The 530,123-nt window shown below is 44.6% G+C and overlaps 4 protein-coding genes, 1 long non-coding RNA gene, 1 other non-coding gene and 1 pseudogene across 24 annotated transcripts; 5 read left to right on the top strand and 2 right to left on the bottom strand.

Annotated features, from left to right (window-relative positions):
• The first annotated feature begins 113,801 nt into the window (after window positions 1-113,801).
• SEPTIN2 (septin 2) lies at window positions 113,802-180,122 on the top strand. Of its 3 annotated transcripts, XR_008891066.1 has the most exons (14): window positions 113,802-113,929; window positions 125,517-125,545; window positions 130,808-130,919; window positions 135,234-135,320; window positions 138,180-138,303; window positions 140,864-140,998; window positions 141,283-141,400; window positions 157,921-158,022; window positions 162,768-162,913; window positions 173,126-173,212; window positions 176,686-176,743; window positions 176,969-177,051; window positions 177,150-177,598; window positions 177,709-180,122. XR_008891066.1 is itself a non-coding variant. In XM_056564734.1 (13 exons), exons 2-12 carry the CDS (start codon window positions 125,537-125,539, stop codon window positions 177,047-177,049), a joined length of 1,059 nt encoding a protein of 352 aa, XP_056420709.1. In that variant the 5' UTR covers window positions 113,802-113,929; window positions 125,517-125,536; the 3' UTR covers window positions 177,050-177,051; window positions 177,150-180,122. The 3 variants fall into 3 exon arrangements, 2 of the variants coding, with proteins under 2 accessions (XP_056420709.1, XP_056420710.1); XM_056564734.1 differs by having other exon boundaries at window positions 177,150-180,122; XM_056564735.1 differs by lacking the exon at window positions 113,802-113,929 and adding an exon at window positions 113,998-114,018 and having other exon boundaries at window positions 177,150-180,122.
• Window positions 157,910-196,583, bottom strand: LOC130361564 (uncharacterized). Its single transcript, XR_008891067.1, has 3 exons — window positions 196,447-196,583; window positions 191,844-191,888; window positions 157,910-158,047 (listed from the first exon to the last, which is right to left on the bottom strand). It is a non-coding gene; the product is annotated as an uncharacterized LOC130361564 (long non-coding RNA).
• Window positions 196,584-196,591: 8 nt separating this feature from the next.
• On the top strand, window positions 196,592-343,955 carry FARP2 (FERM, ARH/RhoGEF and pleckstrin domain protein 2). 13 transcript variants are annotated; one of them, XM_056564719.1, is made up of 29 exons: window positions 196,594-196,972; window positions 212,832-212,880; window positions 213,443-213,660; window positions 238,895-238,999; window positions 247,857-247,899; window positions 256,384-256,462; window positions 256,544-256,641; window positions 259,944-260,058; window positions 260,173-260,320; window positions 263,281-263,376; window positions 263,724-263,887; window positions 269,534-269,602; window positions 272,434-272,491; window positions 272,958-273,162; window positions 285,907-286,043; window positions 287,499-287,579; window positions 288,573-288,715; window positions 305,152-305,227; window positions 306,159-306,396; window positions 309,269-309,399; window positions 309,506-309,574; window positions 312,508-312,589; window positions 314,318-314,447; window positions 315,835-315,929; window positions 316,907-317,016; window positions 318,908-319,015; window positions 319,310-319,461; window positions 333,579-333,671; window positions 343,819-343,954. In XM_056564719.1, exons 3-28 carry the CDS (start codon window positions 213,457-213,459, stop codon window positions 333,658-333,660), a joined length of 3,018 nt encoding a protein of 1,005 aa, XP_056420694.1. In that variant the 5' UTR covers window positions 196,594-196,972; window positions 212,832-212,880; window positions 213,443-213,456; the 3' UTR covers window positions 333,661-333,671; window positions 343,819-343,954. The 13 variants fall into 13 exon arrangements, 9 of the variants coding, with proteins under 9 accessions (XP_056420695.1, XP_056420694.1, XP_056420693.1 ...); XR_008891062.1 differs by lacking the exon at window positions 212,832-212,880 and adding an exon at window positions 341,056-341,157 and having other exon boundaries at window positions 196,596-196,972; window positions 333,579-333,672; window positions 343,819-343,953; XM_056564722.1 differs by lacking the exon at window positions 212,832-212,880 and adding an exon at window positions 314,164-314,184 and having other exon boundaries at window positions 196,598-196,972; window positions 312,508-312,597; window positions 314,371-314,447.
• Window positions 336,941-337,084, top strand: LOC130363332 (U2 spliceosomal RNA; annotated as a pseudogene).
• Window positions 343,956-380,432, bottom strand: STK25 (serine/threonine kinase 25). 5 transcript variants are annotated; one of them, XM_056564729.1, is made up of 12 exons: window positions 380,263-380,426; window positions 379,747-379,900; window positions 378,197-378,427; window positions 374,740-374,796; window positions 373,210-373,318; window positions 367,682-367,839; window positions 367,396-367,581; window positions 367,055-367,200; window positions 366,829-366,931; window positions 359,996-360,067; window positions 355,045-355,175; window positions 343,956-344,188 (listed from the first exon to the last, which is right to left on the bottom strand). In XM_056564729.1, the coding sequence occupies exons 2-12, from the start codon at window positions 379,774-379,776 to the stop codon at window positions 344,170-344,172; spliced, it is 1,242 nt and encodes a 413-aa protein (XP_056420704.1). In that variant the 5' UTR covers window positions 379,777-379,900; window positions 380,263-380,426; the 3' UTR covers window positions 343,956-344,169. The 5 variants fall into 5 exon arrangements, with proteins under 5 accessions (XP_056420704.1, XP_056420706.1, XP_056420707.1 ...); XM_056564731.1 differs by lacking the exon at window positions 380,263-380,426 and adding an exon at window positions 379,975-380,249; XM_056564732.1 differs by lacking the exon at window positions 379,747-379,900 and having other exon boundaries at window positions 380,263-380,432.
• LOC130363344 (U2 spliceosomal RNA) lies at window positions 369,565-369,752 on the top strand. The gene has a single exon (XR_008891794.1). It is a non-coding gene; the product is annotated as a U2 spliceosomal RNA (small nuclear RNA).
• Window positions 380,433-483,788: 103,356 nt separating the features above from the next.
• BOK (BCL2 family apoptosis regulator BOK) lies at window positions 483,789-525,724 on the top strand. Its single transcript, XM_056564717.1, has 5 exons — window positions 483,789-484,029; window positions 499,565-499,861; window positions 507,012-507,140; window positions 514,488-514,651; window positions 525,187-525,724. Exons 2-5 carry the CDS (start codon window positions 499,636-499,638, stop codon window positions 525,310-525,312), a joined length of 645 nt encoding a protein of 214 aa, XP_056420692.1. The 5' UTR covers window positions 483,789-484,029; window positions 499,565-499,635; the 3' UTR covers window positions 525,313-525,724.
• The last annotated feature ends 4,399 nt before the right edge of the window (window positions 525,725-530,123 follow it).

Below are 530,123 nucleotides of genomic sequence, written 5' to 3'. Positions count from 1 at the left end.
TAGACAACAATGTTAAAAGAACCGCATACGGTTCGCATATGGTTTTCCAACCGGAGGCAAAAACGTGGTCGACAGCGTTTTTGCCTACGGTTGAAAAATCGGCAAAACCGTATCCGAGGCAAAACGGATGCAACCGTACACAACATTTGGAATATGGTTTACAATGCATTCTCTGTGCGTACGTTTTCGGATACTGTCGTATAAGTTTTTTTCCGGAAAACCGTATACGGTTACCGTATTTGAAAATCGTAAGGCTGGGTTCACACTACGTTTTTCAACTACGGTTCCCGCATACGTTTTCATTAGTGAAAACATATGGAACGGTATTGAAAACCGTATACATAGACAAAGCATTGCAAACTGTATGCGCCCTGATGTATACGGTTGCGTACGGTTTGCTTGCAATACGTTTTTAAACAGTACTCCAAACCGTGTTTGACCACGGTTTTGACTCCAGTTTTAAAACCGTATTGCAACCGCATACCTTTTTTTTTAACATGGACGACAATGGGAAACGCACATGTATACGGTTCCATACAGCAAAACCGTATGCGTTTTTTCTTTGCACATGCGCATTTGCATCCTAAAGTCCCCACCCAAGACCCCTCCCATTAAAAATGGACAGAATTTTCAAAAACTTATGTTTTTTTTTTTAATAAAAACAGACGGAACAGTATGCACTTTTAAAAACAGTATACTGTTTAAAAACGCATACGGTTTACTTTTTCCCATACTGTTCCATCCGTTTTTTTCCCATACGAATTTTGATAGAAAACGTATGCGGGAACCGTAGTTGAAAAACGTAGTGTGAACCCAGCCTAACTAAGGATTTCCCCCAACAGTGGTACAATGTGCGCAATGCAAATGGCATTTATCCATATGCCCAAATTATGAATTACATCACTGTACCAAGAAGTGTCCGACTTCAAAATCTTAGGATGTGTTCACACAGGCCAACAAAAGTCTGATTTTTGATGCAGCTCTCTGCATCAAAAATGATGCAGTTTCACTTTAAAATAAAGACTCCACTCCTATTGGAGAGAGGGAACCTCCTAAGTAAGTGTTGTGTCACTTCTTTCTGCACAGTTATACTCTGAAGCTTTGGGACAAACATGGGAGCAGAGTCCAAAGTATTCCCCTGGTTTATACCCTTTATGCTGCTCCAGGATGGACTTCAAATGCAGGGGAGATACCAGGTCGCTACTGCAACAGTTGTGCTGGTTAAGTGGCAGCTGGCTAGGCAGGACAGAACGCCCAGTAGCAAAGCACCGTAGATACAGGCAGGAGGGACGAGCTGACGCTGTAGATGGTATTAGTGCAGAAAACAGAGTCCGATGTAGCAGAGCTGAGGGTGTTTATAGCAAAGCTGTGTAGCTCAGAAGTAGCCAGGTAGTGTTAGACTGCTCAGAATACGTAGGTGTGGTCTAAAGTCCAGGTCATATACAAAAGGGCAGCAAGGTACAGGACAGTGTTTCTTAAATGGGTACTCTGCCCCAGGACATCCTATCCCCTATCCAAAGGATAGGGGATATGATGTCAGATCGCGGGGGTCCTGCTGCAGGGGACCCCCGAGATCTCGGCTGCAGTACCCCATTATCATTACTGCACAAAGCAAATTTGCTCTGTGCGTAATGACGGGTAATACAGGGGCAGGAGCATCGTGACGTCACGGCCGTCACGCCCCTTCCCATAGACTTGCATTAAGGAGGTGGGCTGTGATGTCATGAGGGGGTGGAGGCGTGATGTCACAATGCTCCGGCCTCTGTATCGCCCATCATTACGCACAGATCGAGCTTGCTCTGTGCAGTAATGATAACCGGGTGCTGCAGCCGAGATCCCGGGGGTCCCCACCGGCGGGACCCCCGCAATCTGACATCTTATTCCCTATCCTTTGGATAGGGGATAAAATGTCCTAGGGTGGAGTACCCCCAACAGGTCACGTTTTCAGGATTTCCTTAGTTTTTCACAGTATATACCTGATTCACCCATAATCATATCACCTGAGAAAGACTAAGGAAATCTTGAGGACCGTGCTTGAGAAACACTGGTGCAGAAGGATCAGGCAGAGATGAAGTCAGGATAATAGGAAGAGGTCTGAAAAAAGGAACACAGTTACGCGGCAGAGAGACAACTTTGCTGTAGTGAACTACAATTTGGGTTATCTGGTAGGGATTGGAGCAGGGCAGGAATTAGGGATGTGCACAAACCTTTTAAGAGACAGTACATGCCTTTTAAGAGACAGTCTTCCACACTCATTCAACCATGTCTTTATGGACCATGCTTTGTCCACTAGAGCACAATCATACTGGTACAGAAAAAGGCCTTCCCTAAACTGTTCCCACAAAGTTGGAAGCTTACAGTTGTTCCAAATGTCTTTGTATGCTGAAGAATTAAAGGGGTACTCCACCCCTAGACATCTTATCCCCTATCCAAAGGATAGGGGATAAGATGTCTAATCATGGGGGTCCTGCCACTGGGAACCCCCGCGATCTCTCCTGCAGCACCCTGTGTCATCTGCTGCAACACTCTGTGCCTGAGGGCGGACAAAAAAAGGGGCCGTAGTATCATGAAATCACTGCCCCTCCCCTTGTGACATCACGCCCAACCCCCTAAATGCAAGTCTCTGGGAGGGGACATGACAACCGTCACACCCATTCCCATAGACTTGTATTGAGGGGGTGGCGATAGGGGATAGGATGTCTAGGGGTGGACTACCCCTTTAATATTTTCCTTCACTGTAACTAAGAGGCCTGGGCCAATTCACCGTGGAATTCTGGGAGATGCAGACTGCTTAGGTAGGTCCTGGATTTTATGCACCTGTGGCAATAGGACTGAATTAATTAATTAAAAAGTAGCCCAATACTTTTGTCCACACTTTTGAATAGTTTAACCCTGCATAGGCAGGCAAAACAGTGCTTAAATAAGAGACATAGTTGACAAGAAACATACTGTATTGTCGTGACAGCCATACAAGTGTGGTAAGCTTGTGGGGGTATAGGGTATATGGGGTGTAGCTGTGCAGTGATGAAGGGTGCTGGTTTAACCCTTAACTGTCGTGACGCCAGGGTGAGGGCTCCTCTGTATATACTTGTCCTATCTCCACCTGTCCCAAGAGCGATAGGGAGGGATAATAAATGATTGTCCACAACCGGAGGTTTCAGAAAACTGTCGGAACTTTTACTGCAGATTTTAAGCAAAATTAAACAGGAACAGTCTTTGTACAAGAAGAGTCTATTAGGATCCTTACAGTTGGCTGGGACCTTGTGAGTTTTAAGCTCAGGAGATTTATATGCGCTGTTCCGCTGGATTTAGTGGATTGAGTTTAGGTCCAGCAGTCACGCAGACTTTAGCGGGGAGTTGTATTTGTAACTCACGATTTGGCAAGTTGCGGTATTATCAGGCTTTTGCCTGGTCTTGTCTTTCAAAGTTGCACGGATCTCTCCTCTCTGCTAGTCCAGAACCCAAGAGATGCTGCTTGCTTTGCAGCTCAGGAACAAGAGAGCGAGGATTGGCTGGCAGCTCCCTTATATGGGCAGGGGCCGGCCTTGAGCTCATTGGTCCATACCATCTGTCAGTCACTTTACACAAGGAATTATGGTCTAAACATGTGACCACACACGTGACCTAGGAAGGTCCTTTAACATACCCTAAGAGAATTAACAATAGTCACATGACCGAAGGTCCTGCAACACTATATACACAATTAAATATACATTCACAAACATCACAAAATTAAAGAAGGAAGAGGTGACTAGGATCTATCGCACCAGGAGAACCCTACCGAAACGGAGTAACTCTGGCTTTGGGGACCACCATACAAGGAATGCCCTAGATTAGTGCCATAAAGATGCTCAGTAGATGTCAAGTACATTAGTGAAAAAAAGTGCTTCCATACATGTCATGTGGGTACTTTGCGCACAAAAAACACACAACATGCTTTGACAAATAAGCAGATATGGCCCAGATGATTTAGCTTACTATGAAAATTCAAACATGCAGTTACATATTGAGAAGATATTTTATTTATATATTCAGTCTAACCTATAGATGATAAGTACATTACCCCATCCAGACATCAAGTGACAAGTAAAAAAAAAAATAATAATAATAATAATTAGGCTACTATGTAGAAATGTCCATAGCATCCAGTTCATATGTCATCAAATAGGAGATTCATCACAAGAACAGACTCAAAGAGAAATCAAAGTTCATTCTTATAGGGATATATTGGCCCTCATTTACTTAGAAAATCGGGTTGTAAGTCTATCTTGCTTTCTTACCCGATTGCTTTTTTCCCCTGGTATTTATTATTATGTCGCATCCTGTTTGTCGCACGTGCGTTTTGTTGGTTTTTGTTTCCAACTCCTCTGAGCTGTCGGGAAAAAATCCACAACAATTCAACAAATTTGGGTTGGAAACCTTTATAAATACGTGATAAAGCTCAGAAATATCGGGTTACGCCCCTTTTTCGGGTTTGGGAGAATCCACATCGGGTCCATCGGGAAAAAATGTTGCATGGTGTCGCAGACTGGCGCACGATGTCTGCGACATGTCGCAGACAAAGATGCGCCAAAAAAACCCGACAAAACAAGTCGGGTTTAGAATAGTAAATGAGGGCCATTGTCTAGTTTATATATCTAAGACAGCTCCTTTTTTCAGTAACCTCACTGTCCCCTCAGTGCATGATGGATTGTCCAGAAACTTAGCTGTTTGATGTTGTGGGACAGGTAACTCAGTTCTGTTGTTCCTAATAGAGTTCTGTTTATTAACTCTTTTCTGGCCATCATACCCACATAACACACACAAGGATACTGTAATGTATAAATCATATATCTTGCCTTGTGAATGTAGATTCCCTCAATGTTGTATCTGTTATTGGTCCATGGGTGAGTAAAAGATTCACCCTTCTGAATAGCATTGCAATTACAGCAACTCGTAGTTGAAATAACCCCTCGTGGGTTATAATATAAGGTATCTCGGGATGGATGATTGTAATAATTTTATATCAAACCTGATTTATCTATCTCTTAGATTAGGAGCCTTCTCTAGGCCATAATTAGCACAGAATTAAATCCAGGAATCTCTGGGTGATATCTGCAGATTTGAAAATTTTATTAATCCCAAGGTTTAATTGTTGAAAGTACTTACAAATGGTTTAAGACCTGGTATTAGTAGTTCCATTCTGGATCCCCTTGGTGTACTGTTTATGTCCTTTCAGGAGTCAGTTAGAATACCCATATTAAAAACATCTCTAGGACATTACTTCTTGTAATATTAAAAATGTAATCACACATCCAAAGTACCATATAAAACCATAATTTTATTAGTTTCTGTCAAAATAAGAACATATATATATATATATATATATATATATATATATATTAGACAAATTAGATGAGGATTGTAGCAGGTATATAACAGAAATTAATCAGGAATGGTCTATCAGGTGACCATGATGTACAGTAAGACTGTAAGTAGTCCGTGCAATCAGAGTCCCAAACAATTAAGGGAAAAATATATCTAAAAAATTATAACCCCAAAGATAAAGGTACATATACACAAAGTGTAAACAAAAGTAGAACAAACAGGACCTGTAAAATCAGCAAGAAAATGTAATGGACACAATGCAGACTACTTAAAATGTCTGCTAGTATACTTACAGCACATTTACTGTATAGACCAGGGGACTAAAACTCTAATTATCCGGAGGCCACTGGAGGTAGCAGCTGGGTGAGGCTGGGCCGCATGCGCCCCTTACATATAATGCCCCCATCATGCACCCCCATCATCCACCAGCCACCCCCCCATCCTCCTAACCTGTGTGGTAATAGCATGAGCTGATGGATGATGAGGGTGCTACTTCTGGGCGTTCCCCACATTAGGTAGGCAGCAGGTTCCCCACATTAGGTAGGCAGCAGGTTCCCCACATTAGGTAGTAGCAGATTCCCCAAATTAGGTAGGCAGCAGGTTCCCCACATTAGGTAGTAGCAGGTTCCCCACATTAGGTAGTAGCAGGTTCCCCATATTAGGTAGTAGCAGGTTCCCCACATTAGGTAGTAGCAGGTTCCCCACATTAGGTAGCATCAGGTTCCCCACATTAGGTAGCAGCAGGTTCCCCACAATATGTAGCAGAAGGTTCCATACATTAGGTAGCATCAGGTTCCCCACATTAGGTAGCAGCAGGTTCCCCACATTAGGTAGAAGCAGGTTCCCCACATTATGTAGTAGCAGGTTCCCCACATTAGGTAGAGGCAGGTTCCCAACATTAGGTAGTAGCAGGTTCCCCACATTAGGTAGAAGCAGGCTCCCCACATTAGGAAGAAGCAGGTTCCCCACATTAGGTAGTGGCAGGTTCCCCACATTAGGTAGTGGCAGGTTCCCCACATTAGGTAGAAGCAGGTTCACCACATTAGGTAGAAGCAGGTTCCCCACATTATGTAGTGGCAGGTTCCTCACATTAGGTAGTAGCAGGTTCCCCACATTAGGTAGCATCAGGTTCCCCACATTAGGTAGCATCAGGTTCCCCACATTAGGTAGCAGCAGGTTCCCCACATTAGGTAGAAGCAGGTTCCCCACATTATGTAGTAGCAGGTTCCCCACATTAGGTAGAGGCAGGTTCCCAACATTAGGTAGTAGCAGGTTCCCCACATTAGGTAGAAGCAGGCTCCCCACATTAGGAAGAAGCAGGTTCCCCACATTAGGTAGTGGCAGGTTCCCCACATTAGGTAGTGGCAGGTTCCCCACATTAGGTAGTAGCAGGTTCCCCACATTAGGTAGCATCAGGTTCCCCACATTAGGTAGCATCAGGTTCCCCACATTAGGTAGTAGCAGGTTCCCCACATTAGGTAGCATCAGGTTCCCCACATTAGGTAGCATCAGGTTCCCCACATTAGGTAGCATCAGGTTCCCCACATTAGGTAGTGACAGGTTCCCCACATTAGGTAGTGGCAGGTTCCCCACATTAGGTAGTGGCAGGTTCCCCACATTAGGTAGTAGCAGGTTCCCCACATTAGGTAGAAGCAGGTTCCCCACATTAGGTAGCATCAGGTTCCCCACATTAGGTAGCATCAGGTTCCCCACATTAGGTAGCAGCAGGTTCCCCACATTAGGTAGCAGCAGGTTCCCCACATTAGGTAGTAGCATGTTCCCCACATTAGGTAGAAGCAGGTTCCCCACATTAGGTAGAAGCAGGTTCCCCAAATTATGTAGTAGCAGATTCCCCATATTAGGTAGAGGCAGGTTCCCCACATTAAGTAGTAGCAGGTTCCCCACATTAGGTAGTAGCAGGTTCCAAAAATTAGGTAGTAGCATGTTCCCCACATTAGGTAGAGGCAGGTTCCCCACATTAGGTAGAAGCAGGTTCCACACATCAGGTAGCATTGTTGTTCCCCCCCCCCCCCCCCGACTCACACACACAGACACACTCATAGACAGACAGACACCCACACATGCACACACACATAGACACACTTACCTGTCTTGCGCTGCACTTCTCCTCTCCAGCGGCGGCCTGACGAGTGACGTCACTGACTTCCTCCTGTGCGGGTCTGTGGAGGGACGTCACATGCGCAACATCCCTCATCAGACTGGGGCCGGTCACACTGGCCAACCGGAGATGCAGAGAAGGGCGGGGTAAGTGAAGCCTTCTGGCTTGCCCGAAGCAGGGCTAAATGCCTGAAGAAGTTACATGCCCGGCGCCCAGAACTGCATGTCCCGGACGTCGGGCAATACAAATTACATATACCTGGTGCGGGCCACAAACTTTCGTTCCGCGGGCCGCAAATGGCCTGCGGGCCGGGAGTTTGAGACCCCTGGTATAGACCATTCCACATTAATTTCTGTTGTATAACCCTCATGATTAAAAAACCCTCTGTTATATAACCCTCATGATTTGTCAGATTTTTTTTTTGTATATGTTCTTATCTTTACTAAAACTAATACTTTGCATGTGTGACCACATTTTTGGTATTAAATTAAACTTTTGATTACACATTGAGGATATTTGTCACGATTCGGCTAGCTGGTTGTGGATCCTCTGTGTCAGCGAGGGATTGGCGTGGACCGTGCCGGTGGACCGGTTCTAAAATGTACTGGTATTCACCAGAGCCCGCCGCAAAGCGGGATGGTCTTGCTGCGGCGGTAGCAACCAGGTCGTATCCACTGGCACCGGTCAACCTCGCTGACTGCTGAGAAGGCGTGGGACAGAAGGACTAGGCAGAGACAATGTCAGACGTAGCAGAAGGTCGGGGCAGGCGGCAAGGTTCGTAGTCAATATGGATAGCAGAAGATCTGGAAACACAGGCTTTGGACAACACTAAACGCTTTCACTGGCACAAGGCAACAAGATCCGGCAAGGAAGTGCAGGGGAAGTGAGGTAATATAGCCAGGGAGCAGGTGGAAGCTAATTAGGCTAATTGGGCCAGGCACCAATCATTGGTGCACTGGCCCTTTAAATCCTAAAGAGCTGGCGCGCGCGCGCCCTAAGGAGCGGAGCCGCGCACGCCAGGACATTACAGCCGGGGGCCGGGACAGGTAAGTGACTTGGGATGCGATTCGCGAGCGGGCGCGTCCCGCTATGCGAATCGCATCCCCGCCGGCAATGTCAGTGCAGCGCTCCCGCTCAGCGGGTCTGACCGGGGCGCTGCAGAGAGAGGAACGCCGCAAGAGCTCCGGGGAGGAGCAGGGACCCGGAGCGCTCGGCGTAACAATATTTCCCTGTTTAATAGACTTCTCAATAGACTATTTATATTATTTTCTGTGTAATAACCAAGTTTTCCCTGTCGTCCTAACCAGCAGCACAAGTGGGGTGTTTCTGCCCCTGTGATGCTGGCAGGACGGTGGAATCTATTGAATTCCGCCCAAGTAATTAAACTCATCAGGCCCCCTATATAAGGCCCCCTTCCCAAGGCCACATTGCAGCAGACCTCTTGCTGTCTGGTTTGTTAGAGACCATACTGGTCTAGTTTTTCCTTGCTGCTGGTGCATTTTTTTCTCATTAGTTGCTGTTTGTTGCTCTGCAACAAAGTTATTTGTTTTATTTATATCTTTGCAATTATTTCTCTTTTTTTCTTAGAGAAATGTCTACTCCACCATCTGGTGATTTTTATTCTGGAAGTTGCAAGACGCCATCTCACTTGTGCTGAGTGCGGAATCCCACTTCCAGATTCCTATGAATTTAATAGGTGTCCTGGATGCCGTCCACCTCCTAATCCAGCTGAACCTATGGTCTAGGATATGTTTGTCTGGATGAAAGAATTCATGGGGAATTCCATTAATGAGATCAAAAGCTCTCTTTCCACTAAAAGACCTAGAATTTCTTCTAGCCCTTCCTCTATGGTTGAGGATTTTGTTAGGTATGTACGAGATCGGTCTGAACAGTCCATTGAGGAAGTAATTGCTCTGTCTCTCTTCCCTGTGGAAAAAACACAGAGATTACTTTGTTCCATCCGATCAGGGGATTTTGACCAGGGGGAAGTCTCAAAGTCCACCTCTAGAGGGTCTTGGGCTTTCAAAGTGGATGATTCTCTCAGGAAATTGATGGTTTCCGAATGGAAACATCCTGATAAAGCTCCTGTTCTTACCAGAAGATTTAAGCTAATGTATTCACTTCCAGAAAATGAGTCAGAGTCCTGGGTTCCACCTCCTAAGGTTGATATGACAGTCACTAAGTTATCCAAGAGAGTTTTAGTCCCTACTGATGACGGCAGTAATCTTCAGGATCCCCTGGATAGGAAAATGGAATCCTTGCAATTATTCAGCGGCTTCTACCTCTGCTACTGTTGCCATAGCAGTCAGTTCTAGAGGACTCTATTCTCCAGTATATAGAAAAACGTGCTCTAGAAGATGCCCCCCCCCCCGATCAGAGTGGTTTTGGAGTCTACTCCTCAATCTTTCTAGTGTCAAAACCATCTGGTGCCTGGCGCATGATCATAGATCTTCGTTTCCTAAACCGCTTTATAAGGAAAAGGCAGTTCAGCATGGAAACCATCCGGTCAGTTATCAGCATCCTGGACCCTCAAGATCTAATGGTCACGATCGACTTGAAGGATGCCTACCTTCATGTCCCTATCCATCCTGTGCACAGGAAGTTCTTGAGAGTTGCTGTAACCATAAAAGGTATGGTAAAGCATCTTCAGTTTGCTGTTTTGCCCTTCGGGATCACTTACGCTTCCCACACCTTTACAAAGGTGGTGGCTCCGGTTGTTGCTGCTCTCAGACTAAAAGGTCTAGAGATCATTCCTTATCTAGATGACTGGCTTCTAAAAGCCGCTATTCTAGACGTTCTACAGTCTCATCTTCATCTGGCTCTAGATTTTTTCCAGCAGTTAGGCTGGATTAAAAAATTGGGAGAAGTCCGAGATCGACCCTTCCACTTCCAGGAAGTTCCTAAGCTTTATAGTCACTTCCTCTCAGATGACTTTGTCTCTAACCCCAGAGAGAAGGGATCATCAGAACCCTGATGAAGAAGTTGAGTCAAATATCAGCATCTGCAGAGGCAGCTCCCTGGGCCCTATGGCATCTCCGACCACTTCAAGATCAGGTCTTGAATGTCTGGAATCATCTGGACAGGAAGTGCTCCCTGTCTGCCAAAGTATGTGTATCTCTCAGATGTGGATGAATCTGACAGATGGGAATTCCTTGATTCAACCTCGTTGGATCACATTGACTACAGATGCCTCCCTTCTAGGCTGGGGAGACCACCTAGACGAAAATTCTTTCTTGGCCAGAAACCAATGTAACTCACCTATCAGCAGTCCATATAAAGGGGGACCTCAACATCATTGTGGATAGTCTAAGCCGTGGCCTTCTAGTCCCAGACGAGTGGTCTCCGAATGATTACATCTTCAAGAAGATAACTCTGCGGTGGGGTGTGCCAGAGATCGATCTCATGGCAACTCATCTAAATGCCAAAGTGAGCATGTTTTGTTCTCTATACAGAGAGGACAATCCTGTGGCGAGATATGCTCTGTCCATTCCATGGAGGTTCAGGCTGGCCTATTTATTCCCTCCAATTTCCATGATACTGAGGGTATTGGTGAAAGTCAGGCAAGACCAGACCTCAGTGATTGCCATTATGCCACTCTGGCCGAAGAGGTCCTTGTTCAGCCAGCTCATGCGGATGAGTTGAGGGTGTTATTGGAGGCCCCCCCCCCCGTGCAAAACCTTGTGTGTCACAACACAGGCTCCTGCCTAGATCTGAGGAGGTCTTAGCCCATACACTTTAAAGGTGCAAGTTGCAGCACTCATTGCCTGTCTAGGCAGATCTTTGTCTCAGGACCCCCCTAATTAGAAGGTTCCTGAAAGGAGCTGAAAGACAAGCCTAGTATCCTCAAATCTATCCCCAGTGGGATTTATCTGTTGTTCTTAGGGGGTTATGCTCTCCCCCTTTGAGCCCTTGGAGGAGGTCGACTTCAGGTATTAATCCTTTAAAGTCACTTTTTTATTGGCCATAACCTCAGCCAAGATGCTTGGCCAGCATCAAGCCCTTCCAGCTTTTGAGCCTTACACTCTTTTTCTCCATGACAGAGTTCTGTAGAGATACTTACCTACCTTTGTTCCCAAAGTTCCAACTTTCTCAAACATGAATCAAGTCATCTCCTTACCAGTCTTGTGTCCTAATCCATCCTCTCCCGAGGAAGTTGCAGATCATACCTTGGACATTTCAAGAGTCCTTAGAATTTACAATGCAATAACTGGAGAATTCAGAAGTTCCGAGAACCTTCTAGTGACTTTTTCAGGGAAGTACAAAGGATTTAAAGCCTCTAAACCCTCTTTGAGTAGATGGGTCAACCTGGGAAACTTTTGTAGCACAGGATTTAACTCCTCCTTCCTTTGTTTGTTACTGCCCATTCTACTCAGGCAGTTGCTACCTCTTTTGCTGAGAGGAAGGCTGTTCCTCTGGAAAAAATGTGTGCTGCTGCCTCCTGGAGCACACATAACACATTTATAAATCATTACAGGGTTAATGCCAGACCTTCGGAAGAGTTGGCCTTTGGGCAATCCATCCTAAGTGCCGCTCTTCTCTAGTCCCTCCCTATTTTGTGTTTGTTCCTTGCTAAGTCCCCACTTGTGCTAATGTGGGGAAGCATTAATGTGGGGAAGCATTCATTTTTAACATAAATTTTTTTCCCTTAGTCCTAACAGCAGCGCACAAATTTCCTGCCTTTACTTTATTTATATTTTTTCTTGTTATAAAACAATGTGGCCTTGGGGAGGGGGCATTATATAGGGGGCCTGATGAGTTTAATTACTCAATGCAATAAATTCCACTGTCCTGCCAGCTTCACAGGGGCAGAAATACCCCACTTGTGCTGCTGGTTAGGACTTAGGGAAAACAAATTTATGTTAAAAATGAACGCATCTTCATCACCAACAAAACTTTTCACCCTCATTAATTGATTCTTAAGAATGGATTTCACTATGGCTCTTCACTATTAAAAGGCAAGAGATTATTGTGGTCTATGGGTTTTATAAAAAGGTTAGTACTTAGTCATGTAATTTCTTTCCTGACCAGCACATAAAAAATAATGTTTTTGAGAATAACATTGTAATTGTTAATCTTCTTTAAAACAGAATCCAATTAGCAAAAAATATAGTCAATTTATTGCCACAAAACCAAGAAATGTGTTAAAATGACTTGACCTGTAACATTTCCTCTTAGTATAATGTAGTTCAGATAAATGTTAACATAGGTGGGGCCACAGTACTTAAAGGGGTACTCTGGAGAAAAACATTTTTTGTTAAATCAATTGATGCCAGAACATTAAACAGATTTGTAAATTACTTCTATTTAAAAATCTTAATTCTTCCAGTACTTATCAGCTGCTGTATGCTCCACAGGAAGTTATTTTCTTTCTGACCACAGTGCTCTCTGCTGACACGTCTGTCTGGCTCAGGAACTGTCCAGAGTAGGAGCAAATCCCCATAGCAAACCTCTCCTGCTCTTGACAGTTCCAGACAGAGGTGCCAGCAGAGAGCACTGTGGTCAGACAGAAATGAAATTCAAAAAGAAAAGAACTTCCTGTGTAATATACAGCAGCTGATAAGTACTAGAAGGATTTAGATTTTTTTAATTAGAAATGATTTTCAAATCTGTTTAAGGTTCTGGCACCAGCTGATTTAAAAAAAAAATAGTTTTTCCCCGGAGTACCCCTTTAAGTGGGTTTTGCAGGCAAAAACTTTTTTTTTATATATATATATATATATCAACTGGCTCCAGAAAGTTAAACAGATTTGTAAATTACTTCTATTAAAAAATCCTTTCAGTACTTATCAGCTGTTGAAGTTCATTTGTTCTTTTCTGTCTAACTGCTCTCTGATGACACCTGTCTCGAGAACTGTCCAGAGTAGGAGCGAATCCCCATAGCAAACCTCTTATGCTCCGGACAGTTCCTGAGACAGACAGAGGTGTCAGTAGAGAGCACTGTTGTCAGACAGAAAAGAACAACTCAACTTCAGCAGCTGATAACTATTGGAAGGATTAAGATTTTTTAATAGAAGTAATTTACAAGTCTGTTTAACTCTCTGTAACCAGTTGATCTAAAAAAAAAAAAAAAAAGTTTTTTCCTGGAATACGCCTTTAACCCCTTGGGGACGGAGCCCATTATGACCCTAAGGACGGGAGCATTTTTTGCAAATCTGACCACTGTCACTTTAAGCATTAATAACTCTGGAATGCTTTTATTTATAAATTTGATTCCAAGATTGTTTTTTCGTGACATATTCTACTTTATGTTAGTGGTAAATTTTCGGCGATACTTGCATCCTTTCTAGGTGAAAAATGCAAAAATTTCATGAAAAATTTGAAAATTTAGCATTTTTCTAACTTTGAAGCTCTCTACTTATAAGGAATATGGATATTCCAAATAAATTATGTATTGATTCACATATACAATATATCTACTTTATATTTGCATCATAAAATTGACGATTTTTTACTTTTGGAAGACATCAGGGGGCTTCAAAGTTCAGCAGCAATTTTCCAATTTTTCGCAAAATTTTCAAAATCGGAATTTTTCAGGGACCAGTTCAGGTTTGAAGTGGATTTGAAGGGTCTTCTGGTTAGAAATACCCGATAAATGACCCCATTATAAAAACTGCACCCCTTAAAGTATTCAAAATGACAATCAGTAAGTGTGTTAACCCTTTAGGTGTTTCACAGGAATAGCAGCAAAGTGAAGGAGAAAATTCAAAATCTTCATTTTTTACACTGGCATGTTCTTGTAGACCCAGTTTTTGAATTTTTACAAGGGGTAAAAGGAAAAAAATCCTCTCAAAATTTGTAACCCAATTTCTCTCGAGTAAGCACATACCTCATATGTCTATGTAAAGTGTTCGGCGGGTGCACTAGAGGGCTCAGAAGCGAAGGAGCAACAATGGGATTTAGGAGAGTGAGTTTTTCTGAAATGGTTTTTGGGGGGCATGTCACATTTAGGAAGCCCCTATGGTGCCAGGACAGCAAAAAAAAACACATCGCACACTATTATGGAAACGACACCCCTCAAGGAACATAACAAGGGGTACGGTGAGCCTTAACACCCCACAGGTGTTTGACAACTTTTTGTTAAAGTCAGATGTGTAAATGAAAAAAAAATATTTTTCGACTAAAATGCTGGTTTTTCCCCAAATTTTACTTTTTTACAAAGGGTAATAGGAGAAAATGCCCCCCAAAATTTGTAACCCCATTTCTTCTGAGTATGGAAATACCCCATATGTGGACGTCAAGTGCACTGCGAGCGAACTACAATGCTCAGAAGAGAAGGAGCGCTATTGAGCTTTTAGAGAGATAATTTGTTTGGAATGGAAGTCGGGGGCCATGTGCATTTACAAAGCCCCCCGTGGTGCCAGAACAGTGGACCCCCCCACATGTGACCCCATTTTGGAAACTACACCCCTCACGGAATGTAATAAGGGGTGCAGTGAACATTTACACCCCACTGGCGTTTGACAGATCTTTGGAACAGTGGGCTGTGCAAACAAAAAAATTTAATTTTTCATTTTCACAGACCACTGTTCCAAAAATCTGTCAGACCCCTGTGGGGCGTAAATGCTCACTGTTCCCCTTATTACATTCCGTGAGGGGTGTAGTTTCCAAAATGGGGTCACATGTGGGTATTTATTATTTTGCATTTATGTCAGAACCGCTGTAAAATCAGCCACCCCTGTGCAAATCACCAATTTCGGCCTCAAATGTACATGGTGCGCTCTCACTCCTGACCCTTGTTATGCGCCCGCAGAGCATTTTACGCCTACATATGGGGTATTTCCGTACTCAGGAGAAATTGCGTTACAAATTTTGGGGGTCTTTTTTTCCTTTTACCTCTTGTGAAAATAAAAAGTAAAGGGCAACACCAGCATGTTAGTGTAAAAAATTTTGTAGTTTTGAAACAGTGTAGTGTAGTGTTTTTAGGGTACATTCACACTGGCGGGTTACGGTGAGTTTCCCGCTAGGAATTTGCGCTGCGGCGAAAAATTTGCCGCAGCTCATACTTGAAGCAGGAAACTTGCTGTAAACCCGCCCGTGTCAATGTACCCTGTACGTTCACATGGGGGGGGGGGGGGGCAAACCTCCAGCTGTTTCAAAACTACAACTCCCATCATGTACGGTCTGTCAGTACATGCTGGGAGTTGTAGTTTTGCAACAGCTGGAGGCACACTGGTTGGAAAACCTTCAGTTAGGTTCTGTTACCTAACTCAGTATTTTCCAACCAGTGAGCCTCCAGCTGTTGCAAAACTACAACTCCCAGCATGCATGGTCTGTAAGTACATGCTGGGAGTTGTAGTTTTGCAACAGCTGGAGGCACACTGGTTGGAAAACCTTCAGTTAGGTTCTGTTACCTAACTCAGTATTTTCCAACCAGTGAGCCTCCAGCTGTTGCAAAACTACAACTCCCAGCATGCACGGTCTGTCAGTAAATGCTGGGAGTTGTAGTTTTGAAACAGCTGGAGGCACACTGGTTGGAAAATACTGAGTTGGGTTCTGTTACCTAACTCAGTATTTTCCAACCAGTGTGCCTCCAGCTGTTGCAAAACTACAATTCCCAGCATGTCTGATCACAGAAGGGCATGCTGGGAGATGTAGTTATGCAACAGCTGGAGGTACGCAATTACAACTCCCAGCATGCCGAGACAGCTGTTTGCTGTGTGGGCATGCTGGAATTTGTAGTTTTGCAACATCTGGAGTGCTACAATTTAGAGACCACTGAACAGTGATCTCCAAACTGTGGACCTCCAGATGTTGCAAAACTACAACTCCCAGCATGCCCAGACAGCAAACAGCTGTGTGGGCATGCTGGGAGTTGTAGTTTTGCAAGATCTAGAGGGCAGTATAGAGATCACTGTGCAGTGGTCTCTAAACTGCAGACCTCCAGCTGTTGCAAAACTACAAATTCCAGCATGCCCACACAGCAAACAGCTGTCTGGGCATGCTGGGAGTTGTAGTTTTGCAACATCTGGAGGGCTACAGTCTAGAGACCACTATAGTGGTCTCAGACTGTAGCCCTCTAGATGTTGCTATGCAACTACTCACCGGCTTCCGTCGCATCCGGGAGCCGTCCTCTTCTGCCGCACGCCGCCGCAGATCTCCGTCGCCGCCGCCGATCCCCGTCGTTCCGCTGCCTCCGGAGGGGTAAGTGGACTCCGGCGCCGGTCCTCTTCGTTTTCCCCGTTCTGCCCCGCCTATTGTGGGAGGGCAGGACGGGGAAAACGAAAGTAAACCCCTCCGCCCCAGATCTGCTATTGGTGGTCGCGTCTAGACCACCAATAGCAGAGATAGGAGGGGTGGCACCCATGCCACCTCACTCCTATCGCTTTAGGGGGATCGTGGGTGTCTTAGACACCCGCGATCCCCCTTCTATTCTGGGTCACCATAGACCCGTAATGACCCGGAATCGGCGCAAATCGCAAGTGTGAATTCACTTGCGATTTGCGCCGATCGCTGACATGGGGGGGTCTAATGACCCCCCTGGGCATTTGCACGGGGTGCCTACTGATAGATATCAGCAGTCACCCCGGCCCGGTCCCCGCCCGGCGCGCGGCGGGGGCCGAAATTCCCACGGGCGTATGGATACGCCCTTCGTCCTTAAGTACCAGGACGCAAGGGCGTATGCATACGCCCTTCGTCCCCAACAGGTTAATGTACCTAATTCCTAACAGCTGGCACCCAAAGTTTTGACTAGTGTTGCCTGAGGTATGCAGTGCAATTCTGAAAGATTTTAGTCCTTTGTGGTGTCCAATAAAAATGTAGAGGCTCACAACATCAACATAAACTGATATGGCTTCTTCAGTTATCACCAAGTGCTTAAAAAAGGTAGTGTCCTTGACATAGGATTTTAAGTTGATCACAAAGTAATGTGCAAAAGTTTCAAACAGATTTAAAAAAAAATTCAGCAAAGTTAAATGCCTCAAATCAGTGAAGTGTCTGATTGGCACTGTCAACAGCAAGTCGGACTGGATTTACAAGAAGAGACAGAATGACTAGAGCGAGCAAATAATTTCTGCAGGTGTACCTATGGTGTCGGGTTGTGAGGTGCAGGATAGATGCAGGGCAGATGTTATGGCCCAAGGGGAACATAGCATTACCTACTTCTTGTCGTGACGCCAGGGTGTGGTTTAGCCTTAACCACCTGAAGGTAATACCACTGATCCTGGGTTAGGCAGGGGCAATGAAGACACCAATGCCAGATTAAGGATAATGGCAGCTTTACTGAGGCAAGACAGGTGATATAGTCTTTGCAGTACAGCCAAATATCCCAGGGAAGTGACCAGTGACACGGGGACCTCGCAGGCTTGCTGGGACTTGCAGTATTAGACTGACTTTAGTGCAGACCACGGTGACTACAGATGGACTTGACTTGACAGAGATGGTGACTGACAATAAGATGACTTGACTTACTGATGACCGACTTGTGGCTGCAGGACTTTAGGCTTGAGGCCTTCAATGCTCTGGACACAAACACTGGCACAACTTGACTGGACTTGACCTCAGCAGAAGTAGCAATGTGCTAAGAGAGAGATTGCAGCCCCTCCCCTGGATATAGGGGGCTGTGCAAGGAGCCCATAGGTCACTTGGGGGGGTCACCTGGTCACTAGTGCCTCCTGGGTAACAATCATGTGGTACAAACATTAAAGCAACAGTACATTAAATGAGGCAAACCTATATACATAATGGGTGTATGCTGCAGGGGAGCCCTCTGGACATGCAGGGACTCTGCCTGACAGGGCAGGAGGACAGTACAGGGCCACATAATCCCGTACTGGGAAATCACAAACTCCCCCACTTGAATAAAGTCACCCTCGACGCCCAGTCCTGGAGGGCAGAGGAGCAAAATGGCCACAGGGGCCACATGCAGTCCTGGAGCATTACACACAATGTCCATATCCAGGCTGAACTTTAGTATGACCAATGAAATTAAAGAGTTCTTGTATAATGTCCATACACACTCTGAAGACTTATAAACTTTTATGACTATTTTAGGAACATGACTCGATAACATTACACTTTACTATAACACACTTTATGCAACTGTGTACACAATATAAGGTGTATTGGGCTTCCGGAGGCTTTTTACCCAATGCCTTGGCTACTGGGGTCTCTTGGCATAACACACTTCTCCACAGAACACTAGATATATAGATTAGACTAGACATTTCTAGACAACAATTGGAACTTGTTACCTATATTTTTTGATACATGCATAGTGAGTACAGGAGTGGCACCCCTGTACCCTTGTTGCCCTGTCAGGCAGTCTCCATACAGTGCCACATGGCTCCCCTGCACCTGTTCCCTTGTACAGTGGTCCCTCAACATATGATATGAATGGTTCCAGGAGAACCATCATATGTTGAAACCATCATATGTCGAGTACATATGTCTATGTACTGGAGCCTCGGAACCATTGTATGTTGAATACATATCTCTATGGGAAACTGCTAATTGGTTCTGGGATGACCATTGTATGTGGAGTGTATGGGGTGTGTTTAACAAACCAGGGTGCCTCCAGCTGTTGTACAACTACAACTCCCAGCATGCATGTACAGCCATTGACTGTCTGGGCATGCTGGGAGTTATAGATTTGCAACAGCTGGAGGCACACTGATAGGGAAACATTAATGTATGGGGTGTATAGTGTGTATATGTATTGTATGTGATGTGTGACATCGCATACAGTACTGTACAGTTCTTTAAATACCTTCAGGGGGGACAGAATGACCTCCATTACGATCCTGCCGACTACAGCTCCATAGGAAAGGAAGGGGAGGGCAGCCAGCAGCTCATTGGATGCCTGCAGCAAGATGCTGCAGGCTACTGGCTATGGCTGCACTGGGGGGGGGGGGGGGGCTTACACGGAGCTCACAGTGGAAGCCTGCGTGAGTTAGCAGGACAGCATGTGAGTAACAGGAGGCAGAACGGGGCACATTAAACAACTATCTGTCAGTTGCTGAAGTTGTCAGCGCTGTCAGATAGCTGTTTGTACGATGGCCCCAACACACAGCAGCATCGTATGTCGATGCTGCCTTCAACATACGATGGGCTCTGAGAGGCTCTGAGAATCTATGGGGAAAACCTCTCGAACCCCCAGCTGCCCAGAACCCTTCTCCTGCACCCGACGCATAAGGAAATACCTCAGCCCGTCTCCTGCTTCTAGCGCTGCCGGCCTGCAAGTGGCCTCTCCAGCCAGCCGTGCTCAATTGTGCCGCAGCTCCCTTTCCCTCCGGTGCTGCAGGAACCTGCTCTCCTGCACTGCATCCGCCGGCTCAGTCTGGAGGCCCGTCGGGTGCACTGAAGGCTCCGGCACCAGTGCTACTGACACCGCCTCTTATGCTCCAGGTACAGTGGGGGGACCTCCTGCCTTCCCGGGCCCCAGATCCAGTGGTGGGTACCCGTCTCCTCACCCCAGCATTCTCCTTCCTCACTGGTCCCTCAGCATAAGGGGGTACCTGGTGGGCACCACCTCACCTGGGCAGCCATAGTCAGGGACTCCCCCTCTCCTCAGCCTACTGCATCCAGCCTGCCTGTGATCCCTGCTGCTCAGGCCCCCCTGGCCTCACCTGTGGACTGCCTGACTACTGGGCCGGACTGGGCCTTCTCCCTCATCTCCTCTGCTCCTGCCCGATCCAACCCTCCCCCCCCCCCCCGGAGTTGTCCTGGACATTCTGCTTTCTAGCCCTTCAATTCCTATGTCCTGGCCCTGTGCCTGTCAGGGATCCGCTCTCACCTACAGCGGCCTCTGCAACCTTTGCTCCGGTGGGTGGGGGGTCCTCCTGGGACAATCTGTCCGAGGCAGATCTGGATTCCTCCGGGATCCCTGCTCCTACACCTACTCCCATGAATCTGGGTCATCTTCTTTCGCAAATTCCTACAAAAGAAGATTGCCGCTCTTTGATCTCTGAGGTTCAGCCTGCAGGGCTGAAATTTCCGCTCTCCGCAAGGACTTGCAACATGTCTTGGATAGGGTTGAGAACCTAGAGGAGACCAATGATTCCACCAGGGCCTATGTTGCCCAGCTTCATTCTACCATAGCCTCGCATTCAGAATTTCTCTGCAACCTGCATAACCATGTGGAGGACCTAGAGAATAGGGGGCGCCATAATAATATGCGAGTGCGGGTCTCCCCGAAGCCACCCGGGAAGAAGATCTCCATGCTACCCTGGAAGCAATCTTTAACCTGATCCTGGGCGAGCCTCCGTCCCATAAAATCTAATTACATAAAGCTCATAGGGCCCTCAGGTCCAAGCCCTCCAACGGCCTGCCCAGAGATGTCGTTTGTTGTGTGAATGACTTCAGCTAAAGGAAGCTATTATGGCTAAGGCCCGCTCCCTGAGGAACTTTGATTTTGGAGGTGCTCCTATCCAGCTATATCAAGACCTTTCTTGGATCACTCTTCGGAAAAGGCGCCTTCTTCATCCCCTCCTGGCTGTTCTTCTCACTCACCAAATTCCCTACCACTTGAGCTTGCCCTTTGCCTTGCAAGCAGCAAAGATGGACGCTCTGCTGTCTTACGCTCCCAAGCTGACATCCCTACATTCTGCTCAGCACTGGACATTCCTGCACCTCAGGTGCTGGACTGGAGCCTCACTCCCCTGCCCCTACCTCTCCCTGTGTGGCAACCGGTCTGCAATCGGCGGTCGGGCGGGAGCAAAATATTTTTCTCCCCGGGTGGTAGGGACCCTCCACCTCCTGCTCCCCCTAGATAGGGACTTCACTTTTTGATGGTGCACTTTTATTGTCTCTAGGACTCAGCTGTTTTCTGCCTCTTCCCCGGGATGCATTATTTGTTTTTGTACATATTTTTATGCTAGTTTTACTATCCTCATTTACTGTGTTGTTGTTGCTCATGCATCCCATGTTATAGTTAGCAGTCATTTATACTTGCTACATTTGGCATGGCCTCGGGGGCAGAGTTTCTTTGGGCTGGATTTGTCTCTCCTAGATGTTCTCTCATCTCCCCACCGAGGCCTTTACAACTGGAATACTAAATTGGAGGTGCTTCGGCGCCTCTCCTTTGCTTCTGGTGTATGCCTCTTCTTTGATCTGTGGTCACTGGTTAATTTCATGATTTTTGTTTTCTATGTTCTTTTTTGTTCTGTCTATGTTTTTTGGTGTGTCTTGTCTCCCCTGCTCCTCATGTGCTATCCCTCCCCCCCCCCCCCTTTCCCTACAGGCTTCCGGAGCTGGCTGTCTCTCCCCCTGATTCCTTCCTCCCTCGAGGGTGTCCCTGGCTACTGGAGTTCATCCCCTGTCTGTGGGTGAGTCTTTTTCCCCTTTTTTCCTAGATTATGGCTAAGTGTGTTTCTCTGAATGTTAAAGGTCTCAACTCCCCCCTTTAGCAGGGTCTTCTGCAACGGGAGTTGGTTACTCAGTAGGCTGATGTAGTTTTCTCTCAGGAAACACACTTTGACCATTCCGGTTCTTTTCAATTTCTGAATCATCTCTATCTGCTTGCTTTCTCAGCCTCTTCGGGTAGGAAGTCGGCTGGGGTAGCAATTCTGGTCTCCCGATCCTGTCCCCTTCAGGTCTCCTCTTCCTTTACTGATCCCCAGGGGTGGTATGTCATAGTGTAGGGCTCCCTTGGCAGTAAACCCCTGCTCCTCTGTAATCTCTATGCACCTAATACCTCCCAAATCCTGTTTTTGCACCGGGTCCTTGCTCCTTCTTCGGCGCCTCTCCTTTGCTTCTGGTGTATGCCTCTTCTTTGACCTGTGGTCACTGGTTCATTTCATGATTTGTTGATTTCTATGTTTTTTTTTTTGTTCTGCCTATGTTTTTGGGTGCGTCTTGTCTCCCCAGCTCCTCATGTGCTACCCCCCCCCTTCCCCTCTTTCCCTGCAGGCTTCCGAAGCTGGCTATCTTTCCCCCTGATTCCTTCCCTCGAGGGTGTTCCTGGCTACTGGAGTTCATCCCTTGTCCGTGGGTTAGTGCATTCTCTCTGTTTGCTTCTTTTACCCCTTTTTTCCTAGATTATGGCTAAGTGTGTTTCCCTGAATGTTTAAGGTCTCAACTTCCCCCTTAAGCGGTGTCTTCTGCAACGGGAGTTGGTTACACAGAAGACTGATGTAGTTTTCCTTCAGGAAACACACATTGACCATTCCGGTTCTTTCTGAATCATCTCTACCCGCTTGCTTTCTCAGCCTCTTCGGGTAGGAAGTCGGCTGGGGTAGCAATTCTGGTCTCCCGATCCTGTCCCCTTCAGGTCTCCTCTTCCTTTACTGATCCCCAGGGGCGTTATGTCATATTGGAGGGCTCCCTTGGCGGTAAACCCCTGCTCCTCTTGTAATCTCTATGCACTCAATACCTCCCAAATCCTGTTTTTGTGCCGGGTCCTTGCTCGCTTTCATAAAATTCCCCCATCGGCTTGGCTCGTGGGCGCTGATTTTAACCAAATTTTTCCCCCCTCTATGGACTGTCACTCACCTCTTCATAGCCCAAACCCCCTCCCCAACTACGTCTTGCTTCTTTGTTCCATCGTTTGATCTGTACCTCCTCCCTATATGACCTGTGGAGGATTAATCATCCTACAGATAGGTCTTTTTCGATTCCCACCCACATAAACTACATACCCAGATTGACTATTTCTTTGGAAATCTCCCTATGCTGCTCATGCTTTCCTCTGCCTTGCTTGGCCCAATCTCCTGGTCTGATCACTGTCCGGTTTTTCTGTCTTTCTCTCCTTTCGCCTGCTCTCCCAGGTGCTGCTGGCAGCTTAATGACTCTTTCCTTAAATCTCTGCCCTCCCGGGAATTGATTTAGGCCTGTATCACCGAATACTTTACCCTGAATGAAGGCTCGGTCTCCTCTCAGGCTGTTCTTTGGGAAGCCCATAAATCGGTGATCCAAGGGCACTGTATTGCTCTGGGTTCCCGTCTGAAGCGTGATGCCTTGGCTCGTTCCCAGGAGCTGCACACTCAAATTCGTAACCTTGAAGATACTTTACTTTCTGCCCCTTCTCTTTTGGCGCTGAGGCGTCTGTTCGGGGCACGTGCCCAGTTAAGAGAACTTGCACGCCGAGCAGTGGAACGACAGCTTCTCTTTGCAAAGCAATGATTCTATGAGAAGGGTAACAAAGCCCACTCGATGTTGGCTAGATGCCTACGGGATTGTGCTGCGAACCAGATGCCCTCAGCTTTGAAGAATCCCTCTAGTACTCTCCACTATCACCCGGATGCCATCTCTCGGATCTTTCGGGACTATTACTCTAAGCTATACTCTCTCCCCTCTCAACTGCCTTCTGATCCGGGGGAACGTGATGCTTTACTCGACTCTTTGTTTTCAGGGTGCCAATTATCCACCCTCTCGGTGTCTGACCGGGCCTCATTGAATGCCCCGATCACGCCTAATGAGGTTTTTGCTTTATGTATTGAACCTCTTGCTGCCATGATCCGGGGGGGGGGGGGGACGCAGACATTTCCAGAATTGCTCTCCATGATAGAGAGTTTAAGATTTGCCTCTTTGCTGATGATGTCCTTCTTACTCTCACAAACCTCTGAATTCCCTCCCTAACCTCTATAGGGTTCTGCGATCTTATGAGGATGTTTCTGGCTATAAAGTTAATCTTTCCAAAACTGAAGTCCTTCCCTTGAATCTGCCTCCCTCCCTTTCTGCCAAGTTGCAGGCTGCCTACTCCTTTTGCTGGTCTCCCTCTGATATTAGCTATCTTGGCGTCCACCTCACCTCTAATTACTCTTCTCTCTACACTACTAACTATTGTCCTCTTTTCCGGCACCTTCAATCCCTCTCAGATAAGTGGCGGTCCCAATATATCAGTTTTTTCGGGCATATAACGGCGGTCAAAATGACGATCCTTCCTAAATTGCTGTACTTTCTTCAAATATTGCCTGTCAGAGTACCGTTGTCTACCCTACGAGCATTTCAATCTGCCATTTTTCGGTTTATTTGGGATGGTAAGAGACATCGTCTCCCGATGTCGGTCATGATGGCTGGTCGGTCTATGGGGGGGTTGTCGGTCCCGGATGTCACTAGGTACTACTGGGCAGCTCATCTATGCCACCTGGCTGCCTGGACCACTTACCACGCTTACAGTCGCTGGATGGAGTTGGAGAAGCTCTGGTTAGCCCTGACTCACCCAAATACATTTCTCTGGAATGCTACCTCCCCTGCCGTCCCTCAGGGCCCCTTGCTGGGACCTATGTCTTTTTCTCGCTATGTCTGGGGGTATTGCTCCAAGAAATTTCCTTGGTTCCTTGATTCCTTTCTTCTGTCTCTGTCTCTCTGCTTTCTCCCCGGGCTTGACTTTCTGTATGGTTAAGGAGTGGGGGGGGGGGGGGTAGAGGGATTTTCTGTTGGGCCGACGTTGTAGACCCTCTTACTTGTATGCTATTGCCCTTTGAGGGCTTAGTCTCTCGCATTGGTCTTCCCTCCTCTGAACGACTCCATTATCTCCAACTTAGGTACTCATGTGGTCTCCCTGCCTACGGCCTTTGAGCAGTTATGCCATTCTGGCCCATTGACGAAGGGCCTTCTCTCGGATATTTATTCCCTCATTAATGCACCACTGTGCGGGAGTCCCCCATCACATCTTTATATGAGTCGTTGGGAGGAGGTTTGGAACACCACTATCACACTTCCCCAATGGCAGATCATCTATCAAAGGGCATCTAAGGCCTCCATCTGCATGGGTTACAAAGAAACGCAATTTAAAATGCTAATGGACTGGTATCATACCCCCGAGTTTCTCAATAAACTGAACCCGAATATTCCCCCTCAGTGTTGGCGTTGTGGTGTGGGTCTGGGCTCGGTCTTCCATATATTCTGGTCCTGCCCAGGGATTGTCCCTTATTGGGAAGTGGTGAAGAGATTGGTCACTGACATGCTGGGTGTCGCGGTCCCCTTGGACCCGCTGGTCTACTTATTACACCTCTCTAGTAGGGCCCTATCCAAAAGACCTTTCAAACTTTTTATGCACATTGTTCTGGCCGCTTTATTAAACTCTTATTGCTAAACACTGGAAGCAGACCCTCCCTCCGTCTGAAATGGATCTTGTAGCAAGGATTCGGGAGATACGTTCCCTAGAATCCCTTATGGCCTCCCTTAACCTCCCTGGCGGTATGATTCTGTCTGGAAATTTGTACCAAAAGCTGTACAATTTTTTGCATTGAATTTCACATCTCCCCCGTCACATTCCCCCCATCACATTCTCCTCCCCCTTGTCACATCCCCCCTGTCACATTCTCCCCCCTCCTTGTCACATTCTTCCCCCTTGTCACATTCTCCCCCCTCCCTTGTCACATTCTCCCCCCCTTGTCACATTCTTCCCCCCCTTGCCACATTCCCCCCCCTTGTCACATCCCCCCCCTTGTCACATTCTCCCCCCTCCATGTTACATTCCCCTCCCCCCCCTGTCAGATCCCCCCCCCTGTCACATTGTTCCCCCCTTGTCACATCCCCCCCTTCATGTCACATTCCCCTTCCCCCATCACATCCCCCCCCCCTGTCACATTCCCCCCTCTGTCACATTCCCCCCTTTGTCACATTCTTCCTCCCCCCCCCCCCGTCACATTCATCCCCCCCCCTTCTCACCTTGTCTTGTCCTGCAGCAGCATACACTGGGTTTGCCGGGCAGATTTCAAACCTAGTGTATTTGCTGCAGAACAAGTCCTTTCCCCTTCAGCCAATCACAGGCCGCAGTGGTGTCAAGCCAGTGATTGGCTGAAGGGGAAAGGACTTGTTCTGCAGCAAATACACTAGGTTTGAAATCTGCCCGGCAAACCCAGTGTATGCTGCTGCAGGACAAGACAAGGTGAGAAGGGGGGGGATGAAAAGGGAAATGTCCTAGAAGATGAATGGTGAAGAGAGCAGGGACCAGAGCGCACGGAGGGAAACGGCATCTGCAGGGACCGGGATTAGGTAAGCAAAAGTTTTTTTTTCTTTTACTCCTTTTTCCTTTTACTCTTAGCTCAGTGTTTTTCTAACAGGGTGCCTCCAGCTGTTGTGAAACTAGTACTCCCAGCAAGCCGGTACAGCCTTTGGCTGTTTGGGCATGCTGAGAGTTGTAGTTTTGCAACAGCTGGAGGCCCCCTGGTAGGAAAACACTGACTTTTAGTATTTTTCTTTACCTGCTCTGGCCGCTCTGGCCGGCCCCCGCCACGGGAGCCGACCCGAGCAGATAATCGCATGTTTTCCCGGGGGCCGTATCGCTATATCGCATTGCTTTTGCGATATATTGTGCAGCCCGGCCGGCAACTCTGCAATTCTACCCCGAGCGTGACTCGGGGTTACCGATCCTGGCAGGGAAAATTAACCCAGAGTCACGCTCGGGATTACCGCGCAGGAGGTTAATAATGCCTCACCTCTCTTCCTTTCTGTTTGGGAGCCTTGGGATCAGTTTTCAGATAGACAACCCCCTTCTCTTGCCAGGGAAGTCCCATCCCCCAGTCCCTCCAGCCCAGTCAGTGAGGGCGAGAAGAGAGGCTCAGGTGGCCGTGATCGTAGAGGGACTGAGGGTGCAGAGAGTGCATTCTCTAGAGAATGGGGAGATCATGGAGTATATGCATTCTCTAAAGAGCGGGGAGATTGTGGAGTATACTCCTGTACAGAGCTTGAGAAGAGAGTGGGGGCTGTGGTGACCCGTCTGAATAATCCAACCCAGATTCCTTTTGCCTACTTCCCATTGGACAACTGGGATGCCGATCCCTTTGGGTTGCTGCCGCCTAAAGTCAGAGGTACTGTCCAGGAGGAGGAGGTCTACATGCCCAAAGTGCCTGTCATGGCACGAAAGTATCTAGCATAGTCATCTGTGAATGTGCCCAGGCCTACTCCTGTGGTCGAGGAGGATTGGCCTAACCAGCGGGCACCAACTGAAGTTCCTCGGCCTACTCCCGCAGAGGAGGTTTGGCCAGCCAAACAGGCACCAACCGTTTTTTTCCCCCAGTGGCGCAAGCCGCTGCAGTGCAAATGGTGGTCACCATCAGCCCCACCATTACAGAGTCCACATTGTCCCAGGTGAACTGGAACACCCGAGTAACTCCATTAGAGGGGGCCCGTTACAAGTCCCAGCCTCGGAAGCAGTCCAACCTGTGAGGCTGGGATGGCAATTCCCAAGTTAGGGAAGTCTACCTGTGATAATTCTACTGTATATCAATAACTTTACTTGTGAAGTACTTTTGTTCGCCGCAGGTTATGCAACATTTAAGAAGTGCCTGACGAACTTGTCAAGAAGTTTATTTGTAACCAATTGCATAAGTGTATGTGCCCGGCTTCTAGCCGTGATTCTTTACTAAGAATTCTAAAATGTACCAGGACTGTGGATCGGTACAATGAAAATATGTATATACCGTTAGAGTAATATATTTTTGCTCATTACCTTTGCACAAGTAAATACTTATTTCAGTGTACTATAATGGTTATGTTGTGCTGTAATAAAATGTGTATAATATGTTTGTACAGGGATGTCTAAGGGTATAGTGTCATTTATTAATGGCAATCTATATGGGAGGTATCCTGACCCAGTCAGCAGAAGTGTAGCCACTACCTCATTGCCATGAAAAATTCCCACCAGGTACAAAGATTAACTCATAATGTATAGTTATGTACCACAAATAGTCAGTTCACATATGATGAAAGTAGTCCACACATGCAAATAGTTAAGAAAGGACTGTAACATTATTTGTTCTCCCAGTGCACAAGTTCTAAATATATACAGTTATATGTCTAATGTTTTCTCTCCTGTCCACGTGTACAGGGTACTCCACAGGCCAGAGGGTTCACCAGACATCTAGATAATGCACGTAGAGTGACAGAATTGATAAATGTAAAGGTAACACTGTTGTAAAGTGTAACATCGTATATTGAGTTCTGGGGAGAAGAGTTGAGAACCGAGGGCCCCCAGCAGCCAAGGCATTGGCTAGATAGCCTCCCGCAGCCCAATCAGTGAATCTATGTATATTGATATGTATATTGTTGTCTTGAGTGTCTTCAGAAAGCAGTTACAAAGTCAAAATTAACCCCATATGTTTAAAGAATATGTATGGACATTCACCATGCCACATGGACTCATCCTTATCTTGTTTAGTAATCTAGACCTGAGAAGGACATTGTGCATAAATGCCCCATCAACTTTTACTAGGCCTCAGCGGCCACTTCAGTCCTCCGCCCTCCAGGACTGGGTGTCAAGGGCAACTTTAATTAAGAGGTGGAGTTTGTGGTGGCCCAGTACGGGAGGTGTTACCCCGTGCTACTGCTGTCCCGTCAGGCAGCCTCATTCAGTGTCCCAAGGCCCCCTGCACTTGTTTCCCCATTGTAAATATGTTTTACCATGCAAAGTGTTATAAAATGTAATGTTACTTTAACCTCTTAAGGACGCAGGGCGTACCTGTACACCCTGCACCCAGTCCCGATATATAAAACGGGGTCACGCCGTGACCCCGCATCATACCGGGGCAGTCCCGGTGGCTTATGATAGCCGGGACCCTGGGCTAATAGCGCGTGGCATGTAGTTAGGATTTTTTTCAGAAGTACAGCAAAATCAAACCTATATAAGTAGAGTATCATTTTAACCGTATGGACCTACAGAATAAAAATAAGGTGTCATTTTTACCAAAAAATACACTGCGTAGAAACGGAAGCCCACAAAAGTTACTAAATGAAATTTTTTCTTAAATTTTGTTGCACATTGAATTTTTTTTCTGTTTCATCGTGGATTTTTTGGTAAAATGACTAATGTCTCTGCAATGTAGAATTGGTTGTGCAAAAAATAAGCCATCATATGGAATTTTATGTGAAAAATTTAAAACGTTATGATTTCTAGAAGGTGATGAGGAACAAATTAAAATGCAAAAACGGAAAAACGCTGAGTCCTTAAGGGGTTAAGAGTTATACCATGTGATATGTCATGTGATTGTTACCAAGGAGGTTCCAGTGACCAGGTGATCCCAAGAGTGACCTATGGGCTCTGTGCTAGTCTCCCCAATATAAGCCCTGGGTGGAGCTAGCTTCACTCTCTTTGAGCTCTGTTCTTCTGCTAAACTGAGATCCAATGCAGTCATGCCTAGTGTGTGTGTCCAGAGTCTTGGAGACCTCAAAATCAAGTCCTGCAGCCACCAGCAAGTCAAGTAAGCTAAAGTCACAGCTTATGAGTCAAGTCAGTCCCTGTCAAGTCAGCGTGGTCTGCATTCAATTGTCTAGTCCCACTACAAGGCCCAGCAAGCCCTTAAGGTCTCTACATCACTGGTCACCTCCTTGGGCCCTGGCTGAACTGTATAGACTTTACCAACTGTCTACCCTCAGTAAAGCTACCGCTGTCCGTATCTTGACGTCAGAGTCTTTATTGCCCCTGTGCCTAGCCCAGGATCCAGCGGTATACCTTCGGGTGGTTATAGGCTACACCACGCCCTGGCTTCACAAATACAAGGGGTTAATGCCATCTGCCCCTAGGGTAACAACATCTGCCTGCACCACACACCCCGCCACCACAATGCCATCTGCCCATAGGGTAATTCCATCTGCCCTTATCACACCCTCACCACAATATGTTTGCGGCAGGCAGGCCCTGTCCTTCTCCTGGAGGCTGAACGATCATTTACTTGAGCTGTGCTCGATGGAGGTACATTGTACTATCTCTGAGTTTCGCAGGATACATTAATCTGACTCCACTGTGGTGCCTCTTCAATGGGAAACTGAAATGCAAGGTCCGTGGGATTATCATTGCTCATGGGGCTCAGCTCAAGAAGATTAAAAGGGGTACTCCGGTGATAAACATCTTATCCCCTATCCGAAGGATAGGGGATAAGATGACTGATTGCGGGGGTCCAGCCGCTGGGGACCCCCGCAATCTCCGGCACGGCACCCCGATCATCTGTGCACGGAGCAAACTCCGCTCTGTGCCGGATGACTGGCGACTAAAGCTGCCACGCCCCCTCAATTCATGTCTATGGGAGGAGGTGTGATGGCTACGTATTAGCTGTCACGCCTCCCCCCATAGACATGATTGGAGGGGGCGTGATGTGATGTCGCTACTGGCCTGGAGATCATGGGGGTCCCCAGTGGCGGGACCGCAGAGATTAGACATCTTATCCCCTATCCTTTGGATAGGGATAAAATGTTTATCGTCGGAGTACCATTTTAATGCCTTAAAATTGAAATCGCCGTATGAGACCTTAGAATCCTCCAAAAAAAGCGACACGTGTTCAAATCTCTACCACGGGACAGCAGCTACTGAAATGCCTTGACTTAAATTTGTTCTGCCTCTGGGAGGGCTATTATGAATTTGCAGATAAGAGTAGCTCCTGACTCTCTAGGGCCCCACACCCTAAAGTCTTCTCTCCATACATTCTCTTGCTTAACCCACATTGGGTAACGTGCACACTACACAGCAAATTGTGCCGAGTTACACTCTTATTATCAATTCCTCCATCATATTAACGGTAAATATGCGGATATCCCTGTCTCCCTTTACCATGAGAAGATTAGGGACTACCTCCGGAGTCATAACCTTCCCTTGTTATATTCAGATAAGTAGGAGCTCCTAGAGAGGCCGCTTAAATGGGCACTGTCATTAAACATGATTTTAATATTTGATTCCTTATGCCAAATAAATAAATTTTGTAATTGGCTTCCATTAAAAAAATAAAATAAAATAAAGGGTTCTGGCCTCTCCTTTCACCTGGGCCTGCTAATTTGAACAGTTATGTGTTCTCTCCACGCCCCCTCCCATATCATATCTCTGGTCTATGGAGTGCTGCAGAGTTCAATGGAGCTTCAGTTAAGCCTGCACACATTCTTAAGTGGGAATCGGACCTTCACATGGAGTTTACCACCAAGAATATATCTTGCATGTTATTGCTAACTTATAAGGTCTCTATTTCTTCCAGGATCCATAAGCGTAAATTTAAAGTGCTATCCAGATAGTATCGGTGCTTAGAACAAGTCAGTGAGATGTTCCCGTCTGCATTGGCCACTTGTTCATGCTGTAATCACGCCCTGGGAACATATTTACACACTTGGTGGGCTTATCCACTCATTTCCTCCTTCTGGCTTCTGGAGATCCTTGGTGACAACATCTAAGGCGGAGTTCATGGAGACCTTAAACTGGATGCATAGGATGGAGGAATTGGTTGTGAATGATTTGGATGCCTCAGACTGGGTCTTTGGCTGCACTGAGATTCCTTTCAGGATACCCCTGAGTTCCTTCTCTAGGTGGGTTAGGTAATAAGTGCAGAATGATTTCGCTGCGGGTGTCTACATTGTGGCATCTGTGGTAGCGGGGTGTGTGATGCAGGGTAGATGTTGTTACCCTGGGGGCAGATGGCATTAACTCCTTGTATTCATTAAACCAGGGCGTGTTTTAGCCTAAAACCACCTGAAGGTATACCGCTGGATCCTGGGCTAGGCACGGGGGCAATAAAGACTCCGACGCCAAATTACGGACAACGGTAGCTTTACTGAGGGTAGACAGTTGGTAAAGTCTATACAGTTCAGCCAGGGCCCAAGGAGGTGACCAGTGACGCAGAGACCTTAACCTTTTAAGGACGCCGGACGTATGCACACGCCCTGCATCCCGAGTCCTTAAGGACGTGGGGCATATGCATACGCCCGTGGGAATTCCGGTCCCTGCCGCTAGTCAGTTGGGGACCGGAACGGAATGCCTGCTGAAATCATTCAGCATGCATCCCGGCACATCGCCGAGGGGGGTCCTGAGACCCCCCCATGTCGGCAATCACAGAAAATCACATGACAATTCAGACATGCGATTTTCTGCTATTCCGGGCTGATCGGGTTTCTGGTGACCCGATCACCTGGAAAATAGGGATGATCGGAGCCGTCAGGGACAGCCCTGATCATCCTGAGGGATAGGAGCGAGGTCGCAGTGCTGCGATCTCCTATCCCCTGCCATTGGTCAGAACCGATTCTGACCAATGGCAGGGCAGGACAGTGGGCTGCCATGGCAACCCCTCGTTCTGCCCACCCCTGGATGTCGAGGGGATCATGGGAAGAAGATGGAGGCCGGTGCCTGCAGGAGAAGATGCCTGGGGATCCCCGATCGTCACTGGAGACTGCTGGATCCTGGGTCAGGTAGGGAAACTACGGTTGGGGGGGATGAAAGTGAAAGTAAAGTGATCTTTACTGTGGCAACCACTAGGAAGGCCAAACTGCAACTCCCAGCATGCCCAGACAGCCAAAGGCTGTCTGGGCATGCTGGGAGTTGCAGTTTTGCAACATCTGGAGGGTCACAGTTTGGGGACCACTGTTACAGTGGTGCCCAAACGGTAGACCTCCATATGTTGCCAAACTACAACTCTCAGCATGCCTAGACTGCCCAGTCATGCTGGGAGTTGTAGTTCTGTAACATCTGTCCCTTCAGATTTTGCAATTTTCATGAAATTTTTGAAAATTGCTGCTCTACTTTGAAGCCCTCTAATTTTATGCAAAAATATGTCCATTTTATGATGCCAACATAAAGTGGACATATTGTATTTGTGAATAAAAATTTAATTTATTTGGAATATCCATTTTCCTTACAAGTAGAGAGCTTCAAAGTTAGAAAAATGCAAAAATTTCAAAATTTGCATGAAATTTTGGGATTTTTTGCCAAAAAAGGATGCAAGTAAGGCAGAAAATTTACCACCAAAATAAAGTAGAATATGTCACGAAAAAACAATCTAAGAATCAGAATATTCGGTAAAAGCGTTTTAGAGTTATTAATTCGTAAAGCGACGGTGGTCAGAATTGCGAAAAAGGGCTCAGTCCTTAAGGTGAAAAAGGTCTGTGTCCTTAGGGGGTTAAGGGCTTGCTGGGACTTGTAGTAGGGCTGGACAATTGAATGCAGACCCCGCTGACTTGACAGATGACAGGGACTGACTTGACTTGACTCATAAAGCTGTGACTTTAGCTTACTTGACTTGATGGTGGCTGCAGGACTTGACTTTGAGATCTCCAACACTCTGGACACACACTAGGCACGACTGCAGTGGACCTCAGCTTAGCAGAAGAGCAGAGTTCAAAGAGAGAGAAGCTAGCTCCACCCAGGGCTTATATGGGGGATACTAGCAGGGAGCCCATAGGTCACTCTTGGGATCACCTGGTCACTGGTACCTCCTGGGTAACAATCACATGACATATCACATGGTATAACTCTTAAAGCAACATTACATTTTATAACATTTTACATGGTAAAACATATTTACAATGGGAAAACAAGTGCAGGGGGCCTTGGGGACACTGAAGGAGGCTGCCTGACAGGACAGCAGGAGCACGGGGTAAAAATAATAAAAAAAAATATATATATATATATATTTTAAAGAATTTATGGTAATGTTATAATTGTTATTTTTTTATTATTGTCTGCTCACTATGATCACAATTACAATAAAAGGTGATGCCAGTATATAGATAAGACAGGAAAAGGCCATTCAAAAAAGGTCAGGTCACAGAGCATTACTAAAAAACCATAGAAGTCAATAAGGTCAGCTCCATTCTATTGTTCCCTGTGTTTATTAGACTTGCTCTAAATACTGTGCAGAAAGCTCTGGCAATATGGCTGCCCCATAATTATGTACAAAATATTTTTATATATATTTTTTTACAATCAGAAAATAGATTACATTACAATCATAAACATATCAGGAAAAAATTAACATGTTTCATTATGTGGCTCTGATCAGTAAAAAAAAAATTTAGGTGGGCAATAGTCGAAAATGTATAAGGCAATAAATGTTCTCAATCATTAAATTGGGCCTTCAAATATATTCTTCCCTGAGCTATCTTCCGTTCTATGAGTTAATGGGTGGGCTACCTGCAGAGACTGGAAATCCATGTTCTCCTTTTCAACCCAACCCTCACTGCTACATACCAAGTCCCTCTGGATTGCCTTTTTCACTTAGATAGCCGATGACTGAGGGGCCCTATGCATTTGTTAAAGCTAGCTGCGAGATAGATGTGGGTGTGCTTGTAACCAGAAGGAAATTGTAAGCTCCACCTTTAATTAATATGAAAAGGTGTGCTCTAGAAATAATACACCAGCTACCATTATTATTATGGGAGTTGTGTAAAATGTATAAAAAGCCTGCTCAGTATGAATTGGCATCCCAATCCTCCAGTTCTCATTCTCAAGATAGGTGGGAGTCCCAGAGGTGGGAACTGCATCTATGAAAAGTGGATATGCCATGAATGTTTACAATTGGATTGGTCATTTAAGAATTTTAAATGTATTATTGACTGCTTTTCAATTGCTTCTTAACCCCTTCCCACAGATGGACGTATATGTACATCCACTGCGGGCTCCCGCTGTATAACGCGCACTCAGCAGGTGAGCACACATCATACCCGGTGGGTCCCGTTTGCTATCAGCAACCAGGACCCACTGCCAATGCCGAACATTGCCGATCGGGCTGATGTCCAGCATTAATCCTTTAGACGCCATGATCAAAGTTGATCCTGGCATCTAATAGCGGTTAATCCCGTTCCCGGCTAGCTAAGTGGGCTGATCGGGACTGCCGCGGCGAAACCGTGGCATCCCAACCAGCTGAGAGGACAGGAGGAGGTGTCTTACATTCCTCTCTGCCGTCTGATCGGTGTTATGCTAGGCTGAAGCAATGGAGCACCTATAACACTGATCAATGCTCTCCTATGGAGAAGCATTGATCAGTGTATGCCATCTAAAGATTGCATGTTATAGTCCCCTATGGGGACTAAAAAAAAGTCTAAACAAATAAATAAAAAAAGCAAATAATTATGCATTAACCCCTTCCCTAATGAAAGTTTAAATCGCCCCCCTTTTACCATTTTTCAAATAAAACATAAAAAAAAAAAATTAAATCCTAAACATGTGTGGTATTGCCACCTGCCTAAATGTCCGAACTATTAAAATATAATGTTAATTAAACTACACGGTCAAAGTGCTAGCATAAAAAAAGTTCAGAAATGTATATTTTTGGTCACTTCATATACTAGAAAAAAATTTATAAAACGGGATCAAAAGGTGCCATCAAAATAAAAATGGTCCCGATAAAACTTCAGATCATGGCTCAAAAAATTAGCCCTCATACATCCCTATATAGGGAAAAAAAAAAAAAGTTATAAGGGTCAGAAGTGGACAATTTTAAATATAGTAATTTTGGTGCATGTAGTTATAATTTTTTTAAAGTAGTAAAGTAAAATAAAACCTATATACTGTAAATTAGGTATCCTTGTAACCATATGGACCTACAGAATAAAGATAATGTGTCATTTGTACTGAAAAGTGCACTGCATAGAATAGGAAGCCCCCAAAATTAATAATTTAATAATTTTTTTCAATTTTGCCCCACAAATATTTTTTTCTGGTTTCGCTGTAAATTTAGTGGTGAAAAGATTGATTTCATTACAACGTAAAATTGTTGGCGCAAAAAACAAGCCCTCATATGGGTCTGTAGGTGTATAATTGAAAGGTGAGGAGTGTTATGATTCGGCTAGCTGGATGTGGATCCTCTGTGTCAGCGAGGGATTGGCGTGGACCGTGTCGGTGGACCGGTTCTAGGTTGCTACTGGTATTCACCAGAGCCCGCCGCAAAGCGGGATGGTCTTGCTGCGGCGGTAGCAACCAGGTCGTATCCACCGGCAACGGCTCAACCTCGCTGACTGCTGAGAAGGCGTGGGACAGAAGGACTAGGCAGAGGCAAGGTCAGACGTAGCAGAAGGTCGGGGCAGGCGGCAAGGTTCGTAGTCAATAGCAATAGCAAGAGGTCAGGTACACTGGTAAGGCAAACACTGTAACACTTTCTCTGGCACAAAGGCAACAAGATCCGGCCAGGAAGTGAGGTTAAATAGACAGGGAGCATGTGGAGGCTAATTAGACTGATTGGGCCAGGCACCAATCATTGGTGCACTGGCCCTTTAAATCTTAGAGAGCTGGCGCACGCGCGCGCCCTAAGGAGCGGAGCCGCGCGCGCCAGGACGTGACAGCCGGGGACCGGGACAGGTGAGTGATTTGGGATGCGATTCGCGAGCGGGCGCGTCCCGCTATGCGAATCGCATCCCCGCCGGCAGGGTCATTGCAGCGCTCCCGGTCAGCGGGTCTGATCGGGGCGCTGCAGAGAGAGGTACCCCAGCACTTGATTTCCCCGGTGGTCCAGTCAAGGGTAGAAGAGTGGCGTTGGAGCCATGGCAGACCGAGGAGGACTTCAGAGGTGCAGTTGGGCAAAACAAAAAATAAAACATTTTCGTGATGCAGTCCAATGCTCATGAGCATGGGTTCTGTGCGGTAACGCACGGTGCAGTCCAATTTAACTCCGTTGACCGAGGAAATGTAGAACGGCTTGACCAGACGGGTCACAGGGATGTTGAACTTATTAACAAAAGAGGCCAAAATAAAATTTCCCGCAGAACCAGAGTCCAAGAAGGCCATAGCTGAGAAGGAAGAGTTGTCAGAAGGAGAAATCCGTACGGGCACAGTGAGACGTGAAGAAGAAGACTTCAGACCAAGAGACGCTACTCCCACGTGAGCTGGGTGTGTGCGTGCGTTTCCCAGACGTGGAGGACGAATAGGGCAATCCACCAAGAAATGTTCGGTACTAGCGCAGTACAGACATAAATTTTTATCTCTGCGGCGAGTCCTCTCTTCATGGGTCAGGCGAGACCGATCCACTTGCATAGCCTCCTCGGCGGGAGGCACAGGGGTAGATTGCAAAGGATACTGTGAGAGAGGTGCCCAGAGATCAAGGTCTTTTTCCTGGCGGAGCTCCTGGTGTCTTTCATAAAAATGCATGTCAATGCGGGTGGCCAAATGGATAAGTTCATGCAGGTTGACAGGAATCTCTCGTGCGGCCAGCACATCTTTGATGTTACTGGATAGGCCTTTTTTAAAGGTCACGCAGAGGGCCTCGTTGTTCCAAGATAGTTCTGAGGCGAGGGTACGAAATTGGATGGCGTATTCGCCTACAGAAGAATTTCCCTGGACCAGGTTCAGCAAGGCAGTTTCGGCAGAAGAAGCTCGGGCTGGTTCCTCGAAGACACTACGAACCTCAGCGAAGAAGGACTGTACAGTGGCAGTGATAGGATCATTGCGGTCCCAGAGCGGTGTGGCCCATGACAGGGCCTTCCCAGACAGGAGACTGACCACGAAAGCCACCTTCGACCGTTCTGTAGGAAATTGGTCCGACAACATCTCCAAATGTAGGGAACATTGTGACAGGAAACCAAGGCAAAGTCTAGAGTCCCCATCAAATTTGTCCGGCAGGGACAAGCGGAGACCAGGAGCGGATCTCGCTGCGGAGGAGGTGCAGGAGCTGGTGGAGGAGATGGTTGCTGCTGTAACTGTGGCAGAAGTTGCTGTAGCATGGCGGTCAACTGCGACAGCTGCTGTCCTTGTTGGGCGAACTGTTGTCCAAGTTGCTCTATCCGTTGAGACTGCTGGGCGACCACCGTGGTAAGGTCAGCGACAACTGGCAGCGGGACCTCAGCAGGATCCATGGCCGGATCTACTGTTATGATTCGGCTAGCTGGATGTGGATCCTCTGTATCAGCGAGGGATTGGCGTGGACCGTGTCGGTGGACCGTTTCTAGGTTGCTACTGGTATTCACCGGAGCCCGCCGCAAAGCGGGATGGTCTTGCTGCGGCGGTAGCAACCAGGTCGTATCCACCGGCAACGGCTCAACCTCGCTGACTGCTGAGAAGGCGTGGGACAGAAGGACTAGGCAGAGGCAAGGTCAGACGTAGCAGAAGGTCGGGGCAGGCGGCAAGGTTCGTAGTCAATAGCAAGAGCAAAAGGTCAGGTACACTGGTAAGGCAAACACTGTAACGCTTTCTCTGGCACAAAGGCAATAAGATCCGGCCAGGAAGTGAGGAGGAAGTGAGGTTAAATAGACAGGGAGCAGGTGGAGGCTAATTAAACTGATTGGGCCAGGCACCAATCATTGGTGCACTGGCCCTTTAAATCTTAGAGAGCTGGAGCGCGCGCCCTAAGGAGCGGAGCCACGCGCGCCAGGACGTGACAGCCGGGGACCGGGACAGGTGAGTGACTTGGGATGCGATTGGCGAGCGGGCGCGTCCCGCTATGCGAATCGCATCCCCGCCGGCAGGGTCATTGCAGCGCTCCCGGTCAGCGGGTCTGACCGGGGCGCTGCAGAGAGAGGAACGCCACGAGCACTCCGGGGAGGAGCAGGGACCCAGAGAGCTCAGCGTAACAAGGATGAAACAACAAAAGTGCAAAAATGAAAAATGGCCAGAGAGGGAAGGGGTTAAGTCTTAATTTTGTCCTTTTGCTTTCTAGCCACCATATCCCCCCTTATTGTCTGGAGGTAGGGAGGCTTTGAAATGTCCTGTTTTTCTTAGCGAGTTGCCCCAGTTTTATAGTAATAATGTGTACTCGACTGTATATGATGGCTCAGGGGTTATGCTTCTCGTAATAAGGGCTGGCTTTATGTCTCATACCGCTCTTGCATTGAAAGGTGTAATACTCTGTAACTCTACTATGTGTTTTTGATTACCCTTTGGTTTCTAGTAGTATAACCCAAAATCTTTATTTTCCTATTTTCTTTCATATATATGTGCCATGTTCTGCTTCAATGTAATGTTATTAGCTTTCTTTCACCTCTTCCCTCCACAGGACGTACCGGTACGTCCTGGAAAGGGGGGAACAGCATGGGAGCCTGATTGTGATGTGACCCGGCTCCATACCGTGAGCCCCCTGGCTGGAATCGTCAGCAAGGGGCCGCAGCTAATAGTCTGCAGTGTCAATCGCCATTGCTAGGCTATTAACCTTTTAGATTCTGCAATCAAAGTCGATTGCAGGACCTAAAGTCCATTCTTGTGGGTGGGCGGATGGTGAGCTAAGCTGATTGGGACCACCGCAAGGTTATCGCGGGGTATCGATCAGCTTACATGATGGCTGCAGGGTCCTGCTTCTGTGCCGTCTGATCCTTTCTGAGCTGCTCCAGCAGCAGAGCGCAGGCTACACTGATCAAACACAGCATTGAACAGTGTTAGCAATCTAATGATTGCGTGTTATAGGTCCCTATGGGGATTTAAAAAAGTGTAAAATATTATTTAAAAAAATAAAGTAATATGAATGAAACCTCCACCAAATCCCCCCCCCCCTTCCTTTTAAAAGTGTGAAACACCCCCCTTCTATTTTGTCCGTCGGCAGCACACAAAGGGTTAACATCTTTCCTTTTCCTACTGGACACACCGTGTTTTTTTCTTCTGTCCTACGGATGGTTTGTGACTCCTGGGCATGACTAGGGGATATTATAGCTGCTATGACCCCCCACCAGATCAACTATCATTTGACACCTTTAACTTAATATTAACGTATTCTCTCCTATAAATGACACGAGGCATGTGTTGGTTAAACAAAGGCCACAGCAGCCCATTTATTAAATAACATAAATAATCAATTACAACATTGTAAACCGATGTATGAACGTCATACATAACAATATAACCTGTCCTAACATTAGGATGTCTATTAGCACAGGAGAAGAACCTGAGGGGCACCGTTACCAGACCAACAGGTGATGGGATCTTCACTTGCTCCTAGCCGTAGCTCCCCTGCACAGGAGCACCATTTTGTGAAGCCCACCAACCTGAATTCCACCTTCGGGCTGGGAACCGCTCCCAGCCCACCTCCACACCATCCAACATACCATGCCCATCCACTGGTGCCTCCCCAGATTCCTCTCCTGACCCCGCCACTGTGACAAAAATAAGGGTGGGCGGGCGGGACACTTCTTCAGCCACGCAGATTGTGGCCCCCGCACAAATGCCCTCTCCTATATACTCTCCTTAACTCCTCCCTACTCCCTCACTAAAAGCCCGCGCTTCCCTAGCTCCCTCCTCTAACCTCCTCACATTTAACCCCTACCTGCCCGCATAATACCCCTGTCATGGGGCCCCTCCGTTCCCATTCTGTCCCCTCCAGGGCTTTCTTGACTAGGGGATATTATAGCTGCTATGACCCCCCACCAGATCAACTATCATTTGACACCTTTAACTTAATATTAACGTATTCCCTCCTATAAATGACACGAGACAGGTGTTGGTTAAACAAAGGCCACAGCAGCCCATTTATTAAATAACATAAATAATCAATTACAACATTGTAAACCGATGTATGAACGTCATACATAACAATATAACCTCTCCTAACATTAGGATGTCTATTAGCACAGGAGAAGAATCTGAGGGGCACCGTTACCAGACCAACAGGTGATGGGATCTTCACTTGCTCCTAGCCGTAGCTCACCTGCACATGAGCACCATTTTGTGAAGCCCACCAACCTGAATTCCACCTTCGGGCTGGGAACCGCTCCCAGCCCACCTCCACACCATCCAACATACCATGCCCATCCACTGGTGCCTCCCCAGATATCCTCTCCTGACCCCACCACAACGGGGACAAGTGACCCCTTACTTGTCCCCGTTCCTCCACAGCCTCAATGCCCTCTCCACCGTCTCCTTCAACTCAAGAAGCCACAGATCCATACCCATCCCATTAAGATGAATACCATCCGAGGCCACAAAATCCGCACCCCCTTCTTCCAAATCCCGGTGCCGCGCCACCAAGCCACCATTCCTGGCCACGAACTTACTCACCGCCTTATTCACCTTAATCCTCGCCTTGTTGATCGCCACCACCGACCGAGCCTGCCTCCATTTCTGCCTGGCAACCATCTCGGACCACACCAGGACCAGATCCGGGAAAGAGGACCACAAACGCAACAGGTCCAGTTTAATGTCCCTGATCAAATCCCGAGACCTGCGCACACCCAAATCATTCCCACCTAAATGGACAACTAGGATATCTGGGGACCGGTCTAGCTGAACAAAGAACTGGACCCTGGACAACAGTTCTGACCACCTCATGCCCCCCTTTCCCAACCAGCGAATCTGGGCCACCGAACTGTCCAATCCCAACTGTCTGCCCGCCGGCCGAACCCCCGCCCTTACTGCCCCTCGCGTCACATACGAATGGCCGACAATCCAGACAAGCCCAGCCGCTCCACCTGAAACGACAAAAGAAAAGAATACAGTACAACCCACAGGCGCAAACACACGCACATCACAACAAATGAGGACGAACGTACAGCCTATACCTCTCAGATTCCCACCTCCCAATCTGCTTAACCATCTCCGGTCCCAGGCCCCACCGAGACGCCTCGGTCGCCGCACCTATCCGGAAGGAATGCGAACTGTAGTCCTCTGCCACGAATCCCGCCGCACGCAAACACTTACGGAAAACCCCCACAAACTGAAAACGAGACATGCCCGTCAGCATGGACCAGCAACGGACCCACAATCCCCACCCGCAAAGCCAAAAACGCGGAGTAACAAGCCACCGGGCACATCTCTGAACCCCCCAGTCGCGCCAAACGCACCACCGCCCCCCGACCCATCTGATCCGTCTTCGACCGCCGAACGCGGCACTGCAAAACCCCTTCCACCAAAACCACTTCCGAAAAAAGAAGCCCCCCGGCCCGACAACGACTAGGAGACACCAACTCCGATATACGAAAAGCCCCGAAAAACGCCAACGCAAAAGCCAAATGGAACAAACATTGCTCATATACCGAAAAACACACCCCAGCCAATAAAGAACCCAAGCGCAACAACAACGAAAATGTCACCGGTTTGTGCAAATCCCTAGAACTAGCCCCCTTACGAAACCCCCGCACCGCCTGCCACACCAAAAAAGACTTCGTCCCATCCGCCACTCCCCGGACCTTGAACCAAAAAGCCAGAGCCGCCATCCGGCGACCCAGACCCGACGGGGACACCCTCTCACAAAAAGCCCTGCCCACATAAAATAAAAGGGCAGCCTCCCATTCCGAAGGGGCGCCCGCAATGGAAAGCTGCCGAAGCAATAACTCCCAATCTGCCCACCACCGACTATAAGACTCCCACGTTGACCTGGTCACAGACCGTCCCACAAGGCCCATCGCCACAGCTAAACCAGCCTCCACAGCCACTCCGGACAAGGGATCCCCTGCTCCTCGGCCTCCGGTGCCAACTCCTGAAACCGGTCCCACTGCAAACGAGAGAGAGCATCAGCGACTGAGTTAACCACCCCCGGCACATGCAAAGCGACAACATGCGAATTAAGCTCCAAACCCCGTAGCACCAGGTGACGCAGCAGCGTAACCACCGGCGGAGAATTCGCCGTCTGATTATTGATGGCCTGTACCACCCCCATGTTATCGCAATGAAAGCAAACCTTCCTATTGCGAAACAAGTCCCCCCACACCTCCAGCGCCACCACAATCGGAAACAATTCAAGCAAAGCCAAGTTCCGCGTCAAACCCGCCACCCGCCAGACCTCCGGCCACTGACCCACACACCATTGACCCTGCAAATAGGCCCCAAAACCGCAACCGCCCGCCGCGTCGGTAAACAACTCCAAACCCTAATTAGAAACCGGGCAACCCATCACCACTGACCGACCGTTGTACCTGCCCAAAAACTCCTGCCAAACCCGCAAGTCCGCCCTCAAGTCTGCCGACAACCTGACATAGTGGGTAGGCAGCGAAACCCCCGCAGTAGCCTCCGCCAGCCACCGGCAAAAAACCCTCCCCATAGGCATGATCCTGCAGGCAAAATTGAGACGACCCAGTAGTGACTGGACCTCCCGGAACTTCAATTTCTTAACCCTGCATGCCCTATCGACCTCCCCTATCAGCTCACTCAGCTTCTCATCTGGCAGCCGACACTCCATCGCCACGGTATCAATAATGATCCCCAGAAACTTAACCGCCGTAGACAGGCCCTCCGTCTTGTCCGGCGCCAACGGGACGCCAAACCATGTTGCGACCCGCTCCATCTCCTGCAACAGCACCGCACAGACCCTAGACCCAGCCGGGCCCAAAAAAAGAAAATCATCCAAGTAGTGCAACACCGAGTCCAACTGGGACTCCCGCCGCACCACCCACTCTAAAAACGAACTAAACTTTTCAAAAAATGCACACGAGATAGAACAACCCATGGGCAAACAAAGGTCAACGAAAAAACGATCACCTAAACAACAACCCAACAAGTAAAAACTGTCAGGATGAACAGGCAGCAGGCAAAAAGCTGCCTTTATGTCAGTTTTCACCAATAAAGCCCCCTGCCCAAAACGCCGCACCCACACCAACGCAGCGTCGAAAGAAGTGTACGACACCGCACACAAAACCGGGTCAATGCCGTCATTCACCGATCCCCCTTCAGGGTGAGAGAGATGGTGAATGAGGCGAAACTTGCCAGGCTCCTTTTTGGACACTAGGCCCAAAGGCGACACCCGCAATCCCTCAATAGGACGGTCACCAAAGGGACCAGCCATCCTCCCCAGCTCCACCTCGCGCAAAAGCTTTTCTTCCACAAGCTCCGGACGGGCCCGTGCAAAAACCAAATTCCACACCAGCCCCCCCGAACCCGCCGACCCGGAAAAAGGGATCCGAAAACCCTCCGCAAAACCCAAGCGCAACAGCTCCGCCGCCTCCCTATTTGGGTAAAGCGCGAGGAAAGGCAACATCCTTTCCACCCGCACCGGCGTCACCCCTCTTCTGGTCAGCCTCTCCCTGCTTACTCTTCCCCCGCCGTAAACAGCGTGACAAACCGTGCCCCCCACCACCGCAACCGGAGCATTCGTGCTTGAACCGGCAATCCGCCCCGAACTTGCAGCTCCCTTCATTGAACTGCCAACAAACCCCACGCCTGGCCCCCCCCGGACCGCCCTGACCCCAAACCCGAATCCCCGACACTGTCCCGAAAGGACTGCGGCCCGGTCCCGCTACGAGGAGCCGCCATCAGCCGCATCCACAAACCGATATCCTTATGCTCCCAACGCAGATCCGGACGCACCGCCATGCGTTACCGAAACTGCTCGTCGTACCGAAGCCACGCCGAGCCCCCATAAACCCGATACGCCTCCCCTACCGCATCCATGTAGCAGAAGAGACCAGAACAGGACTCCGGCGCCTTCTCACCCACCACGCTAGCCAAAATGGCGAAGGCCTGAAGCCAATTGGAGAACGTCCGCGGTATCAGCCGATACCGCCGACGCTCTTCCTCCTCCACCTTTTCCAACTGCTTAGACTCGTCCGGCCGGACCCTGTCCAAGTTGAACTTATCCAGCGGCAGGAGCGAAAAAATGTCGACATACTCCCGCTTCCAAATTTTTTCCCTGACCTCCGCTTTGAGATGAGCGCCCAATGGGCCCTCAAAACAAACATAAATCTCCCCCCTAGCTGCATCTGCGAGCCGGACCCCACCCCCAGAGCCCGACGCCGCCACTACCGGGGCCCCCACCGACGAGCCCGACCCAGTCCCCCCAACCGGACCTGACACCCCAGCACCCCCCCCCCAGCCTGCTGCACCCCCCCAGCCCCCCAAACAGGTACCGGAGAAACCTGGGAACCCCCCGCCCCCAGACCACTCCCCCGCAGTAAAGCATGCAAGCCATTAACCCCTTAAGGACACATGACGTACTGGAACGTCATGTGTCCACTCCCGATCTATAACGCGGGGCCACGGCGTGGCCCCGCGTCATAGCGGGTCGGGCCCGGCCGTTGGCTAATAGCGCGCGGCATTGATCGCTGTGCCGCGCGCTATTAACCCTTTAGACGCGGCGTTCAAAGTTGAACGCCGCGTCTAAAGTGAAACCGAAAGCATCCCGGCTAGCTCAGTGGGCTGTTCGGGATAGCCGCGGTGAAATCGCGGCATCCCGAACAGCTGACAGGACAGCGGGAGGGCCCCTACCTGCCTCCTCGCTGTCCGATCGCCGAATGACTGCTCAGTGCCTGAGATCCAGGCATGAGCAGTCATCCGGCAGAATCGTTGATCACTGGTTTCTTATGAGAAACCAGTGATCAACATAGAAGATCAGTGTGTGCAGTGTTATAGGTCCCTATGGGACCTATAACACTGCAAAAAAAAAGTGAAAAAAAAAAGTGAATAAAGATCATTTAACTCCTCCCCTATTAAAAGTTTGAATCACCCCCCTTTTCCAATAAAAAAAAAACACAGTGTAAATAAAAATAAAAATAAACATATGTGGTATCACCGCGTGCGGAAATGTCCGAATTATAAAAATATATCATTAATTAAACCGCTCGGTCAATGGCGTGCGCGCAAAAAAATTCCAAAGTCCAAAATAGTGCATTTTTGGTCACTTTTTATATCATTTAAAAATGAATAAAAAGTGATCAATAAGTCCTATCAATGCAAAAATGGTACCGTTAAAAACTTCAGATCACGGCGCAAAAAATGAGCCCTCATACCGCCCCATACACGGAAAAATAAAAAAGTTATAGGGGTCAGAAGATGACAATTTTAAACGTATTAATTTTCCTGCATGTAGTTATGATTTTTTCCAGAAGTCCGACAAAATCAAACCTATATAAGTAGGGTATCATTTTAATCCTATGGACCTACAGAATACATATCAGGTGTCATTTTTACCGAAAAATGTACTACGTAGAAACGGAAGCCCCCAAAAGTTACAAAACAGCGTTTTTTTTTTCAATTTTGTCGCACAATGATTTTTTTTCCCGCTTCACCATAGATTTTTGGGCAAAATGACTGACGTCATTACAAAGTAGAATTGGTGGCGCAAAAAATAAGCCATCATATGGATTTTTAGGTGTAAATTTGAAAGAGTTATGATTTTTTAAAGGCAAGGAGCAAAAAACGAAAATGCAAAAACGGAAAAACCTCCGGTCCTTAAGGGGTTAAAAAACAATTGTAAATCCCCCCCCCCAAAACCCCCCAGACTGGAGACAGTGGTAGACTCACCCGACCTCACCGGCTTGGAACCAGCGGCCGTAACTCCAGAAGAAGGGCGACTCCGGACATCACGGGTTGCAGACACATCGACCAAGGAGAGGACCGGGGGGACCCCGTCCGACGACTTCGCAGCAGCAGAATTCGCCCCACCAGCGGCTTGGACGGACAGTGGCGGCGACCGGACCCCGCTGACGCCAACACCCGCTACAACCCCGGAGGGGAGCAGGGGACAAGACAGCGGGTCCAGGGTCTCTGTCGATTCTCCAGCCAGCAGCAGCAGATCATCCTCACTGACCTCACTGAGAGCAGCCTCGATCTCGTCTCCTCCCAGAAGCACCACCCCCCTGCCGGCAGCAGCAGCAGGGGACACTGCAGAACCAGCCCTCCTGCTCCCCCTGGAAGAGGAAGCAGAGGGCGCAACATGCAGGAGACTGCCCCCCCGTCAGAGGGGCAGAGGAAACAGCAGCAGCGAGAGCGCCGGCCGCTAGAACGGGGCCCGGACTCCCCCGCCGAAAGCACCGGAGAGGTGGTGAGGGATGGGAGCGCGTCCTCAAGCTACTGGGAGGCGCACCGGAGGACCTCATCCCGCACGCGCCGCAGAATCGCCTCCATGTCTGCCATGGCACAGGTAGGGACACTTCTTCAGCCACGCAGATTGTGGCCCCCGCACAAATGCCCTCTCCTATATACTCTCCTTAACTCCTCCCTACTCCCTCACTAAAAGCCCGCGCTGAGCCCGGATGAGGTATTTAGTCATGGCAATGGGTGCAGCACTTTCCAGCCTAGACGGGTTTTGGTCTCTTTACTGTGCATGATCCCTATGCCATCTCCAGGACTGTTACTGAAGCTGGTTATTCTTTTATATTCAGGATGGATGGTTCAAGAGAACATTCCTCCAGGAAAAGGAGAAGGAAGGAGCATCACAAGATGTCTCTACATTGTAGTCAGCCTTTGCCAGAGGATTTCTGTTTGGATATATGCAGTTCCTGTTCCTCTGCGGCACCGCCATCTACGGCATTCCAGTCAGAAATGAAGGAATTATTTGGTTGGTTCAGATATAGTCTTAAGTCTACTTTAACAGAGGTACCTAATCAACTCAAAGCCATATCCTCTAAGGTTTCCAAATCTGCACAGCCTGTTTCATCATCTGCCTCATCACCCTCTGATGAGGGTGAGGTGGTATCATCCAGCAGTTCAGTTGTTCCAGATAAAGGAGCTCCAAAGAATTTTTATTTACTAAAGAAAGAAAAAGCTCATTCCTTAATCAAATGCGTAAAGAAAACGGTTGAAGGTGATCCTTCGAAAGAGGGCTTACCTAAAAAAGAAGCTCTTTTCTATATTCCTGCAGCTGGTCCTTATTCACTTCCAGGTCAACCTCTTTTGGATTCTCTAATTAAGGCCGAGTGGCGGAACCCAGAGAAAAAATCGGACACGGTCCAGATTTAAAGCCGCTTATAACATGGATCCGGGGAGCTCAGAGGCATGGGATTCTATCCCTAAGGTAGACTTGGCAGTGGCAAGATGTTTCCATTTGAGGAAGTCTCCCTCCTAAAAGATCAGATGGACAGAAGGGCTGAAGGTTCTTTAAAAGGGTATATTCAGCTGCCGCTATGTCTTGCAAAGCCTCTCTTGCATCGGTCCCAGTGGTTAGAGCTCTCCGGATGTGGCTGTCTCGCTTTATGAGAGATCTCCAGGAGGGTGTTCCAAGGGAAGAAATTCATGTAAATTCTCTTGTAACAGAGTTAATCCAAAAAGGCGCCCTAGAGCCAATTCCATTTGGGCAAAGAGGTCTCAGAGTTTACTCCAGGGTCTTTGCTGTACCCCAAAAAAAAGGGCACTTGGAGACTGGTTATAGATCTTTCAGCCCTGAATACATTTATAGTCAGAAGAAGAATCAAGATGGAGTCAATCCGGTCGGTTGTGCCAGTGCTGGAGCAAAATGATCTCATGGCCACAATCGACTTAAGGGAAGCCTATCTTCACATCCCCATCCTCAAATCTCACCGAAGAGTCCTCAGGGTAGCTCTCTTTATGGATCACCAAGTCAGACATTTCCAATTTACATGCCTCCCATTTGGACTTTCATCCACTCCAAGGGTATTCACAAAGGTGGCAGTGGTCCTAGCGGCACATCTGAGACTGCAAGAAGTGAACATCATCCCGTATTTAGATGACTTGCTGATTCTGGCTCACTCTTGGAATCTTTTACTTCATCATATACAGATCACAATCGAAGTATTGGAACACCATAGTGAACTATCAGAAGTCTCATCTCACTCCGACATCTCTCAGCAAGTTTCTGGGGTTCAGGATCGATTCATCCATGAGGATATTTCATGCCATGAGGCTATTTCTCTCGGAGGACAGGATCCAGAAGCTTACTTCGGAGGTTGTCAGACTTATCAACAGCACAGAGATGAGGGTTCAGTCAGCTATGAGTGTGCTAAGCCTGATGACATCCTCACTGGATGCGGTTCCATGGGGAAGAGCTCACATGAGGGCTCTGCAGCTGGACTTCTTAGCCCAATGAAACAGGAGGCCTTGGGGATTAGACAGGACGATGTCCTTGTCCTACTCCACAAGACAAGATCTTTCCTGGTGGTTGCGTCCAGACAAGGTGGGTACAGGAAGATCTTTGTCTTTTGTCCCGCAGGTTCTCCTTACCACGGATGCCTCTGCCAGTGGTTGGGGAGCACATTTGGGCAACGGTTGGGTCCAAAAAAGATGGTCCCGGTCTGAAGCATCAATGTCCTCCAATCGTAGGGAGCTTAGAGCAGTACGTCTAGCCTTGTCTCACTTTGTTTCTCTGTTACAGGATCACAAGGTCCTGATTCAGTCAGACAACTTCCCGACAGTGTTCTACCTAAACAAGCAAGGAGGAACGAGATCAGCCCAAATGATGGAAGAGTGCAATCTTCTTTTGTCCTGGGCTGAGGACCACCTCATCGATTTGCATGCGGTTCATATTCATGGTTATTTGAATCACTGTGCCGACTTCCCCAGCAGGAAGGAGGTCAATCCAGCAGAGTGGAGCCTGAACGAATCAGCCTTTCAGCAAGTAGTCCAGAAATTTGGTTGCCAGGAGATGGATGTTATGGCAACCAGGGCTAATCAGAAGTTTCCTCGCTTTTTCTCCAATTATCGGAAGGACCACCCAGACCATCTCGACGGCCTGTCTTTTTCCTGGAACATCAAGTTTCTCTATGCGTTCCCGCCCTTCCCGATGACTCCTCGGATGTTTCTTAAGATCAAGCAAGGCCATGGTTCCAGCTCGCATTAAGGCTTTCTAAAGGCTGTCATTGGGAACTACCAGCCCAACCGGACCTGCTTCTTCAGGGTGGTCTGTGTCACTCTGCCCTCAGCAAATTGAGACTCACAGCCTGGCTCCTGAGAGGCTAACCCTTGCCTCTCAAGGCCTATCAGAAGACCTAATTGACTTACTATCTGCCTCAAGGAAACCTTCCACACTTAAGGCTTATTCTAGAGTGGTCAAAACCTTCCAAGCCTGGTGTACAGAACATCATATCACCAATTCAAACATCTCCCAAGTACTTCAGTTTCTCAAGGAGGGCTTTGATAAAGGTCTCAAACCAAACACTATCCAGGTACAGTTTTCAGCGATAAATAATTTTCTTCAATGTTCGCTTTCTAACAATCCCTTAGTAAAAAGATTTTTTAAAGCTATTTCAAACCTCAGACCTACGGTTAGTCCTCCTGTTCCTTCATGGGACCTACCATCAGTTCGCAAATCCCTGATGTTTCATCCTTTTGAGCCTATTGAGGAAGTGGATATCAGATATTTTTTCATGGAAAGTTTTTTTTCTTGTGGCCATTACTTAGGCGAAAAGGGTTTCGAAACTCCAGGCTTTGTCTATCTAGATTCCATATTTAATAATACTTCAGGAGGGGCGCATGCGCGCGGCTCACGAGGAAGGACGGAAGTAGTGTGAGCTCCATGCCGACCGCGGTGTTTTAGCCTCTCTAAGCACCTATTATAGGCTCCTTTGCACCGGGAACGGCTCCTTCTGCAGGGAGAATATGCCACGATCCCAGAACAAAGGTCGGAAGGCGCACTCCCAAAGGCTATCCCAGTCTATCCCGGATATCTTACGAGCGACCTCGCGCTCTAAGATGGCGGCCTCCCGCAGTGACTCGCCTACTGAGAATTCCGAGGACGAGTCCCATGATGCCGCTGCTCTCTCACCTACGGCCATGTTCCAAACTATTAAGAAGCTTTTCCAGACGGAGCTTGCCAAGGCGGTTACTGACCTCTCTTCGCAGTTACGAGATCTGGGCCAGAGGGTGGCGGACACCGAGACCCGTATTGATTACCTCGCGGAGGCTGCGCAGACTGATCGCCGCGAGATCGAGGATCACACCAAACAGCTGCAGGCCCTCGAGCTGAAACTCGAGGACCTTGAAAACCGCTCTAGAAGGGCCAACCTCAGGATCCGCGGGTTACCAGAGGAGGTGACTGATATATCAAAGGCGATCTCTGCCCTGTTCTACGCCCTTGCTCCTCAACTGGAACCGGAGATGCTCCGCTTCGATCGGATCCACAGGGCCTTGGCGCGCCCAAAGAACCCGGACTTACCTCGTGATGTGATCCTGAAACTACATTATGCCGAGGTGAGAGACACCCTACTCCAGGCGGCTAGAAACACTCCATCTCTCCCGGGGGTTCCAGAATCGGTACGCATATATTCTGACTTAGCTCCTTCCACTTTGGCTAAACGCCGGGACTTTCGCCCAGTGACACTTGCACTTCAGAGGGAGGGGGTCCGTTACCGATGGGGATTCCCTTTCTCCCTGGTTTTCCGGGTCAATAATGGCACGCATACTGTGCGCACCTTATCCGAAGCGAAAGAAGCGCTGAGCCTGGAGCGCATTGTGCTGTCGGATCTCCCCCCCCCCCAGCCTCAACGAGCTAAACGTGTGGATCGTGTGTGGACCGCGGTCGGGGGGGGGCAACAAATCACCTCGGCACACGCGGGCAGCCCCGACATCTCCCCGCTGACCTGTTCCCCTCCCTGAGATCTCTCTATTGGGCTGGCTGACCCACTTTTCATCTGCGGGACTACCTCGTTGTTGTGTGAGACGCTGGAATCCCTTCATTGCTCAAGCGGACGCCTTACTTGCACCCTAGACTGGGAAGCTCTATTTTTGTAGGACTGGTTTTGTTTCTTAAGACTGTTGTTCCTGGGACTCATAGCACCGATGACGATACCGTGGACGGACTATTGTGCCTCTTCATCCCTGTACACAGGGTCAGGAAGTACGGCGGGCGCTCTATTAACCCTGTCCGCCTTTCCTGTTCAACGGACTGCCCCAAATGCAGTCCTAATGTTTTGTTTTGTTTTTTTATGTTCCTTTTTTGTTTTTAGGTACAGTGATGGTTCACTTTGCTGCAGATTGGCTGATGTGGCGGCGGCGGCGACCAGTCTTGATGCTTTTGAGTATACTGCTGTGTGGGCTGGGGGTAACGTACTACTTAGCACTCTATTCATAGTTAGTCATGGTTAAATTGCTATCACACAATGTCAGGGGACTTAACTCTCCTGTGAAAAGGAGGAAGGCGTTCATGGACTATACTAAACATCGCCCTGAGGTGATATGCCTCCAGGAGACACATTTTTTCACGACTTCTACCCCCGCCTTTTACCACCGCTCCTACACTCGTTCCTATACCTCCTCTTTTCAGTCCAAATGTAGGGGAGTGATGATCTTGTTCCACAATTCCTTCCCATATACTATTGAGTCAGAATATAAGGATACAGGGGGGAGATATCTGATCCTGTTGGGTTCGCTCTATGGCAGAACTTTATGTATAGTAAATTCTTACTCCCCTACGGATAGACCTTTAACATTTTTTGGTATGTTGTGCAAGAAACTTGGGAGCCTGGTCTTTGACGAGCTGATTTGGGCAGGCGACTTTAATATGGTTTATAATGGACGACTCGACCGATCCTCACAGACCCCGCTTCGAAGATCAGGCTCCCAACAGAAATGGTTACAGAACCTTTTTGCTACGCTCTCATTAGCTGATGTATGGAGAGAGCATAACGGGATTTCCAGGGGTTACACTTATTACTCTCCTATGCACAAAAATTATTCTAGAATTGATTGGGTGTTGACCACCACTAACATTCTACCTCATCTTCTTTATGCACGTCATATCCCGTCAACCTGGTCTGATCATGAAATGGTGCATGCCTCCTTCGATTTCCAGCCTCGATCCACTTACCCATTTCGGTGGAGATTGAACGAGGCATTGCTTACCATGCCTAGAGTACAGCGTCAACTGCAGGATGATCTGACTACTTATTTTGTCTCCAATGCTGGACCCACCTCGGCACCCTCTTGGACGTGGCTGGCACACAAATCTTTTATGAGGGGCCGGATCATTGCTTTGGCTAGTGGCATCAAGAGGGACTGTACTAACCAGCAGACAGCATTGGAGGCAAAATTACAAAGACTGACTTATGCGCACCAACAGGACCCCTCTCCCTACCTTTTCCAGGCATTGAGGGAGACCAGGTCGCAACTAGACGCCCTTCTCTCTACTAAAGTGGAGAAGGCAATACGATGGACTAAAGCTACATATTATAAATTTTCCAATAAGCCTGACAGACTCTTGGCAGCGATGTTACGTAAAACGGTGTCTTTTAATAGAGTCCATAGCTTACAGTTGCGACCTGGTCTCCGGACTTCGCACCCGGACAAAATTTACGATGCCTTTCACACGTACTATACACGACTTTATACTGCGACGGACACTGACCGACCAGACCCCTCTTCCCTTTCCTCTTTCTTAGATTCTGTTTCCCTTCCAACCCTTTCCCCTGATGCCAGGGAAGCTTTGAATGCTCTATTTACTCTGGAGGAGGTGCTGAGCGCTATCTCCCGTGCTAAACAGGGCAAATCTCCTGGACCGGACGGCTTTACAGCCTCCTACTATAAGAAGTTTGCTACTAGTTTAGCCCCACATCTCTTGCACTTCTTTAATGACCTCCGCTCTGGTACGGATCCACCGAGGGAATTCCTTGACGCAATGGTGACAGTTCTCCCCAAACCAAACAGGGACCTTCTGAGTGTAGTAAATTACCGACCTATATCGCTCCTCAATGTGGATGCCAAACTCTTGGCGTCCATCTTGGTGGCACGACTCAACCCCTACCTCCCCGGCCTGGTCCATCAGGACCAGGTAGGTTTTGTACCTGGTAGACAGGCACCTGATAACATTAGGAAAGTCCTGGACCAGATGCACCTAGCTGAAACTTCCTCGACACCTTTGGTAGTTCTGGCCTTGGATATAGAGAAGGCATTTGATTGCGTCTCTTGGGACTATCTGTTTGCCACATTCACTAGATTTGGATTTGCAGGCCCATTCATACATGTCCTTTCCAAACTATACTCTACCCCAACTGCCTATTTAAAATTGCCCACTACTGACCCGCGCCCGATATCAGTGAGACGAGGGACTCGGCAGGGATGCCCACTGTCACCAGCCCTTTTTGCACTCGTGATGGAGCCGTTAGCCCAATTGATCAGGGAGCACCCTGATATTACAGGCATGACAGTGGGCACCTCGGCATATAAGGTGAACTTGTTTGCAGATGATCTCCTGTTGACACTGACTAACCCTCTTGTCTCCCTTCCCAACCTCCTCCAGGTGCTAGATGGCTTTGCCGTCCACTCTGGCCTCCGTGTTAATGTAACAAAGTCAGAAATAATGTATTGTGGGGTTCCCCCTCCTGTCAGACAATCTATATCACTCACTTTTCGCTTCCGTGATTCCACGGAGGGGTTACCCTATCTTGGCATAACCCTAACCCCGACCCTGCGCTCCTTGTACAGAGCTAACTATCCCCGGGTATTCCAATCTATTAGATCAGATTTGAGTCGCTGGGCCTTTCCCTACGTGTCATGGCTGGGCAGAGTGAATGTTGTAAAAATGGTAATTTTGCCTAAACTTTTATATCTTTTTCGCACACTGCCCATACCCATCGTGCGTAGGGAACTAGAGGCGTTACAACGCGATACATTTACTTATATTTGGGCAGGTAAGCGGTCCCGTATTTCCCAGGCACTCATGCATTATCATAAAAGGGTAGGAGGTTTATCTGTACCTCACTTCCTCAAATATTATTATTCTGCGAGACTGGCCCAATTGGCACTGGTTAATGCCGGGCCCGGGGCACCCAGGTGGACACGGCTGGAGAATGCCTTACTGTCACCACTTTCCTATGAAGCCCTAATGTGGAACACCGGTCCGGTAGCTTGTAAAGTCCCCAGCTCTGCTCGCATGGTCCTGTATTCGCTTGCACTCTGGCGTCAGGTTCGCTTTAAATTCAAACTCCAATCTCACTATACCCCTATGACCCCTATATTTTCTAACCATCTTTTTCCTCCTGGGCTCTCTCGACAGACTTTTCAATGGTGGATTGACAGGAAACTGACTAAGGTACATGACTTTATAGACAACCGTTCTTTCCACACTCTCACCTCTCTGACTAACAGACTTGACTTACCCCCCACCGAGGTGTTTAGAGCCTATCAGATTTTTTCTTTCATAAGGTCCCAGGTTGCCGTATCCCAGATCCCGAAGTAGACTTTCTATGAAGCTTTTATCATCTATAGGCCATTGGCGACTGGGCTGCTCTCCTTGTTGTACGCCCACCTCAATGCTCCTACAGCAGATAGTAAGCTCCCGTTCATGGTGGCTTGGGAAGCTGACTTGCATATACTGTTAACACCTGCCCAATGGCATGATTGTTGCGAGACTTTGAGTGAGGGCAGTTGGCAGATTCCCCTAATGGAGACTGCATTGAAGGTATTACATCGTACATACATGGTCCCAACTCGCCTTCATGCCTTTTGCTCTGACATATCTCCGCTTTGCTTCCGAGGCTGTGGCCATCTTGGGACCATGTACCATGTGTGGTGGTCCTGCCCGGTGGTAGTGGGCTACTGGGCTGGAATTCTGGACCTCGTGGTTTCATTGCTGGGGACCCGGGCTCCCAGAACCCCTTCCTTTTGTTTGCTGGGTCTTCGGCCCCCGGGGATGTCTCACCGACAGTTCAGACTTGCACAATATATTATGATGGCAGCTCGCATCTATTTAGCATCACAATGGAAGAAACCTGCACTCGATCTATTTAGGGTCATTGAGAGGGTGAACTCTATTATGATTAATGAAAAATTGTCGGCGATCAGAGATGATACGGTAGAGAGGTTTAATACCCTTTGGGAACCTTGGTTGTCATCTGCATATTGTTCTCGTGTCCGTCAATGCATGAATATGTACTGAGAGAGTTACATGTACTCTATTATTGTCTATGATATGAGACTGAGTTGCCGCCGCCAACCGCTATCGATTCTACATATATGTTTGCAGTGGAATGTATATTGTATAATTACTGCATCTGTACCTATGTTCTTGTTACGTTGGCCTTGGTAGGCCCATATGTTATTGCCAATTTTCTGGCTATTCTGCTAGTTTCTATGTGATTCTGAATAATCATCAATAAAGCTTCACTGTTTGACCATTAATAATACTTCAGGACTGTTTAGTTCTTTGCCTGGATCCGTCCTTCAGACCTAAGGTCTGTTCTGTTGAAAATCTCAATCAGGAAATATGTCTTCTGGGTTTTTTTTCTCATCCTGAAAGTGATCATCAGTCGTCTTTACATACATTGGATGTCAAAAGAGCAGTATTATGTTACATCAATAAGACCCAATCCTTCATGCTGTATAATGCTCTTTTTCTTCAGTTTGTGGGTCCTAATAAGGGAAAGCCAGCATCTAAGGCATCGCTTTCAAGATGGATTAAAGATGTGATTTATTTCTGCTATTCTGCTTTGGGTAAAGAATGCCCTATCCAAGTGCATGGCCACTCGACCAGAGCTATGTCCACTTCCTGGGCGAATCTAGCACAAATATCATTGGATCAAATCTGCCGAGCAGCAACATGGCCATCCTCAGAAACCTTCGTCCATCACTACAAACTGGATCTCATGGCTGTCAAGGAGGTGTCCTTTTGCAGTCAAGTTCTGGAAATGGCTACATCTTGATTCCCCCCCTCTTTAGTTGATATTGCTTTCTATATCCCTTTGTGTGCTGCTGAGGGACAAAATGAAAGGTTTAAATTTACTTACCAAAATTTTTCCTTTCCATGAGTCCCGAGGCAGCACAAGTTTCCCACTCTATTAAATTGTTTATTGCTGCATACAACACAGTGTGTCTGTGGTTTTTAGGGGGTTTATACCCTAGGGGAGGGTCAGTATCCAGGTGTATCTCAGGTTTGATTGATTAATTAATTAATGAGTCACATTCTTCTGTCCAGTAGGAAAAGGAAAGATGTTAACCCTTTGCGTGCTGCCTCGGGACTCATGGAAAGAAAAAAGAAAACATTTTGGTAAGTAAATTTAAACCTTTTTTCTATTTTTCAAATAAAATAATTTAAGCAAAAATAAACGTAAACCTATGTGGAATAGTCGTGTGCGTAAATGTCTGAACTAATTACATATAATGTTATTCAAACCGCGCAGTGAATGGTGTAGAAGTCAAGAATTGACGATTTTTGGTCACTTTATATTCCAGGGAAAAAAAATGAATAAAAACGATCTAAAAGTCCCATCAAAACATAAATTGTATTGATAAAAACTACAGATCACGGCACAAAAATTAGCGCTCATACAGCCCCATCTATGAAAAAATTTTTAGATTTATAATTGTTTTAAACTAGTAAAATAAAACAAAACCTATACAAATTGAAAAATTGGTAATTTTTGTAATCATATGGACCTACAGAATAAATATTATTACTTGATCAATTTACCAAAAAGTGCTCTGCATAGAAACTAAACCCCCTAAAACTAGCATAATGATGTTTTATTTATTTTTTTCAGTTTCGCACCACAAATAAAAAATATTTATGCATGTACATTTTGTGGTAAAATGAGTGATGTCATTACAAAGAACAAGCCCTATAGATGAAAAAAATGATGGAAAATTAGAAGAGTTATGGATTTAAGAAGGCTCCTTTCACACTAATGTTTTCGTCTGGTAGGTGATGTCCATTAGGAAGATAGCGGGAGAAAAATTTGTGCATGACATGTCTTTTTCTCCTGCTATCTTCGGCCGCAATAACGGGAGTTCTAACGGATGTTAGAGGAATCCCATTCAAGTGAATGGGATCCTCTTTGCCCTTTGTAACTCCCATTATGCTCCGTTACAATAACGGACGTTAATGGCAGACAAAGTAGGAAAAAAAAGAGCCATTAATGTCCGTTTGTAATGGAGCAACAGTCACAGTGTGAAAGAAGCCTTAAAAGGCTAGGAGGAAAAAGTGAAAACGCAAAAAAATGAAAATTTGTATGATTTGTTGCTGTTGCTTTGCACTTGTAATCTACTGTAATATTGCTAATTGCACAGTGTTTCTGTGTTATACTTTTAATAACCAATAGAACTGAAAGAAAAAACAAACAAAAAAGAGCACATGTATGCTTTGCTTCTGTATAAGACTTGTCATATCTGAAAGCTTATCTACAGTTCTAACAGGTGGAAGCTTATGAGGAGCACACAAACATATCATCAGCTGAGACATTCTTCGGAAAAGAAGAAAGTGCTGAGACAGATTACTGTAATTTACAGACGTCTGATATTTAGGGGGAAAACCAAGTGGCAATTGAAAGAATAAGATGAGAAGTTGGAAAAAAATACCAGGTAGAAAAACTAGAAAAACCTGAAGCCTTTACCCACGGTGCAACTAAATGCCATTAAGACTTGCAAATTAGATTTTATGGAGATTAAGCAACTAATAATTAAGAAATTTCCCTTGGAGAGGATCATATTATACTCAACCAAGAAGGATTAACAGCACTGAAAACCAAAACAAAAGTATGGGTGCATTCACACCACGTTTTTGCAATACAGTTCCCTTATCAGGCTTTTGATGAAAAACTGATTCCTCAAAACTGGACTAAACTGTATCAAAACGTGTGTACAAGTTGTAACACATATACGGTTAAACACTGTATATGGTTAAAAAAAATTATGTCCTGTTGCATCCATTTTTTAAGAAAAAAAGTATACGTTTTTAATAATTTATGAATAAAGTTTCACTTGTTTGATTGAAATTCAAAGAAAAAAAACTGTGCAAAGTCAAAAACCGAGAGAGAGAGAGAGAGAGAGAGAGAGAGAGAGAGAGAGAGAGAGAGAGAGAGAGAGAGAGAGAGAGAGAGAGAAAGAATAAGGTAGAGAATAAGAATGTTTAGGCTAAGTTTCCACTTTTTTTTGCTGCAGTTTTTTCACTGCAATTTTTGAGCCAAAGTCAGAAGGGGATCCATAAGGGAGGAGAAGTGTAAGTCCTTCCTTTATATGTCCTATTCCTTTAGAATACATGTCTGGCTTTGGCTCAAAAACTGCAGTGACAGTTATCCAAAAACTGCCAGAAAAAGTGGAAACTTAGCCTTAACCCCTTAAGGACTCATGACGTTTTCATACGTCTTCATTTCAGAGTCCTTAAGGACTCATGATGTCTGAGAACGTCATGAGCTTTCCCGGCCCCCCGCAGCCAGCTGGAGCGGAGCTGGTGCCCGATGCCTGCTGAAATCGTTCCGCAGGCATCCCGGCATATCGCCCAGGGGGGTCATTATGTCCCCCCATGTCGGTGATGGCCGCAGATCGCTGGACAATTCAGCCCAGCGATCTGCGGCGGATTCCGGGTCAATCGGGTCTCCAGTGACCCGGTGACCCGGAATCACTGGCTGATCGGGGCCGTCTCTGACGGCCCCCAACAGCCATAGCCAGCAGGGGTGAGGTGGCACTGGTGACACCTCACGATCGCCCTGATTCGTCGGCCGGTTTACCGGCCGACCAATCAGGGCACCTGCTGCGGGTGTCACTCCCGCAACCCGCTCCGCCCCTCAGGACGTGAGCGGGTGCGGGAAGTTGACCCCGGCAGCTGGGGACCCCGATCCCTGGCATCCTTGTTGGGATCGGGGCCCCAGGAGCGGTGGCGGCGGCGGCGACAAGGGACTGACCTGTGAGCAGCAGTTGGAGATGAGGGACAGCCTCCTGCTGTTGCTTAGCAACAGCTCCCAGCATGCAAAAAGGGCATGCTGGGAGCTGTAGTTATGCAACAGCAGGAGGCAGACCACCACAACTCCCAGCATTCCCTTATGGGCATGCTGGAACTTATAGTTTTGCAACAGCTGGAGGCACATTTTTTCTATGGAAAAGTGTACCTTCAGCTGTTGTATAACTACAACTCCCAGCTTGCACAATCAGCTAAAGTGCATGCTGGGAGTTGTAGTGGTGCATCTGCTGGTTGCATAACTACAACTCCCAGCATGCCCGTTGGCTGTCGGTGACTGCTGAGAGTTGTAGTTTTGCAACTGCTGAAGGCACACTGGTTGTGAAACACTGAGTTTAGTAGCAAACCAGTGTGTCTCCAGCTGTTGCATAACTACAATCCCCAACCAAAGTAGTATGCCTCCAGCTGTTGCATAACTATAACTCCCAGCATGTACGGTCTATCAGTGCATGCTGGGAGTTGTAGTTTTGCAACAGCTGAAGGCACACTGGTTGCAAAACACTGAGTTTGTTACCAAACTCGGTGTTTCACAACCAGTGTGCCTCCAGCTGTTGCAAAACTACAACTCCCAGCATGCACTGATAGACCGTACATGATGGGATTTGTAGTTTTGCAACCTCTGGATGTTTCTCCCCCCAATGTGAATGTACAGGGTACACTCACATGGGCGGAGGTTTACAGTAAGTATCCGGCTGCAAGTTTGAGCTGCGGCAAATTTTCTGCCGCAGCTCAAACTGCCAGCGAGAAACTACTGTGAACCCCTGCCCGTGCGACTGTACCCTAAAAACACTACACTACACTAACACAAAATAAAATAAAAAGTAAAAAGCATTATATATACACATGCCCCCTTCCCCTCCCCAATAAAAATGAAAAACTTCTGGTATGTCACTGTTTCCAAAAAGGAGCCTCCAGCTGTTGCAAAACAACTACTCCCAGTATTGCCAGACAGCCACTGACTGTCCAGGCATGCTGGGAGTTTTACAACAGCTGGAGGCACCCTGTTTGGGAATCACTGGCGTAGAATACCCCTATGTCCACCCCTATGCAAGTCCCTAATTTAGGCCTCAAATGCGCATGGCGCTCTCACTTTGGAGCCCTGTCGTATTTCAAGGCAACAGTTTAGGGTCACATATGGGGTATCGCCGTACTCGGGAGAAATTGTGTTACAAATTTTGGGGGGTATTTTTTGCTATTACCCTTCTAAAAATTTTTAAATTTTTGGGAAACCAAGCAGTTTATTTAAAATATATATATTTTTTTATATATGCAAAAGTTGTGAAACACCTGTGGGGTATTAAGGTTCACATTACCCCTTGTTATGTTCCCCGAGGGGTCTAGTTTCCAAAATGGTATGCCATGTTTTGTTTTTTTTGCTGTTCTGGCACCATAGGGGCTTCCTAAATGCGGCATGCCCCCAGAGCAACATTTGCTTCCAAAAAGCCAAATGTGACTACTCCTCTTCTGAGACCTGTAGTGCACCAGCAGAGCACTTTTCACCCCCATATGGGGTGTTTTCTGAATTGGGAGAAATTGGGCTTCAAATGTTGGGGAGTATTTTTTGCTATTAACCTTTTTAAAAATGTAAAATTTTTGGGAAACCAAGCATTTTAGGTAAAAAAAATATTTTTTTTACATATGCAAAAGTCGTGAATCACCTGTGGGGTATTAAGGTTCACATTACCCCTTGTTACGTTCCACGAGGGGTCTAGTTTCCAAAACAGTATGCCATGTGTTTTTTTTTTGCTGTTTTGGCACCATAGGGGCTTCCTAAATGCGGCATGCCCCCCAAAAACCATTTGTCGCTCCTTCCCTTCTGAGCCCTCTACTGCGCCCGCTGAACAATTAACATAGACATATGAGGTATGTCCTTACTCGAGAGAAATTGGGTTTCAAATACAAGTAAAACATTTCTCCTTTTTACCCCTTGCAAAAATTCTAAAATTGGGTCTACAAGAACATGCGAGTGTAAAAAATGAAGATTTTGAATTTTCTCCTTCACTTTGCTGCTATTCCTGTGAAACCCCTAAAGGGTTAAAACGCTTACTGAATGTCATTTTGAATACTTTGGGGGGTGCAGTTTTTATAATGGGGTCATTTGTGGGGTATTTCTAATATGAAGACCCTTCAAATCCACTTCAAAACTGAACTGGTCCCTGAAAAATAGGGAGTTTGAAAATTTTGTGAAAAATTTGAAAATTGCTGCTGAACTTTGAAGCCCGCAAACATAAAGTAGACATATTGTATATGTGAACCCAAATTTTTTTTATTTTGAATATCCATTTTCCTTACAAGCAGAGAGCTTCAAAGTTAGAAAAATGCAAAATTTTAATTTTTTTCATCAAATTTGGTGATTTTTCACCAAGAAAGGATGCAATTTCCCACATAAATGTATCACTATGTTAAAGTAGAATATGTCACGAAAAAAGAATCTCGGAATCAGAATGATAAGTAAAAGCATCCCAGAGTTATTAATGTTTAAAGTGACAGTGGTCAGAATTGCAAAAAACGGCCGAATCCTTAAAGGGGTACTCCGCCCCTGGCATCTGATCCCCTATCCAAAGGATAGGGGATAAGATGTTAGATCGCCGCGGTCCCTCTGCTGGGGACCCCGGGGATCGCCACTGCGGCACCCCGCCATCATTACTGCACAGAGCGAGTTCGCTCTGTGCGTAATGACGGGCGATACAGGGACCAGAGCAGCGTGACGTCATGGCTCCGCCCCTCATGACATTACGGCCCATTCCCTTAATGCAAGTGTATGGCAGGGGGCGTGACGACCGCCATGCCCCCTCCCATAGACTTGACCGGGGGGGGGGGTATTGACGGGGGCGGGCCGTGACGTCACGAGGGGCGGAGCCATGACATAACGATGCTCCGGCCCCTGTATTGCCCGTAATTACGTGCAGAGTGTTCTCGCTCTGCGCAGTAATGATAGCGGGGTGCCGCAGTGGCGATCCCCGGGGTCCCCATCAGCGGGACCGCGGCGATCTAACATCTTATCCCCTATCCTTTGGATAGGGGATAAGATGTCTAGGGGCGGAGTACCCCTTTAAGGTGAAAAAGGGCAAAGACATAAAAAAAAACGTGCAAATGAAAAGTAAAGCAGTTGTCCATATGAAACAATCAGATATATTTTTTAAGGTACAAAAAAGGAATGGTGAAGACGTAAGAAACAATAAGATTGTTAGCAATGGCCAAAATCGAACAATTTTATGTGCCCAAGTTTAAAAAAATATCCGACAAGGTATTAATAAAATAAAAAAAAGGGAAAGGTAATATATATATATATATATATATATATATATATATATATAAACAAAAAGAAACACAGCAGCACATCCACAATTTTTTTTTTATCTACTTGCTTCTCAGCATAAATTCAAACACTAACAGGTTGTTAGTATACATTTTGATCAAAACGTACAAGCCCAATTGCCACGTCAAGGCTAGACTGGGTGACATGCTGGATCCACTATCAATTTAAAAAAACTCCTGTTAAAAAAGGGGAGGGGTACATGGCTAGAGGTGGTTGCCACTCCCCCTAAATTGCAAGACAAAAAGAAAAAGAAAAAAGGTGAGTGAAATAAGTGTTAGGGTCCCAAACGAAATGAAACCACCTCCGTGTGGTGGACGGGGGACACGTTTTCTGATCAAAAAGTGCGCTAAGAGCCTCCATTTTTTGACCAAGAGTGCTGCTGCAACCTTCTTTTTTTGTATACTCTGTATTTGCCACAGCAGCGTGCACCGGTGTATTAGGTAGTTGCGCTGGCTATGTTTCTTTTTGTTTTTGAGATATATATATATATATATATATATATATATATATATATGTGGGAAGCCTATCGGCTGAATTTGTGGGAGGGGCCAGGGGTATTTAACGCCGGGGCGTTCGTCGTACAGCGTTGGTGGACGTCGGAGGAAGGTGACGTCATCAATCAGGGACTTCCGGTTCTGACAGCGGCGCACAGTGAGCGGGCGGTGTACGTCTCCAGACTCTAACTAGAAGATCGGGTAAGTGCTGGGTCCGGGCGCCTGTCAAAGTTACAGTCAATAATCAGACACGTAGTCCGCTGCGAGGGCAGTCATCTGCCGACCGAGAGCTTAATTCACGTGTGCGGTACGAGGCCGGTCCTTGGTGGATTCATGGGATCCTTACGTACACTAGAGTCGGGAGATGAATAGCGATCATGATACAGGGGGAGGGGGGCGGTGGGTTCGGCAGTGCCGCAGGTGTCTTACACCACAGATGTTACAAGGTGGCATTCTGTAATAGGCGCAGCATTTGCACAAGAATGCTGTTAGATCATTGAGCCGCAGTTGTCACAATGTTATAGGGGTAATATCAATTGGCAAAGGGTTGTCATGTCATGTATTTGTACTTCACAGGTACAAGAGTACTTGGTACAAGTCCTGTCGTCATTCTAGACTGGTAGGTATGTTTTAAGAGTATTTAGCAGCACTTGGGGTTAGAGGTTGTTATAATTGATGCAAGGTTATTGACTATTCTGACGCACGCGGACGGTTCGGGCGGTGCGCGTGCTGTGGTTGCTCTGGAGACATGGCTATGGGAGGACCACACAGCTAGGCCGTGGTCATGTTTTCAGAGCAGCCGTCGACCGCGTCTTCTTTGAGCAAACATCAGTGTGTTGTCATAAATATTGTATGGATCGGACTCCGATGCAACTTGCTGGGTTGGAGTCCGATGTATATATAAAAATAAATAAATAAATAAATAAATAAAAATGTTGTTCACTTTACCACGACTGGTCTCACGACGTACATTCAGGACACGTTAGATGCCACTTAGGAGCAGGTGATTCCGGCACTCCTGACACCTTTTTGCATACGTCTATGACTACTGACACGGAGTCACTAGTTATCAATGAGTAGGCATTTAACCCGTTGTCCTGACACGCTTTTCAGGGGGGTAGCCTACCTGGTTTGCTGCTGACACGTTTTCAGAGCTTACCTTACAGCACGTTGTTAAGTAGGCGTTAGCCCGTGTTCCTGACACGCCTTCAGGGGGGCAACCTACACTTGGTTGCTGCTGACACGTCGTTCAGAGCATACCACACGTAACACATGCAAGTAGACATTAACCCGTTACCCTGACACGCTTCAGGGGGTAGCCTTCGGCTGGTTTGCTGCTGACACGTCTTCAGAGCTTACTTTACGGCACACTTTTGTAGTAGGCGTTCGCCCGTGTTCCTGACACGCTTTCAGGGGGGCAACCTACGATTGGTTGCTGCTGACACGTCTTCAGAGCATACCACACGTTAATTATAAGTACATATTCAACCATTGTCCTGACACACTCAGGGGGCGGGTAACAACGATCAGGTTGCTGCTGACACGTCTTCAGAGCAACACTCGACAGTATTGACGTACGCGACTGTCTCCTGATACATCGGTAAGGAGGGGGCCACAACAAGGTGGCTATTGACGCGGTTGTCAGAGCAATGGCATGATTCTTAGGCACGGTGTAATACATTCATTACCACATTTTTACACGGGCCGGCGCCAACGTCAGGCGCACGGATCCTCACTCGCGCATGGTGTTATGATAGGATCAGGGTGATGGTTGCATAAATAAGGGTACCACTGCAGTTGGGACGGTTCACAGTTTTTCTCGGATCATCGACTAGGATAGCCGCTTTGGTACACAATGAGGTGGTAGGCACTTGAGTTCAAAAGTTGTTACATGGTAGCATGCTAATATGTAATGTTGTTTTAGGTCCTTGCCAGACGATTGGCGCTGGTTGTTTGCAGGTCAGTAATCAGGGGGTGTGTTTAGGTTGAGTTGATAGTCGTATGTGGTTCTCATGTCTCATTAATCTTTCCCCGGCACCCGTTACGGCCCGGACAGGTGGTAGCATCATGTTAAACGCATCAGACATTGAGGAGACCTTGTCTGTCCCAGAGACCCCTGCCAGGAGCTCCGAGCAGGGAGTGGGTACCACTTATAGGTCATGGACAATTCCCAGATTGATGGAGGAACTCCGCAAGAAGGGAATTCCATTTCCGGCTTCAGCCAGGAAAGCGGAATTGTACAAGCTGCTAATGTCAGGAGAGGAAGCTAGCGGAAGTCAACGGGACATGTCAGGGCAGACCGTGGCCACGTCTTTGGCACAACTACACAACATGATGAACAGCATGATGTCCTCTTTGTCCAGCCTGCAATCCAGTATGGACACAATGTAGAGGGGTGGTGCATCCCAAGCATCAGTCCCTCCTGCGGTAGTTGCATCGGCAGCCCCAGCTACTTCTGCGGTGGCAGTGCCTGTAGGTAGGGGAACTATGCCTCCAAAGATCACGCCATCCCACTTCATTCCTGCTGCCATCCGCAGAGATATCCTCGATGGCAAGGACGTTAACCTGGCATCCTTGCTTATTAGTACTCAGGACGTCACTGAGACCAAGACGGTAGCGTGTGGGGAGGTCTCGGTTGTCTTCAAGAGTAAGGATGCCAGGTTAAACCGCAAGCTTAAAATAGTTGAAATTGTCATTGCTTTCAGTCTATACAGAGATGTGGTTTGCACAGAAAAACCAGAAAGAAGGGAGGAGCTGGATCTGTACTTATACAAGTTGTCTGAATTTGCATACAAGTATGGTGGGTCCTATTTTTATGAGTACCACAAGTCCTTTGCGGCAAAGGCAGCGGCAGGGGTCAGTCAGTTTGCTTACGAGACAGACTGGAGTGTCATGGACACCGAGCTGTATTGTAAGCACTTCGCTGGGTTGAAGGCACCTACCTGCACGATCTGCCAATCCATTTCCCACACTGCCCCGTGGTGTTCCAGCGTTAGCCAAGAACCAGAGCCAAGCACCAGCAGGGGTATCATGGCGTCGTCTGCTCCCGGTCATAAGTTCTAGTCTGCAGTAGACAAACTGGGGCGCCCCGTGAGATTCCTGGGCAAGAGCCAGGTGTGCAACAACTACAATTTGTCGAGTTGTAATTTCAGTAACTGTAGGTTGTTGCACGTCTGCTTACTTTGCTTCCGGGCCCATCCCAGCTCGTTGTGCTCCCAGAGGTCTCAGCAGTCTTGACTAGACGGGGTTCAGGTGGATGCGTTGGCTTGTGTGTTGGCTAGTCACCCGGAACAAGACTGGGTACAATGGTTACTCACAGGTTTCAGGACGGGTTTTCACACAGGGTTAGTGGCATTACCTCAATCCACTTTTGAGTGTGAGAATCTAGCGTCAGCCACGAAACAGCCCCAGGTGGTCACGGAATTGATACAGCAGGAATTGGCGAAGGGTTATATCATCGGGCCATTCCAGTCCTCACCATTTGAAGTTTGGAGGGTCAGCCCGGTGGGGGTGGTGACGGGAAAATTCTCAAATAAAAACCGTCTAATTTACGATTTATCTGCCCCGTATTCCTCTGTGGTACCCAGTTTAAATGCCCTGATCCCATCTGAGGAATTTTCCATGAAATACGCTTCCATAGACCAGGCTATACAGGTCATTCTTCAGTTGGGACCAGGCACATGGTTGGCGAAGGCGGACATTACCGATGCCTTTAAGTTGTTACCAGTGGCCGAAGAGTTGTGGAAGTGGTATGGCATAAAATGGCAGGGCATGTACTATTTCGCGTCAAAATTAACGTTCGGCTCAAAAAGCAGCCTTTGGTTGCCCAACTGGCACGAGCTTTACACTGGGCGTTGGTCAATGTGACAGCTTGCAGACACGTGATACATTACCTGGATGATTTCCTCTTGTTAGATTCCCCAGGGTGCGATCCCGACAGCCTGCCCACATTGAGGTCATTGTTCCATACCCTTGGTGTACCTGTGTCTCCCAAAAAAACAGAAGGTCCAGCGGTCACTATCACGTTCCTTGGCGTGATATTAGACACGGAGAAAATGCAGGCTAGCCTGCCAGCAGACAAGTTAAGCAGGATCAAGGAGACCATCCAGAAATTTGTGAGAACCAGGGTGACATCAAGGGTGGAACTCCAGAGCTTGTTAGGTATGTTGGCCTTCGCTATGCGGATAATTCCACAAGGTAGATCTTTTGTTTCTAGGTTGTTAGCACTACTGTCTTCAGCAACCAAGCCAAGTAGTCATGTCAAGTTGGGTCCCGAGGCACTGGCTGATTTACACATGTGGCACAACCACATCAGCCAGTGGAATGGGGTGTCTATGTTTTTGCCAGCAGTCACGGGCGATTCTCCTAAGGTGCACACGGATGCTACGGGTACGTTGGGTTTTGCAGCAATACACGGCGGTCAGTGGATGGCTGGCCCATGGCCACCAGAGGTTCTGGAGGTCCCGGGGTTTGGTCGCACTTCCGCCTTGTTTGAAGTATATCCCATCGTGGCTGCGGCAGTGGTTTGGGGGCCCTTATGGTCGAACTCCACGGTCACGTTCTTCTGTGATAATCTGGCCACAGTACAGGCAGTAAATAAGGGCAGATCCAAGTCGTTACAGGTTATGAGTTACTTGCGCAGACTGGTATGGGTAGCACTACAGCACAATTTCAATTTCACAGCGCGTCACATAGCGGGCACTTGCAACACAGCGGCTGACGCCTTATCCAGGGGTAATTATGATCTCTTTTTTCAGGTCACACCAGGTGCGGACCGAGTAGCAACCCCAGTGCCTCCACATCGGGTGCTGACGCTGGATTAAGGCGTTACTCCTTGTTAGCAGAAACCTTAGTGAGAAGTTCCCTAGCCCCGAGGACAAGGAAGGCTTATGCAGCGGCCATCAGGCTGTACAGCTCATTCCTGGACAGACACGCTCTACCATGGGGCTTCAACATTCCCACCATACTACAGTTCTTGGCCTTTTGCCACTCTGACTTAGGCTTGTCATACAACACCATTAAATTACATTTATCCGGGATTCAACACTACCACGCTTTACAGTTTCCCAGCGAGCCTTCCATATGCTCCACACATGTTATCAAAGCCGCTTTGAAGGGGGTCAATTCCAGCAGCATCCCGCGTGTGAGTCCAAGGCAGCCTATCACAGGGCAAATGTTTAGGGACATGTCGGCTCTACTCGACTCCGCTCCATTCGGATGGTTTCACAGCAAGGTCATCAAGGTCAGCATATACTTAGCTCTCTATGGGTTTCTGAGGCCCGGGGAGTTCACTTGTGCATCACGAGCAGCACCGTTTGTAGAGAAAACGCAACTTAGCATCAAACAAAATTATGCAGAGCTGACATTACGGGGTACCAAAACTTGCAGGGAGGCTACTGTGATACGGTACTATCCCTCCAGCAATCCCTGGTGTCCGCTAGTGGTACTTTCCGAGTGGGCAAGCATCATGAACAATCGATCAGAGGGAAGGCCGTTGCTGCCGTTTGATTCTGCACCTCTCACTACTTCGCAATTTGTCAGTCACGTGCGCACATTGGTTAGGCTGTTGGGTCTTGACCCACGCTGCTACTCGGGACATTCATTCCGCATAGGGGCAGCCTCAGCAGCCTCCAAGCACGGAGTACCGGTACATGTACTAAAAAAGTTAGGTAGATGGAACTCTAATTCCTACACTACGTACATTCCGAACCCCCAGCTGGAAATGGCGGATGTATTCAGATTCTTGGTTTTGTAAGGAATAAAAATTAATTGCTTGCATCATTGAACCTATCTGTGTTATTTTTGCCCTATATAGGCGTGCCCTCGTTCGCGGTTTGGGCACAATTCAACCGCTGTTAGAAGCAGTGATAGGGTCAGTTAGAACCAACCTAGGTTATGACACATGTATTTAGTGGTAGGATGTGTTTTTCAGGTGGACGAGTTGAATAGCAGATCGGGACGGAGGGTTGGTAAGTACGTACATTTCCTATACATGGGCCACGACCACAAGTGGGAAGCCTATCGGCTGAATTTGTGGGAGGGGCCAGGGGTATTTAACGCCCGGCCTCTCTGCAGCCGGGGCGTTCGTCGTACAGCGTTGCCCACCCTCCCAAACCCCCTTTTCTCTATTCTTTATTATAGGGTATGCCCTCTATAGGCGTGCCCTCGTTCGCGGTTTGGGCACAATTCAACCGCTGTTAGAAGCAGTGATAGGGTCAGTTAGAACCAACCTAGGTTATGACACATGTATTTAGTGGTAGGATGTGTTTTTCAGGTGGACGAGTTGAATAGCAGATCGGGACGGAGGGTTGGTAAGTATGTACATTTCCTATACATGGGCCACGACCACAAATATATATATATATCTGTTCAACTAATGCCTCCGTCCTGCAGCAAGGCAAACCACTTTTCAAATGTGAGACTCTTTGCAGACCTTCTTTTAGACTTTATTTGCCTTAAAATGTTAACTAAAATAAATAAAGCCAAACACAAAGACAAACAAGCATCTCAGAAGCAGGGTAGACATGATCTGGAAGCAGCGGTAGAAAATGATCTGGGTGCAGATCTGCGTGAAATTTATCATCGTCCCTGCGACAATATGATACATTTGGAGCAGCACCGCCAAAAAAAACACAGCTAGACAAACAACAAAACTGATCTAGCCAAGACCATTATTGATAAATAACCCCCATAGTCTTACATTACCAACCAGACCTAACCCAACAATTTTTAGGATATCATTACAATGTTAACTTCTAGAAATGAAGCCCAACAAATGCTGAACCCCCACCTAAATTTTTCAACTAAATCATTTGAGCTGTGAGATGTAATATAGGCGTTTTATATAAATATGTCAGTAGCTACAATTAAAACAAAATATGAGATACCAAAAATAAATATATGTTGCTGAAAAGTATGCAAATACAGAACACTACTATACTACAAAAAAGGTAAGTCAGTATGAAGAGCTTTAAAGGGGTACTCCACCCCTAGACATCTTATCCCCTATCCAAAGGATAGGGGATAAGATGTCTGATCGCCGGGGTCCCGCTGCTGGGGACCCCCGGGATCGCCGATGCGGCACCGCGCTATCATTACTGCATAGAGCGAGTTCGCTCTGCACGTAATGACGGGCAATACAGGGGCCGGAGCATCGATATGTCACGGCCCCGCCCCTTGTGCCGTCACGGCCCGCCCCCTCAATACAAGTCTATGGGAGGGGGCGTGGCGGTCGTCACGCCCCCTGCCATACACTTGCATTAAGGAAACGGGCCGTAATGTCACGCTGCTCCATCCCCTGTATAGCCCGTCATTACGCACAGAGCAAACTCGCGATCCCGGGGGTCCCCAGCAGCAGTACCCCGGCGATCTGACATCTTATCCCCTATCCTTTGGATAGGGGATAAGATGTCTAAGGGTGGAGTACCCCTTTAAATAATGTATTCTTTGAAGAGTTTAGGTGACTAGATAGCATTAAGTGTGTCCTGAATAAAATGTTCCTATTGACACCAAAAGATGACAACAGTCCTGGAAATTAATGGGGTTATCCAGGAAAAAACTTTTTTTTTTATATATCAACTGGCTCCAGAAAGTTAAACAGATTTGTAAATTACTTCTATTAAAAAATCTTAATCCTTTTAGTACTTATGAGCTTCTGAAGTTAAGGTTGTTGTTTTCTGTCTAAGTCCTCTCTGATGACACCTGTCTCGGGAAACGCCCAGTTTAGAAGCAAATCCCCATAGCAAACCTCTTCTAAACTGGACAGTTCCCGAGACAGGTGTCATGAGAGAGCACTTAGACAGAAAAGAACAACCTTAACTTCAGAAGCTCATAAGTGTTACGCCGAGCGCTCCGGGTCCCCGCTCCTCCCCGGAGCGCTCGCAGCGTTCTCCAGTTCACAGCGCCCTGGTCAGACCCGCTGACCGGGAGCGCTGCGATAATGTCCCTAGCCGGGATGCGATTCGGTATGCGGGACGCGCCAGCTCGCGATTCGCATCCTGGCCCGCTTACCAGACTCGTTCTCCGTCTGTTCTGTCCCGGCGCGCGCGGCCCTGCTCCCTAGGGCGCGCGCACGCCGGCTCTCTGCGATTTAAAGGGCCGGTGCGCTGATTGGCGCCTGGTTCTGATTAGTATGTTCACCTGTGCACTTCCCTATATAACCTCACTTCCCCTTCACTACCTTGCCGGATCTTGTTGCCATTGTGCAAGTGAAAGCATTCCTTGTGTGTTCCAAGCCAGTGTTCCAGACCTCTTGCCGTTGCCCCTGACTACGATCCTTGCTGCCGGCCCTGACCTGGTGAATACCAGTAGCAACTTAGAACCAGTCCACCGGCACGGTCCACGCCAATCCCTTTCTGAGACAGAGGATCCACCTCCAGCCTGCCGAATCCTGACAATGAGTACTGAAAGGATTAAGATTTTTTAATAGAAGTAATTTACAAATCTGTTTAACTTTCTGGAGCCCGTTGATATATATAAAAAAGTTTTTGCCTGGAATACCCCTTCAAAGGAGTATTCCCAGTTTGTCAATTTGCCTTTCCATGATTGCATCTACCATAGGTGGTCGGGAAAGCCAAAAGTTGCTGAAGCAGAGAAGTTACACAATTTGCTTAACTCTCCTATGAGATTGGAGTACGTGGTGTAGCTCCCAGAGCTATGTGGTTCCCATAACTCGGGCAGTTCCACAAACAGCTCACTGGGTATGCCGTTTGTGCAACTCCTATTAAAGTCACTGAGAGTGAAGCAAATTACATAACTTCCCTACTTTGGCTGCTTTTTGCTTTCCCAACCACCTTTGGTGGCAGCAAACAGGCCAGAGTGGGCCGAGAAGGCAAATTAAAGGGGTATTCCAGTATCTTTTTTTATTTGACTCTGCTACAGGGGCTGTAAAGTTAGTGTAGTTCATACTATAGTGTCTGTACCTGTGTGTGACGGTTTTCTCACAATTATCGCCACAATATTTGATATGTGATTATCGCCACAATATTTATTTTTAACCACATACAAAATTACTCATGTCTTGGGATTTCCCAGGTTGCATTGCATCAAGACCTGACATCACTAGTCACATGATCAGAGGGAGCCTATCCTGCTTCAGTTTTGCAACAGCTGTAGGCCCCCTGGTTACAAAATACTGTGTTTTAATGGGTGGGGTGTCTGATGTGTGGGAGGAAGGAAAGTGATCTTAAACATTCAAGCATGGAACTGTAAGATGTGTAGTTTAGAGAACAAAATCCAACAGGAAATACCGAGTTCTGGCAGGTAAGTACTAAAATCACCTTATGGTGGATAACCCTTTAAGAGACAGCAATACCCCTTTAACCTCTTAAGGACCCAGGACGTACCGGGACGTCCCCGCACCCTGGGCCTTAAGGACCCAGGACGTCCCCGTACGTCCTGGCGTTTTCCGGTCTCTGCCGCTCGCCGGGCAGAGATCGGAACTGGATGCCTGCTGAAATCCTTCAGCAGGCATCCAGGGCAAATGCCGAGGGGGGCCATGTAGGCCCCCCATGTCGGCGATCGCCGCAAATCGCAAGGGAAATCGCCCTTGCGATCTGCGGCGATACCAGGCTGATCGGGTCTCTGGGACCCGACCGCCCGGTAATTTCGCATGATCCCGGCTGTCACAGACAGCCAGGACCATGCTGAAGTATCGGAGCGAGGTGGCAAGCCGGCCACCTCCTCCGATCCCCTGCGATCTGTCGGTTAGTGAACCGACCAATCGCAGGAGGGGGGGCGGTTACTTCCTCCCGTCCTGCCCGGCCCCTGAAAGTCCGGAGAGGACGGGAGGAAGACCGGAGGACGCGGCGGGGGACGGGGGAGTGCTGGGGACCGGCCCCGGTACTTACCTCGTCCCTGAAGACCCGGATCCCGGCGAGGAAGATGGTGGCGGCGGCGACAGGTGAGTAGATCTTCAGCCGCGGTCGGGCCCTTTATAGCAATGCACGTCGCCGTAAAGCGACATGCATTGCTGTAATAGGACCCTGTAAACTACAACTCCCAGCATGCCCAGACAGCCCTTGGCGTCTGGGCATGCTGGGAGTTGCAGTTTTGCAACATCTGGAGGTCCACAGTTTTTGGACCACTGTGCCCTTCCAGATGTTGCAAAACTACACATCCTCAGCATGCCCTTACTGTCCAGGCATGCTGGGAGTTGTAGTTCTGTAACATCTGGCCCTTCAGATGTTGCAGAACTACAACTCCCAGCATGCCTGGACAGTTTTGGCATACTGGGAGTTGTAGTTTTGCAACATCTGGAAGGGCACAGATTGGGAACCACTGTATTAGTGGTCTGCAAACTAGTCCTCCAGATGTTGCAAAACTACAACTCCAAGAATGCTGGGAGTTGTAGTTCGGCAACATCTGGCTCTAAAGATGTTGCCGAACTACTACTCCCAGCATGCCTGAGAATGTTTGGGAGTTGTGGTTTTGCAACAGCTGGAGGCACACTGGTTGGGAAACATTGTTTCCTAACTCAGTGTTTCCCAACCCGTGTGCCTCCAGCTGTTGCAAAACCACAACTCCCAAACATTCTCAGGCATGCTGGGAGTAGTAGTTTTGCAACAGCTGGAGGTCCCCCCCCTGTGAATGTACAGGGTACACTCACATGGGCAGGCGGCTTACAGTGAGTATCGGGCTGCAAGTTTGCAATGCAGCAAATTTTGCGCGGCAGCTCAAACTCGCTGTAACCCCCCTGCCCGTGCGACTGTACCCTAAAAACACTACACTACACTACCACAAAATAAAATAAAAAGTAAAAAACACTACATATACACATACCCCTACACAGCCCCCCTCCCTCCCCAATAAAAATGAAAAACATCTGGTACGCCACTCTTTCCAAAATGGAGCCTCCAGCTGTTGCAAAACAACAACTCCCAGTATTGCCGGACAGCCGTTGACTGTCCAGGCATGCTGGGAGTTTTGCAACAGCTGGAGGCACCCTGTTTGGGAATCACTGGCGTAGAATACCCCTATGTCCACCCCTATGCAAATCCCTAATTCAGGCCTCAAATGCACATGGCGCTCTCACTTCGGAGCCCTGTCGTATTTCAAGGCAACAGTTTAGGGTCACATATGGGGTATCGCCGTACTCGGGAGAAATTGACTAACAAATCTTGGGGGGCTTTTTCTCCTTTCACCCCTTATGAAAAGGTGAAGTTGGGGTCTACACCAGCATGTTAGTGTAAAAAAAATAAACTTTTTACACTAACATGCTGGTGTTGCCCTATACTTTTCATTTTGACAAGAGGTAAAGGGGAAAAAAGCCCTCCAAAATTTGTAACGCAATTTCTCCCGAGTACGGAGATACCCCATATGTGGGCACAAACTGCTCTGGGGGCGCACAACAAGGCCCAGAAGGGAGAGTGCGCCATGTACATTTGAGGTGATTTGCACAGGGGTGGCTGATTGTTACAGCGGTTTTGACAAATGCAAAAAAAAAAAAACCCCACATGTGACCCCATTTCGGAAACTACACCCCTCACGTAATGTAATAAGGGGTGCAGTGAGAATTTACCCCCCACAGGTGTCTGACGGATCTTTGGAACAGTGGGCTGTGCAAATAAAAAATGTTGTACAGCCCACTGTTCCAAAGATATGACAGACACCAGTGGGGGGTAAATGCTCACTTTACGCCTTCTTACGTTCCTCAAGGGGTCTAGTTTCCAAAATGGTATGCCATGTGGGGGTTATTTTGCTGTCCTGGCACCATAGGGGCTTCCTAAATGCGACATGCCCCCCGAGCAAAATTTGCTCTCAAAAAGCCAAATATGACTCCTTCTCTTCTGAGCATTGTAGTTCGCCCGTAGTGCACTTCAGGTCAACTTTTGGGGTACCTCCATACTCAGAAGAGATGTGGTTACAAATTTTGGGGGGTATTTTCTGCTATTAACCCTTGCAAAAATGTGAAATTTGGGGGGGAAACACACCTTTTAGTGATTTTTTTTTATTTTTTTTTTACGTATGCAAAAGTCGTGAAACCCCTGTGGGGTATTAAGGCTCACTTTATTTCTTGTTACGTTCCCCGAGGGGTCTAGTTTCCAAAATGGTATGCCATGTGTTTTTTTTTTGCTGTCCTGGCACCATAGGGGCTTCCTAAATGCGACATGCCCCCGAGCAAAATTTGCTCTCAAAAAGCCAAATATGACTCCTTCTCTTCTGAGCATTGTAGTTCACCCATAGTACACCTCAGGTCATCTTATGGGGTACCTTCATACTCAGAAGAGATGGGGTTACAATGTTTGGGGGGTATTTTCTGCTATTAACCCTTGCAAAAATGTGAAATTTGGGGGGAAACACACATTTTAGTGAATTTTTTTTTTAATTTTTTTACATATGCAAAAGTCGTGAAACACCTGTGGGGTATTAAGGCTCACTTTATTCCTTGTTACGTACCTCAAGGGGTCTAGTTTCCAAAATGGTATGCCATGTGGGGGATTTTTGCTGTTCTGGCACCATAGGGGCTTCCTAAATGCAACATGCCCCCCAAAAACCATTTAAAAAAAACGTACTCTCCAAAATCCCCTTGTCGCTCCTTCGCTTCTGAGCCCTCTAATGCGCCCACCGAACACTTTACATAGACATATGAGGTATGTGCTTACTCGAGAGAAATTGGGCTACAAATATAAGTATACATTTTCTCCTTTTTCCCCTTGTAAAAATTCAAAAATTGGGTCTACAAGAACATGCGAGTGTAAAAAATGGAGATTGTGAATTTTCTCCTTCACTTTACTGTTATTCCTGTGAAACACCTAAAGGGTTAAAACGCGGCCTGAATGTCATTTTGAATACTTTGGGGGGTGCAGTTTTTATAATGGGGTCATTTGTGGGGTATTTCTAAAATGAAGACCCTTCAAATCCACTTCAAACCTGAACTGGTCCATGAAAAATTGTGAGTTTGGAAATTTTGTGAAAAATTGGAAAATTGCTGCTGAACTTTGAAGCCCTCTGGTGTCTTCCAAAAGTAAAAACACGTCAATTTTATGATGCAAATATAAAGTAGACATATTGTATATGTGAATAAAAAAAAAAATTATTCGGAATATCCATTTTCCTTACAAGCAGAGAGCTTCAAAGTTAGAAAAATGCTAAATTTTCAAATTTTTCATAAAATTTGGGGATTTTTCACCAAGAAAGGATGCAAGTTACCACAAAATTTTACCACTATGTTAAAGTAGAATATGTCACGAAAAAACAATCTCGGAATCAGAATGATAACTAAAAGCATCCCAGAGTTATTAATGTTTAAAGTGACAGTGGTCAGATGTGCAAAAAATGGCCGGGTCCTGAGGTGTAAAATGGCTGGGTCCTTAAGGGGTTAAATACATTGTTCCAAGTAAACAACCTTAGTTCATATAATCTGCCATGCACATTGCTTTAGGAAAACTCAACAGGGGAACCATAACTGCTTGAAATAAATGGCTATCTACCATGTCAATTGTTGCCCTGTGGTTCTGATTTGGATGCTCATTTATTTTTAACTCAGGTGAACAAATTCTAAATGTGCACCATGGAATATAGAAAGAAACAATGCAAAGCACAGTTGGTAGCAGACAATGGCTTAGTGGATAAATTGAGAGTTGCCTTACTATGGACATTGTTTTACCTTCCTTGTGATAGTATACCGTGCTCAAAAGACACACTGATCTTGTTAGACCTGTTTATTGCCCATAGTAACCATTTTAGAGTTACTCACAATCTGCCCATCCTCAGTGATGTGCACGCACACTAACTTATCATTCACAAGCCAAATTATAGGTTTGTGTGTGATCCAATGTATTCACAGAGCCAAAAGAGGGAGGGAAGGAGTGTGCTAGAAAATGGTGGAGCCCAGGGGCGGACTGACAACACTCAGGGCCCCTCGGACCAAATAAAGCAAGGGCCCCAAGTTGGCCCCTGGCCACACCTCTGCGCCATCCCTATTCTACCCAGATCCGTCCTCATGCACCACTTCTACATACAAAATAAAATGAAATATATATAACGTAGGTAAGATAATTTTCCATGACCAATAATACCTGTATACAAGGAGGAAATATATACCACCACACAAATCCTGGATAATACCAACATACTGTACTGAATTAAACCACTATACACACACACCAGTATTCCCCCATACAGTTCCCATATAGCGGTTGATACCAGCTGTCCACAGGATCTGTATGTCATATAAGTTATTATATACAGGGCCATATAGAGATAGACACTAGCTGTACACAGGATGTGTATACCATATAAATGATTACAGTTACATTTAAGGACTCACAATCAAAAAATTTTCTGATCAGTGTCGTCCTTTTTCGTTTTCTTCTCTGTCTGCATCAGACCTAGACCGCCATGTCGACTTCTTCAAGCCAAAACATATGTAAGACAAACATGTTACTCTCTGCATTTTTACAGTGCCCTCCCCTCCTCTACACAATCTCGCCATCTACAGGCCCTGAACAGTTATAATGCCCTCCTGCACAGTAAAAGGGCAGTTAGGTAGGTAGCCAGGCAGGTAGCTAGCTAACTAGGTAGTTAGGTAGTCAGGTATGTAGGTAGCTAACTAGCCAGATAGGTAGGTAGCCAGCCAGGTATGTAGGTAGGTGTGTAATTAGGTAGCCAGGTATATAAGTATCCAGGTAACTAGCTAGGTAGTTTGTCATTACATCACTCATTTTACCATAAAATCTATGGCGAATGAAAATAACAATATTTGTGGGTCAAATTTTCTTTTAAAAACAGCACAGTTTGAAAATTTTGGAGGGGTTTGTTACTACACAAAAATTGCACATTGGCCCAGATTTATCGAACCGTGTGAGAGAAAAAGTGGAGTGATTTTCCCACAGCAGCCAATCACAGCTCAGTTTTCACTTTACCAGAACTTGTTAGCTGAGCCTTGATTGGTTGATGTGGAAAAATATCTCCACTTTTCCTCTCACACGGTTTGATAAATCTGGGCCATTATCTGTTACGTTATGCGCTCCGGCCACACACGCTGGCCGTGAGCGCATGGTCCCCTTACCTGCTGTAGCACCAGTCCGTCACCTTCCGGGTGTTTCTCCTGCCTCCGCCTCTGCTTCTCTGCTCCGGTGCGCTAGTCCCCGTCCCCTAGGGCTTTAAGATTTAAAGGGCCAGTACGCTCATTAGTGTAATTCACCTATGGCTCATTTATAAATTCCTCCACCCTCTTCAGTTTCCTGCTGGATCTTCGTTGCCTTGAGCCTGAGAGAAATCATTCCTGTTATTGCCTTGCCGTGTATCTGATCTCTTGCTTTGTGACTCAACCTTGTTCCTCTGCCACCTGCCTACCGACCTCCTGCTACGTCTAGACGACTCTACTGTGCTGCCTGCCCAGACCTTCTGCTATCCAGACTACGAGTTGCCTTATCCCTCCTGTGCCTCGCATCTCCTAAGCCGCCTGTGTGGTCGTGCCGTGCCAGGGGTAGCGACCTGGTTGCCGCCTGCAACAGCAAGTCCATCCCGCTTAGCGGCGGGCTCTGGTGAAAACCAGCGGCACCTTAGACTCCGCTCCCTGGTACAGTCCGAGTAATCTGCCACACAGGTCCAGCAGATCCACATCCACCGGGGTTCCTGTCTTCAGAAACATGAGTGTTACATTATCTTTATGATAATAATATGAAATATTACAACGATGCCCACATTATGTAGGTTTTGTATTATTTTACTACTTTTAAAAAATTATAGCTTTTTGTAGGAAAATGTGTATGTTTCAAATCATCCTATTACCCCGTAAATGGGGATGTATGAGGGCTCATGATCTGTAGTACCATTCTTGTCCAGATTGCGCCCAGACCCAGGTTATACTGCTAGTCAGGGGGTAGAGAGGCAGAACACAAGGACATCACTCACCCTCACATGAAGCGGCTGCTCTGTGTTCCTGGGAGGCCTGTCAGCTCTTGGCCCGTCCTCTGCCTGTGCTGGGGGCAGAGCCATCAATCAGGTTCCTGTCACGATTCGGCTGGCTGGAGGTGGATCCTCTGTGCCAGAGAGGGATTGGCGTGGACCATGCTGGTGGACCGGTTCTAAGTTGCTACTGGTATTCACCAGAGCCCGCCGCAAAGCGGGATGGTCTTGCAGCGGCGGTAGCAACCAGGTCGTATCCACCAGCAACGGCTCAACCTCTCTGACTGCTGAAGATAGGCGCGGTACAAGGGAGTAGACAAGAGCAAGGTCGGACGTAGCAGAAGGTCAGGGCAGGCAGCAAGGATCGTAGTCAGGGGCAACGGCAGGAGGTCTGGAACACAGGCTAGGAACACACAAGGAAATGCTTTCACTGGCACAATGGCAACAAGATCCGGCGAGGGAGTGCAGGGGAAGTGAGGTATACATAGGGAGTGCACAGGTGAACACACTAATTAAGCCAGCTGCGCCAATCAGTGGCGCAGTGGCCCTTTAAATTGCAGAGACCCGGCACGCGCGCGCCCTAAGGAGCGGGGCCGCGCGCGCCGGGACAAGACCGACGGAGAGCGAGTCAGGTACGGGAGCCGGGATGCGCATCGCGAGCGGGTGCCTCCCGCATCGCGAATCGCATCCCGGCTGAGAGAGGTATTGCAGCGCACCCGGTCAGCAGGTCTGACCGGGGCGCTGCAAATGCGAGGATGTTGCGAGCGCTCCGGGGAGGAGCGGGGACCCGGAGCGCTCGGCGTAACAGGTCTCCCCCTCTTCTTGGAGCCTGAGAACCTGAGGACAAGACTTTTGTCTAGGATGTTGTCCTCAGGTTCCCAGGATCTCTCTTCTGGACCACAGCCTTCCCAATCCACCAAGAAAATTTTTTTCCCTCTGACCGTCTTGGAGGCCAGAATCTCCTTCACGGAGAAGACGTCAGAAGAACCGGAAACAGGAGTGGGAGAAACAAGTTTGGGAGAGAAGCGGTTAATGATGAGTGGTTTGAGGAGAGAGACATGGAAGGCATTGGGAATACGAAGAGAAGGAGGAAGAAGGAGTTTGTAAGAGACAGGGTTAATCTGGCACAAGACTTTGAAAGGACCAAGATAGCGTGGTCCCAGTTTGTAACTGGGGACACGAAAGCGGACATATTTAGCGGAGAGCCATACCTTGTCTCCGGGAGCAAAAATGGGGGGAGTTCTTCTTTTCTTATCGGCAAACCTTTTCATGCGGGATGAAGCCTGTAAAAGAGAATTTTGGGTCTCTTTCCATATGGTGGAAAGATCACGAGTCACTTCATCCACAGCGGGCAAACCAGAGGGCAAGGGAGTAGGGAGGGGGGGAAGAGGGTGACGGCCGTACACCACAAAAAATGGGGACTTAGCAGAAGATTCGGAGACTCTGAAGTTGTATGAGAATTCGGCCCATGGTAGAAGATCTGCCCAGTCATCCTGGCGGGAGGAAACAAAATGCCGTAAATAGTCACCCAGGACCTGGCTAATTCTTTCTACTTGCCCATTGGATTGGGGATGATAAGAAGAAGAGAAGTTTAATTTAATCTTGTGCTGTTTACAGAGGGCCCTCCAGAATTTAGACACGAATTGGACGCCTCTATCCGAGATGATTTGCGTGGGTAAACCGTGAAGACGAAAAATGTGTACAAAAAATTGTTTTGCCAACTGAGGCGCTGAAGGAAGACCAGGAAGAGGAATAAAATGTGCCATCTTGGAAAATCGATCAACGACCACCCAAACAACAGTGTTGCCACGGGATGGGGGTAAGTCTGTAATAAAGTCCATACCAATCAGTGACCAAGGCTGTTCGGGAACAGGCAGAGGATGAAGGAGACCAGCAGGCTTCTGGCGAGGAGTCTTATCCCGGGCACAGACAGTACAGGCCCGCACAAAATCAACAACATCCGTCTCCAGAGTCGGCCACCAATAGAAACGAGAGATGAGTTGCAAGGATTTTTTGATGCCCGCATGGCCTGCGAGGTGGGAGGAGTGTCCCCATTTGAGAATCCCGAGACGCTGGCGTGGAGAAACGAAGGTCTTCCCTGGAGGAGTTTGCCTGATGGAGGCTGGAGAAGTGGAGATCAGACAGTCAGGAGGAATGATGTGTTGCGGAGAGAGCTCTACTTCCGAGGCATCCGAGGAACGAGAGAGGGCATCGGCCCTAATGTTCTTGTCGGCAGGGCGAAAATGAATTTCAAAGTTAAAACGGGCAAAGAACAATGACCACCTGGCCTGGCGAGGGTTCAGCCATTGGGCAGACTGGAGATAGGAGAGATTCTTGTGATCGGTGTATATGATAACTGGAAATTTTGATCCCTCCAGCAGATGCCTCCATTCCTCAAGCGCCAATTTAATGGCCAGTAGTTCTCGATCCCCGATGGAGTAGTTTCTCTCCGCCGGAGAGAAGGTCCTAGAAAAAAAACCACAAGTAACAGCATGCCCGGAAGAATTTTTTTGTAGAAGGACAGCTCCAGCTCCCACTGAGGAGGCATCTACCTCCAATAGGAAGGGTTTAGATGGGTCAGGTCTGGAGAGCACGGGAGAAGAAGAAAAGGCAGACTTGAGACGTTTAAATGCGTCTTCCGCTTGGGGAGACCAGGACTTGGGATTGGCATTTTTCTTGGTTAAAGCCACGATAGGAGCCACAATAGTGGAAAAGTGTGGAATAAATTGTCTGTAATAATTGGCGAACCCCAAAAAACGTTGGATAGCACGGAGTCCGGAGGGGCGTGGCCAATCTAAGACGGCAGAGAGTTTATCTGGGTCCATTTGTAGTCCCTGGCCAGAGACCAAGTATCCTAGGAAAGGAAGAGATTGACATTCAAACAGACATTTCTCCATTTTGGCATAAAGTTGATTGTCTCGAAGTCTCTGAAGAACCATGCGGACATGCTGGCGGTGTTCTTCTAAGTTGGCAGAAAAAATCAGAATATCGTCCAGATAAACCACAACACAGGAATATAAGAGATCACGAAAAATTTCATTAACAAAGTCTTGGAAGACGGCAGGGGCATTGCACAGGCCAAAGGGCATGACCAGATACTCAAAGTGTCCATCTCTGGTGTTAAATGCAGTCTTCCATTCGTCCCCCTCCCTGATGCGGATGAGATTATAAGCACCTCTTAAGTCCAGTTTGGTAAAGATGTGGGCACCTTGTAGGCGATCAAAGAGTTCCGAGATAAGAGGAAGGGGGTAGCAGTTCTTTACTGTGATTTTATTAAGTCCGCGGTAATCAATGCAAGGACGTAGGGAGCCATCTTTTTTGGACACAAAAAAAAAATCCAGCTCCGGCAGGAGAGGAGGATTTGCGGATAAACCCCTTTTTTAAATTTTCCTGGATGTACTCTGACATGGCAAGAGTCTCTGGAGCAGACAGAGGATAAATTCTGCCCCGGGGTGGAGTAGTACCCGGGAGGAGGTCAATAGGACAGTCATAAGGCCTGTGAGGAGGTAAAGTCTCAGCTTGCTTTTTGCAAAACACGTCAGCATAGTCCATATAAGCCTTAGGAAGACCGGTTACAGGGGGAACCACAGGGTCACGGCAGGGAGTACTGGGAACCGGTTTAAGACAGTCCTTGAAACAAGAAGTACCCCAGTTCTTGATTTCTCCTGTGGACCAATCAAGGGTTGGGGAATGGCGTTGAAGCCACGGTAATCCAAGAAGAATTTCGGAAGTGCAGTTGGAGAGGACCAAAAATTCAATTTTTTCGTGATGAGGTCCGATGCACATTAGGAGAGGTTCCGTGCGGTAACGCACGGTACAGTCCAATCTTTCATTGTTAACAGAATTGATGTAGAGGGGTCTGGCGAGACTGGTCACCGGGATGTTGAACCTGTTGATGAGAGAGGCCAAAATAAAATTTCCTGCAGATCCGGAATCCAAGAAGGCCATAGTAGAGAAGGAGAAGGTAGAGGAAGATATCCGCACAGGCACAGTAAGGCGTGGAGAAGCAGAGTTGACATCAAGAACTGTCTCACCTTTGTGCGGAGTCAGCGTACGTTTTTCCAGGCGGGGAGGACGGATAGGACAATCCTACAAGAAGTGTTCGATACCGGTACAGTACAGGCACAGATTCTCCATGCGGCGTCGTGTCCTCTCTTGAGGTGTCAAGCGAGACCGGTCAACTTGCATAGCCTCCATGGCGGGAGGCACAGGAACGGATTGCAGAGGACCAGAGGAGAGAGGAGCCGGGGAGAAAAAACGCCTCGTGCGAACAAAGTCCATATCCTGGCGGAGCTCCTGACGCCTTTCGGAAAAACGCATGTCAATGCGGGTGGCCAGATGAATAAGTTCATGCAGGTTAGCAGGAATTTCTCGTGCGGCCAGCACATCTTTAATGTTGCTGGATAGGCCTTTTTTAAAGGAGGGCCTCATTATTCCAGGATAATTCGGAGGCAAGAGTACTGAATTGGATGGCGTACTCGCCAACAGAAGAATTACCCTGGACCAGGTTCAGCAGGGCAGTCTCAGCAGAAGAGGCTCGGGCAGGTTCCTCAAAGACACTTCGAATCTCCGTGAAGAAGGAGTGTACAGAGGCAGTGACGGGGTCATTGCGGTCCCAGAGCGGTGTGGCCCATGACAGAGCTTTCCCAGACAGAAGGCTGACTACGAAAGCCACCTTAGACCTTTCAGTAGGAAACTGGTCCGACATCATCTCCAAGTGCAGGGAACATTGCGAAAGAAAGCCACGGCAAAACTTAGAGTCCCCATCAAATTTATCCGGCAAGGATAATCGTAGGCCGGAAGCGGCCACTCGCTGCGGAGGAGGTGCAGGAGCTGGCGGAGGAGATGATTGCTGAAGCTGTGGTAGTAGCTGCTGTAGCATCACGGTCAGTTGAGACAGCTGGTGGCCTTGTTGCGCTATCTGTTGCGACTGCTGGGCGACCACCGTGGTGAGGTCGGCGACAACTGGCAGTGGGACTTCAGCGGGATCCATGGCCGGATCTACTGTCACAATTCGGCTGGCTGGAGGTGGATCCTCTGTGCCAGAGAGGGATTGGCGTGGACCGTGCTGGTGGACCGGTTCTAAGTTGCTACTGGTATTCACCAGAGCCCGCCGCAAAGCGGGATGGTCTTGCAGCGGCGGTAGCAACCAGGTCGTATCCACCAGCAACGGCTCAACCTCTCTGACTGCTGAAGATAGGCGCGGTACAAGGGAGTAGACAAGAGCAAGGTCGGACGTAGCAGAAGGTCAGGGCAGGCAGCAAGGATCGTAGTCAGGGGCAACGGCAGGAGGTCTGGAACACAGGCTAGGAACACACAAGGAAACGCTTTCACTGGCGTGAAAGGAGCGGGGCCGCGCGCGCCGGGACAAGACCGACGGAGAGCGAGTCAGGTACGGGAGCCGGGATGCGCATCGCGAGCGGGCGCCTCCCGCATCGCGAATCGCATCCCGGCTGAGAGAGGTATTGCAGCGCACCCGGTCAGCAGGTCTGACCGGGGCGCTGCAAATGCGAGGATGTTGTGAGCGCTCTGGGGAGGAGCGGGGACCCGGAACGCTCGGCGTAACAGTTCCCTTCATCCCTGTGCTGTTGCCAGTCTCTCCTAATGATATTCAGACCAGGAGCAGTGCAAGGATATTTACATAGAAGAAAACATTAGCTGAAACTAGCGCTTGTCTAACTGGGAATCCGGGACAAGCGTCCTGGATCCTCAGCAGCTGCAGCCGGCCCTTTACCTGGCCAGGCCCTGGGAAGTCAGTCCGCCCCTGGTGGAGCCTAAGATGTTTGTCTGGCCGGTTCTGCAGAGATGAGTTGGAAAAAATCCTTATGCTGGTCTGGGCCATATGGAGAAGAAAAGAGGAAACAAATAACTCTGATCAGAAAAAATGTCACATGTGAGTCACTAGATATAACAACACCATAATCTACATATATTACAGAGATATATAGGTATTGTGCATTCCTTGTTTTTTGTAAAAAAAAAAAATATTATTTGCTAGGAGTGTCCCAAGCTAAACAAAAATAGCGTAGCTCTAAGGTTGAAAAGGTTGGAAAACATGGCCAAAAGATTTATTATGGGCTAATGCATTAATAAATCTGGCTGAAAAAAGTATAACTAAATTAGAAATAATAATAATGAGAGTATAAAAGTGAAAACACATAAGAGTAGGATCCCACTCCCAATTAAAGTGTACCGGTCATATTCCAGAGAAAAATATTACTTATATATGCTACACACTGGGTCATGCAGATGCTTTCTCATTTTTTATTGTCTAGCTTCTGTATTTGGCTCACATATCCCTTTGTTCTGCTGCTCACTCATTCCGACATCCACTGCTTAGGAAGAAGCATGTTCCAGGCAAGCTCAGAACCCACCCTCACTCACCATGTATTCACTTTCTCCAAGTGTGCTGTGCTGTACTGGGTCTCTTCATCCAATCACTGCAGGATGCTCTGTAACCCCCTCCTCTCGGTTTTTATGTTGCTGTCTGAGAGGACAGGAGTGAGCACAGTGGAGTGCTAGTTCAGCCCTCAGATAAAACTACAGCCACATTGGACCATGTTCTGGATGGTATGGGGTCCCCTAGTGGTCTTTTTTTATGTGTCTAGACTCACATTTTGGCTCACAAATCCCTCTGTTCTGCTGCTCACTCATTCTGACATCCACTGGTGAAGAGGTGGCGTGTCCGAGGCAAGTACTAGGCCCTCCCTCACTCACCGTGAAATCACTTCCTCCATGAGTCTGCTGTGGGGTGAATATCTTCATCCAATTACTGCAGACTGCTCTGTAACCTTCTCCTCACTGTTTTTATGCTGAAGTCTGAGAGGAGAGGACAAGAATGAGCACAGAGACGTGCTAGTGTGGTGTCCCAGTACCGGAGTGCGTCCTGTCAGGTAAACATTGCTTAACCCCTTAACGACGCAGGACGTAAATGTACGTCCTGGTGATGTGGCACTTAACGCACCAGGATGTACATTTACGTCCTGAGCATAACCGCGGGCATCGGAGCGATGCCGGCATCATGCGCGGCAGGTCCCGGCTGTGGATTGCAGCCAGGGACCCGCCGGTAATGGCGGATACCCGCGATCCCGTGGATGTCCGCCATTAACCCCTCAGATGCCGTGATCAATACAGATCACGGCATCTGCAGCATCGCGGTCACTTAACAGGATGATTGGATCGCCTGCAGCGCTGCCACGGCGATCTGATCATCCTGCATGGCAGACGGAGGTCCCCTCACCTGCCTCCGCTGCCTTCCGGGAGTCTTCTGCTCTGATCTGCCTTCCGGCAGACCAGAGCAGAAGATGACCGATAATGCTGATCAGTGCTGTGTCCTATACATAGCACTGAATAGCATTAGCAATCGAATGGTTGCTATAAATAGTCCCCTATGGGGACTATAAGAGTGTAAAAATAAAAGTAAAAAAAATTTGAAAAACCCCCTCTGCCAATAAAAACATAAACTGTCCCATTTTCCCTATTTTACCCCCAAAAGGTGTTAAAAAATTATTTTATATACATATTTAGTATCGCCACGTGCATAAATATCTGAACTATTAAAATAAAATGTAAATGATCCCGTACGGTGAACGGCGTGAACGTAAAAAAAAATAAAAGTCCAAAATAGCTGCTTTTTTATAACATTTTATTCCCAAAAAATTTATAAAAAATGTAATAAAAGTTTTGTATAAGCAAATATGATATCAATAAAAAGTACAGATCACGACGCAAAAAATGAGCCCTCATACTGCCGCTTATACGGAAAAATGAAAAAGTTATAGGTCTTCAAAATAGGGGGATTTTAAACGTACTAATTTGGTTAAAGCGCAACAGTAATAGAAAAGTGTATAATCATGTGTATAATTTTAATCATATTGACCCAGAGAATAAAAAACACATGTCATTTTTACCATAAATTGTACGGCGTGAAAACAAAACCTTCCAAAATGTGCAAAATTGCGGTTTTCTTTTTAATTTCCCCACACAAATAGTATTTTTTTGGTTGCCTCATACTTTTTATGGTAAAGTGAGTGATGGCAATACAACGGACAACTGGTCGCGCAAAAAACAAGCCCTCATTCTAGTCTGTGGATGAAAATATAAAAGAGTTATGATTTTTTGAAGGGGAGGAGGAAAAAACTAAAACGTAAAAATAAAATTGTCTTAGTCCTTAAGGTCCAAATGGGCTGAATCCTTAAGGGGTTAAGGTGCTTGTGATAGGCCCTGCTGCTCAGGTGATGCTGTGATTTTCATTTTAATTTAAATTATCTTGCACTGTATCTTTAAAGAGTACCTGTCACCAAATAAAACTTTTAATATAGCAGACACTTTCCCATTCACTTTCTTTTAAAATTATCAACATAAATATGTTTAAAATGTAATAGACACTTTCTGTTCCCTGCCACAATTAATACAGTAAGTCTTTCTGAAACATATATAGAGCCTCACAGAAAGATGCACAGAGGCTGAGGTCTTCTATTTATCACAGCACTGCAACCATGTGAGGGCAGAAGTGGTCCCCCAGCAGGCTTCAGTAATGTCATGACTGCTGGGAAACGCCCACTTTCTCCTGCTGGGAGATTGCACTGTGTGAACAAGAATAAAGGTGTGATACAGAGCTTTTTAAAGCTCTGAATTTTTTTTTAAGGGTGGGACGGGTGTTAGGAGTAATTAGGGAACATAGCCTGAGTTAGTTTAGAAAAGTTTATTTGGTGACAGGTACTTTTTAAGGATTGTTTAGGATATCTGTAAGGAGGTATGATGCAAAGTAACCATGTTACCCTGATTGCTCAATGGGAACCCCAAATTGCCTTGTATATAGTCTAGGGGGAAGAGTTATTCAGTTGTTGGAGAGTTCGGTTTCAGTTCTAGTGTGTGCAGAGCTTTGTGTGAGCTGCAGTGTGGAGAAGAGACACCAAGGGTGTAAGGTGAATCTAAGGGAAGCCTAATACAAATCTTCAAGCAAGCGACCGCGCCATTCTGCAAGTGTTCCCCACACAGTAGGATTCTGAAATTCCTAATAGCAAGCATAATACCTGGTAAGTCAACGGGCCACATAGAGATAGTTCATACCTTGGCAGTGTAGAGTAAATTGGACATTATCAGAGCCCTTGTCAGTGTGGGAGGCCTCAGCATTCAGCCTAAAGTCCCAAGCACAATACTACAAGGCACACAGTACCCCCAAATTGGGCACCACACTAGTCCTGCACTTCTGCACCTTGTATATATTGCGGTATTTAACCTATTAAATGACAGACAAATTTGTCTACTACATTTAGTTAATGTGCTAGCCTCAGTGATTCAGCTTATGTTGTACCCATTCCTCCTATTTAATCTGTTAAATGACAGATATCAGAGCAATCTCTGGTGTCCGTCATTACCAGCAGATATCAGGGCATCTCCTGGTTATGAAGCATGCCCATACATGTACCTCAAATGGAAGGGGTTAATTCAGAAGAACAAGGCCAGACCACACAGAAAGAGAAAGCAGCAACTTGAAAGGACAACATCCCAGACAATAGGGGAGCATAGCCCAGTAGAAAACAAGAAAGGGGGAAAGAAGGAGGAAAAAAGAAGAGAGACTTAGGCAGGGCAGTAAGTATAAGGGATGCAGAGGGGGAACCGAGACACCTTTGCTTCATAAGAAGACACCAGTATTGTAAATGGCAAATGTTACATATTGGACCCCATTTAACATTTTGCACTGGGGCCCAAAAGTTACAGGTTTTGCCTCTGGGCCAAGGGAATTTCCCTAATGACGCCCAAGGCAAGGTGATCAAGAGACAGGTAACAGGCGGCCTGAGGCAAACCACAGAAAAGTCCAACAAAAAGCAAGGTAGTGACACTGCCATAACACTCGTACCAAGGTGGAACATGACAGCATGTGATAGGTCTAAAAAGAGCAAAAATCTCTCCAAGGGCTCCAGGTGGTGCCATAACAATCCACTTCCATAGGGTCACGGACAGCAGATTCTCCATATGGCGGACATGCGGGACCTCAGCGACCATTACTCCAAGGTTGGGGTATCTGGAGGTCTTCAGCATCCAGAGATGATCAGTTAAGATGCCAGGAGGAGATGTCAAGGCAATAATTTTTTTTATACTGGGATTAAGTCAGAGAGAACATGTAAATAAGAACGGCCTCAGGTGTACTAGGGGCAGAAATCCCCCACAACATCTGACATAATCCTAAGCACTGTGTCCCAAAATGAACAGGGCATTCCCAACTCATGGGCGTCACCGTACCCACAGCACAACGCCAGCAGGTCTTCAGCACGAAAGGGTACATTTATGAAGGGCAGCCAGCACATCGTACCATTGTGACAAAATCTTAAAGGGGTACTCCAGTTTAGAAAAATGTATCCCCTATTTAAAAAGTACCTGTCACTAAATGAACTTTTCTAAACTAACTTAGGCTATGTTCCCTAACTACTCCTAACACATGAAAAAAATTTTAAGAGCTTTAAAAAGTTCTGCATCTTACCTTTCTTCCTGCTCACATAGTGTGAGCTGCCGGGAGGAGGATGTGGGCGTGCCTCAGCAGGCGCTACGTCACTGAAGCCTGCTGGGGGGATGACTGCTTCCGCCCTCAGTTCGCCAAGGAAAGCAGCGGTAGAGAGCAGCCGGTTCATTACCTGAGGTGGGGAAGTGGGGGGGCCGAATCGGATCGCATACGAGTGTATAGAGCGCTTCTTGACCTCAGTGTACAGAGCCCTGCTTGTCCTCAGTGTGGTGTCCCGGTACTGGACTCGGTCCCGTACCTTTGTTGTAGGTCCCCACAGTCAGAGTTCCTCCATGCTGGTAGGGCTTTCTTGGTGGGTTAACCCCTAGTCGGCCTCCTAATGTCGTTAAAAATTTATATATTTAATATATCTTAGTATAGTGTAATTAATGTACAGGACCTTCGGTCATAGTTACATAGTTAGTATGGTTGAAAAAAGACATACGTCCATCAAGTCCAACCAGGGGATTGAAGGGAAGGATGTAAGGGGATAAGGGAAAGGGATGTAGTTTTATAATTCTGCATAAGCTTTAATGTTATTTTGTTCCAGGAATGTATCTAACCCTGTTTTAAAGCTGTTAATTGTTCCTGCTGTGACCAGTTCCTGAGGTAGACCGTTCCATAAATTCACAGTCCTCACGGTAAAGAAGGCGTGCCGCCCCTTCAGACTAAACCTTTTCTTCTCCAGACGGAGGGAGTGCCCCCTCGTCCTTTGGGGGGGTTTAACCTGGAACAGTTTTTCTCCATATTTTTTGTATGGGCCATTAATATACTTATATACGTTTATCATATCCCCCCTTAAATGTCTCTTCTCAAGACTAAACAATTGTAACTCCTTTAATCGCTCCTCATAGCTAAGATGTTCCATGCCCCATATTAGTTTGGTAGCGCGTCTCTGCACCCTTTCCAACTCTGCAGTGTCCCTTTTATGAACAGGCGACCAAAACTGAACAGCATATTCCAGGTGAGGCCGTACCAATGCTTTATAAAGGGGGAGTATTATGTCCCTGTCCCTTGAGTCCATGCCTCTTTTGATACATGACAATATCCTGCTGGCTTTGGAAGCAGCAGCCTGACATTGCATGCTATTCTGTAGTCTGTGATCTACAAGTACACCCAGATCCTTCTCTACCAGTGACTCTGCCAGTTTAATCCCCCCTAAGACATACGACGCATGCAGGTTATTAGTACCCAGATGCATAACTTTACATTTATCCACATTGAACCTCATTTGCCAAGTGGATGCCCAGACACTTAGTCTATCCAAGTCATCTTGTAACTTATGCACATCCTCTATAGACTGTACCGTGCTACAAAGCTTGGTGTCATCTGCAAAGATAGAAACAGAGCTGTTAATACCATCCTCTATATCATTGATAAATAAATTAAACAGCAGCGGGCCCAGTACTGAACCTTGGGGTACACCACTAATAACCGGGGACCAATCAGAGTACGAATCATTTACCACCACTCTCTGGGTACGATCCATGAGCCAGTGTTCAATCCAGTTACAAACTAAAGTTTCCAAGCCCAAGGACCTTAACTTACCTGTCAGACGTCTGTGAGGGACAGTATCAAACGCTTTGGCAAAATCCAGAAACACTATATCCACAGCCATTCCTCTGTCAAGGCTTCTACTCACCTCTTCATAAAAGCAAATTAGATTGGTTTGACAACTTCTATCCTTAGTAAACCCATGCTGGCTATCACTTATAATACTATTATCCCCTATGTATTCCTGTATGTAATCCCTTATAAATCCTTCAAACAATTTACCCACAATGCACGTTAGACTTACCGGTCTATAATTGCCTGGCGAAGACCTAGAGCCCTTCTTGAAGATTGGTACCACATTAGCCTTGCGCCAGTCCCTTGGCACAATACCAGACACCAGAGAATCTCTAAATATCATGAACAAGGGTACAGATATTACTGGACTTACCTCTCTAAGAACTCTTGGGTGTAGTCCATCCGGCCCTGGAGATTTGCTTACATTTACTTTACTTAACTTACCTTGTACCATCTCTACATTAAGCCAGTTCAGTACATTACATGATGTGTTACCAGCACTGACCTGGCCAATGTCAGCTCCTTCTTCCATAGTATATACAGAACTAAAGAACCCATTCAGTAGCTCCGCCTTCTCTTGATCGCCCGTGACAACCTCCCCATTATCATTATTAAGGGGTCCTACATGCTCTGTCCTTGGTTTTTTTGTATTTATATATCTAAAAAAATATTTAGGATTAGTTTTGCTTTCTTCGGCCACCTGTCTCTCATTTTGAATTTTTGCTGTTTTTATTACATTTTTACAGATTTTATTAAGCTCCTTGTACTGTTTAAATGTTATAGCTGACCCATCAGATTTGTATTTTTTGAAGACTATTTTTTTGTTGTTTATTGCTCTTTTAACCTCATTTGTCAGCCATGTAGGATTTAGTTTTAATCGTTTATATTTGTTCCCCTTCGGTATATATTTAGCTGTATAGTTATTTAGAGTTGATTTAAAGATGTCCCATTTACCTTCTGTATCAGTATTTGAGAACACCTCCCCCCAGTCTATGTCCTGTAGTGCAGCCCTCAGCCCAGGGAAGTTTGCCTTTTTAAAGTTATATGTTTTTGCTTTCCCCGTCTGTCTTTGTTTTCTACATTTTAAGTCAAAAGTAACTATATTGTGGTCGCTATTACCAAGGTTTTCCCGCACAGTTACATTACCAACCAGCTCTGCGTTGTTGGAAATGATCAGATCCAACAAGGCATCACTTCTTGTTGGGTCCTCCACAAACTGGCCCATAAAATTATCCTGCAATAAATTTAGGAATTTTCTCCCCTTTGTAGTTTTAGCCAACCCCGGACCCCAATCTATATCTGGATAGTTAATATCTCCCATTATTACCACTGTACCTGCCCGGGCGGCCCTCTCTATTTGTTTATACAGCCGACCTTCTATCTCTTCAGTGATATTAGGGGGTCTGTAGATTACACCAAATATTATTTTTTCAGTATTTCCCTCCTTTTGTAATTCTACCCACAATGATTCCACATCCTCAGAATCATCACACACTATGGCATCGTTCACATTGACTTTCATACCACTTCTTACATACAGACAGACTCCACCACCTTTTCTGTTCATTCTATCCTTGCGAAACAATGTAAACCCCTGCAGATTGACAGCCCAGTCATGCGAGGAGTCCAGCCATGTCTCAGTGACCCCAACTATATCAATGTGTTCCTCCAGTATCAAGGCCTCAAGCTCCCCCATTTTATTTGCTAGGCTTCTGGCATTTGTGAACATACACTTTACATTTCCATTAAGTTTTACACATGTAGTCTCACTAATGGGATTTTCAGAGTTATTGGGGTTAATGTCATTTTTTGAGTTATAAGGGCTAATTGTACTATTTAAGTTATTGGGGCTAATGGGATTTTTTGAGTTATTGGGTCTAACGTTATTATTTAAGTTATTGGGGCTAATGGGATTTTTTGCGTTATTGCGTCTAACGTTGTTATTTAAGTTATTGGGGCTAACGGTATTTTTTGAGTTAATGGGGCTTATTGTAGTTATTGAGTTATTGGGGCTAATGGAATTTTTTGAATTATTGGGATTACAATTTTTCGGGCTACATTTATTTTTACAGCTGGTTTGTAACGCATGAATATCCTTATCCACTGCTCTTAACCTCCCCCCACAGGACTCCTCTCCACCCGCCATTATGTCCTGACCCCTCTCTAACCTATCCATCCCACTGTCTGCTTTCTTTGCTTTATTATCCTCCCCCCACTCACCTAGTTTAAATACTCAGCCACCTCTTCCAGGATTCTCTCCCCCAGCACAGCAGACCCCCTTCCATTCAGGTGCAAATTATCCGTAGAATAGAGTTTGTACCCTAATGAAAAGTCAGCCCAGTGCTCTAAAAACCCAAACCCTTCCCCCTCACACCACGACTTAAGCCATGCATTTAACTCCCTAAGCTCCCGCTGTCTTTCCTGTGATGCGCATGGCACAGGAAGTATTCCAGAGAACACAACCTTAGAGGTCCTTCCCTTCAGCTTGGCACCTAGTTCCTTGTAATTATTCTTCAAGGACCTCCACCTACCATGTATTCTGTCGTTGGTTCCCACATGGACCACGACAGCTGGGTCATCCCCAGCCCCCCCTAGTAATTTGTCCACCCTTTCCACCACATGCCGAACCCTGGCATGCCGAACCCTGGCACCCTGGCATGTGATCACTAATAATTGTGTTATACTAAGGTTTAACCTGTTAAGGACCCAGGGCGTACCTGTACGCCCTGAGTCCGCTCCCGATCTATAACGCGGGGCCATAGCGGGTCGGGCCTGGTCTCTAACAATGGCCGGGACCCGTGGCTAATAGCGCGCGGCATTGATCATGCTGCCGCGTGCTATTAACCATTTAGACGCGGCATTCAAAGTTAAACACCGCGTCTAAAATGAAAGTGAAACCATGCCGGTTAGCTCAGGGAGCTGTTTGGGGTAGCCGCGGTGAAATTGCGGCATCCCGAACAGCTTACAGGACAGCTGGAGGGTCCCTACCTGCCTCCTCCCTGTCCGATCGCCGAATGACTGCTCAGTGCCTGAGATCCAGGCATGAGCAGTCAAGCGGCAGAATCATCGATCACTGGTTTCTTATGAGAAACTAGTGATCAATGTGAAAGATCAGTGTGTGCAGTGTTATAGGTCCCGTGCGTGCGTGCGAAAATTTCCGAATTATAAAAATATATCATTAATTAAACCGCACGGTCAATGGCGTGCGCGCAAAAAAAATTCCAAATTCCAAAATTCCAAATTCCATTTTTTGGTCACTTTTTATATCATCAATAAGTCTTATCAATGCAAAAACTTCAGATCACGGCGCAAAAAATGAGCCCTCATACCTACCCATACGCGGAAAAATAAAAAAGTTATAGGGGTCAGAAGATGACAATTTTAAACGTATAAATTTTCATGCTTGTAGTTTTGATTTTTTCCAGAAGTATGACAAATTCAAACCTACATAAGTAGGGTATCATTTTAACCGTATGGACCTACAGAATAAAAAGAAGGTGTTATTTATACCGAAAAATGTACTGTGCAGAAATGGAAGCCCCCAAAAGTTACAAAATGGCGTTTTTTTTCAATTTTGTCTCACATTGATTTTTTTTACCGTTTCGCCGTAGATTTTTTGGTAAAATGACTGACGTCATTACAAAGTAGAATTGGTTGCGCAAAAAATAAGCCATCATATGGATTTTTAGGTGAAAGATTGAAAGAGTTATGATTTTTTAAAGGTAAGGAGGAAAAAACGAAAATGCAAAAACGGAAAAACCCCGGGTCCTTAAGGGGTTAAGGACCTTTGGGTCATGTGATTAGGTCATGTGATGTAACAATAATGCTTTGTGCTAGGACTGACAGGTTTGGGGACCAATAAGCTTTGATCCTGCCCCTTCTGTATATAAGGGCGCTGTATCCAATAATCTCTCTCTTAGTTCCTGGTTGCAAAGCAAGCAACAGCTCTTTCCCTTGGGATCTCAAAGTAAGCAGATCTGTTATCACAGTGACAAGACAATCTAGGCCTGAAGCCTACCACTTCAGCACCTTGTTAAACCGTGAGTTAAAGGGGTATTCCAGGCCAAAACTTTTTTTTATATATCTACTGGCTCCGGAAAGTTAAACAGATTTGTAAATTACTTCTATTAAAAAATCTTAATCCTTCCAATAGTTATTAGCTTCTGAAGTTGAGTTGCTGTTTTCTGTCTAACTGCTTTCTGATGACTCACGTCCCAGGAGCTGTGCAGCTCCTATGGGGATATTTTCCCATCATGCACAGCTCCCGGGACGTGACATCATCATTGAGCAGGTAGACAGAAAACTTCAGAAGCTAATAACTATTGGAAGGATTAAGTTTTTTTTTAATAGAAGTCATTTACAAATCTGTTTCCGGAGCCAGTCGATATATAAAAAAAAGTTTTTGCCTGGAATACCCCATTAATCCAGCTCAAATCTCATCAATCCTATGTGACTACTGAACCTAAGCATACCCCTAAATTCAGTGGAACAGCGTACAAAAAGAGTCAAAGCTTATTTACTACAAAGTCCCAGCCAACCTGTGAGGAGCCTAAGTCCCAGTCCTCTGTAAAGACTGTTTGTCATTCATCCTGCATAAAATCTGCAGTAAAGTTATTTCAAGTTTATTACAATTCCAGCTGTGGACAATCCTTTATTCCTCCCTATCGTTCTTGGGACGGGTGTCGGTAGGACATATGTATCTAGAGGAAGCCCTCACCCTGGCATCACGACAATCAAGGGTTAATGCTAAACCCTGCAACACTACTCTGCATCACCCCTGTTCACTCTACATCCCCCAAGCTAACCACATAGCTTTTTGGCGTCTTACGAACAGGATACGGGGATGTGCCTATAGCTGTTGCCACCATTAAAGAGAACTCCCCCATTAAGAACTGTGATTAATGTACTGTGAAAAGATTTCGCAAGCAGCGAATAATTCTTGCGCACACGAGTTTACGGGACTGTGCTTATAATACTGCGTGTGAGAAGTGCGCACGAAAAGTAATGGGAGGTGAAAATTTATTTGCTGCGAAGATGTGTAAAGTGCGTAGTGAAGCCATGCTACGATCATCTGGGCCATTCAGTTCTACAGGGTTTAACAGCTTACCCGAAAAGCACATGAAGAAAGCCCGCGCTGCTCCACGACTCGCCCCTGGGCATGGCCACCAAGTACATGTGTCGCAGCCAAAAGGGAACTTAAATTCATTGCTGGTGTTCACCAGGGGACCGGAAGTCAGGGCTGCACCGATGACGTCCTTCCGGCCGGCAGCCATTTTGGAGAAGCCCCATATAAAAGGAGCACTGCAGGGCAACCTCTTCAGCCTGCACGAGGAAGAGGAGAGTACAGACATGGTGGGGAGCAGCGTTCCACGTGGAATGAGCCACAAGATGGCGCCTAAACAACGGAAAGTTGCCGCGGCCGCAGCGCAACTGTTCCGCGACTTGGCCGACCGCCTGCAGCGGTTGTGGCTCAGCACTGAGGGGACCAGTGATCTACCTTCATTGCCTGATGACGACGCCTGGCCGGCTATACCGACAAGGGAATCTCCAGGGACTTCCAGAGCGGCATCACCGGTGAGACTGTCCCCACACCACCGGACATGGGGGTCCTGGACCGAAATCCCGACGGAGGAATCCAGTGTGAGTACTCCGCCGAAAGCCTCGTTTTCCTCCTCTTCCAGCCTAGAGCCTGAAGTCCCCCTGTCCCGGGTCACCCTGCCGAGTGCACGCCCCCGCGCTCACCCCCCCGGGGACGAACCGGAGCTGATCCAATTCATGCGGGACACTGTACTACCTCAGGCCGAGAAGCCACATCCACCGGTCCCCACATCAAAGAGAGAGGGCCCGCAGGAAGGCGGATCCATTTGGACTCAGGCTGAAAAGGCCTTCTACAACTGCCTGCAGAGAAAAGCCAAGCTTCAGTTCCCACAGCGAGGATCTTCTGCATCAACCAAGGTCCCACCATGATGTCTCTATGTCTGCAAATGTGCCCAGGCCTACTCCCACTGGGGAGGTTTGGCCTAAACTGCGGGCACCGACCACTGTGCCTAGGCCTACTCCGTGCCCGGAGGTTTGGCCTGACCACCAGGCACCTACAAAAGTGCCACGGCCTACTCCTACCAAGGAGGTGAGGCCGGATCATCCGGAACCAACGATTGTCCCACTGGCCTCTACAACAGCGGCCGTTAACTTCATGGTGAATGTGAACCCATCTGTATCCCAGTCCGGGCTCACAAATGTTACCTGGGATACCACCATTAACCCTGTAAAGGGGTCCTCACCTAGTCCTGAGTCCCAGCGGGGCAAGGGTCTCATCAGGCGAGGGTGGGGCATGAGAAGAGGTTTCAAGTAAAGCCTTATTAACTCTTTGGTTCAATGTTTTTGTCTTCCACAGACTATATTGTTGCAACATGTTCAAGAAGGTACCTGGCAGGACTGTGCCATGACAAGTTCCAGTTATGCAACGTAACCATCGAGCTTGTGACCGGCCCATGGCCGAGAGACTCCTGGTTCTTAGGAGATTCGTAAGTGTGTACCCGGCGTATGTGGTAGCCGTGTCTTTTCATGGACTCTTAGCACAGGTGGACTGTAGATCCTTGAGTGACTGTTCTATTGTGTATACCTCTAGAGTAATATATTTTATTTTATGCAACAAATTTGCACTAATGTCAGGTGAATGTCACCTGAAAATGTCTGTGTCTAAAATAAAAATGTATGGTAAAAGGATAAGAAAATGTAAATGGTTATTGTACAGGAACCTCAATTTCTGTACACAAGTATAAAACGTTCTTGTAGGTGTTGTAGCAGCTGTCTTTAGGTGGCCCTCCCAGCTCCTCTGGGAGTAACATTTGTGTCACCCCTCACTAGCATCTTCTGAAAAAAATAATAATAATAATAATTCCCTTAAGATACCAAGACTAATCTCATATAGTTTCATGTACACATAGTATATCTCATAATTCTACTAGTGTATCTACCTCATGCTAAATTTCAATACACATAACACAAATAAATATCTCACACCTCCAAAATTCAAACTTTAGGGACTGTAACAATCCATTTTCAGTTCCATACCACTGTTTGTACACTAAATTGTTTTCTTTCCTACGTGTTCAGGATGCTCTTCCATGCCAGAAGATGCTCCTGTAAGCCTAAGTAAGAGCACGTAACCAGAAAGGTAACTCTCAGTAAGTGTTATCTAGAAAGAGTTCTAGGGATAAGAGCGTATAGCCAATGGACCCTAGTAGCTAGGTATTGGTCAGAGAGCCACAGGCAAGCCAATACAAAACCAGTGTCGAGGGTGACTCATCTTTAGTAAGGGGGTTTGTGATGTCCCGGTACTGGACTCGGTCCCGTAGCTTTGTCGTAAGTCCCCACAGTCAGAGTTCCTCCATGCTGGTAGGGCTTTCTTGGTGGGTTAACCCCTAGTCGCCTCCTAATGTCATTAAAAATGTATATATTTAATCTTAGTATAGTGTAATTAATGTACAGGACCTTAGGTCATGTGATCACTAATAATTGTGTTATGCTAAGGTTTAACCCCTTAAGGACCAGGCCCATTTTGGCCTTAAGCACCAGACCAATTTTATTTTTGCATTTTCGTTTTTTCCTCCTCGCCTTCTAAAAATCATAACTCTCTTATATTTCCATCCACAGACCCATATGAGGGCTTGTTTTTTGTGTCACCAATTGTAATTTGTAATTACATCACTTATTTTACCATAAAATGTACGGCGCAACCAAACAAATATTATTTATGTGTGAAAATTGAAAAGAAAGCCGCAATTTAGCAAATTTTGGAAGGTTTTGTTTTCACGCTGTACACTTTCTGGTAAAGATTACATGTTTTCTTTATTCTGTGGGTCAATACGATTAAAATGATACCCATATTATATGCTTTTCTATAATTGTACCGCTTAAAAAAAAGCTCAAACCATTTAAAAAAAATTAGTATGTTTGAAATTGCCCTATTTTGACTACCTATAACTTTCAAATTTTTCCGTATATGGGGCGATATGAGGGCTCATTTTTTGCGCCATGATCTGTAGTTTTTATCAGTATCATTTTTGCTTAGATTTTACATTTTATTTTAAAAAAATTACACTTTTTATGTCCCCATAGGGGACTATTCATTGCAATCAGTTGATTGCTAATACTGTGCAGTGCTATGTATGGGATACAGCACTATTATCGGTGATCTTCTGCTCTGGTCTGCTCGATCTCAGACAAGAGCAGAAGACCCCGGGAGACGGCCGGAGCAAGGTGAGGGGACCTCCGGCTGCCATGCTGGATGATCGGATCCCCGCGGCAGCTCCGCGGGCGATCCGATCATCCGTTCAAAGTACCGCAATGCCGCAGATGCCGTGATCGCGGATGTCCACCATTACCGGCGGGTCCCTGGCTGCTGATAGCAGCCGGGACCTGCTGGGCATGACGCGAGCACCGCTCCGATCATGTCGGCGCGTAAATGTATGTCATGGTGTGTTAAGTACCACGTCACCATGACGTACATTTACGTCCATTGTCGTTAAGGGGTTAAGGACCTTTGGGTCATGTGATTAGGTCATGTGATGTAACAATAATGCTTTGTGCTAGGACTGACCGGTTTGGGGACCAATAAGCTTTGATCCTGCCCCTTCTGTATATAAGGGCGCTGTATCCAATAATCTTTCTCTTAGTTCCTGGTTGCAAAGCAAGCAACAGCTCTTTCCCTTGGGATCTCAAAGTAAGCAGATCTGTTATCACAGTGACAAGACAATCTAGACCTGAGGCTACCACTTCAGCACCTTGTTAAACAGTGAGTTAATCCAGCTCAAATCTCATCAATCCTACATGACTACTGAACCTAAGCATACCCCTTAATTCAGTGGAACAGCGTACAAAAAGAATAAAAGCTTATTTATTACAAAGTCCCACCCAACCTGTGAGTAGCCGGTCCCAGTCCTCTTAAAAGATTGTTTGTTATTCATCCTGCATAAAATCTGCAGTAAAGTTATTTCAAGTTTATTACAATTCCGGCTGTGGACAATCCTTTATTCCTCCCTATTGTCACGATTCGGCTAGCTGGATGTGGATCCTCTGTGTCAGCGAGGGATTGGCGTGGACCGTGTCGGTGGACCGGTTCTAAGATGCTACTGGTATTCACCAGAGCCTGCCGCAAAGCGGGATGGTCTTGCTGCGGCGGGAGCAACCAGGTCGTATCCACCGGCAACGGCTCAACCTCGCTGACTGCTGAGAAGGCGTGGGACAGAAGGACTAGGCAGAGGCAAGGTCAGACGTAGCAGAAGGTCGGGGCAGGCGGCAAGGTTCGTAGTCAATGTGGATAGCAGAAGATCTGGAAACACAAGCTTTGGACAACACTAAACGCTTTCACTGGCACAAGGCAACAAGATCCGGCAAGGGAGTGCAGGGGAAGTGAGGTATTATAGCCAGGGAGCAGGTGGAAGCTAATTAGGCTGATTGGGCCAGGCACCAATCATTGGGGCACTGGCCCTTTAAATCTTAGAGAGCTGGCGCGCGCGCGCCCTAGAGAGCGGAGCCGCGCGCGCCAGCACATGACAGCCGGGGACCGGGACGGGTAAGTGACTTGGGATGCGATTCGCGAGCGGGCACGTCCCGCTATGCGAATCGCATCCCCGCCGGCAATGTCAGTGCAGCGCTCCCGGTCAGCGGGTCTGACCGGGGCGCTGCAGAGAGAGAGACGCCATGAGCTCTCCGGGGAGGAGCAGGGACCCGGAGCGCTCGGCGTAACAGTACCCCCCCCCCCCCTTAGGTCTCCCCCTCTTTTTGTCTCCTTGTCCCTTCAAAAGAGACGACAACATAGGGGACGCCTCTTGAGTCTCCTTCTGAAAAGAGAAATTCTGGGTAGCTATACCAGCGGCAGGTAGTTCAGAAGAAGTGGGAATGGGGAGGGGGGGCAGAGGGTGAAGCATGTCACGGGGCAGAGTGTCACCAGGACGGGGGCTATGAGGAGGCACGGCACAGTCCAGATAGGCCTTGGGGAGGCTAGGCACAGGAGGAGACACTGAGGCCCGACAGACGGGACTGGGAGCCGATGTGAGGCATCTCTTACGGCAAGCAGGGCCCCAATTCTTGATCTCCCCGGTGGTCCAGTCAAGGGTGGGAGAATGATGCTGGAGCCATGGAAGACCGAGGAGGACTTCAGAGGTGCAATTGGGAAGGACGAACAATTCAATCTTTTAGTGATGGGGTCCAATGCACATTAAGAGGGGTTCTGTGCGGTAACGCACGGTGCAGTCCAATTTAACTCCGTTGACCGAGGAAATGTAGAGCGGCTTGACGAGACGGGTCACAGGGATGCAGAACTTATTCACCAAAGAGTCCAGAATAAAATTTCCAGAGGCACCAGAGTCCAAGCAGGCCACGGCTGAGAGGGAGGAGTTGGCAGAAGGAGAAATCCGCACGGGTACCGTGAGACGTGGAGAAGCAGATTTCGTACCAAGGAACGCCACACCCACGTGAGCTGGGTGCGTGCGTGCGTTTCCCAGACGTGGAGGGCGAATAGGGCAATCCACCAAGAAGTGTTCGGTACTGGCGCAGTACAGACATAAATTGTTATCCCTACGGCGAGTCCTCTCTTCGTGGGTCAGGCGAGACCGATCCACTTAGACACCTACATAAGAGACTATACCTCAAAGAGGTAAGTAATGTGCATGATAGAAGCACCACCAAAAATACAGAAAAAATTATGCACAAATAGATAAATAAACAAGAAATGGAAGAAAGTTAACAAAATCTTTATTAAAGTATGTCATTGATTAAAAAACGATAGCACAAATACATAATAAAAACAAGGCACCGAAAAACACTACAGATGGGTAGGTGAGGACTGGAACTGAGTATAGAGAGGTAATAAATATAAATATGAGGTCAAAGGGCAATAAGAGTATATGTCAGAGGTGGAGACGCACCAAATGGCTGCTGAACGCAAGCACGAGGGCAAGGAGAAAATGAACAAAGGGATCAAACCCAAGGACCAGAGGGAACAAGTATGCCAGACCTTACCTACCAACGTGAGCTGGGTGCGTGCTTGCATTTCCCAGGCGTGGAGGACGAATAGGGCAATCCACCAAGAAATGTCTGGTACTAGCGCAGTACAGACAAAGATTTTTTTCCCTACGGCGAGTCCTCTCTTCCTGGGTCAGGCGAGACCGATCCACTTGCATAGCCTCCTCGGCGGGAGGCACAGGGGTAGATTGCAGAGGATACTGTGAGAGAGGTGCCCAGAGATCAAGGTCTTTTTCCTGGCGGAGCTCCTGGTGTCTCAGAAAAACGCATGTCAATGCGGGTGGCCAAATGAATAAGTTCTTGCAGGTTGGCAGGAATCTCTCGTGCGGCCAGCACATCCTTGATCTTACTGGATAGGCCTTTTTTAAAGGCCGCGCAGAGAGCCTCATTATTCCAAGATAATTCGGAAGCGAGAGTACGAAATCAGATGGCGTACTCGCCTACTGAAGAATTACCCTGGACCAGGTTCAGCAGGGCAGTCTCGGCAGAAGAAGCTCGGGCTGGTTCCTCGAAGACACTACGGACTTCAGCGAAGAAGGATTGGACTGTGGCTGTGGCAGGATCATTGCGGTCCCAGAGCGGTGTGGCCCAAGACAAGGCCTTTCCAGAAAGAAGGCTCACTACGAACGCCACTTTAGACCGTTCTGTAGGAAATTGGTCTGACAACATCTCCATATGTAGGGAACATTGAGATCAGAATCCACGGCAGAGTCTAGAGTCCCCATCAAATTTGTCCGGCAGGGACAAGCGGAGGCTAGGTGCGGCCACTCGCTGCGGAGGAGGTGCAGGAGCTGGCGGAGGAGATGGTTGCTGCTGTAGCAGTGGCAGAAGTTGCTGTAACATGGCGGTCAACTGCGACAGCTGCTGTCCTTGTTGGGCGATTTGCTGCGATTGCTGAGCGACCACCGTGGATAGGTCAGCGAGACTTGGCAGCGGCACCTCAGCGGGATCCATGGCCGGATCTACTATCACGATTCGGCTAGCTGGATGTGGATCCTCTGTGTCAGCGAGGGATTGGCGTGGACCGTGTCGGTGGACCGGTTCTAAGATGCTACTGGTATTCACCAGAGCCCGCCGCAAAGCGGGATGGTCTTGCTGCGGCGGTAGCAACCAGGTCGTATCCACCGGCAACGGCTCAACCTCGCTGACTGCTGAGAAGGCGTGGGACAGAAGGACTAGGCAGAGGCAAGGTCAGACGTAGCAGAAGGTCGGGGCAGGCGGCAAGGTTCGTAGTCAATGTGGATAGCAGAAGATCTGGAAACACAAGCTTTGGACAACACTAAACGCTTTCACTGGCACAAGGCAACAAGATCCGGCAAGGGAGTGCAGGGGAAGTGAGGTATTATAGCCAGGGAGCAGGTGGAAGCTAATTAGGCTGATTGGGCCAGGCACCAATCATTGGTGCACTGGCCCTTTAAATCTTAGAGAGCTGGCGCGCGCGCGCCCTAGAGAGCGGAGCCGTGCGCGCCAGCACATGACAGCTGGGGACCGGGACGGGTAAGTGACTTGGGATGCGATTCGCGAGCGGGAACGTCCCGCTATGCGAATCGCATCCCCGCCGGCAATGTCAGTGCAGCGCTCCCGGTCAGCGGGTCTGACCGGGGCGCTGCAGAGAGAGACGCCGTGAGCGCTCCGGGGAGGAGCAGGGACCCGGAGCGCTCGGCGTAACACCTATCGTTCTTGGGACCGGTGGTGGTAGGACATATGCATCTAGAGGAAGCCCGCACACTGGCATCACGACAATCAAGGGTTAATGCTAAACCCTGCAACACTATTCTGCATCACCCCTGTTCAATTTACATCCCCCAAGCTCACCACATCAGCATACGGAGCCCTGCTTGTCCTCAGCGTACAGAGCCCTGCTTGTCCTCAGCGTATGGAGCCCTGCTTGTCCTCAGCGTACGGAGCCCTGCTTGTCCTCACCGTACGGAGCCTTGCTTGTCCTCAGTGTACGGAGCCCTACTTGTCCTCAGCGTACAGAGTCTTGCTTGTCCTCAGCGTACGGAGCCCTGCTTGTCCTCAGCGTACGGAGCCCTGCTTGTCCTCAACGTACAGAGCGCTGCTTGTCCTCAGTGTACGGAGCCCTGCTTGTCCTCAGTGTACAGAGCCCTGCTTGTCCACAGTGCAGAGAGCCCTGCTTATCCTCAGTCCAGAGAGCCCTGCTTGTCCTAAGTGCACAGAGACTTCTCCTGTCCCCATCCACTGCTGCAACGAAAACAGATACCACAAGGGAGGGTGGGTGGGAATCTTCTTCTCCTGCGCGGCAACTGCCAGGCTCCTCCTCTCTTCTTCCTCCTTTGTACCCTTCCAGACTCCTCCTTCCCCCCCCCCCTCACCCTAACTACCCACACACAACCTAAACTATCCTTCCTTCCGGCCCATAATCCCCCTGTCATGTGCCCCCCCCCTCCGATTCTCTGCGCTACAGGGCTTACTTGACTAGGGGAGATTCTAGCTGCCTGTCTCTGCCCATACAAACCCCTTCCAATAATGACCAACACATCTGTATGGTGCAAAGGCCACAGCAGCCCAACTTTATTAAATAACCATTACAACATTGTGCATAAATATATAACTTTTGTATGAACGTCATACAACAACAACATAAATATATATGTATATATAACCATAACTGTTACCCCGTTAACAGGAGAAGACCCAGAGGCACCGTCCACTTTGTTTCCACCAACATGAATTCCTAGGGTCTCCTACTCTGGCTCCCGGCCGACCAACACCTAGCCCTGGAGCACCACCTTCGGATCCCTGTATCCGTCCCTGGGCCCCCCATGGCCGCAGGAACCATACCGCCGGGGCGTATCTCCTCCACGCCCCACCTTACTTCCAATCCAAAGTGCCTCCGGAACTTCTCCTGTCCCCATCCACGACGAGGACGAGTGACCCCTTACTCGGCCACGTTCCTCCACACCCTCAAAGCACTCTCCACCACCTCCCGGATGTCCAGCAGCCATAGATTCATGCCGATGTCGTTAAGGTGGACCAAGTCCGACGCCATAAAATCAGGGTCCCCGAATTCTAATTCCAAATGGTGCACCACCAGCCCACCGTTCCACGCCATGAACCGTCCCACCGCCTTGATGACCTTTGCCCGAGCCCGATTCAGGCCCGCCACCGACCTGGCCCCTCTCCAACGCCTCCTAGCCACCATGTCTGACCATATAACGATCAGACCCGGGAAAGCCGACCAGAGCCTCAATACGTCCAGCTTGATATCTCTCATGAGCTCCCTCGACGCACGAGACCTCAGGTCGTTTCCGCCCAGGTGTAAAACCACGACATCCAGCGCCCTATCCATCCTGGCATAATAGTGAACACAGGGCAGCATCTCAGACCATCGCATACCCCCTTGACGCAACCAACAAACCTCCACCTCCGACCTGTGGAGACCCAATTGCCGACCCTCCGGGCGCACCGCAGCCCTAGGCCCCCCTCTGACAACATACGAGTGGCCGACAATCCAAACAAGGCATCTCCTGGATCCTAGAAGAGAGAAAAGAAAATGACAGCACGGGACTTAACAACACGGGCTCACAGCAAATGCAGCCGAACATACAGTTTGAAGCGATCAGACTCCCACTGCCCCATTCGCTTAATCACGGCCCCAACCCCCATCGCGACGCCTCAGTTGCTGCGCCAATGCGAAAAGAATGGGAGCTAAACTCCTCAGCCTGGAAGCCAGCCTCCCGCAAACAGTTGCGGAAAACCACCGTGAACTAAAAACGGGATAGGAAGCTCCCATCCCCATGCACCAACAGAGGACCCACCACGACCGTCCGGACCCCCAAAAACTGAGCATAACATGCCACCGGGCACATACCCGACTCCGACAACGCGGCCAGCCGGATCACCACCCCCTTACCCGACTGATCCGTCTTAGAGTGGCGCAGAAAACACTCCAATACCCCCCCCCCCGACCACCACCTGCACGTCCAAAAAACAACCCCCCCACCCTGGTCCTCCTTGGCGCCACCAGTTCGTAAATCCGAAAAGCCCCGAAAAATGCCAGCGCAAAAGCCAAGCGGAACAAGCTAACCTCATAAGGAGAAACACAAAGGTTCTCCAACAACCCCCCCAACCTCAGCAACAAAGGAAAGGACACCGGCTTCCTCCCGTCCCTACACACCACGCCCTTCCTAAACTCTTTCACCGCCTGTTTCACCAAGAAGAACTTGGTGACATCCTGCAACCCTCTGGCTTTAAACCAAAAGGCAAGGGTGGACAACCGACGCCCCAACCCCGAAGGGGAGATCCCCTCGCAAAAAGCCCTCCCCACATAAAAAAGAAGAGCCGCCTCCCAATCAGAAACCTCCGTCCCTATGTACAACCCCCCCACCATCGACTCCCAATCCCTCCACCACCTACAGTACGCAGCCCAAGTGGCCCCACACACAGACCGGCTAACCAGGCCCAACGCCACCGTTATACCAGATTCCACAGCCAGTCAGGACATGGGACCGCCTCCTCCGCTGCTTCTGGTGCCAGCTCTCGGAACCGCTGCCACTGAAAATGAGAGAGAGCATCAGCGATGTCATTACACTCCCCCAGCACATGCAAAGCCACAAAATGAGAATTTAGCTCCAAACCCCGCAGCACTAGTCTACGAAGCAGGCTCACTACCAGCGGAGAATTCGCCGTCTGCCCATTTATAGCCTGAACAACCCCCATATTGTCACAGTGAAAACAAACTCTCCCACCACTCAACTGTTCCCCCCACACCACTGTGGCCACTACAATAGGGAAGAGCTCCAGCAGAGCCAGGTTCCTAGTGTGCCCTGCGGCCTTCCAGGCCGCCAGCCACTCGCCCACACACCAGCTACCCCGCAAAAACACCCCAAACCCACAGCTTCCCGCAGCGTTGGTAAAAAGAGCCAAATCCTGGCCCGTACCGCGGCCGACAACCGGACAGAATGGTGCGGACGCACCACCCCGGCAGTGGCAGCCGGCAAAACACCCTCCCCATAGGCATGATGCGGCAGGCAAAGTTCAACCTCCCCAACAAAACCTGAACATCCCTCAGACGCAACTTGCCCGCCCGTCGCCCATGGGCACCCGCCTGCCGCAACTCTGCCAACTTGTCTTCCGGCAGCCGACATTCCATGGCCACGGTATCAATCACGATACCCAAAAACTTGACCACTGTCGCCGGACCCTCAGTCTTATCCGGGGCCAACGGGAGCCCAAACCACCCCGGCACCCTTTGCATGACTTGCAGCAAAATCGCACAGACCATCGAACCCCCCGGACCAAGAAACAAAAAGTCATCAAGATAGTGTAGTACCGAGTCCACTTGGGACTCCTTCCGAATTACCCACTCCAAAAACGAACTAAACTGTTTGAAAGCAGAACAAGAGACCGAACAACCCATCGGGAGGCACAGGTCTACAAAATATTGCCCGTGCAAACAACAACCCAACAGCAAAAAACTCTAGGGAGGGACAGGAAGGAGCCTAAACGCTGCCTCAATGTCCGTCTTAGCCAGTAAGGTCCCAGTCCCATACCGCCGATCCCACACCAAGGCCCTATCAAAAGAGGTATAGGACACGGCACAGAGTGCTGGATCAATACCACCATTCACCGAATTCCCCGCTGGGAAGGAAAGGTGATGAATCAGCCGAAACTTATTCGGCTCCTTCTTGGGCACCAAACCCAGCGGGGAAACCCGCAAACCAGGCAGAGGGGGGGAAGCAAACGGACCCGCCATCCTGCCCAGGGCCACCTCCTTTAACAATTTCTCCTCCACCAACTCGGGTCTAATCCGAGCAGAAACCAAATTCCGCACCGGACCCACCGACACAACCCCCCCCCCCCCCCCCCCGCCGAACTAGGTATCCGAAAACCCTCCTAAAACCCCGTCCTCAACAACTCGGCTGCCACCCTATTTGGGTACCTGTCTAGGAAAGGGCCCATCCTCTCCACCGACACCGGAGTCGCCCCTCTTAAGGTCAGCATCCCGGACATACCACCTCCCCCTTTCTGAAAACAGCGGGATAGGCCGTGAGAGCCTCCTCCACACCCGGAGCACTCATGCCGGAAGCGGCACTCAGCCCCAAATTTGCAGGCACCTTCGTTGAATTGCCAGCACACTCCCTTACACCCACTCCCGGGCCGCACTGGGTCCACCACCACCCTCCCAAAAGGACTGCTGGCCACTACGCGGAGCAGCCATCAGCCGCATCCACAGGCCAATGTCCTTGTGGTCCCACCTTAATGAAGGGCGAACCACCATCCTCTGCTTAAATTGTTTGTCATATCTCAACCATGCCGTTCCGCCATAAACCCGGTGAGTCTCCCCAATATCGTCTATATAGCAGAAGAGCGCCTTTTCCCCCACCACGCTAGCTAAAATCACAAACGCCTGCAGCCAATTGGTGAACGACCGTGGAATCAGTCGATACTGCCGCCTCTCCTCCTCCTTCAAACGCTTTGCACCCTCGTCCGGCTTAACCCTGTCTAAGTTAAACTTTTCCAAAGGCAGCAGGGAGAAAATCTCCACATACTCCCCTTTCCAAATATTTTTCCGAACCTCGGCCTTGAGGTGAGCCCCAAGGGGTCCCTCATAGCACACATAAACCTCCCCCGTGCATGGTCCATCAACCGGACATCCCCCCTGCCCCGGAAGCGGCTAGCATCGCCGACGACTTATGCGATGGACCATCAGCCATGGCCCCAGCACCCAATGTGCCGCCCCCCCCGTTTCTGCTACCACAACGGAAGCACTGCTCCCCGTCGCAACCGTTGTGGCACTAGACCCCCCAGCTACCTCGACCCCGACCCCACTTGTAGACACCCCCCCGGATCCCCACACCGCAACAGGCGACCCCAAAGCCCCAACACCCCCTCCCCGCACTAAAGCCTGCAAACCCGATAACAACAATGGCAAACCCTCCAGACCCCCCCCCCCCCACCCGCCCCCAAACCCCCCAACCCTTGGGAGAATATGGAAAACTCACCGGACCCGACTGGCGGAGCACCAGCGGCCGTAGCTCCCGCGCCGGTGGGCACCCTACCCGGACCGGCTGAACTCCTCGTGTCAGCAGCAGATGCAGAGGCCAAAGAGCCCGTAACAGGAATCACAGCCGTGGCCCCAGCCCCGGGACTCACCGACCCCTTGTGTAGTACTCTGAGAGGAGCCGTCCCGCACCCCCATCCTCCTGGATGTCATTGGCGCAGGGATAACCTCAGACTCGCCCCCCATGGCGTCATCCAGCAAAATGGCATCCTCACTGGCCTTGCTGAGAGCGGGGCCGACCACCCCCTCCGCACCCTGAGAAGTCTCCTCCTCCGGCAGGAAGGCAGATTGGCCCTCCTCATCACTACTAGACCCCGCCGAGTCCACAACAGGGGCCTGGGTAACCACCAGGCCAGCTTATGTTCGCCTCCCCTCCAAGGGAGCGGGTGCAGTAGCCGCGCAGCGCCGGTCAGAGGACAAGCCCCACCCCCCAACAGCAGCAGGGACACAAGAGCGGGCCGCTACCTGCTCATCCAGGCGCAGAAAGTCTGCGCGGGCCTCACGCCTCACACTCCCCACCCCCGAACCCAGGCGGCCACCGGCGGCACCCCCGGACCGCCCCCCCCCCCCGACCAGCCGGAACTGGAAGTGGAAGAACCAGGCCCAGGACTCACCCTGCGCCGCCGGGCACGTGGCGACGAAGTGAGGGAAAGCTGCGCTGGCGGGCGAGAGCGCCGACCGCTCACCCTCACTCCCGCCCCACCAGCCGGCTGCAGTACCTCTCGCGACAGGGCCGCAAACTGTTCATCCAGCCACCGGGGACCCCGAAGCAGCGCCTCATCCCGAATTCTCCGCATCACGTCGTCGAGGGAAGACATCGGAGCAGCAGGTAAGTCTTCAATCTTCTTCTCCTGTGCGGCAACTGCCAGGCTCCTCCTCTCTTCTTTCTCCTTTGTACTCTTCCGGACTCCTCCTTCCCCCCCTCACCCTAACTACCCACACACAACCTAAACTATCCTTCCTTCCGGCCCATAATCCCCCTGTCATGTGCCCCTCCCCTCCGATTCTCTGCGGTACAGGGCTTACTGAGCCCTGCTTGTCCTCAGTGTACAGAGCCCTGCTTGTTCTCAGTGTACAGAGCCCTGCTTGTCCCCAGTGTACAGAGCCCTGCTTATCCTCAGTGTACAGAGCCCTGCTTGTCCTCAGTGTACAGAGCCCTGCTTGTCCTCAGTGTACAGAGTCCTGCTTGTTCTCAGTGTACAGAGTCCAGCTTGTTCTCAGTGTACAGAGCCCTGCTTGTTCTCAGTGTACAGAGCCCTGCTTGTCCCCAGTGTACAGAGCCCTGCTTGTCCTCAGTGTACAGAGCCCTGCTTGTCCTCAGTGTACAGAGCCCTGCTTGTCCTCAGTGTACAGAGCCCTGCTTGTCCTCAGTGTACAGAGCCCTGCTTGTTCTCAGTGTACAGAGCCCTGCTTGTCCTCAGTGTACAGAGCCCCGCTTGTCCTCACTGCACAGAGCCCTGCTTGTCCTCATTGCACAGAGCCCCGCTTGTCCTCACTGCACAGAGCCCTGCTTGTCCTCATTGCACAGAGCCCTGCTTGTCCTCACTGCACAGAGCCCTGCTTGTCCTCATTGCACAGAGCCCTGCTTGTCCTCAGTGTACAGAGCCCTGCTTGTCCTCAGTGTACAGAGCCCGGCTTGTCCTCAGTGTACAGAGCCCTGCTTGTCCTCAGTGTACAGAGCCCTGCTTGTTTTTAGTGTACAGAGCCCTGCTTGTCCTCAGTGTACAGAGCCCTGCTTGTCCTCAGTGCACATAGCCCCGCTTGTCCTCAGTGCACAGAGCCCCTCTTGTCCTCAGTGCACAGAGCCCCGTTTGTCCTCAGTGTACAGAGCCCCGCTTGTCCTCAATGTACAGAGCCCTGCTTGTCCTCAGTGTACAGAGCCCTGCTTGTTCTCAGTGTACAGAGCCCTGCTTGTTCTCAGTGTACAGAGCCCTGCTTGTCCCCAGTGTACAGAGCCCTGCTTGTCCTCAGTGTACAGAGCCCTGCTTGTCCTCAGTGTATAGAGCCCTGCTTGTCCTCAGTGTACAGAGCCCTGCTTGTCCTTAGTTTACAGAGCCCTGCTTGTTCTCAGTGTACAGAGCCCTGCTTGTCCTCAGTGTACAGAGCCCCGCTTGTCCTCACTGCACAGAGCCCTGCTTGTCCTCATTGCACAGAGCCCTGCTTGTCCTCAGTGTACAGAGCCCAACCAATAGATGCGGGCACAGCCCTCCCGCCTGTCTGATTGACAGGCAGGGAGCAGCGCTGTGCTGGCCTCGTGTCCCCACTGCAGTCTGAGATTTCGGACTCATCTATGCAGCCAGGACATGTAGGGAGACCCCTAGTGGTGACTTTTTCAAACAGTAAATACGGTTAGAAATAAAAAAAATTTTTATTACATTCAATTAGGAAGTTGTTTGCCATACATTAATACACCATATATAAAAAGTTTTTTTTGATGACAGGTACTCTTAAATGATAATGATAAGTGTCTGATTGACTGCTGGGACCCCTCAGCAATCTCCTGCATGATACTCTACCTCTCATCATGCATGATGCGGGGGCCAGCACACACACTTCATGCATCTCTATGGGAGAGCCGAAGAGCTTACTTGTGAATCTCCTGCTCTTCTACATTTTACTAAACTGGACCAAACCTTAAATGGGCACTGTCAGATACAATAACTTTTGATATGTTATAAAGCATCCAAAAACAATGAAGGACATTTATCAATGTTTGCTTATGTATTGCTTTTTTTAGTACTTTTTTCTTTACTTATTTTTTTTGCTTATGTGTGACTTATTTATCAACTGGTTTCAGCCTGTTGATAATTTTCTTTCACGTAAGCAATTTTTTCTTTTTTACTTTGTTAGTAGCTTTTTCTGCTCCATGTTTGAGCTGGAGTAAATTTAGTCAATTTTTAACCTTGTTGCGACTTTTTTTGCGCAGTTGCGACTGTCGCAGTTAATAAATACCAGACTACCCGTAGTCCATTTTAAAATTATTACTACGTAGTTAAGTTTTGGAAAACTTGCTTTTCTCACTTTCCAGTCAAAATGTCGCACGAAAAATCGCGTAGTCGCAGGTGCAATATTTTTGGTAAAAATTTTTTAACTAAATCGCTTGATAAATGACTGTCAATGTTTTGCAATTGCTTTCATCAGAAAATTTTCAGTATTTCATACTGAAAAAAATAGTCAAAAAAGTGGCCTCTAGAGGTCCCCTGCCTCCTGGGACACATACCAGTCCTGCAGTAACCAGTGGTCATTGATATGTCATGGACACCATGAGTGACTGACATGGCTGCAGGCAGGTCCAGAGCTGCTGTGCTTGCTCCCGACCCTCTGTGAGTGAGAACAGAGCGAGGGAGGGGGAGGAGTCATTACAGTGAGGAGAAGAGAGGGACACGCCCTATGTCTCTGCATGGACAGAAACCTCACTGAGCAATGAAGGCAAGTAAATAAAGGTAATTCTGAGAGAAATATAGGTCGTAGACACAAAAATAGATGTACATGAGCAGGATGAGGTACTGAGAAACATACAACAGTTTATTTTTTTGGAGGGGGGGGGGGGGGGCGGGGGAGGGAATCCTACAGGTACGCTCTAAAGCTAATCTCCTGAGCTTTGGTAGCAATAACTTCTTTCTTGGTCAGGAGAAACGTCGCCACTTTTTTGTTTTGCTTAATTCACTTACACTCTTTCAAGAACAATTGGAATGTATTGTGGAACGGTTCTCTTTTTACAGTGGTCGGAGGATTTATCAACTGCAATTTTTGTCAAGTTTTTGTGCAATCTCACGCCAGCCCAGACCGCACATCAATTTTTGTCTACTACATCTGAACTTCTTTTAGTAATATTGAGGGAGATTTATCAAAACCTGTGCAGAGGAAAATTTGCCCAGTTGCCCATAGCAAACAATCAACGCGCTTCTTTCATTTTTAACATGGCCTCGGCAAAATAAAAGAAGTGATCTGATTGGTTGCCATGGGCAACTTTTCCTTTGCACAGGTAAATCTCCCCATTACCCCTATATCCATGAGCTAGCTTCGGTGATGCCGCTTATCTTGCGTCCATTCTTCCTTTTTTTATTTTTTTTATTGTATGTCTCATTTGCTTCTATAAAAGTTATATCTCTTTGTACTGATTTTTGAGTAGCTCCATTTTTTTGTTGTGTCATTATCCTATTGGGAGTCTACATTCAGGCCTATTACATGTTGGGAGTTATTTTTCCAATATAGTAGCACTAGGCCTATCGATATTTATTCTTTTATATGTTTTTTTCTGTGTACCATTACGTTTGATCAGTTTAACCTAAACAAAAGGCTGAGAAGGGAGTCGCAGCAAAAAGAATATTTGCAATGTGTGAACACGTCCTCATACTATATATATGCAATTGCATAAGGGATTTGTGGTACTTATGGTAACTAAACACTTGAGCAGCCATTTTAGGTTTGGGAGAGGCTGTTACTGACAGGAAGTCTGACCCCCAGGACGACTGCTATACTCCTTATAATCCGCATAACTCTGACTGCTAACAGCTGTTCCCTTGTGGTATAGCGCCCCTCCCAGTCACGGTGAGTGATAGAACGTGAGCGCCAACATTCTTTCTAATCACATCGAGCGAGTTCTACTTCAGGCCACTCCCAAAAGGGGGCGGGGCGCGCGGACTCAATTTTTTTTTTTTTTTTTTTTTCGTTAGGAACTTGCTGATTGGCTGTAACGCCACGGAGCGTCCCATTGGTTGTTTGTAGTTTGGCTGGACGCTCGGTGGACGCTGATTGGCTGGCAGGGGCCGTGGGCGTTCCGAGGCGGTTCTGACGGGAGTTTGCCTCAGGTTGCAAGTTTTGAGCTGGGTTTGTTCGGCACCGGAAACCGGGAGGTAATTATGAGACCGGGGGAGAGCGGGGATTGTTGCCTTTATACCGTGTGCTGTAGCACTTTCTGTGTGTGTGTTTTACTTTTAAATAAGTGGGTAGTGGACATATCCTCTAATTTCACCCCACCCTTTAATGCACACTGATGCTTTTTTTTGTGCTTTTAAGTTGCGGTTTCAATGAACTACAAGCCTCAGGACTGTATGTCGAAACTTTTAGTGCATGTGGCACTATATATGGCTCTAAGTCTGTGTGTAGATCGGTGTTTTCCAAATAGTGTGCCTCCAGCTGTTGCAAAACTACAACTCCCAGCATGCCCGGACAGCCTTCGGCTGTCCGGGCATGCTGGGAGTTGTAGTTTTGCAACAGCTGGAGGCACACAGTTTGCAAAAAGCTGTTATAGATAATGGACCAGCTTCCTGACATCAGGGTGTGTCAAGATCCTCCCATATACTGGATGCAGGCTCATATATAGGATGTGTGTGAGATGGTTATACATTACCTCATGCTGGGAGTTGTAGTTTTGCAACAGCTGGAGGCACACAGTTTGCAAAAAGCTATTATAGATGATGGACCAGCTTCCTGACATCAGGGTGTGTCAAGATCCTCCCATATACTGGATGCAGGCTCATATATAGGATGTGTGTGCGCTGGTTATGCTTTACCTCATAATGGGAGTTGTAGTTTTGCAACAGCTGGAGGCACACTGTTTGGGGGAAAAAAACTGTTAGGGTACGTTCACACACGTGGATTTTTTAGCAGGTTTTCCGCTGCGTATTTGAAAGTGGGAGGGCTCTTCTCTTCTGTCTGCAGCAGATTTTCCGCGGCGGAATGTACACTGTGGAAAAACCCCATTGAAGTCAGTAGGAACTGTGGCAGATTTTCCGCAGCGTAAATTCCGCTGCGGAAAATCTGCCGCGGACAGCCGAGAAGAACCCGCCCACTTTCAAATGCGCAGCGAAAACATGCTAAAAAATCAGCGCGTGTGAACGTACCCTTAGGCTAGGTTCACATCACAATTTAACCATCAGATTATCAGACCGTAAAATCAGACAAAATCGGATTGCAAAAAATCGTATACAGTCGTATGTAAAAATGTCTTTGCTATCCGAAAATCGTATCCCAAAATCGTACAGATGAAAATTCCATCCGATTTACAATAAAAATCTGATCCTGTTTTTAAAATTAATGTTTGCCAATGGCAATAAAGTTTTTTATATATATTTGAAGTGTATGTGTTTTGAAGACTGCTGCGCATGTGTACCAAAAAAATCGCGTGCGATTAATCGGATAGAATCGCACAGTCACACGATTCCATGGGATTTACATAGACCTCAATAATAGAAAAATCGGACACTATTTCGATCTGATTTTGAATTTGGATGAAAAATCGTGGTCAACCACGATTTTACCTCCGATCTTAAATCGGGCCAAATCGGATGCGGATCAAAACTGATGCATTTGTTGTCTATCGTTAATGAATGGAAGTCAATGGATACGACTTGGCGTGCAGATTTGTACGATTTCAAAGTAAAAAAGCATGAGAAGAAGTAGGATAGTAAAATGGTGATGTGAATGCCCCCTAACAGATAATGGACCAGCTTCCTGACATCGGGGTGTGTCAAGATCCTCCATACACCCATTCTGGGTGCAGGCTCATATATAGGATATGTGGGAGCTTGGATATACATTACCGCAGTGTTCCCCAATCCAGCTACCGCACCATTTTCATCATGATGGGAGCTTTAGTTTTTCTACAGCTGAAAAAAATCTGTATGGTTTATGCTGTGTAGCCCTGGCTGCAAATAGCCGTAAGGTTGTATTCACGTGTGGGCTGCATTCACACTTGGTTTTTACATTACGGGTGCCTGATCTGGCTGGGGGAGGGGCAAACCGGGCAGAAAAAAAAACCTGTTCCTGGTGTTGTAGTTGATAATAGAATTAACAACTAGGGATCGACCGATATCGGTTTTTTAGGAACGATACCGATAATAGGTGGAGGTTAGGGCCGATAGCTGATAACTTATACCGGTATAAGTTATCGGCTATTTATCCCCCCTCGACACTGCTGCAGATCATTGATTTAAAGCTGGCGCTTTAAATCAATGCACTGCAGTGGCTTTTGCAGGTGCCATAGGCCGCCGCCACCACCCGCTTTTCTCCCCCTACCTGTCAGGGTGGTCCGGGCCATCCATCCTTCCTTTCTGTAGTGTCCGGCGGCATTCCGGGTGGAGGGTGAACCGGTCCAGGCTGTCCTTCTTCTCCGGGGGTCCTCTTCTCCACTCCAGGCAGGCTCCGGCCTAGTATGCTGCATAGACACCGCTACGCTGTGACGTGGAGGGTGGGAGAGGGGACCGACCGGTATAGCGGTATGGGCAAAAATCCATACCGGTATACCGCCCAGCACTATGGGGGGGGGGGGGGGGGGGGGCGGTGGGTCGGTGGGTCGAGGGGCGGCGGTTGCGGTGTGGGTCGGGGGGGGGGGCGGGCGGTCGCGGTGGGGGGCGGGGCATTATCGGCAAGGTAATTGCCAATACCGATAATGCCCAAAATCGTGATTATCGGCCGATAATATCGGCCATACCGATAACCGGTCGATCCCTATTAAAAACCTTAACGTGTGAATGCTCCCTATTCCACATCAAAAATTAAATCAGGATCCAGAGCATAGAAGCTGCAAATCTGTGGTAGAAATCCAAGGAAAGGACTTAAAGGGGTACTCCGGTGAAAACCTTTTTTCTTTTAAATCAACTGGTGGCAGAAAGTTAAACATATTTGTAAATTACTTCTATTAAAAAATCTTAATCCTTCCTGTACTTATTAGCTGCTGAATACTACAGAGGAAATTCTTTTCTTTTTGGAATGCTCTCTAATGACATCACGAGCACAGTTCTCTCTGCTGACGTTATTATAATAACGCTTTATTTATTGTTGTCCTTAGTGGGATTTGAACCCAAGTCCCCAGCACTGCAAGGCAGCAGTGCTAACCACTGAGCCACCATGCTGCCCTTAGCATACATCTGCTATGCATGGTTGCTAAAATGGACAGAGATGTCAGCAGAGAGCACTGTGCTCGTGATGTCATCAGTGTTCCAAAAAGAAAGGAATTTCCTCTGTAGCATTCAGCAGCTAATAAGTACTGGAAGGATTAAGATTTTTTAATAGAAGTCATTTACAAATATGTTTAACTTTCTGCCACCAGTTGATTTAAAAGAAAAAAGGTTTTCACCGGAGTACCCCTTTAAAGGTTTTTCCTTATTTATTATTATTATTATTATTTATCATATTATTATTATTATTATTTTTTTAGAACCATTACTTTGTGTTGGTGTTGTATTTTGGACCAAATGGCCCGTGTGAATACAGCCCATTAAACAATATTAATAAAATGAGCACCATGACTGGCATTCAGTTTTATGTGACATATGGAGGGAGGGTATGCAGTTTAGGGGGGTGTCCCCCTGGCAATGCACATACCAGGAATTGCATGTCTGGGAATGACAGTCTGCATTGTGGTATATGAAACACTCGGACAGAAAAGATTCTTTACATGACGCATCAGTAGTAATGATATTGTGTTGGATACATTGTTGTTATAGTTTTACATAACCATAAATGGGAAGAGACTGTTATCTATCTGGGCACATTGGAAGAGTTGGAGCAGTTGTCCTCACATCTGGTAATGATCTGTCCAAGAGGGAATTAGACATGCTAAAAGCTCATCTTCTGTTACTAGGTCCTAGAAGTACATTACTACAGCACATTGTTTCCCAACCAGGATGCCTCCAGCTGTTGCAAAACTACAACTCCCAGCATGCCCGGACAGCCTTTGGCTGTCCGGGCATGCTCGGAGTTGTAGTTTTGCAACAACTTTGAACACTGAGCGTAGAATTCCCAGGAAGACAGTCCAAAATAAAACCCAATAGTATCACTTTGAATAACTTGACTTAATCTTAAAGGGATACTCCGGCAAAACACATCTTATCCCCTTTCAAAAGGATAGGGGATAAGATGTCTGATCGCGGGGGTCCCACCGACGCAGCACCCCAATCATCCATGCAAGGAGCAAAATCTGCTCCGTGGCGGATGACTGGCGACTAAAGCCATTACGCCCTCTCCATTCAGGTCTATGACAGGAGGCGTGACGGCTATATACTAGCCGTCATGCCCCCTCCCATAGACATGAATGGAGGGGGCGTGGCGTCACAGACACAGAAGCTCCACGATACCGTGTTCTGGACGCTGCTGCTGCCGGCCCAGTGGGACCCCCGCAATCTAACATCTTATCCCCTATCTTTTTTGATAGGGGAGAAGATGTTTATCGCAGGAGTGCACCTTTAAAGGGGTACTCCGGTGAAAAACATATCTAATTTTATTTATTTATTTTTTAAATCAACTGGTGACAGATTTGTAAATTACTTCTATTAAAAAAAATCTTTACCTTTCCAGTACTTTTTAGCAGGTGTGTGCTACATTTCTTTTGTCTACAGTGCTCTCTGCTGACACCTGATGCCCGTATCAGGAACTTTTCAGAGCAGCATAGGTTTGCAATGAGGATTTTCTCCTGCTCTGGACAGTTCTTGATACGGGCATCAGGTGTCAGCAGAGAGCACTGTGGACAAGACAAAAAGAAATTCAAAAAGAAAAGAATTTCCTCTGTAGCATTCAGCTGCTAAAAAGTACTGGAAGGGTAAAGATTTTTTTAATAGAAGTAATTTACAAATCTTAAAAATAAGGTGCAGCTCACAACAGAAGGACCGAGGCAGTTAAAGCTAAAGCCGGACCCCACCGGCAACAATAATGTAAAAATAATGAAAACCTATAGCTTATGCCTCTAGGACCTCACCAATGGTGCATAATGGTGTGGGCAAAGATAGATATAACAGCGTTTATTCAAAAATTGTTTTTAATTCAGATTATAAAAATATAAAATGTAATATATAAATAAGTAAAACAGTAACAAAATATCACATTATACTGGCATTTATCTAGAGAAAATCTCACTGGGCCCTAGTGAGATATCAAAAATGTAAAAATATATGAATAAATTTATGTGCCTCAATGAAAAGAGGGGGGCACAGGGAGACATATCAACCTGTGCCCCCCTCTATTCATTGGGGCACATGAGGAACACAAGGCTGCGACTCATCTATTACAACATATCAAGCCAGAAGCAGTGGTGAGAGATACTCTGTATCATCCATTCATCAATTTTTTTATAAATTTTTTATTGACTTTATGTTACAACCAATTTGCCACAAATCCAAACACCTTTCACGGAATTAGTTTATTTTTATTTTATTTTTTATCTGCTCATTTGAATATTAATTTATTCATATATTTTTTACATTTTTGATATCTCACTAGGGCCCAGTGAGATTTTCACTAGATAAATGCCAGTATAATGTGATATTTTGTTATTGTTTTACTTATTTATATATTACATTTTATATTTTTATAATCTGAATTAAAAACAATTTTTGAATAAACGCTGTTATATCTATCTTTGCCCACACCATTATGCACCATTGGTGAGGTCCTAGAGGCATAAGCTATAGGTTTTCATAATTTACAAATCTGTTCACCTTTCTGGCACCAGATGATTTAAAAAAAAAAAGGTTTTCGACCGGAGTACCCTTTCAAGATTTCACTCTGCTTATTGTTTTGAGATTCCGTTTAACTTTAATACTGAATACTGTCAGAGCTTTTGGTCTATCAGATGCAAGAATAAGTATAGCATGTGAATGTACACAATGTTTTGTACCTTTTTTGTGGGCAATATTTTTAGCTTTAAAGGGGTACTCCGGTGCTTAGACATCTTATCCCCTATCCGAAGGATAGGGGATAAGATGTCTGATCGCGGGAGTCCCGCTGCTGGGGACCCCCGGGATCTTGCACGCGGCACCCCGTTTGTAATCAGTCCCCGGAGCGTGTTCGCTCCGGGTCTGATTACGGATGACCACAAGACCGGCGGCGTGTGACGTCACGCTCCGCCCCTCAATGCAAGTCTACGGGAGGGCTCCCGTAGGCTTGCATTGAGGGGGGGAGCGTGACGTCACACGGGGGCGGAGGTGTGACGTCACACGCCGCCGGCCTTGTGGTCGTCCGTAATCAGACCCGGAGCGAACATGCTCCGGGGACTGATTACAAACGGGGTGCCGCGTGCAAGATCCCGGAGGTCCCCAGCGGCGGGACTCCCGCGATCAGGCATCTTATCCCCTATCCTTTGGATAGGGGATAAGATTTCTAAGCACCAGAGAACCCCCTTTAACCCCTTAAGGATACAGTGTTTTTCTGTTTTTGCACTTGAAAAAAACACCATTTTGTCAATTTTGGGGGCTTCTGTTTCTAGGCAGTACATTTTTCAGTAAAAATGACATCTTATCTTTATTCTGTAGGTCCATACGATTAAAAAGATAACCTACTTATAGGGTTTCATTTTGTTTTTTTTATTTTGTATTACTTCAAAAAATCATAACTACATGCAGGATCCACCCCACTGGACCACCAGGGAGTGTTTAAATGTCCCTTTAGACGCCGCTGTCAATTTTGACAGTGGCAATCTAAAGGGTTAATAGCCGGGGGCCGCGCGGTATGACGCGGGCTCGAGCCGGGAGCCCGCGTCATACACCTCTTGCCGTCTCAGGATGAGCCGGCTCATCCTTCATCGGCAACCGGTTAATATTAAGAGGAAGAAATGCTGTGTGTGAGGAAGTTTCTTGCAAGTGTACTTGTTTCAGTTTTTGTTGTTCGTTTGTAAATATTTTTCTCGCTGAGCTGCTTTCACACTGTAAAATGTATCCGTTTTAAAGATCCGTTCCATGTTCCATTATAAAAAAAACTGAAAATCGTCCGTTACAAAATCCCATACGGCTATTAGAAAATCCTATTATAGTCTATGGGATTTTTACGTTATCCGTTTTAACTTGTTTATAGCCCGTTGTTAATAACGGATGTTATTTTATGACCGAAGATAGTAACGGGAGAAATGGTGCATGCATTATTTCTTTCATTCACCCATCACAAAATAACATCAGTTATTAATAACGGGTTAAAACCGATAATGTAAAAATCCCATAATGGGATTTTCTAATGGTCGTATGGGATTTTGTAACGGCCGTTTAACAGCTGATTTTCAGGTGTTTTTTTATAACGGAACATTGAACGGATCTTTAAAACGGATACATTTTATAGTGTAATAGAGTAATTTAAGAGGAATTCACGAGGAATAATTTCGGTCAGGAAATTGTTGCCTTCTCTATCAAGCTGAATTCAAGCGGAATCTCCATGCGGAAATGAAGAGGAATGAAGGAGGAGGCTATTTAATCTACTTTTCTGAATTCTGCTCGAATTCCGCATGAAAACGATGTCGGGCAGAATTTTTTTTTTTACAATTGTTTTTTTTTACAATTGACTTCTATTGGATTCTGCTCACGGATTCCGCTTGAAGTATGAACATGTTCTTTCTTCAAGCGGAAAGGAATTCAGTGTCGTAATTTTGCTAGCGGAATTTCCGCAGTGTGAACAGGACAGCGGAAAAAACATTAACGTCAATTGTGACAACTCCCTTTTCATTTGTCGTCACATAGAATAAAGTGTCTGTAACAAGAACGTTAACAATCTAAAAAATGTGGCTGTTTGTGGCTTTTGTGTGAAAACAGGACTAGAAGAATGATTTATATTTGACCTTGAGGATTCACAGTATTGTTACTAATGCTATGTTCACACGCCTGAATTTCTGCATGGAATTTCACGTGAAAATTCTGTATGAATTTATAGCCAATACACTTCAATTGTATTCCGCTGTCCTATTCACGAAGTTTAATTTCCGATGCAGGAATTTCGTTAAAGTGGGCAATTAATTTTTGCGTAACTTACTGCAGAATTCCGTGAAGAAATTCTGCTGTGTGAACATAGCCTAAGGGTACGTTCACATGAGCGGACCCACAGAGTATTTTACGCTGCAGATCCGCCGCTGAAGGACCCCTGCATGGTGGTTTTACATGTGCCTGCTCGGAGCGGCAATACGCCGCTACGAGCAGACACACTGCTATGTGCGAGTCGCAGTGCGCATGCGCACTATACTCGCACATCGCGGCAACTCGCACATAGCAGTGTGTCTGCTTGTAGCGGCGTATTGTAAAGCCACCATGCACCGCTCCTTTAGCGGCGGATCTGCAGCGTAAAATACAATGTGGGTCTGCTTGTGTGAACGTACCCTAAGGGTCTATTCACACGGCAGAATTTCCGCACATCCATACCAATTCCGCTTCTGCATTCATTTGGGTGGTTTCTGACTTGTGCGGAATCTGAAATTCAGAAGTGTGAATGGGAGTTCGGAATCCCATAGAAGTCTATTGGGCTGTAAAGGGGTACTTCGGTGAAAAACTGGTGCCAGAAAGTTAAACAGATTTGTAAATTACTTCTATTAAAAATATCTTAATCCTTCCAGTACTTATTAGCTGCTGAATACTACAGAGGACATTTTTTTTATTTTTGGAACACAGAGCTCTGTGCTGACATCATGACCACAGTGCTCTCTGCTGACACCAGAGTAGGAGAAAATCCCCATAGAAAACATGTGCTGCTCTGGACAGTTCCGAAAATGGACAGATATGTCAGCAGAGAGCACTGTGTTCCAAAAAGAAAAAAATATCCTCTGTAGTATTCAGCAGCTAATACGTACTGGAAGGATTAAGATTTTTTAATAGAAGTAATTTACAAATCTGTTAAACTTTCTGGCATCAGTTGATTAAAAAAAAAAAAAATACAAAATAAATAAGTTTTCCACCGGAGTACCCCTTTAATTTGAGGCAGAATCCACATGCGGAATCTGTGTGGAATTCCGCATGCAGAAATTCTGCCATATATTTGTACAATGAGCCATTTCTTCAGTAAGCTCCAGTTCACATGTTTTATGATTTAATAAGGGCTAGTGTACAGTTAGAAGTTTCGGGGAATTCTCACTGATTTTGAGGCAGATCCTGATCCAGATTCATTGTACATCGGCTTTAACACAACTTCTGACATGTCATAGAGACATGTCAGAAGTTGTGATCGGCGGGAGTCTGGCTGCTGAGACCCCCACCGATCGCAAGAACAAATGGACCGAATCGGTAGCTTGTCTTTATTCGGAAAAGCTGAGTATGCAGACTATGGATTGACTAGAAGTCTCTGCCTGTGGCAGTCCGGTATATTGTTAGTCTTCCACATTTGGTTCTGTACTGTAGAGCTGCAGTGATAATCCAGTAACAGCGTGGAGCTCTGTAAGTGACAGCTGCAGTGTTTAGTCTGTAAAGTTTGTGATACACAGGAAGTGGCTCTTTGCCCTGGTGTCTGAAGGATCCCACACTCCTAGCTCCGCTTCCTTCCTGTGTAGCTTTATATAAGCTCTCACATTTCAGGGGGCCCTGTGATATATATATCAGTAGCACAGCTCAGTTGTGCATGGAGATCTGTGAGCAAATCATGTTTGTAGTATGTTTATAACTTAAATATTTACGGTTACAGCAGGGCTTGCCAAATTTGCTCAAAATCTAGGAGCCAGCAAAAAAAAATTTGGAGACATAATTTTTTTTTTTTTTTTTTTAAACCACCATTGGAATTTTTCTGTTTTTGTTCTGTTAGCTGTAGTTTTTATTGGTACCCTTTTTCTGTAGAATTTACATCATGATCGCTTTTTATTAATGGCATGTCCACTTGGAAACTTTTTCAACATCTCAATATATTCCCTGTTTGGGTATTTCCCTTTCTTATTCTGTAGGTTCTTTGTTAAATAGTTTTGCTAGTATGCTGAGGTATACCCTGAACATAGGCTCCTTATCTAATGGAGACTCTCTCCTAGGACTGTATCCACTTTTTCCGGCCCACCGAAGCACTTGAAAGCTGAACTAATTTATGCAGGATAAAGTCAGCAACTGCCGAGCCGAGAAGTTTGCGACTAATTGAATTACTGTAACTTCGCTCATCTCTATCAGCCACCAATTGTGCAAGTTCTCCCACTTAAAAAGATGAGGCCTGTAATTGTCATCATAGGTATACCTCAACTATGAGAGACAGAATGAGAGAACAAATCCATAAAATCACATTGTCTGATTTTTAAAGAATTTATTTGCAAATTATGGTGGAAAGTATTTGGTCACCTACAAACAAGCAAGATTTCTGGCTCTCTCAGACCTGTAACTTCTTCTTTAAGAGTCTCCTCTGTCCTCCACTCATTACTTGTATTAATGGCAACTGTTTGAACTTGTTATCAGTATAAAAGACACCTGTCCACAACCTCAAACAGTCACACTCCAAACTCCACTATGGCAAAGACCAAAGAGCTGTCAAAGACACCAGAAACAAACTTGTAGACCTGCACCAGGCTGGGAAGACTGAATCTGCAATAGGCAAGCAGCTTGGTGTGAAGAAATCAACTGTGGGAGCAATTATTAGAAAATGGAAGACATACAAGACCACTGATCTCCCTCGATCTGGGGCTCCATGCAAGATCTCACCCCGTGGTGTCAAAATGATCACAAGTGAGCAGAAATCCCAGAACCACACGGGGGACCTAGTGAATGATTTGCAGAGAGCTGGGACCAAAGTAACAAAGGCTGCCATCAGTAACACACTACGCCGCCAGGGACTCAAATCATGCAGTGCCAGACATGTCCCCTGCTTAAGCCAGTACATGTCCGGGCCTGTCTGAAGTTTGCTAGAGAGCATTTGGATGATCCAGAAGAGGATTGGGAGAATGTCAAGTGGTCAGATGAAACTAAAGTAGAACTTTTTGGTAAAAACTCAACTTGTCGTATTCGCAGGAGAAAGAATGCTGAGTTGCATCCAAAGAACACCATACCTACTGTGAAGCATGGGGGGGGGGGGGGAAACATCATTCTTTGGGGCTGTTTTTATGCTAAGGCACCAGGATGACAGATCTGTGTAAAGGAAAGAATGAATGGGATGAGAATGTCTCTCTCATCAAGTGGGAGAACTTGCACAATTGGTGGCTGACTAAATACTTTTTTGCCCCACGGTATCTCCCTATGTGTTAGCTGATTGCTGCTATAGGCTGCACACACAAGATCCAGCAATCTGTTTCTGTAGCTTTGAGCCGTATCATAGGGTCTGGATCTGAACATTGCTCTATAAGATCAGTGCTCATCTACAGAGCACTTTGGGACATCTAGTACGGCCCTAAGAGGACTCATGATGTTTTACTTATAATAAATGGCTCCTAGTCTTGGCCTACATTGAGAAGAAAAGTATCTGAACTAGAAGATGCAACTTATAGAAATATGTGTGTCAATGTGCAAATAGATGAGTTTTTGTTCAGTTAGACTGATAAAGGGGAATTTTTGTGTGGAATAAAGAGAGAAATTGCCTGCATTTTATTTAGTTAAAGGGGTATTCCCAGGAACGTCACTTGTAACCTTGTTATTTGACTGGTTGTGAAGGCCCTATGTCATCACTGCAGCAAAGCAAACAATTACTGGTCTCATCATGCCAAAATTCCCAGACAACCTTTTACGTGTGCCAATAAAGGCTAAGAGAAAAAAAATGTCTACTCGCAATGTATAGTAACTTCTGTTTATGTTTGTTTTGCAGTTTTCATATTAAATCACAAGATGTCAAAGGTAAGATAAGCCAACAAAACCCCTATTGTGTAATTTGGAAATCCCAGTTTTTTTGCTGTAGTAATAAAACATGACTTTGACACTTGGACTTGTGCATAAGAGTCATAATGGAGTTGGGAAGTTTCACATGGGAGTTGTAACCTTGAAAGCTATCCCTCTACCGACAGGCAAGTGGCTATGTTTAATTCTCGAAGTTATCCCTTTAACAAATAGTAAAACCAACTGCAAAATATATATACAATATTCAACTGTTCAATCCCTCCTGGAAGGTTTAAAAATGTACTCTCCTGAAATGCTGCATCATTCAAAATGAATCTTACACTATTATAATACACCTTTGTTAGAGATGAGCGAATTTCTAAAAAATTCGATTCGGCCGATTTCTGGCCTACAGAGAGCCTCAGTAGGGGTGTAGAACACTTTGCCTTGTCCTAACACGCATAGGGAGTGTGCTGTGTTAGTGAAATAATACTGTTATTCAGTATGACATGCAGATTACAGGCATCACTATTAGAATCACTGCCGCAGAGCGTCTGGATGTGGCGAATTTTTTGATTACCCATTCTGGTGAGCATCGAGCTGGCAGTCCTCTGCCTGGCGAGATACCACCTGTTCCAGCCCCTGCCTCTCAGCGCCCCCCTGACTGTGAAAGTGCGTATGCTTCATTTAATCAGTTATGGTTCATTGTTATCGCTCCAAGCTGTTTAATTGGATTCTTGTGATAATTCCACAGGTAATATGACGGCGATGACCATAGGGCCTCAGTCTTGAAAAGATTACATTGATCTATTTTAGATTCCACAGTTTAATGTCCCGGCATTTACTTTGAACTAATACTGTATGACCATAAAACCCAATCTAACAAGGAGTCACATGGCGGCACAATGACAGAGCCTAGAGCTGGCAGCAGCATGAGGAGACCATATAGTGGCTGAATGGCACAGCCTGGAGTTGGCGGCAGCATGAGGAGACCATATAGTGGCTGAATGGCACAGCCTGGAGGTGGCGGCAGCATGAGGAAACATATGGTGGCAGAATGAGACAGGAGTGTTCTGGAGGTTCTGAAAGTGACCCGGTGACAGAGTGGTGCAGTCGGTGGCAATACCAGTACCCGGTGACGAAGGTGGGTGAAAAAAAAGGTCTGATGCGGAGGAATGTTTATAACTGGGGAGCAGCGCCTTAAATCTGTCTGGCACTATCCATATTTGTGAAGTGTTGGTGTGGCACCATGGTCAATCTACTCTGATGCATCGTGCATTGGTGGTTGGAAATCCTGGCTGATCCATGCCTGATTCATCGTCACAAAGGTCAGTCTCTCCCTTTTTTTTTGTGGACAGACGAGTTCTCCTTGGGGTGATTATGGCCCCCGCTGCACTAAACACCCGCTCTGATGGCACACTACTAGCCGGGCAGGACAGCTTTTCCAGGGCAAACTCTGCTAGTTGCAAGCCACAAATCAAGTTTGGCTGCCCAGAAGTCCAGCGGATCTTCAAGGTGTGTTGGCATGGGCATGTCAAGGTATGCCACCCCCTGCTGGTTCAGGTCCAGGTCTACCTGCTGCTGAAGAGTTGCTTCACTATGCGGGTGAAGAAAGGTACCCATCAGCGACTGTAGACTCAGGCTGCTGCTGATGGAGCTTGTACTGCTCCTGCCACTCCACCCCTCCCCAGCAGCCATGGCAGTGGAAGGTGAGCGCAGATGACCCCCCGAGTCAGACCTGCGAGAGGATGAACGATGGTGCCGATTGGCATCGGCCAACTGACTACGTAGGATATCTCTTCCACAAAATTGTGCAGGGCTGGTACGGCTTGGGGACTCTCCACCTCGGCTCGGCACAAGTCATCAGTTCTCTGAAAGGTGAAGAGTCCACCACTTGAAAAGGGAGGGACTGCAGCACCAGCAACTTGGACAGGAGCACATTCAGCTTCTGCGCCGTTGGATAAGTGGATGCATACTGTTGTCTCTTGGATATGGCTTCGCCAATGGATTGCTGGTAGAATGACTGACTAAAAGTAGGAGGAGCAGGAGCATCTGGAGCAACAGAAGGAGGGTATGACACACAGCTCCCTTTGGCTGAGGTGGTGGAGCCTTGGCTGGCTGAAAGAGGGAGCGGCGTCCCACTGGGTGATGCAGCAGGCTGGACCACCACATCGGACCCACGGTTCTCCCAGACCGCTTTATGGCGGTGCAGCATATGTTGACGCAGGGCCGTGGTGCCAACATTGGGACCCTGGCCACGCTTCACCTTCTGCCGACACATCTTGCATGTGGCTATGTTAATCTCCTCCGGATGCTTGATGAAATGCTGCCACACAATGCTGCTGAGTAGCTGATTTTCCCACCAACAGTCGGCACTAATTGACTGCTACTGCCGCTGTCTTCAGGAACCCCTGTTCCACTACCTCCCGGGAAGGTAGGATGCGGCGAAGCAGGTGGTCTTCCCCGGGCACGTTTGGGTCCAGAATTTCCACTTCTGCCACCATGCTGACTGCCAACCTTGCTACCACCTTGCCAGCACAGCTGCTGCCTCACAGGCAACCTGCAACCCTCTTCTCCTGATGATGATGAAGCCCCTTCTGCACCAGACTCCCAATTGCGATCGGCTTCATCATCAAAAAGTGTCTGCACGTCACTGATGTCCTCCTCAGGTTCCTCAACAGTGTCTGCTTCAGGACCCTGAACGCTGGGAACACAACCTCCCACGTCACTCTCCTCATCACTACTTGCCCGCCTAGCGGAGGAAGCGGCGGATGTCTCCACTTCTTGACTGGGCAGTAGCTGCCGACTGTCATCTATTAGATCGTCCTCAGTGAATAGTGGAGCTGAACCCACAGCATAAGATACCTCTGTAGGGGACGGAACAGCATAGGACAGAGGCAATGGGAGGACAGGGACGGCTCTCAGGCCATGCCAACTGAGGGTTGTGTCTGAGGAAGCGACCGACTGTTGACTGGGGGTATCAGATGTCACTTGTGATTAAATGGGTGACCGTGTTAATCAATCGATGATGGCAGATGGGTTGCTGGTCGAGACACAACCGCTAGCTGATACCGGGAGATCGGGCCTCTCGCTGTGACTCCTGCTAGTGTTAAGCAAACTTACAGTAAATTGGCTCGTAGCTCGGCTGTTGATTACTTTAGTCTGCGTAAATTAGATCAGCTTTCCAAGGGATCTGGTTGCCTGGGAAAGTCCGGAATGACAGTGTTACGTCTCCTAGGTCTGTATCCACCTTTTCCAGGCAACTGGAGCCCTCGGAAAGCTGAACTAATTTATGCAGACTAAAGTAATCAACGGCCGAGCTGCGAGGTTCACTATGAGACAATTTACTGTAAGTTTGCTCAACTCTAACTCCTGCTGCAACTTGCCTCTATTCTGCTGTGACCTCTGCCTGCGCCTGATGAATTTAGGCCTCTGCCACTCCTCTGTACACGTCCTGGAACTTTTCTGCCTGACACACTTTGTGTGTATATGAGGGGAGTACAATACGCTTCACTACGCTTAAAACAGTATTTGTCTAGAACAGCAGCAGCTGTGTACTTTTGGCTGGCATTTTACAGTAACTAGGCCCTTAAGTCTTTAACAAAATGGTACAACACTTAGATGTACGAATGTGGTATGCACTTTTGAGGACACAAATACGCTACAGTACGCTTAAAAATTTTTTTGTGCACAACACCAGCAGTAGACACCAATGCTGCAGCACACAGTCGCTGTGTACTACAGCCAGAATTGCACTTTCTCAATCTCACGCCCTTCCCTATCACTGCTTCTAGGCAGGATTTGTGCTTGAGCTGAATCGCTGCTGTTCTTCTGTGCAACACACTGCTCTCTGATCCTCTCTAAAACAGAACGCTGTAGACAGTGTCTGAGAGGTGAATCACTGCAGTAAGCATGCTTGTTTGTGACAAACAAACTGCTCTCTGTCCAACAGAACGCTGACTTGACTAGGAGGTAAATCGCTGCTGGAAAAAGCTTTTCTGTGTAACACACAGGGCTGTTTGTCCCTATCTATCTCTTTGCAGTGTAAGGATGAAGTGATTGGCCGCAATATGGCTGCCGATTAAATAGGGCTGTGACATCACAGGGGTGACTCCCTGCTGATAGGCTGCATCCTGACTGTGATTCAGGGTCATCCCGCCTACCCTTGTTCCCGCCTTCCCAGGATTCCTTGTCGTGTGGATCCGCCATTTTAGATGCCCTGGAGCCTGGACTTCACTAAATGAAGTTTAATGAAGCGATTTGTGCGATAGGATCGCAGTGATATTCACATTTGTTGCGAATCTAATTTTTCATGAAATTTGTTAAGAATTCGGATTCATCAGATTCGATTCGCTCATCTCTAACCTTTTGTAATAGGGTAGCTTGTTCTTGTTACTAGTTTCATGCTGCCCAAACAGCAGGGAATTTGTCAGTAGTTTTGAGGCATTTAAAAAAAAAAAGTTGACAGCCCCATGGAGATGTCAAGGAGGGGCGTCGATACATATCAGAAGTCTTGGTGTGCAACTTGCATGACTGGGGAAAACCACTGTTAAAGGCCCTGACCACCGCCACCAGTGTCCAAGTGTCCAAGAGGTGGGGTCTTATTGTTCCATTCACATAGCTTACTGTATTTGGAGCTTTTCTAGCTCTTCCCCTTTTTATGATTGATTTGGCTTTTGCTTCCAATCAGAATACTACTAGAGTTGTCAATAATGGCTGAGGGGAGGGCTTTGAAAACTAGAACATTGTGCTTTGTGCACGGAATAAGGAGATTCCCCCTCCTGGGCACGTGCGGTAGCAGCCAGGGCATTAAGCATCAGTTTTTCACTGCAAGTTGCATGACCTAGACTTCAGGTTATGCTTTCACTTTCCTCTTGCCATTTTAAGGATGCCTAAAAACAGCTGACAATTCCCTTTAATGGTTGACTAATGTGTTTGTGTGTGTGTGTGTGTGTGTGTGTGTGTTTCCCCCAGCTTTCCAGGAAATAATTATGACCTAAGAAACATGTACATTTTCACAAGATACAGACTTGCTGGCAACATTTCTGTGACTGAAAATGCATCTGAATTTAGATGTTTCTGCAGTCACATTTAGAAGAATGTTGCAGTCCCAGATATTTCAGCAACATACCTTAACAACTTTGATTGACTGGTGAAAGGAAGTAGAACTTCAGTACATGTGTATACAATATGTAGTGTGTTTGAGTGTAGGAATTTAAAGAGAAACTGACAACTATTTCACTGTATGAAAAACTGTATGATATCGTCTTTTTCAATAAACAGGCTCAGTTTACGAATCCAGAAACCCCTGGATATGTTGGATTTGCTAATCTCCCAAATCAGGTTCACCGAAAATCTGTGAGAAAAGGATTCGAGTTTACTTTGATGGTTGTAGGTAAGAAACATAAGTTGAAGGCATATATATTCTTATTAGCCGAACAGGATACCTCTGCACCGCTGACACTAAATACACTGGACCACTTTCAGCTTCTCTTGCAACGTATCAGTTAAGGCAGAACCTCTTCGGTGCTCGCGTCAATCACAGTAATACTTCAACACATGTAGAATGAAAAGAACGAAGCACTCACCCGGTATCTTGCTTAAATAACAATTTTCTTTATTTCATGTTTGTGATACACATGCAGGGGGGCGGACTGGAGTGGGTGGACCGAAAGTGATTTTTAGTACGTACCTGCCAGACAGTATTATACGTGCTTAGGAAGGATCTGCTCTTGTCTTGGGGTTAAATGGCTATGTTGTGAGATTGCCATAAAGCTGTAGCTATCTTTTTGTGAACTGGCTATTTACTGTTGGAATTCATTCTCTCAAACTACAAATCCTATAGTTACTTGTTTGTAAGTGTGAGATCATTTTTCTTCCTCCCACCCATGAAACAAACCTGTGCTGCCTTCAATGCAATAGACCAGTGTTTTCTGACCTGGGTGCCCCAGCTGTTGCACATTCTTGGAAAATGATCTCCTACCCAGTGGTCACTCCATCTATTGAAGCAAAGACAAGCTCTCTGAACACCTAACTAGTGATGTATTGTCTCGAGCCGCACTGCAACCTGGGAAAACCTGAGACTACACTTATTTTGTATGTTGTTAAAAATAAATGTAGGATCACAGAAGAATTGAAAGACCACCATCAAACCCAGTTACAGACACTATATTATGAACTAACTTTACACCCCCTGTAGCATAGTCAAATAAAAAAAATCGCAAAATACCCCATTAATGTTTGCAGTGTGACCCTATCAGAGCATGAGATGCACAAAAGCACCATTAGAAAAATAAATATAATTTTTTTTACATATTTCACCATCATTTTTAATTTTACATTTCAATATTATGTACTAAAATTTTGCAGCCTCAAGACCTAACATTGGGTTCCTGTGCAGTGAGTTAGACTAGGACAGGTTAGCATTGACTATGGTGGTTGGTAATGAGACAACCTGAATATGGACCCATCTGCTCCCAGGCTCTAGAGCCATCAAATGGGTGGCCACTATTGCAACTATGTAATACAGACTTTTTAATACTATTTAACTTTTGGCTAAATATTTCATAAAATAGAATAAACTCCATCTGCTAGATTTTTCCCGCTTCATCTGACCTTGACTATATTTGTGCATACAGTAGCAATGTGCATAGGTTTCTTATCTTTAGTCCACACTTGTTACCAGGAAAATGTATCGCACTACAGATTAAAAACATCAAAGAACAGTAGATACTAGGCAATGTGGCCTTCATGGTTTTGAATATATATTTCTTTCATTGCTTTTAATAGTTGTTGTAAAGATGGGAATAAACAGACCTGCATTAGTAGGGATTATAATATTGTACAGTATTTGTAGAATGTATTTTAAAGTAACACTCAACCTAGAAATTGATGCTATTTGGGTTTTTTCCAAAAAGATAAATAGGTCTAAACTGACGCATTATGTAAAAATTTACCTAGGTTACATGTACAAGCATTTTGGAAAATGTGAATTCCGGTAGAGAAAACAGACATGGTCGCACATCCATAATATGTATTTTTATCTACTTGCTTCTCAGCATAAATTCAAAAACTAACAGGTTGTTAGTATACATTTTGACCAAAAAGTACAAGCCCACTCGCCACGTCAAGGCCACCTATTTAGAGTGGGTCCTTAACATCCCTAGCATAAAATGGCATAGCACCGGGCGGCGACCACCGCCGCAACACCAGTGCCCACAGGGGGAACGACCAACTGGCAGAGCAGCCCCAATGGCGCTCTCCAAAGGTTAAGAATTCTTAACCTTTGGAGAGCACCGTGAGGACATCTTATTTTCACTGCTGCACCAGCTTCAATCCTGATAGTTGTGACCGTCCAAAGGACGGGATTGATGTTGACTGCACTCCAGACCTGCTGAGCCACTGTTTGCTGGCGATGTACGCAAAGTGGTGTTGTGCCCACAGCACAACACACCCAGGTGAGCACATTTCACCACAGAACACCATTCATTGATTGAAAGGAGCAACAGCACATGATTGCACTTTTTTCTGTTTCTTTTTTTTTTTTAAACTCATCTAGAGCAGCCCCAATGCCACTCGGACCAGTCCCAGGGCCGCACCTCCCCATAGACTCAGTGCCACGGCAGCAACAGACGCCGCATGGCACCACACCAAGGTGTATAATAGGTGGCCTTGACGTGGCGAGTGGGCTTGTACTTTTTGGTCAAAATGTATACTGACAACCTGTTAGTTTTTTAATTTATGCTGAGAAGCAAGTAGATCAAAATACAAATTATGGTTGTCTGTTTTCTCAATATGAATTAGCATTTCTGAAAATATACTGTTTCAGATACTTGACCCTTGAATGCTTGCTTCATCCTTGGTTACAACATTCTTAGGGCACCAACTGAGACAGTCTGACATGTTCAACTGCAATCTCCTGCTCCTTTCCCAGGAATAATAGTAGTTAGTCTCCACTGGACATGCGAGCAAGGGGGGTTGTGGGGAGTGAGCCTTTTTATTTGTCATTTTAATCCAGTCAACTACTGTATGTAATGTGTATGGCGGCTTTTCAGTGGCAGATGTCTGAGTATAGAAGAATTGGGCATGTTGCATTTCCACTACCTGAACCTTTTGCTCTAGGAGAAATATACTAAGAACAAAAAGTTCTCCTTTTTTAAAAGCATTGGAAATAAAATATGATCCTCACTATTGATCCTATACAGTTATATACAGTGTCTCTGCAAGTACATTGTAAAGTTTTCCTCTGCCTTACATAATGAACTGAGATGTGTCTGATGTGACAACAGGTTCTGGGATTTTGTGGAAAGCCCATAAATAGGTCAACCAATAGACTTATTATGGTTGTAGAAGAAGCTCTTAAAGGAGGTATCTGGCCAAAATAAAAACTTAAGTTTTATCTATGCTCACCATGATGCCACAAGGCATCCCAGCTGATTCAATTCTGATTTGTTTCAAAACCGTCCCCAGAAGCCCCTATAAACAGCCTTTGAAAATCCAGTTACTTCCTGGTTTGTGCTGGGAGCAGAAAACTACACAGACCATCAGCCCCTGAGCTTGTTTTCTGTGTGAGCTGCTGGAGGAGCTGCCTTGAGAGAGCTGAGCAGGTCACCTAGTTAGAGAAGCGGTGACTAAACATGAGGAGGAGGGGGGGGGGGGGGGTCCCTCAGCCAATCAGGAACAATTTTATCTGGCTGGAGTTCTCCTTTAAAGGGGGTTATCCAGGAATGGAAAAAACAGAGCTCATTTCTTTCAAAACAGCTCCCCATCTGTATCCAGTTTGGGTGTGATTTTGCAGCTCACTTTCATTGAAGTCAATGGAGCCAAGTTGTAATACCACACCCAACCTGAAGACAGATGGGGAGTGGTTTTTGAAAGAAATTTGCTGTTTTTCTGTTCCTGGATACCCCCTTTGTCTGCAGGACTCTTTCTTACATCTCCAATCGTTGCATTGGAAAGCTTTCTAATATATAAAAAGAGATACTGTATTATGTCTTGTGACATGGAATCAATAGTCATGACGGAGTTGTACTTTTAAAGCGTGCTTTGGTTGATGTGGTTTTGGACAGATAGGGTAAGGGAGATGATAGGGTTTTCTTTAAAGGGAACCTGTCATCAGATTTTTATCATATATAACATGCAGGTGTGGTGAGGATTTAAAGTTATAAAGTGTCCCCCGCCAGAACTGTAAATAGTGCCCAGGGCGGGGAGCTATACTTACCTAATCCTGTCTTCTCCGGCTGTAATCACATCCACTCAGCGTGATTGACAGCCCACGTCACCGCTCTGCTCCCCAAGCAGACAGAGCCGAGTGATTGCATAAGCCGTCAATAACGCTGAGGGAACGTGATTACAGCCGGAGAAGACTGGATTGGGTAAGTATAGCTTCCCGCCCACGGGACTACTTATGGGGCCAGCAGGGGACAATTTCTAACATCATATCTTCACCATCCCTGAGGGCAGGAAGAAGAGGGTGAGGAAAGAGATTTTTACCATATAACGTGTTGCCAAGCATTATATATGGTAAAATCTGATTAGCGCTTTAAAAGGCGCTTCAGGTTTACATGCTTTTTAAGTATGATAAAAAAAATAGCAAATATGTTTACTCCCATTGTGAAATATTATGTATTATTCTATATTGATATATTTTGTTTAGAGGTTGACCTTATTGCTACTGAGTGAAGAAATATTTTTCCCTTTTTCTATTAAGGTGAATCTGGTTTGGGCAAGTCTACTCTGATTAACAGCCTTTTCTTGACGGATTTGTATCCTGAACGCATAGTGCCTGGTGCATCTGGTGAGAAACTACATAATCTTCATGTTTAGTCGTGATGGGGCATTCACGATGCACAGTCTTTTTTTTATTTATTAATTTTTTCTTCTCTAATTATAACTGAAAAAACACTGCTGCAGCATTTATTGTAAGGGTAAATGAACACTAGACACATTACTTCTTATAGAAGAAAACCACATGCATTTTGGTGCGGATTATACCTTCACCATTAATTTAAAAGGAAATCGCCAACAAATCTGGCAACATAAATTTCTGCAGTGTCTACATGAGATTTAAATAATCTAATTTTATTTAGCTGGCTCTGTAATCTGCTGCAGATTTGCAGGGAAACTTTCTGTGCAATAAATCCGTCTAGATTTCAATGGCACTTTACTCAAATATTTGGAGATTATGTTTAATATACACAGATATAAAAATGTATACTGGCGCTAGTTATAAATAAGACAAATGCCTCAAATGCAGCTAGATAAACTGCCAACCACCTAAAATATACAAAAAAAATAAATACCAAAAACATAGAAACAACAGCTCAACAAGGACTTCAGTATGGCAGGCTTAACAGAGGACCTGTGGTCAACCTTAAGAAATTTCAATTTCGCCGTCAATAAATAACTTGGGACGCCCTCCTGTTCCTGGGATGTGAGGCTTTATAGTTTGTCTGACAATTTAGGGAATTGGTCAGATGGGCGTGAACGTTGTTATAATAAAGGGACTAATCTGTCTGAGAGGATGGGCGGGATTATACAGTTAGAGGGCGTGAATGTCTCATAGACATCCCTTGACATTATAATCGCGGTTGTTACTTTAATTCGCCCCCTTTTATTAAAATTAAGTTTACGCCCATTTAAATGATTCCCTGAATTGTCAGTCAAATTATAAACCCTCATATCTTTTAAACGGGAGTACATATCATGAAACTATAAAAAGGATTGTGATCAGGACACCATAAGCTATTTAATGATGATGCAATCTGCTTTTTTTTTTTGGGGGGGGCGGGGGGCACTGGTTACAGGTACAGCTGTAATATAGCTGAGCGTGCAGGGCATGTACCATATTAAGCTCAAAATGAGATATTACACTGACCAGAAAAGGCTCTCTGTTATCGTCAAATATACCTGTATATACAAATGGACACGTGCAATAAAGTCTTTATGCAAATTCTTGTTTATCTAAATATTTCATATTTCCAAGCAATACATAATCACCCAAGTGCAGGTCAGCAGCAATTCTTTAGCAGCACATACTAGATTCTTCCTTTCACTCCGCACAGGGCTTCTTATTTCTGGCCATCCAGTTTATGTTCACCGCTGGTTGAGCTAGTGGCTCTGAACTCCTGCGAGCAAGAGCGACGTTTCGGGAAATTTGCATAAAGACTTTATTGCACATGTCTCTTTGTATATATTGGACTCTGGCTAGGCCTTTTGGCTAACATCAAGTGTAGTATCTGTTAGTGCTGGGCGGTATATCGGTTCATACGGAATACCGACATTTTTTTTCCCTGCACGATATGAATTTTTCCTATCTGTTGGGCTCCATACCCCCACCCCCTCTTGAATTATCACTGGGGGTAAATACCATTAAATACTGTGGAACTGCCATAATTTACAAAAATACCGTGATACACATTTTTGGTCATACCACCCAGCTCTAGTATCTGTTCTTATCAGTTCTTGCCGGTGGCCCGTAACACTGGTATTGGGCAGATGGGGATGGGTTCTGCATGGAGGGGACAGGCGTTCTGGGGCTGGTTCTGAGGAATCAGCTAGACGGCTGCCCCTATGTGACCTGTAACTTCCTGGTCTCGCCATGAGGCTGAGAGTCTAGAGCCGAGGTACTTCAGTGCCTCGGGGAGTGGTGACCCCCGAGGTGCCCAAACTCACTGGGTGTACCGGCTCACTGAGTTGAAGCACTGGCACCATGAACTCTTCACCATATGGCACTCCCCTCTTGATTCCCGGCCTTCTGGTTAGCATCAGAGAAATTTTTATAGATCCGGCCGGATGTTCGGGCAGTAAACCTACACATATTCACTTATTTTTGTCACTGTGTCACTTTTTGCGTGTTGTGTGTCCACAGGATTGTTAGGATGCGGTAGCTCTTCTGGGTGTCCCTCCTAGCGTTCTAGGGGAGGTGTGTGGCCATCAGGTTCCGCACATTCCTGCAAAAACCCTGGGTACTCCTGCATGGGCAGGGTACCGAATGTTTACGGCTCTGCAGGCAAATGCCTTGGCTGACGCCAAGACGGATGCCGGCAGCATTTGAAGTCCCTTAGTAGCTTAGGCGAAAAGGGACATCGAACCTGGAACCTCACAGGTACCTTTTGGTCCGGAGGCGAAGGGTGAGGTTTGTTGGGGGGCCTCTCTCCTGTAGGAGAAGGGCTTGCGATAGACCGCATACTCTGTGCACGTTTTTTTTTTTTTTTTTTTTTGTATAACATGTTTTGCACTTTTTCTTGCACTTTGGGTGATTTGAGAGCACGTTCCTTGGACTGTGACTAGGGTTTGGCTGGAGCATCTAGCTGACACACCCAGTGTGAATGAGAATTCCCATCTTGATTTATGTTTGATAATGTCTCAGTTATTGTCAGACCCCAAATGCTCAGTACTCAAATGACTCTCCAATCTTATCATGTGCAGAAATCATTGAATTCAGCTTTTTCTTCTTTTCCTTGTTAAATGATACTGACAGGCCGCATTCTGTCAGTATCCTTTGATATAAGTTGCATTAAATATACACAGATGTTGAGTGAATGGTCTTTGACTGGTTCATAGTGGAGTGGTTAATTTGATATAGTAAATATAAATTGGTATTGTATGTTTGTTTTTATCTGCTGGAAATCCTTCTTATGTTTTGCCTTTTTAGATAAAATTGAACGTACAGTGGAAATTGAAGCATCTACAGTAGAGATAGAGGAAAGAGGTGTGAAGTTGCGTCTTACTGTGGTTGACACACCAGGCTACGGCGATGCAATGAACTGTGAAGACTGGTTAGTAAATCTAATACTGGTTCCAATTAATAATATACTGTACCAGAATTCTATTTGCAACTATAGTTACTCTGAACACATTTTGACAATTCTCCCCCTAAGAGCAGGGTCACATGGGGCGCATCCGCAGCGTATTTCATGATGTGGATGCACCGATGGCAATAACCATTATAACTCATTATAGGCCTTATGAAAAATGTTCATCCTGTTACCCATAGAAACGAAACCCTGCAGCATTCATTTCTAAAACTGCTCTGAAAAAGTGAAAGTTGCAATCTGATGGGTTGCTATGGTCATGAAAGCTGTTTTGATTGTGTTACTACGGCAGTCACTTATGGAAAACAAAGTGTACGGGTTATTGAGTTCACTTCTTCAGTAGATGGTATGTATAGGATTCTCAAGGGAAAGCCGAAGTAAAATGATCTTGATAAAAAGGAAATCTAGTGACTGAGTTACATTTAAAGGTCCAATCCTTTTTACGTGAAAAAAAAAATTAGTAAGGTCCCTGGGAACTTGTACGAAGTATCAGATTTCATTACAATTCCTCCAAAAAATGTTCCCCTTCATTTCAGCACCATAACACAGATCATTGATCACGGGACGCATCTGTGTCCAGCTGTTCTCTTCATTGCCTTTATAGACTAGTTATATCACGAACTCCCTCCCATAAATGTGATATGTGGCTAAGGTAATATTCCATAATCATTTTTATTAAGAAATTTCCTCAAAAGAAATTGGTATCGGAGCTTGTACTGTTGTATTTTGGAGAAGGACCAGAGTTTCATTCGTCTTGTTTGCACTTTTTAAAAGTTTCCTGTTCTATTAAAGTAAATTGGGTCTAGACACCTAGGTGATTTTCTACTGGCAATAAAATCTCAGAGCTTGCAGTGTAATTAACCTACATAGAAGGCACATTATGGCAAATAACACATTACCATATCTCCTCTCAGCACCGCAGTGATTCGGTCCCAGTCACGAAACTAAAAGCTAAGTACAGCAACTGCTAATAAAAGGTCATCCTATTCATTTACATTAATCTTGACTATTTGTTCACGTTCCTTGGTGCCTTTCAGTCTGTGGACCATGTATAAATTTGTATTTCCTCAATATTTGTAGACTTTATAGTGAGGATAAAAATTTAGCACATAATATATGGTTAAACAATGAAAATGGTCAGGAACTCATTTACCATATATACTCGAGTATAAGCCGAGTTATTCAGCACGATTTTTCGTGCTGAAAACGCCCCCCTTGGCTTATACTCAAGTGAACTCTCTGCCTGTCAATCCCTTTCAGTGGTCTTCAACCTGCGGACCTCCAGATGTTGCAAAACTACAACTCCCAGCATGCCCGGACAGCCATTGGTGGGAAGGGAGGGTGAGCTGGTCCGGCCATCTATGCTGCAGGGACCGTCCGGTGGGGAGGGTTAGTCGTTCTGGGCTGTCCATTTTCACCGGGAGGCCCTCTTCTCCACGCTTCGGGCCTGCCCCGGACTAGTGACGTTGCCTTGACGACGACTCACAGGGACGTCCCTGCGCATCGTCGTCAAGGCAACGTCACTAGTCCGGGGCCGGCCCGGAGCGGAGAAGAGGGCCTCCCGGTGAAAATGGAGAGCCCGGAACGACTAACCCTCCCCACCAGACGGTCCCTGCAGCATTGATGGCCCGGACCAGCTCACCCTTCCTTCCCACCGAGGGGAGGTGAGTAGAAAACTGAAGGGGGGGTCTGGATGATGACGGAGGCCGCAGTGGTCTTCAACCTGCGGACCTCCAGATGTTTCAAAACTTCAACTCCCAGCATGCCCGGACAGCCATCGGCTGTCCGGGCATGCTGGGAGTTGTAGTTTTGCAACATCTGGAGGTCCGCAGGTTGAAGATGACGGGGGTGAAAATGACGGGGGTCTGGATGATGACAGGGTGATGATGAAGGGGGGGGGGGATGATGACGGGGGTTTGGATGATGACATGGGGGGATGATGTATTTCACACCCTAGGCTTATAGTCGAGTCAATAACTTTTCCTGGATTATTTGGGTGAAATTAGGGGCCTCGTTTTATATTCGGGTCGGCTTATAATCGAGTATATACGGTATTCTTATACTCTTATGGAAATAGTTTCATTTCTAATGCGCCCCAGCATGCATTGGAGGCGGGGAGCTGGCTGGGCGAGTTCCCTTGTCTCCCATATAATTCCCTATTTGCCCTGCCCCTTCAATATTATGCTAATGAAGGCCACAGATGAGCCCTCTACTCTGTGCACACACCCACGGCCTTCATTAGCATAATAATGAAAGGAGCAGGGCCGACGGGGGGATTATGTGGTAGACAGAGGTGTCAGTAGAGAGCCCTGTGGTCAGATTGAAAAGAACTTTACAACTTCCTCTGGAGCATGCAGCAGCTGATAAATACTAAAGAAATTAAGATCTACAAATCTGTTTTTAACTTTCTAACACCAGTTGATTTGAAAAAAATTTGTTTACCACCGGAGTACCCCTTTAAATACTTTGGTGTTCACATATCTTTATCACGATGAAGCAATTTTTCTTTATGTATTTATTGCAGTTTCAAGCCGATCATTCACTATGTGGATGACCAGTTTGAGCGATACCTTCATGATGAGAGTGGTCTGAACCGACGACACATTGTGGATAATCGTGTCCACTGCTGCTTCTACTTCATCTCTCCCTTTGGTCATGGGTATGTGAAGGTCTTTTCCTTTATCTGATATCTGTTCTTATTGAGGCACCCACTAGTTCACCACTGTGTTGTTGTAACAGTTTAATCATAACACAATGTAATCAGTGATACTTGTTAAAACAGATCAATATTTATTCAGTGTTAACTAACTAATGCAGAGCGACACATACAGAATTGATTTTATATATTTATTTATAATCTGTTATAAAATGTGTGTATATATAAATATATAATGTATGTAGAAGTATAATGTCATCGTTGGTTGTGTTGTCTGTATGTTGCAGTTTAAAACCCCTTGATGTCCAATTCATGAAGGCTTTACACAACCGGGTGAATATTGTTCCAGTGATTGCCAAAGCAGATACTTTAACTCTGAAGGAACGTGAAAGACTCAAGAGAAGAGTAAGAATTGCTTTTAAGGCGTTGACATGTTATATTTAACTTGTTTTAAAATAATATTTGTGTGTGTACAGATATATATATAGTCGTAACTTTAAAGCATAACTGTGGCCTTACAGTTTTATTGGCTGTCAGAAGAAAGTTAATTTGGCCGATACTTCCCTACTCCCAATACACATGAACAATCGACAATCCTGAAAATTCATGTGTTCTTAATGAAGTGAGAAGTGGTATGCTGCTTCCAGACAGCTCTGGAGGCTTATCTCCCTGTGAATGAAATGGTTAAATAGTTGAAATCTAACATGCCCAAATGCTGTTAGCAAAGATTCCAAATGCCCCCACCCCTACACCCTAGAAAGTGTTGTCTTGTGCAAGTGGCTTAAGCCTCTGCTATAGATGTCTCCAACCTTCCCTCCTGTTTTAGTTTTATTCTGCACTAGAAATGAAGAGAGGGACCCCCAATGTGGTTGGGGCCGTTCTGATAAGGAGGTGGCTTCCCCAAAAAGCAGGGCCAGAGGAAAAGAAGGGTGAAAAGAATAGCAGGCACGGTTTTCATATGCTTCCATTTTTGCTAGTAATAATTTGATGCACCATCTGTAGTGGTATGTTCTGATTTGTTCTTTCATGGGGATATTTATAACATGTTGGTAGCCCGTTAGGTAGCTAGGTAGTCAGGTATGTAGCTAGCTAGGTAGCCAGGTTTGTAGTTAGGTAGCCAGCAAGGTAGTTGGGTATCCAGATAGGTAGGTAGGTAGGTAACCAGGTGGAAATGCAGCTATGTAGGTAGCTATGTAGTTAGGTAGCCAGGTATGTAGTTAGGTGTAGCTAGCTAGTTAAGTGTCTAGGTAGATAGTCATAACTTGGAAGTGGCAAGCACCACAAAAAAAAGGTTTAGGTCTCCCAAAGTAGTAATATAAATAAAATATATATTAGGAAAAATCAATATTCTTATATATACTTTTCGACCGCCACCATTGTTCTTGTGCTCAGCATTTCAGCTAAGATCACAGGATGAATTCATCATTCACAATTATAGCATTCATTTTAACAGCATAACTACTATATTCCTCGTCATTCTTCAGTTAGGTCTTAAAAATATATTGCACATCAGTCCATTCCTCATATCACTTCAATATATGGTATGAAAGTATTGCACATAAATCCAAATATTGCACATGAATCCATACCCGTTATTCTCTTGCCACGATAATGGTTGCACAAGAACAACAGTCCAATTAATAGGTTGCATCCCTTATTTATATATGCTCCTATTGGTCGCTGTACACACAATAAAAAATTGCAGTTCCCATATATTATCGATAGAAGTAACGTATTTCTACAGACAGTATTTTCATCCAGTGCAATATGAGCTAGGCAACAACATTTGTGCAACACTTATACTTCTGTGCACACTTTGCGTTTCTGATGTGATTATATTGTATTGTTCAAACAACCATTCATTAGCATCAGAATATGTGTAGTACTAATCAATGTGTGAATATACTCTCTTCATGCACATTATGCATTTTTGATGCGATTCTATAGCATTATTTAAATTGCATTTATTAGCTTCTCAGTAGATATTGTATAGCCATTAGATGGATATGCTGTCTCGTAATAGAATTAGTTACGGCCATTCATAAAAATCCTCTGACCACTCCAGCAGAAGAGTTGATAGTAACGTTAGCACGGATCATGCCGCTCCTGACAAAATCCAACCCATTCATTATATGAGCACCTGAATGTAAAGAAGCCCATTCAGTGCAGACAGATACGTCGTTGCACTGACGTGGGTGCACATAATTTGTAGCATTCAGCAGGTGAAAGAAAGTGGGTGGGTATCTAGTCCTTAAACCTCTTAACGACCACGGACGTAAATGTACGTCCTGGTTTGGTGGTACTTCGTGCACCAGGATGTACATTTATTTCCGGTGTATGACCGCGAGCATCGGAGCGGATGTCCGCCATTAACCCCTCAGATGCCGTGATCAGTACAGATCATGGCATCTGCGGCAATGCGCATGTTAAAATAGATGATCGGATTGCCCTCAGCACTGCCGCAGGGATCCGATCAACTGTAATAGCGGATGGAGGTCCCCTCACCTGCCTCCATCCGTCTCCCGGCGTCTGCTGCTCTGGTCTGAGATCGAGCAGACCAGAGCAGAAGATAGCCGATAATACTCCGATAATGTCCTATTCATAGCACTGAACAGTATTAGCAATCAAGTGATTGCTATAGACATAAAAAGTGTAAAAATAAAATAAATTTATTTTTTGAAAAGCTGAAAAATTTAAGAATAAAAAGTAAAAAAAAAGGTAAAAAATCCCCTCCCCCCAATAAAAATTAAAATTGTCCTTTTTTTTCCCCATTTTACCCCCAAAAAAGCATTTTTTTTTTTTAATAATAAACAAACATATTTGGTATCGCCATGTGTGTAAATGTCCAAACTATCAAAATATTATGTTAATGATCCCGTACGGTGAACGGCGTAAACGTAAAAAAAATTTAAAGTTCAAAAATGTTGCTTTTTTTGTCACATGTTATTCCCCAAAAAATTTCATAAAAAACGATCTAAAAGTTTTATTTATGCAAATGTGGTGTCGATAAAAAGTACAGATGACGGCGCAGAAAATTTGCCCTCATACCGCCTTATATATGAAAAATGAAAGTTATAGGTGTTCAAAATAGGGTGATTTTAGATTACTAATTTTGTACAAAAAGTTTTAGATTTTTTTAAAGCGGTAAATAAATATAAAAGTATCTAACCATGGGCATGGGTATCATTTTAATTGTATTGACCACAGAATAAAGAACACGTCATTTTTACTGTAAAGTGTACAGTGTGAAAACGAACCCCTCCAAAATGTGCAAAATTGTGGTTTTCATTTGAATTTCTTCCTTAAAAAAAATTTTTTTTTGGGTTCGCCGTACATTTTTATGGTAAAATTTGAGTTTTTATTACAAAGTACGATTGGTCACGCAAAAAAACAAGCCCTTTATATGGGTCTGGAGATGGAAATATAAGAGTTATGGACTTTAGAAGGCGAGGAGGAAACATCGAAAACACAAAAAAATTGGCCTGATCCTTGAGGTCAAAATGGGCTTGGTCTTTAAGGGGGGTTAAAAGGAGGAAGTAGTATGGACGTTTGTTGTACGACCGCCATCAGAGTTGCACATCAAACAGCTTTAAAAGGGTTATCCACCATAACGTGATTTTAGTACGTACCTGGCAGACAGTATTGGACATGCTTAGGAAGGATCTGCACTTGTCTTGGCGCTAAATGGCTATGTTGTAAGATTACCATAGCACTGTGGCTAGCTTTCTCTGAACTGGTATGTCCTGTTTGACTTTATCTTTTTGCCTACAAATCCCATAATTCCATTTTCCTCCCTCCCACACATCAGCCACCCCACCCATTGAAACATAAATGAGCTGCATCCTTTCAAAAGACCTGTGGTTTTCAATCGGAGTGCCTACAGCTGTTGCATTAGTTGCAGATTGATCTCTCTCACACCAAGCGATCCCTCCACCCATTGAAGCAGACAGGCTCCCTGTCATCAGCTGACTAGTGAGTCAGGTCTCGGCCGCATTGCAAGCTGGGAAAAATCTGAGACAACAGTCATTTTGTATGCTGGTAAAAATAAATATTGGGGTGAAAATCACATAAGAATTGTGAAAAAACCATCACACACAGGTACAGACACTATATTATGAACTACACTAACTTTACAGCCCCTGTAGCATAGTCAAATAAAAAAAAAATCCTGGAATACCCCTTTAAGCAGCAATGGAAAGCCACAAGATGGTTCCTGAAGATTTATGGCAAAGAAAAGTGTTGAACCAGACGAGATATGGATACCTGTGATTCAACATCTGTTTTTTTTGAAAATTATGCATCTATTTTTGACTGCCTTATAGAAATGTGATTGCTTGGCAAGAGCATAAACAGCACAATCCTATATATGGACACTATAACAGATGCAATCAGTAGTCATTCATATAGCACAGACAAAGCACCTTAGCTATCATATAAATGCACTTTATGGCTTGCGACACGGGTGACTAATCAATGCGCATGTGAATCTAACTACTAAGGACATATGAAAATAGTGTTGACTCAATAATTTGAATATTGCTGTAAAGTAAATGGAAGTTATGGACAATGCACTTTTCTATTATAAGACAGCATATCCGTCTAATGGCTATATAATATCTACTGAGATGCTAATAAATGCCATTTAATTAATGCTATAGAATAGGGCTGCAGCTAATTATTATTATTTTAATAATCGATTAGTTGCAGATTATTTCATTGATTAATCGGAAAAAATGTCAAAAATTCCAAAAAAGGGGTTCAGCTGATTCTGCTTGAAAAATTATGTACAATGGCCATATTAAAAGTTTATAGCATGTGATGTGACCAAACAGCAGCAATTTTAGAATTTTTTGTTTACGCTGGTTGTTGTCATTATTAATGATCCTGTACAGAAACCAGCGTGAATTTGATATTGCCGCATGGGTAACTGTCTGAATGTTAATGATACACTAATATTTTAATAGTTCAGACAGTTGGCCATACGGTAGCCATACAGAACGGGAGAAGCAGGTATCGGTTTTGGTATTGGGGACACTGAACGAGCCCCCGATACCATGCAAATTGCTAGTATTGGCACGATACTTCCATTCACCGCCGCCGCCCGACATGTCCCTGCTGCTGCTCTACTCCTAGCGCAATTAGCGCAGCGCCGGGACATGTCTATTCTCTGCTGTTCATGTCTGTCGGGTACAGAGATGAGCAGCAAGGAATAGACATGTCCCGGCGCTGCGCTAATTGCGCTAGGAGTAGAGCAGCAGCAGGGACATGTCGGGCGGCAGCGGTGAATTAATGAAGCCTACATGCGGGACATGTTAGCTTCATTCATTCACTGCCGCCACGGACAACGAATCGGGCGATTATTCGATAGCTGGATTCGTCAACAACGAATCCCGTTATCAAATTTACCCGATTTTATCGATTAATCGTTGCAGCTCTACTATAGAATCTCATCAAAAATGCATAATGTGCATGAAGAGAGTATATTCACACATTGATTAGTACTACACATATTCTGATGCTAATGAATGGTTGTTTGAACAATACAATATAATCGCATCAGAAACACAAAGTGTGCACTGAACTATAGAAGTGTTGCACAAGTGTTGTTAAGCAAAATGGAAAAGTCCGCTCACCTTTCCATGTGAGTTGTAGCTGCCATGATTCCTGATTGCTCCAGGTGATGTCAGGGCGTTGCTGCCGTGTACAAGGTACGTAGTGGAAAGGAGTAACTCGCTTCCAGTGGAAGTGCTGAGGGATCTTCACTCCAAGTGAGTAACTCCTTTCCACAAGTGTTGTTGCCTAGCTCATATTGCACTGGTTGAAAATACTGTCTGGAGAAATACGCTCCTTATCAATAATATATGGGAACTGCAATTTTGAATTGTTTGTACAGTGACCAATAGGAGCATATATAAATAACGGATGCTATTAATGGGACTGTGGTTTTTGTGTATTTTTGTATTTTTTGCAACCGTTATCGTGGCAAGCGAATAACAGGTATGGACTCGTGCGATGTTTGGATTTGGATATTGGAATACTTTGATGCCATATATTGAAGTGATATGAGGAATGGGCTGATGTGCAATATATTTTTAAGACCTAACTGAAGAATGACAAGGAATATAGTAGTTATGCTGTTTAAAATGAATGCTATAATTGTGAATGATGAATTCATACTGTGATCTTAGCTGAAATGCTGAGCACGAGCAATGGTGGCGGTCGAAAAGTATATATAACAATATTGATGTTTTCCAAATATATATATTTTTTAACAAAGGACTAATAAAAGTGAAGTTTTATAGAAAGGTTCCCGGTTTATACATTATTTATAGGTAGGTAGTCAGTCAGTTATGCAGGTAGAAAGGGAAGTAAAGAGAAAACACCATAATGATGCACACCCATTATAAACTAAATAGAATATACAAAAGAAATCACCACTTGACCACACTGCAACAAAAGGGGACATATGTACACCCTTAGGGATCTTAAATATAACAAAATGAGTGATGGGTGCTACTCAATCCGTAATTTCCTCATAATGAATAAACAAACAATCATGCTGAAAAAAGAAAACAAAACGTACACAGATTGACCAAAAGGGCTATGTATGCACGAATAATGAGAAATAACTACTCAGTACAGCAAATATCAAAAACTCAATACAGCAATAGCTAAAATGACCAATAAATATTAGCCATACAGAGAAAGAGATACCAAAGTAAATGCATAAGAATCAAGTAATTAACAGACAGAGGTAGGGACTGGAGCAGAGACGACCAGACATGAGTTTCACTAGAGCACCACGCTTTCCCTCGCTTGGTTGACTTCCTCAGGGGAGCTGCAGTGAGAATGCCCCAAATGTTTTATACGTTGTATGATTGTCTTCAATACCTGTCAGTTGTGAATAACAAACATGTAGTATGTTATGTCCCTATATATATTGACTGTCAAATATACACAAGCAGGGTGCTATCTGATGCATTCAATATAAACTATACACAAACAGGAAGAGAGAGGAAACGCCATAATAATGTACACCCAGCAGGGGGTACAGTAAAATAGTAATCTATTCGGATCACTGCTTAGGGTCTATTCACGCGTACAGTATCCTGCGCAGATTTGTAAATGCAGATTAGAAGCTGTGCTCAGTCATTTATTTTACATTGAAATCTGCACAGGATCCTGTAGGTGTTAACGTACCCTTAAGGGGTAGGGTCACGCATAGCATATTTCATGTATGCTTATTTCTGCGCTAGCAAAGTCTATGGGAGTTATAGTAAACACTGATAGATTTTGCTAGCACTGAAATACGCATTCATCAAATAAGCAGTGACCCTACCCTTAATGTATATTCTTGCTGGGCAGGAGATATACTGTGTATAACTCCTGCCCAGCCTTAGCTGTACCTGTGGCTGTATAGCTGCTGGCACAGCTTAGCCCAACTAGGAGCAGAGACTACTGTCAGTCTGGTGACAGTTGTCCAGGCTCCTGTATAGTATACAGGGGTGTGCTATGTACCGCTCTATACTGTACTGCAAGCTGATTCTGTCCATCACTAGAGACTTCCTTACACTCCGTGGGTGGATGCCCTGCATCCAACCCACAGAGTGGTACCCATCCTAAGGGCAGGGTAAAAACTGCCACAGGTTTAACAAAAAAAATTGCCATTTTCACACAGGTGTAAAAATAGAATAAACACCGAAAATTGCCAAAAGCAGTGGCCGTTTTTGTGGCGTTTTTTTTTTTCCTGTTCTGATAACTCCCGAAAAATCACCTGTGTGCAAACCTAAACTTACAGACTTCAGATTGAGTGACACACTTCTTACTCAGTCTCTCTTCTGGCCAGAAGATAAGGATTCTCCTCTATTAATTCAGCATTCCTTACAAGGGTATATAAAAAGGGCTATATTATGTCAGTGAACATGGCCTTTTGTCTGCATAACTTTTGGCTCTGCAATGTGAGGTTTCACAAGCCTGGATTTGTGGACTTTTCTATAAGAGTAAAGGTTTATGTGCCAGAAGCTGTGGAGAAAGTTCCTTATCTGTCATAAATAAATGGCATAAAATCATATAAAAAGTAATGGACATTACTAATATGGCTATTTTTGCTGGTGCCTTTAATTTATTTAATACTTTTAAAATACGTTATAGCGTCCATTTCACAATGACAGGTTGAAATTAACCTATGTAAGGCTAACAATGAACTTTATGTAGCAAACCTTTTTGCTTTTATTTCAATTTACATTAAAAATACATACAGGACCTCAGTATAGAACATATTTTTTTTCACATAATTTAGAGTGCTGCAATCCTTTTTCCATGTATGTATTTATTTATTTTTTTAAAGTTTTGCAGTTTAATTAACAAACACCACCCACGGTGGAACAAGATAGAACATATACAACAAGCTCCGTTGGTCCCAGAGACCAGCTTCAGCAGTGACAGAAACGTAAAGTATGCAGAAAATTGCGCCAGTTAAACAGAAGGGCACATCTGAAGCCCAACACAGACACACAAACACTAACATACATCCCGGTAAGCCCTCCCCTACCACTGCTATGTTGAGTTGCAGACACTTCACATTTAAATCAGTGGCCCACCCGGCATAAACCCAGTTTGGTCAGGATGAAAGTGTTAATGACCCCATATAGGTGAGTAGCCAGCACTCTAGCCAAGATCTTAATATCAACATTCAAAAGGGAAATGGGTCTATAAGAATCAGGCAGCAACGGGTCCATTCCAGGCTTGGGGAGCACTACAATCAACGCCTCCCTCATAGAGTCCGGAGGAGCAGCAGCTATCGAGTGAAACAATTTAAGGAGTATAGGGGCCAGTCGCTCCTCATTCATCCTATACCAATCACCTACCAACCCATCTAAACTGGGAGTCTCCCCATGAGAAAGGTCACGTATGGCCTGTTTATCTCTTCAACTGTAAAGGGGGCATCTAACTCCTCTGCCTGAGCGTAAAATTCCCTAAAGACATAGTTAATCAACTGGGGGTCATCCACCACAGCACCATCACTACCCTTAATACAAGGGATAGAGGCAGCAGGGGGACAAGCCCTCGCTAAATACGCCAACAGTTTACCATTCTTATCTCCGAATTCAAACAGGGCAGCCTCCCTATCCGCTAACAGCAACTGGACCTATTTCTTTCTGAACGACCAACAGAGATTTCTGAACTTTGGCCCACGCCCTCTCATTCTTGGGCTGGGTTCCTAACATACTCTGCCTCCAGAACACTCCCCTCCTGCGACAGCCTGCCCTCCATAGCCGACCTAATTTTCCTCTGTCCCGCAACTCCCGCTATAAAGGGACCTTTAACCGGGGCTTTGTAAGCATCCCATTGAACTAAGGGGTCAGCATGAGAAGCATTATTCTCCCAATAATCAGCATGGGCAACTCCCAGAGCCTCCACAACTGCCCTGGCCTGCAACCAGCCAGGGTGCATGTGCAAGATACCGGAAGGGGGACTAGGGCCTAAGTGCTGGACTACCAGTACGGCAGAGTGGTCTGAGATCCCCCTAGTGGTGTAGAAAATATCTCTTACTGCCGGAAGGAGGTCCTCGGACGCCACACAGAGATCAATTCGACAGAATGACCTATGGGCAGCGGAGGAAAAGGAAGTAGCAGGTGGGTACTTCCACCTCCAGAGGTCTGTCGGGCCCAATGCCAAGCGCCAGGTATTAAATGAGGAGAAATCAGGGTCAGCCACGTTGAAATCTCCTATGAAGAGGACAGCATCAGAGGGAATAGACAACAGTTTGTTAGTAATGAGCTCCAGCACAGAGACCTGAAAAGGAGAAGGCACATAAACAAAGACAAGAAAAAAAGAACCCAGAGAACAATGTAAAATTACAAATCTCCCAAAGTGGTCACAGGCTGTCTGTAAAACCGCTAACAGCAGGGACTTGGTGATTAACACAGAGACACCCCTAGCATAATTGGAGTAGGATGTATGGTAGCCCTCACTATCCAAGCCCTTTTCAGGACAAGAACTTTCTGACCCGTAATATAAGTCTCCTGTAGACAAATGAGAGGAGACTGGCATTTTACAAAATCTAGATATAAGGCCCTTTTAAATTTAGAATTAAGCCCTGGAACATTCCAATTAACCACCTTCAGGGTTCCCATCATAAAAGATAACACTGCATATGCACAGGAGGACCAGGACAGAGAAGAGCAGAGCACCGGGACTACACATACCACACGCAACCTACAGACAGACAAACAGGGCACAGACATACAAAATGTAGACAAAGGCAACAAAGCAGAGCCAAACATCCCCAAGAACACCCTGTCGAACACTAAACGGGACATAGTAAACATCTAAAGAAATTCACTGAGAGCAGTCTTTTAGCAAGGTAGTCCAGGACAGTTCAATCCGGAGGTCTGACAGGGGAGGTTGCATCAACCCAATGAAGAGCATCAGTCTGAGAAGTAAAGAACTTAGTAGTGCCACATCCACCACTCACAGGTGAGCAGGATACAACATCGAGTAGCGGTAGCGCATGGCACGCAGCTTTGCCCAGACCTCCGTGAATTGCACCCGCTGCCTGCTCAGCTCCACAGAGAAATCAGGATAAAATGACACTCTGCTTCTGTCACAAATGACCTCACTCTTGAAACGCACTTCCCGGAGAATAGCGTGGGCCCGCTTAACAGAGAAATAAGAAGAGAAGGTGTCCACAGGAAGAATCTCCTTCAGCCATGTTTCCAGGAACAGCACAGGATCATCCCCTTGCACCTTCTCAAGAAGGCTTACTAGGCGTATATTATTGAACCTCAAGTGGTTCCCCATATCATCCATGCAACTCAGAACTCGTGTTACCTGATGCTGCAGGGTATTAACCCGCTCTGGCAGAGGGTGTAAAGTATCTTCCACCGCAGAGACCCTACGCTCCACTTCTTCAGTGCACTTATTTATATTTTGGGTCTCCTGTCGCAAAATAACTAATTTCTGCTGTAGTTCATCAGATTGAAAGGAGGTAAATGCAGCAAAGAGCTCCGAGAACCTATGGTCCATAGCTGTAGCATCATAGACATGCCTTTTCAGGGGACTGTTGCTGCTGGGGAGTCGGAGACCCTTCAAACAGTGACAGAGGCGGATCAGGAGAATCACCCCTAGAACGGTCCTGAGCTCTGGAGAACTAGCTCAGCTCTTTCGCCACCTGCACAGAAACATTGGTAGCAAGTGGGGTCTGAGCTCCAGGATCTCGTTGAGAAGGGCCACAGGAAAGGGAGACCCATCATCAGAGGCGGCTTCCTGATCAGTGGACGGCCGAGAAGCATATAGTTAGGGTTTCTTATTCCTGTTGCGGGGGCCACCCATGACTGACAGGGCCACTCACAGAGCAGGCAGAAAGGCACAAGAAACTCAGTCCAAGGAGTGCAGGACACCTCTATAAATATATCAGGCCGGAGGCATTACAAGTCCCAGCAGTCCAGGGCCACCCAAAGAGCAGGTAGATAGATTAGGCCCAGGGGGGACTCCAGCGGTTGAGGCAGTTGACAGAATGCAGCGGAAGCACCACAAGTCCCAGCAAATCAGGGCCACACAGAGAGCAAGGTTGATATTGCAGGCAGGAGTGGGCACCCCAGCGGAAGAGGCAGTCCACATGAGACAGCAGAAGCACCACAAGTTTCAGCAGGCCAGGGCCCCACAGAGAGCAGGCAGAGAGGCTTTAGCTATATATGGCCAGCAGTAGGGGTTCCACAGAGGGCCAGGCAGTCCACACCAAGCCAAAAGAGCACCACAAGTCCCAGCAAGTCAGGGCCCACAGAGAGCAGGTAGAAAGTCACTAGGTGATATTGCAGGCAATAATGGGTATGGCAGGGAAGAAGCAGACCCCCAGAGGCCAGTGCAGGCACCACAAGTCAAAGCGGGAGCCCAGGGAGGGCACGGATGTACTCACTCAGCAACCCCCCAGGAGCTAGCAGCCAGGAGTAGTGAAGTATAGCAGGCTCCTTCGCGGTCTCGCAGTGTAAAGTCAGCAGCTGCACCTTCCCTCCAACGGGAGCTGCTATGGCCACCAGGAAAGAAGTTCCCGCCCATGAAGGCAGAAGATGGCATCTGGTCTTCAAGATGGCTGAGGGCCTAGAAGGGAGAAGGAGGCCCCCCTACAGCTCACTGCCACACCGCCCGGTCACAGAGGGTCACCTGCCTAGCCCACAGCAGCTCCGGACCTCCGCCTCATTCCATTCTCCTGCGCCACAGGTCACAGGAAGCCTCCTGCGCCACTCGGAGCCACTGGAGCTTGATCACCAGCAGCACCCTGCTCTCCTACACCCGTAGGGACCGAAGATAAGAAGACTGGCAAAGAAGGGTAAGATTTCAGGGGTATAAAACGACAGGGCAGCGGGAGCTCCTAGAGCGCACGTCTGCTCACTACAGCATCCAGGCCACGCCCCCTTCTCCATGTATGTATAAATCAATACCTCTGTAGTATATACCGATACCCACACAGTTATGACTTTATTAAGAAGCGTGGTGCTGGATTAGAAGCCACCTGAACCTTTTTGTTGAATGTAAATTTATTTAAAACTAAAGCGTTTAGTACATAAAGTTCATTGTTAGGCTTATAGAGGTATATAAGAGAGATGGTCTCCACACTCAGCACACCACAACTCAATGTTCTAGTGCTGCTTGTGCTTTCCTTTTGTTGTAGAGCGATTTATAATTCTGAAGCTTAAAGCCTTTACTTAAAGAGTATCTGTCATCAAACCATATTTCCTAAACTAACTCAGATTATACTTCACAGATAAAGCAAAACAATTACCCTGCTAGAAATAACAGTTCACAGAAGGGGTAGGAACATATAAAACATAACGTTTAATTGTGCTATGTAAAACAACAGAATCCCCACTGACATACAAACAACGATGATAGTTGGAGTCAGACAATTCAATGGCCTAAGTAATGGCGCTGTGGGGTGACAGGGAAAGGTATGAAGACCAGGTAGGGTGGGGCTATAACCCTAATACACCCTGACAGGGGAGATGTTGTGCCCACTTGCCCTGCTTTCTCAGGGAGCTGTCGGGGCACTTGTCCTTGAAAGGACGACCCTTCCCCGGTCTATCCCTTGGTCAGCCCCTAATCTAAAACAGTTGCATGGCCCGCCCAACGCATTTCCCCCAAGTTAATGGGTTCATCAGGGGCTCCAGGGCAAACAAGAAATCAGGTCAGTAATGTGTTACCCAATGTAAACAATAATATATAAAGTGCAACAAGAAAACAAGGTGCAAACAAAGTTCATAGGCCAATAAGGTGCACCAATAATGATGATAGGGTGCACCAATTAAAACCAACACGTTAACAAAGTCCACAAAATTAAACACATTTCCCTTAGAACATAACGAAGGGACAAAGTGATAAAAGGTGTGCTGGTTACCCAGAGCAGAGCCCTGCTACTGGGTTTGACTCACGTAACCACAGTGGGGATTCTGTTGTTTTAAATAGCACAATTAACCTCTTCAGGACATAGGGCGTATGGATACGCCCTGAATCCCGAGTCCTTAAGGACCAAGGGCGTATCCATACGCCCGTGGGAATTCCGGCCCCCACCGCTAGCCGGTTGGGGACCGGAGCCGGATGCCTGCTGAAATCGTTCAGCAGGCATCCCGGCATATCGCCCAGGGGGGTCATTATGCCCCCCTCAGTCCAGCGATCTGCGGCGATTCCGGGTCAATCGGGTCTCCAGCGACCAGAGCCTGCAGGGATGAGGTGGCACTGGTGCCACCTCACGATCGCCCTGATTCGTCGGCCGGATTACCGGCCGACCAATCAGGGCGCCTGCTGCGGGTGTCACTCCCGCACCCTCTCCGCCCCTCTTCTGGAGGACGTGAGCGGGTGCGGGACGTGCACCCCGGGTGCTGGGGACCCCGATCCCCGGCGCCCCTGTTGGGATCGGGGCCCCAGGAGCAGCTGCGGCGGCGGAGGCGACGAGGGACTGACCTGCATCGTCTGGATCGTTGGAAGTGAGTGACAGCCTCTTGCTGTTGCTTAGCAACAGCTCCCAGCATGCAAAAAGGGCATGCTGGGAGCTGTAGTTATGCAACAGCAGGAGGCAGACCACCACAACTCCCAGCATTCCCTTATGGGCATGCTGGGACTTATGGTTTTGCAACAGCTGGAGGCACATTCTTTCTATGGAAAAGTGTACCTTCAGCTGTTGTCTAACTACAACTCCCAGCTTGCACAAACAGCTAAAGTGCATGCTGGGAGTTGTAGTGGTGCATCTGCTGGTTGCATAACTACAACTCCCAGCATGCCCGTTGGCTGTCGGTGACTGCTGAGAGTTGTAGTTTTGCAACAGCTGAAGGCACACTGGTTGTGAAACACTGAGTTAGGTCACAAACTCAGTGATACATAACCAGTGTGCCTACAGTTGTTGCAAAACTGCAACTCTCAGCAGTCACCGACAGCCAAGTAAGTATCTGGCTGCACATTTGAGCTGCCGCAAACTTTCTGCTGCAGCTCAAATTGCCAGCGAGAAACTACTGTGAACCCCCCGCCCGTGTGACTGTACCCTAAAAACACTACACTACACTACCACAAAAAATAAAATAAAAAGTAAAAAACACTACATATACACATACCCCTACACAGCCCCCCTCCCCAATAAAAATGAAAAACGTCTGGTACGCCACTGTTTCCAGAACGGAGCCTCCAGCTGTTGCAAAACAACTCCCAGTATTGTCGGACAGCCGTTGACTGTCCAGGCATGCTGCGAGTTTTGCAACAGCTGGAGGCACCCTGTTAGGGGTATTCTACGCCAGTGATTCCCAATGTCCACCCCTATGCAATCCCTAATTTAGGCCTCAAATGCGCATGGCGCTCTCACTTTGGAGCCCTGTCGTATTTCAAGGCAACAGTTTAGGGTCACATATGGGGTATCGCCGTACTCGGGAGAAATTGTGTTACAAATTTTGGGGGGTATTTTCTGCTTTTACCCTTTTTAAAAATGTAAAATTTTTGGGAAAACAAGCATTTTAGGTAAAAAAAAAAAATTTTTTTTTACATATGCAAAAGTCGTGAAACACCTGTGGGGTATAAAGGTTCACTTAACCCCTTGTTACGTTCCCCGAGGGGTCTAGTTTCCAAAATGGTATGCCATGTGTTTTTTTTTTGCTGTTCTGGCACCATAGGGGCTTCCTAAATGCGGCATGCCCCCAGAGAAAAATTTGCGTTCAAAAAGCCAAATGTGACTCCTTCTCTTCCGAGACCTGTAGTGCGCCAGCAGAGCACTTTTCACCCCCCATATGGGGTGTTTTCTGAATCGGGAGAAATTGGGCTTCAAATTTTTAGGGGTATTTTCTGCTATTACCCTTTTTAAAAATAAAAAAATTTTGGGAAATTATTATTTTTTTTTTACATTTGCAAAAGTCGTGAAACACCTGTGGGGTATTAATGTTCACTTTATCCCATGTTACATTCCCCGAGGGGTCTAGTATCCAAAATGGTATGCCATGTGTTTTTTTTTTTGCTGTTCTGGCACCATAAGGGCTTCCTAAAGGTAACATGCCCCCCAAAAACCATTTCAGAAAAACGTACTCTCCAAAATCCCCTTGTCGCTCCTTCCCTTCTGAGCCCTCTACTGCGCCCGGCAAACACTTTACATAGACATATGAGGTATGTGCTTACTCGAGAGAAATTGGGCTACAAATACAAGTAAAATTTTTGTCCTTTTACCCCTTGTAAAAATTAAAAAATTGGGTCTACAAGAACATGTGAGTGTAAAAAATTAAGATTGTGAATTTTCTCCTTCACTTTGCTGCTATTCGTGTGAAACACCTAAAGGGTTAAAACGCTGACTGAATGTCATTTTGAATACTTTGGGGGGTGTAGTTTTTATAATGGGGTCATTTATGGGGTATTTCTAATATGAAGACCCTTCAAATCCACTTCAAACCTGAACTGGTCCCTGAAAAATACTGAGTTTGAAAATTTTGTGAAAAATCGGAAAATTGCTGCTGACCGTTGAAGCCCTCTGATGTCTTCCAAAAGTAAAAACACGTCAATTTTATGATGCAAACATAAAGTAGACATATTGTATATGTGAACCAAAAAAAAATGTATTCGTAATATCCATTTTCCTTACAAGCAGAGAGCTTCAAAGTTAGAAAAATGCAAAATTTTCTAATTTTTCATCAAATTTACGGATTTTTCACCAAGAAAGGATGCAAGTATCGACAAAAATTTACCACTATGTTAAAGTAGAATATGTCACGAAAAAACAATCTCGGAATCAGAATGATAACTAAAAGCATTCCAGAGTTATTAATGTTTAAAGTGACAGTGGTCAGATGTGCAAAAAACGCTCCGGTCCTTAAGGCCAAAATGGGCTCCGTCCTGAAGGGGTTAAATGTTATGTTTTATATGTTCCTACCCCTTCTGTGAACCGTTAACTCAGATTATATTCCCTAACTACTCCTAACACCCCTCCTGCCCTTAAATTTTTTTTACGAGCTTTAAAAAGCTGTGTACCATACCTCTCCCTTGCTCACGGCAGAAGAAATTGAGCGTTCCCCAGCAGGCGTGATGTCACTGAAGCCTTTGAGAGCTGTGCCTCACCATGCCCCGCACCCACTTCCTGAGTTTGGTCTCCTGTCAGGCCATAAGGAGACCAAACTAACTGTTTGACTTGCACAGGAAAAAGAACAGAGCCACCTAGTGGCCATTTTTTTCAATCACATTAAAAACCTATAAAGGTTGAGAATTGTAACAGCAATTAAATAGTAAAGTGTGTTATAATTACATAAGGAATAATATATTAAAAGTTTGGCAGGTATCCTTTAATTGGTTGAAAGCATTTTTTTATGTTACACGTTAAAATTAAGGTGCTTAGACACATTAGACAAAGCTTGTCTTGTTATTCTTATACTTTTGTGTGCACAATAAGGATAGACTTGTCCCCATTTCAGGTCTTGGATGAGATTGAAGAACATGGAATAAAAATTTATCAGCTCCCAGATGCAGAATCAGATGAAGATGAAGATTTCAAGGAACAGACAAGACTTTTAAAGGTGTGTATCTTCTGCTTCAGTGTATCTGTAGGGAACAATTTGTTATATTTCTTCTTTGTCTAGAACAGTCTATTTAAACAAACAGACTTAAATGGACACTGTCATTTGCAAAAACATTTTATAACTTTTTGTCTTGGATAAGACAAAATACAGGAAGTGTAGACGCGACAGGCAGGACTCTGTGCAGGCTCCTGGCCTGTCAATCAGACTGCTGTGTGAGCCGAGGGGTGGTGTCACAGTGCCTCAGTGTACAGAACCCTGCTTGTCCTCAGTGTACAGACAAAGGCTGCAGGGACAAGACAGCATTTTCTTTTCCACCCAAAATATACACATTTTTTAATCACTTTAAATAACAATTATGAAATAGAAAATTGCAGTTATACAAATAGTGCCCATTTTTCTTGCTAACAAATGTGCAAGGAGGGTGAAAAATGGTCAAAGTTATTTCAATCAAGTTTGCATACGTAAATAGTACAAGCGAATATAAGAAACTGTAATATGCAGTAAACTAGACAAAAGAAAAGTTCATGGAGGCACCATTCAGGAAGAAACACCTAGCTGTAATTGCTACCATGTGGGATAGTAGTCCCATAGAAATCAAATTCCCATACAATCTATGAGGTGGTATGGTGGTGCGAAGAAATGAGCAGGCATAGAAAGATAAATACATGTAAAAAAAAATGTTTCTGCACTAACCGCAATCCACCGATCACTATGAAGAAGCCATCATGAAGGTTCAGACCTTCCACGGGGGCTCAGAGGCTACAACCGATAGTTTTGTGCAACAGGTGCATTTCCGGCCAGAAAAAGTGCACTAAGAGGGGCATTTACTAATCTTTTACTATGCAGTCTGGTTTTTACCCTGTGTTTTTCTACTTCATTTTTGACTATGTGCGACAAATTTACTAAATTGTTGCACGGCATTAATAAATTTGGCACACATAGGCAAAAGTGGGAAATTTACTTCATGTAGTAGAAAAAATAGTCTGTTCCTTTTTTCTGCTGTCTGAATAGGTTTGGCTGCTAGGTTTCCTTCTGGATCTTTTGTTTTTGAGGTTTTTTTTTTAAGCTTTTTCACCACATCTAAATAATTCAATAACTAAATTGTAGTCATGGCTCAGAATAGTGGTAAACGGCGTTTAGTGTGTGTGTGTGTGTGTTTATTACATTTTTTAACAAGTTTTTTTCTCCCTAAATGTACTTACACTTTTTTTTTTTTTTTTTACTTCTTCTACAGATCCGTGTATCATGTGGACTACTTCGGATTCGGTGGACTACTTCGACAACCAGCGTTTTTCTTTGCTTGATGTTGATAAAATGGTTAACGAGGGCTTGTGGGGGAGTGTTTTTTTGTAATAAATTTTTTTAAACCTGTTTTTTTTTTTTTACTTTACTAGACAGGCTTAGTAGTGGAAGCTGTCTTATAGATGGAGTCCATTACTAAGCCGGGCTTAGCGTTAGCCACAAAAACAGCTAGCGCTAAACCCCAATTATTACCCCGGTGCCCAACACCACAGGGGTGCTGGGAAGAGTCGGTACCAACAGGCCCGGAGCGTCAAAAATGGCGCTCCTGGGCCTAGGCGATAACAGTCTGGCGTTATTTAGGCTGGGGAGGGCCAGTAACAATGGTCCTCGCCCACCCTAACGTCAGGCTGTTACTGTTTGGTTGGTATTTGGCTGAGAATAAAAATAGGGGGGACCCTATGTGTTTTTTTTATAAATATTTAATTATTTATTTTTTAAAAACCGCATAGGGTCCCCCCTATTTTCATTCTCGGCCATATATCAACCAAACAGTAACAGCCTAACGTTACCAGGGTGGGCGAGGACCATTGTTACTGGCCCTCCCCAGCCTAAATAACGCCAGCCTGTTACTGCCTAGGCCCAGGAGCGCCATTTTTGACGCTCCAGGCCTGTTGCTACTGGCTCTTCCCGGCACCCCTGTGGCGTTTGGTACCGGGGTAATAATAGGGGGTTAGCGCTAGCTGTTTTTGTGGCTAACGCTAAGCCCAGCTTAGTAATGGACTCCGTCTATAAGACAGCTTCCACTACTAAGCCTGTCTAGTAAAGTAAGGAAAAAACACAAAAGGTTTTAAAAAAAATTTATTACAAAAAACACTCTCCCACAAGCCCTCGTTAACCATTTTATTAAAATCAAACAAAGAAAAACGCTGGTCATCGAAGTAGTCCACCGAATCCGAAGGAGTCCACAGGATACATGGATCTGAAATGAGAAGAAAAAAAAAAAATGGGTTAGTACATTTATTATCACCTGCTCACACATCTCCCGCCCCGCACGACAACTGCCAGCATGCCCTTACAGTAAGGACATGCTGGGAGTTGTAGTTGTGTGGTGCAGGAGATGTGTGGGCAAGTGACAAGCTTGTCCCCTGCCCCCAGCTGCAGGACTACAACGCCCAGCATGCCCTTACAGTAAGGTGGGACGGAGGCCGGGCACAGTGTTTCCCAACCTGGGAGTTGTAGTTTTGCAACATCTGGAGGCACCCTGGTTGGGAAACATTGTTTTAGGCCAGTGTTTCCCAACCAGGGTGCCTCCAGATGTTGCAAAACTACAACTCCCAGCATGCCTGGACAGCCAAAGGCTGTCCAGGCATGCTGGGAGTTGTAGTCTTGCAACATCTGGAGGCACCCAGGTTGGGAAGCTTGGGCAACTTACCGGCTTCCGTAGGATCCAGCGCCGCACGACATTGCCGCGTGACAGTGCCGCCCGACGATCTCCGGAGATCGTCGCTGGAGCCTCGGAAGGGTAAGTGAAGGTTTTAGTTTTGCAACAGCTGGAGGACTACAGTTAACAGACCACAAACCAGTGGTCTGCAAACTGTGGCCCTCTAGCTGTTGCAAAACTACAACTCCCAGCATGCCTGGACAGCCTTTGGCTGTCTAGGCATGCTGGGAGTTTTAGTCTTGCAACATCTGGAGGCACCCTGGTTGGGAAACCCTGTTTTAGGCCAGTGTTTCCCAACAAGGGTGCCTCCAGATGTTGCAAAACTACAACTCCCAGCATGCCTGGACAGCCAAAGGGTGTCCAGGCATGCTGGGAGTTGTAGTCTTGCAAAATCTGGAGGCACCCTGGTTGGGAAACAGTTTTAGGGCTTGGGCAACTTACCGGCTTCCGTAGGATCCAGCGCTGCATGACACTGCCGCGAGACAGTGCCGTCAGCGATCGTCGCTGGAGCCTTGGAAGGGTAAGTGAACGTCTTCGTCGGTCCCCTTCAGCTGTTTAGTTTTGCAACAGCTGGAGGACTACAGTTTACAGACCACAAACCAGTGGTCTGCAAACTGTGGCCCTCCAGCTGTTGCAAAACTACAACACCCAGCATGCCCTGACAGCCAAAGCCTTTGGCTCTCAGGGCAGGAGCCTGGGCTGACATTACAGTGCAGCCGCCCGGGCTCCTCATACTGCCTCCCCGCTACCCTCACTTATGGGGACACGGATATACATTCCCCCCTTGTCTCCCGCCCGCGCCGCTCAGCTCCCGCTGCTACAAGACTACAACTCCCAGCGTGTCCTCACTGTAAGGGCATGCTGGGACTTGTAGTCTTGCAACAGCAGACAGATGGGAGTTGTGTGGCGCTGGCAGGTGAGGGGGGTGGGATGTAAATCACTGTAGTGTCCCTGTAGTGAAGTGAGGGTAGCGGGGAGAAAGTATGTCTGAGCCCGGGCGGCAGTAGCTTTTCCTGCTCCATGTTGGAGCTGGAGTAAATTTAGTCAATTTTTACGGCCGTTGCGACTGTTTATTGCGCAACTGCGACTGTCTCAGTTAATAAATACCTGACCATTGCAAGTAAAAAAATTTTTACTTGCGTAAATGAAGCGGGAAATTTTTTTTTTACTTTCTAGCTCTTGCTAGAGAAAGTCGCACAAAAAATAGGGTAGGCGCAATTGCGACAATTTTACGCCAAAAATAGTCAGAAAAAAAATGACTAAACCCCTTAGTAAATGCCCCTCTAAATTTTTAATATATAGTTCCTTTCATAAAGGCTAGGCTTCTCCCACCATCTGAAAATTACAGACGGACTCTGCTAAGCAGTCATCTAGTGATATATGCTATATACAAGTTATATAATAGCCAAAAATACTGCTGCTCCCTGTGTCCACACACATTTATTCTAAAAAGTTACCTGAAACGTGCACTTTAACAACCCCTAGAGATTGTCAGATGCCCCCCTCACAAATCACTAAAGTCTAATGTGAAACTGTTAATAAGTGTAAGTGTTAGGTCACTTTTTTTCTCTCACCGTCCCCCCCCCCCCCCCCCCCCGTCCCCTCTGTAATGTCTCAGGCCGCACTGCAACCAGAGAAAACCTGAGACAACTCATTTTGTATGCTGTTAAAAATAAACATTGGGGCATAGATCACATTAAAAATGAGAGACCATCTATCAAACATAGGTACTGGCACTATATTATGAACTGCGCTAACTTTAACCCCTTATGCATACGTCCCGACACGTTTGTGCGCTGGGACATATGTATATGTCCTAGCGATCTCCTGCACTGCCGCGAAAAATCTGTCCTGTAGAATTATATTTGGTTTTCATGGAAAATAACCGGAAACTTTATATGTAACCATTATTACAGTTGTATGTCAATTTTTATTTATGTATTTCTTTATACCTGTAGACTAAAGGTACACTCTGACATCTGTCTGGTCTTTGATGTTGATGCTAAGCAATTGAAAAAAAGATCCTATCCCTGCTATAATGTTTCTTTTCTGTTTGCAGGCCAGTATTCCCTTCTCTGTTGTTGGTTCCAATCAGCTTATTGAGGCCAAAGGTAAAAAGGTTAGAGGTCGGCTGTATCCATGGGGAGTGGTTGAAGTGGAAAACCCAGAACATAATGACTTCCTGAAGTTGAGGACAATGCTGATGTAAGTGCAGCTGAGAGTTACACATCTATGATCTTCTCTTTTTTTTAATGTCCGTATTTTAGGTAACCACAAACACAGATTGGTCTTTTGCTCTGTGTGGTGACGTCTGCACATTGTGTCTGAGAATCCACGTGTCTTATGCGGTCTTTTTTTTTTTTTTTATTATTATTATTATTTTTTTTCTTTTATGGGCAAAGTTGTTCCTACTGTTAGAAATATGTATTTATATATTGTTCTTTCCATCAGTGGAATGTAGTGAAGAAAGGATTTGTCATCTGCTTTTGATAACAGCTATTATCCCATTTCCAAAAGCAGTCCTTTAACCCCTTGTCAATATGTATGGTTTATGTGTGCTAGTGCAGTATAGAGAGAGTTCAGGAGCTGAGCCCACTCCATACATGATGCAGCTGACACTTGCCATCAGCGACTGGGTTTAGAGGTAACTCTGACCCCGGTCAGTTAAAGGGGTACTCCGGTGTAAATTATTATTATCTTTTTTTTTTTTTTTTTAAATCAACTGGTGCCAGAAAGTTAAACTGATTTTGTAAATTACGTGTATTAAAACATCTTAATCCTTCCAGTACTTTTTAGCAGCTGTATGCTACAAATTCTTTTCTTTTTGAATTTCTTTTTTGTCTTGTCCACAGTGCTCTCTGCTGACACCTGATGCCTTTATCAGGAACTGTCCAGAGCAGGAGAAAATCCTCATTGCAAACCTATGCTACCCTCGACAGGTGTCAGCAGAGTGCACTGTGGCCAAGACAAAAAAAAGCAAAGAATATCCTCTGTAGCATACAGCTGCTAATAAGTACGGGAGGGATTAAGATGTTTTTAATACACGTAATTTACAAAATCTGTTTAACTTTCTGGCACCAGTTGATATAAAAAAATAATAATAATAATAATAATAATTTACACCGGAGTACCCCTTTAACTGACCGGGGTCAGAGTTACCTCTAAACCCAGTTGCTGATGGCAAGTGTCAGCTGTATGATGTTTGGAGTGGGCTCAGCTCCTGAACTCTCTCTATACTGCACTAGCACACATCAACCATACATATTGACAAGGGGTTAAAGGACTGCTTTTGCTTTTTCAATAGAAGTAATTTACAAATCTGCTTTACTTTCTGGCACTAGCTCATTTAAATGGGCACTGTCACCAAACATTTTTTTTTGATATGTTGTACTTATGTACTACAACATATCTCTAATATACATTAATTATTTTCTTTTCATTAAAATTGTTTAATTTACATTTGAAAACCGGCCACTAGGGGTCTCCCTCCTAGTGGCCGCCTTCAGCCTGGCGTGACGTCACGCATGAATTCGGACCGATGCCGGCTGGGCATTGGTCCTAATTCATTCAGCCTGCGCTCGCTCCCTGCCTGTCAATCAGACAGGCGGGAGCCAGCGCTTTGAACTTAGAGGATGCACGCAGGCTCCCTGGCCTCGCACGCCTGCCACGGCTCCCGTCGGGAGGTAGGACTGTCCTGCACTTTATTCACTTTATTCTTTTTCGGGGTGGGAAGCGGGTTGCGTGGCAGCGGGTTGCGTTGTGGGGTTCGGGGGAGGGGGATGTCACCACAGCATGCCTTCAGTTGTTTCCCCACTACAACTCCCAGCATGTCATGGCAGCCAATAGATGTCAGGGCAAGCTGGGAGTTGTAGTGGTGAAACACCTGGAGGCACACTGTATAGGTGAACTAAGGGCAGAAGTCGGCCCCAGCAGGCATCAGTGACGTCGTGCTTGCTGGGGGAGTCTGCCTGGTAGTGAGCACACTACCAGGCAGACAAAAAGCCATTTTTAATATAGTAAAAAAAAAAAAAAAAAAAAAAAAAAATGAAAGGCAGTAAGGGGGTTAGGGATAGATGGGCAATAGGCAGGGACAGAAAGATACAAAAAAAAGGATGGTGAAGCTACACTACACTACAAAAAAAAAAGTTTTCCACCGGAGTACCCCCTTAACATGCTGGTCTCCTGTGGTCTCTGATTTTCCCCTTGCAACTTAGCTGGAGGTTGCTGATTGGTTTTCACATGCCTCCTGTGGACAGTTATTGATGAACACTTTAGGGGGAGCTTTATCAAAATCTGTTCAGAGGAAAAGTTGCTGAGTTGCCCATAGCAACCAATCAGATGACTTCTTATGGGCAACTCAGCAACTTTTTCCTCTAGACAGGTTTTGATAAATCTTCCCCAAGGTTCATTGTATGAACAATTCTTTTTAAATTATTGTACAAAAATCACTGGAAAATATAATTTTTTTTATAATGCAAACTGCACAAAAGAATTCACTGACATCAATAGATTGGTTAGGTCTCCCAAATAATTACCTGAAAAAGTGACTATAGAGGGAACCTGAAAACTTAAAGGGGTATTCCAGGCCAAAACTTTTTTTTATATATCAACTGGCTCCGGAAAGTTAAACAGATTTGTAAATTACTTCTATAAAAAAATCTTAATCCTTCCAATAGTTATTAGCTTCTGAAGTTCAGTTGCTGTTTTCTATCTAACTGCTTTCTGATGACTCACGTCCTGGGAGCTGTGCAGTTCCTATGGGGATATTTTCCCATCATGCACAGCTCCCGGTACGTGACATCATCATTGAGCAGTTAGGTAAGGATTAAGATTTTTTTAATAGAAGTAATTTACAAATCTGTCTGGAGCCAGTTGATATATAATAAAGTTTTTGCCTGGAAAACCCCTTTAACTTATAATGTGTACATATAAAAAATGTACAAAAATGGTACTAAAAGGTGTATAATTATCAAGAATTAAAAAACATTACAAATGTTTGCCATCAGTTTAGCACATATTCACACAGACAATATCACCACTCAAGGTAGGGATCTGTTACTGTTGCGTAAAATCTGATTCCCTCCTTCACCAATTTGGAAGCTGTATTAGCGTGGGATATACAGTCACTGTTGGCACCCTTGAAATTTTTTTCTCACAGAAAAGGATTGCAGTAACACATGTTTTGATATACACATGTTTATTCCCTTTGTATTTATTGGAACTAAACCAAAAAAGGGAGGGAAAAAAGCAAATTGTACATAATCTCACACCATACTCCAAAAATGGGCTGGACAAAATTATTGGCACCCTTTCAAAATTGTGGATAAATAAGATTTTTTCAAGCATGTGATGCTCCTATAATCTCACCTGGGGAAAGTAACAGGTGTGGGCAATATAAAAATCACACCTGAAAGCAGATAAAAAGGAGAGAAGTTCACAGAAGTGCACATTGTGTGTCTGTGTGTGCAACACTAAGCACGAACAACAGAAAGAGGAGAAAAGATGGAAACATATCAACAATCTCAAGGTTACAAGTCCATCTCCAGAGATCTAGATTTGCCTTTGTCCACAGTGCGCAGCATTATCAAGAAGTTTGCAACCCATGGCACTGTAGATAATCTCCCTGGGTGTGGATGGTAGAGAAAAATTTATGAAAGGTGTCAATGCAGGATAGTCCGGATGGTGGATAAGCAGCCCCAAACAAGTTCCAAAGATATTCAAGCTGTCCTGCAGGCTCAGGGAGCATCAGTGTCTGTGCGAACTGTCAACATTTAAATGAAATGAAATGAAACGATATGACAGGAGACCCAGGAGGACCCCACTGCTGACACAGACATAAAAAAGCAAGACAACATTTTGCCAAAATGATCTTGAGTAAGCCAAAATCCTTCTGGGAAAACATCTTGTGGACAGATTAGACCAAGATTGAGCTAGATGATAGAGTACATCATTCTACTGTTTACCGAAAACGGAATGAGGCCTACAAAGAAAAGAGCACAGTACCTACAGTGAAATATGGTGGTGGTGCAATGATGTTTTGGGTTGTTTTGCTGCCTCTGGCACTGGGTGCCTTGAATGTGTACAAGGCATCATGAAATCTGAGGATTACCAACGGATTTTGGGTCGCACTGTACAGCCCAGTGTCAGAAAGCTGGGTTTGCGTCCAAGATCTTGGGTCTTCCAGCAGGACAATGACCCCAAACATTGTCAAAAAGCACCCAGAAATGGATGGCGACAAAGTGCTGGAGAGTTCTGAAGTGGCAGCAATGAGTCCAGATCTAAATCCCATTGAACACCTGTGGAGAGATCTTAAAATTGCTGTCGGGAAAAGGCGCCTTCCAATAAGAGAGACCTGGAGCAGTTGGCAAAGGAAGAGTGGTCCAACATTCCGGCTGAGAGGTGCAAGAAGCTTATTGATGGTTATAGGAAGCCACTGATTTAAGTAATTTTTTTCCAAAGGGTGTGCAACCTAATATTAAGTTAAGGGCGCCAATAATTTTGTCCAGCCCATTTTTGGAGTTTGGTGTGACATTATGTCCAATTTGCTTTTTTACTCCCTTTTTGGTTTAGTTCCAATATACACAAAGGGAATAAGCATGTGTATAGCAAAACATGTGTTACTGCAATCCTTTTCTGTGAGAAATACTTTCTTACGTTTATGGCCATGACTGTATAGCAATCCTATTCATAGGATCCTGGTCCTCAGCACATATCAGCCAATATTCCTCTATGTAGTATAGTATGAAATAGAGTCATATGATATTGACATAGTCTCCAAGTTATATGGATGCAGTAAATGGATAAATCATTATATCTGGTTGTACATCACACAGTGCTGAGAGTGATAGTTATTGTACAGTCCTAATATCCAACTGGTTCGCATGGTTTTTCTATTTTGTACATTAAGGTCCTGGCAGTATTCAATATGGATAATAAGAGTCACTCAAACATATCCATTAGTTGTTATTAATAGTCCATCATATTAATCCAGGTTAAACTAAACACTAAATAGGCACTATGATCACTTATCGTCTATAGTTGCGTTTTACAGTTAAATATTAATTCTAATTTAATACACACTGATTTTTCGTTAGTTGCGTTTTCAATCCGGTGTTGGTACATTTTTTAATTGTGTTTTGTATGTTAGTATAATTGTTGATATTTCTAAAGATATTCACATACGCTGCATTAGTTTCCACCCATAGAATGTTTGTATTGTAGGTGCGTTTTAGTTGCGTTTTTTTGTTTAAAAAAAGTCCTTATGTTTCCATTTGCGACCTCTACGTTAGATTCACACTGATGCCGGGGGTCACATAACTAGTTAACATGGAGGAGTCTCGTTCGTTATCGAAATTAACCAGACTAATCGCTCCACCAACTAAGAACGGCCATGCACCACCACTCCTCCATGCTAACTAGTTACGCGACCCCCGGCGTCAATGTGAATCTAATGTATAGGTCGCAAATGGAAACATAAGGAGGGAGATTTAGAAGGAGGGAAACATAAGGAGGGGATTTAAGCAGCTTTTTTTTTGCTTACAAAGGTCGCACAAAAAGTCGCACGTGCGCCTAAGCAAATTTTTGTGCAACTTTTGTGGGTAAGCAAAAAATACCAATCTGCCCTACCTAAGCAATTTTCAGTTTTTACTTTGCAGTGGTCCAGGATATATCATTGCGAAAGTTGCACATAAGCAAATAAAAGTCGCAACCCCCCTTCAAAAAGTTCCAAGTGTAAGCAAGGTCAGACCTGGCTTATAAACTTGCCTATGACAGCATTTTCAAAAAGTCGCACGCGAGACATTTTGTGTGACTTTTTTTACTTTCATTTTCACAGGCACAGTGGGACGAGCTGGTAGGAGATGTACAGGAGGGTGACAAGCTTGTCACTCGCCCGCACATCTCCCGCCCATGCAACATTACAACTCCCAGCATGTCCTTACTGTAAGGACATGCTGGGAATTGTAGTTGTGCGGCACGGGGGAGTGTGTTAGAAGGGCGGGCAGATGAAAAGCTTGTCATCCGCGCTGCATGACTAAAACTCCCAGCATATCCTTACTGTAAGGGCATGCTGGGAGTTGTAGTCTTGCAGTGGGGGCAGGTGACAAGTTTGTCATCCGCTTGCACATCTCCCCCTAGCCCTGCTGCATGACTACAACTCCCATTATGTCCTTACTGTAAGGGCATGCAGTGCGGGCGGGAAATGTGCGAGTGGCTTACTATCCTATTTTTTTCTAGTTTTTTTTTTTTCTCATTTCAGGTCCGTGTATCGTGTGGACTACGACGATAACCTTTTTTTTTTGTTTCGTTTTTTGTTTAGTTTAATGTTAATAAAATGGTTAACCAGGGCTTCTGAGGGAGTGTTTTTCTGGAATAAAGGTTTTTTTTAAACATATTTTTTATTTATTTACTTTACAGGCTTAGTGGAAGCTGTCTTATAGACAGAATCCATTACTAAGTCAGGGCTTAGCATTAGCATCAAAAACAGCTAGCGCTAACCCCCCAATTATTACCCTGGTACCCACCACCACAGGGGTGCCGGTAAGAGCCACTACCAACAGGCCCGGAGCGTCAAATTTGGCTCTCCTGTGCCTAGGCGGTAACAGGCTGGCGTTATTTAGGCTGGGGAGGGCCAGTAACAATGGTCCTCGCCCATCCTGGTAACATCAGGCTGTTGCTGCTTGGTTGGTATCTGGCTGAGAATGAAAATACGGGGAACCCAATGCATTTTTTTCCCCCCATAACCCATAAATAATTGAATAATAAAACAAATAGGGTTCCCCTATTTTTATTCTCAGCCAGATGCCAACCAAGCAGCAACAGCCTGACGTTACCAGGGTGGGCGAGGACCATTGTTACTGGCCCTCCCAGCCTAAATAACGCCAGCCTGTTACCACCTAGGCCCAGGAGCGCCATTTTTGACGCTCTGGGCCTGTTGGTAACGGCTTTTCCTGGCACCCATGTGGCGGGTGGGTATTGGGGTAATAACTGGGGGTTAGCGCTAGCTGTTTTTGGGGCTAACGCTAAGCCCTGGATTAGTAATGAACTCAGTCTATAAGACCGCTTCCACTACTAAGCCTGTAAAGTAAATAAAAAATAAAAATAAAAACACATTTAAAACACTTTTCCAGAAAACACTCCCCCCCCCCCCCCCCCCTCCCCCACAAGCCCTCGTTACAAAATGTTGTTAATATTAAACGCTGGTCATCGTAGTCTGACAAATCTGAAGTAGCCCACAGGATATACAGATTTGAAATGAAATGGGGGGGAAAAAAACAAAAAATGGGTTAGTACATTTAGGTGGGGAAAAAGTGTTAAAAAAAATTTTTTTTATAAACACACACTTATTTTTATTTTTTTTTTGCTTATGTGTGCTAAGAAAATAGTATTCCAAAGTGATTTTATTGTTTTTTGCTTATGTAAGCCACATTTATCAACCCCCTGTGATAGTATAATAAATGTCACACATAAGCAAACCATAAGCAAAATAAAATTCCCACAGAACTTGCTTACCATAGCAACAATGATAAATGTCCCCCAAGGACTTTTGTTAAACAATAAACACAACTAAAACGCACCTGCAATACAAACATTCTATAGGTGTAAACTAATGCAGAGTATGTGAATATCTTCATAAATATCAACAGTTATACTAACATAGAAAACGCAATAAAAAAAAATGTACCAACACCGAATTGAAAACCCAACTAACGAAAAAATCAGTGTGTATTAAATTAGAAGGGTCTCCATTCTATAATAACAAACGCATTAAAAGTGCATTACGGTAATATTTAACTGTAAATGCAACTAGTGCCTATTTTATGTTGAGTTTAACCTGGATGAATATGATGGACTATTAATAACACCTAATGGATATGTTTGAGTGACGCTTATTATCCATATTGAATACTGCCAGGACACCTTACTGTACAAAATAGAAAAACCATGCAAACCAGTTGGATATTAGGACTGTACAATAACTATCACTCTCAACACTGTGTGATGTACAACAAGATATAATGATTTATCCATTTACTGCATCCATATAACTTGGAGACTATGTCAATATCATATGACTCTATTTCATACTATACTACATAGAGGAATATTGGCCGATATGTGCTGAGGACCAGGATCCTATGAATAGGATTGCAATATATATATATCCCACGCTAATACGGCTTCTTAATTGGTGAAGGAGGGAATCAGATTTTACACAACAGTAACTGATCCCTACTTTGAGTGGTGATATTGGGGGAGATTTATCAAAACCTGTGCAGAGGAAAAGTTGCCCATAGCAACCAATCAGATCGCTTCTTTCATTTTTCAGAGGCCTTGTTAAAAATGAAAGAAGCGATCTGATTGGTTGCTATGGGCAACTGGGCAACTTTTCCTCTGCACAGGTTTTGATAAATCTCCCCCCATTGTCGGTGTGAATATGTGCTAAGCTGATGGCGAACATTTGTCATGTTTTTTAATAACTTTTTTGATAACTATACACCTATTTGATACCATTTTTGTAAAAAAAATTTATATGTACATATTAAAAGTTAAAGTTTTAAAGGGGTAATCCACTGCTCAGCGTTTGAAACAAACTGTTCCCAACGCTGGAGTCGGCGCCGGGAGATGGTGACATCATAGCCCCGCCCCCTCATGTCACATCCCCTCAATGCAAGTCTATGGGAGGGGTTTTGTCACGGCCCCTCCCATAGACTTGAATTTAAAGGGCGGGGTGTGAGTGGGCGGGGCTATGACATCACAAGCTCCCAGTGTCGGCCCTTTAAATGGGGTACTCCAGTGGAAAACTTTTATTTTTATTTTTTTATCAACTGGTGCCAGAAAGTTAAACAGATTTGTAAATTACTTCTATTAAAACATCTTAATCCTTCCAGTACGTATTAGCTGCTGAATACTACAGAGGAAATTATTTTCTTTTTGGAACACAGAGCTCTCTGCTGACATCATTACCTCAGTCCCCTCTGCTGACATCTCTGTCCATTTTAGGAACTGTCCAGGGTAGAAGAAAATCCCCATAGAAAACATATGCTGCTCTGGACAGTTCCTAAAATGGACAGAGATGTCAGCAGAGAGCACTGTGGTTATGATTTCAGCAGAGAGCTCTGTAGTATTCAGCAGCTTATAAGTAGAGATGAGCGAACTTACAGTAAATTCGATTCGTCACAAACTTCTCGGCTCGGCATTTGATGACTTATCCTGCGTAAATTAGTTCAGCCTTCAGGTGCTCCGGTGGGCTGGAAAAGGTGGATACATTCCTAGGAAAGAGTCTCCTAGGACTGTATCCACCTTTTCCAGCCCACCGGAAAGCTGAACTAATTTATGCAGGAAAAGTAATCAACTGCCGAGCCGAGAAGTTCGTGACGAATCAAATTTACTGTAAGTTCGCTCATCTCTACTTATAAGTACTGGAAGGATTAAGATTTTTTTTTATAGAAGTAATTTACTAATCTGTTGTTTTAATTAACTTTCTGGCACCAGTTGATTAAAAAAAAAAAAAAATTTCCACCGGAGTACCCCTTTAAGGCTCCCTCTATAGTCACTATTTGTTCAGTTAAACTGCACAAAAGGGTGACCTATTATATGAGCTGGGGTCAAACATACAGTTTGAAACAATATGGGTAGATTTTGGGGCAATATGTGTAATAATACACATTTATTTCTTAAAGTCTAAAAGAGAAATATTTAAGGTACAAAAAGGACAGAAGAATTTGGGTCAGAAGAAGGGAATTTCCTGAACATTTGGTAGGTATGGTTGTAGTGGCAGCCGAGTGCCCAGTACACCTCTTCATAGTGGTGGTGTAATATGAGATTGGAAATTTGCCAGTACACTTCCATACATACCTCCAGGGTATTTTAGATGATTCAGGTGACTGCATGGTTATTTTTCCCCCTATGGAATAAAATGTTGTTCCCCCTATGGAAAAATCTAAAAAATAAAAATAACTAGTTTTGCTGTGTGGGGAAATGTCTGCAATTTCCTGCACAGTAAATGCTGTAAAAAGAAAAAGCTTACTCCGTACCAAAATAGCGGATATTAGAAACGGCGACCAAAAGCTCCCCAAATTAAAAAAAATAATTCCCCAAAATTTTACCTATCAAATCTACAGCTCTTATGTAAAAAAAGAAGCCTTCACACAGCTCCATAAAAATAAAATAAAACATTATGGGGGGGTCAGAATATGGTGGTACAAAGCAATTTGCAAAATGAAACCCCTGATGATGTTTTTTTATAACTCTAAAAGGAAGTGAAAAGGAGTGAAAAGAAACTTGTGAATGGCCTACTTTGGTGCCCATTAGGATTCGGACATTATCTTGCCACTATGCTGAAAAAGATGTATTTGCTATGCTTATTTCTTATTGGTGGTGTCATTCTAATGTGTTGTCTCTTTTTTGCTTACATAGCACCCACATGCAGGATCTGCAAGAGGTGACTCAAGATCTGCATTATGAGAATTTCCGCTCAGAGAGACTCAAAAGAGGAGGCGCTAGGTACAATATTAAGATCTTATGCATGATGGGGTGTAGTATGTTTAAAGGAGACCTGCGGTGTATAACACTTATCCCCTAGTGTCTGACTGGGTCCAGGCATTGCTGTGGCTAATGCCCCCCCCCCCTATACAGCTCTATGGGAGAGGCAGTAATGCACAACTGCTGCATCTCCGCCTCTACCATAGAGATACATGGGGAGGCGTGTCTGCAGAGCCATAGCCCTGTACAGGAGATCGCAGAGGATCCCAGGGGATAAGTGTTATACACCGCAGATCTCCTTTAAGTGTACCTCTCAGGCTGTGGTCAGTTTTCTGAAAAAAGTAATTTTTCAAATGACAAGCATTTTATATTCGGCACAGAAATCCCTGAACTGGGCACCATTCACTATTCTAACTTGGAAATTTAGGCGCCAAATTTAAATGGGGGGGGGGGGGGACATTGGTAAGAGAGTTCTGTAGGCATTTTTTTTCTTGCTTTTGGCTTTGCTTATGTCTGACATAGTTATCATACGATCACAGGGGGTTGATACATTTGGCTTAAATTAGCAAAAAACTATAAATCACTTTTGAATACCATTTTTTTAGCACACATAAACAAAGACCAATAAATGACTTCAGAACATCAATTTGTAACCCCACCTCAAGTCTCAGTAAAATGTTTGCCGTAAATGTTGGCACCCCTGAAATCTTTCAAGAAAATGAAGTGTTTCTCACAGAAAAGGATCGTAGTAACACATGTTTTGCTATACACATGTTTATTCCCTTTGTGTGTCACACCAAAAAATGGGCTTGACAAAAGTATTGGCACCCTTTCAAAATTGTGGAAAAATAAGATTGTTTCAAGCATGTGATACTCCTGTAAACTCACTTGGGGCAAGTAACAGGTGTGGGCAATATACAAATCACACCTGTAAGCAGATAAAAGGAGATAAGTTCACTTAGTCTTTGCATTGTGTGGGTGTGTGTGTGCCACACTAAGCATGGACAACAAAAAGAGAACTGTCTGAGGACTTGAGAACCAAAATTGTGGAAAAATATCAACAATCTCAAGGTTACAAGTCCATCTCCAGAGATCTAGATTTTCCTTTGTCCACAGTGCGCAATATTATCAAGAAGTTTGCAATCCATGGCACTGTAGCTAATCTCCCTGGGCATGGACGGAAAAGAAAAATGTATGAAAGGTGTCCATGCAGAATAGTCTGGATGGTGGATAAGCAGCCCCAAACAAGTTCTAAAGATATTCAAGCTGTCCTGCAGACTCAGGGAGCATCAGTGTCAGTGCAAACTATCTGTCAAAATTTAAATGAAATGAAATGCTATGGCATGTGACTCGGGGACTCCACTGCTGACACAGACATAAAAAAGCAAGACTGCATTTTGCCAAAATCCTTCTGGGAAAACATCTTGTTGACAGATGAGACCAAGATAGAGCTTTTTGGTAAAGCACATCATTCTACTGTTTACCGAAAACGGAATGAGGCCTACAAAGAAAAGAGCACAGTACCTACAGTGACATATGGTGGAGGTCAATGATGTTTTGTGGTTGTTTTGCTGCCTCTGGCACTGGGTGCCTTGAATGTGTTCAAGGTGTCATGAAATCCCATTGAACACCTGTGGAGAGATCTTAAAATTGCTGTTGGGAAAAGGCACCTTCCAATAAGCGAGACCTGGAGCAGTTTGCAAAGCAAGAGTGGTCCTACATTCCGGCTCAGAGGTGTGACCACTTTTTAACCCCCTAAATGTACTAACCCATTTTTTGTTTGTTTCTTTTTTTCTCATTTCAGATTCATGTATCCTGTGGACTACTTCGGATTTGGTGGAGTACGATGACCAGCGTTTTTTGGTTAAATATTAATAAGATGGTTAACGAGGGCTGTGAGGAAGTGTTTTTTAAATGTGTTGTGTGTTTTTTTCATTTGTATTTACTTTACAGCCTTAGTAGTGGAAGCAGTCCTATAGTCCATCACTAAGCCGGGCTTAGCGTTAGTCCCAAAAACAGCTAGCGCTAGCCCTCAATTGTTACCCTGGTACCCACCGCCACAGGGGTGCCGGGAAAAGCCGGTACCAACAGGCCCGGAGCATCCAAAATGGTGTTCCTGGGCCTAGGGGGTAACAGGCTGGCTTTATTTAGGCTGGGGAGTGCCAGTAACAATGGTCCTTGCCTACCCTGGTAACATCAGGCTGTTGCGGCTTGGTTGGTATCTGGCTAAGAATAAAAATATGGGTAACCACACACATTTTTTTCATAAATAGCTTAATATTTGAGAAAAAAAAACAAAAAAACGCATAGGGTTCCCCCTATTTTTATTCTCTGCCAGATACCAACCAAACAGCAACAGCCTGACATTACCAGGGTGGGCGAGGACCATTGTTACTGGCCCTCCTCAGCCTAAATAATGCCAGCCTGTTACCGCCTAGGCCCAGGAGCGCCATTTTTGACGCTCCGGGCCTGTTGGTACCGGTTCTTCCCAGCACCCCTGTGGCGGTGGGTACCGGGGTAATAATTGGGGTTTAGCGCTAGCTGTTTTTGTGGCTAATGCTAAGCCCCGGCTTAATAATGGATTCAGTCTATAAGACCGCTTCCACCACTAAGCCTGTAAAAGTAAATAAAAATACAAAAAACACATTTACTAAACAAAAAATACTCCCCCACAAGCCCTCGTTAACCATTTTATTCATATTAAACAAAAATAAAGCTGGTCATCAACGTAGTCCACCGCATCTGAAGTATTCCACAGGATATACTGATCTGAAATGAGAAGAAAAAAAAGACGGAAAAAAGGTTAGTACATTTATTGTCACCTGCTTGCACATCTCCCGTCCGCGCCGCATGACTACAACTCCCAGCATGTCCTCACTGTTAAGGCATGCTGGTAGTTGTAGTCGTGTGACGGCGGGCTCATGGGAGATGTACAGGAGGGTGACAAGCAAGCCCGAGAGGCTTGTCACCTGCTCACACATCTCCTGCCACCTGCGCCACATGACTACAACTCCCAGCATGCCCTTGCAAAGACATGCTGGGAGTTGTAGTTGTGTAACACGGCCACCGGCCCGTATCTACCACCCACTCGTACACCTGCCCGCTAGGTATTGCAGGACTACAACTCCCAGCATGTCCTTACTGTAAGGGCATGCTGGGAGTTGTCATTCTGCAATGCCTAGCGAACAGGTGATAGATGCAGGCTGGTGGCCGGGGAGTGGAGCTTTACAAAAAGTCACACCAGAAAGAAGTCGTGGATCTCAGCGAGTAGCCACTGTTCCATTTCTCACGTTTGGATTACTAGAGAAGACCTAGGAAGAAAATATTGAGGTGGTGATCTGTAACCCTCACAGTACCTGCATCTAACTACCAGTGGCCACTATACCTGCATCTAACTAGTGCAATTGATTAGTGGTTAAATTAGTAATCTATGCTGTTCATAGGAATACTCTGATTTACAGCAGTTATTTACAACGGTTGTTTTTCAATTGCAGCAAAGTTGAGAATGTGGAAGTCTCAAAGGACCAGATACTGCTGGAGAAGGAAGCAGAGGTAAGTGACAACCCTAGATTACCTTAGCCATGTCATTTACTACCAATGCAACTTGGCAATTTTTACCCACCAAAACTTTTATTTTGAATGTGCACAGTAAAGCAACAACACAACAGAAACTTTGTTCCTTATAACAGAAGCCATGATTTTAGTTTTTAGGAAATACAGTAAATCTAGCAATCTTTGATCATTGTTTACATTGTTGACCTGTTACATTTATTACAGCTTCGACGCATGCAGGAAATGATTGCAAGAATGCAGGCTCAAATGCAGATCCAGAGACAGGGAGGAGAAGAACACGTGTAATGGTAGAGTGCCAGCATTATTTATATTAAAACTGCTTTTAATATAAAACGTCAACATTTGATGTAAATTATTAAATTTTTTTTCTTCTTTTTGTTTCCAGGTCTACAAGCATAGAATATGGAACGAGCAGTGCTGCCTTGGGAGATTTACTTGTGCCCATTGTACAGTCCACATACTGACAAATATTACACACACTTTTTTTTCATTTTTTTTAAATACTTTTTCAAGGATTATTGTGTCGTCGTATAGTTATGTGACAATAGACTAGAAGCATCTATAATCTCTTGAGAACCTTGTTACTTAGAATTCTGTTACATTATATAATCACTTACTGTTACATATTAGAAAATTGAACTGATCCTTCAGTACATTTCTTGACAAACTTGACATCTTTTCTGTGTCACCTATGTCATCAGTCAGCAGCATTACGCCACTCACATTAACAACCGTCTTTGGGAACATTACATTTTTTAAAGAAATTCAGTGCTCACACAACTGGGCTGTCGTAGCTACATTCTAGTAGTGCCGTTATGAAACTCTAGAGCAGTGGTCTTCAACCTGCGGACCTCCAGATGTTGCAAAACTACAACTCCCAGCATGCTCGGACAGGCGTTGGCTCTCCGAGCATGCTGGGAGTTGTAGTTTTGCAACATCTGGAGGTCCGCAGGTTGAAGATCACTGCTCTAGAGAATTGTTCTTGCAGAAGTAGGTGAAATCTTGCTTCGTATCAAAGGGAGATACCACTATGAATACTGTATTAACTATAACCCAGAAATGCTAAACTGTATTGAAGAGTCTGACCTTATACTACCAGTTGTTGAGGAACACTTCCTTATACCACTCCACTTCCTTATACCTTTGAGGCCTATAAACTTTAGGACTTATTAACAAGATATAAAGAAGTTAACAGTTCATTACCATTCAGATTCCTTTGCTGATCTTTCTAGCTTCCAACAGCACCCAGGTCTTCTTTTTGGAACAGATGTCATGTGACTGCTGCAGCTACTGCCTCATTGGTCACATAACATACCCTAGACATCATGGTTTCTATCACTGAGCAGTAAGGCACGTGATAGCTGAGGCGGTCATATGACATCCCCTCCAAAAACAATCAGGGTGCTGATGGGAGCCTGAACGTGGGATCAGAAAGGCGAATAACAGCTTGTTGTTTTAATGCATTCAGGGTCATTTTAAAAAAACTACAACTAGATTACACCTTTATGTGGGACTTAAATTAAATCTGGCCATAAGCTTAGAAGGGTTAGTACCAATTTCTGTTTCAGGGCATGTTCACACATTTCACAGATTTCTAATGGCGCATGCATGCATACATACAGGGCCATATCGGTGTGTGTGTGTGGTTAATTAGAAGTGAATGGAGTCAATTTGTAATACCACATACAACCTGAGGACAAGTGTGGTGCTATTTATGGAAGAAATTAGCTCTGTTTTTCTGTTCCTGGGTAAGACTCCGCATACACATTCATGTTTCGCACTGCTGAGCATATGTGTTTTCATTGGGGAGAAGGGACTATGCCACTGCCAGGCACCTTTTGGTGACAGCTTATCTACCATTAGAGAAAAGAACTGAACATTTTAAAAATCAACATGTCCAATCTTTTTTTTCCTCAAAAGAGAAGAGTTGACCCCCCCCCCCCCAAATATGCATAAGATAGTTGGTTTAATCTAGGCATATGGGCACCTTTAATGTATGTGTGAAGGAGCCAGACATCTCTCGAACCACTGTTGGTTTTTAAACAACTGGTGTCAAAAAAATAAACAGATTTGTAGATTACGTCTATTTAAAAATCTGAATCCTTCCAGTACTTATCAGATGCTATATGCTCCACAGGGAGATCTTTTCTTTTTTAATTTCCTCTCTGTCTGACCACAGTGCTCTCTGGTGACATCTCGGTCCATGTCGGGAACATTCCAGAGAAGGATAGGTTTGCTATGGTGATTCGCTCCTGCTCTGGACAGTTCCTAAAATGGACAAAGGTGTCCTGTGAAACATATAGTAGCTGATAAGTACTGGAAGGATTAAGATTTTGAAATAGAAGTTATTTTCAAATATGTTTAACTTTCTGGTACCAGTTGATTTAAAGGGGTAATCCGGTGGAAAACAAATAAAAATAAAAAAAAATAAAAAGTTTTTCACCCGAGTACCCCTTTAAAAAAAAAAGTTTTCCAGTGGAGTACCCCTTTAAGGGTATCTGGTGAGCCCTGTTTACAAGTTATATTGGCATATCGTGCTGAAGATGGCAGTATAATGTTAAGCTTTCTACTGCAATTTTTTTACAGACTTTTTCCATTTAAAAAATTCTCAATGCTGTGATTTACAAACATTTTACAATTGTCCTTATGCATTTCCTAGATTTTTGTTACCTGGTGGCACTAAGGTGTATACACAGATTATGAAAGCTAAAATAAAATTGCCGTTCACTCAGTTATTTAAAGCTTTTACAGGATATATCAGTAATTAAAAAGCATTTTTTTATATATATATTATTGCACTGTATCTATTATGGAGTAAAAATGGGTCTTTCTCAAAAATTTTGCTTTGTTTCTCTTCTGTAGGCTGCATGTTTTCACATAAAGTGCAGACTACTCTTCATTTTATATGAAGCCTTTCAGGGGAGCTACCTGATGGCTCAGTCTCCAGCCCTGCTCTACTGTTCTGAACAATCTTTTAGCCGATTTAAGGCAAGGTCGAAAGTTGACTCAACTGTCGGGCAGCTCCTCTGATGGACTTCATTCTGTAGAGACAAAGCAGCTTGTACTAACTGTGAAATCCTGCTAGTCAGCTAAGAAGGTGTACTAACTCTGCTGTTATTTCTCCACAATCTTCTGTTCAGGAGTTTAGTATTATATTGAACTAGTGTTTAATAGGACACTGATCCATAGGTGAATGGTTTGTTTTGTGCCTTAGGTAATTCGTTCAATGGTTTGATATTTTCTGTTGCAAGTGTTTTTTACTTTTTATATATTATTTCAACATAATGTTTGTTTCCCTTTTAATATTTGCATATATTAAATAAAGCTACCCTGAGGGCAGATAAAGGGCTTTGCGATTTGACCATTTATGTGTTGTCCTACAATTAATGAGTGTGCTTCAGTTGGGCAAAATAGTATTTAGTTAGCCACCAACTGAGCAAATTCTCCCACTTATAAAGATGAGAGACCTGTAATTAATTTTCATCATAGGTATACCTCAATTATGAGAGACAGAATGAGAAAAAAAAATCCATAAAATCACATTGTCTGATTTTTTAAAGAATTTATTTGCAAATTATGGTGGAAAAAAAAGTATTTGGTCACCTACAAACAAGCAAGATTTCTGGCTCTCACAGACCTGTAACTTCTTCTATAAGAGTCTCCTCTGTCCTCCACTCGTTACCTGTATTAATGGCTCCTGTTTGAACTTATCAGTATAAAAGACACCTGTCCACAACCTCAAACAGTCACACTCCAAACTCCACTGGTCAAGGCCAAAGAGCTGTCGAAGGACACCAGAAACAAAATTGTAGACTTGCATCGGGCTGGGAAGACTGAATCTGCAATAGGCAAGCATCTTGGTGGGAAGAAATCAATCTGGGGCGCCATGCAAGATCTCACCCCATGGTGTCATCACAAGAACGGTGAGCAAAAATCTCTGTGTGAGATGTGTGCGAGTTGTTCATTTGGAAGCCCAGTTCCTGGATCTAGAGGAGCAACTGGCAACACTGAGACACATTGATAATTTGGAGAGGAGTCTCCTGATCACTGAGCAAGTACTCTCTGGGGTAGAGGTGGGGGGAGGATAGTGGGATGGAGGTGTGGGACAGTCAGGCAGTTAGCTGGGTTACAGTTAGAAAACTAGGTAGAGGTAAAGGCGTCAGGGAGGCTAGTCCTGAACTGGCACACCCCAACAAGTTTGCCCGGTTGGCAGATGAGGGGGATGCCATTTCAGAGCTAGCAGTACTGCAGCAAGATACTGCCTCTGACCGCCAGGGGGGTGTCTGCTCCAGGAGGGAGGGAGGAGTGCAGGGGAGGCCAGACAGGTACTGGTAGTGGGGGACTCAATTATTAGGGGGATAGACAGGGCGATCTATCAAAGACAGGGATCGCCGAACAGTGTGTTGTCTTCCTGGCGCTCGAGTTCAGCACATCGCGGATCTGGTTGACAGGTTGCTGGAGAGTACCCAGCAGTCATGGTGCATATTGGCACCAATGACAAAGTAAGAGGTAGCTGGAGTGTCCTTAAAAATAATTTCAGGGACTTAGGCCGCAAGCTTAAAGGGGTACTCTGGTACCACAGTTTTATGGTTGTCTAGCGTGTTTGTAGCGAGTTTAGCACTTTTGTAATTCACATGTTATACATCTGTCCACAGCATATATGTTTTTTACTGACCTGTTTTCTGTGACGGAAGTTCAGTAGTTTTTCTGGTTGCTTTTGACTGTTGTCCACACTCACGGCCATGTTTGGTCACTGTTGTGGATAAGATGTCAGTGCTGCAGGCGTTGCTGTTTTTTTTTTTTTTTTTTCTCTTGCAATGGTTCCGCCCCTTTCCAACACCCCTGCAATGATTATTCATTGAATTGTTGCGGGAGGATGGATGTCTCCTCCCGCTATCATCCATCCCTGCGGACGGCTCACAATGTACTGAATACCCTGTATCAGCATTGCTGCTGACATGTAACTCCTTCCCCGCCATGGGGACCGTGCGTCCGTGGGGGGGAATCTGCTATCATGATTCCCCCAACGGGCGCACGGTCCCCATGGTGGGGGAATCTGCTGCAGTGCTATCATGATTCCCCCCACGGGTGCACTGTCAGCTTCTCACCCCGCAGTCCCCACATCAGGGAATTAATGAATTGTCATCCGTGGCGTGCTGTCCCCACATAAGGCAACTAATCATATGTCACCCGTGGGCGCTGCTTTGCTTCCTGCCCTCACCCCCTCCCCCACCAATGCGATGTCCCTGCAAGGGTTAAAGGACATCGGTACTGATGAATTTTACATATTGCCCTGCCCAGGCTGCAAAAATAAACAAAATAATCTTTGACTCACCTTCCCGCATTCCCCCATTGCTATGGTAACGGCCTCCCGGTCCTCTGCTGCCTTCCTCATGCTGCTTCCTGAGGAAGGGTATGTTACTGAGCCGTCAGCGTATCACCGGCTGCAGCGATGTCCTGCCTCGGCCGGTTATAGGTTGAGCGCACTGTCATGTAAGAAGCCGGCCGGCCGAGGCGGGACATCGCTGCGGCCGGTGATACGCTGACAGCTCTGTACATCAGTACAGATGTCCTTTAACCCTTGCGGGGACATCGCTTTTAGGGGGTGGGGGGGGGGCATGAAGCAGAGCAGCACCCGTGGGTCACATTTGATTAGTTCCCTATTGTGGGGACAGCGTGCTGCAGATGACAGTTGGGGGGGGGGTAGAAGGAGAGCAGTGCCCGTGGGTTACATATGATCAGTTCCCTAATGTGGGGACAGCGCGCTGTGGATGACAATTCATGGTTGAGGGGGGAGAGCAGTGCCCGCGGGTCACATATGATCAGTTCCCCCCGTTGACAACTCAGGGATGTGGAATTCCTATCGCCCTACGCCCGGGACATGCTTCGGGCAAGCAGAGTCAGACCTGACAAGCATGGAGACACTCAGCAGTCTGTATGGAGCGGCTCCCGACTCATGCCCGCTCCATATTCTGCAGCCCCCGGCTGTGGAAACTTGCGTCCTCTGAAGCAGAGCAGGGGAGATGAGAAGCGGTTTCTCCCCTGCTCTGCCTTCTTTCTGCTGTGCGAGGGGGAGATCAGGGGGCGTGGCTTCTTGCTCCCCATGCAGACCTGCGTCCTCTGCCTTCGCTCCCCCCAGCTCTAGCTTCGGAGAGCTGAGGGAAGAGCCTTTGCACGTCTGCACGGGGCGCAAGTTTCACACCGCCGCTAATAGCTAGCATGCGGCGCTCAGCAGTATGTATGGAGCGGGCTCCGGACTCCTGCCCGCTCCATACCCTGCGGGGGCCGCCGCTAATAGCCAGCATGCAGCTATTAACCCTTTAGATCGCTGCTGTCAAAGCTGTGGCGGCGTCTAAGGGGACATATGAATGCTCCCTGGTGGGCAGGGGGGTGGATGCCCCCCCCCCCCCACAGCACGATTGCGAGGGGGCGATCAACTATGTAGGTAGCCCGGAGGGCTTACCTCTGTTCCCTGCTGTCCTGTGACTCTGTCATTGATAGAGCCTGGCTGGACTATAATAAAAATAAACCTATTTGAAATCGCTTTGTGCGTAATTGTACGACCTATTAAAATATAACCTTATATATCCCGTACGGTAAATGTAAAAAAATAAAATAAAAATACCAAACCACAGATTTGCAATTTTTATAATATCCAAGAAAAAAAGTGATTAAAAAGTCAGATCAATACCAAAATGGTACCGATACAAAAAACAGATTATTGCACCAAAAATGAGCCCTCATACAGCCTGGTATGTGGAAAAAAAAATAAAGCTACAGGGGTCAAAAAATGGCAATAAAAAAATTTCAAAAAAAGTTCAGAATTTTTTACAAATTTGTAAAACATGACGTCAACTATACAAATCTGGTATTGCTGTAATCAGGCCGGTCTAAAGTACGAAACTAACATGTTATTTCAGCCACAAGGTAAATGGCGTAGAAAAGAAAACCACCAAATCTGCAAAATTATCTTTTACTATTTCAATTTCATTTCACCTAATATATATTTTTTGGTTCAGTGAATATGTCATTGAAAAATTAAAAGGTATCATTATAGTAGGTAGTTATGGCTATTATAGGGCGAGGAGGAAAAAATTAGAGCGTAAAAGCGAAACTTGGCCCAAACAAGTGGATCGTCATGAGGGACAAGTAGATTTTGATCCATTTTAGTCCCATGGACAAGTAGTTTTTTTATAAAATTTCCACACCCCTGCAACTCATTAATTCCCTGATGTGGGGACTGTGATGTGAATATACTAATGAGCAGGACAGGGAAAGGAAGTGCTAAAGGGGGGGGGGGGGGAAAGAGCTGCCCACAAACAGGGCTGAGCGGCAACGCAAAACAAGTTGGGCAGGGCACTGAAAGAGGAGACAAGCTTCAAGGCATGCTGGGAGCTGTAGTTTCTAAAACAAAGGCAAAACGGACATAGATGCTACACTACATGGACACACTTGTGCAAAGAAAGGAAAAGAAAGACAAACAAAGAGCAAGCACGAGACTAGAGATATCAATAAAACTCACCTGCAAGGGTATGTAGAAACTGAAAAAACACATTGGCCACCGGAGTACCCCTTTAAGGCAAGGACCTCCAAGGTAATATTTTCTTAAGCGGTGTGGTGCTGTGCGGCGTCCGTTCTGTGGCGCCGTGTCTGTGGGGAGGTGCGACCCATGGATTGGTTTGAGTGGCATTGGGGCCACTCTGCCAGTGGGTCGTTCCCCCTGTGGGCACTGGTGTCGCGGCGGTGGTGGTCGCCGCCCAGGGCTACGCCATTTTATGTTAGGGACCCACTCAAATTAGGTGGCCTTGACGTGGAGAGTGGGCTTGTACCGTTTGATCAAAATGTATACTAACAACCTGTTAGTTTTTGAATTCATGCTGAGAAGCAATCAGATCAAAATACAATATGTAGATGTGCGACAATGTCTGTTTCTTCTACCTGAATTCACAATATTTTCTAAAGTATTACCGGTATCACGAGCCACACCAGAGAGACAACGGCAGATTGGCTCAGAAAGTGGCTCAGAAGCTGGTGTAGGAAGGAGGGGTTTGGGTTCATGGAGAACTGGGCCGACTTTGCTGTCGGATACCGGCTCTACCGTAGGGACGGGCTGCACCTCAATGGGGAGGGTGCAGCTGTGATCGGGGAGAAGATGGCTAGAAGAGTAGAGGAGTGTTTAAACTAGGGAACCTACAACATAGAGGGGGAAGATAGTGTTGATAGAGAGGGGGGGGGTACTTATTAATGTACCTGGGGGTGGAGCAGAGGGAGGGGTTAGAATAGTTAATAGGGATAGGCTTCATAGGAAGGAATACATACATCTTTGAAATGCATGTTGACTAATGCCAGAAGTCTGTCCAATAAAACAGGAACTGGAGTGGTTGATGTCTGAGGAGGATTATGACATAGTGGGTATAACAGAGACTTGGTTGGACGATAGCTGTGACTGGGCGGTCAACATACAGGGTTATAGTCTATTCAGGAAGGATCGGACAAAACGGAAAGGGGGAGGGGTTTGTCTTTATGTGAAATAGAGTCTGCAGGCCGCACTGCGGGAGGCTTTATGAGAGGGAAATAATAATGTGGAGTCATTATGGGTAGAAATATATGGAGATGAAAATTAAAAAAAAATTCTGATAGGGGTTTGCTATAAGCCACCAAACATAATGGAAGAGGCAGAAGATCAATTACTGAGGAAAATAAACAAATAAACAAGGCAGCAAATCAGAATGAGGTGATAATAATGGGGGACTTTAACTATCCTGATATAAACTGGGAGACTGAGATCTGTGAATCTCATAAAGGAAACAGGTTTCTGACTATAACTAAAGACAATTATCTGTACCAAATAGGGAATAGTGATCATAATAAAATACATTATAACTTGTTCTTCAATAAGGGAACCTGTCGATGGGCCACAAAAACAATGAACTTTAGGAAGACAAAGTTTGATCAAGAGAAGTCTTTAACAATGTAAAATGGGATAGTGTCCTCAAAAACAACAATATTTACACGAAATGGGAGACTTTTAAAAACATCTTAAATTCTCACTGTAAGATGTAGAAAGGGTCAGAAAGAAAAGAAAACCGATATGGATGAATAAAAATTTTAAGGGGGCAATAAATGACAAAAATAAAGAATTTAAACTACTAAAACAGGACGGCAGTGAAGAAGCATTAAAAAGCTATAGAGAAAAATGTAAAAACAGATAAAAGCTGCAAAAATAGAGGCAGAAAGACTTATTGCCGAAGAGAGTAAAACTAACCCCAAAATGTTTTTTAACTATATAAATAGCAAAAAGGTTAAAAATGAAAGGGCCCTTTAAAAATGATAAGAAATTATAAGCAGGGATCAGGAAAAAGCAAATACAGTGACCCCCCGACTTATGATGGCCCCAACATATGATCATTTCAACATATGATGGCCTCTCAGAGCCCATCGTATGTTGAAGGCAGCCTCGACATATGATGCTGCTGTGTGTCGGGGCCATCGTACAAACAGCTATCTGACAGCGCTGACAACTTCAGCAACTGACAGATAGTTGTTTAATGTGCCCCGTTCTGCCTCCTGTTACTCACATGCTGTCCTGCTAACTCACGCAGGCTTCCACTGTGAGCTCCGTGTAAGCCCCCCCCCCCCCCAGATGTAGTCGGCAGGATGGTAATGGAGGACATTCTGTCTCCCCTGAAGGTATTTAAAGAACTGTACAGTACTGTATGCGATGTCACACATCACATACAACACATATACACACTATACACCCCATACATCAATGTTTCCCTATCAGTGTGCCTCCAGCTGTTGCAAAACTATAACTCCCAGCATGCCCAGACAGTCAATGGTTGTACATGCATGCTGGGAGTTATAGTTGTGCAACAGCTGGAGGCACCCTGGTTTGTTAAACACTCCCCATACACTACACATACAATGGTCATCCCAGAACCAATTAGCAGTTTCCCATAGAGATATGTATTCAACATACAATGGTTCCGAGGCCCCAGAACCAATTACCATTTTTACATAGACATATGTACTCGACATATGATGGTTTCAACATATGATGGTTCTCCTGGAACCAATTAATATCATATGTTGAGGGACCACTGTATATTAAACAAATTCTTCTCCACTGTATTCACCGAGGACATTGAATTGCCAGGTGAAATACAGCGAGATAAGGTAAACTCCCCAGTACAGGTCACCTGTCTAACCCAGGAAGAAGTACAGTGCCGCCTACAAAAAATCAAAATGGACAAATCACCAGGTCCAGATGACATTCACCCTCGTGTTCTAAAGGAATTAAGTAATGTAATAGACAGACCCCTATTTTTAATATTCAGTGACTCTATAGTAACATGGACTGTTCCCCAGGACTGGTGCATGGCAAATGAGGTGCCAATATTTAAAAAGGGGTCAAAAGGTGACCCCGGGAATTATAGGCCTGTAGTTTAACCTCCGTTGTATGTAAATTGTTTGAGGGTTTTATAAGGGGTGCTATTTTGGAGTATCTTGATAAAAATAAATGTGACTCCATATCAGCATGGATTTATGAGGGATCGGTCCTGTCAAACTAACCTGATCAGCTTTTATGAGGAGGTGAGCACCAGACTGGACCAGGGACAATCACTGGATGTCTTATGTCTGGATTTTTCCAAAGCATTTGATACGGTTCCAAATAAAAGGTTGGTGCATAAAATTAGGGGGATTGGGCTGGGGAAAATGTGTGCGAGTGGGTAAGTAACTGGCTCAGTGATAGGAAACAGGGTGGTTATTAATGGTACTTATTCTGATTGGGTGACTGGTACTAGTGGGGTACCACAGGGGTCAGTCTTGGGTCCTGTCCTATTTAATATATTCATTAATGACCTTGTAGAGGGGTTGAATAGTAAAGTAGCAATCTTTGCCTATGATACTAAATTATGTAAAGCAGTGAACACAATAGAGGACAGTGCACTGTTACAAATGGATCTGGATAGGTTGGAGGTTTGGGCTGGGAAGTGGCAGATGAGGTTCAACACTGATAAATGTAAGGTAATGAACATGGGGAAGAATAACCGGGCTGGGATTATGTGTTAAATGGGAGAACACTTGGGACGACTGACTTGGAAAAGGACTTGGGAGTCTTAGTTAACAGTAAATTTAGCTGTAGTGACCAGTGTCGGGCAGCTGCTGCCAAGGCAAATAAAATCATGGGGTGCATCAATAGGGACATAGATGCCCACGACAAGGAAATAATTCTACCACTGTACAAATCACTAGTCAGACCACACATAGAATACTGTGTATTGTACTGGGCACCAGTGTACAAGAAAGATATAGTGGAGCTGGAGAGGGATCAAAGATGGGCAACCAGGGTAATACGGGGAATGGGAAGACTACAGTACACAGCTTCCATTAAACGTGGTCTGAAATGGCAGGAGGTGCTCAACCCCAAGTGCACCTATATTGTGGTCCAAAGGTGCAGGACCTCCACCCCAGCGTAAGTGCACAACTGCACTTGGGGTTGGGCACCTCCTGCCACTTCAGACCACATCAATGTAGAGGACTATAGTACCTAGAAAGTTAATCAGAATTAGGGTTATTTAGTTTAGAAAAAAGAAGGTTTAGGGGAGACATAATAACCATGTATAAATATATCAGGGGACCGTACAGAGATCTCTCCCATGATCTATTTATACCCAGGACTGTATCCATAACAAGGGGGCATCCTCTACGTCTAGAAGAAAGAAGGTTTCTACACCAGCACAGACGGGGGTTCTTTACTGTAAGAGAAGTGAGACTGTGGAATTCTCTGCCTGAGGAGGTGGTCATGGTGAACTCTGTAAAAGAGTTCAAAAAGGGGTCTGGATGCATTACAGGTTATGGATTCTAGATCTATATCAACCCATTAGGGACTCATTAGGGATATAAGTTGAACTTGATGGACTCTTGTGTTTTTTTGACCTTATGAACTATGTTACTATCAGTAACACACTACACCGCCAGGGACTCAAATCATGCAGTGCCAGACGTGTCCCCCTGCTTAAGCCAGTACATGGGCCCGTCTGAAGTTTGCTAGAGAGCATTTGGATGATCCAGAAGAGGATTGGGAGAATGTCATATGGTCAGATGAAACCAAAGTAGAACTTTGGTTAAATATCAGTTGTGTTTAGAGGAGAAAGAATGCTGAGTTGCATCCAAAGAACACCATACCTACTGTGAAGCATGGGGGTGGAAAAATCTTGCTTTGGGGCTGTTTTTCAGCTAGGGGACCAGGACGACTGATCCGTGTAATAGAAAGAATGAATGTATTGTGATATTTTGAGTGAAAACCTCCTTCTGTCAGCAAGTGCATTGCTATGGACTGGCCCGCACGTTCCCCAGACCTGAATCCGATTGAGCACATCTGGGACATCATGTCTCGCTCCATCCACCAACGCCACATTGCACCACAGACTGTTCAGGAGTTGGCGGATGCTTTAGTCCAGGTCTAGGAGGACATCCCTCAGGAGACCATCCACCACCTCATCAGGAGCATGCCCAGGCATTGTAGGGAGGTCATATGGGTACGTGGAGGCCACACACACTACTGAGCCTCATTTTGACTTGTTTTAAGGACATTACATCAAAGTTGGATCAGCCTGTAGTGTGGTTTTCCACTTTGATTTTGTGTGTGACTCCATATCCAGACCTCCATGGGTTGATAAATTTGATTTCCATTGATAAATTTGAATTCCATTGATAATTTTTGTGTGATTTTGTTGTCAGCACATTTAACTATGTAAAGACGAAAGTATTTCATGCGATTAGTTCATTCATTCAGATCTAGGATGTGTTATCTTAGTGTTCCCTTTTAGTTTTTTGAGCAGTGTATAAACAATAGCTTGGTGACAACTGTTACGCAGACATATCCATATTGGCCATTGCAGTCATTTATACTAGCCATAAATGATGACACCAGGCAAAGAAAGAGCAACGTTTCTGGGAACATTGTTTTATTGAAAGGTGATTTGAGATCTAGTCACTATTGGGTGAAAATGGTTTATAAGCCGATTTCTTTCCGACTATGACGTCTGTTATTAGTCGGCTAAAAAGATCGTTTCTTGTTAAATTTCACATGGATAGTTTTGTTTATAACTTCTAAAGATGCCCATACACCTTAGGCTATATGCACACAATGGAATTTCCGTGCGGAATTCCGCACAGAGATTCTGCAACAGCAAAGCCCCATTGATTTTAATGGGATTCTCTTGCCTCTGTTCACATTGAATTTTTTGCACAAGATGTTTCTGGTGTGGAAATTCCGCAAATTCCAGTGTCCACAGAAAAAATAGAAAGGTCTATTCTTTCTGCAGACTCCGCATGGAAATGCATTGCCGTCTATGAGCTGGCAATGCATTTCCGAGCGGTCCTAGCGAGAGAGCCTTTCCAGAGTTTTTCTATGCAGACATTAGCCCGTGTGAACATAGCCTTAGACTTAAGTCAGCTGAGCCCACTGTCAGTGTGGGGTTTGGCTGACTGCCTAAGGTGTATGACATCCTCCTGACTCACCATCAAGAGATGATATCTGTGGAAAAAAGGGTCGGGTGTGTTGGATTTTCAATGCCCGAAGGGGAAACATTAACGTTAAGTGGTGCCGAACAGTCATGTGTATGGGGAGGTTGGGAGAGATAACTGTTAGCCAAATGAAGGTTATTGAAAATGTTTGGGTACCTTAGGGGCCAGTTCACACTGAAAAATTCCACTTAAAAATTTCTGAGTGGAATCCGCTTGCAGCTGCTTCCTGTTGCCATCAATGGGATTCCTCTACGTAGGTGAAATTGGATTCATAGTGCCACCCATTGCATGCGGCATGCCGGGTGGAAATTCTCAGTGTGAATGCACTCTTAAGACTACAACTTATCTGCAGTGCATGAGCTCATGTAGTTTAGCCCATGGTTAAAGGGGTACTCCACCCCTAGACATCTTATCCCCTATCCAAAGGATAGGAGATAAGATGTCTGATCGTTGGGGTCCCGCCGCTGAAGACTCCCGTGATCTCTCCTGCTGCACCCCCGTAGATCAGCAGCTTGGCGCTATGTTTGCTCCGTGGCTGATGATGGACAATAGAGGGAACGGGATATCGTGAGGTCACGGCCCCGCCCCCTCAATGCAAGCCTATTGGACGGGGCGCGACTGTCATCACGCCCCCTTCTATATACTTGCATTGAGGGGGCGGGGTGTGATGTCACGATACCCCGTCTCCTGTATCGCCAGTCATCAGCCACGGAGCAAACATAGCTCCAGGGTGCTGATGCACGGGGGTGCAGCAGAAGAGATCATGGGGGTCCCCAGTGGCAGGATTCCCGCGATCAGACATCTTATCCCCTATCCTTTGGATAGGGGATAAGATGTCTAAGGGCAGAGTACCCCTTTAAAGAACAATGCCTTAAGAAAGCAATGTTCTCTCTTTGCTGTTATTTCACCAGCAGTCCTTCTATGACAGTGCTGGGAGTTGTAGTTTTACAACAGCTGAAGCCACAATGGTTGGGAAACACTGTTTTATTATATCCTAATGCGATTTACTACTATGTTTTGGTCACATCATATACCATAAAAAAAATGAATAAAAAGCGATCAAAAAGTCCAATCAAAATAAAAAAGGTACCGATAAAAATTACAGATCATGGTTTAAAAAATGAGCCCTCATTATATAATTAGTATTTTCACTTGTCGCTGTTTTTTCAGCTCTTTCTCATGTTCTTTTTTTATTTTCCATGCATGCTTATGCTATAGTTGGGAGATCCCAGTGCAGGTAAAGAAAACCTCTTTTTGTGTGATAAATCACTGGAAAGGGAAACTAGGGTGATAGTATTGGTCTTTGGTTATTTAGTAAGTATGTGTGAAAGATCACACCCTGGCAACCCTTGTGATATCTGAAACTAAAACTACATTTCCCGCCTTGTAGGGAGTATGTTATTATTCTCTTTAATTACATTAGCTGGCTGAGGCTGCAGTAGCATTCAGTAGGAATACAGACTGGAAGTCTGCTGTGTTTTGGGAAAGTTATCCTTCACAATAAAGATAAGCTTCTTAAAGTCTTATAACAATCAATTCTTACCAATTGTTCTTTGCTGATCACTGGGATTTTAAGGAGCATTTCCACCTGAAATTTGAAGATGGCAGAAGTTAATAAAAACTAAAACGTTAAAAACTGGATGACCATTAATATAACAATTACACTTGCCACATGGCTTAAATGGGCACTGTCCCTTTAAAAAAAAAACTTTTGACATGTCACAGAGACCTGTAAAATATTTGTTCAGTGGTCCCTCAACATACCATGGTAATCCGTTCCACATGGACCATCATTTGTTGAAACCATCGCATGTTGAGGGATCTGTGCAATGTAAAGTATAGGACAGTGGTCTACAACCTGCGGACCTCCAGATGTTGCAAAACTACAACACCCAGCATGCCCGGACAGTCGTTGGCTGTCCGGCCATGCTGGGAGTAGTAGTTTTGCAACAGCTGGAGGGCCTACTGTAGGTATATAGTATATTATACAGACCCCTGTCCATCCCAGATCCCTGACTCACCTTCCCAGTTGCTGCAGGGACCGTCCGGGGAGGGTGGTCCAGGCCATCCATCCTTCCTGTAGTGTCCGGCGGCATTCTGGGTGGAGGGTGAACCGGTCCGGGCTGTCCTTCTTCTCCAGGGGTCCTCTTCTCCACTCCGGGCAGGCTCCGGCCTAGTAACGCTGCATAGATGCCGCTGCGCAGAGACGCGCCTGACGTCACGGCGTAGCGGCGTCTATGCAGCGTTACTAGGCCGGAGCCTGCCCGGAGTGGAGAAGAGGACCCCTGGAGAAGGACAGCCCGGACCGGTTCACCCTCCACCCGGAATGCCGCCGGAAGGATGGATGGCCCAGACCACCTTCCCTGGACGGTCCCTGCAGCAACTGGGAAGGTGAGTCAGGGTTCTGGGATGGACAGGGGTCTGTATAATATATTATATACCTACAGTAGGCCCTCCAGCTGTTGAGGCCCTCCAGCTGTTGCAAAACTACAACTCCCAGCATGCCCGGACAGCCAACGGCTGTCCGGGCATGCTGGGAGTTGTAGTTTTGCAACATCTGGAGGTCCGCAGGTTGAAGACCACTGGTATTGGAGGTTATACTCACGTGTCCCCGCCGCTCCGGACCGTCATCGCTCGTCACCGCTGCCCTGGATGTCTCCCTCCATCGCTGTCGCCGTGTCCCCGGGGTGTCCCCGATGCTCCGGCAAGGCCTCTGCTTCCCCAGCATGCTCGCTCTCCGTCGCCACCATCACATCGCTCCTATTTGATGACGGGACGGCGTGCGCAGCGACGTGATGATGATGATGGAGGGGATCCCGAAGAGGACGCGCCGGAGCCCCGAGGACAGGTAAGTGATCGTCAGCGGACCACACGGGGCAGCGTAAACAGCTATCCGGTGGCAGATGAAGCAGTCAGCGCTGCCGGATAGCCGTTTATGTGATGGCCCCGACCTTACAAAAGCCTTGTATGTTGATGCTGCCTTCAGGGTGCGTTCACACGCTCTTTGTTTTTGCGGGTTTTCCACAGCGTATTTGAAAGGGCGGGCTCTTCTTGGCTGTCCATAGCAGAATGTCCGCTGCAGAATTTACGCTGCGGAAAATCCGCCGCAGTCCCTACTGACTTCAATGGGGCTTGCGGCGGATTTTCCGCAGCGTAAATTCCGCTGCAGACAATCTGCTGTAGACAGCCGAGAAGAGCCCGCCCTTTCAAATACGCTGCGGAAAACCTGCAAAAACAAAGAGCGTGTGAACGCACCCTCAACATGCGATGGCCTCTGAGAGGCCATTGTATGTTGAAATGATCGTATGTCGGGGCCATTGTAGGTCGGGGGGGGGGGGGGGGGGTCACTGTATAGGCCTAGAATTCAGTGTTTAGCCAGGAAGTAAAGTGCTTATCTCCACTCATTCTCTCAGTCAGTGGGGGTCTTACCACTGTGACCCTGACTGTTAAAAAAATAAAAATAAAACCAAAAACTATTGACATGTTTATAAAGTGACAGGTACACTGGAACAAGCATCTAAACATTTTATATTTGCTTTCAATTGTAGCAGTACTGTATCAAAGAATGTATTGCAAAGCTAGACAATCTGTAAAAACTTAGTGAAAACAAATTTTGACATAACTAGAATCACTAACTATTAAATAATTACATAAATATGGAAAGGGTTTGTCCAATTACTTAAAATGTTATAAAATATCCTATACTATAAAATATCCTTGTTTTCATCCTTGCTCTGCCCTGTGCCACTGGCTGTTAAGCACATGGTTGCAGTTATATGTGCCCATATATATCCATGTCACTGGTGCAGTGATTTATGGCACAGGGACACGGTGACATGAGTATATGTTGTAATGCCCATAGCAACCAATCAGATCGCTTCTTTCAGATCAGCATAGGTTTGTGTCACCTTGTAGGACTCATTTGTCCGTTGTGTATGTGGTATTTTCTATTTAACCCCTTTAAAGACCAAGCCCATTTTGGCCTTAAAGGTTACTCCACCCCTAGACATTTTATCCCCTATCCAAAGGATAGGGGGGACCCCCACGATCTCTCCTGCACCCCATACATCGGCAGCCTGGAGCTATGTTTGCTCTGTGGCTGATGACAAGCAAAACAGGGGATGAGGTATTGTGATGTCACGGCCCGTCCCGCAAGTCTATGGGAGGGGGCATGGTGGCCGTTACGCCCCCTCCCATAGGCTTGCATTCAGGGGGTGGGGTGTGACTTCACGAGGGGGCGGGGCCATGATGTCACGATACCCCGTCCCTTGTATCACCCATCATCAGCCTCGGAGCCAACATAGCTCCAGGCTGCTGATGTACGGGGGTTCAGCAGCAGAAGCCCCTCGATCAAACATCTAATCCCCTATCGTTATTCGTTTTTTTTCCTATATTTGTTTTTTTCCTCCTTCCATTATGAAAATCATAACGCATTTCCATTTAGCACCTACAGACCTGCAGTCATGGCCGTAAATGTTGGCACCCCTGAAATTTTTCAAGAAAGTATTTCTCACAGAAAAGGATTGCAGTAACACATGTTTTGCTATTTACATGTTTATTCCCTTTGTGTGTATTGGAACTAAACCAAAAAAGGGAGGAAATAAAGCAAATTGGGCATAATGTTACACCAAACTCCAAAAATGGTCTGGACAAAATTATTGGCACCTTAACTTAATATTTGGTTGCACACCCTTTGAAAAAAAATAACTGAAATCAGTCACTTCCTATAAGCATCAATAAGCTTCTTACACCTCTCAGCCGGAATGTTGGACCACTCTTCCTTTGAAAACTGCTCCAGGTCTCTCTTATTGGAAGGCGCCTTTTCTCAACAGCAATTTTAAGATCTCTCCACAGGTGTTCAATGGGATTTAGATCTGGACTCATTGCTGCCACTTCAGAACTCTCCAGCGCTTTGTTGCCATCCATTTCTGGTGCTTTTTGACATATTGGGGTCATTGTCCTGCTGGAAGACCCAAGATCTGGGACGCAAACCCAGCTTTCTGACACTAGGCTGTACAGTGCGACCCAAAATCCGTTGGTAATTCTCAGATTTCATGATGCCTTGTACACATTCAAGGCTCCTAGTGCCAGAGGCAGCAAAACAACCCAAAACATCATTGAACCTCCACCATATTTCACTGCAGGTACTGTGTTCTTTTCTTTGTAGGCCTCATTCCGTTTTTGGTAAACAGTTAAACGATGTGCTTTACCAAAAAGCTCTATCTTGGTCTCATCTGTCCACAAGACATTTTCCCAGAAGGATTTTGGCTTTCACAAGTTTATTTTGGCAAAATGTAGTCTTGCTTTTTATGTCTCTGTGTCAGCAGTGGGGTCCTCCTGGGTCTCCTGCCATAGCATTTCATTTCATTTAAATGTTGATGGATAATTTGTGCTGACACTGATGCTCCCTGAGCCTGCAGTACAGCTTGAATATCTTTGGAACTTGTTTGGGGCTGCTTATCCACCATTCAGACTATCCTGCGTTGACACCTTTAATCAATTTTTCTCTTCCGTCCACACCCAGGGAGATGAGCTACAGTGCCATGGGTTGCAAACGTTTTGATAATGTTGCACACTGTGGATAAAGGCAAATCTAGATCTCTGGAGATGGACTTGTAACCTTGAGATTGTTGATATTTTTCCACAATTTTGGTTTCTTTCTGTCATCCATGCTTAGTGTGGCACACGCAGACACACAATGCAAAGACTAAGTGAACTTCTCTCCTTTTTATCTGCTTTCAGGTGTGATTTTTATATTGCCCACACCTGTTACTTGCCCCAGGTTAGTTTAAAGGAACATCACATGCTTGAAACAATCTTATTTTTCCACAATTTTGAAAAGGTGCCAATAATTTTGTCCAGACCATTTTGGGAGTTTGGTGTTTCATTATATCCAATTTGCATTTTTTCCTCACTTTTTTGGTTTAGTTCCAATAAACACAAAGGAATAAACGTGTATAAAAAAAACGTATTCCTGCAATCCTTTTCTGTGAGAAATATTGCATTTTGTAGACAAATTTCAGGGGTGCCAACATTTACGCCCATGACTGTGTATATATATATATATATATATATATATAGATATAGATATAGATATATATATATACACTTTAGTGTGTAAAAAAACAACAACAAAAAAACAACACCTTGGAAATATGTTATAAGTAAAGCAGCACCAGGCCTTCTTCTTGGCGGTACCGCTCCGGTAAATGTTCATTTATATTAAGGAAACACAATGCATTGAGGGCAACTACTAATCAATGTATTTCCTGTTGCCCTCAACAATCATGGCTTCCCGTGCTCCTCTCTGGTTTACGGCCATATCACTAGGCGACCCGGTCCCCAACCAATCATATCTCAATGACGTCTCACTACAGAGTGTTCGACCAATAACAAAAGTTCCTAAAAGTTCCAGCGGTGACGTCAATAATTGCTGTAGCTCCGCCTTTCAGGCGATTAGCTAAACTGTCAATCACTCTTTGCGTAACGCCCACATTGGGTTCTGTTCGGCGGAGGGATATTGTTGTAAGCCCGCCCACTTGTGACGATAGGATACGCCCAGCAGCGGGGCCCCGCCTCTCCCTGGTGAAGTGGCCAATCCTGAGTGTAACCGTTAGTGTCGGTTGGAGTGTCGGTGCGGTGAAGAGCAGCGGTGGTCTCCCGGGAGCCCCGGTAGGTGGCGCTTATCTTGTAAATAATAATAAAGTTAGAAGAATGGTTTCCGGCTGTAGATGTGTTAACCGTAATCCCGGTATACTGCTGCTCCCTGCATGTGCTGTGCCCTAATACTATACATGTTGCTTTCTGCAGAACTTGACCTTAAAGGGACAGACACATATTTCCCTGTGTGTCAGTGATCACTAGCCTGTGCTTCTGTAGCTGTTGTGAAACTACAAATCCCATCATGCCCGGACAGCCTTCGGCTGTCCGGGCATGCTGGGATTTGTAGTTTCTCAATAGCAGGAGAGGCACTGGTTGGAGACCACTGATACAGATCAATGCCATCCGGACATGCTGGGAGTTGTAGTCTCACAATAACCTTGCTGTCTGGACGTGTTGGGATCTGTAGTCTCACAATAACCTTGCTGTCCGGGCATGCTGGGATTTGTAGTTTCACAATAGCAGAAGAGTCCCTGGTTGGAGACCACTGATACAGATCAATGCCATCCGGACATGCTGGGAGTTGTAGTCTCACAATAACCTTGCTGTCTGGACGTGTTGGGATCTGTAGTCTCACAATAACCTTGCTGTCCGGGCATGCTGGGATTTGTAGTTTCACAATAGCATAAGAGTCCCTGGTTGGAGACCACTGATACAGATCAATGCCATCCGGACATGCTGGGAGTTGTAATCTCACAATAACCTTGCTGTCTGGACATGCTGGGATCTGTAGTCTCACATTAGCAGGAGAGCCACAGGTTGGAGACCACTGATACAGATCAATGCCATCCGGACATGCTGGGATCTGTAGTCTCACATTAGCAGGAGAGCCACAGGTTGGAGACCACTGATACAGATCAATGCCATCCGGACATGCTGGGAGTTGTAGTCTCACAATAGCAGGAGAGCCACAGATTGGAGACCACTGATCCAGATCAATGCCATCCGGACATGCTGGGAGTTGTAGTCTCACGATAACCTTGCTGTCTGGACATGCTGGGATCTGTAGTCTCACAATAGCAGGAGAGCCACAGGTGGGAGACCACTGATACAGATCAATGCCATCTGGACATGCTGGGAGTTGTAGTCTCACAATAACCTTGCTGTCTGGACATGCTGGGATCTGTAGTCTCACAATAGCAGGAGAGACACAGGCCAGAGACCCCTGATACAGAACCAGCAGCTCTCTGTGCTTGTTGGGAGTTGTAGTTCATACAAAAAACGGATAGTGACATTCTGGAGCCCAGGAGGATGTTACATTCTACTACATTGAGACAATTTTTAATTTCGCAATCCGGAGACGTTCCATCCGTTTTTAGTACCGCGCACAAAATGAGCGCTATTACCGACGCCGTCACCTTAATTATATCCAACCAAATGATTGTTTCTGATCGAGTAAATAGATCCAAAGGATGAGATTATTAGACTGTGTTCACACTGTACTTTTTCCGTTTTTAACGTTATTTGTTTTGATGGGTGAACGCCAATCTTCTAATGTTTTCTTATCCAGTTTTGCTGTATTTTGTGCCGGTCGTGATGATTGTTCCAATTTGTTTTGCATGAATATATTGGAGCTCTTCTCGTTTTTGCCTTTGTTGCTGATTTCTATGGGACAGAGTTGTCTCAGCTGAGAGATGTATGCCTCTCTTCCCGTTTCGGGAGGCAACTTTTAAGTTTTTGGGAACACGCTGGTAGTTGTAGTTTTGCAACAGCTGGAGGCACCCTAATTGGGAAACAGTGACATAAGGGGATTGTCATCTGCTAATGCGGCATTTTTCTAAATGTGCGTTCACATGTGGCAGATTTGGTGCATAAAGTGGAACCGATTTTCTGTTGCCCAAATTTCTACAACAAATCTGCCACATGTGAACTCGCTTATAGGGCGTGGGCAAAAACCTCGCCTGTGTGCCGAAAAGCCTGTCCTCAAGCTCCCATTGATTTCAGTGCGAGCTTCATGGAAGAACCTCATGGAAATAAGTGACTTGTCGCTTCTCTTTTACGGTGCATGAACACCACGTTTTCAGGCTGGGGGAGGGGAAAACAGTGCCCTCTCGTACCCCAGCCGGACTGGCACTGAAATCCATTGACTTTAAAGGAGTACTCTAGTGCAGAGTATTCCTGCTCCGTCCTGCCCGGGCTGCAAAAAAATGAAAATGAACCATCTCTCACCTTCCTGGGTTCCCGCGGAGCGCCACTACAGCTGATCGGTCCTCCGGTCCATCCTCTTCATACTTCCGTGTGAACGAAGCGTCACATGGCGCTCAGCCTATCGCCGGCAGCCGCGATGTTCTGCCTCGGCCGGCGATAGGCTGAGCGCCATGTGACGCTTCGTTCACACAGAAGTATGAAGAGGATGGACCGGAGGACCGATCAGCTGTAGTGACCACGGGAACCCAGGAAGGTGAGAGATGGTTCATTTTCATTTATTTTGCAGCCCGGGCAGGACGGAGCAGGCATATACTATGGTTTTAGGTCCGGTCACAAAACCGGATACGGGGCAGAAATGAGTCGGTCAGCTCATTAAAGTCAATGGATTTCAGCGCCGGTTCAGCTGGGGTACAGGAGCGCACGGTTTTCCCCTCCCCCAGTCGGATCCGGCATCCGTAGGCTGAAAACGTGGTGTGCATACACCCTTAGGCCCCTTTCACACTACAGGTATCATCCTGCTTTATTTACTGCCACTATTTTACAATAACAGATGGAAAAAAAACAAATCCAATAACGGATGATAACTGATGACCATCATCCGTTATTTTTAATGTTTTTTTTTTTCCATAAAAAACCTGATGTTGTTAATCCATTATTACCAGTTACATCCGTTTTTTTAAATGAGGTTTTTAACCCTTTTTTTTTTTGTGAAGCTGTACTGAGCATGCTGCGTACAAAAAACGGATGTAACGGATGTTTTTTTTTAACATCCGTTTCCCATAGACTTCAATTTATTTTATTTGTTTGTTTTATTTATTTATTTATATAGCACCTACAGATTCTGCAGCGCTTACAATTATGGGGTACAAACAAAGACAAGTATCAGACATAATATTACACAATAACTATTCAAACAAGAGGTGTGGGGATATGTTGGGGATATGTTGGGGATATGTTGGGGATATGTTGGGGATATGTTGGGGATATGTTGGGGATATGTTGGGGATATGTTGGGGATATGTTGGGGATATGTTGGGGATATGTTGGGGATATGTTGGGGATATGTTGGGGATATGTTGGGGATATGTTGGGGATATGTTTGGGGATATGTTTGGGGATATGTTTGGGGATATGTTGGGGATATGTTGGGGATATGCTGAGGATATGTTTGGGGATATGTTTGGGGATATGTTTGGGGATATGTTGGGGATATGTTGGGGATATGCTGAGGATATGTTTGGGGATATGTTTGGGGATATGTTGGGGATATGTTGAGGCCAATTAAAGAATGTTATAGGCCTGTCTGAAGAGATGTGTTTTTAGGCCACATTTGAAACTATGGATGTTGTTGTTGAGTCTGAGGGATTGAGGGATAGCATTCGAGAGAACCGGTGCAGCACGAGTGAAGTCTTGGAGACGGGAGTGAGAAGTTCGGATTATAGAAGATGTTAGTGTGAGATCATTAGCAGATCGGAGAGAACGTGTAGGATGGTAGACAGAGATGAGAGAGGAGATGTAGGGAGGTGCAGCATTGTGGAGGGCTTTGTGTGTGAGACTGAGGATTTTGTACTGTATTCTGGACTGAATTGGTAACCAGTGTAGTGACTGGCACAGGGAGGAGGCATCGGTGTAGCGGCTGGAGAGGAAGATGAGTCTGGCTGCGGCATTAAGGATGGACTGGAGAGGAGAGAGTTTGGAGAAAGGAAGGCCTATTAGTAAAGAGTTACAGTAGTCGAGGCGGGAGTGAATCAAAGCAATAATGAGAGTTTTAGCAGTTTCAGTAGTGAGAAACGGGCGGATTCTTGAAATGTTTTTGAGATGCAGGTGACGTGTTAAATTTTAATGGCCGTTTTTTCACCATTATTTTTGCCGGACCAAAAATTAGTGCATGCACCGTCTTTTGTGCTGGCAAAAATAAAGGGCATTAGTAAAAACTGACATGCCTGATGCAAAAGGATGGTCAAAAAATCCCATTGACACGAATGGGATTTTTTGACGCCCGTTTTCAGGACTTTTTGTCTGGAGTAATAACGGAGGTTTTTACAGGATGATACCTGTAGTGTGAAAGGGGCCTTACAATTACATTGACGTGATCTAAGGTGATACAAGGTGCTCAACTCCAAGTGCAGTTGTGCACCTACATTGGAGTGGAGGACCTGCACCTATGGAGCACAATGTGGTTTCACAACTGTGGTTAATGTAAACCATAACATTGTAAAACTGATGTAAAATTGAGACATTCGCCAGTGTATCCTTATATGAAGGACATACTTGAGCCCGCACACCAACGCCACGGTTTCTCAAATACATGGTAAATTTCTCCCATTAAAATCAATAGGAAATGGTTTTACTACAGTCAAACAGTGTGGATTTTTTATGTGGAAATTGGTACGGTTTCCGCTTTGAAAAAACGTATGGTTAAAAGGAGTTATTCTGGATTAGAAAAATAGAGCAAATTTCTTGCTAAAAACAGCACCACACTTGTCCTAAGGTTGTGTGTGGTATTGCAGCTCAGTACCATTGAAGTAAATGGAGCCAAGTTGTAATACCACACACAGCCCGAGGACAGGTGTGGTGCTGTTTTTGGAAGAAATTAGCTCTGTTTTTTCTATGCCTGGATAATCCCTTCAAAGAGAATCTGACAGCGGTTTCCCCTGCACTAACCCCAATACACAGGGTTATAGAGGGAGATTTATCGAACGCTTTTTTTTTTTTCATTTTTTAAAAGGCCTCTGAAAAAATGAAAGAATCGATCTGATTGGTTGCTATGGGCAACAGGTTTTGATAAATCTCCCTCATAGTGTAGGTGAACCAGATTAAAATGGTGCTTCATCTTGCTGCAAATTTGGAGATAGACCTAAAAATGAGTATTTCACAGTATTTTTCTAAAGTATCACGGTATATATTTTTTTTACATTGAGACTTGCATTGAGGTGGCGTAGCGGAACTAAATGGGCTTTTGGAACTAAATGATCTGAACACTGGGGCAGTGGAGTACCCTTTTAAATAGATGTAAAAAACAACCCTACAGCTGTTGCAAAACTACAACTCCCAGCATGTTGGACTATATAGTAGTATATAGTATAGGTCAGTGTTTTTACCCAACTAGGGGTGCCTCCAGCTGTTGCAAAACTACTACTCCCAGCATGCCCGGACAGCCGTTGGCTGTCCGGGCATGCTGGGAGTTGTAGTTTTGCAACAGCTGGAGGGCCTCAACAGCTGGAGGGCCTACTGTAGGTATAGTATATTATACAGACCCCTGTCCATCCCAGATCCCTGACTCACCTTCCCAGTTGCTGCAGGGACCGTCCAGGGAGGGTGGTCCGGGCCATCCATCCTTCCTGTACTGTCAGGTGGCATTCCGGGTGGAGGGTGAACTGGTCTGGCCTGTCCTTCTTCTCCGGGGGTCCTTTTCACCACTCCGGGCAGGCGCCGGTCTAGTAACGCTGCATAGACGCCGCTGCGCAGTGGCGTCCGTGCGCAGAGATGCACCTGACGTCACGGCGTAGCGGCGTCTATGCAGCGTACTAGGCCGGAGCCTGCCCGGAGTGGAGAAGAGGACCCCCGGAGAAGGAGGACAGCCCGGACCGGTTCACCCTCCACCCGGAATGCCGCCAGACACTACAGGAAGGATGGATGGCCCGGACCACCTCCATTACGGGTAAGTTAATTTTTTTTTATTGACTCGGAGGGGCCTGACCGGTATAGCGGTATGGGCAAAAATCCATACCGTGGGAGAAAAAGAAACCGGTATCTGGTTCATACCGGTATACCGCCAAGCACTAGTTTGTTCTGATTCTTGAAAAGATTGTAGCACAGTGATCTTATGGACAAATAAGTGTTATTTTATTGTAATAAATGTGGATTGTCCATAAGATCACTGTGCTACAATCTTTTCATGAATCAGAACAAACCCGGTGCCCCCCCGAGAGTATATCCAGGAGAAGCAACATTTACCTTGCAACTGCTGGAGGTCTGGAGGTGGGATGGAGAAGCTGGCCGGCACGAGGGGAGCTACCATTCTGGAGAGCTCTCCTCGGTGAAGTAAGTGGCAGAGCATTGCTAGCTACTGTGTAAAGGAAACAAAGTGTTTGTGGAGAAGGGTTGTCCGCTGTCCATATTTTTTTCTTCAGTACAATATTTTCACCATACAATGGTCCAGAAAACGTGACCCCCTATTCCACATACAATGCTACAGACAGTCCAGATCTGCAAAACGTGTCAATTGTTCGAAGAACTGACCAATCAGAATGGACATTTCACTGGTAACCCCTGTATTACTGAAGTGCATGCACTGACTGACTGTCTGTTAAGTTTTACAATCGGTTTCCCTCCAGTTCTTTTTCTACAATGCTGGAGGGAAAGCTGGCAGACATATGTGAAGTTGGCCTTCCCAATGTGTACCTGATGTTATTTAAATCAACTGGTGCCAGAAAGTTAAGCAGATTTGTAAATTACTTCTATTAAAAAATCTTAATCCTTCCAGTACTTATCATCTGCTGTATGCTACAAAGGAAGTTCTTTTCTTTTTTAATTTATTATCTGTCTGACCACAGTGCTTTCTGCTGACACCTCTGTCCCTGTCAGGAACTGCCCAAAGCAGGAGAGGATATAGATATATATATTCTATGGAGATTTGCTCCTACTCTGGACAGTTCCTGACATGGTCAGAAGTGTCAGCAGAGAGCACAGTGGTCAGACAGAAAAGAAAGGGCTACTCCAGTAGTACCCCTTTAAGAAGCTAAAATATCCTGACTGCTCTCTGTCAGGTTCTTGTAGTAGATTATTGGAAGCAAGAAAAATGGGCATGCGTAAGGATCTGCGCGACAAGGGCCAGATAGTGACATCTGTGTCAGAGCATCTTCAAAACAGCAGGTCTTTGGGGTGTTCAGATCCGCTTTAAAAATGCCCCCCCCCCCCTGCACTATATAATCGTGTAATGTCCCAGTACAGAACATAGTCCTGTACTACACTTAGGCCCTGTCAGGTTGAGTCCCTCAGTGACCTGGGGGCTCTCCTGCAGTGTCTCCTCTGCTGTTAGTACAATGTTATTTATTGTAATAGGTATATAGTCAGTATGCTAATGTATAGACCAGGGGTCTCAAACTCAAATTATTGCATGCGCCCCTTACATATAATGCTCCCATCATGCACCCCTCACTTATAATGCTCCCATCATGTGCCCCTCACATAAAATGCCCCCTTCATGTACCCCTCACATATGCCCACATCATACACCCCTCACATATGCCCCCATCATGCGTCCCTCACTTGCCCACATTATGCGCCCCTCACATATGCCCCCATCATGCGTCCCTCACTTGCCCACATCATGCGCCCCTCACATATAATGCCCCCATCATATGTCCCTCACATATAATGCCCCCTTCATGTACCCCTCACATATGCCCACATCATACAACCCTCACATATGCCCTCATCATGCGTCCCTCACATATGCCCACATCATGCACCCCTCACATATAATGCCCCCATCATGCACCCCTCACATATAATGCTCCTCATCATCCACCAGCAACACCCCCACCAGCAGTAGCAGCCCCATCATCCACCAGCAACCCCCCCCCCCCCCCCACGACGCACACACAGACAGGCACAGACTGACAGACACACACACACACACTGAATGCCTGAAGAAGTCACCTACCCTGCACCCGGAACTGCGTGTTCCTGAGCGTCGGGCAATACAAATTGCACATCCATGGTGCAGGCCGGGAGTTTGAGACCCCTGGTATAGACAGCATGAAGGACCTTTTGAAGGACTAATGTAATTGTCTAAAGGACATAATCTGGTCGTGGACTCTCATTTCACTGCCTAGCCATTGGGATAGGGTAGATATCGTTTGGGTGGTTCCATATAGGGATCGACCGATTATCGGTTTGGCCGATATTATCGGCCGATAATCATGACTTTGGACATTATCGATATCAGCAATTACCTTGCCGATAATGCCCCGCCCCCCGGCCAGAGACTACCGCTGCCCCATTGCCTCCCCCCATCCTCTGCTCACATACCGCCCGGCTGCCCCAGTGCCTCTCCCCATCCTCTGCCCACATACCGCCCGGCTGCCTCATTGCCTCTCCCCATCCTCTGCCCACATACCGCCGCCGCCCCATCGCCTCCCCCCATCCCCGATGTTATAATTGCCTGTTTCCGGGTTCCGCGTTCCTTCTGGCTCCTGCGCTGTTGCTGTGCGCTGCGCAATGATGAGTGACGTTACAGCGACACAGTGACAGCGCAGGACGCCGACGGAGCCAGAAGTATCGCGGACCCCCCCGGGAACAGGTAATTATAACACCGGGGATGGGGGGAGGCGATGGGGCGGCGGCGGTATGTGGGCAGAGGATGGGGGGGGAGGTGATGGGGTGGTGGTGGTATGTGGGTAGAGAATGGGGCTGGGGTCGATGGGGCAACTGTGGTGGTGAGACTCAGGACCCGGGGACAGGCAGGGGGAGAGAAGTGAGCGGGCGACGGCGGCGGTCTCAAGCACCGCTAAAGCCGCTGCAGTTCATTGATTTAAAGCGCCCGCAACGGCCTGTGCCCCGCCGAGAGGGTTGAAATAGCCGATAACGTATACCGGAATATTGGTGTGATGGTCAACACGTGCTATCTGGCCAGCGAGCCGGGGCCCCATACAGGAGATTGCAGGGGGCCCCAGCGGTCGGACCCCCCGCGATCTGAAACTTATACCCTATCCTTAGAATAGGGGATACGTTTTTCACCACCGGACTACGCCTTTAACATCAATCAGTGGTGGTACAAGTCGCAGTATAGCCCTGGCCTAAAGCCTTTTTATGTCTAATCCTCCCATCAGACTATGTTGGTGTTATCAGATGTTACATTTTCCTTAGATTAAACTACAAGATGAGTCAGTGGAACATGTCTCATTACCTTCTGTACGGCGGTGCTGCCCTTACATGTACTTTAATGTGGTGAAAAGGTAAAACCCAACTGTATTGCCTGGAGACTGTCTGAACACCATTCATTCTTTTGCAGCGTACATGTCCTGGTTTGTTGTCTTCAGTCTTACATAAGTAATACTTTCTCATGGGAAACAAAATTCTTTGAGATAATTCATAATTGTGACCTGCTTCACATATTCTATTATAGTAAGTAGTCAATTAGTGTGTATTATTTTTCTTAAAGTGTACCTGTCAGACCCCCCCCCCCCCTAAAAAAAAATAAAGCACAGTGTTTCCCAACCAGGGTGCCTCCAGCTGTTGCAAAACTACAACTCCCAGCATGCCCGGACAGCCTTTGGCTGTCCGGGCATGCTGGGAGTTGTAGTTTTGCAACAGCTGGAGGCACCCTGGTTGGGAAACACTGGTATAGTAACTAATGATCTTGTATGTATCGGGACCCCCAGAGTCCTAGATGAGTGTTTATCTGTATGGGGAGATGCCAGTTTTTACATTCAGGTATGATGGAGTTTGTGACTGAGCCTCCAATGCAGATGTGAATGCAGCCTAAGGGTACGTTGACACGCGCGGATTTTTTAGCGGGTTTTCCGCTGCGTATTTGAAAGTGTCCGCAGCCGATTTTCTGCGGCGGAATGTACACTGTGGATAATCCGCCGCAAGCCCCATTGAAGTCAGTAGGGACTGTGGCGGATTTTCCGCAGCGTAGATTCCGCGGCGGAAAATCTGCTGCGGACAGCTGAGAAGAGCCCGCCCACTTTCAAATACACAGCGGAAAACCCGCTAAAAAAAATCCGCGCGTGTGAACGTACCCTTAGAAGGTGTTCACACACTCAGGATCCGCTGCAGATCTTACAAGACAATTCTTATGTACTTTTGACTGCTTTGTCAAATCTGCAACTGCGGATTTTACAACTGCTGATCCGCAATTGTAAATTTGAAAACACCGTTACGGTAGGGTCCCACATACTGTATTTTGCTGCATATTTTCTGCAGCTGATTTTGCTCCCTATTGACTTTAATTGGTAGGAAAATACACAGCAGCAAATACGCTGCCAAATACGGCACATGTGACCCTACCCTTAGGGTACGTATACACGAGCGGACCCACAGCGTATTTTACGCAGCAGATCCGCCGCTGAAGGACCAGTGCATGGTGGCTTTATCTGTGCCTGCTCGGAGCAGCAACACGCCCCTACTAGCAGACACACTGCGATGTGCGAGTCGCAGCACGCATGCGCAGTATACTGGCACATCGCGGCAGCTCTCGGCGTAGCTCATGGAGCAGCAGGAGCTGCCGTGATGTATGCGAGTACACTGCCCATGCGTGGCAACTCCCACATAGTAGTGTGTCTGCTTGTAGCGGCGTATTGCGTAAAAACGGCGTATTGCGTAAAATACTCTGTGGGTCCGCTCGTGTAAACTCACCCTTAGGCTATTCACATTTGCGTTTATGCTCTATCACAGCGTCTGTTTCATCTCTGTGTGCACGCTGTGTCATTAGCATGATGCGGTTGCGCTCACGGACGTGATGACGAAGTCGGGCGAGGACAGGATTCTCGCGACGATCATATGACATGTGCCGAGAATGGAGACTTAGCCGGAAGCTACACTAGTATTCCAGAAATGAATGGCTGATAGTGAGGGTGTATAAGGGCGGCACATCATAGAGCAGATTATCCCCTGAGGAAGACATGAAAACGTGCATTCGGGGCCATTGCATGCACCAGCTGAGTATGGTGTCAGGTTCTGAGGAACCCTTTACCCTACATTGGATACCTGATATTACTTAGGTAACACGGGGTAATTTACTGCTATATCCCGATTGGGGAGTATTATTAATATAGTACTTTATCAGCCAGTCTTTTTGTACAATTATGTATTTTTGGTATCTGAATGTATATGATTAAAGGGGTTATCCAGCATAAGGTGATTTTAGTAGGTACCTGGCAGGCAGTAATGGACATGCTTAGGAAGGATCTGCGCTTGTCTTGGGGCTAAATGGCTATGTCATGAGATTACCATAATACTGTGGCTAGCTTTTTGTGAACTGGTATGTCCTGTTTGACTTTTTTCATTTTTTTTTTTTTTTTTACTACAAATCCAATACCACAATTCCATTTTCCTCCCTCCCACACATCACACATCAGCCACCCCACCCATTGAAACATAAATGAGCTGCATCCATTCAAAAGACCTGTGGTTTTCAATGAGGGTGCCTACAGGTTTTGCATTAGTTGCAGATTGATCTCTCTCCCACCAAGCGATCCCTCTACCCATTGAAGCAGACAGGCTCTCTGTCATCAGCTGACTAGTGATGTCAGGTCTCAGCCGCATTGCAACCTGGTAAAAATCTGAGACAACAGTCATTTTGTATGCTGATTAAAAATAAAAATTGGAGTGAAAATCACAGAAGAATTGTGAGAAAACCATCACACACACAGGTACAGGCACTATATTATGAACTACACTAACTTTACAGCCCATGTAGCATAGTCAAATAAAAAAAATTCCTGGAATACCCCTTTAATCCGTCTTCTCACCCAGAGTGGATCATTATTATATTTACCTTTTTTATATGTAATTGATTGTACTTTGGTCCACACGCAATATCTTGCTAGGCCTCTGTATTTTATATACATTCTTTTTAATGGTAATTAATAAAGAGTGATTTTAATACTATCCCTTAATGGGTTTTGGATTTTCTATTTTTCAGAACTTTTTTTTTTCCCAGTTCGATCCTGCTAAATTAGTGTTTCCCAACCAGGGTGCCTCCAGCTGTTGCAAAACTACAACTCCCAGCATGCCCGGACAGCCTTTGGCTGTCCGGGCATGCTGGGAGTTGTAGTTTTGCAACAGCTGGAGGCGCCCTGGTTGGGAAACACTGTGCTAAATAATATATATAAATATATATTTACGGTTTATTGTATTTTATAATTCTGTTTAATTTGGCACAGCACCTGTTCACTAGGATTAGGAGTCCGTATGTGGAACATTATTATAGCAGTGTTTCCCAACCAGGGTGTCTCCAGCTGTTGCTAAACTACAACTCCCAGCATGCCCGTACAGCCTTTGGCTGTCCGGGCATGCTGGGAGTTGTAGTTTTGCAACAGCTGGAGGCGCCCTGGTTGGGAAACACTGTGCTAAATAAACAGAGACCAGAGGGAAACCTCCGTTTTCTGGCACCAAAGATGGGAACCAGGCCATAGCCAGTTAATGCACAGATCTAATAATAATGTTCCTCTCTGTATAATGCACAGATCTAATAATAATGTTCCTCTCTGTATAATGCACAGAGGCTTGTACATTTATTGGCCGATCACTAGTCATTTTGGTGGGATTGACCTGCTAAGTAATCTTAATCACGGCTCATGGTCGAGGAGCAGATAATCCGGCATCATTACAGCAATTGTGGCGATTTCTATGTTCTTTTTTTACTGGTGTAATGGGAAATGTATATTCAGTGTTGGGATATGTGTATTTTTATTTTATTTCATTTCATTGTATTTATTTTTGCAAAGCTACAAAATGATAAAAAAAAACAAAAAACGGTAGTTTTGGTGTGGCTACATATAAAAAACAATTGAAAATGAATTTTTGCTGCAGTTTTATGCACGTTCATCTTTACAAAACATATATAGGGGGAGATTTATCAAAACCTGTGGAGAGGCAAAGTTGACCGGTTGCCAATAGCAACCAATCAGATCGCTTCTTTCATTTTTCACAGGCCTTGTTAAGAATGTAAGAAGAGAGTTGATTGGTTGCTATGGGCAACTGGGCAACTTTGCCTCTCCACAGGTTTTGATCAATCTCCCCCATATACCTTCCTGTACCATTTATTTTTAGCAGTGGGCACAGTACCATCCTATGGTATATTAGAGCATAGTACCAATGAGGTACAATTTAGGGTACTGTACCACCGAGGCTGCTGTGTCATTTCAGTGCACTGTCATTGCGGCTTAGGCTGGGTTCCCATTACGTTTTTCCCCATACGGGAGCGCATACGGCAGGGGAGAGCTAAAAACTTGCGCTCCCGTATGCCTTTCTATGCGTCCCGTATGTCATTCATTTCAATGAGCCGACCGCAGTGAAACGTTCGGTCCGGTCGGCTCATTTTTGCCCCGTATGCGCTTTTTCCCTTCGCCTAAAACCGTGGTTGACCACGGTTTTAGGTCCGGTTGTAAAAGCGCATATGGGGCAAAAATGAGCCGACCGGACCGAACGTTTCACTGCGGTCGGCTCATTGAAATGAATTACATACGGAACGCATAGAAAGGCATACAGGAGCGCAAGTTTTTAGCTCTCCCCTGCCGTATGCGCTCCCGTATGGGGGAAAACGTAATGGGAACCCAGCCTTACGCGGTTATTGAATTTGCAGACCTATGTAGGACGCTTGATAGTGTGAACTTTGTGCAAAGTGTCAGGGCAAGGTGCGTCATCAATCAACTTATTGGGGTCAGATAAAGGTATTGGGGAAAAAAGACATATTGGGGGGAATGTATCATACTGTTTACCTTGCTTTTTTGGTGTAAATTTGTTTCATGTGTTGTCGCAGCCGGTTTGCATGTGACTTTTCAGTTAGAGCATTTTAAAAACAAAACCACATTCGGGTCTTGTGTTTTTTTTGCAGTTGTTAGTGATTTATCAAGTGTGGATTTTGGTAGAAAGTTGTAAATGATGTGCACGTGGCCTCTTTTAGATTCTAACTCAGACCAAGTCCCACCAGCTGTACAGAAGCATCTGAACTGGCGGCGTGCTGCAGAAAAAAGCAAGTTTTCGAACACAAAACCACATTTTAGAACAATAGCTGGTGTTAAAAATGACTTAGTTGCGCATGCGAAAATCTGCCACAAAAAAATATTCAAGTACGTTTTAAAGGGGTTACATAGTTACATAGTTACATAGTTAGTACGGTCGAAAAAAGACATATGTCCATCAAGTTCAACCAGGGAATTAAGGGGTAGGGGTGTGGCGCGATATTGGGGAAGGGATGAGATTTTATATTTCTTCATAAGCATTAATCTTATTTTGTTCCAGGAATGTATCTAATCCTGTTTTAAAGCTGTTAATTGTTCCTGCTGTGACCAGTTCCTGAGGTAGACTGTTCCATAAGTTCACAGTTCTCATGGTAAAGAAGGCGTGTCGCCCCTTGAGACTAAACTTTTTCTTCTCCAGACGGAGGGAGTGCCCCCTCGTCCTTTGGGGGGGTTTAACCTGGAACAGTTTTTCTCCATATTTTTTGTATGGGCCATTAATATACTTATATACGTTTATCATATCCCCCCTTAAACGTCTCTTCTCAAGACTAAACAATTGTAACTCCTTTAATCGCTCCTCATAGCTAAGATGTTCCATTCCCCATATTAGTTTAGTCGCGCGTCTCTGCACCCTTTCCAACTCCGCAGTGTCCCTTTTATGGACAGGTGCCCAAAACTGAACAGCATATTCCAGGTAAGGCCGTAAGGCTGGGTTGTCCAGTGAAAGACAACTTATCCCCTATCCACACGATCTTCTGAACGGGACTTCAGCTCTCTAAGAGGAGTTTGTGCTGCAGATGGCATCATTCATTTCTATGGAAGTGCAAAGGATGCTAAAGAACTGACCCCTGTGATCAGACACTTATCCCCTATTCTGTGAACAGGTTGTAAGTTGTCTTTAACTGAAAAACCCCTTTAAGCATATGGCATTAACTCAGGTGACAGTTGGCCTCTGTTCCCTCGCTCAGTCAGTGTCCCAACACTCAGGCCCCCACCGATCAACTAGTTATCCCGTATTATGTAGAGAGGGGATAAGGTTTAATGTTGGGATAACCCCTTTAAAGGGGTACTCCGCTGGAAAAAAATGTTTAAATCAATTGGTGCCAAAAAGTTAAACAGATTTGTAAATTACTTCTATTAAAAAATGTTAATCCTTTCAGTACTTATAAGTTTCTACATGCTCCAGAGGAAATTCTTTTATTTTTGAATTACCTTTTTGAATTACCTGTCTGACCACAGTGCTCTCTGCTGACACCTTTGTCAATTTTAGTAAACCTCTCTGCTCTGGACAGTTCCTGAAATTAACAGAGGTGTCAGCAAAGAGCACTGTGGTCAGACAGAAAGGAAATTCAAAAAGAAAAGAATTTCCTGTGGAGCATACAGAAGCCTATGAATACTAGAAGGATTAAATGGGGACTGTCAGATACAAAAACTTTTGATATGTTGTAAAGCATGCAAATCCAATAGGTTTTGCTATTGCTTTCATTAGAAAATTTTCAGCATTTCATACTGAAAAAGCCAAACAAACAACTGCCCCCCTGCATGCTTGGACACATACTAGTCCTGCTGTGTCCATGAGTCATCACCTATGTCATGGACACACTTCCTTGATTGACAGCTATGATCGCAGGGCTCACGGCTGGAGGAAAAATCCTCCCACTGTCATCTTGTGTCCCGCTACTGTCAGTGAGGACAAGCTGGGAGTTGTAGTTTTGATAATGCTAGGGGAGATGTGAGCAGACAGCAAACTGAGGGAGGGGCGGAGACCTGCACAGTGAGGCCACGCCCCCTCCCTTTGAGAGGAATTCAGACTAGTGAGCTAAATTAAAAGTGTAATAAAAATAAATAAAGGCGCTAGACACATACAAATGACATGTACATGGTCAGGATTAGGTACTGAGCGATATATTAAAAAAATGTTTTATTGTTGGATCAGACGGGTTCGCTTTAAGATTTTTTTAATAGAAGTAATTTACAAATCTGTTTAACTTTGTCATCAGTTGATTTAAATAAAGTATTTTTTCCAGTGGAGTACCCCTTTAAATAAAGTTCACATTCTCCAGCAGTGCTATCCAGGTATGTTCTTTCCTCTGCAGACTGAGGGGATAACTGTTCTGATAACAAAGCTAGTGCTTGTCTGTTCTGCGGACTTGGTCTCTTCATTGTCTAGGAAACACACCACTTGCTAAAGTTTTTTTTTTTTTTTATATTTAAAGGGGCTTTCTGGAAGTCAAATATTTAATGGTTTATTGGTGGCAGTCGCTCTGTCAGATTTGACAGCATGAATAGTAGTGTGATTATCTGTGGTGTGATGGATCTGGCACTGCATGGTGGCTTCTGTTATGAATAGACTGAACAGGAGCCATGATGCAGATGTGAACATGTTCTTGCCACATGGTCTCTCTCTTTTACCTCCCACTGTTTCTTTTCTCTTGTTTTGTTTGGCTAAAAAAACTGGTTTTCTTGGTTAAACTGGTTTTGTCGCTGATAATCCAGTAAGACTAGAGTTCTTATTTCCCAACTGTTCATGTGTATAGACAAGTAATGCACTATGTTTATTGTGCTAATACATCTTATTTTGGGTTTAATTTAACTTTTAGCACTTCTTATAGTGTTTTTCTTTCTTAATATGTTTCAGAAAATCTATCCACAATGGGAGAAATAGAAGGCACGTACCGTGTAATACAGACTCCAGGGGCCCGTCTAGGTGCCCAAAGAACCACTGGAATCAGTACACTAGAGCCAGGACAGACCCTCAGCATGGCTCTCTCCTCTTCACCTACCAAGGCCACAAAGCAGGATTTATGCTCATCTGTATTACTTCTGGATGATACCTTGCTTCCCGTCGAAGTAGGGGTATGTTTTTCTATAATATATATTCTATGTTTCATTCATTTGTCACGTTCTTTAAAGGGTTACTCCACTGCCCCAGCGTTCAGAACATTTTGTTTCCGAACGCTGGGGGCAGGCTGCGGGTATCGTGATGTCATGGCCACACCCCCTCAATGCAAGTCTATGGGAGGGGGCGTGGCGACTGCCACGCCCCCTCCCATAGACTTGCATTGAGGTGGCATGACGTCACGATCCCCGCAGCCAGCGTTTGGAACAAAATGTTGCGAGCGCTAGGGCAGAGGAGTACCCCTTTAGAGTAATAAACTGAACAAGCAATAGATTTTATGTCTGACTGACGGCATGCCTCGTATTGGGTAAAATACAGTCTCTTTATGGTCAGAGGTGTCTGCAGTAAGGTACATAAGACTGGATCATTTTCTTCCTTCTCCAGCATGAGGTATACTACAGTAAATTTCTCTTGTATGGAAGTTGGATACAGTGTCCAAATCTTCATCCATGGTCAGTAGAGATGAGCGAAGTTACAGTGATTCGATTCGTCACAGACCTCGCGGCCCGGCGCTTGCTGACTTTAGCCTGCATAAATTACTTCAGCTTTCAGGTGCTCCGGTGGGCTGGAAAAGGAGGATACCGTCCTAGGAGAGATGAAAAACGAAGAACTCCAGCTCTGTATAGATCAATGTGCCATCTTTATTCACTGGACGCTACATGGATCACAGGTAAAACAGGATGTGACGCGTTTCGGCCAGGTGCTGGCCTTACTCATACCTTACATATGAATAAGGCCAGCACCTGGCCGAAACGCGTCACATCCTGTTTTACCTGTGATCCATGTAGCGTCAGTGAATAAAGATGGCACATTGATCTTTACAGAGCTGGAGTTCTTCATTTTTCAGCTTTCAAGTCTCTAGGTGCAGTCCGTGCCCTCCTCCATGCTCTTGTCGTGGGCTTGGGGCGAGCTGATTCGCATTTTCCTTTTGCAGTCCCGGGAGAGAGTCTCCAGCACACCGGAGAACCTGAAAGCTGAACTAATTTATGTAGGCTAAAGTCAGCAACTGCCGAGCCGAGAAGTTTGTGACAAATCGAATTACTGTAACTTCGCTCATCTTCAATGGTCAGTATCATAGTACTGTCAGTGCTTTTCTGAGCTCATACACCCATGTACCAGTAATTTCAGTCAACTCCATAGACATCAGCAATGCATATTCTGAGCATTTCTTCCCATTCCTTTTAGCGATTAGTGGGGTTTATTGTAGATGGTCTTCTTATATCTCTTCTCTCCTGAACAGAAGTTAGAGTTACAGCAGCTATTTTTAGGAGTTCGGAGTCCATTATTTTGTCAGAAACAACTAGGCTACACAGAAATGCAAACTGGGTTCTCCTTAGACTAGGTTTTCATAGAGGTTTTTTTCTGGTGTTTTCTGAAATACTGCCGTTGCAGTTTTGCGTTGCTGCGCTGCTCCCACTGGCTGCTACTTGGCAGCTTTTAAACAGCTGTCAGTGGCAGGTGGGCAGGGGGAGTGGGTCCTCATGACTATTAAGCTCACATAATGGAGAAGACTACTGTGCAGCGCTCTGTGTCCCTGACGTTCATCAGCTTTGTGTCCTGGAAATTCATCACAATATCTGGGGAACCGATGACCAGAACGATTATTCACGTATTCAAAGCATCCCTGTCATTTGGGAAAACTTTCGACATGTTGTCCAGACATATCAAAAGTTTAGATCACACTAGGTCTCACTCCTGAGACCCTCTGGGATTGCAGGTTACAGCCAGGGGAATTTTTCTAAATGACAGTATTGCCTAAATAATAATTCTTATCATCGTCTCTGTCACTAGGTTATGCTGCTCACACATAGGGCGGCATAGACTTAATGACAGAATCTTTTTAAAACGTCAGGGTAAAATCCTAACAAAGCCACCATCTGTCGTGCCATATACAGTGACCCCCCGACTTATGATGGCCCCGACATATGATCATTTCAACATATGATGGCCTCTCAGAGCCCATCGTATGTTGAAGGCAGCATCGACATATGATGCTGCTGTGTGTCGGGGCCATCGTACAAACAGCTATCTGACAGCGCTGACAACTTCAGCAACTGACAGATAGTTGTATAATGTGCCCGTGTGCCCCGTTCTGCCTCCTGTTACTCACATGCTGTCCTGCTAACTCCCGCAGGCTTCCACTGTGAGCTCCGTGTAAGCCCCCCCCCCCCCCCAGTGCAGCTATAGCCAATAGCCTGTAGCATCTTGCTGCAGGCATCCAATAAGCTGCTGGCTGCCCTCCCCTTCCTTTCCTATAGAGCTGTGGTCGGCAGGATCGTAATGGAGGACATTCTGTCCCCCCTGAAGGTATTTAAAGAACTGTACAGTACTGTATGCAATGTCACACATCACATACAATACATATACACACTATACACCCCATACATCAATGTTTCCCTATCAGTGTGCCTCCAGCTGTTGCAAAACTATAACTCCCAGCATGCCCAGACAGTCAATGGCTGTACATGCATGCTGGGAGTTATAGTTGTGCAACAGCTGGAGGCACCCTGGTTTGTTAAACACTCCCCATACACTACACATACAATGGTCATCCCAGAACCAATTAGCAGTTTCCCATAGAGATATGTATTCAACATACAATGGTTCCGAGGCCCCAGAACCAATTACCATTTTTACATAGACATATGTACTCGACATATGATGGTTTCAACATATGATGGTTCTCCTGGAACCAATTAATATCATATGTTGAGGGACCACTGTATCAACCTGCTGTAGTCAGATTTATACTGCATTGCCTTCTAGAACTTATAGGATAGACATGGAAATAGGTATCCTTTGTGTTTTATACCAGGCCAGAAAACTCATTGCTCAATATTGGATAAGAGCGAGTCCTCCTATTGTGGATGATATGGCTACTAGTGTTTCTCTAGTTGTTTGCAGTGGGGTCCTGATAGGCTTTCATCGGCCACCCCCGTCTCTCATTTCCATAATTCCTATACTTACTGCCTCTGTATTTTGTACTAGTACTTCTGCCTTTTAATGTGACTACAGTCATTTTTTTAGTTCTGATTGATACCTGCTGTGGTTCATTAACTCTTTATGTACAAATTTATTTACTTAGTAAAGTGCCTTAGTAATGTTGTCCTGGATATTTGTTGCACTATTTTCCCGGCCCTTTTTATTTTATTTTTTATTATTTTTGCAAGTTTGTAACTCTTGACTTGGAGTTTTGTTGGACTTGTGGTGGTTTTGGGTTTAGGCTGTGGGGTGGGTGGTGTCATTGGGGAGGATGGTTGGTTTTTCTTTGTGTAATTTTTTGTATATTAATAATTGTTAAAATCTATTAACAACAATCTGATTTAAAAATATACAAATGAATAAATAAACCTGCTGTATTCTTCTGTGGCTTTGGGGGCCCGTCAGGCACCAGGGACCATTTTAAGTTGCTCCCTCTGCACATCCCATAGGTTCACCCATGTCCTTTTTCGGCTGGATACCAGTCACCGTACGCAGCTCGGAAGCTCCTGAGTGCTAGGATAAACCTTTATGGGCATATTATTAATGCCCTTGATCTGACCGTTTCACTTTAAGTATCACCTTGTAAGACCTACTATTATGTTGGCTTCATTGGATGACTATATTTTATCTTGATTATTGCTAGCTCCATTTCATTCTTTCATATTCACAGATTTATAGTATTTGTTAATTTCAGGGTTAGTCGTAAAGCTGCCGTGTAAGCCTGTAAAAGCGATCCCAGAGTATGTGACGGTATATGTAATAAACATCCAGATTCCTCACTAGACTCTCACCTGGCAGGAGTATAGGAATGTGTGGCTGAGAGTTCATTTGTAGTCCCTATTGTCCCAGCGGCACACCCTGCCTGCTGATATCTCCCGTCACACCCACAGGAGCCAATATGTGTTGTTGGTTAAACCCCAAGGTCTCGTTTACACTAACGAAATTCAGGCTGTATCCAAACTTGTCAGGTATTCTACATTAAGTGCTGACTTGAATCAGGCTCCCATTGATGGGATTTTATTGAGGTTAATGGGATTTAATTGAGTCTGTTCTTGCAGCGTAATTTATGTGAGGAGCCCCGAATTCCCTAGAACAATTGACATGTCCATTCCTCTGTCGGAATCTGCAGGTAAAATCCCATTAAAGGGGTACTCAGGTGGAAAATATATATATATATATAATTTTTTTTTTTTTTTTTTTTTTTTTTTTTAAGTCAACTGGTGCCAGAAAGTTAAACAGATTTGTAAATTACTTCTATTAAAAAATCTTTATCCTTCCAGTACTTATAAGCTGCTATATGTCTTGTCCACAATGCTCTCTGCTGACACCTGATGCACGTATCAGGAACTGTCTAGAGCAGGAGAAAATCCTCATAGCAAACCTATGCTACTCTGGACAGTTCCTGACATGGACAGAGGTGTCAGCAGAGAGCACTGTGGACAAGACAAAAAAGAAATTCAAAAAGAAAAGAATTTCCTCTCTAGCATACAGCAGCTTATACGTACTGGAAGGATAAAGATTTTTTTAATAGAAGTAATTTACAAATCTGTTTAACTTTCTGGCACCAGTTCTCCACATGAGTACCCCTTTTAAGTCACTGTCTTTCCACTCCAAAAACCTCTGAAAGAGGTTCAGAGTGTTCCCAGCGCCAACTGATTCAGAACCACATGGACATTGCCGTCCTCATAGACTTTCTGTAGAGCGGATTCAGCCTAAAGAATGAGTGTGATCATTCTTTTGGTGACAAAATTTCAGCAACAGAATATCCACAGCTTAAATTCCGTAGTGTGCACAGTGCAGCGGAATCCTAATCTCAAGGCTTCAGTGCCCAGGGAACATTCCCCAGCAGGGTAAGGCTGTCTTCACACTCCAGAATTTCCGTGCGGAATTCCACACAGAGATTTCACAGCAGCAGAGTCCCATTGATTTCAGTGGGATTCTGCTGTGCTGTGAACATAGCAGGATTTCCGTTCTGGAAACATCCATGTCCGTTTTTTCTGCGGACTCAGTACAGAATACATTGCCATCTATGAGATGGCATATTCCCAACGGTCTTAGCCCAGCAGTCTGTGGAATATCCAGACATTAAGAGTCCATGGATATCCAGACCATCTCTTCTTATTCATCACCTCTGTTCTCATTGTTAATCAAAGAAGAGTAGGCGTGTGCAAATGGGTACGGAGGTGAATACCTGGCCAACACTGATATTTCCGATGAGAAGCCCTATCTAGGCAAGGTTTAAATTATAATTTTTTTTTTCTTACCCCTATTTAAAGGGGTACTCTGGTGAAAAACTATTTTTTTTTTTATATCAACTGGTGCCAGAAAGTTAAACAGATTTGTGAATTACTTCTATTAAAAAATCTTAATCCTTCCTGTACTTATTAGCTGCTGAATACTACAGCGGAAATTCTTTTCTTTTTTGAAACACAGAGCTGTCTGCTGACATCACGAGCACAGAGCTCTCTGCTGACATCTCTGTCCATTTTAAGAACTGTCCAGAACAGCATATGTTTGCTATGGGGATTTTCTTCCAACCTTGGCAGTTCCTAAAATGGGCAGAGATGTCAGCAGAGAGCACTGTGCTCGTGATGTCAGCAGAGAGCTCTGTGTTTCAAACAGAAAAGAATTTCCACTAGTATTCAGCAGCTAATAAGTACAGGAAGGATTAAGATTTTTTAATAGAAGTAATTTACAAATCTGTTTAACTTTCTGGCACCAGTTGATTAAATAATAATAATGTTTTCCAGTGGAGTACCCCTTTAAGCCCAGAGGGCTACAAACAGTTGGAAAGGGAGGGGGAGGAAAAGGAAAACAAAAAGGGACCACAAAGACCAACACAAAAGACAACCACAAAAACGGTAAGGAAAGGAAAGGGAGAAGAAACAAGAAAAGAGGGGAACAGGAAGAAGAAGCAGAGGGGATCTAGGAGGCTGACGATCAGAAAAACGGTTCCAGATGGAGAAGAACGAAGGAATAACGTGTATTTTTCTACTGGCTTGTTTTTGTATGCAGCCGGTGATGAATGTTATAAAGCTTTGTTTCTAGGTCCTCCAGTAGAGATCACAGTTGGCTGTATGGGTTGCAGTTGGCACGCAGATGACTGGTAAGAAAGGCGCAGTCAGGACTCCCCTGTAATCCTGTGCTGGACTACGTGTAACGACACCGAGCATCTGCTATCCTCGGGCCGGCTTTGTGTTCAATGGGAAGCAGATGGGCTGAGGATAAGCTCTCCTAACAAGCTTTGCTCTTTTTACCTCTCTATGTGTACAAATCCCTCTGCAGTAGTCGTGCCCGGACTGCCTTCCTATGCCAGACACCGTCAAGTGAAAAATATATATTTACGGTTTATTGTATTTTATAATTCTCTTTAATTTGGCACAGCACCTGTTAACTAGGATTAGTCCGTATGTGGAACATTATTATAGCAGTGTTTCCCAACCAGGGTGCCTCCAGCTGTTGCAAAACTACAACTCCCAGCATGCTCCCATGCTGGGAGTTGTAGTTTTGCAACAGCTGGAGGCACCCTGGTTGGGAAACACTATATGTTAGTATAACAGAGCCATACTATTATGTAATATGGCATTATATAGGGGGGTTTTGTCACAAATTTGCCACATAATTTTACTTGTTACATATAAGAGGTTTACAAAAGCCAATTCCTGACTATTGCACTGTATTTTCTTGTGGGTTTTCGGAGTGCAATTCGCCCGCCAACAATTCTGCCTAAGGGTCTATTCACACGGCAGAATTTCCGCTTGCGGAATTACGCCTCAAAATGAACGCCCTTAGACTTCTATGGGATTCCGCACTCCTATTCAACCTTCTGAAATTCCGCTTGTGGAATTTCCGCACAGGTTCCGCACCAATTCCGCAAGCGGAAATTCAGAAGTGTGAATGGGAGTGCGGAATCCCATAGAAGTCTATGGGCTTTAATTTGAGGCGGAAATTCTGCCATGTGAATAGACCCTTACAGCTCTGTACAACTGGTAGGTTGTTTGGCAATGTACTACAAGTGTGTATATGAGCCCTGAAGGCTTGGATATTTTGAGATTTTTCATTGCACCTGTCTCTATGGGCGCTGGGGGCTAAAAGGTGGGAAGGGGGGGGGGGGTAGCTTTTTTCCAAGAAACTTGCTTTACCTGCTCAGCGCAGCTTCCGCATACGATTAGGTTTTCTTATATGTAAAGTAACCCCAACAATGGAGCTTCTCTTTGCTTGCAGGTACCTGCTCATGGCAGGTGCTCTATAAACGTGTATATATATATATATATATATATATATATATATATATATATATATATATAGTTATAGTTACCCGTCCTCTGGGCATCTCGCAATAATACCAGATAGAACGCATACTGACAGGAACATACTCCTTGACATCCCAGTCTCGGGCCACTGACACATTTTAGTCATTTCACTCTGACGTATCACAGTTTCAGTGGAAAAGAAACATCCGCTCACATCAAAACCTAATGGCTGCCGTGTATAGAGAATAAAGAGAGAGGCCAGGTTCAGACTACGGAATTTCTGCCTGCAATTCCACTTTGAAATTGCAAGTGGAAATTCCGTTTGCTAAAATGTCTAGTGTAGTGAATGGGTTTCCGTTCACAAATTCTTACTTTGGAATTTGTGAAGCGGAATTTGTGAACGGAAAATCCGCTTGTAAATTTCCGCCTGAAGAATGGTGTTGCTCTTTCTTCAGGCGGACATCTGCACGGAACACATTACAGTCTATTGGAGACTGCAGTGTCCGCGCGGTCCTAGCGCCGACTGATTCAATCAGCGCTGGCCGCACTCGGAATCTCTGGGCGGAAATTTTCTGCCCGGAGATTTCGTAGTCTGAACCTAGCCTTAGGGAGGCAATTTCTGATATGTATTTCCCAATATACAGTGCATTGAATTAGCGACATAAGTGACAGAGAGAAAAGAGGAGGGAGATTGAGAAGCTTAGGCTAAGTTCACACGGACATTGTGCTCCCACACGTTCAGGCACAGTTTTATTTTTTATTTTTTGTTGTAGTTTTTTTTCTTTTTCTTTCTTTTCTCCACTCTCCTCCTTCCAATGGATTGAGCGATGGAGCTACCTTTACCGGAGCACGATGGCTGTGTGAATGTGCCCTTACCTCTAGAGTTGTATTGCCTTTGTAAATAAAAGGAGTAGAGTATTAAAGGGGTACTCCACTGGAAAACATATATATATATATATATATATATATATATACACATATATATATATATATATTATTTTTATTTATTTATTTTTTTAATCAACTGGTGCCAGAAAGTTAAACAGATTTTTAAATTACTTCTAATTCGAAAATCTTAATCCTTCCAGTACTTATCAGCTGCTGTATGCTAAAGAGGAAGTTTATTTCTTTTTGAATTTCCCTTCTGTCTGACCACAGTGCTCTCTGCTGACACCTCTGTCCATTTTAGGAACTTTCCATAGTAGGAGCAAATCCCCATAGCAAACCTATCCTGCTCTGGACAGTTGCTGACATGGACAGGGGTGTCGGCAGAGAGCAAGAAATTCAAAAAGAAAAGAACTTCCTCTGTAGTATAAAGCAGCTTTTTTCTTTTTCAATACAAGTAATTTACAAAACTGTTTAACTTTCTGGCACCTGTTAATTAAAAAAAAAAAATAATTCCAAAATGTGTTTTTTCTTTTTTTTGCCGAACCACCCCAAAAACAGGTCGGACTACTACTGACTCCACTGTGCCCAAAGATGATCCGGTAAATCGGTAGTTTAGCGGAGAAGAAAAATAGTGCATGCACTATATATATTTTTTTCTATGCTAAACTCCCGTCATTCCCACAGACTTGCAGATGGAGCCCGATAGCAATGTGAATGAGCTCTAGTTGTATACTGGAATTTTATTTCTATTTTTTTACACAGGCTATAAGGTTGTCTTCATCACTGCCATGCATACGGCACCCTGAGCTGCGAATAGTATAGTGCTGTTTTCACCTTTACAAGGAGAGGGGTCAGACTAGTACAGCTGCCCCTTCTTACTTTCTCCCTTATTACTATGCACATACATTTTGTAAGGATTGGTTTAATAGTCGTGTTATTGAAGCCGCTCTTCTTACTGATCTGTCCCTGCCTGTTGTGTGAGTCAGAAGGGAGGCACCTAACACCCACATAGAGTTCGAAGAAGACTTCAGGCATAGTGTACGGATCATACACTTAGCAGTCTTGGATCGCTGCCCTGCCTACAGAAGTTTTGCGCCAGGATTACACTAAGAGGGACGTTAAATTTTTGTTATGTTAAAGGGGGCACTAAGCCTATTTGCAGTGTAATGCAGTCCGTTGTTTCTTATCAGCCAGATAAGGCTCTGGAGAAATTGACTTTTCCAGCATGGAGCTGTAGCATCCCTATTCTGGGCTTATGGGCAGGAGGGCTTCCAAGGGGACGAGGGAACAAGAATCATGGCTGACCACCAGACAATAGGATTGATGCTAGTTTCCAGTTTACCACATCCTTAGCTTGTTCAATCTAATCTGTTAGTTGTATGTTATAGAGTGGGAAGAGCTGAGCTGATTTATATATATATATTGGGGGACATTTATTAAGCTGTGCTTGCAACGCAAAGCCTCTTAATTTGCACATTTTGGCACAGAAACGGCTGTTTGCTTAAATATTGCCCTTTTGCCAAGGGTTCATGCTGTTTGTGTAAAGGCTAAAAGAGGGCTCAGCCGTTATAGTTCTGGCCATTATATAACATGTATGTGGCACTTTTAGCAGCTTCATCTATAATTTTCAGTTCTCCCAGAGCTGGTGGATGGAGCCTAATGTCTATGCTGTCTGTCTATGGGGGGGGGGGGGATAGAAGGGTTCAGTTTTTTTAACAACTTCGGGGTATGATACCACCCCATAAACATTTTATATTGAGTTGCTTTATATGCAGTGCAGATAGAAGCCTTAGATGCCCGTTCCCAAATCAAACGCCACTGTGTGAGAGTGTTAGTAGTATTTAAGGCGTCCTCCAAGCGGTTCATATAGCGGTGTGATGGAGGGTCACCATCTGAGGGATACAGAAGGAGGGAATAGAAGTCAGAGAGAAGTCCCTGCATCTGAAGTCCACTACAGCACAATCGTTCAAACCTTGTGGGCTGGGACACAGCCAGGGAATTCAAAGTGGAAGACATATAATGTCTAAGTTGCAAGTAATGGAACCGTTCAGAAGAGGGGAGCTCCCTGGAAGAGACTAGCAGATCAAAGTATAAGAGGGAGCGAGAAAGAGGATCTACCACATCGTCCCAACAAAAGAGACCCCGAGAACCCCACTCCCGCACCATGCCCGAGGGTAGACCAGAGGGAAAGTCAGGATGGTAAAGGGAGGACCGCATAGGAGAAAGAGGAGAGAACAGCCTAAATTTCTGGGAGCAATACACCGACACATACCTAGAGAAAGACATGGGACCTAACAAGGGTGTCAAGGAGACAGCAGGTGGAGGGATAAACCAAAAAAAGTGTATCTGGATGTATCGGTGCTAGCCATTCCTTCTCCAATTCCATTCAGCGGCTATATGTGTTATACATAGACCACGCCGCTGAGTGCTGCAAATGGGCAGCCCAATAATATTTTGTCACGTCGGGGACCGCTAACCCCCCCCCCCCAAATAACCCGGCTAGCCAGCATAACAGACATCAGGAGGCGATGCCGCCTCCCATCACAGATAAATCGGAAGATAGCCAATTGAAAAAAATGTAGGGCAGACAACGGAACACGGATCGGCAGTGTCTCAAAAAAATCAGTTTAGGGAGAATCATCATTTTTACTGCCACTTTACGTAAAAAAAACAAGATATATTGCGGCCGCCATTTTTCCATGTGAGCGCTAAGGTCACGGAAAAGAGGAAGGAAGTTAGTAAAGTAGAGAGAAGAATAACGAGTGGTAAGATAGACACCCAGATACTTAATAGCTGTAGAGGACCATTTAAAAGAATAATTAGAACGCAGAAGAGTAGACAGAGGCGAAGGAAGATTTGGAGGAAGTGCCTCAGTTTTAGAGAGATTAACCTTATAGTCAGAGACAACCCCATGAGCATGCAGAACCCTATACAGGCTAGGGAGGGAAAGCAAAGGACAAAAGAGGGTAAGCAGGACGTCATCCGCAAATAGGCAGATCTTAAATTCCCTATCATGAAGGTTCATGCCAGTGACGTCCGGATACCCCCGAATCATGGCAGCAAGGGATTCAATGCACAATGCAAAAATCAGGGGGGGACAATGGACACCCCTGACGAGTACAGTTAAACAAAGGGAAAGTTGGAGAGGCACGCGGCATCCCGATATTGCACGCGGCACCCCGTTTGTAATCAGTCCCCGGAGCGTGTTCGCTCCGGGTCTGATTACCGACGACCACAGGGCCGGCAGCGTGTGATGTCATGCCTCCGCCCCCGTGGGGCGTCACGCTCCGCCCCTCAATGCCAGCCTGTGGTAGGGGGCGTGACAGCTATCACGCCCCCTCCCATAGGCTTGCATTGAGGGGCGGAGCGTGATGTCACACGGGGGCGGAGGAGTGACATCACACGCCGCTGGCCCCGTGGTCGTCGGTAATCAGACCCGGAGCAAACACGCTCCGGGGACTGATTATAAACAGGGTGTCGCATGCAAGATCACAGGGGTCCCCAGCGGTGGGACTTCCGCGATCAGGCATCGTATCCCCTATCCTTTGTAGAGACCCTGCAGAGTAGTCAGGAAGTTACCAGTGATGAAAAATTACTGGAGAGTGGCAAAGAGAAACTGCCACCCCAGCCTATCAAAGGCTTTTTCAGCATCCAAACTGAGAATCAAGCCCCCCCTGTTGCTCATACAGCGGCGATCTCCTATACTGGATACCGGCACGCTTTATGGCCGGTATCCAGTATGTTGCAAAATCCAGACCAGTATGTTTGGTTAAAGACAGGCGACCCCTAGTGGCAGCTATTTTCAGTTTTAATTTCTGGCGAAAATGGAAAACATTTTTTTCCATAGTTTTATATTGTAAAAAGGCATATTATAATTAGCTCTGTAACATATCAAAAGTTTTTCACCATGACAGTGCCTCTTTAAGCAGAGAATCATTAAGGCACCAGTGACAACGCCAAAGAAAGGAGGAGGAAGGAGGAAAGAAGGACAGGACATTGATCAGACCAGGAGATCAGCTCCAAGGAGGCAGTAGAGAGCATACGGACCATTGGGAGATTACCGAAAAAATTATCTATGCGCATATGCAGTTTATGGGGATGGGACTTAAAAGTAAAAGAGCGATCCGTCGGATGAATGATTGATCTGCCAGAGGTCTTATAACGAAGAGGCTGTAATGACATGCTGAAAAAGCGAGGCTAAGTGCAATTGAGCAGGGGGGGGAGGGGCAGCATTGAGGGAATGGCGATCCAGAGAGGGCGACCCCCCCCCCGATAAGACAGGCCAAAGTAGGAGATGTATGAAGCTTGGCAAGGAACTTGCACAAAAAGGGGATCTGGGAGGAGTTGGGTGCATAGATATTACAAAGAAGCTAAGCACCCCCCAGCATACCCTCCACAACCACATAATGCCCCAGAGGATCAACATGGGCGGAGGAAACCTGAAGCGGACAAGATCTAGAAATAAGAACAGCAACCCCAGCCACCTTCCAATCAGAAGTAGCAGAAAATACATGAGGATAAAGATGGTTGAGATTTTGGAAAGAGCCAGAACGGTCAAAGTGTGTCTCCTGAAGGAAAACAATATCGTCCCGCAGTGCAATTAACTCCTGCTGCAAAAGGCGCCGTTTAGGAGCGGGAGGAGTTAAGGCCCTTAACATTCAAGGAGACACACTTAACCATTGTGATGGAGAAAAAGGAAACACAACAAATAAAGGGGTATACTCACTCAGGACCTCAGGTGCACCGCTCGGGACCGGGAGAGACAAGAACAGCCAATCAAACCTCAGCATACCACAGAGGTGGAGAAGAGCAAAGCGTAGGTACCTAGAAGGGATCAAGATAAGCACAGGGAGAAAAACAAGAGGGGAACAAAAGGACAAGCACAACATGCTACAAAAAGACAGGACATAAGAAAGCAAAACACAAAAACAACAATTTAAAAAATAAACCATTGGCCTAGAAGCCAACGAAAAGGCCAGAACCATGGGAGAGAACAGGGAATACAAAAACCCCAAAAACATCCAATCCGTTGAGATGGAATCTTTTCTATTAAATCTATATATTATTCTGCTTAGTGATTCCTGCTTTTTTATGTGATGTAAATAGAATAACCAGCATTTTAATGGTGGCCGATTCCCTTTACTCGCTCTTCAGAAGTGTATCTCATTTCTTAACCCCTTGGTCCCTTGCTTGCATGTGACTTGTGATTTACTGCAGTCAAACATTTCTCACATCATGGCAGGAGTTGTACTTTTTATCCAAGGTGATAAGCTAGAAGTGTATAGCCTTAAGGTGTGATTAGACGTTCTAAAGTTTTTTCCCCGAACAGTAAATTGCTTGCTGCCCTTGTAAACTATGCTCTGGGGCTGCGGCAGGAAGCAACTGTGATTTCAATAGCTGCTCAATTGCTTCCTGCTTGGTTGCATCCAGTATTGAGGGGATGGGAGGGAGATGATCCACACCCAGATAGCAAGAGGAAGATGTAATGCGATTGTCTCTGGCAAGAAACGAGTGTCCTGGGATGACTGCAGAGTTTTCGGCTTTCACACACAAATTGTTTGGAAATTATTTAATGGGTATCTGTCATCGGAGCATTACATATTGTTTGTACTATGTGTTTATGATAAACATTAGATAGATAAACTAAAAAAGATTATGCTGCAGCACTCGAGTAAGGTGAAAAAGTGAGTAGCTTTATTCCATCCCAACAGAAAAAATTGCAACATTTCAGCTGCCCATGCAGCCTAGTTGCTTGCACCTTTCAACTGGTTTCTTCTTGATGTTCTGCTTACCCCTGGTTTGCTATAGATAGATACAACAAGGCAAAATCCCACAGCTCTCCAAATTCAGGTGAAAAATGTAGTGTTTATTTACTCATATCATGCAACGTTTCAGCTGTCTATACAGTCCTTGCCAAGCATGCTTGATAATGAATGTGTAGACAGTTGAAACGTTGCATGATATGAGAAAATAAAAACACAGAATTTTCACCTGAATTGGGAGTGCAGTGGGATTTTGCCTTGTTCTTGTTACTTGCTGTTGCCTGCGACCTTGGCTGCGATTGGGCCCACCTGCACCCACACACCCCTGGCATCCGGAGATTGTGCTGCTTCTATTTTGCTGTTAGATATAGATATTTCTACATAGCAACTTTTTTATTTTCGTCCCATGCAGTTTTCGTTCTGGCAACTAAGCCTAATAATAAGCTGAAACTGCTGTAGAGATCCAGTCTCAGCAGCCTCTTCACTATCATCACAGGCAGTTTTGCGGTGGTTGGTGAAGCTAGACATCCATTTCAGATAGCTGTTGACTAAAAGCTATCTCTACTGATCTCCTATCGCCAATACATGCATGTTTATGTATTCTAAATAGAGAGAGGAAAGAAAGTCACATCCAGATACAGTGCCTATTTCCCTCAAACAGAAAGAGCAGCTAAGAGGATAATAGAGCAGGCATATACAGTACAGACCAAAAGTTTGGACACACCTTCTAATTCAGAGTTTTCTTTATTTTCATGACTATGAAAATTGTAGATTCACACTGAAGGCATCAAAACTATGAATTAACACATGTGGAATTATATACATAACAAAAAAAGTGTGAAAATATGTCATATTCTAGGTTCTAGCCACCTTTTGCTTTGATTACTGCTTTGCACACTCTTTGCATTCTCTTGATGAGCTTCAAGAGGTAGTCACCTGAAATGGTCTTCCAACAGTCTTGAAGGAGTTCCCAGAGTTGCTTAGCACTTGTTGGCCCTTTTTGCCTTCACTCTGCGGTCGAGCTCACCCCAAACCATCTCGATTGGGTTCAGGTCTGGTGACTGTGGAGGCCAGGTCATCTGGCGCAGCACCCCATCACTCTCCGTCTTAGTCAAATAGCCCTTACACAGCCTGGAGGTGTGTTTGGGGTCATTGTCCTGTTGAAAAATAAATGATGGTCCAACTAAACGCAAACTGGATGGAATAACATGCCGCTGCAAGATGCTGTGGTAGCCATGCTGGTTCAAATCCCCAACAGTGTCACCAGCAAAGCACCGCCACACCATCACACCTCCTCCTCCACACCAGCACACCTGTGAAGTGATAACCATTTCAGGTGACTACCTCTTGAAGCTCAACAAGAGAATATCAAGAGTGTGCAAAGCAGTAATCAAAGCAAAAGGTGGCTACTTTGAAGAACCTAGAATATGACATATTTTCAGTTGTCTCACACTTTTGTTATGTCTATAATTCCACATGTGTTAATTCATAGTTTTGATGCCATCAATGTGAATCTACAATTTTCATAGTCATGAAAATAAAGAAAACTCTGAATGAGAAGGTGTGTCCAAACTTCTGGTCTGTACTGTATATAGGGGTGATCTTTTACTGTTGTGTAGACCTCCATGAACCTGTGTGGTAATACGGTAAATATGGATGACTTTTATGTGGGCTTTGCTACTGACTATGATTCTGTGAGTAAATGCTTCTCTGCATGTATCTGTGTCCATGCAGTTGAAACAATACCTGTTACTGAAAGAATCTTGTATACTTCCCTGATAGAGATTCCATGAGATGGAAAACATTTTCCAGGGGATCACCTTTTGACAGTATAGTTAGGTGTCCCTGTCACTTTTGACCGGTCACATAGACACAGTTTGATTGATTGGGGTCTGGGGGTTCGACCACTAAACATTAGAAAGTGCCTGCGCAGTGCTTCACTCCCCCATCTTTCTACAAGAAAGTCTATATACCCTGTCTCCTGCAGCAAGACAGAAAGGTAGTGAGCCAGTGAGGGAAGTGCTCAGCCTCGTGCATCTCCTAGCTCTAGATCAGTGGAGGTCTGAACACCCAGACCCCGACAGATCTAAAGTTTTGACATGTCTGTGTGACCTTTTCAATGTGACAGGGACACTTTTGCATTGGGCTGTAGCCAGGGGTCAAGTCCTGGAAAAAAAAAGTGTGGGAACTCACCCAAGATTTCCCCTCAAGGGCTGGTACTGCTAATGGGAATGGTGTTCCTGCTGTGGAAAAAGTGCAGGAACTCTGTTCCCACACGTTCCTGCAGGACTTGAGCCCTGGCTGTAGCAGAATAGTCTAATGCAACCTGGCAGTTCAGCAGGCTATACTGGAGTTCTAAACCCAGATGGAGGGGACTGGAGGAATGGGAGCCAGGAAAGAGCGCAGACTGTCGGGTATTTGGCATTCATACCCAAGGACCAATATCTTGATTGTCTTTGTATATATGGAGGATTTTCATGTCATATTGGGATATTTTTCATATCTCAGAGTAAGTCTGTACTCTATTGTACTATAATAATGTATTCAAAAGGAAAGAATGTCCAGCACTGGTGGTTATTTATTTCTTGTCGTGGAGTCACAATACAGGTAAAGGAAGGACTGACACGTTTCGCACCCACAGGTGCTTAATCGTAGAGTCTACGATTAAGCACCTGTGGGTGCGAAATGCGTCAGACGTTCCTTTACCTGTATTGTGACTCTATGACAAGAAATAAATAAGCTTTTAAGTGCACCACCAGCGCTGGACATTCTTTCCTTTTGGATTATTGCCGTGAAGCCGGGGCGGGACCGGCGGGTCTGATTGCGCAGGTGGATCGCATTGGCTGTTGGTGAGAAGCGTGCAGCTTTCTTTCCTTAAGTGCATAATAATGTATTGGTTTGTTATGGCATCCAGAAATCTAAAGCATGCACAGGTTTTTATGTGTTGACCTGTATGATCTGTTGTTGTTCATATTAAAATCTGCATCCAATGTAGTGCATTAGTCCTTATTAGTTCTGCCATCATCCATTCTTTACAGGCTACGTCATTGGTCTTCAACCTGCGGACCTCCAGATGTTGCAAAACTACAACTCCCAGCATGCCCGGACAGCCGTTGGCTGTCCGGGCATGCTGGGAGTTGTAGTTTTGCAACATCTGGAGGTCCGCAGGCTGAAGACCACTGGGCTACGTCATCGATCCAGGTGTGAACTGTGCAGTGTACGAGCGGCCCCCATACTTTAGTCTGTTCAGATCACACCGCCTCTGATAAATGTGCAGAACGTGTTAGTGGCCGTAAGGGGGTTAACAGCGTGGAATTTCTCTGGCCTCGCACAGGCAGATTCTGTTATTTCCATTTGTAGGGGAATTTTCCGAATTCCAGAGAGAATTGTGTCCAGATGCAAAACCACTCGGTCTCCCAGTCCTGAGTGTAATCTTCCTTACTCTTGGTCCCTTTGGCTACAGAAGATCTAAAGGAGCCAAAATTGTGTTTAGGGATTACTGTATGAGAATTCATTCACATTTTTATTTTTAGTGTGACCTATAATCTTTAGTGTTGTGCAGGTTTTTTATATTGGGGCAGGGTTACTGGGGGATACTGTTTCTATTTACAGGGTCTGCCAAATGGCGTAGGTAGTCTTTCAGGCCATGCAGAATATGATTAGTCAGCATAAGTGCAATACATCTAACCGTGTGACCCGCACTTATAGAAGCCTTTTTTATGTCTAATATAAAGCATACTACGCAGCCACCCTTCTTGTATTAGGCCTATATTAAATCTACTGGCATTGTATTATAAAACAGAAGGAGCGGAACAGATAGATTTACATAGTATTTTTTGAAATATTTATTCCAAATAAAGGTATTAGAGATGAGCGAGCTTACAGTAAATTCGATTCGTCACAAACTTCTCGGCTCGGCAGTTGATGACTTTACCTGCATAAATTAGTTCAGCTTTCAGGTGCTTCCGTGGGCTGGAAAAAGTGGATACAGTCCTAGGAGACTCTTTCCTAGGACTGTATCCACCTTTTCCAGACCACCGGAGCACCCGGAAAGCTGAACTAATTTATGCAGGAAAAGTCAGCAACCGCCGAGCCGAGAAGTTCGTGACGAATAAAATTTACTGTAAGTTCGCTCATCTCTAAAAGGTACGATTCCACAGGACTGAAATGTTGGATTTTTATTTTTCTATTGGAGTAAATTGAAAATCCACAACAAATCGGCAGCATTTGTTCTTTTCTGTCTAAGTGCTCTCTGATGACACGTGTCTTGGGAACCGCCCAGTTTAGAATAGGTTTGCTATGGGGATTTGCTTCTAAACTGGGCGGTTCCCGAGACACGTGTCATCAGAGAGCACTTAGACAGAAAAGAACAACCTTAACTTCAGAAGCTCATAAGTACTGAAAGGATTACGATTTTTTTAATAGAAGTAATTTACAAATCTGTTTAACTTTCTGGAGCCAGTTGATATATAAAAAAAAAGTTTTTTCCTTGATAACCCTTTGAATGGGAGGGGTGGGGGGGGGGGGAGGGATACGTGAAAAAAAAAAATACAAGTTATACAGATTATTTTCCCATTAAACTATATATTAATCTGCTCAGCTCCTCCTGCTCAATATTCTGCTGCTTGTTCAACATGGAAGGCTCCCTTTAAAGGGACAGCAGAGTTACCTGCGCTAACCTGAATATACAGGTAGATAGTACAGGTGACGCTTCTTACCTGACAACACCGTTGCAGCCATTCAGGAGATATTCATCTTGTTGTTATTGTGGTTATTTCTTTTTATCTGCAATGGTGGCAGCGGCTTCTGCTATATGTCCAATGCTTTCATCCGCCCTCGACAATAACCCCGCCCCTTCTATCCATAACTCCACCCCCTCAAAAATATTTGTCCCACTCCCTTAGCATGTCAAGGGGAGGTGTTATCGGTAGAATTGGGCGTAGTTATCGATCGGATCGGGAGATAGAATGCTTTGCACATACAGCAACAACCCCCTCCAATACAGTTAAGAAGAAATTACAATATTTGCAACAAGATGAATATCTCCGGAACAACTGCACCGATTTAGAAACAAGGTCACCCCTACTATCTACCTGTTTATGAAGGTTAGTGCGGGTGACCCTGCTGTTGGCTTCCCTTGTCCTCATTTTGGCTCCGTTCTTCCACTTCAGTGGAACTGAGCTGCAATACACCACACAAACTGAGGACAAGGGTGGTGCTGTTTCTGAAAGAAAACACCCATTTTTGTAATCCTGGAAAACTTTTTTAGCCCATAGATGCTGCAGTTGCTACATATAAATGGTTCTCTGTCAGGTGCCCATTCTGTCAGAGCTCTGATTGGCACCCCCATGACCCAACCATGATTAACTGCTTAACTGCCATGCTATAAAGACAACTACCTCCACACAGTTTGCCATTTTGAAATAAAAACTTTATTTCTATAGCTGCATGTGGAAGTGTATGAATTATTAAATTATTTTTTTTCGTTACCTCGTTTTAATAAAAAGTACGGTAATCAACAAGTCCTATCAACCTCAAAATGGTACCAGATTGCGGAACAAAAACTTACAGGCTCTGTGGCCAACCCAACAGAAGTGAGCTTTTACGGTCATTAAATCGCTTAGGGTGCCCTGGTCAAACACCTTGTTACAGTTTTTGAAACGCCCTTTCCTTTTGAAATATAAAGGTTTATAGTTTGACAATTTGGGAAATAAATCAGATGGTTGTGAACTAATTTTAAAAATGTGGGTGAATAATAGGTGATATGCCAGGGTGTGTGTTACCCATGACAGGGTTAATCAAAATTGTAAGAATAGATCCTGATAATTTGTTTTATAACACTATTTCCTCAGGTTGTAGAGTTTGGAGTCATTCATATCAGGAGATTGATTTATGGGTAGTGATTGCTGTAAGCCTCAAAAGAAAGTGATGCAGTTCAAAGGGTAAAATCTGCATGTAACACACCGTCCATAAATCCACAGCAGATATTTTTTGAGACATGTGAACTTTGTTCAGTCTTCTCTTACAACTTTCTTCCTTCACTAACTTCTAAAAGCACCAGTACAGCCCTTGTCACACAGCTGCCAGATTACTTGTCACTGTAGTATGACTTAGATTTGTCATAATTGAAGCAAGGTGCCAACCAATACCGATGCGGCAACGATGTGACCTAATATGAAGCAAGGTGACAGCCTGTAATCGTGGGCAATGACGTTACGTAATGTAATCATTGTAAGGTGACAGCCCGTAATAGTGCGGCAATGATATGACGTAATATGAAGCAAGGTGACATCCCATAATGGTACAGCAATGGCGTGACGTAATATGAAGCAAGGTGACAGCCCGTAATGGTGCGGCAATATTGTGACGTATTATACAGCAAGGTGACATCCCATAATGGTGCAGCAATGACGTGGTGTATTATAAAGCAAGGTGACAACCCATAATGGTGCAGCAATGACGTGGTGTATTATAAAGCAAGGTGACAACCCATAATGGTGCAGCAATGACGTGGAGTATTATAAAGCAAGGTGACATCCCATAATGGTACAGCAATGGTGTGACGTAATATGAAGCAAGGTGACAGCCCGTAATGGTGCGGCAATGATGTGACGTATTAACAAGCAAGGTGACATCCCATAAGGGTACAGCAATGACGTGGTGTATTATACAGCAAGGTGACATCCCATAATGGTACAGCAATGATGTGATGTATTATAAAGCAAGGTGAAATCCCATAATGGTGCAGCAATGGCGTGACGTAATATGAAGCAAGGTGACAGCCCGTAATGGTGCGGCAATGATGTGACGTATTATAAAGCAAGGTGACATCCCATAATGGTACAGCAATGATGTGACGTATTATACAGCTAGGTGACATCCCATAATGGTGCAGCAATGATGTGACGTATTATACAGCAAGGTGACAGCCCATAATGGTGCGGCAATAATGTGACGTATTATAAAGCAAGGTGACATCCCATAATGGTACAGCAATGACGTGATGTAATATGAAGCAAGGTGACAGCTTATAATGGTGCGGCAATGATGTGATGTATTATACAGCGAGGTGACATCCCATAATGGTACAGCAATAATGTGACGTAATATGAAGCAAGGTGACAGCCCGTAATGGTGCGGCGATAATGTGACGTATTATACAGCAAGGTGACATCCCATAATGGTACAGCAATGACGTGGTGTATTATAAAGCAAGGTGACAACCCATAATGGTACAGCAATGGCGTGACGTAATATGAAGCAAGGGGACAGCCCGTAATGGTGCGGCAATGATGTGGTGTATTATGAAGAGGAAATCCCATAATGGTTCAGCAATGACGTGGTGTATTATGAAGAGGACATCCCATAATGGTGCAGCAATGACGTGGTGTATTATGAGGAGGACATCCCATAATGGTGCAGCAATGATGTGGTGTAATATGAAGAGGACATCCCATAATGGTGCAGCAATGACGTGGTGTAATATGAAGAGGACATCCCATAATGGTGCAGCAATGACGTGGTGTAATATGAAGAGGACATCCCATAATGGTGCAGCAATGATGTGGGGTATTATGAAGAGGACATCCTATAATGGTGCAGCAATGACGTGGTGTAATATGAAGAGGACATCCCATAATGTTGCAGCAATGACGTGGTGTATTATGAAGAGGACATCCCATAATGGTGCGGCAATGACGTGGTGTATTATGAAGAGGACATCCCATAATGTTGCAGCAATGATGTGGTGTATTATGAAGAGGACATCCCATAATGGTGCGGCAATAACGTGGTGTATTATGAAGAGGACATCCCATAATGGTGAGGCAATGATGTGGTGTATTATGAAGAGGACATCCCATAATGGTTTGGCAATGACGTGGTGTATTATGAAGAGGACATCCCATAATGGTGCAGCAATGACATGGTGTATTATGAAGAGGACATCCCATAATGGTGCAGCAATGACATGGTGTATTATGAAGAGGACATCCCATAATGGTGCGGCAATGACGTGGTGTATTATGAAGAGGACATCCCATAATGGTGCGGCAATGACGTGGTGTATTATGAAGAGGACATCCCATAATGGTGCAGCAATGATGTGGTGTATTATGAAGAGGACAGCCCATAATGGTGCGGCAATGACGTGGTGTATTATGAAGAGGACATCCCATAATGGTGCAGCAATGATGTGGTGTATTATGAAGAGGACATCCCATAATGGTGCGGCAATGACGTGGTGTTTTATGAAGAGGACAGCCCATAATGGTGCGGCAATGACGTGGTGTATTATGAAGAGGACATCCCATAATGGTGCAGCAATGATGTGGTGTATTATGAAGAGGACATCCCATAATGGTGCGGCAATGACGTGGTGTATTATGAAGAGGACAGCCCATAATGGTGCGGCAATGACGTGGTGTATTATGAAGAGGACATCCCATAATGGTGCAGCAATGATGTGGTGTATTATGAAGAGGACATCCCATAATGGTGCGGCAATGACGTGGTGTATTATGAAGAGGACAGCCCATAATGGTGCGGCAATGACGTGGTGTATTATGAAGAGGACATCCCATAATGGTGCAGCAATGATGTGGTGTATTATGAAGAGGACATCCCATAAGAGTGCAGCAATGATGTGGTGTATTATGAAGAGGACAGCCTGTAACAGTACAGCATTGATGTGACGTATAATGAAGCGTTCCTCCCAACTTTTTGGATGGCCAAAGAGGGGACAGTTGTGGCTCTTTGTCTGAACGTTCCATTTTTACTTACATGTCTACATGCCTGAATAATTTTTGTTTTATACAGTATTTTTTAATTAAAAAAATGTAACAATTTAATTGCAACTGGCACAAGATTATTGAATTATATGCCGGGTTCTTATATATATACAGCTAGCAAAAGAGGGACACAGCCCCTAATGGTGCAGCAATGATGTGATGTATTATGAAGAGGACATCCCATAATGGTGCGGCAATGATGTGGTGTATTATGAAGAGGACAGCCCCTAATGGTGCCACAATGATGTGGTGTATTATGAAGAGGACATCCCCTAATGGTGCAGCAATGATGTGATGTATTATGAAGAGGACATCCCATAATGGTGCAGCAATGATGTGGTGTATTATGAAGAGGACATCCCCTAATGGTGCCACAATGATGTGGTGTATTATGAAGAGGACATCCCATAATGGTGCAGCAATGACGTGGTGTATTATGAAGAGGACATCCCATAATGGTGCAGCAATGACGTGGTGTATTATGAAGAGGACATCCCATAATGGTGCAGCAATGATGTGGTGTATTATGAAGAGGACATCCCCTAATGGTGCCACAATGATGTGGTGTATTATGAAGAGGACATCCCATAATGGTGCAGCAATGACGTGGTGTATTATGAAGAGGACATCCCATAATGGTGCAGCAATGACGTGGTGTATTATGAAGAGGACATCCCATAATGGTGCAGCAATGATGTGATGTATTATGAAGAGGACATCCCATAATGGTGCGGCAATGATGTGGTGTATTATGAAGAGGACAGCCCCTAATGGTGCCACAATGATGTGGTGTATTATGAAGAGGACATCCCATAATGGTGCAGCAATGATGTGATGTATTATGAAGAGGACATCCCATAATGGTGCAGCAATGATGTGGTGTATTATGAAGAGGACATCCCCTAATGGTGCCACAATGATGTGGTGTATTATGAAGAGGACATCCCATAATGGTGCAGCAATGACGTGGTGTATTATGAAGAGGACATCCCATAATGGTGCAGCAATGACGTGGTGTATTATGAAGAGGACATCCCATAATGGTGCAGCAATGATGTGGTGTATTATGAAGAGGACATCCCATAATGTTGCAGCAATGACGTGGTGTATTATGAAGAGGACATCCCATAATGGTGCCACAATGATGTGGTGTATTATGAAGAGGACATCCCATAATGGTGCAGCAATGATGTGGTGTATTATGAAGAGAACATCCCATAATGGTGCGGCAATGATGTGGTGTATTATGAAGAGGACATCCCATAATGGTGCAGCAATGATGTGGTGTATTATGAAGAGGACATCCCATAATGGTTTGGCAATGACGTGGTGTATTATGAAGAGGACATCCCATAATGGTGCAGCAATGATGTGGTGTATTATGAAGAGGACATCCCATAATGGTGCGGCAATGATGTGGTGTATTATGAAGAGGACATCCATAATGGTGCAGCAATGACGTGGTGTATTATGAAGAGGACATCCCATAATGGGTGCCACAATGATGTGGTGTATTATGAAGAGGACATCCCATAATGGTGCAGCAATGATGTGGTGTATTATGAAGAGAACATCCCATAATGGTGCAGCAATGATGTGGTGTATTATGAAGAGGACATCCCCTAATGGTGCAGCTATGATGTGGTGTATTATGAAGAGGACATCCCATAATGGTGCAGCAATGATGTGGTGTATTATGAAGAGGACATCCCATAATGGTGCAGCAATGATGTGGTGTATTATGAGAGGACATCCATAATGGTGCAGCAATGATGTGGTGTATTATGAAGAGGACATCCCATAATGGTGCAGCAATGACGTGGTGTATTATGAAGAGGACATCCCATAATGGTGCCACAATGATGTGGTGTATTATGAAGAGGACATCCCATAATGGTGCAGCAATGATGTGGTGTATTATGAAGAGAACATCCCATAATGGTGCAGCAATGATGTGGTGTATTATGAAGAGGACATCCCCTAATGGTGCAGCAATGATGTGGTGTATTATGAAGAGGACATCCCATAATGGTGCAGCAATGATGTGGTGTATTATGAAGAGGACATCCCATAATGGTGCGGCAATGATGTGGTGTATTATGAAGAGGACATCCCATAATGGTGCAGCAATGATGTGGTGTATTATGAAGAGGACATCCCATAATGGTGCAGCAATGATGTGGTGTATTATGAAGAGGACATCCCATAATGGTGCAGCAATGATGTGGTGTATTATGAAGAGGACATCCCATAATGGTGCGGCAATGATGTGGTGTATTATGAAGAGGACATCCCATAATGGTGCAGCAATGATGTGGTGTATCATGTGGAAGCCACTGAGGTTGCTCTGATGAAGTGCTTTACTGCTGCGTTTTTACATAAAAAACAAAACAATAAAAAAGTTAAAAAGATGTTAATAAAAAGAAAATAAAAAAATCTGGTACCTAGTTCTAATTTTAACTAGCGCAACATTTCTAGACTCCGTTTCCTGACAAATCTCTGTTTTGTGTTTTGCAGCCAAAGACCACGGGCCAGGCACTGCTGAGCCAAGTGTTCACTCATCTGAATGTGGTGGAGACAGACTATTTTGGCATCGAGTTCCAGACAGCACAGTCTCAATGGGTATGTAAAGTTTCCAAAGTGTCACTTGTTTTAGTTTTTACTGTATGGAACGTTTGCTGGTTTCTTGGCCGAATTAGACTAATACAGTGTTGTCCAAAGGCTGTCCAGGCATGCTGGGAGTTGTAGTTCTGGAGTCACACTGTTTGGAAGACACTGGACTAAGAAGTGGACCTGTACTTGCTATATAAAATGTTAACCTGCATTACATTTACTTCCTATTGCCTATGCAGCACCAACCTATTCTGCAGCACTGTACATATACTGTATATACTGTATAGCGACAAAATAGCATAATTTTTTTTATTATGTTGTTTGTTTCTTTCTTTGTGTTTTTTTTTTTTTTTTTGCGCATACACCCACTTTACAAAAAATAAAAATAAAAATTGCACATTTTTGCCATTCTTCTTCCCTAACCCAGGGAATGATGAATTTCTTCCCAAAATGTTCTATCTTTTCTGTTCTTGTCCCTTTGATGGGTGTAGCATATGTCTATGCCAGGAATAGGCAACATTCAGCACTGCAGATGTTTTGGACTACATCTCCCATGATGCTCTTTCAGCCAAAATGCTGCCAAAGCATCATGGGAGATGTAGTCCAAAACATCTGCAGTGCCGTAGGTTGCCTATGTCTGGTTTATGCTAAGGTAACTCTGGAAAAGAGATGTATCTGATGCTTTGCATGTCATTTTAAAGGAAACTGTCAGCTTGCTCCCCCCGCACTAACCAGCGGTACTGGCTGGTAGTGCAGGGGGCACTGATCAGTTTGATGCCTACCGTGCCCGGATATATACTTCACAAGAAAATTTTTGTTCCTTTTTATAGAAATCGTGGCTTATAAAATCATGGCTTTGTCCAAGCTAAAGCACAGGCATGGACAAAGTCCAGTAAGTGAGGGGGGGGGGGGGGGGGGGGGCTAACACTCCTCTGTCTAATAGGACTGCTTTGTGCTCTCTCCTGTCTGATAGGAATCCTCTGTGCTCTCTCCTGTCTGATGGCACTCCTCTGTGCTCTCTCCAGTCTGATCAGACAGGATAGAGTGCAAAGGAGTGCTATCAGACAGGAGAGAGCACAGAGGAGTCCAATCAGACAGGAGAGAGCACAGAGGAGTCCAATCAGACAGGAGAGAGCACAGAGGAGTCCTATCAGACAGGAGAGAGCACAGAGGAGTCCCATCAGACAGGAGAGAGCACAGAGGAGTCCTATCAGACAGGAGAGAGCACAGAGGAGTGCTATCAGACAGGAGAGAGCACAGAGGAGTCCTATCAGACAGGAGAGAGCCCAGAGGAGTACTATTAGACAGGAGAGAGCACAGAGGAGTCCTATCAGACAGGAGAGAGCACAGAGGAGTCCTATCAGACAGGAGAGAGCACAGAGGAGTCCCATCAGACAGGAGAGAGCACAGAGGAGTCCCATCAGACAGGAGAGAGCACAGAGGAGTCCTATCAGACAGGAGAGAGCACAGAGGAGTCCTATCAGACAGGAGAGAGCCCAGAGGAGTACTATCAGACAGGAGAGAGTCCAGAGGAGTACTATCAGACAGGAGAGAGCACAGAGGATTGCTATCAGACAGGAGAGAGCACAGAGGAGTACTATCAGACAGGAGAGAGCACAGAGGAGTGCTATCAGACAGGAGAGAGCACAGAGGAGTACTATCAGACAGGAGAGAGCACAGAGGAGTACTATCAGACAGGAGAGAGCACAGAGGAGTACTAGCCCACCCTTACTTACTGGACTTTGTTCATGCCTGTGCTTCAGCTTTGACAAAGCCACGATTTCTATAAAAAGGAAATACATTTTTTTGTGTGAAGTATATTAGTAAGGTTAACGCAAGTCCAGTGGGCAGCTCTTGACAGTAACCTCTATAGGGCCATAGACCCAGATTTATCAAACTATGTGAGAGTAAAAGTAGAGTGATTTTTTTTCCACAGCAACCAATCACAGCTTAGCTTTCACTTTACCACAGCTCATAAGCTGAGCCGTGATTGGTTGCTGTGGGAAAATCACTCTACTCTTACTCTCACAATGTTTGATAAATCTGTATGCTCATACACTAAGGCTATGTTCACACAGCGGAAAATATGTGGAATGTAGGCTTGGAAAACACAGTTGGACATTCCGCACATTTATTTGTTATGCCGGCACTAGGACTGCTCAGAAATGCGCCATATTCATAGATGACCACGCATTTCCGAACAAAATCCTCAGAAACAACAAACCTGTTAATTTTTTCTGCAGATGCCAGAATCAGGATTTCCGTGGCAGATGTATCTGCCACGTAAATTCCTCTGTGTGCGTAGTGCACCAGAATCCCATTGAAATCAATGGCAAATGCAGCAGAACTTCCAGGTAGGATTTTTCTGGCAGATTTCATTCAGAAATTCTGCTGTGTGAACATAGCCTAAGGGTTGTCAATCATTGGATGTCCTGCCCATGAGAAACATTGTTATTACATTTTTATAACCTCAATAAAGGTTCCTGAATAAAAAGCAATATGTAAAAACTATACAGATTTTTTTCCTTTTAACACTGTTTATCAGTCTGATGATATCAGCCTTTTCATTGTCAGGTTCCCTTTAATGAACCAGGTTGTTCTAAGGCTGCGTTCACATCACGATTTCTCCATCTGACTTGAGTAAACGATTTTATAACTTAAAATCGTATGAAATCGTATATAAAGTTGGAACCATTGGCCTCCATTACAAAATCGGATCCATTACACACATCCGATTTGATGCGCATCCGATTTCACACGATTTTTGTTCAGGTCTGAAATCGGGGTCAAACCCGGTTTCAGACCCGAACAAAAATCGTGTGAAATCGGATGCGGATCAAATCGGATGTGTGTAATGGATCCGATTTTTTAATGGAGGTCTGTGGTTCCGACTTTATATACGATTTCATACGATTTTAAGTTATAAAATCGTTTACTCAAGTCGGATGGAGAAATCGTGATGTGAACGCAGCCTAAGACATGATATAACTGAGATGACAAGGGCAATGATAGTATCGGTCAGCAGCTATTAGTATGCTTAATGACAGTCAACAGCAAAAGATGCTTTCTGTATTGCATAGAGTAATAGCAAATTGATGAAGGGAAAGGGAAAAAATAGCATGAAAATGAGGCAGGTTTTACATGTTCTGACTTTATAACCAAGACAAACCCTTTTCTCACGAGGGTTACATGACAGAGCTGCTGGTGTTCCTTCTATGTACATGGTCTCAGCAAGCACAATAGGGATCAAGTGCATACGGTTATTTTGGAGACTCCATCCAGCTTTCTAATATTTTTGCCAGCAGAGCTGTTCTTGCTGGCAAAAATACCTAAAAGCTTCATGGAAACCATCAGTAAAGTCAATGGGGTCCATTTGAATCTGCTGGCAAACCAATCCTTCAACAGTCATGGCGCTGTATGAAAGGAGGCAGGATTGGTTGGTTTTACATATCTCCTGCCCCGCTTCATTTTACTAGGATGTGTGATATAAGTGTCAAATGACCATTGCACCACTTTGTTCTCTTTTTTGTCTTTCTCTTTATACTATCTCTTTTTATTACTTTTTTAATTAATTTATTTTTAATTTTTATATGGGACTCTCAAAGTGTTCTACTAAACTTTGAGATTTTGGAGACATCCCTGTATAATTATGTCCCCAATAATGACAACATCAGAGTCTTTGTCCCTCTCGGTGAAAACTCTGGAAATCATTGCAGATGACAGTCATATCAGTGGCCTCATCTGACCATGTAAAAAGTAAATAGAGATAACCACTTCATATAATGGTGTAATTATAGTGTCAGGATTATAGGACTCTATTAGATGTGTTTTTGTAAAATGGTCATAAAAAAATATATAAAAATATACAGTTTTGTCTCAGGCAGATGGATTGAATTTGTATGATTTATTCTGTAGGTCCCCATTGTATTTGACTCTGCAGCTAAAGGGATATTCCCATCTTAGACATTTATGGCATCCACACTGCCGTATCCAGGCAGAGACTGAAAAGTGAGATGGCAATTTCCGTAACTTCCATTGATGTTGGCTACACCGTTTGCTGCTCCTTTAAGGAAACATGCAGTTTCACTACTTTTCACTATTTCCATAACCCCCATAGAAGTGATGGAATCAGTTATGGAAACAGTGTAGCAGAGCAAGAAAGTTACATAATGGAAAAGATTTAGCCAAACATATGCGACCCATCTCTTCTTCATACTGTCATTGGGGCTTTTTTTTTTATCAGAATTTTTTTTTTAATCAGAAAAGACATACAAAACAATCCAACATTCCCCTAAAACCCCCCACCCCCCATTCACCCAAAAAGAGACAAAATCCCTCCCAAACCCCCCCCCCCCCCCCTCCCCCTACCCCAGTGTCCTCTCTTCAGCAGAAGAAGACTGCGTTTCGAGGGCATGTCGCAGCTGTAGATAGCGGTAGAAATAAGAATGAGGTAAAGTAAATTCCTCCTGTAGCTGAGCAAAGGACTTCAACACCGGCCCATCATACAACTGAGATTGATACAACACCCCTCGAGTAATCCAAGGAGTACTAGCAGGTAACAAACTCACTTCAGGTAGGTTAGGATTAAACCATAGAGGGGAGAAAGTAACAAATACAGGGTATCTCAGCAAAGCCTTAAATTTTGTCCACACCTTCCTGATAAGAGTAAAAGTGGGGGGGGGGGTGTGTATCAGGTGGCCGAGTCTGCGCAGCCATCTCCAACAGGTAAATAGGAGTCACCTTGCCTAGTCTACTCGAAACCAACTCACCAGTACGTACCATAGTGTCGTACCGAGCCCACCCCCTCAACTGTTGAACCTGTGACGTCAAAAAGTATAACTAGGAATAGAAAGACCACCGGCCTCCTTACTACGTTGCAATGTCTCCAACCGCAATCTGACAGACTTCCCATTCCAAATAAGTTCTCTGAGTCATTGGGGCTTTTTAACGGGATCGCGTTTATTTCTATTGGTACAAATCTTTCTCTTGTAGCTATATCTACTTTAATTCTTTACATCTCAACTGTGTTGGCAAAGATGTCCAATAAAGGATGGGACAAATTTCCCTGATTCTAAAAACCCTTTTACACACTAAGCAGCAGAGTTTCCACCCTGAAAAGGGCATCCGCACCCTATGAAGCCTGTGCCTGGTGCTTTACTCTCTCCCTGGTATTGTCCCAAAGTGTTACAGAGTTTGCTACTTGGGGTTAAATGTTAGCAAGTAGCAAAGGACATAAAAAATTGAATAGTAAAAATGAATGATAAAGGTAATGGGATATAGAAATATTGGTCCTCCCTAGTGTGGCATAATAGCAGATAATATTGACCTGTCGTGGGTCTTCTACATCACTAAAATATGTCATTATGATCGGTGAGGGGCCTACCACTATCTGAGTGGACCCATTCATCAGATCTGCACTGATTATTAAAAGCACAGACTTGTCAAAATTTTAGGTTGATAGGGGTCTCAGTTATAAGACCCCTGACGATCGTTGGTTACAACTAAGTGAAGCATTTCACTCCTCAGCTTGGATCTTATAGTCCCCCTTATAGTCTATGGAGTGCATCAGTCAGACTGCACACCAAGCCGAGAAGTGAAACGCGTTACTGCACTTTTAACCTGGCTATAACTAGCAATAAGAGGGGGTTTCAGTAATGTGACCCCAGCCAATCTAAACTTTTGACATGTCAATCGGTAATTTTCATGGCAGTAATGCTTTAAGTGGTGGCGTAGTCTAATTGTGTACTCACACGTTTTAAATGGTAATAAACCTTTAAATGGGCACAGCCAGATACAAAAACTTTTGATATGTTGTAAATCATGCAAACCCAATAGGTTTTACAATAGCTTTCATTGGAGAATTTTCAGTATTTCATACTGAAAAAGCCAAACTGCCCCCCCCCTGCCTGCTTGGACACATATTAGTCCTGCTGTGTCCATGCGTCATCACCTATGTCATGGACACACTTTCTTGATTGACAGCTGTGAGCACAGGGCTCACAGCTTGAGGAAAAATCCTCTCACTGTCAGCTTGTGTCCCGTGAGGACAAGCTGGGAGTTGTAGTTTTGCTAATGCTAGGGGAGATGTGAGCAGACATCATACTGAGGGAGGGGGCGGAGACCTGCACAGTGAGGCCACGCCCCTTCCCTTTGAGATGAATTCAGGCTAGTGAGCTAAATTAAAAGTGTAATAAAAAATAAAGGTGCTAGACACATAAAAATTAGATGGTCAGGGTTAGGTACAGAGTGATATATATAAAAAAATATTTTTGTTGAATCTGACGGGTACGCTTTAAGGGGGAGATTTATCAAAACCTGTGCAGAGGAAAAGTTGTCCAGTTGCCCATAGCAACCAATCAGATCTCTTCTTTCATTTTTCACAAGGCCTCTGCAAAATGAAAGAAGCGATCTGATTGGTTGCTATGGGCAACTGGTCAACTTTTCCTCTGCACAGGTTTTGATAAATCTCCCCCTAAGATCTTCATATGGGTCAGACAGGGACACTTATTTTGCCAGAGGTAGTATTTTATTATGTCCTCTTAAGAGATAAATTGTTCTTTAGTGAAGTTTTGGCAGAAAGGAGTAGATTTTTGTCCAGCATTTGTCTGTAATGAGAACAATCTATCATCCCATTCACCCGAAAATGTGCCTACTCTTGCAGGACAGTATTCCTACAATGGCCGTTCATTCTCTACGCTGAAGGAAACGTTTGGCAGATGTTAATGCAGCCCTTTAGGCGGAAGTCAATAACTAGCCATTTCTTTTAGGAATCGCCCCTTATAGAGCTTATCGTTTTCTTGGGAATTTTTTTTTTACTACAAACCCAGAGTTTGCAATACAGTGGTCCCTCAAGTTACAATATTAATTGGTTCCAGGATGACCATTGTATGTTGAAACCATTGTATGTTGAGACCAGAACTCTATAGAAACCTGGTAATTGGTTCTGAAGCCACAAAATGTCATCCAAAAATAGGAAAAAGTGAGGATTAAAGAAAAATAAGTAGATAACTAATATAGATAAAGCAAATCCTTACATATAAAAGTAAGAAAGATCTGCTGGGAGCTGTAAATCACTGTCTATGTCAGTGTTTCCCAACCAGGGTGCCTCCAGCTGTTGCAAAACTACAACTCCCAGCATGCCCGGACAGCCGTTGGCGGTCCGGGCATGCTGGGAGTTGTAGTTTTGCAACAGCTGGAGGCACCCTGGTTGGGAAACAATGGTTTATGTAGAGGACAGGAGCTTCTTCAGGGTCCTATACAGTGCAAACAGTGTCCCAAATGGAGCCGCCCTTACTTGGTGTCCAAAGGAGTAACTAACCCTGGCACAGGTAAGGAGTAGTACAGAACTTGTAGTTCCTCCCTGTACTGTAGGGGGCGCTACCAGATGGCAGTCAGTGCATGCACTTCAGTAATACAGGTGATTTACCAGTAAAATGCCCATTCTGATTGGTCAGTTCCTCCAGTTGTGACATGTTTCGCAGAGCTGGACTGTCCGTAGTTTTGTATGTTGAGTCTGGTTTCAAGTTACAATGGTCCAGAAACTATTGTATGTTGAGGCCATTGTAAGTTGAGGGATCAGTGTACATTGTAACCCAGAGTTTGCAATACAATGTTGCAATACAATGTTAACTTTGTAAAGGGGTTATCTGGGAATAAAAAAATGTATATTTAGCTGGGGTTAAAAAAAAAAAGATATATATATATATATATATATATATATATATATATATATATATATATAATATACACAGCCTGTTCTCAAGCTTCTATGTACTATTTCCTCATTGGTGATGGAAATATGATGGAACTGCCCCGCTGAGCCAATCTCTGGCTGCAGCCATGTCTCCCGAGTAAGTGATTGGCTAAATAGGGCACGTCCTGCGGGGGCAGCACATCGTCACCAACCAGGAAGTAACCAAGAGGGCTGGGAGCTGCAGCTACGTTGGATCAGGACAAGCCGGTATATATATGTTTGGGGGGGGGGGGGGGGGGTGGGTTTAAAAAATCCTCATACAACCCCTTTAAAATGTACCCCCCGGGGTCTGATGTTTGGCATGAAGAAATGTACTTCAAGCTGGTCGATACAATTGCTGAAGCAGTAGTTTGAATCCCAATGAGTATCATGGGTGCTGAAAATTAGATTTAGGTATTATTTGGCTGCATCAGCCAATTTGGGAGTATTATGCCTCCACAAATTATATCAAATTGGGTTGCCGAGTTGGCCCGGTGGATCACCTAAAGCACTCATCCTAACACATGCTTTTTGTATTATTTTGTATTTTATGTTGTGCCAACTGTGCAGCGCCTGTGATCGTTAATGGTAGTCTATTCCACTTCCTTTTCCCAGGAAAGGTCATGTTACATTTTTTTTTATCTGAACCTTTGCATTATCCCCTACCAAGATGAGTGGCAGTGCTGTGGAGTCTTGGGGATGCCCAATCCATCTTGTATCTTAAATAGATACCAATGTAAAATAAAGGCATATTAACTGCCAACTAAAGACTACCAAAAGGCAATGGAAGCCTGACAGACTAGTAACACAAGCATCAGCCGTGTTTGTCAGGAATCAATTTTGACATTATTCCTTGATCCCGTCTGGGTTTCAGCCAGAAAACACATCTGTAGGCACAAAATGTCAGAAATGTGTTTGGGGGAGGAATCTCTTCTGTGGCTCTCCTCCTGCAGTTTATAGAGGAATCACATGTGACTGTTGCATTGATGTTTGGAATGTGGTTTACAAAACTGGAACAGTAAAACAAGTGACTGTGCGTTACCAGATCCACCCATGAATTCTGCTCCTAATTGTTATAATATAACTTCCAGAATGCCCATAAAAAGTCAACTCTTCAATATTTTCCTATTTTAGGTGTGGTTGGAGCCGCTAAAATTCGTGAACAAGCAGCTGCGCAGTAAGTTTCAGTATTCTTCTTCTTTTTTTCCTTTTTTTTTTTTATTAGGGGAGAAAATGGGGAAAAGTTTTCATTTGCTTTACCCTGGTTTTGTGGGGTAAATTTGTCGCACAGTTTGTCTCAAATGCTGTTTAGAGACTTTTCATTGCAACTTTTGATTTAGAATATTTAAAAAAAAAAAAGGACAGACCAAGTAGGGATGGCCCGATACCATTTTTTTAAGACAGAGTACGAGTACCGATACTGTTTAACCCCTTAAGGACTCAGCCCATTTTGGCCTTAAGGACTCAGACAATTAAATTTTTACGTTTTCATTTTTTCCTCCTCGCCTTCTAAAAATCATAACTCTTTTATATTTTCATCCACAGACTAGTATGAGGGCTTGTTTTTTGCGCGACCAGTTGTCCTTTGTAATGACATCACTCATTATATCATAAAATGTATGGCGCAACCAAAAAACACTATTTTTGTGGGGAAATTAAAACGAAAAAACGCAATTTTGCTAATTTTGGAAGGTTTCGTTTTCACGCCGTACAATTTATGGTAAAAATGACGTGTGTTCTTTATTCTGAGGGTCAATACGATTAAAATGATACCCATTATTACATACTTTTATATTATTGTTGCGCTTAAAAAAAATCACAATCTTTTAAACCAAATTAGTACGTTTATAATCCCTTTATTTTGATGACCTCTAACTTTTTTATTTTTCCGCTTTTTGGGGGTAAAATAGGAAAAAACTGACGTTTTACTTTTTTATTGGGGGAGGGGATTTTTCCCTTTTTTTTTTGCTTTTACATTTTTTGACATTTTTTTTTACACTTGAATAGTCCCCATAGGGGACTATTCATAGCAATACCATGATTGCTAATACTGATCTGTTCTATGTATAGGACATAGAACAGATCAGTATTATCGGTCATCTTCTGCTCTGGTCTGCTCGATCACAGACCAGAGCAGGAGACGCCGGGAGCCGGACGGAGGCAAGAGAGGGGACCTCCGTGCGGCGTTATGAATGATCGGATCCCCGCAGCAGCGCTGCGGGCGATCCGATCGTTCATTCAAATCGCGCACTGCCGCAGATGCCGGGATCTGTATTGATCCCGGCACCTGAGGGGTTAATGGCGGACGCCCACGAGATCGCGGGCGTCGTCCATTGCCGGCGGGTCCCTGGCTGCGATCAGCAGCCGGGATCAGCAGCGCATGACACGGGCATCGCTCCGATGCCCGCGGTTATGCACAGGACGTAAATGTACATCCTGGTGCGTTAAGTACCACCTCACCAGGACGTACATTTACCAATACTTTTTTCAATGTCATGTGACAGGGTTTTTTTTCTTTAATGGGAGAAAGTGTTGTTTTTTTTTTATAAGAGAAAGGGCTTTTATATAATATATAATATATATATATATATATATATATATATATATATATATATATATATATATATATACATATACATACAAATACAAAGAATAAGTTGGCCAGCACTAATGATTCCAAACTATTATATGGACCTGGCTTTTATTTCTCCTTTTGCTGTATGTATATATATATATATATATATATAATTTTTTTTATTAAACATTTTGAAAAGAGTGTTTGATTTTTTTTTTATTGGGGTTATTTCACATTTATTATTTACCGTATTTATTTTTTTACACATTTTTCCCCCACTTTTTATTTCCCATAGGGGACTATTACATACAATCTGTAGATTGCATACTGATCAATGCTATGCCATAGCATAGTATTGATCAGTGTTATCGGCGCTCCTTTGCTAATGCCTGCCATGGCCATCCCTGAGCAAACCGGCAGGACTTTTAGATGAGGCAATCAACTTTGATCGCAGCATCTAAAGGGTTAATGCGGGTCCTGGCTATGATGTGCACTCAGCTGCTGAGCACACTGCACAGCTCGGGAGTGGAGAGTGCAGGCGGCATGTATCGGATCAGGTATCGGGACAATGTCCAGCATCTGTCCTGATACCAGGATCGGTATCAGGACATCCCAAATACCAAGTTATGATTTCAGTTGATGATATGCAGTGGTCAGGAATTTATCATGTGCGACTTGTTTGACGCAAATCTACACCAGCCCTCACTTGGTTTACAAACTTACTATGGACAGCATTATTAAAAAGTGGCACATTTGTCACACAGATTAAAAAGTAATTTAAAAAGTTGCAGAGAAAGCATCATACAAAGTAGAGTATAGAAGTAAGAAATGTGATCTGCACCGTGTAATAAATTTGGGGCAAGTACACAGTTTCCACCACATAAATTAATGGAGTAAAAAGACATTCACCTACACCACTTTTCGTGAACACCACCCAATGGTTCAACCAAAATCAGAAAAAAGTGTTTTTATATAGAGATGTTGCAGAGGTTAGTTGGCTCGGCAAAACATCATTATGTGGTAACTGTTGTAAATCTCTAACAACGGCCGGCACCCGTGGCTAATAGCGCACAGCACTGAACTCTGTGCCGCTCGCTATTATCCCTTTAGACGCGGCGTTCAAAGTTGATTGCCGCGTCTAAAGTGAAACTAAACTACCCCCTGCTAGCTCAGTGGGCTGTTCGGGACCGCCGCGGTGAAATCGCGGCGTCCCGAACAGCTGTAGGACATGAGGAGGGTCCCCCTACCTGCCTCCTGGTGTCCGATCGCCGAATGACTGCTCAGTGCCTGAGATCCATGCATGAGCAGTCAAGCAGCAGAATCATTGATCTATGTTATCCTACGGGATAACAAAGATCAATGTAAAAGACCAGTGTTATAGCCCCCTACCGCCCCGTACGCGGAAAAATAAAAAAGTTATAGGGGTCAGAAGATGACAATTTTAAACATATACATTTTCCTGCTTGTAGTTATGATTTTTTTTCCAGAAGTACAACAAAATCAAACCTATATAAGTAGGTATCATTTTAACTGTATGGACCTACAGAATAAAGATAAGGTGTCATTTTTACCGAAAAATTTACTGCGTAGAAATGGAAGCCCCCTAAATTTACAACATTGTGTTTTTTTTTCTTCAATTTCGTCGCACAATAATTTTTTTTTTCCTTTTTGTCGTAGATTTTTGGGTAAAATGACTGATGTCATTACAAAATAGAATTGGTGGCGCAAAAAAAAAAGCCATCATATGGATTTTTAGGTGCAAAATTTAAAGAGTTATGATTTTTTTAAAGGTAAGGAGGAAAAAATGAAAGTGCAAAAATGGAAAAAACCCTGGTCCTTAAGGGGTTAAAGGGGTATTCCAGTGAATTTATTTTCATATCAACTGGCTCCAGAAAGTTTAAAATATTTGTAAATTATTTCTATTAAAAAATCTTAATCCTACCAGTACAGTGACCCCCCCCCCCCCCCGACTTATGATGGCCCCGTCATCCGATCATTTCAACATACACATGTTGAAGGCAGCACCAACATACGATGCTTTTGTATGTCGGGGCCATAAACGGCTATCCGGCAGGGCAGACTGCTTCAGCTGCCACCGGATAGCCGTTTAATGTGCCCCTGTGAGTGTCACTCATCTGTCCTCGCTGCTCTGGACCGTCCTCTTCATGCTCCACTGCATAGCCGTCGCTCTCCTTCATTGTCATCACGTCGCTGCACGCCGTCCTGTCATCCAATAGGTGCGGCGTGCTCAACAACGTGATGACTGTAATGGAGAGCGCTGATTCAGGACAGTGGTGACAGTCCGGAGCGGCAGGGACACGTGAGTATAACTTTGTCTATTATTATTGCACGGATCCCTCAACATACAATAAATTCAAGTAACGATGGTTCATTTGGAACGAATTACCATCGTATGTTAAGGGATTACTGTACTTATCAGCTGCTGAAGTTGAGTTGTTCTTTTCTGTCTCACAACAGTGCTCTTTGCCGACACCTTTCTGTCTGTCTCTGGAACTGTCCAGAGCTGTAGAGGTTTGCTATTGGGATTTGCTCATACTCTGAACAGTTCCCAAAACAGACAGATGTGTCGGTAAAGAGCACTGTGGTCAGTCAGAAAAGAAAAACTTAACTTCAACAGCTGATAAGTACTGGTAGGATTAAGATTTTTTAATAGAAGTCATTTACAAATCTGCTTAACTTTCTGGAGCCAGTTAATATGAAAAAAAGGTACTCTGACAGTAAGCTTTTATATACAAACATGCCCAGGCTGTGGGACTTAAAAAATGAAATTACATATACATATCTCCCGATGCTTCTCAACTGCCTCGGTATCACTGCTCCTGGTCCCGACATGCTCCTATTCCTGGCGCCGCTTTGAAAGTGCTCTCAAAGAGTAGGAGTGTAATGTCACATTTTTATGACTCTCTGCTGACACCTGATGCCCGTATCAGGAACTGTCCAGAGCAGGAGAAAATCCCCATAGCAAACCTATGCTACTTTGGAAAGTTCCTGTCACAGACAGAGGTGTCAGCAGAGAGCACAGTGGACAGCACAAAAAAAAAAAAAAAGTAAAGAATTTCCTCTGTAGCATACAGCTGCTAAAAAGTACTTAAAGGATTAAGATTTTTTTAATAGAAGTAATTTACAAATCGGTTTAACTTTCGGGCACCAGTTCATAAAAAAAAAAGAAAAAAGTTTTCCACCAGAGTACCCCTTTAACCCCTTAAGGACGCAGGACGTAAATGTACGTCCTGGTGCGGTGGTACTTAACGCACCAGGACGTACATTTACGTCCTAAGCATAACCGCGGGCATCGGAGCGATGCCCGTGTCATGCGCGGCTGATCCCGGCTGCTGATCGCAGCCAGGGACCCGCCGGCAATGGACGACGCCCGCGATCTCGTGGGCGTCCGCCATTAACCCCTCAGGTGCCGGGATCAATACAGATCCCGGCATCTGCGGCAGTGCGCGATTTGAATGAACGATCGGATCGCCCGCAGCGCTGCTGCGGGGATCCGATCATTCATAACGCCGCACGGAGGTCCCCTCTCTTGCCTCCGTCCGGCTCCCGGCGTCTCCTGCTCTGGTCTGTGATCGAGCAGACCAGAGCAGAAGATGACCGATAATACTGATCTGTTCTATGTCCTATACATAGAACAGATCAGTATTAGCAATCATGGTATTGCTATGAATAGTCCCCTATGGGGACTATTCAAGTGTAAAAAAAAAAAATGTAAAAAAATGTAAAAGTAAAAAAAAAGTGAAAAATCCCCTCCCCCAATAAAAAAGTAAAACGTCCGTTTTTTCCTATTTTACCCCAAAAAGCGTAAAAATTTTTTTTATAGACATATTTGGTATCGCCGCCTTTGTAAATGTCCGAACTATTAAAATAAAATGTTAATGATCCCGTACGGTTAACGGCGTGAACGAAAAAAAAAAAAAAAGTCCAAAATTCCTACTTTTTTAATACATTTTATTAAAAAAAAATTATAAAAAATGTATTAAAAGTTTTTTATATGCAAATGTGGTATCAAAAAAAAGTACAGATCATGGCGCAAAAAATGAGCCCCAATACCGCCGATTATACGGAAAAATAAAAAAGTTATAGGTCATCAAAATAAAGGGATTATAAACGTACTCATTTGGTTAAAAAGTTTGTGATTTTTTTTAAGCGCAACAATAATATAAAAGTATGTAATAATGGGTATCATTTTAATCGTATTGACCCTCAGAATAAAGAACACATGTCAATTTTACCATAAATTGTACGGTGTGAAAACGAAACCTTCCAAAATTAGCAAAATTGCGTTTTTCGTTTTAATTTCCCCACAAAAATAGTGTTTTTTGGTTGCACCATACATTTTATGATATAATGAGTTATGTCATTACAAAGGACAACTGGTCGCGCAAAAAACAAGCCCTTATACTAGTCTGTGGATGAAAATATAAAAGAGTTATGATTTTTAGAAGGCGAGGAGGAAAAAATGAAAACGTAAAAATTAAATTGTCCTTAAGGCCAAAATGGGCTGAGTCCTTAAGGGGTTAAGCTTAGTGGGCAGAATAAAAACTGCAGGATTTCAGGATTATTTTATACTAGCCTTAAAAAGGAAAATTAGAATTGAAAAACAACAAAAAGTTTTTTTTTGTTTTTTTTTTTAAATAAAAACTTAATTTAAACAATAGGTCACACATTTTTGATGACAGATTCCCTACAAGTTGGACTGAAGCATGTAAGGGGAAGTAATACAGAAATATAGCCAATATAGGTAATAATGTTTATAAAGGTAGAAGGTTTTCTTAGATTAATAAAGAACAGATGTGTGAAGAAAGGAGCAAAGTATAGTAAAGTGTTATTTCTGTCTGTTCCGTACTCTGAGAAGCAGCCATGCTTCATGGATTTCCCTCTACAACTGTTCCAGGGATTATTAGAGGGTAGTGCAACAAGAAGGCAAGAAATATCCATTCAGAAGCATTTCTGTTCTTAAACAATTGCTCTTTGATGCTAGAGGACAAAGAAGAAGATAAATGTGCAACTGAAAAGTCAGACCACTGTGACTTAAATGTTAGCACAGGCCCGTAATGCTGTGAGGAAAGCTAATTCATAGGGGCCTCTTTAAAGTGTAGCTATCATTCAAAGAAAGAAGTAAAGCTTTGATCATTGAGGGTCTCAGTGCTTTCAGTTGTGTAAAAGTGTCCCTTTTATAAAGGCAACCCCTGTCCATTACCATTGGACACGATATTATAGATGGGAGCACCCACCCCACCATAGGACAACCCTCCATAAGCCAAAGTAATAAGCTGCTGTGTAACACCAGCTACCATTTGGAATGTGTAGCCGACTCAGGCTTCCCAAGATAGATTTCAGAATTTAAACTGTGGAAATCAGCATTTCCTCTGCGCTCCATGGTTAGGTCAGGGCTGTTGCTGTGCTTTTATTTCCTGCTTTTGATCATCCAGACGCTGTGCCAGTGCCTTCTATGTCAATCATACTCCTTTCCTTCTATGGTGATCGTCCTCCCAACCTTCCATGGCGATCATCCTCCCAGCCTTCCATGGCGATCATCCTCCCTGCCTCCCATGGCGATCATCCTCCCTGCCTCCCATGGCGATCATCCTCCCTGCCTCCCATGGCGATCATCCTCCCTGCCTCCCATGGCGATCGTCCTCCCTGCCTCCCATGGCGATCGTCCTCCCTGCCTTCCATGGCGATCGTCCTCCCAGCCTTCCATGGCGATCGTCCTCCCAGCCTTCCATGGCGATCGTCCTCCCAGCCTTCCATGGCGATCGTCCTCCCAGCCTTCCATGGCGATCGTCCTCCCAGCCTTCCATGGCGATCGTCCTCCCAGCCTTCCATGGCGATCGTCCTCCCAGCCTTCCATGGCGATCGTCCTCCCAGCCTTCCATGGCGATCGTCCTCCCAGCCTTCCATGGCGATCGTCCTCCCAGCCTTCCATGGCGATCGTCCTCCCAGCCTTCCATGGCGATCGTCCTCCCAGCCTTCCATGGCGATCGTCCTCCCAGCCTTCCATGGCGATCGTCCTCCCAGCCTTCCATGGCGATCGTCCTCCCAGCCTTCCATATCGATCGTCCTCCCAGCCTTCCATGGCGATCGTCCTCCCAGCCTTCCATGGCGATCGTCCTCCCAGCCTACCATGGCGATCGTCCTCCCAGCCTTCCATGGCGATCGTCCTCCCAGCCTTCCATGGCGATCGTCCTCCCAGCCTTCCATGGCGATCGTCCTCCCAGCCTTCCATGGCGATCGTCCTCCCAGCCTTCCATGGCGATCGTCCTCCCAGCCTTCCATGGCGATCGTCCTCCCAGCCTTCCATGGCGATCGTCCTCCCAGCCTTCCATGGCGATCGTCCTCCCAGCCTTCCATGGCGATCGTCCTCCCAGTCTTCCATGGCGATCGTCCTCCCAGCCTTCCATGGCGATCGTCCTCCCAGCCTTCCATGGCGATCGTCCTCCCAGCCTTCCATGGCGATCGTCCTCCCAGCCTTCCATGGCGATCGTCCTCCCAGCCTTCCATGGCGATCGTCCTCCCAGCCTTCCATGGCGATCGTCCTCCCAGCCTTCCATGGCGATCGTCCTCCCAGCCTTCCATGGCGATCGTCCTCCCAGCCTTCCATGGCGATCGTCCTCCCAGCCTTCCATGGCGATCGTCCTCCCAGCCTTCCATGGCGATCGTCCTCCCAGCCTTCCATGGCGATCGTCCTCTCAGCCTTCCATGGCGATCGTCCTCCCAGCCTTCCATGGCGATCGTCCTCCCAGCCTTCTCCCATTATAGCCTAGGACCTAGGTCATAGAATGAGACATAGGACTGGATTGGTGGCTTACTCAATACAATGGAGATGACCCCTCCTGATAACAGCAGCGTGCTTTCTTTTTTCCTTGTTTAAATGCAGTCTCTGTATTATGTATGTGACTTCGGTATCATTATAACAAACAGATGTGAAGGTCTTAAATACTGTGCTCATTTTAGTCAGTGAGCCATTCTGCAAATACATTTAATTTCCCTTCTTTATGTAGATTAGATAAGCATACCGTCGGTTTAATATTGTAATATTCTTCATTTGTGTATTTGCAGAACCAAAAAATGCCAAAATGCGTCTGGCAGTAAAGTTTTTCCCACCTGACCCGGGTCAGCTGCAAGAAGAGTATACCAGGTTAGAGGTCTGAAGAGCGCATCAAATAGCGCAACTTATACAGCAAGCAATTCTCTACTGATCTGTATCCTGTTTTTCTAGGTACCTTTTTGCCATGCAGATAAAGAGAGACCTTGCAGAGGAGAGACTGGTGTGCAGTGATAATACAACCGCACTTCTTATATCTCTGCTATTGCAATGTGAGTATTTAGTTAATGTTTCATGGTCATGGACTTGGAATCACTGTGAGGGGCATTTACTAAGGGGTTTAGTCATTTTTTTTCCGACTATTTTTGGCGCTAAATTGTCGCAATTGCGCCTACCCTATTTTTCATGCGACTTTCTCTAGCAAGAGCTAGAAAGTAAAAAAAAATGTTCCCGCTTGATTTACGCTAGTTTGCATTTTTGACTTGCAGTGGTCAGGTATTTATTAACTGCGACAGTCGCAGCTGCGCAATAAACAGTCGCAACGGCCGACTAAATTTACTCCAGCTCCAACATGGAGCAGGAAAAGCTACTGCCGCCCGGGCTCCGACATACTTTCTCCCCGCTACCCTCACTTCGCTACAGGGACACTGCAGTGATTTACATCCCCCTCTCACCTGCCAGCGCCACACAACTCCCATCTGTCTGCTAACTGTTGCAAGACTACAAGTCCCAGCATGCCCTTACAGTGAGGACACGCTGGGAGTTGTAGTCTTGTAGCAGCGGGAGCTGAGCGGCGCGGGCGGGAGACAAGGGGGGAATGTATATCAGTGTCCCCATAAGTGAGGGTAGCGGGGAGGCAGTATGAGGAGCCCGGGCGGCTGCACTGTAATGTCAGCCCTGGCTCCTGCCCTCAGAGCCAAAGGCTTTGGCTGTCAGGGCATGCTGGGTGTTGTCGTTTTGCAACAGCTGGAGGGCCACAGTTTGCAGACCACTGGTTTGTGGTCTGTAAACTGTAGTCCTCCAGCTGTTGCAAAACTAAACAGCTGAAGGGGACCGGCGAAGACATTCACTTACCCTTCCGAGGCTCCATCGACAATCGGTGACTGAGATCGTCGGGCGGCACTGTCGCTACACTGTCTTGCGGCAATGTCGTGCGGCGCTGGATCCTACGGAAGCCGGTAAGTTCCCCAAGCCCTAAAACAGTGTTTCCCAACCAGGGTGCCTCCAGATGTTGCAAGACTACAACTCCCAGCATGCCTGGACAGCCTTTGGCTGTCCAGGCATGCTGGGAGTTGTAGTTTTGCAACATCTGGAGGCACCATGGTTGGGAAACACTGTTTTAGGCCAGTGTTTCCCAACCAGGGTGCCTCCAGATGTTGCAAAACTACAACTCCCAGGTTGGGAAACACTGTGCCAGGCCTCTGCCCCACCTTACTGTAAGGGCATGCTGGGAGTTGTAGCCCTGCAGCTGGGGGCAGGGGACAAGCTTGTCACTTGCCCACACATCTCCTGCACCACACAACTACAACTCCCAGCATGTCCTTACTGTAAGGGCATGCTGGCAGCTGTAGTCGTGCGGGGCGGGAGATGTGTGAGCAGGTGATAATAAATGTACTAACCCATTTTTTTTTTTTTTCTTCTCATTTCAGATCTGTGTATCCTGTGGACTCCTTCGGATTCGGTGGACTACTTCGATGACCAGCGTTTTTCTTTGTTTGATTTTAATACAATGGTTAACGAGGGCTTGTGGGGGAGTGTTTTTTGTAATAAAATTTTTTTAAAACCTGTTGTGTTTTTTTCCTTACTTTACTTGACAGGCCTAGTAGTGGAAGCTGTCTTATAGACGGAGTCCATTACTAAGCTGGGCTTAGCGTTAGCCACAAAAACAGCTAGCGCTAACCCCCAATTATTACCCCGATACCCAACGCCACAGGGGAGCCGGCACCAACAGGCCCGGAGCGTCAAAAATGGCGCTCCTGGGCCTAGGCGGTAACAGACTGGCGTTATTTAGGCTGGGGAGGGCCAGTAACAATGGTCCTCGCCCACCCTGGTATCGTCAGGCTGTTACTTTGGCTGTTAGTTTGGTTGGTATTTGGCTGAGAATAAAAATAGGGGGGACCCTATGCATGTTTTTTTTTTTAAATAAATAATTAAATATTTTTTTAAAAAACACATAGGGTCCCCCCTATTTTTATTCTCAGCCAAATACCAACCAAACAGTAACAGCATGACGTTAGCAGGGTGGGCGAGGACCATTGTTACTGGCCCTCCCCAGCCTAAATAACGCCAGCCTGTTACCGCCTAGGCCCAGGAGCGCCATTTTTGACACTCCAGGCCTGTTGGTACTGGCTCTTCCCAGCACCCCTGTGGCGTTGGGTACCGGAGTAATAATTGGGGGTTAGCGCTAGCTGTTTTTGTGGCTAACGCTAAGCCCGGCTTAGTAATGGACTCCGTCTGTAAGACAGCTTCCACTACTAAGCCTGTCCAGTAAAGTAAAAAAAAAAAAAAAAACACAACAGGTTTAAAAAAAAATTTATTACAAAAAAACACTCCCCCACAAGCCCTCTTTAACCATTTTATTAACATCAAGCTGAGAAAAATGCTGGTCGACGAAGTAGTCCACCGAATCCGAAGGAGTCCGCAGGATACACTGATCTGTAGAAGAAGTAACCAAAAAAAAAAAGAAAAAAAGAGTAAGTACATTTAGGGAGAAAAAACAGTGTTAAAAAAATGTAATAAACACACACACACACACACACTAAACGCCGTTTACCACTATTCTGAGCCACGACTACAATTTAGTTATTGAATTATTTAGATGTGGTGAAATAGCTAAAAAAAAAACTCAAAAACTAAAGATCCAGAAGGAAACCTAGCAGCCAAACCTATTCAGACAGCAGGAAAAAGGAACAGACTATTTTTTTCTACTACATGAAGTAAATTTGCCACTTTTGCCTACCTGTGCCAAATTTATTAACGCCGTGCAACAATTTAGTAAATTTGTCGCACATAGTCAAAAATGAAGTAGAAAAAAACAGGGTAAAAACCAGACTACATAGTAAAAGATTAGTAAATGCCCCTCTGTGTGATTTGCTTTCCTAGAATTCTTTCTGTTAATTTAGCTACTGTTTTATTTACCGGTTTACTTTTTTTTTTTTTTTTTCTCGCTTGTAATGTTCTGTTACTTCTCTTTACAATATACTGTATATAATGTTTATTCCATAAAAATTCTGTTTCTTGAGAGAGTACAGAAAAATAAAGGGATAGAGACCAGGCAGTTACTGATATACACTTCAATTTTAGTCTTACTGTTTGCTGTGACAGTACCTGAAGTGTCTGTTTCCCATAAGTAGGCCCCTTTTTCCAGTCTAGTGAACTTTAATGCTTGATCTGACTATTTCTGCTGTGAAAAGAAGAAAAAATAAGGCAAGTATATTCCATTCGGTGTATCACCCAAATGCAGGTTTGACAAAATAGCTTGAACCCCCCCAAAATCCACAAGTTATATTAACATTTTGCAGAAAAATTTCTCACTTTTTGTATTAAAAATATTTTCTCTCTTTGTCCTTCATAGCTGAGGTTGGGGATTATGATCAGAAGGTGGACCAGGAGAATCTGAGAAGCGCCCATTACGTGCCCCGCCAGTATAGTCTTGAGGAGCGTATTTTAGATTGTCACCGACAGCACCTGTGAGTGACAGATGTTTTCTATGTTTTGGTTCCTATTTTTTTATTATATTGTTTTTTGGGGATTTGTTTGGTCACTGTTATAAACTTTCTTTGTATTTTTGTCATCACCTGCAGTGGTATGTCTCCTGCAGACGCAGATTTTCAGATCCTGGAGATTTCTAGACGGCTTGAGTTGTATGGAACCCGTTTTCATCTCGCATCTGATCGTGAAGGTGCCAAAATTAATTTGTCGGTGTCTCACATGGGAGTGTTGGTTTTTCAGGTACTGAAACTCAATTGATGAGCATAAACTACAGACCTTTTGCTGTGCTCTAGGTTAGAGATTTATGGCTTCCACGTACTATTGTCAAGCACCATGACATGAATGCACATTGAGCTTAAAGGATGCTTAAATCTGCAGTGTATAACACTTATACACCTGGACCCTGTTCGGCCCCCACCGCGATCAGACACTTATTAAGTGTTATACACCATGGATCTCCTCTAATGAACTAAACATAGTTACCTAAAAACTACATTTCTCGGTCGGCTCCATTGGGGAACACAGAGACCATGGGTATATCTTGCTGACACTAGGTATACAAAAAGAAGTTGGCTCCTCCTGGCAGGATATACCCCGGCTACTGACTCTGAGCTAATCAGTTTAAGCTTAATGTCAGTAGAAGACAGACACAGGTCAATCCCCTCCCTCCCTCCCTTTTCTCATTTTCCCTATCCCTTTCTGGACCTTTAGGGGACTTTTTCAGTCTTTATTGGGGCTGGGGATGGTGTTCTAGCAGGGCTCTCTGTCTACACTGTCGGGGATCGCGGGGAAGCTTCCCTCCCCCTCCTCTTCTCTATCCCCGGCACTGCTAACTTCCTGGCCACAGCATACTGTGATTTTTATTTCTTCTGTGCGCTGACTGCAGCCCCTGTCAGCAGGGACGCGGTTGCATGGCCAGCCGCATTTTTACTTTCACTTTTGCCCACTCCTCGGGCAGTGCGCGTGGCCGTTGGGAGATTACTTGAGGCTGCGGCCTGGTCCGGGATTTAGCTCCGCTCCTGCCTGTATTCGGGCGCACTGGCGGAGCTCCCGCCCTCCTCCTGCTACCGGCCTGTAGTCTTCTTGCGCGCACACCAGGGGTCAGTGATGCGCCTATCAGCTTAGTGCGCACACTTTGGGGGTCATCTGCTGTACTCCTCTCCCTCTTCCTCCAATGGGGTCCATCCTGGTGTGGAGGTCACTTCCTGAGTCTGGGCAACTCACACCTCCCCTTCCATCCTCTGCTCTGCAGACCATCTGACTTCAGATGCTGCCTGCCTCTTCAGCGTCGGTCAACTACAGCCTGCTTTTTAGCTCCATCTGCGGGACACAAGACCTGGGGAAGATTGCTCCATTTTATTTGCTTTCTCCCTGTTTACTATCTCCTATGTCCGACCCCAGACCCGAACCTCCTCCCAGACAGCTCTAGTCACCTACTACTCTTGTGTGGGCTGCAAGATCAAAATTCCTGGTGATTCCACTGAATCCACCTGCTCCACCACACGCACCACTACTTCCGTACCTGCTTCTCAGGATGCCCCCCTTGAACGCGCATTATCCCCCCCTTCCAGAGTGGGTTTCCTCCCTTTCTCAGTCAATCTCCGATCTGGCTAGCTGGCTAGGGGCTCCAGGACAGTGGTTTTTGGCCTTGGAGCGGTCTTCCCTGTTCTCTTCCCCCAGGGAGTCCCGCTCAGTTTCTCCTGACCCCCACTTTCAGCACTCTCACAAGTGCTTTCTTCAGGCTCTTCCCCTGAGCCACGCAATCGGGGAAGACACTCTTCCCTTAGATCTCAATCCTCTTTCCCAGCTCACTGACAGCGCCCCGCTCTAGGGGCCGCTCCCCTGGTGATCATCCCAGGTCTCCAACTCACCGTTCCAGGTCCAATACGCCTCAATCTAAGGCAACCTCCACAAACTCCCACTCTCAGGGGAATTAGCGTTAACCGGTAACTGTAAACCTCCCTCTTCCTGAAGGGACGCCCCCACCCGTAACTTCTTCTCGGGTGGGTGGACGTCTGTCTCTTTTCCGGGACATTTGGCTAGCGCAGGTTCAGGACTCCTAGGTTCGGGACATCATATGCAATCGTTACCGGATAGTTTGCTTCTTTTTCCTGGGACCGGTTCTTCTGATTCCGTCCTCCTTGTTCCCCTTCTTTGGCGGCTGCCTTTCAGGTCGATTTTGAGTACCTTCCTTGCTCAGGGGATGATTGTTCTATTCAAATCTGTTTGTACTCTGCTCCACCCATTCTGGACCTCAAGTTGCTCAACCGCCATGTGCGGCTACACAATTTTCACATGGAAACCCTCCACTTGGTGGTTGCGTCCATGGATCAAGGGGAGTTTCTTTCCTCAGTAGATATACTGGATGCCTATCTGCACATCCCCATTTTTCCCGACCATCAGCTATTCCTTCGCTTTGCTGTTCCGGCGGGTCACTTCCAGTTTGTGGCTCTTCCCACGGCTCCGAAGGTTTTCACCAAAGTCATGGCGGCGGTGATTGCTATTCTTCGGGCTCGGGTGATCTTGATCCTCCTTTACCTGGATGTTCTTTTGATCAAAGTTCCTTCCCGGTCCCAATACTTGGAGAGTCTTCATTTCACTGTGCAGACTCTGTCCGCCTTCGGTTGGGTGATCAACCAGAAAAAGTCCCACCTTTCTCCCACTCAGACCCTTGTCTTTCTGGGTCTCCTTTCCGACACAGCGTCTGCCCGTGTTTGTCTTCTGCAGGACAAGCGGCACTCCCTGTTGGAGGGTGTCTGTCAACTACGGCGCTTCTCCCATCCACTTCTCTGAAGTACACTTATGTTCTCCTGTCAGTAGCGTGCATAATGTGGCAGCGCTTATCTTTATAGCTATAGCAAAAGATCAGACATATTGAAATGTATATACTCCTTCACTTAGTTTGGGGAAAGAATGTCTAGGTGACATTAAAGATATTATCCTGCCTTTAGAAATGGATGGCACGCCCTCAGAAAAACCCAACAATATTATATTAGCGGTGGTCTGACTTTAATAAGACCACGGTGCTCATGCAAGTGCTGCAGTCGCTTTACCTAGGCTGTTTGTTGGGGTATTGCAGCTCTGTCTCCCCCGAACAAGACAACGTCATTTCTTACTGTTACACCGTATGATCAGGCAGAAGACTGTATGCCTTTTTTCTCCTATGTTACTCATGTGCTCTTCATTCTCTCATCACTCAGGGCAACACAAAAATCAACACATTCAACTGGTCAAAAATCCGCAAGCTAAGCTTTAAAAGAAGGCGCTTCCTTATAAAGTTGCACCCAGAAGTTCATGTAAGTATTTCAGGATGCTAGAATGCCTTGTGTATAGTTAATGATCTGAGGGGAGATGTGTTGTATATTTGCTGTGTTGTCACATTTCTTTATCATCTTATTGCTTATTGTCCTTTTTATAGAATATTAGTGGTAAACGATGACTAATTTAAAGTTACATTTGAGTGGAATTTAAAAATGTATTAATATTTTGCAATAAAGTTGTGAATCAGTTGATTTGTTTTTTTGTAGGTTTTTGCAATTGTTTATTAGAGTGAATTTGCATAAAAAATGCAGTATAAATTCTTGGCATTGATCCTATTTCTATCTCCCTTTTTCCCTATTTCCCTCCCCCTTTCTTTTGGAAGGGCCCTTACCAGGATGCTCTGGAATTTCTCCTACCAAGTCGTGATATGTGTAAGAGGTTTTGGAAGATCTGTGTAGAGTATCACAGCTTCTTCCGTCTCCAGGACCAACCAAAGCCCAAATCCAGGACAGTTCTTCTGAGCCGTGGATCTTCTTTTCGTTACAGGTAATAAATATCATCTGTTTGGCTAGGATTACACTGAGGTTTTTTCCCACCAGCAAAAACACCAGGAAAAACTGCCAGAAAATCTGCCACAGCTTTTTCCTGGGTTTTGGCATTTTTTCTGGCGTTTTTTCTGGCATGTTTTCTGGCATTTTCCCTGGTGTGTGGAAACAGTGTTTTTCCACTGTCTTCAGGTACCACTCTGTGGGTCGGATGCTGAGCGCCCACTCCACAGAGTGTCCTTGCAGTGTCCTTCCAGACAGGGAGACTCCAGCTGTTGCTGAACTACAACTCCCAGCATGCCCAGACAGCCAGAGAGCTTCATATTGTTATTCATATAATTGGGGGTTAGTGCTAGCTGTTTTTAGGGGTTAACGCTAAGCCCCGGCTTAGTAATGGATTCCGTCAATAAGACGGCTTCCACTACTAAGCCTGAAAATTCAATAAAAAAAAAAACACGACACATTGGAAACCTTATTTTATTTTAAAAAACACTCCCCCACAGCCCACATTTTATTAAATGAAAAATAATCCAGTTCATCTGCAGTAGTCCTCTGAATCCGCCACAATCCTCTGTATACACTGATCTGAAATGAGAAAATAAAAAATTGGTTAGGACATTTTTGGCGTTCTCCGCTGGGGAGAGCCCCCATATTGCAATGTCTTCCCAAACATGCTGGGAGTTGTAGTTTAGCAACAACTGGAGTCTCCCTGTCTGGTAAGACACTGGCAGAAAAGTCGGAACAGAGCCTCGCACCCGTACCAGCCTGGCTCCTGTCTGTAGCTCCACCCCCTAATGATGGCATCACTAGGGGCGGAGCTACACAGACCCAGCCAGGACTAGAGGGTGGTAAGAGGGTTTCTTAGTCTTCTGTATACACAGCTATCTATAGATGGCTGTATATAGTGTATACCGCTCAAAGGGTTAACCTACACTGTCCAGCAGTGTAAGTTAACTCTTTCCTTGCCGGGCTGGCCCATAGCGCATAGCTCAGCAAGGGGTTAAGTGAGCCAGCAATGTGTATACTGAATACACATTGCAGGCTCATTGTAAGTTCTTGCTGGGTAGTAGATATAGATATGAGTCCCGAAATTCACATCAGGACGATTGCAACAGGTGACACTTTCTGCGATCTGTCCCTTAGTGCGAGTACTGCTGCTCCCAACATGGAGCACACTCTGCTCCATGCTGGGAGCTGTAGTATTTGCACTAATAGACAGATGGCCCGGGTGTCACTTCTGACATCCGTTGCGATCTGTCTATTAATGCAGGTACTACAGCTCCCAGCATGGAGCAGAGTGTGCTTCATGTTGGGAGTAGTAGTACCTGCAGTTAAGGTCAGATCACAGAGGGTGTCACTCCTGACACCCGCTGCGATCCTCTGGTATAAGCTAAAGAAGCAGGCGGCAGTCGCACTTGTCTGGTCCCCTGCCCGGCACTATATTCTGCTGTGATGTGAGGTTATCTTCACATCACAGATTTGTATATGCCGCTGAGAGCTGTGAGTGGCCAACACTTATCTGGCCAATCGCAGCTCTCAGCTGGAAATATGAATCTGTGAAGCAAAGAGAACTTCACATCACAGCGGAGTATAGTGTCGTGCAGGGGACCAGACAAGTGTGGCTGCCATTCGCTTCTATAGCTTATACCAGAGGATCGCAGCGGGTGTCAGAAGTGACACCCGCTGCGATTTGTCTATTAGTACAGGTACCACTACTCCCATCAAGGAACAGTCTGTTCCATGCTGGGAGTAGTAGTACTACCTAAAACATCTAAAAAGAAAAGTAAAAAAACACACATTTTATTAAACACCAATCTCAAATATATGTGTGTGTATGTTCCAGCATCACGTCCAAACCGCTAAAGATATTAACATGAATCTTGGCACACATGTTACTTATATGTCAACAACAAACAAAGGATAGGTAATTTAACCTTTACCCACCCCCATTTGCGAGGGTCAGGGTTTTTGTTTAAAGGGGTATTCCGGGAATTTTGCTACTGGGGCTGTAAAGTTAGTGTAGTTCATAATATAGTGTCTTTACCTGTGTGTGACGGTTTTCTCGCAATTCTTATGTGATTTTCATCCCAATATTTATTACATACAAAATGACTGCTGTCTCAGAATTTTCCCAGCTTGCAATGCGGCTGAGACCTGACTCACTAGTCAGCTGATGATACGGAGCCTCTCTGCTTCAATGGGTGGAGAGAGCAATCTGCAAGTAATGCAACAGCTGGAGGCACCCTGATTGAAAACCACAGCTCTCCAGCTCATTTATGTTTCAATGGGTGGGGTGGCTGATGTGTGGGAAGGAGGAAAATGGTATCATGGGATTTGTAGGCAAACGAGAAAACTGAAAACAAGAAAAAAAAAATCACAAAAAGCTAGCCACAGTGTTCTGGTAATCTCACAACATAGCCATTTAGCCCAAGACAAGCGCAGATCCTTCCTAAGCATGTCCATTACTGTCTGCCAGGTACATACTAAAATCACCTTATGCTAGATAACCCCTTTAAAGTCCCATACAAGTCTGGAGATATTTCATACAACTAGAGATATTTCGATAATACTTGGTCACATGTTACTTATATGTCAACATAAAATAAAGGATAGTTATTTAACCCTTCCCTACCCCCATTTGCGTCGTTCTGGGTTTTTGTTTAAAGTCCAATGCAAATCAATGGGAAATGTATGTTCCAACATAACTTCCAAACAGCTGGAGATATTTCGATAATACTCGGTCACATGTTATTCGTCCACTAAACATATATGATAGATAAATTAATCCTAACCTACCCTCATTTGCGTTGGTCTGGGTTTTTGTTTAAAGTCCAATGCAAATCTATAGAAAAATGTATGTTCCAGCATAACTTCTGTATGGCTGGAGATATTTCGATAGTACTTGGGATATGAGGACGGGATATGGGGATGGGATTTGCGGACAGGATATGAGGACGGATATAAGGACATGATATGCGTTTGGGATATGGGAACAGGATATGGGGACAGGATATGAGGAGGAGGTTTCGGGTCGGGATATGAGGAAGGGATATGGGGTCAGGATTTGAGAACGGGATACGAAGACAAAAGTTTTCTCCTTTGTTGCTTTTCCTCCCCCACAAGGATTAGGTAGGAAAAACCGGGCAGTCCCATACAAGTCTATGGGAAATATATGTTACTGCATAACTTCCAAACAGCTGGAGATATTTCGATAATACTTGGTCACATGTTACTTATATGTCAAATAAAAATATATAATAGTTAAATTAACCCCTAACCTGCCCCCATGTGTGAAGGATGGGGTTTTTGTTTCAAGTCCCATGCAAGTATATAGGACTTCTGGTATCTTACTCCACAAGCTCCGCTCTGCTTCTCCTGGTGAATGTGTCAGTCTGGCTGTTAAGCCACACCCTCCCTGAATGCCTTGTCCCATCTCACGAAGACACGCCCACCTTTTAAGCCACACCCCTTTTATTTTCAGCTTACAATATCTTTACCACAGTGCAGCCCCACCTGAGGACGGGATATAAGGATTAGCTATGGGGTCGAGATATGAGAACAAAATATGAGGTCGGAATATGAGGAGGGGATTTGGGGTCGGGATATGATGAGGGGATATCGGGTCAGGATTTAGGGACGTGATATGAGGACAAAAGCTTCCTCCTTTGTTGCTTTTCCTTCTCTACAAGTAGGACTTCTATGGGAGGAAAAACACCTAGTTTTTCCCCCCAAAAATGCCATACTCAGAATTTAGGAAGTTTTTGAAAACCAGCCTCTGAGCCCAAAAGAGCTGAAAAACGCCCAAAGGATTTAAAAAACGCCAAAATAAAAAACGGCAAGTGGATCTGGCATTTTGCAGTTCACCATTGACTTGCAGCTAACATCTGGCCACTGCGTTTTTTTTCACAGTAAAAACACTGTGCTGCAAAATGGGCGTTTTTAATCAGCGTTTTTGCATGAAAAACCTCAGTGGAATTCTAGCCTTTCTAGGATTTCTGTTTTTATTTTAAACTAGCTCAGTACCCGTTTTTTCCTACCTTATCCTTGTGGGGGAGGAAAAGCAACAAAGGAGGAGGCTTTTGTCCTCATATCCCTTCCCTAAATCCTGACCCCATATCCCCTCCTCATATCCCGACCCCAAATCCCCTTCTCATATTCCGACCTCAAATTTTGTTTTCATATCCCGTCCCCATATCCCGTCCCCATAGCTAATCCTCATATCCTGTCCTCAGGTGGGGCTGCACTGTGGTAAAGCTATTGTAAGCTGAAAATAAAAGGGGTGTGGCTTAAAAGGTGGCATGTTTTTGTGAGATGGGACATGGCATTCAGGGAGGGTGTGGCTTACCAGCCGGACTGGCGCATTCACCAAGAGAAGCAGAGCGGAGCTTGTGGAGTAAGGTACAAGAAGTCCTATATACTTGCATGGGACTTGAAACAAAAACCCCATCCTTCACATATGGGGGCAGGTTAGGGGTTAATTTAACTATTATATATTTTTATTTGAAATATAAGTAACATGTAACCAAGTATCATCGAAATATCTCCAGCTGTTTGAAAGTTATGCTGGAACATACATTTCCCATTGATTTGCATTGGAAACCAAAACCCAGAACGACGCAAATGGGGGTAGGCAGGGGTTAAATAAGTATCCTTTATTTTTAGCTGACATATAAGTAACATGTGACCAAATATTATCTAAATATTTCCAGCTGTTTGGAAGTTATGCTGTAACATATTTTTCCCATAGACTTGTATGGGACTTTAAACAAAAACCCTGACCCTGGCAAATGGGGGTGAGTAAGGGTTAAATCACCTATCCTATGTTTGTTGTTGACATATAAGTATCATGTGTGCCAAGTTTCATGTTAATATCTTAAGCCGTTTGGACGTGATGCTGGAACATACACACATACATACACACACACACACACACACACACACACACACACACACACATACATACATATATACACATATATACATACACACATACATACATATATACACATATATACATACACACATACATATGCACATACATACACACACACATACATACATATATACACATATATACATACACACATACATATATACACATATATACATACACACATACATACGCACATACATACACACACACACATACATGCATATATACACATATATACATACACATATACATACATATATACACATATATACATACACACATAAATACGCACATACATACACACACACATACATACACACATACATACACACATACATACACACACATACACACACACATACATACATACACACACGTTGAGTTTTATGTATATAGATTAACATTTTTTGGCTTTTTTAGTAGTAACCTAAAAATTGTATGTACAGTATGGTTCTTAACCCTTTCAGTAGCATTTCACAACATGGAGATAGGTCATCTGTACCGCCCAGATTGTCTAAAGCCTGATGGTTTTTAATGTTGATTAGTAAGCCATTGCTTCCTGAATTGGATGCTAAAATAGAGTGTAATTTCCATTACTTATTATTTCTATATTCCATAGATGGCAGCCATAAAAGCAGAAACCACTGGCTAACCATAGAATCTAGCTATTAATTTTATAAAAGCTAATTTATAATGCATTCATTTTCTGTTTAGTGGTCGAACACAAAAACAACTTATAGAGTATGTACGAGACACCAGCGTCAAGAGACCACCATATGAAAGGTGAGTAAAGACCATGTGATCTCCTCTTTTTAGCAGTTCAAGTCTGTCTTCTTACATAAAAGATAGGGTCTGTGTATTCCTTATAAATCATGAGAGTAAAGAAGCATGTACAGTACAGACATATTCATTGAGGAAGGCAGAAGGGATTCTGCTGGATAGTTTCACATAGTGTATTTCAGTGGTCTTCAACCTGTGGACCTCCAGATGTTGCAAAACTACAACTCCCAGCATGCACGGACAGCCGTTGGCTGTCCGTGCATGCTGGGAGTTGTAGTTTTGCAACATCTGGAGGTCCGCAGGTTGAAGACCACTGGTGTATTTAATCACAGCACCAGATAGAGATCAAAAACAATTTTACATGCCTTTCTTTAGGTTTGTGTTACTGCTGCTTGTCAGCTGAGTAAGTGGTGTTTTCTCATATATGCAAATAAGTAGCAAGTGCCAACAGGACAGGACTGATAGCCTTTAAAGGACATCTGCAGCATAATTAACACTTATAGGGGATAAGTGATCGCGGGGGGTCCGACCGCTGGGACCCCCTGTCATCTCCTGTATGGGGCCGCGGCTATGTCGTGGCTCTCCCGTGCAGGGGACGTGCCAGCCGCAGCATGACGTTGCGGCCGGCACGCCTCCTCCATACATCCCTATGGGAGTGGCAGGGAGGCAGTGTTCCTGCATCCCCGTCTCTCCAATAGAACTGTATTGGGACAGGGAGGAGACGGGGCGCCTTCAGCACTCACTATGACGGCTCACTAATGGCGGCGCCCCGTTAGGGAGATCGAGGGGGGGTCCCAGCGGTCGGACCCCCCGCGATCAAACACTTATCCCCTATCTTGTAGATAGAGGATAAGTGTATATTGTGCTGCAGTTGTCCTTTAAGTCCCCAGCATTTCCGTCTCCTATACATTTTTGCCACCTTCACCTGTATATGGTTGGCAGTCTCTGAGCTGTAGGCCTGGAATTGCTGGGGACCTCTACATACCCATCCAGTAGCATTTTAATAATATATTTTAAACTGTATACAGCAGGGTTACATTTGATTTCCTAGTCATGTATGGAGCACGCTGTTTGTAAAAAATAAAAAAAATAGAACGCTTCCCTGACATGTAAAACCTGAGCTGTGCATCAGGGAAATATTTTTTTTTCTGAAATGCGAAAGCATTTCAGAGAAGAAGTTTGTTGTCAGCGATGAGGAAGACTGTCTGGGCTTCTGCTGACAGACTCCCCTTAAAGGGGTATGCCAGGAAAAACTTTTTTTTTATATATCAACTGGTTCCTGAAAGTTAAACAGATTTGTAAATTACTTCTATTAAAAAAATCTTAATCCTTTCAGTACTTATTAGCTTCTGAAGTTGAGTTGTTCTTTTCTGTCTAAGTGCTCTCTGAGGATACGTGTCTCGGGAACTGCCCAGTTTAGAAGCAAATTCCCATAGCAAACCTATTCTAAACTGGGCAGTTCCCGAGACACGTGTCATCAGAGATTACTTAGACAGAAAAGAACAACCTAAACTTCAGAAGCTCATAAGTACTGAAAGGATTAAGATTTTTTAATAGAAGTCATTTACAAATCTGTTTAACTTTCTGGAGCCAGTTGATATATATAAAAAAGTTTTTTCCTGGATAACCCCTTTAAGCATTTATAGTATATTCCATAATATACGTCATTAATGCCTCACCTATGGGGAGAATGGTGATGCAGAATGTACTTTAGAATGTATAGGCACTTATACAGACTTGGTAAGTAATAATGGTGACTTATTCTGCTATTGCAACCATGTTGATGATCATAATTTTGTCACTTTTTGTGATAATGATATACAGTACATAATGATATACAAGCATTGAGCTACATAGAGGACTAGTGTTTCATGTATATGGTGACAAGCTGGCATTAGCTGAATGACCTGCCTGCGTTTCCTTACTAACTATTTTCTAATGGAAGTAACTCATGAAAAAGGGTTCAACTGATTTTCTGTTATGATAGATTTTTTTTTTAATATATACATATATATATATTTTTTTTTTCCGGTTGAAATAATGCTGCCTTTTTATAGAGAAAGGGGATAAAACAGTGATAAAACAGCAGGTAGCTTATTTTCTTAAAAGGTTACTCCAAAACTAAAGTTTCCTATATGTTCCCCTAAAGAATTCCATGTTGGGGAGGGGGGAGTTTATCAGGAACTTATTAAGGGTTCTCCACCACTATTATGGTAGGAAAAGAGTTAAAAATTTTGGCACATGCCTGTACATAAGAGTTTTAAAAAAATGTTTTAAAAAATTGCACCAATCTGCATGTAGAATTTTTTTTTTTGGGTGCAAATCCCTGCCACCTTAATAACTATATATCTTTAGGCCCCAGGGCTGTAGGGCAGATACTGTTCTCATTGGGCTGTTTTACAATATACATCGGATCTTAGAGAGATATTGCATTTGCGTAAAGAATGGTATATTACAAATTCAAAATCTGTGACCCCCAACCATTCTGAGACAAAAAGCTGCAGCTCCTACACTATTTTTTATTGCATCTTGGACACCCAGTATGGGGCCCTGCAGCTGGCTCCAATCACTTCCATAGGGCCATGGTGCAGTTCTCCCACATGCTGGGTGGCTGGCACCTCTGTGAAGGGGCTGCAGCAATGACTTGCAGGTTGGATCCTAACCTATCATGAACTGATGACCTATCCTAGCGTAACCGGTATCTCTGATAAGCTGTGATCTTCTGTGTTAAGTCTCCTCAACATTGCCTGTAACTATAGTACCTGCTTGTGTGTTAACAATTGGGCTTTGGTGTCAGTGGGTTTCTCCTGACTGCGTTGCTCTCTGTCCTGCAGGAGACACAGCAAACCCAGAGTGTCCCCTTGCACTGTGATCCCTGACTCTCCAAAGCAGGTTCGTGTAGATAGGCAGCACTGGGTGCCTCTTGCTTTGCTGTTCCACTTGCTTGTGACTTTCCTATGTGCTGTTTCTGTGTCTTCTTAGACTCCTTTAGTTTCTCTGTTTGCTTTGCTGCTTAATGTATAACAATATATGCTAATGTATGCTGCAACTGTCCTATTCCACCTCGTGTGTTTTCTTACAAGACGCATTGAATTGTACGACATACTGAAAATTTGTCTTTTCCACACTATACTTCTGCTAAGTGCCCATATCTGCTCAGCACCCATACTGCTTAAGATGTTTTTTAAATGTCTATTATTTTTACATGACTTGCTGATTAACTCCTGGTTTATATATTTTATGCTATGTTTTGCAACACAGAGCTCAAACATGAAATAAGATTTACCATGAGTTCACTTTGCTCCAGTTTTATGCTTTAGTATTATGGTGTTATAATATTTCTTTTATTTTCCTGCAGATCCTCCCTTTCACTGAGAGTGTAAAGAATCCTACATCACCTTCCTCCCTTATCCTGTCCCCTCAATCTTTTTTCAACTCCTCCGACTCACCCTTGTACAAAAGCGCAACCAGCAACGAGAAAATCTCGACTTTTCATCGGCTAGATGAACCTGTAAGAGGAGCTCCGGAGAATATGGGATCTTCAGTTCACTCACCATTACAAGGTGTTTCCCCCAGTCCCCTCCCCTTTTTGCAGAATAAACAGGACCCAGGAGAAATCCTGGATACTGATAATGTCCAACATGGTGAAGATCTCAGGTTGTGGGTTTCAGGGGTTTCTGATTCACTTCTGTTGACTGAAGAGTTTATAGATGATGATCCAGCAGACATCTCCTTTAGTGGAGGAGCAGAGATGTACCCCTTTGGTGGGAGGGTAGAGCCACCTGATCATGATGATCTCCCACCAGAGGAGTATTATCTGAATGGTGTGGATGAGAGGGATTTTAATGGCAACACAAGACCAACAGATGCAAGTGAGTTATTTGAAATGAAAGCTCAGGCAAGTTATATGCAAAGTCTTCTGAGCCCATCAGAAAAGGGATCCCTACACCATCACCGCTCTGAAACCAGCTCCCTACTTCACCATCGCTCAGAGAGTAGTTCCCTCACAAACCTCAATGGAATTCCTTCATTCTCTCGATCGGCCAACCACTCCACTGCGAGCTCAATGATCAATTTTCCAGCCTGCTCTGTGCGCTCAGAATCAAGTTCGGCTTTTCAGTATGGGGATATACTGGACCAGCTAGAACAACTTAGCTGCCCTCCGACGACCACTGAGGACTCTAGCAGCTCTGAAGATGACTCTTGGGACTCTGACGACGAGACACCCATCGATATGAACTTATTCTTCTGCAATCCACTGACACAGTATACCAACTTTAATCATCTTGGGCTCCAAGATAAGAAGGATTCTCCTGATGTCTGAAACACGATATTGATCTAATGACATCAACTAAGAGCACTTGCATTGAGGATCTAAGTCATATCTGTACATGCCCCGTGAGTTTTACTAAGGAATATTATGTTCAGCAACTTGGCGTTCAGTCGTTGATTTCCATGCTGTAATAACTGAACACAGCAAGGATTGTTTCACTAAACTCACTTATGGAATGGACTAGCACAGCAGCCAGTATGTCAGGATGGACTTGTTTACCTCATACAGGGTCACTGTGGAAATTGCACATATTCTGTTTAAATGGGTAGGGTGAGGAAAGATCAGATCCGTATCCCATGCCGCTATGAGAATCACTACAGCTTTACTTTCTTCCTCTATGATTTTTAATCTAGATTTGGTTTGCTTTTGTGAAATTCGCACATTGTTCACAGATTATTTTATTAGTTCACACATTAGCGTTGTGTTACAAAGTATCACTAAAATAGCGGGATATTTTCCTCACAATCTTCTTGTAAATGACAATTCACACCTGTATTAATTTGCCAACACAATTTAGCACCAACACTGACTGTTGTGTGTGTGTGTGTGTATACGGCAGAAGTGATCAGTATTTACATATTCACATGCTTGGCCTATTGGTGTTTTAGAATAGATGGGCATAGAACGATCATATTCCCATGCTTGTCTTATTGATGGGCATAGAACGATCATATTCCCATGCTTGTCTTATTGATGGGCATAGAACGATCATATTCACATGCTTGTCTTATTGATGGGCATAGAACGATCATATTCCCATGCTTGTCTTATTGATGGGCATAGAACGATCATATTCACATGCTTGTCTTATTGATGGGCATAGAACGATCATATTCACATGCTTGTCTTATTGATGGGCATAGAACGATCATATTCCCATGCTTGTCTTATTGATGTTGTAGAATAGATGGGCATGGAATGATCATAGTCACTCGCTCTTGGCAATTAAGGTCTTCTCCTGTGTTGTCTTTCACCTGTTTGGTCTTGTAGAGATACTAATCCCTTAATACAACTTGTAGTGTAAATCATTGTTTGGCCCGCCAGTAGCTTCGTTGAGATTCACATTCCTTGCCATTTTCACTGGTTTTGCTAAAGGTATAACCTTTAAGCCATTTTGGGGCATCAGCTCATTTTTGTAACTGCTAACCCAACTGGAGTTTGCTAAACACATATTTATCATTATGAAAATGCTGCTTCTTCTCAGCGGTATAATGTGGACTGCAAAGAGTCAAACAAAGAGTGTTGACCCTTACCCTGAAGACAGTTGTGTGTCATCCTTTGACCACTGAAGAAGAACTCTAGGAGACTTTTTGTAGAGATGGCTCCGATAAGAAGAAACATTAGATTTTACTCCATGTTTGCTCTTCTACTATCAAAAAATGTATGGCCATCTTGATATGTACACTTCAGAGCTTAACCCTTTGGTGATGCTAACTTTACCCAAGTGAGGGGGGTGCAGACACCCTGAAGATTTTATATTTGTTAGGAAATGTCACCATAGAGGAATGAAGTGCTATTACTGCACTAACCAGATCATCTTACTTAGCCTTGTAATATGAGAGGATGTTATAACACTAATAATGTATTTAATAGTATAATTTTAATCTATATTTATGATAGTTTTATTCAGAATTCTATTATATCTGGCCTCGCCTTTTGATTAGTCCGTTGCTCATCGACACGTTAATGTCAGAGGTTTTATGTAACCAAATCAGCCCCACCAAACGTGCCTAGCTTATCTAGAGCAATATGCGTGTGATGTAAACCATGTTTGGAATCCAGTGATATGTAACCCTTCTATCTAATGCCTGCTAATATGTGATTCCTGAGACCGTCACAATCAGGTATGACTTGTTTCTGGGATGTAACAGTCTTTATGTTTTCTAATTGTGCCTTGAAAATTTATATGGTTTCTTTGCCTTTTTTTGTCAAGTGTTTGTACATTAAAATGATAAAAGGTGCCAATATACCTGCAGGAAAGGGAGTGTTTTACTACACATACAACTATTCTGTTTTGGTCAGATTTTGTTAACTTGTAATACCAAATGTATCTGCAATAAAGCTAGGAGTGCTGGAGCTCTCCTCTTTTACACTATTATTGCTATTATTATTATTTTTATTTTTAACTGTGAAGTAGAGAGGGCTGCAGCGATCTATAGATCAGATTGATTTCAGTGTAGATATTGTATGGTTGTTGTGTGTCTGTGTTTCTTAGTTGGCACATGCATATACATACCTTAATCCTTTTGCCACCAAAATTTTTTTACAAACCAAAGTTAAACCCGAATTATAAAAAAACAAAACAAAAAAAAAACATATTATACTTATGTTCTATTAGTTGTTACCTGCCACATTGGGAAAATATCTCTACTATAACTCTACAACCTTGGACACCTTCATGCAATTTTGCATTAAAGTGCGTTTTCTAAATGCATAAAGATTGAATGTTTGTGGCTAAAAGTGAAACTCAAATAGAGCCTTAGATTCACAAAACCAACTAAAAAATAAGACTTTAAATGGGCACTGTCATGAAATAAAAAAAATTGATATGTTGTAGTACTTAAGTACTACAACGTATCTCTAATATACTTTAATTAAAAAAAGTGATTTTAAACCAGTTTAAAATCACTTTTAAATTCGGCCACTAGGGGTCATCCTCCTAGTGGCCGAATGCATTAGGCAGTGACGTCACTACAGAATTTCGACTCATTTAAGCCTGGCAATTAGTCGAAATTCAGTCACTGCGGCACTCGCTCCCGCCTGTCAATCAGACAGGCGGGAGCGAGCGCTTTGAAGGAAGTGGATGCGCGCAGGCATGTCCCAGGGACATGGTAAATTATTATGTCGGGGGGGGGGGGGGGGGTTGCGTGTTCACCTATACAGTATGCCTCCAGTTTCCCCACTACAACTCCACTGAATAGGTGAACTAAGGGGGGTGGGGAGGGGGAGTGGGTTGAGCGGGGCCAGGGGGGTTGCGGGCTGCACGGCGGGGAAGGGATACTCTGGGTGAACTAAGGGGGAGTGAGTTGAGCGGCGTGATGGGGCAGGGGGGTTGCAGGCTACGCGGTGGGGAGCGGTATGTGCGGCGATCACAGATCCGGTGTTCACCTATACAGGGTGCCTCCAGTTGTTTCCCCACTACAACTCCCAGCATGCCCTGACAGCCAATAGATGTCAGGGCAAGCTGGGAGTTGCAGTGGGGATACAGCTGGAGGCATCCTGTATAGGTGAACTAAGGGCGGAAGTGTCGGCCCCAGCAGGCATCAGTGACGTGGTGCCTGCTGGGGAAGTCTGCCTGGTAGTGAGCACACTACCAGGCAGACAAAAGGCATTTTTAATATGTAAAAAAAAAAATTAAAGGCAGGGAGGGGGTTAGGGATAGATGGGTAATAGGCAGGGACAGAAAAAAGTGATGGTGGGAACTACCCTTTAAGTTGTGCAGATTATAGTTATGTCTGCATCTACATATCTTCACATATTCAACAATACTGAAGAGAGAAAAAATGTCCATAATCATAGTGAACAAATGTCCCTATAGGTGCAGGGGGCTACTACATGTGCAACTGCATCTTCTTCCTCCACCACCCCTAAGGGCCCGTTCAGCGCTGATTCCACTAGCAGCAGACTCCTATTCCACTTGCGCCAGAGTCCCGTAGTGGAACTTCCAACTCAATGCCACCTGATTCCCTGGCTAACACCTCATGATTGCAGTGGGTCTCATGAATAAGAGTTGGTGTAATCAACAACATTTGACATGTCTGATCGACATGTTTACAATTGTCCTCTTCTGACGCATATAACTTTCTTTTTTTCTTGTGTACAGGGATGTCTGAGGGCTATTTTTTTTTCACTGTTATCTGTAGTTTGTATCGATACCGTTTTTGTTTTGATGGGACTTTTTGTTCACTTTTTATGCATTTTTTTAGGGTATACAAAGTGACCAAAGATTACGCAATTGTCTCTGCAGTTTATAAAACATTATATTTTTATAGTTAGGACATTTATGTACGCAGCAATACGACTTGTTTATTTTTGTTTACATTATTTATTTTCTTTTTTTTTAATGGTAAAAAGGGGTGTGATTCGAACACTTTTATCAGGGAATGGATTAAATCACATTTATTAAGATTTTTTTGTTACATTTTTTGTACACTATTTTTTAGTCCACATAGGAGACTATAACATGCAATCATTGGATTGTGTGCAATGAACAATGCTATGCCATAGCATAGCATAGATCAGTGTTATCTGTGCTCCATTGCTCCAGCCTGCCATGGCTAAATGGAGCTTTGGATTACCGATCGGACAGCAAGGAGGCAGGTAAGGGCCCTCCCGCCATCCTCTCAGCTAATCGGGACATGGCAATTTCACCGCAATGGTTCCGATGTCTAAGCGGTTAATGCTGGGCATTAACGCGATCGGTGATGTCCGGCATTAGACACTAGTCCTGCCGAGGCCACTCCGCTATGACGCATGCTCAGCTCCTGAGCGCTCGTCATAGAAGGGGAGCGGGCACAGGGTGTACATGTACGCCCTTCATCCTCAAGGGATTAAGGGTGTATTCACACCTACAATACTGAACACAGCTTCAAATTCTACACATCAAATATGCGCTGGATACTGTATGTGTGAAAAGATCCTAAACCTCCTGCAACTGTCTGACAGGCAGGTGCAGAGCATAGTTAGTGCGGGAGATGAGATATGAGGACAGGATGTGAGGTTGGGATATGAGGACGAGAGCATCATTGTTTTTTTTTTTTAAGGTATGAAGACTGAACAACATCGGGTACTAAGCTAGTATAACGTATATGGCTGAACTCATAGACCATATGAACTGCTTACGGTACATTCACATTAGGGAGATTTATCAAAACATGTGCAGAGGAAAAGTTGACCAGTTGCCAATAGCAACCAATCGGATTGATTCTTTTTAAGAGTGATAGAAGCGATCTGGTTGTTATGGGCAGTTGTCAACTTTCCTCTGCACGTTTTAATAAATCTCCTTCATTGCCTATAAACAGGTTTTTCATAAATAAAGCTTATCTTCCGTATAATAGTTATGCAGCTTTTTAATATTCTTTGCAATTTTTAAGATAATCACTTGCTGTGAGTGAATGGACACATTCATACTAAAATGTACTTCCAATTATGAAGAACAGTACACACAAAAATAAGAAAGTAATTACAGAAAAATGTCTCCTTTAGCATCCTTCATGCAATTGTGACTTTGGTCCCTTTCACACTGATGTTGTGCCCAGTCGGAGAACGTCCGTCAGGCACTTTTTTGTGCCTTAATGGATGTTCTTTTTGATGGGGCACAACGGGTCCCGATAGATCCCATTTACTATTATGGGGTCCCTCGGACTCCATTGTTTTTTCGACAGGAGTGACGGGAGGAAAAATTGCTGCATCATGTATTTTTTCTCCTGCTATTCTCCCCGGCGGACGTCACACTGCCGTGTCCGAATGTTGAAAGAAGCCTTAAATTGCTGAAATCCACACATAAACTAGAGGAGACAGCTTTTCAGCAGACACACAGTGCTGCTACTGCTGCATCTAGTAACAGTTCTACCTCACCCCAGTGCTTGGTTCAAAACATACACTGCTTATTACTGCTGTATAATGTCACCCCTTTCTTCTGCATTGTGCCATTCATTTGTTAACCATTCTGGCAATGTGAATAGACTGACAACTGAGTATTACAATTCCACTGTCAATGGAGTATAAACTTTGATACAATTAGTGGTAGCACTCAGTTACAGTACAAATGCAAGTTATAATACAAAGTTCTGTACATTCTTATTATACAGCAAATAAGGTCATTTGCATAGCAGTGGGAAACCCCTTTAAGATTTTGCCTTCAAGATCTGATTCAAAGTAGGCAGTTTTTATTCTATGGTCTAAACTATCCACAGTCATGGCCATAAATGTTGGCATCCCTGAACTTTTTCAAAAAAATGAAGTATTTCTCACAGAAAAGGATTGCATTAACACATGTTTTGCTATACACATGTTTATTGGAACTAAACCAAAAAAGGGAGGAAAGGTTAATTGGACATAATGTCACACCAAACTCCAAAAATGGGCTGGACAAAATTATTGGCACCCTTAACTTAATATTTAGTTGCACACCCTTTGGAAGAAATAACTGATATCAGTCGCTTCCTATAACCATCAATAAACTTCTTACACCTCTCAGACGGAATGTTGGACCACTCTTCCTTTGCAAACTGCTCCAGGTCTCTCTTATTGGAAGGGCGACTTTTCCCAACAGATCTGGACTCATTGCTGGCCACTTCAGAACTCTTCAGCACTTTGTTGCCATCCATTTCTGGGTGCTTTTTGACGTATGTTTGGAGTCATTGTCCTGCTGGAAGACCCAAGATCTCGGACGCAAACCCAGCTTTCTGACACTGGGCTGTAAAGTGCGACCCAAAATCTGTTGGTAATCCTCAGATTTCATGATGCCTTCAAGGCACCCAGTGCCAGAAGCAGCAAAACATCATTGAACCTCCACCATATTTTACTGTAGGTACTGTGTTCTTTTCTTTGGAGGCCACATTCCGTTTTCGGTAAACAGTAGAATGATGTGCTTTACCAAAAAGCTCTATCTTGGTCTCATCTGTCCACAAGACTTTTTCCCAGAAGGATTTTGGCTCACTCAAGTTCATTTCTGCAAAATGTAGTCTTGCTTTTTTATGTCTGTGTCAGCAGTGGGGTCCTCCTGGGTCTCCTGCCATAGCGTTTCATTTCATTTAAATATTGACTGATAGTTCGGGCTGACACTGATGCTCCCTGAGCCTGCAGGACAGCTTGAATATCTTTGGAACTTGTTTGGGGCTGCTTATCCACCATCCGGACTATCCTGCGTTGACACCTTTCATAAATTTTTCTCTTCCGTCCATGCCCAGGCAGATTAGCTACAGTGCCATGGGTTGCAAACTTCTTGCTAATGTTGCGCACTGTGGACAAAGGCAAATCCAGATCTCTGGAGATGGACTTGTAACCTTGAGATTGTTGATATATTTCCACAATCACACAATGCAAAGACTAAGTGAACTTCTCTCTTTTTTATCTGCTTTCAGGTGGGATTTTTATATTGCCCACACCTGTTGCTTGCCCCAGGTGAGTTTATAGGAGCATCACATGCTTGAAACAATCTTATTTATCCACAATTTTTAAAGGGTGGCAATAATTTTGCCCAGACCATTTTTGTTTGGTGTGACATTATGTCCAATTTGCTTTTTTTCCCTCCCTTTTTTGGTTTCGTTCCAATAAACACAAAGGGAATTTACGTGTGCATAGCAAAACATGTGTTACTGCAATCATTTTCTGTGAGAAACACTTCATTTTCTTGAAACATTTCAGGGGTGCTGTAACACTCACGTTTCTGAAGACAGGAACTCCGGTGTATGTGGATACGCTGGACCTGTGTGGCAGATGACTCGGACCGCGCCAGGGAGCGGATTATAAGGTGCCGCTGGTCTTCACCAGAGCCCGCCGCAAAGAAGGATGGGCTTGCAGCTGCAGGCGACACCCAGGTCGCTACCCCCGACACGACTCGACCACACAGGCGGCTGAGGAGATGTGAAGCACAGTAGGGATGAGACAACTTGTAGTCAGGATAGCAGTAGGTCAGGGCAGGTGGCACAGTAGCGTAGACGGGACGTAGCAGGAGTTCAGTAGGCAGGCGGCAGAGATGCAAGGTCGAGGTCACAAGAGCAGGAGATCTGGTACACAGCAAGACAATACTATGGAACGCTTTCACTACGCACAAGGCAACAAAGATCCGTCTGAACTGAGGAGGGTGGAAGAATTTATCAACAAGACACAGGTGGTTACACTAATGAGTGTACTGGCCCTTTAAATCTTAAAGCTCCGGCAGAGAGGCGGAATCAGAGGCAGGGGGAACACCAGGAGAGTGACGGACTGGGGCTCGCATACGGGTGCGTCCCGCAATGCGAGTCCCAGCCCCGTCGGCAGCAGAAGGTAAGGGGACCATGCGCTCACGGCCAGCGTGTGAGGCCGGAGCGCATAGCATAACAGGTGCCAACTTTTACGGCCATGACTGTATATACATCTAATGTTCATACAACCACCTATATTGACAAGAGGCATGAAAATAAATACAGTGGTCCCTCAACATACAATGGTAATTCATTCCAAACGACCCATTGTTTGTCGAATCCATCGTATGTTGAGGGATTCGTGCAATGTAAAAAGTGCATTTAATACTCCCCTGTCCCCGCTGCTCCGGACCGCGTCCTCACCGCTCCCGATGCTGTCCCAGGGGCTCCCAATGCTGTCCCGCTGCTCCGGCGTCTTCTTCGGGATCCTCTGGCTTCTTCCGCATCTTCTCCGGTGTCTGGGCCTCGCTTTCTGGTGACGTTATTACGTTGCTGCACCGGCACGGCGTCCGCACGACGTAATAACGACACCGGAAAGCGAGGCCCGGACCCCGGAGAAGATGCAGAAGATGCCGTAGGATCGCGAAGTGGACCCGGAGCAGCGGGAATAGGTAAGTGAACCTGTCCGGGATGCTTAAACTGCTATCCGACAGCAGCTTAAGCATTTTGCGCTGTCGGATAGCAGTTAATGCGATGGCCCCGACATATAAAAGCATCGTATGTTGATGCTGACATCGACATGCGATGGCCTCTGAGAGGCCATAGTATGTCGATTTGATCATATGTCGGGGCCATCGCATGTCGGGGGGTTAATGTACTGTCTCTTTCCTGCTGCTTTTGTTCAAAAGAGAAGTTGTTTGGACAACCATGAAATGCGTGGACATCATGTACTGAAAGATATTAAATGCATTGCTCTTAAAAAAAATGTGGTTGCTTATTTACCCAGGAATTGAAATGGTCGCTGTCATTTTAAAACAGCGTCCTCCATTTGATAACCTAACGTACTTGTATATCACTTCATTAAGAAAATGAAAGTCTTGGCCTTCAGGTACCCTTTTTCCTGCACTCTGTTGTCCACTGCTTGCTGTTAGGTTCAAAACTTCTCTGGTAACAGCCTCAGCAAGATGGAACACAGAAGGTGGGGGCAGGGCTTAGCATGTGCTCTGTGCTAGAGACAAGAAAGAAGGGAGAGACTGAATACCTTCATGTATGAGTATCCAGATGATAATTCAAGACCTCTCTCATCCCAGCAGCAGCAGTGCTTAGTGTAACCATTTCCTTGCTTTGCTGCTGATATTTATTTAGCACCAAAGCAAGAGCATCAGTAATCTGTTTTAGAGTACTGTGTAAATCATATTTCCAGCACGAGCAATATGTAATGGCATAGAGAGGAGTATGTGATGTGTTGTGATTGGCTAGAGAAGTAAGGTGGGAAGTAACTGACACCTTTCGTAACCAGCTTAGCCATGGTCCCACACAGTGAAATGAAGTGCATGAGAAATGGGGACAGGGAGAGCCCTAAAATCACCTTGTCAGCACTCAACTGTTATATTATAACCAGAACACATAATTGAAATAACAATGCAGGTGTGAACATAATATAATATAGACAAGATCCTCTGAAAATAAACTCAAACTGTATTTGAGCACTGATGTACACCAACAAACAAATAAGCAACGTAAATGATGTGTTCTGTGTTACTAACTGGTATCTAGTAAGGAGGAGGAGATGTGGAGCTCGTGACATGCCATGTGGAGTTTCACGTGAGCTCTGTCTGAACATGTGACTTTTGTTATATCATGTTCTCTATGAGTAATTCTGATTTTGTTAATAAGCGTTTCAAATGATATAAAGGTCTTGTGACCTGAAGCTTTTTGGTGGATCGTCGTCATGGATTTCTTCACGTCTCATGGCTACAAATGTTAAAGAGCAGTGAATCGAAATTGGTGGAAAAAAAGTGCTCTATCTGCACCACTCAGACATCAGCAGTCCTGTGGATGGGAGGACCTATAAAGATGGAGGTGGCATGTTTCCTCTCATAGGATGTGATCTACTCTTGACTTTTGTCATCATTCTTACCATCTGGCTTTCTTTTCTTTGTTGATTCCTTTGATGTTATGTGGATTCTGTCTGGCACTCTGTTTGCATGTTGTTCTCAGGGTTTTCTTTGTTTACGTTTCTGGCTGGTTTTTGTATTCCTTTGCATGATCTTTCCTGTATTCATTATATCTATGCATTATATGTATTGCTTTGATTTCCTGAATCACTGAATATTATTTACGTCTTCACTTCTGCATGAAGCTCTTTTTTGTTTTCTATTCTTTTCTTTGTTTTCTTAATACAGTTGCACATAATGAATAAGCATGGTTAAAGGGAAGCTTTACCTTTTTATTAAGCGATTTTAAATTTTGTGCAAATATTTCCGATGTAAATTAAACAAAACTTTTCACAAAAGGCTATGATGCTCAATGAAACCACCTACTCCCACAGGAGACTTGTGTGTGTATCCTTAAAGGGGTACTCTGCTGCTCAACGTTTGGAACTAAATGTTCCGAATGCTTAGAGCCAGTATTGGGAGCTCGTGATGTCATAGCCCCGCCCCTCATGATGTCACACCCCGCCCCCTCAATGTAAGTCTATGGGAGGGGGCGTGGCAGCCGTCACGCCCCTCACATAGACTTGCATTGAGGGGGTGGGGCGTGATGTCATGAGGGGCGGGACTATGACATCACAAGCTCCCTGCGCATTCGGAACATTTAGTTCCAAATGCTGAGCAGTGGAGTACCCCTTTAATATAAGTAAGTATTAGGAAGGCCTGGCTCTGTTTCCCCTATGCAGGTTTTGTGGTTTTCTTTTGAATAGAAGCTGGTGCTGCAATCTGATGATCATGGCGGCTGGGCTTCTATAACTCCCAGCAATCAGCTGGAATCTTCCTATACATTTTCCCAGCAGTAACTCCTGTCTGAACTCCCTAGAACACGTAAAAAGTTTTTTTGTATATTGACAGGTACATTTTAAGTGTATCCAAAGGCCCAACATTCACCTTGCAGAGGCTTAATGGGTGTTGTTAGGCCCTCCTTGCAAACGGTATACATTGGAGTTGTTTTTTGGATGAGTAGCCTAGTAGGCTGCACTTCATACATAGTCATCCAGTAAAAAAACTAATACTGCACATTATATAATATATTTTATTATGGATCCCAATGAATGATGAATGGCACAGTACAGCATCCATCACAGGCATTTGAATAATGTAGATGTCATGAGTTTTTATGATGAATATATTTAATAACCATTAACACCATGTTAAAAGAGCCTAACCCAAGTGACAGCTATAGTCCGCAAGATTGCATTCAAGTCAATGTATTTACTGTATTTGTGCCGCTGTTCGGTAAAATCAGTGAGATGTGCCACATATAGTCTAATTGGAGCCCAAAACTCAGAAGGAACCTGTCAGAAATGCAGTGAATCCAGTAATCAGTCATTTATGTTAACTTTTACATAGATAACCAGATTAGATTCCTAAACCCAAATGAGCAGAGGTTTAAATAAATAGATTACCAGTTATGCTGAATCTTTTCCCACAAAACTAAATAACAATCTGCTCCGCTTCTTTTTCTCTATATAAAATGATGCCTAATGACTGAAATGCATTTTCAACATGACAGGTTATCCCAAGATTAAGTTATCCCTTATCCACAGAATGGTGATAACTAGCTGATTGGTGGTGGTGGTGTTGGGGGGTGGGGGGTCCAATCTCTGAAACCAGCACTGATCACAAGAATGGAGCCCCCCCCCCTAGGTAAATTGATCATTAGTGCACATGCTCACCCACTGCTCCAGTCACGGTTTGTAGGATTTCTGAACATACCCAAGCACAGCACTCGACAGAATTCTCTTACAAGGTATTTGAAAAAAAGGTTTTTAAAACCAGACAACCCCTTTAATAAAAAGGTGATGCATCCCTTTAACAGGCTGCCATCATTACATTCCATAGTATGTTTTCCTACAGGCACAAAACAAATCATTGTAATTTTTCCATTTCTTTGCCTTTTTTGCTCTATAGGTTGTCACTTGTCTCCTGTAACGCTAAGGCTGCCCTCCTCTACTTCCCCGCCTGGCCGCTCTCCATTGATGAGCCCAGCATTGAGTGACAGTGGTAGTGCCAGGGCTGATGATATGGAGGAAATGCCCGACAGCAAGGTGAGGGCAGATCAGAAGAATAATTCACTTACTGCTTAACAAGGTTTTCTGGGATTATAATGTTGATGACTGATTCAGATCTGTAGAGGCTGAATCCTGCCTCCCCCATACACTATTCACCGATCCTGTCTGATAGCACTCCAGAACAGAGGAGTCCTATCAGACATAAGAGAGCACAGAGGAGTGCTATCAGACAGGAGAGAGCACAGAGAAGTGCTATCAGACTGGAGAGAGCACAGAGGAGTGCTATCAGACAGGAGAGAGCACAGAGGAGTGCTATCAGACAGGAGAGAGCACAGAGGAGTGCTATCAGACAGGAGAGAGCACAGAGGAGTGGTATCAGACAGGAGAGAGCACAGAGAAGTGCTATCAGACTGGAGAGAGCACAGAGGAGTCGTATCAGACAGGAGAGAGCACAGAGGAGTGCTATCACAGGAGAGAGCACAGAGGAGTGCTATCAGACAGGAGAGAGCACAGAGGAGTGCTATCAGACAGGAGAGAGCACAGAGGAGTGCTATCAGACAGGAGAGAGCACAGAGGAGTGCTATCAGACAGGAGAGAGCACAGAGCAGTGCTATCAGATAGGAGAGAGCACAGAGGAGTGGTATCAGACGGGAGAGAGCACAGAGGAGTACAATCAGACAGGAGAGAGCACAGAGGAGTAATATCAGATGGGAGAGAGCACAGAGGAGTGGTATCAGATGGGAGAGAGCACAGAGGAGTGCTGTCAGACAGGAGAGAGCACAGAGGAATGCTAGCCCACCATCACTTACTGGACGTTGTTCATGCCTGTGCTTCAGCTTGGACAAAGCCACGATTTTATAAGCCATGATTTCTATAAAAAGGAAATAACATTTTCTTATGAAGTATATTAAAATGGTTAATGTTTTGCCAAGATGTACAATATATAAAAAGTTTTGGAATCTGACAGTGCCCATTTAAATATAGCCTGGAGGTTATCAGGTTTATTTATTAATATTTCTGAGGGATATATAAACCTAAAAAGATTAAAATCTAAAAAGATTATTGCCCACTTTCAAAATGGAATATTAAAGCGGTTATCCAGCTTTAAAACATTTGTCTTCAGGTTGGGTGTGGTTTTGCAGCTCAGTTTTATTGAAGTGAATGGCACCAAGTTGTAATACCACACAACATAAGGACATGTATAGTGCTGTTTTTGAAATAAATTAACTCTGTTTTTTATTATTGGATAATGACTATCAATTTTATAATAATAACTGGAAAATGCAAATATAAGCCTACTCCTTTGTGTGTCCTTGATATCAACAACCGCATGGCATGCAGTATGTATATAATGTGGGGAACAAACAGCTGACATTTCCCATGATGCATGCATATTGCATTTTGATTATGCATCACAAAGAAAGTCCATAAATTATTAATAGTGATGTGAAAAGTGCAAACATAGAACTATCTTTGTTTCCCAACCTGCAGATGGATGAAGCCTTTTATATCACCAAGGAAATTCTCAGCACAGAGACGTCTCATTTGAAGGATATTGAGGTCATAACGGTGGTAAGCTCCGATAAATAGATAAGTGCTCCCACCCTCATCCATCTTCTCATATTATGCAGGTATCCCACATTCAAAGTCCTGGCCTCTCATAACCATATATTTGTTTCACACAGAGGTTACTGTCTTGTTTAATGGCTGTATGTCAGATCTGAATATGTAAGCATTCCAGTCTGGCTAGGTTGTGTAGCTACTATTGGAAACATTGCTAGACATATTTTTGGATTTATTTACTCACAAATAGAGCCCTGCATCAGGATTGGGATCGGACAGGACCCAATAAAAAGCTTACAGGCGGTAATGAGGTTGTTGCAGGCAGAAGCAGGTGGTCACAGAACATACAGTGGGTCCCGCAAAATGCTAAAAACCTCTGAAATGCCACAGGATGCTGTTAAAATGGCACAAAGAGGGAGATAAAATGGCACGGGGTAATGAAATGGCATAGCGGGTATAGAAATGGCACTGTGGGTACACACTCTAAAAGTGGAGACAACATTTTTGCAGGAGCGGACGGGATTGGACACACGTGTGGGAGCGGGTGGGAGGGGAACATGGTCAGAAAACCAGCAGGAGCAGTATTACGAAAACAGCCCCACGCAGGGCTCTACTCAAAAAAGATGTTACACTGGTATATGGCTCCTTTGAACGTAGCGGCCATTGCATGTATAGATATAAGATTAATCATCGTTTTGGCCCTAATAGATAAAATCCAGTAGAGGATTTACTGTGAAACTAACAAATAATTTCCTGAAATATTTTATTCTACCACTATTCATATTCTTAAACTATAATAACCCTCTATCTGAAGGTGTCCTACTTCACATATTGTGGTACTGTCCAGTATTCCTAGGGTAATGGGGAATAATTAATAACCTATATACTTTTAAAGCTATTAAAATATTGATTTCACCACAATAGTCATTTGTTGGCATTTGCCTATTAAAAGTTCTTACATGTTCTTGTGTTCTGTATAGCATGTTGTACATTGTATTATAGTGGCTGGAGAAAGCGCTCAGTAAGGGTGGCGATCTACAGGAAACAGCTGAGCACCAGATGAAGCCTCTGTTTTCTTGCATGGAGCCCATACGGCTTTTTCATCAAGAATTTCTGCAGCAACTTGAGGATGTCCTAAGTCTTTGGTAAGAACATCGTCATGGAGTAAGGGCTTTCTTCAATTCCATAGGCAGACTTAAATTATTATGTGAGCTAAGTATGGTACATCTGCACATATTACATATATTGTGCAAACTATACTTGAAAAATTTACACTTGATCAAAGAAGACTAAATGGCAACTTTCATTAAAAAAATTTTTGCTATTGAACTCCTTATGGTAAATAAAAAATATTTCTAATATACTTTGTTTAAAAAAAATGAAGTTTTCTATATTTTATTTGTGCTTAAAAAAAGCTCGAGCACATTTTCCCCCCATCTCATACACAGACTTTGGACCGAAGCCCAAACACAGGAAGTGCAGCCTGGAGTGCTGAGGGGGTGTGTCATGCCTCATCCAATCATAGCTCCTCTCACACTTAACTGCCATATACTGTTGGTTGGACACCCCCCCCCCCCCTCAGTACTACTTCCTGTGTTTGGACCTCGGTCCTAAGTCTGTGTATGAGATGGGGGGAAATGTGCTCTTGAGCTTTTTTAAGCACAAATTAAACATAAAAAACTTAATTTTTTTAAACAAAGTATATTAGAAATATTTTTTATTTACCATAAGGAAAGCAATAGCAAAAATTAGTTTTAATGAGAGTTACCATTTAAAAATATAACTAATATGACAAAATATTGGGGAATAACAGGAAAATTTCCAGCATTATATCTCTTCTATTGGAAACAAACTAACAAACCATACACAATGTTAAAAGTGGGGATCCATGTAAACTTCAGGCATCTTTCATGTGTCTTTTACTGAAAAGAAGCTTCTTTCTGGCCACTGGCCTAGATTGGTGGAGGCTGCAGTGATGATTGATCTTCTGGTTTTCCATCTGCACATAGGAGATGTGCAGGGGTACTCCTCCCCTAGACAACTTATCCCCTATCCAAAGGATAGGGGATAAGATGTCTGACCGCGGGGGTCCCGCCACTGGGAACCCCCACAATCTCTCCTGCAACACCCTGGTCATCTAGAGAGATTGCTGGTGTTCCCAGAGGCGGGACCCCCGCGATCAGACATCTTTTTAAAAAAAAAATTTTTTTACATTTTATTTTGATTTTCAAAGATTTTTTTTTACAATATCATGAGCCAGGGCGTTCCCCAGCTTGAAAACAAAGAACCAATAAAGGTAAATAAGAGAACAAAGTTTGCAGTACATGTCATGGGTTCACAATGAAAAACCTTCGGGGAGTAATATAGAGCATGTAAAAAGGTAAGGAAAGTGCCCCGGAATCCGTGTAAGGACCGACCACATCCAACACCAGCGTACATTTTCAAAAGCTTTTTCAGCATCTATGGTCAAAATGGCTGGGGTTGGATGGGACTGAGGCTAAAGCTGGATCTCATCCAAGACGGCCACTACTTTGCGAATCTTCGCTACCGCTGACCGACCATAAGTGAAACCCGCCTGTGCCAGTAAGATAAGGGAAGGTAGGATCCTAGCTAACCTATCCACCATCATTTAAGACGTTATCTTAAGGTCAACATTTATAAGTGAGATTGGGCAGTAGCCAGCAGGAGTCGGTAAATCTTTACCTGGTTTTGGCAGGACTTTAATATAGGCCGTGTTAGTATACGGAGGAATAGATGCTCTGGAGAGAGAGGTGTTATATAAGGCCAATAAGGTGGGGGAGACTTAAGGCAATAGTATCTTGAAAAAATCCACGGAAAACCCATCCGGGCTGGGTGCCTTTTGTGCTTTCAGCCCCTTCACTACCCCTGACAACTCCTCTTGATCAATTGGAGCATTAAGTAACGAGAGGTCCTCATGGAAAAGCAGGTGGATAGAGGCCAACCACTCCCCGGACTGAGGACTGGTGGAATCGTCAGAGGAGTAAAGGGACTCGAAACTATTAGAAAGTGTATATAACACTAGTGCAGGTGGTGAAGGGATATGTGCCCAGACTGCTGCTATTTTGTGCGTATGAGTCCCTGTATCTCATACAGAAAAGGTATATAATATATATGTAAAAAAACAAGGTGCGCTGAATGGGACTTATATTATAATACAGTGAAATTAGTGCATACCTGTAGGTGGTGGTGAAAATGGTAAAGTGCATATGTGAGTGGTATTTTTTGAGGCTGGAAAAATATATAAGTAAATAAATATACCAAGGAATAGCATAAAATTATCCAATATTCAATTAAAAGGAGGTGCATACCTGACGCATATGGTGCATAATATAGCACAAGACTGCAGTAAAGTGCATAGGATAGTAATGTTAGAGGAACCTAGCAATTCCATAGAATGGAACAGAGATCTGTATATCTAACTCTGGAGCATGCAGTCTATTTCCCCTATATGCAATGAAATCCTGTGATGCAGTGGGGTGATCCTCAGTTTAAGTTGGTGACAGACAATATGCGTGGCGGTATGCTTTCAGATGCTTTTGATTTAAAAAGTAACAAACACTATGCGCAGCAATATGCTTTCAGACGTGTAAGCACAAGTCCGGTGTGCGCGTAATACCTGAAATCTGATGCGAATCTTCCGTGTGTCCGGGGTTCCGACGATCCGGTAATCTTCTCAGTACTTGCAGGCACTTAGTAGAAGAGCAGATTTTTTGCAGAATTGCGGGAGTGCACCCCGGCCGGTGGCATCTCAACTGCGGTATCTCCGGCTTTAAAGTTTGCCTGAGGGTTCCGGCAGTGCAGTGATGTCACTACAAGGTTCGATTAGGACCAAAAAAACACTCCAACGCGTTTCGGAGACAATACAACGGTCTCCTTCGTCAGGAATGTGGACCTCCTGCCTCGTATATACACTCCTAAGCCGTTTTCCTCTTCCTCCAGCCTGATATTACCCTTTGCAGTGTTTTCATCCAATATGAATCTGAATGGGTTCAGATGAGGAACTATTCCATACAACAGGCAGATTATTTTGAATGATGTTTTTTTGTGTTTATTGTAATAAACCAATTCTTGCAGGAAACTAAAAATCTCAAATTCTGCATTCAATCCATGTGGACTCATCGTGTTTAGATTAAAAATGCATTTTGATTCGGCCCTGGAAATTTGAGATATGAAATTCCCTCCCCGCCAATGGGGGTTAATTTTTTCTATCCCAAAACAATGGGTACAGTTTATATGATTTTTTATTTTATATTCCGTTCTGTCATTGTTCCTGTTATTAGTGATGGACATCACGGGGGTCATGTTTTGGGTCGCTGTACAGGCCCTACACTGTTTTTAAGGGAAAAAAACTTTTTAATTGGTAAAAATGATTAAATTTATTTATTATTAAGTACAGTTTTGTTTCTCCTATTAGTGGGGATTGCCAATGTTCTGGGCCTTTCTAAATACAAAAGATGGGGCTGATGGGATATATTCTCCGAGGATTTTATCATTTTGTAATAGGCCCTAGTTCTTTTTCACTATCTGTTAAAAAAGGAAACTGTGTTTACTGAATTTAGCGATAATAGGTATTTTTAACATGGTGTTACCCTCTTGATTTTTTCCTTGTTTGGTCTGTTCCTTCTTTTTATGTAAGATGGTATTTCTGTTTGTTTCTCAAACTTCATTCTGTATTTTTATCAAGTGCTCTTCCTCATATCCTTTATTAAGACATTTTCTCTGTAGGGTGTAAGCTTCACTTTCTTATTGGTCCAGATTGGAACAGTTTCTCCGTAATCTGAGAAATTGACTTCAGGGGATATTTTGCAGCCAATTGCAACCCTGTGTAGAAAAGATTCCTACCTATCTTAAAGATACTACTCACATTTTAAAAATACTTGAAGACATAACTTGGCTGGAAGGATTTATTATTGGTGCATTAGACATCACCTCCCTCTATATATTATAGAGCACCAGAAAGAAAGACAGGCGGCAGAATCTTTTCTAAAGAAATAGGGTAATATACCCAACTCACAGGTACATTTTATAGGAGAGTGCATTTCTTTATTATGTTATATATGAAGATAGTTTTTACATTCAGAAGTTGGGTACCACTATGGGGACTAGGTTTGCACCCATATGTGGCACTCTGGGCACAAACAGCCATTCATCCCGGGGGTCAACTGGGCGCAAACATGGTCCTCTGGTGAAGATTTATAGATGACATTGTTTTTATTTGGCGAGGGGGGGGGGGGAATCAAGTTTGGTTACTTTTTTAGAGGATATTAATAAAAATGAATATTTTTTAACATTTACGGCTCACTATAGCCAAGCTTTGGTTAATTTCTGGATCTGAACATTAGCATTGTTGATAACAAAATTACCACCAGCACCTACTATAAAAAAAAAACAGGTAGCAACAGTTACATACAAACCAATAGTTGCCATCTGCCAATCTAGCTGCAAAATATCTCCCAAAGTCAATTTCTTAGATTATGGAGAAACTGTTCCAATCTGGACCAATAAGAAAGTGAAGCTTACACCCCACAGAGAAAATTTCTTAAAAAGGATATGATTAAGAGCACTTGATAAAAATACAGAATGAAGTTCAAGAAACAGACAGAAATACCATCTTACATAAAAAGAAGGAACAGACCAAACAAGGAAAAAATCAAGAGGGTACCACCATGTGAAAAATACCTATTATCACTAAATTCAATAAACACAGTTTTTCTTTTTCAACGGATAGTGAAAAAGCACTGGGGCATATTACAAAATGATAAAATCCTGGGAGAATATATCCCACCAGCCCATCTTTTGTATTTAGAAAGGCCCAGAACATTGGCAATCTTATAGCAGGTACTATTAGGAGAAACAAACTGTACTTAATAGTAAATGAAACATTTTTACCAATTAACGTTTTTAACCCTTGTAAACAGTGTAGGGCCTGTATAGCGACCCGAAACATGACCCCCGTGATGTCCATCACTATTAACAGGAACAATGACAAAACGGAATATAAAATAAAACATCATATAAACTGTACCACCTGTGGAGTCATTGATGCCATACAGGGCCCGTGCGATAAGTTATATATAGATCACACCAAAATGGCCCTTAAAGTGCGATTGGGAGAACACATGAATAACATACAAAACGGATATGAGGGGCACCCACTATCCCTTCATTATAAGGAAAGACACTCTCAAAACCCCAGTTGTACCCATTGTTTTGGGATAGAAAAAATGAACCCCCATTGGCGGTGAAGGAATTTCATATCTCAAATTTCCAGGGCCAAATCAAAATGTATTTTTAATCTAAACACGATAATTCCACATGGATTGAATGCAGAACTTGAGATTTTTGGCTTCCTGTAAGAATTGGTTTATTAAAATAAGCACAAAAAAACTTAACTCAAAATAATCTGCCTGTTGTATGGAAAAGTTCCTCATCTGAACCCATTCAGATTCATATTGGATGAAAACACTGCAAAGAGTAATAATATAAGGCAATCAGGAGGTCCAGGCTCACATCCCTGATGAAGGAGACCGTTATATTGTCTCCAAAAAGCGTTGGAGTGTTTTTTGGTCCTCATCGAACCTTGTAGTGACGTCAATGCCAGAACCATCAGGCAAACTCTAAAGCTGGAGATACCGTGGTTGAGACGCCACCGGCCGGGGCGCACTCCCGCGATTCTGCAAAAACTCTGCTCTCCCATCAAGTGCCTGCAAGTACTGAGAAGATTACCGGATCGTAGGAACCCTGGACACACGGAAGATTTGCATCAGATTTCAGGTATTATGCGCACACCGGACTTGTGCTTATACATCTGAGAGCATATTGCTGCGCATACTGTTTGTTACTATTTTAAATCGAAAGCCCCTGAAAGCATACCGCCACGCATATTGTCTATCACTAACTTAAACTGAGGATCACTCCACCGCATCACAGGATTTCATTGCATATAGGTGAAATAGACTGCATGCTCCAGAGTTAGATATACAGATCTCTGCTCCCTTCTATGGAATAGCTATGTTCCTCTAACATTACAATTAGAGATGAGCGAACTTACAGTAAATTCGATTCGTCACGAACTTCTCGGATCGGCAGTTGATGACTTAGCCTGCATAAATTAGTTACGCTTTCAGGTGCTCCGGTGGGCTGGAAAAGGTGGATACAGTCCTAGGAAAGAGTCTCCTAGGACTGTATCCACCTTTTCCAGCCCACCAGAGCACCTGAAAGCTGAACTAATTTATGAAGGATAAGTCATCAACTGCCGAGCCGAGAAGTTCGTGACGAATCAAATTTACTGTAAATTCGCTCTTCTCTAATTACAATCCTATGCACTTTACTGCAGTCTTGTGCTATATTATGCACCTTGTGCGTCAGATATATGCACCTTTTTTTAATTTAATATTCAATAATTGTATAATTTTATGCTATGCCTTGGTATCCTCAAAAAATACCAGTCTTGTATGCGCTTTACCATCGGCTCACCACCACCTACAGGTATGCAGTAATTTCACTGTATTATAATATAAGTCCCATTCAGCGCTCCTTGTTTTTTTACATATAGAGTAAAGGGACTCAAAGTATTCACAAAGGATACTGTTAATCATTTTAGGGTCCCGCTGAGGAACCCCCGACCTATCTTTGAGAACAGGGATGAGATTAGGGGGTGTCCGACCTTTAGCGAAGCGAGCTAGCAGAGGCCCAGGTTTATTGCCGTACCTAAAAAGCTGCGCCTCAAAATGAGACCTGGCTAGGTTATCCTTACGATCAAGCCATGTCGCGTATGCCGACTTTGCCAATGTTAAAGCTCTTTTGAAAACCTCCGAAGGGGCAGACAAATAGGTAGTGTAAGCTGATTGGAGATTTTTACTCAGGGAGAGCATTTGAGTGGAATTTTTTTTTAGGGAGCTAGTTTGGCCCCTCAAAACTACCTTGGCCGTATCCCAAAATAGTTGAGGATAATCTGTATGACCCCTATTGTCGCTCGCATATTTCAGCCACCAACCTTTTAGTAACTCATGGAATCATTCATCTCTGGCCAATCCCTTCAGAAAACGCCATAGCATATCTGTCCCTCTCGGGATGGTATCATGAAGAGTCAGCAACACTGGGGTGTGGTCAGAGATCACGAGATCCTCAATGTCCACTAAATTCACCCTAGAAAAAAGCACAGATGTTATAAAGCAATGATCCAACCTAGACCAAGAGTCATGGGCGTGTGAATAATGGATGTATTGTCATTCATCAGGGTAAATAGTTCTCCACCCATCCAGCAGCGTGTCTCAGAAGCCCACATGCCCAATGTAGAGTGAGTGTGCCTTACATGTCCTACAGGCCTTCTATTCTTGCACCTGTCCTCCAATTCTGACATCACCAGATTAAAATCACCCACCATTATTTTAGAAGAGGGCCCTGAAGCTAGGATATGGGGCGTAAGATCGCAAAAACTCCCTCCCCCCGTGTTTGGACCATAGACATTGCATACCCACAGATCCTCAGATGCCGTCTGAATTCTAGCACTACATATCCATCCCTCATTATCATGATAGACCTCTGAGATATCACATGCGAAGGCTTTATGGAAAAGGATCAAGACCCCAGCTTTCCCATCCACAGCAGGAAAACCTTCCACCTGACCCACCCACCATTTACGCATGCGCACAAAATCCTCCGCAACCAGGTGCGTTTCCTGCAAGAATACTACATAGGTGACAGGCGTTTAACATGTCTCAATACCATGGCCCTTTTATGCGGGGACTTAAGCCCCTTCACATTCCATGTAATGACTCTCATGTTAAGAACAACAGAATTCGAGGAAGCTCAGGCAATGTGTAACAACAGGCACAGCTCAACATATATATAGAAAAATAAGTCTCCCCATCCCCCCCTCTCCAAAACAGTACCCACTGACAGGGCACTAAACAACCAAGGTACCACTCCCTTTGTTAATTTCCTATGTAGGGGTAGCATTCTTCTTAGAGACTTCCCTTCATCCACAATGTAGCAATAGGAACTCATCCGTATCAGCGTAGGCCTCCCCCCCCCCCCCCCTCCATTAGGTCAGAGATAGTGAATGTAAATAAGCATTAAGCTGCCCCAGCAACAAACCAAGTGCAACTTAACAGTAAGGTGTGTGGGTGGGTGGGTAGTTCCCCTTCCGATCCCACCCCTAGATGACTGTATCCCACCAGACTGTAAAACAAAGTACAAGAAACGCAACATAGAGCATGTTCCCAGCTAAACCTAGAGACCCAGACGGGACTTCAGTGAGCTCCATGAAGTAGTAGCCTGAAAAATAAGAGAATATTCCAAACTGTGGGCAGGAGTTCTATAAACCACTGATTTTTTTTTTTTCTCTTTTTCAATCCATCCCCCAACCCCCCAACCCCCCCCCTCCTTTACCCCTACGATAACCACCTAGTCATCTTACTGGAACCCTCCCTGCATGCACTATTTCTCCCGTTACTATCTTCGGTCACAAAATTACGGCCATTATTAAGAACAGCCTATAACGGGTTAAAACGGCTATTAGAAAAATCCCATAGACTATAATAGGATTTTGTATCTGCCGTTTTCAGTTGATTTTCAGACGGAACTTCGTACGGATCTTTAAAACGGAGTAATTTTGTAGTGTGAAACAAGCCTAACGTGTTTAGTGACCGTTGTCCTCAAGGATGTCGTTGCGAGGAAGCCGCCGGACTTCGAGGATCAGCAAACCAGTCCCTTGGGATTTGTGATGAGAGGATGCCAGCCTCCGGAAAACTTCTCGGCGAAAAGTCCATCCGAGGTGAGCGGGCTGGAGTTGCAGCTGAAGATGGTGAATAGATCTGTGCTCTAGATGACGGAATATGGCGATCCGGTCCTGATGAAGCCTCCTCCTGGGTATGGCAAGTAGCCATGGAGCCATCGGGGAGGAAAATGCGCAACACAGCGGGGTACATGAGGGCAAACCGCACTTGTTTGCGCACCAAGTCAGAACACACTGGCAAATAGATTGCGTTTTCGGGTTACCTCGGCGGAAAAGTCACCAAAGAGTTGGCCATTTTCATATTGAAGGCCCTCTTGTTGTTGCCTGAAAGCCAGGAGGATGGCTACTTTATCTGTGAAATCTAAGTACTTCACAATGACCTGTCAAGGTCTTAGACAATGAGCCAGCTCCGGTGACACCCCTTCTTCCCTGCCCGGGCAAAGATCAGGACCCAGTCTGTGAACCCTTTCAACCTTTCAGGAGTGTCCAATGTTTAGCATTAAAGATGAGCGAAGTTACAGTAATTCGATTCGTCACGAACTTCTCGGCTCGGCGGTTGCTGACTTTATCCTGCATAAATTAGTTCAGCTTTCAGGTGCTTCGGTGGGCTGGAAAAGGTGGATACAGTCCTAGGAATGAGTCTCCAGCCCGCTGGAGCACCTGAAAGCTGAACTAATTTATGCAGGCTAAAGTCAGCAACTGCCAAGTCGAGAAGTTCGTGATGAATCAAATCACTGTAACTTCGCTCATCTCTATTTAGCATGTGAGGCAGGGTAATTTCGCAGAAGCGGAGAAGTTTGCAAGCCGGAACCCGCTCAGGGAGGCCCACTATTCTCAAGTTATTTTGTCGGGACCGATTTTCTAGGTCCTTCGCCTTATCCCACAGCTGCCTACACTCCTGTTCCAGGGCCTCCAGTCTAGTCGCATGAGAATCCTCGTGATCCTCTGAGGCCTCCGCCTTGGACTCTAGCACAGTAAGGCGCATGCATGTTCCGTCACAGTGGTCTGTAGCTGTTGCAGTTCCTCCCGTATTGCCGTGGTGATGGAAACTTGTACCGCCGGAGCAATGTGCTTGGCCGCGCAGACGGCAGCACCACGTAGTCCATGCAGGAGATCTTCAAGACCACGATCGCTGAGGTTAGTCTCCGATTGGGACGGGGAAGGCTGTCTGCTGGGTGCAGGGGAAGCCACCATGCCTGCTCTGCTGCGGCGTGCTGGGGAATGGAAGTTATCTCTCTGAGGGTTGTTTTTTCGGCCCCTCTTCAGTAAATACCATTACATAGGGTGTCCCCAAGTGATGAGGGACAGGAGGGCAACTCCTGTGTAAAATTTGCGGGTATAGGAGCCGGATTTCACGAACGGGGACGGAGCTACCACTCTTTGCTTCCTCACAGCATGATGCCGGAACCGGAAGTCACAATCAGACATCTTATCCTCTATCCTTTGGATAGGGGATAAGATGTCTAGGGGTGGAGTACCCCTTTAAAGCTCAGCCAGAGTGACCATTGGGTTATTCGTCACCTGTCTTACCAAGGCCTTTCTTCCCCAATTACTTAAATTTGGTGGGGCGGCCAGCTCTAGGAAGAGCCATGGTTGTCCAAACGTCCTCCATTTAAGAATTATGGAGACCACTGTGCTAGTCAAAACTTTCCTTGCAGCAGAACATTTTATGTACCTTTCTCCAGATCTGTCGCCTCGCAATTAGAGTTCTACCAGCAGTTCATTCTACCTCATGGCTTAGTCTTTACTCTGATATAGATTCTCCGCTGTGAGACATTATATAGGTAAGAATTTGTCTTTGTGAAATCCTGTCCAATCACCTGAATTTCCCACAAGTGACTGCAATAAAGGTGTAGAAACAAGAGTGCAAGAGAAATGAGAGGAGCCGGAGCTAAATTTCAAGTGTCAAAGCAAAGCGTCTGAAGACTTATGTCCAATAAGTTTTTTTTTTAGGTTTTTCCTTTTTATAAAACTTACAAAAAATTCTAAAATGAGTTCACATCCTCATTGAGTGCAGGATGATGGGGGACAAACAGGGGAAACAATTTTTTTATTTTAGCACACAGCCTCAACATAGCAAAATAACTTTACGAATGGATTGTATGTGAGAGATGGGGGCAATGGGGGAGATTTATCAAAACCTGCTTAGAGTTAAAGTTGCTGAGTTGCCCATAGCAACCAATCAGATTGCTTCTTTCATTTTGCAGAGGCCTTTTTTCAAAAATGAAAGAAGAAATGTGATTGGTTGCTATGGGCAACTGGTCAGCTTTTTCTCTGCACTGGTTTTGATAAATCTCCCCCAATGAGTGGAATCTGTGTGTGTGTGGGTGGTTCGGGGGGGGAGGGGGGGTGTCAAGATGAACAGTGTTGGCTGGGGTCTTTTGGTCCTGATCCTGATCATGCTGGGAGTTGTAGTTTTGCAACACCTGGAGGCACCCTGGTTCGGAAACACTGCTATAGAGACTGGGGATGGTTCAGTCCATTTTTTTTGCCGTACACTAAACTGGTCCTACCACATATACAGTGATCCCTCAACTTACAATGGCCTCAACATACAATAGTTTCAACATACAATGGTCTTTTCTGGACCATTGTAACTTGAAACCAGACTCAACATACAATGCTATGGAATCTGCAAAACATGTCAATGGCTGGAAGAACTGACCAATCAGAATGGACATTTACTGGTAAAACCCCTGTAGTCCTAAAGTGCATGCACTGACTGGTGTCTGTTAGCGCCGCCTACAGTACAGGGAGGCATTACATGTTCTGTACTCTTTACCTGTGCCAGGGTTACCTGCTCCTTTGGGCATCAGGTGAGGGTGGCTCCATTTTACTTTTTTTTAGGACATTGTGTGTTCTGTACAGGACCCTGAAGAAGCTTCTGTCCTCTACATAGACCAGTGTTTCCCAAAGAGGGTGCCTCCAGCTGTTGCAAAACTACAACTCCCAGCATGCCCGGACAGCCAAAGGCTGTCCGGGCATACTGGGAGTTGTAGTTTTGCAACAGCTGGAGGCACCCTGGTTGGGAAACCCTGACCTAGACAGTGATTTACAGCTCCCAGCAGATCTTTCTTACTTTTATATGTAAGGATTTGCTTTATCTATATTAGTTCTCTACTTATTTTTGTTTAATCCTCACTTTTTCCTATTTTTGGAGGACATTTTGGTGGCTTCAGAACTAATTACCAGGTTTCCATAGAGTTATGGTCTCAACATACGATGGTTTCAACATACAATGGTCGTCCTGCTCTGACTGAGTCTAGCTGAAGCTGGGTCTGTATTCTAAAGTGTGGTATTATTAAGTGTTACATTTGAGAAGTTTTATAAGCAGAAGTTTAGAAAGCAGGAGTTGTAAGCAGGACCCACTGTAACTGTACGTATTACACTCCCTTGATAAAAGTAGTTTTTCATAATAGTTAATAACAGCTGTTTGTCACCAAGGATATGGACAGCAGGATTGGAGGTTTTCTTCAGTGCACATTGTGCCACATGTATACATCTCTGGAGCAGCAGCTTCAGGGTGAATACCGCTGTGACAAATGTGAGCATGTTGCCCACCTGGAAGCTCGTATTAGAGATCTAGAGGAGCAAAATGCAACATTGAGGGCGATTGACAATCTTACAGAGTAAGCAGTTAGTGGGGTAGAAATGGAGGTTGGAGAAACTAGCCAGGAGGCTCAAGTAGGGAGCTGGGTTTATGTAGTTAGAGGGACTGGAAAGGGGGCAAGGAAAAGGAAGGTCACTTCTGCTTCTGATCTCCCAAGTAAAATTGCCAAGTTGGGCGATGATGCGAGGGCCTCAGTATCAGAGATGGCAACCCTAGTGGATACTGGTCTCCCTAACAGCCGGGGGAACAGCTCAACTAGTAGTGTGGGGGATGGTAACGCAGGTAGGCCAAGACAGTTAGTTGTGGTAGGGGATTCTATAATCAGGAAGACGGATAGAATAATTTGTCGCCAAGACCACCTCAACCGAATGGTTTGCTGTCTCCCTGGTGCCAGGGTTCGGCATGTGGTGGAAAGGGTGGACAAATTACTAGGGGGGGCTGGGGATGACCCAGCTGTCGTGGTCCATGTGGGAACCAACGACAGAATACATGGTAGGTGGAGGTCCTTGAAGAATAATTACAAGGAACTAGGTGCCAAGCTGAAGGGAAGGACCTCTAAGGTTGTGTTCTCTGGAATACTTCCTGTGCCATGCGCATCGCAGGAGAGACAGCGGGAGCTTAGGGAGTTAAATGCATGGCTTAAGTCGTGGTGTGAGGGGGAAGGGTTTGGGTTTTTAGAGCACTGGGCTGACTTTTCATTGGGGTACAAACTCTATTCTACGGATAATTTGCACCTGAATGGAAGGGGGTCTGCTGTGCTGGGGGAGAGAATCCTGGAAGGGGTGGCTGAGTATTTAAACTAGGTGAGTGGGGGGAGGATAATAAAGCAAAGAAAGCAGACAGTGGGATGGATAGGTTAGAGAGGGGTCAGGACATAATGGTGGGTGGAGAGGAGTCCTGTGGGGGGAGGTTAAGAGCAGTGGATAAGGAGATCCATGGGTTACAAACCAGCTGTAAAAATAAATGTAGCCCGAAAAATTGTAATCCCAATAATTCAAAAAATTCCATTAGCCCCAATAACTCAATAACTACAATAAGCCCCATTAACTCAAAAAATACCATTAGCCCCAATAACTTAAATAACAACGTTAGACGCAATAACGCAAAAAATCCCATTAGCCCCAATAACTTAAATAATAACGTTAGACCCAATAACTCAAAAAATCCCATTAGCCCCAATAACTTAAATAGTACAATTAGCCCTTATAACTCAAAAAATGACATTAACCCCAATAACTCTGAAAATCCCATTAGTGAAAGTCAATGTGAACGATGCCATAGTGTGTGATGATTCTGAGGAGGTGGAATCACTGTGGGTAGAATTACAAAAGGAGGGAAATACTGAAAAAATAATATTTGGTGTAATCTACAGACCCCCTAATATCACTGAAAAGATAGAAGGTCGGCTGTATAAACAAATAGAGAGGGCCGCCCGGGCAGGTACAGTGGTAATAATGGGAGATTTTAACTATCCAGATATAGATTGGGGCCGGGGGTTGGCTAAAACTACAAAGGGGAGAAAATTCCTAAATTTATTGCAGGATAATTTTATGGGACAGTTTGTGGAGGACCCAACAAGAAGTGATGCCTTGTTGGATCTGATCATTTCCAACAACGCAGAGCTGGTTGGTAATGTAACTGTGAGGGAAAACCTTGGTAATAGCGACCACAATATAGTTACTTTTGACTTAAAATGTAGAAAACAAAGACAGACGGGGAAAGCAAAAACATATAACTTTAAAAAGGCAAATTTCCCTGGGTTGAGGGCTGCACTACAGGACATAGACTGGGGGGAGGTGTTCTCAAATACTGATACAGAAGGTAAATGGGACATCTTTAAATCAACTCTAAATAACTATACAGCTAAATATATACCAAAGGGGAACAAATATAAACGATTAAAACTAAATCCTACATGGCTGACAAATGAGGTTAAAAGAGCAATAAACAACAAAAAAATAGCCTTCAAAAAATACAAATCTGATGGGTCAGCTATAACATTTAAACAGTACAAGGAGCTTAATAAAATCTGTAAAAATGTAATAAAAACAGCAAAAATTCAAAATGAGAGACAGGTGGCCGAAGAAAGCAAAACTAATCCTAAATATTTTTTTAGATATATAAATACAAAAAAAACAAGGACAGAGCATGTAGGACCCCTTAATAATGATAATGGGGAGGTTGTCACGGGCGATCAAGAGAAGGCGGAGCTACTGAATGGGTTCTTTAGTTCTGTATATACTATGGAAGAAGGAGCTGACATTGGTCAGGTCAGTGCTGGTAACACATCATATAATGTATTGAACTGGCTTAATGTAGAGATGGTACAAGGTAAGTTAAGTAAAGTAAATGTAAGCAAATCTCCAGGGCCGGATGGACTACACCCAAGAGTTCTTAGAGAGGTAAGTTCAGTAATATCTGTACCCTTGTTCATGATATTTAGAGATTCTCTGGTGTCTGGTATTGTGCCAAGGGACTGGCGCAAGGCTAATGTGGTACCAATCTTCAAGAAGGGCTCTAGGTCTTCGCCAGGCAATTATAGACCGGTAAGTCTAACGTGCATTGTGGGTAAATTGTTTGAAGGACTTATAAGGGATTACATACAGGAATACATAGGGGATAATAGTATTATAAGTGATAGCCAGCATGGGTTTACTAAGGATAGAAGTTGTCAAACCAATCTAATTTGCTTTTATGAAGAGGTGAGTAGAAGCCTTGACAGAGGAATGGCTGTGGATATAGTGTTTCTGGATTTTGCCAAAGCATTTGATACTGTCCCTCACAGACATCTGACAGGTAAGTTAAGGTCCTTGGGCTTGGAAACTTTAGTTTGTAACTGGATTGAACACTGGCTCATGGATCGTACCCAGAGAGTGGTGGTAAATGATTCGTACTCTGATTGGTCCCCGGTTATTAGTGGTGTACCCCAAGGTTCAGTACTGGGCCCGCTGCTGTTTAATTTATTTATCAATGATATAGAGAATGGTATTAACAGCTCTGTTTCTATCTTTGCAGATGACACCAAGCTTTGTAGCACGGTACAGTCTATAGAGGATGTGCATAAGTTACAAGATGACTTGGATAGACTAAGTGTCTGGGCATCCACTTGGCAAATGAGGTTCAATGTGGATAAATGTAAAGTTATGCATCTGGGTACTAATAACCTGCATGCGTCGTATGTCTTAGGGGGGATTAAACTGGCAGAGTCACTGGTAGAGAAGGATCTGGGTGTACTTGTAGATCACAGACTACAGAATAGCATGCAATGTCAGGCTGCTGCTTCCAAAGCCAGCAGGATATTGTCATGTATCAAAAGAGGCATGGACTCAAGGGACAGGGACATAATACTCCCCTTTATAAAGCATTGGTACGGCCTCACCTGGAATATGCTGTTCAGTTTTGGTCGCCTGTTCATAAAAGGGACACTGCGGAGTTGGAAAGGGTGCAGAGACGCGCGACTAAACTAATATGGGGCATGGAACATCTTAGCTATGAGGAGCGATTAAAGGAGTTACAATTGTTTAGTCTTGAGAAGAGACGTTTAAGGGGGGATATGATAAACGTATATAAGTATATAAATGGCCCATACAAAAAATATGGAGAAAAACTGTTCCAGGTTAAACCCCCCCAAAGGACGAGGGGGCACTCCCTCCGTCTGGAGAAGAAAAGGTTTAGTCTAAAGGGGCGGCACGCCTTCTTTACCGTGAGGACTGTGAATTTATGGAACGGTCTACCTCAGGAACTGGTCACAGCAGGAACAATTAACAGCTTTAAAGCAGGGTTAGATACATTCCTGGAACAAAATAACATTAATGCTTATGCAGAATTATAAAACTACATCCCTTTCCCTTATCCCCTTACATCCTTCCCTTCAACCCCCTGGTTGGACTTGATGGACGTATGTCTTTTTTCAACCATACTAACTATGTAACTATGTAATTAATATTGTAACTTGAGGGACCACTGTACGTATTTTTTTTTATAGTATTGTAGTTAATGAGAACCATATTAAATCATGTGTTTATGATGTTCAGTGCGGTTTTAGCTCGTACCATTTTAATATTTCTAAATTGTATGCACAAACCATGATGTGAATGCGCCCTAAGCATAGGCAGTCTATTTTAAAGTCCCGGATAACTCTCTCTTTAAATAATAAAATGTTTTCACCCTGTGTGCATGAGATCAAGACTAGTCATTTGTTTTTTCTTCAGGGAAGGGCGATCTGCACGTACAAAAGACATGCAAATTCTTGGAGACTTCATGCTTCGGAATATGACTGCCTTAAGGGTAAGGTTGGAACAGAAGTCACATACTGTGCATCAGTGTAAAGCTGGTAATACATGAGACTTTGATTGGCCACAATGTGACCTGTCAGTCATCTGTGGGATTGGTCATACAAAAAATCTAAAGCGACAGATCATGGAGGTTAAAAAATAAAAATAAAAAAATAAATAAAAAACATACAAAAAAAGCCATTTCAGCCAACCATTATATTGTGTATAGTCAAGTTAAAGGGGTTATCCAGGAAAAAACTTTTTTTTTTTTATATAAATTAAACAGATTTGTAAATTACTTCTATAAAAAAAATCTTAATCCTTTCAGTACTTATGAGCTGCTGAAGTTGAGTTGTTCTTTTCTGTCTAAGTGCTCTCTGATGACACCTGTCTCGGGAACCGCCCAGTTTAGAAGCAAATCCCTATAGCAAACCTCTTCTACTCTGTGCAGTTCCCGAGACAAGCAGAGATGTAAGCAGAGAGCACTGTTGCCAGACAGAAAACAACAACTCAACTTCAGCAGCTGATAATTATTGAAAGGATTAAAAAAAATTTATAGAAGTAATTTACAAATCTGTTTAACTTTCTGGAGCTAGTTGATATAAAAAAAAAGTTATTTTTTCCTGGAATACCCCTTTAATGCTGACGCTATGTTACGAAGCGTTAGCATTTTACAAGACAGATGACTCTTGCTTGTTCTCCTATACTTATATTTATAGTGATCCCAATATAACTACACACGCATAGGCAAGCACAAAGTACAGTGCAGATATTTGGCATAATGCACATATTTTTATTTAGTTATTTTTTATTACTAAAGAACAGTCCCATATAAACATTTGGGACATATTGTAAATAAAATACATCAGGCCAGTGTTCTGTGCTGAAAATGTTGACTATTGTCAGTGCCTTTTACTTTGCTCTGGTCCTTTTGGTTTCTGCAGGCCCTCCTCCCATCACTGCATAAACTGGAGGAAGTATTTTTGGAAATGCAGAGAAGGTGTCCAGGGAAGCAGGAGCTGGATACTTTACTGCAGGAGTTTGAACAGCAGCGCATATGCTACCTGCCTCTCAGCTGCCTTCTGTTGAAGCCTCTGCAGCGCCCCCTGCAGTATGAGAAGTTGTTGGAGAGATTGTGCCGCCACTATCCGCCTTCACATCATGACTATAACAACTGCCAAAGTAAGGCCTCTATGTCCGATAGATATATCTTCTCACCTGACTCTATAAATAAAAATGTTTCTTCTTTTAAGTCATCTTTGTAAGACTGTAAAATTGGATTTGGAATATTAGATTCTGGTTGTTAATTTCATTAAATGAAGTGAAATAGACTTCCCTCTATATTCTAGCAGTATAAATCTAGTCAGGAGTTTTATGTCAATGTTAAGCGAATCCATGTATTTAAAGACTTGTCTGGGAATAGAATTTAATGGCCGTGAATTGTGGAAACAGCTTAGGTGTTAATAAATGACATTCACTCAAACTCCTATTTATCTAGCATTGGGTACATAAAGTAGGATGTTAAAGGGGATGTATAATCAAAAAAATTACCTATTGGTTTATGTTACCAATATTTTTGGTGAAGTTTTTTTTCTAATTTTCCATTTTACCATGGAAAATTACCATCTGTTTTACAATTATCCTGAAATCTTTCAGTTTCTGATTTGGCCACTAGGCCTAAAACTAAGCTGAGACTTCTTGTTCTGTACAGTTCATATTTCAGCAGACAATATGTCAGTGAATGGTAATGGCATGTATTTTACAGTTTGTGATGTCACAGATTAGCATCCCCGTAAAATGGCCTTTGAAAAGGTAACAGAGTATATCCAGTGTTATTTTCAACTCATCTAAATGGGACCGCTCCAGTCTATTGTTGCCAATGTCCATAGGTCCTGCTGTAAAGCATATCACTAAATGCTGTTAAAACAGTTCAGGCAAGATGGCTGCCCCCATAATATTGTAAAACAAAATGAATTAAAAAAATGACATTAAGAAAATAAAGATAGATTAGAAAAAAAAACATTTCAGTAAAAAAAAAAACTCAAATACATTTTCTGAACATTCTCATTATGTACTTGAATTAATTGTTTTTGGTAAAATAAAAACATTGATCATCACGCCCAAGATCACCCAACGCACCGTTTCCTGCAGCCCCAAAAATGTCAGTGTGCACTTTATGTATTATTTAACAACTAGACTTGACATTTCTAAGTCTATCGAAAGAGCTTTATTCATCATTCAATCGTCATTACAAGTCGCACAATAAATTACAATCACACAAAGCATGACAGTACAACATACAGCACAGGTTCCCAAAGCTATACACAGTACCACATGCTACACTAAAACTCCGTTCCATCACTCGATTTTGAAGAAACAAAGTCTAAAAATAATAACACATTACAGTCTGTGATCGGGAAGGGGCATGGGATCTGTGGGGGTAGGGAAGGGCAGATCACAGGGCCAAACTACTCAGCAAATGTATGGGGAGGTAGGGGAAGCAGAGGGGCCTTAGTTATCTTCTTCATCAACGTCCGGCCTGTCCAGGATGGAATAGTCTCTGATCAAGCTGTGAATCCGCCTGCGGCAGTCCCGGACGGTCATGTCCTCCCTGTTATAGATGAGGCGGTTCCTGGCCAGCCATATAGCGTCCTTAACAGTTAACATGGTGCCAGGCCTCCTGGATGGCCTCCACATCGTGAACCCCAGGAAAAAGTCCATAAAGCAATGAATGGTACGATAGGTTGTTCCTGGGTACCGAGTCTCTAAGTTAAAGTTCCAGGGCATCAATAGACCCTTTCCATTCTGCTGGATAGACTCTGCGAAGAGCTCTATAACACAAACAAAAAGAAGAGGGGAGAGGGCAGCTTTGTCTAACCCTGGAAAGGATATGAAAGGGGTCAGTCTTCCAGCCATTCACCAGCACCGTGCAGCAAATGTCAAGATACATCACGTTAACATACAAGCAAACATCTTCCCCAGACCCAACTTACGCATAGCCCTGCCCATGAGTTCGTAAGAGACACGGTCAAACGCTTTCTCCTGATCCAGACTGACCAGGGCAGCACGGGCACGACGGTCCTGGATGTAATACGACGTGTCTCTTACAAGGGCAAGGCTGTCGGCAATCCTGCGACCGGGAATGCCGCAGGTCTTGTCAGGGTGGACGATCTGCCCGATGACAGACTTCACCCTGTTGGCCAGCATCTTGGCGAGGATCTTGTAGTCCACGTTCAGGAGAGAGATGGGACGCCAGTTTTTTTAAGTCACATCTCTCCCCCTTCTGCTTATACAAGATCATGATCATCCCTTCCTTCAATGAACCCCCTGAAATCGAATGGCCCTATGGTCAGAAAAGAAGCAGGGTACCATAGAGTGCTAAATATGCTTGACCGTTCTAGACGTGAATATGAAGTCTCTCTGAGAACGGAGTGAGCTATCGGGGAGGCTCCATGTATAATTTACGGAGCCTTTCCTGATGGACCCCACAGCGTTCTGCAAGGATGTCTCTGTCACGGTCTCGATCAGCAGCTTGGAGAAAGCGTTTAGTCTGGCAGATGTGCTGGAACTGCGCCCGTCCGCTTTGATGATGCAGCTGAAATCCCCACCCAACAATACTGCTCTAGTGGTTGCGAGCTGGGTCCGCAGGGTCTGGAAAATCTCCAGGCGACCACCCCCGTCAGCAGAGGCGTACACATTGATTCTAAGTCTATCGGGAGCTAGTAAATCACTTCCACTTTCCTGGAAAACTTTCTGGCAATATTGTTTATTCCCACCCTTCAAGCACTTTTACTATTGAACATACAGTATAGGTTACTAGCAAGAGGCTCCAGGTTAAAGTTGCCATCATGAAGACATTTCTGTTTGTGGTGTTATCCCCTCCCCTTCACTCATTTTCCACTTTGACTCCCCTTACTCCACATCTTTCATTATGTCAGTATTCAAATATCATTGTTTACACATTCCCATAATTCATTGTAGCTAGTTGGTATTAGTACTGTTGTTGGTGTATCTTTAGGATTATGAATTACTTTTATATTCTATGCCTTTACAGGAGCCTTAGGAGAAGCCAGTGCAGTGAGTTCTCGGCTCCGGCACCGTTTGCTGCACCTACAGAACTTGCAGAGACTGGACCAGCTGGAGCGAGACCTGATGGGAGGAGAACATCTTTGTTCACCGGGGCGGGTGAGTATTCAGAACACAGTAACTTTTCTCTGTTTATTGCCTACTTATGAAAAGTACGTGTTACTCTAGTGCAGGTCTTTAATAGTGTGCTTTATTTTGTTTACAGGAGTTTATTCGAGAGGGATGCCTATACAAGCTAACCAAGAGCGGTCTGCAGCAGCGCATGTTCTATCTAGTACGTCTATGAAGTTTTATGGCCATTAAAATATTACTGTGTGTAATGTTTCTGCTGACTTGGTTTGTATCACTGCAGACAATATAGGCAAGTCACTTGGGGGTTATTTGTATATAGGCAAGTCACTTGGGGGTTCTTTGTATATAGACAAGTCACTTGGGGGTTATTTGTATATAGGTAAGTCACTCACTGATTATTTGTATATAGACAAGTCACTTGGGGGTTATTTGTATATAGACAAGTCACTTGGGGGTTATTTGTATATAGACAAGTCACTTGGGGGTTATTTGTATATAGGTAAGTCACTCACTGGTTATTTGTATATAGACAAGTCACTTGGGGGTTATTTGTATATAGACAAGTCACTTGGGGGTTATTTGTATATAGGTAAGTCACTCACTGATTATTTGTATATAGACAAGTCACTTGGTGGTTATTTGTATATAGGTAAGTCACTCACTGGTTATTTGTATATAGACAAGTCACTTGGTGGTTATTTGTATATAGGTAAGTCACTCACTGGTTATTTGTATATAGACAAGTCACTTGGTGGTTATTTGTATATAGGTAAGTCACTCACTGGTTATTTGTATATAGACAAGTCACTTGGTGGTTATTTGTATATAGGTAAGTCACTCACTGGTTATTTGTATATAGACAAGTCACTCACTGGTTATTTGTATATAGACAAGTCACTCACTGGTTATTTGTATATAGGTAAGTCACTCACTGGTTATTTGTATATAGACAAGTCACTCACTGGTTATTTGTATATAGACAAGTCACTCACTGGTTATTTGTATATAGACAAGTCACTTGGTGGTTATTTGTATATAGGTAAGTCACTCACTGGTTATTTGTATATAGGCAAGTCACTCACTGGTTATTTGTATATAGGTAAGTCACTCACTGGTTATTTGTATATAGGCAAGTCACTCACTGGTTATTTGTATATAGGTAAGTCACTCACTGGTTATTTGTATATAGGTAAGTCACTCACTGGTTATTTGTATACAGGTAAGTCACTCACTGGTTATTTGTATACAGGCAAGTCACTTGGGGGTTATTTGTATATAGGTAAGTCACCCCCTGGTTATTTGTATATAGACAAGTCACTCACTGGTTATTTGTATATAGGTAAGTCACTCACTGGTTATTTGTATATAGGTAAGTCACTCACTGGTTATTTGTATATAGGTAAGTCACTCACTGGTTATTTGTATATAGGTAAGTCACTCACTGGTTATTTGTATATAGGCAAGTCACTCACTGGTTATTTGTATATAGGCAAGTCACTCACTGGTTATTTGTATATAGACAAGTCACTTGGTGGTTATTTGTATATAGGTAAGTCACCCCCTTGTTATTTGTATATAGACAAGTCACTTGGTGGTTATTTGTATATAGGTAAGTCACTCACTGGTTATTTGTATATTGACAAGTCACTTGGGGGTTATTTGTATATAGGTAAGTCACTCACTGGTTATTTGTATATAGGTAAGTCACTCACTGGTTATTTGTATATAGGTAAGTCACTCACTGGTTATTTGTATATAGGTAAGTCACTCACTGGTTATTTGTATATAGGTAAGTCACTCACTGGTTATTTGTATACAGGTAAGTCACCCCCTGGTTATTTGTATACAGGCAAGTCACTCACTGGTTATTTGTATATAGACAAGTCACTTGGTGGTTATTTGTATATAGGTAAGTCACCCCCTGGTTATTTGTATACAGGCAAGTCACTCACTGGTTATTTGTATATAGGAAGTCACTCACTGGTTATTTGTAGAGGGGACATCTTTTTTTAATTTTTTTACTAAGACATCTCTGGGAAGAAATCAGAAAGTTATTGAACCTTCTAATAAGATGCTGGTGCTGATGTTATTGACGTGTTACTCTTGTTTCGTCCATGGCTACACTGTTTAGATGTGGTAGGACATTCTTTTTCCTGTGCTTGTAGTCTGCGATATAACTACTTCTTTGTAAATGCTGGATACCAGAGAAAAAAGGTGAACAGTGTCAGTAATCAGAGCAGAGTTGTGGCAAGAGCATGCAAATATATATATATATATATATATATATATATATTTCCAAATGGCGGAGGACAGCACAACCACTGTAAGTCTCAAGATAGTAGTCCGGGTGCAATAGGAAAGAAACGTGGTCCCAGTCGCAGACCACATCCATAAATTCCAGCAATAAATCCAACAGCACTCACGGGTTCAAGTGAAAAAACACAATGGTGTTTATTTAAACCATGTTCATGGTTTGAACATGGTTTAAATAAACACTGTTGTGTTTTTTCACTTGAACCCATGAGTGCTGTTGGATTTATTGCTGGTATATATATATATATATATATATATATATATATATATATATATACAGCGTGCACCTGTAAGCCAGGTCCATATAATAGTTTGGAATCAATAGTGCTGGCGAACTTATCCTTTGTTTATATATATATATATATATATATATATATATATATATATATATATATATATATAAAAAATCTATTCATAAAAAGGAATGGAGTTTTTAGACTCCAGTGTCCATTCAGAAGCTTCACATTGCATAGTAAGAAATGTACGGTAGTTTCAATGAAGTTTTGGCATTCTGTTCATAAAACAGCAGATTAGAATGGGCAAACAGAGAATACTATTGTGCATGGAATTTATATATTGGGAAAAATATACTTTTTTTTAAAAAAAAACTTAAAAAAAAAACAAAACCATGCAATTATGATTAGTAAGCAATGCTACTTCTGTAATAGAACTCTAAGGAGGCCTTCAGGAATGATCTAAGAAAGTAGGTGCAGTTGGTACAGCAGCTGTTCATTACTAATAATGTAATGGTAAAGTAACAATAATGTAGAATATTCATTATTCAGAGATTATTACTGTTTAAGTGTCCATGTATCTCACCAGTTCTCAGATATGCTGCTTTACACACGGAAAGGCCTGAGCTGCACCAACCAATTTCGGGTTCATGGAAGGCTTCCACTACATGGTATGCTGGTGAGTACAAACCAGTTTTTCAATACTGTGCCTTACCAATATTACCTTGACATGTCCCTAGCAGTGGGCACGTTACAATCATTGCTGTCATTAGTGAGGTAGTGCCAGAGTTGTGATTTCCATTGACAAAAATCTGCCACTGGCCCTGAAGAGGTTTGGGCTCTTTACAGATCCCTGGCATCTTCTTATATGTTGCATCTGGAAAGATTTGATTGATTGTTGGATTCTCCCTCCTAAATTGGTAAAACTGTATAGGTTATATACATTTTAAAACCACATGATACAATTGTTTATTAAGCTTAAACTGCAGCTGAGTGATCAGGTGGAGATTTAGTTTTAGCATTAAAGGGGTATTCTGGCTTTTATACATCTTATCCCTGATTGCAAAGGTTCCGCCGCTGGGATCTCTGTGCAACCCCCGACATTCTGTCCAGGCGCTGCCTCCGAGACGGGGATGTGATGCCATGGCCACGCCCCCTAGTGACACTATGCCACACCCCTCCATTCATGTCTATGGGAGGGGGCGTGACAGCCACCACGCCCCCTCCCATAGACATGAATGGAGGGGGTGTGGCATCAGTGATATATTGGTTTATGGGCTTTATAAGAAGATCTTTGGAATTATTTACAGTGGTCCCTCAACATACAATGGTAATTCTTTCCAAATGGACCATCGTTTATTGAAACCATCGTATGTTGAGGGATCTGTGCAATGTTAAATATAGGAAGGTATACTCACCTGTCCCCGCCGATCTGGACCGTCACCGCTGCCCTGGATGTCGCCGTCCACGCCGCTCCAGATTGTCTCCGCTGCCCGGGATCGTCGTTCCTTATCGCCATCATCACGTCTCTACGCACGACGCTCCTTTTGGATGACGGGACTGCGTGCGCATCGACGTATTGACTACGATGGAGAGCGACTGTGATGCAGGGGATCCCGAAGAGGACGGTCCGGAGCGGCGGGGACAGGTGTGAGCACACGGGGCACCTTAAATGGCTATCCGGCAGAAGCAGTCTGCGCTGCCAGATAGCCGTTTATGCGATGGCACCAACATACAAAAGCATCGTATGTTGATGCTGCCTTCAACATGCGATGGCCTCTGAGAGGCCATCGTATGTTGAAATTATCGTATGTCGGGGCCATCGTAGGTCAGGGGTCACTGTATTTTATTTGCTAGACATATATCAAAGAGTTTTGATTGGTCGGGGTCTGGGTGTTTAGGCTCCTCACTGATCACTTCAACCAGCATGGAGAAGGGCAAAGCTGAGCAGTCCCCATCTCTGTGCAGAAGAGGAAGTCCATCGCCTACCATGTGAATAGAGTTGGGATGGAACTTGCTTAGCGGGAACAGGGGGGATGTTGTAGTCCAGTGTACGGCACCTTGTACTTTATGAATGAGGTTCCTACAAATAGGTGCACCACGCTGCTATGCCATCACTTGTCAGTGCGCATTTCTGAATACTTGGCTTTCAGTGCACTGTGTTCCAGCATGCGCACATTTACTTTATTCTTTTTGCATGTATTATATCTTTCCTTCTTCTGTCTACCTGTCACTAATGTTTCAGCTCATGGTGTTGGATCCTCCGGTGAGTATGAAACATTAAATGTTCTTTCTTTCTTTGTGTTCCCCATCTGACTGTTATAGTGTTTTGTGCTTGTATTGTGGTATTTGTCCCAGAGGCCCATCTGACACCCGGTGCCATGTATTTGTGTTGTCAGCATGTCACAGTTCATCCTTCATCTCTGTCTGTCTGTATGGTCACTGTCTACAGGCGGAGGACAGTCACAGCTCTGTCCCACACTGCTTCACTATCTACTCTGCACAGACAACTATAGGAGTGGCTGCCAGGTGAGACTAAATCTCATATCCGCCATGGTAGGGCTGGGCGGTATACCGGTTCATACCGAATACCGAAATTTTTGTGTTGCACGATATGAATTTTAACCCATACTGCAATACCGGTTTGGCCCCTCCCCCTCGGGAATTAATGAATCAGCCCAGCGCTGCGCTGTCCCCACATCGGGGAACTAATCCTATGTGACCTGTGAGCGTTGTTCTGCCCCCGCCCCCCCAATTAATTATCAGCCCAGCACTGTCCCCATCAGGGTACTACTCACATGTCACCCGCATGCGCTGCCCTCCTCGTCCTGTTTGTTGCGGCCGCCGGTGCTGACACTCTATATCAGTGGTCTCCAACCTGCGGACCTCCAGATGTTGCAAAACTACAACTCCCAGCATGCCCGGACAGCCGTTGGCTGTCTGGGCATGCTGGGAGTTGTAGTTTTGCAACATCTGGAGGTCCGCAGGTTGGAGACCACTGCTCTATACTGTGCGGTATCCCTATGCCCAGGCTGCAAAAAATAAACAAAATAAACTTTAACTCACCTCCCGTTGGTCCGGTACCGGCCTCACTTGTTTCCTGGGTACGGGAACGTCGGACAGCTGTCAGCCTATCACAAGGCCGCAGCGATGTTTTGCCTCGGCCTGTGATAGGCTGAGCCCACTGTCATGTAAGAAGCCGGCTTCTTACATGAGTTGGCTTAGCCTATCACCGGCCGAGGCGGAACATCGCTGCAGCCGGTGATAGGCTGACGGCTGTCCGACGTTCCCGTCCCCAGAATAAGGCTGACGTAGGTGCGTTAAAGTTTATTTTGTTTACCTTTTGCAGCCCGGGCATAGGGATACAGCGTACAGTATAGAGTACCAGCGCCGGCGGCCCACAACAAACAGGACGAGGGGGGCAGCGCATGCGGGTGATATGTGAGTATTTACCCCGATGGGGATGTGGGCTGATAATTAATATTGTGGGGGGGGGGGGGGGGGCTAGGAAATACCGTTATATACCGTGGAACCGCCGAAAGATAAAAAAATACCGTGATACACACATTTGGTCATACCGCCCAGCCCTACACCATGGGAATCATTGATTTTAGGTGTTTATCTGGATTACTAAGGTGTAGCTTATATAATGCATGACTTTCAGTCATATTCAATCACATCTAACAATATATCTAACTGCTGCACTGAATTGTGGGAAATATTTTTTTTTTCCTTCATCAAACTGCAGTACAGTTTGTGGAGTAAAAACTAACCCACTATACCACAAAAGAACATTCAACTGTAAACCACAGTCTATCATTCCCTGTTTTTTCACATGTCCATGCCATCATGTTTTGAATAATGACATTCTCTTCATCCCCTATGGTAATTCTGGGGGCCTGTCTGTCACTTTAAGCTCCCAGGTGGACATGAGGCGCTGGTTGGACGATCTGAATGCGGCCATTAGTCGGGCTCCGAGATACAGTGAGCTTTCTGCCCTATCGCTACTGCGTGAGTCCTTCATACATTGTTTATCATCACCCTGTCTTTGAATCACTATATAGACGCAGCACAGCTGACATTTACCTCTTTATCAAATGCATTGTTACCATAAATTACTGCAAAACCGTATCCGAGTCACTATGCATGGACTCAGAAGTGCATTCATATATTGTGTATCCATGCGTTGTGGTTGAATCATGGTTTTCCTGTGTTTTTAAAGGGGTACTCTGCTGGAATTTTTTTTTTTTTTAATCAACTGATGCCAGAAAGTTAAACACATTTGTAAATTACTTCTATTTTAAAATCTTAATCCTTCCAATACTTAACAGCTGTTGTATAGTACAGAGAAAGTTCTTTTCTTTTTGAATTTCCTTTCTGTCTGACCACAGTGCTCTCTGCTGACACCTCTGTCCATATCAGGAACTGTCTGGAGCAGGAGAGGTTTGCTATGGGGGATTTGCTCCTTCTTTGAACAGTTCCTGAGATAGACAGAGGTGTCAGCAGAGAGCACTGTGGTCAGACGGAAAATAAATTAAAAAAGAAAAGAACTTCCTGTGGAGTATACAGCAGGTTATAAGTACTGGAAGGATTAATATTTTTAAATAGAAGTAATTTACAAATCTGTTTAAATTTCTAGCATCATTTGATTTAAAGAAATTTTTTTAAGGGGAGTACCACTTTAAGCTAAAATGGGGCAGCAATGCCTTGTGTTTTTTGAAGCATTATGCTGGCAAAAAAAAATCTAACTTCAGCAGTCCAATGTAGAGCCATTGAGAACAAGGAACCCCATCCTGCCTAAGACCAGCTCAGCTCTGCTGCATCTTTGCATGTGCAAGCATGTTATATATTTAAATCAAATGCCGTGTAATAAATACACAAACAAATGTTTTATTAAGCATCTTTGACAAATGGGGAAAAAAAGTGACAAAAGATGTCAGATTCACCCATGGTTCCATGTGAATTATACTCTTCCCATTTTTCCCCAGAACCAGTTCTCCAGGTTCCTGGACAGATCCATCATCCGAACACACTCAGCCATGTTTGCTGGTATCGAAACCAGAGTGTGTCGCTGACTGATCACATCACTATGATGGAGGTAACATCCAGTACTAAAGTATAAAGCCGTAGCATTCTAAAGTATAAAGCCGTAGCATTCTAAAGTATAAAGCCTCAGCATTCTAAAGTATAAAGCCTCAGCATTCTAAAGTATAAAGCCGTAGCATTCTAAAGTATAAAGCCTCAGCATTCTAAAGGATAAAGCCGTAGCATTCTAAAGTATAAAGCCTCAGCATTCTAAAGTATAAAGCCTCAGCATTCTGAAGTATAAAGCCTCAGCATTATAAAGTATAAAGCCTCAGCATTCTAAAGTATAAAGCCTCAGCATTCTAAAGTATAAAGCCTCAGCATTCTAAAGTATAAAGCCGTAACATTCTAAAGTATAAAGCCGTAACATTCTAAAGTATAAAGCCGTAGCCTTCTAAAGTATAAAGCCGTAGCATTCTAAAGTATAAAGCCGTAGCATTCTAAAGTATAAAGCCGTAGCATTCTAAAGTATAAAGCCGTAGCATTCTAAAGTATAAAGCCGTAGCATTCTAAAGTATAAAGCCGTAGCATTCTAAAGTATAAAGCCGTAGCATTCTAAAGTATAAAGCCTCAGCATTCTAAGGTATAAAGCCGTAGCATTCTAAAGTATAAAGCCGTAGCATTCTAAAGTATAAAGCCGTAGCATTCTAAAGTATAAAGCCGTAGCATTCTAAAGTATAAAGCCTCAGCATTCTAAAGTATAAAGCCTCAGCATTCTAAAGTATAAAGCCTCAGCATTCTAAAGTATGAAGCCGTAGCATTCTAAAGTATAAAGCCGTAGCATTCTAAAGTATAAAGCCTCAGCATTCTAAAGTATAAAGCCTCAGCATTCTAAAGTATAAAGCCGTAGCATTCTAAAGTATAAAGCCGTAGCATTCTAAAGTATAAAGCCGTAGCATTCTAGATAGAACGTTATAGTTTTGGTGCTGATTTTAATAATACAGCAGAAAACTATGCAGAATTGCTGCAGATTATACCTTCCCCATTGATTTACATGGGAAAAATCCACAACATATTCTAACATGCTGCCGATTGTAAAATCTCCAGCACAGGTCAATCATCTAAAAAATTCTATGCAGTGTGTAGATGAGATCTGACAAATCACATCCACTTTGCTAGTACTGTGAACCAAAAAAGATTTTCTGTGCAAATTTTTAGGTATTTACCTTTAAAGGGATACTTAATGGCCCCAGCATCCGGAACATTTAGTTCCGGATGCTGGGTGCAGGCTGCGGGGGTCGTGACATCACGTGATGGCACCACGCCCCCTCCCATAGACTTGCATTGAGGGGGTGTGACGTGACATCACGAGGGGCGTGGTCGTTTGGAACTAAATGCTCTGGATGCTGGGTTAGTGGAGTACCCCTTTAAGCTATGTTCGTAAAATGTCCTGAATGTCCACCGCAAAATACCGGCAGACATTCAACACATTTGAAAAGTCCGGCGTGCACTAGAACCGCTCGGAAATGCACCATCCCATAGACGGTAGTGTATATCCTTGTGGACTGTAGACTTGCAGAAATAGACTTTCCGCAGCAGAAATATATGGCATGGAAATTCTGCCATGTAAACAGTGCAGTGTGGACATCCGCACAAGTTTTGCCTATGTGAACATACCCTTAGACGGCAATGTCTTCCGCATAGATTACGCCTTAATAATGATCATTCTTTTAGTGGGCGAATTTCAGTGGAATTTCTAAGCTGAAATTCCATAGTGTGCACTGTGCAGCAGAGTCCTATTTATAGCAATGAGACCCTGCCGCACTGGAATTTCAAAGCGGAATTTTAAAACTGAATTCTGCTCTGAAATTCTCTAGTGTGAACCTTGCCTAAGGACTTGTTACGTGTCTCTCCGGTTTTGGTCTGTAGCGTCTGCTATTAATGATCTGTGTGGTTTCTTCTAGAATCAGCTCTCTGGTTACCTGCTACGCAAGTTTAAAAACAGCAATGGCTGGCAGCGGCTGTGGGTGATCTTCACCAATTTCTGCCTTTTCTTTTATAAAACGCATCAGGTAAAGAAATGAAGTCAGAGGAATTTCTGTGTGAGAGCTTTGTGTTCAGGGAGGGAGTCAGAATCTATGTCTTGTTCTTTTAGTAATATCATTACATATATATCTCATGTACCTGACCATAGCAAGTCATTATATTCTGATCACAGGTCTTTTTCTGTAAATCTCAGCAATTGTAATGTAAGCAATCTGTGCACGTGTCAGGTCATGAATGGTCCTATATCAGCTTGTAGTTAGTATTTCAGCATAACAGTGCCTAGAAGAGAGAAGTTCTCAGTACTGGATGTGTGTTCACAGGAAGACGCTCCACTCGCCTCATTGCCGCTGCTGGGATACACAGTTAGCATCCCGTCCTTCTCTGATCCCGTCACCTGTCGCCATGTTTTCAAACTGAATTTCAAATCCCATGTGTACTTCTTCAGAGCTGACAGCGATTATACATGGAGGAGGTATGACTATTATATTGCTATCATTTTTCTTTTCTCAAATTGGAAATCAAAACAATTTTTGCATAGAGGAAGCTGTGCATAGATCAGTGTTTCCCAACCTGGGTGCCTCTAGCTGTTGGAAAACTACAACTCCCAACATGCCTGGACTGAGAAGCTGCCCGTTCCACCCGCACATCAGACACGGAGTCTTGCTCATGCTATATGGCCAAGACCTAAAGTGCTGCAAAGAAGGGACACATTAGTGTCCTAAGCTATTATTGACTCTTCACTTATCGGACCAATATATGGAGGGTTAAATTAATTTATCAACCTATAGATCCCTATAAATAGGAATCCAAAAAATCCCTAATTTCCCATATATATGTTATCTTTATGGTGAACCCACAAGCTTTATTAGAGTATTAGTGCATAAACATATAATGAAAACTACACGTAGATTAAAAATTAAGCAGGGCGGTAGCTTAGCCTTTGAACTAATATCTGTATACTGTGCATCAGGCCAGTGTACTCCAGCCTATTCGAATTGGCTATACTGGAGTGGAGATGCCCGGCGTGCCTGCAGTGCACGCTGAGCTGATTTCTAAGTCACCGCTCTGCTTTGTATTAAAATTGAGTCCCTACTCTGCCCCCCTCGACATGTTTCGCTGCCTCTGCAGCTTTATCAAGAGGTAGCGGGCATATGAGCGCGGGCGTTCTCTAAGTTATATTTATAGATTATCTTGATGTTCGTTTGATATCCTGGCAGCCTATCGCAACGTGCCTAACTCACTATTCGTATCATGATTGGACAAGACTATGACTGGCACCTCTGATAACCATTCAGAGGTAGAAGATATCTACCAATCATGTACGGGTGTTTGCTTAGCTTCTCGGATTGGTTAGGAGACAAGTCCATCATATGCGCATTCTCATCTGCGCAGTGGAAAAGATCTCGAGATTACGGACCTGCGCGATCTCGTTTGCGCTAGTACTTAGTTCCGTTTACTGGTAACAAGTCTCAATGCGCCTGCGTATCTCAGTGTCTACGTAATCTGCGCGAATTTAATATGCGCAAGGACTTAGTTTTTGAGGGCATTTTATCTCTTAGATGTTCGTTCATTATAGGTATTGGTAATTAATAGGAATCCAGATTATTATGTAGTATCAGGTGGAATTTCTAAGATGTGATCCATTTTGTTCGTTATATATAAACAAAAAGAGACTTATCTTCAACTTTTATGTGATACAACAAGTATGTATTAAAAAGTGCTTTTTAATCTTATTAATTCTAAACTATATTTAGTACATTTGTTCTATATTAAGTGCATTTTTTATTTTTTATTTTTTATTATTTTTTATATTATTATTAACTTATAGGAGTGAAATTTTATGGAGGGGTCTTTATGAAGAAAGGATATTTGTCATTTTAACCTATATGGTACTGCATGATTGTCCCTTTGATATCAAATTATGAAGGATTCCTACTGCTTATTTTTCCATGTTATCTACCCTACTATATGTTAGTTATTAAGATTTAATATCATCTTGTTAAACTTTTATAGCTCGTTATCATCGTGATCACCCACTGCCGAGAGCCAATCCCCCAACCGGCAAACACACCGCACCAAAGTCCACCATATCCCGTTCCAGCAACCATGGTGAGTATCCATTTACAGTATGTAGTTTAGATTGAATTATTATTTACTATTTTGATTCCTCATTTATTTGTTAATTGTGAATAGAGGTTAAATTCAGGCTTGCCTTACTGATAGTTATTATTGGTAATCATTTTATGGATTTCAAGGTGAGTATCATTATCTGGACATATTAGTTATAATTAGTGTATTTATAGAAGAATGAAAAACTTTTTTACAATTGATGGCTGGTCATAGAAAGGCTGTGAAGGTGAAACCCTCGTTGATACCCCGAGGGCTCAATGCTTTTAGTCTGTGTATCCACATTGCTTCCATTTTTAATAGTAATTTGTCAATATTACCCCCTCTTGGGCCCAACTTGGGTTTTTGGATGCCACAGAATTTTAATTCTGTCACATCTCCTTGGTGTATATCCCTTATATGTCTGGCTAATGGGGTATCTTTGCCTGTTCTTATTGTACTCATGTGTTGTGATATCCTTCGCCTGAGCTGTTGACTAGTTTTGCCCACGTAGATCTTGGGGCAACTGCACTCGGCCAAGTATATGACTCCTTCCGTTTGACAATTAATAAACTCTCTAATCTCAAAGTTACGTCCGTCTACGGGATTTGTAAACTCTTTTTTCTTTGGTAGAAATTTGCAAAAAGTACATGACCCACACGGATAAGACCCTTTGGATCTATGTTCTAACCATGTGGTCTCTCTCTTTTCTGTATAGTGGCTTCTTACCAATTGCTCCCTAATGTTGCGTCCCCGACGATAAGTGACACTGGGATACGGGGTAAGTACCTCTTTTAACTCTGTATCGGCCAATAATATTGGCCAGTATGTGTTAAGAATCCTCATTACTTGTTGGTTATTCTGGTCAAAGGTACCTATACAACGCACTAACCTTTGGTCTTGTGCTTGTATCTTTTCTTTTAATAGTTCTGATCTCGGGGTTGACCTTGCCCTAGCGAAGGCCCTGTGTAGGACTTTCTTGGGATACCCCCTTGTCACAAACCGTTGATATAACAGATTGCATTCTGCCATGAATGCCTCCTCACTTGAGCAATTCCTTCTTGCTCTCAAGTACTGGCCTATGGGAATGCCAGCTTTTAATGGTCGGGGATGGTGGCTTCCCCAATGTAGAAAACTATTAGTAGAGGTCTCCTTTCTATAAATTTTTGTTTGAATGCTGCCTCCAGGTTCGAGAGAGATTTCCAAATCTAAAAAATTTAATGTGTTAGAGTGAATATCTGAAGTGAAGTGCATTCCGATTACATTGTGGTTGAGTGCCCTGACGAATTCATTAAAGTGGGTGACAGTGCTGCCCCAAAAAATCAAAATGTCGTCAATATAACGACCCCAAAATAAAATGTGCTGTGTATATTCCCTATAAGTGTCCGAAAATACCACCGTGTCCTCCCACCACCCTAAAAATAAATTTGCAAAATTCGGTGCACATGCAGTGCCCATCGCTGTGCCTTTTGTCTGTAAATAAAAGTGCCCATCAAAGGTGAAATAATTGTGTGTAAGTAAAAATGACAATAGTGAGATAACAAACTTATTGTGACTAGTGAATTGTGTACCCCTAGTGCACAAGAAGTGTTCGACCGCCTCGAGTCCCAATTGATGCTGTATATTCGTGTAGAGTGCTTCTACATCCAAACTAGCTATGTGTGTATTAGGCGGGAAGAAAATCTCCTCGAGCCTGGAGACAGCATCTCTTGTATCCTTGATGTGGGAGGGTAAGGAAGCAACAAAGGGAGCCAATATCTGATCGACGTACAGGCTGATGCCCTCGGTCAAATTGTCGTTGCCCGAGACTATGGGTCGTCCGGGCATGGGGTCTTTTTGTTTGTGCAACTTTGGTAAGGCATAAAAAGTTGCCAAGGTCGGTTTATAATTCATCATCACTTTAAACTCTTGATCTGAAATCATTTTATCTTCTTTAGCTTTCATCAGAAGGTCTTTCAACTCTGTAACATACTGTTTAGTCGGATTGGTAGGTAAGCGTTTATAGGTGTCTCTGTCTTTCAATTATCTAAGGACCATAGCTTTATAGTCTTCCTTGGACATAATGACAAGGTTTCCCCCCTTATCTGAGGGCTTGATTTCTATTCTGTCATTATCTTGCAGTTGTTGAAGTGCATCCATATCTCTTTTAGTTAAGTTATTGTTATATGATTTTGATGTTAATCCTGTTAGTTCATCACTGACCATTCTTACGAAGGTGTCAATATTACTGTATTGACTGAACGTGGGGGTAAGTTGTGATTTTGGCTTTAGGGACGTGAAAGGTGACCCCTCCATAAAATTTCACTCCTATAAGTTAATAATAATATAAAAAATAATAAAAAATAAAAAATAAAAAATGCACTTAATATAGAACAAATGTACTAAATATAGTTTAGAATTAATAAGATTAAAAAGCACTTTTTAATACATACTTGTTGTATCACATAAAAGTTGAAGATAAGTCTCTTTTTGTTTATATATAACGAACAAAATGGATCACATCTTAGAAATTCCACCTGATACTACATAATAATCTGGATTCCTATTAATTACCAATACCTATAATGAACGAACATCTAAGAGATAAAATGCCCTCAAAAACTAAGTCCTTGCGCATATTAAATTCGCGCAGATTACGTAGACACTGAGATACGCAGGCGCATTGAGACTTGTTACCAGTAAACGGAACTAAGTACTAGCGCAAACGAGATCGCGCAGGTCCGTAATCTCGAGATCTTTTCCACTGCGCAGATGAGAATGCGCATATGATGGACTTGTCTCCTAACCAATCCGAGAAGCTAAGCAAACACCCGTACATGATTGGTAGATATCTTCTACCTCTGAATGGTTATCAGAGGTGCCAGTCATAGTCTTGTCCAATCATGATACGAATAGTGAGTTAGGCACGTTGCGATAGGCTGCCAGGATATCAAACGAACATCAAGATAATCTATAAATATAACTTAGAGAACGCCCGCGCTCATATGCCCGCTACCTCTTGATAAAGCTGCAGAGGCAGCGAAACATGTCGAGGGGGGCAGAGTAGGGACTCAATTTTAATACAAAGCAGAGCGGTGACTTAGAAATCAGCTCAGCGTGCACTGCAGGCACGCCGGGCATCTCCACTCCAGTATAGCCAATTCGAATAGGCTGGAGTACACTGGCCTGATGCACAGTATACAGATATTAGTTCAAAGGCTAAGCTACCGCCCTGCTTAATTTTTAATCTACGTGTAGTTTTCATTATATGTTTATGCACTAATACTCTAATAAAGCTTGTGGGTTCACCATAAAGATAACATATATATGGGAAATTAGGGATTTTTTGGATTCCTATTTATAGGGATCTATAGGTTGATAAATTAATTTAACCCTCCATATATTGGTCCGATAAGTGAAGAGTTCATAAATGGGGTTAATGCCCCCGCAATAGGGACCTAGGCTTAAAAATAGCCAATTAAATGATGGCTGGTTTCTTATCTGGAAAACTCAATCCGGAGATATATTTAAGCCAAGCACAACATGTATTCTCAGCCAAAGAGTTACCTCTGAACCAAATTGACATTAATGCCGCTTTTAGAAATTTGCAAAAAACGTACAAACAATACCTGAGATCGTGGTGGGAGATTGCTAGCCTTGAGACATATTGTCACGAAAAAATTGTATACAGGGGCCTGCGAATTAATATAACACCCAATTCGCATCAAGAAGACCCAGAATTCATTAGAGGTTGGCAAGAATTGTGCACAGCTAACTCATTACGCATGTTAGAATACCTAGTAACATACGAAAAACAAGCATTTGCCAAATTGACTACCCAGTTAGAAGGACAGATTGAAGAAATTCAATCTTTTAAGTCCCAACCAGAATTCAATAATCTTGAACAGAAATTACAGAAACACGTTGAAAGCTTTCAATCAGATATTAAAGAACGAAAACATCGAAAATACGTGAGAGATAAGAGAGACTTCGAAACAGGGCTCATTTACATCAAAAGAGGCTCAGACTATTATAGTCAAAATAATCAATATACGGACATTTCAGAGTCAGAAATCTCAGAATCAGAAGACCAAGCAAACAACAAAGGTTATTATCCAAATCAGGATAAATTTAAAAACAAAAAGCGTAGACCACAGAAAAAATCATATAATAGGGGAGGTTATAATAGAGGAGGAGCACAGGGAAATAATCCTAATTATCATCCAAAGAGTGGTGTAAATCAAACATATCAACATAACTCCACTTATAAGGGTCAAACTATAACACCACAATCCAGCGGAGCACAGCAGTGTACTCCAGCAAGTCAGAATCTACATCAGCAGATATGGACACAAAGTTTAACAGCACAACCCCTAGGGGTAAATGGCACAAATATATCTGTGCCCTCGCTTTTGCCTCCCTCCTCCTTGGCACAACCATCCCCCCTAGAACAACAAGTTCTAGTACCAATCCCAGGTTCTATGACCACTATAACCACTGGCAATCAGGACTCTACACCCCATTTTTTAGGCGGGGGGATACAGCTCAGGGACAGAGAGAAATGGGGGTATTTGCAGAACCCACCACATCCGCGTTAAGGATTAGAGACCAAGAGATGCAGATCTGTAACCTTACGAACTTAGTTCTAGCACCAGACCAACTAGAGGTATTGAAGAGGGGTTTGTCATTCACCCCCACTCCAAAGTACAACTCCTTTGATTGGGTAAAAGACATCAATCTATTCGCGAGAAAGCTTGCTTTACATAAAATGCACAAACATAGAGCCCGGGATGGACATTCTACACAAAGACAGGACGAACAAGTGGTCACAGACCTGATAGATCTCCTTGATGAGAATGATACTGGGAATAGGACTGCAGTGTCTCCACCTTTCACGTCCCTAAAGCCAAAATCACAACTTACCCCCACGTTCAGTCAATACAGTAATATTGACACCTTCGTAAGAATGGTCAGTGATGAACTAACAGGATTAACATCAAAATCATATAACAATAACTTAACTAAAAGAGATAGGGATGCACTTCAACAACTGCAAGATAATGACAGAATAGAAATCAAGCCCTCAGATAAGGGGGGAAACCTTGTCATTATGTCCAAGGAAGACTATAAAGCTATGGTCCTTAGATTATTGAAAGACAGAGACACCTATAAACGCTTACCTACCAATCCGACTAAACAGTATGTTACAGAGTTGAAAGACCTTCTGATGAAAGCTAAAGAAGATAAAATGATTTCAGATCAAGAGTTTAAAGTGATGATGAATTATAAACCGACCTTGGCAACTTTTTATGCCTTACCAAAGTTGCACAAACAAAAAGACCCCATGCCCGGACGACCCATAGTCTCGGGCAACGACAATTTGACCGAGGGCATCAGCCTGTACGTCGATCAGATATTGGCTCCCTTTGTTGCTTCCTTACCCTCCCACATCAAGGATACAAGAGATGCTGTCTCCAGGCTCGAGGAGATTTTCTTCCCGCCTAATACACACATAGCTAGTTTGGATGTAGAAGCACTCTACACGAATATACAGCATCAATTGGGACTCGAGGCGGTCGAACACTTCTTGTGCACTAGGGGTACACAATTCACTAGTCACAATAAGTTTGTTATCTCACTATTGTCATTTTTACTTACACACAATTATTTCACCTTTGATGGGCACTTTTATTTACAGACAAAAGGCACAGCGATGGGCACTGCATGTGCACCGAATTTTGCAAATTTATTTTTAGGGTGGTGGGAGGACACGGTGGTATTTTCGGACACTTATAGGGAATATACACAGCACATTTTATTTTGGGGTCGTTATATTGACGACATTTTGATTTTTTGGGGCAGCACTGTCACCCACTTTAATGAATTCGTCAGGGCACTCAACCACAATGTAATCGGAATGCACTTCACTTCAGATATTCACTCTAACACATTAAATTTTTTAGATTTGGAAATCTCTCTCGAACCTGGAGGCAGCATTCAAACAAAAATTTATAGAAAGGAGACCTCTACTAATAGTTTTCTACATTGGGGAAGCCACCATCCCCGACCATTAAAAGCTGGCATTCCCATAGGCCAGTACTTGAGAGCAAGAAGGAATTGCTCAAGTGAGGAGGCATTCATGGCAGAATGCAATCTGTTATATCAACGGTTTGTGACAAGGGGGTATCCCAAGAAAGTCCTACACAGGGCCTTCGCTAGGGCAAGGTCAACCCCGAGATCAGAACTATTAAAAGAAAAGATACAAGCACAAGACCAAAGGTTAGTGCGTTGTATAGGTACCTTTGACCAGAATAACCAACAAGTAATGAGGATTCTTAACACATACTGGCCAATATTATTGGCCGATACAGAGTTAAAAGAGGTACTTACCCCGTATCCCAGTGTCACTTATCGTCGGGGACGCAACATTAGGGAGCAATTGGTAAGAAGCCACTATACAGAAAAGAGAGAGACCACATGGTTAGAACATAGATCCAAAGGGTCTTATCCGTGTGGGTCATGTACTTTTTGCAAATTTCTACCAAAGAAAAAAGAGTTTACAAATCCCGTAGACGGACGTAACTTTGAGATTAGAGAGTTTATTAATTGTCAAACGGAAGGAGTCATATACTTGGCCGAGTGCAGTTGCCCCAAGATCTACGTGGGCAAAACTAGTCAACAGCTCAGGCGAAGGATATCACAACACATGAGTACAATAAGAACAGGCAAAGATACCCCATTAGCCAGACATATAAGGGATATACACCAAGGAGATGTGACAGAATTAAAATTCTGTGGCATCCAAAAACCCAAGTTGGGCCCAAGAGGGGGTAATATTGACAAATTACTATTAAAAATGGAAGCAATGTGGATACACAGACTAAAAGCATTGAGCCCTCGGGGTATCAACGAGGGTTTCACCTTCACAGCCTTTCTATGACCAGCCATCAATTGTAAAAAAGTTTTTCATTCTTCTATAAATACACTAATTATAACTAATATGTCCAGATAATGATACTCACCTTGAAATCCATAAAATGATTACCAATAATAACTATCAGTAAGGCAAGCCTGAATTTAACCTCTATTCACAATTAACAAATAAATGAGGAATCAAAATAGTAAATAATAATTCAATCTAAACTACATACTGTAAATGGATACTCACCATGGTTGCTGGAACGGGATATGGTGGACTTTGGTGCGGTGTGTTTGCCGGTTGGGGGATTGGCTCTCGGCAGTGGGTGATCACGATGATAACGAGCTATAAAAGTTTAACAAGATGATATTAAATCTTAATAACTAACATATAGTAGGGTAGATAACATGGAAAAATAAGCAGTAGGAATCCTTCATAATTTGATATCAAAGGGACAATCATGCAGTACCATATAGGTTAAAATGACAAATATCCTTTCTTCATAAAGACCCCTCCATAAAATTTCACTCCTATAAGTTAATAATAATATAAAAAATAATAAAAAATAAAAAATAAAAAATGCACTTAATATAGAACAAATGTACTAAATATAGTTTAGAATTAATAAGATTAAAAAGCACTTTTTAATACATACTTGTTGTATCACATAAAAGTTGAAGATAAGTCTCTTTTTGTTTATATATAACGAACAAAATGGATCACATCTTAGAAATTCCACCTGATACTACATAATAATCTGGATTCCTATTAATTACCAATACCTATAATGAACGAACATCTAAGAGATAAAATGCCCTCAAAAACTAAGTCCTTGCGCATATTAAATTCGCGCAGATTACGTAGACACTGAGATACGCAGGCGCATTGAGACTTGTTACCAGTAAACGGAACTAAGTACTAGTTCGCGCAGGTCCGTAATCTCGAGATCTTTTCCACTGCGCAGATGAGAATGCGCATATGATGGACTTGTCTCCTAACCAATCCGAGAAGCTAAGCAAACACCCGTACATGATTGGTAGATATCTTCTACCTCTGAATGGTTATCAGAGGTGCCAGTCATAGTCTTGTCCAATCATGATACGAATAGTGAGTTAGGCACGTTGCGATAGGCTGCCAGGATATCAAACGAACATCAAGATAATCTATAAATATAACTTAGAGAACGCCCGCGCTCATATGCCCGCTACCTCTTGATAAAGCTGCAGAGGCAGCGAAACATGTCGAGGGGGGCAGAGTAGGGACTCAATTTTAATACAAAGCAGAGCGGTGACTTAGAAATCAGCTCAGCGTGCACTGCAGGCACGCCGGGCATCTCCACTCCAGTATAGCCAATTCGAATAGGCTGGAGTACACTGGCCTGATGCACAGTATACAGATATTAGTTCAAAGGCTAAGCTACCGCCCTGCTTAATTTTTAATCTACGTGTAGTTTTCATTATATGTTTATGCACTAATACTCTAATAAAGCTTGTGGGTTCACCATAAAGATAACATATATATGGGAAATTAGGGATTTTTTGGATTCCTATTTATAGGGATCTATAGGTTGATAAACTAAGCTATTATTGCCCCCTTGTGGTGGCTATATAAAGAGCATTTTATGAAGGCTAGGAGAAAGAGATTTTACGGTGAGCACAAAAAATACAAAACTCCTTTTTTCTGCAAAATGCAACAGATTTGTTAAAAAGTAAAAAAATGTTTGTACTCACTGTAAAATCTTTCTCGGAGCCTTCATTGGGGGACACAGGAACCATGGGTATATGCTGCTTGCCACATGGAGGCTGACACTTGCCACTAGTGGCAAACAGCATATACCCATAGTTCCTGTGTCCCCCAAAAACCTGATCTGACTAAACACTACTGCCCCCAACTTTAGGAAACAAGGGAGGACATAGTGTAAAAGCCCCCAGAGAAGGTTTGATGCTCGAAAAAGGTATCTTTATTAGGGATCTCCAACCTGTAGCACCTGAGCTGTTGAAAAACTACCATCATTTTGCTGAGGATTATGGGAGTAGTCACAGGTTGGAGATTGCATTGAAAAATAGTTTTCTAGGGGGTTGATCTAATCCAAGACAATGAACAAGATGCATAATATATGGAGGAACTGAAAACATGTCCCACAAAACCTGTTCTGGATAAGTCGATGGTCTTTAAGAGGGAGTGAGGTTTCTTTTTAAAACAATAGATGCAAAGTTGATCCAGACAAAGGAAAACACCATTTTGCCTAATTTTAGAGCAAAAAATTTTATAAAAATTCTTCCAGACTTAAAATATGGCAGAATAAATATTTGGCAATCTCTCTTAAGAATCTACTACTTTTGATCTTGTATCTTCCTAGAAAGGCTTATCCTTTTAAACTATAATTACTACAACATCTTGTAGTAGTGAGTTCCATAGTGACACTGCTGTTACAGTAAAGAATCCCTTGTAGGATGATGCTAAGAACTTCTTTTCTGTAGACATAGTGGATGTCCATTGGTAGGCCCAGTTCATGTGTGAAAGGCTTGCCTCACATTATCTGCCACAAAAACGCATGAAAATGTCCAGTGTACATTTCATTATGGTTTTGCTCAAGATGTGGAAAATGATGATTTTATGATTAGATTTGTGTGGACATATGGAGCTGCATGCCCTCCATATCTGAACACCCCCCTAAAGTTACAGTTTTGTCAGCTGTCTCCCCTGACCCCACCATAAGCATGTATGCTCATTTCAGTCAAGTAAACCAACGTATCTGTACCCAGACAGGCACAAGCCCCATTTATTTAAAGGGGTATTCCAGGAAAAACTTTTTTTCTTATATCAACTGGCTCCAGAAAGTTAAACAAATATGTAAATTACGCCTATTAAAAAATCTTAATCCTTTCAATAATTATCAGCTGCTGAAGTTGAGTTGTTGTTTTCTGTCTGGCAACAGTGCTTTCTGCTGATATCTCTGTCTTGGGAACTGCACAGAGTAGAAGAGGTTTGCTATGGGGATTTGCTTCTAAACTGGGCGGTTCCCGAGACACGTGTCATCAGAGAGAACTTAGACAGAAAAGAACAACTCAACTTCAGCAGCTCATAAGTACTGAAAGGATTAGGATTTTTTAATAGAAGTAATTTACAAATCTGTTTTACTTTCTGGAGACAGTTGATATATATAAAAAAAAGTCGTTTTTTTTCCTGGATAACCCCTTTAAATGGCTAAGGTGTAGCCAGCTAGTGACTACGTTCAGGTCATTTTCCCAATGTATCTGAGTTTTGACTGAAAATTGCTGCTAGCCATGTTTCTGGGCCAAAACTTGTATATGTTCGGAAAATAACCTAAACATAGTCACTAGCTGGCTACATTTGGGCAACTGAAATAAATGGGGCCCGTACCTGTCCGCGTTCAGATACATGACATTTTCCCGATGTCTCCGTGCTTCAGAGGCACAAATCGTGGTGTGAACGGGGCCTTAACCAGTGCCTTTGCAGCAGCGACCTGGCCCTGGTTGCTACAGTCCAGTTTGCTAGCCACAAATGCCCCCAGGTCCCGAACATATTCTTTATACTGAATGTTTCCTATCTAGTAGGTAATGGTGACATTTGGTTACTTTGGGCAACTATAAGGCCCCATTCACAAGGGGGAATTTCCACGTGGAATGAATAAAAAAAATTCAGCATTTTCCCACCCAGCAGACTTCCATTAGGGTAGATTGTTGTAGTTTTTGTTTGTTATTATTTTTCTCTTCTATTTTTTTTAACTCTAATTCCAGCACTGAATAGAAAATATAAAGGAAGGGTTTACACTTCTCATTTTTAGTATCCATTTCCTCCAGCAGATCCGACATTTACAAGTATGTGAAAGCTGAAAACTGGATATTCCTGTCCTATTTCCAAACACTAATGCCACTGACATTTAGCTGAAAGGGCTTTTTTGTACCTATTAAATAAGGGATGTATGGCTGATTGAGTTTAGGAATATGCCTCCATAGTAACGTACATAAAATAGTAAAACAAATTACAGTAAAAAATGTTTAAACAGATTAGAAAAAAAATGGAATCTCTGTACCTAAAAAATATATACCGTATATACTCGAGTATAAGCCGACCCGAATATAAGCCGAGGCCCCTAATTTCACCCCAAAATCCCAGGAAAAGTTATTGACTCGAGTATAAGCCTAGGGTGGGAAATACATCATCCCCCCTGTCATCATCCAGACCCCCGTCATTAACACCCTCATCATCATCACCCTGTCATCATCCCCCCTTCATCATCACCGCCTGTCATCATCCCCTTGTCATCATCCCACACCCCCCCCCCCTTCATCATCCCCCTGTCATCATCCCACACCCCCCTTCATCATCCCCTTGTCATCATCCCACACCCCCTCTTCATCATCCCCTTGTCATCATCCCACACCCCCTCTTCATCATCCCCTTGTCATCATCCCACACCCCCTCTTCATCATCCCCTTGTCATAATCCCACACCCCCCTTCATCATCCCCTTGTCATCATCCCACACCCCCCCTTCATCATCACCTTGTCATCATCACCACATGTCATCAGCCCCCCCCTTCATCATCACCGCTTGCCAATGTCTGATACAGTGGTCTTCAACCTGCAGACCTCCAGATGTTTCAAAACTACAACTCCCAGCAAGCCCGGGCAGCCATCGGCTGTCCGGGCTTGCTAGGAGTTGTAGTTTTGAAACCTCTGGAGGTCCGCAGGTTGAAGACCACTGCGGCCTTCGACATCATCCAGCCCCCCCTCTCACCCCCTTTAGTTCTGTACTCACCTCCGCTCGGCGGGACGTTAGGGTGCGCTGGTCCGGTGCTGCAGGACTGTCCGGTGGGCAGGTTGTCCGGTGGGATAGTGGTTCCGGGCTGCCATCTTCACCGGGAGGCCTATTCTCCGCGCTTCGGGCCCGGAATAGAGGCGTTGCCTTGACGACGATGCAGAGGGACGTCCCTCTGCGTCGTCATCAAGGCAACGTGACTATTCCGGGGCCGGGCCCGAAGCGCGGAGGAGAGGCCCCCCCGGTGAAGATAGCAGCCCGGAACCACTATCCCACCGGACAACCTGCCCACCGGACAGTCCTGCAGCACCGGACCAGCGCACCCTAACGTCCCGCCGAGCGGAGGTGAGTACAGAACTAAAGGGGGTGAGAGGGGGGGGGGGGCTGGATGATGTTGAAGGCCGCAGTGGTCTTCAACCTGCGGACCTCCAGAGGTTTCAAAACTACAACTCCCAGCAAGCCCGGACAGCCGATGGCTGCCCGGGCTTGCTGGGAGTTGTAGTTTTGAAACATCTGGAGGTCCGCAGGTTGAAGACCACTTAGGGCGGAGAGTTCACTCGGATATAAGCCGAGGGGGGTGTTTTCAGTACGAAAAATCGTGCTGAAAAACTCGGCTTATACTCGAGTATATACGGTAGGTAAAAAATATTTATATTCTGCCTTTTTCAAGTAAATGTTCTAAAGTACTTGGGTGACTTATAACAAGGGCATTTCTTTTGTCAGTGGGACGTGTATGGTTCTAGTTGCTTTGATCAGTAAGGAGACTGTAAATCGGCTGATGAGATCTTCTGTATTACCAGGTGGATGGAAGTGATCAGGCGTGGTGTGAGCTCTCCGGGGAAGATCGGACACTTAGCGGAGGATGGGGTCCTTGTGGATTGACCTCTTGACAAGTAATTTCAGCTTAAAAGGAGGACAAGTATATACAAGAACATAAACAGCTGTCTAACAAATGAGACATAGAAAGGAATGTGCAAGGTCTGTTAGAAGAGGGGCCAAATAGGATGTCTTATTAGATACTGAAATATTACATTAAGACCTTGAGGGAGATTTATCAAGGGATTTAAGCAGCTTTTTTTGCTTACAAAAATTGCACAAAAAAATCGCACGTTTGCCTAAGAATTTTTGTGTGTGACTTTTGTGGGTAAGCAAAAAATACCAATCTGCCCTACCTAAGCAATTTTCAGTTTTTACTTTGCAGTGGTCCAGGATATATCATTGCGAAAGTCGCACGTAAGCAAATAAGTTGCAAAACCCCTTCAAAAAGTCGCAAGTGTAATGAAGGTCAGACCTGGCTTACAAACTTGCCTATGACAGCATTTTCAGTCGCACGTGAGACTTTCTTGTGTGACTTTTTGCCCAGCTATGCTCCACCGGCACCCACTCACATCTACCATCTGCCTGCAAGGTGTTGGGACTACAACTCCCAGCATGTCCTGACTGTAAGGGCATGCTGGGAGTTGTAGTCCTGCAATAGCTAGCGGGTGGGTGGTAGATGTGGGCGGCAGTGGCGTCTCCAGCATTCATATTTAGGGGGGGCACATGGGGGGCCAGTGACAAAAGTGGGGGGGCAATTTTAAAACGTGTGTGCGTGTATGTGTGTATATATATATATATATATATATATATATATATATATATATATATACATACACACACACACACACACATATATATATACATTTATATATATATATATATATATATATACACACACAATGATTTTTTTTTCCGTTTTTGCCATAGATTTTTGGGTAAAATGACTGATGTCATTATAAAGTAGAATTGGTGGCGCAAAAAATAAGCCATCATATGGATTTTTAGATGCAAAATTGAAAGGGTTAGGATTTTTAAAAGGTAAGGAGGAAAAAACAAAAGTGCAAAAACTGAAAAACGCTCTGTCCTTAAGGCGTTAAAACTTTTGGACACTACCATCAACTTTGATAGCGGCATCTAAAGGGTTAATGTCGGACATCAGCCTGATTGGTGATGTCTGGCATTAGCCTAGGGTTCTAGCTAATGATTTATACAACACAGTGGGAGCAGGCACTGTATGTACACATACACACATACTTGTGTCCTTAGGGCTCATTTACACGGATGGATCCCCAGCATATTTTACGCTGCGGATCCCCCGACAATGGACCCTACAGTGCTGCCTCCATCTGTGCCTGCTCAAAACAGCAATCCTCCAAAAATTGTTGTGATAATGTGGCCTGTTGGTGACCTGTGGACACTGGAGGAGGGAAAGTGACCCCTCTGGACTGCTACCATACACATTACTCAGCCCCGGGTTATACTGCTGATCAGGGGGGAGAGAGGCAGGACACGGGGACATCACTCATCTCACATGAAGCAGCCGCTCTGCTGTGTGACCTGTCAGCTCTCGGCCCGTCCTCTCCTGTGCTGGGGGCGGAGCCAGCAATGTATCGGGACATCCCTATTTATTTTAAATTGGGGGGGCCCAAGGGGGGGCACGGCCTGATCTAGGGGGGGGCCATGGCCCCCTCTGGCCCCCCCCCCCCCCCCCAGCGACGCCACTGGTGGGTGGGTGGTCAGGGAGCGAAACTGTGCATAAAGTCGCAGGTGAGACGTGCACATTTTTTTTACTTTCATTTTCACAGGCACGGTGGGACGAGCGGGTAGGAGGATGTACAGGAGGATGACAAGCTTTTCACCCGCCCGCACATCTCCCGCCCACGCAACACTACTACAACTCCCAGCATGTCCTTACTGTAAGGACATGCTGGGAATTGTAGTTGTGGGGCAAAGGGGGGGAGGGGGGTGTTAGATGGGCAGGCGGATGAAAAGCTCGTCACCCGCCCGCCCGCGCCGCATGACTACAACTCCCAGCATGTCCTTACTGTAAGGGCATGCTGGGAGTTGTAGTCATGCAGTGGGGGCAGGTGACAAGCTTGTCACCCGCTTGTACATCTCCCCCCAGCCCTGCTGCATGACAACTCCCAGCATGTCCTTACTGTAAGGGCATGCTGGGAGTTGTAGTCATGCAGTGGGGGCAGGTGACAAGCTTGTCACCTGCTTGTACATCTCCCCCCAGCCCTGCTGCATGACAACTCCCAGCATGTCCTTACTGTAAGGGCATGCTGGGAGTTGTAGTCATGCGGTGCGGTGGGGGGCGGTAAATGTACTTACCTATTTCTCGGTCGCTCTTCAGTGGGGGACACCTTACTGATGGGTATATGCTCTTGCCACTAGGAGGCGCTGACACTACGAAAAAAAAGTTGTCTCCTCCCTGTCAGGATACACCCGCCCACTGGAAGTGAGTGAGTGGTACCCCACTGCCCCTGCTCGCCCCACTATCTTAGCCTGGTATGATGCAGCGTGGCCATAAGCTGGTTCAAGACGCCTGAGGTAAGTATAGAAGATGGCGTCCGCATGTACCCCCCTCCCCTCTTTAAAAAGGGACTCTGTCCTTTATTGCAGGGCTCGCTCAGGGTTTCATGGGAGGGGCTGTGTGTCTGCAGCTGCTCCCTCCACAGGCATTCTTTACCGACTCACCTCTGAACAGCCTTGCTGTTCCTCCTTTCCGCCAGATATGTTATCCCCTACTGCGGGGGTCAGCAGCGCGCTTGGGGGCTCAGCTGGCGGGAGTCAAGGGCTCTGGCAGCACATGGCCGCCCTTCTTCCCCTGAGCCAGCGCACCCCAGGAGACCAGACTGCGTCTACTGTCCATTTTTCAGGGGGCTATGGCAGCACATGGCTCCGCCCTTCTCCCCGAGAGTGTGCGGACCAGGAGGCCAGGCAGCGCCTCCTCTCCAGGTTCACGCACCCCATGGATCATTCCATACCCACAGATCTGATGATGGGTGCCTCCAGCGGCATCTTGCTTCGCTGCTCCATACCTTCGCCACTCCGAGGCTGCAGCATGAGTATTCCTTAGTGTCCCTGCATGAGTGACATGGTGTGGGCTTCCTAGTCTGTTCTACCTTTGGGGATCATAAGGACAGAATCAGCGCAAGGCACCTTGTTCCCCACGCTTCCTTACTTAGTGTTATAAAAAAGTGAATCTCTGCTGCTGGTCTCTCAGACTATTTAGTGGTGTTTGGCGCCCTCTCGTGGTCTATAATAAAATTTTGCCTTATTTTCTATGCACCCATGTGACTTTGGAGACTCAAAATTACAGCCTTAGCCTGTACTATCTATTGCTTCTCGGCCTTTTGGCTAAGATCAAGTGTAGTATCTGTTCTTAATAGTTTAAGAGGGGGGGCGCGCATTTTGAAGCTTGCTATCGTCGCACCATGCATTGACCCAATATGGCAGTATCTTCGGGTACAGTGCACCAAAAATTTCTGCTGGGCTCTTTTTCTAGGACTGTATACGGGGGCCCCTTTATTGTATCCATCATGCCTCTGGCATGATGTTAGAGACATATGTGACTTGCTGTGGCCGGTCATGCCAGGGATTTCATGATTCCTTGGAAGTATACCGGGGTTGCAGTCAGGACTGTTTCTCCTCTACCACCGGTTGTCATGACATGTTTGCCGTGTCCGCAGGTGTTCTTGACGCGTACATACATTATTCCCTCCTCCACAGGCTGCCACATCCCGGATCCCCATGTCCAGTGCGAGGTCTCTGTGAAAGTTACCCTGTGTGGCCATGGATTGCACCTGCTCTCATTAGGCCAGACATCCTGTCACTCATCTCACAACTGGATTTCGGTACCCCACTACTAGAGTGAGGTGACCACTGGAGTGCACCAATGTCTACATGGACCCATACCAGTAAGCCACACAGTGGTCTGCTTGGTTTTCTCTGCTGCCTGTCACTTCTCCAAGGGCTGATGTATCTGCGACTGAAGTTCCGGTACCTCACTGCTAGTGCGCGGTGTCCGGCAGAGTGACCTTGCGTGTCCTGGTGACCCTACGCAGGGCAAAGGGATACAATCCATGGCTCCTAAGCCTCCCCTGATCTCCCTGGGTGACGGGGATTCTATTCATGGCTTCTAGGCTTCACTGCCCTTCCACATGCATCAAAAGGGCACAGTTATTGCCTATCTGTCTGTGTCCCCTTATCACCTGCACCTGGAGGGGCACTCATTACACCAGACCGTTGTCTGCACAGTTTACGCCGCTATGGGGCTACCATCTCTGGGATGCCGCGTGCATAGCTGTGACATCCCGTACCTCACTGTTGGTGTGAGGACTCTGTCAGAGGGTTCCTGCAGGCACAAGGGACTGCTGCCAGTCATTGGTCTGCATGGTCTCCTACACCGCCGCACTCCTGTGCCCCACTTTCTGTGGGAGGATTCGAAGGAGTGTTCCTGTGCTTTCAGGAATCCTCCACTAGTCAGCCGGAGGCTGTCCTCATCGTTTACTGCTACGTCGGGTCAAATACCATACACTTCCCACAGCATGGCAGAAGTTCAGGTAACCCACTGCCAAGGCTTAGTTCCGAGTGGGTCTCCCCATGTTGCTCCATGGGCCCTCTGCAATGAGCCACATGCTGGTTCGTGGGGTTCCCTGCTTTACCAGGTCCCTCTCCACATGCCTGCCGCTCTAATGGCTTAAGGCTGGTAGCCCACTTTATAGTGTGTGGTTCTGAATGCGGAACGCGGTGTGGCCATGGTCCCTATGCCAGATAGCCAAACTGTGTCTGCATATCTTTCTAATCCACCAGATCACCTCCGCTATTCCTGCCGCTCCCGCAACTGCAGTACGGTGACTCTTTCCATGTGAAGTTCCACATGGAAGGAGTTCATGGGACCTCTTCTGTGTCTGCATGTTTCCTGCCCCATATGTATCCCTCATCTCTTGCATCTGCGACAGCAGTCCTGGTGTGTGGCACCATTAGGAGATGGCGTGTGGGCATCTCCTGCAGGTTCCATGGCTACAGCTGCACTCTCTGTGCCCCTTTTCTAAGAGTACCACGTTGGTCTGCTAGGGGCATGGTTGTGACACATCATTGTGTGATGAGTGTCTTCTATCTGCTGGACTTTTGGATGTGTGCGGTTTCCTTCGTGTCTGCAGTTTGGTACCCCACTATCATCGTGAGGTAACCATGTCTGTGTCCCTACGTATGCTTAGGTCCTCAGCACGTGTAGAGCCCACCCTCCCTTCTGTTCGGTGTGCCTCAGGCCTTCCTGTGATCTTGTTCTAAAGACCTGCAACGGTTGCGCACCTCTGTTCTGGCAGGGGGCCTGTTGTGGCGACACAGTCTGTTCAGCCCCCCTCTGCCTCCAGGTATTTTCCTGGTTTCCTGTAAAAGGTGGCTTAGGCCTCTGCTCTGTTGCCTTAGACACATCTAGGATGGCTCAGGGGTTTTCTCTTGACCACCCCTTGTTTTTCCCCCTCCACTAGGGAGACTATTTCACTGATTGCAGATTACACCAGTCGAGCTAATTTCACCTTCTGGGTGCTCGCGGCAGGTTTTGGGTCTTCAGCTGTTTGGATCATCGCTCTTGTAAACCAACGCCAGAGAGGTCTGGTGCATGTCTCTTTCTTTTTTCCGTGGTTTTCTGGTCTCCACCTCCTGTGCTCGCCTTCTGCTCAGGCGTGCGCAGCTCTCCCTGGCGTCTTTCTGCTATGTTCTCTTGAATCGGTCATCTTTGGATGAGGTTCACTTGTTGTGCCCTTTTCCATCTTTGTTTCCCAGTTGGGCTAGCCCTCTGTCTGGTTCTGTGTTCCTTGGGGTTGATTTCCTACTTCCTTCCGGGATGGTTCTCCTACTGCTTTGTGACAAAATTAACTCACTTTAGTGGGCGGGTATATCCTGCCAGGGAGGAGCCGAATTTTTGTCAGCACCTCCTAGTAGAGAGAGCAGATACCAGTCAGTAAGGTGTCCCCCAATGAAGGCTACGAGAAAGATGTTATGGTGAGCACAAAAAAATAAAATAAAAAATTTTTTCCTTGTTTTTTCCTCCCTTATTATCTCAGATCTGTGTATCCTTTGGACTACGACAATGACCAGTGTTTTTTTGTTTAATGTTAATAAAATTGTTAACCAGGGCTTGTGAGGGAGTGATTTTTTTTTTTATACGTTTTTTTTAACTTTTTGTTTTAATTTACTTTACAGGCTTAGTAGTGGAAGCTGTCTTATAGACAGAATCCATTACTAAGCCAGGGCTTAGCACCAAAAACAGCTAGCGCTAACCCCCAATTATTACCCTGGTACCCACCGCCACAGGGGTGCCGGGAAGAGCTGCTACCAAGAGCTGCATACAAATATGGCACTCCTGGGCCTAGGCGGTAATAGGCTGGGGAGGGCTAGTAACAATGGTCCTCACCTACCCTGGTAACATCGGGCTGTTGCTGCTGGTTGGTATTTGGCTGAGAATGAAAATATGGGGAACCCTATGCAATTTTTTTTCCAAAAATAACATATTCTCATCCAGATACCAACCAGCAACAACCTGACGTTACCAGGGTGGGCGAGGACCATTGTTACTGACCCTCCCCAGCCTAAAAAAGGGCTCTTCCCGACACCCATGGCAGTGGGTATCTGGGTAATAATCGGGGGTTAGTGCTAGCTGTTTCTGGGGCTAACGCTAAGCTCCGGCTTAGTAATGGACTTAGTCGATAAGTCGGCTTTCACTACTAAGCCTGTAAAGTAAATTAAAAATAAAAAAAAACACTTAAACTTTTCTTCCAAAAAACACTCCCCCACAAGCCCTTGTTAAAAAATGTTGTTAATATTAAACAAAAAAAAACACTGGGCATTTTAGTCCACCAAATCGGAAGTAGTCCACAGGATAGATGGATCTGAAATGAAGAAAGAAAAAAAAAATGGGTTAATACATTTAGGGGCACATTTTCCGACTAAGTTTAGATCACAAATTAGTTGGCTTAGTTTACACCATAATTTTACAAAAGTTTGGTGTACAAAGTCTGAGTCTTTTCCTTTGAGCTGAATTCCTTTCCAGTTATTTCATGCTCCATGTTCAGGCTGTGACATGGAGCCGCCCCTCGTGACGTCACGCCCGCCCCCTCAGTGAAAGTCTATGGGAAGGGGTGCAATGGCAGTCAAGCCCCCTTCCCATAGACTTTCGTTGAGGGGGCGGGCGTGACATCACGAGGGGCAGCCCTGAACACAGAAGCCCGCACACAGCGTTCGGAACAATAAAACTTCCAGACGCTGGGGAGCGGAGCTTCAGACACAGGGCAGTGGAGTACCCCTTTAAAAAAAAAAAGTAATAAATGTGGTGCAAGGCACGCAACAGTAAATCTTTCCCAGTGTTGCATGCAAGGCCATGCCCTTTGTTGAACAAAAAGTGTCTTAAATACAAAGTGAAGGAGGGTATATAAACTTTTTTTTTTTTGGGGTGTAATGAGAATCATTCGATGTAATTGCCCCATTATGCCTAGATCAGAACTTGGCTTTTCATGGAGACATCACACAATGGCACACGGAATGCCTACACCGGTATGTAACCCAGATCTATATGAATAGAAAGAAGAAAGAGACCCGGGTGTGCCCCTAGTGAAGTCCGTCAAAAATGTGCAGGGCAGGATAAAATGTTAACAGTTGCCCTTACCAAATGGTGTTGCGCTGAGGGCACAACACCTACAGTAGCTTGTAGAGAAAGTATGTCCAATGAGCAGCCACAGGAACCACCTGGTTCGGGAGTCTCCACATCCAGGACAATAAATGTTCAGAGAGAAAAAATGTTTTTCCTGTGTTGTGGCGCATCATTTTGACTGGAGTGTAGATAGTTATACAAATGACACATTTCGACCCTAGTCCAGAGTCGAACGCATTTTGTATGAATAAATTCAATGGATATCTACACTCGAGTCCAATTGGTGCGCCAGAACACAGGAAATTGTTTTTCTTCTCTGAACATAACTCAGATTTATTGCGATCGAATGCATTGCTCTCTAGGGTGCAAAGGCATGATGTACACACACACGTACACACACACACACACACACACACACACACACACACACACACACACCTTCTCACTCCTTCTCACTCTTGGTTCCCAAAAATCTGAGTTCACCTGGCAGCTAAAAACATGCTACCTACCAATCTCACTGACATAGCTGCAGTGCAGTACATTTGGAGCAACCAGTCTGTCTGGTGTGATTTAGATGAATAGCTCAATGCTGGATTGGCACTGTGAGCTTAGCATTTGAACCATGCCATTCTTAATATTATTAGGATTTGTGTAAATATGCATTTTGTTGGACAACCTCCTTAGGGTCTGTATCACCCTATTGTAATACTGAGACATTCTGGTATCTGTATTATGGCTGCAAGTCACGGCCTGACCGCAGGTCTCATGACCCGAACTGACAGCTGTTAACTCTGGGTCATCAATCCAAGTTGTGTGGTCATAATACAGATATATGTACATTTTATGCTAGCGTAAAAACAGCCTAAGGGTCAGTTAACACGTTTTGTTAAGTTTTCTTGCTGTCCATTGACTTATGGGTAGAAAAATCAGCTGCAGCAAAGAAAAAAAAAAAGACTCGTGAACTGACCCTAAGTGTACAATCATAGGTGAGAATATTGCTGCATATTTTCTGCAGCTGATTTTGCTACCCATTGACTTTAAAGGGCTGCAAAATCCGCTGCAGAAAATATGCACATGTAAAACGTACCTCAAGACTTGTTTCGTATGAGTTTAACAGCCACATTTTTCATTCTATTTCCTGACACGTTTCTAATAACCCGAACACTTGTCAGTTTGGGTCATCAGACCTCCAGTCAGGCCAGGTCTTGCAGTCTTAATATGGACACACAAATGTGGTCCTATTACATCTGTGTGGAAGTGGCCTAAAGCTGTAAACTGCATTGTCCATGTTGAATGGCCAATATAAGTATGACTGGCTGGTGAAGGTTTTAAGTGCTTTATATACAGTTTCTATTGAAGCAATACAACCAGAATAAGTTGTCCCCATTTCCTGTGCTGGAAATTAATATTTGTATTTCAGTGAAACACAGATGATGTGTAGAGAATATATTACAGTGGTCCCTCAACATACGATGGTAATCCGTTCCAAACAGACCATCGTTTGTTGAGGAATCCCTGCAATGTATAGGACAGTGGTCTAGAACCTGCATACCTCCAGATGTTGCAAAACTACAACACCCAGCATGCCCGGACAGCCGTTGGCTGTCCGGGAATGCTGGGAGGTGTAGTTTTGCAACATCTGGAGGTCCGCAGGTTGTAGACCACTGTTAGAGGAAGTTGTACTCGCCTGTACCCGCCGCTCCGGATCGTCAACATCTGGAGGTCCGCAGGTTGAAGACCACTTGTATTAAAGTTTGTACTCAGGTGTCCCCGCCGCTCCGGACCGTCACCGCTGCCCTGGATGTCGCCGCGTCCCCAGGGTGTCTCTGACGCTCAGGCAAGGCCTCTGCTTCCCCGGCATCCACGCTTTCCGTCGCCGCCATCACACCGCTCCTATTGGATGACGGGACGGCGTGCGCAGCGACGTGATGACGTCGATTGAGAGCGCCGACTATGCAGGGGATCCCGTAGAGGACGCGCCGGAGCCCCGAGGACAGGTAAGTGATTGTCAGCGGACCACACGGGGCACCGTAAACAGCTATCCGGTGGCAGCTGAAGCAGTCTGCGCTGCCGGATAGCTGTTTATGCGATGGCCCAGACATACAAAAGCATCGTATGTTGATGCTGCCTTCAACATGCGATGGCCTCTGAGAGGCCATCGTATCTTGAAATGATCGTATGTCGGGGCCATCGTAGGTTGGGGGGGGGGGGGGGTCACTGTATAGGTATATTTATAAAGCTCATCCACAATGAAACCTCAGATCCTTACAATGTTAACAATACCAACCCTTTAACTTTTGATGGTGGTAAGTACTATGGTCACAAGATCCGTTTTTACTATGACCGAAGATTCTGTTTTCTCAAAATATGAACAATTTTTCACTAGGTGCTATTGGTAAGATAATCGAAAATGCAATCTCCTCAACTGACAAAGAGGAAAACTTAAAGGTCAACACAAAAGTCTGAAGTTTAGAATGTAACCAATTCTATAGTTATACACTTGCTTAGAGCTCCTGACAATTTTGTTATTTTTATGGCACTAAAATCCTATTTCTTGCCTGCAGGTGGCGCTATCACTACTGTAAATTACACATTTGGAACATATTATTCAGCAAGTATGAAGGATAGCTTTTGTGAAGTTAATAAAGCCTCACTTCATTTCTAGAACTCTGCATTGTAAGAAAAGGCTGTGACACTTAGCACAATTTTCACAATGTTTTATGTATGAAATGTCAGTATATTTTTTACATTTTGTGCTGATGAGAAATATTGGTAAACATTTTTGTATGTGACAATAAAAATAAAGAATAATACACTTAAAGTAATGCCATGTTGGTCATGTCCTTGTTCACAGTGTAATCCTGGTCCAGGCTGGGACATGAAGGAATAAAGTGTGGAGCACCAAAGTTGTGGGCTCACGATGCAGAGGAGAACCTAGAAAGACAAAAAAACTGAAGCTTAGTAAGTTTTAATGCTTCTTTGTCCAGTAACCCAAAAGCAAGATGACAGTTATGAAAACTTTTTTTTCTCGGCCGCTCTTCCATTGGGGGACACCGATACTATTGGGTATATGCTCTTGCCACTAGGAGGCACTGACACTAGGAAAAAGTAGTTTTTTCCCTGGCAGGATATACCCGCCCACTGGAAGTGAGGTAATCAGTTTTATCTAGTGTCAGTAGGAGGCAAGACATGTCTGGGAGCTCCCCAGACCTGGCCTCTTGTTTTATTATTTTCTAGTTAAGTACATATAGTTTGGTTCCTTTTTGGTTATTTTTCTAGATTGGGTGACAGGAGCATGGCGTTACCTGATCTCCCACATGCGACAAAGGGGAACAGTGCTTAGAGTATGGACCATTAACCCCTTCTCGCCAAAGGCCAGCACCTGAAGGTGTACCTTGAGTCCAGGTCCCCCACTGACCCCTGCTCGCCTCGCTATGGCAGCCTGGTTTTCCGTGCCCATTCCCTCTTCGCTGGCTTGTGCGAGTACTGGGGAGTCTCCTTTTATTGGGCAACCTCCTAGGCTGCTGTGGCTGGCCTTATTATCTAGGTTGGCCCTTCTGGTTCTTAGGGCCTTAGTAATGGTTGCGGTCTCGGGCAGGGAAGCACTCCTGCCCAGACTTCTCCGCGATCCCATTTGTAGGGCGGTCTTTCTGTACCGCACCTTTTTCTTGTCCAGACATAGACTTATGTCTCCCGGAGCGCTTTGCAGTGGCTGGGTTTGCCCACCCTACGGGTGTAAGCCTTCTAGGAGACTCTGGAACCTCCGCTCCCATGTCGGCCACTCCGGTATTCTGGGATGCTCCTTCTCAGGGCGTTCCATTCCTTTTTTGGCAGTTTACGTTCTGTCTCCTCCTTCGGGGTCCATGTATTCCTGGGACGGAGGGCGGTCCGGTCTGCCAGATTACACCAGTCGGGCCAATTCGCCATCTACACGGACATGCTTTCTTTGTCACATTTTTTACCGCTGTTCTGGCACTGTGTCAGCTTACGCCCGGGTGCTCGCCGCATTCCTCTGGGACTTTGGTTTTGGAGCCTGCAGCTTTAAAATTTCGGTCATCGATCTTATGCATTGTGCCTTTCTAGAGCGGGTTTCTGTCTCTCTTTTTCCCAGAGGTTCTGGTCTCCACCTTGACTGTGCTCGCCTTCTGCTCAGGCGTGCGCTGCTCTACCTGGCATTTTTTTCACCATGTTTTCTTGAATCAGTTGGTTCTCTAGGCTGGGATTCCCTTGTCAGGCCCCTTCTATTTTTGTTTTCCAGCCGGGCTGGCCCTCCGGTTCTGTGTTTCAGGCAATCCTTTTTCTATCTCTTTCCAGGATAGTTACAGTTGTCTGGCTTCCTGGCAGCCCTTCTTATCTCTCTATGTGGACCATAGGTTTGAGTCTCTACAACGGAAGTTCCCTTCCTTGGCGTCCTAGTCCATCTCCATGGACGGTGGGACCTTCCAGACACACTGTTTCTTTGTCTTGGGTTTTTTCTCCGGGATTCTTTTCCAGGGTCCTTCGGACATATATCTTTGATGGCTCCTCCTACTGCTTTGTGACACAACTGATTACCTCACTTCCAGTGGGTGCGTATATTCCACCAGGGAGGAGCTAATTTTTTTTTCCTAGTGTCAGTGCCTCTTAGTGGCAAGAGCATATACCCAATAGTATCAGTGTCCCCCAATGAAAGCTACGAGAAAGATTTTACGGCGAGTACAAAAAAAATCTCCTTATTTCTCCGTTTCTGAGTCTACAGTCAGTTTTTTTTTTGTACTCGCCATAAAATCTCTCTCGTAGCCTTCATTGGGGGACACCGATACTGATGGGTATATGCTCTTGCCGCTAGGAGGCGCTGACACTAGGGGAAAAAAAAAGTCTGCTCCTCCCTGGCAGGATACACCCCGCCTACTGGAAGTGAGGAAATCGGTTCTGTCACAAAGCAGTAAGAGAAGCCAACAAAGAAATATGTCCGAAGGACCCTGAAAAAGAATCCCAGATAGAAAAAAAAAAAAAAAACGGAAAAGAGAATCCGGACAGAAGAAATGGGTGTGGTGTCCCCCAATGAAGGCTACGAGAGAGATTTTACAGTGAATACAAAAAAATCTCCTCCTCAGTCGCTCTTCATTGGGGGACACCGATACTGATGGGAAGTACCAAAGCAGTCCCCTAGGGTAGGAATAACAACCAGCAGAGACAGGGAATCAGTCCAGAGATAGAACCCAGTCCTCCGTAAGGCCTGCGGCCGAGACCCTGGGCCAGGGACAACCGAATCCCAGAAACTGAGCTCCCGGAAGGTCCCCTGACCATGGAGATGGTCTAGGACACCAAAGGAAGGGACTGTCCTATGCAGAGGCACGAAACCTATGTCAATAGAAAGAAAGACAAGAAAAGGTTGACTAGGAAGCCAAATGGGCCGTAACCATCCCGGAAGGGGGAAGGAAATCAACTACAAGGAAAACAGAACCAGACAGAGAGCTAGCTCGGATGGAAGACAAAATGGAAAAAGGGCACAACAAAAGAACCCCATTCAAAGTCAACCGATTTAAGAGAACATGGCGGAAAAAGGCCAGGGAGAGTAGCGTACGCCTGAGCTGAAGGCGAGCACATAAGGTGGAGACCAGAAAACAACTGGAAAAAGGAAAGACGGAAACTGGCTCTAAAGAGATCTGGCGCATAAGATCAATGACCTGGACATCTGCAGACCCAAAACCCCTGTCCCAGGGGCCCACTGTGAGCACCTGGGAGGCAAAATTAGCTTGACTGGTAGAATCCGGATGACCGGAATGCCATCCATCTCAGGAGTACATGGACCCCGAAGGAGGAGACGGAAGGTAAGAACGGCCAAAAAAGTAGTGGAAGACCCTGAAAAAGGAGCATCCCGGAACACAGGAGCGGCCGACATGAGAAAAGATGATTCCTGAGTCTCCTGGAAAACTTACACCTGAAAGGTAAGTAAACGCAATGTCCGCGAAACGCTCCGGGTGACAAACTTCTGTGTTGAGACAAGAAGTGCGGTAAAGAGAGACCGCGAAGAAGTCTGGGCAGGATTGCTACACATGCTCGAGACCTCAACCAGCACCAAGGCCCAAGAATCAGGAGGGCCGACCTAGAAAAGAAGGCACGCCACAGCATCCCAGGTTAGTGTCCAAGACAAGGAGACTAACTGGTCTTGGACCCCAGCAATCAGAGCAGACCAGAGTACTCAGAAGCAACATCCCATCAGGGCAGTAACAGAGGGGAAAGCAACAGGGAACCCAGCAGGGACTCCCAGGTCCTGGGCACAAGAAGGTTACTCCAAAAGACTGTTGCGTCGGAGAAACGCAACTGACACATCATAGGAGGAGGAGAGCAATGGCAGTACCCAACAACAGACAGTGGCTATACCGGCTATCGCTGAGCCAAACATGATTGCATAAACGCCTCCTACAGAGGAGAGTGCCTTGGCTGCATGAGCAGTCGTAGATAACCAAGAAACCGGAGGAGAGCCAGGCTGCAATCGGGGCAGTAAGCACACCAACATAGGTGTGCGAAAAACTGAGTGTTCTTAGGGGGGAGAGCGAGAGAAGGCTCCATCTTGGCAGTAGAAACAGTTCCCCTGGAGGAGGGGAAAACAAGGGGTGGTGGAGATGAAACTCAGGTACAGACCGTGCTGAGCTCCCTGAATCCCGTACCCCCTGTGGAAGGGGATTGCCAAGTGCACCAGGTACTGTAGGAGCAGGGAGATGTCACCCTACGGCAGCGGTCAAGGTACTGGGTGGATGTAGCCCCCAAGAACCCTGCGAAAACATACCAAGGCATGGAGGAGCCACTTGTGGCCCCAGAGGGATCTGAATCCTGGACACTGGAGCTGGTAAAGATACAAGACGGGACTACGAATGGAAGGAAGAAGCACACGCAGCAACCTATAGCGTTGGGTGAAACCCTTGACCCTTCGAAAAAAGAAGGGGGGCAGAAAGTGCCATTGTCTATGGCAACAGAGCAGGCGCTGGAGCCACCCCGCACAGGAACCCTGGAAGGTACCTGGAGGCAAGGGGGGGGGGGGGGGGGGGTCTGCAGAACAGACTGTTGCCAGAACAGAGGTGCTCAACCGCCGCAAACCTAAGGAAACAAGATCACAGGAAAGCCCGAGGTACGCCCCACCAAAAAAGGAGGGCTCGACTCATGCAAAGTGTCCATAGCCTATGTAGGGACACTGACCTGGTTACCTCATGAAAGTAGTTGGGTACCAAGACTGCAACCACGAAAGGAAGCGCAGACATCCAAATGTCCGGCAGAATGGAAAACAGGCTCAGCACCCAACGGCATGTCACAATGATGCCCTTAACAGACCAACGTAACACCTGTAGAAAGGGGAACTGAGAGTGCTGCTGTTACTATGCAGGTCCATAGAACCAGCAGGAAATGCCCACACCAAATCTCTGAATGGTGCCACACACGAACTGTGGTTGCAGACAAGGAGGTGACGGATGCCCGTGGCGCAGGAAACATGCAGACAGTGTCTGGCTTACAGGTATAAAAGGTCCAATGAACCCAGAGTGTAAATTTTTCGGAACTTTACTTTGAAAGTGAGTCACTGAACTTCAGCCGAGGGAGCTGCAGGATTGGGAGAGGCAACCTGGTGGATTAGAAAACCAGTCTGGCCAATTGGCATAGAGACCGTGGACTTACCGGGTCCCTCATTCAGAACCACACACTGTAAATAGGTTACAAGCCCTCAGCCGTGAGAGCGGCAAGCATGTGGAGAGGGACCTGGAGAAGTAGGAAACCCTGCAAACCACAATGTGGTGCATTGTACAAGGTCCATGGAGCAACATAGGGTCACTCACTCGGAATCACAGCTTGGCAGTGGGTTACCTGAACATGCACCATGGTGCTGGCCATGTATGGTAGGTGACCCGAAGTAGTAGTAAACCATGCAGACAACTGTCTGGCTGACTGGTACAGGATTCCTGAAGGCACAGAGTCACTTATTTGAACCCTCCCACAGAAAGTGGGGTACTGGAGTGTGGCCTATCCAATCCAAACTTGGTGGTGTAGGAGACCATGCAGACAAATGTCTGGCTGACTGGCATCAGTCCTGTGTACCTGCAGGAGCAACAGAAAGGGTCGGGCGCACACAAAAGCAATGTACTTTAAGGAAAGAAATCCCGACACTCACTGTTTTCTCCTACCAAGTGTAACATGTTTATTAACACAGTGCTAATTACAAGTAATGACGCATTTCGGCCAAAGCCTTACTCAGACTGACATACAAGTAGATAGTTCCATCACAGTATATTTGAACAGAAGTCCATCCTACTTTCGGTAGTGACAGCAATGGTTGTTATGGATACCAATTGGTTTACAAACATTAAACATGTCATATTAGCATAATATTGCCTAAAGCATAATTAAAGGTATGCATGAAGAAATAAACATATTTATACTGATCTTATACATCTTGTGTGTTTGTGTAGAGATTCCTCCCTTCACTGAACAATCTATAAACAATGAGAAAAAATACAAAGATTAAAAACAAATTCTATATTTACAAAAAAGAAGAGAGCTTGTAGTCCCTATTAAGACCTCTAGGCTCCAGGGTAGACAAGCGATGGATCCAATAAGCCTCTTTTTTTTCGTAATAATTTTTTAATGTCGCCAGCCCTCCTAGGGCACTGTACATGATCTATCACCTGGTACTGTAGTTGTGAGATATTATGACCCATTTTTTCAAAGTGAAATGGAATGGGCTACAAGACATTCTTACACCTAATTAATTAATTATTTATGTCTATTTATGCGGTCTCCTACACGCTGGGTAGTCTCTCCATAGAATAGGAGACCGCACGGACATTTGATGGTGTAAATGACATTTTTTGAGTCACAAGTACTAAAATGATTGAGTTTGATGGCCTCTCCAGTGTGTGGATGCAACAAGCTGTCACTCTTTATCACATTTCTGCAGTGTAGACACCTATAAGTGCCCTTACGTTGGCTTCTCAGGACAGTTTGTTTTAATTCAGTTTTTTGTGATCCCACATCTGCCCGGACAAGTTTGTCCCTCAGGTTTGGGTCTCTCTTATTGCAGATCAATGGGGGAACTCGCAAATTCCTTAATTTTGCAGTAAGACCCTCTCAACACCTGCCAATGTTTTTTAACAATAGAATCTATTTTATGGACCAATGGGTGAAATTGTCTCACAAAAGGGATTCTAGGTTGTTTAATTCCCTATCTCTGTTAGAAGGGGCCCTAGCTTCCTCCAATACTCGTTCTGGATAGCCTCTTTGACGGAATGTTTCATCCAACTCTCCCAATCTATGTTGTCTTACTTCTGGGTCCGAGACTATCCATTGAACCCACTCTCTGTGCTGTAGGGATAGATTTTTTAACAGACATTGGGTGGGAGCTAATCTAGTGCAATAAGCTATTCCGATCCATTTCTTTACGGAATAAATCCGTTTTAAGGCCCCCCTCTACCATCCTTTTGTACCTTTTTGTCCAGGAAGCTTACCTGAGTCTGGTCACTGAGCTCTGGTCTGACATTGTTTAGGTGTTCCATGAATTGTAAGAGGTGGGAATGTGGTCCCTCCCATATGCAGAAAATGTCATCTATAAACCTTTTCCAGGTTCTGATGTATTGTTGGAAAAGGTGATGGGGGTATATATGGACCTCCTCAAAAAAGGCCATATAGGCATTAGCGTATGGGGGGGGCCACATTCGCCCCCATTGCCGATCCTTGTCTCCGTAAGTAAAAGGCATCCTCATACAAAAATAATTTACTTCTAGTACAATACGTAGTAGACCCAGAAAGAATTCTTTCTGTGCCATTGTGTAATCACTGGAATTCAATAACCAACTTGTCGACTCAATACCCCTCATGTACTATATCTCACAACTACGGTACCAGGTGTTAGATCATGTACAGTGCCCTATTAGGGCTGGTGACATTAAAACCTTATTACGAAAAAAAGAGGCATATTGGATCCATCACTTGTCTACCCTGGGGCTCAGAGGTCTTAATAGGGACTACAAGCTCTCTTCTTTTTTGTAAGTAATATAGAATTTGTTTTTAATCTTTGTATTTTTTTCTCATTGTTGGCAATATTATGCTAATATGACATATTTAATGTTTGTAAACATATTGGTATCCATAATAACCATTGATGTCAATACCGGAAGTAGAATGGGCTTCTGTGCATATATACTGTGATGGAACTATCTACTTGTATATCAGTCTGAGTAAGGCTTTGGCCAAAACGCGTCATTACTTGTAATTAGCACTGTGTTAATAAACATGTTACACTTGGAAGAAGAAAACAGTGATTTCTTTTCCTCTGTGTACCTGCAGGGACCCTCTTCCAGATTCCTCCCACCAGCAGAGAGTTACGGGAAACCCCAGCCATGCACTCGGCCGCCCAGAGAAGGGAGACCAACTGCAGCGGAAACCGCCCAGACAGCAGTCTGGCTTAATGGGTACACCTCTAGGTGCTGGCGAAAAGGGGACAACAGCTAGATAGACGATTACTGTGCCCCTTTGTTGCATATGGGAGGGCTCCCCGGCCTAGGAGCCATGGATAGAATCCCCACCACCCTGGGAAATTGGGGGAGGCTGAGGAGCCGTGGATTGTATCCACGCCAGGACACTTCTTCGGACACCGCACACAGCAGTGGGGTACCGGAACTCCAGCCGCAGACACATCAGGCATGTGATAGATGACAGGCGGAGGAAACCACGCAGACCACTGTCTGGCTTACTGGTATGGGTCCATAGTATACAACGGGTCACTCCTTTGGACACCTCGCACAAACAGTGGGGTACTGGAATGCCAGCCGCGGATGAGGCCGCTAGGAGATTGATGACCTGTGGAGGAGGGAATCAGAGTATACATATGCCAAGAACCCTTCTCGATGGATGACCAGCGGATAAGAAAACCACTGCTCCGGATGCCCAGTACCCTCCCAGGAATAAAATCCGTATGGCGGACTCCCTAGGCACAGTGGTGTGGTAACAGGCAGTAGAGGAAAACCGACAAAACGTGTATCCCCAGGGTTTTCCAAGGGAGCCTACATCCCAGGAACTTAGGGTTCCCTAAGTTCTGCCTGTGGGCAGGGGCTCAATTAGATAGGTAAAAAGGCCGACATGGAGTGACTGCAAGGATGCAGAACACAAATTTGCCACCAGAGAGAACTCATTTGTAAGAAGAAAACCAAGAGGAGGAATGCAGTAAACGACCACAAGGGGGCGTTTTAACATATGTATTTATTTTATTACCTTTTCCTCATCTTGAGGGGAGGGGGCGGAGCTATGCCAACTCCACCACCTCCATAATAATGACCGGACAGGGAGGAAAAATGGAGGAGAAATACAACCCCACTTTCCCGCTGGAGGAGAGGGGGCGGGAAACGGAGATATGCTCCGAGTCCCCGTCCAGCAACACGGCCGCCGGCATCTGCGAGTGAACGGAGGGTGGAGCTATCTTTTTCCCCAGCCATAATGGCTGCCGGGTCCCGCTCTGAAGGAGAGGGGACGGGGGTGCTAAGCTCCTAGTCCCCATCTGTCTAGAGACAGAGAGCAGCCAACCTCCACTGCTACTGTGCGTTGACAGGGGGGGGGAAAAGCGGAGAAGTCTGCTGGGAAGCAGCCAGTGCCAAAAAAGCATCTGGTTTCGATGCTCAGCTGCCTCAAAGGGGGCTCCGAGCCAGGGGGGGGGGGGGGGGGGGTAACAACGGTGCCCGTCTGGGAAGGTTCCGGCCGGGCTGGGAGACTACAGCCCTGAACCAGGGAGTCAGAGGGGGATACAGACTCTCATATCCCTGGTAGCACTAAAGACCCCTGCAGTGCGCCAAGCCTGGAGGGCTCGCTGCGGGGAGGAGAGGGGTGGAGCTAAGCTAAGAGAGGGGCAGAAAGGTGCCGATCCTTCCCTGTAAGGCGCTCAGAAGGCAGCGCTGACAGAGCAGGGGGAGAGTCCCCCCTCAGCTGACCTCCAGATTCCCGCACTAAACTTGGGAAGAAGGGGAGAGCTACCTGCCGCCATTATGGCTCCTGCCAGCCAGCACGGCACCGGAGGAGCTGAAGAGCCGCAACAAAAAGGGGGGGAAAAAAAATCTGTGGTGTAGAAAGTACAGGGAGCCGCTGCAAAAGCTGGCGGTTGCCCTGAGAAAGAACGGCCTCCATAACTCCCGACCTGTAAAAACAGATGTGACTGCAGGTGGGAATCTAGACCCCATTTAAGATCGGGACCAAGGCCCCTTAAATTGCCCCATTGAGCCTCAAACCACAAATGCCAGTCCACAAAGTGACTGCACTAAAAGATACCTAAGGAGAATATTAACCCCTCAAGTCCTGCCACAGGCCCTGTCGAAAGGGGTACATACTCACCCGAGGACTCCATGTTCATATACTCCCCTAGACAGCTTCAGCCAGCTTATGGCCATGCTGCATCATACCAGGCTAATATAGGGGACCCGGACCCGGGGTACAACCTCCAGATGCTGGCCGTTGGCGATAAGGAGTTGACGGCCCATACTCTTATGTTCCATGTCCCTTTGTCGCATATGGGGGGGGGGGGGGGGGGGGAACAGGTAGCGCCATACTCCTGAACCCACACCTGAAAAAGGGAAACAAAAAGGGAGAAAAAAAAACTAATCAGCCCTTACTAGAAAATAATAATAAAAAAAGACCAGGTCTGGGGAGCTCCCAAACCTGTGTCTTGCCTCCTACTGACACTAAAACTGATTGCTCCTCCCTGGCAGGATATACCCGCCCACTGGAAGTGAGGTAGACTTTTTTTTTTCCTAGTGTCAGCACCTCCTAGTGGCAAGAGCATATACCCATCAGTATAGGTGTCCCCCAATGAAGAGCATCTGAGAAATACAAATTGTACTGTGGTTGGAGAGTTTTTTTTATTTTTTTTATTTACCCCTTTTAGGGGTCCCTATATCTGACACATGGTGGGAAAAGCGCCTGGGGCAACAACAAAAAAAAAAACACCAAGCAAGATATTTGAAGCATGGGAGTGTATGGTTAAGGTAATGTCACTGCATTCCTACAGTGGCAATACTCCCAACATATACGTTTGATGGAAGGTATTAACTCAAAAGGGCCTAAACTGCACTTTAATCAAGCCACTTATTGCCCAGTTTTCTTAATCATCAAATTCTAAGAGTCATTACTTTTTTGAGAGCTTGTTTTTTGGGACAAATAATTGTTACGACAAGTGTCAGAATATTCCATTTTGTTCAGTTCCAACTAACTTTTTACAGAACATTTATCTACCACATCCCTCATAGAGACAACTCTTGAGTTGTGATCCCTGTTTGATAATAACAGGATATTCCAACCAGTATTAGGCCGTTTTTACGTTACGAGTGCCGAATCCGGCTGGCGGAGGGGCAAACCGGGCTCTCCCGTACCCCAGCCGGACCAGCGCAGAAATCAATTACTTTAATGAGCCGACCGGAGTCAAACGGTGACTCCGGTGGGCTCATTTTTGACACTATCCGGTTTTGTGACCGGACCTAAAACTGTAGTTTACTACGGTTTTAGGTCCGGTCAGGAAACCGCATACGGGTCAAAAATTAGCCGACTGGAGTCACCGTTTGACTCCGGTTGGCTCATTAAAGTAAATTGATTTCAGCGCTGGTCCGGCTGGGGTACTGGAGAACCCGGTTCGCCCCTCCCCCAACCGGATCAGGCACCCGTAACGTAAAAACGAGGTGTGAATGCAGCCTTAGAGTGTGTGTGTGTACTGACAGATGCTGTTGGTAACTTTTACAGCTTGTGCTCGTGTTTTGAGACCAGGTATATATAAGAATCTTTTTTTTAACCTTTGCACACGATGAACCAAGTGAGAAATGAGTTGGTCTGTGATTCCAGGGCTGGACTCCTCTGCCAAACTAAAAGCGTTCTCTAGTTCTTGTACGGATCCAAATGCCCCAGCACAGCGCTGCTCTCTCAGCTGTGTGTGGAGGGAAAGGAAGAAGACATTTAGAGATAATGAAGCTGGTACAACCCTGAAGATATGACAACTTAGAAAATGTATCACAACTGCAAAGGAACAGGCGTTGCCTACAGCAACCAGTCACATTCAATTTTTTATTGTACCAGAAGTGTGAATAAAGCCTAATAATCTTGGCCCGACAATGGGTCCAATGACCTGAACTGACAGTATATTACATTGCTATGATTGTCAGCTCAGTTCATCAGACCTCTGGTTAGGCTGGGACTTTCAGCTGTAATATAACACTTGTGGGAAATTGGCCGTCGTGGCATAAAATGAAAAGAGTAGCCCAGTGAAAAACATCTGTTTAAAATCTGGTCAGGGAAGGGGTTAGTTTGAAAAAAAAAAAAAAAGTTATCTTCTTTGCTCCTCCCTGTATAACAATGCTCTGCTGCCCACTGCCTGGCTCTTTTAGGTTTGGGGATGTGAGGTCACACATGCGCTTAGCCAATCAGTGGTGGAACGTGGCTGCAGCCACTGATTGGACATGGCGTTTGACGTCACATTCTCAAACCTGGAAGTGCCAGGTGGTGAAGCTCCGTTATATTGGCAGTGGTGCGGGAGCGAAGAAGGTAAGAGAGTTCTGACCTGTTTCAGATGTGTGTGTAGAAAATCTACAGCATATTACAGTACCAGCGCTGTGAATGTAATTATTTTTATTTATTTATTTATTTATTTTTTAAGAAATCTTTTACACACTGCAGTAAAAATCTGCACAGAAATTTACCTGCAGTGAGGATTATAAATCTGCAAAAAGTCCATTTATGTTGCAGACTTATTGTGAATGCAACAATGCAAGTGTTTTGCTATAGATTTTTAGCCAAATTCACAGCTGCAGATGTGAAATACAATAAGGCTATGTTCACACTGCGGAATCTCCGGACATGGCCAGCGCTGATTGGATCAGTAGGCGCTAGGACCATGCGGACATATCAGTCTCCAATAGACTGCAATGTGTTCCACAAGTATTTCCGCCTGAAGAACGAGCAACGCCATTCTTCAGGCGAAAATATTCAAGCGGATTTTCCGTTCACAAATTCCACTTCACAAATTCTGAAGTGTGAATTTGTGAACGGAAACCCATTCACTACACTATACATTTTAGTAAGTCATTAAAAACTGAAACACATAGCCCCCTTGACATGTTTTTCTCCTCAGAGCTTCATCAGACCTCTGATTAAAGGGTACTCCTGTGGAAGTTTTTTTTTTTTTTTTAAATCAACTGGTGCCAGAAAGTTAAACAGATTTGTAAATTTTATTAAAAAATAATAATCCTTGCAGGACTTATCAGCTGCTGTATGCTACAGAGGAAGTTATTTTCTTTTTGAATTTCCTTTCTGTCTGACCACAGTGCTCTCTGCTGACACTTTTGTCCATTTCAGGAACTGTCCAGAGCAGGAGAGGTTTGCTATGAGGATTTGCTCCTGTTCTGGACAATTCCTGATATGGACAGAGGTGTCAGCATAGAGCACTGTGGTCAGACAGAAAAGAAATTCAAAAAGAAAAGAACTTCCTGTGGATCATACAGCAGCTGAGAAGTACTGAAATAATTAAGATTTTTTTTTTTATAGAAGTAATTTACAAATCGATTTAACTTGCCGGCACCAATGTTTTCCACCGGAGTACCCCTTTAAGCTCTGAGGAGCAAAACATGTCAGATTGGTTATGGGTTTGAGTATTTAATAAGCCTGTGTCACCAGTCATCTTTTATATCTGTTGTTAGGACTGCAGCCATCAACAGTATGTATTATGTGAATCAGTCACTGCTATACACGAGGGGCGGATGCCCCTTATATACAGTGACTCACCTTAACCACATTTAGTCTGGTGACAGTGGTATTTTAAAAATTCTTTTGGTTATACCTTTTTAATGAGCACACCAATAAAAGTTAAATTTTAGGGTGAGGTCTAAGTGAGGGTATTAGTGATACTCTGTGTAGGATTTGTGGTGATTAGTTGTAATTTACCTGCATCCCCGCTGGGGCATTTGTTGGAGTTATATCATAAAAATACACCAGTTTTCTGGCATCAAACGTTTTAGCGCAAGCCCCACTTTTGTGCAAAAATTTGTGAAACTTTACACCACTGTCACCAAGTGGGTGGAGCTTAGCGTAAGGTGGACATGGCCTCCCATGACAACTACATTTATTACAATTTATGCCATAAATTGTAGCCAACATTAACGCCAACTTCTTCACTCTGATGTGCGCAGGCAGCCACAGATGCATGATAAATTAGGAGCAGAGTACTGTTGTACCACGGGTTAGCTAAAATGTTAAAGAGTACCTGTCATCAACAAAAACTTTTAATATGTTGTTCATAATCATTACTGAAGACATTGTAATATATCTTCATTAAAAAATATTAATATTTATACCAGTTTTTTCATTTTATACTTTTGGCCACTAGGGGTCTCTCTTCTATGCCTGGTCTGCAGGCAGCTTCCTATGCTTTTCATAGTAAGTGTACAACTTTTAGGACAAATGTGAAAGGGCTCTGGTCCTTCCACAGGAAGTTCAGTACTCTCAGCTCAGGACTCGCTCCCAGCCTGGAGCAGCACTGTGAGCTACAAGCCTGCACATGCCTCTCCTATGACAGAGGCCAGTCCCCTCCCCCTGCTCTGTGTTCTCCCTGCCCCTCACCACACGTTATCTTATACATTGTATTATCTCACTGCACTCCCTGCTATGTGCCCCCCCCCCCCCCCCCTGACATTCATCTTAATTACTGCCTCTAATTGCTCCCACCACCCCTGGTTCTCAGCATTGACTTTTTAGTGCAGAGACACACAGGAGAGAGATAGAGAGAGAGAGACAGAGGCTGCCGTCCCTCCCCTGTACTTAGTCTGTATGCAGTGTCACATGAAGCCTGGCCGGGACTCTGCTTCTGCCAGTCTTCCTGTATGCTGCTCTCCCTCTGCAGCAGTGTTTCCCAACCAGAGTGCCTCCAGCTGTTGCAAAACCAACTCCCAGCATGCCAGGACAGCTGTTGGCTGTCTGGGCGTTGTAGTTTTGCAACAGCTGGAGGTACCCTGGTTGGGAAACACTGCTGCAGAGGGAGAGCAGCATACAGGAAGACTGGCAGAAGCAGAGTCCCGGCCAGGCTTCATGTGACATCATGCCTGCCGGGACCCTCCTCCTTCCACCCCTCAGAAAGACAATGCTCCTGAGCTAATGAAGAGGGATAAAAAAAAAAAAGGTATTTCCACAGCACCTCAATAAACACAGGGATAGGCATAGTTAGAGTAAGGGACAGATGGGGAGGGGGATCAGGGAAAGTTTAGTTGATGACAGGTACTCTTTAACCCCTTAAGGACCAATGACGTACCGGTACGTCATTGGTCCTGCTCTTCTGATATAACGCGGGGTTACACAGTAACCCCACGTCATATCATGGCGGGCCCGGCGTCATAGTGAAGCCGGGACCCGCCTCTAATAGCGCGCAGCGCCGATCGCGGCGCCGCGCGCTATTAACCCTTTAGCCGCGCGCTCAAAGCTGAGCCGCGCGGCTAAAAGTGAAAGTGAAAGTTCCCGGCTAGCTCAGTCGGGCTGTTCGGGATAGCCGCGGCTAATCGCGGCATCCCGAACAGCTGACAGGACAGCGGGAGGGCCCCTTCCTGCCTCCTCGCTGTCCGATCGCCGAATGACTGCTCAGTGCCTGAGATCCAGGCATGAGCAGTCATGCGGCAGAATCGTTGATCACTGGTTTCTTATGAGAAACCAGTGATCAACATAGAAGATCAGTGTGTGCAGTGTTATAGGTCCCTATGGGACCTATAACACTGCAAAAAAAAAGTGAAAAAAAAAAAGGGAATAAAGATCATTTAACTCCTCCCCTATTAAAAGTTTGAATCACCCCCCTTTTCCAATAAAAAAAAAAACAGTGTAAATAAAAATAAAAATAAACATATGTGGTATCACCGGGTGCGGAAATGTCCGAATTATAAAAATATATCATTAATTAAACCGCTCGGTCAATGGCGTGCGCGCAAAAAAATTCCAAAGTCCAAAATAGTGCATTTTTGGTCACTTTTTATATCATTTAAAAATGAATAAAAAGTGATCAATAAGTCCTATCAATGCAAAAATGGTACCGTTAAAAACTTCAGATCACGGCGCAAAAAATGAGCCCTCATACCGCCCCATACACGGAAAAATAAAAAAGTTATAGGGGTCAGAAGATGACAATTTTAAACGTATTAATTTTCCTGCATGTAGTTATGATTTTTTCCAAAAGTCCGACAAAATCAAACCTATATAAGTAGGGTATCATTTTAATCGTATGGACCTACAGAATAATGATAAGGTGTCATTTTTACCGAAAAATGTACTACGTAGAAACGGAAGCCCCCAAAAGTTACAAAACAGCGTTTTTTTTTCAATTTTGTCGCACAATGATTTTTTTTCCCGCTTCACCATAGATTTTTGGGCAAAATGACTGACGTCATTACAAAGTAGAATTGGTGGCGCAAAAAATAAGCCATCATATGGATTTTTAGGTGTAAATTTGAAAGAGTTATGATTTTTTAAAGGCAAGGAGCAAAAAACGAAAATGCAAAAACGGAAAAAACCTAAGGGGTTAAGTAAATCTGGGCCATTGTTTTTCTTCTTCTATTTACATATTTCACACTTATTTCTATGGCAGCTATGCTGCAGATATTGTGTGCAAAATCTGCAGCATAATAATCTCGTGTAAAAAGACCCTAAGAAAGAAACAGTAGATGGCACAATTACCAATAATTCACATGTACATCATTCTATATAAGAAGAGCAACTCACCTCCTGGAAGACCGGAGCTACTAGAGCCGATAAGCAGTGGGATCTTGGCAGGCGTTTAATAGCTTCGGCTGGCTGCAGAGACAAGTGCAATTTATGTTTTGTCTTGTGCTCAGGTATTGTTCACAACTAGTTTAACCTGTTCAGGACCCATATATAGCGCCTGGGAACAAGTGCAGCCGCCCAGCTCTGCCTACTGAACTCTCAATACTTCATCTTACATATATGTTACTACCCTGGTAGTTAAGGACCCATGACGTACATGTACGGCCGTGGGAATATCTGTCCCCGCCGTGTGCCGGGCGGGGATCGGACCGGGGTGACTGCTGATATCGATCAGCAGGCACCCCGCATAAATGCCCGGGGGGGGGGGGGGGGGGGGGTCATCAGACCCCCCGGGTGAATTCACACCTGCGATTTTTGCGCAATTCCGGGTCATACGGGTCTATGGTGACCCGGAAAATAAGGGGGATCGGGGTTGTCCAAGACACCCCGGTCCCCCTGAAGGGATAGGAGTGAGGTGGCAGGGGTGCCACTCCTCCTATCCCTGCTATTGGTCGTATAAAAGCGACGACCAATAGCAGATCGGGGGGTTAACATTCGGTTTCACCGTTCTGCCCACCCACAATAGGCAGAACGGGGAAACTGACAGACTGGCACCGAAGTCCACTTACCCATCGGCAGCGGCGGAGGCTACGATCGACTGACATTGGCAGCAGCAGAGGCCGGCGATGTGGCTCCCTGAATCCTACCGAAGCCGGTGAGTTGCCTAGCAACATCTGGAGGGCTACAGTTTGAGACCACTATACAGTGGTCTCTAAACTGTAGCCCTCCAGATCTTGCAAAACTACAACTCCTAGCATACCCACACAGCAGTTTGCTGTCTGTGCATGCTGGGATTTGTAGTTTTGCAACATCTGGAGGGCCACAGTTTCGAGATCACTGTGCAGTAGTCTCTAAACTGTAGCTCTCCAGATGTTGCAAAACTGCAAATCTCAGCATGCACAAACAGCAAACAGCTGTCTCGCCATGCTGGGAGTTGTAGTTGCGTACCTCCAGCTGTTGCATAACTACTTCACCCAGCATACCCTTCGGCGATCAGTACATGCTGGGAGTTGTAGTTTTGCAACAGCTGGAGGCACACTGGTTGGAAAATACTGAGTTAGGTAACAGAACCTAACTGAAGGTTTTCCAACCAGTGTGCCTCCAGCTGTTGCAAAAGTACAACTCCCAGCATGCACGGTCTGTCAGTGCATGCTGGGAGTTGTAGTTTTGAAACAGCGAAACAGCTGGAGGTTTGCCCCCCCCCCCCCCCATGTGAATGTACAGGGTACATTCACACGGGCAGGTTTATAGCAAGTTTCCTGCTTTAAGTTTGAGCTGCGGCAAATTTTTTGCCGCAGCCCAAACTCCTAGCGGGAAACTCATCTTAACCTGCCGTGCGAATGTACCCTAAAAACACTACACTACCACATAATAAAGGGTAAAACACAACAAATACACCCCCTTACACTGTCCCCCCCCCAATAAAAAAGAAAAACGTATCATACGGCAGCGTTTCCAAAACGGAGCCTCCAGCTGTTGCAAAACAACAAATCCCAGCATTTCCGGACAGCCACTGACTGTCCAGGCATGCTGGGAGTTTAGCAACAGCTGGAGGCACCCTGTTTGGGAATCACTGGTGTAGAATACCCCTATGTAATCCCTAATTTAGTCCTCAAATGCACACGGCGCTCTCTTACTTCGGAGCCCTGTCGTATTTCAAGGAAACAGTTTAGGGTCACATATGGGGTATCTCCGTACTTGGGAGAAATTGCACTACAAATTTTGGGGGGATTTTTCTCCCTTTACCCCTTATCAAAATTAAAAGTTAGTGTAAAAAAAAAAAAAAAAAAATGTACACTAACATGCTGGTGTTGCCCCATACCACAAGCGGTAAAAGGAAAAAAAAGACCCCAAAATTTGTAATGCAATTTCTCCTGAGTATGGAAATACCCCATATGTGGGCGTAAAATGCTCTGTGGGTGCACAAAAAGGCTCAGGAGTGAGAGTGCACCATGTACATTTGAGGCCTAAATTGGTGATTTGCACAGGGGTGGCTGATTTTACAGTGGTTCTGACATAAACGCAAAAAATACCCACATGTGACCCCATTTTTTGAAACTACACCCCTCACGGAATTAACAAGGAGTATAGTGAGCCTTTACACCCCACAGGTGTTTCACAAATTTTCGTTAAATTTGGATGGGAAAATGAAAAAAAAAATTTTTTTCACTAAAATGCTGGTGTTACCATAAGGGAAAATAGGAAAAAATCCCCCTGTCTCTTCTGAGTAAGAACATACCCCATATGTGGATGTAAAGTGCTCTGTGGGCACAATGCTCAGAAGAGGAGGAGCGCCATTGGGCTTTTAAAGAGAAAATTTGTCCGGAATTGAAGGCCACGTGTGCTTACAAAGCCCCCATAGTGCCAGAACAGTGGACCCCCCTCCTCATTTGACCCCATTTTGGAAACTACACCCCTCATGGAATGTAATAAGGGGTACAGTGAGCATTTACGCCCCACAGGTGTCTGACAGATTTTTGGAACAGTGGTCCGTGAAAATGAAAAAATTAATTTTTCATTTGCACAGCCCACTGTTCCGCCAGTGAGGTGTAAATACTCACTGCACCTTATTAAATTCTGTGAGGGGTGTAGTTTCCAAAATGGGGTCACATGTGGGGGGGGGGGGGGTTCCACTGTTCTGGCACCACGGGGGGGGGGGATTTGTAAACGCACATGGCCCCTGACTTCCATTCCAAACAAATTCACTCTCCAAAAGCTCAATGGCGCTCCTTCTCTTCTGAGCATTGTAGTTTCCAAAATAGTATGCCATGTGGGTTTTTTTCTGCTGTTCTGGCACCATAGGGGCTTCCTAAACGTGACATGCCCCCCAAAAACCATTTAATCAAAATTCACTCTCCAAAATCCCATTGTCGCTCCTTCCCTTCTGAGCCCTCTACTGCGCCCGCCGAACACTTGACATACACATGAGGTATTTCCTTACTCGAGAGAAATTGGGTTACAAATTTTTGGGGACTTTCTCCTATTACCCCTTACAAAAATTCTATAACAGGGTCTTCAAGAACATGAGAGTGTAAAAAATTTTGAAAAAGATTTTTAATTTTCTCCTTCACTTTGCTGTTATTTCTGTGAAACACCTAAAGGGTTAACACACTTACTGAATGTCATTTTGAATACTTTGAGGGGTGCAGTTTTTATAATTGGGTAATTTGTGGGGTATTTCTAATATGAAGGCCCAAAACACCAAAAAAGGGGGAGGAGATATGCTCATAAATGTATAGGGTCCTGTGGTAAATGCTCTAAATATGAAACCAAAAGAAAAAGAAACCACTTGAGAACGGACCATGTATAAACTAAAATGAGTTTTATTAAGAATAATATCAAGACATATAATGATTACACACACAGCATGGACAAACAAAAAGTGGGAACCAGGGAGCAGGGGGAGATAAAAAGAAAGTAACAATAGTATATATAGTGTCCAAGTGTGCTGAACAATTTAAAGTGCCAGCAACGTGCCATGAGTAAATAGGACCAATATCTTAAAAACGCACACAAAACGGATCACAGAGAAAACCAGATATAATAGTGACATAAAACAGTGAGACTCCCTCCGCTCCCCAGTTACCCACCAGACCTCCAACGCGTTTCACCCAACGGGGCTTTATCCAGGAGTGGTGGGCAACTGGGGTGGGGTACCTTATATATGCACAGCCGACCAATCGCAATGGTTACACAAGAAAAGATAATTACCTAAACGCCAGTATGCACTCCGGCGCCATTACTGTCCTCGACTGCCGCTACACTGCACCACTTCCGGGTATGATGTTAGGAATGTAAAAAAGAGCTACGGCAAAATGGCCGTCCCTAGAGGCCAAAAATGCTTGGGACTACTAAAAAATGGCCGCCGCGCATGGGCAGTTTATGAAGTGCTATGTTAGCACAATAGACATCAGAAGTATGGCCGCATACATACAAACAGGTAGGCTACATAAAAATGGAGGTCCTGCATGAGAAAAGTAATATACTAGTAGTCCCAAGCATTTTTGGCCTCTAGGGTCTAGGGACGGCCATTTTGCCGTAGCTCTTTTTTACATTCTAAACATCATACCCGGAAGTGGTGCAGTGTAGCAGCAGTCGAGGACAGTAATGGCGCCGGAGTGCATACTGGCGTTTAGGTAATTATCTTTTCTTGTGTAACCATTGCGATTGGTCGGCTGTGCATATATAAGGTACCCCACCCCAGTTGCCCACCACTCCTGGATAAAGCCCCGTTGGGTGAAACGCGTTGGAGGTCTGGTGGGTAACTGGGGAGCGGAGGGAGTCTCACTGTTTTATGTCACTATTATATCTGGTTTTCTCTGTGATCCGTTTTGTGTGCGTTTTTAAGATATTGGTCCTATTTACTCATGGCACGTTGCTGGCACTTTAAATTGTTCAGCACACTTGGACACTATATATACTATTGTTACTTTCTTTTTATCTCCCCCTGCTCCCTGGTTCCCACTTTTTGTTTGTCCATGCTGTGTGTGTAATCATTATATGTCTTGATATTATTCTCAATAAAACTCATTTTAGTTTATACATGGTCCGTTCTCAAGTGGTTTCTTTTTCTTTTGGTTTCATAATATGAAGGCCCTTCAAATCCACTTCAAAACTGAACTGGTCCCTGAAAAATTCAGATTTTGAAAATTTTGGGAAAAATTGGAAAATTGCTGCTGAACTTTGAAGCCCTCTGATGTCTTCCAAAAGTAAAAACTTGTCAATTTTATGATGCAAATATAAAGTACAGGGTGGGCCATTTATATGGATACACCTAAATAAAATGGGAATGGTTGGTGATATTAACTTCCTGTTTGTGGCACATTAGTATATGTGAGGGGGGGGGGGGGGGTGCAACTTTTCAAGATGGGTGGTGATCATGGCGGCCATTTTGAAGTCGGACATTTTGAATCCAACTTTTGTTTTTTCAATAGGAAGAGGGTCATGTGACACATCAAAGTTATTGGGATTTCCACAAGAAAAACAATGATGTGCTTGGTTTTAATGTAACTTTATTCTTTCATGAGTTATTTACAAGTTTCTGACCACTTATAAAATGTGTTCAATGTGCTGCCCATTGTGTTGGATTGTCAATGCAACCCTCTTCTCCCACTCTTCACACACTGATAGCAACACCGCAGGAGAAATGCTAGCACAGGCTTCCAGTATCCGTAGTTTCAGGTGCTGCAGAATGGGCAAAACAAAAATTGGAACCGGACCCTCAGAATACGCAGAAGATTTTGTTCAGTGATGAGGCAAACTTTTATGTGAATGGTGAAGTTAACAAACAAAACCACCGCTATTGGTCTGACACTAACCCACATTGGATAGATCCCTCCAAGAACACAATGGTGGTATATGGGGTTCAAAGATAGTGGAGCCATTCTTCATCAATGCAAACCTCAAGGCCACTGTATATGCGAAATTGCTACATGATGATGTGTTTCCCTCTTTATGCACTGAAGCTGGCACGTTCCCTGAGTTTTTCCAGCAAGATGGTGACCACCACATTATGGGTGTCAGGTCCGAGCATTCCTAGATGAAAAGTTTCCTGGAAAGTGGATTGGTCATCGTGGGCCAGTTGAATGGCCCCCAAGGTCTCCCGATTGGACCCCTTAGACTTTTATCTTTGGGGTCATCTGAAGGCAATTATCTATGCTGTGAAGATACAAGATGTGCAGCACCTGAAACTATGGATACTGGAAGCCTGTGCTAGCATTTCTCCTGCGGTGTTGCTATCAGTGTGTGAAGAGTGGGAGAAGAGGGTTGCATTGACAATCCAACACAATGGGCAGCACATTGAACACATTTTATAAGTGGTCAGAAACTTGTAAATAACTCATGAAAGAATAAAGTTACGTTAAAACCAAGCACATCATTGTTTTTCTTGTGGAATTTGACGTGTCACGTGACCCTCTTCCTATTGAAAAAACAAAAGGTGGATTCAAAATGGATGACTTCAAAATGGCCACCATGGTCACCACCCATCTTGAAAAGTTTCCCCCCTTACATATACTAATGTGCCACAAACAGGAAGTTAATATCACCAACCATTCCCATTTTATTAAGATGTATCCGTATACATGGCCCACCCTGTAGACATATTGTATATGTGAATCAATATATAATTTATTTGGAATGTCTATTTTCCTTACAAGCAGAGAGCTTCAAAGCAAAAAATAAATAAAAAAAATGGAAATTTTTCACCAAGAAATGATGCGAGTAGCGACGAAAATTTACCACTAAAATAAAGTAGAATATGTCACGAAAGAACATTCTCGGAATCAGAATGAAAGGTAAAAGCATCCCAGAGTTATTAATGCTTAAAGTGACAGTGGTCAGATGTGCAAAAAATGGCCGGGTCCTAGAGTGAAAATTGTCTGGGTCCTTAAGGGGTTAAAGCATAAAACATTAATGTAAAAAATAGTCAATATGTAAACTCCCTTTACAAGGGCCACATCGCTGTGCACTATAAGGGTGCAAAATTTTTTTGTGAAAAACATTGCAAAGTGAAATGTACTATGATCTAAAGATTGGAACTATTACATGTACTGTACAAATGTTTTGTTACATGTCAATATATGAAACATCATGAGGCTTATAAAAGGGATCTTCTCCATACTAAATATATGCACGAAAAACTACAAAGAGATTTCTTATATTAGGATCCACAATTTAGCAAGTTCGGAAAACAGCCTTTATCTAAACTCTAAATGAACAAAGATATCCACCTGCTGGTATCCCCACTGTAGTCGGCTCATGGAGGAGGGGCGCATGGTTTCAGGAAATGACCAGTGAGGGGTCTGGGACTGACTTTTGTCATCTTCATTGTCTCTGGACATAAAAATAAGACAGTAATAGTAGTAAGTTACTGCACGATGTAGCATAGAAATACACCTACCATGCAGTGATTGTTTATGTTACATAACATAGAAAGAAGATCCAAACTTTACTTACAAATCGGAGTCGTCAGAGCTGGAGTCGTCTCGGTGGCCCTGAGATTTCCAGCGCCGATAGCGTTCCACCAGCTCCATAAGGAAGGAGGTTTTCTTGGTGTATCGTAAGATGAAACGATGTTTAAGCAGCTCCCGGGCTGTGGGCCTCTAAAATACAGAACATATATATGATACATACAGCAGAAGGTAGAGGGCAAAACAAATGGTTCAGCAGCCCAGCCACACACAGTTTGGAGACTACTGTACTATTATTTTTATGGTGGATTATTGTTATAGATTTTAAATACTCAAAAGACTGAGGTTTAATGTTCGAGAATGAGCTTATGGGGGAGATATAGTCACCAGTCGGGGGTCTTTGTTCAAACAAGCGTCAACAAATTCTTTAAATGGTTTGCTGTGCTGTCCCTGCAAGGCAGGAGGGTTATTCTTCGGGATTAAGAATAAGACTCTCATAGGATGGAGGTCAGAATACGGAGGTTCTCCCTTAGCTAGCTCAATAGCTGTGATGCCTAGGGACCAAATATCTGCCTGGAAAAAACAACAACAAAAAAAACGCATAATATTAAAATTAATAAATATTATAAGAGAGACACTATTTTAGGGAACAGAAGCTGTGAGGGAATCCAACCTTAAAGTCATAGGCAGACTGCTTGATGACCTCAGGAGCCATCCAGAATGGTGTCCCCACAAAGGTGTTCCTTTTGATCTGGGTATCCGTCAGTTGACCCGCTACTCCAAAGTCAGCCAGCTTTACATCCCCCTGCTCCGATAGCAACACATTTGCAGCTGAAGATACAAAAAGAACATAACTATATAAATTGCTATCCTACCAAAAGTCAAATGACATTTACCAGAGAGAACAACTGTAATTAAAACTTTTTTTCGCGTAGCCTTCATTGGGGGACACCTTACTGATGGGTATATGCTCTTGCCACTAGGAGGCGCTGACACTAGGAAAAAAAAGTCGGCTCCTTCCTGGCAGGATATACCCGCCCACTGGAAGTGAGGTAATCCGTGTCAGCAGGAGGCAAGACACAGGTCTGGGAGCTCCCCAGACCTGGTCTTTTTTTAATTATTTTCCAGTAAGGGCCGTTTAGTTAGATTCTTTACTCAATTTTATTTCCTTTTTTTTCAGGTGGGGTTCAGGAGCATGGCGCTACCTGTTCCCCCCATATGCGGCTACGGGGCATAAAGCAAAATGCACCGTTAACACCTTCCCGCCAACGACCAGCACCTGGGGTAGCACCTCGGTCCGGGTCCCCCTATTTTCCTGCTCGTCCGGTCTGTCGCAGCATGACGTGATGCAGGTTAGGGCTGGGCGTTATACCGGTTCATACCAAATACCAAAATTTTTGGGCTGCACGATGTGAATTTTTCCCATACCGCAATACCAGTTGGGCCCCTCCCCTTAGGGAATTAATTATCAACCCAGCACAGCGCTGTCCCCACATCGGGGAACCAATCATATGTTACCCGCCAGCGCTGTTCTGCTCCCCCCCCCCCAATTAATTATCAGCCCAGCGGGGTACTACTCACATGTCAAGCACTGCCCTCCTCCTCTTTGTTGGGGGCCGCTGGCGCTGGAACTCACTGTACACCAGTGGTCTCCAACCTGCGGACCTCCAGCTGTTGCAAAACAACTCCCAGCATGTCCGGACAGCCAACGCCTGTCCGGGCATGCTGGGAGTTGTAGTTTTGCAACAGCTGGAGGTCCGCAGGTTTGAGACCACTGCTGTACGCTGTATCCCTATGCCCGGGCTGCAAAAGATAAAGAAAATAAAGTTTAACTTGCCTATGTCGGCCTCACGCTGGGGACTGGAACGTCAGACAGCCGTCAGCCTATCACCGGCCGGAGCGATGTCCCACCCCGGCCAGTGATAGACTGAGCCCACTGTCATGTAAGAAGCCGGCTGTCCGGGCATGCTGGGAGTTGTAGTTTTGCAACAGCTGGAGGTCCGCAGGTTGGAAACCACTGGCGTACAGTGAGTTCCAGTGCCAGTGGTCCCCAACAAAGAGGAGGAGGGCAGTGCTTGACATATGTGAGTAGTACTCCGCTGGGCTGATAATTTGGGGGGGGGGGGGGGGGGAGAGCAGAACAGCGCTGGCGGGTCACATGATTTTTTACATTTTTTTTGGGGGGGGGGGGGGGATGAAAGAAATACCGTTATATACCGTGGAACCACCATAAGTGGTGGGCGAAGAGGCTCTGCACAGGTGTCGGCAGCTGTTTTGCTGCACGGAGACTTGGAGCATATCTCCTTTCTGATTCCCCTCCCCGGCTGGTCGCTCTTTTGGAGGTAGGGGAGTGGGCATAGCTCCACTTTCCTTTCCCTCCCCCACCTCTCCATTTAAAGCTCTCCATATAAAAAAAATAAAAAGTTCATATGCGGCTGATCTCTCTCTCAGTGGTGTTTGCCGCCCTCTTGTGGCCTACAATTAAATTGTGCCTTATTCTCCATACACCCTTGTGGCCTCTGTGGACACAAATTACAGCCTTAGCCTGTACTATCTATTGCTTCTCGGCCTTTTGGGCTGAGATCAAGTGTAGCATCTATTATCAATTTAACATCTGATCTGTCCCCCAGCTGGGGATCATATGTTAATTGGATTTTTGAGCATGTGAGCCGATTTCGAAGCTTGCTTCCGTCACCCCATACTTGACCCGATATAGCAGTATCTTCGGGTACTACGGGGGGGGGGGGGGGGGGGGGGCCTTTCTTGTCTCCATCACCCGGTAGGGGCCCTGATATGACACACTGAAGTATCGGCGGCTGAAGTTCTGGTATCCCACTGCTAGTGCCCGGGGTCTGGTGGAGTGACCTGTCATGTCCTGTGGACCCTATGCAGGGTGTAGGGGATTCAATCCATGGCTCCTAAACCTCCCTGATCTCCCAGGTTGACAGGGATTCTATCCATGGCTTCTAGGCTTTACTACCTTTCTCCATGTTTTCATGGTGCAAAGTTATTGCCTATCTTGTCTCCTATTTTGTCTACTGTGTCTCCTTATTACCAGCGCCTGGAGGGTAACTCATTACACCAGACTGTTGTCTGCACAGTTTCCGCTGCTGTCGGTCTACCATCCCTGGGCTGCCGCGTGCTTAACTGTGGCATCCTTTACCTCACTGTTGGTGTGAGGACTCTGCCAGAGGGTTCCTGCAGGCACATGGGACTGCTGCCAGTCAACCAGTCATTAGTCTGCATGGTCTCCTACACCCCCGGGTCGCCCATAAGTTTGGCCACACTCCTGTGCCCCACTGTCAATGGGAGGGTTCAAAGGAACGTTCCTTTTTGCTCAGAAATCCTTCACCTGTCAGCCGGACGGCTAGCTCTGTGGTTTACGGATACGTCGGATCATCTACCATACACTTCCCACTGCCTGGACGTAGCTCCGAGTTGATCTCCCCATGTTGCTCCGTGAGCCCTCGGCTATGCACCACATGCTGGATTGTTGGGTTCCCTACTTTACCAGGTCTTCCTCCACATGACTGCCGCTCTGATGGATTGAGGCTGGAATCCCACTTTTTGTGTGTGGGTCTGAAGGCGGGATCCGGTATGGCCATGGTTCCTATGCCAGATAGCCTCTCTGTGTGCATGGCTTTCTACTTCTCAAGGTCTCCTCCCCCATTTTTGCAGCTCCCGTGACTGCAATCTGGTGACTCACTTCCATGTAGGGTCTCTCTGTATGTTCATTGGAAATGTGTGTCCCTACATCTGCTAAGGCCCCCCTTGCACGTGTATAGCCCACCTTCCCTTCTGTCGTTGGGGTGTGCCTCGGGACTTCCTGTGACCTTGTTTCCGCAGGCCTGCGGCGGTTGAGTTCCTTTGTGCTGGCTTGGGCCTGATGCCCCCCCCCCCCCCCTTCCATGTCTCCAGGTATCTTCCAGAGTTCCTGGGCAGGGTGGCTCAGGCGCCTGCTTTCTTGCCTTAGACTCGACCAGGTTGACTCCGTTGGCATCCATCTGATCCAGATGGGGTGTTCCTCTCAGTGCTGTTGGTTCTTTGTAGCTTTGCCCAGCACTATGGTCCAGGATTCCAATCCCTCTGGGGATGCACATTGGCTCCTCCATGCCTCGTTGTGTTGTAGCAGAGTTCCTGGGGGCTTTTTCATCTCCCTTTCTCAGGGGGTACGGAGACAAGGGAGCTTGGTGGGTCAGGGCATGGGTTTCCTCCCGACCATCACTTGTTTTCGCCTTTTCTAGGGGGACAATTTCGCTGAGCGTTTTGTACTACCGAGATGGAGCATTCTCTCTCTTCCCACTGTTTAGGTGGGGTATCGAGCTGGGCCCTTGTTTTTTGGCTGTGAGCATTCAGATGAGCTTTTTGCTGTCTTTACTTGTGTGCTTTTGCCCACTATTGCAGCCTGTCTCCTTTCCGGTTTCTTGGTTGTCTACTGCTGCTCATGCAGCCTTGACACTCTCCTCTGTGGGCAGAGTTTATGCACTCATGTATGGCTCGACGACAGCCGGTCTTGCCACCGTCTGTTGTTGGGGTCCTTCCATTGCTCTCCTCCTTCCGTGGCGCAATATCCCTGGAGGGTGTGTTTATCCTCCCCTTTGTCAGTGTCAGTTGCACTTCACTGACACCACCATCTCTGAAATAACCTTCCTGTGCCCTGCTGGGTTCCCGGTTGTTCCCCCTCCTTTCCCGTCCTGGCAGGATGATGCTTCAGAGTGCTCTGGTCCGTTCGGACCACTGGGATCCAACGCAGTTAGTCTCTTTGTCTTGGACACTATCCCAGGATGCTGTGGTGTGCCTTCTTTTCTAGGTCAGCCCTCCTGGTTTCTTGGGCCTTCGTGATTGTTAAGGTCTCAGGCACGTGTAGCACTCCTACCCAGACTTCTTCGCGATCCCATTTGTGGAGCGCTTTTTTCTGTTCCGCACTTCTGTCTCGTCACAGACGTTTGTCACCCAGAGCATTTTGCGAACCTTGGGTTTACTTACCCTTTGGGTGTCTTTCAGGAGACTCAGGAACCTCCACTTCCCCTGTCTGTCACTCTGGTGTTCCGGGATGCCCTTTTCAGGGCGTTCTCTACTTTTTTTGTCCGTTCTTCTTTCTGTCTCCTCCTTCAGGGTCCATGTACTCCCGAGATGGAAGGCATTCCGGTCATCCGGATTCTGCCAGTCAAGCTCTTTTCACCTTCCGGGTGCTTGCGTCGGGACCCTGGGAAAGGGGTGTTTGGGTCTGCGGACGTTCAGGTCATGATCTTATTCTTATCTGCCAGACCTCTCTAGAGCCGGTTTCCGTCTTTATTTTTTTTCAGTGTTTTTCTGGTCTCCACGTCTGTGCTCGCCTTCTGCTCAGGCGTCCACTGCTCTCCCTGGCGTTTTTCCGCCAGGTTCTCTTGAATCTGTTGACTCTGGATGGGGCTCTCTTGTTCCCTTTTCCATTTTTGTTTTCCAACCGGGCTAGCCCTCAGTCTTCCTTGCCATTGTTTCCTACTGGGTGGTTCCAGCCCATCTGGCTTCCTAGTTGACTTTTTCTTGTCTCTCCATATGGACGTAGGTTTAGAGTCTCTGCGAAGCACGGTCTCTTCCTTGGTGTCCTGGTCCTTATCCATGGATGGGGGGCAAATCTCCGGGAGCTCAGTTTCTGGTTCTCATTTATCTCTGGCCTGGGGTCTTATCCGCAGGCCTTTCGGATGAGTCGGTTCAGTTTCGGGACTGCTCATCTTTCGCTAGTGGTTGTTTTTCCCAACCTAGGGGACTGCTTTGGTAAGTCCCATCAGTATAGGTGTCCCCCAATGAAGAGCAAAAGGAGATTTTTGTGTACTCACCGTAATAGCTCTTTCTCGTAGCCTTCATTGGGGGACACCGCACCCACCCATTTTTTTTTCAATTTTTGTCCGGATAGTCTTTTCCGGTTATTGGGTTTTTATCCGGGTTTCCTTAATAGGGTCCTTTGGACGTATTTCTTTGTTGGCTTCTCCTACTGCTTTGTGATTAAATGAATTACCTCCCTTCCAGTGGGCAGGTATATCCTGCCAGGGAGGAGCCGACTTTTTTTTCCTAGTGTCAGCACCTCCTAGTGGCAAGAGCATATACCCATCAGTATCTGTGTGCCCGAATGAAGGCTACGAGAGAGATTTTACAGTGAGTACAAAAAAAAAAAAAAACTCCTTTTTTCCAGTCATACAGAAATCTTAGAGATGCCCGCACCTTTAATGTCTCTGTGAATCTTCCTCTCAGAGTGTAAATAATCTAGACCTTTAAGGATCTCCCGTAATATGGTTGCTATATAGGACTCCTCCAGTGGGCCAGGTTTCAACTGCAGCAATGAAAGAATAGAAATCAGATGATGTAATGAAAATATGGAGCATCACTCCAAACATATAGCCTGTGGCAGCAGCACGCATCCACGAAAGGCTGTGTCCACACTACTGTCAGAGGTTCTGGTTAGGGTCTCAGTCATTGGTTCCGTCAATTTTTGTGTCATGCTATTTTTACTGTACAGATCACACACTGTAATAAAAGACATTGTTGGATGCCATTGGTGTCTGTCGTGTGACTGAACTGGGATTGTCATCATGATTTACATTATAAAGGAAACCAAAACAGCAGTGTGAACAGAGTCCAAGGTTATGTTCATATTTCATTTTTCCAATGGTCCAGATATATCAATTTGCCTGAAACTAAAACTGTTTGCCAACAACAACCAATCACAACTCTGCTTTCATTTTGTCAAAGCTTGCCAAGACATGAAAGCTAAGATGGAGGTTACCGGCAAAACAAGACAATTCTCATTTTCAGTCAAATTTATAAATCTTGGCTAGTGTTCGGTAGCTTAAAAGCTCCCAGCTCATATGCCACATACAGCCTCAAAAAGTGTCTTATTTTGGCATACTCTGTATAGAAATGCAAAAAAAAAAAAAAAAAAAGTATACCAGTTTAAATAAGCCCAAAGAAGAACAACGTATACCAAAAGGTGTGTGTATGTATATATGAATATGGTTAAAAATGTTAGCTTAGGGCTTGTTCACATTACCGTCTGTCCCGTTAATAAATGCCCGTTATCAGATAATTTTTCAAACTGGTTGCAAATGGCTGTAAAATAATCCCATTGATGTCAATAGGATTTTTTTTTTACAATCATTTATCTCCCATTTGCTTCCTGTTCTGTTTTTTTCTTTGACTGGGAAAAGACGTTGCATGCAGTATTTTTTCTCCTGTCAAAAATAAGGAATAGAAACGGATATTATAACTTTAACATTGAAGTCTATAGGTAACGGATTGAAAATGGATGAGCCTTTAATGTCTCCGTTTGCACCCGTTTTTTCCAATCCCTTTTTGATCAGTTATAACTTCTGAGCATGCTCAGTGTGAGGAACCAGGAAGTAGCCAGACAATAATAATAAAATAAAAAAAAATGAAAATAAAAGGATTCAAAACTGATGCAACAGGATGCCACTTAATGGCATCCTTTTGCATCAGTTTGCATCCGTTTGTTAGTACGGTCCGTTTAGCAGGAGGACAGGAGACTAGAGGGACGGGAGACAATGGCCCTGTGAACCTGGCCTTAGTGTTGATATGTACCACCACACGTTTTTATTTTTGCATATGTCACAGGCTTATGTCAGAAGAATACAAAGAAATACTCTTCACACATACTCCTTGTTGTAAGGACAATTAAAATGTGAACATGTAAATCATAATACCTAGTAACATCAGAGGGTAAATATATGTTCTCACCAAGTCTAGTGCAGATCCTCCACCCAAATACTCCATAATGATCCAGAGCTTTGACCCCTGTGGGAAAACAAAATAACACATTGTCAAAAATAAAATGATAAAAATTATTTTGGGGAAGATTTATCAAAACCTGTAAAGAGTAGAAGTGGTTTAGTTGCCCATAACAACCAATCAGATCGCTTATTTTATTTTAGAGAGGCCCTGATTGGTGCAACTGGTCAACTTTTCCTCTGCACAAGCTTTGATAAATTTATTAGTTTGTTTTTGATCAGAAGATTAGGGATGAGAGAGACAAACTAATCCAGATCCATCCACTTATTTAGACCAATCAGAAATCCCACCTTTTATAGATCAATACAGGACTCAATTTTATAGAAGGAAACTATTTATGACTTTTCTGGACCACATGCTCTACCATGGAGATACTTGTACAGAGGCATCATATGACCAAACACAGGATATCTAATGCCATACCTCACCCACTGACCCCCTTGATAAAAAAATAAAAATAAAATAAAAAATAAAATAAAATAAAAAAGACACCTGTTCATGTCAGGAACTGTCCAGAGCAGGAGAGATTTGCTATGGGGATTTTCTCCTACTCTGGACAGTTCCTGACATGGACAGAGGTGTCAGCAGAGAGCACTGTGGTCAGACAGAAAATAAATTCAAACAGGAAATAACTTCCTGTGGAGCATACCTCAGCTGATAAGTACTGGAAGGATTAAGATTTTTTTTAACCCCTTAAGGACCAAGCCCATTTTCACCTTAAGGACCAGAGAATTTTTTTGCAAATCTGACCACTGTCACTTTAAGCATTAATAACTCTGGGATGCTTTTACATTTCATACTGATTCCAAAATAGTTTTTTCATGACATATTCTACTTTATGCTAGTGGTAAATTTTCATTCCAAATTCTACTTTGAAGCTCTCTGCTTATAAGGAAAATAGACATTCCAAATAGATTTTATATTTATTCATGTATACAATCTGTCTACTTTGTTTGCATCATAAAGTTGACATGTTTTTACTTTTGTAAGACAAAAAACTGCACCCCTCAAAGTATTCAAAATTACATTCAGAAAGCATGTTCTTGTAGACCCCGTTTTTGAATATTTACAAGGGGTAAAAATTCCCAATTTCTCTCGAGTAAGGAAATACCTCATGTGTATATGTCAAGTGCTCTGTGGGTGAACTAGAGGGTTCAGAAGGGAAGGAGCAACAATGGGATTTTGGGGAGTGACTTTTGCTGAAATGGTTTTTGGTGGACATGTCACATTTAGGAAGCCCCTATGGTGCCAAACAGCAAAAAATTAAAAAAAACACATGTCATACTATTTTAGAAACTACACCCCTCAAGGAACGTAACATGGGGTCCAGTGAGCCGTAACACCCCACAGATGTTTGACAACTTTTTGTTACAGTTGGATGTGTAATTGAAAATTTGTAACCCCATCTCCTCTAAGTATGGAAATACTACATGCAAGTGCTCTGCTGGCGAACTACAATGCTCAGAAGAGAAGGAGTCACATTTGGCCTTTTGAAAGCAAATTTTGCTGAAATAGTTTTGGGGGGGCATGTTGCATTTAGGAAGCCCCTAGGTTGCCAGAACAGCTAAAAAAAAAACCACATGGCATTCTATTTGGGGAAACAACACCCCTCAAGGAATAGTGAGCCTTAAAACCCCGCAGGTGTTTGACAAATTTCTGCTAAAGTTGGACGTGAAAGTGAAAAATTTCAATTTATTTCACTAAAATGTTGGTGTTGCCCCCAAATTTTCATTTTCACAAGGGTTAATAGGAGAAAAAGCCTCCCAAAATTTGTAACACAATTTCTGCTGAGTATGGAAATACCCCATGAAGTGCTCGGCGGGCAAACTACAATGCTTAGAAGAGAAGGTGTGCCATTGAGCTTTTGGAGAGAGAATTTGGCTGGAATTCAAGTCATTCATTCATGTGCGTTTACAAAGCCCCCCCTGTAGTGCCAGAACAGTGGACACCCCCCGTGACCCCATTTTGGAAACTACACCCCTCACCGAATGTAGTAAGGGGTGCAGTGAGCATTTACACCCCACTGGCATTTTACAGATCTTTGGAACAGTGTTATGTGCAAATGACAAATTACATTTTTAATTTGCACAGCCCACTGTTTCAAAAATCTGTCAGACACCTGTGGGGCGTAAATGCTCACTGTACCCCTTATTACATTCCTTTAGGGGTGCAGTTTCCAAAATTTGGTCATAAGTTGGAGGGGAAGAGCCCACTGTTCTGGCACCATGGGGGCTTTGTAAACGCACATGGCCCCCGACTTCCATTCCAAACAAATTCTCTCTCCAAAAGCCCAATGGCGCTCCTTCTCTTCTGAGCATTGTAGTTCGCCAGCAGAGCACTTTACATCCACATATGGGGTATTTTCATGTGTGGGGAGGCAAGTGTAATCCAAGTATGTAGAAAAATAGAAGATTGCACTCACGGCAGAGACGAGGCAGCGCTCCTTTCGCGGTCTTGGCCGCTTTCTCAAGCCTTTCTTCTATTTTTCTACATACTTGTATTACACTTTCCTCTGATACCAAAAAACCCTACAGCAGTGTTTCCCAAACAGGGTGCCTCCAGCTGTTGCAAAACTCCCAGCATGCCTGGACAGTCAATGGCTGTTCAGCAATACTGGGAGTTGTTGTTTTGCAACAGCTGGAGGCTCCATTTTGGAAATAGTGCTGTACCAGACGGGGGTCTCAGGACCCCCAAGGGTTTGCGCTGGGTGCCTGCTCAATGATTTCAGCAGGCATCCCTGTCCGGTATAGGTAAGCCCTGTGTCCTTTAGGGGTTAAAGAAGTAATTTACAAATCTGTTTAACTTTCTGGCACCAATAGATTTAAAAAAATAATAATAATGTTTTCCACCGGTGTACCCCTTTAATGTTGCCTTAAAAGGGGTTTTCCAGCGACATTTCCTGCTCAATGTGTAGTCTGGTGGCCGCAGCTGTGCAGAACAGCTGATTGACAGGGCACCGGTTCTCAGCACCCAGCCGATGAGATATTGATGGCCTATACTGAGGACAGACCATTAAAGGAGTTATCATCCATGAAAACGTATCCCCTAAACATTAGATTTAGACTCCTGTATGGGGTCCCTTCAATATATCTCAATGGTAAAGCTGGAGATAGCCAAACGGCTCTCCCATCTACTGCCACTTCATGAGGGGGTCGACGCACTCCTATCCCGGGGAGAGCCGGGGCCCCTTAGAGGGGATCATGGGGCGTAGAGGGGAAGGTCCCAGAGGTCGACCCCCTGCAATCTAAAACTTCTCACCTATCCTGCACCCTCCTCAAATGCAGATTTAGGGCTGACTTGTGACAGCTAAAGTCAAAGAAATATACACCACCTCAACTGGTGATGTATATTTGTGCGCCGGGCCCAATGGCAGCCACAGAGCCGCCGGAACTTAATAAAAGATTACCTTCAGGTAGGAGCCATAATAGCGTGTAATGTAAGGACTGTCACACTGGCTCAGAACAGTGATCTCCTGTTGAATGTCTTCGATCTCATCTTCCGCCTCTTCCAAGTCAATGATCTTGATCGCCACCACTTCTTTGCTACGGTTCTCTATACCTTTGTACACTTCTCCGAAGGAGCCCCTCCCAATGCGCTCAAGCTTGGTGAAAAGTCGTTCTGGATCCATTCTGGAACCCTACAGAGGAAATTCCACAAAAGTGGGAGTCAAAAAAAGCCCCTTCACTTCCCTGTCACCAACATTCTGAATATGAAGACCAGGGCAAGAGGTAGCTGAATACATGTAGACTGTGTCAGACATAGTCCTTCTGTCTTCTGCTTATGTCACCAGTGACTAGTAATCAGTCATGGACTCAATCTAAGACTGCATCAGCTTGACGGTATGTTGCCCAAACCAGTAAGAATTTTCGACAAGACAGCGCCATTTTCTCACTAGTGTCTTTGATGCACCAAACTTAGAGAGAGATTCGTCAGTGGATTGCGATGAATGTGCAACTATGCATCAACTTGGTGCAGTCAATGGTCAATAGATGTGATGAGAACTTAAAGGGGTACTCCGCTGGAATTATTATTATTTTTTTTTTAAATCAACTGGTGCTGCAAAGTTAAACAGATTTGTAAATTACTTCTATTTAAAAAACGTAATCCTTTCAGTACTTATCAGCTGCTGTATGCTCCACAGGAAGTTCTTTTCTCTTTGAATTTCCTTTGTGTCTGACCACAGTGCTCCCTGCTGACACCTCTGTCCATTTTAGGAACTGTCCAGAGCAAGAGAGGTTTTCTATGGGGATTTGCTCCTACTCTGGACAGTTACTAAAATGGACAGAGGTGTCAGCAGAGAGCACTGTGGTCAGACAGAAAAGAAATTCAAAAAGAAAATAACTTCCTTTGTAGTATAACGGAGCTGATAAGTACTGGGAGGATTAAGATTTTTAAATAGAAGTAATTAACAAGTCTGTTTAACTTTCTGGCACCAGTTGATTTAAAAAAAAAAAAAAAAAAGTTTTCCAGGGGAGTACCCCTTTAAGGCAGTGTCTTCGCCCCAGGGTGCCTCCAGCTGTTGCAAAACTACAACTCCTTGCATGCCCGGACAGCCAACGGCTGTCCGGGCATGCTGGGAGTTGTAGTTTTGTAACAGCTAGAATGACCCTGGGTGGAAAACACTGGCTTAAAGCGTAACTACCTTTAAAAAACTTTTATATTTTTGTTGCAAACGGTGAAGGCGGGAGGAGTATTAAAGGTCATGTGACTGGCATCGCAAAGGAAGGTAACTGTGTAGAAAGGTGATGTCAGTTGTATAATAAAAGGTAAAAAAAAAAGTGCAGAAATGTTTTAATGGTCCATTGTATATGGATATTGTAGGTCAGAGGTCTCCAAACTGTGGACGACTCCCAGCATGCCCGGAAACGCCTTTGGCTTTACAAGTATGCTGGGAGTTGTAGTTCTGCAACAGCTGGAGGGCCACACTTTGGAGAGCACTGGTGTAGAGATATTTACCTGTGCTGGGAAGTCTCGGAGGTGGGCCATTCTGGAACAATGTTGCCGCTCAGTGGACCGTAGACTGGGAATACGCCTCAGCAGCACCGTGCACACGGCTTGCCCACATTGCTCATCCCCCACTGAACTTTTATAGTGACCCCGAAAACTTTATCTACACAGCAGCGTAATATAAGAGACAATATAAGACACAGCAGCGAGCAGTGGGATTGTGCTACTAATACCTACTCAATGGCGCCCCCAGTCACAGCAGTATGGTATTGCTCCCCACTGCACTATACACAGTCATACACATGGATGTCACTAACAGGAGGCAGGGAGCTGACCCACAGCACACTACATCCTCAGCCAATATGGAGCCTGCAGCTTCCCTCCCATACTAGTCTATGAAGACTCGGCTGCCATGTCCTTCTCCGCTCCCATAGCCTGCAGATGCACTCAGCCTTCTCTGTACATACAAGAAAATGTACCCACAGGGGCAGCCCCCCCCCCCCAACCCTAATGTTACATACGTACAGACGTCACCCCCGCCTAGGTCTCTGGGACATGTAGTTTATTTGAAGAACGTCATCGCCTGTAGTGACGACTCCTGGAACTACAAATCCCATAAGCAGGAGGCGCTGGGGGGTTCTGGGAGTTGTAGTAAGTAAGCTAGAACGTAACAGACTTGGAGACATTTAAGTCACGTGACCAGAGTTAGGCGTAACGTCACGTGATGTTACGTCCATAGAGGAGTAGATCGCCGCGCCGACAAACTGGGGGTGGTGGTGGAGTTGTCATGTGACCCAGTGACGTGTGCGGGAATCCAGGGCTCCCGGGGTAGTCGAACTTGTCAGAGTTCAAATTTTTTTTTACAGAAATTGTAGACGTGAGGCATAAAGCCGAGTTTTTGTAACTAAGCCCCGCCCCTAACACAGGCTTCCAGGTTATATATATATAACGTTAGCTCGTGTGCCTCCACAGAATGAATAACATGGTGGAATTTATAAAACAAAGGTGGAATAATAACAGTCCTGTGTGTGGTAGACACGGAGATTTATCTAAACCTGCGTAGATGAGTGGTGCAGTTACCCATAGCAACCAATCAGATTGCTTCTTTTAGTTTTCAGAGGCCGTTTTAAAAGTGAAAGAAGCAATCTGATTGGTTGCTATTGGCAATTGGTTAACTTTTCCGCTGTACAGGTTTTGATAAATCTCCCTAATTGAGCGAACAGTTGTTATGTTAAATTGATGGTGGAATAAACACAAATTCTGATTAAATGTATTCATTCACTGTTACTGAGCAACATTAGAAGTCAAAAGAAAGCTAAAAAATGTAAATTGCTGCAGCAGGACAAGTTTAAAGGGGTATTCTGGGTTTATACAGCTTATCCCCCTATCCAAAGGATAGGGGATAAGATGTATGATAGCAGGGGTCCCACTGCTGGGGATCCCCGCAATCTGGGTGCAGCCCCCGGTATTCTGTGCCAGGGGATGCAACAAGATTGCAGGGTCTCCAGCGGCGGGACCCCTGCGATCATACATCTTATCCCCTATCCTTTGGATATCGGGACCACCATGGTAAAACTGCAATGTCTTGATCAGCTGAGAGGTCGGTGCGAGGGCCTTTACCTGCCTCCTCGTCGTCTGATCGGTGCTGGAGCAGCAGAGCACCAACAACATCGTATATGCCATCAAAAAATTGCATGGTATAGCACTCTATGGGGGCTACAAAAAAAAAAAGTGTTAAAAAAGTGGGTCCTCAAGAGGTTAAAATGAACCATTGGTTATAAACAAGTAAATAATTAAGATATGCTATTGGCTTGCAAAATTATGCAATGTGGGGCTGGTATGCAACTTTTTTCAGGGCTGGTTTTTATCCCCAATCCAGCCCTGTAAACCACCCCCTGCCTTTATTTTTATTATTAGTTAGTTTTCTACTTTCATATTTCCTGATTTTGGACTTCTGCCAGGCCAGCAGGAGTCCAAAGTCTGTGCAAAAGATGGGGGAAAATGTGCTCTGGACAAGTAGGGAGACACTTAGTGGCAGCTTTTGTAAACACAAATAAAACATAGAAAACGTCCTTTTTTTTTTTTTAAAGTACATTAGAAAGATGTTTTTGATTTACCATAAGGAGTGCAATTGTCATGACCGACTGGGTGGACAAGGAGAGTGAGCCCTCAGCTGTCCCTAGTGACACTCTTCCTGCCTACTTGCCCAAACACCCTAAGTGGTGAATCGACAACTTGGAGCCGGTCCCTCCCTGTGCCACAGTGCAATGGAGTAAAAACTAATAATATACATAGTTGGTCACAGACCAGAAACAGAAACGGAAAACTACCAGACAACCAGATATACCAGACAGGATACAAATACTAACAGGGCAGAATATAGTGTATTAACAAACAGTTAATAAGATAAGTTAATAAGTTAACCAGATATAAGATAAACGGCAGACATGATAAAATGAAAAAGACTAGATATGCAACAAGAATACAGCAGAATCCAAGAGACGCAGGGGATGGATGGAAGAACTGAAAGCTAAAACACTAAACTGATCAGGTAACTTAGGACACTGTTTACACTGGGACACAGATAACAAACATGACCTTCATAAAAACGGATACAAGAAAACCAAACTCTACAACATAGAGGAACACTAGTCAGGATACTAGACAAGATATTTCTCAAGATTCAAAACAGGATATATTTCAAGATACAAGAAAGGATAAATTCAAAACCAAAATTTCACAGACTCAGCAGAACAGACATACATCCTAAAAACCGACAAATAACAGCCTAAAATCTACAATAAACAAGGCTATTTAACCATGGCTAAAACTCAGATAAAATATCATAAGATAAATACAAAGTACATGTTCAAGCAGACTTGGAAGTATATAGCACAAACAGGCATCATAGTAGCATTATTGCACAAAATAACCAGCACTAGAATGCAGGAGAACTCTGGTTAACACTTCACCGAGTTCTCATTCGTTCAGAGCATTAACTATTCCCTATCAAGGGAGAATAGCAAACTGCTCTGAACATACTAGTGTATGAATACACATCTAAACAGAAAAACACAAAAACAAATAAACGGACATTACAGCAATAGCAAAAATCAGTTTTAATGAGAGTGCCCATTTAATAAATGTATTAAAGTTAATATGGTCCAATACTGCCCCCTCTGGTAGCTCACTTATAACATCACCCAATCACATAGCTAGCTACTGATCCACTTAGGTCCCATTCACACCATGAAGATTTCACTGCTCAGTTCACACATTGGAAATTCTGCAACAAGAAGGAAGTTCAATCTTCCTGAGGAATCCGCCAGGGAAGGCCCATATAGAGGTCATGAAGGGGACTCCATACATATCAATGTCTTAGTCATGCAAACTGCATAAACATTGTTGAAGGCCTCAGTCGCCGCATTTGCCCAGCCAGCAGGCTTTTCTTATTAGGTGCCCAGATCTCTTTGCATTGAGTTTTTCTCAGCTAAGACTGATATTTGTTGTGCATTAGTCAGTGTCTAAATATGAGAAAAAAAAGGTGCAGTTCTAGAGTCCTCTACATCTCCTTCCAGTGTCCCATCTTGGAAACAAGGAGAAGGTATGAGCAGTGGAGGACCAGAAAGAGCTGCATCCCGAGTCCTTAAGGACGTGGGGCGTATGCATACGTCCGTGGGAATTCCGGTCCCCGCCGCTAGCCGGTTGGGGACCAGACCCGGATGCCTGCTGAAATCATTCAGCAGGCATCCCGGCACATCGCCCAGGGGGGTCCTGAGACCCCCCCATGTCGGCGATCGCAGAAAATCGCATGTCAATTCAGACATGCGATTTTCTGCTATTCCGGGCTGATCGGGTCTCTGGTGACCCGATCACCCGGAAAATAGGGATGATCGGAGCTGTCAGTGACAGCCCCGATCATCCTGAGGGTTAGGAGCGAGGTCGCAGTGCTGCGATCTCCTCCTATCCCCTGCCATTGATCAGAACTGATTCTGACCAATGGCAGCGCAGGACAGTGGGTTGCCATGGCAACCCCCCGTTCTGCCCACCCCTGGATGAGGGGAGCATGGGGAGAAGATGGAGGCCAGTACCTGGAGGAGAAGATGCTTGGGGACCGCTGATCGTCGCTGGAGACTGCAAAGATCCTGGCTCAGGTAGGGAAACAACGGTGGGGGGGGGGGAATGAAAGTGAAAGTAAAGTGATCTTTACTGTGGCAACCACTAGGAAGGCCAAACTGCAACTCCCAGCATGCCTAGACTGCCCAGGCATGCTGGGAGTTGTAATCGCACAATGAAGATAGAAAAGACGGCAACTCACTGGAAAATCGTGCGGCTTTATACTCGAGACACAGCAGGTAGAGCAGGTACACAATAGAGCAACGTTTCACCGATTGGCTTCTTCCGGCTCACTCAACAACATGCTGGGAGTTGTAGTTCTGTAACATCTGTCCCTTCAGATTTAGCAATTTTCATGAAATTTTAGAAAATTGCTGTTCTACTTAGAAGCCCTCTCATTTTTTCAAAAAGCAAAAATATGTCCATTTTATGATGCCAACATAATGTGGACATATTGTATTTGTGAATAAAAATAAAATGTATTGGGAACATCCATTTTCCTTACAAGTAGAGAGCTTCAAAGTTAGAAAAATGCAAAATTTTCATGAAATTATTGGATTTTTCACTAAAAAAGGATGCAAGTAACGCCGAAAATTTACCACCAAAATAAAGTAGAATATGTCACAATAAAACAATCTCAGAATCAGAATATTCGGTAAAAGCTTTTTCGAGTTATTAATTCGTAAAGCGACAGTGGTCAGAATGGCGAAAAAGGGCTCAGTCCTTAAGGTGAAAAAGGGCTGCGTCCTTAAGGGGTTAAAAGCAAATGTGGCAACAAGCTAAAATCTATATGGTAAAGTAAAAAAGATATTCAAATAACATGTCATCCCCTATCCAAAGGATTTCTGGGCTGGCGCTGTGGCATTCATGAACATGGAAGCCTGTGTACTAGCTGTCAAGCCCCCTCCCATAGACATGAATGGAGGCCCACTCTGTAGTAGCCCCAGGCTTCTGTGTTCATGAACGCCACAGTGCCGTCCTGGACATCACAGGGACCCGGCCGTTGGATAGGGGATAACATGTCTTGGGGCAGAGTACTCCTTTAAGGAACATTTAACACAGTACTTGTAAAATGTTCGAGTAGGCATACTACCTAAAGACCAGATAGTGATCGTCTAAGTGAATGTTGCTGTATATAGGCTTTATTTTGCTCTTGTATCTACTATTGTGGATTACCATTAGGTTTATACTCTAAATAGTCTCTTGACATCAGCTTAGCCATGACGGCTTGTTATCCAAATATTTAACCAAGTGTCTACCGTGGCTATACTTCATTCTGATGTTCTCCAGTTTCTTCTAGTAAAGTCTCCCAGCAGATTCTTTCCAGTTGATGTTAAATCCTCACTTGATATAACAGTGTAATAAAAAATGTGGTTTCTAATTTGGGAAACTTTATTTAACATTTATATGTGAGCTGAAAAGCATGGAAACCTTTATGTTATATGTGGCAATGAATATGACATGACAGGGTAGATTTTATTGAATCTTATTGTAAAGCACACTGAAATATTGATACAGGCATTTTACCATGTAACTTTCTAATGGCTGATTATCAAGTAGTGCCAATTCTGCTTCCTTTGTCTGTCATAGTCATGTGGTATCACCAGTATGGATGACATACCATTCTGCAATGCAACAGTACAGTATTTTATCTGTCTATGATATACCCATAGAAAGTAGTAGAAAAAAAACCACACACACACAGAAAACTTTCATATTACTGACTTAGTGTACAAAAGATGTACCAATATCACCAATAAAACCACTATACAAAGACCAATGACACCAATATGCATGGGAAATAATATGACACTATCTACCATTACCACCACATAGTGACTGAATAATAGTACTATACTTAGATTTGGTCCTAACAAGGGGAGTTATGCATGACATCAAAAGAACACCGTGTTCCAAGACAAACACTTGCTACCCACAGTAAATTCTGGTGGAGGTTCCATCATGCTGTGGGGCTTTTTGGCCAGTTCCAGTACTCGGAATCTTATAAAAGTTAAGGGTCACATGGATTTCTCTCAATATCAGCAGATACTCAAGAATAATGTAGAGGAATCAGTCACAAAGTTGTAAGCGGGCCGTCCATGCACGGCAGCCATCAAAGGTATGGTCCAAAATCCCTTCATCCAGAATCCAGACACTCATTACAAGTTATAGGAAGTGTCTAGAGGCCCTTATTTCTGCTAAAGGAGGCTCAACTAAATATTGATGTGATATCTCAGTTGGAGTTCCCACATTTATGTACCTGTCTACTTTTGTTTTGATGCAGATTGCACATTTTCTGTTCATCCAATAAACCTCATTTCACTACTGAAATATTACTGTGTCTTTCAGATATTTAAATTAAAATAAAATTGCTGATCCAAATACCCAATTATTTATAAATTAAATTCATGGTAATTGTCAGGGGTGTCTAAACTTTTCCATATAACTGTAGCTATGACTGGGCGGTTAACTTACAGGTTTATAGTTTATTCAGAAACAATCAGAAAAATCTGAAAGGGGGAGGAGATTGCCTTTATGTCCAGTCCGGTCTAAACTGGGAAACTAAGACCTGTGGATCCAATAAAGGAAACTGGCTTTTAGCTATACCTTAAGATTATTTATCTGTCCCAAATGGTGCAGGACCAGATGGGGTGCCCTACTGGACTTAATGTTGACCAACAGATCTGATGGAGTAACTAATGGAGTCCCTTGGACAAGTAGTTTATTTTTATTTTTTTATTTTTTTATTTCCACACCCCTGAATAAACATACTCCTTTTTCTAATACTTCAAGACTCTATAGTGACAGGACCTGTTCTTCAGGACTGGCACATAGCAAATGAGGTGCCAATACTCAATAAGCAACCATAGGAATAATAGGCCTGTTAGCTTAACCCCTTAAGGACAAGGGGTTTTTCCGTTTTTGCATTTTCGTTTTTTGCTCCTTACCTTTAAAAAATCATAACTCTTAAAATTTTGCACCTAAAAATCCATATGATGGCTTATTTTTTGCGCCACCTATTCTAATTTGTAATGACATCAGTTATTTGCCCCAAAATCGACAGCGAAACAGAAAAACAAATCATTGTGAGACAAAATTGAAAAAAAACCCGCCATTTTGTAAATTTTGGGGTCTTCCGTTTCTACGTAGTACATTTTTCGGTAAAAAAGACACCTTATCTTTATTCTGTAGGTCCATATGATTAAAATGATCCCCTACTTATATAGGTTTGATTTTGTCATACTTCTGGAAAAAATCATAACTACATGCATGAAAATTAATACGTTTAAAATTGTCATCTTCTGACCCCTATAACTTTTAAATTTTTCCATGTATGGGGCCGTATGAGGACTAATTTTTTGCGCCGTGATCTGAAGTTTTTAGTGGTACAATTTTTGCATTGATAGGACTTATTGATCCCTTTTTATTCATTTTATTCATGATATAAAAAGTGACCAAAAATGCACTATTTTGGACTTTGGAATTTTTTTGCGCGTACGCCATTGACCGTGCGGTTTAATTAACAATATATTTTTATAATTTGGACATTTCCGCACGCGGCGATACCATATATGTTTATTTTTTTTAATTTACACTGTGTTTTTTTTTTATGGGAAAAGGGGGGTGATTCAAACTTTTAACATGGGAGGGGTTAAATGATCTTTATTCACTTTTTTTTTCACTTTTTTTTTGCAGTGTTATAGCTCCCATAGGGACCTATAACACTGCACACACTGATCTTTATCATTGATCACTGGTTTCTCATAGAAAACCAGTGATCGATGATCTCAGGCACTGAGCAGTCATTCGGCGATCGGACAGCAAGGAGGCAGGTAGGGATCCTCCAGCTGTCTTGTAAGCTGTTCGGGATGCCACGATTTCGCCGCAGCTATCCCGAACAGCTCCCTGAGCTAACCGGCATGCTTTCACTTTCACTTTACACTTATAGATCGGGAGCGGACTCATGACGTAAGGTTACGTCATTGGTCCTGAACAGGTTAAAGGGGTACTCCTGTTGAAAACTTTTTTTTTTTTTAAATCAACTGGTGCCACAAAGTTAAACAGATTTGTAAATCACTTCTATTAAAAAATCTTAATCCTTCCAGTACTTTTTAGGGGCTGTATACTAAAGAGAAATCCAAAAAAGAAATGCATTTCCTCTGATGTCATGACCACAGTGCTCTCTGCTGACCTCTGCTGTCCATTTTTGGAACGGTCCAGAGCAGGAGAAAATCCCCATAGCAAACATATGCTGCTCTGGACAGTTCCTAAAATGGACAGCAGAGGTCAGCAGAGAGCACTGTGGTCATGACATCAGAGGAAATGCATTTCTTTTTTGGATTTCTCTTTAGTATACAGCCCCTAAAAAGTACTGGAAGGATTAAGATTTTCAACTTCCTTTGTTTGCAAATTGTTTGAAGGTTTTCAAAGAGATGCTTTTTTGTAGTATCCCAATGAAATTAAGTGTATATCCATATACATATGTGCAGTCTCAGTACGGGATATGCATCCCACAGTCCTATCAGCTTGAGTCCCTGCATGTCTCCAGGGCTCACCTGCATTGTACCCCCATAATGTAATTAGTTGTACATTGAATGTAAAGGACCTTTGATAGGGTCACATGGTTATCAGTGAGAGGGGGAGGTACTACAATCTCTCTCTTCCACCACACTTTCTGCCAGTCTAGATGTCTCAGAGCCAGTGTTCAGCACATCTGGAGGCCTCAAGCCTAAATTACAGCCACAAGTCAGTAAGTCAAGTCATCTCTGTCTGCTGTCTCTATCTTCAGTCAAGTCAAGTCTATTATAGTCAGCGTGGCTGTCCTAAAGTCTGTCAAAGTCACTGCAAGTCCCAGCAAGCTCTGAGGTCCCTTGTGTTACTGGTCACCTCTCTGGGATCCTGGCGTAGGTGTAAAGACTGTACCAGACTGTACCATCTGTCTACCTCAGTAAAGCTACTGTTAACACTAACCTGGCCTTGGAACTATTATTTGCCCTGCCTAAACTATGGTTACCGTTCGGGTGGTTCTCAGTTAAAACCTCGCCCTGGCATCACAAACATGTAGGGGTTAACAACACCTTCCCCTGGGTTACAACACCTGCCCCATACACCTCCCTTTACACCCCCATGGCTCACCACAACCAACTTTGAAAAAGTTCTATGGACGAAAAAGTTTGCGCCGGAAAAGTGTACGGGACTTTGTCATTGTAATGTGCTTCTGACGTGGTGCTGAAAAAGAAGAGGAGGGAGGTGAAGAAAACTGTGCTGTTTATTGTTGAAAAGTCTGTGAAAGTTGCAGCGACAATGTGCAAAATAAGAACTGAAGCCATGTTGCCTGCCAAAATGTCTGCCATTGTACCTGAAGGGGTTAACCAGTTGGTCGAGAAGTGCGCAAAAGGTTTCTGCCAAAGCCAGCGTCTCATTCGTGGGGATCATGTTGCTGTGTCCAGCCCGAAGTGGAACCTGAAAGGTCTGCCCCTTGTTTCCAGGGGAACGGATGAAGAGGATGCACCGCTCCTCTTCAGTTCAACGGAAGTGCTGGCTGAGAGCAAGAAGATGGCAGAGGCGCAGCTATCAACATGTGCGAAAAGTCCCAAGATGGAACCGGAAGACCGACAGATTGCCGCAGCCGTGGCACAAGGGTTCCAGGAGTTAGTGGACCGCCTGAACAAGCTCTCCATCAGGGCCGAAGACGTCCACCTGAAAGTGCGGTTGCCAGAAGACGATGGAGAGTGGGCTGCAACTCCGGCGAAAGGTACGCCAAAGTCGTCACAAGAGCCGTCGCCGGTGAGGCTGTCGCCCCATCACCGGACCTGGGGATCCTGGACGGAGATTGACACAGAGGAGTCAGAAGTGAGTACCCCGGCCGAAGCCGCGTTCTCTACCCCTTGATCTACCCCCAGTCCAGAGCCAGCGCCTCAATCTATTTTGGCGACGAGCCAGGCTTGATCCAGTATATCTCCTGCCAGGGAAGTCCCTTCCCTCAGTTCCTCCGACACAGTCTGAAAGGGCTAAAAGAGACACTGAGGTTGCCGCTATCATGGAGGAACTGAAGATTCAGCAAATGGAGAGATATGTGCCAAAGCGACTGCCGCTCGAGGTGCGACAGGAGCAGCAGCAAGATAGTTGGAGGCCCTGTACATAAGACAGTTGGAGCACCCCCAGGAGGGTGAACCACCCCTGGAGCACCATCGCGAAACAGTAGTCAAGTTTGACAAAGTGAGGGGGTTTGGCACCCTTATGGGCTGTCACCATGGGGGCATCCTCCTAGTGAACAGGAGGGCAGTACATGCATTCTCTTAAGAGCGGGGAGATTGTAGAGTATACACCTGTACAAAGCCTGCAAGGGGAATGGGCAGCAGCTGTCACCAGGCTTAAGAATCCCACGCAAATTCCCTTTGCCTACTTCCCCTCTGAAGATTGGGACTCAAATTCCTTTGGTCTCCTGCACCAAGCACCAAGGGAGCAATTGTTCAGGAGGAGTATCCGGATCCACCTGCTATGGACCCCAAGTATCTTAAAGGGCCATCGTACTCAAATCTTCTTTAAGGGTCTCCTACAGATGTACCCAGGCCTACTACTGCTGTCGAGGAGGTTTGGCCTAACAAACGGGTACCAACCAATGTGCCTCGGCCTACTCCAACTGATGAGGAGGTTTGGCAGGACCAACAGGCACCAGTTCATCCCCCAGTGGCACAAGCTGCTGCTGTGCGTCCGGACCGTGAGTCCGACCATCACTGAATCCCCTTTGTCCCATGTCTCATGGAAAACACATGTCAACCCCATGGAGGGGGCCCAGTCTCGTGCTCCTAGGTATATGTCACAGCCTAGAAAGCAGTTTGATCGACATGTTACCTATGTGAAAATTGTCTATTTGTGTACCTGTGTACAGTAACTTCACTAGACTTGGTCGTATGACTAACTGACTTCTGTGTGCAAGTACAATTTTTTGCTGTTACAGGTTTCTACAGTAACATTTAAGCACAGTGCATGACGGACTAGTCAATAAAGTTTTGTGGTGACCAATCTTGTAAGTGTTGTGCCCAGCTACGGCCGTGATTCTCCTGAACCTGAACTCTATAGTGTATCTGGACTACTGATCGATATATGGACATTTGTGTAAATATGCCATAGTAATATATTTTGCTCACCGTTATGAGCAAGGGAAATATTTTCGGTCTTGCACTATAATTGTTATAGTATAATAAACATGTATATAATTTGTTGTACACCAAAAGAGTCATAGTGTACCATGTTTCTGATGTCTGGTAGTTTTCTTGTAGGGGTTGTCCTGAACTAATCAGGAGAAGCAACATTTCACCCCATCACCAACATCATGTACAGTCAACAGTAAAGTCGTGTACTACACATAGTCATAAGTACACAGAAAGTACACAAAGTCATGTACACATGTTTCATGCACAGTAGGACTGTAACACTCACAACCACACAGTCCATAAAAATGTCTAATATGTCTAAAATGTCAAATATGATATTTCTTGTGTTCTCGTGCTCGGGATACTTTGCTGGCCAGAAGGTATTCCTGTTACCCACAAAAGCATGCAACAAAAAGTCAAAGGTAACAAAATGTCAAATGTTATCTAAAAAAAATATCTAGCATAAGAAAATGTCTAGCAGAAAAATAACTAGTGTTATGGGGAGAAGTATGTAATGCCAAGGGACCCCAGTAGCCAAGGAATTGGGCAGAAAGCCTCCGGCAACCCAATCCACCAGTGTTGTGTCTTAGTAGTGTATAAAGGGTTGTTATGCATAGTCAAATGTCATAGTATGCATAGCCATAGTCTAATGTTATGATATACATAGTCATAGTCCATAAGTCGTGTTATACCATAGTCATAGGTATGTTGTTATTATTATACATCATCCTTATTCTCCAGTAATCCTTATTCTCCGTCAAATCAAAATCTACCAGAGCATGTATGGACATTTATACTGATTGTGTTATCAGTTCTTGTTGACAAAAACAGCCTGGAAATGGACTTTGGATACAATGCTCCAGGACTGCATGTGGCCCCATGGCCGTTTTGCTCCTCAAATCTCTCCAGGACAGACATCAAGGACGACTTTAGTTAAGTAGGGGGGTTTGTGATGTCCCAGTACGGGATTATGCATCTCACAGTCCTATCAGCTTGAGTCCCTGCATGTCGCCAGGACTCACTTGCAGTGCACCCCCATAATGTAATTAGTTGTACACTGAATGTAAAGGAGCTTTGATATGGTCACATGATTATTAATCACATGATAATAGTTGTCACATGTTAAAGTCACATGTTTTGTTACCTAGAGAGCACCAGGTGACCAGATGACCTGCAGTTAGCCTATGGGCTCCTTGCTCAGCCCTCCTTTATAAGAAATAGATCAACACAAGAGTCGGATGGGCACTGCAAACACCTATAAACTGAGATAAATAGTACCTAGGTGCAGTAAAAAGCCTTGGGGTGCTAGACAGTAGATGCAAGCATGTATATCGATATCTTATGCAAGAAGAAAAATGTCTGCACTCACCAATTGACTTTAAAAGAAATTCGGACTTTATTCAGCGTAGTAGCAATGTCCATAGAAAATCCAAAAAATACACCCAGGTGAGCAGGGAGGGGGAGCAGCTAGCGGCTCTGCGGCCGAAGTGTTAAGGAACTACAGCACCGTTTCTCGTCTGTGACACTTCTTCCGGTTCCTCGATCTCTGAATTACTATCTCAGTATAAATAACTAGGGGAAGGGGAGGAGTGACCCAACACCAGGTAAATATACATATATAACAAAACATTTATATAGTAAAAACAAAGATAAAAACCATTTTATTTCCTGTATCTACAAAAAGGAACTGAAATAGTTTCTTTCATTCAAACCACTTGGTCCTAAAGCCCTTGATCCAATTGGCTTCACAATGTAGTAGTTTCTGATGTCTGTTCACACCTAGTGGTTGTTGTGGTATGTGCTGTATCCCTGCAAATTTGAATTCTTCTGCTCTACCTCTGTGACATTCATCCATATGAGTTATAAATCTGGTTGCACCTACTTTTGTTTTTAGTGAATATATGTGTTCACGTATACGAACACATACATTTCTTTTGGTTTGTCCTACATAGTAACGGCCACATTCGCAAATGAGGCAATATACAATATAGGTGCTCTTACAAGATATAAAATGGTTCACATTTATATTATATCCTCCTAGATTAAAGTGTTTTTGACGTAACATGTATCTGCAATAGTTACAATTACCGCATAGAAAATTACCATGCAGTATTTGTTTAGATAACCAGTCTGAATTAGGTTTGAGTATATTTTTCTCTTTTTTTATATAATCTTGGATAGTTTTATTTTTCCTGAATGCTACTATTGGTTTGTTTTTTGCTATATCTGTTAATAGAGGGTCTTGTTCCAAAATAAACCAGTTTTTCAAAATAGCATTTTTTATTTTGTTATTCATGGGGCTATTATCAAAAGAAAAAATACATCTTCTATTATTACTTTTTTCCTTATTTTGAAATTTTTGTTTATTAGGAATCAAGAATTCTGTTCTATTTCTTTTTTCTGCTTTTTGAAATGCTTCTTCTATAATTTTTTCAGGATAATTTCTTTTAAACGTTTTTTTTTAGATCTGTAGCTTGTTCATAATATTTATTAGTATCGCTATTTATCCTTTTCAGGCGAATGAATTGAGAATAAGGAATGTTGTTTTTTACATAGTGTGGATGTGAACTAGAATAGTGTAACAAGGAGTTTTTTGCAATGGTTTTTCTGTACCCAGATGTAACTAAATCTTGACCCAGAAGAGATAAATTAATATTGAGGAAATTAAGAGATTTTCCTCCATATTTGAAGGTGAAAAACATGTTCATAGTATTAGAATTTAAATACTGTACGAAATCTTGAAATTCCTGTTTTGTGCCATCCCAAATTATTAACACATCGTCCACATATCTCAGAAATCGCTTCACACAACGGGTGAAGGGGTTTCTGAGAGTGTGGACGTATATCTTTTCAAAAATTGCTAAGTAAATGTTTGCTAAGGTGCATGATATTGGAGACCCCATCGGGGTCATGGTTGGTGCAGGACGTGAATGTAGATGAAGGGGACATTACTTCACAGCATCTGCAGATTCTATATCCACATCTAAACGACCCTCTCTGATTAAGCCAAGTAGGATTTGTGTGAGGTCCTTCTCTAAATAAACTAGGGGAAAGTTTCTGACCTATTGTAGGTGCTCTACGGGCAACACATTTGTAACCCCCTACTAATGCAGGTGTAATGTGTAATGTGTAATCAAACAACACAATGGGCATGTATTTGTCAATGATTTTACAAATATTTTTGAATTGAGTGCTGTATGATGTAGAGAATACCACTCCCTGGTGATCTACCACATTAGATGTTTTAGGTTTAGTGGTATGTACCATTTGTTTCCTATCCTTTTGTCTGCCTATATCTCGAGCCCTAGAAATGTTCCAATCAGGATACCCCCTCTGACGTAGGCGTTGGCGAATATTATCAGCTTCCACCTCGAAATCTTCTATTCTGGAACAATTTCTTCTTGCCCGTATCATCTCACCTGAGGGGATGTTTTTGATGACATGATTGGGATGACAAGAATCGGAGTGAAGAATAGTATTGGCGGCCATATCCTTTCTATATATTTTAGATGTTATACTATTAGTTTCACAATCTCCAATGAGATATAAATCCAAGAATGAAATATCTGTATGATGGTGAAAAACAGTAAAAACCCAACCCAAATGATTATTGTTGAGAAATTGTGTAAACCCCTGTATGGCCGCTACATCAGACCCCCAAATAAATAGGAGGTCGTCGATGTAGCGGCCATACCATGCGATGCATTTAGCATAGGGGCTGAGGGGAGCAAAGAGATAATAAATATTATGAACAAGCTACAGATCTAAAAAAAACTTTTAAAAGAAAGAAATTATCCTGAAAAAATTATAGAAGAAGCATTTCAAAAAGCAGAAAAAAGAAATAGAACAGAACTCCTGATTCTTAATAAACAAAAATTTTAAAATAAGGAAAAAAGTAATAATAGAAGATTTATTTTTTCTTTTGATAATAGCCCCATGAATAACAAAATAAAAAATGCTATTTTGAAAAACTGGTTTATTTTGGAACAAGACCCTCTATTAACAGATATAGCAAAAAACAAACCAATAGTAACATTCAGGAAAAATAAAACTATCCAAGATTACATTAAAAAAGAGAAAAATATACTCAAACCTAATTCAGACTGGTTATCTAAACAAATACCGCATGGTAATTTTCCATGCGGTAATTGTAACTATTGCAGATACATGTTACGTCAAAAACACTTTAATCTAGGAGGATATAATATAAATGTGAACCATTTTATATCTTGTAAGAGCACCTATATTGTATATTGCCTCATTTGTGAATGTGGCCGTTACTATGTAGGACAAACCAAAAGAAATGTATGTGTTCGTATACGTGAACACATATATTCACAAAAAAAAAAGTAGGTGCAACCAGATTTATAACTCATATGGATGAATGTCACGGAGGTAGAGCAGAAGAATTCAAATTTGCAGGGATACAGCACATACCGCAACAACCACTAAGTGTGAACAGACATCAGAAACTACTACAATGTGAAGCCAATTGGATCACTAAACTCAGGGCTTTAGGACCAAGTGGTTTGAATGAAAGAAACAATTTCAGTTCCTTTTTGTAGATACAGGACATAAAATGGTTTTTATCTTTGTTTTTACTATATAAATGTTTTGTTATATACCGTATTTATCGGGGTATACCACGCACCGGCCTATAACACGCACCCTCATTTTACCAAGGATATTTGGGTAAAAAAAGTTTTTTACCCAAATATCCATGGTAAAATGAGGGTGCGTGTGTGCGCGTGTATACCCCGATACATCCCCAGGAAAGGCAGGGGGAGAGAGGCTGTCGCTGCCCGCTTCTCTCCCCCTGCCTTTCCTGGGGTCTAGAGCGCTGCTGCCGGCCCTTCTCTCCCCCTGGTTACCGGCGCCGCTGCCCGTTCTGTCCCCCTGACTATCGGTGCCGGCGCCCCATTGTCGGCGCCGACAGCCAGGGGAAGAGAAGGGGCAGCGGCACCCATTGCTGGCGCCACTGCCCCGTTGCCTCCCCCCATCCCCGGTGGCATAATTACCTGAGTCGGGTCCGCGCTGCTCCAGGCCTCCGGCGTGCTTCCCCTGCGTCGTTGCTATGCACGGCAGGGCGCACTGACGTCATGCGCCGCGCCGTTCAGCGCATAGCAACGACGCCGGGGACGCACGCCGGAGGCCTGGAGCAGCGTGGACCCGACTCAGGTAATTATGCCACCGGGGATGGGGGGAGGCAACGGGGCAGCGGCGCCGGCAATGGGTGCCGCTGCCCCTTCTCTCCCCCTGGCTGTCGGCGCCGCTTCTCTCCCCCTGGCTATCGACGCTGGCAATGGGGCGCCGGCACCGATAGTCAGGGTGACAGAACGGGCAGCGGCGCCGATAGGTAGGGGGAGAGAAGGGCTGACAGCAGGGCTCTAGACCCCAGGAAAGGCAGGGGGAGAGAAGCGGGCAGCGACGGCCTCTCTCCCCCTGCCTTTCCTGGGGGTGTATCGGCGTATAACACGCACACAGACTTTAGGCTAAAAATTTTAGCCTAAAAAGTGCGTGTTATACGCCGATAAATACGGTATGTATATTTACCTGGTGTTGGGTCACTCCTCCCCTTCCCCTTGTTATTTATACTGAGATAGTAATTCAGAGATCGAGGAACCGGAAGAAGCGACACAGACGAGAAACGGTGCTGTAGTTCCTTAACACTTCGGCCGCAGAGCCGCTAGCTGCTCCCCCTCCCTACTCACCTGGGTGTATTTTTTGGATTTTCTATGGACATTGCTACTACGTTGAATAAAGTCTGAATTTCTTTTAAAGTCAATTGGTGAGTGCAGACATTTTTCTTCTTGCATAAGATACCTCCTTTATAAGAGGGGAGGTACTACAATCTCTCTCTTCCACCACACTTTCTGCTCAGGTCAAGTCCAGTCGAGACGTCTCAGAACCAGTGTCCAGCACATCTGGAGGCCTCAAGCCTAAATTACAGCCACAAGTCAGTAAGTCAAGTCATCTCTGCTGTCACTATCTTCAGTCAAGTCAAGTCTATTATAGTCAGCGTGGCTGTCCTAAAGTCTGTCAAAGTCGCTGCAAGTCCCAGCAAGCTGCGAGGTCCCTTGTGTTACTGGTCACCTCTCTGGGATCCTGGCCTAGCTGTAAAGACTGTACCATCTGTCTACCTCAGTAAAGCTACCGTTAATCCTAACCTGGCCTTGGAACTATTATTTGCCCTGCCTAAACTAGGACTAGCGGTACTACCGTTCGGGTGGTTCTCAGTTAAAACCACGCCCTGGCATCACAAACATGTAGGGGTTAACAACACCTGTCCCTGGGCTACAACACCTGCCCCACACACTTAACTTCACACCAATATTCATGGGGAACCCTGTCCTCCCTACCTAAAATGGAGATCCCTTCATCCTTAGGGATTTCAAAGAAAGGATCCAGAGTTTGTCTTTTACTCTTTCCCTAATCAACAGGTGCAATTGCTCACAGGACAACTACAAGGACCAGCGTTAGAGGTAGTCCACACCTGGCCAGCCTCCGAGAAGGCAACTGTAGAGCAGATCTTTGAAGGGCTGTACCAGGTATTTGAGTCACATTCTCCATCAGAGGTACGTCTCGGGCTGTATGAAAGGCGACAGAAGCCAGGTGAGACCCTAAGAGCATATGCCGTAGCCCTACAGAATGCCCTAGAGACGGTTCAAAAACAAGACTGTATAACTCCCGAGCAGGGCAATAAAGTTTTATTACACAGATTTGTTAATGGGGCTCATAATAAATGGGACAAAGCTCAGCTGAGAATGTTAGCAGTCCAAACCCCGCTTTAAAGAGACTGGCTATCCAAATGATTGAGTCAATGACTGAGTTAGAGGGAGCTTGCCCAGCTGTCTAAGAACAACTAGGGGCGGTAGCTAGACCTATACCAACACCAACCCCCGCCCTAGTCTCACCTGCTTTGCCCCTCACCTCCCCTGAAAAGTTAAAAACTTTTACTTTTTTTTCTTAAAAAAACGGATGCAACCGGACATCATTTTTCAAACCGTATATGGTTTTTACCGTATGCGGATTAAACTTTGTACAAACGTCTTGATACAGTTTAGTCAGGTTTTGAGGAATCCATTTTTTTAATTAAAAACCTGATACGGGAGCAAAAACGTGGTGTGAACCCAGCCTAAGGCTGTGAAGGAGCTTGCCACCTGGTCCACTCCAGCTGACCGTGAACCGCCCCTACATCGAAAACTTACCCTTGCTCCTGCTCTTTGCAATTTCAGCCCCCTCAACCCTCCACCTAGTAGACCCTCAGGGACTCAAAGACCCTTTTGTAACCATTGTAATAAACCCGGACATTGGAAAACGTAGTGTTGGAATTTAAACAGATTTCCCCTGAGGTCGCAGACCGACCCTCAGGGAAACAATCATCAGGTCCACTCCCAGAATGACTTAAGTCAGGACTCTCACTTTATGTCGCCTCCTGCCCCTATGTAAAAATTATTGTAGAAGGTCCACCATTGGAGGCGTTGATAGATACAGGGTCACAAGTGTCTACTATACCTGAAAACGTTTTCTATCAACATGGCAATGCTAGTTTATTGTGTGAACCGGAGGATGTTAACTTCAGAGTAGTTGTGGGTAATGGGCAACCAGTCCCCAGACATGGATACTGGAAGCCAACCATTCAGTTGGGAGAGCATGTACTTAGCGGGCAGGGAGTGATTGTAACTAATGAGACAGATAAGGGGTCTGCTGAGTTCATATTGGGGATGAACACTATGAAAAACTGTTTTGTTGAAATAGTAGATGCTTTGCATGCCTTGTCACCGTTACCAACGGGAGAGTTTCAGTCCGGTTTGTCAACCTGTCTGATGCTGCTACTGTGTTACCCAAATACACCCCAGTTGTATCTCATAGAGTCAAAAGACATTTTAACAGAACATATGGTGGCCCAACAGCATGCAGCTCAAGTGGCCGAAGGATCCAGTCCGAGTCCTCCTGAGCCCTGGTGGGCACAACTCCAAGTTGGGGACAACACTACCCCCAAGTCAAGGGAGTCATCAATGTCGCCAAAAGGTACCATGAAGCTTTTAGCAAGCATCCCACAGATTTCGGGCATACATCCATGATTCAACACCGAATCCTCACAGGAGACAGCCCACCTATCAAGGTAAGATACCGCCTGGTTGGGCCAGGCATGTATCATACTGTCAAGAAGATGCTGGCCAACATGAAAGAGGCAAACATCATTCAAGAAAGTCAGAGCCCCTGGGCTGCGCCGCTTGTCCTGGTCAAGTAAAAAGATGGAACCATCCGCTTCTGTGTCGACTACAGGAAACTGAACAATGTCACGCACAAGGATGCTTATCCTCTGCCAAGGATCGAGGAGTCACTCACAGCCCTCAGTCTGTTGTTTATTTCTCCACCCTGGACTTAACCATTGGATATTGGCAAGTGCCCATGGCCATGGAAGACCGGGAGAAGACCGCCTTCGCGACACCCATGGGACTGTTCGAGTTTAAAAGTACGCAGTTTGGGCTATGTTATGCCCCTGCTATGTTCCAGCGTCTGATAGAAAGATGCTTGGACCATCTGAATGTTCAAGTGTCCTATTGTATCTGGACGATGTCATTGTGTATTCCAAGCACCTCAGTCATCTGTCAGACGTTTTCCAAGTCCTGATCAAGCATGGGCTGAAGATCATGCCATCAAAGTGTCCCTTGCTTACACCCCTTTTTATTTGATGATGGGGCGCCATGGACAGCTGCCTAAAGACCGAACATTTGGGCTCCAAGCCCCATTCAACAACTCTCCGCAAGCCTCCTTGGAGTGGGTCTCTGACCACCAGAGAAGAATCCAAGAGGCCAAAGAAATTGTCAGCAAGAAGATGGGCGAGGCCCAGCAGAGACAACAGGAAGATTATAACCATCATGCTTCTGCCAAACCATTTCAATTGGGCGCTAAAGTGTGGCTGCGGAAGTTTCCGAGAACCCATAAATTAGACTATATCTGGGAGACGGAACCACACACAATAACGGCCATACCCTATCCAGATTTTGACGTGGACAAAGTACAAAAGCCTGGGTATGAGCTGTAAGTTGTTCATCGCAACCGAATCGAACTGTGTCTAAAAGAAGATTTGCCCGTGCTCCCCGCACCATCTCCTCCAGCTGTCAGAGAGTATGTTCCAGGTGAGGGGATTCATCCATCTATGGACTTCCCTATGTTTTCCCCAAGTCAGCCTGCGGTCTGCTGTGTTTCACCAGCCTCGGGGCCGGTTCAGCCAATATTGATTTCTACTCCAGCTCCAGTCCTGTCACCGTTGGCTCCAGTTTTTGCACCAGTTTCCTGAGCACCAACTCAGTCACCAATCTCTCCAGCACCACAGTCAGCGACTTCGGATCCTGCCAGTCCTTACCCTGTGCCAACTCTTGACTTTGCTGAGGAAAACCCAGTACCAGTGTCAACATTTCCAAGAGCTCCAGAAGACACCGGTGTTCCAGACTCTCCAGAAGTAGTGTTGGGTAGGTCCCAAAGGTCAATCCAAGGACAACTCCCAGCGAGGTATAAAGATTAACTCTTGTTAAAATAAATAAAAGTTATGTACCACACATAGTCCAGTATAGTCAGTACACTATTACTAAATTAGTCTAGTTCAATGTCCATGTCTAGATTAGGACTGTAGCCTTGTGTATTTTCCAGTCAACCCATGTCTATAGTGAGTATGTCTATTTTTTTCCCCTTTATCAGTGTACAGGATATTTTGCTTGCCAGAAGGTATTCCTGATAGCTCCACGACACCAGTGCAGTGACAGAGTTAGCCAAATGTAAATGTAACATTATGTTTGAAGTCTATGTATAGCTTTCTGGGGGGAAGTGTGTCAAACCTAGGGACCCCAGTAGCCAAGGCATTGGGTAGATAGCCTCTGGCAGCCCATTCCGACATGTCTTGTAAAGTTGTTATGTATATTGTTGATGTAGGCGGTCAAAAATCACCACACCCATTTAGAGCATGTATGAATATTAACCATGCCACATGGACTCATTGCTGTTCCTCATCAGACCTGGAAAAGACATTGGGTAAAAATGCTCCAGGAACTGTCATTGGCCCCAGTGGTCACTTCGGTCCTCCACCCTCCAGGACTGGGCATCGAGGGCGACTGTGGTTAAGTGGGATAGTACGGGATGGTGTTTCCCCGTACCTTCCCTGCCCTGTCAGGCAGTGTCCCCAGGGCTCCTTGCAGTTGTTTCCCCCATGTAAATAGATTATGTATTATATTGCGTATTGTACTAATATTGTATAATATTGTATAATAAATATACCATGTGATTGTTACCCAGGAGGTACTAGTGACCAGCTGACTACAAAGGTGACCTATGGGCTCCCTGCTAGTCTCCCCCATATAAGCCCTGGGTGGAGCTAGCCTCGCTCTCTTTGAGCTCTGCTCTCTCTTTGTGCTGAGGTCCAGTCCAGTGAAGTTGTGACTATAGTGTGTGTCCAGAGCAGTGGAGGCCTCAAGACAAGTTCTGCAGCTACAAGTCAAGTTCTGCAGCCACATGTCAAGTCCTGCAGCCACAAGTCAAGTCCTGCAGCATCAAGTCAAGTCCTGCAGCCTCAAGTCAAGTGCAAGTAAGCTGAAGTCACTGTCCTGTTAGTCAAGTCAAGTCTTCTGTCTACTCAGTATGGCCTGCACTAAATTCTCCTGTCTACTACAAGTCCCAGCAAACCTGCGAGGTCTCTGTGTCACTGATCAACTCCTTGGGCCCTGGCTGTACTGCATAGACTGTAACAACTGTCTACTCTCAGTAAAGCTACTGTTGTCCGTAACTTGGCTTTGTTGTCTTCATTGCCCCCGTGCCTAGCCCAGGATCCAGTGTTATACCTTCGGGTGCTTTAGGCTAAACCATGCCCTGGTGTCACAAACACAAGGGGTTAATACCATCTGCCCCTAGGGTAGCAACATCTGCCCTGCACCACACACCCTGCCGCCATACCACATATAGTGTAGCGGGGGAGGAGTTGCCCCAGTTTAGTTCCAGACTAGAGCTGAGCTTGTGTGTGGTAAAGGTGAAGTGGTATGTGGAGAAGCTCTGAGGGAAGTCCAAGAACAAACCTCTGCATAATCCTATCCAGCCATTCTGCAAGTGATCCCCCTTACAGTGGAAAGTCAAGCCCTGGCGGAGAAATGAATTGGACCTTGTTAGAACCGTAGCTGGCCTGGAGAATCCCCAGTCTCATATCAAGTCAGTATTAATCAAGTGGGTGAAAAGCACCATAAGTCCCAGGGAGGCAACATGGCTCCCAAAGGTTTACAGTGCATCCCCTCCACTCTACACCAAACACAAAATCGGTATGTTTCTTTACTCCCCGTGTCTGGCCCAGGAGAAACTGTCTCTACCTCGGACCGTGTATAGGATAACGGTGCCCTGGTGTCATGAAGTGATCAGGTTTACCTTTCACCCCCGTGTCCCCATGTTTACAGTGGGGAATCCATCAAAGAACAGCATGGAGCTAAAGAAGGTAAAATCACAGGGAAAAAAGACTTCTACTTCAGCCCAGGTAAGTCCCCAATACATATACATAAATGATCCAGATTTATCACAGTGTTTCAGGATGCACCATATCTGGAGCACCATTAGACTGTCTAGTCCAAGTTTAGACCATCTATTAATTTCCTTAAACTTTAACTGAATCTTTTTACCAGATTTCTGCCACATTTCAATAGTAAATACAGGCTTATGTTATGTCTAGACAAACCACTTTTATTTTTTGAAGAAGTCTGTAAGAAGCGAGGAACTGAATCAGGACAACCTGTAAGTAAAGTAAGAAAATCTTATAATTTCCTCCATTTCTATTTACTTTGTATAGTGTGTCCTTATATGTGATCACCACTTCTTTCTCTACATAAAACCCCCTACCAGTCATTTCCCACATGATCCCTAAATGTTTAATCTACTACATAAGGACACTGGAAGAGATTTATCAAAACCTGTGTAGAGGAAAAGTTGACCAGTTACTTTTAGTTTAGTTTTAGTTTTCTTTGTGGGTCTTTTTTCCAACAGATATTTTTCCACTGTATTTACTAGGGTTTCCCTACATTTTGCACATTTCCCTAAGTTTTTTTTTTACACATTCTCTGATCTTGATTTTGCACTAGCACTTTACTATTTACCATTGCTTCAGTTTATCATGCATATAACCCCTTTAAGGACTTAGCGTTTTTCCATTTTTGCATTTTCATTTTTTACTCATCACCTTCTAAAAATCATAATGCTTTCAATTTTGCACATAAAATTCCATATTATGGCTTATTTTTTACGCCACCAATTCTACTTTGCAGTGACATTAGTCATTTACCAAAAAATCCACAGTGAAACAGAAAAAAAATTCATTGTGCGACAAAATTGAAGATAAAATTTCATTTTGTAAATTTTGGGGGCTTCCGTTTCTACGCAGTACATTTTTCAGTAAAATTGACACCTTATCTTTATTCTGTATGTCCATACGGTTAAAATGATACCCTACTTATATAGGTTTGATTTTGTCGTACTTCTGAAAAAAATCATAACTACATGAAGGAAAATGTATACGTTTAAAATTGTCATCTTCTGACCCCTATAAGTTTTTATTTTTCCGCGTACGGGCCGGTATGAGGGCTCGTTTTTTGCGCCGTGTTCTGAAGTTTTTATCGGTACCATTTTTGCATTGATCGAACTTTTTGATCGCTTTTCATAAAATTTTTTATGATATAAAAAGTGACCAAAAATACGCTATTTTGGACTTTGGAATTTTTTTGCACGTACGCCATTGCCCGTGCAGTTTAATTAACAATACATTTTTATAGTTTGGACATTTATGCATGCGGCGATACCACATATGTTTATTTTTATTTACACAGTGGGGTGATTCAAACTTTTATTAGGGAAGGGGTTAAATGACCTTTAATAACTTTTTTTTCCCACTTTTTTTTGCAGTGTTATAGGTCCCATAGGGGGCTATAACACAGCACACACTGATCTTTTACCATGATCCCTGCAAAGCCATAGCTTTGCATGGATCAGCGTAATAGGGGGTTGATTGCTCAAGCCTGTAGCTCAGGTTGGAGCAATCAAACGCCGATCGGACGCGACGGAGCAAGGTAAGGGGGCCTCCGCTTGTGCCCTCGATGATTGGGACATTGCGATTTTATCGCGATAGTACCGATCAGCCCGACTGAGCTACCGGGAAGCTTTTACTTTCATTTTCGATGCGGCAATCAATTTTGATCGCCGCGTCTGAAGGGATAATAGCGCGCGGCACAACGATCTGTGTCACGCGCTATTAGCCCAGGGTCCCGGCCATCAATAGCAGCCGGGACCGACCCGGTGTGATGCGGGGTCATGGCGTGACCCTGTTTTAAACACCGGGACCGAGCACAGGGCGTACAGGTACGCCCTGCATCCTTAAGAGGTTAAATAATGGTCTAGCCCCATTTTCCTTGACATATGCTCCACATGGTTTAACATTATTGTAACACAATAGTCCCAGGCTGCCACCCTTTTGTTGTGTACTCCTCCCTGTCTTTTAAAATTAATTTTATTGTCACATAAAATTAATTCCCCTTAGGTGTGCAATATTTTGCATGCTTTTCTGGCTTTACATTCTCTGATCTGTAGGGTTTCCTCAGCTCAAATCCACCAAATTTTCTGTGAAAACCTTAGTAAATATGTTGGGATTTTTTTTTTATGTTAGGGGCATGCCCCCTTACTCAGACTCCTTGCTCCCTTTTCCTGATGGCTACACCCATTTTCCTCAGTAAAATTTAAAGTTGGTAATTTTTTTTTCAATTCTAGCACAAATTTTGGTGCACAACCTGACAAAAGTTGTCGGGTTTACAATAGAAAATCAGGGCCAGTACTATAACTTGTCATTATGGGCCCAAAGGCTGAAGAAATAAAATCCTGGAATACCCCTTTAAATAATTATTCCCTTCTAAAACATTTACAACATATCCATAGCATATGCCATGAATGTTTGATAGATGTCAGTCCCACCTCTAGAATGGGTTTCCCTTATCCCCCCTGGTGATGTGGCTTCCACAGAGGGGTAGCCAGGATTATAGAACAGCTGAGCTTAGAGTTTCCTTTTGCTTAGAGTTTTTTTTTTACATCAGCCATAAATGAAGCCAGTCTGGAAACATTTGACTAGGTCTTGTGCTATGATATGTGTTATCTGTTACTATTTTGGTCACATTTTTGCTCTGCAGTTTCTTCACCAGGGCTGGTCGGGGGTGAAAAGTGACAGATGTGTCAAGTATACGACGTGCTTCAAATTCATTCTAGCTAGCAGAGGTTTACATGATGTACTATAATACAATGCATCATGGTTCTCATTACTAATTGCATCCACCTGTAAATATTATCTTTTACTGACCCATATATTATACACTATGAATCATCACTGCGGAGACAACTCCTTCCAATCATAATTCATAGACATCAGTGAAGTCATAGAAAGTTGTCATTAAAAATGGTTTCACACATTTTGCTGCAAGGCACGTTGTAAGGCTGCTTTGTCTAAACTTGGATATGCATTATGTATGTGTAAGACTCATATTGATTGATAATATATGAGTAATAATACTTCTATTTACATACAGCTTATAGATAGTACATATTGTTACAACTTGGGGAATCACCATCTCCAGGGAAATTCTCACAGAAATATAGTGGATAAGCTGGGTAAATCTGCCCATAGAATCACATTACACTGGGTCTTTGGAGATGGGTGCTGTGCATGCAAAAGCTTAGTCTTCTATCGCATAGTAATAAATGGCAGGGAACGGGGAGAACAGCGTCCCATGTAGGCCTTTAGGATTTTGAAATGTATGTCATTTTGAAAGATGACTATTGTGCACAGTGGTCCCAAAGAAAACAAGCCCTCATATGGTTCGGTAGATGGAACAACAGAGTTATGGGTCTTAGAAGGTGAAGAGGAAAAAACATTTAAAAGATAAAATTCTGGCCGATGGCACTCAATTTCAGGTGTATATTTTTTGACATAATGAGGTTGTCAACCAAAACATATTTGTGTCATTTGCCCCCAAATTATATTATGGCATATAGTAACAACTCTCCGATTTTTTTTTTGTTTTGCTTTATATCATGCATAGATGTTACGCCGAGCGCTCCGGGTCCCCGCTCCTCCCCGGAGCGCTCGCTTCTCTCTCGCTACCGCAGCGCTCCGGGCAGCTCCACTGACCCGGTGCGCTGCGATACCGTCTCCAGCCGGGATGCGATTCGCGATGCGGGTAGCGCTCGCTCGCGATGCGCATCCCGGCTCCCGTACCTGACTCGCTCTCCGTCTGTCCTGTCCCGGCGCGCGCGGCCCCGCTCCCTAGGGCGCGCGCGCGCCGGGTCTCTGCGATTTAAAGGGCCACTGCGCCGCTGATTGGCGCAGTGGTTCCAATTAGTGTGTTCACCTGTGCACTCCCTATTTATACCTCACTTCCCCTTCACTCCCTCGCCGGATCTTGTTGCCATTGTGCCAGTGAAAGCGTTTCCTTGTGTGTTCCTAGCCTGTGTTCCAGACCTCCTGCCGTTGCCCCTGACTACGATTCTTGCTGCCTGCCCCGACCTTCTGCTACGTCCGACCTTGCTTCTGTCTACTCCCTTGTACCGCGCCTATCTTCAGCAGTCAGAGAGGTTGAGCCGTTGCTAGTGGATACGACCTGGTCACTACCGCCGCAGCAAGACCATCCCGCTTTGCGGCGGGCTCTGGTGAAAATCAGTAGTGACTTAGAACCGATCCACTAGCACGGTCCACGCCAATCCCTCTCTGGCACAGAGGATCCACTACCTGCCAGCCGGCATCGTGACAGTAGATCCGGCCATGGATCCCGCTGAAGTTCCTCTGCCAGTTGTCGCCGACCTCACCACGGTGGTCGCCCAGCAGTCACAACAGATAGCGCAACAAGGCCAACAGCTGTCTCAACTGACCGTGATGCTACAGCAGCTACTACCACAGCTTCAGCAATCATCTCCTCCGCCAGCTCCTGCACCTCCTCCGCAGCGAGTGGCCGCTTCTGGTCTACGACTATCCTTGCCGGATAAATTTGATGGGGACTCTAAATTCTGCTGTGGCTTTCTTTCCCAATGTTCCCTGCACTTGGAGATGATGTCGGACCAGTTCCCTACTGAGAGGTCTAAGGTGGCTTTCGTAGTCAGCCTTCTGTCTGGAAAAGCTCTGTCATGGGCCACACCGCTCTGGGACCGCAATGACCCCGTCACTGCCTCTATACACTCCTTCTTCTCAGAAATTCGAAGTGTCTTTGAGGAACCTGCCCGAGCCTCTTCTGCTGAGACTGCCCTGTTGAACCTGGTCCAGGGTAATTCTTCCGTTGGCGAGTACGCCGTACAATTCCGTACTCTTGCTTCAGAATTATCCTGGAATAATGAGGCCCTCTGCGCGACCTTTAAAAAAGGCCTATCCAGCAACATTAAAGATGTTCTGGCCGCACGAGAAATCCCTGCTAACCTACATGAACTCATCCATCTTGCCACTCGCATTGACATGCGTTTTTCCGAAAGGCGTCAGGAGCTCCGCCAGGATATGGACTTTGTTCGCACAAGACGTTTTTTCTCCCCGGCTCCTCTCTCCTCTGGTCCCCTGCAATCCGTTTCTGTGCCTCCCGCCGTGGAGGCTATGCAGGTCGACCGGTCTCGCCTGACACCTCAAGAGAGGACACGACGCCGCATGGAGAATCTCTGTCTGTACTGTGCCAGTACCGAACACTTCCTGAAGGATTGTCCTATCCGTCCTCCCCGCCTGGAAAGACGTACGCTGACTCCGCACAAAGGTGAGACAGTCCTTGATGTCTACTCTGCTTCTCCACGTCTTACTGTGCCTGTGCGGATATCTGCCTCTGCCTTCTCCTTCTCTACTATGGCCTTCTTGGATTCCGGATCTGCAGGAAATTTTATTTTGGCCTCTCTCGTCAACAGGTTCAACATCCCAGTGACCAGTCTCGCCAGACCCCTCTACATCAATTGTGTAAACAATGAAAGATTGGATTGTTCCATACGTTTCCGCACGGAGCCCCTTCTAATGTGCATCGGACCTCATCACGAGAAGATTGAATTTTTGGTCCTCCCCAATTGCACTTCCGAAATCCTCCTTGGACTACCCTGGCTTCAACTCCATTCCCCAACCCTGGATTGGTCCACTGGGGAGATCAAGAGTTGGGGGCCCTCTTGTTTCAAGAACTGCCTAAAACCGGTTCCCAGTACCCCTTGCCGTGACTCTGTGGTTCCCCCTGTAACCGGTCTCCCTAAGGCCTATATGGACTTTGCGGATGTTTTTTGCAAAAAACAAGCTGAGACTCTACCTCCTCACAGGCCTTATGATTGTCCTATTGACCTCCTCCCGGGCACTACTCCACCCCGGGGCAGAATCTATCCTCTGTCCGCCCCAGAGACTCTTGCTATGTCGGAGTACATCCAGGAAAATTTAAAAAAAGGCTTTATCCGTAAATCCTCCTCTCCTGCCGGAGCCGGATTTTTCTTTGTGTCCAAAAAAGATGGCTCTCTACGCCCTTGCATTGACTACCGCGGTCTTAATAAAATCACGATAAAGAACCGCTACCCTCTACCCCTCATCTCTGAACTCTTTGATCGCCTCCAAGGTGCCCACATCTTTACCAAACTGGACTTAAGAGGTGCTTATAATCTCATCCGCATCAGAGAGGGGGATGAATGGAAAACGGCATTTAACACTAGAGATGGACACTTTGAGTATCTGGTCATGCCCTTTGGCCTGTGCAACGCCCCTGCCGTCTTCCAAGACTTTGTTAATGAAATTTTTCGTGATCTCTTATACTCCTGTGTTGTTGTATATCTGGACGATATCCTGATTTTTTCTGCCAATCTAGAAGAACACCGCCAGCATGTCCGTATGGTTCTTCAGAGACTTCGTGACAATCAACTTTATGCCAAGATAGAGAAATGTCTGTTTGAATGCCAATCTCTTCCTTTCCTAGGATACTTGGTCTCTGGCCAGGGACTACAAATGGATCCAGACAAACTCTCTGCCGTCTTAGATTGGCCACGCCCCTCCGGACTCCGTGCTATCCAACGTTTTTTGGGGTTCGCCAATTATTACAGGCAATTTATTCCACATTTTTCTACCGTTGTGGCCCCTATCGTGGCTTTAACCAAAAAAAATGCCAATCCCAAGTCTTGGCCTCCTCAAGCGGAAGACGCCTTTAAACGGCTCAAGTCTGCCTTTTCTTCGGCTCCCGTGCTCTCCAGACCTGACCCATCTAAACCCTTCCTATTGGAGGTTGATGCCTCCTCTGTAGGAGCTGGAGCGGTCCTTCTACAAAAAAATTCTTCCGGGCATGCTGTTACTTGTGGTTTTTTTTCTAGGACCTTCTCTCCGGCGGAGAGGAACTACTCCATCGGGGATCGAGAGCTTCTAGCCATTAAATTAGCACTTGAGGAATGGAGGCATCTGCTGGAGGGATCAAGATTTCCTGTTATTATTTACACCGATCACAAGAACCTCTCCTATCTCCAGTCTGCCCAACGGCTGAATCCTCGCCAGGCCAGGTGGTCTCTGTTCTTTGCCCGATTTAATTTTGAAATTCACTTTCGGCCTGCCGATAAGAACATTAGGGCCGATGCTCTCTCTCGTTCCTCGGATGCCTCGGAAGTCGAACTCTCTCCGCAACACATCATTCCTCCTGACTGCCTGATCTCCACTTCTCCAGCCTCCATCAGGCAAACTCCTCCAGGAAAGACCTTCGTCTCTCCACGCCAACGCCTCGGAATCCTCAAATGGGGTCACTCCTCCCATCTCGCAGGTCATACAGGCATCAAGAAATCTGTGCAACTCATCTCTCGCTTCTATTGGTGGCCGACTCTGGAGACGGATGTCGTGGACTTTGTGCGAGCCTGCACTGTCTGTGCTCGGGATAAGACTCCTCGCCAGAAGCCCGCTGGTTTTCTTCATCCTCTGCCTGTCCCCGAACAGCCTTGGTCTCTGATTGGTATGGATTTTATTACAGACCTACCCCCATCCCGTGGCAACACTGTTGTTTGGGTGGTCGTTGATCGATTCTCCAAGATGGCACATTTCATCCCTCTTCCTGGTCTTCCTTCAGCGCCTCAGTTGGCTAAACAATTTTTTGTACACATTTTTCGTCTTCACGGGTTGCCCACACAAATAGTCTCGGATAGAGGCGTCCAATTCGTGTCAAAATTCTGGAGGGCTCTCTGTAAACAACTCAAGATTAAATTAAACTTTTCTTCTGCATATCATCCTCAATCCAATGGACAAGTAGAAAGAATTAACCAGGTCTTGGGTGATTATTTACGACATTTTGTTTCCTCCCGCCAGGATGATTGGGCAGATCTTCTACCATGGGCCGAATTCTCGTATAACTTTAGAGTCTCTGAATCTTCCTCCAAATCCCCATTTTTCGTGGTGTACGGCCGTCACCCTCTTCCCCCCCTCCCTACTCCCTTGCCCTCTGGTTTGCCCGCGGTAGATGAAGTGACTCGTGATCTTTCCACCATATGGAAAGAGACCCAAGTTTCTCTTTTACAGGCTTCATCTCGCATGAAAAAGTTTGCCGACAAGAAAAGAAGAGCTCCCCCCATTTTTGCTCCCGGAGACAAGGTATGGCTCTCCGCTAAATATGTCCGCTTTCGTGTCCCCAGTTACAAACTGGGTCCACGCTATCTTGGTCCCTTCAAAGTCTTGTGCCAAATTAATCCTGTCTCTTACAAACTTCTTCTTCCTCCTTCTCTCCGTATTCCTAATGCCTTTCATGTCTCTCTTCTTAAACCACTCATCATCAACCGTTTCTCTCCCAAATTAGTTTCTCCCACTCCTGTCTCCGGTTCTTCTGACGTCTTCTCAGTGAAAGAGATACTGGCCTCCAAGACGGTCAGAGGAAAAAAGTTCTTTTTGGTGGATTGGGAGGGCTGTGGACCTGAAGAGAGATCCTGGGAACCTGAGGACAACATCCTAGACAAAAGTCTGCTCCTCAGGTTCTCAGGCTCTAAGAAGAGGGGGAGACCCAAGGGGGGGGGGGTACTGTTACGCCGAGCGCTCCGGGTCCCCGCTCCTCCCCGGAGCGCTCGCTTCTCTCTCGCTACCGCAGCGCTCCGGGCAGCTCCACTGACCCGGTGCGCTGCGATACCGTCTCCAGCCGGGATGCGATTCGCGATGCGGGTAGCGCCCGCTCGCGATGCGCATCCCGGCTCCCGTACCTGACTCGCTCTCCGTCTGTCCTGTCCCGGCGCGCGCGGCCCCGCTCCCTAGGGCGCGCGCGCGCCGGGTCTCTGCGATTTAAAGGGCCACTGCGCCGCTGATTGGCGCAGTGGTTCCAATTAGTGTGTTCACCTGTGCACTCCCTATTTATACCTCACTTCCCCTTCACTCCCTCGCCGGATCTTGTTGCCATTGTGCCAGTGAAAGCGTTTCCTTGTGTGTTCCTAGCCTGTGTTCCAGACCTCCTGCCGTTGCCCCTGACTACGATTCTTGCTGCCTGCCCCGACCTTCTGCTACGTCCGACCTTGCTTCTGTCTACTCCCTTGTACCGCGCCTATCTTCAGCAGTCAGAGAGGTTGAGCCGTTGCTAGTGGATACGACCTGGTCACTACCGCCGCAGCAAGACCATCCCGCTTTGCGGCGGGCTCTGGTGAAAACCAGTAGTGACTTAGAACCGATCCACTAGCACGGTCCACGCCAATCCCTCTCTGGCACAGAGGATCCACTACCTGCCAGCCGGCATCGTGACAATAGAGTGCATCTTATTTTAGAAGACCAACACTGGAGAAGACCATTTTTTAAAGGGGTATTCCGGCCAAATACATCTCCAAAGGATGGGGATAATATGTCTGATCGTGGGGGGGCCCGCCTCTGGGACCCCCACAATCTCTGTGCAGCACCCGCATTCTATGCTGGGCTGCATTTCCAGTTTCAGAAACCTCTTCACGACCCCTCCCATAGACAAGAATGGAGGTGGCGTGGCGTGACGTCATATTTCCAGTTCCGGAACCAAAGAGGTTTTTCCGAGAGTGGAGACGCAGCCCCGCAAAGAATGCGGGTGCTGTACGGAGATGGCGGGAGGTCCCAGCAATGGGCCCCCTCACGATAAGACAACTTATTCCCTATCCTTTGGATAGGAGATAAGATGTATTTGGTTGAAATACCCCTTTAATGCAATTTTTGGTGGTTGTCTCAAAGCAGTTTCACTGCTCCCTGTCACTGGTGCTTTTATATTGCTAACTAAATTTATATTACATAGTATACATATAGTTGTACATCCAGCATTCCCTATCTTCATCTTTTCTGTGACACAGTGCTCCATCAATTTAGCAAGTGAAATCTGTATCAATCACTAGGTATCTGTGTTTATTATCATTGCAGTATAGTGAGTGTGTATGCTGCATTTTCTCCATGATCTTTTAGCACAAAGTTACACTAATGCAGTTATTTTAAAGTTCTAAAATGCATCCCAGTAATCTCCTACTGGGAGATGTCTTCAAAACTACTGATAGAGGCTACCAAGCATGCCCGATGGTTCAATCATTTTAGAACAGGATACTAGTCTTTACTCGCATACACCTGCACATACCTTCTTCAGTCCCCTTCCAGAAAGTAAAGCTCCTATAACTTAGCTGCAAAAGTGACTTATATTCTGGAATTCTGCTGCTTCTTGTTAACCCATTCTGTAAACCTGGTGGGGCACAGACATCCCCGCCTAGGTTCTCTTTGCAAAAAGTTGTAATTTTTTTTTTTAAACATGGTGATACATCATTGAACTTTTGCCCCCCATGTTAAATCAAGGATACATGATTATTTCAACGTTACTATTTGGTATCTGGAGCAGACCATAGCAAGTAGATATCCTATGAAAGTTTTTGTACATATTCCCTTTTTTTTTTGCCATATCTTCATGGGTTACATCATGGAGGTTTTTTTAAGTCTGCATGTCCTCACTCTCTCCCCTTCACCCCTTTCCTCCCTTTTTAGTGACACAACTCAAATTTGCGTTGAGGGTCTGCACTGCCAAGATTAGAGGGTATTGGATCCTTTCTTTAAATTTTGTCAACTATTGTAACCCACCAGCAGCTACTGCCATGTAGTTAGACTTACACCAGCATCTGCTAGCTCAGAATGCTTCCTTATAGTGTACTAGCTGAGTACCCGGCGTTGCCCGGTTTTTCCTTCCTAATCCTTGTTTGGGAGGAAAATAAACAAAGGAGGAAGCTTTTGACTTCATATCCCGTCCTCATATATTGTTGTCATATCCCGACCTCCTATCCCGTCATCATATCCCGACCTCCTATCCTGTCCTCCTATCCTGTCCTCCTATCCCGTCCTCCTATCCCGTCCTCATATCTCGACCTCCTTTCCCGTCCTCCTATCTCGACCTCCTTTCCCGTCCTCCTATCTCGACCTCCTTTCCCGTCCTCCTATCCCGTCCATCTACCCCGTCCTCCTATCCCGTCCTCCTATCCTGTCCATCTATCCCATCCTCCTATCACGTCCATCTATCCCGTCCTCCTTTTCCGTCCTCCTTTCCCGTCCTCCTATCCCGTCCTCCTTTCCCGTCCTCCTATCCCGTCCTCCTTTCCCGTCCTCATATCTCGACCTCCTTTACCGTCCTCCTTTCCCGTCCTCCTATCCCGTCCTCCTATCCCGAACTCCTATCCCGACCTATTTCTCTCACCACTTTGTTGTTTTTTTTTTTTGGCAGACTATAGCTCTATTATCTACTTGGAGGCACTCTGGAAAGCAAAGGAAGTGAAAAAAGTCCCTGTGGGTAAGGTGGTCCCCAAGGAAGGTGTGTCTTGGGCAAAGTACAGTGCAAGTGGTAACAAAAGGAATAAGGATGAGCTAAACTGTCTTCAAGTTCCTATTCAGCTGGTAGTAACAAGAATTCTCAGGGAAAGTAAAAGGGGTACTCTGGGTAACTAAAACTTATCCCCGATCAGACCCCCCACAATCAGACACTTATCCACTATCCTGTGAAAAGGTGATACATTTTAGTTACACAGAGTACCTCCTTAAATAGCACATTTAAAAATGAGTTCTAAGATGTTTCTGTATAGAAACGGATATAATGGCCCTGATTTACTATTGTGAACCCAACATATTTAGTCGGTTTGTGCGCCAGAAATTCTGTCTGCATCAGAGTCTGCACCAGAATTCTGTCCGCACCAGAAATAAAAAACCCAACCAACTCTTAATTTTACTGAGAAAACCCGAAAAGGGGCATGACTGTCGAGAAAAGCGGGCTTGGTCACAGAAAAGGGGCATATTCCTGACATTTTCACAAAAACCCAACATATTTACTAAGGTTTCCACAAAAAATGTGGTGGATTTCAGGAAAATCCTTCAGATCAGAGCATGTGTAAAAAAATCAAAATGTAGAGAAAAGTGCAAAATGTAGGGAAAGCTTCGTAAATACTGTGGATCAAAAAAATTGCAGGGAATTAAAAGCCACAAAGAAACCTACACTCCATTCTTAGTAAATCAGAGCCAATGTGTATACTGTTTGCTTGCTTCTGTTTTCATGTGGTTTGATAATATGTAAATAAATTAATAAAGCTGGGTCCGCTGTGGCCTTTGCACCATATCTTTGTTTAGGGGTATGGAGCCACAGGGATATAAAAGGCACAGCAAAATGTTCTTACCCATACCCATAGTTATGAGCCAGGCACATGCTGCCTGAAACCTACAAAAGCCTGCAGTGGCATCATAAGATTTCAGCCGATAATTCACATGGGAATCTATGGTTTCCTCTGAGTTTACCTTTAAAGTGGTACTCTGGTGGAGAACAATTTATTTAAAATCAACTGGTGCCAGAAAGTTATACAGATTTGTAAATTACATCTATTGAAAAATCCTAATCCTTCCAGTACTTATGAGCTGCTGTATACAGAGAAAGTTCATTTCTTTTTTGTCATATTTATTGTAGGCCCCAAAAATGAATCACTATTTTTTTTTAATAGAAAAATAGCATGATGTGTCCGCCATGTTGTATGTTCTAAATAGACCACAGTGTATTCTAAAGTTTTTCTCTACAAGTGCCAGTCTGGGAGAAGAATACTTGTTGTCTCTTTAGATATTTATGGCTGTTTAGATAAGACAGATGAGAGGGCTAGTTAGCCAGGCTTGTGGATGTTATTCTGCCCTAACAATGAATTACCCATTTGACTAAACAGATAAACATTCACACGTCTGTGTTGGAGAATCCTCCATTGCAGTCTAGATCTATATCTCTTCTCTATAAATTTGATAGTGTGAGAAATGTCTAATTGGTGACTATGTCTGGAGAAACCATGTTTTGATTACTTATATGTGTCACACTTAATCCATACTTCTAATTTAGGGTTCCATACGTCAAGTGTGCAATGTGGAGTATAAATCCGCTTTGGACAGTCTACCCTTAATGGTAATGATGCTAATTGTTTATGCAATAGAACCCCCTATTGTATGGGTAGTTGACATTACACCCACAGGAAAGGCATTATGGGTGATATGCTCAATGGATTCTGGGTATTATAGTGATGTCATTACCATATGTACCCATCCAACCTATATTCATTGGGGAATTCCAATTTAGGAGGGTCTGCCTAATTAATTAAAAAGTCTGTTAAATCAGATGTTGGACACACAAAGACACAAAGGAAGAGAGACAAGGGGAAAAGAAAGACAGAAAGACAAAGAACTCTCTCCCACACAAAGGAAAGAGGTCCAACGAGGTGGAAAAGCCATGTGAGATCCCAGCCAGCCGGATTGATCACACGGTACCAGATCAATGGCTATCCATGACGATGACATGGGCCATTCCTAGGACCAGAAACGAGATTCTTACATAGACTTGGTAAGAGACACAAACATGGTATTCTATTTAATCAAGACTACTTTGGATAATGTGGACGAAATTATACCATTTAGATTGGCAAATAAATTAATTAAATAAAATAGTTAATTATCTCCATATTGAGATTATAGTCTTATAGTTATAGAGATTATAGTTCACACTAAGGAATTCACGAGGAATAATTTCGGTCAGGAAATTGTTGCCTTCTGTCATTTTATCCATCAAGCGGAATTCAAGGGGAATTTCCAATGCGAAAATGACGGGGACTGAAGGAGGAGGCTATTTAATCTACTTTTCTGAATTCTGCTTGAATTCCACTCAAATACCGCTTGAATTCCGCTTGAAAACGATGTTGGGCAGAATTTTTTTTTACCATTGACTTCTATTGGATTCTGCTCGCGGATTCTGGTTGAAGAATGAACATGTTCTTTCTTCAAGCAGAAAGGAATTCAGCATCGGAATTCTGCTAGCGGAATTTCCGCAGTGTGAACAGGACAGCAGAAAAAAAATTAAAGTCAATGGGCAGAGGAGATGTGCATTAATTTGGAGAGGAGAATTCAAGAGGAATTACTCGAGTAAACTCCTCTTGAATTACTCAGTGTGAACGCTCCCTTAGGATGTTCTGTTTTATAGATTCTAACTGCAGAAGAGTCTATTCTCCAGATCTATAAGAAAGCATTGAACAATTGCTTATAGATATTGAAAGAACTCTTACTCGCCAAGCTAAGTGTTATTAGTAGATTTCCCACACAGGAAACTTGCTTTAAGTTCTTCCTCCTAAATATAGAGCAAGATTATATATCTCTTCTATAAGTCTTAATAATCTTACCAAAATCATGTGTATAAAATAGTCCTGTATTGGGTGGAAGTTCTTCCATGTTTACCGTATATCCTTAGATGGATTTGCTCATTCTTGGAGTCATGTGATTTGTTGTTGTTAGAAAGAGGCGGGGAGTGTAAAGCATTCTATATTGATGTCTATGATTAGATATTGCCCATCTTGATATCATGAGGTTCCTCTGGATAGAGTGATCTGTAACCTTTTTATATGATATTCCTAACCTAGTAGCTTTGGTTTTATTGTAACAAGTTACTTACTATTCACATGTATTGTTCTACTATATTTAGTCAATTAACCAGCTTGTAATGCTTACTAATATATCAATTGACAAGCTTGTAATGTTTGCTAATATATCTAATTGATATTCATTTGCATATATCATTGTGTTTGTTACTCATCTATGTTTATAACCTTATAAGCAATAAATCTGCATACTTTGATAATACCTGTGTATTATTGTGCAGTATATTGCAAAACTACATCCTTAACGACCATGGACATGTATACACATCCAGGGGTAGTCACGTTCCTGCACCAGGATGAGTATACACGTCCATGGTTCTCGTGGGTGCTGCCCAGTGCACCAACGAGATCTTGGCAGGGACTCAGTTGTAACACACAGCCGGGACCCTGCCACACTGGCGGGTCCAAAGCAAACTTCGGCCCGGGCAGTTTAACCCTTACAGCTGCGGTCGGAAGTGACCGCGGGCTGTAAGTGTTTTGACAGAGGGAGGGAGCTCCCTCTGTCTTCCCTGCAGCACCCCGCAGCACGACCGCGAGTTGTAAGGAGTTTTGACAGAGGGAGGGGGCTCCCTCTATCTCTCTCCTTTAGCACCCCACAACGATCGTGGGGTGCTGCTGGTTACCTCGGCAGCTGAGGGTCTTTACAAGGACCCCCAGGTCTGCACCAGTTATTGCCCTGTCAGAGGCACGTCCTGAAATGCTGCCTGCCAGTGTAAAACTGGCAGAAACAGATAACTGCAATGCTTTGGAATACTAAGTATTCCAAAGCATAAAAAAAAAGTGTAAAAAAGAAATCAAATAAAAGTGTAAAAAACAAAAGTGTTAATAAATTTAACATTTTTTTTTAAAGTGTAAAAAAATTAAAAAAATAAAAATACAATTGCATGATGAAAACACAGAAGAAAGGTGCGGAGCAACTCACCCAACGAATTGGAGATAGCGGAATGAATCACATCACAGCCGGCAATGGTGAAGCGGGGAGGCGGCAGGTGGAACGGGGGTAATCAGGCTTCTGGCCACAGCTGTATTGCACCAATTGGCGCTTCGTCATGCCCTTGCGACGTCATCATGCTCACTCCCCTGGTTTAAATTACCTGCTGTGTCACGTGGCTCAGGTGAGTTGGTGTTATCCAAAACATAACCCTTAAAGTGCTCAAAACAAAAAACAGTGGGTTAAAATCATTTAGGGAGGAACAAATCTTACATGTGAACAGGAGTTAAGATGAAATAAATCATAATAATGCTCCTAACTCATTTTTGTCATTTAGATTCTTTTAATAATAACGATTGGTGTCTATCCTTCCCTGGAAAGGCATGTTCAACTCTTTCTAAAGCTCCAAACTTTAATGTAGAACTGTCACTATGATGACAATTAACCATGTGTTCTATAAATGCTGCAGAACCTTTCTGTGTAACAGGGGATCTGGGATGTTCTCTTATTCTATGAAATAAGGGGCTCTTGGTTTTCCCTATATAGAAGAAACCGCATGCGCATATCATGCAATAAACACCATAATTAGACCTGCATGTAACTGGTTGTTTTATGTACACTGTATAGTTCCCCAATTTTATAGATTTACTTTTTAGATTCATATGACAAAAAGAACAGGAGCCACATGAGTAGTTTCCTATTGGTCTGGTGTCCGTTAACCAATTTGATTGTGTTTTTGCTATATTATTCTTGTTTTTAGACTTTTAATGATCACGGATAGTTTTATTACGTGCATATGTAATAATTGGTTTTTGAGATGTGATATCTGAAATATCGGGATCAGTCTGTAATATGTACCAATTTGAATAAATAGCTTGCTGAATTTAATTATTCATAGGAGTATTTTTGAAGACGAATGAAGTTGTGGGTTGATGTTTCTGTGTTGACTGCATTTTGGATTTATTTTTTATCATAGCGTCCCTTGGAGTTTTTCCTATGCGTTTCTTCGCTTGTGCTATAACATCTAGAGGATAACCTCTTGCTGTTAGGCGCTCTGTCAAATCCTCCACTTGTTTATTAAATACCTCTGAATCACTGTTGATTCGCTTCAAGCAGACCATTTGGCTATATGGAATACTGTTCTTTGTTTTTGTGGGGTGGGACGAGTTATAATGGAGAAAAGCATTATGAGCGGTTTCCTTCCTGAATCCTGGTGTCTGACCAGATGATAAAAATATCATCTACAAATCTCAATACTTTCTCAATATATTGGAGGAAAGGATTAAGGGATGTGAAGATATAACTTTGCTCAAAAATAGCGAGGAAAATATTGGCGTAGGAGCAAGATACAGGGGTCCCCATCGCAGACCCCTGCTGTTGCTTATACCACTCCCCATTATACTGGAAACAATTGTTTGAAAGTACCAATTCCATAGATTCCACAATAAATTTAATAAAATCTGTAGATCTTTCAGTAGATGACCAAAAAGTCTGGAGAGCCTCCACCCCACATTAGGTTGTAGTTCCCCCACATTAGGTAGGCAGTATAGTTCCCCCACATTAGGTTGGCAGTATGTTTCCCCACATTAGGTTGGCAGTATGTTCCCCCACATTAGGGTGTCAGTATGTTCCCCCCCATTAGGTTGGCAGTATAGTCCCCCCACATTAGGTTGGCAGTATAGTCCCCCCACATTAGGTTGTAGTTCCCTCACATTAGGTTGGCAGTATAGTTCCCCCACATTAGGTTGTAGTTCCCCCACATTAGGTTGGCAGAATGTTCCCCCACACTTTTTCTATTGAGACAACAAAGATAAAAATACATTTATTAAATAAATATAATGAAAAATAAAAATGCATAATGTGTAGGATCACATGGCGCACATCCGCAGCATATTACATGCTGCGGATGACCTCCAGCAGTCACAATAAGGAGCTCCCTGCTGCGGCTGGGTAGCTTTGTGTGTCCACTCATAGTGGCGGATTTCCCACTGGCAGTCAGTCATGAGCGGACACATTGAGCTACCCAGCCGCATCAGTGATCTCGGTCTTGTGACTGCCGGGGGGCATCTGCAGTGTGAAATAAGGCGCGGATGTGCTTTATGTGACCCTACACTGCGTCCTGTTCATACTGCGTTTCAGCCAGAGCGGTCCCTGGTCCAGCCAATACACTTGTAGGGGTGCGGCATTGTTCTGACAGCTCCGATCCTTTGCAGGCATGGAGTGGGGTCTATAATTCATATAATTATGCTCTGAAAGCCAAAGGGGGCTCCTCTCCTTCTTGGTCCTACCAGGCGGTCAGGCAACCAGAAATGGCCTAAGTAGGGGTACTGCCCAGCCCGGGACAAGCAGCGTGATAAAATATGGGCGCATTTCCTCCATTTTCAAAAGGGACTTACCAAAATGATGTCCCACAAATAAAGAATTTGTGGGAAAAAAAAGCTAATTACTATTTTTTTCCACTGACTTTGAAATAATTCTAGCCACACAATAAGGGCTCACCCCTACCCCTTAATTCCCTGGTTGAACTTGATGGACATATGTCTTTTTTCGACCGTACTAACTATGTAACTATGTAACTATGTAACGTACTCACTTTTGCCCTAGGTGAATACTTTAGGGGGTGTGGTTTCGAAAATGGGGTCACTTCTGGGGACGAAGTATTGTTCTGACAGCTAGAATGCTTTGCAAGATAAAGTGCCAAAAGCCAAATGGTGCTCCTCTCCTTTTGGGTCCCACCATGTGGCCATACAACCAAATATGGCCTAAGTGGGGGTATTACCGAACACAGGATGAACAGCATAATAAAATATGGGGCGCATTTTCTACTTTTCAGATGCAGTGTACAAAAAATATGTCCGACAAATGATGCATTTTTGGGAAAAAAAAGAAAATAAAAATTTTTCCACTAACTTTGTAACCATTCCAGCCACATAAAAAGGACTCAAAGTACTAACTTTTGGTCTAGGTGAATACTTTAGGGCATGTAGTTTCCAAAATGGGGTCCTTTGTGGGGGTTCTGTATGGTTCTGGCAGCTAAAACCCTTTGCAGGCATGAAGTGTGGCCTATAAACCATTTGGCCTAAAATGATGCCCTAAAAGCCAAATGGCGCTCCTCTCTTTCCTACCATGTGGCCAAGGAACCAAATATGGCCTAAGCGGGGGTATTTCCAAACACGGGCCAAGCAGCTCAATAAAATATAGGGTACATTTTTTCAATATCAGAAGTGGGAATATGTCCCACAAATTATGCATTTGTGAAAAAAAGCTAATTTTGAATTCTCAACACTGACTTTGTAATAATTCCTGCCAAAAAACGATGCTGTTAAAATACTCACTGTATCTCCTAGCAAATACCTTGAGGGGTCTAATTTTTAGAATGGGGTCATTTGGAGTGGGGGGGGGGGGGTCCTATGTTCTACCACCTTCACATTTCTGCAAACCTTGCAAAGCACATAAACAAATATGTACTTATCAAATTTTCTAAGTTTTGAAAATTTCAAGTTAAATTGTTAGGCTTCTAATTCATTTAAAATGTTAATTAAAAACAAAAGAAATGCTTTCAAAATAAAGTAGACATCTGAAAGTATATGTTTCATAAACTATTTGGTAACAAAGTATAAATATTTGCAACTTACTAGTGTTAAAACAAAAATTTATTTCATGATTTTTTGCATTGTAAAAAAAAACTCCAAATGATATCGGCTTACTTTTACTATGTATATGAAGGACAACTTGTGACAAAAAAACAATGTTAGAATTATCGTGATTGCCAAAACGTTACCAGAGTTATTCTCTAATTAAGTCAGACATCCCCGATTTAAAAAAACAGGCCTGGTCTTTCAGGGGTGTACAGGTTTACTTGTGTTGGTCCTTCAGGGTGCGTTCACGCGCTCTTTGTTTTTGCGGGTTTTCCGCTGTGTATTTGAAAGGGGCCGGGCCTTTCTCGGCTGTCCATAGCAGATTGTTTGTGGCAGAATTTATGCTGCGGAAAATCGTTGCAGTCCCTACTAACTTCAATGGGGCTTGCGGCGGATTTTACGCAGTGTAAATTCCTTTGTGGAAAATCTGCTGCGGATAGCCGAGAAGAGCCCTCACCCTTTCAAATACGCAGCTTAAAACCCGCAAAAACAAAGAGCGTGTGAACACACCCTAAGGGGTTAAGCATTAATGTCATCCCGTCATAAAAAGAACTTGTTGATATCTGAGGAAATAGTCGGACTCAGATGTGAATTGTATTGATTGACTTTGTCTACAATTCACCAGGTCATAATTTTGATATTTTTGATAATTTTTAAATTTTTCATAATTAATATTTTTATGACCATAATTAATAATTGAGTTATTACCCCACAACATTTTGAATTTCTTTTCAGTCTGACCACAGTGCTCTCTGCTGACACCTCTGTCCATTTCAGGAACTGTCCGGAGCAGGAGCAAATCCCTATAGCAAACCTATTCTGCTCTGGACCTGATATGGACAGAGGTGTCAGCAGAGAGCACTGTGGTCAGACTGAAAATAAATTCACAAAGAAAAGATCTTTCTCTGTAGTATACAGCAGCTGATAAATACTGGAAGGATTAAGATTTTTTCATAGAAGTCATTTACAAATCTGTATAACTTTCTGTTGATTTAAAATAAAAAGTTTTCCACCGGAGTACCCCTTTAAGCAATAGTAAACCACCAATCATGTCTGAGAAGTCAATGCAGCGGTCTAGTGGGTACATGATATTGTATATAGTGAAACTTTTCCAAAGAAGGTTTCAGTGTGATTGACTCTAACAGAAGCATGTCATTTCTTATGTAAAGTACATACTAAGCCTCTGGGTAGTAATGATTTTAAGAGAAGTTCAGACATGAGGGTGTTTGCTCTCCATCGTATTAGTGATGCACACCCACATGACTCCACATACTCATTTCACAGGCAAATAAAAAAGTCTACAGGTAAGCTGTTTGGCACTGAAAACAATTCTATGGTAGTCATCGTACAGTTGATGATTTCTGCTGCCTTAGGGTCCTGGGGGAAAGGAGAGGCTTGTGGTGTGGCTGCAGCTTGGAACAGAAAACAAACCATAAGCATATTACATAATCACATCCTACTTAATCTCTAATGGAGAGAAGCAAGTGAAAACTGGTTCTTATATGGGTGAGTAAACAGAGGTACATGAACCCACTCTATTATATTTGCATTTGTGATGTAGCAGTAAAAACAGGCAATTGTTATACGATGGGAGTCATTCTCAAGTTATTGATAAATCACACCCTACAAGGCAATTGTTACGTGATCTGTGACATTCTCAAGTTATTGATAAATCACACCCTATAAGGAATGCTATGGGGGTGTAAAGTCAGGCATGAATTTGTAAAAAGACCTTGTAGGTTCCCTTAAAAGAGTACTGCAGTGTTAGACACTTATCCCTGCAGGATAGGGCATAAGTGTCTGATCGCGGGGGGGGGGGGGAGTGGGGTCCGACCGCTGGGACCCCCCATGATCTCCCATACGGGTATCTGGCACTGCCGTGGCTAATGTGCATGTCATTTACTTCACTCGACATTCCCCCCCCCCCCCCATACAGCTCTCTGGGAGAGGCGGGGATGAACAAACGCTGCATCTCCGCCTCCCCCATAGTGACATGTGGAGGGGGCATGTTGGCCACGGCATCATGACATGCCTCCTGCACGGGGATAAGTGTCTAACACTGCAGATCACCTTTAATCAGATGCTATTTTAGAGTACTCAGTGTAGTCAGCATCAGGCTTCATCATCTGCTTTTGTAGACTGCATGTTTCTTTAGGCCTGTAGCCTACAAGAGGCCAAAACATCTAAAGACTTCTCAGCACAGGCCACTCACCAATGCTAGTAAAATGGAATAATGTTAAAGGAAAGTTAAATAGGAGGTTATGTGTGAGTTCATATTGGTTAGAATTATGGGGGGGAAGAACCAGAATTTTTTTTAAAATAAATCAAGGTACGGCATCAGCTAATGTGTTCTGGGATACAGCAAAGGCATATATTAGGGGATTGTTTGTGGAAAGAATGGCAAGGGTCAAGAAAAAGTCAAGGGAAGACCAAGAGCCTGCTTCCATATGTCTCTAGGGTCCTGCTATACTCCTGCCTACACCATCTCTCCAGAACAGGTTTCCTTCGCCCGTTGGGCCCTTTGACCCCTCTGAGGGGCAATCCAGACTTCACCTTGGGAGCCTCCTCGGGAGGCTTCCTCTCTGCCTCGTTAGCGTCCCCTCTGCCTATCACTAGGGTCCTTCAGTCCTCCTCTCTGTAGTCTCTCTCAGATATTTTGGGTTCTTCTACCCACTCCGCCCTGCATGCGTTTCAGTATCTTCAATTACGGCACTTCTATGATACATGGCGGGTTTCAGGTGAATTGCACAGAGAAGCCTCCCCCTTTGAACAGCACTGTATAAGGGCTGATAAACCGACCCATACGGTCTTGTTGCTTTATGCCATGCTTCGTAGTCGCGACTCCCAAACGCTACTATCCTACCAACGGGGTTGGATTAGGGAACTCGACTACACCCCCAGCACCCAGGAATGGGTGACCTCGTTTATGCTCTTTCATAAGGCCTCTAGGGCAGTAGCGCTGCAAGAAACAAACAACAAATTGCTCTCCAGGTGGTACAGGGTTCCAGCCCTGCTCCATCGTTACTATCCTTCCGTTCCTGACGTTTGCTGGAGGTGTAACCGAGACACGGGGACGCTTACACATGTGTGGTTAACTTGCCCCTTATTAGATAGCTTTTGGTCCTCTGTCCGAGCTCTAATTTCTGATATTACTGGTGCTCAGTTGGCTGCTACCCCACGAACTCTCCTCCTCTCTATGCTGTCTGGTTCTCCTGAATCCCTGCGGAAGGGCCTCACTGGTGTGCTGTTAGCGGCTGCTAGAAGGGTCATACTGAGATGGTGGAAGTCCACCGTTCCCCCCACCTCCACTGACTGGCTCCGGGAAGTCTTGTTTATCCAGGGACTGGAGGAATGTTTAGCTAATCTCCAAGGCTCCTCAGCCAAGTATATTAGGCACTGGCGCCTCTGGCTAGATTTTGCCGCCTCCCCCCGCTTTTTACAATTAGGCCTTTCTTCTTCCTCCACTACCCCTCCGTGATCTCTTTCCTACCCCTAGGTCTCTAACCTCCTGTGTTATGGTCTCCTGCCTCTTTCCTCTCTCTCAGGCTCCTCGTTCTGGTCTTCCTACACTACCTGATTTCTCCCGCTTTCACCATCTTGTTGACTTTCTTGAGTTTTGTTTGGTTCCTATCTTTGCCAGTCTCTATGGACTACCTAGCTCCCTATACGGGAATGTACCTTTTGGATTGTCATGTTTTATGCTATATGTCCAAGAAGCGAGTTATATAAATACTAAATCTAAAGAAGATAAAAGAAGGTGGATAGAGGAGACAGAAAAGTATAAACAGTGTATAAAAGGCCAGGCTATGAAAACAATGAACAAAGTATATAGGCAAAGATTCCAGGTAGACCTGGAAATTTTTCTTGGCAAGGATGGTGGAGGGAAAACAAAACAAAAACAGAAATAAAAGCAATAAGGGATAATAAAGGAATTATTGGAAGTGACCAGGAAGCAAGAGACTTTTTTAAATTTCTACAAGGATAAGACCCAGATGAGAGAGGATCCGTCAATAATTGATACATTTTTTCAGGAACATGAACTGCCAAGAGTAACAAAAGAAGCTGCTGATGGTCTAGGGCAGAAATTACAGAAGAGGAAATTAAAAGGGAAATAAAGGAGGCCCCAAGGTCAAAGACTGTATGCCCGGATGGGCTCTACAAAATTTTTGGCAGGATATTAATACCAAAGCTGGTGTATTTATTCAGGGAGATATTTAGTTGTGAATCTAGGCCAGATTCTATGAATAAGGCAACTATTGCACTAATTTTAAAGCCAGGAAAGGATGAGACAGATCCGGGGTCTTAAAGGCCGATATCACTGCTTAATATAATACCTACACTCTTCCTCTGAATATTATATAGAAAAACCAATAGAAAAATGGTAACAAAACTCCTATAACAAATACTCCAACAATTGTCACCACAAACCAATAACCAATGGATGCTAAAATCTATAAATTTTATTAAATAATTAAACCAACAATAACAGTACAAAAAACGGACAGACAACCCCCACCCCTAAAAAACATGTACCCCAGAAGTAGCACCGATTCCCTGGTCCTTGATTATGTCAATTTACAATAATAGAAACAATGCACAATAATAATTAATCCCCCTTAACAATAGTATGGCAATGATTACATCAATAACGTAATAGTCACATGTAAAAATAATGACATTGTTCATTACCTATAGCAGGCATGTTCCCACAAGCCATCCAGGGACACCGTGCACCCTCAACGGACGTCGTTTCGTGGGTCTCCCCACTTCGTCAGGAGGGTCACTGCTTAATACTGATATGAAGATACTGGAAAAGATGTTGGCAAATAGATTGGCAGGGGTAATTCCAGTTCTGATAGATAAAGATTAATGTGGCTTTAGGCAGGGGTATGTCACTTCAGATAACGTGAGGAGAATATTTGCAAATATACTACAACAAGAGGAGAAAAATACCCAAACGGACAACTAAGACCTGGAAGTAAAAAATTATTATTATGACTAAGCAGTATGTAAGTGACCAAGCACTATCGATTAATCCAGGTACTGGTGTTGGCTATAGGTATGTGAACTCCAAACAGAATTAGCAAATAACAAAAAAGAGAAAAACGGAGTCACTTATAAAACATATATCATTTTATTAATTCCGTGGAATGTAAGTACATAAAAATTGTATATATATTAGTTAAAAATATTATTTTTCAAGGAGGAATGAGGCTAAAAGGTGGTGTCACCGGCTCTGCAATGAAGGCTGGGTATAATGTATATATTACTGGATCCACCACAATGAGATAGAAAAGATGCAATAATCTTGTACACAAATTTGCAAAAACAGGATGTTTAGCAGCATGTAGGAAACATGTATATGAATCTCACAGTGAGAGCGAAAAAATTATTATATATATATAACATGCAAAATAAAGTGCAGTGTGCATGTAAACAAACATAACATTGTGGGGATACAAATCAGTATAGCGATATACCAGAGTACAGCAGCAATCAGCAGAGACCGGGACAGCACCACTCCAACGTACGTTTCGGTACGCAACCTTCGTCACTCCCAGACGAAGGTTGCGTACCGAAACGTACGTTGGAGTGGTGCTGTCCCGGTCTCTGCTGATTGCTGCTGTACTCTGGTATATCGCTATACTGATTTGTATCCCCACAATGTTATGTTTGTTTACATGCACACTGCACTTTATTTTGCATGTTATATATATATAATAATTTTTTCGCTCTCACTGTGAGATTCATATACATGTTTCCTACATGCTGCTAAACATCCTGTTTTTGCAAATTTGTGTACAAGATTATTGCATCTTTTCTATCTCATTGTGGTGGATCCAGTAATATATACATTATACCCAGCCTTCATTGCAGAGCCGGTGACACCACCTTTTAGCCTCATTCCTCCTTGAAAAATAATATTTTTAACTAATATATATACAATTTTTATGTACTTACATTCCACGGAATTAATAAAATGATATACGTTTTATAAGTGACTCCGTTTTTCTCTTTTTTGTTATTTACAACAAGAGGAGGTCCACTCCATCCTGTCATTAGACGAAGTAAAGGCGTTTGACAGGGTGGAGTGGCCATACTTGTGGAAAGCCCTGGGGGACTTTGGTTTGGGGGAAAAATGTATTAAATGGGTAAAGATATTGTATAAAGGGCCAATGGTGGCAGTTGTGGTAAATAGTGGTGAAACAGAATCGTTCCCATTGACTAGAGGTACAAGGCAGGGTTGTCCTCTCCCCCCCCCCCCCCCCTCATCTTCTCCCTGTACATTGAACCTTTGGCTAGGAAAATAAGGAGGATGGATAATTTGTCGGGGTTTGGATGTTGGGCGAGAGAGGACAAGATTTCTTTATTTGCCAACGACATTCTTTTATATCTGGATAGGATAATAACAACAATCGAGGGGCAGAGGGGCCATTCAGGGCTCCTGGCGGGGTGAAGTCATTAGTGAGGATTGTAATGTTGAACTACACTGGTACACAAGTAAATGAGACCAATATATGGAGGGTGGATTATTAAGCCATTTACTTATAGGTTACCAACAGGCAACCCATAAAAATATCCTTTCTTCCCATATACCAAATTTTGTGAATAAAAGTGCAATCTTTATTGATTTGAATCCGCACAATAGATTTGTTTAAAATAGACAAGTGCCATATTGTCTTGTCTACAAAGGAATATCCTGACCAGCCTGTCTAGTAAGTGTACAGTGATCTCTCAACATAAGATGGTAATTCCTTCCAAATGAACCATCGTTTCTTGAATTCATCATATGTTGAGGGATCAGTGCAATAATAATATAGAAAGTTATACCCCGCCGTTCCGGACCATCACCGCTGGCCTGGATCGTCGCCCTCCATCGCCGGCATCACATCCCTGCTGCTCCGGCCCGTCACCTCTGCCCTGGATCGTCACTCTCCATCGCCGCCATCACGTTGCTGCGCACGCCGCTCCTATTGAATGATGGGACGGCATGCGCGGTGACGTGATGACGACAAAAGAGAGCGACGGCCATGCAGCGGAGCCCAAAGAGGACAGACCGGAACGTCGGGGACAGGTAAGTGACACTCACTGGACCACACAGGTCACATTAAACGGCTATCCGGCAGCAGCTGAAGCAGTCTGCGCTGCCGCATAGCCGTTTATGCGATGGCCCAGACATGCAAAAGCATCGTATGTTGATGCTGACTTCAACATGCGATGGCCTCTGAGAGGCCATGGTATGTTGAAATTATCATATGTCGGGGCCATTGTAGGTCGGGGGATCACTGTACTCAGTTTTATCCAATACAGAGTGCCTGCAGGAACACACGTATTCTTAGGGATGAAAGGACAATGGCACCTGATTTAAAACCAATTTCACACGGCCCCCCTTGACATGTTTCACTACCAAAATAGCTTTATCAAGAGGCAAGTGGGCACTAGTGCCCACTTACCTCTTGATAAAGCCATTCCTGCAGGCACTCTGTATTGGATAAAACTGAGTATACTTACTAGACCGGCTGGTCAGGATGTTCCTTTATCGACAGGACAATACTTGTATATTTAAAAAAATCTGTTGTGCGTATTCAAATCAATATTGCACTTTTATTCACAAAATTTGGTATATGGGAAGAAAGTTGAACTACACCTGTAGCCAGGGAAGCTTTGCACTGCGTTCCCCGGCTGCCCTGACGTGCTGCAGAGGGCAAGATCTATAGGTAGCGCAGCAGGTGGTAAGATGTATAGCTAGTGCAGCGGGGGGCAAGATGTATAGCTAGTGCAGCGGGGGGCAAGATGTATAGCTAGCACAGTGGGAGGCAAGATGTATAGCTAGCGCAGTGGGGGGCCAGACATATAGCACTATGTCTTGCCCCCCTCTGCGCTAGCTATGTATACTGCCCCCCGCTGCGCTAGCTATAGGACTTGCCCCCACAGCGCTTACATATGTCCCCCCCAGCGAGTGCATACATATGTCCCTCGCAGCGCTATCTGTGAAGTATACTATTAGCAGCACATCATGTTGCACAATGCCCCGCTTCCCGTCCGCAATGCCGCCCGCTTCCAGCTGCTGATAGTATACTTTACAGATAGGGCTGTGGGGGACATATATGTATAGGAGTGCTGCATATACTTTATATAGTGGTATATTTCTGCCCCCTGCAGCGCTTCTATACACATATGTCCCTCGCAGCGCTATCTGTGAAAAGTATGCTATCAGTAGTACATCTGCCGGCTGTGAAGTGGTTGGCATTGTGCTGCCTTCCCTGGCCAGCAGCATGATGCGCTGCTGATAGTATACTTCACAGATGGCGCTGCGAGGGACATATGTATGCACTCGCTGGGGGACATATGTAAGCGCTGTGGAGGGCAAAATATACAGTAAGCGCTGCGGGGGGGGAGGGGAGGGGGGTGGGGGCAATATATATAGCCAGCGCAAAGGGGGGCCAGACATATAGCGCTATATGTCTGCCCCCCCATTTCACTAGCTATGTATATTACCCCCCGCTGCGCTACCTATAGATCTTGCCCCCCTGAAGCGTGTCAGGGCAGCCGGGGAACACTGCACAATGCTTGCCTGGCCGCCAGTGTAGTTCAACATTACATTCCTCGCTAATGACTTTAAAAACCCCGCCGGGAGCTCTGAATGACCCATTGGTGCTGGCCATTCAGGGCTCCCGGTGGGGTATTTCAAAATGAAAGTAAAACACACTATGTACATCCAGGGGAACGGAGCATGCCACCCGCTCCCTGGTTAATAACTTCTGATCGCATTGGGTCTCAGAAGTGAGACCCGGTGCGATCAATCCCTCAGCCCCTGTACTACTACCCCTAACATGGAACAGACTTTGTTTCATGATGGAGGTAGAAGAACCAGCACTAATCTAGTCTCCCTGCCACCTGCAGACTCCCGCAGCCGGGGAACTACTACTCCCATCATGAATATGAGTCTGTTCCATGATGGGAGTAGTAATAGTCCCGGCTGCAGGAGTCCGTACACGGCTGATCCTAACGGATGAAAAACTGATGCAAACAGATGCCACTAAATAGCATCCCTTTGCATCAGTTTGCATCTGTTAGTAGAATGGTCCGTTTAGGAGGCAATAACAGACAAAATCTAGACGGGGGACAACGGCCGTGTGAACCTAGCCTAAGAAGGATGGAGGATGTAAAGGGGATACCCGGTAGTCTAAATCAATGGGATAAAGATTTAGGATTGATAAGTGATGAAGAGTGGAAAACTATTTAGAGGTGGGGAAGAGGAGTATAATAAAAAGTAATCACAGGGTGACTCAATTTTTTATAACCAACTAGCTGAGTACCCGGCGTTGCCCGGTTTTTCCTTCCTAATCCTTGTTGGGGAGGAAAATAAACAGAGGAAGCTTTTGACTTCATATTCAGTCCTCATATATTGTTGTCAAATCCCGACCTCCTATCTCGACCTCCTATCCTGTCCTCCTATCTCGACCTCCTATACCTTCCTCCTATCCCATCCTCCTATCCCGACCTCCCATCCCGACCTATCCCGACCTCCTATCCAGATCTCCTATCCCAACCTCCTATCTCGACCTCCTATCCCGACCTCCTATTGCGACCTCCTATCCTGTCCTCCTATCCCGTCCTCCTATCCCAACCTCCTATTCCGACCTCCAATCTTGAGCTCCTATCTCGACCTCCTATCCTGACCTCCTTTCCCGTCCTCATATCTCGACCTCCTATCTCAACCTCCTATCTCGACCTCCTATCCCATCCTCCTATCCCAACCCCCTATCCCGTCCTCCTATCCCGACCTCATATCTCGACCTCCTATCTCGACCTCCTATCCCATCCTCTTATCTCGACCTCCTATCCCGACCTCCTATCCAGACCTCCTATACCATCCTCCCATCCCGTCCTCATATCCCGACCCGTAATATGTGTACCAGGTATTGAAATATCTCCAGCCGTACGGAAGTAATGTGGGAACATACATTTCCCATTGATTTGCATGGGACTTTAAACAAAAGCCCTGACCCTCACAAATGGGGGTAGTTAAGGGTTAAATTAACTATCCTATATTTTAAGTGGACATATAAGTAACATGTGACCAAGTATTATCAAGATATCTCCAGCCGTTTGGAAGTTATGCCGTAACATATATTTCCCATTGACTTGTATGGGACTTTAAACATAAACGCCACCCCTGGCAAATGGGGGTGAGTAAGGGTTAAATCACCTATCCTATGTTTGTTATTGACATATAAGTAACATGTGTGCCAAGTTTCATGTTAATATCTTTAGCCGTTTGGACGTTTTTGCGGAACATACATACATACATACACACACACACACGTTGAGTTTTATATATATAGACTAGCTGAGTACCCGGTGTTGCTCGGTTTTTCCTTCCTCATCCTTGTTGGGGAGGAAAATCAACAGAGGAGGAAGCTTTTGACTTCATATCCCATCCCCATATATTGTTGTCATATCCCAACCCCATATCCCGTCCTCATACCCCGACGTCCCATCCCGACAGTCCTTCAATCCCGTCCTCCTATTCCATCCTCCTATCTGGACCTCCTGTCCCGACCTCCTGTCCCGTCCTCCTATCTCGACCTCCTATCCCGTCCTCATATCCCGACCTCCTATCCCGTCCTCCTATCTCCACCTCATATCTTGACCTCCTAACTCGACCTCCTATCCCAACCTCCTATCCCATCCTCCTATCCCCTTCTCCTATCTCGACCTCCTATCCCGACCTCCTATCCTGTCCGCCTATCTCAACCTCCTATACCGTCCTCATATCCCGACCTCGTTTCCCGTCCTCCTATCTCCACCTCCTATCTCGACCTCCTATCCCATCCTCTTATCTCGTCCTCATATCCCGACCTTGTAACTCAACCTCCTATCTCGACCTCCTATCCCGACCTCCTATCCCATCCTCATATCCCGACCTCCTATCCCGTCCTCCTATCTCGACCTATTATCCTGTCCTCATATCCCGTCCTCATATCCCGACCTCCTATCCCGACCTCTTATCCCGTCCTCCTATCCCGTCCTCCTATCCCGTCCTCCTATCTCGACCTCCTATCCCGTCCTCTTATCCCGTCCTCATGCCCTGAGCTCCTAACTCGACCTCCTATCTTGACCTCCTATCCCGACCTCCTATCCCGTCCTCCTATCTCGACCTCCTATCCCTTCCTTCTATTCTGACCTCCTATCACGACCTCCTATCCCGTCCTCATATCCCGTCCTCCTATCCCATCCTCCTATCTCGACCTCCTATCCCGACCTCCTATCCCGACCTCCTATCCCATCCTCCTATCTCGACCTCCTATCCTGGCCTCCTATCCCGTCCTCCTATTCTGTCCTCCTATCTCAACCTCCTATCCCGTCCTCCTAACTCAACCTCCTATCCCTACCTCATATCCCGACCCGTAATATGTGCACCAGGTATTGAAATGTCTCCATCCGTACAGATGTAATGTGGGAACATACATTTCCCATTGTTTTTCCTGGGACTTTAAACAAAAACCCCACCCCTGGCAAATGGGGGTGAGTAAGGGTTAAATCACCTATCCTATGTTTGTTGTTGACATATGAGTAAAATGTGTGCCAAGTTTCATGTTAATATCTTTAGCCGTTTGGAATTTTTTGTGGAACATACATACATACATACATACACACACGTTGAGTTTTATATATATATATAGATAGATTGTATTATACACCGAAAAAATGTACACGGATATCAAAAGGAAAACATTATAGTTGCATATGTATTACAAATGCCCTAAAGTTCAAAAGGTATGGTATGAGGTGATAAAGGAAATAGAGAGAAGAATGCTAATTAAATTGACAGAAAACCCTGTAATTTGGTTGTTAGGAATGGTAGATTTGATTAAATACAAAGTGTTGATGGCAAAATTGATGTTTATTCTGAGATTGATGATATCTAAAAAATGGATGGGTAAAGAAAATTCTGGGTTAGGTGAATACTTGATGATAACAGAAAGTATAATTAATCTAGAATTTGGCAGGCAGTAAAAGTGGTGGTGGTGGGGTTAAAAAGATTTAATCTAATTTGGGATAATGGGATAGAAAGAATGCCAGTAGAGGAAATAATAGGTTTGGTTGATATTTTAAGATAAGACTTTTTTTTTTTTTTTTGTTGTTAATCCACCGGGGGAGGGAATAATAATTCTGGTTATATATTATATAATTGCTAGAGGCAAAATGAATGTATCTATTTGTTTTATGTAATACCTGGAGGCATGCGCCCTGTCCGGAAGTAGTCGTTGTATGTTTGGGGTCGGGGGGGTTCTTCTTCAAATATAATTTTTATACATTATTATAAAAAATATGTTTTGCATGACGAGTTATAAGGTAAAGAATGATTTAACATCGAAAGATAAGAGGCTTTGAAAGCAGAAAACCTAAATGGCCAAAAATAGTATCCTCTGCAATCTTGGATGGGTTACAGACCATTTTTGGTTGCCCAGATGGTAGTCAGCCGACGACTGGAACCCTAATAGGTACAGTCGGGGGCTGGCGAGTCGGGGTGAGGCAAATAGAAAAAATATGAAGAAAAGTGAAAGACACAAGTATTTAATATTGAGGAAGATGGTCATAATATAATATGGATATAATAATGAGGGTGCATGAATAAGAGAATGGAATGTGTTTAACTTGGATGAAAGGAAAGGAAATCCCCCCCCCCTTATTCTTTGTTCTCTTTCCCATTCTCTCTCTCGTTTTTATCCTTCCCTCCTCCCTTCCCCCGGATTTTTATTTATTTATTAATTGTTATTATTACACTATTACTAGTTATTGAACTAAGATGGGGAATTAAATATGGTAAGTTGTCAGTTGACTAAGGGTAGGAATGTGAATGGAAGTTTTGGAGGGGATGCATGCCCCGGGTAAAATCTGGAGTTATGTAAAGAGGAAGGGGTATATTAAAAATCAAATAGAAATTATTAGTCAATGAATTGTAATGTATTGGTAAGATATTTTGTTGATTTTGTAAATCAAGGTTATGGTGAAGGGTTTTTTCTAACTTTTTTTTTGTATGGTTAAAATTATAAATAAGGAAAAAAAAAAAAAGCTTCCCAGCACAGGGAGCACATTGCAGTGTTACTGCATTGCATGGTAGTCATTGGCCTGCATAAGGCTAGGTGGCTCTGACTGCCGAGAAATTGGTATAATGGTAGGAGGAGGGAAGCAGCCGCACCTCAAGGGGTTAAGCACAAGGCTTATAGGGAGCTTAGGGGCTCACCCATAGGTGTTATCAGTTCCCCTCACTCCCCTTTTCCCCTCTTTTTGCTACTCACCAGTGTGAGAAGAACTTTGTCCCACCTTCCCGCCCTGTTTTTGTTATGTTCTCAGGTGGGGATGTCTGTTGTGGGCATCTATGCTTTTGTTAACCCTGTTTCAAAAAAAGAAAAAGAAAATTGTAATATATATATATATATATATATATATATATATATATATATATATACAAACAAAAAAGAGAATACACACACACACACACACACACACACACACATATATATATAATTTTATTTATTCTTTATTTTGGGCTCTAGTGGCCTGTAGGGCCATTTGTTTGTAGGCTTCCTCTGCTGTTCTTTATTATTGTGCTTCGTTTAAATTTTTCTTTGTTTGTTAGTCTTTTCCTCTTTGTAGTCACAGCTGGCGGTGGATCAGCGAAATGTGGTGAAGCTGGAGGCACACATGCCCATCGGGGGCCGGGGCTGGCATACTGCTACAGCAAGAAGTAATATGTTATATATTTAAGCAAGTTAACTGCTAGGCTGTTGTTTTACCTCAAGTTTGTTGTTAAACTGATTAAGAAGATAATAAATAGCTGTGACTGACCACCCAGTCCAGCCAATGGAAAAGTTTATCACTGGTCTGTGTCTTTATTATATGTGGGACAGCAAGTGGGAGGTATATATATATATATATATATATATATATATATATAGCAGCAAAGAAGATAGTCCGGCACAGAACTGTAGTATGCAGGTAAAAACTCAGAACTTTATTTCAGCATAACCCAGTACACAGAAGCCTGACGCGTTTCGCACCGAAGTGCTTAGTCGTAGGTAACAGGTAACCACAATGAACGTCTTAAAATACACAAGATAACGGTCACATGACCATACACATCATAAAATCGTTCTCATATAAGACATGGCGCTGGAGTATCGGGTTGGGAAACATCAATTTTTTGGGACAAGTTCACACCTGGGTGCGCCCAAAACATTTGTTGTTATAATAGAATTATTCTAAAAAACAGTGTAAACATCTACATCATGACTTCACAACTTGTGTTGAGAAAAGCCAGGTAAAGGCACTCATCCGCAAGAACAGTAACTTAAGTATCATATTTTTTGTTTTTTATTTTATATTTATTTATTTTTAGATATTAGTTAATGTATGTATCATTCTTAGTTGTGTTAATAATACATTTAAATATGACTATTTATTTGGGGTCTAAGGGCATGTGAGAGCTAAATCTAGTCTTTTATTTAAACCGAGGGGATGCCTCGTACCAAGGAGGAATATCCAATATGCCTCCCTGTTATAAAGTTTGTTCCTAAGATCTCCCCCCCTCGGACCCAAAGTAACCCTTTCTACCCCAGATACCCGTAAACCCGTCACATCTCCTCCATGTGCCTCCCTAAAGTGACGGGATAACATCGACATACCTGTGATATTGCTTTTAGCATCTGAGACATGTTTTCTAAACCTCATTTTTAGAGAATTACTAGAACAACCTACATACTGTATCTTGCAGATGGTGCAAGTGGCTACATAGACAATAGACTTTGTGTTACAATTTGTGAAGTCCCGTAATTTATATAGGTTACCTGTGGAACAAGATGTCACCGTGTCAGTGTTCACCATATGGTCACACGTGAGACATCTTGTATGTCCACATTTCCTATTTCCCACAGTTCTTAGCCAATTGTGTTTGCTACTAGATGATTTGTTGCTCTGGAACAGACTGGGCGATATTTTTGAGCCTAATGAGGGGCCCTTTTTAGATACTATTTCTATGCCTTCCGACACTATTTCTTTTAGTATCGGATCAGATTCCAATACTGGTATGTATTTTTTGATGATACCTTTAATTTGTCCAAAATTTACACTATATGGTGTTACAAAATATGGTTTGGTGACACTTTTATTTTAGTTTTTTCCTACCATCCCCTCCGTGTTATATCCTCCTCTCCTTGGTTGCTTTCTCCTAGAGTAGGTGACCAACTCCTTTCTGGTAATACCACTGATTTTCTCCTGAGCTAAGTCAATGGTATGCTCACTGTACCCTCTATTCTTAAACCTTATGTGTAGTTCTGATGCTGCCACCCTAAATTTACTGTCACTGGAACAATTCCGTTTTATTCTACACAATTCCCCAAAGGGAATGTTGTCCAGGACATGTTTAGGGTGGCAGGATGAGGCCAACAGTATCGAGTTAGTAGCTGTCTCCTTTCTGTACGGGAGTATTTCTATATGGTCTCCTTCACCCACCACTGTGATGTCCAGGAAATTAATCTCCTTTTTGTCAAAATGGTAGGTGAATCTAAGGTTAAGCTCATTTCTGCCTACATAATATACAAATTGTTTGAACTGTTCCTCTGACCCTCCCCAGATTATAAGGAGATCATCTATGAATCGTCCGATCCAATGTATGTGGCTACTAAAAGGGTTGTCAATGTTGAAGATGAACATCTGTTCCCACTGGAACATGAAAATGTTCGCAAAGGAGGGGGAATATTTCGCCCCCATTGAAGCTCCCCTGGTCTGAAGGTAGAAATCACCATCGAACACGAAATAATTATGCCTAAGCAAAAATTCCGTGGCGATGGTGATAAATTCCCTCAGACCAGGGGAGTATGTACTAAATCTTTCCATGTGTATAGATAACGCCTCCAATCCCTTGTTCCAAGGGATGGATGGATACAGGCTAATAACATCGCATGTTGCCCATGACAACCCCTGGTTCCATTGTACTCTATCCAAGATATTAATAACATGCTTCGTATCCTGGATAAAGGTGGGGGTAATTTTTGTTAAGGGTTGGAGGTAATGGTCCACCCACTCCCCAAGGCGCTCCACAAGGGACCCAATGCCTGCGACAATGGGTCTCAGGGGAGGTGGAAAAACCCCTTTATGCACCTTGGGGAGTGAGTGAAACACCGGTGTAATGGGATTGGCTACAAAGAGGTATTCTTCCAATTTTTCATCTATAGCTCCCAACGCAACACCCTCCTTAAGCGTTTTTTTAAGTTCTGTTTGAAAAGATTTAGTGGGGTCACCTCTAAGTTTCAGGTAAGTATCCGTGTCGGATAGGACTTCTGTATTAAGTTTTTTATAAAGACCTGCGTCCAAGACAATAACGTTACCGCCTTTATCGGCATTACGTATAACAATGGACTTGTTATCCATAATTTCTTTCAATGCTTTACGTTCACATTTATTGAGGTTGTCATAAGTTTTAACAGAAGAAGTCCTATCCCTTAATTTCACTAGATCCCGCTCTACCAACTCTTGGAATCTATCCAGGGCTTCCACACGGAAACCATATTTTGTAACACCATATAGTGTCAATTTTGGACAAATTAAAGGTATCATCAAAAAATACATACCAGTATTGGAATCTGATCCGATACTAAAAGAAATAGTGTCGGAAGGCATAGAAATAGTATCTAAAAAGGGCCCCTCATTAGGCTCAAAAATATCGCCCAGTCTGTTCCAGAGCAACAAATCGTCTAGTAGCAAACACAATTGGCTAAGAACTGTGGGAAATAGGAAATGTGGACATACAAGATGTCTCACGTGTGACCATATGGTGAACACTGACACGGTGACATCTTGTTCCACAGGTAACCTATATAAATTACGGGACTTCACAAATTGTAACACAAAGTCTATTGTCTATGTAGCCACTTGCACCATCTGCAAGATACAGTATGTAGGTTGTTCTAGTAATTCTCTAAAAATGAGGTTTAGAAAACATGTCTCAGATGCTAAAAGCAATATCACAGGTATGTCGATGTTATCCCGTCACTTTAGGGAGGCACATGGAGGAGATGTGACGGGTTTACGGGTATCTGGGGTAGAAAGGGTTACTTTGGGTCCGAGGGGGGGAGATCTTAGGAACAAACTTTATAACAGGGAGGCATATTGGATATTCCTCCTTGGTACGAGGCATCCCCTCGGTTTAAATAAAAGACTAGATTTAGCTCTCACATGCCCTTAGACCCCAAATAAATAGTCATATTTAAATGTATTATTAACACAACTAAGAATGATACATACATTAACTAATATCTAAAAATAAATAAATATAAAATAAAAAACAAAAAATATGATACTTAAGTTACTGTTTTTGCGGATGAGTGCCTTTACCTGGCTTTTCTCAACACAAGTTGTGAAGTCATGATGTAGATGTTTACACTGTTTTTTAGAATAATTCTATTATAACAACAAATGTTTTGGGCGCACTTAGGTGTGAACTTGTCCCAAAAAATTGATGTTTCCCAACCCGATACTCCAGCGCCATGTCTTATATGAGAACGATTTTATGATGTGTATGGTCATGTGACCGTTATCTTGTGTATTTTAAGACGTTCATTGTGGTTACCTGTTACCTACGACTAAGCACTTCGGTGCGAAACGCGTCAGGCTTCTGTGTACTGGGTTATGCTGAAATAAAGTTCTGAGTTTTTACCTGCATACTACAGTTCTGTGCCGGACTATCTTCTTTGCTGCTAATTGTGTGAGCCGGAGGCGGTACCGGCGTGTCCGTAGCACGGACTTAGGAGCAGCTGCGGGTGTGGTGAGCGGCAATCCATTGTTGCACATTTGAGTTTCCCGCATAACACTGCTCCCACCCTGCTACCTGATATGGCTGAAAGCAATCAGGATACGCAACCTACACAGACCGGGGAGTCTACACCGACTGGCGAAAGAAATATGGACCTATATGGACCCAGCCGAGACACCAAGGCACAAGCTGTGTTTAAAGAATTCACAATTCCCTTGGTAAATGTAGCTCCTCCGGATATGCTATCCACTATGAGACAGCTGGAGAACCTGATGATTCGGGAAACCAAAACATGGTGGAACTACAAGACGCTCACCACTTATCTTGAGAAAGACATTGTCCCGAGAGGTCTAAGACTTAAGAAAAGACCTATAAAGACATATTCACAACAGTTCATCGCTAAGTGGGATTCTGCCCTATTGGAATGCTCGGCCAAGCTTATGTCATACATAGCCGAGGAAGAATCAACAGAGCTAAACAATATGCAAAAAGAACTGGAGAGTCTCAGGGACCAACTAGTCAAGTTCAAAGATCATAAAGACTTTGCCGCAATGGAGCAAATGATCTTAGAAAAACTTGACAATACGGAGAGTGGCATTATGGATATGAAAAAAGGCAAGTTCAGAGGGATGTGACAGATTACAACAAGGATCAGGTATTTACATGGCACCTCAACAAAGAGGAAGTGTTACGCCGAGCGCTCCGGGTCCCCGCTCCTCCCCGGAGCGCTCGCTTCTCTCTCGCTACCGCAGCGCTCCGGGCAGCTCCACTGACCCGGTGCGCTGCGATACCGTCTCCAGCCGGGATGCGATTCGCGATGCGGGTAGCGCCCGCTCGCGATGCGCATCCCGGCTCCCGTACCTGACTCGCTCTCCGTCTGTCCTGTCCCGGCGCGCGCGGCCCCGCTCCCTAGGGCGCGCGCGCGCCGGGTCTCTGCGATTTAAAGGGCCACTGCGCCGCTGATTGGCGCAGTGGTTCCAATTAGTGTGTTCACCTGTGCACTCCCTATTTATACCTCACTTCCCCTTCACTCCCTCGCCGGATCTTGTTGCCATTGTGCCAGTGAAAGCGTTTCCTTGTGTGTTCCTAGCCTGTGTTCCAGACCTCCTGCCGTTGCCCCCGACTACGATCCTTGCTGCCTGCCCCGACCTTCTGCTACGTCCGACCTTGCTTCCGTCTACTCCCTTGTACCGCGCCTATCTTCAGCAGTCAGAGAGGTTGAGCCGTTGCTAGTGGATACGACCTGGTCACTACCGCCGCAGCAAGACCATCCCGCTTTGCGGCGGGCTCTGGTGAAAACCAGTAGTGACTTAGAACCGATCCACTAGCACGGTCCACGCCAATCCCTCTCTGGCACAGAGGATCCACTACCTGCCAGCCGGCATCGTGACAGTAGATCCGGCCATGGATCCCGCTGAAGTTCCTCTGCCAGTTGTCGCCGACCTCACCACGGTGGTCGCCCAGCAGTCACAACAGATAGCGCAACAAGGCCAACAGCTGTCTCAACTGACCGTGATGCTACAGCAGCTACTACCACAGCTTCAGCAATCATCTCCTCCGCCAGCTCCTGCACCTCCTCCGCAGCGAGTGGCCGCTTCTGGTCTACGACTATCCTTGCCGGATAAATTTGATGGGGACTCTAAGTTTTGCCGTGGCTTTCTTTCCCAATGTTCCCTGCACTTGGAGATGATGTCGGACCAGTTTCCTACTGAAAGGTCTAAGGTGGCTTTCGTAGTCAGCCTTCTGTCTGGAAAAGCTCTGTCATGGGCCACACCGCTCTGGGACCGCAATGACCCCGTCACTGCCTCTATACACTCCTTCTTCTCGGAAATTCGAAGTGTCTTTGAGGAACCTGCCCGAGCCTCTTCTGCTGAGACTGCCCTGTTGAACCTGGTCCAGGGTAATTCTTCCGTTGGCGAGTACGCCGTACAATTCCGTACTCTTGCTTCAGAATTATCCTGGAATAATGAGGCCCTCTGCGCGACCTTTAAAAAAGGCCTATCCAGCAACATTAAAGATGTTCTGGCCGCACGAGAAATCCCTGCTAACCTACATGAACTCATCCATCTTGCCACTCGCATTGACATGCGTTTTTCCGAAAGGCGTCAGGAGCTCCGCCAGGATATGGACTTTGTTCGCACAAGGCGTTTTTTCTCCCCGGCTCCTCTCTCCTCTGGTCCCCTGCAATCCGTTCCTGTGCCTCCCGCCGTGGAGGCTATGCAGGTCGACCGGTCTCGCCTGACACCTCAAGAGAGGACACGACGCCGCATGGAGAATCTCTGCCTGTACTGTGCCAGTACCGAACACTTCCTGAAGGATTGTCCTATCCGTCCTCCCCGCCTGGAAAGACGTACGCTGACTCCGCACAAAGGTGAGACAGTCCTTGATGTCTACTCTGCTTCTCCACGTCTTACTGTGCCTGTGCGGATATCTGCCTCTGCCTTCTCCTTCTCTACTATGGCCTTCTTGGATTCCGGATCTGCAGGAAATTTTATTTTGGCCTCTCTCGTCAACAGGTTCAACATCCCAGTGACCAGTCTCGCCAGACCCCTCTACATCAATTGTGTAAACAATGAAAGATTGGACTGTACCATACGTTTCCGCACGGAGCCCCTTCTAATGTGCATCGGACCTCATCACGAGAAGATTGAATTTTTGGTCCTCCCCAATTGCACTTCCGAAATCCTCCTTGGACTACCCTGGCTTCAACTCCATTCCCCAACCCTGGATTGGTCCTCTGGGGAGATCAAGAGTTGGGGGCCCTCTTGTTTCAAGGACTGCCTAAAACCGGTTCCCAGTACCCCTTGCCGTGACTCTGTGGTTCCCCCTGTAACCGGTCTCCCTAAGGCCTATATGGACTTTGCGGATGTTTTTTGCAAAAAACAAGCTGAGACTCTACCTCCTCACAGGCCTTATGATTGTCCTATTGACCTCCTCCCGGGCACTACTCCACCCCGGGGCAGAATCTATCCTCTGTCCGCCCCAGAGACTCTTGCTATGTCGGAGTACATCCAGGAAAATTTAAAAAAAGGCTTTATCCGTAAATCCTCCTCTCCTGCCGGAGCCGGATTTTTCTTTGTGTCCAAAAAAGATGGCTCTCTACGTCCTTGCATTGACTACCGCGGTCTTAATAAAATCACGGTAAAGAACCGCTACCCCCTACCTCTCATCTCTGAACTCTTTGATCGCCTCCAAGGTGCCCACATCTTTACCAAACTGGACTTAAGAGGTGCTTATAATCTCATCCGCATCAGAGAGGGGGATGAATGGAAAACGGCATTTAACACTAGAGATGGACACTTTGAGTATCTGGTCATGCCCTTTGGCCTGTGCAACGCCCCTGCCGTCTTCCAAGACTTTGTTAATGAAATTTTTCGTGATCTCTTATACTCCTGTGTTGTTGTATATCTGGACGATATCCTGATTTTTTCTGCCAATCTAGAAGAACACCGCCAGCATGTCCGTATGGTTCTTCAGAGACTTCGTGACAATCAACTTTATGCCAAGATAGAGAAATGTCTGTTTGAATGCCAATCTCTTCCTTTCCTAGGATACTTGGTCTCTGGCCAGGGACTACAAATGGATCCAGACAAACTCTCTGCCGTCTTAGATTGGCCACGCCCCTCCGGACTCCGTGCTATCCAACGTTTTTTGGGGTTCGCCAATTATTACAGGCAATTTATTCCACATTTTTCTACCGTTGTGGCCCCTATCGTGGCTTTAACCAAAAAAAATGCCAATCCCAAGTCTTGGCCTCCTCAAGCGGAAGACGCCTTTAAACGGCTCAAGTCTGCCTTTTCTTCGGCTCCCGTGCTCTCCAGACCTGACCCATCTAAACCCTTCCTATTGGAGGTTGATGCCTCCTCTGTAGGAGCTGGAGCGGTCCTTCTACAAAAAAATTCTTCCGGGCATGCTGTTACTTGTGGTTTTTTTTCTAGGACCTTCTCTCCGGCGGAGAGGAACTACTCCATCGGGGATCGAGAGCTTCTAGCCATTAAATTAGCACTTGAGGAATGGAGGCATCTGCTGGAGGGATCAAGATTTCCAGTTATTATTTACACCGATCACAAGAACCTCTCCTATCTCCAGTCTGCCCAACGGCTGAATCCTCGCCAGGCCAGGTGGTCTCTGTTCTTTGCCCGATTTAATTTTGAAATTCACTTTCGGCCTGCCGATAAGAACATTAGGGCCGATGCTCTCTCTCGTTCCTCGGATGCCTCGGAAGTTGAACTCTCTCCGCAACACATCATTCCTCCTGACTGCCTGATTTCCACTTCTCCAGCCTCCATCAGGCAAACTCCTCCAGGAAAGACCTTCGTCTCTCCACGGCAACGCCTCGGAATCCTCAAATGGGGTCACTCCTCCCATCTCGCAGGTCATGCAGGCATCAAGAAATCTGTGCAACTCATCTCTCGCTTCTATTGGTGGCCGACTCTGGAGACGGATGTCGTGGACTTTGTGCGAGCCTGCACTGTCTGTGCCCGGGATAAGACTCCTCGCCAGAAGCCCGCTGGTTTTCTTCATCCTCTGCCTGTCCCCGAACAGCCTTGGTCTCTGATTGGTATGGATTTTATTACAGACCTACCCCCATCCCGTGGCAACACTGTTGTTTGGGTGGTCGTTGATCGATTCTCCAAGATGGCACATTTCATCCCTCTTCCTGGTCTTCCTTCAGCGCCTCAGTTGGCTAAACAATTTTTTGTACACATTTTTCGTCTTCACGGGTTGCCCACACAGATAGTCTCGGATAGAGGCGTCCAATTCGTGTCAAAATTCTGGAGGGCTCTCTGTAAACAACTCAAGATTAAATTAAACTTTTCTTCTGCATATCATCCTCAATCCAATGGACAAGTAGAAAGAATTAACCAGGTCTTGGGTGATTATTTACGACATTTTGTTTCCTCCCGCCAGGATGATTGGGCAGATCTTCTACCATGGGCCGAATTCTCGTATAACTTTAGAGTCTCTGAATCTTCCTCCAAATCCCCATTTTTCGTGGTGTACGGCCGTCACCCTCTTCCCCCCCTCCCTACTCCCTTGCCCTCTGGTTTGCCCGCTGTAGATGAAGTGACTCGTGATCTTTCCACCATATGGAAAGAGACCCAAGATTCTCTTTTACAGGCTTCATCTCGCATGAAAAAGTTTGCCGATAAGAAAAGAAGAGCTCCCCCCATTTTTGCTCCCGGAGACAAGGTATGGCTCTCCGCTAAATATGTCCGCTTTCGTGTCCCCAGTTACAAACTGGGTCCACGCTATCTTGGTCCTTTCAAAGTCTTGTGCCAAATTAATCCTGTCTCTTACAAACTTCTTCTTCCTCCTTCTCTCCGTATTCCTAATGCCTTTCATGTCTCTCTTCTTAAACCACTCATCATCAACCGTTTCTCTCCCAAATTAGTTTCTCCCACTCCTGTCTCCGGTTCTTCTGACGTCTTCTCAGTGAAAGAGATACTGGCCTCCAAGACGGTCAGAGGAAAAAGGTTCTTTTTGGTGGATTGGGAGGGCTGTGGACCTGAAGAGAGATCCTGGGAACCTGAGGACAACATCCTAGACAAAAGTCTGCTCCTCAGGTTCTCAGGCTCTAAGAAGAGGGGGAGACCCAAGGGGGGGGGTACTGTTACGCCGAGCGCTCCGGGTCCCCGCTCCTCCCCGGAGCGCTCGCTTCTCTCTCGCTACCGCAGCGCTCCGGGCAGCTCCACTGACCCGGTGCGCTGCGATACCGTCTCCAGCCGGGATGCGATTCGCGATGCGGGTAGCGCCCGCTCGCGATGCGCATCCCGGCTCCCGTACCTGACTCGCTCTCCGTCTGTCCTGTCCCGGCGTGCGCGGCCCCGCTCCCTAGGGCGCGCGCGCGCCGGGTCTCTGCGATTTAAAGGGCCACTGCGCCGCTGATTGGCGCAGTGGTTCCAATTAGTGTGTTCACCTGTGCACTCCCTATTTATACCTCACTTCCCCTTCACTCCCTCGCCGGATCTTGTTGCCATTGTGCCAGTGAAAGCGTTTCCTTGTGTGTTCCTAGCCTGTGTTCCAGACCTCCTGCCGTTGCCCCCGACTACGATCCTTGCTGCCTGCCCCGACCTTCTGCTACGTCCGACCTTGCTTCCGTCTACTCCCTTGTACCGCGCCTATCTTCAGCAGTCAGAGAGGTTGAGCCGTTGCTAGTGGATACGACCTGGTCACTACCGCCGCAGCAAGACCATCCCGCTTTGCGGCGGGCTCTGGTGAAAACCAGTAGTGACTTAGAACCGATCCACTAGCACGGTCCACGCCAATCCCTCTCTGGCACAGAGGATCCACTACCTGCCAGCCGGCATCGTGACAGGAAGATCCGAGCACACCCCGTTCTATCCTGCGTAATCCACGCTCCAGGTCCAAACATAGAAATTACTCCAGGACCAGACGTGCAAGAAAAGTGAGCTTTTCTGATCCGGAAAGCTCTCAAGAAGAAGGAGCTAGTGTTCCAGTCCAACAAAAGAAGGCAGCTACTACAAATGTCCCAAAAAAGGACCAGGGAGCGGTACCAAAAAACCGCACTGGAGGGAAGGAGAAGAAAACCATAGCAGAAATAATAAAAAAACCAGGAGAAGCGGCCGGAGACATGGACGCAAGAAGATATCCACTGCGTTCGCTCCTGACACCTCGCTGAGCCCTGTCATGAACTTGTCTGCATGCATCCTATCCTCCGCCCAGATAGACCTCCTAAGTAAAGGTTTGAATTTTGTACCCACTTGTAAGTTCAATCTCTTTGATACAATATTAGATGTCAATAAGCTTGCTCGGGGACTCACCTTAAAGAGACATTTCTTTAATATGGACTGTGATCTTGATGTGGGGGAGGGGACGTCTGGGAATATTAGTGAGGATGTATATGCAATAGCAGACAGCTCAGACTACAGAGTGAATACTGTTTGTAGTAGTTTCCAAGATCAGAACCTTTTATTGCATTTATCTAGCATGTGTCTGGAAAGTGGGATTGATGATGATACTCTCGAGAAATCATACCGCTCTGCCAACCCTGGTTTCTATCCTGTGGCTTCCCGTGTGGAAGCCCTGGATAGATTCCAAGAGTTGGTAGAGCGGGATCTAGTGAAATTAAGGGATAGGACTTCTTCTGTTAAAACTTATGACAACCTCAATAAATGTGAACGTAAAGCATTGAAAGAAATTATGGATAACAAGTCCATTGTTATACGTAATGCCGATAAAGGCGGTAACGTTATTGTCTTAGACGCAGGTCTTTATAAAAAACTTAATACAGAAGTCCTATCCGACACGGATACTTACCTGAAACTTAGAGGTGACCCCACTAAATCTTTTCAAACAGAACTTAAAAAAACGCTTAAGGAGGGTGTTGCGTTGGGAGCTATAGATGAAAAATTGGAAGAATACCTCTTTGTAGCCAATCCCATTACACCGGTGTTTCACTCACTCCCCAAGGTGCATAAAGGGGTTTTTCCACCTCCCCTGAGACCCATTGTCGCAGGCATTGGGTCCCTTGTGGAGCGCCTTGGGGAGTGGGTGGACCATTACCTCCAACCCTTAACAAAAATTACCCCCACCTTTATCCAGGATACGAAGCATGTTATTAATATCTTGGATAGAGTACAATGGAACCAGGGGTTGTCATGGGCAACATGCGATGTTATTAGCCTGTGTTACGCCGAGCGCTCCGGGTCCCCGCTCCTCCCCGGAGCGCTCGCTTCTCTCTCGCTACCGCAGCGCTCCGGGCAGCTCCACTGACCCGGTGCGCTGCGATACCGTCTCCAGCCGGGATGCGATTCGCGATGCGGGTAGCGCCCGCTCGCGATGCGCATCCCGGCTCCCGTACCTGACTCGCTCTCCGTCTGTCCTGTCCCGGCGCGCGCGGCCCCGCTCCCTAGGGCGCGCGCGCGCCGGGTCTCTGCGATTTAAAGGGCCACTGCGCCGCTGATTGGCGCAGTGGTTCCAATTAGTGTGTTCACCTGTGCACTCCCTATTTATACCTCACTTCCCCTTCACTCCCTCGCCGGATCTTGTTGCCATTGTGCCAGTGAAAGCGTTTCCTTGTGTGTTCCTAGCCTGTGTTCCAGACCTCCTGCCGTTGCCCCCGACTACGATCCTTGCTGCCTGCCCCGACCTTCTGCTACGTCCGACCTTGCTTCTGTCTACTCCCTTGTACCGCGCCTATCTTCAGCAGTCAGAGAGGTTGAGCCGTTGCTAGTGGATACGACCTGGTCACTACCGCCGCAGCAAGACCATCCCGCTTTGCGGCGGGCTCTGGTGAAAACCAGTAGTGACTTAGAACCGATCCACTAGCACGGTCCACGCCAATCCCTCTCTGGCACAGAGGATCCACTACCTGCCAGCCGGCATCGTGACAGTAGATCCGGCCATGGATCCCGCTGAAGTTCCTCTGCCAGTTGTCGCCGACCTCACCACGGTGGTCGCCCAGCAGTCACAACAGATAGCGCAACAAGGCCAACAGCTGTCTCAACTGACCGTGATGCTACAGCAGCTACTACCACAGCTTCAGCAATCATCTCCTCCGCCAGCTCCTGCACCTCCTCCGCAGCGAGTGGCCGTTTCTGGTCTACGACTATCCTTGCCGGATAAATTTGATGGGGACTCTAAATTCTGCCGTGGCTTTCTTTCCCAATGTTCCCTGCACTTGGAGATGATGTCGGACCAGTTCCCTACTGAAAGGTCTAAGGTGGCTTTCGTAGTCAGCCTTCTGTCTGGAAAAGCTCTGTCATGGGCCACACCGCTCTGGGACCGCAATGACCCCGTCACTGCCTCTATACACTCCTTCTTCTCAGAAATTCGAAGTGTCTTTGAGGAACCTGCCCGAGCCTCTTCTGCTGAGACTGCCCTGTTGAACCTGGTCCAGGGTAATTCTTCCGTTGGCGAGTACGCCGTACAATTCCGTACTCTTGCTTCAGAATTATCCTGGAATAATGAGGCCCTCTGCGCGACCTTTAAAAAAGGCCTATCCAGCAACATTAAAGATGTTCTGGCCGCACGAGAAATCCCTGCTAACCTACATGAACTCATCCATCTTGCCACTCGCATTGACATGCGTTTTTCCGAAAGGCGTCAGGAGCTCCGCCAGGATATGGACTTTGTTCGCACAAGACGTTTTTTCTCCCCGGCTCCTCTCTCCTCTGGTCCCCTGCAATCCGTTTCTGTGCCTCCCGCCGTGGAGGCTATGCAGGTCGACCGGTCTCGCCTGACACCTCAAGAGAGGACACGACGCCGCATGGAGAATCTCTGTCTGTACTGTGCCAGTACCGAACACTTCCTGAAGGATTGTCCTATCTGTCCTCCCCGCCTGGAAAGACGTACGCTGACTCCGCACAAAGGTGAGACAGTCCTTGATGTCTACTCTGCTTCTCCACGTCTTACTGTGCCTGTGCGGATATCTGCCTCTGCCTTCTCCTTCTCTACTATGGCCTTCTTGGATTCCGGATCTGCAGGAAATTTTATTTTGGCCTCTCTCGTCAACAGGTTCAACATCCCAGTGACCAGTCTCGCCAGACCCCTCTACATCAATTGTGTAAACAATGAAAGATTGGATTGTACCATACGTTTCCGCACGGAGCCCCTTCTAATGTGCATCGGACCTCATCACGAGAAGATTGAATTTTTGGTCCTCCCCAATTGCACTTCCGAAATCCTCCTTGGACTACCCTGGCTTCAACTCCATTCCCCAACCCTGGATTGGTCCACTGGGGAGATCAAGAGTTGGGGGCCCTCTTGTTTCAAGGACTGCCTAAAACCGGTTCCCAGTACCCCTTGCCGTGACTCTGTGGTTCCCCCTGTAACCGGTCTCCCTAAGGCCTATATGGACTTTGCGGATGTTTTTTGCAAAAAACAAGCTGAGACTCTACCTCCTCACAGGCCTTATGATTGTCCTATTGACCTCCTCCCGGGCACTACTCCACCCCGGGGCAGAATCTATCCTCTGTCCGCCCCAGAGACTCTTGCTATGTCGGAGTACATCCAGGAAAATTTAAAAAAAGGCTTTATCCGTAAATCCTCCTCTCCTGCCGGAGCCGGATTTTTCTTTGTGTCCAAAAAAGATGGCTCTCTACGCCCTTGCATTGACTACCGCGGTCTTAATAAAATCACGATAAAGAACCGCTACCCTCTACCCCTTATCTCTGAACTCTTTGATCGCCTCCAAGGTGCCCACATCTTTACCAAACTGGACTTAAGAGGTGCTTATAATCTCATCCGCATCAGAGAGGGGGATGAATGGAAAACGGCATTTAACACTAGAGATGGACACTTTGAGTATCTGGTCATGCCCTTTGGCCTGTGCAACGCCCCTGCCGTCTTCCAAGACTTTGTTAATGAAATTTTTCGTGATCTCTTATACTCCTGTGTTGTTGTATATCTGGACGATATCCTGATTTTTTCTGCCAATCTAGAAGAACACCGCCAGCATGTCCGTATGGTTCTTCAGAGACTTCGTGACAATCAACTTTATGCCAAGATAGAGAAATGTCTGTTTGAATGCCAATCTCTTCCTTTCCTAGGATACTTGGTCTCTGGCCAGGGACTACAAATGGATCCAGACAAACTCTCTGCCGTCTTAGATTGGCCACGCCCCTCCGGACTCCGTGCTATCCAACGTTTTTTGGGGTTCGCCAATTATTACAGGCAATTTATTCCACATTTTTCTACCGTTGTGGCCCCTATCGTGGCTTTAACCAAAAAAAATGCCAATCCCAAGTCTTGGCCTCCTCAAGCGGAAGACGCCTTTAAACGGCTCAAGTCTGCCTTTTCTTCGGCTCCTGTGCTCTCCAGACCTGACCCATCTAAACCCTTCCTATTGGAGGTTGATGCCTCCTCTGTAGGAGCTGGAGCGGTCCTTCTACAAAAAAATTCTTCCGGGCATGCTGTTACTTGTGGTTTTTTTTCTAGGACCTTCTCTCCGGCGGAGAGGAACTACTCCATCGGGGATCGAGAGCTTCTAGCCATTAAATTAGCACTTGAGGAATGGAGGCATCTGCTGGAGGGATCAAGATTTCCTGTTATTATTTACACCGATCACAAGAACCTCTCCTATCTCCAGTCTGCCCAACGGCTGAATCCTCGCCAGGCCAGGTGGTCTCTGTTCTTTGCCCGATTTAATTTTGAAATTCACTTTCGGCCTGCCGATAAGAACATTAGGGCCGATGCTCTCTCTCGTTCCTCGGATGCCTCGGAAGTTGAACTCTCTCCGCAACACATCATTCCTCCTGACTGCCTGATCTCCACTTCTCCAGCCTCCATCAGGCAAACTCCTCCAGGAAAGACCTTCGTCTCTCCACGCCAACGCCTCGGAATCCTCAAATGGGGTCACTCCTCCCATCTCGCAGGTCATACAGGCATCAAGAAATCTGTGCAACTCATCTCTCGCTTCTATTGGTGGCCGACTCTGGAGACGGATGTCGTGGACTTTGTGCGAGCCTGCACTGTCTGTGCTCGGGATAAGACTCCTCGCCAGAAGCCCGCTGGTTTTCTTCATCCTCTGCCTGTCCCCGAACAGCCTTGGTCTCTGATTGGTATGGATTTTATTACAGACCTACCCCCATCCCGTGGCAACACTGTTGTTTGGGTGGTCGTTGATCGATTCTCCAAGATGGCACATTTCATCCCTCTTCCTGGTCTTCCTTCAGCGCCTCAGTTGGCTAAACAATTTTTTGTACACATTTTTCGTCTTCACGGGTTGCCCACACAAATAGTCTCGGATAGAGGCGTCCAATTCGTGTCAAAATTCTGGAGGGCTCTCTGTAAACAACTCAAGATTAAATTAAACTTTTCTTCTGCATATCATCCTCAATCCAATGGACAAGTAGAAAGAATTAACCAGGTCTTGGGTGATTATTTACGACATTTTGTTTCCTCCCGCCAGGATGATTGGGCAGATCTTCTACCATGGGCCGAATTCTCGTATAACTTTAGAGTCTCTGAATCTTCCTCCAAATCCCCATTTTTCGTGGTGTACGGCCGTCACCCTCTTCCCCCCCTCCCTACTCCCTTGCCCTCTGGTTTGCCCGCGGTAGATGAAGTGACTCGTGATCTTTCCACCATATGGAAAGAGACCCAAGTTTCTCTTTTACAGGCTTCATCTCGCATGAAAAAGTTTGCCGATAAGAAAAGAAGAGCTCCCCCCATTTTTGCTCCCGGAGACAAGGTATGGCTCTCCGCTAAATATGTCCGCTTTCGTGTCCCCAGTTACAAACTGGGTCCACGCTATCTTGGTCCCTTCAAAGTCTTGTGCCAAATTAATCCTGTCTCTTACAAACTTCTTCTTCCTCCTTCTCTCCGTATTCCTAATGCCTTTCATGTCTCTCTTCTTAAACCACTCATCATCAACCGTTTCTCTCCCAAATTAGTTTCTCCCACTCCTGTCTCCGGTTCTTCTGACGTCTTCTCAGTGAAAGAGATACTGGCCTCCAAGACGGTCAGAGGAAAAAAGTTCTTTTTGGTGGATTGGGAGGGCTGTGGACCTGAAGAGAGATCCTGGGAACCTGAGGACAACATCCTAGACAAAAGTCTGCTCCTCAGGTTCTCAGGCTCTAAGAAGAGGGGGAGACCCAAGGGGGGGGGTACTGTTACGCCGAGCGCTCCGGGTCCCCGCTCCTCCCCGGAGCGCTCGCTTCTCTCTCGCTACCGCAGCGCTCCGGGCAGCTCCACTGACCCGGTGCGCTGCGATACCGTCTCCAGCCGGGATGCGATTCGCGATGCGGGTAGCGCCCGCTCGCGATGCGCATCCCGGCTCCCGTACCTGACTCGCTCTCCGTCTGTCCTGTCCCGGCGCGCGCGGCCCCGCTCCCTAGGGCGCGCGCGCGCCGGGTCTCTGCGATTTAAAGGGCCACTGCGCCGCTGATTGGCGCAGTGGTTCCAATTAGTGTGTTCACCTGTGCACTCCCTATTTATACCTCACTTCCCCTTCACTCCCTCGCCGGATCTTGTTGCCATTGTGCCAGTGAAAGCGTTTCCTTGTGTGTTCCTAGCCTGTGTTCCAGACCTCCTGCCGTTGCCCCCGACTACGATCCTTGCTGCCTGCCCCGACCTTCTGCTACGTCCGACCTTGCTTCTGTCTACTCCCTTGTACCGCGCCTATCTTCAGCAGTCAGAGAGGTTGAGCCATTGCTAGTGGATACGACCTGGTCACTACCGCCGCAGCAAGACCATCCCGCTTTGCGGCGGGCTCTGGTGAAAACCAGTAGTGACTTAGAACCGATCCACTAGCACGGTCCACGCCAATCCCTCTCTGGCACAGAGGATCCACTACCTGCCAGCCGGCATCGTGACAGCCTGTATCCATCCATCCCTTGGAACAAGGGATTGGAGGCGTTATCTATACACATGGAAAGATTTAGTACATACTCCCCTGGTCTGAGGGAATTTATCACCATCGCCACGGAATTTTTGCTTAGGCATAATTATTTCGTGTTCGATGGTGATTTCTACCTTCAGACCAGGGGAGCTTCAATGGGGGCGAAATATTCCCCCTCCTTTGCGAACATTTTCATGTTCCAGTGGGAACAGATGTTCATCTTCAACATTGACAACCCTTTTAGTAGCCACATACATTGGATCGGACGATTCATAGATGATCTCCTTATAATCTGGGGAGGGTCAGAGGAACAGTTCAAACAATTTGTATATTATGTAGGCAGAAATGAGCTTAACCTTAGATTCACCTACCATTTTGACAAAAAGGAGATTAATTTCCTGGACATCACAGTGGTGGGTGAAGGAGACCATATAGAAATACTCCCGTACAGAAAGGAGACAGCTACTAACTCGATACTGTTGGCCTCATCCTGCCACCCTAAACATGTCCTGGACAACATTCCCTTTGGGGAATTGTGTAGAATAAAACGGAATTGTTCCAGTGACAGTAAATTTAGGGTGGCAGCATCAGAACTACACATAAGGTTTAAGAATAGAGGGTACAGTGAGCATACCATTGACTTAGCTCAGGAGAAAATCAGTGGTATTACCAGAAAGGAGTTGGTCACCTACTCTAGGAGAAAGCAACCAAGGAGAGGAGGATATAACACGGAGGGGATGGTAGGAAAAAACTAAAATAAAAGTGTCACCAAACCATATTTTGTAACACCATATAGTGTAAATTTTGGACAAATTAAAGGTATCATCAAAAAATACATACCAGTATTGGAATCTGATCCGATACTAAAAGAAATAGTGTCGGAAGGCATAGAAATAGTATCTAAAAAGGGCCCCTCATTAGGCTCAAAAATATCGCCCAGTCTGTTCCAGAGCAACAAATCGTCTAGTAGCAAACACAATTGGCTAAGAACTGTGGGAAATAGGAAATGTGGACATACAAGATGTCTCACGTGTGACCATATGGTGAACACTGACACGGTGACATCTTGTTCCACAGGTAACCTATATAAATTACGGGACTTCACAAATTGTAACACAAAGTCTATTGTCTATGTAGCCACTTGCACCATCTGCAAGATACAGTATGTAGGTTGTTCTAGTAATTCTCTAAAAATGAGGTTTAGAAAACATGTCTCAGATGCTAAAAGCAATATCACAGGTATGTCGATGTTATCCCGTCACTTTAGGGAGGCACATGGAGGAGATGTGACGGGTTTACGGGTATCTGGGGTAGAAAGGGTTACTTTGGGTCCGAGGGGGGGAGATCTTAGGAACAAACTTTATAACAGGGAGGCATATTGGATATTCCTCCTTGGTACGAGGCATCCCCTCGGTTTAAATAAAAGACTAGATTTAGCTCTCACATGCCCTTAGACCCCAAATAAATAGTCATATTTAAATGTATTATTAACACAACTAAGAATGATACATACATTAACTAATATCTAAAAATAAATAAATATAAAATAAAAAACAAAAAATATGATACTTAAGTTACTGTTCTTGCGGATGAGTGCCTTTACCTGGCTTTTCTCAACACAAGTTGTGAAGTCATGATGTAGATGTTTACACTGTTTTTTAGAATAATTCTATTATAACAACAAATGTTTTGGGCGCACCCAGGTGTGAACTTGTCCCAAAAAATTGATGTTTCCCAACCCGATACTCCAGCGCCATGTCTTATATGAGAATGATTTTATGATGTGTATGGTCATGTGACCGTTATCTTGTGTATTTTAAGACGTTCATTGTGGTTACCTGTTACCTACGACTAAGCACTTCGGTGCGAAACGCGTCAGGCTTCTGTGTACTGCGTTATGATGAAATAAAGTTCTGAGTTTTTACCTGCATACTACAGTTCTGTGCCGGACTATCTTCTTTGCTGCTAATTGTGTGAGCCGGAGGCGGTACCGGCGTGTCCGTAGCACGGACTTAGGAGCAGCTGCGGGTGTGGTGAGCGGCAATCCATTGTTGCACATATATATATATATATATATATATATATATATATATATATATAGAGGCAAGGAAACAGTACTTTTCAAATCAAAGTTCCATGTTTTATTCACACTTGGCAAATGGCAAAAACAGTCTTAGATGCAGTTCAAAGAAAAAAAGTAACAAAAGTCCACCTGTATTCCTTAGGTGTTTGTTCACACCTGAGACCATGCCATGCGGCATCAAGCAAGTCTTTTCCAGGCCTCCAGGCAATCTGCTCACCAGCTTCCAAACTCTCAGGGAAGAACCCCACTCCCAGCTCTTTCTGGCAGTGTGAGCTGCAACTAGCAAATCCTCCTAAGCTGGTGAAGCAGGCTGCCTTTAAAGGGGTACTCCCGTGGAAAACCTTTTTTTTTTAATCAACTAGTGCCAGAAAGTTAAACAGATTTGTAAATTACTTCTATTAAAAAATCTTAATCCTTCCAGTACTTTTTAGGGGCTATATACTACAGAGGAAATGCTTTACTTTTTAGATTTTTCTGATGTCATGACTACAGTGCTCTCTGCTGACCTCTGCAGTCCATTTTAAGGACTGTCCTGAGCAGCATATGTTTGCTATGGGGATTTTCTCCTGCTCTGGACAGTTCCTAAAATGGACAGCAGAGGTCAGCAGAGAGCACTGTGGTCATGCCATCAGAGAAATCTGAAAAGTAAAGCATTTCCTCTGTAGTATATAGCCCCTAAAAAGTACTGGAAGGATTAAGATTTTTTAACAGAAGTAATTTACAAATCTGTTTAACTTTCTGGCACCAGTTGATTTAATAAAAAAAAAGTTTTCTACGGCACTACCCCTTTAAGGTCAACAAAAGGTGGCCTGGATTGTGGGGAATGATCCCCACCCTACACTTGACCATTCCCAGTAAGAGCTGTCCCGGATTGGCCTTCCAGCCATACTACGGCCACAGTGTCAGTCTGCATTGCAGCACAGACACTGAAAAAAATACCGTCTCTCACTTCACCAAGGCCAGGAGCCTTGGTGACACATATCGCCCATCAACCACCATGCCTTTGATCTACTCACAATATATATATATATATATATATATATATATATATATATATCAGTGTTCATGTTCTGGGCAGTCATGCCTGCAGGAAGATGTACCAGTGTTCAGCATGAGAACGTGTGTGGGAGCACAAAGGTGGCTAACTAGTTTTTGGGGCATACAGGGAGCTAACTAGTTAGTGGGTGCAAAAAGAGGGCTAACTAATGTGTGGGAGCACAAGGTCAGCTATAATACAAAGTGGAACACATAAAGGGGTCAATATATTTCTCCGTCAAATTCTGCAACAACAGAAGTTCTCATGGCAGTCAGAGAAGTGGTCAGAGGAGACATTACATGTAAGTTAATGCATCTAACTATGCTGTCATCACTTATATGATCTGGAGTGCACCTATTTGGTGTTACGCTCTGCGCTCCGGCTGTGAGCACTCCCCTCCTCTGTCCTCCACTGCCGGCGGGGATTCGCATTGTGGGACGAGACCGCATGCAATTCCCAGCCCGTCAGTCACCTCTGCTCTCTGTTGTCCCTCCGGTCCTCTGACAGCACCGGCGCGTGCCCCCGCCTCCTAGGGCATGCATGTGCCAGAGCTCTAGGATTTAAAGGGCTAGTGCTCCCGTAATTATCATCTACACCTGCACCTATCCTATAAGTATGAGCACCTCCCACTAATCCCTGCCAGATCTTTGTTTGCCTTAGTGCCCTAGAGAAAGCGTTTGTAGTCTTGCCTTGCCGTGTTCCTGACCCCTTTGTTCCGTGACCTGACCTTGCTCCTGTGCCGCCTGCCTATTGACCTCCTGCTACGATCCTGTCTTCGCTTCTGTGCCGCCTGCCTTGACCTTCTGCTATCCCGACCACGAGTTGCCGTATCCCTCCAGTGCCTTGAATCTCCTCAGCCGCCTGTGTGGTCGAGTCCTGCCAGGGGTAGTGACCTGGGTACCGCCTACCACAGCAAATCCATCCCGCTTTGCAGTGGGCTCTGGTGAAAACCAGTGGCACCTTAGACTCCGCTCCCTGGTACGGCCCACATCATCTACCACACAGGTCCAGCGGATCCACTACTACCCTGAGTGCTACAGCCTACTGCCGTGAGACTAACAGTAAGATCCAGCCATGGATCCTGCTGAGGTACCTCTGCCAGAAGTTTCGGCTCTTTCCTCCGTCATGGCTTAACAGTCACAGCAGTTAGCCCGTCAGGCGCAACAACAGAATAAATTGTCTGCCTTGATGCAACAGCTTCTTGCCGTACATCAGCAACAACAGCAACTGCAGCCGCAACCTACTCCTGTTTCTCCCCCTGTTCCTGCAGCTTTTTCTGGATCCAAGCTTCGTTCATCCCTACCCACGAAGTATGAAGGTGATCCCAAGTTGTGTAGAGGCTTCGTGACACAGTGTTCTATGCATTTGGAGCTCATGGCGGATCAGTTCCCAGCAGAGCGAGCTAAAGTGGCATTTGTGGTCAGTTTATTGTCTGGAAAAGCCCTGGCCTGGGCTACTCCTCTCTGGGATCGTAATGATCCATCTCCTCTAATCTGCCGGCCTTCCTAGCAGAATATCACAGTGTATATGAAGAACCCGCACTGGCTTTCTCTGCCAAGACGGCTCTGCTGAACCTCTGCCAAGATGGCTCTACTAAACCTCTGCCAAGGTAACTCCTCCGTTGGTGACTACGTGGTTCAATTCCACACTCTTGCCTCTGAACTGGCTTGGAACGACGAGACCTTGTGTGCTTCATTTAAAAAATGTTTGTCCAGTAGAATCAAGGATGCTCTCGCTGCATGAGATCCTCCATCTACCCTGAGTGAACGTATCCATTTAGCCACTCGTATTGATATGCGTTTTGCCGAGAGGCAGGAAGAACTTCGTATGGAAAAAGAATCTGTCCGAACATGGCGATATCCTCGCTTGGCACCCATGTTCCAATGTCCACCTCTACAGCCTTCTTTGCCTCCTGCCAAAGAGGCTATGCAAGTGGACCGCTCTCGCTTAATGCAGCAGAAAAGATCCCGTTGACGCAATGCTTATATTGTGCCAGTCCGGAGCACTTTCTCAAAGACTCTTCTATACGTCTTGTGCGTCCGGGAGAACGCTAGCATCTAGGACAAGTGAGAGAAATGACCCTAGGTGTGACCACTCCAGCCCAAGTTTTTACTCCTGCTAAGACTTCCTTCGTTGCTCCTGTCTTTTTGCCTCTAAGGGAGGCATCAATAAAGTCACCAGCGGAACTACCGCAGAGGCAAAAAGGCAGGAGCAATGAAGAAAGTCTTAGCAGGAGTAAAAACTTGGGCCGGAGTGGTTAAAGGAGGAGAAATAGAAATCACACCTAGGGTCATCTCTCTCACTTGTCATAGATACAAGCGTTCTCCCAGATACACAAGACGTATAGAACAGTCTTTGAGAAAGTGCTCAGTGTATCTGTCACGATTCGGCAGGCTGGAGGTGGATCCTCTGTGTCAGAGAGGGTTTGGCGTGGACCGTGTCGGTGGACCGGTTCTAAGTAGCTACTGGTTTTCACCAGAGCACGCCGCAAAGCGGGATGGTCTTGCAGCGGCGGTAGCAACCAGGTCGTATCCACCGGCAACGGCTCAACCTCTCTGACTGCTGAGATAGGCATGGTACAAGGGATAAGGCAAGAGCAAGGTCGGACGTAGCAGAAGGTCAGGGCAGGCAGCAAGGATCGTAGTCAGGGGCAACGGCAGGAGGTCTGGAACACAGGCTAGGAACACACAAGGAAAGGCTTTCTCTGGCACAAGGGCAACAAGATCCGGCGAGGGAGTGCAGGGGAAGTGAGGTATAAGTAGGGAGTGCACAGGTGCAAGCTAATTAAGCTAATTGGGCCAGGCACCAATCATTGGTGCACTGGCCCTTTAAGTCTCAGAGAGCTGGCGCGCGCGCGCCCTAGAGAGCGGAGCCGCGCGCGCCAGCACATGACAGCAGGGGACCGGGACGGGTAAGTGACTTGGGATGCGACTCGCGAGCGGGCGCGTCGGGCTGTGCGAATCGCATCCCCGACGGCCATGTCAGTGCAGCGCTCCCGGTCAGTGGGACTGACCGGGGCGCTGCAGGGAGAGAGACGCCGTGAGCGCTCCGGGGAGGAGCGGGGACCCGGAGCGCTCGGCGTAACAGTATCTAATCCTAAACATTGGCTTTCAGTGACTCGACTTGTTAAGCCCTAGTATATTACCTCTGTTAATGGACAAAACCTGAACTCTGCAGTGCTATTCCACAGAGAACCTCTTGTTATGCAAGGAAAAGTCTTGCATAAGGAAAAATTTGAGTTCTATGTGCTCCAACATTGTAGTTCGGAGCTTCTTCTCGGTTTCCATGGCTTCAACATCATACTCCGCAACTCGACTGGAAATCTAGTGAAATCACATGCCAGGGACAGTTTTGCCCAAGTCTTGTGCCAATCCAATCTAAAACTGTCTCTTTGCCTCCTCCTATGCCTGGTCTGCCTCTTCCATATCAGGACAATTCAGACGTATTCTGCGAAAAGCAGTCCGAGACCCTTCCACCGCATCGTCCCTACGACTGTGTAACACTCATGTTTCAGAAGACAGGAACCCCGGTGCATGTGGATCCGCTGGACCTGTGTGGCAGATGACTCGGACCATACCAGGGAGCAGAGTCTAAGGTGCCACTGGTTTTCACCAGAGCCTGCCGCAAAGCGGGATGGACTTGCTGTGGCAGGCGGCACCCAGGTCGCTACCCCTGGCACGGCTATGACCACACAGGCGGCTGAGGAGATGCAAGGCACAGGTGGGGTAAGGCAGCTCATAGTCATGATAGCAGAAGGTCAGGGCAGGTGGCACAGTAGCGTAGTCAAGACGTAGCAGGAGGTCAGTAGGCAGGCGGCAGAGGAGCAAGGTCAGGTCACAGAGCAAAGGAGCAGATACACAGCAAGGCAATGACAGGAATGCTTTCTCTCAAGCTCAAGGCAACAAAGATCTTGCAGGGAAGTGAGGAGGTGGAGGAATTTATCAATGAGCCACAGGTGAATTACACTGATGAGCCGCAGTGGCCCTTTAAATCTTAAAGCTCCGATGCGCACACGCCCTAGGGGACGGGGACATGCATGCTGGAGCAGAGAGGTGGTGGCAGGAGAAGCACAAGGTGAGTGACGGACTGGTGCTCACATGCGGGCACGTCCCGCAATGCGAGTCCCAGTCCCGCCGGCAGCAGCAGTTAACAGGACCATGCGCTCACGGCCAGCGTGTGCGGCCGGAGCGCATAACGTAACAGACTGCCCTATTGACTTACAGCCTGGAACCACGCCTCCTCAAGGAAGAATCTCTCCTCAAGCCATGGCGAAATATATCCAAGAGAACCTCCAAAAGGGATTTATCCGAAAGTCCTCCTCACCTGCCGGAGCTAGTTTCCTCTTTGTTGGGAAGAAGGATGGTTCTCTCCGTCCTTGTATTGACTACAGGGGTCTTAAGATCACGATGAAAAATCGCTATCCTCTACCTCTGATCTCTGAACTTTTTTATTGTCTTTGTGGTGCCAAGATCTTCTCCAGCTGGATTTGCGAGGAGCATACAATCTTATTCGTATCCGTGAGGGAGACGAATGGAAAACATACTTTAATACCCGAGATGGACATTTTGAGTATCTTGTGATGCCTTTTGGACTCTGTAATGCTCCAGCTGTATTCCAAGAATCTGTCAATGACATCTTCCGAGACCTACTCTACATGTGTGTTGTCGTATACCTTGTTGACATCTTGATTTTGTCATCCAATTTGAAGGAGCATCGCTCACATGTCCGTCTGGTTCTACAGCGCCTACGGGAGAATGATCTTTACGCCAAACTGGAGAAATGCCCTTTCGAGAGATCTAGTCTTCCTGTAACGGAGCTGGATGTGGATCCTCTACCTGTGTGGCTGATGACTCGAACTGTATTGGGGAGCGGAGTCTAAGGTGCCTCTGGTCTTTACCAGAGCCCGCCGCAAGGATTGGCTTGCTGCAGCAGGCGACACCCAGGTCGCTACCCCCAACATGGCTCAACCACACAGGTAATTGGGCAAGGCGAGGTACAGAAGGAAGAGGCATTAATGTAGTCAACGTAGCAGAAGGTCAAGGCATGCGGCAAAGGTTCGTAGTCAAAAAACATAGCAGGAAGGTCTGGATACAGGGGTATAGCAAACAGGCAATAGGAACACTTTCTCTCAGGCAATAGGCACTGCAGATCCAGCAGGGAAGTGTGGGAGGTGCAAACAACTTATAATGTGGTGTCAGGTGTATTCACTACATTTTTTAAATATTTTTCCACAAAGAAGAACCTGGCTCCGGCAGGAGAAGAGTATTTCCTGATAAATCCCTTCTGAAGGTTCTCCTGGATGTAGGTTGACATGGCCTGGGTTTCAGGAACAGACAAGGGGTAGATTCGGCCCCTGGGAGGTGTGGTGCCAGGCAGTAAATCAATGGGACAATCGTATGGACGATGTGGAGGCAAGACTTCAGCTTGCTTTTCACTGAAGACATCAGCAAAGTCCTGGAGGAACGAAGGTAAACCAGGCAGAGGATGATTTCAACTTGGTCACACGTATATGAATACAGTGGTTTTTGCAGTACGGACCCCAGCGAACAACTTCTCCAGTTTTCCAATCCAGCTGAGGGGCATGAAGCTACAACCAAGGTAAGCCAAGCAAAGGGGATAAGTACAGTGTGGCAGTACAAAGAAGGACAAATTCTCCTTATGCAGGAACTGATCTGCATCGACAGGAGTTCTGTGCAATATAGCACGGTACAGTCCAATCTTTCTCCATTGACCGTAGAGATGTACAGTGGTTTTAAAGAGGCAAGACACGGGCAGATGATACCTATGCACTAGGGAGGCATCAATAAAGTTCTCCACTGAGCCATAGTCCAGGAAAGCTAGAACAGAGATGATCTCTTTAGTGGGAAGAAGAAGCTGGACCGTCAAATTTAAGCATGGAGAGGTGGAATTCACACCTAGGAAGGCCTCTCCCACAAACCCTAGGTGCGAGCATTTCCCTGTGGCTGTGGACGCAGAGGACAATCTTTAAGGAAGTGGCCTGCACTGGCGCAGTATAGGCATAAATTTTCAGTTCGTCGGCGAGTTGTTTCCTGTAAGGTCAGGCGAGACCAATCCACTTGCATAGCCTCCACTGTGGGAGGCAACATAGAAGGTTACGGTGGTTGCTGGAAGACTGGTGCCAGATGGGGAAAGCGCAGATGTCGTGCAGATTCCCTTTCTTGTCGTAATTCCTCTTGTTGCTCAGAGAAACGGATATCAATCTGGGATGCCAATTGTATAAATTCATTCAAGTTAGATGGCAATTCCTGGGCAGCGAGGATGGATCCTGACAAACTGACTGCGGTTTTAGATTGGCCTCATCCTATGGGTCTACGGGCTATTCAACGCTTTTTGGGTTTTGTCCAATTATTATCGTCAGTTCATTCCACATTTCTCTTCCTTGGTTGCCCTGATAGTGGCTCTCACTAAGAAGAACTCTAACTCCAAGACTTGGCGTCCTGAAGCCTTCTTTTGCTTAAAGACAGCATTTGCCTCTGCTCCCGTGCTTTCAAGACCTGATTCTGAGAAACCCTTTGCTTTGGAGTAGATGCTTCATCCGTAGGAGCCGGTGCCGTTTTTACCCAGAAAAACTCCAAGGGCAAGATTGTAACCTGTGGTTTCTTTTCTAAGACTTTCTCGCCTGCAGGGAGGAACTACTCTATTGAAGATCGAGAACTCCTTGCTATTAAGCTTGCCATGGAAGAGTGGTGACATTTATTAGAAGGTTCTTCTCATCCAGTCAGTATCTATTCAGACCATAAGAATCTCCTTTATCTCCAGTCTACTCAGCGATTGAACCTTCGTCAGGCTAGATGGTCTCTTCTCTTTTCCAGATTTAACTCCTTCATTAATTTCCACCCTGCTAACAAGAATGTCAGAGCCGATGCTCTTTCCAGGTCTTAGGATGTGGTAGGATTGGACTCCACGCCAAGGCATATTATTCCTCGTTAGCGATTGATCTCCTGCCGATCTTTAGCAAGTTCCCCCTGGGAAATCCTTTGTACCTGTTAAACTGAGATGTAGAGTCTTGAAATGGGGACATTCTTCTTTGCTTGCTGGTGACCCTGGAATACGAAAGACGCTTCAACTAATCTCCGGGCATTACTGGTTGCCGCATCTTGAACGCGATGTCTCTGACTTTGTCCGTTCCAGTGTTACCTGTGCCCGTGACAAAACTCCTCGGCAGAAACCTGCAGGACTTTTACAGCCTTTGCCCATTCCATAAACTCCCTGGTCTCAAATAGCTAAACCCCCTATCCCCCACTGGCAACCCCCTATCCCCTTGATCTCAGAACAGCATCCTGATTCACTTGATTTGAATTGAGCTGTGGGTGTCCGAATCCCCCCTCCCCCATCTCTTTTTTATCCCCTATCCTTTAAGTCAGAATGCCCTTTTATAATAACCCCTGCAAGATGGTATGGTCATATTGACAATAGCTGCCATTTAGTCAAAAGCGTGCCTTGAGAAAAGCTACAAATGTATACATAGAGGTTGTGACAGATACCTAACAGTGGCACCTGTCCCCCATAGACTAACATAGGAGACATTTACCAGACACATTGTGAGTTTTTTCATGACATATTCATAACCCATAAACTAATATAATATTCTCTTAATTGACAAGGTGTTTTACGTGATCCCTTTTATAGAAATAGCATAATCTACGTTATTCTATACTTCATTTTTTTGTGCAATACAAACATATACCAGCTGGAGGGGGGGGGGGGTGGCAAAAAAGAAACCTCTTTTTTCTTTTGACACAAGTCAAGAAACTGCTTTATCACTGGGTTATAAATCCTCAAGTACATCACAGTGTGCATTCTGCCAAGAATCGGTGAGATAATACAGGATTTCTACCAGGTTACACCTTTGTCCTAAAGCAAGTTCAGGGAGGAGAGAAACCACCTGTGTAGCAAAAACTTCCTGTGTATCATCTAAGGTGACTAAGTTTGTTAAACTCCATGAATCTAGGTCTGAGCTCAGTTTATTCTTGTTGTTAGTAACAGTATTACAGAACTTCCCAAATTACTCCAGGTATACAACATCTACTGCTTGCTTATGGATGGCATTGCTTAGGTTAGTGATCCAGACCCCACAATAAGAAAGGAACTAGATAACATTGGAAAGCCAATGCGTGTCACCAAATTTCCCTCTGCTAAGTGCCAGGAAATGGTTTGGGCAGAGACATGGTTGTGTAATGCAGGTGTCATCTGTGTCACGATGGTGGATCAAACAAATCACTTTGTTGGTGGTCTGTCCTGGACATCCGGAGTCTGTTCACTGTGTGCGCTTTCCCTCACATGACAATTGCTCCCAACACCTCCTAACAGCTTGGTTAGAACAGCCTGTATAGAGGGCAATGGTGGGCTTCTCTCATTCCAAATCGGCACCTCATTGATACACAATGATACAAAATTTGATGAATTTGTGCATTGTCAGTGATATAATATATGCTCTATAGCTGATGTTATCTCCTTGCACTTCAAATGGTATTGTAAATGTGGCCAATGGTTTTGAGATGTGGGCCTTTGGAAGGGTCATAAATGAAAAAAATGCTACAGTACTTTAAATTCAGCCCATTCTGTCTTAATAAGTTCCTGAATCCACCGTGATGAATTGACATCTGAAATATCTGTATATATGTGTGGTATCTGGAAAAGAAGAAAAACAGGAATCATCTGGAAGGCATTTCCCTATCATTCTGTAATGGCCTTCAACCTGGGTGTTACGTGGGGGTCCTAAGTTAGTCCTAAACGTTAGTACATCAAATAAACACATTTGTTAATTGTAAGTCTCTGCTGGAACATTGCTTCCTTTATGTAACACCCTAATGAGCTACATGGCACATCATCCAGAAGACTCTGCCAATGTTTCTTGTATGCATCTTAACCACATATTACAATTATCTGCTTGAGAGTTAGAAGTTGAGAGATTATGATATTACGAAATCTTGTGTTCAGCAATTAGTGAGATGATCTGTCAATTTACATGTTTTTTTTTAAATACAATCTTTGGATTGTATTGTCATGTTGCCTATGATATTCATCAATAGTTTCTAGGAATTAACTTTAATGACAATACTACTATATGAAGGACTTCAGGAACATTTGTTCCTAGGGGGTACTAATACTTTTTCTGAATTAATAAAAAAATATATAGCAAAGTGGCTATGTGTACGTGATTGCACAGTCATAGATCAGAAGTACAGTAAAACCGTTCCAAAGACCCCCCCCCCCCCCCTTATCCAGACCAGATTTCCTGTGACGCATATATTCAGGGATTGTACTAAATAACTAGAATACCCCTTTTTTTGCAACGTCAAGCTGGACATTTTCTTTGAGAAGACCCCCACCACCACTACCACACACACAATACTGCATGCAGTATTTTTTCTCTGCTCATGTCACACTGTTCTGGGACTCTTTTGAATGGAGCTGAACACTAATGTGCACTTAGCCTTATTAAACATCCGTATCAATGGAAAAAATTATTGGGCCCCGCCTCTAAATGATTGAAGTCAGGTATTTCTTTTGGTCCCATTGCCACAGGTGTATAAAATCCAGCCCCTACCAATACAGTCTGCCTTTACAAACATTTGTGAAAGAATGGGCCGTTCTAAAGAGCTCACTGAATTTGAGTATGGTACTGTTATAGCAGGCCAGCGCTCTCCTAGATTTTCCATGATCACCTGTAAGTGGTATTACTGAAATGTAGAAGCATTTAGGAACCAAAGCAACTCAGCCATGTTTAGTCTACATAAAGTTACAGAGCAGGGCCACCAAGTGCTAAGGTGCATAATAGTCGTCAATGCCCTGCTGCTGCTATTTGGAAACATTGCATTATGGTATGATTGTGCCCCATTGCACAAACCAAGGTCCAGAAAGGCATGTTGAATATGTTTTGTGTTGAAGAACCTGACTGGCCCAAACAGATCCCTGACCTATCAAACAACTGGCCAGGACATCATGTGCAACGACACCTTAAAGGGGTACTCCGCGCCTAGTCATCTTATCCCCTATCCAAAGGATAGGGAATAAGAAGTCTGATCACAGGGGTCCTGCCACAGGGGACCCCCGCGATCTCCCTGCTGCATTCAGCGTTCATTTAGAGCGTGGGGTCCAGTGCCGGTGGCTCGTGATGTCACAGTCACGCCCCGCTCGTTACATCATGGCCATTCCCCCTCAATGCAAGTCTATGGAAGGGGGCATGACACTCCCCCATTGATTTGCATTGAGGGGGCGAGGCCGAGACATCATGAGCAGGGCGTGACTGTGATGTCACAAGCCTCCGCCCCACATCACCAGTCATCCGGCACGGAGAAAAGCTTGCATTGTGCACTGGATGTCTGGGGTGCCGCATCCGAGATTGTGGGGGTCCCCAGCAGCAGGACCCCCGCAATCAGACATCCAAAGGATAGAGGATAAGATATCTAGGGGTGGAGTACCTCTTTAACCTGAACAGAGGTCTGGCCTGCAGAAGAGAAGCTGGAAAAAAATAAAAGTGAGCAATAAAAGGGGTCTGATCTGAGGTTAGACTTGATGATTGTCTTTTTTCACCCTTATCATTTATATCAATATGTGTTAGGAATTTGGGGACTAGTTTGAGTTTTGTTTTGATTACAGAATTATGGGGTCTGGTCTGGAAAATGGTCAGACAGCTCTTCAGAGTAGTAAGCTTCCATCTGGCATTTATGCACAGATCAATTTTTGCAGGTACAAACAACTTGATAAAGAACAACTTGATTCAGAACATAAAGCAGGGGAGATTCCAGACTTAAAAGGATCCTTGAAGGATAAGTGCTGTTCTGCCTACACTAGGGGGGCCTACACAATTTTAGGCAGGTGTTTTATGTTATTCCCAACTGTGTAGATGCGCTAGACATTATGTTTAGTGTTCCTCTAAGAACAAGCAAAGGAAGGCAGACAAAATTACAGGAAATTCAGAATGTGCAAATATGTCAGAACTTATTATAGTGTGTATATCCACATGATACTCCTGGGAACCATTACCGCAAGATAGGACGTGTTTGTATTGTCATAATTGTAGACCTTCCAGATAATATTAAAGAGGATATAATAAACTATAGATCTTTTTACTTCCCCAATATTACCAGCAGTTAAACTTAATTTTATCAAAATCTAAACCGTCCCTGTGCCACTGGCACCTAAGACCTGCACTCTTTAACATCTCTTCTCTCTTTTACTCAAACCAGACCAAAGCCCACCATGACTATAGTCTAAAATGTCTATTTGATTGTGTCATGCACGCACTGTTTCAAACCCTACTATCTGGTTTCTAAGCATTACACAGTAACGAAACTGCAATAACTAAAGCATCTAATGATCTCTTGTCACTCAGATCCAATGGTCAGTACTCACTTTTAATCCTTCTAAATCTATACAAAAGAAGATCCCAAAAAGTCACAGACCCAACGCTAGTATAGCAACCAACATAGAAAAACTGCGTTTATATGGATCAAAAAGTTGTACTTTATTAAGCACATAATTCATAGACATAATAAGAACAATTAAAAACACAAAAAATTTGTACAACTTTCCAAAGATGCTAGTCACGTGGACAGAAACAAAAACGTGGATGGCCAACGCTTTGCAACATGCTTCGAAGCGTGTTCCGTCAAAGCGTGTTGCGAAATGTTGGGTCCGGTGGCTGGCCAGGCTGTACACACCAGGTTGTATATATATATATATATACCTTGTTTTTATGCAGTTATTATGCTGATATATGTTTGCTTATTGCACTTTCTCCATTTCTTTATGCATGTTTATTCTTACCTTGGCACCAACATTTGGTAACTCAGGCCCAGCATTGCACAGTATATCTCACTATAGCACTTTACCATTTTTAGCAGCGTTTAGTGGTCCTTTTTCGACCTGTGCACTTTATGTATTGCATTTTGTATGCAAATAGTCTGAGGCCTTTGTACATCGTTTGTTGTCACATTTTTTCTCATTGGTAACACCGTGGAGTGTCTTTTACCTATAAAATTAATTATTGATCTGAATATGTACATGTTTTTTACTATGTAGCCTGGCCATCCACGTTTTTGTTTCTGGTCCACGGGACTAGCATCTTTGGAAATTTGTACAAATTTTTTGTGTTTTTAATTGTTCTTATTATGTCTCATGTCTATGAATTATGTGTTCAATAAAGTACAACTTTTTGATCCATACAAACGCATCTTTTCTTTGTTGATCCTTCTAAATCTGCCACATTTGTCACAGAGAAAACTTAATATCCTTTTACATTATCTGCTCTTTCGGCTGAGAGGATACAGTCCTATCTTGGTTTTCCTAAAATGTCTCTGACCACATTTTTAAAACATAATTTTCTGGCTCTATTGTATACTCAGTTGGTCAGAGTATCACAATGTTTATGCTGATAAAACCCAACTATATACATCTTTCCAGAACATTTATCCTGCTAAAACACGTGTGAGTGTTTTTACTGTTATGTCATATTGCACACTGAAACTGGGTTCTTTTTTGCTTCCTCCATCATCTTCTTCTGTGCCATCTCCATCTCTGTCTGTAACACAACCACCCTCCATAGCCATCAGGCCCAATGTTTTGAAACTGTACTTGACTCAGATCTATCCTTTCTTCCTCATTTTTAATCCACTACCAAATCCCGACACAATCACCTAAACAAACATTTATTCATCCCTAGATCACTACTGGTCCTGCCAAAACACGTATTAAGTCCTTGTTCATTTCTCCCCTCAACTACTGTATTTAACCTGATTATTGCAGATGAGTTCAGTATCAATCCATTATAAACACAGCAGCAGGGCTGATCATTATGTCTAGTTGTTATACTAATACTTCTGTTTTCTTTCACACTTTAAACAGTTTACAGTGTTTTGAGTCCTACACATTGGCCTCTACAATGCTCCACTTGTATCTCCATCTTACAACCCACATGTACTGACTTTCATCTTATTACATCCTTTTACTCGATCTGCAGGAAGTCTCATGTGCTGCAGCCTTTCTGTGGAACTTACTGCCCCTGTCGATTAGACTTACTTCTAAGATTCCTTGTGTCAACACAGACACTTCCTTATGACAGGATGAGATAGTCACTTCCTTGTGTTAAAATGGAGGCCAGGAAATGGTGACCAGTGGGGACTGGGCACTGCCTGAAGTGCAGTGTTGGGGAATCCGACAGGTTAGTATTCTTCATCTTAGCCTGGCCTCTTTTAGTAGGACTATACCGCTTCACTAGTATGCAGTGAACCACAAGTTTATGGGCTTGCTGTGGAGAAATACAAAGATAAAACTTTCCCTAATCCAGTCATTACAGTACCTTGGAAGGAAGGAGGTTTCATGGTGACAGATTCCCTGTAAAAAGTAGTACCAATGAAGAAAGGAAATTTGAATCTGATGTGTGAATCCGTGAAAGTAATTTACAGAAAATCTCAATTAAAAAGATAACCGAGATAGTGGATGTATAACATTTGACCCATTGAGAGTGCTCATAAATACATTTTACTTAAAAAATAAGAGAAATATGTGAGGCCATTTATAGTTTTGTGGTTTCATAAACTTATGGCAGAAAGAGGAATAAACACGGCAGATCCATAAGAATGAACAATGCTCTAATTTTATCTAACAGCTGGAAAAGTCAGCATGGCTCCTTTATAACTTGTCTCTGAACAAAACTTGGCTGTTTTTCAGAGCACTAGCTACAAAGTACAGTAATTATAAGCAATGTAGTATAATTCACATAGGCAGGGCCGGACTGGCCATTTAGCACACCAAGCATTTTCTGAGCATTTCTACCTCTACCTAAGAAGAGAATCCTCACTATTGATCATGGGGGAGCCAGGTGAGTATTTTACATTTTTATTTTTTTTTTATCTTGGCTGCAACTTTGACATTGCAATCTTTGGATATTTCCTCCAATTAACATCAAATTGTGCCCCCTTGGTCTTAAGTTTGTTATTAAATTCACTGACTTAAATTTATCTAGGAAATCCAAAAGACGAAAGATATTACAGTCTAGTAATATCTATCTAGTCTATCAATATAGTAAGTCAACGGCACCAATAAGGATCCAAAGCACTTGTCTTCCAAACATAATTTGAAAGAAAATAAACTACAAAGAGGTTAGGCGATATATTGTACTTTTTAAAGGAATGTTTAGGTCCAATCTAGATTTTATCATTTGGTTTTGCAATAAGGAATTCTTTTTTTTTTAAAAAGCCTGAAGTCGAGCCAGCTGTAGTCTAGGCAGAATCATACACCATTCTCTAAGCAGACTTCCTGAATTCACCCATTAATGATTGGGCAGAGCCCTCCTGAATCACTTACTTTTCCTTATCTCAGAAAGCACTGTGTGGCTGGACAGTTTTCTCTCCTTTAGTTGATGATGCTCCTTTAAAATAAATCTGTTGCTATGAAAAACATCCCTGAACTACTATACAGTGACCCCCCCCCCCCCCCGACCTACGATGGCCGCGACATGCGATTATTTCAACATGCGATGGCTTCTCGCATAAAACATTTCTATAAATATTTACAGTAATCAGATAAGGTTGGTGAGGTAGATCTTAGGATGCTCTCATAGGGCATATGGATGTTTTAAAGTGTGATCCCTACACATAATCACCTTCTATAAGTCCTATAAGAGTGCCTCAAACTCTTGCTGACCCAGCCCATTTATACATCATATGGACGGCCATTAACTTGAATGGCTACAATGTAATGCAACATATAAATAAATGGGCAAATATGGCTCCATTGGCGGAGCTGTTACAGAAGCTGGGCCTGTGACATGTTTTCACAAGGGGGTGTATTGGTGAGACAACTTCTATAGGTAACACTTTATATACAATGACTTGAGAAAATAAATCCACGGCACTCAAGAAGTAGATGCAGATAAAAATCCTCCCGTGTGAACCTGTTATGCCGGAATAAAGAAGATTTTTATTTGTATCAACTTCTTGAGTGCCGTGGAATTATTTTCTCAAGTGAATCTTTACAGATATTTCTCTATGCCGCTGAGCATTAAGGACTTTGCACATTGATAGTGTCTTAATCTTGATCTAAAAACAGCTGAAGGAGACAGAGTGAAACCGGCATTGCAATCCACAATGAATCCCGTCCGGTAAATGAGACTCCAGCAAAAACACTTGTGGGGCTGCCAAGGGGGGGGGCACTCCAAATAAAGCAAGTAGGAGCATACAGTTCAAAGAAAAAAAATGGCTGCACTCACCCAGGGATCTTGCCAGATGAAATCTATATTCAACTTTCCATACAACGGTATAGCGGGTAGATGTAGAGGAGCAGCCTCGCAGCGACAGATTGTTTCCTGCGCCCTAAGCGCACTTCCTCGGGCTGCCGAGGAAGTGCGCTTAGAACACAGGAAACAGTCTGTCATTGCGAGGCTGCTCCTCTGCATCTACCCGCTATACCGTTGTATGGAAAGTTGAATATAGATTTCATCTGGCAAGATCCCTGGGTGAGTGCAGCCATTTTTTTCTTTGAATTGTATTAATCTTAATCTAATTGCCAGAATATACAGAGGATAAGTGGTGCCGGTCTATGTATATTTGTGTAACAATTTATTATCTTCTTCTTTTAGCACAACTGGTCATGTTGAAATAAATATCATGTTACGCATTGGTGAATTTTTCAAAGCATAAGGTAGAAAATGCTTGTTGAAGCCAGTTTGAATGAGAGGACATGCTTCAAGCTACTAATAAGAACAAAACTGGATGAGACTGCCCTATAAAAATGGAGTTACTCGACACGTCTGGTGAGATACAAATCCAGGCTGATGTTTTTAATGGCAGCAGTATAATGTGCCCAGAGGGAGTGGCGTGTTCTCTGGTATTTCAATTTTCAGTCACCTGCTTAAAAAGAATTGTGTTGTCATGGGATCGCTTGCCTCAGTCTCATGCTGTGCTATTAGCTTTTGTACCTAGATTATACAGATTTACACATTGTTTAAGCATGACTACATTGGAGCATTTCCGTAAATAATATCATTTAGATATTGACATGATGAACAACAAAGAGTGAGCAATACAGTAGATTTCATTAAGTATTGAGTATTTACAGTGGGGATCAAAAGTTTCAGCATCCCAGGTAAAAATTTGTATTAATGTGCATAAAGAAGCCAAGGGAAGATGGAAAAATCTCCACCAAATTACAGATTAGACATTCTTATAATATGGCAACAAAAGTTAGATTTTATTTCCATCATTTACACTTTCAAAATAACAGACAACAAAAAAATGGCATCTGCAAAAGTTTGGGCACCCTGCAGAATTTATAGCATGCACTGCCCCCTTTGCAAAGCTGAGACCTGCCAGTGTCATGGATTATTCTCAATCATCGTCTGGGAAGACCAGGTGATGTCAATCTCAAAGGTTTTAAATGCCCAGACTCATCTGACCGTGCACCAACAATCAGCACCATGGGTTCTTCTAAGCAGTTGTCTAGAAATCTGAAACTGAAAATAGTTGACGCTCACAAAGCTGGAGAAGGCTATAAGAAGATAGCAAAACGTTTTCAGATGTCAATATCCTCTGTTCTGAATGTAATTAAGAAACAGCAGTCATCAGGAAAAGTGGAAGTTAAAGCAAGATCTGGAAGACCAAGAAAAATATCAGACAGAACAGCTCGCAGCATTGTGAGAAAAACAATTCAAAACCCATGTTTGACTGCACAATCCCTCCAGAAAGATCTGGCAGACACTTGAGTTGTGGTACACTATTCCACTATAAAGAGATACTTGTACAAATATGGTCTTCATGGAAGAGTCATCAGTCGAAAACCTCTTCTACGTCCTCACCACAAAAATCAGCGTTTGAACTTTGCACATGAACATATAGACAAGCCTGATGCATTTTGGAAACAAGTTCTGTGGACCGCTGAGGTTAAAATGTTACTTTTTGGCCGGAATGAGCAAAGGTACGTTTGGAGAAGAAGGAGAAGAGAATTTAATGAAAAGAACCTCTTTCCAACTGTTAAGCATGGGGGTAGATCAATCATGCTTTGGGTTTGTATTGCAGCCTGTGGCACAGGGAACTTCTCATGAGTAGAAGGAAAAATTGATTCAATAAAATTTCAGCAAATTTTGGATGCTAACTTGATGCCATCTGTGAAAAAGCTGAAGTTAAAGAGAGAATGGCTTCTACAAATGGATAATGATCCTAAACACACCTCGAAATCCACAGAGGATTACATCAAGAGGCATAAACTGAAGGTTTTGCCATGGCCTTCACAATCCCGACCTCAACATAATTGAAAATCTATGGATAGACCTTAAAAGAGCAGTGCGTGACAGACAGCCCAGAAATCTCAAAGAACTGGAAGACTTTTGTAAGGAAGAATGGGCAAAGATACCTCAAACAAGAATTGAAAGACTCTTGGCTGGCTACAAAAAGCATTTACAAGCTGTGATACTTGCCAAAGGGGGCAGGACAAGATATTAACTCTGCAGGGTGCCCAAAGTTTTGCAGATGCCATTTTTTTGTTTTCTGTTATTTTGAAAGTGTAAATGATGGAAATAAAATCTAACTTTTATTGACAAATTATAAGAATGTCTAATCTGTAATTTGATGCCTTTTGGAGATTTTTCCATCTTTCCTTGGCTTCTTTATGCACATTAATACAAATTTTCACCTGAGGTGCCCACCTGAGGTAAAGGTTCAGTTTGATGCTTATTTAATAGGGTTTCCCAGGCTGATATGATTGATGGCCATAGGATAGGCCATCATTCACTGAACGACAGGGTGCTGACAATTTGAACCTTTCTGATCAGCTGCTTGGAACCCTCCTACACAGTCAACAGGGCCTGAAGCAGTTGGCTCCCTTCACTGCCTAGTAGATGGGCCTAGACACTCTTACTCCTACTCTGGACAGTTCCTGACATGAACAGAGCTATCAGCAGAGAGCACTGTTGTCAGATTGGAAAGAAATTAAAAAAGAAGAGAACTTCCTCTGTAGCATACAGCAGCTGATAAGGAGGTAGCCGTCCTGCTGCTGGGTTGCTGCCCTCCTACGGCCTCCTCCACGTCTCCTGATGTACTGGTCTGTCTCCTGGTAGCGCCTCCATGCTCTGAACACTACGCTGACAGACACAGCAAACCTTCTTGCCACAGCTCGCATTGATATGCCATCCTGGATGAGCTGTACTACCTGAGCCACTTGTGTGGGTTGTAGACTCCATTTAATGCTACCACTAGAGTGATAGCACCGCCATCATTCAAGAGTGACCAAAACATCTGCCAGGAAGCATAGGAACTAAGAAGTGGTCTGTGGTCACCACCTGCAGAATCACTCCTTTATTGGGGGGGTGTCTTGCTAACTACCTATAATTTCCACCTGTTGTCTGTTCCATTTGCACAACAGCATGTGAAATTGATTGTCAATCAGTGTTGCTTCCTGAGTGGACAGTGTGATTTCACAGAAGTGTGATTGACTTGGAGTTACATTGTGTTGTTTAAGTGTTCCCTTTATTTTTTTTGAACAGTGTATATAAAGTATTAAAAAGAAAATGTGAGTGGGGAAAAACAATCTATTGTGGGAAACCTGAATTAAATAAATAACAGGATACAGAAACACAGCATCTGAATTATGGGATGTAGGCAGTTTGCGAAGTTGTAAACCTGAATTAATGATTTACAACTATGCTTGAAACAACATTTCCCACTTAAAAAAAGGTAAAATACCACAACTTTGGGCTTTTCCTCTTCCTGTTCAAGAAGCAGTAGAACAAAAATGTTGCTTCCAATTTGATTTGCTATTAAAAGTTAGGGAAAAGTGTCTGATTGTGGGTGGTCTGACCACTGGAACCGCCCAGTGATTTCCTGTATGAGGTCTCAAATCTCCCCTTAGCATGCAGGGTCTGCCGCTTCTGCACATCAGGCTCCGGCCTCCACCCTCTAAGATGCGCTTTTGCTGTACAGAAGTGGTGTCCCACTCAGCCAGTCATGGCCAACTAGAACCATTACCATCTCTGCCTCCTGGGAGGATAATGTAAAAACCTTCACCTCTATAGTCTCCTAAAAAGCTAAGAGACCATAATTGCATAGTCAGGGAGGCCAAACAGTTATGTACACAATTATAACTGTGTGAAAGAAGCTGTAAAATCATCAGTAACTGTGATAGAAGTGTCTATTACCGCCCCTTTGTCTATCACCGCCATTGTGGAGAACTTGTGTGAAACAGTTCATACAGTTTCCCAGCTGTTACGAGGGATGAGGAAGTTTCATTATAATGGAGGTTCTAGTAGCTGAGATGGTGACCCCAGTAAGAGCACAGAAACACATGTAATCTCCAGAAGGTTACAAGGAAATTACACAACCCAACAGAAGTAAAAGGTTTCCAACAGTTTTTAAAGGGGTACTCCACCCCTAGACATCTTATCCCCTATCCAAAGCATAGAGCATAAGATGTCTGATTGCGGGGGTCCCGCCGCAGGGGACCCCCGCAATATAGCATGCAGCATCCCCCTCAATGCAAGTCTATGGTAGGGGGCGTGACAGCCATCACGCCCCCTCCCATGGACTTGTATTGAGGGGGCAGGGTGTGACCTCACACGGGGGCGGAATCGTGATGTCACGATCTTCCGTCCCCGTGGTCGGGAGCCAGACCCTCCAGCGCTTCAGGAGCAGTAACAGGTGGGTGCTGCGTGCTATATTGCGGGAGTCCCGAGCGGCGGGACCCCCGCAATCAGACAACTTATCCCCTATCCTTTGGATAGGGGATAAGATGTCTAGGGGTGGAGTACCCCTTTAAGATAGAAATGAGTAACTAAATAAGGTAATACTAGCTAAATAATATCTGTTTTTGGTGACTAGTCAGCGTAGTGTCCAGAGCATGGAGACACTACCAGGAGACAGGCCAGTACATCAGGAGACATGAAGGGGGCCGTAGGAGGGCAACAACCCAGCAGCAGGACCGCTACCTCTGCTTTTGTGCAAGGAGGAGTAGGAGGAGCACTGCCAGAGCCCTGCAAAATGACCTCCATCAGGCCACAAATGTGCATGTGTCCACTAAAACGGTCAGAAACAGACTCCATGAGGGTGGTATGAGGGCCCGATGTCCACAGGTGGGGGTTGTGCTTACAGACCAACAACGTGCATGAAGTTTGGCATTTGCCAGAGAACACCAAGATTGGCAAAATCGCCAATGGCGCCCTGTGCTTTTCCCAAATTAAAGCAGGTTTACATAGAGCACATGTGACAGATGTCTGGAGATGCCGTGGAGAACGTTCTGCTGCCTGCAACATCCTCCAGTATGACCGGTTTTGCAATGGGTCAGTAATGGTGTGGGGTGGCATTTCTTTGGGGGGCCGACAGCCCTCTATGTGCTTGCCAGAGGTAGCCCGAGATGAGATCCTCAGACCCCTTGTGAGACCATATGCTGGTGCGGTTGGCCCTGGGTTCCTCCTATTCCAAGACAATGCTAGACCTCATGTGGCTGGAGTGTGTCACCAGTTCCTGCAAGAGGAAGGCATTGATGCTATGGACTGGCCCGCCCTTTCCCCAGATCTGAATCTGATTGAGCACATCTTAGACATTCTCTCTCCATCCACCAACGCCACGTTACACCACAGTCTGTCCAGGAGTTGGCAGATGCTTTAGTCCAGGACTGGGAGGACATCCCTCAGGAGATCATCCGCCACCTCATCAGGAGCATGCCCAGGCATTGTAGGGAGGTCATATGGGCACGTGGAGGCCACACACAATACTGAGCCTCATTTTGACTTGTTTTAAGGACAGTACATCAAAGTTGGATCAGCCTGTAATGTGGTTTTCCACTTTGATTTTGAGTGTGACTCCATATCCAGACCATGGGTTGATAAATTTGATTCCCATTGATAATTTTTGTGTGATTTTGTTGTCAGCACATTCAACTATGTAAAGATGAAAGTATTTCATACGATTAGTTCATTCAGATGTAGGATATGTTATGTTAGTGTTCCCTTTATTTTTTGAGCAGATCACTAGAGTTTTTACATGAGAACTTAAATCAGTGTTTAAGTATCTTGTCAGCGCTGATTGTACTAGAAGAAAACTATAAGATCCTCTGTTTACGCAAGCTAAGAAGCTTGCCTTAGGGCAGCACCCTTCGTTGGCAACAAAGGTGGCAGGATTTTGGCCGATATTCAGTCATCTCTGCGCTCTCTACTTAATTTTGTCTTGGGGGTTCCAGATATGTTTTCACCTCAGGCAGGAAAAAAAAAGACTGGAAGCTCATACTACTCTGGCTCCGGTGTACTCTTGGCCCCTTTAACGAATGCTCCTTATTTACTTCAATACTAGGATTAAGTAAAATAACCCACAACAATTTGTTCCGCATGCTGTGGCTGGCAGGCAGTGTATCAGATGATTTGGACCACATACTAGTGGTGAAAACACGTTGGCATTGTTCACAATGTAATGTTAAAGTGTACCTGTCATCAACAAAAACTTTTTATATAATGTACATAATACCATTTTATGTATATTTGCAATATACATTGGTTAAAAAATATGTACTGTATATTTTGGTCCCTGCAGCTATTGCCTGTGTGTCTCTGTGAGGAGTCCAAATACAGGAAGTGAGGGCAAGACAAGCAGGGCTCTGTGCACTGAGGACAAGCAGGGCTATGTGCACTGAGGACAAGCAGGGCTCTGTACACTGAGGACAAGCAGGGCTCTGTACAATGAGGACAAGCAGGGCTCTGTAAAATGAAGACAAACAGGGCTCTGTACAATGAGGACAAGCAGGGCTCTGTACACTGAGGACAAGTAGGGCTCTGTATAATGAGGGCAAGCAGGGCTCTGTACACTGAGGACAAGCAGGGCTCTGTACACTGAGGACAAGCAGGACTCTGTACACTGAAGACAAGCAGGGCTCTGTACAATGAGGACAAGCAGGGCACTGTACACTGAGGACAAGCAGGGCTCTGTACACTGAGGACAAGCAGGGCTCGGTACACTAAGGACAAGCGGGGCTCCGTACACTGAGGACAAGCAGGGCTCTGTACACTAAGGACAAGCAGGGCTCTGTACACTGAGGACAAGCAGGGCTCTGTACACTGAGGACAAGCAGGGCTCTGTACACTGAGGACAAGCAGGACTCTGTACACTGAAGACAAGCAGGGCTCTTTATACTGAGGACAAGCAGTGCTCTGTACAATGAGGACAAGCAGGGCTCTGTACACTGAGGACAAGCAGGGCTCTGTGCACTGAGGACAACCAGGGCTCTGTACACTGAGGACAAGCATGGCTCTGTACAATGAGGACAAGTAGGGCTCTGTACACTGAGGACAAGTAGGGCTCTGTTGACTGAGGACAAGCAGGGCTCTGTGCACTGAGGACAAGCAGGGCTCTGTGCACTGAGGACAAGCAGGGCTCTGTACACTGAGGACAAGCAGGGCTCTGTGCACTGAGGACAAGCAGAGCTCTGTACAATGAGGACAAGCAGGGCTCTGTGTAGTGAGGACAAGCAGGGCTCTGAACACTGAGGACAAGCAGGGCTCTGTGCAGTGAGGACAAGCAGGCCTCTGTACACTGAGGACAAGCAGGGTTCTGTACACTGAGGACAAGCAGGGCTCTGTACACTGAGGACAAGCAGGGCTCTGTACAATGAGGACAAGCAGGGCTCTGTACAATGAGGACAAGCAGGGCTCTGTGCACTGAGGACAAGCAGGGCTCTGTGCACTGAGGACAAGCAGGGCTCTAGACACTAAGGACAAGCAGGGCTCTGTACACTGAGGACAAGCAGGGCTCTGTACAATGAGGACAAGCAGGGCTCTGTACAATGAGGACAAGCAGGGCTCTGTGCACTGAGGACAAGCAGGGCTCTGTGCACTGAGGACAAACAGGGCTCTGGACATTAAGGACAAGCAGGGCTCTGTACAATGAGGACAAGCAGGGCTCTGTACACTGAGGACAAACAGGGCTCTGGACACTAAGGACAAGCAGTGCTCTGTACAATGAGGACAAGCAGGGCTCTGTACACTGAGGAAAAGCAGGGCTCTGTGCACTGAGGACAAGCAGGGCTCTGTACACTGAGGACAAGCATGGCTCTGTACAATGAGTACAAGCAGGGCTCTGTACACTGAGGACAAGCAGGGCTCTGTGCACTGAGGACAAGCAGAGCTCTGTGCACTGAGGACAAGCAGGGCTCTGTGCACTGAGGACAAACAGGGCTCTGGACACTAAGGACAAGCAGGGCTCTGTACAATGAGGACAAGCAGGGCTCTGTACACTGAGGACAAACAGGGCTCTGGACACTAAGGACAAGCAGTGCTCTGTACAATGAGGACAAGCAGGGCTCTGTACACTGAGGACAAGCAGGGCTCTGTGCACTGAGGACAAGCAGGGCTCTGTACACTGAGGACAAGCATGGCTCTGTACAATGAGTACAAGCAGGGCTCTGTACACTGAGGACAAGCAGGACTCTGTGCACTGAGGACAAGCAGAGCTCTGTAAAATGAGGACAAGCAGGGCTCTGTGTAGTGAGGACAAGCAGGGCTCTGAACACTGAGGACAAGCAGGGCTCTGTGCAGTGAGGACAAGCAGGGCTCTGTACACTGAGGACAAGCAGGGTTCTGTACACTGAGGACAAGCAGGGCTCTGTACACTGAGGACAAGCAGGGCTCTGTACAATGAGGACAAGCAGGGCTCTGTGCACTGAGGACAAGCAGGGCTCTGTGCACTGAGGACAAGCAGGGCTCTGTGCACTGAGGACAAGCAGGGCTCTGTACACTGAGGACAAGCAGGGCTCTGTGCACTGAGGACAAGCAGGGCTCTGTACACTGAGGACAAGCATGGCTCTGTACAATGAGGACAAGCAGGGCTCTGTACACTGAGGACAAGCAGGGCTCTGTTGACTGAGGACAAGCAGGGCTCTGTGCACTGAGGACAAACGGGGCTCTGTGCACTGAGGACAAGCAGGGCTCTGTACACTGAGGACAAGCAGGGCTCTGCACAATGAGGACAAGCAGGGCTCTGTACACTGAGGACAAGCAGGGCTCTGTACACTGAAGACAAGCAGGGCTCTTTACACTGAGGAAAAGCTGTGCTCTGTACAATGAGGACAAGCAAGGCTCTGTACACTGAGGACAAGCAGGGCTCTGTACACTGAGGACAAGCAGGGCTCTGTAAACTAAGGACAAGCAGGGCTCCGTACACTGAGGACAAGCAGGGCTCCATACACTGAGGACAAGCAGGGCTCTGTACACTGAGGACAAGCAGGGCTCTGTACACTGAGGACAAGCAGGACTCTGTACACTGAGGACAAGCAGGGCTCTGTACACTGAAGACAAGCAGGGCTCTGTACACTGAGGACAAGCAGGGCTCTGTGCAGTGAACACAAGCAAGAGAAAGCATTTACCCCTTTAATAGCAGAGAAAGCATTTACCCCTGATGTCATTATAAAATGCTGTTCAGGCACACAACAGAGCTCAGAAAAGAAGTGCCATAGGCTTTTGGGGGGTACAAATACTGCAAAAATGTTTTTGAGACGCCATGTCACATTTGCAAAACCTCTGCGGTACCAATATTAAAAAACAAAAACTACCTTTTCCCCTCAGAAGTAACTCCCATTTTGGAGACTACATCCATCAAATAATTAATCTAGGGGTGTGGGGTTTTTAATATTTGTACCTACTTTTGCGCTATAAAAGCACTTAAAAATAATTCATTCTTTTTGTGTGTCACTTTATTTCTACAATTCTTTTAGTTTTAGGTTGAAGTTCCCGTGTGGGGTTTTGGTTTTTTTTGCAAGCCAAGCTGTAATTTTCATTGTTATTTTTTGGGGCACAAGTTTATATATTTTTCTTATCTTTGGCTACTTTATATAGCTATATAAGGGATTTTTTTTGGGTGTAGAAAAAACACCAGAAACAGTACAGTTGACTTTTTGATCACATTTTATTTTTTCCCCATGTTCAGTCATTGTATTTATTTATTCATATTTTTTTTTTGTTTATTTATAATTGTATTTATTTAAAAAAAAAGTTTTCAATATTTAGGATCAATATTACAACTAGCAAACTTGAAGATGCAATCCTCTGATCGCTGGTATAATACACTACACAATTCTTTATTGCAGTGGGCGCAGCTTGTTAGACACTGCCTCTGGTTTCCATACAAGGCACATTTTTTTTAAACTATTATAGAAGTGCATTGTCACCCTGGGATTGTGTTGCAGGAGGGGGGCAATAAAGTTCAGGGGAAGACCCACCTAATTTCCATGGCCCCTATGGACTGTGGAATTTAGTGCGATTTAGCTAGCTCCGATCTTAGCCGTTGCAGCAGTGGACTATTCCCATGATGTACTGTTATGGTTTGGTTTATACATAAAAGTATTTAAATGTGAAGCTATGTTTCTTTTATTAACAGGATGACTAGAAATAGTCTGAGAACCACACAAGCTTCTTGAAACTAGGATATACGTCAGGGTCTGTACTCTATGTCATCAAACTTTCCACCATCTTCACTGCGTTACAGTGGTCAATAAAACTGCATTCAGAAAATCTCACCAAGCCCCATCTTAACTTCCTCTCATTTATACGCTAGCAATGCTTTTTCCAACCAAAACACTGTCACACATCCTGTCCCTTATACTGCCCACCCTTGTGCGTCTTTTGTTTAGTTCTTCTCCTATTAGATTATAATCTCTGAACAACTGTTTGATCCTTTGTTTAGTTATTTTATATATTTTCCTTTTACTTTGATGCGTTATATAAAATTTGGGAAATTAGGATAAATTCTCAATAAGACAAAATACATACAAGTCCTAAAAGTCTAGTAAATAACACTGACTTGTTGAACTAGCAATGTACAAATGATTTAAAGCTGTCACCCCTTTATTACTGGTAAGGATCTAAACTTTGGGACCCCTACTAATCCTGAGAATAAAAGAGCTGCAGCACAGTCTCCCTTTGTTGTTTTCCATGGAGATGCATTGTAGTTCCCTGCACACTGGATAGCTGGTGTAACAATATGTTATATATGTGTTTGGCCTCTAGGAGGTCTCACTACCTGTATGTGTGTACTACACTGAAGTTGCAACTTGTTGGCAGTTAATTTAACTGGACAAGCCTATTATAATGGCAGCCATTTACCTTGTAAATAAAGAGTCTGGTACCAACCTTAGGGTGTGCAGCATTCCTTAGGAAATTGTCGAAAAGCTAGTGGACCACTGTTTAGGTAAAAAAAAAGTTGGAGATGCAGTTCTACACCTGTGCTGTGGCCCCTCATTCTCAGGATCTATAGGATGCTATTAACTCTGGGACATCTATCGATGATAAAGTGATGGCATATCCTAGCAATATATCATCTCTATATCAGAGGAACACATAAGAACACAGCAGTCAGTGTTGGTTTCAACAGAGAGAGAGAGAGAGAGAGAGAGAGAGAGAGATGACATATTGCAGATATATGTGAATGAGGATTTGTAAGAGCCAAGGTCTATTCACATGGCAGAATTTCCACTTGCGGAATTTCGCCTCGAATTAAAGCCTATAGACTTCTATGGGATTCCGCACTCCCATTCACACTTCTGAAAGTGTGAATGGGAACGCAGATGGGAGTGCAGAATGGAAGTGTGAATGGGAGTGCGGAATCCCATTAGAAGTCTATGGGCTTTAATTTGAAGCGGAATTCTGCAAGCGGAAATTCTGCCGTGTGAATAAACCCTTACACTATAAAACAATGACTGTATAAAACAATTACTGTTTGAAAAGAATCGCCTAAAGAACTCCCAGATTATGAGAAACAAGATTCTCTGGTCTGATTAAACAAAAATTGAACTTTTTAGCCTCAATTCTAAGTGTCATGTCAGGACAAATGCTGGAAACATTTACAACTCATTAGCATACCTGGCACATGATTCTAAGCTATGCTTCGGCAACCATAATACTGCCAGGGGGAGGACATTTTAATTGCTTTTCCATGTCTGCCACTAATGACAATATTGTCCATGAGAAGGTCTACGGGACTCATAACTTGTACCTTGCCATGCAGGTGACCGTCAGTAATGCCACAACCTTATTAATTATTTATTTCCTTACAGAATTGGTCTCACACATGCTGTAGAAATAATGCCCTCAATGGTTGCTTACCCTGCATCTCATCGCTGACTGGGGCTTTATTGTGTCACTGCGACAAGTGGTCAACCATCATGCCCAAGTGCACACACTTAGCACTTGACATAGTCCAACACTAGATTGTTCTCTGAATACCCTAACATTGTACAGTGGAGATCCCTAGAGACACTCTGAGCTGCCCTTTAGGGTATGTTCACACTACGTAATTTGGATGGAATCTGCGCTCTCAGAATTCCACGAGTGGAGATTCTATCTAGCGTCACTGTGTCCTCACCATTGATAGCTATGCAGTGCTCATGGACTTCCGTGCAAAGAATGAACATGTTCTTTATTTGCGCGGATACATTTCAGCGGCGGAATTGTACAATTGTACTGGAATTCCAGTGTGGACGGGTCCGCGGAAGACCCATTCACACTATTAGGAGGTCACACCACGTAATTCTGACGCGCAATTCAGCGCGCGGAATTCCCCGCTAATTACTCAGTGTGAACATACCCTTACAGTTGAAGACATATTTATTCCCTGTCATATATCAAGATAAGAAACTGGATGTCCAGCGCCAGGATACATGCAAAACAGGTTCTTTATTGCTTTAAAACGCCATGACAGGGGTCAGAGTGTGATGCGTTTCAGGTGCGTTAGCACCCTTAATCGTCATATAATCGTCATATAGTTGTTTTTTTAATGATTGAGAAAACTGAAATTGCAATAAACTATTAAATGTATTTCTGATGAGCTCACGAGCTGAAGCTATAAAACAAAGGAAGTGCACCTAGTCCTGATTATATGTGATTAGAACCCGGCCGCATCATTAAACTATTATTAGTACATGTAAAAATTGCACCAGTTGGGACACCCAGCTGTAATTGGCATCAATGGCACCCTTACGCAGCAGTGTTATTCCCTCCTCCATTGCATTCTTGCTATTTTCCTTAGAAGGATAAAGCCTGCTCACTCCCTCCTTCCTCCCACTCCCTCCTTCTGTCTCAAAGCTTCTGGTTATGCTTGCTTGTGCCAGACCAAATGCATAGTGAGTACTGGGGAACAAGATCTGCCGCAGGAGCCAGTAGTCAAGGAGGGGAAGCTCATTGAGAACTAACAGTAGGAGGAACACCGCACAGAGGCACACAACAAAGAGACACAAGAACACCAGCATCAGCTCATCAAAGCTGCAGACAGTGACTTCTACACCAGCGCAGGGGTGAGTAGTAGTCACTTTGTACTCCTTGGTTTGTTTTCTTCCTATTCTGTTGTCAGTAGATCGAGTTCTTCATGCCGCATATGTAAGCAGTGGTGAATGAATTGACTTTTGTTTTGCACATTCTAAATCTTAGAACACTGTATTTTGTCCAACTCATTTCTGAGTATTTATTACATGAATCTATTCAGGCACAGGTGCAATGTATACGATCAGAGTAAAATGATTAAAAAACAGAAACACTTAAAGAACAACTACAAAGAAAGCACGTAAGCTTCAAGAAACCTGTCCGACAAGTAATTGATTTGATTGGTTGGAAAAGATGAAGGTTCTATGAGCGATGCTTGTAAGATAACATCTCACAGGGATTCATTGTGATTGAGAAATGCCCCAACTATGGAATCCAAAAAAACTGCACCAAAATGACATATTAATCCTCAGAATAGATTCCTATTAAAAATACAAGTGATCTCGCATTTAAAATATGACATTGAGTTGTATTTTGTATTTGCATTAAAGTCAATGAGAAAGACTACATGACAAATACCCTGCTTTAAAGAAACACCATGTGTTATGGAATAGTGCTGTAAAGAGTCTATAAACCTGCACTGATGTTTGCCATCAAAAAGCTGAGGGACTACTACTGAATTCTAATGGAAAGCGCTACCTAGTACAATAGAGTACATGTCCCTTAGAAAAAGCTGGTCTGATGTTGATTTGTGCCCTGTGCAGGTCCTTGTATAGATGCCCCCACCGATATAGTGCATCATATAGGGGGAGATTTATCAAAAACTGTGCAGAGTAAAAGTTGCCTAGTTGCCCATAGCAACCAATCAGATCGCTTCTTTCATTTTGCAGAGGCCTTGTTAAAAATGAAAGAAACAATATGATTGGTTGCTATGGGCAACTGGGCAAATTTTCCTCTGCACAGGTTTTAATAAATCTCCCCAATAGTGCCCAAATAAAACAATCATACAGTGTATAAATAATACTGGCCAATCAATAAACTAGAAAGTATAGCTGCATTTTTCCCATAGGACTAAGGGTCTATTTATACGGTAGAATTTCCGCTTGGGGAATTCATCTTCAAATTAAAGCCCATAGACTTCTATAGGATTCCGCACTCCCATTCACACTTCTGAATTTCCGCAAGCGGAAATTCAGAAGTGTGAATGGGAGTGCGGAATACCATAGAAGTCTATGGGCTTTAATTTGAGGCAGAAATTCTGCCATGTGAATAGACCCTAAGGGTGTAAGCTCTAGGTTCCCAGGCCATCCAGGCTAGCAGACAGTAGAGACAGTAGGGGTTGCACACCCCTTAGGCCAAGCCTGACTGTAATGTCATTTATGCTATGGTGGGCACTACAGCACAGAGACTTTCGTGCTGGAGTCCTAGATTCAAATCTGACCAAAGGCAACATCTACATTGAGATTGAATATTCTTCCTTTTTACATGGACATCCTCCAAGCATTCCAGTTTATTCCCACACTCCAAAAACATAAAGATCTAACATTTTTAGTTAGACTGTAAGCCCCATTGGGGACAGGGATTGATCTGAGTCATGCCAAGCTCTGTACAGTGCTACAGAATATATGGGTACTATATTAGGCTGGGTTCACACCACGTCTTTGCATTACAGTTCCCGTATCAGGTTTTTGATAAAAAAAAAAAAATGGATTCCTCAAAACCTGACTAAACTGTATCAAAACGTGTGCACAAATTTTAATCCGTATATGGTTTGAAAAATGATGTCTGGTTTCATCCTTTTTTAAGAAAAAAATGTATAAGTTTTTAACTTTTCATTCTATTATGAATAAAGTTTTACTTGTTTGATTGAAATTGCAAGAAAAAGAACTGTGCAAAGTCAAAAACCATATGATGAAAATCGGATGGAACATACGGTACATTCTGTACGGTTCCCATTGACTGCCATGTTAAAAAAAAACGTATACGTTTCAATGTGGTTTTTCACCCGGACCAAAAAGCATGGTAGGCTATGGTTTTGGGTACGGGAAAAAACTGACAAAACGGTACAGGATGCAAAACGGACACAACCTGATGCATCTTTTAGCATACGGTTTTCAATACGAATTTCAAATTGAAAACATATGCGGAAACTGTATTGCAAAACCATGGTGTGAAAGTAGGAAATTAAAGACCAGATGATAAATTTCATGATAAGTTTTCAGTCCCCCATATATTTTGCGAAGTGGCCATTTTTTTTTTTTTTTCTTTGAAGGGTGGTCTTCTCAAAGAGGTTTCACTGTGTCATCCTAGTTTACTAAACACAGGCAACACCTATCCTAAAAATACTAACCTGATTATGCTTTTACAAGAGCAGCACATTCCAGCGTGAGTCATTCCTCTGACATGTCCATTATTATCTGCATAATTTAATATATTGTATAACCACATAAATACTTGGTTGTTAAGTTTGATACTGTGCCCTATTCTCATGAAAGAAATGCACACCTGACCTTTATTAAAAACAATGTTATGCTGGAGTGGTCAAAACATGTGCTCGGAGCAGGGCCTGCCCTCTCAGCCAATCAATGGCCACAGTGGTGTTACCTCTTGGCCAGTGAGTGGGAAGGTCCTGCTCTGAGCACTTGTTTTGAAAGCAACTGGAAGAAAGAAGATCGGGGGAACAGGAAGCGAGAAAGAAGATAAGGGGACAGGACAGAGGTGAATAGGCACTGTGGGGGGACCAGCGGGGGACCGGTGCTAGGTAAGTATGCTTTTTTATTTTCCCATCACCCCAGCAGAATATTGTTTGTTGTTTTTAGCAAACATTGGAATACCTCTTTAAAGGGGTAGTCCGGGCAAAAACATTTTATCCCCTATCCAAAGGATAGGAGATAAGAGGTCTGATCGTGGGGGGCCCGCTGCTGAGACCCCCCCGTGATCTCCCTGCAGCACCCACATTCTATGTGGGTGCTGAATCTCCAGTTTTGGAAACCTCCGGGTTTCCGGGACTGGGGACGTGACGTCACGCCACGCCCCCTCCATTCATGTCTATGGGAGGGGGCATGGCGGCCGTCACGCCCCCTCCCATAGACATGAATAGAGGGGGCGTGGCGTGACGTCACATCCCCAGTCCCGGAAACCAGGAGGTTTCCGAAACTAGAGACACAGTCCCCACATAGAATGCGGGTGCTACAGGGAGATCCCAGGGGGTCTCAGCAGCGGGCCCCCAACAATCAGACCTCTTATCCCCTATCCTTTGGATAGAGGATAAAATGTTTTTGCCCGAAATACCCCTTTAAGGCATCAGTACAATTAATTGTGGCATAGGGTTCAAAGATTGCTGGGTCAGTCCTGCCTATTGTCAGCTGTTATAAAGTAAGACGTGACAGGAGGTCATCTTACATCAGCCAGTGAATTAAACTGATATCTCTATGAAATCATATAAAAGTAATTCCTGCATTCTTTGTAATAGGACATTTACTTATGACAAATGCATAGCAACACTTCCCCATTGGTATTAGAATTGTTCTCTTTATTAACAGGTGTAATCTGAAACTAGATCAAAACAGTGGAGAAATTTGTATTTACAGCAGCTTCCCTGTAACCCATCAGCAGCTTCATGGAAAATACAGTGCAGGGAAAATGCAGTGCTCGAAAAAAATATATGTACATTTAACCTGATCTATCATGGTTGGCTCAGTTTCCAATAGAATCCATTTTTTAACCGGACTGAAAAGTGCAACAGACTATGGTTTTCAGTCTGGTTAAAAAAAAAAAAAAATTTCTGAAAATGAGCCAGCCGGAGACACATCCTAACTACGACAGCAATACAGCAGGAGGTGGTTTTAAATTTTTTTAAACCAGCTGCCCGGTCCACAAATCCTTGGTGTGAATTCACCCTTAGAATGATGTTTCCATCACATTAGTCAACAAGACCTTTAGTTCTTTAGTGTCATGTTTTATTGTCTTTTTTGCATTGTACTCAAGCCAAGCCTGTCCTAGTTATGTTGTGTTCTGTTTTTATTTGTTTTCTGCTAAGCCTTCAGGAGCTACCTCTGTGCATTAGTATAAGGATCATTGGCTTCATCGCTTTAAGCAAAATCCTTAGTTGACTTCAGTGCATTCCTCTGTGAGCCTCACTTGGCAAATAACCACATTATGAATTAGAAGCTTCATTTTATCAACACTGATTTATAGTTTATGTTGTTAAAAAACATTAATTCATTCTCTGCTCTCTGTATACCCCTCATTAACATGATAAAATATTATATACACTTATAATGTATATTGAGGTTGGGATCACATTGAGTTCTGTTATAGCACATTTAATATTACTGTATACAAAGACATAGCCAACTACGCTATTGTGTACGAGAAAAATACATGTATACATTGCAATCTGTTTATTCATTATAATATCACACCCCGGAAGAAGCCTACTTTGGTGAAACGTCGGGCCACAGCGGTCTGGTTTTCTACTCTCACCTACACCACTAGGTCATTTACTTATGCACTTTATTTGTTTGCTGTTGGATGCCTGGTTCTAGCCGTATCTATGCCTATTTACTGGGGACACTATTTTAGCCTCTATTGCACCTTACTATAGAGCTATTATCTAGGATTTAACTCTGTCCTAGCTCACTACTGTTACACTTACCTTGGGCAACCTCTCTGTGTTTCCCCCATTCTACAATTGTTTATTTATGGCTATGTATTCATGAACTTGGTGATTCCTACCCTCTTCCTGCCTCTAAGATTTTGGATTTGTATCTCTAAATTTTTTATTTTATGCTCTTTTAAATGTTTGTTTTTCTTTGTATTTGTACGAATAAAATTTGTGATATTTTTCCTACTGGGATCTGCATATGCCTTTTTCTTTGAATTGTCTATTATAATAAAAGTCAATGGGAAGCAAACTCTGCTGTATGGCAAACAGCAGCATCCATTTTTAGTATTCGTTTACATATATGTTTTTATTTTTTAAGTACACAAAACCATTTAAATACATAATGGGGGAGATTCATCAAAACTTGTGCAAAGGAAAAATTGCCCAGTTGCCCATAGCAACCAATCAGAGCGCTCCTTTCATTTTGCAGAGGCCTTGTTAAAAATGAAAGAAGAAATCTGATTGGTTGCTATGGGCAACAGGGCAACTTTTCCTCTGCACAGGTTTTGATAAATCTCCCCCAATGTGATGTATGTCATAGGTCAAAAATCCCAATCTTTCCTTTAAACAGGTTCATACCTGAATCTAAGGGCCCATATATACAGCCATATTGTGATTCCACATAGTGCGGATTTATAAAACTTCACGTACATAGCCATATTATGGCCTCATTTTATACAAAGCTGTAAGATAGGTCTCTACTTTACCTCAGTAGGCCTCCGATTTCAAATAGAAAGATACAAACATACAAAGATTTTTCCGCTTCTCTATTCTTCATTCTATGGGGAATACATCAGTAAAGGTGAAACTCAAAAAATAACAATATCGTGCAAAGTTAATTTATTTCAGTAATGCAACTTAAAGAGTAGCTATCATTACATTTAATTTCCCTATTCCCCCTCCCCATCTGTCCCTGACACTAACTACATCTATCCCTGTCTTTATTTTTCCCCAAATCCCCATAAAATTACCTTTCTTTGCACAGCTGCAGGAGCTCAGAGTTGAGCTCTCTGGTGAGGGCAGGAAGTGGGTGGCCTCGGCAGGCGCGATGTCATCTGAAGCCTGACCGGGGCTCGCTTCCGCCCGTCTCCTCTCTCTCCTGCAGCTCGCGCGCTGCAATGAATTAGGAGAGGGAGATGCAGGGGGCGGGGATATTTAAATTTCGTGGGACGCACGCGCACGAGCGCTGTGCTCGCTCTCTGCCTGTAAAGGAAACAGGCAGAGAGCGAGCACAGTGCTCGTGTGCACGCTAAACTAAAATATCCCTGCCCCCCTGCATCTCCCTCTCCTCATTCATGTGAACGCGCATTTCGGACAACGCTGTGCCACGCTGCCCGGCTAGCGTTGGTCCGAACGTAATCAACGTCAGGGGGGAAAAAGGGATCCTGAGCCATATAGAGTGACACCTAGTGGCCAGGTTTTCAAATGTAAAAAAAACATGTAAAACATGATTTTTTTTAAAACAAAATATATTACAAACATTTTTCTTTTTACATAATGTATTTAATAAAACATTTTTTTTTAATGAGAGTATGATTTGTCATAATTGTGATGATTATAGCTTACAGCTCATGAAAGCCTCAACCTCCCCCCCCCCCCCCCCCGCAATTACTATATAATTACTATATATAATTACTATATCATTTCGGGAGCCATGTCACCTGCTGGTGTTGGTCCACTGTGCTTCATTAGGTCCAGGGTCAACGCATCCGTCTATCAGGAGATTTTGGAGCACTTCATGCTTCATTTCCTTTTAAGTTGCATTAATGAAATACAATGGACTTTTGCATGATATTCTAATTTTTCGAGTTTCACCTGTAAAGTGACCACATGACTGTAATGCAGATCTTTAGGGACTCCTGGTATAGCCATACTTTGTCCACGCAATGGATTGGTATGTGCTTGAGCCCTAAAAAAGAAATAAGGTGAAAACCTCTCATATACAGTAGGTAACACAGTTTAAGGTCTGTGTGTAGCCCTATGAACCAATTTGTTATATTTACCATTGCTATTCATAAATATTCCAAAACACAAAGTATCTAGTTTTACTTCCCGTTCACTACACTAAGAATATGAAGAGTTAAAAGTGAGTTCGAAATTGCCAAGAACCCACAAAGCTTATTTTATTACTCATCTGTTGGCAAAATGTAATTGTCTGCTGATAAATGCTATCTAGATATATCCAGCCAAGAATGCGGAGTTGTAAAACAGATCAGAAGTAGAAGCAGTCCAGATCACAGCTGGAGCCTCTTCCCGTCGTTGTTCAAATGACTGGTATAACATGTTATTAATTTTATAGCCATTAGCTATTATTTACTACAGCTCTGAGGTTGCCCATTCACAACGTGACTGAGCCATGGTAACCGCACACCATTACCACTAATTGCCACCCTTTACCTGTATTTGTTCGGAAACCATGGCAATTACGTGGCAGATATCTCTGCCAGCTGAACATCTCCTCTGAGAACAAAAAGATCAGACATGAAGAAATCCCATCCTTCTTTTCCACCAACAGGAAAGTCAGCACACCCCCATACAAATTAAATGGTGTGCTGAACAGAAATACAAGACACAATGCTCAACTGAGCACTTCTGCCCATTTCTTTTAACATTTAGTGGTTTCTCAGCACCTGATTCCCACAGATCAAAACCTTTTCAGTGACATCTATCCTTTAAGTTACACAATAAGTAAGGCCATATTCACATGATGGAATTTCCATGCAGAATTCCGCAGAAGAATTCCGCACAGACATACTGCTGCAGCAGAGTTCCATTGATATTAATGGGATTCTGCTGCACTGTACACACGGCAGAATTTTGGCGGCAGATGTTTCTGCCGCAAAAATCCGGATTCCAGAGTCCACAGAAAGAATATGAAATGCAGAAATGCATTGCCGTCCATTGCTCTGCTTTTGGGGGGAAAGTCTGGGCAGAAATTTTTCGTACGGACATTCGTCAGTGTGAACATAGCCTAAGTGTGTAGCCTATGTTGTGGGTGATGCATGGGGACAACACCACATCCACATGCTGTGACCTATGGCAGCACATTTTTGTCAGTAAAACTGGTATTACTGGCCAAAATCATGTGGTAACACCCAGATCTATATGTAGATATATTCAACTCAACTTAGTAGCATGTATATCTATACCTATCTATCTATCTATATATATGTACAACTGTGCCTTTCGGACAACTCTACCATTTGGCGGACATGGTTTCAGTGCCAACAGCTGGAAGACTGCATTATCTATACTCTGCCTACATAGTGGTTGTGTCTGTAACACAACTAATAGAGGTTTAAGCCTGGGCAACATACATAAAGCATTGTAGCCTGGAACTTAAAATTTTACCGTAAAAACGCCATATTAATAAAAAAAATAATAATTATAGCAATTTTATTACAGATTATAAGAAATATCCAGAATGTTTTTGGCCTTATCAGTGGAAACATGCTTTAACACATTTGGCATCCTGGTTCAGTGTTCATTTCCACTGCCACCTTCTGCCGAGGGGTTGACAAAAAATATCAGTGAGATCTGCCAAGAAAAATCTAACGTCACATTTATAAAATTTTACCTGTAGCAAATAGAATGCATTTATCTGTAATGACACGTCACCTGCAGAAATAAAGTCTTTGTTTTCTGTTATAAAATGTAGATTATTTTTTACAGATATTTTATAAAATAATTTTGAATAAGTTACACAGATACTCATATTGCTTAGTCTGACCTTTAGGGTTAATGAAAAGGACTATCAGAGGAAATAAAGGCGATAAAAGCGGAGGCTTGTTCTGGGCTAATTTGTGGGGGCGTCCTCCCTGCTGACACTTGTAGTTTTATCAACCGGAACAAAAAGCAAGTGAGGAAGACCTCAAAGTAGATACAGGAAAATGCTGGAAAGCAAAGATAACACCTCGGTACAATAGAAAGAATGTAACATAGAAATGCAGTTGGTTAGTTTGTGTTTTCTTAATAAAGCACCTGAAATTTTCAGGTCCTTACTACAAAACAAGGCAATAAATGGCTTTGGAATAATTAAAAGGGGATTTCACCCTTAGACATCTTATCCCCTATCCAAAGGAAAGGGGATGAGATGTCTGATCGCTGGGGTTCCACTGTTGGTCATGCTCCTCCCATAGACATGAATAGAGGGGTGTGGCATGATGTCACAAGGGGGTGTAGCATGTCACATCACATCTCCGTCTGGGAAACCCAGCATTTCCAAAACTGCAGCAGCACCCAGCACAATATGCCAGGTGCTGCACGGAGTGGTGAGACCCCCGCAATCAGACATCTTATCCCCTATCCTTTGGATATATGTCTAAGGGCGGAATACTCCTTTAAAGGAAAACGGTCATCTGTTCACCCACACTAAACCCAATACACTGGGTTATAGTGTGGGTGAGCAGGAGACCGATGAGGGGTTAATGGGTCAAATACATACCTGCACTCTGGAGATCTGTCCCTACAAAGATCGGCATCCATCTTCAGTGAATTGGGCGCTGGAGGTGGGCCCACCGGCTCAATATGAATATTCATTGTCGCGGGTCATGTGAGCACTGCGGTCAGACCTGGCTTTCAAAACTGCTTTTGGAGAGCACTTTTAAAAAGTCTCACAAAAAGTCACAACTGTGACTTTTTGTGCAGAAAAGTCACAAAGGAGAGGAGAAATCATACAAAATGTTGTTCCCAAGTGATTTATTGTTTTTTGCTTACGTGTGCCAAATTTATTAACCCCCATTGATAGTATTATAAATATGTCGCACATAGGCAAAACCAGTGCTGCCGGTTTTTCAGTTTATTGTATAGCACAGTGTGGTAGCGGGGTGTGATGAGGGCAGATGTTATTACCCTAGGGGCTGATGGCATTTACTCCTTGTATTCGTGATGCCAGGGCGTGGTTTAGCCTAAAACCACCCGAAGGTATACCGCTGGATCCTGGGCTAGGCAGGGGGGCAATTAAGACTCTGACGCCAATTTATGGACAACGGTAGCTTTACTGAGGGTAGACAGTTGGTAAAGTCTCTACAGTTCAGCCAGGCCCATGGAGGTGACCAGTGACTCAGAGACCTTATGGGCTTCCTGGGACTCATAGTAGGACTGGACAATTGAATGCAGACCAAGCTGACTTGAAAAATGACAGGGATTGACTTGACTTGATGGTGGCTACAGGACTTGACTTTGAGACCTCCAACAATCTGGACACACACACTAGTCACGACTGCACTGGACCTCAGCAGGAAGCAAGAGCTAAGAGAGAAGAGAGCAAGAAATGAGAAGCTAGCCCCACCCAGGGCTTATTTGGGGGAGACTAGCAGGGAGCTCATAGGTCACTCTTGGGATCACCTGGTCACTGGTACCTCCTGGGTAACAATCACATGACATAACTCTTAAAGATGCAACACATTTTACAATACAATACACTGCAGAACATATGTACAGGGGGAAAACCGGTGCAAGGGGCCCAGGGGACACTGAAGGAGGCTGCCTGACAGGACAGCAAGGGTACAGGGCAACATATCCTGTACTGGGCCACCACAAACTCCCCCTCTTAAATACAGTCGTCCTCGATGCCCAGTCCTGGAGGGTGGAGGACTGAAGTGGCCACTGGGGCCTAGTGACAGTTCTGGTTATAGAACAAGGTAGAAACTAGTCCAATCGCACTGTAAATATCCATACATGCTCTTTGGTTTAGTAAACATGTGGGATTAACGAGTTTTGTAACTGCTCTAGAAACACATTTTAGACCATAATACTAGTAATAATAATAAATAATAGTTTGCAGATTGGGCTGCCGGAGGCTATCTACCCAATGCCTTGGCTGCTGGGGCCCCTTCAGTTCTTAACACTTCTGCCCAGAACTCAACAAGTAGTGTGATACTATATAACCATTTTACCTCTGCATAATGTACTCTGCCTCTACACGTGTATTACTTTTAGTTTCAGGGAAACCCTCTGGCCACCCTGTACACGAGGACAGAAAAATGTTAGACAGATATATATACATTAAACATTTGTGGACAGGGACTACAAGTAATGTTACAGTCCTAACTTAAGTGTTTAGATATGAACTGACTATATGTGGTGCATAACCTTATACACTATATTGTGAGCTAATCTTTGTACCTTGCGGGAATTTGTCCTTGTGTTGACCTTTGGGACCTGCACAACACCATTTCTGGAGAGTCTGAGACACCTTGGAACCTCTGGAACGGCAGCTGGCTCTTCCTCAGCAAACTCGGGGGCTGGTATTAGTCCAGGACTAGTTGGATTCGGAGTCGCCGGCAGCAGTGGTGGAGAAAATGGTGACAGGGTCAGCACTCTAGAGACGGGGGTATAAACTTGAGCCAATGGTGACTGGGACTGGTGTGGAGATTAGTGTCGGTTGGACTGGCCCCGGGGTTGGTGAGACACAAAAGATCGCAGGCTGACTTGGAGAAAACATGGGGAAATCCATAGATAGATGGATCCCTTCGCCTGGGACGTACCTTCTTGCAGATCTGGAAGAGATGGTGCTGGGAGCACTGGCAGATCTTCTTTTAGACACAATTTGATCCAGTTTCAGTGAAAAACTTGCGGCTCATACCCATGCTTTTGTACTTAGTACACATCAGAATCTGGATAGGGTATTGCTGTCACCGTGTATAGTTCCGTCTCCCAGGTATAGTCTAATTTATGGGTTCTTGGAAACTTCCGCAGCCACACTTTGTCGCCCAATTGAAGTGCTTTGGCAGAGGCATGACGAATATAGTCCTGTCGTTGTCTTTGCTCAGCCTCGCCCATCTTCTTGCCGACAATTTCTTTGACTTCTTGGATTCTTCTCTGGTTGTCAGAGACCCACTCCAGAGAGTTGTTGAACGGGGCTTGGAGCCCAAATGTTCGTTCTTTAGGCAGCTGTCCATGTCGCCCCAACATCAAGTATAAAGGGGTGTACCCCGTAGAACAGTGAACTGTGTTATTATAGATCTCCAATAATTCGTGCAGCAGTCAGGGCCACTCTTCTTGTCTTGACACGGTGGCTGCTCACAACATGTGGATAAAGACTTGATTGATGCACTCACAGAGTCCGTTCCCCTGGGTGTGATAAGCAGTAGTCCGGAGTTTCTTGCAGGCATGGAATTGACACAGCTCTTGGAAGAGTTGGGCCTCGAAGGCCATTCCAAGGTCCATTAGGACATACTCCGGACACCCAATAGTTTGCACCCAATTGGAAGAGAACATCTGGGCCGCTGTCTTGGCTGTGAGATCTTTGACAGGGACTACAACCCATAGTGATCCAGCATGGTGAGAGCATAGGTGTACCCGGTGTACCCAGAACGGGTAGGAGACAACTTGACATGGTCTAGCGTGAGCAACTGGTTAGGCCTTTCACTTTGGATGGATTGGAGGGGTGCTCTTGCGTCCTTGCACTCAAACAGCACATTCACTGCACCATTTCTCAATGTCGCTCCGCATCCAATAGAATCTTCGCTTAACAGTAGCTTCGGTCTTGTGGACTCCAAAGTGTCCTGACTGATCATGGTATGCGTTGAGGACCATCGCCGCATCTCTTCGGGGAACCAGAATCTGATGAAGACGATCACAAGAGACCGGATCCAAAGAATTTCGGTACAACAGTCCTTTGTGCACAAACAGTTGCTTCCTCTGTCGCCACAGACATTTCAGCTCGTAGTCACACTGGGTCCAGCGTAGATGGGTGGGTACCTTTTTCACCAGAAGGTAGTCCAACAGATCCCCCATGACTCGACTTTTGTCCTGAAGAGTCTTCCAGGTATATAGGTCTTCTTTAACCTTTTCGGACCTGGGTTCACCGTCCATGAGGGTGGTCACAACATTCTGGTTCACGAACCATTGGTAGAATGGGGCAATTTACACGTCTTCCCACACGTCTTCGACAGGGGGTTCTGGAGTAAAAAATAAAGTAACAGCTGAGGTAGGTCAGGGTCCAGGGAGGGAGAGATGAGTTGTAGCTAATGGACAATCTAACCCCTTCAAAGGATTGGTGAACATGATTCTACAAATGTGTGCTCTGAATCCATGAAAGGAGGTATTATTTTCATGAAAAAAAGCAGTAAGAATGTGACAGGGTTAAACAAGACCATGATAACTTATTGAGGTATCTTATGCATCTTTTAGAAGAAACAGAGGGCACTTAGTTAAGAAAACTATAGAAGACACGGAAAGATCCTGAGGCAGTGCTGACAGTCTGACATAAACACTTAACTTTCCCAGAACATGGACAATCCGAAAATAACTTTAAAAGAATCAAATTCCACTTGTTAGCTATTGCCTCAAGTACTAAAAGTGACAGCAAACATTACTCATGGAACTAAAATATGATCGTAGCTGGGGTGGTGGCGAGGCTATGGTTCTCAGCAAAACAGACAAAAAGGCAAGATATTTAAATGGATAGACCTTCAGAGTAACTTAGAGGGAATTACACATAGTATATGGTGATAAACATAGCTGACCTTATAGGACGTTACCAGAGTGTTGCCCATATTCAGACCTGATGTTCTGTATATTTGTGGGGTGTCCCCCTATTGACACTTAGGGGTTCATGTTGTAACCACATGCGTGGCAGGTGCCCCTTGATAAATGTCAGCGTATATTTAATTGTAACTTTTCAAAGCATAAGTTTTTAAACCAGTGGACACAGTATTGGGAGGATGTTACACTGAATTTTGTCTACTGTCTAGTGACACCCCAATAACCAGTGAAGGCCATAAAATTTAAATTCCAAACTAATATTTCAAAAACCAAAGAGAGCACAACGGAGTCATTTCAAAAAGAGTATGTGCCAAATATGCACAACTTTTATTATTTCCATAGAAGATAAGACAGTGCATAGATAAAAAACATGTATATGCGAGAAAGAGGAATACAACAATAGATGGCGATATCGCCGGCTCTGCACAGAAAGAAATCAAGGTACATAAATAATGGAATATATCCCAATTCAAGTATAAAGGGTATATGCGTATAAACAGATGGCATAAGTACATCTACAATACATATATGTAGCTATTGCGCATTAAAGGGTATTGCACATAACAAAGATAGCTCATATACAGAGCTTAACAGTGTAAACATTTAGAGAAAGTGCAATGTGCATATAACAGCTGCCTGTGAATGCAGCATGAAGGGATACAGACTTAAAAGCAGCGTGTAAACAAAGTGCTGTGCACTGGCAGAGACAGGGATAGCACTACTCCAACGTACGTTTCGGTACGTCACCTTCATCTGTGACGTACCGAAACGTACATTGGAGTGGTGCTATCCTGGTCTCTGCCAGCACCCAGCAATTTGTGTACACGCTGCTTTTAGGTCTGTATCCCTTCATGCTGCATTCACAGGCAGCTGTTACATGCACATTGCACTTTCTCTAAATGTTTACACTGTTAAGCTCTGTATATGAGCTATCTTTGTTATGTGCAATACCCTTTAATGTGCAATAGCTATATATATGTATTGTAGATGTGCTTATGCCATCTGTTTATACGCATATACCCTTTATACTTGAATTGGGATATATTCCATTATTTATGTACCTTGATTTCTTTCTGTGCAGAGCCGGTGATATCACCATTTATTGTTGTATTTCTCTTTCTCGCGTATACATGTTTTTTTTTATCTATGCACTGTCTTATCTTCTACGGAAATAATAAAATTTGTGCATATTTGGCACATACTCTTTTTTGAAATGACTCCGTTGTGCTCTCTTTGGTTTTTCAAAGCATAAGATTTGCACAGGAGGGCTTTCATACATGTACCATGCTTCAGCTGGCCGTACGGTATACAGCAATGCACAATGCTGTATACTGTACAGTATCTGGACCCCTGTCATTATACTCCTGGAAGTCCCCTTTCTGTGCAAGCTATGCCAGCAACTAAAGCTTGGCAGGGCTAAGCATTCTGCACCGGCTTATAACTGGAGGGGGTTAATTAACAATGCTGAGCATTGATAGTTAACCTCTTATGTCCTACATAGTATACAGCCATCTATATAGATAACCATATACTGTATAGAGTGAGGAGATGTCCACATATCCGCCAGGCTCCTGTCTGTACTTACATCTTCTGAAGACCGTCTCTATGGGGAACATTCACCCTTTTTTTTATAAGAATTTTTTTTTAAAGTGTGGGGTTCCCTGTATTTTCCAAGTCAGCCAGATACCAACAAAGCAGCAGCAGCCTGATATTATCAGGGTGGGTAAGGTCCATTGTTTTTGGCCCTCCCCAGCCTAAATAATGTCAGACTGTTACCACCCAGGAGCGCCATTTTAGACTTCTCGACCTGTTGGTAATAAGGGAAGGGGGGGGGGGGGGGGTTAGTGATAGCTATTCTTGGGGCTAATGTAACATCTACCACATACAAGTTTCTGAAACAAGAATTAAAAAAAAACACACAAAAAAGTGGTTAGTACATTTTGGCACTCTCCCCAGATGGGTGCCCACGAGGTTATGGCAAAGTTATGACAGTTTTTCTACCATCTCTCCCTAACTCTTTCCTGGCTGGGCAGGAAGTATACAATGTACAGAGCGGGGACTCCGGTAACGGGGGTTCCGCTCCTGTACAGTATACAGCAGTGCACTATGTTCATTAAAGAGCGACACTCCCACCATTAATGATAGGAGTGTTGCTAAGCTTCTCTACACAGCCGTGTCCTATGCATGGCTGTATAGGGCACACAGGCCCGTCATAGTAGGATACTGTTTTTTATACCAGCTCCTGGCTGGTGTGGGCTGTGGGACTTTATATGCGACTTTTGAATAATTTTTCACAAGTTGCATCTGGGCAAAAATAATATTCAACCTTTTAAATGTTAGCAAGTATATAACAGAGAACTAAAGATTGCACTCAACTGAACAGAGACAATAACCTTTACTATTATCTCTTCCAGGTTTCATTTAAATAAGAAATTATTCTTCCCGTGCAATGATGTTGTGAAGTCCAGGACTGTGCTCTGTAAACATGGAGATGCTACGCCGCTCATCTGTGTTTGCTGCAGAGGTTTTAGAAGTTTTTGACAGATCCCCCACCGATAAGGAACTGGTAGCACAAGGTAAAGCTTTATGCAGAGACTATATCCAGGCCCGACTTCAGCGAGCTGGTCTTGGATGGAGCAAGCCAGAACATGGCATCTCTTCTACAGCAGGTGGACGTATGGCAGAGGTATCTGCAACATTTCTGAGACTGGGTCAGTATTCTTTACCATTGGCATACCTGTTCAATTGAATAAAGGCTAGGATACAGGGGGAGAATTATCAATACTTGTGCATGGAAATGGTTGAGCAGTTGCCTCTAGTAACCACCACAGATTTTATGATCATTTTTACCCATGGGAGCACATTCTTACAGTCCTATATATTATATACCTCCAGCATGCAGTTATATGGGGGTGTGCATGAGGGTCATAATTGCCTCAAATGGGCACTGTCAGATACATAAACCTTTTATATGTTATACATCTTGCCAAAACATTAACCTTGCTAGTATATTCCTAAGAAATTTTTATTTCCTTTTTATAGAAATCGTGGCTTTGTCCAAGCTGAAGCACAGGCATGGACAAAGTCCAGTAAGTGAGGGTGGGCTGGCACTCCTCTGTGTCCTCTGTGCTCTCTCCTGTCTGATAGCACTCCTCTGTGCTCTCTCCTGTCTGATAGTACTCCTCTGTGCCCTCTCCTGTCTGATAGTACTCCTCTGTGCTCTCTCCTGTCTGATAGTACTCCTCTGTGCTCTCTCCTGTCTGATAGTACTCATCTGTGCTTTCTCCTGTCTGATATGACTCCTCTGTGCTCTCTCCTGTATGATAGTACTCCTCTGTGCTCTCTCCTGTCTGAAAGTACTCCTCTGTGCTCTCTCCTGTCTGATAGCAATCCTCTGTTCTATCTCCTGTCTGATATGACTCCTCTGTGCTCTCTCCTGTCTGATAGGACTCCTCTGTGCTCTCTCCTGTCTGATAGTACTCCTCTGTGCCCTCTCCTGTCTGATAGTACTCCTCTGTGCTCTCTCCTGTCTGATAGTACTCCTCTATGCTCTCTCCTGTCTGATAGGACTCATCTGTGCTCTCTCCTGTCTGATATGACTCCTCTGTGCTCTCTCCTGTATGATAGTACTCCTCTGTGCTCTCTCCTGTCTGAATGTACTCCTCTGTGCTCTCTCCTGTCTGATAGCAATCCTCTGTTCTATCTCCTGTCTGATAGGACTCCTCTGTGCTCTCTCCTGTCTGAAAGTACTCCTCTGTGCCCTCTCCTGTCTGATAGTACTCCTCTGTGCTCTCTCCTGTCTGATAGTACTCCTCTATGCTCTCTCCTGTCTGATAGTACTCATCTGTGCTCTCTCCTGTCTGATATGACTCCTCTGTGCTCTCTCCTGTATGGTAGTACTCCTCTGTGCTCTCTCCTGTCAGAAAGTACTCCTCTGTGCTCTCTCCTGTCTGATAGCAATCCTCTGTTCTCTCTCCTGTCTGATAGGACTCCTCTGTGCTCTCTCTCCTGTCTGATAGTACTCATCTGTGCTCTCTCCTGTCTGATAGCACTCCTCTGTGCTCTCTCCTGTCTGATAGGACTCCCCTGTGATCTCTCCTGTCTGATAGTACTCCTCTGTGTTCTCTCCTGTCTGATAGCACTCCTCTGTGCTCTATACTGTCTAATAGCACTACTCAGTGCTCTTTCCTGTCTAATAGTACTCGTCTGTGCTCTCTCCTGTCTGATAGTACTCCTCTGTGCTCTCTCCTGTCTGATAGTACTCGTCTGTGCTCTCTCCTGTCTGATAGGACTCCGCTGTGCTCTCTCCTGTCTGATAGTACTCCTATGTGCTCTATCCTGTCTGATAGCTCTCCTCTGTGCTCTCTCCTGTCTAATAGTACTCCTCTGTTCTCTCTCCTGTCTGATAGTACTCCTCTGTGCTCTCTCCTGTCTGATAGTACTCCTCTGTGCTCTCTCCTGTCTGATAGTTCTCTTCTGTGCTCTCTCCTGTCTGATAGGACTTCTCTGTGCTCTCTCCTGTCTGATAGCAATCCTCTGTTCTCTCTCCTGTCTGATAGGACTCCTCTGTGCTCTCTCCTGTCTGATAGTACTCATCTGTGCTCTTTCCTGTCTGATATGACTGCTCTGTGCTCTCTCCTGTCTGATAGGACTCCTCTGTGCCCTCTCCTGTCTGATAGGACTTCTCTGTGCCCTCTCCTGTCTGATAGAACTCCTCTGTGCTCTCTCCTGTCTGATAGGACTCCTCTGTGCTCTCTCCTTTTTTATAGTACTCCTCTGTGCTCTCTCCTGTCTGATAGTACTCCTCTGTGCTCTCTCCTGTCTGATAGTACTCCTCTGTGCTCTCTCCTGTCTGATAGTACTCCTATGTGCTCTATCCTGTCTGATAGCTCTCCTCTGTGCTCTCTCCTGTCTAAGAGTACTCCTCTGTGCTCTCTCCTATCTGATAGTACTCCTCTGTGCTCTCTCCTGTCTGAAAGTACTCCTCTGTCCTCTCTCCTGTCTGATAGCACTGCTCTGTTCTCTCTCCTGTTTGATAGGACTCCTCTGTGCTCTCTCCTGTCTGATAGTACTCCTCTGTGCTCTCTCCTGTCTGATAGGACTCCTGTGCTCCCTCCTGTCTGATAGTACTCCTCTGTGCTCTCTCCTGTCTGATAGTAATCCTCTGTGCTCTCTCCTGTCTGATAGTACTCCTCTGTGCTCTCTCCTGTCCTATCAGACAAAGAGGAGTGCTAGCCCACCCTCACTTACTGGACTTTGTTCATGCCTGTGCTTCATCTTGGACAAAGCCATGATTTTATAAGCCGTGATTTACATAAAAAGGAAATAACATTTTCTTATGAAGTATATTAGATAGGTTAACAATTTGCCAAGATGTACAACAAATAAAATGTTTCTGAATCTGACAGTGCCCATTTAAACTGAATAAGTAATTAAAACATTTAATTATAATAAACTTTGAAAACAATTATTCCAGAAATGCTTGCAGTCTGTCATGGAAAACACTTGGGAGCATAAAGTCTCTGGACCTAACATGCTATCCACTTTCTGCTACTTTATGGTTTACAACGTGACTATGTTTGCTTATTCAATGGGACACAAACCAGACACCTTACTGAGGTTAATTTACTGCAAGTTTGTGCATATTTTATACAGGATATTAAAGTTCATGTTCATACATTCAACCTCCAGTCTTAGTGTTTCTTGGTCTAATCTCAGATACTTCCTTGAGTATATCATACGTAGAGTTTTACTGTGGATGTGGAAAACCTTTCAGTCCTTATAAACATACGGAGCTTTCTCACTATATTGACCAAGGATTAAAGTCAAACATGCATAAAATGTGTGGAAACCACTTCAGGTAGCCACATGCAGATTAGTACCATACAAATCTGTATCCAGTGAATGACAATTTGGCCACCAAATCAGACTACACAAGCTTTGTTTGTAGTCTGGTACAATAGAAATATGGGTCTCCATTGGAGATGCAGACATATAGTGATAGGAGATTTAAAAAGTTTCTTTACTTTTCAGTTTAAACAATGGTTATCTTTCTCTTTAAATCAATGTAGTTTATATATAGAGTAAACGCTGCTCAGCGTTTGGAACATGTTCTGTGTTCTGAATGCTGGAGCCGGCGCTGGGAGCTCGTGATGTCACGCCCCCTCCCATAGAGTTGCATTGAGAGGGCGGGGCGTGACATCATGAGATGTCACAAGCTCCCGATACCGGCTCCAGCATTCGGAACACTTTGTTCCAAACGCTGAGCAGCGGAGTACCACTTTACATAACTCTGTCAAGTCTGATGACCTTGAGAAATAGGTGATCAAGAAGCCATACAATACATACAGAAAGTTTTCAGATCATTTAGCATTTTAAATGTTTGTCATTTTGTGGCCTTGTGCTGAAATAAAAAGAAAATAAATCATGTTTTCCCCCATCATTCTGAACTTAATACCCCATACAGAATTACATACAGAATTACAACAGAATTTTAGAAATTTTTGCTAATTTATTAAAAAGTAAAAAAACTAAAATGTTACATTGAAGTAAGTATTCAGACCCTTTTCTTTGAGACTTGAAGTTTTGCTCTAGGGTTTCTCATTTCCTTTGATTCTCTCAGAGATGTTTTTACAACTTGTTTGGAGTAGTGTTGAGCGGCATAGGCCATATTCGAATTCGCGATATTTCGCGAATATATGGACAAATATTTGTCATATATTCGCTAAATTCGCATATTCGTAATATTCACGTTTTATTTTCGAATAGTCTCACACAGTAGTATTAGAGCCTTCTTTACACCACACAAGCTGTAATCACTGTGATGTGTACTGTGAAAAAAACAAAAAAACGAATATTCGTGAGCAACACTAGTTTGGAGTCACCTGTGGTCAATTCAGGTGATTGGACAGGATTTGGAAAGACACAGCTCTGTCTATATAAAGGTCTCACAGCTGACATTTCAGAGCAAAAACTACACCATGAGGGGGGGGGGGGGGGGGGGGAAAATTGCCCTAAGAGCTCAGATACAGGGTTTTGTGGAGGCACAGATCTGGAGAAGGGTTAATTGAAAGATCTCTTGAGCACAATGGCCTCCATAATTATTAATTAGTAAGTAAAAGAAGTTTGGAACAACCAGGACTTTTTCCAGAGCTGCCACCTCGCTAAACTAAATAACTGGGGGAGAAGGGTCTTGGTAAGAGAAGTGACCAAATACCCAATGGTCCAAAATCACTGCAGCACTCCACAATCTAGGCTTAATGGCTGATTGGCCAGAAACTTCTCCTCAGTTTAAGATACATGAAATCCTGGGGTTATCAAAAAAGGCATCTAAAGGACTCAGACTGTAAGAAAGAATGTTCTCTGTTCTGATGAAACCAAAATTGAACCTTTTACCTAAATTCATAGGGGGAAAAAAGGCACTATTCATTATCTGCCCAATACCATCCCTACAGTAAAGCATGGTGGTGGCAGCATCATGCGGTGGTTTTTTTTTTTCAGCAGATGGGACAGGGAGACTGGTCAGGGTTGAGGGGAGGCTGAAGTGAGCAATGTACAGGGGAAAATTTCAAATCAACTGGTGCAAGAAAGTTAAAAGGCCGAAAGTTGGAGGCCGGAAGAAGCACGCATTCACGTGTGAAACTGCCGCCGTGGCCTCCGAGCGCCGTTCTACCTGTGCCGATGCTGAAACACAGCTTCCCGTGAACCGGACTTCCATACCGAATTGTCTCCGTTGAGCGGGGAGTGCACGTACGAGCTTTCTTTACTGCATAGATTTGTAAATCACTTCTATTTAAAAATCTTAACCCTTCTAGTACTTATTAGTGTTGCTCGCGAATTTCGCGAATATAGCGCTATATATTCGTAATTACGAATATTCGTTTTTTTTTTGTTTTTTTTCACAGTACACATCACAGTGATCACCCCTCTCTGCTTCCAGCTTGTGTGGTGTAAAGAAGGCTCTAATACTACTGTGTGAGACTGGCGGGCGAAGTTTCGCATATGCGAACATTTGTATACGCTAATTTTCACATATGCGAATTATCACATATGTAAATTTTCGCATACGCGAATGTTTCGCATTTGCGAAAATAAAATGCGAATATTTCGAATATGCGAATATTTGCGAATATATGACGAATATTCGTCCATATATTCGCGAATATTCGCGAATTCGAATATGGCCTATGCCGCTCAACACTAGTACTTATCAGCTGCTGTATGCTACAGATATACTTCAGAGAAATTTGTGACGTTCTCTCCAGTCTGACCACAGTGCTCTCTGCTGACACCTCTGTCCGTGTCAGGAATTGTTCAGAGCAGGAGAGATTTTCTATGGGGATATGCTTCTAATCTGCACAGTTCCTGACATGGACAGAGGTGTCAGCCGAGAGCAATGTTGTCAGACAGAAAAGAAATTAACAGATTTCTCTGTAGTATACATAAGCTGATAAGTAGTGGAAGGATTTAGATTTTTTTTTTAAATAGAAGTCATTTACAAATCTGCTTAACTTTCTGGCACCAGTTGATTTAAAAATATTTGTTTTCTACTTGTTTCCACCAGAGTTCCCCTTTAATAAAAAAAAAAAAGTACTTCAGACTGGGCTGAAGGTTCAACTTCCAACAGTTTTTATAAGACCATAAGAAAATAAAAGAAGCAAGCTGCTGTTGGTTGTAGTTGGCAACAGCACCACTATTCCTTTACACAAGTTTTTATAAATCTCCCCCACACAGCCAAGACAACACAGGAATGGCTCTACGAATGTCCTTGAATTGTCCAGCCAGAGCCCTGACCCAATCGAAAGTAAAGGGTCTAAATACTGTACTTATGTCAAGGCAATACTATACTTTTTCAATAAATAAGACTTCTAAAATCCTATTTCACATTCTCGTTATGGAGTATTGTGCAGATTGAGGGAAAAACCTGAACTGATAAAGGGTCTGAAGACTTTTTGAATACAAGACAGTGGTCCCTCAAGTTACAATATTAATTGGTTCTGGGACAACCATTGTATGTTGAAACTATTGTATATTGAGACCATAACTCTATGCAAACCTGGTAATTGGTTCTAAAGGCACCAAAATGTCATCTAAAAATAGGAAAAAGTGAGAATTAAAGAAAAACAAGTAGATAACTAATAAAGATATAGCAAGTCCTTACATATAAAAATAAGAAAGATCTGCTGGGAGCTGTAAATCACTGTCTATGTCAGTGTTTCCCAAGCAGGATGCCTCAAGCTGGGGGCACCCTGCTTGGGAAGCACTGGTCTATGTAGAGGACAGGAGCTTCTTCGGGGTCCTGTACAGTCCACGCAATGTCCTAAAAAAGTAACATGGAGCCACCCTCACCTGGAGTCCAAAGGAGCAGCTAACCCTGGCCCAAAGAGTAGTACAGAACATGTAATACCTCCGTGTACTGTAGGGGGAGCTACCAGACACCAGTCAGTGCATACGCTTCAGTAATACAGGAGTTTTACCAGTGAATGCCCATTCTGATTGGTCAGTTCATTGACACATTTCACAGATCTGGCCTGTTTGTACATTGTATGTTGAGTCTGGTTTCAACTTGCAGTGGTCCAGAAAAGACCATTGTAGGTTGAAACTATTGTATGTTGAGGCCATTGTAAGTTGAGGGATCACTGTATTTATGTACCTATTCTTATTCACATACCACAATGACAGATATAGTCTGTCTGCAGCCATTTCTGTAAAATTAGCTTATAATAAGATAACAGCACAATTTAGAATAACACCTGAACCACACACCACACATTTCCAGACCTTCAGGGGGAAAGTATTTGTTTGAGTCTTGAGCCAAAAGTTTAGTACTAACTATTTCCCATTATTGTTATTGCATTGCAGGAGATGAGCTTGAATATATGAGGCCAGCTGTATATCGCAACATTGCCCGACAGCTGAACATTTCCCTCACCTCAGAGTCTGTTCTGTCTGATGCATTCCTTGCAGTTGCTGCAGAAATATTTTCAGCAGGTATTGGCATATGCTTTTTCATGGTGGTGGAAATCTTGAAAAGCTGGATATATGTTCAGCAAACTAAACAAACAAATATGTTCCTAATGATGGCAATTAATGCCATAATTAAGAACATATTTGTTCGAAAAGCGTCGGTGGACGTGGGGTTTTTAACTCACTAGAGCACTTTTTTGTTATGTGTGTTCTCTTTTCCTTTTTCTTAATATGATATGAATTAAAGTTACTATTTTTAACTACATATTTTTTGGTGGAACTGGAACCCTGTCTTTTCGTATTTGAGTTATATAAGGGACAACCCATCCAGCTTGTTACATCTGGCATTCCTATCTAGAGTAAGTAGTACGTGCACACCACCATTGAGCTCTGCTAAAGGGAGCTCCGTTTGCTCAACCCGTTGAAAGGACAGGAGGTGAGCGAGAAAAAAATACTGCATGACCAATATTTTTTCTTCGTCCAACTCCTCCAAAATAATTCGACACCCGGCGGACCCCATTCATGTCAGTAAAATCAGTCAGGACTTATTCATGTTCATTGGGCAAAACGTCCATTGGACTCTGTGGTTTGGCACCGAACAGACCCTGAACAGGACAGAGAATAACAGTGATGTGCAAGTAGCAAAAATATAATAAAAAAATTTATTAAAAAAAAAAGGATAATCCCCTGCCGTTCCTGCACCAATTCTCCAGTGGTACCGCCTAGCCTTTGTTCACATTTTTTGCAGCAATGATATACCATCCATCCAAGTGATTACTGCATGTAAATTCAGGTAGAAGAAACAGACATGGTCGCACATCTACAATCTTGTATAATGATCTGATTGCTTCTCAGCATAATATCAAAAACTAACAGGTTGTTAGTATACATTTTGATCAAAAAGTACCAAGCCCACTCGCCACGTCAAGGCCACCTATTTAGAGTGGGTCCCTAACGTCCCTAGCATAAAATGGCGTAGCACTGGGTGGCGACCACCACCGCCGCGACACCAGTGCCCACGGGGGGGAACGACCCACTGGCAGAGCAGCCCCAATGACACTCAAACCAGTCCATGGGCTGCACCCCCCCCACAGACACGGCGCCACGGCACCAACGGACGCCGCACAGCACCACACCAGTGTGAACAGGATGCAAAAGCTCACTTACCTTGCTCTCCCAGTCAAACTGGGAGGCTGCTAGGAAAGAAATGGCCCTTGTGTAGTTAACAACTACTTATATAGGGTTGGGCTGAGGGGGTGGGGAAGAGTGCAGACACAAGTAAAAAAAAAAAAAAAAAGAAGGGGATAGAAAACACAATGTGAATTCAGGTAGAAGAAACAGACATGGTCGCACATCTACAATCTTGTATAATGATCTGATTGCTTCTCAGCATAATATCAAAAACTAACAGGTTGTTAGTATACATTTTTGATCAAAAAGTACCAAGCCCACTCGCCACGTCAAGGCCACCTATTTAGAGTGGGTCCCTAACGTCCCTAGCATAAAATGGCATAGCACTGGGCGGCGACCACCACCGCCGCGACACCAGTGCCCATGGGGGGGGAACGACCCACTGGCAGAGCGGCATTACTGCATGTAATAGCATCACCTATGAGGCCAGTGTTTGGCTGCAGCAAAAGTGAAGGTAAGTTATTGCTGCAGAAAAACAAAGACTGCGGGAGACCAACCTAGCATCAGTGCTGGAATGGTGGGGGGGTCCCCCAATATCTCTTTTATTGTTAATAAACATAAAATAAAATTACAAATCATTCTTACATGACAATAATATTTATATTACCACATTAATAAGTAAATTATGAAAGATACTGGGGGAGATTTATCAAAACCTGTCTAGAGGAAAAGTTGACCAGTTACCCACAGAAACCAAACAGATCAGTTATTTTATTTTAAAAGGGTATTGGTTGCTATGGGCAACTGGTCAAATTTTCCTCTACACAGGTTTTGATAAATCCCCCTCAAACTCTTTTAGATAAAGAACAAGAAAGAAAACAGGACATAGACCTGATGTCTAACGTAAGACTAACTAATTAATAAATGATTTATTGAATTATTTAATGAAGAGAAGGAGACCAAGTGATAAGAAATTGCTCATAGGTATGATTTTGCCTTGAAACAAATTCTTCAATTCCGAACAACTGGTAAAGTTTTTCGCACCACTGCTAAATCATTGGGGGGTTTGTAGTAGATCTCCAGTGTATCGGAGCAAGCTGTCTAGCCATGGAAAGTAGATGTGAGCTTAAAGGGGTATTCCAGGCAAAACCTTTTTTTATATATATCAACGGGCTCCGGAAAGTTAAACAGATTTGTAAATTACTTCTATTAAAAAATCTTAATCCTTCCAATAGTTATTAGCTTCTGAAGTTTTCTGTCTAACTGCTCAATGATGATGTCACGTCCCGGGAGCTGTGCATGATGGGAGAATATCCCCATAGGGACTGCACAGCTCCCGGGATGTGAGTCATCAGAGAGCAGTTAGACAGAAAACAACAACTCAACTTCAGAAGTTAATAACTATTGGAAGGATTAAAATTTTTTAATAGAAGTAATTTACAAATCTGTTTAACTTTCCGGAGCCAGTTGATATATAAAAAAAAGTTTTGGCCTGGAATACTCCTTTAAAGTTGAGCTAGGGCAGAAAGAAGAAGAAACCCAAAGAACAACCATTTCTGGAATGACATTAATCCTCCTTGTCCTCCCGCCATAAAAGTTACATTTTCAAGCAAAACTGCCATATATGTTAACCCCTTAGGGACTCAGCCTATTTTCACTTTAAGGACACTTTTTGTTTTTGCATTTTCATTTTTTTCCTTCTCTTCTAAAAATCATAATGCTTTCAGTTTTGCACCTACAGACCCGTATAAGGGCTTATTTTTTTGCGTAATCAATTGTACTTTGGAATGACATCACTTATTTTATAATGTAAACAAAAAAATATATATTTGTGGGGTGAAATAAAAAAAGAAACGCCATTTTTTTAATAAGTAAATTATGAAAGATACTGGGGGAGATTTTTCAAAACCTGTCTAGAGCAGTGCTCACAGCTGGAGGAAAAATCCTCCCACTGTCAGCTTGTGTCCCGCTACTGTCAGTGAGGACAAGCTGGGAGTTGTAGTTTTGCTAATACTAGGGGAGATGTGAGCAGACAACATACTAAGGGAGGGGCGGAGACCTGCACAGTGAGGCCACGCCCCCTCCCTTTGAGAGGAATTCAGACTAGTGAGCTAAATTAAAAGTGTAATAAAAAAATAAATAAAGGCGCTAGACACATAAAGATTACTTGTACATGGTCAGGATTGGGTACTGAGTGATATATTGAAAAAAAAATTTTTTGTTGTATCTGATGGGTAAGCTTTAAAAAAATTATAAACTTCATGCGCCAAAATTAGTATGTTTAAAATTGGCATCTTCTGACCCCTATAACTTTTTTTATTTTTCCGTGTACGGGGCGGTATGAGGGCTCATGTTTTTGCACCGTTGTCTGTAGTTTTCATTTGTACCATTATTGTTTTGATGGGACTTTTTGATCGCTTTTTATTAATATTTTTATGGTATATGAAGTGACCAAAAATGCACAATTTTGGAATTTGGTATTTTTTTTTTTTACGTGTACGCCATCGACCATGTGATTTAGCTAACCTTATATTTTAATAGTTCGGACATTTACGCACGCGGCAGTACCACATATGATCATTTTTATTCTTTATTACATTACTTTAGTTAAAAAATGGGAAAAGGTGGGTGATTTAAACTTTTAATAGAGAAGGGGTTAAGGAACTTTAAAAAAAAAAATGTTTTTACAAATTTTTTTTTAGCCTGCATGAATACATCAGTGTTACGCCATTGCAAAGCACTGATCAGTGTAACCGGCGATCTGCTGCTCTAGCCTGCTGCGTAGGCATGAAGCAGTAGATCGCCGATCAGACAAGGGAGATGCAGGTGAGGACCCTCCCGTCGTCAGGTAAGCTGATCGGGACATCGTGATTTTGTCATGATAGTCCCGATCAGCTCCGCTGAGCTGCCGGGATTCTTTTACTTTCGCTTTAGATGCCGCGATCAACTTTGATTGCGGCGTCTAAAAGGTTAATGCCGGGTGTATTTCCCTACCTGAAACCATCACCTGGTTAATGAATCCAAGCAGATAGGGGATGTGTGTTATAAGAAAGTCAGACAGTGTGGTCTGGCCTCTCCTCTAGATCGCAGTTGGGGGAGTCACAATGTCCCTTTGCCAGGCAGGCACACAGCAGGTGGCTGTGGTGGACACACAAGGACTTACCAGTGACCAAGTGGGCTCTTCCCTAGATCGCAGATTGATGCAAGGGAGGAGACAACCGTGTCCCTTTGCCAGTCGGGCGCAAAGCAGGTGGCTGTGGTGGAAACACAAAGTGGCACCAGTGTGGACGGTGACATTGTAGTGGAAAACAAGAGGAGTGTTCGTTCCCCAGGAAAGGGACTGTCAGATGAGCTGGCTGAGAAACACAAGATAAGCTAAGTGTGAACTGTGTCTTATAAGGTTGCATGTTGTAACTGGCAGGATCTAGCCCACCAGTTGGCAGACAGGGTCTGTATTGTGTAGCTAGTGGCTGGACGGCCTAGGTTTTATTTTGTGCTATGCTATATTTTGTTCTGCATCCTGTGTGAATAAACCTGACAGTCATGAAGAGAAGTTGGTGTGGACCTGGTTTATTGAGGTGAAAATGTCTCCTTTTTGCTGTGCGAAGGACGAGCCGTGAGCTAATCCCAGAGTAAATCTCACAGAATGCATTTGTGATACATTTTGGTTTATTATTAGGAGCAAAAAAAAAATAATCAGATAAAAATAAAGCTTAGATACTGTTTTCTTAGGGAAATTAAGAAATAAATATGAACTCTCTAACCAATTTAGAGGATGAATACTAGTATCATGTGTGAAAAATTGAAAGACTAAAGATAGATCATTTTGCTTTTAGAACCACGCTGAAAGCCTGAGATTCCTCTATGACCAAAGTCTTAGTAGAAGAATATAAATCTTGTAGCGCAGAATATTGTAAATGTGCCCAGAAAGGGGAGATAGGGTGAATGTGTTTAGTCAAAACCAAAGGGAGTAAAGAAAGTGGGGTTAGGGGAGAATTAGTGATAGAACAGTCTCATAGTACCAACAAAGCTGCATATAAAAGATGAGAGGACAGTGCTAGTGTGGCCAAGGAGTAGTGTAGAGTAGAGTAGGGCTGTATAGAAGGAGGCATTGGTGATGATTGGATATCTACATGAGAAAGAATAGGAATATGAGGGGGAGTAGGAGAAAAAGAAGAGCAATCTGATTTGTTGCTATGGTTAGTCATTGGGTAGCATCATAATCTGTTTCTGCAGCAGAAATACCCACAAGGGTAATTTCAGCTGTGGGAAATCCGCAGTGGATGTTATGTGTGGCCATACCCTTAAACTGCAACTCCACTTTTAAACCTAGATAAACTCTACATATAATCTTAAAGTAAATCTGTGTTTACTTCTGGCACATTTCAAGTAGCAACCACTAGAAATAAAGCTCTGGATGTGAAGGTATATTTCTGTAAGGTGCACCATGGCAAAGCTAACTTTTAGGGCTCCTGCACACTATGGATTTTCTGCTAATTCCGAGCAGAATCCACTTGAAGCAGAATCCCATTGATCTCAATTGGATTCTGCTGCTAAGTGCACACTACTAAAGTTCTGTAGCAAAACTTCCGATGCAGATCTGGATTCCGCCAACAGAACATGCTTATTCTTTAGGCAAAATTCCACCCAGAAAAGCCCATTGTAAATAGGTCTTTGAATTACAGGGGTTTAAGCATTACTGTTATTAATAACAAAAGTTATTGATTGCACCAGGTCTCACTCCTGAGACCCACTGCGATTGTAATTTATTAGAATGCATAAGACATTGCGCTTCGCTCCCTGCCTGGCTGAGAGATCTGTCCATTTCTTTGCATAGAAGTCATTCAGCGTGGAAATTCCTTCCAGAATTTCCACAGCGTGCAATGAAGTGCAATTGGTTTCTAAGTATTTGAGTCCAGTCTGGCCCCAGGCTGCTTCGGTTGGCCAGTTTTCTTATCCTTACATTCTTTCTCACAGTGTCCATGGGATCCTAACCATGTGATTAGTCCTATGTCATTGTATGTAATTGGCACAAGCCATAAAAATGTAATTGCCAGTTAAATCCCTATCAGGTAATGAGATCTGAAGTACAGTATGAGTAGTATCCTACCACGTCCTTGCTTGTGACTTTCTGCAATTCTACAAAGTCATTCCATCAAATGGACTATAGTTAAAAGTTCATATCATTTGCAAAAGTATTCCTGGGCATGGTGCCATATTCAAGAAGGGGTGTAACCATATGACATAGTGGACTTTAATAGACTAGTGGAATGTATACATACAGAATGAACATTGACATTTTATTTTACTGATGCAAAAATGAATACCTACTAAATGCACTGATTGTTTTTGACTGGAATATCAAAATAAGTCTAATTTCAAATGGGACCCCAGAATGTTGAGAGCATGTTTTAAATGGGTCAGTTTCAGCATCAATTCACATAAGAATTGGAAAGTTGACTGAACCAAATGCCATTGAACATGGTCTGGTCATTCCACAATCCAACCTTGTGGGGTTTTCTTGTGCAAGGTTGTTGACAGATGAATACTGAGAATGGGGAATACTGAATGGAGAAGGAGGATGTCAGAGGAGAAGGATGTCATGACTCTGATGAACAGTTGAACCGGGGCAATATGTCTATTGGTACAGGTACTACTACTCCCATCATGGAACAGTGTGTTCCATGCTGGGAGTAGTAGTACTCCTTAAAAAATGTAAAAAATAGAGAAAAAAAAGTGAAACACACACACACTTTATTTAAAATAAATAAAAAAAATTATATTATAAAAAATAAAAATTCTGTTAAATAAATTTTTCCCATCCCTACTGCATTCTTTTTATTTATTTTGGTTCCCAACAAATTTTGAAAAAAAATGCAGACGCAAGAAATTGCACTGGCATTTTTTCTGGCATTTTTTTCCACAGAAAAACACCAGAAAAGAAACCTAGCCTTAGGGTGCGTTCACACATGCATATTTTTGCTGCAGATTTTTCTGCCCATTTACTGCCCATTGACTTCAATGGGCAGCAAAATTTGATGAAGCAAATCTGCAGCAGATTTGCAGCAGAAGATATGCACGTGCTCACTTACCCAAAGGGTTTCACCAGAGTTTGCTGTACAAATTGTTGGTAACAGCTTTAGATCACCACGAACCATAATCAGGCTGTAAGCACAAGCTCTTTGATAGCATTTAGTTATTTCATGTATAGTTATTTTTGTTCTTTATTTACTACTGCAGGCATCACATGGGGTAAGGTGGTCTCACTGTATGCAGTGGCAGCAGGACTCGCAGTTGACTGTGTGAAGTTCTCTCAGCCGGCACTGGTTCTGACCATTGTGGACTGCCTAGGAGAATTTATACGCAAGACATTGGTCACATGGCTCAAACGCAGAGGAGGATGGGTAAATACATAATTGTCATGTCATTCTGGGCAAATCCATACTGCAAATCCAGTCATACCCTCTGCAGTTAAAGGGCTATTCTGGAGTCAAGAAAATAGTATTTAAATAAAACTATCACCCCAAGATATATAACTTACTAATATAAGTGTTATCACAAATTCTACTGGATTGAGCATATTTTTGCTTGAAATACCCCTAACAGGAAGTAATGTATTTCTTTCTGTTTAAAAGTGGCATTGTCTCAGCAGCTCCCCAACTCTCCCTGTCTTCCAAGACTACGCATCATCCTCAGGAGGCTTGGCTGGATCTGGTCTCTGAGCGGAAGCCCCACCCCTGTGTGATGTCACGACCTTTGACTATGCCCTACAGCTACATCATCATCTCCCTGTCATATACATATATATCTTTATTGGGACATTGAGGGAAGGGTAAAGTGTGTTTACATCATGCTACACTGTGCTGAACAATGGCACAGGCAGAGGAACAGACAGGGAATGTTTTGATATCGCCGCGTGTGTGATTGTCCAAACTATTACATTCTTGATCCTGCACGGTGAACAGTGTAAACGCAAAAAAATTCTAAACTCCAAAATTCCAGATTTTTGGTCACATCACATGCCAGAAAAAACATAATAAAGGGTTTTAAAAAGTCACATATACGCAGTAGTGTTACCATTTAAAACTGCAGCTCGTGGTGCAAAAATTATTTTTACACAGCTTGGTAGGTGGAAAAATAAATAAAAAACATGTAGGGGTCAGAATATGGCAATGAACAGATTATTTTCCTTTCTTAAGTTTTCTATTTATTTATTTATTTTAACATAAAACAAAGTGAGAATCAAGTTTGGTATCATTGGAATCGTACTGACCCATGGAATAAAGTTATTATGTCAGATTTACTGTATTGTATTGCCCCACAAAATTGCGCAATTCCATATTTTTTTCAATTCTGCCTTACATATATATTTTTTTCTGGCTCTGTAATATATGTTATATGCTAAAATAAATTAAGCCAATGAAAACTACAACTTGTCCCACAAAAAAATAAACCCTAATACAACTTTGTCAGTTGAAGGTTGTTTGTTAAAAGGGTTATACAGAAATTGAAAAACAATGTGAATTTCAACCAAAAACAGCACCACACCTGTTCTATAGCTACTTTTCTGAGCTTCAATTGGAAGTAAATATAGGGGGTGCAGAGGTAGCAGTCACACCAGGGCCAGGTGCCTAAGGGGCCCCTAAGTAGAAAATTGAAAAGGTGTTCCCCTCAATAACGGCGCTAGTCCATGGATAGATAGATATGCATTTATTGAAACATAAAAGACAACGCGCTTCAACCCGGACAGGGGTCTTCATCAGTCATCCTGATCCTGAATGCCTGATGAAGACCCCTGTCCAGGGTTGAAAAGCGTTACCTTTTATGTTTCAATAAATGCATATCTATCTATCCATGGACTAGCTCCGTCATTGAGGGGAACACCTTTTCAATTTTCTACCTATGCCTCGTTACCGGTGAGACTGACGTCACTCAGGGAAGTTCCTCATGGCAGCTGTCCGGCTATTCATTAATTCCAGACGCCACTGGGTAAGGACCCATCTTTCTTTTACTTTGTACCATTTACCTAGACGGTCCTCACTAGGTGCGCACCTTTTGTTGCCTTTTATCTCTTTTCATAAGGAGCCCCTAAAGCACCTCTACCCCACAAGAGACCAGTATTATTATTGGCACATGGGGCCTGTTGCAGATTTTGCATCGGGGCCCAGAAGCTACAAGTTACGCCTCTGGCTGCAATACCACACACAACTTTAGGATAGGTGGGGTCCTGTTTTTGGTAGAAAATAGCCCTGTTTTTCTATTCCTGGATAACCCCTTTAAAGGCTATTCGCACTATTGCACAAACTGTTATTGCCTCAGTTATCACCAATTTCTTGCACAATGTGAACAGAAATTAGACAATGGCACTGTCCGGTTTCAAAACTGGAGTCAAAACAGTGTTTTACCGGTAAAATGGTGCTCTATTGTAGAAGGTACATCCAAATTCTTGCACAATGTGAACAGAAATTAGACAATGGCACTCACTGTCCGGTTTCTTTAAGTTTATTGCAGCGTTTTCACTGGTGAACGCGAGACACAAAACGGGGAGACATCACTAGGTGAACCTAGTGATGTCTCCCCGTTTTGTGTATCATGTTCACCAGTGAAAACGCTGCGATAAACTTAAAGGAAATCTGTCATCAGAATCACCCGCACTAAACCTGTTACACAGGCTTATAGTGCGGGTGATCCTGATTAAAACGCTCCTTACCTGGTTAAAAATGGTTCAGCGCTTCTTAAGATATCTATATTTTTAGTTTTCTGTTATTCCCTGGCTTGGGACTCAGTGGGAGGTGTTATCATCTGGGACTCGGCCACACGTCATTCTAGCTGGGCGGAGCTGCCGCCCGGCTCATGAATATTCATGAACTTATCCTCCTGGTCTAATTCTTCTTTCTCGGTCTGGTGTGGAGGGCCGCGCATGCGCCGCGTTCCGTACACCCGGAAGCGGCGTTCCCCCCCCCGGCTTCACTCGAGCTGCGGCCCTATACAAGTAAGAAGACAGGCTGCATGAGTGAAAAGCCGGGGGTGGGAGGAAGGGAGGGACGGAGGGTGTATTTATTCACAAACAGACCGAGAAAGAAGAATTAGACCAGGAGGATAAGTTCATGAATATTCGTGTGTGTGCATGCGTATACCCCGATAAACCCCCAGGAAAGGCAGGGGGAGAGAGGCCGTCGCTGCCCGCTTCTCTCCCCCTGCCTTCCCTGGGGTCTAGAGCCTTGCTGCTGCCGCTTCTCTCCCACTGGCTATCTGCGTCGCTGCCCGTTCTCTCCCCCTGACTATCAGTGCCGGCAATGGGGCAGCGGTGTCGATAGCCAGGGGGAGAGAAGGGGCAGCGGCACCCATTGCCAGCGCCGCTGCCCCGTTGCCTCCCCCATCCCCGGTTGTATAATTACCTGTTGCCGGGGTCGGGTCCGCGCTGCTTCAGGCCCCCGGTGTGCGTCCCCTGCGTCGTTGCTATGCACTGCACGGCGCGGCGCAGTGACGAATGACGTCATTGCGCCGTGCAGTGCATAGCAATGACGCATGGGACGCACACCGGAGGCCTGAAGCAGCGCGGACCCGACCCCGACAACAGGTAATTATACAACCGGGGATGGGGGAGGCAATGGGGCAGTGGCGCCGGCAATGGGTGCCGCTGCCCCTTCTCTCCCCCTGTCTGTCGGCGACGCTGCCACATTGCCGGCGCCGCTTCTCTCCCCCTGGCTATCGGCGCCGGCACCGATAGTCAGTGGGAGAGAACAGGCAGCGGCACCAATAGCCAGGGGGAGAGAAGGGCCGGCAGCAGGGCTCTAGACCCCAGAACAGGCAGGGGCAGAGAAGCCGGCAGCGACGGCAGGTCTCTGCACCTGCAAAGCCGCAGCAGTTCATTGATTTAAAGCGCCCACTTTAAATCATTGAACTGCAGCGGCTTATTGCCGTATAACACGCAGGTAGACTTTAGGCTAAAAATTGTAGCCTAAAAAGTGCGTGTTATACGCCGATAAATACGGTATTGTGAAAAATTGGAAAAAAAATTTATGAAACTCTCTACTTGTAAGAGAAATAGTCAAGCCAAATAAATGTAGTTATTAATTCACATCCACAACATGTCTACTTTATGTTGGCATCATTTGTTAAATATTCTTTAACTTTTTTTTTTACGACATTAGAAGGTTTATATTATTATGAACATTTTTTCAAATATTCTACAAAAGTTTAAAATCAATTTTTTTTAAACAATAACATTTTGAATATATATGTGTATATATATATATATATATATATATATATATATATATATATATACTTAATTTACTTTTTTACTTCTGTACAACAGCTCCCCCTAGTGTCTAGTTCACAAAACATGCAGTAACAGGTTTAGGACACTAGGTGGAGTTGTTGTAAAACAGAACAGCTCCTTTACACCAAAAAAATAAAAAAGTGAAAGTGAAACTAAAGCATGTCGGCTGGCACAGCGTCGGCAGCTCGAGACAGGTAAGGGACACCGGGAGAAGGGGGGACAGGTAAGGGACACTGGGGTCTCCTAGCAGAGCAGTGTGTGTGTCCCGATCCCCGTGATCGAAACACACACACTGCACTGCTCAGGATTTTTTGGTGCGAAACGCTGCCATCAGCTGGTCAGATTTGACTAGCTGATAGGAGCAATCGCTGTGAGGGGGGGGGGGACACGAAACCCCCTAGGTCCTGGGGCAAGATGGCTGGCTATCAGTGATAGCCATCATCTTACCAGGCGTGGCGGGATGCCGCAAGTAGTGGCCAGTATCTGCATGACATACATAAATGTCATAGGACGGGAAAACCTTCCCAATCATGACGTACATGTATTACGTTAGGGGTTAAAGTGGTATTATGTTTGGCTATTAATTGTATGTGTACCATTCTGCTTCTCAGGTTAAAGGGGTACTCCGGTGGAAAACAATTTTTTTTAAATCAACTGGTGCCACAAAGTTAAACAGATTTGTAAATTATTATAAACATATTATAAACAAAATGGAGAGGCTCCTGTCTGTCTGACAATCACCAAGGACCCGAGCAACCCAACACACACCTATACCCACGGTGTATAAAAATAGGATCAATATGGAAAAAATAAATGGGGCTCAAGGGTCAAAGATATCTGGTTTAAGTTGATTGGTATTTATTAATATAAAATACAAAAAGAACTAAATAGGGATGTACAGGGCCCTTGTACCTCCCTAATTAATTAAATAATACAAAATAAAATATGATAATCCCAATATAAAAAACTAAAATTAACTATAAAATTAATAACAACTATAAAATGCAATTTGAGCCTGTATATCAATATGTAGATCTTCTGATCTTGAGGAACAGCACAGTATAAAAGTTCATTCCACAACTCTTGTTCCCAAAGATCTTCAATAAGATAAAATGTATCCGCTACAAATAATCAATTGATGCGGTAGTGCTGTATCCATCCAAACCTTGGCAACTAGATCTCACCAACACAGTGATACAATGTAGCACTTTGTGAGCAGTGAACAGTCACTCAGAATCACTCTTTAAGCATTTCTGCGTATGTCATACATCATAGAAGCCAGTTTGCAATATTTTTCATATAATGCTCACCAGATTTGTAAATTACTTCTATTTAAAATCTTCATCCTTCCAGTACTTATCAGCTGCTGTATACTACAGAGGAAGTTGTATTTCTTTCTGGAATTCTTTTCTGTCTGACCACAGTGCTCTCTGCTGACACCTCTGTCCATGGCAGGAACTGTCCAGAGTACAAGCAAATCCCCATAGCAAATTCCTATCCTCTCCTCTCCTGCTCTGGACAGTTCCTGATACATACAGAGGGGTCAGCAGAGAGCACTGCGGTAGGACAGAAAAGAACTCCAGAAAGAAATACAACTTCCTCTGTAGTATACAGCAGCTGATTAGTACTGGAAGGATAAAGATAGATGTAATTTACAAATCTGTTTAACTTTGTGGCACCAGTTGATTTAAAAAAAATTGTTTTCCACCGGAGCACCCCTTTAACCTGAGAGGCAGAATGGTACACATACAATTATTAGCCAAACATATACCAGAAGTACGCCAGATGTCTGGCTAATGAAGCTTTACAAGAATCTACCAGCATATATGCCAAATGTAGAGCCCAGTTGTGGTGAGATACTAGTCCCTCTTCTACTATCTATAGGTCAGCAAAGGAAAAGAGTGACACTGTAGAATCAGACTACACAGGGTTTCTTTAGAGTATGTAACCTTGGAAATATGGGGTCGGCATAGGATTTAGATATATAATACATTAGTGGGATATTTATAATCAAGATTATTTGTAAAGTTGCTGTGGTTTTTCATGTTCAATGGATTGGCACAGAATAAAAATAGTTGCCAATGTGTACAGAGCTATAACAGACATCAGGTGTGGATCTGCTGTGCCACCTAACTGGCTTGGCAGAAAGGGAGAACACATACACCCTACGGGCATAGGAGTAAGCAGCAGTAGGACAACACACAAAGCCATGGTAGGAGCATAGATCAAGCTGCACACAGAGGAGGTAGCTCAGCAGGAGTGCCCATCAGGATGAGCAGTACAATGGCGGGAGTGGACAATCATCATTACAATAGCCTATAGGATAGGAAACTATTCTGCTTCATATAATGTATATGATTACGCCAGAAACAAAATAGCAAAGTAATAAAGTACCAAAGTAGTTTTAATAGAAGCATTTAACACATCACATAAATCATTTTTAGATGGTCAAATACATATTCAGCAGCAATTTACCATAAGGAAGTATTAGCAATGATGGACGGTGCCAAAATATGGATCCCATATGGGCATATTCAATAGATATGATGTTGGTCGAACACACCAAAGGCCAGGTCAAATCAATCTCCAAGGCATTAAACTATCATACCAAAAAAAGTGGCAATAAAACATAACTTTTCTTTATATCTATATAATACACGAAAAATAAATGTGAATCCCTGAGAAGAATTATAGACGTTAACAGCAATCTCTGGACTTACGATACGATAGAACCATAAATCCAATACAGCATCCAAACCAACAATTGCGTTAGTTGGTAAAGTAAAGCCAAAGTCTATCCAGGCATGCTAGAAGTTGTAGTTGTGCAACAGCTGGAGGCACACTGGTTGAGAAACCCTGACCAGTGGAGTAGTGGATGCCTGGAATAGCCTTCATATAGAAGCAGTGGCTGCAAATACAGTGAAGGAATGTAAACATAGATGGGATAGGCATAAGGCTATCCTTCATATAAGGTAAGGTCAGGGACTATTGATCTATTGATAGTATTCGAAATAATGGGCACACTAGATGGACCCTATGGTACTTATCTGTTGGCACATTTTATGTTTCTATATGTGTCAATGCTATAGAATATTCTAGTAAGAAAATTCACTTCTTTAACTCTTTCTTTTCCACCAGCATGATCTATTTGAAGTTTGAATGCTTCTTTCTATCAGTGCTCCTCTCGGTTTGGATTGTGATTTAGAACATTTTTCATTAGTAGTTATATCATTCAGCTCCACCTACAACTTTGATACATTTCCAGTTTGGCTGCTATTTGAACGATTTACCACCCACACAGATCTGTCACTGCATCTGTACATAGCCTACCATGTGGCTTGTAAAATATATCATAATAATTTACTAACTATAACTTCATACAAATGCCTGAGCACAAACACAGCAGCACTTTCTTGACTGATGTTCATAGATATTTCATATTTGTTGCCAAAACCTTCTTAAAAAATGGATAGCTGCCATCCCAGTACCACCTGATCTCTTTAAGTCCTAAAACCTCCCCTTGGGCTTTACCTTCACATTGTACCTTTACCATAACTTTACTCACTACTTTGCTACAACAGTGGATTGAGCAGACACCATGCAGCCCTTACCCCTATCCACGTAGCCCTTTATGAATTAGGTGGAGGCTATCCTAAGGCAAGAAAAGTGTGCCAAAAACTTATTCCACCAGGGGAGAAAATTCACAAATATTCTTTCTTGTATTTGGGAGGACAGTTGCTGGATGATATGGCAATAGTCTAATGTCTATCCATACACTTTACTGCTGAACCTTTTCTCTTCTTTCAGATTAGTACCCTTCTAGTTTTTCCATGGACCTATAGATTTGACATCAAAAAAGTTTGGAAAGTCCTTCAAAACCTCACTAAACCCCATTGATACAGAGGTGTGAACAGAACCTGAGTTAAAGGTAGTTTCCGGGCTTTACAAAAAATTACCAGGGAGGAAGGAATGAGACCCAAAAAAATGTAAAACCATACTCACCCCTTCTGTCTCTCCTGGTCTAGTGCTGCCGCTGCTCTAGAGTCTCATGCAGAAGTGCCTTGATGTACACTATACATGGAATAGAGCCAACACTTCTTGTTGTATGTGATCTGTAATGGCAGTGATTGGCTGCACCCTCCTGTCCTGAGTGTATGAAGATGTCGCCAGGGCACTTATGCCATGGACTCTGTAGCAACTGTGGCACTGGACCAAGAGCAATTGGTGGGGTGAGTATGTGTTTTTTCCCACCCAATCCCTGCCCCAGGCATTTTTTTTGTCAAGTCCAGGAAACCCATTTAAACAAATATTAAATATTATATATATTTTTTTATAATGTATACTTTTACCATATTTATAGAATCTTGTGTTTCCCAAGAGGATGCCTTCAATAACCAGTCTCCTAGTTCTCTGCACTAAACATCCTGTTACTGTACACTGCACCCTTCTCAAAGTGGTTTCTGGTTTCTAATCTGCTCTGACTACATATCTGTCTTTCCTGTCCGCTCATTTTCACTTAAGAATAGGGCCAAAGAAAGCTACGGAAATTAGTATCAGACCATATTTTAATAATGACTTGAAGTTCAAATTACTCTTAAGCTGGATTAAGAGGTCTGTGACGCAGTTTAAATACCAGGAATTCATTGGGAAGGCAAGTCTGGTCTGTGGCTTTCATCTCTGATACCATTTAGATTGCTTGGTATTCAAAGCTATTTCTAGTTTACTGTATGCCATGCTGAAAAGGTTCACTAGAATACTCCCTCTACACTACACGCATGTATATTAATGTTAGCAAAACAAAAAAATGTACAAATTACATTTGTAAAAAATGTAAAAATGTACACAAAACATTGGCAACATACCCAATATAATGTACAGTACATTACAGTACAGATTAAAGAGGTACTCCACCGAAAAACATCGTACCCCATATCCAAATGATAGGGGATAAGATGTCTGATCACGGGGGGCCGCCGCTGGGGACCGACCCCCGCAATCTTCAGTGCACCACCCTAGTCATCCGTGCTAGGAGCTGGATGACTGGCGACTACAGCTGCCACTCCCCCACCATTCATGTCTATGGGAGGGGGTGTGACGGCTACGTAGCAGCCATCATAACCCCTCCCATAGACATGAATGGACAGGGCGTGGCCTGGCATCACGAACAAGAAGGCTCCAAGCCTCCGTGTTCCAGACGCTGCCCCTGCCGGCATGGAGATCACGGGGGTCAACCGCCGGGGAGACCACGATCTCCATGCCGGCAGCATCCAGAACACGGAGGCTTGGAGCCTTCGCGTTCGTGACGTCATGCCATGCCCCCTCCGTTCATGTGGATAGGGGATAAGATGTATTTCGGCAGAGAACCCCTTTAAATCTAGTGCAAAAAACTACCTCTACAAATGAGGTTGGGAAAAGAGGGGAGAGTTATCCATGCGGTGCCTAGCATCCAGCTAAAAAGGATGTTTGGGAGATACTGTTGTAAGCTGTTTATCAGTTTCTCTCTGCCACTAAACAGACAGGGCTAACAGTCAGGGCTATCCTCATATTATAAAGAGCTCTTAACACTGGTTCTGGGTGCTGCACTGTTTGAGACTCTAGTTTATTCCTTTATGGGAGCATATAGATGTCCCTGTTTATAGTGCTCTTGTATCATGAAAACTATATTTCCCTTCTTGTATGTAATATGAATGAGCAGCAAAGAACACATCTCCCCATTATTATAGGGGTTTTCAGATGGTCCTATATTTTTGTTCTATCAAAACTTAGGAATTTAAAATGCAACTGTAACTGTGTCAGGCAGCTGCTGCCAAGGCCAATAAGATTATGTGGTGCATCCAAAGGGGCATAGATGCACATGATGAAAAAATAGTTCTGCCACTGTACAATACACTGGACAGACCACAAATGGAATACAGTGTAGAGTTTTGTGTACGAGTGCACAAGAATGACATGGAGTAGAGCTGTAGATGGTTCAAAGATGGGCAAATAGAGTATTAAATGGAGTTAGTGAACTACAGTACTCAGAAAGATCAAAATTGGGGTTATTAAATTTGGAGAAAAAAAAGGGGTAGCCTAATATAGATGGAGGTTCTTTACTGTAAGACAGTGCGACTATAAGATTCTCTGCCAGAGGAAGTGATCATGGTAAACTCAATAAAAAGGTTCAAAAGGGGCCTGTATTTTTTCTGGAATTTAATAACTTTGCAGGTTTTAGTCACTAGATTCTGGAGAAGGATTGCTGATCCAGAGATTTATTTTGCTTGCAGATTTGGAGTCAGGAAGGATTTTTTCTCTCTTTAGAATGAGGATAATTGTTTTCTACCTTATGGTTTTTTTCTTTTGCCTTCCTCTGGATCAACACTGCAGAGTAATAGGCTGAACTAGATGGACCTACTGTTTGTCTATTTTCTTACTTTAAAACTATTATTATGTGAACTATCATGACTTTTTATACTAAAGCAACCTGGCCTAGTGATCAAGCTTCATAGTCCCACAGAGATAACAGCTTTAGGGAGCCCCCTGTCTTATTTATAAGATGTTTATATGCCCTGATCCATCATGGCATGAATCTTGTAAAAACTGATCCCATGACACCAGTTAGAAGAGAGGCTTAACTTATATATTCTAATTATTTTTCTCCTTCAATTTTAACAGACGGATGTAACAAAATGTGTCGTCACCACTGATCCTGGTCTAAGATCCCACTGGTTGGTCTCCAGCGCCTGCAACTTGGGCCACTTTTTGAAGGCAGTAATATTTTTCCTGCTTCGAGAGCGGTAAACTCTTCTCATGGTTCCATTGTTCTGAACTAAATGCAGCTTCGATGACAAGTCATTTACTGCCGACTCTGCTTCCAATCATTGTCCGTGTCCTGGTCCGACCGCTGCTCTACAGTCAACTCCTTGTGGAATAACCATGTTCACGAGAATGAAAGTTTGACTCTGACGTCGACTTATACAGAGATACCAGACAGTGCTGTCCCATTCCCTCAGTCTCAGAGCTATTCCTGTACAGACAGAATTTGGCACTCTCTGTGTTTCCGCCTGTACTTTTGATGAACTCTTAAAAATTAACCCATTACTCTTGTATTATTGCTGAGCCAAAACCCCTGGACGCAACAAGTAGCTCTGCTGAGCTGTCAGAAATACTACACCAGTATTGGAGAAACAAATGATAAAGGAGTAAGACTCTACATGTTGTAGTGTATTTTGTTATTCTCGTACTGATCACTGCCCTACTCCGGATCTGTAAGAACATACACTGTATGAATGACACCAAATTCAGCAGGTGTTCATAAAGCAGAATTATTATTTTTATTTATCTTTGGTAACACCCTTGGTTCCAGGGTGCTGTACATATAAATTAGTACTTCGGAGTCTAGTTATTTTACTCTGTCTATACAGAAGAGTTCAAGCTCTTTATCACTAACCAAGTTCCAGAGGGGTCATTTACTTTAAGGCACCTATAATGCCAATATCATATCATCAGCTAGTTAAGTGTCATGTATACGTTGTGTTGATTCTGTGATATTGGTGAATGATAAATAAGCAAATATGGTAGAAAGACCATTGCAGGAATTAAAGGACAGTGGCTAATATATTTTAGACTGATATCTTCAATCTTGCCATGGTCTATAAGGTGTATTAAAAAAGTCCTTCTGAAGCACTTTACATGTACTTTATCATAAGACAGGATGAGGCAGGTAGATAATGGGATCATATCAGGGGCGAACACAGACAGCAAAGGGCCCCTGTGCAAAGAATGTGCCTGGGCCCCCCAAAAAAACTAACAAAAAACAAAAGTACTATGCCATAAAGTTGCACTGTAACTCACATTAATCTGCATTAGGTAGCATAGGATTCCCCGACATTAGGTAGCATAGCCTCCCAACACACAAAAAGCGCTGCGCAGGACGTCAGCATCCCGGCACGGCGCTTGCGATGGTGTCACTCCTGCACGCACCTCCACCAGGAAGTCCCCACCAGCAGATGTAAGTAGCAGTTACTTGTAGCAGGTCCCATGGTAGGGCCAGCCCAGCGTGTGAGGGGGCCCACCGCACTTTCAAACGGCAGCGGGCCCCCTCACACGCTGGGCCTCTGTGCAGCCGGTTCAGCTGCGATATGTCCGCCCCTGTATCATATGATTGTTACTGACAAACCTGACTCTGCAGAACACATCAATATGCTAAGGAGAGATGATCTGTAAAGTGGCCCCATGTGCAAACTCTGAGGGCACCAATGCATGTAGCAGCTGTGCAGCATTAGTTAGCATGCAACCAAGAACTGTGTGGCAAGATTAATACAATTAATTGCTACAGCAATGTGATAAGTACTAGTGGTGGACGTACCTTTTGGTTACGTCACTTGTATTTGTTGCCAAATATTTTTTTTGTGTCGTTCTTGTTCATGGCTCAGTTGTGTCACATAAAGATACCATATGTGAAAGGAAGTTACAAAAAAAGATTGCAATAAACCCATAACAAATGTTACCAGTCTAATATTGTTCGGGAAAGTGTGACCATAGTGGCCTAAATTTACTACACTAAACAGTGTAAGAATACACCAGATTTATCATAGTGGCTCATGCTGTGTGATACAACTGTTGTATTCTTACACTGTCTAGGTAGCTTAAATTGCAGCAGACTTCTGGAACATTTTTGCCGCACAATAGAGCATCTTAGCCCATGCCCTTTTATAATGGTCATACAATGGCATGTTCTTCTGAAGTGGAGCACAGGATGTACAAAGTCACACCTACCTTACAGTGACATCATTAATTATGGAATCAATTAAGATGAAACTTAATACTTTATTACTATAGAGATTACATTCGGGTCTAGAGACCCCCCAGGTGGAAATATTTATGAATACAGTCAACCAAGACCTTCAGCCTGTGTGACTATCTAGTATTCAGTTAGCCGAGGTCACGGAGGGATCAGAAATCCCACCACATCTTATAGGGCTCAGCACAGTCACATGACCTTTCTGTAAATCATGGGGAGCGAGCAGGATTCTGAAAGCTATATTAAAATCTCATGTCACCATGAGACTCCCACATCAGAATAAAGAAAACAGCTTATACTGCCAGGACTTCATGGAAAACAATGTTGATGCTATAAACAAGCCCTGAAGTGGAAAGCTGTTAGTGATATTTGCTGTTTTTTACTAAGTTCATGGATTCCTGGGCCAAAACCACAGAGTCATTAAGATGCTTCAGAAACTAGATAAGCCAGTCGCACCAGTACAACTTGAGCCAAACAACAATTATCATCATTCTCAGAAAACTAGTCACTTAGTCGCTGCACAATGTTCATAGGGCTTCTCAAACATGTCGGTGCTCTTCTGTATTAGTCATGATAATATAAAATAGGCCCAGATTTATTAAACCATGTGAGATTTCTACACAACAACCAATCACAGCTCAGCTTTCATATCTTAATCATGAGCTCTGGTAAAGTGAAAGCTGAGCTGTGATTGGTTGTTATGGGACAGATTGATGAATCTCCCCCATAGTCACTATGTTAGAGGAATTTCCCATCAGGACAATACCTATCTATATGCCTTATTAGTGCATATGGATGTCCTCAGGAGAAGCCCCATGTATAAGGCTGCTTTTACATTATGTTTTGTGCATCATCATTCTGTCAAAAAGAGACTCTGACATGCATTTATAGACTTGAATGGGCCTAAAAAGGTCTAATTGTGCTTGGCCAAATTGTGGAGCCCCACACAGTGGAAGCTAATATTAGGAGGCTTCTTCTATTGAACCCCTTTAAATGTCACTGCTACCCAAAAGGACTTAATAGGTAAAGTTTCCTTAATTACAGTGCCACAAGGCATGCAGAGTCGGCTATGTTCACATAGCAGAATTCCGTTTGTTGATTTTAATGGGATTTTGCTGCGCTGTTCACATAGCAGAATTTCCAGCGTGGAAATTCAGAGTCTAATGTCCGCAAAAAATTAGACAGGTCTATTCTTCCTGTGGACCCCACAGGGAATGCATTGCCGCTTATGAGACGGTGCATTCCTGAGCAGACATTGCTGTGGGAACATATCCTTATAGGCCATGCAAATTTGCTCTACTGGGAAAAATATGCAAAGTAGCCCTCCTCCAGAAGTAAATACTTTCTCACTAGTGCCACCTATTGATAGCAGCCTTTCTGATAGTTAATGCTCTGCCCTGTTTAGGGCCTTAAAGGGGTTCTCCGGTGCTTACACATGTTTTCCCTTATCCAAAGGATAGGGGATAAGATGCCTGATTGCGGGAGTCCCGCCGCTGGGGACCCCCGGGATCTTGCACGCGGCACCCAGTTTGTAATAAGTCCCCGGAGCGTGTTCGCTCCGGGTCTGATTACAGGCGACCACCGGGCCGGCGGCGTGTGACGTCACACTCCGCCCCTCAATGCAAGCCTACGGGAGGGGGCGTGACAGCTATCATGCCCCCTCCCGTAGGCTTGCATTGAGGGGCGGAGCGTGACGTCACACGGGGGCGGAGGCGTGACGTCACATGCCGCCTGCCCTGTGGTTGCCGGTAATCAGACCCGGAGCGAACACGCTCCGGGGACTGATTACAAACGGGGTGCCGTGTGCATGATCCAGGGGGTCCCCAGCGTCGGGACTCCCGCGATCAGGTATCTTATCCCCTATCCTTTGGATAGGGGAAAAGATGTGTAAGCACCGGAGTACCCCTTTAAATATGACTGGGGATTATTAGCCAAGTTAGAATTTCTTCCAGGGTATTTGGGCATTTGCATAAACTAAATCTGCAGTGTGTGGGTGTGTCCACGTGTCCATGGGTGGTATTTTGAAATTGAGTGCGAGTTGGCTGTACGATTTTGTAGCATGGCCATTAACCTGCTTTTTAGAGGCCACACACAAGCATTTGGGGATGGTATTAGCTACATACAATTTTAGGTGGAGCTATTAATTTATTATATATCAGTGCTACTGTACAACTTTTCTATATGTCCGGTGTAACAGTTACCACACAATGACAGCTAAACAGCATATGGACAAACAAGTAAGTGATTTTGGTGTTTTTTTTAGCACTATAAAAGTGAGAATATGTGAAAGTACTAATGTTAAGGAGCAGGGCTGGATTTATTCATCTTGACATTCACCTGAATGCTCCAGAGATAGGTTGTAGAATTTAAGACAAAAAAAATATATATAGCCTCATCCCTGTAGAATAAGTTCCTGCTTTAAAGGGAATGTGTTACAAACTTTAAAAAAAAATAATTTTTTAATACATTCTCATCTTCAAAAACAGTGTACATTTTTTTTTCACTTTTGTCCATCAGAAAATATGAAAAATTTCATTTAAATTTTCCATATGTTCTGGTTTTGGACATTAGGGGGAGCTCTGCCGAGAAACAAGGTTTTTTAAAACCTTGTAACCCGGCTGCTGCAAAAAGGAGCTGGAGCAGCCGCCATTGCTTTGACGTCATCATTTCCCACCTCTACCTGCCATTGGTAGTGGTGGTGTTAGGTATAACACAGTGGATCGCCATTTTGTTGTATCCACTGTGTTATACATAGCACAGCAGAGCATTGCTCGGCCGTGGAATGGAGCGGCCGAGATCGGGAATCAGC

The sequence above is a fragment of the Hyla sarda genome, chromosome 3 (genome assembly GCF_029499605.1).
Source record: "Hyla sarda isolate aHylSar1 chromosome 3, aHylSar1.hap1, whole genome shotgun sequence".
Lineage (NCBI taxonomy): Eukaryota > Metazoa > Chordata > Amphibia > Anura > Hylidae > Hyla > Hyla sarda.
Note: the sequence above shows the minus strand (reverse complement) of the source record. Positions and strands in the feature narration are given on the sequence as shown.

Coding starts and splice junctions, on each gene's coding strand:
- SEPTIN2 (XM_056564734.1), top strand. Junction 141,401..157,920: donor GTGAAAGACTCAAGAGAAGA/GTAAGAATTGCT, acceptor TCCCCATTTCAG/GTCTTGGATGAGATTGAAGA. Junction 173,213..176,685: donor CTCAAAAGAGGAGGCGCTAG/GTACAATATTAA, acceptor TTTCAATTGCAG/CAAAGTTGAGAATGTGGAAG.
- FARP2 (XM_056564719.1), top strand. CDS start 213,457: ATGGGAGAAATAGAAGGCACGTACCGTGTAATACAGACTCCAGGGGCC. Junction 239,000..247,856: donor AGACAGCACAGTCTCAATGG/GTATGTAAAGTT, acceptor TTCCTATTTTAG/GTGTGGTTGGAGCCGCTAAA. Junction 273,163..285,906: donor AGTTCACTCACCATTACAAG/GTGTTTCCCCCA, acceptor TTTGCTCTATAG/GTTGTCACTTGTCTCCTGTA.
- STK25 (XM_056564729.1), bottom strand. CDS start 379,776: ATGGCCCACCTCCGAGACTTCCCAGCACAG. Junction 378,428..379,746: donor TCCGAGACTTCCCAGCACAG/GTAAATATCTCT, acceptor TTTCCTCTGTAG/GGTTCCAGAATGGATCCAGA. Junction 366,932..367,054: donor AGCTCTGACGACTCCGATTT/GTAAGTAAAGTT, acceptor TTTTATGTCCAG/AGACAATGAAGATGACAAAA.
- BOK (XM_056564717.1), top strand. CDS start 499,636: ATGGAGATGCTACGCCGCTCATCTGTGTTTGCTGCAGAGGTTTTAGAA. Junction 499,862..507,011: donor TGCAACATTTCTGAGACTGG/GTCAGTATTCTT, acceptor ATTGCATTGCAG/GAGATGAGCTTGAATATATG. Junction 514,652..525,186: donor TCAAACGCAGAGGAGGATGG/GTAAATACATAA, acceptor CAATTTTAACAG/ACGGATGTAACAAAATGTGT.